Source organism: Plectropomus leopardus, chromosome 5, assembly GCF_008729295.1.
Source record: "Plectropomus leopardus isolate mb chromosome 5, YSFRI_Pleo_2.0, whole genome shotgun sequence".
Classification (NCBI taxonomy): Eukaryota; Metazoa; Chordata; class Actinopteri; order Perciformes; family Serranidae; genus Plectropomus; species Plectropomus leopardus.
The window spans coordinates 25,845,806-26,419,735 of NC_056467.1; the positions used below are offsets into that span (position 1 = coordinate 25,845,806).

General features: G+C 38.9%; 11 protein-coding genes across 19 annotated transcripts; 3 read left to right on the forward strand and 8 right to left on the reverse strand.

Annotated features, from left to right (window-relative positions):
- Nucleotides 1-21,371: 21,371 nt before the first annotated feature.
- On the forward strand, nucleotides 21,372-65,917 carry stard13b (StAR-related lipid transfer (START) domain containing 13b). Of its 3 annotated transcripts, none has more exons than XM_042486610.1 (14): nucleotides 21,372-21,772; nucleotides 52,024-52,095; nucleotides 53,242-53,323; nucleotides 57,354-57,417; nucleotides 58,452-59,809; nucleotides 59,920-60,090; nucleotides 61,072-61,231; nucleotides 61,466-61,664; nucleotides 62,616-62,829; nucleotides 63,271-63,385; nucleotides 63,504-63,725; nucleotides 64,439-64,656; nucleotides 64,760-64,936; nucleotides 65,054-65,917. In XM_042486610.1, the coding sequence occupies exons 1-14, from the start codon at nucleotides 21,649-21,651 to the stop codon at nucleotides 65,169-65,171; spliced, it is 3,294 nt and encodes a 1,097-aa protein (XP_042342544.1). In that variant the 5' UTR covers nucleotides 21,372-21,648; the 3' UTR covers nucleotides 65,172-65,917. The 3 variants fall into 3 exon arrangements, with proteins under 3 accessions (XP_042342544.1, XP_042342543.1, XP_042342545.1); XM_042486609.1 differs by lacking the exon at nucleotides 21,372-21,772 and adding an exon at nucleotides 28,669-28,912; XM_042486611.1 differs by lacking the exon at nucleotides 21,372-21,772 and adding an exon at nucleotides 48,031-48,237.
- Nucleotides 65,918-69,296: 3,379 nt separating this feature from the next.
- Nucleotides 69,297-325,824, forward strand: LOC121943162 (neurobeachin-like). Its single transcript, XM_042486604.1, has 57 exons — nucleotides 69,297-69,667; nucleotides 135,716-135,947; nucleotides 137,735-137,835; nucleotides 138,074-138,169; nucleotides 139,930-140,051; nucleotides 141,979-142,105; nucleotides 145,522-145,641; nucleotides 148,235-148,381; nucleotides 158,616-158,813; nucleotides 158,947-159,080; nucleotides 163,391-163,499; nucleotides 167,202-167,354; nucleotides 168,846-169,014; nucleotides 177,395-177,474; nucleotides 178,466-178,528; nucleotides 179,371-179,468; nucleotides 179,927-180,019; nucleotides 184,087-184,195; nucleotides 184,280-184,361; nucleotides 184,455-184,578; nucleotides 185,948-186,140; nucleotides 186,300-187,307; nucleotides 189,304-189,521; nucleotides 189,766-189,919; nucleotides 190,838-191,018; nucleotides 192,006-192,130; nucleotides 192,441-192,548; nucleotides 193,347-193,512; nucleotides 195,855-196,272; nucleotides 202,286-202,443; nucleotides 203,915-204,038; nucleotides 204,777-204,884; nucleotides 206,196-206,323; nucleotides 211,252-211,319; nucleotides 218,553-218,617; nucleotides 221,187-221,295; nucleotides 223,628-223,794; nucleotides 235,131-235,255; nucleotides 246,538-246,684; nucleotides 251,976-252,112; nucleotides 276,949-277,066; nucleotides 277,152-277,254; nucleotides 278,747-278,862; nucleotides 281,706-281,818; nucleotides 295,125-295,265; nucleotides 296,364-296,483; nucleotides 301,339-301,491; nucleotides 305,266-305,433; nucleotides 310,527-310,616; nucleotides 312,069-312,261; nucleotides 313,053-313,124; nucleotides 313,266-313,421; nucleotides 314,412-314,582; nucleotides 317,056-317,157; nucleotides 317,444-317,640; nucleotides 318,294-318,445; nucleotides 325,473-325,824. The coding sequence occupies exons 1-57, from the start codon at nucleotides 69,395-69,397 to the stop codon at nucleotides 325,561-325,563; spliced, it is 8,793 nt and encodes a 2,930-aa protein (XP_042342538.1). The 5' UTR covers nucleotides 69,297-69,394; the 3' UTR covers nucleotides 325,564-325,824.
- Nucleotides 252,923-255,094, reverse strand: mab21l1 (mab-21-like 1). Its single transcript, XM_042486605.1, has one exon. The coding sequence runs from the start codon at nucleotides 254,712-254,714 to the stop codon at nucleotides 253,635-253,637; it is 1,080 nt and encodes a 359-aa protein (XP_042342539.1). The 5' UTR covers nucleotides 254,715-255,094; the 3' UTR covers nucleotides 252,923-253,634.
- Nucleotides 325,825-330,066: 4,242 nt separating the features above from the next.
- dclk1b (doublecortin-like kinase 1b) lies at nucleotides 330,067-349,697 on the reverse strand. The gene is given in 18 exon segments (XM_042486696.1): nucleotides 330,067-330,195; nucleotides 330,851-330,924; nucleotides 331,757-331,870; nucleotides 331,999-332,079; nucleotides 332,220-332,316; nucleotides 332,440-332,517; nucleotides 332,659-332,792; nucleotides 333,587-333,733; nucleotides 333,918-334,037; nucleotides 334,433-334,602; nucleotides 334,713-334,800; nucleotides 335,776-335,870; nucleotides 336,040-336,156; nucleotides 338,058-338,157; nucleotides 348,037-348,383; nucleotides 348,637-348,933; nucleotides 348,936-349,017; nucleotides 349,426-349,697. Coding segments are annotated over 17 exon segments (2,178 nt in total). The 5' UTR covers nucleotides 348,997-349,017; nucleotides 349,426-349,697; the 3' UTR covers nucleotides 330,067-330,137.
- Nucleotides 349,698-356,411: 6,714 nt separating this feature from the next.
- Nucleotides 356,412-365,747, reverse strand: LOC121943631 (spartin-like). The gene is given in 10 exon segments (XM_042487198.1): nucleotides 356,412-357,718; nucleotides 359,066-359,156; nucleotides 359,242-359,400; nucleotides 359,493-359,687; nucleotides 359,802-359,943; nucleotides 361,410-361,607; nucleotides 363,140-363,523; nucleotides 363,526-363,689; nucleotides 363,692-363,991; nucleotides 365,604-365,747. Coding segments are annotated over 9 exon segments (1,833 nt in total). The 5' UTR covers nucleotides 363,987-363,991; nucleotides 365,604-365,747; the 3' UTR covers nucleotides 356,412-357,513.
- Nucleotides 365,748-391,282: 25,535 nt separating this feature from the next.
- Nucleotides 391,283-406,151, reverse strand: postnb (periostin, osteoblast specific factor b). Its single transcript, XM_042486921.1, has 22 exons — nucleotides 406,014-406,151; nucleotides 405,374-405,472; nucleotides 401,652-401,716; nucleotides 401,293-401,450; nucleotides 401,050-401,214; nucleotides 400,810-400,956; nucleotides 399,952-400,093; nucleotides 398,820-399,032; nucleotides 398,563-398,697; nucleotides 397,840-397,988; nucleotides 397,547-397,683; nucleotides 397,220-397,350; nucleotides 396,963-397,097; nucleotides 396,392-396,490; nucleotides 396,190-396,257; nucleotides 395,886-395,931; nucleotides 395,736-395,765; nucleotides 395,000-395,191; nucleotides 394,868-394,915; nucleotides 393,639-393,701; nucleotides 393,512-393,550; nucleotides 391,283-392,230 (listed from the first exon to the last, which is right to left on the reverse strand). The coding sequence occupies exons 1-22, from the start codon at nucleotides 406,130-406,132 to the stop codon at nucleotides 392,202-392,204; spliced, it is 2,409 nt and encodes an 802-aa protein (XP_042342855.1). The 5' UTR covers nucleotides 406,133-406,151; the 3' UTR covers nucleotides 391,283-392,201.
- Nucleotides 406,152-411,143: 4,992 nt separating this feature from the next.
- Nucleotides 411,144-422,210, reverse strand: trpc4b (transient receptor potential cation channel, subfamily C, member 4b). 3 transcript variants are annotated; one of them, XM_042486725.1, is made up of 11 exons: nucleotides 421,830-422,207; nucleotides 419,257-419,775; nucleotides 414,363-414,699; nucleotides 413,981-414,120; nucleotides 413,174-413,487; nucleotides 412,870-413,065; nucleotides 412,572-412,766; nucleotides 412,323-412,364; nucleotides 412,097-412,186; nucleotides 411,932-411,998; nucleotides 411,743-411,836 (listed from the first exon to the last, which is right to left on the reverse strand). In XM_042486725.1, exons 1-11 carry the CDS (start codon nucleotides 422,205-422,207, stop codon nucleotides 411,820-411,822), a joined length of 2,295 nt encoding a protein of 764 aa, XP_042342659.1. In that variant the 3' UTR covers nucleotides 411,743-411,819. The 3 variants fall into 3 exon arrangements, with proteins under 3 accessions (XP_042342660.1, XP_042342659.1, XP_042342658.1); XM_042486724.1 differs by having other exon boundaries at nucleotides 411,920-411,998; XM_042486726.1 differs by having other exon boundaries at nucleotides 411,144-411,998; nucleotides 421,830-422,210.
- A 17,604-nt stretch (nucleotides 422,211-439,814) lies between these two features.
- Nucleotides 439,815-506,330, forward strand: frem2b (FRAS1 related extracellular matrix 2b). The gene is made up of 24 exons (XM_042487102.1): nucleotides 439,815-444,877; nucleotides 445,984-446,073; nucleotides 467,690-467,836; nucleotides 474,246-474,476; nucleotides 476,748-476,873; nucleotides 478,338-478,589; nucleotides 489,614-489,763; nucleotides 490,597-490,806; nucleotides 490,897-491,094; nucleotides 491,716-491,880; nucleotides 492,876-493,058; nucleotides 493,143-493,273; nucleotides 493,373-493,528; nucleotides 493,790-494,093; nucleotides 494,306-494,437; nucleotides 495,334-495,665; nucleotides 498,856-499,048; nucleotides 499,172-499,276; nucleotides 499,498-499,625; nucleotides 499,714-499,848; nucleotides 502,895-503,021; nucleotides 503,611-503,798; nucleotides 503,897-504,043; nucleotides 504,837-506,330. Exons 1-24 carry the CDS (start codon nucleotides 439,867-439,869, stop codon nucleotides 505,335-505,337), a joined length of 9,342 nt encoding a protein of 3,113 aa, XP_042343036.1. The 5' UTR covers nucleotides 439,815-439,866; the 3' UTR covers nucleotides 505,338-506,330.
- A 1,493-nt stretch (nucleotides 506,331-507,823) lies between these two features.
- Nucleotides 507,824-526,977, reverse strand: LOC121942894 (tripartite motif-containing protein 3-like). Of its 2 annotated transcripts, XM_042486188.1 has the most exons (13): nucleotides 525,692-526,977; nucleotides 515,731-515,903; nucleotides 514,775-515,015; nucleotides 514,447-514,598; nucleotides 514,138-514,318; nucleotides 513,319-514,048; nucleotides 512,499-512,602; nucleotides 511,888-512,055; nucleotides 511,626-511,794; nucleotides 511,005-511,064; nucleotides 510,699-510,769; nucleotides 510,060-510,200; nucleotides 507,824-509,967 (listed from the first exon to the last, which is right to left on the reverse strand). In XM_042486188.1, the coding sequence occupies exons 2-13, from the start codon at nucleotides 515,874-515,876 to the stop codon at nucleotides 509,815-509,817; spliced, it is 2,316 nt and encodes a 771-aa protein (XP_042342122.1). In that variant the 5' UTR covers nucleotides 515,877-515,903; nucleotides 525,692-526,977; the 3' UTR covers nucleotides 507,824-509,814. The 2 variants fall into 2 exon arrangements, with proteins under 2 accessions (XP_042342122.1, XP_042342124.1); XM_042486190.1 differs by lacking the exon at nucleotides 511,005-511,064 and having other exon boundaries at nucleotides 525,692-526,976.
- A 162-nt stretch (nucleotides 526,978-527,139) lies between these two features.
- On the reverse strand, nucleotides 527,140-534,917 carry LOC121942895 (FH2 domain-containing protein 1-like). The gene is made up of 12 exons (XM_042486191.1): nucleotides 534,817-534,917; nucleotides 533,831-534,354; nucleotides 532,473-532,534; nucleotides 531,647-531,749; nucleotides 531,449-531,534; nucleotides 531,260-531,360; nucleotides 531,080-531,150; nucleotides 530,882-530,989; nucleotides 530,701-530,771; nucleotides 530,492-530,609; nucleotides 530,233-530,397; nucleotides 527,140-530,153 (listed from the first exon to the last, which is right to left on the reverse strand). Exons 2-12 carry the CDS (start codon nucleotides 534,170-534,172, stop codon nucleotides 528,891-528,893), a joined length of 2,490 nt encoding a protein of 829 aa, XP_042342125.1. The 5' UTR covers nucleotides 534,173-534,354; nucleotides 534,817-534,917; the 3' UTR covers nucleotides 527,140-528,890.
- A 2,934-nt stretch (nucleotides 534,918-537,851) lies between these two features.
- On the reverse strand, nucleotides 537,852-544,985 carry LOC121943212 (arfaptin-2-like). 4 transcript variants are annotated; one of them, XM_042486682.1, is made up of 10 exons: nucleotides 544,875-544,985; nucleotides 544,461-544,569; nucleotides 543,247-543,355; nucleotides 542,879-542,941; nucleotides 542,261-542,347; nucleotides 542,015-542,118; nucleotides 541,288-541,509; nucleotides 541,043-541,200; nucleotides 540,750-540,924; nucleotides 537,852-539,263 (listed from the first exon to the last, which is right to left on the reverse strand). In XM_042486682.1, the coding sequence occupies exons 2-10, from the start codon at nucleotides 544,557-544,559 to the stop codon at nucleotides 539,108-539,110; spliced, it is 1,173 nt and encodes a 390-aa protein (XP_042342616.1). In that variant the 5' UTR covers nucleotides 544,560-544,569; nucleotides 544,875-544,985; the 3' UTR covers nucleotides 537,852-539,107. The 4 variants fall into 4 exon arrangements, with proteins under 4 accessions (XP_042342616.1, XP_042342615.1, XP_042342617.1 ...); XM_042486681.1 differs by having other exon boundaries at nucleotides 544,685-544,985; XM_042486683.1 differs by lacking the exon at nucleotides 542,879-542,941 and having other exon boundaries at nucleotides 544,685-544,985.
- Nucleotides 544,986-573,930: the final 28,945 nt, after the last annotated feature.

Below are 573,930 nucleotides of genomic sequence, written 5' to 3' on the forward strand. Positions count from 1 at the left end.
TATCTCAAAGACAAATATTGCACTACTATGCTACTACATTCCTATGAAGGCTCTTGTTACTTGTTACATTTGCTTTGAAGTCGGTGGATGTTTTTTTTTTTTTTTATGAAATGCAAAAGTCCAAAAAATGCAATCTTACAGTACTGCGTGTGGTTTGTTAGTCGAAGTGGTGTTCTCGTACCTCTACCTCGCACGTGTACTACTCAGATTAAGCAGCTCATTGGTAAAGACAGGTAGAGAGGAGAGGTCATCAGGAGGCAGTTGTATTTGGTTATGCTGTGTTAGTAATGGCTTTAGCAACAGATTGATATGTAGATTCCCCATTAGATCACTCATGGACCTGCCTCCAGTCCATGTTTGAAGTTTTTGAGAGATGCGCCTGACCAGCATTGCTCACAAAGGGAGTGCATTCAATGTGTTCAAGGCGTTAGTCATGTTTGGGGAAAGGTTATGGTTTGGCTTAAAACACCCATGTTTCTTGGAACAAAAGTTTCTGGAAAAGCAGGGATGGTAAAAACACCCAGGATGAGTGGCTCAAACCTTACTGGAAAACTGAAACTAACTGCAGGGAGTGTGTATTTTGGAGCACTGGGACTTCTTTGTGAGTAATGGGGCTTCTGAATTTTGGTTTGTCGGAACAATGGCATTGCACCAGCCTAGCTTCGCATCAAGACTGGAAACATGGGGGAAACAGCTAGCCTAGCTCTGTCCACTGGAAACAAAATCTCCCTATCAGCAACCTAACTCTCCACTAGCAAGAAAATGAACCTATGGCCCAAAATTTCAAACTATTCCTTTAAGGTTGTGCATTTGTTTAGGTATGATGCTACAAACTTTCCAAAACCAGATGAGACAACATGTCAGCAGCTTCTCACATGCACAGAGAATTTTCATCCTGTGATTCTTACATAAGAGCGCTGGAGTCTGTATGAAACTTCTGACAGCAGAGAACGAGAATGCGATACAGACTGAATCATAGTCACAGAGTCTAAGAATAAACAGGCCCAATGTGTGAGCCAGCACAACCTGATTTAACAGGCTGTTATAGCTTTACTGAGAAAAGTTTTATAGAAGTATCTGGTAAAAAAAAATGTTTAGCAACTGCCCGACAACCTTTGACTCCCCCCTGCCTCTGTATGATCTCCAAAAACTGGAATGCACCTCGTATCTCCCTAAATCTGCTGCACATCATGCAGGCGAAGCTAATCTCAGCAGGAATGTGTTGGGTGTTAGATTTAAGATTTTCTCTTGTTGGAGGGAGATATATACATTTTTTTTTGTTGTTTACTCTTCATATCATTAATTACACAATAGCTATATGATGGTATGCAGCTTTTTTCAACAGACCTCAGAACAGCCATTGTTCTCAAATGCAGTTCCAATAGCAATGGGCAAAACAGGAAATTTCCAAGATTTTAAAGTGGTAATGATGGAAATTATAAGTTGATTGATTGAATTGACAACATTGTTTTCACTTGTTATGGAAAAATACCCAACATTTATTTTTTTTATTGAAAATAAATATCTTTGAGATTTTGACCCTTGGTCAGACAAGATAAGCAATGTGAAAACATAATCCTGGGGGCTGAAAAACATTTTATAGACTGAACAATCAGTCAAATAATTAAAAAGCAATAATAGAAACCTTCTTCTTTTACTTTTTGTTTTCTTCTTCCTCTTGTTCTTCACTAAAAATTTTAAAGCAGCAAAAAACGTAGGACCAAATTTAACCAAAATTGGCAGGTTGGTTGCAAATTTTACCCATTCCTCAGACACAAAAACTGACACTCATTGACCTCAGGGTGGCGTTGGAACAATTTTATGTTTTCACAATTATCCTGCAAAAAGATTTTGAATTTATTTGTTTTTCACGAATGGTTAGCCAAAGTCATATCATTGATTAATTCTGTAAAACACATTGCAAACGCATTTTGTATGGTATTTGAAGTATTTCCGGAAAAAAAATATGAATATTTTGCATACATAACCAATAGGATGCATTTCAAGGTGATTGGCAAGGCGATTGTAATAGTGATATAAAATCTCAAGCTTACTTTAACAACAGTTTAACACAAATTATGTGCTTTATCAATATGGTTAATTGACTGAAAGGAGCCTTTCGCTTCCTCTTTGCCTCACAGTCGACCATGCTTCTTGGTTAAAGGGGTATGACTCAACTGCTCAATGATGTGGGACATTGTGGTTGGCTTCTATACATCCAGTCAAATAGGTTTGTGCATTTGGTTGAAGTCAGGTGACAGATATCATAGATCTAGACATCCTGGAAAATCTATGTCCATTGGAATGGACGGGTGATCTGAGTGGGTTAAGACTTGAGACTTATCATATGATCCCAAATGTTGGTTGAATGTTCTTTTCCCCAGACTGAAGGTATAATATCTCATGGCAAAATGATGGCTGTATCTTTTATTTTTTATTTACACTACAGAATGTAAGAAAGATCCAATATCAGTTGAAGTATACAAACAGGAGAGCCAGAGGGATATCACATTAAACAAAGATATTGTAAGACATACATATATCAAGTGTCTTAACAGCCTTTTTGTTAGTAGAGTTGAATCAAGTCATGTTGAATATCGGTTAGAAAAGCAACAATATATGTTTTTTCATTGCTAAACTTACATTTATTGTTAAAATACTTTGCTAGAATCATTACCAGATTAATTATTTTAAAAAAAGTTTTGTTTTCATTTCCGGGGTACTTGAGGAAGCCAAGCAAAACTTTTCCCATAATAATGTCAGGTCTTCAGAGATATGGTCCATGATAAATCTGCAAAGGTCCTTCCAGAATTTATTGGCTTAAAAACAATGCAAAAAAGTAGTAAAACATTTTAGAGTGTTCATCTCAAAAAGAGGAGTTTGTATTTATGTCTTTTTCATATTTCTGCATGTAGTAATTGACAGGGTAGTATTTATGAATAATTTTGAAGGACAGCTCCTTAACTCTATCTGAAAATGAAGTGGTGTTCATAATGTGGCCGTTAGTGATGCTTGGATCATAACTAATGTCATCCCATAAATTATTCACCTGCCTCACCGAAATATTTTTTTTTCCTCCAATTTAGAGACCAGCACCTTGCTGGACATTTCACTCCCACTCTACCAGTCCCTCTAGCCTTTATTGATGCTTAAGAAACAGCTTTGACTCCCTGATCTTGTCTACTTGAGGCTTTTGTTATCTTGACCTTGCTGCTGAGCACAAACTATGGTTGAGGCCAGCTCTTTATTGTGATCTATATGGTTCATAGTGACATATTTGGGTTGAGGATTCCTCCTTTTAATTGGTGTTGACAGAGACAGGCAGAACAGAGGACACGTTGCTCTATCATTTGGACTGACTGGTCCTGTTACTGCCCTGTTGACTCTCAGTCAGGGTGTCATTTGTGCAGGGACAGCAGCCATCATTCACCCACACAGAGCTGTCACTCCATGTAAACATCCTTGTTGGTAAAAGCACAGGCGAGTTGTCCCCCTGAAAGGGACACTTTGCTTCTCCTGCGTGGAGGATGTCACTTTTCCTGACCTGCAACCTTTGACATGTGTCCACCATCTGCGACTGCGATTGGAACGTTTAAAGTGGGTCAGTGCTCGAGATATGCCAGGATGAAATACTTTCTCTTGGCTGCTGAAAAAGAGAGTGATGTCTTCTCGTCTTTGAAGCCTTGTCAAATCGGCACATCTCCTCCGGGGCCCAGCATCTGTTTTTTTTTTTTTTTTTGAGTGCTAATTTTCACAAGTTTATTTCTGAATCTGGGTCTAAAGCCGGTCCTTTGAGACTAACTTATCAGGTCCTCTGCATTTCCCTCTCTTCAAAGACACATGTCGATTTGAAAGCTCTGAGATGATAGTCCTCCCCACTTCTTAAACTAAGCCTTTGAAGTCTGTTACAAAAGTGTTTAGATATGTGATGAAATTCTGCCAGACGTTGCCAAATCTCACAGTCAATAATGAGGGATACATCAGTGGCTGCACCTCACTGTTTTCAGAGGCCCCCGTCACCTCTTCTGTATTTAAACAGAGGTTGAATGCATACACAAGGGCATAAGTCATACTTTTATGACCTGTTTTCCTCATTTCTCCGTTAGGTAAGAGTCAGGGTTGGGATTTTGTGATAACCAAGTGGTTGAGCCACATGGACACCCCTGGTGGTTCATTTCAGTACCCTGCCAGAAATTTCTTGGCGGTTACTCTCTCTATGCTTTAAATCTTCCTCTTCATATGAGTAAATCAAAAATGTACCCCAAAATGCCCACAGTCCTCTGGCCTCATTTGCTATTTGGCCTAAAAGTGTCAAACGCTGTGTTACAAAGATCGTGCACAAACAAAACCACCTGTCCTGTTTAATCCAGCCAGTCAGGTCTTTTTTGTAGTCACAGCAAAGTGGCAGCCATATAGGTCACTCTGCTGCCATGACAACACAGGGGGGCTGCAGTCCTCACGAAACATGCAGTCCACCACTAATTTATTGTGTTGAGTCCAACCTATAAAACCTTTGCAGATATGTTGATAGAAGTTTGAATCAATACCATGTGGGCTGATTGCCAATGGACTGTCACAACGGAGGGTTGACAGTGTTGCAAACAGGCAGGCAGGGCGTTTTTGCAGTGTTTTGTTGTGTTTTAGAGAAATGTGGAAATAGGGCAAGCAAACAAGAATGTAAATCAGACCAGTGGGGCACAGATGGGAAATTGAGGAAAGGGTTGAGCAAGAGAGGGGACTGGTCGAGATCAGGGAGACACTTTCAGTGCTCGGGCCTCTGGTGATGATTTTATTACCCACAAAATGAACCACTGAAGTCAAGATCCTCCGTCACCCTCCTCTTTAAAGCTGTCGTTGGTAACTTTTTTTTTTTTTAAATCATATCAGCTGAAAGTGTTACTATATTCACAAAGCACTAAATGAGACAGATAATCTGTGAAAAGATTCATATTCCTCTGCCTTCTTTATTGCCTTGTAGCATTTCTAACGGCCTTAACTCGTGTTCAATGAAAACAACCAATCAGAGCTGAGGAGTCTCGACGCAGTTGTCAATCATGTAAGTCATGTTATCAGAGCTCGTGAACTGCGGTCAAACTGTCAAACTAAGCAGCACTCCTAAAGTATGAATCTTCATGCATTGGCTATTTCTCACCTAAAATGTTCAGGAACATATTGTAGTGGACTGTTAAGCTGTAAAATGAGAAAGTTGGTGCGACTGGTGGATGTTGCTTGGAGTTGCCTTCATCTGTGTCCAACATGTCATATAGGTCACAAACTTTCTCATTTTACAGCTAAACAGTACACTAAAACATGTCTTCTTAAAACATTTGAGGCAAGAAATAGGCAATGCAGGAACACGATCTTGATTCATATTTGATCGGCGCTGCTTGACAGTTTGACCACAGTTCAAGTAGTGATTGACATTCTTGACAGCTGTGTTAGAGACTCCTTGGCTCTGATGGGTTGTTTTTTGTGCGCCATGGTAGATTCTAGAATCCTATTTGAAGTAGGAGAGGAGAAGAGGAAAGGGGACGTGATTTTTTGTCTTATGTACTTCTTTCAGAATATAGTGACAGTTTAAGCAAATATGACAAAAAGTTATTTTCATAAAGAACTGTATCTGTAAGTGAGAATCATATTTTGATTCGTTTAATTTTGCAGTAACAAGAGATCTGCATCATCCATTTCCTTACAACACCACTTTTTAGTACACCTTAATATCATATCCTTTAATCTTTACCAAGAGATTTAAAGCTTTAAAATTTGGGGACAGCAGGCCGATGAGCAGCAAGGAAGCCTCACCAATTGCAAAATCATGAATACTCTTTATTGATTTTGTCATTACAGCAGTGAACGCACTATTAAAAAATGCAAAGAGACATACTCTATCCCTAAATACAGGGAACTGGGTGTGTGCCTCTGATGGTTTTCACGGCCAAACAATATGAAGTACTTTTCTTAGCTTTTCAGAGTGCAGCTACATTTAAGAAACCAAAGCCAAAAATACAATTTCATTGATGTTGCTCACATCTTTCCTGACCGTACTGCACTTACTGATTGTTTATGATTATTATTATTTCTTTTGTCTCTTAGATTTTCAATAAGATGACCAATGCAGCAGGGGCAGGTAAGGCATTATTCATATTTTCTAACAGCTTTTTAATGTGGTGTGCATAGATTGATTGCTCTCTCAGAGGTTAACACTATCACTTTACATTCATCTCTGGTCTTAAATTCAGGAAGAGTGAGGAGTCTAAAATGTGAGTGTCTTTCTGTCCATCATGGGCTTGTGATCACCTGACTACAGTGCATGCTGGAAAAGCACCCAGTCATCCAAGTAGCAGGTGGAGGAAACGGATGAGTGAATGTGAAAGCAGTAGTAACCAAATGGATATCAAAAAGCTGGATGAATACTAATCTGTATGGCAGAGACTGTTGTTAGACCTCAGCACACTTTGCAAGCATATTTATATCTTATTACGCTGAATATAATGTGATTGCATTCACCAGTATTGAAAAATGTGTATGCTCAAAGCAGTCTTTGCACTGATTTTAGGGTGTAGATGTTTCTTTCTAATTTCTGTTCATTTCAACTAACTGAATGAGCACTAAATTCTGCATTTCACATCATTTTTGTTCACTAGGCAGTTATGTTAGAAATGTGGAAACAAAATGAACCTTTATGCTGAAATGTAGACTTTAGATATGAGTGCCTTTTCTTTCACACATACTGAGCCTAATAATCTTTTATGTGCTTGACAAAATTTTATGTCTGTATCAGTTTTAAATCTTAAAAGAATCTGTTCAGTCTCTGTACAGTCCATGCTGCTGTGCTGCTGTCTGGCACATCATGAAATCCTCACTGCTAGTTGATCCTGCACTGTGTCCTGGCTTGCATGGTGGCACGCCTCAGACAATGTTACTAAGACTGACAGCCACAGGTGTCTGCAAGCTCCCTCCAAGCCGCTGTCTTGAGAATGTCTATATTTTAAAGGCCTTCTATATGTTAGTCACTTGCCGGGATGCAGTTAAAATTAGGCGGCGTGCCAGATTATTGTTTCTGTTTTGCTGAGGGGAAATATTTGGCCTGGTGTGATGTGGCCCTTGGGGGGCAGCTGCGGGATTTGGGTAGATGCCATTTTAGGCTCAGGTTGCACTCTCACATGACCTCTGTTGTGCATGACGGTAACGCAGAGGTGGGCATTATGGTCTGGAAAAATTCCATGTCAGTTTTATGCAGCAGTTAAGTAATGTGTGGTCGATGAGATATGCGCTGTGACTGATCACTGGTCGCTCCTAACTGGAATTCTTGGAAACCTGAGAGTGAGACCACCATGAATAACATCAACAAGTTTGTCAACACGGCTATGAGATTCTGCTCAAATACATTTATCATTGTATTTTTCCATAGCAAGCTGCATATGAAGCCATATTTTAGGTGGTTGTCTTGGCTGAAAAAACCAGACCAGAGACAGTGTAACTGTCAAATTCATTTAGTCATCAAGTTAATGAAATTAATATGAGGTTTCAACTGGAATCTGATAATAAAACAACTTTGCGGAGAATGATGAATGTCGTAAAAAGGACAAAGCTGGCAGAGAGTCAGACACATTAGGTGCGATATTCCCTGTTTGTATTTTACAGCTGCGGAGACCTCTTTTATGACACGGATACGAGTTGGCCAGATGGTTCTCAGTATCGTCCATAACAACACTGTCCACCTCATTAAAATGACATTGTCCAGAAGAGGAAAGCACATTCTTTGAGTCCAGATCCAAAATAGCAAACAGCAGTGAACAGGCCCGTTGGTATTCTGTGCTATAAATGTGCAGTGTCTTTTTATAAGTGCATTAGCATTCATTAAACAAGCATTTAAAGAAGTTATGTAACAAATCCATTTATAATCTTAAGTGTTCACTAAACCAGAAACATGTTTTTTTGCAAGCTCACAGTTTACACTTAAGACATGTGGACATTTTCTTTTTTCTACTGCTTAGACAGACTATTTTTATGAAAAGACCATCATTCCAGCAATGACATGCCTCCGTAATGAGCAGAATACCCTGTAGGAGTCACTAGTGAGTTTTCACAACTTTCTTTTGTTTTCATTTCACTCATCCCTGCAGTGCCTTTAACAGCCTTGAATTCTGCTAAAGAATGGCTGCTGTTGGTCTCACAGTCATCACTGATAATAAGTAGTGCACTATTTAGGATTGAGAAAATGAGCAGCAATGTCAAAAATAGTTTGGGGGATTTCAAAACTCTTTCTACTTGTTTATATTCGTTTAAGATCATGTAAGGAATTAATGGAAAAAAGCACCAGACCTTTTAGCCCTCTTGAGTTGTTGTTTTGTTTTTCCTGAGGCAAAAAACAAAACCCAGAGCTCCATCTGAAAGCCGCATATGGATGTGCTCAGAGAAGATTTGGTCTATGGAGGAGGAAGAAAAACCTTAATCCTCCTTCTCAAATGTTTATTTTCTGAAGGCATTACTCAACGTTTATAGGGCATTTTTCAAGTCTTGAGTAGATGATGGGCCAGAAGTGCCTTATTCCCTCTCACACAGCATAATTTGTATGGAAATCTGTTCCCTACAGTCTCTTTAATTGCAGCATGGAAATTAATGGCTTCCTCTGGTGAGAGGAGGCAGCTATGTTCATCCTCAAAACCCTGCTGCCTTAACTGACATTAATCACAGAATTAATGAATCCGCAGTGACACTGTAACGCTGAGAGCTGCACATCCAGCCAGGTTTCTGTCAGAGGTACAGTACAGATAAGGAGGATGAAGCTGCATTTATCTGTCTGGCCTGAGACATGTGTTTAGTGGGCAGACATGAGATTTTGTGGTGGATATAGTTGTGATTTTGTGCACAGCTAATGTATATTTTGTTTTAGTATTTGTGTTTTACTGTAAAATAAAGATTGCAGTGGAGAGGTTAGATAAACAGAGAGACTGACAGGGTCCAAGGAGTAGCAGTTATGCAGAACACACTGACTTTTCACTTGCATAAATAAATGGTCTTGAGCTTTGTTATGATAAACATCACCTTCCCAAATGCCAGTCTGAGGGAAAATGACACAAGTGAGGCTTAAACACCACTCTGTGGCCCAGAACTGTCAGGCCGAGGCTTCCCACTCTGAGCTTTGAAACAGACGATCTCTGTGCATTTACACAGTTCCTCTCTCTGAATAAATATGCTAATCTACTCTCAATGTGGAAATCTCCTGCTACTGATTATAAGAAAAACAAAGAGGAAACTGTGAATCCCTTGGAGACTTCTCTCTATTTGTAAGGAAAGAAACGTAAAGCCCTATGTCCCTCACACACTGGTGTGAATGACTCCCAGGAAAAGCTGTAGAAAAAAGGGGAAAAAGGATGTTTTGAGTGTTTTTATGCCGCTATTTCTTCCTTCACTGATAGTGTTAAATGCCACCTGATGATTGATTCCCAAATGCAGCCTTGCTGCTTTTATTGATTCTGATTTCAGAGTTGTCTGTTGTCTGTTGACTGTTTTAGCACTAAGAGAAGTGTCTTTGGCATGTGCTCTAGACTATGAAAGTAAGATGAAGTAAACAGTGAATGTGTGGAATGTAAAGCCAGAGAAATGTGTAAATCTAGAGCCCCTAAGCAGCAAATGTTTGTAGTTAAATATAAATGGTATTATTGGGATTCTTTTTTGTGTTTTGTTTTGGCAATATTCTGGTGATGAGCAGTATTAACCAAATCAAGTATTTATTTACAATAGCTTCTGTAAGAAAGCCCTTACTGACAGGGATTTGAAGCCCTTATATCAAAAACACCAGACTCCATTAATTTTTTTTCTTTTTTTTTAAAACCATTAAAACCATTTTAAAACCTTTAAAACCATTTTTTTAAACCATAGAGAGCAGTATGAAGGTCAATGAAAATGTTATTTCTTTTTTATATCTCCCATTCAGTCTCTCCCTTAAACTCGGTGCCACCTAAATTTAAAATAATGCTTGAGTGCCGCTAGGATAGAGACAGACTGTAGTTTGTGGTGAACTGTCACTGCATCGCACTGGCAAAGGGACAAAAGATGGAGCATCCAGGTTTCATATTCCAATCACCGCCAGTTGGAGCTGAGGTCGACAAATAGCCGTGACTACTGCAGAGTCATTTGTCCTGGAAGTGAATGCTGATTATAAACTCTCCCACTGAAGACAAAAGCCAGATGTTGGTGGGTGTTAGTGGTTTTTTCGTGGGATATACCTGTTCAGTTTTCTGCTGTTCTTATTTCCAGTGACTCAAAACTGTATTTATTTATTTGAAACATCATCACTTTTTTCTTTTTTCTGTTTTTTTTTTAATTTACCAGCCTTTTAGATGTGACTTCGCAGTATGAGAAATATATATACTATAAGCTCTGTCTTAATGTGAAATCACTCCTCTGTGGACCTCAGTGAGTATACACTACCATATAAATCACCACTCTAGCTATAGATGGGTCACCAGTGGGTATTATATAATGCCTATCGCTGCTAATGCATTACAGCAGGGTTGTCTTATTTGTTTTTGACGACTGCTTGTTCACCAGCTGCTCTCAGAGCCTGGCCCTTCAGTCTCACCCGGGGTCACTGCCTGCTGGTGGAGGCTGACTGTGACCTCGAGCAGCTGCAGTGTCTCTCTTTCTCTCTCTCTGGAGGCATGTTGGAGACCTAATATACACATCACAAACGCTTCATGGCCACAAATAAAGAAATATGAAACAGCCTGGCACCTACGCATAACATGTACAACAAGATAAGGGGCCTTGATGGTAGAAAACTTAAAATCATATGTGGCTTTAGATGTTTTGAGCTGTAAGCAAGATTATTAACTCTGTTGATATTTATTGGTCTCTAAAAAGATTCTGACCACAGAACTGTTTTTATTGTGAAATTTTTTTTTACTGTGACAGAGAATGTCCAAACTTAGCTAAGTGTCACATAGTCCCAAAGGAGAGGCCATAGGGTTTCACAGGAATAGATCATTTTAGAAGAAATGTGCTGTTTTCCCACTTTTCCAAAACCAGATTCATTTATTTATGTGCTGCTCAGAGTTTAAGTTTCAGTTCATCCAAAAGATGTTGAATGGGGTTCAGGCTAGGCGCTGTGGAGGCCAGTCAAATTTTCTCACTACAAAGTTGGGGAAAAAAAACATAAACCTGAAAGTGCCTTCCCAAACTTTTGCCACACACCATTGTCTAAAATATCATCGACGGCTGTATCAGTCAGATTTCTCTTAATTTGAATGTATGTCCACATATAGTCATATATAGTTGAATACAATGTAAACATAATTTGACCTTTTTTTGTGGCTGGTGGCACCTTTTGATTCATCAATCAAATACGAAAAATTACATGATATAACCTGGAAAATTAAATTAGTGACAGACCAACTGTCCCTCTTTGGAAGTTTTCAGGAATATTTTTGTACTTAAGCAGAGCTATTAAAGATTTCAGCAATTGAGAAGCCATTGTTCATTTCACTGTGCAGTGTACCTTTAGGCTGCATGCAAATACACAAATAAGACACTAGTAGGTCTGGTAAATTTTGGGTAAACAGGGAGAAAAATTAGAATTTGACAAGAACCAATGTATCCTTTGAAGGCAGAGGAAACAATGGCTGTGTTAACATGCACACCAATTTTCCACTATTATTCCAAATACTACAATATTCTGAATTTTATGCGGGTCATGTGAACAGCATTTTTCGTTTGGATATTCCAAATTAGGCCTTTTTGTCGAATTTAGCATCTTCTGATTGAGATATGTGAAACATGCTGATATTATTTGGGTTTTAGGTGCATTTTTTTGGATATGTGTACAGGGCATTGAAAGTTTGTGTCTCAGTTGGGGGTTTACCACAGTTTGTGACACATGACCTATTGCATGTTTACAATCAGCTTTTTGCATTGAAGATACATGGATAGCTGCAGACAAATTCTGTCTGAAGCCTTCAGGTCATGCCAAACCACGCACACCAACAGTACAAGACAAACCCACCAATGCGACGGTTGTTTGAATCCTGCGCAACGTTGAAGTGAATAAATATGAGAACAAGGCAAAAACAGAAACAGAAAATATTTTGCTTTAAAAGTTGTCAATATATTTTAGCCACGGCTAAGAGTCATGAGATAAATGGCATAACACAGGACGTTTTAATCTTGGAGGAAAATTCAATGAATCTCCTACCTCTATATAGTATGTCACCCCAAACAATGTGTGGTGCATTAGAGGTGGCTTCAGTATTGAGAAGAACAGAAGAAGCACATATTTTCCACCACGATGTTTGAGCATGGTGAAGCATTTTCATGTGCTCTTTGACCATTTAAAGACAGGCCTGTTCATTGTGAAATGCCTTGATTTAAAGCCTGCATATAACTGCAGGAAAATTCATTTTCTTGAGATTGCACCGTTATTTTTGCTCCCCGCCTGTCTGTTGCCTAACAGGTGCCAGATCAGTGACATCATGCGCTAAATTTATAAGCAAGTCGTCATTTGTAGAGCCAGCTCAGACTATAAAGGGTGCTGCTGGCATGACGAGTGCATGAAAAATTCCACACATGGAAAGATGGAAAATGACTTGTGGTTTCCTGAGTGCAGAGGCCAGCTCGGCTGTTTGACAGGGAAAGGGAGGGAAAGAAGAAGCCTGGTAGTATTTCTAGACTTTTCTTTGTGTATATAGTAATTTGTCAAGGTTGTGAAAACATTAGAGCAACTATTTGGTTAACACACACTGAAATCTTTTTACATTTTTATAGCAATTTCAACATTTTCATTGCAATTATTGTAGACATCGTGAATAAAAAAAACTCCTAATACCATTTAATAATGTCTTTAAGGGCCTTTTAAAGAATGAGATTATGTTCAACAATCCCCATCATGTTTGTGCATAATTTATTGCAAGTATAAATCTTCTGGTTTGATCTTGTCGTGCGATGTGTGTGTTCACAGAAACAATATTATCTGCCAGTTTTATGCTCTTCAGCAAGAGAAAAACGGGTTCTGATGCCCAGTTATACCCACACTGCTAATTAGAAAAGAAGCAATAAATCCTTTTGGGGAAAACTTCCTCCAAACGACCAAGGTGAGAGTGTTTTCTGTCCATGTTGGTGTGTGTGTGTGTGTGTGTGTGTGTGTGTGTGTGTGTGCGTGCGCGTGCGTGCGTGCGTGCGTGCGTGCGTGTGTGTGTGTGTGTTCTCAGGAATTTAGGCCTGGGTTTTGTAAACGAAGTGGAGGGAGACATGGGCGGCCGTGTCAGGATGCAGGCGGACAGGCGCTGCGTGTGTAAGTGTGTGTGTGAAGCAACACAAAAGCTTACAGGTTGGTCCAGCACTCAGCTGCCAACTGAGACGAAAGGCAGAAAAGAGATTTAGGAGGTAATGAGCCAAGACGGGCCACACTACTTTGGGATCCTGCACAAGGATGTAGCGACAAAACAGTCAACAGGCTCAAGTCCTGTTATCCCATTTTGTGTATGTGTGAGTGTGCACACCTCTCATATGAATGCTCACCACTCTGCGGGAAATACATCCAAACAATGACTGCATTCTCATCTGAAGCTTTATCAAGTCTGGTGCTCCACTTTGTAGCTTCCTCAGTGCTCCTACACACACACACACCCTCACTCACACACTCACAGTTTCCAAGCCAAGAACATTTCCGCAGGGTCGGTTTAGATACAGTTACCACATTGGCCTCCCAAATTTCCCACATAAACCACAAAGTTTCCAGATGTTGCAGGGAGGCAAAAAGTCTGCGCCTCCGCTGGGCCTGCAGCGCTCTCCTCCCAATCCTCGGCTTGGCCAAGCGCGTGGCACGGCTCACACCAAACACTGTGTCCTTCGGCACTGAAGCACGGCTGCGTGTAGCCATGCTGCTGGAGATTTACATAGCTGTGCACTTCCACCTGTACCCAGATAACAAAAAAAACACAGCGCAGCATTAAAAGAGGCTCTGTCCCAGGGCAGTGTAGCACTGCAGCTTTCTTGTGGTTTCAGACCTGATTAAATAATTTGGCTCAGTAATCAAAGAGCAATAGCAGGCAGAGGCAGAGCAGACTTCCTGTATCCTTTCTGCTCTCTGGCTCAGCGACTTTAAAAGTTAACGGCCCACCAGGACCTGTTTGTGTCTCAGCTTGAAAACAATACCTGCACTGTAACTCCAGCTTATTGTGGCTGATGAGCTGAGCAGAGTTGTTGAACAGTGAGTACAAACATGCACCATATATAAAACTAATAATTAAAGTGCTGATGTTTTTGAGAGACAATGAAAGCTTTTTTATTAGAGCTGAAGCATAGAAGAACTATTTATTTTCCCTTTTTGTTCAAAAATTGTTTTCGTCCGTGTTGCTAACATAACCCAGCTTTGTAAACATGTTGTCTGAGAACACTGTAAGTGTTCACACAGATGTTGATAGCAGTTTGCTTTCTATTAAACTGAAATGTTTTGCATAATTCTGTTGTGAATTGAAGTGTAATGTGCTGAACCTTATGAGAAAAAAATTAAATGATTTCAAATGGGCCTCTATAGCCACGTTACCATCAAACACTTTGGGTATAGTATCTTTTAAAAAGGTGGGTAACCTGTATGGACATGTATCTACACATAAGATCTGTTCAGCGTTTCCAACACAGACAGTACACTCCAGGCCCTGACACACCGAGCTGACGGCTGGCCGTCAGTCAATGTTGGGCTGCTGTCCTAGTCCCTGCAACATGTCCCTCACTTCTGCTGATTCAGCATGTTGAATTGGCAAATGCAACAGTGGAGCCTGTTGGTGAATGAAATCCCTCTGATTGGCAGTTCAGCTCAGTGCATGAGAAGAGAAATGGAAGTGAGGAAAGTAAACAAATGCCTAAGGCTACATCCACTTGTTGTATAAGGTGAGATTATTTTTCTTCATTTTTCTGGAGCGCAGTTTTATCCGCAATTCGCATAAGCCGGTTGAAATTCATTATGATTTTTTTAAGCACTTTAAGAGGAATAGTGGTTACAGTCCACTGTAGTTTGAGCAAGAGTGTTGATTCTCTCCTGACTTATCAATGGACTGCAGTGTTTTTTGCTCCACCTGTTAGTATCGGATCACTATGCTGGTTCCTCAACAGTGGGGTGACAAAAAAGAATAAAAGGGTACTGAAGGGAAAGGATCTGTTGGTAACATTCACAACTATTGTCAATAGAAACACAAACATAACCTTTCTAATGTGTAACAAACTGAAATCAACCGGGCTGCTTGGTGGAAACAAAGCTTTTATGTCAGATATTTGTCGTAGGAAGGGGAACTACAAGCCCTACTGTAGGTTTGATTTTAAGACACTGCCATTTTCTCTTTTGCTCTTTGTAAGACTCTTAACTCTGGTTTCTCTCTTGGGGACAACGCTCATCCTGAAATGTAAACATCAACTTCCTGTTTGAATCTGCTTCATGGAGGCTAATGTCATGGTACAGTATATTGTAAGCTGTGAATTATGAAGAGTTGTCCTGTCAGCTGTATTTAGTAGCTATTGCTGTGAAGATGCCTTAGAGCCAAACTCCCCATTTCTGCATTTCACATCGCCAGACAGGTGATGGAAATTAGTCCCTGGTGAAAAAGAGACTTAAAACAGCCTGAAAATGACTTAAAATTAATAAAACATGAGCTTGTTTTACATCCACCACCTCTGTGAGAAAAAGGGTGAAATGGAGGCAGTGTGAGTGATTGAGAGAGAAATGTACCTCTGTGATTAGATCCTCATTGCTCTAATAGAATCCAGGTGCTGGACAGCGGTGTAAATGTTTTCCCATGCATTTTTGTGGGCAACGCAGCTTTAACAGATTCAGACGTGACAGCATTACATGCTTTGTCATTCAATGAAACAATAGCCACGTACGCTTGTCATGCCAGTTTTACATTCTTCAGGCCTCTTTATACAAACTTTGACCCCTGCCAGCCCTCACTTCTACAAGTTTTTATAAAACTTAAGCAATCTTTTCTGTGTTTCAACTTTTATTTCACTCAGTGTTGTAGTTAAATACAAAAAGTATGTATGTCTAGGTGGGTGGATAGATAGATAGATAGATAGATAGATAGATATTACAGAAATAATGTACAATGTAATTGAAACACCAAAAAAATCAGAACATGTCGCAAATTGTGTATGTAATGCACAACACAGAAAGGGATAAAACATCGAATGGTACAACCATAACAAAAGGGTAGCTCAGACAATCAATGTAGAGCTTTGGACATGTCTTGAATGCATCCTGGTGTAAATACACCAGAAGATTAGTATTGTAAATCGCACATTTTCTGCCCAAGAGAGTTCAAGACATACTAAGTGGAAAGGGAGGTCCCACTGAATACTTGCAGCTTTAGCCTGTTGAAGTTGTTTTATTCTGAAATATTTGCATTTTTAAAACGGAATACATATTTCCTGTATGTTCTTGTTCTTTTTCATCAGAGAAACGACTGAGAAATAACTATGTATGATCATTGTAACTTTGCTAAAATAACAAAGTTGGCCTTAGACTTTTTCACAGTACTGTAATTAATTATCTGTTTGGGAATTAATGATTCTATCAAGAACAAACTCCTTTAAAGGAAGAAACCATGACGTTACAACACACGGCCCTCTAAGAAAACAGAATTAGTGGCCACTTTAATGGATTGGGACCAAAGTCAGCTCCTCCTTCCCCGACCCCATAATCTAAACCCAGATATACACCACATGTGTGGCTCCTCTGGAAAAATGAACTCAACTTGGGAATATATGGTCAGGAAATTTATAGCACATGCCTGGGACGAGCCCTGAGGGGCCGGGGTGGAGGTGGAGTGGAGATCTCCCCTCTCCCCAAGCCTTGTTTCCATTAAGGCTGGGAAGAGCAATCTCCCAGACTATTCAAGGGGGCCTGGTGTAAGACCTCCTGGCCAACAGCATGACCCAATCACGGAGCAGAAAAATCGGTTTCCTCACATCTGGGATTTTCCCACTGCAGCTATGGAGCAGCATTCCACATCAGTCACCAGACTCGGACACAACACACACACACACACACACACTGGAAGAGTAGATAAGTTATGTACAAATATATATGTATGTGTTTCTGTGCATGTGGGGGAGGGAGACAAAAACCGTCTGAAAAAAAAATCTGCCATTTTTCGGAGAAAATGGGGAAATGGCCACTTTCTAAAAACCGCCTGGCCAAAACAAACAAGTGGGTGAGTCAGCGAAGCGAAAACATTCTCAAGTTGATTGATGTTTCCTCTCTATGCATCTGCTATTACTTCCACTGCCAAGCACTGCTCCACAGGCTAAGTCATCGTCTAGCCACAATGATCCTCGCCCGCGATAATGCGCATCTTTATTGTACAAGTTTTTTTTTTTTTTTTAGAGGCTGTATTTGCCTCTCTGGTGACTCATGTCGAGAAGGTCAGAATCTTGTTGCTGCTCTTCCTCCATCACTTTTACTGTCAGCGGCTAACAGGGATGGTATTGTTTGTCTGTCCATTCCTGCCATGTCAGTCACAGGGCCTGGATTTTGTTTACAACATTTGCATCTAGTACACTGATTCATTATCCTGTTTGCAGCCAATGTTGACCAAAGCAGTCGTAACAAAATGGACAGGTGATGTTATAAAAACTGTTTATATCAAAACATCAATGCAGTAGCGAACAACTAGCTGGTATGTAAAGATAAAGTGGAGTAATGCTATCATGACCAGAGAATGAACCCTCTGCGTGTGTGGTAATTCGAGCTTCTCTGTTTTTTGTTGTGGTATACGGCAGTGTGTACATGTGAGTCTCTGTGAGTCCCTGTCTGTGTATCTCACCGGCTTCTGTAATTTTCACATTTGAAGTGGTACTGATGCTGGTACCATGATTACATTAGCGGTACCCAATGGTACCATTTATCGAAACCTTAATCTTTCTGTAATAACAAAAATGTTGCTTCCCAGCTTCTTGGCACTTTTCAGCCTTGGGGCACTTTCTGGTGCTTCTGCATCCCTCTAAACCTGGCGATACCGCTGAGGTCCGTTGCCTCCACCACAAAGCACCCCTAAGGTAGCCACGGTTTTCTGCAGACCGCTTCCTGGCTTCAGGGCATATGGCTGTGCTTTCACATCTTTTTGAACCCCGCAGCTCTATGGTGCTCAATTGTCTGCGCCATGAAGCTCCAGCTTCAGCTCCAGCTTCAGGGCAGTTTGCGGAGGCTCCACTGCCAGCCTGACCCCACCATTCTCATCTAGGTGCGCTGTCAGGAACCGAAATTTGGGACCAACTGATTTAAAGTGAATCATTATGCAGTTGGACCAACGTAACTTGGTTGATACCTTTAAAAGCACCAAGATCTGTACCCAAGCCCATACAACAGTTACCACTGATAACACCATCCTAAACCCTCACCCTAGTTTGTTCATGAAAAAAAAACCAACTCCTGAAAATCTGTTGTCTTGTAAATGAATGCCTTCATTTTAAGTCAATTGGGCTATTATTTTGAATTACGGAGGGATTTGTTACCTGTTTTAAATTGCCAGAGTTTTTTTTAACTTTCAGCCTTTTTCTCTGTAAGCTTCCTGGTTTTACGTGACCGGTGGAAAACAAAGTGCTTGACTCAGCCTAACCCTGACCCTTCCTAAAAAGTCAGAGGATCAAACGAAACAGGTTCTCCAGACAAGTGTGTGTTTGTGTGTGTGCAGCATTTTAGCTCGGGGCTGAGTGGGGCTGAAAATAGTAACATGCTGATCACTTGTGAGCAGGTTCCCCCCCTGACCCACACCGAACCATCAAAGCAGCTATATTTTCTCACATATTTTTCATTCCTGCTAAACCTTAAAATATCGGTGACAAATTCAGTTCGATCCAAACACAGATGAAAAGCTGTCACACGCATGAGCAGAAACTTTTGATGTTTTGCTCCATGAGAAGGTACAAGCTTTGATGTTTCTGTAAATCTGTCTTCAGCAGAGCCTCCACCTGAAATATGTAGATGCTAATGTTTTAATGTCAGATCCAGTAAGATCAGAGCAGTTCACTGGCCCTCTCTTATTGCTCCTGGCTGCACATAATTTCACTTTTAGACAGAGCAAATGGAAAAGTGAGCCCTTCATTAATATTCTCCCCCCGCTGCACGCTCAGATGTCTCAGCATGTGACCTTGTAATAATCTGTAAATCATCCGTGTTGCTCGGTGGCAAATGGGGTCTATGTACTTATTGAAATGAAGTAATGTTAGCTCAGCTTCACATAGAGAGGGCAAACTGAGGTCAGCAAAGATTTGCTCATTTAAGAAACTGTCAGTCTCCAGCCATTCAGTCTGTGTTAAGACTGCGTGTTTATAATGGTATTTAAGTTGTTATAACAGTAATCCCAGCCACCGAAGAAAGAAATTAACCTAGCCGATATGATATCACCACTCTGAGGTCATGCGCTGCCTGAATGGGCACACAATAATAGGAGGAAATTCCTGAAATAATTATGTTCTGATGATTACTGAAGCTGGTGTCGAGTATGCAGCCTTATAAAAGAACTTATCGTGTTTATTGCCCTGACACGAGCTGAGGTTTTCTTTACTTTTCATTATCTGCGGTGCGAGATATTGTGACAACAGAAGCAAATGGTGCTGAAGCTGAACCTATGTGTCTGTTGGAAGGTTGACCTGCTACCTTGGGAGAACTCGCTGAACTTTCACTAAGCTTTAAGATAATACATGACATCCTGCTGATGGCAAATGTAGGTCGGAATCCTAATAATAGTTAATAAATAGGTCTGTGTCAATCAAATGTTTCAGAAGCAGACACAAAAAAATGGAGTACCTGTAGGTAAAAACGATTCTCTTTGACATATTGTTGTTTTTCTGATTATATAAAATAAGACACTGCACTGGAGAATGTGAATGCTCAGATTTGAATTGTGTCATTTGAGCATGGCTGTGTGTGTTTGTAGTGTTAGTGGTGGGGTGTTGAGCAGTTTGCAGCTTGTGATGCCTTCAGGTGTTCTCTGTAAATCTGTATTTCCTACTTCAAAGTCTTGTCAGAGGTGTTGTTGGTCTAAAAAAAAAGACAAAATACAGACTTGTATTGGAAACTCTAATGTATATGGTCTAGTGTAGGGCTGCACAGTTATTTGAAGTTTTACTGAATTTGCAATATGACCAAGTGCAATATCCAAATCACAACTGCAAATTTTTGATTAAGGTATAATGCATCACAATGTGTCATCATTAATGAAGCATTGTGGTGCTACAGAGATTCTACAAATCACATTTTAGATGCAAGAGATTATTGTTTGGCACAGACCCGAGGAAGTATCACATCATCTTCATTTGAACTTTTTTTGTGTGAAAATGAAATGCCAAAATTGCCATTCTACTAAACTGCTAAAAGTATTTATTCTAACAACCATCTGCCTCAGTGCTGCAACAGATTTTGAAGGGAAAAATTGACATGGGGTGACCTGTAGCATCGAGACATTTTGACTCTTATATCACAGCATTAATACATGCTATATTTTAATGTAATCTAATTCCACTGTGGTCTCTCAGCTGTTTGAACACAATTTTTAGTTTAATAGAAAAAAAAATGCTATTACTTTTTTCCCTCTGGAATTACTATCTGTATTTATTGCCACCTTTGTTAAGTGTCTTTTTTTCTAGATTTTTTTATTTGTAAATCTTAAAAAGTGTGCTGCTCTACAGGAGACCCCACCCGCAATTGCTGAAAAAGCAGCATTGCATGCAGACATACACATTACATGGGATGACATATAACTATGACAGATAACTCAGGGCTTGAATAAATTGCACAGATCAGGAAGTGCACAAAGAAGAGTTTTCTTACCATACTGTGTTTGCAACAGTCATGTGAGATAAATAATGTGGGTCCAAAAATATATAATTATATTTTTTTAACCTTACTGGAACATTTCACAGTTATGGAAACTTTGAAGGAATGTTCTTTTCGTGATCTTTGGGATAAATCATCATGCAGGAACCATCAGTATTCACAGAACCGTGACAGAACATTATACAGAGGCCTGGTGTTCTTTAAAGGTTACATGAATTATTGGTACTGGGGAACCTTCATAGAACATTATAAAACTGAGCATTTGACAGGTCATGAAGTGTGATATTTAATTGCCAACAAATTTAATATTTACATATCATGCAATATACTATCATGAAATGATGTTCAATTGTACCGTCTGTTTTTACCATCAGTCCTCTGCTCCCCATTCCTCCTCTCCAGTCATACTTAACATTTTGTTGGGTGGATCATATGTGCATAGCTGGTAGTTCCCATATTTCCTGCAGCAAGTGAAGGTATCACGGTTGTGAAGCGCTTGCGGTGCGTGAACCCCTTTTAACACACACATACAGACGCACGCACACATCTGGTGTGAAGTGTGAAAGTCTGTCTTGGTGCTTTACAATCAGTTTGTAACTTTTACTCGTTTTATTGATTTCCGTTTCTAAGCAAGAGGAATATTTATTTTTACTTCAAAATGTTGACAGCTGAAGAGCGAGGACCAGGTTTGCTGCCACAGTAGAAATAAAGTTTCTAACCGGGAAAAAATTAAAGGTAATTATCTGTCGGAGACTTTAAACAAGACGCGTTTGTGAGACACGAAGAGGATTTTGTTATTATGTCCGAGTGGAGGATTAGCGATGACATCTAGAAGAAACTCTGCGAAACTGAAGCTCCGGCGGTCTTTCAGCGAGCAGCTGCGGAGCTCCACATCCAAAGCCTGGGATTTACTCTGGAAGAATGTCAGAGAGCGGAGACTGGCAGGTCAGTTCCCCGCTGCAGGGACACCCAGGTCCGCTGACACACAGCAGAGTGAGGGGGTCACATCCAAAGCTCAAACTTATGTGATGATCACTTGTATGTTTTGGATAGCAGTAATCTGAGCGGTATCATTTATTGTGTCATCAAGGTGATGCAACTTTGGTATTCTAGAGAGAGAGAAAAAAAACAGTTTTATAAATTGTATGAATTTGTCTTAGTATTAGCAGATTTTTTTTCTCTAATGAGCCGGCAGTAGATGCGGTGCAAAACATGTTTAGCTTAGCATTGATAAACTAGATATTTAATGTGCATGTCCTCCAGTGCATATTACAAATTTAAATATGACAGTCAGTATTGAGATTGTGGCGTAGTTGACGAAGATCTCAGTTTGCCATATTGTTTTCACTTCAGCATCATATGTGGTACAGCTGTTTAACTTGTTTTGGCAGAGCTGGAGACTTCTTCAAATTAATCTCCAAAATACGATTTAGGGGATCTTCCAGTGTTGGCTGCTCGGATCTGATGTTTTTGAAAATGTATGATGCATGTCGCTGATGTGTGATATGTTACTCTAATGCAAGCCTGAATAAGGAATATAATCAATTTATTGGATTTTGCACACGTGTGTCAAATCCATGGCAACACAATATTGTTGTACAGCGTTCATTTTTATCCATAATCATTGACCACGGAACCGTGCATACCGCGAGGTGGCGCTGATAAGTAATGTTTGCACTGTTAAATTGAGAGTGCATGAAAGCTCAGCGTGATTTTCCTGTTTGATATTGGTTTAAAGATGTCCACGTGCTCAAAGAGAACCTGAAATTGACACAAAAACAAATTCAAACGTGCTGTCTATCTATCTATCTATCTATCTATCTATCTATCTATCTATCTTACACGGACCCTATATGTCTTAATTATGTTATAGGCTACTTCATAGCATGTCATTTATTTCAACATTTCATGAGTGTGTCCTCTGGCAATCTTGCAGTTTCTTAGTCACGCTGTTTTCAAGAAAATACAGACTGTTTCATAGTTTCAAATATAGATATTACATAGTTAAATAGTTGCTTTGTGTGAATGCCCAGTTGTTAATAAACTTGGACATAAGTTGCAATGCAACTCCAATAAAATGGTCTCTTCATATTTGTCTCCAAGCTCTTAAAGTGCACCTGTCTCTCTGGAGGACAAGACATAATGTGCTGCCAGGCATTGTTCACCCACACCATACTTTAATGTTATTGAAGTCCAAAGTCAAGTCTCTTAAAGCAAACATTGTATTTCTGCATAATGTGTTTTAAATGACAAGAAATCTAGAATCACCCAGTTTATACTGCCATTAATGAATGTAATTGCAGATTTGAATATTTAACTCAAATACTGCCAATTTATCTTAGGGGGTAATTAACTAATGTGATGCATTAAACTTTTTTTTTTAATTTAAAGCTACTTTAGTATACATTTGAAGGAAACTGAAGATTTAGATGTCAGTGTGTGGTGTAATGATTCTGTGGAGTGGAAATCAATCATTTGTGCAGTGCCTTAAGTCTACCACTAGGTGCTGTGAAATGACCACATCAGCTCCCCATTTGGGAAAACCTCTGTCTTCATTAGAAGAGAGTTTAAGTGCTGAATGTCATATGAATAGAGACAAGACCAAGTGGGTTCACTTTGTTTAATATGATTCAAAGCTGTTGTTAAATCTCATACAGTTATTTGTGCAGGGAGTTTGAGACTCACTGTGCAGCCTGCTGAGGCACGATACTAACGCAGCAGCTGAGTCCAGCGTTGATATTTGCTACTTTAAACTTGCATTTGCTCCCTTATACAGTCTGTATCTCCGTGATGTGTGCCATGCATCTGGCAATTTTTGCAGTCCTGAGGCCTTGAGCTGTTTATATACACACTAAACAAGGCGACACAGAAAGACCTGATGCAGCTGACTGACTTGACAAGATGTACCAAAGGTATGTCATTATAGTTAGGACATTTTCTGTTGTTCTCTTTCATGGTTGATGCTGCCAATATACATTTCTGTGCTTCTTCAAGCTTATGGTAAATATCGCATCAGGTTGTATCAGAGGCTGATGTGGTATTTGGGGCAGGGAGGAGAGAACCTGACTTTCATTTCTAAAACATATTCCAGGGAAATCAGAATTTAGGTCAGTTGTTTTAGACCCCTGACAGCTCATCAGAGAAGATGTGGCCAATCAACGAGGACATTCATGTGTGTCAGATCACACACGGTGGTCTATATACAGCCAAATAATTCTATTTAGATTGTTTCTAGAGAGAGATGCTAAGAATCTCTTTGTACACTGAAGCAGTGACTCCAGTCTGGTAGACTTAAACTATGTACATCAGTGCATCAGATAAGAAGTGTGGAGTCCTTGCATGAAACATTATTGTTTGACTGTGATCCTGTACCTGTAGCCTGTTGCTGTTTTGGAGGTCACTCTGCAGTGAGCAAATATTAAAAAAAAAAAAAGACACAGTGGGCTTCATCCACTCCCATGTGATTAATAGGTGTTAACTGTTACAGCCAAATACAGAAAGATGTGAGCTGTCAACTCCATAGACTATACATAAGCCTTTTTGTTAGATATGTATGAAATCATCAACACTGAAAGTGACATTGACTTAAAGTTGTTAAGCAGCTGAAACTTGGGCTGTAAATCACACATTTTTAAAATTGCAAATTTGTAATATTCAACACCTCAGTGATTGGTTCAACAGTCTTGAGGTTTGGTGTGTTAGATATGGATACCTTTTTGAGTGGAGAAGCACTTATAATTTGTGGCTTTATTAACATGTAATATATGATTTTGTGTGTTTCACAATAACATTATTACCATGAGGACGTCAATTAGTGCTCGCACAGGTGCCACAGTAATCTGGTATACAAGCTGCGCTAGCATCCTGGTGGTTAAGTTCACTTTCTTGCTCCTATGTTAAATCCCCATAGGTTTTATATGTCAGTCTCCAGGAAATATTGCTGGAGCATTGTAGAAAAATGCAAAGCAGTGATTTACACATTACACCATGAATAATACAACAATAGAATGTTTTGAAAAGCCATTTCTGTGAAAGGCACCACTTTAATGTTTTTTTAAACAAGCAAGCAGCATTTTATTCTGATAATAATGAGTCCAAGTGCTCAGCCAGAGCCATTCTTCACATAATTGGAAATAAAGACAATGCCACTATGTTTTAATTGGATATGATGTGAAATCTATTCATCCCCAATTTTACTGCAAGAAGCATATTGTCCCTCTCCCATATCTTATTTATTTCCTTTAAAGGAGCAGTGTGTAAGATTTAGTGGCATCTAGTGATCAGGTGTGAACTCCCTGTTGGAATTCCTTGTTTTCATTGTTCAAGAGGTTTTTACTGGGAGCCAAATTATCTGCAGAGGTCTCTTTCTTTCCAAAAACAAACGGACCAGGGGATTGAGACCAGAAAAAATACTGAATAAAGCGGTTTCAGGTTAAATATCAGTGCTTCCCCTATATTGTTTGGCTTGTCAGAGTTGGGCTGCTAGCTGCCAGCAGCTGCTGAATGTGCCCACCTTTTCTCTGAAAACTTAAGATCTAGACATTAAGGAGGTTTCTACAGGCAACCAAATTATCCAGTTTTTGGTGTGACTGTTCTGGGCTATTTAGAAACACAATACTTATTTTCAGGTGATTAAACACAACACAACTTTTTATCTTAATTTCCATTTCTGCAAATATACCCACAAAATTCTACACACTGGAGCCTTAAAATGTGTATTTTATTTTTACTCATGAAGATCCTGGGACACACCTTTGTTTTGGGGAAAACCCAGCAGCTTTATGCAGCTGCTTGAGGAGTGCTTGCTACTAAAGATGAGATTAAGCTCTGAATCATTACGTACGGAGAGATTTTCACTGTGTTGAGTCACAGCTGCAGTGGGTAAAAAGTCACCAGTAGAGAACCATCCAGTTGGTCCACTGGATCAGGCCAGTTTAAGGCGCTTCTCAACTGCTCCAGCTTACCCTCTCAGCAGTTCAACAGCTCTTACAGTATTAAAGTGTGATTTACTTCCAGACCTGAGCTCAGAATTCAGACATTCGGTGGCTGACGAGGTGGAAATCTTCAGTCACACTGGGGCTATTCTTAAGCCTTAACCACAGGAAACGTCGCCACACCAGAGCCAGAACTGCCCAGTGCAGATTACATGTGTCTGCCACTGAATCAAACCACATCAGAGCAGTGTCTAAACCCCATTTTACTGCCTCCATACTCATCATCTGTGGCCTCCGAGCTTCGACTCCGTGATTTAGAACATATATTCCCATTTTTATAATGACACCTAAAGCTGAGAGCTGGAACAGAGAATAAATACAGTCTGGACACGCATTAAATGGCTGCATTCGAGTTGCATTTCAACATGGCTTAATTTGTCATCACACAGTAATAATAACTGCCTTTATTGTGATGAACACTGAATCTCTGCATCTTCCAGAGCTTTGGTGTATGTTTGTGTCTGTGTGTCACGTGAGTCTGGATTCCTGTTGCCATGCTGTATAGTTGTTGAGCTTTGTAGCTTAGACAGAGGCGTGTTGGAACAAGTTTGATAAAGGCTGGAGTCACTGTGCCTGACACACAACACTCCCTCTAAGGACACACCACAGCCATTTCTTCATGGCATGCAGCACAAAGTTAAAGACAGGGACGTCCACAAAGCACGCCGGAGATCTCGAAGCTCTTTCACAATTCCCGCTGAGGCATTTGAGTGCAGGCAGAGACGAAAACACCATTAATCTCATTCATTATGATGTTGCATAGCAGGGGCTGATTGATTCCGTAATGCGATACGTGTGATGCACTCAGTGAATTTCTTCGTCTAGACGGAGAGGGGGAAGAAAACACAGACGTGGGTTCAGTAAGACTGAGCTGTTGCCAACATGCTGCCACTCACTTTTTTAGCATCTGACACCTGAAGCAATCCTTTTACAGTATGAATGAACACAGGTGTTTGTGTGTGTAAAAAGTCCGGTGAGATCATCAGAATGGTGTCACACCATCACCTTGTACCTTAAAAAGCAACAATCACTTATTTAAATAGCTCCACCTGAGGATGTGGAGAGGGCCATTAAACCCAGGAGGGGTTTATGAAAACGGGCAGCGGGCTCTGAAGTGTGCTACTGAATTGTGGTCTTTGTGAGCTTAAGTTTGGGTGGATATTGCCAGTAAGGGAGCAAAACAGACAGGGGCTGTGTTTGACTTGGTGGCTTGCCCATTTGCGCTCTATATTCACATGTATGGCGCCATGCTTATACGACACAGACGAGCCTGTATGCAGAGGCCAGGACGGTCACAAGTAGAGTGGCAGGGGCTCTGATTGGTGCCGGGTTGGTCGGCTTGAACAGATGTGTCCCTCAGGTGTGACGAGATTGTTGTTCCATTTTGTAAGCTGACTGAAAGAAACTGACTTTTAATTGAGATAAACACAAGTTTAAGTTTCCATTGAAAAATATTCTATCCAGATGGTGTAAGCTGCTTTTGCAGCTATTTCAGAAGTTGACAGATTTTTAGTTTTACCACCAAATCTAAGGGAGGGATGTCCAACATACAGTTTACATAACATGGCAGGTTTTGATGTTCACACTACAAAAATGCCACAGTTGCTTTTGATGGACACTGTTTTTCCATGATGCAATGCACACAAAATGAAGGAGCTGCTCAGATATGCACAAAATTAAAATCAACATTTTTTGTGAAATTGTTGTCAATTTTTACCAGCTGACTGTGGCTACACATGCATTTGTGATGATTTTTTTTTAAAAATCATGATTAATTTGGGAATTCCTCCAGTCTTAGTCTTTGTTGTTTTTCTTCAAAACTCTTGTCATGATTTTTGGAAGAAAAGCACAATGGCTGTTTGCACGCTGAAAAACAAATCTTCACTCTAAAAATACATTAATGGGGATCATAATGTATTATTAATATATTATATAGTGTGGATTTTTATTTTTCCCAGCACCAATGGTTTATTTAGTTTGTTTGTTTGTTTGTTTGGGTTTGTTGGGTCTTTTCAACTTTAATTCAAGTCACAGTTTGAGTTCTGTGAGTGCAAAATGGTAACGACCATTGCCATCTTGCAAAAATACTGTGAACATTGATTTATAATATCTTCCTATATTAATATATCCTATATTTTCGTATGGACAAGCGACAAAGTGTCACATAGAAGCTTTCATTCCTGTCACTGTGCAGCCATCAGAACCGAACAGATGACAAACTGAAGCCTGATCTTTCCTTTGTGTTGAGTAAAGGGGATCTAGGTCACTCATATGTATTCAAGCTAAAATTTCTTTTCCCCTGAGGAGGTGACACTTTGAGGAGACCTGCTGAGAGGCCTTCCTGTGGCTGGAGCGAGGGGTCATGTGGTGGGGGTGGGGGAGCAGAAATTAGCATTTTCTAACAAGGAAAACAACTTCTGCCTCTCTTTCTCTCCCCTCTGTAGCGTTCTCTAAAATGGCATAGACCAACTCTTGCCCAGTAAACTTGGCACCTGTGTGACCAGCAACAGCAGAAGAGTTGTTCTAGCACAGGGCGGGTCCAAAAACCACTATTTTTGTAAGCCCTCCCACACCCCACTCTCTTCCACTCCTCTCCTTACTCAGTTCAGAGGCATTCCAATGGTATTTATATTTCCCTCCAGAGCAGGGGGAAGTTGACAAGCGTTCACACAGACATTGGATTCAGCTCAGCAAGGTGGGCAGTACTCCCACAGCGTCCACACCATTGGCCTCCCAGTGGTCACATGACCTGCAGACATAGACTGAAGTGTTGGCACTCCTCCCCCTAGGCTCTGCTGCGCCGTCCTCCTCAGCTCACTTCAGGCTTTTTGCGCCTGAGTGTGAAGTTTTCTGTTGGTGGGAGAGTGTGTGAGTGACTGTGTATCAGCCAGCGGTCAGGGGCTTGTTTTGGGGTACAGTGTTTCAGTTATGTTTCGGGAGCTCCCAGAGTCCACAGGCAGCGAGTGTCTTGGGAGTATGACCCCGGAGACTCAGGATTTCTACCTGAGAATGGACCATCACCGCAGACGCTCCGGATACAGGCTGGGCAGGATCATTGCCAGGCAGCAACTACTCAAGAAGATTGCTGGAGGTAGGGAGATGCGTTCGGATAGGAGTGACAGTTTGGACTGTTGGTCTCTTAAAAATCAGACTTCTCTTTAGGACTTTGGCTGAAGAGCCAGCTCTGTTAAACTAAATCCTTCTTTGTCATACCTCCTGGAATGTTTGGAGTAACAGCAAAGCAAGCTGGTAGTCAGAACATGTTGTGAATAAGATATGACACATGATTATTAGAGAATGAATGCTCAATAACTGGGTGGCAAGTGAGCAATGGCATCCTGTTCGTTTGGGATCAGCTGCTTGGCACCTGTGTGACCACCTGTGTGATCTGCTTTTTTCCTTGTGCACTTATTTCACGATGAAGGTGGAATTCAATAGAAATAATCTTTCAGAGACAAATAACAAAGTGTGTTTAGGTGTGTGTTTTTCTGCAGACAAAGCCAAACTTGACCTTCAGCCAATATGTATTCAAGGGTGGTGAATACTCAGTATTGACTGACCATAGTGAACGCTGTTAGGTGATAAGCTGAAGGATCTGTTACATAACAAGAGTTGAGCCCACAGTGTAAACAAGAGATATCAATGAATGTCTGACAGTTTTACAAGCTCTCAGCTTATTTGTGGACTGCTGAATACAGTCAGGAGAGCAATAGTAGTGGCTGATCCTGCCACTCATCTCTCTCGAAGGCCTGTAACCTCTCACATTTACCTGGAGATTTAAGGTCAGTCCCAGGAGGGGGCAGGGAAGCATAACAATAGAAAGCACTGCCATTCCTGCTCCCTCCTGCAAATGTGAGCTGCCTGATGCTGGATTAAAGGCTTGCTGCATTTCATGACATAAAAAAGGGTCATCATCCTCAGCCATCAGATGGCATCACACAGCATACTTCTCCTCTCAGTCACAGTAACGAAAGCATGAGTAAGATAATGCAGCCTCTTGTGTGAGCAAGATTTCCCGTATCACCGCAGAGGACTCAGGCGGCGCACGAGGCATTTTTCTGTGATTATGACGACGTGACGGATACACAGAGCTCACTGTGTTGGCTTGATGTGTGAAGATGTCCCGGAGCTGCATGTACGTACGCTTGTTTTCGGGTGGAGATCTTCACGATCTAATGTTTGCAGGCGTGTGTAGTCTTGTAACCCGGCATGTGTTTTCAGATTACAGATGTCTGGTTTGACAGCAAACTAACAATTTAGGTCATCTGTGACAAGGACAGAAATATGTACATGTTTGAAGTGGTATCGAGTCATTTTTACAGCTTTTACTTGTACGTTTATTGTCAGGGGAGATTTCTGAAATACTTATAAATGCAGTTTGCCTCAATTTCACTGCAGTATGACCATTTTCAATCCAGAATTTGGCATTTTCTATGGTTTTTAACAACTTTCAGTGACCAAAGAGAACCTGAAGATTTGAACTGTTATATTTGAACTCCTTAATATCATAAATCATTAATTGTTAAATTCCACCTAATATATACAATTATGATCCTCATCTTCCATGAAAAATTCAATTTTTTAAGCTAGTTACATGTATTCAAAATCACATCAAATTGCTGCAAATATAGAACTATAACCTGTACAATGTGTTGACCCCACATCATTTTTAGCAGTTTGAGAAAATGAATACAAACTTTACTAATATTTCTCACACATGGTGAATAACACAATTATCTCCAGTTATCTGTTTCAAAGATGATAAAAGACTAAAAAAGATAAAACTCTTTTCCAACTACTTTAATGGACTGTCTAGAGTACTGTAATTATGCAGTCTTATGCAATCTTCTTGCCTTATTTTGGTAATTGCTGTTTTTTAATCTGATGTGCTCTAAATGCCTTAATTGAGCAATTTTCTTGCAGTGTGGCAGCAAGAGCAACGTTTTCACCCTACATGAATCGTATTTCCTGAATCACCTTGAGTGATGCACATGTTTTAAATGCAAGGGATGGCGAGCTAGTTTTTTTTAACACTTTAACACCTGGATTGCAATCACTTTTCTTGTGCTGCGTTTCATTGCCTTTTACAAGCATGAGAAAATTGGTTTGACTTCCTTTAAAAACATGAGGGAAAATGCAATGAGCAACTTGACAAGAAATATCCAGCTAACTGCAAAAAAAATAAATATAAAAAAAATTAAAAGGTGACAAAAATGACCTGAAAATTTGCCTGGGGGATAATTATTATAAAGAAAACAAGGGAAATGTCTAGATCGTTTTCTATATTTCTACATTTCATAATTATTTATTAAAAATATAATATAAATATTAAATATAATAATATTAAATATTAAATGAAATTTAATAAAGTATATATATAATAATATATACATCTTTTTTGAAAGAACCTTTTAAGGTAATTTTCTTGATTATTTTTGTTCTTCACTTTTATTTCTTGTTTATCTTCAGGTAATTTTCTTGTAACTTTTTTACAAATTTCTTGCATTTTTTGGCTATTTTTTGTGAAGTTGTAAATTGCCTTCTTCCCAAGCTTTAGGGAGAAATCAAGCCAATGTGTTCAGGTTTTAAAGGGTTAAGGGAATGTCTGCAGAGCCACAGGACTGATCTCTCTGTGATGCAGTGGCTCCTGCATTCCAGCTGGCTGGCCCTGTTGACTTAGCAGGTTGAAAGTGAGAGGGGGCCATGGTGATGGGCAGGGTTGCTCATGTATTGTTTCACCCCGAATTCCAGGGAAGCCTGCGGGGTCTTAGTCATGTTTCCGATTTGATAGCGTTTCAAAGCCATAGGAGCTATGTGTGTGGGTTCTCACTGAGTCCACCATGACTAGCCACTGACAAAATACCAGGATGGACCGTAGACCCACAGGTTCCTGTTGTCTGATCATTACATCTCCTCAGTTTGGAGAGTCGATGGATATAAATGCACAGCTGTGGGAGAAACAGGCGTTTGACTTCTGCACAGTGGATTGTTGTGTAAGGGAAATGGCCTGTTTTCACTGGAGGAATGTGGCTCTTTTCGGGAAATATTCCTTGGATTTTGGAGGAGTGTTACATACTCCATCACTCTGGAGAGGCTACTGTGTTTCTGCAGCTTTCTGCTCCCAGCTGCCTCGATTCCTATTAAGGGTCCATATTCTCAGGATTTCTGCAGCTGCTGTTGCTACTCATGTATTTAAAGAGATACATTGCCTTTTTTAACCAGTTTTGCATCATAACAACAGGGGTAGTATGTGTAGATGGACTGTGGTATACTTCCCTCCATCTTCCCAGCGCCCAGATCTCCTTGCTCATCTTTCAGCTCAACTCCACTGGCTCTAGGGCTGTTACTCAAACTACAAATTTTACATCCATATTTTTGTATGCCACCATGGACAAAACCTGCCCCTTTCTCTCGGCTCAAACTTTGATCAAACTGTAAAACTGGACAGTGATGAACAAATATAAACCAAGATTCTGTTACTGTTTTGCCTATTTGTCCCCCAAAATGATTTCAGACAAATATGGTAATATGTGGTAACATATAGTAAGTGTTTGGCTGTAATAGGCAAATTTGTGAACAAGAAGTGGGTGCTGTATGGTTTCTTATAATGCAGGCTGAAAATATTGAGTTCAAACTGTAAAACTAAGCAGCCCCAATCAAATATAAACCAAGATACTGTAATTGTGTTGCCTATATATCATCCAATTGTTACAGTTCAACTGTAAATCATGATTGTTTCTTCTCAACACTCACCTTCATATTGCCTGTGGAAAAATGTCCAAGCTCGTATTACATCACATACTAGTGGGAGATTTTATAGGTCCACTGTGGCGCAGTGCATACTGGTAGTTTTAGGTTTTCTACCTCTTGAGCAAAAGCAAATGTCACAGCACCCTTTTTTTCCCTCTAGTCATATAGTATAGCACACAAATCATTTTTTAAAATGTTTTGTGTCATTACAGCATAGACAACCTAGTTTCAGAAAAGACCATCTTATTAGCAGTGACATACTTCTTTAATGCATGTGTGTCCATTATTTTCTATTCAGGCCATCATAAACAAAAATCTTCTGAATAGTTCCTTGAATTGTTTACCAAAAGTTCTTCTTTTAGCAATGTCATAGCGAAACTGTTTTTTTTTCAGTGGACCATTTTTTTTTATCTTAATAGAACATTTTCTGAAGGTGATTTTTCTTTACTATATATATTTATATGCTAACGGGAAATCATTTGCTATCTTGTTTTCTCTTCCTTGAGAATCTTTTAGATTGTGATTACTGGGTATGACATTTATGGAATATAAGAAAATGTTAAGATGTATTGAGAGGCTTGTTTCATACATGATTATTGACTAGTTCAACTGGGATTTCAGCAAATGCATTCCATAGTAATATGCCAATATACAGTTTTGAATGCACACATTCATAGCATTAGATGATGGTTTTCAGCTGTTTTCCTTGTGCACCAAGCTGGACTGTAGAGAAAACCAGACTGTTCACAGATTGCTCACTTATGTAAAAGTGTTTCTGTGTAGCCGCATGGAAAAGTCCTGGAAACTTCATCTGCGCTTCAGTGGAAACCCCGAGCAGCTGAAGGCTACACCATGACTAAAAGCTTCCTCGCTGACTGTAGCTGTTTGGTTCTTTTCCCTCATTGAGGAGCCGTTGTGTTTGAGACAAGAAGCTCTGTCCAGTGTGACCTCTCTGTGGCCCTTCTTCATGGCCTCATTGACCTCTGAGCAGCCAGCGGGCTCCGATCTCTGCCCTGGAATGGCCATTAGTGCATTCTGCCATGGTTCAGGACGTTGTGCGTCTCTTGTCAAATGGCAGAAGTTATTGCGTGGCAGCTGTGAGCTTATCATGAATCTGTCTGTGTCCTGGAGTTACAAAGCGTGCCTTTTATTTGGCTGTCATGGTTGAAAGGCTTGTGTCTTTCAGGTTAATGTGCTATCAGCCACATTTGTTGCTGTTTGCTCAGTACTACAGGAGATATTCACACATCATGTTGCATATTGTTTTACTGTTTACAACTGTATTTTTTCTGAAAATGTCTCTCATATTAACACCTAGTGTTTATCCTGGTTAACCCTTTGAATCCTGGAGCAGCATCACTTTTCTGCATTCAGACATCTTTCACATGCATTTAAATCTTTGAAAGCTGGGCAAATTGGTTTGATTTCTTATGATAACATGCCTAAAAAGGCAAGGAGATGTCCCACAAAATGTAAGAAATCAAGAAAGAAAAAAGACCTGAAAAGAGAGAGAATTACTAGAAGATAATATAAACATAAAAAATGTCCATGACTATTATTGGAATAGCTTATCTACATTTATTTATGTTTTGTTTGTTTTTATTTGCACTGTTCTTTTCTTGCTAATTTTTTGATAATTTTCTTGTAACTCAGAATTTGTTTTGTTTTTGAAAGAAATCAAAGTAATTTGTTGAGATTTCAAAGGGTCAAGAGAAGTTTAATGAGAAAGTTTTAATCTTCTGCAAACCTTTAAATGCACTTCAACAGAAAAAACCTACCTTGCAAGAAGCAAAACATTTCCGAGCAGGATAATAACGTGTAACACTTACACACTTGAAGATTCAAAATAGCGTAGAGTGGATTGGAACACTTGAGCTTGTTAAGAGGACAAGCTCTACCCTCCTTCCTCTGTTCCCCCTCTGACTAGCAGATGGATAATTGTTAGAAAACCAGCTCTGTAAAGGGCTTCAATTGTTCTGTCTTTTGAGAAGTTATAACGGTACATTATTAAAAAATTAAAAAAAAGGCACTTCAAGGTGAGGAATCTACTCAAACTGTGTCCGCTCCCACTCAAGACTCGTCTCTCAAAAGCACTGAATTATTCATCAGTGGTCTGCTCCAACATGTTGCATGTTTGATCATCTGCATGTGAAACAAATATAACTGCTCCTTTATTCAAATGGAGGTTTGATCATAAGTGAAGATGTGGCCTCGTGCATTGTTTGTTTAGTACACACAAACCTACTTTATCTTTTATTCATGAACCTCTCTGTTCTAGATGGGAATACTGTGCAGATTTTGTTTGCTACCTTCATAGGGTGGTAAATAACACTGACAGGGAGCGAAAAAGCAATTTTGACAATATGATTAGCTGCTCATCTTCTTCGAACACCACGTCGCACTTCAGCTAATTAAATCTGTGGCTTGAACTCTTGTTTTGTGCTTAAATTAGATTCTGTTGAACGGTTACTTAATATGCTAAATATGTGTTCAACAATGGAAGTAGCTCACTGCTGGAAAATTATTCAATAAATTGTGGGTTGTAGTGAGACAGCTTAAAAAAAAGAAAAAGTAGTCAAAAATATGTCCTCCTGAGACCCGTAAGAAAAAAAAAAGGTAGATTTTTTTTTTTTTTTACATAATTAAAGTAATTGGGATTTAAGAACAAATCACAAACACATTATTCATTAATTTTTTATAACATATCCATTGTTGTAGACATCTGGTCAATGTTTTCCATAAAATTCAAATTTAATTACAGTAACTTACAGTAAATTTACATGAAAAGATTAAATTCTTTTTTAAGAAATGTAATATTAATGGTACTGTATATGCATTTAACTGGTAATGCATAGTGTCAGTGCGTGTGTTTACATGTTTTAGTTTACATGTCATTTCTAATCTAAAATGGGTGCTGGGTGTCAAAAATGTCTTCTCCAGGCCAGGCTTCTTCTCAGCCAATATGTCCTCCTGAGCATTCAAAATCCCGCTCTTCTGTCTTCCTCTGTTTTTTTCTTGTTTTCTTAAGTATGGAATTGGTTGAAAATGAGAAGAACCAAGTCACACTGTCCCCCACAAAGGACATGGGTTAAAATGTGCCTTTTGAAAGGCTCAAAGTCAACATACACTGTTAAAATCTTGGTAGAGTATAGTTAAGACTCTCATAAATATAAAAACAACACTCATGTAAAGAATAAAAACAATATATTTTTTAAAAATTTGATCACTTATGTCCCTCACTGCCATAAAATATGGTTTTGCGACCCCCCCACCTTTTGAAAAGAAATTATTGGTCTCAGCCCCATTTGTGTACATCACTAAAACCCCAGGATGTTCTTTTTACAGTAAGTAAGGACTCAAATAGATTGCTTGCAAATTGCTTATTTCAGATAAAGTTGTTAGTGGCATGTCCCCTACAGGACAAACATGAATTGCTGGTTCTCAGGAGAATATCAAAAAATAAAATATAAATCAAACTTTTTATTAAAATGATCTCTGAATGATTGAGAATGCCTGTTTGAAACATATAAGCATGCAATATAATGATATATTGATATGTTAAGGCAAGTTTCCATTATTCTAATATTTTTTTTCATATCCAGGCAAAGCGGTTAAAGAGAAGAAAATACATCTTGTTGAATCCTAAAAGTAGCATTTAACATTTTATTTCAGATGCATCCTCATATATAAATACATGGATCACAGTTCAACTGCCAATAGATCTGACTTGACTTCAGCTCTGAGTCAGCTCTGAGACAGCTTCCTGTCCATCCTGCCCACAGTTGGTTTTCAGTTGTCGGTAATTTCCTGCCCTGCTGATAAAGAACGGGTAAATGATTTAGGAATCTTGTAACAGTTGGGAACAAACTGACTCAACCCAACCATCTCCTGGTACATAAAGGTCACAGTCATAAAGCTCCTATTTAGATTCCTGCTTGTTGCCTGTAGGTGGCAGGCAGAGCTCATATCCTTCTGTAAATCTTTGTCCTTGTATATGAATCAGTGCAGTTTCTGCACAATTGGAGTAGCTGACAGCTACCACATGTGCAGGGCTAATAATTTACTGTGAGGAGAGCTGAGAAATGCCTCGGCTGCTCTGTAACAGGAACAGATAGTCACATATTAACAGAGCCGTGATGGAAAACTTCTCCTGTTCTCAGGTGTCATACATTACATAGATGAGAAAATGCAAATTTTCCACACAAAAAAAAGCCACGTTGGCCAACATCCAGCAGAATGTTTTGACCCAAGAATAACTTCTTTGTCATAAAGAAGCTGCAAAAACCTGTCTTGGATACATAAAGCATGTAGGTTAAAATTGTATGCTTATGTTTATATTTTTATGGATTTTTACCAAAGATCCCAGAAAATGAGCTTTCTATAACTGTATGTGTGTTCAAATTTTGCTTTAAAGCACTGTACATTCTTGAGAGTGAATATTTGTATTCATCATAAAGTTCATTTTCTCCTCATCTGCATGTTAAACCATGCCAGAGTTCAGCACTCTGCCGCCCTCCTGTGGTAGAAATGTACATCACATGTCATTAGCTGGAAAAACTGACAGAGGCCTGAAGGCAGCATGCATGCAGACCTCAGACATTCAGCCGCTGTTCCTTCACTTTATAGGCCTTTCAGCCGGGGAGTGACAGTCCGAACACAGCCTGTCATTGATGGCCACACATGACAAATGGTCCCACATTTTCTATCAGAGCTCTTTGTGTGTGTCTGTGTGTGTGTGTGTGTCTGTGTGTGTGTCTGAGGGAGAGACTCTGTGAATGCCCTGATAAAGCAGAACAATCACTCCCAAAATGTTTGGTGTTCCTGATACACCTCATTATACCTAACAACACGCGTTGACAGTATCATCATCTCAAGTGTGTTGCATGAGTGCTGTGAGGCTCCTGAGGCCATCTTATGGCCAGTTCACTTTGATGTTGTTAATTGGGGACCAGTATCCACAGGGATGGCTCTGTGCTTTTATTGTGGAGGTCCTGACAGGGCTTTCTCACGGTAGGGGCCCTTGTTCTGACATTGGACCCCTCTCTACCCTCTGACTCTCTGAGGCCATTCCCAGAGAGGGAGGGAGCCCCTCGTAGTCCCCTCTGGGATCTGGTCCAAAGGAAAGGGAGGTAGACCACGTGGAGCAATGCAGGATTTGACTTTAGAGTTTCCCCTTGCATGTTTTTTCTTCTCTTCTTTTACCTGTATCCTCTATTTTACAGAGCTGTAGTCACACATGACATTTTGTTAGTTTACAGTATCTTTTTACTATTTGCAGTGGTGGAATGTAACCAAGTACATTTACTCAAGCACTGTAAGTATGTATGCATTTGAGGTACTTGTACTTTACTTTAGTATTTTATTTTCATGCTACTTTACACTTTTTCTCCACTTTTAGAGGGAAATGTTGTACATTTTAATTCATTACATTTATCTGACAGCTTTAGGTACTTTACAGATAAAGATTTTTACATAAAAATCATAAGAGTTTATACAATATGATGTTTGGTTATAACTTATACTACCAAACAATTTAGCTGTAATTGCAGTACAGCTGCAATGATTACTTGATTAATCAATCATTTGACAGAAAATGTATTGCCAACTATTTTGATAAACATGTAAGTATTTTTCAAGTTTTTAAAATTATTTCCGGTTCCGGGTCTTTTTTTTCTTCTTTGAAAATGATTTTGAGTTTCTTTTTCTTTTATTTTAAGTTTTTGTTGTTTTTTTTTTAATTTTGGGGTGTTTGTTCTATTGTTTTAAAAAAAAATGAGGTGTTTTTAGGATTTGTTTTCTATATTAATCATTTTGAGGGTTTCTTTTACAATTGTTACTTCATGGCATGTTTTGTTTTAATTGATATTAGGTTAGATTTAAAACATACTTTTACTTAAGTAAAATTTTCAATTCAGGACTTTTCCATGTAATAGAGTATGTTACAGTGTGGTATTAGTGCTTTGACTTAAGTAAAGTATCTGAAAACTTATTCCACCACTGTTTATCAGCACAAGAGCGCTTTCATCATGAGACATTGATTTGTGTGGGTGCCAGGACATGTGTTAATACTTTCCAGTCATTCTTTGTTAGAGTCGAGATTTCAGGTCAGGAGGCTGAGCGTATGTCACTAATTCATAGTCACTCCCCTTTAGTTGTGTTGTACGGTGCTGTCGGAAAACCAAATTACAGTGTTTATATAGGCTGTCAAAGGGAAGGAAGAATTACAGTCACACAACTGTATATTATGAGTAGGAAAACAGCATGACATAGCAAGGCATGCAGTCTACTGTACGTACATAAAACAACATGTATGGACTTCAAATCACAAACACACACCTTTAGGGGCTTGTGGTATACTGTATGTTGGTGGGACTAAAGACAGATACAGTTTACTGCATGACTATATGGGACACTGTTGAAGCCAACTGTTAAGGAGCTGGCATGAGGGACGAGGACAAGAGACAACTGAAAAAGCTCAGATCAGCGTCTTGCTGAGAGGGACGGAAGAGCACAGCAAAGCAGAGAGAAAGCAGGAGGAAAGAAAAGGAGGTAGAGATGTAAAGATGGAAGTGGACAGAAATGGAGCTGGAGGAAAGCCAAGCAGCCCTAGAGTTGAATTTTCCCATTCTGATATCTGTTTCCAAGCCTTGAGGCCCAGATACACCAAATTGACATCAAAGAATTAGTGGTGATGAAGGCCTACTGTGATGTCACCTCTGTCTCGGCCTATGAGTTGCACTCATACCACCAGTAGGTGGCAGTAGTCTGTATTTGTCATTAAAAAACAGAAACTGGAAGTGCGACAGTATGGAGTCAAGACGCTAGTTAGCCAGTTAGCACAATAAAAACACAACGTAATGATTAAAGAACAAATGATGTTTACAGTACATCAGTGAACACCAACACAAACTATTAAGAACCGTTTCTGCCATAGAGCTCAAGTTTGTTCGCTCACCAGTGGCTTAACATTGACTAACAGCCTATTGTTTACCTGATGTGACAGCGCCCTTAAGGTCAGGACACACCAAACCAACATCGAAGGACAAGTGGCGGTACAGACAGACTGTTGCATCACCTCATGTCACCTGTGGCTCAGCCTAAAAGCTGAACATGAACAGATCTGAAAGACTATCACCACCAGCCGACCAGCATGCTCCAACAACACGACCAAAGCTAGGGCATAAGATGCCCACCAATGGCTCAATATTGACCAATGGCCAATTGCAGCTTGGTGTGCTGCGACCTTTAGATTTGACTGGAGGGCAGAACAGACACAGTACCGCTTCTGATATTTTACATCATGCTGTCTTACTGTTTATATGCTTCCTGGGAAGATTTGTCGTGCTATTATTAACTATGAGGAGCTCACTTTAATGAAAAATATTTTAGAATGAGGACCAAAAACAACATAGAGATAAGAATGGCTGTTTGGTTAAAATAACCATTTCTGAGAGAAGAAAACTGTCGAGTATCATCACCGATAGCGAGCCCTTGATGTGCGTTATCACTGAGGGGCCTGCATTAGTCATGCAGCGCTGTGTTGTTTATTTATCTGCGGATAGGCTGAATAACCTCAGCTGAACAACTTAGCAAAATGATTACTCTGCAAAGATCAATGCTGGGTTGAAGAAGTAGTCTGGGCTTTTGGGGAGGTATGCCTGGATAAAATGAAAAAGGAAACCTCTAAAAGCCAAAGTTGCTGTTTTTATCACCAAAGAAACAAAATCCTTCATAAAGGCTTCCAAGATGGTTGTCAAAACACATTCATGGGAACATGGCTGCAGTCCAGTGTCTGGAAGTGTTTAGCTTGTGCATTGTGCCTTGGAAGTGGCTGCAGTATGTATTTCACACAAAATTTCACTGATTGATTTCTACTTTGTTTAGAGTTGCTGGCTGTAAAGCAGAGGTACTCTGAGATGTGGAAATGATGAGATTTCTTCTCCACCCTCAATGTTTTGGGTCAGAGGTCCATTTTTGTCCTGTAGTGTGATAGAAGTGAAAGAAGTAGAAAGCCTGTCTGTGAAGCTGTAGCACATAAACACTTCCTCAGTTTTTGCTGTTTGCGTAGTGACCCTGAGGAATCAACATGTGGTTGTTAGAACATTTTCTCAAAACTGAGTGAATGTGAGATGTTGTAACAAGTTGGATAAAAACACAGCAGAGCTAACAGTTTGAACTTTGAAGCTTTGGCATGTTCAGAGGTCACGCAGCCTAACATCACAGCCCATTATTTGTCTTCTTGTTGTGAGACCCAAGCAGATCCAGTCGGCTATCATTTCGCAGTTTGAGATCATTTGTAACTGCTTTACTGAAAGGCTATTTGTGGCAACATGAGGCAGTGACTCTGTGATAATCCCTCCCATCTCTCTCCCAGGATGTTGTCTGGTGACTTGGAACCATGTCTGCTTTTACAAACAGTTTGAAGTGATTTTCCATAGTTAAGAATGTTTACAATGTCATGCTGACCCCTTTATGGTTCAAACGTATAACCTTCCTTTAGACAGTGATCCTCTTGATTGTGTGTTCTCAGGCAGGACCGTGTGAAAGAAGCGAATCAGCTTTGATAACCAAAACTACAATAATGGAATAAGGGAAACGACCATCTCAGTATTTAAGGGTGATCCTTCAACTATTATAGTTTTTGTCTCCCTGTCAAAAAACAAAGATACAAGTTCTAATTTTTATTTTTAGCCTATTTTACACAGATATCGCACTATAGGGCCATTACCAAGTCCCTTCTTTATGCTGCCTCTACGTTTTTACACAGAACCAAACGGCAGCATCGTGCTGCTTCAGTGTGTGATTTTAGATAGCATGCCTGCATCTTGGAATCAAAAGAGCTGTGACAGGTGTGTTGTTTAACATGACAGCGTCTGCCTTTAGTGTGACAAATAACGTATGATAACAATGAGTTAACATGGCATTTACTGTCCTTGTTATATGGCGGCTGATCTCATCCTTTGCCCAGAGGGTAAAAAGGCCCCTCACCTCATTGTTTTCCCAATTTGCGGACATGTTGGAGTTACGTAGCTGCTGCTTTTTAAATCTCCCGCAATGTCAAAACGTCACACCCATCGAGCCCATGGTCCCATCCTGCTGGCTTTCCTTCTTACACAGACCTTAATTCAGCACTGTTACTACCATGACTGCCATCTTAAAGGCGAGACAACTCTGCCCCCTGTTCCACAACCGTACTTTTAATGCAGAACAGCGAGGGGTTTTGTTCACTTACTTGACATCAGAAACATAAAAATTAAGTGATAGATGAGCCATTAATTTTATCATATAAAAAGTGCCCTTTTATGTGTGGTTTTTGCTTTGTTTCCTTTGTCCCTGTGCACAATTTTAGACATTCAGCCCTGCTTGATTTTCAGTTTAATACTGATATAAAATTAACAACATATGATAACTCATTAAATAAAATGCAGCTGTGTTTAATTAGTATTTTATATATTTTTTCATGTTTTTCATCAAAGTAATAGTCATATGACAGGAGACCATATGACTCTCCTTCACTTAGCTTCATGGAGGGAACTGACATAATTTTTTAAAAAAAAAAAATCAAGATAATTTATTTGTTAATTCAAGCATTTCTTTTATTTGTTGTCATTTCTAAACTGCTCATATGTCATTTGAATGTACAAATAATAAGAAAAACATTTTATATTGTGCATTTTATGTATATTTGTTGCCAATGAAACAGACATTAGCAATACAACATATCATGAGATTTTATTTTTGTTTAAATGTGACTTTCACAGCAGTCATTATAATTGTTAGATGTAGTAGAAAAGACATTTGGTCATGGAAATGACAATGCCAGTTTTACATTACTACAAACATTTTATCAATACATTTCTCTAAATCTTTTTTCTACAAATTTCCAGACCAAAATGGACCCAAGTTGAAGAATGACCCTTAAATGTTGTGTCTGCACATTGTATTTTCATTGGTCACATATAAACGCTGCTGTGACTGGTATTTCCAGACTTGAGAGAGACACAAAAAGAGAAAGAGAGAGAGTTGATGGGTTGATGGGTTGTTGCCCCCGAAGATGAAAGGAAGCTCTCTCTGGGTGTCCTTCAGAGGTGAGGGAGAGTGTTACCACAGCTGTGCTGCTCTTGTTTAAATTCAATACAGGACCTCAAGAGAAAAACACAGCTCTGATGACTTTTGACCCAGCAGGCTTTGGCAATGGTCAACAACAGCAGCTCCCTCGCTCACATTGTCATCTTATTTACTCTCAGAATCAATACGTTCTTGGTGTGTGTGTGTGTGTGTGTGTGTGTGTGTGTGTGTGTGTGTGTGTGTGTATGTGTCTGCTGTGAAGGGAAAGATGGACAGTCTTCCACCAGTGAAGTCATTAAAAAGACTCTAAAACCAGAGTGTTAACACTAAAAACTTGAAAAATTAACAAATTGGTTAGATTTTTTTCAAAGATATGTGGAAAAGGCAAAGAGCAACCTAACAACACATGGCCCAGAAACTGGCAAGAAATCAAGAAATTGGTAAAAAGTTACAAGCAAATTTCCATTACCTGAAATTAAGCTAAAAAACAAAAATAAGATAAATAAAAAAAAAAATCTAAATATAGTTTTGTGGACATTTTCACCTAGTTTTGGATCATTTTCTAATAATTTTGCCCTTTTTTAAAAACAATTTTTCAGGTAATTTTCTTCATCATCTTTTAGCAATTTCTTACAATTTGTGGGACATTTGTATAATGCCTTTTTCCATGATTTTTAATGGAAAAAAAACATATTAAAGAGTGTAATAGCTTGTAAAAAGACTCTGAACCCTGAATAAGAAAACTGATGTTGAATCAGGTTTTGATGGGGTTAACAGAGAGGACAAATAACTAAGGAAGAAATGTAGAAATGTTCTTTATTTAAAAGTCTGCTATGTATTGTATGAAAAGGCTCTTAAATGAAATCTTGACCTATGCAGGTTCAGAATGCTAATGCCCTCTTGGCACTGGCGTTTCCTTGGCTGGCACTGTGTTTGTCCTCAAGTCCCCGTCCTCCAGGAGGCATTGATGTCTTCTTTGTGTACCCACTTGTTACTGGAGACCTGTGGTCCACTGAAAGGCTCTCTCCACAGGTCACTGTAGACCACAGGGCAAAAGCAGGCCCAGGATTTGCTAGCTCATTTGTATTTGAGGAAATTTCACTGTGGTGTCTTAGCAACTCAGCCCTAGAGCTGATCATTTTAAATCTGCATCCCATGTTGACGGCAGGATAACAGGTCCCCTGTGTGCCCCACAGGATCAAACGAAGGGGCTGGAAGTCCGTGGGTGATTCAACACCGGCGCTCTGTAATTACTCGTCCTGCCCTGCGGAGCCAGTCAGCTCATGTGCCAATCACATTACACAAAGTCACATCCACAAAGGCGCTGTGCTGTCTTCTCACCTTTGTAGACAGATTACATCTCTGATTTGTCCATTGTCCTTTGTTTCAACACCTTGCCATGGATGATGAGAACTGAAGACTTGTTGTGATATAAGCGAGTGGCACCTCCTGTGAGGCTTATGACTGTGGCATATTGTGCCGAGGATGTTGGAGTCTGAGGGACATGTAGAGCTTTGTTAATTAAAACCTGCTCTTGAAAATAGGCAGGCTTTATTCCCACGACATTAGGTGAATTACATGGGGCACTGAGATATTAATCCACGATGTCCATTGCCAACATTCTCCTCAGAGGACCTTAACTTTCACAAATAGAAAACAGGGACCAGGTGCATAAAACTCTGTGGATTCATGACTAAAACTCTGTGTATGCACAGAGACAGAAATGTTCATTTGCATTCTTTTCATCTGATGTATAAAACCGTGCGTACGCCTGGTTCTGTTTTATACATTTTAATCACTGTGGCGCTAGGTGCATGGGCACGGGCCTCATTTCCACAACCACAGTTCAACATTATCAACATCGGTAAGAAATACAATTGAAATTGAAAAGTACAATTTCACAGACTTTGTTGTATCTTCAAGGTTTTCCAATGGTGCCAGAGCAGCCGCCACCATGCATGACTGAAGATAATTATAGCGTCCGTACCACTAATTCATCAAATTTCTGCATATCATTGTCGTGTTGAAATATCGATCACCATTGTTATTAAATGTCAGTAAGATCAATGCTTCTTTTAGAGCGCTCATGTGGAAACTAACTTTACAAAATGCTCCACATGATAAAACTAAACAATCACTAACAGGGATATGAATGTAAAATAAAATAATGTAATAAATGTATCACTCAAAGATAATGTAAGATTAACTTTGTGAATGCACATTTGGTTGATATTTTACAGAAAGCATTGCAGCATGCAAAAATGATTTTAAAAAATCTGTGGGGCGCCTGGTGGATCAGGGGATAGAGCAGCACCCCATGTGAAGAGGCTGTGTCCCCGCGGCCCTTTGCTACACTCACATTGTCCTGTCAATTAAAGGTAATAAAAGTTAAAAAAAAAGTTATCTTGGCAATTATAAAACATTGTTTTCCATTTCTCAACTTATATTTAATCTTATTTTTATCATATTACCTGCAGCTATCTCATGTGGCTATCTCAGGTGTGCACATTCTCCCTGCATATTAATACCAGTTTATGTTTGAGAAAAGGCGCAGGCATGGTTTTGTGCGTACACATCATTTATGAATCTGGCCCTAGATCTCCTGTGCATCTTTGATTAACAGTCACGTTGCTTTTTGGTCATTGTGTCTTTTTGCTATCATTATTTGTTCTTCCTGTTTGTTCCCCCATGCACAATTACAAACTGTGAGACAGATGGAAATTTGAGGCTATTTTAGGCATGAGACATCAGATGATGTGGTTTTGGGGCAGACTAGAAGAGGGGGCAGTGTGCTTTCCCCTGGCTGTCTGTCTCGTCTTACTTTTACAGTAAGGCTGACTGCTCACTGTGAGTGGGTGTCTGTGTGCAATTAACATCATAAAGGAGAAGAGAGGCCCCTCCTACGTGCCTCCCAGCGTGACGACACCTCTCCGCCAGCCAACCCGCTAGTGGATTTTTTTTTTTTTTCCATATTGCTGGCTTACTTTCTCCAGGTGTTTTTGATACAATCTCAACAATCTCAGTTATAGTCTGTGTGTTTTTTGACTGATGTATTCAGCTGGCTCATCTGGCTGATTCATTGTGACGTCTCCACAGCAGCAGTGCAGTGTGGGGGAGGAATGGGCATTTTGTAAGGGTCTCCACTGTCAGTACTTATAAATTTAAGCAGTTTGTTTTAGAGTGCTTTTAAAGCTTGGATATGCGCTGAGTGTATTTATTGTTAAATGGTTTGTTAAGGTGACTAAAGTGGACTGCCTGCGTCAATCTGTCTGTGCTTGCAGTCTGGCCCCCAGTCCAGGCCCCAGCGGTGCAAAAGAGATGTGTTTTACAAGAGGAAATGGCAGAAACTTCACAACGAGACAGGCACAGTGGAAGCAGGATACATATGGAATTCTACTCAAGCTATAGGAAATTTTGGATGGATTTGATGTCCTTACATAATCACAGCACCACAGTAAATCCCAGTAATTTGAAGTGCTGCTCATTTTATCCACACATTAAAACTAATAGGTTTTCCTTATACATCATAGAGTGTGTGATTCCACCTTTTATAATGTCACATAAAAGTGACATAAAAGCAGGTTTTCAGATGAAAATGGATCTTAAACCAATTCCAATCACTACTGTGTATATATCTTGGCAACTACAGGAAGCAGACACTGTAGGAATATAAAAATGATCAACTCACTCCAATGTTTTCATCTTGGCAAACCCACTCATTACATCCTCTTTTATGAGCATATGTCTTCTTTAGGGATGTTCTTAATGTCCCCAATGTTTAAACAGAAGTTTAAAAAAGTCAAAGTAAAAGTAGAAGTAAAAAAAAAAGAAACTACATAGAAATCAGTCACATGAGCACAATTTTATCTTTAAGGTTAGACATTGTTCCCCAAAAAGTATTACAAATATAGTATTATATGAGCCATTTTTTAGATTACAAAATAGTATATAAAATCTGTGGCACGTTGTACAGTATCCGACAAAGCATGACAACAACTCACTAAATAAAATTTAACAATGATCATTTACTAAAAACAAATTTTCTATGAAAATGAATCTTTGTAAATGCCTTTTTATTTCAAAAAAATAATTTCAATATTAAGTTTAACTGACTAGTATTTCTAGTGCTGACTACAATATGATACGAAGCAATGCGATGCCATACAATATGATACGATACAATATGACAAGATAAAAGAGGATATGATACAATGTGCAACAATGCAGTCCAATACGATACGGTCCTATACGGTACGATACAACTTAATTGTCATGTTACACTGACATTCATTTTGCGGCCTCAGACAACTCCGCTCAGGAGGTTTACACAGAAATCAGACATACAGTTAAACAAATAGCACATATCCTTGAAAGCACAATAAATAGAAACATAGCACATAACACTGAGGGTGGTTACATTTTATCACCCTATCAAGTAATTGCTTGCTTCCCTGGTCCCCTTTCATAGTTGTTGTTGTTGTTTAATATTATGTAATTGTTTTTCATATCTTCTTCTATTTAGTATAGTATTTTGGTGAAACTTGCTGCCTAAAATTGAGGCGTCTGAGATGTATTTGAAATAAGAATTAAATCACTTAAGAATATCACTATATATTTTTAGTAGTCATTATCTGTTTGCATTCATGTGTCTTTTGTTCATTGTATTCAAGGAAATCTTTTCAGGTATACTTAAAATAAGGTTTCTTTGTTTTGTGTCAGTGACACAGCAGCCCTGTCACTGTCTCAGATGGCACAGATCACACACTCCCTCTCATTCATTGATTTTACCTCAGACAAAGCGGCTGAGACGGAGGTGAAACAGACGAAAATATCACCCTGATGATGTTAGCGCCGAGTCTTGTGAGCCGGAGTGCCTCAGCATGATTCACTGCTGCTGATTGCTGACAGTTTGTGTCATGGTTTTCCCCTCAGTTCTGCTGCCTACATTTTTCCATTTTATTGACCTGCTGGAACAACATCTGCACTCCCCAAAACCACGCTTCCCTTTTGTTTGTTTAAATGAAAATTTCCCACATTAGTGCTAACACTTCTTGGATGACATTTTGAAAGACTATAAAAGCTGACATCATTCGATTGGGCCAGAATGACTGGAAACAAAGACAGATATAACAGGAAATGGTAGTAAAATCTTCCCATTTATAAAGAGGGTGTTGAATTACAGAAACAGTCACAGAATTGAGAGGAAATGCTCGCTGTTTGGGCTGAAGCAGAGATCTCTGCCAAAAATGTGCTGAGTTGGGTATGAAAGAGTTGTCGTGGGCAGAGCTGGGTAGGAGGGTCGGGCACAAGGAGCTGAAGGGGGAGGGAGAGGGGGGTGAACGTTAGGATGCCTGCCACAGAAAGGGGTGGGTTGAAGGAGAGATTTAGTGTTGGGACAGGCACATGGAGGTTGGGGGTAGATGGAAAAAGAAAAGAGACAGAAGGAGCTGTGGATCTGAGCTCAAACTGCAAGCTGTGTTCAGAGAGAGAGCAGGAATGTGGCTCAGCGTGGGAATGAAGATGCTCTGACATGTTGGGAGACACTTTTTAGTCTTGACGGATATATGAAGCACTCTGGCTTTATGATGAAAATATCCCGTGAGTACGCAATAATTTATTATCGGAAGTAAACTATAGCGATCGTTGATTGAAAGATTTGGAGTAGACATATTAAGGCCTGTGCTCCAATGATGATGATGGCTTGTTGAGGGTTTTTTTTCTGTTTTCCAAAACAAAAACTGTTTAACCCTAACCCTAACACTAAGCCTAACCCAAAATCTGACAAGTTGATTTTACTTGAAAAAATCTAGGAAACTGATTGCCTTGAAAAATGCTAGTAAATGTAACCATGAGTCATAACTTATGTTTAATTTATATCTAATCATAAAGTTAACTAAAAATTTAGTTATATTACTACGATTGTGAAGTCGTTACAACGTCACAATTAAATCAATCTTTCTGAGTTTTAGAAGCTTTAGTAGTTTACTGTGCTATATATCTGTATTCTGCTGGTTGCAAACTAGTCAGTCATATTTGTATATTCGTACACATGTTTACAAAAACAGGACTCGCAGATCTCCCAACTTCATCATTGGCAAAATCATCTTTGTGATGATCATGTTCAGTCAGACTAACTTGCTTTACTGAAGTTGCTAACACCAAGAAAGAACAAGGTAATTTACTTTGTCATTTTTAAGTTGAAGCAACGTTGCAAAATTAAGTAAATGCAGCTAAATTTCAAGGAAACTTTTTTACAGTGGCAGACAGATGCAGCTCAGGACAAAACAAAGCATATTATCAAACATCTTGAAAGTTTTTTTGCATGAAGTTGGCTGCAAACATTTTCTAAAAGATTGGAATGTGAGCAAGCCTTTAAAGCTGTCATAATTTTTGGCAGTGCTTGTGTCTGCTAAGCCCACACGCTGTCCAAGTGTGCCATATGTTTTCCTGCAGCACTTTGCAACATGTCATATCTAAGCATTGAATTGCATAACCAGCGTTCTTGATAGTGAACGTTGCATAAAGCGAATTGTGAAAGAAGGAGTTGCCTTTGCCACAGATACTTAAGTCGTACACAGCTTTTGACATTCTGTGCCATTGTGTCGCAGCCAAACTGGGTTTCATCTCTTTGTGAAACTGTAATTTTATACTGCACACAGTTTTAAAGCCACAGGTTGTCGAGGGCAAACACAAGTCCTCATTCTTTGGCACGATGCCCGCCCAGCCTTTTATCCACAAGAGGTTTCCTTAGAGAGAGGATGAGAGGACAGAATGTCTCGGTATCGTGTTACAGAATGCCAAACAGCGAGGAATTCCCAGCTCATGTTACTTGCTCCCGGTGGTCAAACCTGTGGCTGTGGGACACAAGAGGACCTGGCAGAGCTCTCACTATGTTGAATAATACAGGTCTGATATTATCCACCTGGGAGGGAAGCCTAGCTGCACAGAAAGCATTTAGCTCCTGGTGATACAGGTGGGAACAGAGCAGAGAGGCTCCTGTCAGCATGTTGACTCAACTGCAGGTTTAGGGGGTAAACTTTTTTTTTTTTTTTGTCATCCAAGGACACAGGGAACTGTTAATATTTACTCAGTTGTTGGTTAGTCTAAAGCCCAAAGTCACTTTTCATTGATTGCTCCATGACACAGAGGTGAAGCAGCGCAGTGAGTCCTGGATCAACTGTGTTTTTGGGGAAACGGGTGATAGCAGTATCTTCATTGCAAGGTTACGGTCGCTGTAATTACACAGTATTGTGTGATGAATGGCTGCGGTTCATGTTTCAGCTGTAGTGTGACAGGCACAGACAGGGAGTGGAACTGAGACCTCAGATGTGTGATGGGAGAGCAGTTTGTTACCCATGGGTGCCGTTTAGGTCTATTTTTTTTTGGATGTAAGGTGTTATTTTCGCCTTTATTAATATTAGTGATACCTTCATCACAGGTGTGTTTTTGAGAATAAGGAGCAGCTGGAAATTAAATGGATTTTTAAAGAAGCACTGGATCTGGTGAGAATGTTTTAATGTTAGATTTAAAGTCTCGGCTTCATGTCAATGTCATTTTACAACATTGTGATTTGATCCTAACATTGTAGCTGTAGAGTGACTGACTTTTGATAGTAAGGGATGGAAATAATTGTGTATTTTGCAGCAGAATCCCCTTCTCACAAGATTTCAGATATTTAAATTAGATTTTTTTTCAGTTTAAGACTACAAGTAGCTTTTTTATATAGTAGTTATTTTTTCAATGAATCAATTAATTGTTCAATCCACATAACATCAGGAAAAAGTGTAAAATGACATCTTCAGATTTGATTTCGCAAAGGACTGTGGAAAGCAGAACATATTCACATTTGTAATCATATTAAAGTAAATTTTTGGCATCCATGTAAAAAAACAAACAAAAAAATCACCCTAAACAAATAATCTTTTGTGTTTTTCTGATGATCAGCTAACTGCTTAATCGTATTAAGTTTGAGTTCTGCTTTTATTACAATTAACTGAAGGACAGCTGTCTTCAAATGTATTTAAAGAGTACATTTAATTTGACATCACTATTGTGATAATTCAGGATAATTCAGGGTCAAATATGTTTGTTCTTTAGTAACATAACATAACGTAATTATGTATTTTCTTTCTTAATGTCAAACTGAACTGAACTGTGTACTTGGCACCAGTGTGTCAGACAGCATGTCTCACTGAGGTGATAAATGGCACCCGACTCTTATTAGCATTAATGGAAAGGTGCCAACGGTCTGTTTCCTCTGCTTGTCATCAGCGACTGTGAGGCTTGCAGTAACTCTGTAGGTCAGCAGGACCACTAGTGATCCTGACTGCTAAAGCTTTTATTTGATTATCAGAAAGTCGATGTGATAGTTTAACAAGACTTTTTTGAGGAGTCACAGAAAGCCCTGAAAAAGATCATCTTGACCTGATCTTTAGTTTTGTATCATTCCTTTATTTTCTTGTTATCTTAAATGTGTTACTTCTCTTTAAATATGTGTTTTATGCCTGATAGTATCTCTGGCTCTATGCAGTGTATGTTGGTGCTGTCTTTTCATATTTTTTAGCTTCTTTAAAAGTCTTTAAAAGTTTGTTGTTATATCATACATGTTGCCCTAAACATCTAGTGTGTAAGATTTAGGGGGGATATATTCGATATATCAGAGCAAAAAATTAGCACGTATTAGCAGGTACTGAGCTCACAGTCCGTCTGCCACAAGCCAAACCGCATTGGAGATACACTGATTTTTTTACTATGAAACCACTTTATTCAATGTTTTTGCTGGTTTTTGTCGCCTGAAGATACCTTTGCAGATCATTTGTCACTCAGTACAAACCTCTTAAACTATGAACACTGAAGGAATTTTAAGTGGGAGATGTTTCAGCTGGTTTTTAATCTGCAAGCCTCACTGCTGGATGCCACTAAATACCTCTGAATCTTTCACACCATTCCTTTAAAATGAGTCACTTCACTTGAAATTTGTTGATTATGCATGACAGTATATCTCATTTTATGTTGGTGCTGCCTTTTTGCCTATTTTAGCTTTTCAAAGTCTTCAGTTTGTTGTTACATCATGCATGTTGTCTTTAAACCAAAAAAACTGGGCATGGTTATATAAGGTCTGATGTAGTTTCATGTGAGTGAGCTGGGATACCTCCACCCAGACAGACTGACCAGCAGGGTCATCATCACATCCATGCTATCCCAAAATACATGAGGGAGTTTCAGTTAGAGAATCACTCAGGTCTGTCCAGCCCCACATCTGTGTTTTGTAGGATTCCAGGTGCAGGGGGTTTATTTTTACTGCTTTGGCCAGTGCTCCAGTGGTTCAAAATTAAAATGACTAAATGTGGTCCCTGTTTTATCGCACATTTTCTTGTGTTTCAGAAATCGAGGCAAAAGAGGCATGTGACTGGCTGCGGGCAGCAGGATTTCCCCAGTATGCTCAGCTCTTTGAAGGTAATAAAAGCGCTCTGTGAACTCCCACACACATTCATCATAAAGGGGGGAAATTTTGTTTGTTTAAAACATAGTGGTTAATGAAGCAGCACTGAATAAGGTCTGTCATAAACCACAGCCAGTATTTTGATTTCAGCATTTTTTTCTGATGTAAAATGAAATACTGTTACAGCTTAAATATGCACTTTTTAAGATCAGTGAATAATTGTACACAGTGTGATCTGGTTTGTCATCCTTGTCCACAACACTATACACAAAACCATGTATTCATGGGCTGCGTAGTGAGCCTCATTTACACAACTGTCCTCAGGATGCCTCGGAGCGAGGGCTCCAGTCGGATCCCCAGACACCACAAAACAAGCAGAACATCAGCTGCTTTTTAAGTCTAATCTTTTCGGAGCTACGGTTACTACATAAACATGTCATCTGTGCTTAAAGACTGAAGTCATGGGAAGAACTGGATTTTATCTGAGCTTAAAGAAGCTCTGCTCCCTCAGATCTTTGTGTCAAGGCCAGGCTTTTCATGTGCTTTGCTGAAATGTATTTGTTTGCTGACAGTTTTTACATAGTTGTACCAGAGCTCGAGCAACATGTGCTGATAAAGGCTGTTGGAGAGCAAAGCAGATAAGGTGAGCATCACTTCAGATGCTTGGGATCGTTTATTAAAAATGACGTTAATGATGCAATCTGCTATTTGGACGTGATTTTGTTTCAAAATCTACAGTATATCTGAATGTCTGCCTCTTTAAAGAACAGGCCGAGCCTTGTTGAGCGTTCGCTGCTGCTTCTGCTTTTCATAAAAAGTTAACAACTTCACATGAATGCAGTGGAATGTTAGATTCAGAGGCTCTGGATTCAGTCTCTTAAGTTATGTAAGAGGAGGCCCATACCCAGAGAAAGACGTAATGGCTGCACAAGCCTGAGTGCTGTTATTTGGGCAAATTCTGCCTGTTCTCATTAGCATCACATACAAAAGTCTGATGGTCTCCCAGCCTTCAATGTACTTCTGGAAAGAATGTTGTTTCCAGATCTTTCTTTCCATTTATTCCATCTATGAACATTGTCTATTGAAGCACTAAAGCAATTAAATATCAAATCTAATTTTAACGCTGCTACTTTCTCTAATTTTAATTTTTCTTTCTTTAGACTCACAGTTTCCCATTGACATTTCTCCTGTGAAAAGAGATCATGACTTTCTGGACAAAGACCTGGTGGAACCTCTCTGCAGGTAAACTGACGCATGATTGACACTGAAAAGACCGTGGCTCATCCATGAGTCAACTGACTCAATGCTACATGTAGTTTCCTTGCCCCAAGGAAATGACATTATGTGAGAATTAGCATATTAAATTTAAAGTAAAATCACATCTCAGATCTCATAATGTTAAAAGCTTTACTTTACGTAATTTTTATTTACTTATCTTGGCTATTAAAAGAATACTTCACTCAAAAAAATGAAGCATTCCTAAACCAATAAGTCATGCCTTGTTACCTTCAATCTGTGAAAAAAAAGTTTTTCTTTCATTCCTCCACAGAAAAAGTCAAATATATTGATTAATTGAGGACCACATGTAACAACAGCAAAACTGTATCGAAACATCTGTTAACAAACTCTCCCACAACTCATGCAGTATAAACATACATTTTTATATATACATTTTTGTGAAAACCTTACTATTTAAAATGTTTCTAAAAATTAAGTTAGCCTGTGCCCTAGCCAGACTCCCATAGAAGATTTTTTTTTTTTTCGTGAAAATGCTGTTTTCCATGGAGGCATGCAAGAAAAGTTTTCTTCACAAATTCAAGGTAGCACTGAATGACTAATTGGTTTACAAGTGGTAATTTTGTGGATTAAGTACTTATTTAAGAATCTTAGAAAAGGGGGTTTTCTGCGCATTGCTGATACATTTATTCAATTAATTAAATAAGTACATCACTACATATAGACCTTCACCGGCCCTTATCTGTCAGGAATAAATGTTAGACTGACATACTGATCTCATAGACCCTTATTAACTGTGACTGCAAAAGCTGTGGCAGGTAGTATCAGAGTTAGTATAGTTCTGTATTTTTCATTAGTATATTTGGTTTTGCTGCGCTGTGTTTTCAATTCAGTTTAGTTTCAGTCAGTTTCCAGGATGAGTTTGCTTGTTTTAGTTTAAAGTTTAGTTTTAGTTTAGATATGTTTAGTTTTAGTTTAGATATGTTTAGTTTTAGTATAGTTATTATTAGTTTCAGTATCAGTTTTAGTTTTTTTTAATTATGATATAGAGGGTATTTGTAAGGGGCACAATTTAAGACATATAGAACAGGTATCACAACACAAACACAACACTTAGTGATGGCATTTGACTCTCAGTCTCTATAAACATGTGCACCAATGCCTCCACATTCTTGTTGTTCTGACAAATTTGACCCAATTGACAAAAAAACCCAACAATTATAGCATTTCCTGCGTATTTTAAAAGTTTTGTAAGTACACAATATTGTTTAAGTTTTTTTTTTCAATTTTTATTTTTATTTTAGTTAACTAAAATGTTCTTGTCACATATAGTTTCATTTTTAGTATTAGTAAAATATAATAAGAATATTCTCTTCAAGATTTTGAGCTTCTCTCTGACAGGAGAACAATTAAATATAAGTTTTACTCCATTTTGCCAGACAGTAATTAGAATATAAAAGTGCGTGTAGCCAGCAACTGGTGGCTCCACATCACTCCCTTGTATGGCAGGACGACTCATGTACTTTTTCAAGCCCAGATGAAAACAGCTCCTTATTTACCACAGTAACCATGACAACCATCCTGAGAGAGAAGCAGGAGGAGCATGTGGGTTGCCTCGCACAGCTCAATATACTGTGACTCTAAACAACCCTAAAGCAACTCATCTAAATTCCAAACTAGCCACGGGATAAACGGAAGACAATTGGAAACAGTTCCACCTCCAATGTGATTTTGCCCATGACTTCCCAGCATTTCTATGGTAACATAAGGATGGCTTTGTTGTCTGTTACGTCATCGCAGTGTAGTGTGCGAAAACTAAATGCCACCCTGCATACACTGGGTGTCTTTGAAGTGAAACTGATAGATATTTCATGTATGTGAGTGCTCTCTCTGATCCCGGGCTAAGCTTCCTCCTTTTTTAGCAGCCACATTCAAAGCTCTTTAGGCCTGTGGAATAAAGGGCCCCCAACTTAGAAATCCTCTCTTCAGTCAGATCCCACTATCTACAGTAACAATCATGAGAACTTTGTGTTTGGTTAACCATAGCACTGGGGGATAGTTACAGCCTCTATCTGAGGATATTTACTATCACAGAACAATACTGTCAGTCATAAAAAAAAGACTTAGCTGTTAAAGCTTGTGATTATCATGCCACAAATAAGTTTCTGTTGGTTTAAATCCAAGGCACAGTGAGCTGGAGTGTATTTTGTCATGCCGTCATCTTTTCCCTCATGCTATTGTTAGTTGGTGTACAGTTTTAGTTCTGTTACTTTATATATCCCAGTTTGCAAAACCTCTAACCACTAAGTACATGCTCCAGGGCGTAGACTGTATGTTGTATTCCAAATATTGAAAATATTTCATTGCCTGGGATTTTTTGAAAACTGAGTTCATGAGATTTGCATTGGTGTTTCAAAGGCAAAGCTTTCATCTTGTTCACTCTGCAAAATTCAGAGAGAAATTATTAGCATGCCAAATGCAAAATGGCATCAAAGACTGTTGCATGTATCGAATAAGATATACAGATGACTATATTTAGGATTACCATGGTTATGAAATTCCTGGAAGAGTTTTAAAGGATAAAAACTTTTCCTGGCCTGGAAATAGTATGGAGTTAAGAGAATGTTTTGGAAAAGTTTTTAATATACTTGTTTTTGGCTATTCTATAAAATATGTTTATAAAAATTCCAAAACATGTTCTAATGTGACACGAAGTACATTCCTGGTATTATTTATTTAAATCTAGTGCTTGTTGCTCTAATAGCCTTTAAATATCAGTAGTATCATATGATATACACTGACCAGACTGGCATCTAGTCGTAGCATTATTGCCAAGGCCGTGCACCCTTTGGGTCACTGATTCACTTGGATGAGAAGGACTGATGGGATATACCATTTAATAAAGTCATAAAAAGTCTTAAATCCTACTTACCTCAAAACTTGGAAACCTGGAGTGGCATCACTGTCCTTGCTGCTTTCAGACTCACAAGTATTTAAACCTTTGAACCCTGAGCAAGCTGGTGCAATTAATCTTGAAAACATGAGAAAAAGGTAAACTTGGTAAGAAATGTTACACCGAGTTCAAGAAATTTCTTTTTAAAAAGCTAAGGAAAATGTCTAGGGGGCAAAAAAAGAAAAAAGATAGGGAAAAACTATATGATTAAGTATAGTAGTTACATATCTAAAATTATTTTACAGAATTATTACAATTTTTAAGCACTTTTTTTCAGCTAATTTCTTTGTTGTTGTTTTTTTACTTTCTTTTCTTTTTGTGATTATTTATTCATTTATTTTGGTACTAATTTTAAACTAATTTTCTTACTAACTTCTTCCTAATTTTTGGGTCATTTCTTCATTTGTTGCTTATTGCCTTCTTCCATAGCCAATTTGCTCAGGTTTCAAAGGGTTAAGCTGTAAGGACACCGTGTTTAGGTATCACGAACACTCAGGTTCAGGCAAAATCGACAAACAATTATTAGATATGTTAACAAAAGGGGCGTGATTTTCACATTTTGTGAAGTACAGGTATTTCCCAGTCTGGTTTATTGGCATAACCAACTAGTTGGCGGCGGGAATGTCTAACAAGTGAGTAAAGTTAGCAAGTGCCAGCAGTTTTCTTATCCACAAAGGCCTGGGAAATGCCTGTGCAATATTGGCCTGCCTATTTCAAAAGACTTAAATTAGGCAAGGAGCAGAAGTCTGGCTAATCCTTTGGTTTATCCTGAATTCACCTCTCTAAGAACTAATGCACACCACGTCTCAAGCCACTATCACTTAGATCCAGAGCTAAGAGACAGACAGCAGACCCTTCAGCAATTACCGGTGTTCATTAGCTTTAGGATATTGTTGAATGGACAAACTGAATTTCCCTCTGGTTCTGGTTGTATGCCCAAAGAGGACACTGATTTGGTTAACACCTAAATAGAAAACAGAATGGGGTTTACCTCTGAAGTGGTCATTAGGAACCTACTCTGGTGGGGGTTTTTTTTCTTGTTTATTCAGAGCAGTTTTTATCCTTTGGTCATTTTTCTTTCAGGAGACTCAACACCTTGAACAAGTGTGCCTCTATGAAACTTGACGTGAACCTTCCGAAGAAGAAAGTAAGTGTCAACTTTATACTAAGAGCTTTGCCTCTGCAGTCTTTAAGTTTCAACATGGATTATAGTGTGAAAAGTGCAGCATTATGACAAGGGCAACACAATGCTTTTCTCTCCAGACTTTTAAAAGTATATATTTTTTAAACACTGATGATTCAGTAGGTTGAAAGATTTACCTTTAAGCCAAGAATTTAAGCTTATGTGAGTGTCATGATTTCTCTCTGTGCAAAATGATATATTTTTTTAATATATCACTTTGCAGGTACCTCTGAAGGTTTTTTTTTTTTTTTACGCTTTCTACCCTTCAGAAAGCTTTAACCCTTGACTCAGATATCCTAGTTATTGTTTGAACTCTGTGAAATAGAAAATGTCAAATGTCAAATATAAGAAATGGAATTTTCTTACAAAGATTGCCTTAAGCTATGCATATGCTTCCTGCACGAGCACAAATATCATCTGGTTTCTTCCCTTTAACCTAGATTCTATGATATTTGAGACTGTATTGTTGTATTCATGCCTATTGAGATGCTTTTTATCTGTCCCCACTTTGGAATGTAGCCTGCTGGCTTATATTAGTATTTTTCCCTGCCTTGGTCTATTTATGGAGAAGTCTTACAGTCAAGGGAATTATTTGTCTGTTGTTATATCACTGTCTGCTGATTGTGTAATGTTATTAATTCTGAGCAGACTCATCCTCTCGCTATTTCCTGTGTTTCCATTCTAACTCTTCTTTGTGGTATAGATATTTGTGATGCTCTATAATAAGCTGATGTTGTGAATTTTTTTCCACTTCCACCACAAGAAGGAAAAATGTACAAATTATTTTGTTCTGGAAAAAAAAACAAACTATTTGCCACAGCTGTAAATAAATGCATTATCTTTTAAATTGTATTGAATTTATTGTTATTTAAGTTGGTAGTTTAGGAAACCTTTCTTGGAAGACCTAAATAGATACATTCATTACTACAAAGACAATTAAGAATAATTGAATCGTGTAGGCTGGGGTCATTTTTGTAATATGATCTGTTTTCCCCCAGAGTGAAGACTCTGATGAAGAAGACCTGTTTGCTATCAGTGACAAATGGACCTTTGAGTGGAGCAGCCGGCGTTGGTCCAGGTTACGAGACATCGACTGTCTCCTGCACGGCGAGGGTCAGCCCTCCAGGGACAGCGTGCCTCTGAGAACCACCACCAGCAGCGAGAGTGTTCTGACGGACCTCAGCGAACCAGAGATTTCGTCTTTGCACAGTGAGAGCAGCGGGGGCAGCTGCCAAAGGGGCCTCAGCACAGAGGACTCTGACTGCTCCAACCGCACCGGCTCTGATTCTGCAGCAATGCCAGATTCTACTTCTCTCACAATGCCTCACATCCCCAAAGAAATTACTCACTACGGCTCGCTACCTGATAAACACGGCAAGACAAGCCGCATCCGTGCCAAAGACTTTCTAAAGCGCATGGAAACATTGCGCTCCCGAGGAACTCTGGGAAGGGGTCGTAAGTCGTTGGTCATCAGCGCTCCAGTGCTGCAGCAGGAGGCCCAGGTACTGAAGACGCTGCAGTGCATCGAGATCATAAATGGAGATGGCGGGGCTCCAGAAATACCATCCAACAAAATTCTGCCATCCCAGTCTGGTAGTGAGGGAAGCAGCCATTCTAGTGGCAGCGCTGTCAGCACACCCAGCCTGAAGGAGCGCAAGCCTCACCGGGCCGACCACAAGCGCAGCGGCATGTATTTAGAAGACATGGACATCTTCTCAGGCACCCAAGTGAACAAAGTTGCGGAGGAAAACCGCAGGAATGAGTTCTGTTCCTATGAAGACCTGGTGGTACACATTCCCAAAGACCATAAGCCAGGAACCTTCCCCAAAGCACTGTCCATCGAGAGCCTGTCCCCAACCAATGGGGCCTCTATCAACTGGCACACAGGCAGCATGCACCTGGACCCAACGCTGATTTCATGCAGGAATGAATCTAGACCAGTCACCCAGTGCTGCACCAGAGGGAGCCGCATCAGCGTGTACGATAATGTTCCTGGCTCGCATCTGTACGCCAGCACGGGAGACCTGATAGACCTGGAGAAAGAGGACCTGTTCCCTCACCTGGATGATATCTTGCTGCATGTCAACGGTCTACAGCAGATAGTGGACCACTGGTCGAAGAATGTGTTGCCTGTCGGAGAAGGGCTGGCGCAGGTGGACGGTAAGAGGGAACGTACAGTAGGTCTTCAGTCGTCAAGTCAGATCACATTGAACTTTGAGGGAAATTCTGTCACAGAAAGCCAAATCACACAAAGTTACGGGGACACAGACAAAGTATCACTTGCTGAGACAGAATCTACGCTCCTCAGGGAAAGGAGGGACTCAGGAGTTGGTGCTTCTCTCACAAGACCTAATCGGTAAGACTTGCCGAACAGTATTGAAATATTTGAAATTACACAGTTTTATGTTTTCTATTAACAGAAAGATCAATGCATTTCTTTTTCTTTGGTGTTTCATCTTTTATTAGATTACGATGGCCCAGCTTTCAAATGTCTAATCGCCTGAGTCACTCAGTGGCATCGCTGCAGATCACCAACCAGTCAGCAGGCCAGCTCAGTTTGTTGCAGAAGTTTTCTCTGCTGCGACTTACTGCTATCATGGAGAAGTACTCCATGTCCAACAAACATGGCTGGACTTGGTAAGTCTAAGTCAACCACCAAAATTCATTTTTGATGTGTTTCATGATTAAGTTAATCTTTTCTTCTTTAGCAAGGTGACATTTTATTTTTTTGAACTGATATAATATGCAGTTGTTTTTGCTAGTATTTATATTAGTACAGTTAATCTGTGTGTTTGTCCAGCATGGTATGATGCATGGCCTTTATGAATTACAGTCACCAGATCCCCTTTTAGCTTACAGGCTTTACATACGTCCAGGCTTTACATACTATTTCATGTTAAAGGTCCAGTGTGTAAGATTTAGGGGACTTTAGGTTAGAATCTCAAATAACAACCAGCTGAAATTATTGCCAGTTAGAGTTCCTTCACTGTTGATTATTAAGGAGGTTTTTAGCAGAGCCAAATTATTTGCAGAGGTCTTTTTCTCTCCAAAACAAATGGACTAGGTGATTTAAACCAGTAAAAACACTGAATAAAACAATTAAAAGTAAAAAATCAGTGACCTATTTTCTATGATAACTCAAGATTCAGGCGTCCAGGAGGTTGCTCCCTCTCTCCCTCTCCAGGACAAACAAACCAGGTGATTTAAACTCGTGAAAACACTGAAAAAAAGCAGTTTCATGTTAAAAATCAATGATTTAACAGCACTGTTGCTATACTAGCAAAGAGCCTGCTAACAAGGGTTGCCAACGCAAAAACTTAAATAGCCCTATCTAGAGTCAGTGTTTGGTTTGTCCAATTAGAGCTACTGTAGAAACATGGTCCTATGTAGATATAAATGGCTCATGCAAGGTAACAAAAAAGGACAATTTTTGTATTCCCAGCTGATAATACACTAAAGAAAAATACCTCCATTTCTGCTAATATATCTTCTTAAATCTTACACACTGGACCTTTGAGTAAATGTGAGTATATACTTTACATTTTATTTTGTATTACTCCAAGACAGTGTCTTATTTAGCCTGGAGAGCAAGGTGTCAAAGATTTTGTGTTGTCCCAGGTCCGTGCCAAAGTTCATGAAGAGAATGAAGGTACCAGACTATAAGGATAAGAACGTGTTCGGAGTTCCTCTCATTGTGCATGTGCAGCGCTCTGGACAGCCGTTGCCCCTCGGCCTGCAGCAGGCGCTACGGTACCTGAGGAGCCAGTGTCTTGACCAGGTCAGCCACAAAACTCACGCTCTCAGGTTGCATGTGACTTGCATTTTTACATTATGTAACAAATGGTTGGCTTTATTCAATGTGTATAATGTGGTGTAAGGTTTCCATGGACAATGGCTGACACAGGTTATTGGCACATACAAAAGAGGTGTAATAACAGTGAGCGGAAATGCAGTACAATGTGGTTACATATTGCTGCCAGCTGTCAAGTTAACACTAATGTTTGGCTTCCAGGTGGGTCTGTTTCGTAAATCAGGGGTGAAGTCTCGAATTCAAGCTCTCAGGCAGATGAATGAGAATTCTCCAGACAATGTGAACTATGAGGATCAGTCTGCTTATGATGTGGCCGACATGGTGAAGCAGTTCTTCAGGGATCTACCTGAGCCTCTGCTCACCAGCAAGCTGGGCGAGACTTTCCTCCATATCTACCAATGTAAGGACATACATCTCTCTTTGCTTCTTTTGCCTCACATTAGGTTTTAATGTTATTATTACATTTGATTTTGTTTTTACCTTTTAAAGCCAAGGAAGAGCACATTTTGAGTCACTACATCTTAATGAAAAATGAGTTGAATTCAACTCAACCTGATTGAGCAATCTCTACCATTTAGTTAAGGTATGCTATTCACAAAAAAACCCACTAAATGTCTCTGTCTCTAGTCTGCCTCCTCAGTTCACCTCCTACAGGAAAACAGTAACAAAACAAAACAAAAAAAATCCCACCTGACACGATTTTCTAAGATATAAATGAAATATGATCATTCATTGTTTTTAAATGATACATGGAGTGTTACCCATTGTCAATATATATGTCTCTTTTATGGTGAGAGTAGTGATGCTAAGATAATGCATTTGCATTTTTGATTAAATGGTGAATTGGTGAATATTCACTGTTGACAATGACATAGTTTTAATGCTATATATTATGAATCTGATGATAGAAATTATATCAGTATGATTTTTTTAAACCATTTCAGAGATGTTTTCAAAGTTAATGTAAATATACATGATAAATAATACTAATACTGGTAATACTACTGATTCTATGGTCAGAAATAGAAACATGTTGACATATTACAAGCATTATAACTGTGAATGATTATTTTTTAGATTGTTTTCTTACTGTTTTACCATTGACATGTATGGGCATCCATATTTACAAAAAAATGGGGTATGTTAAAAAAAACAAACAAACAAGCAAAAACCCATTGATTTGAAGAAAATATTTAAATATTTTTCCTTTGCCTTTTTCTTGGAGAGGACTTTAAACATTTTTTGGTTTTTTTGTAAAATTGCAAGTGAGCTAACATAGTGACAAATAACACCTCCTCTATTGCTGTCTGTAAAGCAGAAATAACAGAAATCAATTCTCTCAAATGTGCAGATGTGCCGAAGGACCAAAGGTTGCAAGCTGTCCAGGCAGCCATCATGTTGATGTCAGATGAAAACCGTGAGGTGCTGCAGACGCTGCTCTGTTTCCTCAGCGATGTCACTTCCTCTGTGGAGGAGAACCAGATGACACCCATGAACATTGCTGTGTGCCTGGCACCCTCCCTCTTTCATCTTAACATACTCAAGAAAGACAATCTCTCTCCAAGGTACTTTTTTCTTGTGTCTTGTAGTATAACAGTAAGCTTGGTGTCTGTGACAGCAACACTGCCCACCTCTCTGTGCCTAAAAAAACTAATGAACAAGACATGCATGCTTTCTATTAACTCATGCATGATTATCTTCACCTGTTACTCCATAAAGACAGACATAAAATTGGTTTGCTCAGCCCTCAAGGGTGCAGTAGATTACTCTCTGTCTGGATACTTCTAAAAGGACACGACACTCTTTTTTTAAAGCTCAGTGTTTTATGAGATCATGCTGTGTACAAACAAAGCAAAGCTCTCTAATTTACCATGTTGAAATTGTTGCGAAAAGGATCAAAGAGGTTTCCTGCAGAGTGGAGGATGGGTTTATATACTGCGTTCCATGGAGGCGTTGACCTGGGAACTCTGCCGGCCTAATACGTTTTTTCTCCCTATAATCCTCAGGGCCATGCAGAAGAAGTACGCCACTGGCAGACCAGACCAGAAGGATCTGAATGAAAACTTAGCAGCAACACAGGGTCTCGCTCATATGATCATAGAGTGCAACCATCTATTTGAGGTACGAGAACCTGTATTTGAGATGATGCAAGAATTTCAAGCCGGGATGCAATAAACTCAAACCTCCCTCAGTGTATATTCAATGTGAATCTTACCTCATGCTTTTATGTACCCATTAGATCCCTCATGAGATGGTTACTCAGTCGCGTAATTCGTATGTGGAGGCTGATTTGCATGCACCAACGATTGACGAGCTGTGCAAGCAGCTGGAGGACGGTGATGGAACGTACCAAACTCATATGGAGGGGAGACTTCAGAACCATCTCAAAGAAGCCCGGGAAAAGTCCAAATACTGGATGTCCTGCAGCAGCTCTGATAACACAGAGCTCTACTATAAAAAGGTGGGTGTTCTTCCTTAGATTGCAGAGTTAATTTGTTATATTTTCAGATGTTATAGTACATCAAAATAATCCCAGTCGGAGTCAGAATCAGAAATACTTTATTGATCCCCAGGTGGAAACTGTGGTTAGTTAAAGTCGCTCTGATGCCAAGCATAGAGAATTCTAAAAAGTAAAAAAAAAATAGGTCCTAGCCCAAAGAATGCAAAAATATAATGCAGAAATACAGTAATAATAAAAACAATGTTAACACTAGTTTGTAAATTATTTAAAAGTCTACATATGTATAGTGTGCTGAGTGTGCAAAAAATATAAATCTATGTGCCTTATGCTACATTTCAAAGTATAAAACTAGTATGTAGAGTTTCAAATATAAAATATGTGTATGATGCAACAGGATATACAATGTACACCACAATATATACGTAAGTATCAATAACAGTAAGAATATATGTAATTTATACAATATGTGTGACATATGTTACATGTACATTCAGTAGTTGGAAGAACATTGCACATTTAAATAACTGCACAGAGAATTACTGTAGTTGAGTTATTGAACCATGCAGCAATGTCATTTATGAATTTTAAATTATGGACAACAAAAAATCCATTGTACAAAATCATTCAACATTATAACCAGCAATGCTTAATATCTCACACATGGATTTAGTTTTTAGATCCACAGGTTAACATGATGGTTTGTGTCTTTTCAGGTGGGAGATGGGAACCCTCTGAGGCGCTGGCGGGTGTCTGTTGAGGTGGAAGCACCGCCATCCGTTGTGTTGAACCGTGTGCTGCGAGAGCGCCACCTGTGGGATGTAGATCTCCTGCAGTGGAAAGTGTGTGAGACACTGGACAAGCAGACAGAGGTGTTTCAGTATGTCCTCAATCGCATGCCCCCTCATCCCAGCAGGGACTTTGTGGTACTCAGGTGCGTGGTAACACAGAGAACACTAAACTACATATTATTCTTTGTTTGTAAGTAGCTATGATTTTTTTAGGGTCCACACTAAATTTCTTTTTCTTATATAAAGGTCATGGAGGACAGATTTGCCAAAAGGTGCCTGCTCCCTGGTTTCTGTGTCTGTAGAGCATGAGGATTGTCCTTCTATTGGAGGGGTACGAGCTATAGTCCTGGAGTCCAACTACCTGCTAGAGCCCTGCGGCTCAGGAAAGTCCAGACTAACCCACATCTGCAGAGTGGACTTGAAGTAAGTCCCACAAGAATCATATTAAAATATTTCCTCATTAACCCTTTTAAGCGTGTTTTATTTTTTTTAAATAATTGTGTACGCTTTATTGTATTGAAAATTCTGTTTTGTTTTCAGGGGAAGGACTCCAGACTGGTACAACAAAGCCTTTGGTCACCTCTGTGCTGCAGAAGCTGCCCGAATCCGCAACTCCTTCCAGCCACTAATCACAGACGGCCCAGAGACCAAAATCTGAACCTCTTTGCCACTTGTGTCTGCTTAGCATTGAGATCAAGATTGAGCCTTTGAGTCATTGCTAACAGGCAGACAGGACCCCAGAACTGAAGCACAGTTTATTCCGTTATTTGTCCTGAGTAGAAATGCTTTTGAGAAGATATGGAGATCCTCTGTACTTGCACAATGACAAAAGAGGACATCTTAAAGGTGCTAAGCATAATTACTCAATGGGAAATTAATCATCCTGCCAATGTCCTTAGCATTAGGATTTTATTTACCTTAATGTTGCTTAACCTGTATATTTTAATTATTATCTTTAATAATATTGTATTACTATTACTTTAATCTACAATGTCTAGGACATTCATGCTCTTAAACGCTTCTGGGAAGCATTATTTGTTTCAGATTTAAAGCTATGATTATTATAATGTAGTGTCTGTGTATATGTGTGTGAATATACTGTACATGCAAGCAAGATGTATATATTGTAAATATGTGAAGGGATACATAGTACATATGTTAATATCCATATTGATTTCTTCACTGTGTCAGCCTTCCTGTAGTACACATGGTACAAAATTGTAAACTGGTTTTACTTTGCTTCAGTGTTGTCATTTTGGAATGGGTGTAATGTTATTAAATTTTGACCTCCCATGGTTATAAAAAGAACGACTTAAGGTTTGACTTGATCATACCTGCTTAAGGGTACTGGGTTGTGAAGTCAAGTACAAGAGACATCATTTTTTAATAAAACTGTTGAGATTATCAAGTGTTTGCATTGATTCTTCCTCTTGCTGCCAGGTTATAATGAATGAACAAGAAATCTAACGACATATATCTCCTGATCTGTGAAACTGAAAAATGCCTTTCCATGGACAATTGATATCAAATAGTGTGAGAAATGCTTTTGCGAAAATGTCTATATTGCTCAATCATGTGTACTATTATCATGCACTGAGCAGTACCTGTTCAAACACAATTCTCCCTAATCTGGGATGTGAGTGACCTCTAATGGACATTTTAAGAAAAAATGTTCAAATGGAAGATGGATTTATTTGAGCTTTCAGTTTTTTCATGCAAATATAATACAGATTCAGAGGTAAAATCAAATGAGTACTGTAATTAACTTTGTATGGCCTTTTTTGCAGATCATATGGAAAGGCAAAAAATTAGGGCTGAGCAAATATACTTGCTGAATTGTCATTTTTGTCCACTAGATGGCCCCTTCTGCTCAACAGAATATTCATCTTCAGTATGGCTACATTTTATCTTACCCTGAGACCGTTTTAATGAAAGGGGTACCCTTTTTATAGGTATTTTCATTTGTTTTCACCAGTAAGGGTGGGAAGACAGATATTCACTTTTAAGACATCTAATAGAAAGTTCCTGCCAGTGCTAATGGAGCAACTAATTAATTGGAAAAGAGATTGAAAAGGGATGCCAAACTTAATCTATAACCGTCTTTTGAAGTATTAAAATACATTTTGGTTGATGGCTCAAAAAATGATCATCTGGTATCTGGAATTTAAATCTTACAGAGATAAAGTTGGAGGTCGTGGCAGCTATAACAAAAGTATTTAAAGGATCATTCACCAAAACCATTACAGAGAACAGTGAAATGTTGCTGTAGCACACCTTAGCAAAACAAGCATTACATGAACATTTCTGCAGGTTATTGAGTTTGGATCTGCTCTTCTGCCTCAGTTCCCTATATATGGTCTCAGTGTGTGACGGCAAAGTCAAACATTGAACTCTATTCAGCACCAGCAGGGTCTATGGTTCACACTGAAATGGAGACCAGCAAGTTTAACACAAGGGATGGGAGGGTAAGAGGGGTTGAGTTAGGCAGTAGAGGGACATTATCAGATAAACTGTTATGTTGGGACAATAGAATTAAAAAACAACTGCAAATGGATAATTCCCTAAGGACGCAATGGCTGTAAAGCAATTATGCCTAATTCAACTCAGTCCGTAAATGAAACCACCATTTGTTAATCCAAAGTTATAGCACTCAAGGAAAAAAAATCACATTCTGTTAGCACATAAGACTACAGTTAGTTAACAACAACCATCATCACAAAATGAAATGACATTTTATTGACACATTGGAAAGCAGGCCAGAAAATCAGATTGCCAGTTGCTCTGCATTGCATTACTGCAAATTAAATCAAGTTTTGTATACATGATAGGTACAGCTGCATAAAGCCTGACATGATTTCTTCCTCTTTTGAAGCCATACTGACACAGATCAGCTTAATGAGGTCATGAAATGCAAGCTCAGCTTCTGGCTGTCAGTCAGGACGATGGACAGGAATGTTGCCAAGCTGTCATCGTCAGTCTCTTTTATATAACCACTGGAACCTGGTAGCTTTTTTGTCATTATTATTTATTACATACTGCATATCTTTTTCAATATGACTTTGGGCAAAGTATGAGATGTTAGAGAAGTGTCTGTTCTTGATTTTCTCAAGAGCCATTCAAGGCTAAAGGCAGCAAAATGCATATGATTTTCAATGAAATGCAAATGATGCTTTGGCACTTTGTTCATTAAAAAGGAAAACAAAAATTATTTGAAAACAAACATATTTTTCTGGCCTAATATGATAAAAAATTGTGATGGATGCAAACCAGGATCTTTTGAAAAAAATTGCTAAATGCTTAAAAATCTTCCCATAATTACCAGTTCACTGTGAAGCAGACCCTGCTACCACCTCACAACGATCATCAGGAAAAAACTTGACCAAGGTAATTAATCTCACTGTAGTAGGATTTGTTGTATTGCTTTGCATATGACTATCCAGGGTCATCATTGTGCCTCACAGACCAATCAATTAAGTGAGCACACCTGAAACTCACAATTTAATGACACCAGTGCAAATTTATATGAAGAAAATAAGAAATCAATAATTCAAGTCAGACATCAGCATGTGTGCAGGCACAGTGCTCAAGTGCGCATCCATGCATGGTCAAAAGGACGGCCTGAATGGCTTGATGTTTACAGAAAAGTCTCTTAATCACATATTAACATTTAAGAAACATATTGATAAAAACTATAATCAATATCATTTACCATCAAAACTCTAACCTAAAATCTATTTTAATACAATTTTACATAACCATACATCGGAGTACTAGTTTTATTCCTTAGTAAAAGGCCAAAATAGCATTAAGTCTTTTCACTATTGTACACTTCTAGACCTACACCAGACTGTTTTTTTTTGGATCTGTTAGATTCAAATGGCCTATATACTGAGTATTTAAACACAGGTCTAAAAGTAGATATATGACATCACTTTGAAACCCCTCAGAGCCAAACAGTTTTTGTATTACATGCAATTCAAATAATTACGTGTTTTTTAAAAATGTAGATACTATGATTTTTTTTAATTTTTTTTTTTACATGGGGCCAGCCCAGGAAGCATAAATGCGGTAACTTCCGGTTACCATCTTCGTTTGGTGTGTTTTAGTTTAGCTAGCATGATGTGGAACATTTTTCGTTTAGGTTGAACGTTCATCGGTAACATTTAGATTAACTGTCCGGCAGACAAACCAAATAAAAATGATCCGGATGGCGTTGAGCTCCTATCCCGGAAGGTGTTTTTTTTTTTTTTTTTAAATCTTGCATGCACGAGTTCATTATCTTGGGAACAAGTTTTTATCTAGTGCACTAAATGAAAATTGTCCTTCTCTTTGTGCGCAAAAAAAATGGCTATCACCTCATGGAACTTTATATGATGACACTTAACCCTCTGTTTATATTTTTGTCCTGGTTAGCTAACCCCGTGTGGCCATGGTATTGGTTCCACTCCGGTCTCAGCTGCTTCCACTAGCCCAGGCAAAGCGACTTCCTTGCGGTCGGTCTGCAGCTCCTTCACCGCAGCCAGGCAGCGCAGGCGTGGTGAGAGGAGCCGCAGACAGGGGGCGGCAACATGGCGGTGACAGCAGCACAGATACGGAGACGCGCATTTCAGAGAGCGGCACTCTCTCACACACACAGCTCTGTGTACACAGCTCAGGTCAGTCAGCCCCGTTAACCGGCGGGCACCGACAACACACCGGACTCTCTCACCGGAACTCCGCAGAGTGGATTTTACTGACAGAGAGTGATTTCTTGTTTGTGTTTTTGTTTTCTTCGAGAGTGTTCCTCTCTTTCGTTTCTTTTTGATGCTCCAGAGCAGTGATTGGATTTATCTCAAGGAGAACAGCGTGTAACTCTCTTGAAGCCGCCCGGGTTGGGTGGAAATGACAAGCGAGAGACCGCTGACAATGCCGGGCTCGGTGTCGCTCTCGGACCGACAACCTCCTCCAGGTCACCGGCAGCACGCGGCTGCAGGCTCTGCTGCCGCCGGTGAGACATTGATGATGTCCGGCTCAGGCTCAGTGCTGCTCCCGGCTGGGATTATCAATCCATCGGTGCCAATCCGGAATATCAAGATGAAATTTGCTGTTGTCATCGGACTGATCCAGGTTGGAGAGGTTAACAACCGGGATATTGTAGAAACGGTGCTGAATTTGGTAAGTAAACGCTGGTTCCCTCCCCCTTTCACTGTATGACTGAACGTTATTGCCTAATCCTTAATCCAGAGTGCTATTCAGTGGCAACAATACCCGAGTGTAAAGATAAGGCAAAAATAATGCTCGTTTAACATCGAGACTGTGCAGATGAAATTGTTTGCAGCACTGATAAAAGTGAGTAGCACTGATATGTGAGAGTAAACAGCAGTTAACACTCAAAAGTCACACACAGACGCAGCAGGTTGAGAGATGAGAGAATACCAAGCCAATTTTTAAGTTTGCAAGTTCAACAAAGTCCTAACTTCCTTGTGTTTGCTTGCAAATGAGACTCGTTGGTGTGGATGATGTCAGTGAAGTAAAGTGCACACCTGCTGGGATTCCTGTATTGTGAGTAAGATTTAATAGCTGTTTTAGCACAGCTGACTTCAGTCAGTATTTTGTTGAACTGCAGTGATGTAGATGAGTAGAGCTGCTGCTGTGTGTGGAGCTAAGGGGCCCCACCATATAACTGTTTTTCAGTGTCTTCTGGGGGCCCAGAGTTGCTGGCATCCTGATGGTTCAGTAACTGGCCAGTGATGGATGATGATTGATCAGTGCAGCTCCTCAGCAGTTTTGTAAAGATAACGGATATTCTCGGTGTAGCCCAGACTGGACTTGCTCCTAATCTAAAGGTCCGGTGTAGTGTTGCAAGGCCGTGACATGTTCATGGTCTGATAACCATCTCTGAAAATACTGTTGTTTCACAATATAGCAGAATTATTATTGTTTGAATGATCCTAAAAGTAATAAAAACACAAGTGTTGATTTGATTGATCCCCTTTATCACTATTGTTTAGCCTTGAAACAATTTTTAAACAGAAGCATATGTAAAGAGCCCACTCTTTTGAAAATAACTAAAATAAGGGTAAGATTCTTCATCCGTTTGCTTTTTTTCCCTCAATGTTGTAAATAAGCAAATGTACACAGTGTGACTATCATCTACTTTCATATCACAGTATACATTAAAACCAGTACCCTAGTGTTGGATTTTGGGGGATATATTGGCAGAAACTGAATATAATAAGTGAGTTATTTTTTGGTGTTAATCACCTGAAAACAAGAATTTTTTTGTTCTTGTTCCTTAGAATGAGCTGCTTATATCGACACAGAGAGCAGGTCTTTATTCGCCTCTTTGCCCCTTTGCACTGCCATGTTTCTACAGTGGCCCAGAACAGACAAACCAAAACTGCATTTTTGTGTAGTTAGCAGCAGACTACCCCACTATATATGAAAACTTGTAATTTTTTAAACAAAAATACTGCATGCCCCTGCGCTTACATTCTCAATGTTTTTTTTGTCATATACACAGATTCTGTTTACTCTTTCATCTCGACTAAGACTAGACTTCTGCTAAACTTTCACTTTTCAGCCTTAAATAACTGAAATCTAAACATCTATAGTCAAATAAATCCAAATGTCTAAAGACACATAGATGTATAATAGACATTTATTAAACATCTTTTCAATGTTAATTTGCTCATTGGGCAATATTGGAAAAAAATGAAATTGCCTTGTTCAATGATCACTGATTTAAGTTGCCGGCTACACTTGTTTTGGAGAGGAAGTGACCTCTGCAGATAATTTGGTTTCTGGTTAAAAACCTCTGAACGTCTTGATTTGAGGATATCAGCTTAAAAATAAAAGCACAGATAAGCAGGTGCTGGGCTAGCGCTGATTTGTAAGATGAAACTGCTTTATTGAATGATTCTACATGTTAAAATCACTGGATCTTTTTTGTTTTGGACAGAACTTTAGGATAATTCAACTCACTGTAAAAAAAGAATCACTAAAACATAAAAAAAACACCCTAAAAAATGTGAACAATTAACACTGAAGGAATTAGTCTGGAGAAGTTTCAGCTGTTCGAATCTGCAGTCTCACTAATAGACGCCACAGAATCAGCCTAAATCTTACACTGCTCGTTAAAGTTTGAATATTTGTGGGAATATAATAGTTTTGGCCCTCAACCCAGATTCATAGTGACCTAGTATTTATATTTTGTGTAAAGCTTTGCCCCCCCCACACACACACTTTTTGACAAGCATGGAGAGTCTGTTCTCTTAGATCATTGTAGGATTATTATTAAGGCTGCAGCAAAGTGAGAGGAGAGTGAGAAGTAGTGATTGTCAGCATAAGGTGGTTGGAGATGGATGGTATGACCATGTCTTTGGTTCACTTCACCATGATATACTGTAGAGCCAGCTCACGCTTTTGCCTTGACCATCTGCGGGACTACCACAGTAGAGCGTGTTTGCAAAGTTGGCCTCTCCTTGTTAGCGCACCAGAGATTAATTACGACCTGTTCTGGCACAACAGAAATCCACTTTGTGGAGCAAGACAAATTGTAGCCCTTGGCATGTTCAGACATGAGAGTTGTACTGCAATAGCTGGAGTCTCTGACACCTTGCCCCTCATTCTTTAAAGTGCTATTTTCACAGGAAATGTGCACAAGGAATAACACGCTGCACTGTTTTTTGTCAATACTTATTGTCTGGACAATGCATCATCTTTTTTATAGAGTCTAACAGTTTCTCCATTTTGCTTATGTCAAAGTCCAGTAATTTGTGCATGCACTTTACCCAAACATTTGTCAGTCCCAAACGTTTGAATGACAGATTTAATTAACAGAGGATATTGGTGCTTTGCTGTGGTTAGCTATTTAAGATATCAGGGAGATTTGATTCTGCTTGATGTGTTTGCAAACAGAAATACAACCTTCACCCAAATGATGTGCATTTTAATAAACTGCATACAATGCAGCAATCTTGGGATCAGATGACACAGTGATTGTTATTATTTTTCCCTATTTGTCTGAATTACATCACAAAATGAGCATGAAGAATACTGGCCAAGGAAGAGGGTGGAGAAAGCTGTCATGCAAACATTTCCTGTCTGTAGGATGCCACAACTATAAGAGTTTCTGTGCTTATGAGTTCAGGTTATTTTTGAAGTGTAGACAGCGCTTGGATATCCAGAAGGATCCGTAACTGTATCTCATGGGGTCCAATTTGTGGAGTAATGAAAAAATAATGTTTTCTTCTTCTCTGAGGAGCATCTGGGAAAAACTGTAGTTGTATAATTGTAGTAGAGGCGGTAGTAGCTCAGTCCGTGGAGACTTGGCTTTGCATCTGGAGGGCAGCCTAGTCAAGACCCCGCACGGACCAAGTATGGAGTGTAGTTGGAAAGCTGGAGAGATGCCAGTTCACCTCCTGGGCAGTGCCGATGTGCCCTTCAGCAAGAGCACTGCTCCCAGGGGCTCCATACTATAGCTCAGCCTGCGCTCTCCTCTTAATTGCATATTTGTGTGGTGTGTAAAAAAAAAAAAAGAAAAAGAAAAGAAAATAGGGATACGCTGAAGTTACATTTCAACTACTAATTGTGGATTGTGTGGATAAATTCTAAAATTCGTTAGATGTTCAGGCCAGGATTTATCACCGAAAACTGCCTTATTGTGTTATTTTTTTATTTTGATATTTATCCACCGTTTTTGTTGATCTGCCAAAATGGTAAATTCATGAATAAAATTGATCTGACGTCACTGGTCATTTTCGGTACAGTAAGGGAACAAAATGCAAAACATAAAATTGCCTGTTTTTTATTTGGAACTTTTGTAAACAACAGTTTACACATTTTTTTAATCTAATGTAATGTAATGCGAACAATATACAAAATATATAAAGAAAATAAAAAATGGAGTACTGCTGCTAAGTGTTGGTAATAACTTTTCCAATAAATATAATATTCTCAGATAAATAAGAATATTATAAAAAATACATTTCTCACAGCTTGTTGGTACAGATCAACAAAACATTTTCACATAGAAAGTGCAGCATTAACAGTTACCTATGTTTGTCGTGTTTTATCTCTGGCTTGACATAAAGTGGCAACCAGTTTACATACAGACAAAAAGTTCAATAATATAATATTGAAATATTTTTTATTTTAATGTACTGGCATCAGCAACTTTAAACTTAGTAGAAATAGGATAGTTTGTATAAGACAACCGCGCTATTTAGATTTTAGATCATTGAATCAAATGATTGTCTGTAAGGTGTGAAACAGTAGTCTTTTTTATGTATTTTCAGCCAAATCCTCAGCTGCTGTTTTCAGCCACACAGAAGGGTGTTTGAAGTTCTCACCATAAATGTAGGTCATACATCTAATCACATTTGGCATGAGCAAGACACTATTGCTTGTTGTCTTCTAACAATGAATTTGGAAATAAAGTTTGCAACTTGTCAGCTGACTCAGTGCTTTTTCCAAGATGATAAAATGGGAGTTCTGCTTCGCTAAATGTCACTCAGAATGAATCATTCTCAATGAACTTCTCTGAAAAAGAGAAGGTTGCATAACTCAACAGCCTGCGTCTTCATGATCAAAGTCAAGCATGATCTGATGGATAATGGAGAGAAGAGTTGAAAGAAGCATGACCTATGGAATTAGAGAAAAAGCTTTCACCTCACATCTTCATCTTGATCCTGATGTGTGGGAGTAATGGAATTCTCATGCTGTCAACAAATGGTGGATGTTAACACAAAGGCATGAAACACTGTAGATGAAATGATGATGAAACTATCATGTCAGCTCAAGAGTTTCCATCATGCTTATTTTGGCTCTGATAAAGTGATGCTCCACTTAACTTCTAGTTCTGTGGAGCTGTGGTCAACTTGAGTTTTATGCCAGTTTCATGAATTATATGTTTTCATGGTGGAAAACAAGTACCAAAATATCCAGAAACCTCACTTTGTATGCCAAGCTTCCACATGTTCATATTTCACCAAATATGTCAACATATGGCAAAATCCAGTTTCCGTTTGTAGCTCCTGCAGTTTGTTGATTATATTTGTAGCTTGCGACCATATTTGCTTAATTTTGTCTCAAGGGACAGCGTAAGAAAAGCTGCAAACAGGCACAGTGTGTGGTGTTTGACAGATTCTGATGAAAATGAGTTTGGGTTCTACTGAGCATTCTAAAAAAACAGAGAAGAAGAAGATTATGCTGCAGGGGTGGATTGATAAGATTCTACATCTACGGATTTTGGAATTTATGTAGAGATATGTGAATGAAGCTGACCAAAGCCACTATCATTCATCGTCATTAATTAGCTGTAACTGCTTATCCTGTTTGGGTTTGTGGCGGGGGGATGGCAGCTTATTTTTATTATTAATATATGATGGCATTTCAATAGTTGAAAAGCGTGGCTTTTTAAGATTGCTTCATTGTTTGTTTGTTTGTTTGTTTGTTTGTTTGTTTGTTTTTTTTACCAAAAAGATGTTTTAAATGCAGTGAATTTATGTTTCTTTACTTAATCCTAAAGTAACATGATTATTCTAGCTATGTTTTTTTTTTTTGCCATGTACAGAGTTTTAAGCCCATGTAGAATATTATTGGGCTCATGGCTTGCAGTTATTTTGGCCATGATATTTTTGACATGAAATTTTCATATTACCTCATGCCTATCATGATCTATCAAGCCTTCAGGTTGTGAATGATGGATATTAAAAAATATTGGGGTGAATTATGACTTTCATGACATGCTTCACCGTTCAGGCCAGAGCTCTACCAGTTACCAAACACATATTTTACTAAAAACACTCCCAGAAAATACTCCGACAGAGCAGAGGTACCTTACTCTGTATTCCCATCTGTGTCTGATTTTACAGTCAACGTTGTTACTCCCTCAGATGTTACTGTACGGAAGTCTACTTATTGCATATTTAATAAGACTTTGAATTACCTGCTTGGATTTAAAGAACTCCAGCATGGTGAGATCCTTTGAATGACAAATTGACAGATTCTCAGTATTTTCATTTGCCCATACAGCGTTGTTGGATATATAATAGTTTCCAAATCAATTATTTCCATTAGCTTAATGGCATTACACATGCTGCTACAATTATCCTTATGTCAGGCACAGTGATGCACATTGGACTATGATTAGAAATCACTGATCCTTGCTGTTTCTGATTAAATAGGCTTTTGAGAGCAGTTTTACTGAATCAGGACCAAATAAAGGAAAAGCTCTGAAGTAAAACACATTTTTCATATGAGACATATTGTCTCTAAAAAGTCTTCTGTATAAGGGGTGATGTGATGGAGTGTTGGCATATATGAACCATGTGACTGCTATCCAGATGTGGTGTCAGCAGCGTGCCCTGGAGCTGAGCTGATTATGTGCTCTAATCAGAGGCAACTTTTAGTGTTGAAACGCAGCATTTATGCACACCCTGACAGACCGCTGCTTATTTCCTGTGTGTAACTTCAAGTCAGACCAGTTATCTAAATGACAAAGTAGTGTTCCAGTATGTGTACCAGTGACACACTGTATATGATGTTAAATTATGTTTGTAACAGATGTACTTATTGCAGGCCAAACCATGATGGTTTATTCCAAACCCAATCATGTGCTTTTGTTTCCAAAACCTATGGAAGTAAGTTTATTTTGAAAATGACACAGTGCATTAAAAAGGGTGTAAACTGACACGCTATCACTAAACTTCCAAAACTGATACTGGAGGGATATCGAGAGTGTCATAGTTTACATTTCGGGCCACCAAACATCTGTATTTGATGAGTTGACTTTGGTTGGGAAAGATCATGATTTTGGGTTAATGTTGTTAAAGGCATTGTCTCGTGTTTTTAAGTCATTGCAGATGCTGTGCAAGATTGGTAATGCATTGGTAATGCAAAAGAAATTAAATCGAAGATAAATCGATTTGATCTATTAATGCAAATTAGTGGTTTAGGGCGATTTTTTAAAAAAAAATCTAGCTTTTCTCTTTCACTTCCTCCACAGCTCTATGTAGGCTTCTGAAGTTAATAGCGGGCTGTGCCCTCCCCCGCGCTTGCTTCCTGGAGATATACACGCACGACAACAGCAAGTGTTAATGACAATGAAGAAGAGTATGTCGCCAAAAAAGGCACAGTCTTGTCAGTCGTTTGGAACTGGTTTGTGTTTTTTTAGTCAGATCTGCAACAAACCACAGTCCAAAGTTTGTTTAACTAAAGGCAGCAGTACAACTAATTTATTTCAACATGTCAAATAGAGTCATGTAGCTGAGTGGGTGAAATGTGTCTCACTTTGAGATGCACAAGACCGCGTCAGCCCACAAACACCTTATAAAAAGCAGCTAACATTAGTGGAATCATTATCTCATTAGTAATGCAGTTGAGCTGGATATTGGTAAAAAATTACTGAAAACTATCGACCCCAGCTATGTGCTATGAAGCTGCAGATATTTTGCTGAAGTTGCTCTGCCTCGTCTGTACAACTGTATATGTGAAAAGATCGCTGTAGAGCTGGAGGGAATGTCACTTTACTCCACTACAACAGACCTGTGGTCCAGTGATTTGAACACAACGAATAACATTATTTGTTAACATAGAACTGATGTTGAACAACGGTTTCATATTGGTCATTTTCAGTGCTCCACTGTTTCAACTGCAAAACTTTACAATATACAAACTGTGCAATATCCAATACGGACTTGAAGCCCTCTACAGTTTTCAGTTTGCCTTTGTTAATTTTTATTGCTAAAATAAAAGCAAAGCTGTTTTTGAGTAATTTCTATGTCATTTGTTGTTTGTTTTTAAGAGGGGAAAAAATTACATAAACGTAATCAACTTTGGTGAGAATTTTTTATTCAGTTTTTTAGTTCTTTGTATGTATGTGAGAGTGAGTGTTGAGTTAGCCCCAGCATTGAACTTCAGAGGCATTGGGGTGCATTGCCAGTCCATCCAGTGCCACCTTATTACACCAACCTCAACCTCCCAAAGAAAGTTTGAAGTAAAAATAAAACAATACCAACCAACAGATGTTCCACCAATTGCAGTATGTAAATACTTGTGAGGAGTTTTGATAAAACAGCTCAGATAAGCATCAGTTTGGCAAATCACCAAACAGTCTTTCACTTTCAACATCACCTGGCCAATTAAATAAGATTTGAACATAATTCTTCAACATGAAACTAAAACTTTTTGTTTGTGCATCAGAGAGTTGAATGTTCTAGACATTCAGATGCTAGTTTTGTGCCACGACCTCTTATTAAAACTCATGAAAAGAGAATATCATTAATCTTTCATGTAGGCAGACTGAAATGAAAGCTGTAATTGAGATTATGTGTCATAAAACAGGTTGCAGAGACCTGCCTTCAAGGTTGTTGTAATTTCACAGGAATTAAGTGTAACAAAAGGAAGCTTGAGCTCTACCATTTAACTCAAGGACATTCAGCAACTTGTATCTTTGAAGTAGTAATATCAGGGTCTCTCCTACATACTCAGATTAATTACGGATAATCATTAAGGTGATTTCCACAGTAATGTTGAGTATTTTTTATTCATGCTTTTATTAATTTGGTAAATTGATATTTGTGCAGTTGAACCTGGAGGTGTGCATTTCATATGACTCTACAAATCATACATCATGTTTCACATGAGCTGTCTGACAACGTGAGGAACAGTTGTCTGTTTATATTTTTGCCAGTTGGCATACAATAACGCTGAAGTTGTTTGTGAGCCATATTACACATGTATTTGAGTCTTCAGGAAATGGAGACGGTACCATCTTAGATTTTGCACATGCAGGATGAATGACCCGAGAGACTATGCTATTATAGTCTAATCTAGATGACATGAATGCATTAAATTAGAGTTTTTACATTTGACTAACTTGGGCAATGTGATAGAGGTGGAAGAAAAGCTGCTTTAGTGATGTTGGTGTGATGTGTTCTCAAATGTGAATTTTAGGGTTAGGGTTAGGCACCCAGACACCCAGATTCTTAACTGATGAATTTTGAACAATAACATCACTGTCCGGGCTGAGATTCAGGCAAATGTGATAATGATAAACAAAAATGAGCATTTTCTGCTTGGATTGTTGCATGCATCTGGAAAACAGATATGACAACACAGTGTTTGCAGAGAAAAAGATCTCTCTTTCTCTGCTGACAGTAGAGCAGAATACACTGCAGGCACAAAATGTTTTGAGACTATGGGGATTTTCCTCATTTGGGTAAACTGCTCTATTCCTGTTGCTGTTGCCTCAACTATTAGTTTTTCTCTCTGCCTACACTCTCTGCCTGTAGGTCACGTTGCTTGCTTCCCTCCAAATAAAGTTTCAAACAGCTACTGAAAAAATTGCCAAAACTTGTCCACTAATTGGCACAACTCCTTTCTGAGTTATTTAATTCACTTGTGATTATAAGAGGCTTAATTAAAATTATAGATCTTCTATCACAGCTGTCTGAAGCTCAGAAGCATAAAACCATTGGAAATTTTTTTAAGGCATCATGCTTCAATATACTGAAGAAACATTGTTCCTCTTGGTTACAAAATGTGACCAGATTACTTAAGTAGTTTTTTAATAGAGATGATATCTGCACTGATGGGTTTGAAAAGTCACTGTATTCATCACATATTGTGACAAGTTGTTTCTGGAAATTTGATTTTGATTTTATTGATTTTATTTTATTTAACACATAGTAAAAATGACAATATTTTACATTTTAAGAAATGGTCATGCAGGGGAAACCCAGAAAACCATCAAGGAGCATGACAAGTGAGGTTTCCCTCAAAACTACACACACACACACACACACACACATATATATATATATATATATAAATACATACATACATACATACATACATACATACATACATACATACATACATACATATAGTGCCCAGCATAAATGAGTACACTCAACTGGTCTTTTCAGAACTCCGCACCAGTGCTCTATTGGGTTGAGGTCTGGTGACATGCTTGGCCACTGAATCACTTTCACCCTGTTCTTCCTCAGTAATGAAACAGTGACCTTAGCTGTATGTTTTGGGCAGTTATCATGTAATTCATGATACCATCGATGAAATGCAACTGCCCGACACCTGCAGCACTGATGCAACCCACAGAAGAACACTGCCACCACCATGCTTTACTGTGTGTACCATGTACTTTCCCTTGTACTCCTCACCCTTTCGACGCCATACAGTTTGGAACACATCAGCACCAAAAAGATTTTCTTTGTCTCATCACTCCAAAGTATTGAGTCTGCGTCTACGTCTTTGTCAACATTTGCCCCCTGGCAAATGCTCGATGGACTTCAGCAGTGGTTTCCTTCGTGGACAACATCTGTGCATGCCACTCCTCTGCAGTGTGCATCGTTTTGTGTCACGGGAAACACTCACCCCTGTTTGACTCTCTAATGCTTTTGCTAACTGTGACTAACGTGCATGCCGATTTTCTTCAACTCTTCTCCTCATAAGACGCTCATGTCAAGGTGTTAACTTCTGTCGACGGCCTAGACGTTTAAGCAAGCTTCCCACAAGTCCATCCTTTTTGAAATTTTGGATCAATTTTGCTATTGTATTCTGAGTTATTTGCAATGCTTTACTAATTTTCTTGTAACCATGTCCTTTGTGTAAAGAAATGATCTTCTTTTTCAAATCTTGTGAAATTTCTTTTCCATGTGGTGCCATGTTTGTCAGCATTGAGTGGGAGTGGATTCTCTCTCTTAAATACCACCCTTAATTGTCAGTTACCTGATGACCACCTGTCTGATGGTTGATTTGACTCATCTGTAGGTGAATTCTTGTTAATTAGAATTTTATCAGGTTTTATTCCTATGACAATCATTGAGGTGTACTCATTTTTGCACCATGGTCTTAAGTCATTTTGTTAGAAAAGTTCCAATTTGTTTTTTGTTTCTGAGTAATCTAATGTGAAACCAATAAGCCAGACTGCGAACATTTTAGAGTATAGGATCCCATAGAAGGCATTTATTCAAAGAGATATGTGTTTTTTTGGAAAAATCTGTTAGGGTGTACTCATTTATGCTGAGCACTGTATATACAATCTAACCTGCAAACCACAGATCACTGTTCAATACCAGCAAACAAGAAAACTGTTTTGCTACATAAACCACAGTATTGTTGAAATGTTAAGTTTCAATATCTGCTACATGATAACTCACAGATGTTGCACATTTGCAGCTTGCAGAAATGTAAATGTGCCAACATTTATTCTGGCGATTTGGTTGTCATATATGTGCACTGTCAGAAAAGAGACAACAGAGCTGTGCAGCATTAATATTCAGCTAATAATTAAAAAAAATACATTTTGTGTCACTCTGATCAATAAGTAAAAATGGCACACCTCCCAAAAAAATCAAACTAATTCTTGAAGATCATCCAGATAACTAATAAGGATAGTCTAAGTGGTTAAGCCCCATCTGAGCTTTAAAGCTCATCAGGTGTGGCCTCTTAGATCATCCTGCTTAACACCACCATCTGTCAACCCATTAAAAACCAAAGGTGATGTGCCTTTGCAGTTAGGGTGTCCATACTTTGAAATGTCTATCTCTGTCCTTCTTTGTTAAGTCATCTTTTGGGGCTGCACCTGGCTCAGCATTATGTCAGTTGAGGTAAATTGTTCCTGTTCAACACGAATATTTTACTATTTGTTTCTTTTTTCCATGTGGATTTTGAGAGTTTGAACAGTGTCTGGCGGATGTTTAGGATGACAGTGATTTTATTTAATACAGTAAAACAAGCCACGTTAGCCCTCCGAGTTAAAGTGTGCTAACTATGCAGCCACTCAATTCCGTAATTTTGCATTGCAAAACAGTTTTGAAGTCCATATTGACAAGGTGATGCAATTCTTGAAAGATTCCCTTGATTAGGAGTCAGATGACAGTCGAAACTTGCATGGGACTAAAATTAAGTGGGCATGTCCGTAAAGAGGAGACTCATGAGTGCCCACAGAACCCATTTTCATTCAGATATCATGAGGTCAGAGGTCAAGGGAAAATTTTGCCTAACTTTCAAGTGTTATTCAGCACTTTTACTGACACGCTAGCATGACATGGTTGGTACCTTTGGATTCCCCAGGTCTTCTACTTACAGCCTGGTACAGGCTTCTGAAAACAGGAATATTGGCCCAGCGATTAACGCGATTTACAACAACAACTTGTTTTTAACGGACCTCAATAAAGTTGCTGTGAGTGTGGGTCTGTGGGTCTCTGACTTTGACTTTCAGGGGCGGCACTAGTATTTTGTTTTCTAATGTGTTGTTTAGATAAGTTTGCTCTTTAGTACCTCCTCCTTCTCGTAAGACCCTGGCCGTTAGTTTTGTGCCAAAATCTCTGATTTCTGTGTGTTTTATGTTCTCTTCATCTCTTTCGCTTTCATCCAGAGATTTAAACATCTTTCACGTCGTTCCTTCTGTTTACACATTGTGGCCTCAAATCTGGTAGAAAAGAAGAGTTTGGGAACTCTCTTGAGATCAATCACAAATAAATGTTTTCGTTTAGATGATGGCTTAAGGGAAGACTTTCCATCTCCCGCTCTGTGAAGGTTGTTTTTGTTCTTCAGAAGCCATCTAAAATTCATGTTGGGAAACTGAATGCCAAGCTGGCAACTTAACTGAGGTGTTTTGTCATTAGCAATTGAGAATGGTGTTTATTGGGTATAGCAAAACATGTTATTGCACAAGAAATTAATTGAAATAGAATCAAAGCTGCCCTAAATTGCTAAACTTGTGCTTCATAGTGTTGAATGAAAATCGGTTAAAACATTACAGAGCCAAACCTTTGCTGTCAAGGAACAATCAGCGTATCTGGGAATGCATAATAGATGTAAGACTTTCGTGTGGCCTCTGCTGCTTTCAGTTGTGGCTCGCCTTCAGTGTAAGCATCCCTCTGCTGCTGTTGAGTCAGTGTCACAGTTTGATTGATCTTGGATCAATATCGCCTCAGGGCAATGGTACAGTTTTATAAATGTCACCGTTTTTTTTCCCACAATTGTTTTCTGTGTCAATCTTGTAACATCACCTTATGGATCTTGGCCTTTTTTGCATTGTGCTTCAGAGCATGCATGTATGGCTTTTCCATTAGCCATTCCATATAATTTAGTTCACTTTATTCTTCTTTAGGACATGTTCCAAAACAAAAAACAAGCGTCACTTGTTTGCAGTGACGAATGTCCCTGACATTTCGATTTGTTTCTGTTTTTTTTTTGGACATTATACCAAGAATTTCTAAAAGGAGATTTTTTTTTTTAATTATTGATCAGTGGCCCAGTTTATATTTTTCCCCTAGCTCTACTTATGTCCTGCTGAGATCTCCCTGATCTCTACTACAGGTGCATTGAGGCTCTTCTGTTGCTGCGTGCACTCAGATCTTTGTGTAATGTGGGTCGATGAAAGATAATTTACCTACATGGATCAATTAAGCATCACATAAATGCTGTTAATGCACCTGAGATAGGAACCCAATATGTTCGATAGAAATGAACTCCTCAACAGTCATGAGGAGCAGCAGTTTTCACCTTCATGAACTCTTCACCCAGGTTTTAATATTTTCCAGTTCAATCCACATGTTTTGTAGGGGGCTACAGTATGCTAAAATTGTGCTTCCTCAGTAAAGTTGATTCTCTTCTAAGCCATCCAATTTCTGCCAAGAGCAGTTCCTTCTGATCTACTCCATGATAATCTTCTTAGGATCTGAGGGAAATTGAAATTCTGATTCTGTGCAAATTTATTTGTTTAAAAGTAATGTACCTGATCTGCTGATTGAGTCAGGGAGCATGCTGATGTGCATTTTCATGTCCTCAACCAAGGACAAAGTGAAGGACTGCATTCCTTTTTCAAATTTTCTGTATACTGCTTTTATCAGCATTTTGTCACTCTGAAAGTACAGTTGCATTCTTATGTTTCTTATTTTGTGAGGTTCTTGTTGTTGACTTGTTGTTGTTCATCTTATTTTTTTATAAGTAAGTATTTTTATCACTGTTTTTTTTTTAATATTCTGTGTTTATAGAGAATCAGCAATATTTGCGTCTTTTGTTGAGAAAGTGTTTCTCATGTACTCACAACTAGGGATGTCCTGATGAAGTTATTCTGCCCGATCCTGATACGAGTCATTTCATGTTGAGAGTCCCGATCTGATCTTTGTATTTACCTGGACAATACAGCTGCACAGTGCACACTTCAAGTATTTTGAAGTTATTAAAATCATTTTGGTATATATCTTTAGAAATTGCTCTCAACACTTTAAATGAGTAATATATCACAATTTCACTTTAAAGTAGTCTTATAGCTGAGCCTGAACATTCCCAGTAACAACAAATAAAAATCAGTCACAATTTTACTTATTACAGCATCATATTAGAGCCTGTTTTTTTTAAAAATGTACAACTAAAATTTCATTTCCACTTGAAGTTGATGTAGCAGGAATTTAGGCTAGTTCTAAAAATCCATGTTCTCTGGGTAACAACATAAGCAAAATAGGAATGCTGTTGGGTATAGACCCTTTGTGGTTTCATTGATAACCAACAGCCAGCACCCTGAGGAAATGCTAAAGAGATAGGTCAAACGGCTGCACAAAGGCCATGAATGCATCTTCTCTCTGTTCTCCCCTTGGCCCTACGCCTCTCTTGCTACACTCATCCCTCGCACTTGCTCATGCAGTGTTACTCTGGAGAGATGCTCATGGTATATTATTTGGCTGCTGCCTACATTTATGTCATGATGCATTCTGGGATGCATCTCCCAGCTCAGTGAGGTAATGTTTACCAGGGGCTACATCTGAGGCCTGGTTGTAGGGACTCTGTAACAATGGCTGACTCCGTCTTTCAGGATTTTTTTTAAACACAGATGTGTTGTTGTGCTGCAGCATGGTTTGGAAAAGTGTGCAAAATTGAGAGAGGTGACAATAAAATGGACTGAGATAGCAGAAAGTTGATACATTCATCCAAATACAATTTTCGTGTTTTCTGCTTGCTGCTTACACTTCAAACGGCGTGTTCGCACCCTCATATACATACTGTACATGCACACCACTAGACTGAGCTGTTTGTTTGAGACCTCACTCAGTTTAGATTTGTCTGTTCACACAACCACAGAATTTATTACAACTTTTATTGGAAATATTTAATATTTTATTTAGGAATTTAACAATTTAATTAACAAGATGGAGTCCTCTTTCAGTTGTTACTTTGTTCCTGGTTGAGCTACTTCCAGGTATTTTCAAAGGCATATCGCTCTTTTTTTTTTTAAATGAAAGGATGTCTGATTGTGGTTTTGCTGTGATGATATTTCTCTGTTACAATGAGATGATATTCTGTTGATGCTTGATTTAACCTGGCAGCACTCTTCCTCCGCCAACCTCTGAAGACCATATTGCAAGTCTCTCCAAACCAATGGATATTTTATATTCCATTATTTTCTCAAGAGTTGTTCTGTGCCTAAACAAAACCATTGTAGATGTTGGAATTTAATTAGGCTAGCAGTGCTTCACATATATATGTAAATGTGAATTAATTCCATCTCCTTTCATTCATTGGATCGGGTTATCCCATTGAAACCTGAGCAAATTGGCTTGATTGATAAAATGATAAAAATACCCAATGATAAAAATAAAAAATAAGTTGACCTGAAAATTAATTTAAAAAAAGAAGAAGACTTATAAAAATGACTCAAAAATTAGAATAATTTAAAATACAGTTTTTCCCTAGCTTTTGAAAAACAATTTTTTAATCTCCTTTCTTGCAATTTGTGTAATATTTCTTATCAAGTTGCTCATTGCCTTTTCCCCATGTTTTTGAAAAACATTAGAGTTTTAAATACTTTTGAAAGGCATCTGAAAGCAGCACAAGAAAATTAATGTCACTCCAGGTTTTAGAGGGTTAACCATTGGACATAGTTTTGAATGGCATTTGTAACGTCACGTTATACAAAAGTTGAGGGCCGAACAGCAAGATCTTCGTCCCCTTTGAGTAACACCACACACAACACATTGTTAGCTTTACTTAGTAGTGGTTAGTTACTGAGCCGTTGTTAACCAGACCTACTTGCATCCAGGGACAAGTGTGTTGGATCAGCAGCAGCGGCAACGATGTGAGTACTCAGGCTTACTCCCGGGTGGAGCTGGTTTTGGCAGTCAACCAAATCCCAGCCTGGGTGTTAATGTGTTGTCCCCCCCCCATAGGAACAAGGCCCTGCGCACACATGCTCATTTCTATGGAGATGAGCTGCATCTCTGATCAGGCAAACATGCAAAGTCATATTGCTCGCTGCAGCAGGGTGACAGCCAGTTACTGTAGCAAAGTCTTGTCTTCACAGAGCAGATGCAGCAAAAGCAAAGATGATAACTGGATGGTGCAAATAAGATCTGTGGCCCTGTTCCTGACAATCGGGTATACCTGGGCTTGGAAATGGAAATCTTTGTCTAGATTGTATTTGATATATGAATAAAAGCCAGGTCGCATGTTTATATGCTGCAGTGTTAGATAATTGTTTGGTGGTCTAGCTTGAAAATGAACTTGTGTTTGAGGCAAAGCAAATTAGTCCGAAAGCAGTCAGCAGTGTAATTGGGTGTCAGGGTGTGAGTGATTTGATGTTTGAATTGTCTCTGTGTTGAGGTATTATTCATACACCCTGAAGTCATGAAACCTAACGAAAGGCTTTAAGTGGATAACAAGTAAAAGGCCTCAGTATTAGCTTTTAATAGCAGCAGCTATCTCTGTCTGGCACCAGTTGACCTCAGCTTTTACACATTATTTTTTAGAAAGAGGTGAAGTGACTTTTTCAAATAATATATATTTAATATTTAATTTAGGTGATAAAGACAGTCATGACATTTTCTCAGCTCCCTACTGGGTGTTGACAAAAAAAGTTAGAAGTGGAAGCAATAAATAAAATCTGTACATGTTTTTTAATAAAGGGGGGAAGAATAAAGCAGAGCACAGGATATGAGCATAACTAGTGGGCCCATAATTTGGTATTATCATGATGCAATGTTATTGTGATTCTAAACATTTTGCAAAATGCTGACTATTGCGATAACATTTAGTGTGATATATTGCTATTTATTACCTTTTTTCAACTGCAAATTATGTCCTCAAAGTAAAAATTTGTTTTGGAAAGTTTGGACTGAAAAAGCAAAGTGATTTCATTGTTCTGGTAGGGTAAAAAAAATACAACATTTAATTTTCAATGTTAACAATTCATAGTAATAAAAAATCTGTACTTGGTGTCTGTGTATCAATACAATATTGCCGCACAGACTACTGCAATACTATGCTGTACTGAGAGGAGCAGTTGCTGTAGAGGCAAGTGAAAACAAACAGCAGCTGTATATCTCTTTGATGATGGTTAGTCAGTCACTAAAATCATGGAAAAATTCATGTAAATGTACATTTTTGTGAGGCAGTGAATGAAAGACGTTCTTATTGTGTGTTACAACAAAATATTTTTTTCCGAGTGCTGTGCGTCAACAAATGCAGCTACTTCAATACATATTAACTGTCATACAACAGTGGCGTCTCATCGCAAAGACAGTCTTTGTACAAGCAATTTCTCTCTCCATCTCTGCTATAGTGACAGAACACATACAACAGAGAGTAACAAACTTTATTGGTGTGGCATAAGGCATCTGGGGTCCGTATTACAGGAAGTGACAGATTTATAATTCTCTGTTGCACATGAACCACTAGGCAGTTAATGATGTGTGCTGTGAATACAGATTTCTACATTATGCCTGACAAGGCTGTCGTTGTCGACGGGCTGGTTATGTTTTGAATATGTTTTCATGTACACTTCATTCCCTTTGGTCTCAAAGTGCTGCAGCATTGTAACCTGCAGCATGCGATGACAGAGTGCTGTGTTCATCCCGCTCTCCTGCTTTTTGCAGTCCTGTGAAGGCTTTTGATAAAGGTTAGTGTAATCAATCTCCCAGATGTTTATATTTATTGCTCCAGTACATCTGGGATGTTTCCATTTCCTGATATTGAAGCATGAAGGACTCTGTAAGAGCTCGATCACACACTGATTTAATGCAGCTGAAGTAAGGGGGAAATAATGGGGGGGCTTAGTGAGAGTTAGGGGTTTGGATTACAATTAATACTATGGGATCAGCGTAATGAACAAAGACACCATCCATTTTTATGGCCCATTATCCTCCCTGACACATTCTAACTGGATCTTTTTATAATTAGTCACTTGGACATACTTAGTCTGCCGTCTGCTTGTTTTTTCCATCTGGTTCAAAGCACTAACTTTTGAAAAACACTGTGACGGACTCCCATCAGTTTGCTATTGAGTATTTAGGTATGTTTGTAATGAAACATCAGTGGAGCATAACTTCTCATTCAAATGCCACAGAAAGTGTTGCTCATCCATATATTCATGAGACTAATGGGCACCTATATGTTCTACTTCCCCCGTTTAATTACATTCATTCATTCATTCATTATATACAGTCAGCAAGACTATGTTTATTTTTCAGTTGCAGGCACATCGGTGTTTTGTCCTGTATTATCTGGGATTATAAACCCAAGAAAGATTTATGGCAGCCCATAGATAGTTTTTTTCTGCCATTTTTTGATTATTGATACATTTTAATTGGAAACCAGTGTACTATGCAGCGTTCTCAAGGTGATGGAAAACCTGAAAAAGTCATGAAATTTCACAATTTCTTTTTCCAGATCTGGAAATGTCATGGGATTAATAAAAATCACTGAAAGTTTTAGGGAAAAGTCATGGAATTTTGTTTTAAGTAATGGATGTATTACATCTTCTACATCTTATCTTCTGTGGATAACCTTCACATTATGTGACATAGCAGCAAATTTACTTTTTTAAAGCTCTCAGTTTAGTAGGCTAGCTTTCATATGCGTGGATGTGCAACAGCATATTGGCCAGGACATCTTGAAAAGAGAATTTTAATCTCTAGAGTTTTTTTCTGGTTAACTAAAGGTTCAATAAATTATACTAACAATATTTTTTTTTTTTACAATCAAGTACATTCCTTCATTTTCTCCCCACGTTTTGTCTAGTCATTCATGTACGCCAGCTAGCTGAAATTATGTTTGAATAGAGTTTGAGTGTACAGACCACATACCTATTTGTGCAGAATTTGCGAAAAATGCAAATAAACAGTCTAAAAATAATGTGCTATGTAAAAACGCAGGATTTAACCGCTGTGAAAAACTGAAAAATTAGTGCTTAATTTTTGTCCTTAAAGATACAAGTCCACCTTTGACCAAAGTGGCGCTATCTATGATTTCACTCATTGCATAAGAAGAAGCAAGTCAACAGTATTTATGAAGCATTTTTGTACACCTACCTACCTGTGGTGCTTCTTAATGCCCATGTACAATTTCAGTTTGATTGGGCAACCCTTCAAGGAGGAAAATGAATGCAGACGGACGGACGGATGGACTGAGTTTTCTTCGTTTTATAGGAGGATAGTAGGATTAAAGGTCCTTGAAAAGTTTTGATATTTTGTCTACAATAATAAGTGGGAATCCTGGTTACTCTTCTACACAAAAGAACAAATTTAAAAATAGAAATTACATGTGTGCAGTTTACTTGCAAATTTAGATGAGTTTTTGACATTAAATACCTCCATAAATGCTGCCTAACACAACAGAACAACAGTGGACACATTTAACTGCGTCATAGTGCACAGCACATCTCTTTTTTGTAGCTTCAGGGATGCAGTTCAGTCCCTGTCTGTTGTACGCATGGGCATATTGAGGCCCAATTTCAAGCAAAGGCTAGATGCTAAATGTGTGTCTCTGGCTAATGCTATTAGTTGTGAGAGTTGGACTGCTTTGAAAGGAACATCTGGCTGGGAGAGCCTCGCTGTTGCTCAGCAGAGTCTCAAGCATAGAAGGATTACCGCCGTGGCATTTGGTTGAAGATGATTCAGCATGGAATTAGACGGCCTATATGGAACACAGCTTGGGCCAGTGTGACAGTCTTACTCTTCTTGTTAATATGAATACAGGGTGTTAGCAGTGTTGAAAGGCTGTGGAGATTGCTGAATCCCAGCGTCATGCTTCTGACTGATAATGCATGCTTTCATTAATGTTTGAGCACTTTATCTCAAACTCCCTGGCTTTGGGCAGAAAATCCCCACTCTTGACAGAGCTTATATTTGCCTGTTTCTATAAATTGTGTTGACCGTATTTTATTTCTCAGCTGGATGGTCTTAGATTATGCGGTTCTTTCAAAGCTGCAGGCTAGTTTTTGATTATATCTATCCCCAGTATCAGTATCCAACCTGTCAGTCCCATCTCTCCCCTCAGGCTTTACCCTGTACTCACAGAATAGAGAAGGGAAAAAACACAGAAAATTATGTCAAAATAAACAAGTCAACAAACAAAAGTTGTGAACAATACTGATTTTTAAAATTTTTTAGGTTATTTTGGTTGTTTTTTCGCCATTAATTACAGCTTAAGACAGACAGGAATGGTTGGAGAGAAAGGGGGTCAAAAGACAGCAAAGGGCCACTGGAAAGGCCACAGCCTTCATGGGGCACACACTCCACCGCATGAGCTACAGGTCGCCCCAACAATAGTGATTTATGTTGAAAATTTTAATTTACTGTAGACATTAACCCCTTATAAACCAGGAAAAAATACTCTGTTACTAGTAAAAGTCCTGTATTGAAAATGTTACTGAAGAAAAAGTATGTAAGTACAACCAGAAAGTTATATTTAATGTGAAGTGAAAGAAACTACTGATACAGAAAAAAAATCAATTTAATAAATAAAAAATAATTAAAAGGAAAAGCATCAAGTCCTAGTATTTGAGAGGCTGGAACCATGAAATATTTTTGCATTTAAAATAACCTGAACTCTTACCAAAATAGTTAATTTTCTAATCATAACTTGTAGCTTAATTGTAATGGAGTACAAAGTACAATAATTTCCTCTGGTATGTTGTGGATTAAAAGAAGAAAGTGGCATGAGATTAAAATATTCAATTAAAGTAAAAGTAATGCAAAACAAAGATGTTGGCCATCGTACTTCAAAGGCACTCAGAAAAAAAGTGTTTTGCTCCCCTAGCAACCAAGGCAGATTAGAATTGTATACATATCATTATCTTTTTGTCACCAACATCAAGTTTGCCTCTGAGCAATGCACAGCTCTCGTAGAAAATGAAGGGAAGATATCGACATAACTAATCAGTGCAGCCCACTGCTCAGCTAAAGAGGTTACAGGGACACTTTACTTTTCAACCCCTGATCTCCCTGCTCATCTCTCAGCTCAAATTTGCACCATCCAGCAGATTTTCGAGAGAGCAAGAGTGAGAGACGCCCCTCTCTCCCTCTGAAATTTAGACCAACCAGTCTGTAAAACTAGGCTGTGTTGATGAAATATAAATCCATGTTCTGTTACTGTGTTACCTATTTCTACCCTAATGTGTCTTCAGAAACATATTTTATTGCACTGTTTAACTGTAATATGAGAATTTGTTAACACTGAGTGTGTAATCCTGTTTCCTACATTGTAAAATGGAGGCTAAAAAAAATTGAGATCAAATGGTAAAACTAAGTAGTGCTGATCAAATATGAACCAAGATCCTGTTACTTTATTGCCTGTTTCTTTCCTAAAATGTCTCCAGAAACATTTGTTAGTGCACTGTTTAGCTGTGATTGGAGATTGTTTGCCAGCCAGCTGCCATATTGTTTCCTGTGGATAAACAGCAAAGCTTGCATTACGTCAACTGCTGCGTAGGCCGACTAGTTTTAGGAAAAGCCTATCTTTCCAGCAGTGAAATACTTGAAATTCTTCTCTTTACAGTCTAGTTTTGTGAATTAATGCACTTCTGTTTCCATTCAAATCCATACACCAAGCAAGTCTTCCTCTATAAATGTGCAATACTTCAAGGGGACCAGGTCACAGCCAGAAGAGAAGTGCAGCTATTCCTCTTCAAGAGAGGATAAAAGTGCTTCCTGAAGAAAGTGGCTCCGTGTCCCAGGTGTATGTTTTTGGAGGCGGCATGTTTCCTCCTAGAAAGCACACTGTAGTCATTATCCTGCTGACAACCCTGTCTGCACACAGTTTGAATAAAGGGCTCTAAGTTCCTGGAGAGAATCTGGGTGTACTATTTAGTTTGCTGCATCAGAGTGGTATTGTGAACCCGTGTCGTCTTAAACCTACTTGTTTTCACTCCTACCAGGGAAAATAATTACTTTCAGTATGTGTCCCGGGTCTAAATCAAAACATCCAGACAGATTGACTTAAGTGAAAACCAACAGTTTTGTTTGGCAATCACTTGCACAATGTGGGAGATAAGTAAAACACTGTAGTCGATCATCATTACATGATGCAGAGGTCTCTTGTAGAATCACTTGATATTATGGCTCCATAACCAACACATTTTCTGCATTTTTTGCTGACATTGTAAGATAAATTGAATTAACTCTCTCTAACTCTGTTTTTACACCAGAGCAGTGATATTCAACTTAAGGCCTGTGGGTGCCCAGTGCCCCCCCCAACCATTTTCTAATTTACAATAAAAATAAAGTGATTCACATTGGGAATTGCTTTTTTTCTGAGTATATAGGAGGTGCCAGTGTGCAGAAAACTGCATAAAAATAGAGATTGCTCATTAAAACAGTACCAGTGGAGGATCCTTTCGCACCCCCTGACAGAGGTCCTTGCTAAATCCCTAATGTCCTTAAATCCTAAAAATGTCCAAAAAGTGTCCCATATCCGAGAAATGTTCTAAAATCCTAGAAATGTCCTAAAATCTGAAAATAGTCCTAAATCCTAGAAAACGTCCTATATCCCCAACACAGTGTTAAATCCCAGAAATGTCCTTAAATACTAGAAATGTTCTGAAATCACAGAAATGTCTTATAATCCTAGCAATGGCCTAAAATCCTAGAAACGTGCTAAAAACACAGAAATGTCCTAAAATCTCAGAAAATCAAAGAAATGTGCTAAAATCCTAGAAACGTCCTAAAATCACAGAAATGTCCTTAAGTCCTGGAAACTGCGGCTGGCCCCTGGCCTTCTGTCATTTTGCAAAAGTGGCCCTAAAGCAAAGCATGTTGAGTATCCCTGGACTAGAGTGATGCTGCTTCAGTCGAATATTATGCTGCCGGGCTAGTTTTTGACAGCTGGTTTTACTTTTAGGGGTTTTGGTCACAGCAAGGAAAGTGGGATTTCTGCTGCACTCTTTGAAAGGCTTTCTTGTCCAGTGGCACATTGCCAGCCATGGTTGATGCAGGTCTCTTTTGACCTTGGAGAAATCGCTGCATCGCCACACAGGGGGAGCAGATCGAGGATGGGGAATGGGGTGAAAAGAAGTTCAGGACAGCCTCATTGCCACTCCAGGGCACGGGAGGACAGCCAAGCTAAATCCATGTGGCAGCTGCGGCTGCACTTTATAACAACAATATGTTCACAATGTAGGCATTAACGATGATTAGATTGTTCCAAGTTTATCTTCACGGCTAACAATAGGAAATGTCCCTGTGGCTACAATCCTGCAGTGGTCATTGTTAACGTTTCCAATCAGCCGTGCAGCTCTGTGTCCATTTCTCATAGCCAGAGGAGGCTGTTTGGAGCAGTCCTAATATTTCCTCTGTTTAAAGAAAGGCTTGCCAGTGTTGTTCTTTCTGTATAACTTGGGCTCTTTAAAAAGTTTCTGACAGTCCCAGATTGAGTTTTATCAGAACAGATTATATTCATGATCTCCCCAAATGTCTACTGACCATTGACCCAGGAGTCGGTGTTTGTCTGCTGTCTGTCTATCTGCACTGGATTCAGAGCCACTTCTCTGAAACGGTTTTATCCGCCTGACTTTCTTAAAGAGTGTTGAACAAATTAGTGAGCCACTGCTGGCCCAGAAATGTCCTTGAGGCTTAAAAGTAAATTTGCACTGCCAAGTCTAACAAAGTTGTACATCAAATCTCTGACAGTCCAAAACTTCTCAAACCCCCAGTGATCCTGTGCCATTGGTGTTTAATTTTTCTTTCTGTCTCAGAACCACCTGAAGATCCTGTGGCTTTGATCATAGAACCACTTTTTTTTGTTTGTAGGGGCTTTAAACAGCAGTAGGAATATCATATTTTTCATTTTAAAGGTGGAAGTGACTAGCTTGCAGAGACTGTGAGACAGTAACACTTTGAATACATTTGAAGTGAAACTTTTCTGTTATCAGTCAGCATAAAAGTCTTGACAAGTGAGTTACTTCACTGTGTAGTTTGTTGCATGAAATCCAACAGTTTTATTGTTGTGAGACACATGAAGGAAACGAACCATTTCAACACAAAGCAAGAGTGACAGGAAGATGAGTTGTGAAGTAAGTTGGTCTACTTTTTTATCTTTCAGCACAGACGAATTAGACATATACACAATTATATTATGTCTGGTGGTTGCTTGCATAAGATAACATGCGATTTTAAGTTGGCTGCTGCTTTAGCTCCCAACATTTCAGCTTGAACTGACGACCCCTGACCGAGTGACATATTATATGGACGTTTCTTATTATACTCAGTGGATAACAAAAACACAACAACAGCAGCAGAGAACAACTCATAAACTGTACAATTAACCCAAATAATGAACTCAATAACTGCAGGAAGTTTGGATTTTGAAAGGATGGATTTTGAACAGATTATTTCCTGTGAATGTTACATCACAGATGAAAATGCAGTGATTTTTTTCTCTCTGACACTTTTTTAACTGTAGTTTTTTAAAAATGCAGGACAAGGCTGTTTAGCAGAGCATGAAGGCTCTTAAAATATAGCTTGTGTTTAGGTTCTCTGCATGCCCTTGTCCTGTGAGATGTATTTTAAGTTCATATATTGCATAATAATCTAAACTTAGAAATCAGACATTTTTATTTACTCTATTGAGATCAAGGAAAGGCTGAAAGTTGGCCTTCTGGATACACTTTAAAACATTTTTTTTAAACCACTTGAGGGCCTTGCCACCTCCTGTGACGCTTTGATGACCCCTTTTGGGGGTTGGGACCCCACGTTGGGAACCAGTGGTCTAGTACTATGACAGTGTGGCCATAACAGCTGAGTGAAGCATGCACAGCCTGAAATGAACACCTACCAAGAGCCATATGTTGGTTTATAGTTTATATTTTGCTAAAATAGTAAGGGTCAGCCAATAAAAAAACATGATTGCCTTTGTTACATACATTCCTCACGTTTCCAAACTTTGTCTCTGCTGAAGATTGTCTGAATTAATCAAATGTAGATAAAAGCATGGCTTAGTATCTAACAGTCAGTCTGTTTGGTTTCTGCTTCACTGGCTCCCCATAAAGTGGTAGCAAGAAACTACAAACTCTTTCCTTCTTTCTCTGGAGTGTACATTTTTGGCTTGGTGAACAGATTTCTGTGATCTGACTTACTATTTTTCTCCACTAAAGGATATTTTTGGCAAGTTAAAATGGCATGTTTTCTAATTTACTGACTTGGCTGGTAAGCCAAGATGTTAATTTCGGTCACTGAGAGTAAATATTTGCAAAACATCCTGAAATCTGGTCTTTTTGGCAACCTGTGCAGCGACTTGGAGGCTGATTTGGAGGATCCACAGAGCTCCATGCACTGTTTGGCCCTGACACTCTCTGAAACCTGTACTAAAACCAGAGTGCACAGCCTGACGACAGCATTATCTGCTCCTCTAGCCCAAACAAGCTCAATGGTTGGAAGCAGGGGCAAAAGAATCATTAAGCCAAGAAAAGCTTTCGTTATCTGAACTAGAGACTGAAAAAAGGATGAAATTTCTAAAGTCTGTAATTGGCTTTCTATGTAAAAAGTGCCAAATTACATACATTTTAAATAAACTTTCACAGGTTTAGTTGTACAATACCATGTTTCCTGCTTAGTTGTCATAGTTTTGGATTAGGAAACTGCAGCATCAAAACCAAACGCCACAATAATTTAAGAGATAATTTAAGAGCACACGTGCAAACACAAACCTGAGATAAAACAACCAAGCAAATCACTCACATCTTTCTTTACATGCTAAGAAGCAAACAAACACTTAGCAAAGAGCCCCAGCTATCTGACAGCCTCATTAACCCTTCTGTCTGTCCTCTAGAAGTTACCCATAAATCACTTTAAGTGACATAGGGACAAATAAATGTTTATAACGATTGTGCTTACACGAGGGGATCCTGTACCTCCTTTTAATGAAAATGTGGATAATCAGCCTGGACTGTTGGCTTGTTATATCAATACTGGTTTAATAAAGACAAATGGCACGAGATTAAATATACAGCAAAAGATCAATTGTAATATAAGAAATACTCGTAGAAGGCACAGAACATTAAAAAAGTCACATTTTTGTTATAGTTAATAAGGATTTCCCACGTAAATGTTCTGGCCTGATCCCAGTCCGAGGTCTTTGCCATTGCTTATATGACGATAATGAGTCTAATCCCCTACTTTGGTTTATACAAATTACACAGCTGCACAGTGTGCACTTTGGTAGTACTACACGCTACATATACTATATGTTGATAAAGCCACCATCACAGCTTTTTTACCTGTTTTCATTGTCCCCCCCCACCCCCCGGCTCTCAACTTTTGGGGGGTTCATTATTCCAGGCACTTTTTTTGATGTCTCGTGAGCGTATCTGCAAGCCTGTGTGGTCAAAGACACCCAGTTTCAGTTGTGCTGTACTGCTGGTGACTGACGTTTGAGGAGTGTAAGAATTACAAAAATGTCCTTATCTGAGAATAACTAGAAATAATTAATGTTAATTCAGATTTAATAATGTGGCATTACTTTCCCCTAAGTTTTGGGCTATTTGGTGTATTATTATGCCTCTGCGCCGGTTGTAGTAGAGGCCGGAGGCATTATGTTTCAGGGTTGTCTGCCTGTCCTTCATATGCTTGTGAAGGTGATATCTCAGGAAGCTATTTCGAAATTTGGTGTTCAAAAGTCAAGGTCACTGTGACCTTGCACCCATCTCATTTTCTTAAACGCAATATCTGAAGATGGCCCTGAGGGAGTTTCCTCAAATTTGGCATCTACGTCCACTTGGACTAAAGAATGAACTAATTAGAACCTGGTTGTCAAAGGTCAAGGTCATGGTGACCTCACAAAACATGTGTTTAGCCATAACTCAAGAATCTTGGGTACCCACCTTGAAACTGTGCTGATTGTCTAGATTTTCTGTGCTGTCGGGGGGAATGTGTGTGATGCCTCTACGTTTTCACAGACATGGATGCAAACTGTAATGATGCACGGAGGCATACAGCTGCCTGGCAGTTTATCTAGTTTTGTTTTTTTAAGATAGGAGCATTTGATTCCTGATTTTGAAATTGATTACCATGGCAAGGAACAAAGCTTTGACGCATTGGAGTCAGCCCTAGAAATAATATAAATGAAAGTTAAAGTGGGGAATAAAGCGACTCCTCAAACTGACATGACATAATTAGCTGATGGTCTGACACATGTATCACTCTGTCAGAGATATCAAAGTACAGAATCACTCGCTCCACATACAGTGCTACAAATCTGAGGCTGTAATGCAAATGGTGTTTGAGTATAGACACCGGGTGCAGAGAGCACACAAACCTGACAACAGCTGCGTTTAATTTTTGGCCTGTCATCAAATTGCTCACAGAATTATCATTAATTAGTGACAGCTTGTCAGTCACTTGTGTGTTAACTTTAATGTGATTATTTTAGTGTGATGAAAATGTTTCTGCGTGTTCCGTATTGCAGAGTGACTAAAATACATTCAGCATGTCGACTGCACTGTACTATACCTACCATTGTGAATCTGTGAGTTTTCAGCTGCTCTGTTGTGTGAGTGAAGTCTTGTTCATTCAGTCCCTCTGACAGCTGTCATTTCAGTCAGTGAGTAGGAATGATTTTACTGTGCTTTCAGCACTCAAGCATGTTTCCAGTTTGGACCAGCATTCTGTCGCTGGTTTATGAGATTGAGTGTGTGACCTGTTACATGGGGGTTATCTTGAGCTCAGCATGGGAAGAAGAAGGAAGTAGCCTATCTGGAGAGTGACTGGGAAAATAGAGAAAGCAGAGGAGGAGAAAATGTGTTCTGCATGGCCTGTCAACTAGTCATCATCAAGCCTCAAGTATGCACTTCACGACTGTTCAACTCCATCAGTGCGATTTAATCAGTTACAGTCCTGCAGTAAGTATTTTAATGCACATCACTGATATGTATTCATGAGAATGACATTTTGCAATGTTTTCTGTGAAGTAAATACTGCAACGCACAGCAGCATTAACAGTAATGAAGCATGCCGCTTTTCTGCAGAATACTTCATGTAATACTCATGAAAGTCTGCTGGATTACTTGTGAATTTTAAATGCTCAGTGCTACACACTTGTGTTGCTCTGCTGTCATATTTAGCTGCATTTATTCCTTTAGGCAGCCCTTTGACTGTGCATGGCTGGACCCCCATGTCTTGTTTGTATTTGTCATCAGTCATGTAAAACTTCAACTGAATCCCATTTAAAAATATGGGTGTTTGTTAACAGAGAAGTGCTGAGTTTTTGTGGGATCCATGGCTCGTCTAATGTGTTATTATTAGAATTAGTATAATATTTGATAATATTTTACATCATAAAGTGTTGCCCACTGAATTAGAATCTATGTGTGGTGGTAGTTGACGGCGGGGGGGGGGGTAAAAAGAGCAGAGAGTACATCAAGTATACTCAGCTTGCTTTGCCTTGGGGCCTCTTTTGCAAAATGACAGGAGGCCAGGGGCCAGCCACAGCCGCCCCATACATGTTTCTATGGATTTAGGATGTTTAGACATTTTGCTGGTTGTCTGATATTTCTAGGATTTGGGACATTTCTAGGATTTTAGGACATAAGGGGATTAGCTAGAACCTCTGTCAGGGGTTGCTGGGGATCCGCCACCGGCACTTTTACTGATAAACAAGATTTTTTTTTAATGCTGTTTCATGAACTCTGGAACCTTATGTATCCATAAAGTGCAAAAACATTTCTCAGTGTGAATCAATTTCTTTTTATTTCGAATTAGAAAATGGTTGGGGGGGGGGCAGCCAGCATCCTCTCGGGGGCCAGATTTGGCCTGCGGCCCATAAGTTAGCTACCCTGCACCCTGAAAGTGTCAAATATTGGATAACTGAACAGCATATACAGTATATGCCAATAGTGCTCTGAATGAACAGTCCAGCTCCAAAAATATAACAGCAATAAGTGGCGGTAGATGTTTTAATTGTGGCAGACTGCCTCAGATAAATGAGTGTGTGGGAAACCATGTAATAAAAGTTGATGGAGTGTCTTTGTTGGCTCTGAATAAGCACCAAATTTTTTAGACAGTCTGTCCAGGGTCAGTTACTCTGCAAGCTAGCACATGTTGCTAAGATGAGCACATCATGAGGACTGAAGAATTAAATACCTTGTGCATTTACCAAAAATGAATGTTGTTTACAGTTTATGCTACAGTAAACAGTTTAAAAATCAATTTAATTTAATCCACATGACAGCAGTGAGAGCATAACCAGGTTATTCTGAACATGTTATGACATTTACACACGCCGCACAAAAACTGGATTACTTACTAACCAGATTAGGAATGAAATTCTCCATGCCTTAAGTGTGGCCACTGATTGAATCAAACCCTCGCTTTTAACACTCTCAGTTCAGCTCCAGATATCCCCTCGTCTCTCCGTCTGTGAAGCCTCCAGAACGACACCTCAGGGGAGGAGACAGTCGGTCTCTGTCAGCACATTCATTCTCAGTCAGAGGGCAGCTGCCGGGTGCTTCCAGGTCCGTCACTGAGTCGGTGGTGTTGTGGACGATGTGCCTGTGTTTCTGCACTGAGCCGTGTGATTGCCATGTGTCAGAGAGCATGGCCAAGTCTCACTCAGGGCATCTGCGGATTAGTGTGTGTTGCCTGAGTGACCATGGGTCTGTCCAATCCTTTCCTTTCCTCTCCTTTTCTTACCTTTCTTGTGAGCCTTAAGATATTGGCTCCAACTGTACTTCTGTTCACTACAAATCAGTGTTATGGTGGCACTGACTGGAGGCTATGGAAACTATTAGGCTCTTAGCTTTTAATGAGTGAGTGGCACCCACATTTTGTCCATTACAACTGACCACTTTATTTTCTCTAGAAATACCATTTTGATTTGACTAAGGCCCAGTTTATAAGTGAGCTGCAAGTCCCAATAGGAAGTGTGTTGGGCTTTGAAGCCAAGGGTTGTAGTGGCAGAACAGTGGAATTACATCTGTGATGCCAATGGCCCCAGAAAAGACTTTCTCCCATAGACTAAAATGGCAAAAGAAACTCAGAATTTGATCCATTTGGACCGTTAAACATTAGGAATGTCTAAAAGTGCTGCATGATTGAATAATCTTATCCCTGTTTAAGTTAGCAGAGGGGTTAACTGTAAGTCTCTAGTGCGCCTGCTCTGTGGGCCACACAGTGCAGAAGCGGTGTGGAATGATGCTGTTAATTTAATGTGTAGCAGTTTAACACAGTTAAACAGCAGTTTATTTTGGCTTCATCATTTGGCTTCAACCCCTTGAGATGAACCATCTTGTTTCTGAGGATGTCCTGGCATTAATTCATAACTACAATACAAGAAGAACTTGGTATTTTGACATGTTTCAACAGAAAACTGTAGCATTGTTTGATGGGGAAGTACAGTCCGAAACCACTACAGCAACAACTGCAACTATATGAACACTTAAACTAGCATAATCATTCTTGCTTCATTTTTTTCTTCAGTGGGCCCTTTTGTACATGTTTAATCTGTCCCAGTGTCTATTTAATGAGACTAAATAAATCACTTGGAAAAGCATCTAATCTGGCAGCAACTCTGCTGAGCTATCAAAGGGGATGAAGTGTGACATGTGTTTATATCTATGACTGTTAAAAAAAGATGCAATTACACCTGTTGCAGAGTTTGTCTAAATTTAACTGGCATGCAACTGGAGTTAAACTAGTTTCTGCTTGTTTAATTAGTGGACTGTGCCCACAGCGTAATTACAGAAACAGTCAGTGTTTGCTTTTTTCCCTTCATTTCTGGAGGTAATTGTGGTGCTTTTTGAAGACAGATGATGTGAAGGGCTTCACGCAGCGGGCAAACTCCTCTGTTGGCACTGCAAGCTGACTCTGCTGTTTCACAGCCATCTGGTCCTCTGTCTGTCTGTCTGTCTGTCTGTCTGTCTGTCTGTCTGTCTGTCTGTCTGTCTGTCTGTCTGTCTGTCTGTCTGTCGGTCTGTCGGTCTGTCTGGACTCAGGTTGCTCCACTACACCCCTGTCCATCTATAATTAATAGATAGACAGTGGTTAGATAAGGATCTAAAAAGTATTAAGTTTGATGATTTCAAAGGTATACTTGCAGTTATCCCTGTCCTTTTTGGTACTTTTACACCACCAAAGTGTGGCTTTTTGCCTGCTCATCAAATATGTTAACACCAGAGGCAAACGCTTTTGTCCTTGCTAAAAGCTGTGGCAAAACATCTTTGGGAATCTTGCTCGTTTCTGAGCTGGCAAATTACTGTTTTACTAAAAACACTGACTCCAGCTCATGTTTGAATGTGATGTTGACACATAAAAAAGAGCACTAGCATTTCTGTTTTTGTTGAAATAACTTGCTTTGATTGATATTTTTGACAAACTAAAGCAAATTACAAAATAAATTTCCTGCCCCGCAATGCTCAAAAATAATTTCCGTGTCCTGCAGGGCAGAAATCCCTTAAGCTAAGGCAACATGATGAAACAGCATGTCATGCAGGCAGTAATTACTGTGCCGCTCTCATTTCTGTTTTATTTTATTGGGTTACTAATCCACACACTTCTACCCAATGCACTGAACAAACAAACCTCATATTTTGACCATCTGACTAGTGAAATTTTATTGTATATTAATATTTACTGCAAAAGCAAGGCTGGCAGAGCAGTGTCTGCAATGCATTCTGGAATTGATAAGCGCATGTGAATGAGAAGGATGCATTGTTGACATTACTCCTACTTGCAGCAAGCAACATTCTGCTTGGCAGCCTCATGATGTTAGGCAGATTGAGGCTGACAGGTTGTGTTGATGCAAGTAATTACACAGTAGATCAAATAAGACCATAATAGAGCCATCAATCTGAGACCATACCACAATCATACAAACATGAACATACGCGCAGACAACACACCGAGCGTTTGATGAAATGACTGTAATCTTGAGACAAAGTTTTTGGAGAATCTGCGATTTTATCACACTTCAGCATTATTTCTATCTACTTTCCAAGCATATGTTTACTCTCAGTCTGAAATGCAGTTGTTTTTATGTTTAATGCTTTCCATGCAGATGATTCCATCTTGTTCTTGCTGTCTTTTATTTGTTTTTGACATTTGATAACCTCTTTGACATTGAGCCGCTTAGAAAAGTAAAAAGCACTTTGTCATTGCCTGATATAAACTGAGCACAGCACTCACCCGTGTTGTTTTATGTTGCTGTGGCTTGGTTCAGAGGAGCTTTCAGAGCTTGTAAAAATCTCTCTGCTGCAGAGGAGAAAGGAATAGCCTCACTTCCCGACTTTTTCACAACAGAGTCCACCAGCAGTGGATTGGGATGAATGTGTGGTATCACTGAATAGCACACATTCTGGTAAATCCTTGCAGCTGGCTTCAAGTTTGAGTTGTACATATTCACATGCTTTAATGTATAATGTGTGTATCCCTACTCTTCTCTTCTTCATGGAGAACCCAGGCTGAGCTTGAATTATTCATTCTCTTCTCATTTTATCACAGCATGAACATGACAGTCAGGGTTGAGGTAGAGGTTGAAAAACGAGCAAGCCAAGGAAAAGCTCACCTCTTTCTGTCCCATTCATTTTTATGCAGCATCACTGAATGAGTGAAGCACTTTGGACTACATCTGCTACTGAACTCTTTACATATTTGGACAACAATGGTTTGACTCCACACTGTTATTACTGGATGTGAAGTGATGACACAGTGACAGTGAAGTGTGGACTGTCAGCTTTGACTAAAAAATGTTTTTGCACCACATAGACATTTAAATCACTACTTTCTCCTTTCTACTGTCTGTGTATTTTAGGCAACATAAAGCATTTGGACAGATAAAGAATATAATCAGGTAACATTTACTTTGCTGAAACCTTTTTATCCACTGGCATCCAAAAGTCTTCAGATTTTATTGTCTAACCATTTAAAGAAAGCCTCAGTGGCGTTTTTAAATAAAGCTTAATGGTATACCATATTATTAGGTTATGTTCTATACATGTTGAGTGACTACACAGTGGTATGGCTACAATAGCCAAGCAATAAAAAAAATCACATGCAGCATTTAGTGTTCTTTTTATGTGACATAATGCATCAGAGGGTGATTTAATTCTTTCTGAAATAAACCTTGAGGCTGTGGTTTGTGTAGTTCTGCTGGTTTGCATTATATTGCATATTTATGTGAAGTTGGGCCAAAATATTAGTTTATGATGTATATGCTGAAATACATTGTATTGTTTAGACTTAAACTTTGAATGGTATTCCCCTAGATTATTGCTGTAACTTTAAGAATAAAGTGAGGTTGATAAATTCTCACAGCTCAGATGCCAGAAGAAATGGCTGGATATAATAGGCCTACATTTGTACATAACAATCAACATTTCTAAAATGACGTAGTATCTGAGCTGAATTTGTCAGCTTCGAGGTGGAGGACATGGTGGATCATGTAGATCTTTCCAAGATGCCTGCGAAGCCGCAGACCATTGTTTGAGAACAACAAACAACAAAACTAGCTGCATTTTAGCGATCATTGTTTTTTGTTTGTTTTTTTTACCATTGTTGCAATTCCTTTTGGGATTGTCCCACCTAAACACAGTATTTTAAAACAAAACATGATCTTTTCCCAACCATTACCAAGTGTTTTTTGTGCTTCAACTTCACCACAGTGTTGTTAACCTGTTTGTTTCAACCTCACTTCCTTTGGACTGTAGCCCTTTGTTTACATTTGTTTTTCTTCTCGTTTGCTGAGCTGAATGGCTAATTAATTAGAGTGATATTATTCAAAGACTGGCTCCACGGCTGCCGCCAATTCAATATGAATCAGTGAAAAAAAAAACAAACAAACAACAGCCAAGGGTGCAGGAAACACAGTAGCGACAAGGGCCACGGACACTCGCCGTCGGCCCAACGTGGGTGGGCTGCCGACTGACGGCATACATTTAACCAAAACAGCATTGCTACCCAAACATATGATATTTATGTTTCCTTGCACATTGTAAAAAGCTTTTGGCATACTGCAGTTCTGTGCACCAATTCACTTGTCACTTCAGTTCCACTTACAGCAGAGTTCTTTTAAACCTTGTGGCTGTTATTGTGCCACAGCCAGAGAAACCTTGACACCTTACCCAAAGCACTTCAGTAAGTGCAATGTTTTCTGTTGGCTTTTTGTTGCTTGTATATTCATTGATACATTTTTACTTTCAACTTTGCTTCACTGCTGTGTTCTGCTTTAATTCACCTTTTGATTCTGGACTGCTTACATGTTAGGTGCGAGGGTTTATGTCTGCACACCAGCAGCATGCATCCTTTTGAATTAGGAGGATTAATGATCCAGCGAGGGTCTAGCCTGCCTCAGATAAAATTCAGCTGCACTGATTTCATATTCCGCCTGGCGTGAGAGGAGAATCACAGATGATACCAGCAGCCATAGGTAAATCCTCACAAAGGAGCAGAGATTTCTTCATTTTGCTTCTAAACCCTGGCCTTGCATACAGGAACAGCTCTATTGGAACTTAACTGTGTGATGGACTCTACTCCATGGGTGCTGAACCTTGCAGTGAAATAATGTCCTATGTGCATGTACTCTGACTTTTAGTGTCGACGCCTTCTATATACTGCAGCAATATGTCATTGTTTTCACCCGAAGCATTAAGTGGAGCATATGTGGTCCAGTGTGGGATGAGATTTGTCCTTTTGTCTCTGGGTAATGACCATGAATTTTCCAGGACTGACAGGCCAGGCAGGTGGGGCAGGCAGTAAGCAGTCAAGTAATTACACTGCAGGACCAGGGGAGAAAAAGGCACAACCGCGAGGACTCAGAGGTGTGAAGAGTGGCTGCAGTGGATGGACCTGGCCTTGTGGAGGTGACAGATTGGTGAGAGGGGGCAGCAGCTGAGGTTAAGACATGGCATGAGTTGCGAGCAGTGAGAATAGTGAATAACACCTGGTCAGTAGAGCCCCGCAGATAGAGCAGATTGGAAAGGTGGTATTTGACAGTATGCAGACTGAAGAACAGACTTTACACTGTCACTCACAAGAAATTGCCACTCTGTCTTCAGGTTTTGGCTGTTTTTCATGCAGCCATGTAACATCCTAAACCCAACTTTAAAACCTTGCTTAAGAGGGCTGGGTATAATTTAAAGTGACAATACCAGTACCAATACCAGTACTCTTAAAAGGATACTGATACCAATCGTGAATAAGGTGGCAAATGTTTTGGTGGCATCTTGGAATGCTGAACCGACAACTCTTTCAAACACACTACACTCCAGTCCGCCATACTGCACACAAACAATGACAGGGCTAACTGTTTGCATCATACAGCCAGTGTTACCTTATGGATATAGGTTTAACAACAGAGCTGAGCTGTTATTGTGTCGGTGTAATTTTTTTGGGACCATTTATGGGTTTGGTGTAGCATATTAGCAGCTGCTGTCAATTTTAGCTTGTGCTAATCAGGTAGACATAGAGTGCCACAGGGATGACGTTTTCTGTAGGCCAACCTGGAGCTACTGTTGCCCTGGTTTCCCCTAAAAAAAGCCTATGGGAGTTTTCCATTGGATTTCGGATCATTACAGAAAATAAGCTCTGTGGTAAACACGTTTTCTTTAGCAAGATAATCTTCACAAATGAACACGATCTTAGGATTTTTGAAGCCTGAATGCAATTGCCAGAAGTAAAAAGCTAATGTTAGGCTATAAATGAACTACACAATTGTCGCATCGCCACCACTTCGAGGCTGTAAATCTGCATTTTGCACGGTTTGGCGCGATGACATTCTGTAGTTTCATTTAGCCACTTGATAGCAACTGTCTTATCAACATTTGCTCATTATCTCACCGATACGTAAAATCTTCAAAGTTTGCAAGTGGGGCATTTAGCGACGTGTTTCTATGTCACAGAACAAAACGGGAAAATCTCTTAAGCTTGTGTTAACCACAGATCTAAGTAAGGCTTCTTCTAACCAAAAACCCATTGACTCTGAGATGGGGAAACTGGAGGTGTTTTAGAGCTCTAACCGTTCACTAAGCAGAGTGGCTCTGGAGGTGGCAGCACCAGCAGGTTTTTTGACCGTTCAATGGCTTGGTGTCAGATGTTAGCTGTAGTGCAGCATCCCAACACATTCCCTGGTATTAATTGTCCAGGATATCATAGCTGTTGAACTGATGGTGAATGATGGATATCAAGGGAATTAGAGGACAGCCGGGCTTTCCGTCCCACTCCCACTACTCCCAGCAGCATCCCTTTGAAGTTCCCATAAAGCTCTTAATGTACCTGCACTGAGAGATGACAGAGTATCCTACTTGACCCCTGCCTCACCCCGACGCTGAATATGCAAAACTCTCTGTTCACTGCTGCTACAGCAGCACTCATAATGAGCTTGAACGCCTGATTAATTGTGCACATCCACTGGCTATTAGAGAATACTCTAACTAGTATCTAGTACATAATGATGTGGGCAACATTCATTTAATACTCACCTTCCACCCCCGTTGCTTTTTGTGTTGCCCTTGCTTGATGCTACAGGACCTAGTGTAAACTCAGCAGAAAGCCCACACACTATTAAGCAAATTGCAGTTTTACAAATGTGAAACTACACCATTAAGTGTTTTGATTTTTATAAGTAATTTATTTCTACAAGTTTTAAAAACTGTGTCGTGAAAAAAATTGGCCAGTGTTCAAACATGCTCCCACCCCTCTCAATCTTGTTAAACTCTTGTTGTGTGCATCCATATTTCCTTCCTGAATCATAACTTTGGGAGTAATAGGAGAGGAGAGCTCTTTTTGATGCTGTGCACATTATTGCTGCATGTGCATTATCTCCACTGTTTGTTAGGATGCTCAGATTTAGCTGTGAGAGCCTCTGCTGGTGGGCATGTCAGGTATCTACAGCATTTTAAGTATAGCCAGTGGATGGTTGCTTGGTGGTACATGTAAATACAAATTATATTAAAGGGGAGAAAGATTAGTGGGATTTAAATGTACATGCCCCAGGCGAGGATCTGTGACTGTGGGAATCGGAGAAATGCAGTCCAAAAAATAGAAAAGAAAAAAGGGGGTGCTTTATGCTTAAGCTTGTATTAGGCTTTAAAAGTGAGATTATGACAAGGTGCTCTGTTCTTGTTTTAGGGCTCAGCAATTTGCATTTTACTTTATGAATTTTAATAAGGAAAATATATGCTTTCTTTATTTACTCAACTAATCGTACCCAGTGGGAAAAGGGTACTTTACTAAAGTACTCCCTCTAGTTGAAATATCTGATTTACTACAAGGCAGAGAGCTTTGACCTCAGTATTAAGCTACAAGTCTATTCCTTTAATTTTGACTTTGTGGAAGGACTTTACAGGAATAAAGGCATTAACCACCACCCCAAACAGTATTCTATTTGTTTCTTATCATGTAAATAGAGAAAAACAATGGCTTGGAGTGCACAGAGTGTTAACAGTGTGTGTATGTGTGTTGTCTGATTACACCTTTCATTACACCTCTATAATAATCTCAATTTTGGCTCTGTGTTGCTGCATTGGACCTACTCTTATTTTTGGGTGGGATTTTCTCTATTATTTGATGGGCAGATAGCGTGGAAGGGGGAGAGAGAGGGGATGACATACAGCAAAGGGTCGAGGGTGAAAACGAACCCGCGGCTGCTGTGGCAAGGACATAGCCTTTGTGCATGGGTGCCTGCTCTACCAGGTGAGCTCCTGGGCGCCCTGGGTACTGTTCACATTTGAACCAATACTGGTACAAGTTCCGGTACCTTAAATTTGCTGCCATTACCCAACTAAACCTTTTTTGGTATTTTACTTGCTCTGTAATAACAAAAAAATGTAATTTTTGAACAAGCTACAGGGGTGATGGAGTAGACTAAAATGCAATTCTGCTCCACTGCTCTTTTCTAATCACACATAGAGCTAATCTTCCTCTCTTGTCTTTCTATCTGCTTGAGTGTGTGAAAGTGTCTGTGGGGGTGTGTGTGTGTCTGCTCATCTAGCTGTGATACTAGACTATTACTAAAATAATACAGAGAAGAAAATGGAGCAGCTGCTGATACCGTTCAGCAGATCGCCACTGCAGTGAAATAGTGCAGCCCCACTTTATGCAATCAGAAATTTGGTCCCATTCACTATGTATAGGAAGCAACTGATTCACTGCACAAAGCATGCTGGAGCACTAGGACAAGAGGGCGTGACAATTTGAAAAATTCAAACAGTGCTCACATCAAGATAGCCAGTCAGGCTGCAGCCACAAGCAATTGTGGACGCAAGTTTATGTGAATACAAAGAGGCTGTGGAGCTGTGTCTGAAGTTGAAACCTGCTGTTATATGAAAGTCCGTGACTGGCCACTAGGGCTGTATCAGACTCAGAATTATGCCAGTTGAATCAGACATGGCTGTAATATGAATATTCAATGATTCGTTTTGTTTTCCATATTAAGTTTTAAAGTTTGATCGGGCTCTGCAAGACATTCAGTGTGAGAAGGTCTCTCCGATCTCCTCCTCTGTGCATGTCTGCGGCTCTCAAAGAGTAGTGTGAAAGTCAAGAGCTCACTATGAAGCAAAAGCTCCAGAACAAAGTCATCCCCAGAAGTACACCACACGGGATGATGACCTGATGAGATGAGCGAAAAACAAAACAAAAAAAACCCAAACAAACAAATGAAAAAAAAAAAAAAGACTGCTTGACTTGAAGCAGTCTCAGTCAACTGGGGGTCTCTGACTGTTAATTCATATCTCCAGCTTTCAACGGGCAGCCCTACTGGCTTTGTGATGCTTAGCAGCACTTCTACCTTTTGTCTTAACTTGGCATTCTCACTCAGATGTGCTCTCAGGTACCGACATTTGGCACAGATAGATTTAACATGAACTGGCACTCAGTAGTATTAACGCTGTTCAGTTGGTGCCCTTAAAAGTACGGAGCTCAGTAGTTGGTACCCAGTTTCAGTGTACTGGCATTGCCAGCCTAAAGTTGTCATTACTTTTCCATAATAACTTTAACCCCCTCATCAGGATGAAATTTCTGTATCTATACTTGTCATCTGAGGCTTGCCCATATCATAATGTCTCTGTGAAAGAAACCAGTTTGGCTTGCTGTCAGACTGTTGATAAATTGTCTCTGAGGAGACAGTGTCATTAGTGTTGTGGTCAGACAGAGGAAGTGGGGAATTGCTGCAGTAAACACTGTGGACTGTCTCCACCACGTTCTTCCTCTCCCCTCCCCAGTTCTGTGACCTGCATACTGATCCCCATTTTTAACCTGGAGGACATCTCGTCCCAGTCCCAGCCTGGTAACAGAAGTGACACTTTGATGATCTGGAGAGGACAGAGTCAAGCGCTCTCCGCTGTCATACCCGTTTCATCTTTTTGCCTTTCTTGCCTTTCTAAAGGTCTATCTCAGCCCTCTCTGTTTTCCATCTTCCCTTTCTATCTCTCCCTCTGGTGTCTGCATTGCAGTGTACTTTTCTTTCCCCTATCAAGATATGTTTATATCAGCAGTGGACCTTTAAACTCCTCTCCTCCTCCTCCTCCTCCTCCTCCTCCTCCTTCTCCTTCTCTCCTCCTCTCCTCTCCAGATGGAAACTAGCAGCACATATTTCTGGATGGTAGTGCTTTTCGTCTCTCTTTACAGTGTATGAGACATCCGGAGAGCATATGTTTTTTGACAGCAGTATTCAGCAGGAGGAAACTGTGCACACTAATCACAGTCCCCGTCGACTGTTAGGTCTTTCCCCAGCTGTCTGCTTCATGCAGTGTAGATGCAACATGATTTGTTTGAAATGTGAGCTTGATTCCAACCAAATTACATCTCAAGGTCAGTGGGGTTAATACCAGCTCACAACTGTTGCTCCATATCTAATGTGCTTAATGAGCTGGGAATTAGAGAGGCTTGGTTGATACCAATGTGTTCAGAGATGGAGAGAAAGACGTTTTTGTTTCATTTGTCCGGTATTGTGGGATCATACCACATGGCTGGGCTGCGTCAACAAAGGTGAACAAAGGAGAATGCTGCAGTGCAGAGTACTGTCAAGGTGACTGTCTATCTTGGGTCAAATTTATAACTAAGTTACGGTAGCTGCCAATTTACACAATTATAGCTTTTGGACTGCAGCTTCGTGTCTCTGCAACCTTTCTTTGAATTAACAGGGTGTTCCTTAGCAGACCATGCACAAAATGTTTTGCATTGTTTGATGCCAGCACTGCTCATGAAATTAAGCCTCAATTGACAAGAGCAATGCTTTTTAAAATGACTCTGAACATGCTCCTTCCCTGTGTCTCATGTGGTTGTTATTGTGTCAGGTCACCACTCAGACAGGATGATGCGTGTTTGGTGACTAGCACTATCATTCAGTCAGGCTCCCTTGCAGATGTGTTCACACAGCACACCCTCTTTCCTTTTTTTTGCAAGATATATTTCCTGCAAGATTGCCTTTTAATTTTCTTCCTCTCCCCCTCTGGAGAGGTGAGCACTTCTCCTGTTTGACAATTCCAAGCATTTCAAGGGATTAGAGGGACGACCACATGATACAGCCCACCAGAATAGTAAACAGGCTTGTGTTGCCACACAGTAAGCTGTGAATATGAGATAGGAAAAGCAGTGTGACTTGGAGAGTTTTTTTTCCCCCTTTGGACCTCGACTGCACTAACTGCCCTACTGAGTGTGGCCAGCTAAAAGGTGTGATTAATTAGCAGAGTGGAACAAAGGCAAAGAGCTCTTGTACTCTTTCCTTAAGTGGCATTCAAAAGCAAACAGAGCCGCATTATTGGGCTTTCATCCCCATTTTTGGTTCATATCAGTCTGGTTGCTTTTAAGTCTAAGACTGGCTGCAGATGAAAGGCCTCACTTCTATGACCATTGGCTGCTCCAGATGACAAGGTTTGGCATGGGACTGAGGAGCTGAGGGGAGACGGTGGAGACGGCGTATAAAAGCATTTTACACCATCATGAATCCGCAGAAAGTGAGAACTCTGTGTTACAAAGCTAAACCTGTCAGTTTCACTTAAAGCGGACCCTCCCGTTCGACACATCTGAAGTCTAGCGCCGAGTCTCCGCTGGGCTCCACAAGAAGGGAGCTGTCCTCTGTGCTGAAATCAAGACAGGCAGCTGGTGTGTGGGGTAGGAGCTGAGGGAGTCTCACTGTTTAACTGCCTCTTTATCGCTGCAGTAATCAGTCACTTCTGCCTCCCATGTGGAAGGAAGCTTTCAGGACCCCCCTACTTTGCCATTAAAACCTATATTCTGTTATTTTTTTACTTTAGCATTTCTTGATGAGCTGATTAAATATATCCTGGTGGTGAAAATGTGCTGATTATTTTTATTTTGCGAAGCGGGAATAAGTTGACATCATATTCTAAAAAACAGGACCCTTGTGTTCCATTGTTCTCTGGTTTCACCTTCAAACTTTTCAATTTATTCACCCCTCTGGCTTTTGGGATCTGAATAATATCCAGATCCCATAACTCACAAGGAGAGCTACTTTTTCAAAATGAATGCAGCTTCCCACAAAACTCATAAAACTCTCCTCTCACGACCTCTTTCCTACAAACTCTGTTGGTCTTTTTTATTTCAAATGTTTCCTGATTAGCAGGGAGGTTAAAAGTTATTATGCAGGTGAAATCATGAATAATTTGACACCACACATTCAAATAACAGGACCTACGAGGTTCTTTGTGCTCCACTTTCACCTTTGTTGTAGTGGTGTGTATTGGTCCTGGGTAAAATGTTATTTCATTGTAGCAATGTGCATAACATATTGCCTTGCTCAGCACCTCCTTGCCCCGCTCTCATTCTCTCCTTCTCTAGTCGCTTTTACACCGAGATTGCACAATATGGCTGCAACGAAGTTCCCTCTTTATACTGCGCCTATGTTTTTACACAGAACCAATCAGTGTGTGATTATACACTGCATCTCGGCATCCCGCTATCAAAAGAGGCACAGTGGGCACAAGGTTTAACACATTATCGGCCTCTAGTGTGACATAAAATAAATACGTCAGCTTTCTAAACAATAACAATGGAAAAACATGTCAATAGCAATCAATTAGCATCCTCAGTTTGCGGACATTTATGGCTTCTGTTTTTCCTTTTTGTATTAGCCGCTAATTGCTACATTTATTTTTGAAATCTCCTGGTGGGACATTTTGATGATGTGTTAAGTGTGGGGGGACGGGAGATTTAAAAAGCAGCTTGTAGCAGTTAGCAGCTAACTCAAAGAAGACGAACAGCAGCCAAAATTGTCCGGAAAATGGGGAGAGAATGAGGACCAGTAGCTCCTGACCTCCAAGCGGAGGACGAGGTCACTCGCCATGTAACCGGGGCAGTAAATGCAGGTTATTTGGCTTAGTTGGCTCTCTCACATAGGTTTCCACTTCTGGTTTAGGGTCATTAGGTTGTTGAGGAGTGCTGTAGTCTTTTCCCAAGAGCAACATCATGGCATTGCCCTGGCTGTGGGTTATGACTCCAGTTTGGAAAGCAGCAGATTTTGATGTCTCATTATCCCCTGTACTAATTGTTTATCATCTTAATCATCCCTGCATAGCATAAATCTTTGTATGTAAACTTTTAGTTAAAAGTATTCTATTTTCCTGCAGACGGAAATTGTAGTCATGCTATTTCTGCTAAATTAGGTATAAGCATGAGTAAACATCCTGACCCTTTTACTCAAGTCCCAGCAGCTAGACGAATGGCCTTCTTTGCTTTTGGGATTTCCTACTTTTCCTTTTCCCATTAATTTATTTGTGGAGAAGATGAAAATAGACAGTTTACACCTCTCTCAATGTAGCAGCTTTTACACTTGACATTGCAAGAAGCTTTTAGTATTCAGGTCATGTTTCTGTGGTCTTTTTGTGTGATCATCTATCTTTTCTCGCTAAATACTTCACAAATAGCTTTTAAGTGTTTGCTTGGGAACTGCTGATTTGATATTATTTCTCTGTGATTGAAATAATGGTAGAAGCTGTTGTTAGTTCAAGGAAACATTTCAGAGCTTGGAGGTCTTGAAGAAAAGGCAGCAAATTATTTCATCGACGATGAATAGGTTTGTGTTTTTGTGTGTTTGTGTTTTTAAGGTCAAAATACAATGTTTGTTTGTTAGACTGCTACTTTGCTGGATGTTATTCACTGAATTTAATGTTTTTCCCCTCTGGATAAATTGGCTATTTCAGGACAATCATGTTATTCCATCTTAGAAATGAAATGACACACACTGATGTTGTGGTAGGGAGCAGAGGCCGGGACATTTAATACAGCTGTACACTGCCAGGATCAAGATAAGATTAGATATATGAGGTGGCTGTGATGCATGGTGGGGCACGGTCACTCTGCTGTGCACAAAAGATGACGGGAGGATCAGATGAGGAGATGCACTCTGTCCACTGTCAACTGTGTGTGGACTTTACCCACGTGACCTCTCTCTGCCTTCTCACACCATGAAGTCCACTTATGTTTTGCTTTTTGCCTTTGTGGCCCAGTAGTAGTAGTATTTTGACCTGTTCTCTCACCCAAATCTCCTGCATCCAAAACTCTTCCCTGTTTCTTTTCTTTTTTTTGGAGGTTTCATCTGGTCTGGTTTTATGCCTTAAGACCAACACATGCTTTTGACCCTGAAACAGGAGAGTTATGTTGTCTTGACTCTGTCAGCATAAAATATCTCTTTACTCTGTCTCTTTTCAACTGTGCTCTCACTCTTTGGTGCACTCTCCCTAACCAGCGCCTTTCTTCTTCCTACTGTAGCATTGTCACCTCTTTCATTTGCTCTTCCCCTCACAATCTGTAACTTTGCCATGCTTTTAAGTCTGGATGCTGCCGGAGGCTTAGCCTGCCGGGCTGCGGAGTTCCAAGTCTCAGCAACAGTGAGCTCAATACGACTGCTGTTGATCTACCCTGCGTGCCCTCAAATGAACTTTTAAAGATAATCCCAAACCTCTTAGTAAACATATTGGCTCATGTTACCCTCTGCCAGCCAGATATTCACTTCACTGACAAACACACACAATGTTGTTGCCCTCCCCTGGCCTCTTATGCCCACTATACATGAAAGACTTTAAAAAGACTAAAGTCTGACACTCTCTCACATCTTTTAGGTTTTAGTTTACACTCTATAAGATTTTATAAAGACTTGGGATTTTGCAGGGTCACTGTTTGCAAGACTTCAACTAGATCCCTTTTGGCATTATGTCCAATAATCTGCTGGTGTAAAATATTACACCAATCTCCCTTTAAGAAATATGACGTGTAACAATTCCTTGCATATCTGCAAAAACACAAAACATATGCTGACAGTGTCCTAGTTGATTCAGCATCAGTATAGTTTATTAAGATAAACTGTATGTGCGTACAAACTTTACATTTTGGATTTTGTTGCCTAAACTCACTCCCACTCCTTGGAGGAATGAGACTAAATGAGAGGCAAACTGTTTAAAAAATGAAGACTTGTCACTAAAATACGCACTGGTTGGTGGATCAGATTTACACGAAACTCAACACAGTCTTGTGCAGTCCACAGTGCCACCAGTTTCGCCGCTTTTCTACAGCAGAAAAGAATAAGCATTTGTTAATGCATTCTTGCATTCCATCCATCTTTACAGTCTAGCCATTTTGCTGCTTCTTGTCTGCTGCTGGAGAGAGCGCAGCTAATAATTGTTGACAATGTTGTCAATGTTGAACTTATTGAACATATTTGATTTTGTCAGACTGTTAAGATGGGAAGAAGACTGAGTTGTATGACCATCCTGCTATCCTACTATAAAATGAAGAAATCTCCATCCTACTGTCTGTCTGTTTGGTCTGCCTGTCTGTCTGTCTGTCTGCATTCATTTTTCTCCTCGATGGGTTGCCCAATCAATCTGAAATTGCACATGGGCATTGAGAATTGCCATAGGTAGAGACTGATGAAGCTCTTGTCTCATCCACCCACTGCCCGTGACCATTTTGTATAGAAATACTTCAGAAACAACACTGACTTGCTTTTTCTTCTATCTGTGGAGTCAATAATGGAAAACACGGACAGCGCCACTCTGCCATTGCAACTAACAGTGTGGTAGAAGGTGGAATTGCAGCTTAAATGACAGAAATAAAGCGTTATTTGTCCTTTCGAGGGATTCGACAGATTATCAGTCTGGCGGACTATGGAGGCTGATATTTGGCATTTTGCCTTTTATCATTGCCAGCATTTTATTTTAATGATCACAGATAAAATTAATTAATGAAAAGATGTGTGTATTCCATTAAAACAACACCAGGGAAGGCAGTCTGGAATACATGCAAAGAAAGTGTCAGTATGGGAGGAACTTTTACTTTGAAATACCTCAGGGAGCTATTTTTATTCATTCATTTTTAAATTAAAATTTCACTTGACTTTATAAAAAACTTTGCAGGGAACTTTGAAAGTTTCAGTTTTGATTAAACATTTGCTAAATGCATTTAAACAAAGTTGGAGTTTGTTATATTCCAGTCTCTAAATTTTGATAGAAATATTTTCATTTATATTGTAAATGCATATCTGTTCCGAATATCGGTTATTCTCATTAAGTACTGATCATCGGTATCGGCCCTGAAAAAAAAACCAATATCAGTCGACCCCTAATTCTTTCACAACCTATGTTGTTACAAAGCAGCTTTTTAAAGCCTTTTTATTTGCATTTTTGCAGAGTGCACCAATATGTAGGTCAGAAATATCACATGGTGTTTCATTAACCTTAGAACAGACTTCAGAATAGTTCACATATGGTCGGCTGATCATTGAATCCCTGACTTGTGGCTGGATTTCAGTAGTCTGTTCTCACCAACAGATGGAATAAAGAATTAATGTCAATGATCTAATTTTCTTGTCTTACCTGTAGTGCAATATCAAATCAGGCACGTGAAAAATGTTAATTGGGCCCTCTATATATCTCTATACTTCTCTCACTGTAGGGGAATCTGCGTCAGCTGCTGTCTTCAAGTGGCCCTGTTGTGCTCTAATTAACCCAGGCTCACCCTGTAGTTTGGAGTGAAATACAGCTAGTGGGAAATATCCTTTCTTACGACCTTGACTTTCTGGTACAGTCATGTATTCATGAGGCTGTTGACGGAGCCAGAGCTCAGCATTTGAACACTTTTCATTTACTCAAGTCGGAGAATTAATAGCACCCCCTTGGTGCTATCTATACAGCATATTTTTTAATGATCAAATACTGTGATGTCTCTATTTTCTATGCTCTGGCACAGCCTGTCACACATTATGTCATGAATTATTTTTTTATGCTCACAATACGTAATTCAGTATAAACAGTGAAACAGCCTTCTAAAGTGTTCTGCAGATTGCTGTCATGTCAACTTATGATGATCGGTCAGCTTCATTTAGTGTTCAAATGACTAGAACATATTTAATCCTATATATTTAGAATCAGAGTAATTAAGAAAAAAACACTGAAACTGCTGTGGATTTTAGTTGGTGACCTGACTATGAAATAAAGCTAAGACATTAAAAAAGTAATTTACCAGCAATTAGCACCATAAAATATTGTTAACATTACGTGAAATGAACAGCCATGAAAAACTTAACCGTTATACATACATACAGGCTACAAAAAGCAGTGAAATCAGACAATTAATGTTAAATTAAATATTCCAAAGGCACAAGTTGTGCTTAAAACATAAACTTAAAGTAAAAAAAAAACAGTGAAAACTGTGTCTTTTATCTTAGATTTTTTTTTTACTTTTTGCAAGAAGCCACAATTTGAATTAACTGACTATCTGATCTACTGCGATGGTTGCTGATAATCAAAAGCTGTGAAAATTTAGTTGTCACCAAACTGACAAACAGATGTTTACAGACAGATGATAAATTGTTGCTGTTCTTAATTAAATTAGGTAAAGAGACACAGCATGGCCTCATTAACTGTAGAGATTTTCCAAAATCCTCAGTGATGGACTCCCCGGTAGACTGAATCATTATGAAACACCTTTCATCTTCACTTTCCCCGAGGCTTGTTGGCAACATCTGTATGCTGCAGGCTTTCGGTTCAGTGGAGCATAAACACTGTAATCTTTAAATCTTTAGCAGTGTTTCCACAAACAATACAGCAGCTCTCCTGACATCTCAATCCCAGTCTGGTCACATGCAGGGAGTTAGTCGTTAATTCAGGTCACATTCTCTCCAGTCTTTACTGGTAGGTTAAGGCTGGTCTCTATTTAAATGCAGCCAGTGCTCCTGTGTATGTTTTTTAAATAAATGCGACTGTGATTCTTGCCTCATAATGTAGGCACAGCAGTTGTAATCCAGGGATGGTGGCATTAAATTTTCGTACCGAAATATTGCTGTTATTGTTTTTTTTATGGTTACTTGCGTAAATTATAACTGCATCTCTTCTTTCCATGTTTTATGATCATGTTTTCTGCTGTGTTTTTGCACTTTCTCTTCTATGTTTTATCACTGAAATGATAAATATGAGGAAACAAGTGTTGGCACATTTGTTACACTGCTCAGCCACGACCAGACATATGGATGTCAAATATGGATATGCAGTGGATCCACACTGTGACTCTACATGGCAGGAGATGTACTCAGAAATTCAGACATACCAGGTGGCTGCTGTCTGGTAGCTGTTAGACTAAGCCTAATTTTTAGTGAATGAGAGGAGACTGTCCAGGTGTCACACAGGAGGAAGTGGGCATTATTCAGCGGGTATTATGCAGCCATTGTGTCTCCTCTCCTGTCGAGGTAGAGCTGTTCAGTCATATACTATGCCCTCAATTGTGACTCATACATCTGCTTTACAGTCTGTAGCAAGTTGAGAAGAGTTTGGCTCTAACTTCTGGCTGATGCTTGTGTGTGTCTTCAGGCGACTGTTGATTTGATCCCTGTGCTGAAATCTCTCTGTTAGCCACATGGCCAGTATCACATTTTTGGCCTAAGTTAAAAAGATGCAGTTTGCACATGGTTGTGTAATGGTGGCAATGCAAAATATGAATCCATATTAAGTAGAATGAGGAATTGTTCCACTCTCTCAAGCATGAGGAGGAAGATATGGTCCTGTTTTACTTCAGAGACTGGCATATCTATTGCAAATCCTGCTCTCTCTCTCTCTCTCTCTCTCTCTCTGTCTCTCTCTACTTAAATCTTTGCATCTCTCTTTCCACTCTCTCTTTCTCTTATTTAAAAAAAGAACAAACACAATACAAATAAAATGCAAGCAAGCTATATAAAAGCAAGCTTAATTCACTCACATCACCATAATGAAGTACAGTATTACCAAAGAGGTCTCTATTTTGGTTTTTCCTGCTCTCTCCTGGTGGATCTGCTTTGACTATACAGCATGGCTTGACCTTGTCACTGCCGCAGCTTTCAGATATGTTTGATTTTATTGTGGCCAGTAAAGATTCACTGGCAGTCGGAGTAAGTTGGAGACGAGATAGGAGGAGTTGTCTTCTCATTGAAGCAGTGGCCAATTAAAAAAGGAGGCGGACAGCTAACATTTATGCTAGGGATGCACCAATTGTGAAATTCTGGTTTGATAGCAGTGTTTAAAATAACAATATGGCCAGTAGCAGTTATTGATGATTTTGTTGTTGTCTATTTTGTTTTTGTTATTTTTTCTTTCTTTCTGTGACAAAATAGAGCTTGAACTCCTCAGTAATGTAACTCAACACAACCTCCGTTACCTGTTACTTCTGGCCACTGGCTGCTAACAGCTAACATTAACTAGTTCCCCTCCTGCCAATTTCAACAAGGATTTGATGTGTACAATGTAGCCTTATTTGGGAAAAAATAGGGTGCATGCCCTGGTGCCTCGATAGTGAGTTTACTGCATCTTCTCACCCTGAAGGCATCATGGAGAAGATCTCTGTTCATTCCAAACATGTTTTATATTGTCCCCAGGACGCCGTTAGGGGACGATCACACTGAGACGCGTTAGGCCAGGCATAACCGCTCCAAAAATACCCGAAAAAACAACTGGGAGCACCTGTGGAGAGGGGCGAATCTACACCTTGAATGGAAAACTGTAAATATTTTAACTTTTATGTGTGCCTGAAAACCAGAAAAATGCGCAGTGCAGCAGCAAGAGAGGAGCACCCAATAAGGCATGCTTGTTTCATTGGGGAACGATGTTTTTACTGGTCATGGTTTTGCTGGCGATATTTTTCCAGCGACGTGCCTTGGTGTGATCGGCCCTTCATTCTGGAGAGCTGATTTTTAGCCAGTGCAAAAATTGATGTGACGCAACAGAAAAGCATTTGCCACTGCCATCGTGAAGTCTTAGTATTTCCTGATAGGCTGATGGCAGTCAACAAGGTGAATGTTGTCCGATAGCTAAATTATTCACATCAGCAGCTTTTACACAGATTGCGCCATAGGGCCGCAATGAAGTCCCCCCTTTATACCGCCCCGCATTTTTACACAGAGTCAAACAATGGCAGCATCATTCCGCTCAGTGTGTGATTATACACTGCATCGCAGCATCCCACTATCGAAAGAGGCACAATTGGCATGGCATTTAACAGATGAGCGTCCACCTCTAGTGTGACACATAATACATGCATTGGCAGCACTTTCTCAACAGTAACACAGACATAATATGTCAATCACAATCATTTACCGTCTCTGATATATGGCAGCTGATCTCGTCCTCTGCTTGGAGGGAGAGGAGCTCCCAAATCTCATTGTTTTCTCACTTTGCAGACATTTATAACCACTGTGTGTCTTCTTTGACTTAGCCACTATGCTAACAGCTGCTTTTTCAATCTCCCACAGTGTGTCGCACACATAAACTCACCGTCAAAATGTCACACCTGTGCCACCCATGGTCACGTCTTTTCGGCTTTATGTTTTACACAGACCTCGCTTTGGCGCTGTTACTACGTCAGTTCCCGGCCTAGAGGCAGAACCACTCTGTTCCCTCTCTCTGTGATTGGCCGATATATACAGAGCAGCGAGGTGCCAGAATGGCGTGACGTTCCCACCTTGAACAGGCAGTGTAAATGTGGCTACAGTGACTTACTTGTGTTTTTATTATCACAATCTCGCCAACTGAAATGATCAGTACATGTTGTCAAAGATCAGTTGTGTAAATGCACCTCCATGTCATCATGAAAGCAGGATAAGACATAGAATATCTTGTTTCATGAGCGTTCCAACATTCTTAAAAACTATAACGTTAAGTAGTGTAAATTTCCATTAAAGTTTTGCTAATGATTACACATTAAGGACTAAACAAAAGACAGATAAACAAAAAAAGGAAGAAAATACAACCAGCTAGGCTCATTGAGTCTTTCTCTCTCTCCCTCTGTTTCTGTTTCCCCTGTGTGTTCTTTATACAATCATTGCCTTTTAAAGGGAAAATGAATAATTATTTTCTTGCTCCTAGTCAGTACGCAGCTCTGTGGTGTGCTTAACTCATCATTGAAGCAGAGTCGGTAGATAGGGCATTTGAAGTGTGGTCATTAGCATGGTTCAGCATTGATGTGGAGACCATTCATCAAACTAAATGAAACCACAGAAGCAATAAGCTGATTTCTTATACGTTTGACACTCCCCTCGTCACTGTTCCACCCCTGTTTCTTAAACGGCTTGACCTTTATTTTGGTGACATTTTCAGAGTAAAGGCAAGAATGTCCCTCGGTAGGCTTCCAGCTCAACTCTTTATAATAGTTCCCTGGAGTGGCAGTGCCATTTTGTCCCAATGCATGCTATTGTTTGCATAATATCTCCACACATCTTTCTTCTCAAATCATTCTTTTCAGCATTTGCACATTGAAGACTAAATGCTAATGATTGTCAGTTTAGCAATTGTGCCTGGTCAACTGACAGTCAAGCCGGCACTGACCTCAGATAACTACATATGCTTAGACATTTAAGACATTAAGTATAGTTAACCAATTGGATATTTTTGGTCTTCAAGCAAATGCAATTCAGATACAAAAATACAGCATCCAAATAACTTACTGTGAAAATCTTTGACTGTGTGACCTTTTTACCTTTCTGTTCAATTCTCTTGTCTTTTGTGGAAGTATTTTCAAATTCAAAGTATCACCTTTACTTCAAAATACAGGAATTATAAATGTATTCATTATTTTTTCATAACTTATTCTTAGTCTAAAGAAAAGAATGAATTGATTTGCAAAATATCAGTAAAATTTAAAGTTATATACCCTGGTGCTTTTGTGAAAACATTTTGAATAAATTACATGACTCGTCTTTTATGTCTTTTGCTTTTAACCAGTTCAAAACATTCATCTGCCTTTGCCTCATCGCCGCTGAAAATAGTTTTTTCAAGTGGCTGAGAAGTGTTGGTACATCCAAGTACTCTGTATGGATCTTGTGTTGTGTGTTTCACTCCCTCTGGTGCTGCTAAGCACTTGGCTGCAGAATGGTCAATTCATTGTTTCCTCCTCTTTACTTCTGCATTCCACATTTTTGCATCATACTTTATCCCTTCATCTGCATTTGGCTTTAAAAGTCAGCTGGAGGCTTTTCTGACACTGAAGCTGATCCTTGTTATTGTGCTCTGTATGCTCAAGTTTACCAGAAGAGTTTGGCTCCAGAGTATTGACAGTGCTTTCACTGCAATAAGCAACAACGTTATATTGTCCTTTTGATGACATCTGTGTTTGCCTGGTCGTCTGCTTGTGAATGCGGTGTTGTTTGTTGACAACATCATATGCTGGAGCTTCATGCGAGCACACACATGCACCACACAGAGACAAGCACTTCATGAACACATGCCTCTTGCCTTTTGATGTCACCAGGGCTTTTATCAAGTCAGTGCATTCTCTGATTGTGATGATACTGAGCACCTGCTTTTATGAGATTGGTGTGATTTTGAAATAAGGGAAGGGCATGTTGCAAAAATGTATAATAGTTGCACACATCCAGATACCGTGAAAGGCTGGTGCTGGACCAATAAAAGATAGCAATAAAGACAAAAAATAAAATATTAAAAAGGTCCATATGCTGTGACTCCCTTAAGTGCAATTTATTAGCACACTCACAGATGATGTTTTGAGCTAATGCTCTTCTCCAGACCTGTACGTAAAGACGCCATCTTTAAATACATATACTGTAGTCACATGACACAATGCCATACAGATTAACTTACATTATATACATTATACAAATGAATGGAAAGAAAAATATATATGTTAAGAGTGGGGAAAAAACAATGATAGCATCACAATATTTTTGTGTGGAAATATCGTATTGATGCACAATGCCAAGTATCTGTTTTTCATTACATAAATTATTACAAATGCAAATTGAACTTTTCATAGCCTGTTAGAGTAATGATATCAATTAATGGCTTTTTCAGTTGACTACATACATTGTGCTGCAATAAAAATGACTGAAGTCAGATAAAAAGACTGAAAAACTTTTTCTTATTAGATGAAACTGATGGTGTCAAAGTTTTCTTTTGGGGGCATAATTTGCAGTTGAAAAAAGGTTGACAATGACAATATATCACGATATATGTTATCACAGTACTCATAAAATCACAACATGTTAATAATTGCAATAATATTGTATTGTGACTTAAGTATCATGATAATATCGTATTGTGGGGTCTAGAGCTGTGCGATAAGACAAAATATATCATTTGACAATAAAAATCATTTTACATTATGCTATAGCGTTTATTTTATTTACGTCCTGTGATAATGCTTTGTGTCTGTCCACATGGCACAGAGGGCGCCTACACAGTGCCCAGCACCAAAGCAAACAAACAGACGAGAAGCTGGAAAGCGATACTGAAGGTGAGGATTTGGCACAAAACTTGGACACTATTGTTGTTGTTTTTTTAGCCACTGGTATGAGACTTGCTTCAGTGTTTTGTTTTTCCCTCTCTCTCCTATGGTTCTCTGCCTCTCACATGCACACACACATAAAGCAGGGCTTTTGCAGAGCTCCAGACGGTAACTTTTTTCACATTTGGTGACCACGGCGCACCAGTACGATTTGGAAATCTTTGCAATATATGAACTGGAGAGGTGTTAGTTTGTTTCCTGCTCACCATGGATGAATCTCATAATGCGGTTACAGTTTGACTCACGCTGACACAAGCTTCAGGTCCACAGCAAAAACATCAATATTTCTGGCCTGAGACGCGCTGGGTCCTTCAAAACAAAAGCACCATGGGTTCCACCTTGAGTTATTTAATTATAACAATACTTTATTCAACTTTACTGTCACAGTGCTTTATTTAACTTTAAACTTAATTTTATTTAACATTTAAACAGTATTTTATTAAACTTTATTATAACAGTAGGTAATGTAACTTTATTTTTTAGCAGTAGTTACTTTATTTGTAACTGTAGTTCTTGTAATCATTTTGTATTTTGGTATTTAAGAGTACTTTAGAAGACATTTCAAAATATCGAAATATATATCGTGTATCCCTATATAGCCTTAAAATATCTTGATATTATTTTAAAGCCACCCACCGCTGATATTTATACATATGCTACACCACAATGTGCCACACAACAACAAGAGCACATCGACACACAACAAACACATCAGGCCAGGGGCTGTCATACTTTCTATAAGGCTACATTTAAATGGAGGCGCCTCGATAATGAAATAGGAAATTCTTCAAAATTCTATTTACAATATCCAGTCGAGGAATAATCTTAAAGTGGGAGAGAAACATACACCTGAAGTCAAACCAAGTACATGAATCATGTTGCTTATCTGATAGCATTTATTCAAAAATAAATAGGTAGACATTTACCCCTGTCCTGCTTCTGTTCACATCTGGTTGACTAGATGAATGTGTTTTTGAACCTGCTACACTTTTCATTTTATTAATTTAGCAATTTTGTGGAGGACAGCCCTCCTCTTCACATCTGCCCCCAAGAGACTCCTTCACTTCATGCATGCACTCCAACAGCAGCCTTTGTAAATAGGACATCAGTTCTATTTATTTTCACCCAATTTAGTGGCCACTGTAGGCCTCCCTTAGAAACTGTCTTAAGTCCAATCTTTGCTGCCTGTCACCATGGCGACGGCGAGCCTTCAGCCCTGGCCTAATCAGAAGCAGTTGAAAGTGGAAGGATTCTTGAGGGCTCAGACGTAACTCTCTTAATTCTCACCCTCATAGCAGTGATGCACAAATGAATTCTTTCTGAGGGAAAAAAAACAGACTTGATTGAGGCTCATAACCCTATTGCGCTAAAAGAGAGGAGCTGGGGGGGTGAAAAATTAAACTAAAGCACACACCTTAATTGCTTTCACATAAACAATTTTTGGTTATGCTGCACAGTAATATAAACGCCTGCTTTGTGGAATGCACTATTCCCAGCACATTAAAGAATCACAATAATGGCTCAGGCGCTTTCATTTCCTCAGACACAACAAGCTCTGCTGGATTATCTACAGCGTCACAAGATCCCAGTCTTTCCAGGCCAGCCAGGTGAAAGTGTCTATAAGCTTGTGAGCTGTTCAGTGAACCTTGGGTCAGTGTGCAAGAGTGACTGAAAGGCATTATTTTTAATCTAGCTTCACCTCTGGTTTGTGAATCTTAAGTCCTTCTCTCTTAGTCTCTGTGCTATTACACTGAAGGGAGCTAGCTGTCACTCACTACTCTCATGTAACTACCCTGACAGGTCTGCCAGCTTGAGCTGCATAGATACCAGCTAGAGCCTAATTAAAGTGGTATTACTCTCCTGCCTCACATTGTAAGTTTGTTGCTGTAACCTTCCTCTCTGGCTTGCAAATCATCGACCCACAGCTCCACTGAGCTTCTGAGCATCTTAATAATCCGCAGCAGATATTCTTAATTGAAATTATATGATTAGCCGTAGCTGCAAGAGGCAGGTTTGCTCCTTCCGTGGGCCCCTCTCCTGGGAACAGGGAAATGGGTTAGCTTTACCTCCGTCTGCAGAACCCTGATTTGAACCAACACATGGGTATTTGCATCATGCAGCATGGATTGTTGGCTGCTGGATTTGCTTCCCTCCATTACACTTCGCTTCCACATGGGGAAGATTTTCTAGAGTCTGCATATATTTGTGTGTGTGTGTGTGTGAGACTGTGCAATTCAGTGCATTCACACTATATAGACCCTTCACGCCTCTTTGATGTTGAATTATGGTGCATTCAAAGAAATGTCAGACGATCTAATTCCATTTGCATTCATTTTTGAATGGAAACAATGTGAATGCAGATTGGTCGGGTGGGTGGGTGGGTGTGCAAAGATAAATGTTTAAGCTGACACCTGACGTGCTGACTGACAAGTTGTCTTTTACCAGCACTGCAGCACAGTCCTCAAACACTTGTAGCACCTGAAAGACTTCAGTCCAAACCCATAATTTTTCAATTTCTACCTTTTAGTGAGACACAGGCACAGTAAAAAGCAGGTTGTACTAGAAATGCTTAGTGGTTGGATATGATGTCCCATATACCGAGCTCCTACCCACATACAAAGAAAATATACAGTTAAGATCTGTCCATATTCATGACTGAACTCTGACGGTGTCATTGTCGTTACATTAATTTACATCTTTTTCCCATCCAGAAAATAAAAATACTTGTGGATTTTGGAGATTTGCCCTGTCATATAAACACTGATCCATCTGAGTTTGAAAAAACTGTTTTGTCTTCATCTGCATAAAATTGTTCTCATTCATCAGTAGGGATGGGGGATATTTCTTATCATATACCTTTATATCGATATTAGTGCTTTCAAAGAATATTCACACACTGTGATGTGGATGTAGTCACAACCCCCCCTTTTCTATCAACATGGAGCCCATTCTGTTCCGGCTCTCGCAATTAATTTTAAACCATCAGGAGCGTTTCAGTAAAAACTAAATTTGTTTAAAAAAAAAAGGAAGGTTGTCCTTGACCTGAAGAGTGAAATGTGATAACATCAGTGGGCGTGTCATATTGTATAGGTTGGCAAGAGAGGATGAAGAAGTCAAGTGAAAACAAAAGACAAAAATGAGTGTAAAGTGGTGTCATTGTTGGTTCATGCTTGTTTTTTTGGTAAAAACAAATACCTGTAATGAAAGAACAGAAGTTTGCAGGGAATTAATGTACTCAGCAAATTTGCTACCAGTGCTTACTTCTGTTGCACATTGTGCAATGCCCTCCGTTGCAGACACATCCTTGATTATACTGGTTCTAACCAAAACTGGTGGAAACAGCTGGTTGGCCTGATAGCACCAAGGTTCCAGGAATCCTCAATGTAACAGGTTCAAGGACCAGCGTCCCAAATAAGCACCAGTCACAAGCGAGATGTTGGTAAAATATGCAAGTGGCTGCTAGATTTGACTCACTCACCAGCCAAAAGACATGGTAATGTACTGAGCGGTTCATACATTTTTGAGTCAATCAGCCAGAGTGGCAGGTGGAGCAAAAAGTTTATTTCCTACCCTGTCCAGAGTTAATTTAGTGGAAAAGGGGTATAAGTGGACAAAGTAGGGCGGCAACTACCATTTATTTTCTTGATTAATCATTTAGTTGTTTGATCTTTAAAATGTTAAAAAAAAAAAAGGAAAACTGTGTTCGGCTGTGTTTTTCAAAGCCTAAGATGACGTCCTCTGATGTCTTCTTGTCCACAACCCAAAGATATCTAGCTTACTGTTATAGAGGAGAAAAGAAACAAAAAATATTCACATTTAAGAAGCTGGAATTATAGAATTTTGATTTTTTAAAGGGATTAATCTTTTATTAAATTAGTTGTTGATTAATTGAAAAGTTCACAACTAATCAATACAATGTAGCAGCTGTTGGATAAAGGCAAATAAGAGAACAGCTATGACAGTCTGGCTAGTTGAGAAAAGTACATCACTTTATTGTAATGCAGCCTTTAAAACCTGGAAAAGACCACACTTATGACATTACAATGTCCAAAATCTAAAATACTTAGTCTCATATCATGATATGGATATACTATTGATATAATGCCAATTCCTAGTCATAAATTGTAGATAATCTTTAGTAATGTTTTCAAATGCTTAAAAAATCCTTTGAGTTTGGAAATAGTTAAGGTATTTAATGAATCCATATTCATTCAATTGTTATTGGAAGTCATTATTTTATTTCGATGCAGGAAGTTAAACAAATAATAGTAGCAGAGTAGCCATAGCCCACCAGTAAATGTGGCCTTTTGAGATATTGTTGAAATAATCTTTTGTTTCTATGAATGTCCTGCCTCATTTGTATCTGAATTTATGACACTTTCCCAAAGCAACTCCTGCTGTTTTGTGCAGATTACTGATAGGGCTATCATCTCCGAGTCTCGGTGAGAAAGGATTTAGCAGAGTAGCTCAGTCTCACCAGCACACTGAGCTGTCGTCAGGTTTAACTGTGGTAAACAGACTAAGGCTAGCAGTGTTCCATCATCAGAAACCATCAGGAGTAGAAGTCAGAGATAGGGGCAAAATAAATTATTGTACAGCCACATTCTCTCACTGCCAGTGTTTCCTGCTGTTATAGTATTTTCGATAAGTCCTGGAGAGTCAGCAGGGAGTCTGAAAGAAAATGAAACAGTTAATTCAGATGGTGGAGTTTTGGAGGGAGTGAAAACTCACCCTGCTTTGTCTCTGCTGCTTGTTGTTTCCATTGTTTCCTTTAAACATTGGAATTTAGCAGAGGCCACTATTGCAGATAACATAATTCACTTGTTAAATGACACTGTGCTTCACCAGCAGGCCGCTTCTCCATGGTGCTCATTAGGCAGGTTGTAGAGTGTTATGTAGGCTTTGTCTTTTTTTCATACCTTCATAATTTCCATACATTTGACCAGGGGTTTACAGAAGACAGTATTTGTGTGCTGCGCTATGAACCCCAGCCCTCTGTCGTTGCGCTGTGGCTGTTTAGAGTCCTGTAACATTATTCCCACCACTCACAGTTGCCATGTTTTCCAGCTAAGCTGCCTGTTCCACCATATACTGTGTGAGGATAGACAACATGACCTCTTCCCAAAGCCAAATCAACTTCATTGTCCCCTAGTGGCTGGCTGCAGTAAAGGTAAAAAGAAAAACTCACTGCTTCCATGTTAGCTGATGGGACATGGGCTAAACTAAAATAATCAAAGTACACGTCAACTATATTTTCCCCAAAGATTGTCTCTTTTATTTTAGTTAGTTCTTAAAATGCTGATATATGTTCAAGTGTTTATTTTTCTAATATGTTTGGTCATAAAGGGAGTTTAATGTCATGATTGAAAGCTGTGTATGTCAATCGTGTGCCCTGGAGATCACAACTGCACAGGCTCCAAATGATGGTAGGTTGATGCTAGAATGGATCGTCCGGAGGGAGGGGGGAAGAACTCTGCTGCATGTCATCAAATGCTCACAGCGGAATCAACGAATCACAGCAGCGTATAGTTTCCAGCAGATTTTTTTTTTTTTTAACATGGAGGACTTCAGCTTTATGTGATTGCACCGATTTACATAGTTACCCCATAGACTCCACTCGCTTGAATCAAATGTTTAAACATTCAGCCTGAACATTGAGACCTCTTTTCTAATACATGGTTATAGCAAAGAACTTTTAACATTTAGTTCTGTTAGACAAAACAAAGTAACATTTAAAAAAAAATGTTGCAAATTTAGCAAATGTGAAACGCAGATGTGAAATTTACTGAAACACTCAGACTCTATTACTTTCCAAAGGCACCATTTGCAGCAATCACAACTTCAAGTCTTCTATGCTTTTATCTTCGAGTGTTTTTGTGCTGTGTTTTGTAGCTCTGCTCAGCTCCTGTCAGATTGGATGGGTACAGTCAGAGGAATCACAGTCTTCAGGTCTCTGCACAGATTTTCAAACAGACTTACCTCCAGACCTCAGCCAGTGCCCGGGTCACTACACACTCACACTCCTGTCATGAAGACACTGCAGCACTGACTTTGCTGTGTCCTGGAAAGTCATTATCATACTGAAAGATGAATCCTCACTGCGTCCTGATGTCATCTGTAGTTTATTTTTTTAAGACTTTTTTGCATTTAGCTTTGTTTATGGTGCCTTCATTCCTATTGATTGTGCTGCGACCATCGTAATCGTCTTTGTTGGAACAGTATTAGCCAGGCGATGAGCCGTAACTGTTTTTCGCCGCTTGGTTTCCCACATGCTGCTGAGGCCAACGTTCCATTTTTTTGTCTCACCAGAAACCAACAGAATATTTTTGTCCTGTGCTGTCAGGTTTAAGTAAACTCCAGGCATGCTGCCATGTGCCTTTCATTTAGGAGAGGAATCTCTCCAGCTATTCGACCAAGAAGGCCTAATTAATGGACTGTTACAGAGACTGTTGTCTTCCTGACAGGTTCTCCATCTCTGCAGAGATACTCTAAAGCTCAGCTGGAGTGGCCATTTGGTCCTAATGAAGCTCTAACAAAGAGTTGGAGTTGATCCAAACAATTTTTTATACCCTTCCCAAGAGATGTGCCTTAACATGATTATCTCAAAAGTCTTATTGACTGCACCTCAGACCTTTTATATTTTTCACTTTGTCAGGTTTGTCCTGTTAAACAGTAGGAGTGTATATCACCAGTTTCATCATGATACAGTATTGTAGCAATTCTTTGGACAATGATGCAATATTTGCTGATATCACAAAGTCTGTACCGATATGATTTCATTACAATTCGATTCTGGGGCCTACAATTAATATGAGACTAAATCATATGATCATGTAGCACGCTGTTACAGAAGCCACCACCCCTTTCTTTTTGGCTTTTGCTAAGAAAAGATGAAAGCAAATAAACAAAAATCCGGTTCAATAATAATTGTCAAGGATCATAGACAAAAGAGTTGTTTGCTAGTCACCGGGTATTAGCTTCAGCACTTTTACATTGCATAAATTGGCCTAGCGGTTGGTGGAGTTTCGCTTAACAATTTACTTGTATAGTTTAGAATTTGTCTTTACTCATCACTGGTTTAAGTCACTGCATCTCCCAACAGAACAGCACAGTTGAATTTCAGCCTGCATGTACATTTGTTTTGGCCACACAGTGCTGAAACAGAGCAGCTAATGTTGTCGCAAGAAGTTAGTGAGTGCTCATCCAGGCAGGCAGACCTGTATTCCCTCCCAAATCCAAAATATAACCACATTACTGATTTTTTCCCCAACAGTGACATAGAATTTAAAAATATAGTTGCATCCTAAAGATGATGATAAGGGTTGATGTTTTCAATTTGCATTAATCAAGTTGCATCATTGATCACTGAATCTATATATCAATCCAATTGATGGATCGTTACACCGCTAGTTAACAGTGGGAACTTACACAGTCAGTATTTGTCTTTGTATTGTATTTGTGATTTTCTATTCAATTAAAACATCTTTAAGCATTCTGCTTTTATAAGATGGATCATAACAGAACTGAAGACAGGAAAAGATGTCATGACCTGCACCATACCATAATAATATGTTACTGCAGCAGTTTCCCCCTGAGAGTTTGTTTTTTTACTTAGAAACATTAATTGTGGGATTTAAATCACTAAACTTTAATATTCAAAGTCTCCATTGATTTACTCTGCAGATTTTTTCATATGCATCAGAGAAGCTCTGCTCTCCACATATTAAGTGTGTAATCAGCGATTTCATGTCTTTATTTACCTCTTGTAGCATAATGGTTGTAAATTATTCGAGCATCTGAATCTGCAATTACACCACTTCTCAGAATTGTGGCGTGGCTGTGAATAGTGTGATTAATGGCAGTTGAATTTAAGAGTGATGAGGTTTAGTCTAGACCTCACGGCTCTCTTTCCCCTCCTTGCGTGCAGTATTGGGTGATGTGCGTCATGATGGCTGCAACAGGAGAGCCTTTTGTCTGACGATAATAACTTTCGTTTAGATGAGCAACCTTTGACAGCCGCTGGATCCATAAAAAGTCTGTATTGTCAGCTGATATATTGGTATTCTCACAGAGTGAGAATTACTGGGATAGGGAGAAAACAGTGCAGGTAAACACGAACAATGACATTGTTAATTCATAAAACCACCTTTTTCTGTCTCAAGCAGCTTGATGTGGATGTCTTTGTTTTGACATTAAACTAAACATGAATAACTTTGTCCCTTCCTCCCTTTATAGTGCTGCACTTAGTTGAAGTTATTCATCTTTGATTGTGACAGCTCCACCTTCACTGGAATTAATAAATGATCATAAAGCAGACGGGGGCTTAACAGCTGCTTTATAGACTCCATTATTAGGTTTTTGTCCTCAACAGTGTTTTATATGGTCAGTACAATGCCAAGTATGGTTGATTTACTTCCATGTGAATCTTGTTTGTTTTAAAAGAGAATGCTCAAGTTCAGCCAAACACATGATATGATAGTTAGAAGTATGTTTTGACCCATATTCACTTCAGTATCTGTAACAAAATGTGGTCATGGAAAGTTTTGCAGGATTTTAGATATGTGTGATATGCTTGTGTAAACATTTCTTTGTATAACTGACCATATTTTTGGCGTGATCTGGCAGTTTGGTACCAAACTGATACTGCAAAATGTAATGCCTGCTACCCAATTAGACTTGGCCACCAGATGCAACATGTTTTGCCCGACAGAAGGATGGAGCAACAAAATGTTGCTTTATTGTGTTTGGCTCTGTGCAGCAGGACATGCATGGTGGCATTAGGCAGGTGGTGGGAGCAGTGGGCAGTTTGGCACTGAGGATTGTCTGAATACCAATAAAGAAGTTTCCACCAGTCTGTTGATTTTCCATACCAGTTCACATAGTGACTATATTTAGAAGACAGACGTGTTACAGCTTGCTCGGCTTTATAGGAGTCGTCTGCGCATTTTGGCCACTGAGCCAAATCAAACTGCACATTACCCCACCCCGTGAGTTTTCAAGCTGTGAAATTCGGGTTGTTGTTGGTGCCTGAATGCTCTCTTTGCTCATTGATAAATATGTCTGGTTTTCAGGATGAGCTTTAGCTTTAGAGATAATTTAAAAAATATGTAGGCAATAGTTTCAAATTTCTGCAGAATAAACTGCACCTGTATTTTAATGAACTCTTCTTAAGATTCACTTTCACTCACTGCTAGGATTTGCATACCTACAATAGCGACTGAATGTCAGAACTGACTGAGGTTGATTTCACATATAGTAATTTATACAACCAAGCTCAGTCCTCTTAAAGTCAACAAAAAAGTTGACCAACAGAAAAGGGAGTCCGTTATTTTTGTGTTCACATTGTCAGTTTATTTAAAACTAAGACCTCAGTTTTCTCTCTTGACAACTTCATCTCTGATTGGGCCTCAGTTGTTTTTCTCTTCACACTATAGTTCCTCTGGAGCTTAGACCTTTGTATATCAACAATCAGTCAATCAATAATTTATTCATCACGTCATCAGAAAAGGTGCAACTCCAGTGAAATGTGATCCCATCAGCTCCTTTGACTTATGCATTTTAATTTAGTCCTTTTTTGCATCTTCTTGCATTGTTGGCTGCTGCTTCATATTTTTTTGTAAATTTCTGGATGGTTCTGGCAGGGCCGTGCAGAGACCTTTGAAGGGGCAGGTGCTCAAAGTTTAAACGGGGCACATGGAGCACATATTTGAAGCACCATAGAGAAACATACCTTACAGTATAGCTGGTTAAATGGTAGCAACCTATATTCGTAAAGAATGTAACATGGACTCAACATACATCACTGTCCACACCTCATATCTCAGTAGTCTGTATTTTACCTGATTCTGTTTAGGGAGTTGGTGATGAGGCTGCTGCTGCTGCTGATATCGCTGGATGTGGGCTGTATTGATCTGAGAATGTAGACATTAAAAAGAGCATGAGAAGAAAAGTAGCCAGTTTAACAAGTGTTACGTGATCACGACAAGATGCAGAGATAACTAACACTGAAAATGGCTCACTGTGACCTGCCATACTGCTGATTGCCAAGAGATGCAGCAGCCAAGGCTGACTGAACTAAAGCAAGCTGCAAATTTGTAAACTGAAAGAGGAATATTTCTGGGGGGATGAGAATAAAGGAGAAGTCAAGATGCTATACCACAAAGCCATTATTCAAGCTGTGCATTCATTTGGGATATAGGAATTATCATCATTAGATACCTGACTGTTTAACTGTGGCCAGTCTTCCTCGAGTCCTTGCTTTTCAGTTTTAAATAAAAACACACACACACACACACACAGAGTGACATTTCATACCTTCTCAAGGCATATACTCTATAACCAACATGAAATTGCTCCATGGTGCTGATTCGCAGCACTAGTAATTAAGTAAAAATGAATCTAATGATATAAAAATCATGTATTTAGATGTATTTGGGCTTTCATTCAGTTTGACTGACAGCAAAGTTATAAAAGTTTATAAAACTACATTTTATACTAATGCATAATATATTTAGTTTGTGTGTATACAACTAGAAACAAGTAGTGTACTGATATGTTTAAACAAGAGGTTGAGAAAATCACAATTCAAATTCTTCTAATTATTACTATTGTTATTGTTGTATATGTAGGCTACATTGCATAGTTTTACTGAAATAACATACAGTATAGCCTATGCCTCATTGCCTCTACAAACACAGGAAAACCACTGCAACTGACAGTAAAATTATACATCTCTCTATTGCACTCGGCCAAAGACAAAAGAAACATATAGAAACAAAAAGAAGCCTGACTCAGCATGTGTCATTAACTCGGCTATCATTCATGAGAGGTGAGTGTGTGCAGACTCAGTTGCACACACTCACTTGCTCATGCTCACTTTACTTCGTCAGTCATCTTTCAATGAAAGAATACACCAGATGTGCACAAACAAATATCGCTGCACATCCTACTCACCGGAGTCATTGGGATATCAGCTGTTAAATAATTAGCAGCGCGAAGGAACAGGGCTCCACTGGGCACGTCCGGGCACGTCTGGGCGGTGAGTGACGAAGTGTGGGCACGTTTACGTGGATCATGTGACTGACTGAGGGCAACCACATACACACACACATACTCGACAAAAGGGCACTTTGGGCATCGAGAGGAAAAGGGGCAGGTGCTCCAGCACCCTCCGCCCCCCCCTCTGCACGTGCCAGGGTTCTGGTAATCCAGGGTTTCTAGTTGTGGAATGATTAAACTGTCCAAATATCCCAACCCCAACAAGACTACTGCATGGTTGCTCTTCCTGAACATGGGCAGTGTCACAGTGCAGCTGCCTCTGCAAGGTGTAACATTATGGCAGTGATCCAAAGCAAGACTGGGAGCACCCCTCATTCCCACACACCATTCCTTATTCACTGTAAACCACACTCCTCATCCCCTTCGCTTGCCAGTATGCTCTGCTCCGGCGGATCGGCATATAGAAAAAGAGTCACCTGGTCGAATATTGCTGTCCAACATTTAGTTTCAGTGGATTAAAGGGTATTATAGTGACTGATACCCCTCTGGAAACTGATGCTGTACGGAGTTTATTTTCCAGTGCTTGTACAATGGCCAGCAGGATGCCAGTTTAGCTGCTGCCCATTCTTCACCATCTTGGGTGTTTACTGATGTTTATATTTGAAAACATCAACTTGGCTAGCTAGCTGGAACATGGAGAGTTTACAGACCAGTGAGTTAATTTCCTCACCCTTTGACCCGTAGCCACATGCTACCACCATCCGACAGGTCGAAAACTGTCCAACAGCAAAAAGCACCACCAACAGTTGCAAAATACACATAAGAGCCTAAACTTGGCACAAATTAGCATAGCTGACAGAGAGGTGGCAGGAAACGTGCACGCCTAACTACTTCTCTTCCTCCTTCTTGTAAAGAGGATGAGCATTACCAGCAGAAATGGTTCTATCTTTTTTTTTTTTTTTATAAGCATAACAATGCAATAGTATGTGAGCTAGACAACCGCAAAAGGGCAAAGCGAACCTTGAACTATTTGTGTTCACAACACTCAGGTTAGGCAAATCCCAACACAGACTTCAAACAAACTGTACTCAGACCTGTTTGGGAAGTGGTCTGAGTATGGTTCGTTTCACATGGGCCTGAGTTCTTTAAGAGAATTCACAAATGAGCAGAAAATGCCAACTCATCGCTCTGAATGTGCTTAGAGGGCTGAAAGGGACCAGGTGTCAAAAAACACCTTAAAATGTGGTATAACTGTGCTTAACAAGAATTAGCCCTTTAGTTTTTAGTGCATCATTTCCTATAAAACTTTCTTCCATTATTTTCCTGCACCTTAGAATAAAACAACAGCACAACAGCACAACAGCTGCACTCTGAGAAAAGACTCTCTCCAATCTAAAGTCCAAGAAATCCACTGACACACATCATTGTAATGTACTTGCTCCAAGATCTGATGATGATTGAGCTTAGGCTCGATTTATACCTGTATGGACTCGTTTCTTTCCTCTACTTTAGGCTGTTTTTGATTTCATTCAGCTATTACCTGTCAATCACAGTAAAGTGCAGTGGATATCTAGACCCATTTTCCAGCTGCTTGCTTTGATGCCCACCAGCAAGTCAGTACTCTCCATATATACCATGCACTTCTTTAGAGGGCTAATTTCATGCTTGTTGGACTTGAAAAAGGGCTTTATTGATTGTTGTGTTCTACTTTCTTAATAGTGATTATCATTTGTGACTCAAAAGGGGCAAAAGGGATATCGAGAGTCCCATCCCCTTCTCTTTTCATCAAATGCCAGGCTATTTTATTTTCACGGCTGTTTAATTTCTGATCAAAACCTTTCAAAAGGAAAGCGATCTTCACTATCTTCCTCCAGTCCTGGCCAGCCCTTTAACATCAGCAGTGACCTGGAAAATATGTGACAGGGTCCTTTTGGTTAATTTCCCCTCAGAGAAAAAACTAGATCAGAGTTGAAAACAGAAAGAAACACAGCGAAATATCACTGCACTTTTGGGATATTGATTTTAGCGCTAATTACCCACAAGCCCCTGCAAGAGAGAGTTGAAAGTGTGGTCAGACAGCAATGCTTATTGCGGGGAAAGTTGGGTTTAATCCACGTCGCTCCATGCCGGAGCATTACATCATCAGAGTATAATTTAAACAGCAAGTGAAAGGCATAAAAATCCAATCTTTTCTTACATTCCCTATCTGTCCCATCTTATTTTGCAGTTGGTGGGCGGTGAGTTTGATCTGGAGACAAACTTCATTATCCAGGATGCAGAGAGCATCGGCTGCATGGTGGAGCTGCTGGGGCACTGTGATGTCACCTGCCAGGCTGAAATCTGGAGCATGTTCACAGCCATCCTTCGAAAAAGTGTTCGAAACCTGCAAACAAGCACTGAGGTCGGCCTCATCCAGCAGGTGCTGCTCAAAATGAGATCGGTGGACGACATGATTGCAGGTATGATAACTGTGCGAACAGGCCTTTTTTTTTTTGCTCAGCAGCAGTGGGAGTATGTTCATTTTCAAATGGATTGTTATCCTGTTTATGTCCATGAAATAAATGACGGTTATGCCTTCTTGGTTTTAGCTTTCAGTGTCTCAGTTGTGATGTAGATTTTGAATGGAAAAATCTCACTTCCATTTGCAAGCCCCACTCCTTAGAAATCAAGGTGATCTCTCCAAAACAGCCATGCACTAAAGGTCTACTATAACATGATTGAATACAACATATGCTTGAATTGTCAAACTTTAAAAACAGTTCAATTCTCCTGATAGTAATGTCTGTGTTGTAATAATGGCAACAGATGCAAAACCAAATCAGTGAACGAAGGCATTAGTGACTTTAATGCTTGCTTTAAAGCTATACTGTGCATGATTTTGCATAAAAACACATACCCCCCACTTGTGTGCAGCGTTTTTTATGCAAAGTGCCTGCCCTCTGCCTGCATTTTCTAATTTTCTTCTTATGTTTTTGTGTTGGCATGTTTATGGGCGTGTACCCCCCACAACGCTCAGGTGAGGTTGTGGCTTTTAGAAACGATAACGACCATGTGCCAGACTGTAAGCAGCGGTCATTCAAGAGACAGTGCTGAAAACCCCCTTCAAATACTGCAAAATGCTAAACGAGTGAATCTGGCACTGGCTTTTAATTTTCACTTTCACTGGCGACCACGTTTACAAACGGTAACTGACAGTCCTGCATATAGTATACCATGAAGTCTATTGAAAATATGTATAACCAATGGATTGTGGAATCCGTGGAGTATGCTTTTTAAATTGGTTTATTTAAAAGTGTCTGTGATACCCTTTTTTAAACTTTTTGTCAGTAATTCAAACAATTCTTTCAGACGGTGATTATGCAAAACGTTGAAAATAAATGTTGACTTTACTTTTACTTTACTTTCAAAGGCCGACGATCTTTTAACAGATTTTAGACACATTTCCATGAAATCTTGTATGTGTATTCTTATATTTGGAGATGAAAAATCATTTAGAGGTGAATTGCTGTGTGATGGTCACTATGAACATTGCAGTCTGAAGGGAATACAACCACAGTCTTTAGTTTTCATTTCTGGAATGAGCCCCTCAGATCTGTATTCAGGTCACTGTGGGGTTGTCTGCGGAAGTCAGTGTCACTTTCATATTTTCACACTATGCAAATTACATCCATACCTTGTGTAACTAGTATAAATTGCATGTCGGCTGATAAAATCTAAATGCATTTCCCTGCTGTTAAACAATAACCGTTTAGACTTCACTTTGATTTACATGTCAGTTTCCATGTAATTGTAGTGTAAGTGTTTCTGTGATTAATATAGTGGAATTTCTAAATGAGCTAAGAAGGCAGCTAAACTACAAAGTTTTATTGTAAATGCTAGTTCATGAAGGAACAGAATAAAAAGCCAACATGTTTTGGCCAACATCATGCCCTGATGAAGGCCCTATGTTGGCCGAAACATGTTGTTCCTCTTTTTTTTACTATCTCTATTTTTTAACAAAAAGAGCACCTTCTTTTTGCTTTGATGCTTCACCTGCCTATAGAACACCGAAGCACTCCTACTTTGTCTCTAGTACCGTTTTTATTTTCTCAGGTTGATGCATATGAATGCTTTTCAGCATGAAGACCTCCTGCGCAGTGCAGATGAATTATTTTATCTGTAACATGCAGCTGCATTTATTGGTTGTCCCCTCGCTCCTCTTATTCCTCTTGTTAATGTGTTTGGTGATGCGTGTTTCTCTTTAAAGACTTGCTCGTGGACATGTTAGGAGTGCTGGCCAGCTACAGCATCACAGTGAAGGAACTGAAATTGCTCTTCAGCATGCTACGAGGTGAAGGAGGCCTCTGGGTAAGTGATGGCAGGGCCAGAGTCGCAGTGAGTGTGGTGTATGTTGGTTTGACACTGTTACTTGAGTTTCCCCCAGAGAGCCATCACACTGATCTGTTTAGGGCTTTTCCTGTAATTGACAAACTGCAGAATGAGTGAACAAGGTAATTGACAGTGTATTGACTGCAGTCCAAGCAGTCACAGAGAAAGCCCTGACCACCTTGTTATTACTTTGTTTTTATCTTTGCCACCTGTGCAGCCAAAGCACGCGGTCAAAATGTTGTCGGTGCTGAATCAGATGCCCCAGAGACACGGTCCAGATGCCTTCTTCAACTTCCCTGGTCGCAGTGCAGCAGTAAGCTTTTACACATTTTTATTCTGCGATCAGTTTAAAATGAAATGTAGATGTGCATTTTTGTGGAGTCCTGCAAGGTAAAACAACAGATAATTAATGTGCACAAATAAACAGAACAAACAATCTCGTGTGCTGTACACACTGCAAAATCTGACAAGTTAATCTAACTTAAAATAATCTAGCAAACCGATTGCTTTTAAAAAGTAAAAGTAAATCTAACTATTAGTCGCACTTCTTTTTCTTAATATCTTATTGTTAAGTATACTTAAAATGTAGTCGTAATTACTTAATTTTGTGAAGTTGTTGTAACGTAAACATGTCACATGGAATTACCTTGTTTTTTGTGTGTTCAGTAAACCAAGTTAGTCAGACTTAACCTGATCATCACAAAGGGGATTTCAACAATGATGAAGCCAGATCTGCAAGTCTTCAACAGACTTGCAGTGATCTTCCAGATATGTGGTGCATAATAACAACACTGCTTCTCCATGTTTTGACTTTACAACACAAAGCAGGTCTACTCTTGCCAGAATCTTAGAGATTAATAACGACTTTCTAAAAATGCAAATGAGACTAGATTAATGGTGGATAGGTTGGACACTTGCCATTATAAAATATTCAGTATGAGCAGAAATTATAATGCCATCAGTCACATATTTACAATTTAAGTTATTAGCTTATATAAAGATTATTAATAAATTGTCAAATACACATTTGTCTGACCTAAAAAAAAATACTATAAAAATTTATATTGTCAAGGCACAAACGTAGCATAAAATTTTTTTTACCTTCTACACTATAGTCAGTTGGTCAGTTCATTTTTTAAAGGGATAGTTCAGATTTTTTTAATTGGGCTGTGTGAGGTACTTATCCATAGTCAATGTATAACATACAGTAGATCAGTCTTCAGGCCCCAGTTTAGAGAAGCAGATAGGAGTCCGACAAGGAAGCCAAGCATACTGCTGTGGAGGGCGTCAGCACAAACCATATTTTTGCCACCTAAAAAAAGTGACATCTAAAAAAAAAGTAATATCATATGCTATATTTGGAATATGATCACTGCTTTACCTTAATGTCAGACTGTGATTTCCAAATACAAAATGAAGCTTTTATATCTGCTTTTTAAAGTCATTGAGAAAACTGGTTTAACATCACTGAACACAAGAGCATCTGGTTTACTACTACCTTAAATAATCAATTATTGTGTGTTGTTGTATGACTCAGGTATTTAAAAGGGTTAGATCGGATTCACCAAGGTCACATGATAACACAAACTAACTGATAGAAGCAGCGGTAGACCAGCAGCTCCTATGAGCTAAAATTGCTTTTTATGGAGTCTGGTGGTTTTTAGGAGAGCATAGATGGGGAACTGAAACCGTTAATGGCTTCTATCTTGGAAATGGTTGCCGAACCGAAAACTTAAACGGTGAAAATGATCTCAATATAGCATACACTTTAACTGATACTGATATGTCTTTAGGTGTGACTTTTTATAGGTGGCTAAAATGCATGTTGTTGCTGACCCCTATCCACAGCAGTACATTGCTTAGCTTGTGTTTAGGACACCCTAAATACCTTAAACAACCCCACTTCAGAAAATACAAACAATCCCTATAAGACCTAAGTGTTGTGCTCTGAGTCAAGTTTATTTCTATCTTAATGTTACCATAACTTCATGTGAAAGAGGCAGTTCAACCAATTTTTAAATGATTGTCTGCATGATTGCTGCATAATTACCGTATTTTTGTGTTTCGCCCCAGGCCATTGCTTTACCTCCTATTGCCAAGTGGCCTTATCAGAATGGGTTTACATTCAACACCTGGTTCAGGATGGATCCCTTGAATAACATCAATGTTGACAAAGACAAACCATATCTGTACTGGTGAGTACACAGTTACATACATTTGTACTCCATGTTTCCCAATGTCCTCAGTCTGCTCCTCACTCTCGCACAGGGGTGCTGTAAGTCCATATTATGACACCAGAGAGGCGAAAATTACACTTTCTTATTTTTCATCAATCTAATTGCTTTAGCTTTGTATTAGAAATCACTCCCTCTCTGCAGAGACCCATAAAGCTACCAGCAGCTTTATTGACAAAGCAATATGCTGTCTGATACTCTGTGACCTACAGTGGTTTTCCCATCTAAGCAGATTATGACTGGAACTTGTTTTTCAAGGTTAAACTAGTTTTACAGACACTGTTTTTCACACACTGGCATCGCTTATGTAATGCGGTTTGTGAAAGGGCCTCATTTTTTCCCCAGATAATGTTCATGAATTATAATAGAGAAAGAGGAGAATTAGGTGAGATTATTGAGATTAAAACCCGCGGAAGCATGAACTACGGCGGCTGGTACTAGCTGTTACAGAGGTTGACTGCTGCAGTGGGAGGCACTGTGGAGGTATTAATTTAGATTTGAATATCTGCCACATAAGGCCCACATACCAGCTCTTGCAGGGGCTTGTGGGTAATTAGTGCTAAAATCAATAACCCAAAAGTGCAGTGATATTCCGCTGCGGTTCTTTCTGTTTATGAGAGGAGCTCTGGGGGAGAAATCACTGAATACAATGGGACACATAAAAGAGTTATAGAAGGGAATGAAAGAGAAAGTGGATAATAAAGATGAAAAGGTAAAGTTGGCTGACAGGGAAGACTGTTCACACTAATTGGTCAGAGATAACAGTTAGTTCACTGTATCGTCTGTTGGCCGCCATTGCTTTACCTGGATCACACCGTTTTGAATGAAAGAATCCACTCACCTTGGAAGGACTTGTTCTGCGTGTCTCTGATGTGTTACATCAAAAAGAGAAAAAAAGAAAGAAATATTGCCTAAGCTAAGTTGTTGGTATTCATGTGGCAGCAATTCCTCACTGACAGAGTCACAAAAAGGCTGAGATATGCCAAGCTAATCCTGTTTATGCGTTGCTCCTAGGGCCTCATAGCTCAGTGGCAGGGCATGTAGACAACAAAAAAAGAATTGTATCTTCAGAAGTGAACCAAGGTTGCTGCTTTCCACCTGATGTGTAATCACAAGCAGGCTTGTCCACTGAAGCGTCTTGGCTGGCTCAGTGGCAGCCAGGTGTGGGGCTTGGTATCTCTCTGGCCCTGCATGAACCACAGAAGCCTATGCTCTCTTTATCTGGCTTGTCAAAGAGGTCTGTTTGTTTTAGATGATCCTGACGGGTGGTGGCGGTGTGGGACTTTGAAGATGGTGCACTGCTACAGACCTAAAGACTGTGGGAGTGAGTACATGTCAGCAGTGAAAAAGACGATTAATCCAGGAAAGAATAAAGACCTAGTGCTGCACGGTTGTTTGTGTGTGTGCTGGGGTGTAGGATCTATAGGGTCCCCTCCTTTTGTATAGAGGTGGCCTCTCCCCAGTACATTATTCGTCTTTTATCTGCCGAGTCAAGAAAATCAGAGTAGAGGGATTAGACCCAGGGAGCTTCACCTAAGTGTGCTCATCAACTAAGCGTTCTCCTCGTCTTTGTAGTTGTTACCATGCCTGCGCAATTTGCAGCAGCTCCCACCTCGGGTATATCCCTGTTCAAACTGGTTTAGTATAATATTATAATTCTCATAAGAATTGTAAGAATCACCTGTCAATTACTTCTGCAAATTGCTTTGTGTCTGCGTAGCCTGAGGTGTTAAAAAAACTGATTTCAGCCCCAATCTTATTATGCAGAAGGAAGCATTCACTTCACTTACTGGTTTGTATGGTATTGTTGAAGAGCAAATATCCAAAGGAATACTTCCATATAAGTCATGCAGCTCATGATGTATACTGTGCGTGATTCGGTTTACAGCTTTCGGACCAGCAAGGGCATCGGGTACTCTGCACATTTTGTTGGGAACTGCTTGATTGTGACATCACTCAAGTCTAAAGGAAAAGGTTTCCAGCACTGTGTGAAGTATGATTTTCAGCCCAGGAAGGTAAGAGCAGCTTTGGATTTTAATTTTGTGTTTCAACTGTCATGTAACATATTATTTTCATGTTATTTAGACTTTAGCCCTTGGAACTGAAACAGTGGACTTATGTAGTAGCTATGTCAAGTATATGTAAGCCACATCTGTGTATGAACAGAGATCTTGGAGACAGATCCAGAAGTTGGCCTCACCCTGGTTCCCTTGTCAAAAAAAGCCAAAGGGATATTTCCATTGGATTTTGGATTATTGCATAAAATAAGTTGTCTGATATCAGACATAATTATCAACTTGTCATTCCATCTGCACCGCTTAACAATAACTTGACAACAGCTTGACAATGGCTTTGTCATCAAACTTGACAAATAAACACCCGAACGTTAGGCTACAAACAAACTAAAGCCTGGTCGCGTGACTTCAACAACACCACTTCAATGTGGCTGTTATGTGATGATGTTGATGGTCTCATTTTGCCAGTTGGTAGCGAGCGTCGTTTTAAAGACACGTAAAAGCTCCAAAATCCACGATCAGGGTATTTGTTTATGTATTTTATATCGTAGAACATGTGAAAATCTCTTCAGTTTGTGTTAACCTCAGACTTCTTTTTGAGGCATATAACCAAAAACCCGTCAAAACAAAAACAAAAACAACAAAAACATTGGCCTCGAGATTCGGTAACCAGGCGTGCTAGGATGCTAACTCATATCAGCTTCTTAACACTCCTTACATTAGCTTAACATTGAATTACATCAAACACTAAATCCCTCAGTTGTGCATAATTGCTGAAAGAAAAGTCATAAATGCTCCAGATTTCATTGTTAAAATAAGAACTTAGACTGCTGTATGAAAACACTTAAGGCAACATAACACTTAGCACTGACTCCCTTCACAACACCTGTTCTTTTCTTGGCATTACAAAGTTGTCCACAGTACACATATACCTCAAGTGTTTACAATCCCCAGAGGAGTCTTACTTGTGTAATTGGATGTAAATTTAGTTGAGAAAATGAAACTTCAGTTAGCATGGAATGTTAGCGTAGTTCAGCTGTCCCTGCAGACAAGGAAAACCTCAAAGCGTGTGTCAAACAATTAGAGCCTTCAAAGAACACCTGGGAACAGGCAGTCGTTCTGCGACAGTGCAGGTATCGTTTTGTGGAAGCTGTTAGGAGATAAAACATGTCGAATTAAGTTTTTAATTGATTTGGGGTTCAGACATCTGCGGATAAGTGCTGTTCTAAAATATCTGCGGGCAGCTTGCACCCTTCCCCTCAGCCATGAATCCTCTTTTAAGTGTCCTTAGCTTTGTGTGTGTAGACGGCCGTGATTCCATTAAACCGCTCGCAGTGCCCTTCATGGGTCAAACTAATAAATAGTGGGACAGCCTAGTGGCTGCTGCTGTGAGTGGTTGTGCCAGTTTTACAAAGTGCTCATACTACGAGCCTCTTCATTTTTTTTAAAAAGTATTTTAAGTGACTCTATTATATGTTGACAAATTGCATCCATGTAGCTGTCTGCAGCTCTGGAGTTATGAAAAGGTACATTTTGACTTATGCTTTCTGTACATTTGTTTTCTAAAAACAGAGAAAAGTCAAATTACTTGATAGTTATTTCCCATAAAACACTTACTAATAAAAATAAATAATGTAACATCTGTTATTCTTTTTTTTTTTTTTTTAATTCTATCAAAGTTACATTTATTGTTACATGGAATCTATGTCTGAATCACTCCAAGATCCCACTTATTGCCTGAAGCGCTGCAGCGCAACAGTTCCCTGTCACTCTATAGGTTTCCTCTTTATATTTAGGCAGAATCCTTTATTTTGGATTCATGGCTGATCTGATAACTTCGTTTTTTCAACTTTACAATTCAAAGAGGCAGAAAAAAGATCTGGCTAAGGGGAAAAATTTGGACAGAAGTTCAATGATAAATCAAAAGAACTGACATCAGCGCTACAACTGCTGCATTGGCAACACAGGATGTGAGATAAATCCTCTTGATAGAAACAGAAAACCTGAAGAAATGAAATGCAGCATAAAAGAGTTTTGGTGTGAATAAATGATATATCTGCCAGTTCTGCGTTAATTACCATATCTAAATGATGTAATATATTTCACTTTACTGACCTGGTGAGCAGTACAACATATAAAAAGGGTTTACTGCCTTTAAAATTAATGTATTCAGATTTAGGAGAGCTGATGACAAACAAACTCTGAAGCAAATAACTGATGTTTTTATCATTTTTTTTTTAATCCAGGAATAATTGCAGTACGAAACATTTTAGATCATTATAATATTTTCTTCTGTTTTTTTTTTTCATTTAAGAGTCACATAACAATTAATATGACCAGTGGGCTGACAGCTTTAAAGAAACACAAAAGTAGAAATCCATTCACATTTTCCTTTTTTACTGATGTGTTTTGAATTGTTATGCTCTAGACAAATTCATGTTACTGGGCAGTACTGTGCAGATACTTGCATAAATGAGACTTGGGTCATAGGCTACTGCATGGGTCGTGTCAAAGTTTAAAAGAATGTTTTGATGTACCTTGTTCATCATTGAAGGTTTTGTAAAAGTCATGGAACTTTGTGTGTGTGTGTGTGTGTGTGTGTGTGTGTGTGTGTGAGAGAGAGAGAAAGAGTAAGTGATGTCATTGTTACAGAAGTGTTCAGTGGATAGCGCTCTGCGTAAAGTAGCATAATGGCATGTTTCTTTTCTTCATATATGTCTGTATGACATTTGCGTTTACATTACAATTATGGGCAAGTAGGGCAAACACAAATATGTATGTTATGGGTCCTTGAAAAGTCATGGAAAAGTTTTGAAACTTTGTTCATGAAAATGTGTGGTAACCCTGTATGCAAGAATGATAACATGAACTCAGTGTAACACGTGGTCAGTAATTGATATACAAGTGGTCCTTGGTGGGTAAAATATTCCTGTATCATACAGTTGTTATAGGTAAATCTCTCTTTTTTATAGATTCTTTAATGTGATTAGGGTTAGGGCTTTTTTTTAAAGTCACCTCTTAAGCTATAGACTTCACTTGAAGTTAATGTTTCATCCCTGAATAACTGCAGCCGGTGTCTGACGCGGCTTTGTGCGGAGTGAAAAATGAGTTGTCTTGCCTCCTTTTAGCCTTTCCTCTGATCTATTATTCACAATGTTCTACTGCAGATTCAAAACATTAGATAGCAAACCTCACGGACGTGGCTTTCTAGTAACTTTGAGGTTAATCTGAATCTGAAAAGAGAACAGTTGGAGAGCTCAGCAGAAATGTTGATGTTGCTCATGAACCAATACCAGTTGTTGTTTTAGTTGTAGTCAAATTAGTGAAGCATAAAGATTCTTAAATAATGACGGTATGTGACCTGTTCTTAGCTCACTTGTTAAATCTTTTCAATGTGACTCTCTTCTCCCCCTCAGTGGTACATGATCAGTATAGTTCACATCTACAGTCGCTGGAGGAACAGTGAAATCAGATGTTACGTTAACGGACAGCTCGTTTCTTATGGAGACATGGCGTGGCACGTCAACACAAATGATGTAAGCACTCTCCTCTTTACTCCTCCTCACTGTCGTCACATTTTTACTCCTGGTTTTGACGTTTATTGGCACAGGACTGACTGAGGCTGACACATTGATGCCTCACATGGCTGGAAATTGTGACACACATACATCTTCAATAGTGCTCATTGAGCAAAATGAGTTTTACCACATCAACGTGGATTTCTCTCAGATATATGACTGGCATTTCAGCATGAATTTGAATATCCATTCGTCACTGGGTTGTGCTGCAGTAGAGGGCGGAAGATGGAATATCAAACATTTGGAGAACAGATTTATGTGTCGAGTGAAAAATGACTAAATCTAAGCAGCGACTGTATATCTGTGTACAGAGACTGTAAAAACCATCAGAAATAGTGTTCCCGTTTAAAATGTATGCCATTGTATGATATTTGCGTGTTTGAATGACACCATTAAACCTGTTGTCACTCACCGCTCTTTGTGACAGATTTAAAAAGCAATTTGCACTTGCAGAGATGAGACATGTTTCCAAAGGTGCGCTTCATACTGTAGCTGTGTATTCAAGGGAAGATTGCACAAATGACAGGTTGAGATTTAAGTGTGGTTCATGAAATATTCCACCGCATTAACTAAAGCTGCCTTAACTTGTGATGGATAGTTTTTGTAGAGAAATTCTCCCACTCTGAAAGGAAAGGTAGTATTATTCAGATTTTTCCTATGATGGCTGCAGGGACAGCTGCATCACAATGACAGTAGAAATCATACCACAGGCACTCCAAGAGGAAAGTTTAGAGCAAGGGACATGTAAAAATGTATAGAAAGGGGTGGCATAGATATAAAAAAACAACAAAAAAAACACTACTGCATCAAAATACCAGATAAGGCAATATTCTGCATCCTTGCACCTTAACATTTTCCTTGATCGGGATTTTTTTAACAACAGCTGCTGCCGTCCTCTTATTATGTCACAGAGAGTAAGGTCACACAACTAGTGATTTTCACAGAAAATATTGTTAGCTGATGGCTATGAGAGGTGCTACATGCGGCAAGTCTTTGGTAATATATATGTAAAACGGCAAAAAAGCAAGGTGTATTATCTGTATAATTTCTGTTTCTCTTCATATAATCTTTCTCTGCTATTGAAGCTCTGATATTTATGTATTTTCTGCCATAGAGTTGTTCTACTATATTCAAATATAGTTTATTGCCATCCTTCTGCTCATGCCAACTTACGAAGTAGGACTTAAAGTTAAAGGGACACTTTACCGAAAATACACATTCTTTCCTCTTGCCTGTATAGTGCTGTATATCATCTAGATTGTTTTGGAGTGATTTGCCAAGCGCTGGTGATATCGGCTGTAGAGACGTCCGTCTTCTCTCCAGTATAAAGGAACTAAATGGCTGTCGACTTGTGGTGCTCAAAGTACCAAAAAAACATACATTTTAAAAACTCAACACCAGTGTCTCTTTCCAGAAATCAAGACCTGGCCACTCAAGATAATCAACAGTCCTTGTTGTGAGCAGTTTCATGGAGGATCTATTTTCTTCTTACCAAACTACACCTGTCAACCATATCATCGCTGAGGAGGAAGCATGCATCTAATGCTAGCTCACCGAGCACCACTGAGCTAGCTAACATCACGGCTTAGCCGAGCAGGATGCCATTAATATTTACTTCTCGTGCTGTCACACGCACGAGCATCTTGTCAAAGAGTAGATGCGCACTTCCTTCTGCACTGTGATGCATTTGCCAGGTGTAATTCAGTAGAAAGAAAGTAGTTCCTACATGAAACTGCTCACAAGGATTATCCTGTGCGACTAGGTTATGCTTTCTGGGAAGAGGCATTGCTGTTGATCATTGCATTGAGTTTTTCAAAATGCATTTTTTGGCACTTTGAGTGCAACAATCTGAGTGCCATGTAGTTCCATTAAACTGGAGTGAAGGCAGACATCTCTACAGCTGATATCTCCAACATTCGGCAACTCACACCAAAACAATCTAGATTTATAAATAGTACTACAGGTAAGAGAAAAATTATGTATTTTTAAATTTGGTGTGAAAAAAATTGTATTTACTATGCTTTACAAAGAAAAGGGTATAGTATCAGACACAAATCAGACTGGATAGGCTTTTCTAACAGTTTTTTCTTTTTCTTGAGTATATTACACAAGCTTGATCAAATTTTTGAATCTTCTATACACCAATCTTTTTACTAAGTACCACTTGTATAGGCCTTCAGTTGTTATGTAATTAGCTGCTGCTGTTGTAAGTTATCCTTCAATTTGATCCTGATTGCAATCACACCATGTATTCTCTGTTTCCCAGAGGTTATATTGAGGTTTCCTATCTTTGTAAATCAGGGACATTGTTTTCCTCTCTCCGTTAGGGAATAGTCAAGGTTGACACTGAAACAACCAAGAAAGTGGCGTCGCTTTTGATACCATCTCTCAGAGAAGATATAGAAAATATAACCCATTAGTGCAATCAGAAGTTGTGCTTCTTTGTTTGCCCTATGCTTAATTCAGCTGTGTGTGAATTTAGAAATATTTACTTACTTTTAGTCCTTAAGTATAAACTAATGTAATCTTTTCGTTCTATGTCCCTGTGCAGAGTTATGATAAGTGCTTCCTCGGGTCTTCTGAGACAGCAGACGCAAACAGAGTATTCTGCGGGCAGCTGGGAGCCGTCTATGTGTTTTGCGAAGCGCTCAATCCCGCACAGATATTTGCAATTCATCAGCTGGGACCGGGCTATAAGGTATGTACTTGAGGGTGACTAAATTAGATTACATGTAAGCAGTCTGCATCACCTATCAATCTGTGAAATCAATGCCCAGTGCTGGCCTGCCACAGTTCCTTTGCTGCGCATCTCCATCCTGGGAGCGATACTTTTCCTCTCAGATAAACGGCTGCATAAATTACCTACTTCTGGGAAATAATGGCACAATACACTGAGGGAAGCGTCAGGCCCTCTGAGGGGATCGAGTCCTGAGCCGACTTATATCAGCTGCAGCAGGTGTAGCACTCCCAAGCTTCGTGACAAAGACCGAAAAGATTGTGGATATAGAAAGATGCTGACCTACCCAGAAGGGGATTCAGCTGTGAATGTTAATCACATGGTGACAAAATATTTGGTTTGCACTTTTTTACCTTATTAAAATTACACTTTTATTTATTTATTTTATTTCCTCTGCATCCCCAAATATTCCTCTCATCTTGAAAGAGATACAGAGTGTGCCCTCAGCTTATTCTCGCTCTCCCTCCCACTGTCTCACTTCTCCCGATGCTCACAAAGTGCTGCTGTCTCTTTGCAGTGTTAAGCTCTGCACTCTGTCACAAATGGAGGAATGACACGCACTGCCAAATCAGCTTTGAACACAGGATGTGTCCCATCCAATTTACAATATCTCTGTCCATATTACAGCTGCTCTGTTTGCTCCATTGCTGCTTTCAAGACAAATTTCGTCTTTCTTTTCAATCATGCTTTTTACTGTTTCCTTAAGATAGCAGCAACCTAAACCATGAGAAATAGAATTACATGTACATATGATAACAGATTACACGTTAGTAAAAGTAAATTGGAGAATAAATTTTTATTAAATTGTTATAAAAAAAGAGAGAAAATAAAAGTAAAAAATGAAATTAATGAATAAACAAGATGCATTCACACCGCAGGTTACCAGCGCATACATATAACACTGTGATCCTGCCCCCACATAAGTCCAGCCGCACAGGATAGATGGAATGTACATATTGTGTGTATAAGGTCACTTTAGGGCACATTTATAAAAGCATAAATAAAAAATAAATTAATTAATAAAATAGAAATAATAAAACTAATAATAAAAATAGAACTAACAAATTATTATAATAATTTAATCTGTTGCAACAGAACTATTCATAAGACAATTTTTGTATACTCCCACCTCCTTAATTCGAACATATAACATCTGTCTGAACTACTAGGTTGTATGTTTTGCCTCCTAGATATGTCAAGCTAGACACGACTCTGAGTTGGTTTCCCTGGAAGGTATCAGAAACACATTCACACCTACGGCCAAATTTAGAGTCGCCAATTAACCTGACCTGCATGTTTTTGGAATGTGGGAGGAAGCTGGAGAACCCGGAGAAACAAGGTTTTTTTTTTTTTTTTTTTTTTTAAAGAAACATAAGTCTTGTCAGAAACATGAGTCATTTTTCATGGCAGGAAGGAACAGCAGTCATTGGCATTGTAAAACTGACACTGTTTGAGATTGTAAAATGGATGTTTGGATTTCAATCAGGCCTTTGAATGCCTTGAGATCCTCAGGAGAAGTCATTGTTTGGTCTTTTTGCTAATGGCAGGTGACTTGCCGTTTACCTCCTTAATTGTGATTCTAGACCTTTTATTAGAGAGGTAACACACAGCGGAGCAATCCTCCAAATTTCTCGAAATAATGAAGAGCATGTCCCGGGGAGACAATTACCCGCAATTGATGAAGCTGTGAATGGTGCTGGTAATGGTGATAGAGGCAGCCAGGTGAGTTGGGGAGGAAGGTCAAAGAGTTGTCAGGCCAGCTGATTGGCTGATGTAATGGGACTGCTGTCCGGGCGACGAGAGGCCTGTCCGTTTTAATTGAGAGCTGCCAGGAGGTGTGTGTGAGTGCAGCGGATCACAGCATACATCTGCTACAATACGTACATTGGACTTTCTTCATACAGGGTTTTTCCATGGATCCTTAAAGAGTCTTTAAAGGCATTTAATTTATCAATCTAAAAACAAGGCCTTAATTAAGTGTTAATATGGTCTGAAATCAATCTTTCAAAGGTCTCGAAAATGCTCCGAGATAGGAAGTCGCATTTTATCAAATGTTTTTTTTTTCAGCTTTGCATTGTAAAATCTCAAAATAAGTGGTAATTTAAAAAAAGAAAAAAGAAAAACATCATTTACAGAATCACTCAAATGAATGTTACTAAAAAGTCATGTTATCTTTTTCATTCAATTATAGAGTCACTATGAACTCAGAGGAACTTGTATGTTCACAAAAACAAAGATATGTAACATTCAAAGGAGTTAATTGGTAAAATAGTTTTGGTAATGAAATTAAAATATGTTAGAAAAAAGGAGATTTTGAATAAAGAAATTAAATTATGATTATAAATTAATATATACTAAGTAATGAAAGTCAGTGTGTGTAAATGAATATTTGTTTGGAACGTCTGGGTTATATAGAATATATACATATATTGTTTATATTGTTTCTTTTATTTTCATTGTAGAAATGAAACGGTACAAAACTATTAATGTAGAAAGGGTTGTTGGGTTGTTGTAGTATGCTAAGACTTAAGCCTTTAGACCTTTTTGATCAGAAAAACTTGCTTTGGTTTTTTCACTGCTTCAAAAATAATAACTTAATATTGTTGTTTAGTTTAGTTTTTTTTCTTTTTTCTTATGTTTATTTTCTTTTGTTTATTTATTTATTTGGGGAAATGACTAACTAAACTTAACAATAAATATTTGGGCATTTTTCTTCCTAACCCTCAGTAATTGATGTCGGCTCTATTTATTTATTTTTCTTTAATTAGGGCTACTTTTAAATTGGTCTATTTTATTGACTCACACACATAAAGACAAAATAAGGAGAGACAGAAAAACAAAATACACATAACTTTAGCAATTCATCAACATCTAAGTTAGTCCTGCTGTTTCTAACCCCTGTCGTACCCAAAATTAAATTCAAAATTTAAACAAACTCCTCACTAATGTGCCCCTCAAATAACAGTAGTCCCAAACATATTTCATGTTTTGCTAATTTCTCTATACTATACTATATTCTGCATCATTTTTTTTTGCAGTCTGAAAGCAACCATTTCCAATTTAATTGTTTCTATTCCTTCACTGATCCATTCTTTCTAAATGGATGCATTTAAATATATCCAGTTTTTCAAGATTACCGTCTTTGAAGTAAAATTAGTCTTAAGTTTGGAATGGCATTTAAAAAGTCTTAGAGAGCCTGAAATCTCACTTGTCTTGAGCTATAGTAACCCCGTTGTATCTGTTCAACTGTGCTAAGCTCCACAGCCAGAGAAAAACACATAAGAGCTGATGTATGATTTATTTTCTGATCCATGGTTCTCTCATCCATGTTTGATGTTTGACACACGTTCCCCTGTGCACACGCTGCTTTGAATGTAATTGTAACTTCAGCGGTTAGTTGAAATGCAGAGATTATTGGTGCCTGGGGTAACTGTTTCCACTGCAGGTTATGATTTATGACTGAAAATCTGACAGACCTGTTAGTGGGATCTGTGCCCTGGGCTCTTTTCATAATGTTGTATGGAAATTGCACTCTGAACCGAGATGGACTCCTGGTTATTTCATTTAAAGTACCAAACAACTTTTTGCTGTTATATTGCCATTTCTTCGACTGACTTGAGACATTCCCTGCCATTCCTAGATAACATCAAGAGACAGTGTTGGGTTTACAGACAGTGGGGCTGACAGATACTGACAGTCATATCGGACTGTCGTTCATCACTGCTGTTTTAGTGGTGTTCATAAGATTTGGTGAAAGTCGAGGAAATTGTGGGCTAAAGGATTTATGCAAGGGAGTCAGAGGTGTAACAAAAAAATGAATATAATTCCCAGAGTATACAGGCAAAACCACAGCAGTATTTTTATTTTGTGTGTATGTGTATTCTGGATAATGACTTATCTCTCTCTCCAGCTCTGGGAAATAGCCTGGACCGGAGTCATAAAGTAACATCCGTCACAGCAATATCCAGTGACGGCTTCACTAAACACAAAATATTAGTCACTGAGTGGACTAGTCAAAACAATTAACCCGTGACTTTACGTCTTTTCATGTGATGCATTTGGAGTTATTTCTGTCTCTGCCCTCTATCATCACTACCATATGTGTTGTACATGAGGCAGATTAGCTCATTGAATTTGTGCCAGCTCTGCTCTGCAGTATGCACCACAGATTGCTGTAGAAACGACTGAAGAACTGCACAGCCCTGGCCCTCTCTTGTCAGGGAAGACAAATGTTATTTCTGTTCAGGAACCATGCAATAGTGCAATATTGATGTAGATCATTAAATGACAAGCTCAAAACATTTGGGGATACTAACCAGGCCATCGCATATAACTGCAAATGTAGGATTATTTGTATGAAACCTGCCTGCAGTTAAATGCCTCCATGCTGTCAGTGGAGCACCAACCTGGTCGTATTCACAGTAGAAGTCTGTGTATATCCACCAAAGCTCCACAATAGATAATGTGACATTTTTTTGAAGTTGTTTTCATTAGTATCAAAATACATGCTTTTGGTGAACTATCATTTTCCCCCTTTTTTTTTACCCAAGCAAGTGCAGCCAGGATACAAAAGCAGTGTTTGCCAAAATGGTTCAAAATTCTTCAGTCTTGCAATAAGCATATAAAAATTTCCCCTGGATCTTCACCTTGAGCAGTTAAAGGGACAGTTCACCCCAAAATCAAAAATACATGTATTTCCTCTTACCTGTGGTGATTGTTTATCTTTTGATGTGATTTTCTGAGTGTTGGAGATATCGGCTATAGAGATGTCTGCCTTCTCTCCAGTATTATGGACCTAGATGGTACTCAGCTTGTGGTACTAAGAGTGCCCAAAAAATACATTTAAAAAACTCCCAAGAAATGTCTTGTTCCAGAAATCATGAGCTGATGACTCAAGATAATTCACAGACACTATTATGAGCAGTTTTATGGAACTACTTTCTTTTTACCGAACTACACCTGCCAACCGTATCAATGTGCAGAAGGAAGCGTGTGTCTAGTTTTCTACATTATATGTTATTCTAACTAATAGTTTGATAGTGCTAGCTCAACTGGGCTAGGTAACCATACAGCTTAGTTGAGAAGGACACCATGAATTAATGTTTACATCTTGAACTGTCACAAGCACGAGCCTGCCGTCCATGAGGAGATGCACGCCCACTTTTGTAAGCCTCTGCGAGTGTCGTTCAGCGAAAATAAAATCATTTCTACATGACAGATATTACAGAAAGTACTGTGGATTATCTGGATATCTCTAACACTCGGCAACTCACATCAAAACAATCTGAACTGGTCACTACAGATAAAAGGATAAATGTGTTTTTGATTTAGGGTGAACTGTCCCTTTAAGTTTTTAACATTAAATCAATTCTGAGAAAATGTATCGTTTTTCAATATTATGAATGCATTGGAAACAATTACATTTTTTACTGTTTAGTTAAGACTGTAGTTGTACTGTGACAGCAAGTATTGTAGCATGGGAGTGTCCCAAGCTTGTCAAATGTCAGGCTGTTCCTTGCAGGGAGTTGTGGGGATGCCCCTGGTCCATGACAGCCTCTGGCACTGGGAGAGGAAGGAGGCAACTGTGCTCTAATTCTTTTCTGTGACTGGCTGGCCCATGGAATGATGCTGTCATGCTACAGGGTTTGTTACTGTAGCCACAACCCATGAGATCATTATTTTCACACTGCGGCAGGGCTCACACTAAAGTGCAGGGCACTGGAGCTTGTTATTTCTTGTCACTTGGGTTTCATGAGTGGGAACTTCTGAAGGATGTTAGAGACTACATGATGAGATGCATGCTGGCTTCTGTGCGGACTTGATCACATCAGATGAGCAGAATACCTCTTAGCCTTTTTTATTATCCGACTGGAAGGAGATATGCCATTACATGCGGCTCGCCTCAGCTCTCACTGTTTCTGGAACTCCCCTGTACAGTCCCCTGTACAACTCCTGCTAGATTAATATAGCCAGGAACAAATACAGCAGCAGAAAATATACATGGACTTGACCGACATCGTTTGGAAAAAGGAATAACTTTCCCCAAATAAATCGTAAACCCAGAAAATCAAGAAAAACTTAACGTATTACAGGGTTCCCACAGTCATGGAAATCCTGTGACGGTCATGAAATGTCGGGGCACCCGCTAGCTCACCTGGGCACCCCATGTACAAAGTCTATGTCCTTGCCGCAGCGGGTTAAAAAAAAAAAAAAAACAAAAAAAAAAAAAAAAAAAAAAAAAAAAGGAATTGAGAATGTCGTTTACAATGTGTCTAATAATATCTGTAAAACAAGGTGCTCTGTAGTGAGAACCAGCTTACCCAGACGTGGTGGAGTGGTCTTTTGGAACAGGTATCGGAAAGAAAAAGTGAGTAGGAAAGTTTAGAAATGTAGGAATATCGCCGACACGTTTCAACACAGTGGCCTTTGTCATGACGTTGAAAAAAATTAAATAAATTTAAAAAGTATTTTCCAGACTCGGAAAAGTCATGGGATTAGTTAAAATTATTAAAAGTCTGGAAAAGTGAGGGAATTTATTGAAATTAAAGACTATGCATTATCTTCAGTGGATAACTGTCATGTAATGGGACATAACAGCAAATTTACTTTTCTGAAGCTGTTAATGTCACCTAGGCTAGCTTTCATATGCATGGATGGGTGACAATGTTTTGTTCACCATCATGTTACGTTCCTTAATTTTCTTCCCACGTTTGTGTCCTCCATATTGTTTGCCAGTTAACTGAAATAATGTTTGAATAGAGTTCAAATATCATATGTTTGACAAACATGTCAGACAAAAAATAAAATAATATAAAAGGTCCTTGAAAAGTCATGGAAATTTTTTAAAATTTTGTGCATAAAAATGTGTTGGAACCTTGATATATAGTTGTGAAACTGTATCAGATTTAAATGTGCTGTGCAGCATATGTAGCAGGTATACAATATTATATAAAGAATAGCACTAAACACCGTTGTGTTGAGTGTTTCCTCTGAAGGCCGCCACCTACTTAGAATTCTGCTTTTTATAGGCACTCAGAATAGAATGCGCAGTCATTGTACCATTGACAACCTGAGTCAGCGTACCGTTTTATCCATTTACTCCTTTGCTGGAAAGAAAAGACAACCCAGATTTAGATGCCTTTTAGGCAGGTGCATGAACCCTGTTTACTTGTGTTGCATAACATACTGTATTTATCCACAGTCCCTCTAGGACCAGATGGTTTGTTTCCTCACTGTTACTTTAGCGCTTTCTGTCTCACTTTATCTTATCACCATCCGCTCGCTGTTCATGAGTCAGAGAGGGAAGGAAAAAAAAAATCTCTCATTCATTAATAATTCAGCCTTCCTGATTAGAGGACTTGATTTCCTTATTAAGCATTTTCCATTTGCACTGCATTGACAGATTAATTCGGCTCATCTGTCAACACCTAATTGATTGAGTAAATTAAGACTAGTCTGTTATTGATCAGCTATTTGTTATGTCCGCCATAATGAATGTGTTACTGCCACTGACTGATGGAGCATCCAGTTCTTTTTACACAGACATCAAATGGCTTCATTTGTCTTAAGACATATTGAAATTAGACACTGTGACATGATAAAAAATAAAAAGGCAATTAGTGAATTCATCATTCTATTATCATAAAAGGAGCAGTGTACAAGATTTAGGGGATTTAGTGGCATCTAATGGCAAACATTGCAGATTGCAACCAACTGAAACTTCTCCCTGTTAGAAATCTTTCACTGTTCATTGTTCAGGAGATTTTTACCAGGAGCGGAGTTATCTGCAGAGGTAAGCCTTTCTGTCCAAAACAAACAGATCAGGTGATTAAAACCAGCAAAAATACTTCAAAAAGCAGTTTCATGGTACAGATCAGTGCTACTCTGATGCTGTTCGGCTTGTGAAGTTGCTAGCCCTGCACCTGCTAATATGTGCTGACCTTTTTTTTTTTTTTTAACTCCCCGCTCCAGAAGTAGCCAAGGCCAGAGGGGCAGAGAGGCATTTTGTATTCGGGTTGTCTGTCTGTCTGTCTGTCCAGCTGGCTGGCTGATTCTAGTGAACGCAATATCTCAAGAACACCATGAAGGAATTTTTTCAAATTAGACACAAACCTTCACTTGGACTCCACAATGTGATGTTTAGAATGTGGTGTTCAAAGGTCACTGTGACCTTGCATCTGTTTCATTCTTGTCAACACAATTTCTGAAGTTTCCTCTGAGTTTTCTCAAATTTGGCACAGACGTCCACTTGGACTCAAGAATTTAATGATTCACATCTGGTGGTAGAAGGTCAAGGGTCGAGGTCATGGTGACCTCAAAATGTGAATCATCAAAGTTTTCAAAGACATAGATGTAAACTGTAATTTCAACTTGACTGGTGCATGGAGGCATACAAAAGTGTGGCTGTATATCTAGTTTCTCTAATAATGTTAGATCCAGATGTTCGGAATGTTTTTACAAGCAGATAAATTATCTGCAGAGGTCTCTTCCTCTCCAAAACAGACAGACCAGGTGATTTAATCTGGTCAGACAACAAAAAAAAACACTGAATAAAGCAGATTCACATTGAAATATCTGTAACCATAACCACAACCATGTAGCCATAACTACGATAGCTGTCGCGAAAATGTAAAAACACAAATGGCTCATTCTGGAGCCAGTGTTTGGTTTGTCCATTCTGGGCTTCTGCAGAAACACGGGGGTGCAACATGGTGAACTCTGGGGATAAGGACCTTCTACCTATGTAGATATAAATAGCTAATTTTAAGGTAACAAAAACACAACAGTTATTATTTTTAGATGATTATACACTAAAGCATACATAAATATGATACTATATTACATTTCTGTTAATATATTCCTCTAAATCCTACACGCTGGACCTTTAAGTAACAAGTGTAATTTGTTCAGTATTTATTAGAATCAAAAATGGTCCAAGCAGCATATATAGATTTGCTATAAGATGTTAATTAGTTCTAGTTTTCCTCTCATCTGTATGTGGTGGGCTGGAATTCAATAAATAAATCTGATAAATGAGTACTGAGCCTATATTGTGATCTCAGCAAGTATTTGTACAATGTTTTGACTCTGAGTCTGATTGCTTTGGATGTGAAGTGACACAGTAACTCGAAGCTAAATTGCAGACTGCCGGCTTTAATTTGAAGGTGCTTTCAGCCACACTGAATACTCTCTTTTTGTATTTGCTCCTGTTCCAGGAGTGCAGAGCATATTTGAACATAAGGAACCTCGAGAAAAAAGAAAGTAATATAAATAGAAAAAAACCTATGCATTGGTAAACATCCTAATGTGGGCTAAGTTAAAGACTGCAATCATAGCACTCTGTGTAGTCTTTTTCTATTCTAGTGTGCCTTCATGAGGGTTCAGCAGTGTGCTTGAGTTTAGATTGCTCCAGGACAGGCTAGAGTAATTGGCTGGGTTAAATTAATGCAGGTTAACAGTTATATTTGGAATAAAAGCAATTCTGATCCCACTCATCAGCTCCATTTTATCCTTGTCATTGAACTCTGCAGAGGAATTTGAAGATTGTCATCAAACAATGTTCCTACAGAGATAAAAAGGAAGGCTTCATCTTAAACATTCAAATTAAAACAAAATGAAACCAACTGGACATAACTATCATATGTCCTCTATCTGACACAAAGATAAAATCATTAACATGTTAGCACTGCAAAATAAAAATCTGTTAGATTTTACACTTCATTTACTGAAGTGGCATTACAGGTTTTTTTTATTTTCTTCCACCACACTGCAGCTTAATTTAACTACATGACCAGACAAAGACTCGTGCTTAGTTGTTTAATATGTTAAAAACAGTTTGCATCCCTAAAAGGCAAATAAATGATTGCTTTAAGATGTTAATTGCAGAATTTCAGAATGATAGAAATGCAAAAGATAGATTTTATTCAATTAAAAAAATAAAATAAAATTACTATAAAGCATTCAGTGCCAAGAAAGACAGTTGGACCTCTAGAAATGTGGCTGCCAATACAGAAAAGCATCTTGTCATTTTTATTCTTGAATGGATTTTTTTCTTTAATTAAGTTATAATTAAATGATAACCCTCCAGAGACACTGGCAGGGTTCATGTGCAAGAAGCAGCCACTCTATCAATCTCTCTCTCTCTCTCTCTATACCTCTCTTTTATTCTCTCCCATTTGCTCTCTCTCTTTTCCAGAGCACATTTAAGTTCAAGTCTGAGAGTGATATCCACTTAGCGGAGCATCACAAACAGGTGTTGTATGATGGAAAGTTGGCCAGCTCCATCGCCTTCACCTATAACGCCAAGGCCACTGACGCACAGCTCTGCCTGGAATCCTCGCCGAAAGAAAATGCCTCCATCTTTGTGCACTCACCACACGCCCTTATGCTACAGGTCAGTTGCTTTACTCAAAGCCAACTCCAACTCTGTGTCACCAGCCAAGATATTGATTCATTCTACTCTACTGCACAGATTTAAAAATGTCATCACAAAGGTCTGTTTGATTTGGTTTGCATTGTCCTCACAGGATGTAAAAGCCACAGTGACTCACTCCATCCACAGTGCCATCCATTCCATCGGTGGGATCCAGGTGCTCTTCCCGATCTTCGCTCAGCTGGACTACCATCAGCTGAACGACAGCCAGGTGGAACCCACTGTATGGTAAGAAAGAGAAATGTTACTGATACTGATAGATAGATAGATAGTAGATAGATAGATAGATAGAACTTTATTGATCCCACATTGGGGAAATTTATGCGTTACCGCAGCTCAGATACAGATGACAGAAGGAAAACAGCAATTTAAGAAATATAAATAAGAAGAGTAGCATTATATACAGCAATTTAAAAATAAAGATAACAAAGAAAAAAGACACGATATATACATCGTTAGCTGAAGGTAATTGCAAGCATACACAGTATGCATTGTGGGCGAATGGTTGTGGATATATGTAGATAATAAATAAGTATACATATGTATATGTACTATACATGAATGTATGTAATACAAATATGTGCGTGGGGGTGCACTGTGTGTGCGTAAAGTGGGGACAGTGGAGGTAAAGTGTTCAGGTGGCTCATGACATTATGATGCGTTGGGATGAATGATCTGCAAAAGCGCTCCTTCCTGCAGCGAGGGTGTTTCAGTCTCTGACTGAAGGAGCTGCTCAGCGCACTCACAGTCTCATGCAGAGGGTGGTGAGAGTTGTCCATGATGGATGTCAGCTTTGCCAACATCCTCCCAGAGAACATTCCAGAGAACATCCCAGATGCTACAACGGAGTCGTAGAATGTCTTTAACAGGGTCCTGCAGACTCCGAAGGACTGCAGTCTCCTCAGCAGGTGGAGTCTATTTGGCCCTTCTTGTACAGGGCGTCTGTGTTTGTAGTCCAATCCAGTTTATTATTGAGGTGAACACCAAGTACCTGTAAGAGTCCACTGTCCCTATCTCTTTTCCCTGGATTCTCACCCGTGTGACAGGGGGTGACTTCCTCCTGAAGTCTATGACAATCTCCTTTGTCTTGTTGGCGTTGATTTGCAGGGTATTGATCTCACACCAGCCGACAAAGTCACTGATGACCCCCTGTATTCCTGGTCGTTCCCATCCGAAATGCATCTGATGATGGCCGTATCATCTGAGAACTTCTGTAGGTGGCAGTGGTCAACAAAGTCTGAGATGTACAGACTGAACAGAAAGGGTGAGAGCACTGTGCCTTGCGGCGCCCCCGTGCTGCAGACTACCACATCAGACACACAGTCGTGGAGCCTCACTTACTGTGGTCTGTTGGTGAGGTAGTGGATGGTCCATGCAGTCAGCTGCTTGTCCACACCGGCTGCCTCCAGCTTCCCTCTCAGCAGTGCAGGCTGGATGGTGTTGAAGGCACTGGAGAAGTCAAAAAACATGACCCTCACAGTGCTCCAGGTGAGAGAGGGATTGGTGCAGTAGGTAGATGACAGTATCGTCCACTCCGATGGGAGTCCAGCGCTGAGCTCACCAGTGGGCGGAGATGGTGCAGGATGAGCCTCTCCAGGGTCTTCATCAGATGGGAGGTCAGGGCCACAGGCCTGCAGTGGTTGGGCTCCCTGGGGTGTGCGATCTTTGGCACTGGAACCAAGCAGGAAGTCTTCCACAGTTCAGGAACCCTCTCCAGACTCAGGCTCAGGTTGTAGATGTACAGTAACACCTGACAGAGCTGGTCTGCACAGTCCCGGAAATTAATGTGAGTTTGATGACTTGTAGATCCTTTTAAACCTTTAGACATATATATGAGGCTGCGTTTTTGACTGATAGAGAAAAGAAGGCTACATTAATATTTTTGAACAAGGGGAAAAATTAGAGATGTCTCTTTATGATTTTTTCCTTCCCTACACTCATTCCAATACTTTAACTTGCATATCGGCTGATCCCAAGTACCAATACTTCCCAATGTGCTTGGCCTCTGGGATCACCGCTGTTAAGCAGTCAGCAACACAGCCTTTGCCTCAGTGCATAATGGGATACATTTTGCGCTGAGTAAGCGTCAGCCAACAGAAACAGCAACTCCTTTCAACAAAGTTAAATAATCAAGACATTCATTTTTGGATTTCTTCATTTTTTATAGTCTTAAACACTGCTACAATCATAATAAAGAGGAGGCAATTTAAATACACTTCTGGATGACAATTTTTTTTGTAGATATTCTCAGAATGGTCAATAAAGCACTTTGATATCATATATACGACATCACCACATTATGTGGTATTGGATTGGTGCGTAGACTCGCATACGTGCCACATAACACCCGATACAGCATATTGGGGCGATATAAACTAAAGTTGAGGTGCAAGAGTAAAGCATCTCAATTCTCCGATATGGGATGTCATAGACTTGATAGTGTTTATATTATCACTTTTATTGTGGTTGTTGAGGCTACAGGCAGTAAAATCAGAGCGCAGGAGGTCACACCTTGGTGACAAAGTCCCAAAATCCAGCATTAGAGGCTGTTGGACAAAAAAAAATGGTGATATGAGTGTTTCTGCTTACGCCAGGACTTTTTTTCTCTGCAATATATACTGTACTATTTTGTGTAATGGTCACATATACACAGATACCTGTATATCTGTAAAATACTACTGCCTGCTTTACACTCTGAAACCTGAATCAACATCACTTCTCTTGTGCTGCATTCAGACACCTTCACAAGTATTTTAAACTTTGAACCCTGAGCAAATTGGTTTGTTCTCTTTTGAAAAGATGGGAAAAAGTTGGTGAGAAACTTGGTGAGAGCGAGAACTGCTCAAGTATTGCAATAAATAAGGAAATTTGGAAAATCATTTTTTAAAAAAGCTAGAGTAAAACTGTCAAAAAAATACATTTAAAATAATCATAATTATGTATTCAAAGTTATAGAATTGTTGTTTTTTATTATCCAATGTTTTTTTCCAGGTTTTCCTTTTTTTGTTTAATTTCTTCTCCACTTTGTTCTTTCCATGTTTTAGACAGAAATTAAACAAAGTTGCTCAGGTTTCAAAGGGGTTTATATAGCACCAGCCTTGGTAGCTGCAGTCCAGTTTTCATTATTGTATCTCCTCTCTGGTTCAGACTCTTTTCATCCCCATCATCCTGAGCTGGTCAGTCCCAAGCTTCCCCACTGTGCCCTGGATGGAGTCTGAGCTCTGCTCTAATCCTGTGTTAGTTCAGCGACAGCAGTACTAGATAGACGCGGGAGTGGCCACACAGCAGCACAGACCCCTGATGCCCAGGGCTCACTGCCTCTGTAGTTTTACTCTCATCTCTGCTCTCTGTCCCTCTCACTGCTATGTCAAGGGGCTTTCCCTCTCAGTGAGTCACTTTCTACAACACTAGCATTGTCCTTGCCTTGGCTTTTAGATCGAGTCCTTTTAAAGCCTGCAGAGCTTGAAAGCTTCTGCAACAATTAACTCTCTGTAATGCTCGTTGATCTGCAGTGGCTTTTCTCAACTGAACCCTGGAAAAGTAATTTGAAAACATTTCTTTTAATAAACACCTAATCTTGTGTTGCTCTGTGACCCGTTGAATTCCAAACAGCAGTGATATGACATAAATCACCTCTGGCGAATTGGAAGGAAGCTCTGCAGTAAGAGATCAGAGGCTAAACCAAGAGCACACAGAGTTAGCTGTCATCCAATTTTTTATTTTTATTATTGATATTTTTTGGGCGATTTTGCCTTTAATTGATAGGACAGCACAAGTGTGAAATGGGGAGAGAGAGAGGGAATGACATGCAGCAAAGGGCTAAGGCCGGAGTCGAACCCGCGGCCGCTGCGGCGAGGACACAGCCTCTATACATGGGGCGCCTGCTCTATCAACTGAGGCACCAGGTGCCCCGTGTCATCCACTTTTAGCTAAGTTAAAGGAGAGAAAGAAGCATCTGCAAACTGATGAGGTTGACAAACAAACACAGAGTTGAGCAAAGTTTACATTATCATATGGTCATATGAGTTTGTATGCTTGTAGTGTATGTGCAGCATCTGTGGGCAAGCCTGCACAGGAGTGATTGTGTCCTTGCGATTGTTGTGCTAGAGCGGAGGCCACTAGAGGGAAAGCCGATTAAGAAGTGTCACCGAGCACCACTGTCACTCAGCCAAAGGCTTCAACTGAAAAGCCCTCCAAAAAGAAAAAAATCGTCTTTGGCGCACTGCCTTGCCCCCTTGAACCCCCCACCCCACACGCACATAGACAGACACACAACTTGCTCCCCCACACCACTCGCTGTCCCCAGAGAGCCGGTGAGCCCAGGCTTACTTCTGAATTGAAGAGGGATGAAAGTGGTGAGCCAGAGTTCTCAGGTGATTGCTGACATCCTCTGAAAATGACCTTGTTTTTTTTTCCCTTCTGCCACACTGTTGCCTATGCTGCTGTAGTTTATGGAATAACTCCTTCACCACCTGATGCGTGTGTGAATAGATGGGTATTTTATCTCTGTTTGAGATGTTTTGTTTTTTGTTTTGCAGTGCCACTCTCCTGGCCTTTCTGGTTGAGCTGCTAAAGAGCTCAGTGGCCATGCAGGAGCAGATGCTGGGAGGAAAGGGCTTCCTGGTGATTGGATACCTGCTAGAGAAGGTACGGTTGAGCCCTGCATAACATATCAGAACTGTTTCCTACAGAGATGTCCTGATCCAGTCTCAAAGATCGGTATTGGGGCAAGTCAAGCCATTATCAGAAACAGTTCTACTGAGCTATGTAGTACCCGATACAGCTCTTTGTTTTTGCATCAGCTGTTGCACAGTGTTCTTACTTGCAAAGCTTTCATGCATGGCGACATGGAGTCCAGCCCTTGTCAACTCTCCAGCTCTATCGATCGCTCCTCCACTTCGCTGAGCCCTTGTGTGTATGTGCAGGTAACAGCATGCCATGGATAACACGCGGGACACAATGCTTTCGTGAGCAGCACATTATGCCATGACATTATGCTACTTTTGACTGCATTTTTAATCTCAACCTTTACTGTTTTAAAAAGAAGCCCTCTGATAACATATATGTCAACAGTTGTTGACACAAGGCTGTCACAGTTGTTGATAATGCAGGAGCTTGCATGGCTTCATAAATAAGTGGAATACTTGCTTATAATTGTGGAAATACAGTACTCACAGCAGCAGGCAGCTCTGCAGCAGCGCTGCAGCAACAACACTGCCAGTATGAACACCCCAAGCGTGCTAGACGCAGCAGTTTGGCGAGGTTGCATCACACGCTGCTCACGCGTGCAGTGTGTCCTGCACATAACAGCAAAACATAGTATGAGACTGTTTATTTATGTTATTTACCAAAGTTATGAGTCCTAGTTTCATTTTAGCTCAGTGTTACAGTCTCTTGCATTTTGCGGCCATTTATGGTGCATGGTGTGTCATCGTCCTGCTCAGAGGAGAGACAGACAGCTGTCTTGAGCTTATGACAACTACACTCACCACACCACTGCAAGTCTAGCAAAAGCTCAGGGAGCAAAAAGTCAATAATATTCAAACTTATGAATGTAGCCTTATCAGTGCAAAACATTTACAGATGACAAAAATAAAAACTCACTCGAATACAATTCATTGACCCGGACACAGGCTGCAGTGAAGCAACAAACACTTGAGAATGTGGGAGTGACAAATTTCCTAGGGACTGCAAAATGGCCAAAACGATTGAAGAGAGGGTTTGTTATTTTATACTTCGTTATTTTCTTAGATAAGTTTTAATAAAGTTTAAAATAACAGTTTTGATGTAGGGAATAGTTTTTTCTTAATGCATTAATGAGCTATTCAAATGTCAAGCATAGGTCACACTTTGGATTGATTTTGATAACTTGAATGTACTCAAAGGTGGCACTGTGCAGCTGTATTAGGAAAATAGAAGTCGAATCGGGAGGCAGTATCAGAAGATACTCCATATTAAATGTCTTGGATTGGGATCAGAGGTAAAAAAAAACTTGATCAGGACATTCCTAATTTCCCAATCTCAATGACACATCAGTTCTCAGGAACTTGCCATTTCTAAATTACCTGACCATATATATATATATATATATATACAGTCTGAGAACAGGCAAATTCATCAAACTGTCTTTTTTTTTTTTTTTTACTTTGACTAGTACTTTGAAAAATAAAAAATGGCAACTCATTCATTTCCTGCTTGAGAGAAGTGATGAATAAGAAATGACACTGATAAACAGAGTTTTGACATTTTCACTGAAAAGCAATCTGCTTTTGAAACTTCTTTCCCCACCATCAAGGTGCACTGTATCTTGTCTGCACTCTTCAAGCCTGTCAACAGTCTGATCTTTCATCGCCTGTAGCAGAGTCCTGAATATGTCTTTGAACTGAACAGAGCCAGAGGAAGAACACCACAAGGCTGCTTCTCTTCCCCATTCCCCCCCTCTGTTTCTCTCTTTTCGCATCAATCTTTATTTACCTATTTTGTGATGCAGATCTAGCAGCTTGCCGGCCTCCCCAGAGTGCTGGCTCTTTTAGAGCACTGAGAAATGACTCCACTTTGTCACTCACTGACTTGCCTGCCTGCTGGCTTCAGCTGCTGTTAACTAACAGCCAGGCAGAGTCGGCACCTGAGAGCTGCTTTTTGTTTTTTTCTTCTTGCTTCCTTCCCGCTGCCAGGTTTCACACTTCCACATATCGCACCATCTGTTCATGATCTGTTTATGCCACACCTTCCCTTCTCCCCCCGTGCCTTCATCTTTCCCTCTCTCCTGCCCTCACCGAGTCCCCACCTGAGCAGAGAACAGGTGCCCGACAGGAGCGGTAACAATATTTCTAAGTGAAATTCTCTGCAAAGTTGAGCCCCTACAACTTGCCCTAATTTAGTTTAAGCTCTTTTTAGATCCAGTAACTTGAATAAATGACGAAGTAGTGAAATTTCTCATCTGTGTCAACGTGCTAACCTGCTGCTACAGAACATAAATACAACACACTAAACCAAAGTGATCCTCTAAATGGGCCAACGTAGAATTGACAAATTTACACTCCAGTAAAAAAGGCTTTAAGTTTGGGGAAACTATATTGCTCTTTATATAAAAATTTTCAATGTAAAACAAGCGGCAACCAGGTGAAAAATAAAGCCAATGTGGAAGTGCCAAAAACTGCAGTTCACTGATCGGCCACTTGAGGCTGGCTCAAGATGCAAGTCAATCCTCATAGACACCCCTGTTATAAACTGTACGGAGGGAGAATTTTATATAACTCACTCATTTACATTTTATTAAGGCTTAAGGTAACACATATTTAATGGGGCGCCGCTTTGAGGGAAAGGCCGTCTTTAGCTGGTCCATAACTCTACCCTCTCTACCAAATTTGGCCATTTCAGGCTCTAAAAATCCAAGATGGCGACAGCCGAAATGCCAAACTTGATGCTCTGAAACAGGACTAAACAAACCTAAACAAATAGGTGATATCAAGATAGCTTTGTCCACTATTTTATTCAGTCTCTGAGTAAGTAATACAAAAAAACAAATTTGACCATTTGTGATTTGTGATTCTTTAACTGAGCCAACATAGAAGCTTACTGACAAAATTATGCAGATACTTAAGCAAAAAGGACTCCAAGTTTGCAGAAACAAAATTATTTCAGCCGTTACTTTTTCATAATATTCTTTAAAGTATTAACCAAAATGCATGCAACACTTAAACAGCACACAAAGCAGACAAAAAATATTTTTTATAAAAGAATGTGGACAGAAGATAAGATTAGATCAGATAAGATAAGATAAACTTTATTGTCCTTACAGGGAATTTTGTTTGAGGCACATAGTGCAGGAAGTATCATCATAAATACATACATTGCATAATAGATAACAAAAGACACACATCACATAGTAGGTAACACTGAACTGAGGTGAAATAAAAACAGTTTTTGAAGTTTTTAAAATATATACTTAAATGCCAAATACCTAGTGACCACCCGTAATATCAAATTAGAAACTTTAGAAAGTTTAGAAGTTTTAAAAGTTGCAAGCAGTTGCTTAAATGGTGGGTCATATTAGGCTGCATGCAGACTACCAACTTTTTCTCTGTTGACAACTTCTTTAGTTTATAAATGCTTTTTATTTGTAATTCAGTCTAAAATGACCCACTTTGTAAAAGAGTTACAGCTGTGGTTCCGTTTTTTGTGTGATATTTTTCCTCTGATGGATACTGCAGAGAGATGTTTAATGAAGTCACTGTATGATGTAGGTCTATAATGCTGTCGGTGTCAGTTAGGATAAATACACTTGACTATGCAATTTCTTTTTTAGTTATTATTATTTTTTACGCGCCTTTGTTCTCCTTCCTATAGTCATCACGTGTGCACATCACCAGGGCTGTATTAGAGCAGTTCCTCTCCTTTGCAAAGTACCTGGATGGTCTGACACATGGGGCACCACTGCTGAAGCAGCTGTGTGACCACATCCTTTTCAACGCTGCCATCTGGATCCACACCCCTGCCAAGGTGAGTTCCTGCAGGTAACATAGTCCATGAAGGGACAGGTGTCTGTATGTGATCAAGCTGGAGTGAATTCATATCAGGAGCTTTCAACCACAGAAGGCCACAGTCATCGTCTGTATCATCACTGCTTCTGTAGAAATCTGAAGAAAAGTGCCTGTGTATCAAATGAAATAGACCTGGAAATTTAAGTTATCAAATATATATCACACCAGTGTTTATTTTGGTGAGATACCACATGACACCAAGTGATGTTGTGGGTGTTAATTTAGCAATGTAGTTCAAAAATATAATTGCAAATGACTAAACTATCTACCCTTATTTTTCTGATACCGCCACCCATATTAATGATCCACATGTGTCTCGGTTGAGTTGCCAAATTCAAGAATATTTTACAGTTTCACCCTGTGACAGTTTATATTTCAGCCCAACTGACATTAGCTAAGTGTCTGCAGAGTGGAGTCGAGCACATACACCAAATATATTCTCGCATTAATAAGACATAACGTGGTTGCAGAGTTCATCACTTGCGGCTGTTTTCCTTTTTTCCAACCTAACCAAGTTTTTAAAATGTTCCAGAATTTTTTTTCCTCGCTTGTTTTTAAATAATGACCCATGAAAAAACGGGATGAGGTATATCAAAGGAGCTGAGTTTGTGTGTCAAATACATTCGCCTCAGGAATGCTGCTGGTGGGCCAAGCCATGAATAAATAAAAGGAGGAAATAAATACAAAAGTGTCTAGAGGCTTGCCTGCGCCACTCCTCCAAAATAGAGTATGGAGAAAGAGGGAGGAAAAATGAGAGAAAACTGCAAGGTAATGAAGTGGGTTAGAACACTTTTAGCTACACAGAGAGCTACACTGGCTCCCTTCCTTAGGACATGCTACACAGTCCACGTTTCCTGTGTCCCTATCCCCGAGCTGCACGGGGTGCAGGGAGCCAGCTGTGTGAATGATGGGAACATGCAATATGCATTAATTACATGGGCCCACTGACCTTGTCCTCATAGACAAATAAGATTCTGTGAGTGCATTTAACTTTTCAGTTCTCATGGAAATTACATTACCAACAGCAGAGTGTTCACTAATCTCTAGTGTTTAATTTTAGTAGCCTCAAACCATGTCACACCATGCTCACGCTGTTACCACAGTGCTGCCTTTCTTCATGACTCACATTTGACTCAATAATGTCCTATAATTTATGACATACGGGAAAAAGCCCTTAGTATTTATAGCTGGAATGACTGTGTGGTGGGATTAAGGATTCATGTCAGGTCTGTTGCTTATTACAGAGGACATGCTAATCATCACTGAACAGAGTGGAGCTGCTGCAATTATGAAATTGAGTAATATAGGGTCAGTTGCTGTCCCTACAGTACACCTGCAAGCATAATAGGCTCAGCTGCTGCAATCCAGTCTAATAATGTATAAGGTTCTGGGGATTAATTATACTGTGTACTCAATAACATGAATGCATGTATGTGTGTTTTCGCTCCAGGTACAGCTATCTCTGTACACATACCTTTCTGCGGAGTTCATTGGCACGGCAACCATCTACAACACGATTCGTCGAGTGGGAACAGTGCTCCAGCTCATGCATACGCTAAAGTACTACCACTGGGCTGTCAACCCTGCAGACAGCAGCGGTATCATGCCAAAAGGTCTTGGTAAGCATATTTAGCATTGACGATTTTTATGCCTTCGCACCAGTGTTAGTCTGAGCTGGTGTCAGTATGTTTTTGGGTTCTCTGTCTGTCTGGCTCTTTCTTGTGACCATGATATCTCAACAACGCCTGGAGGGGATTTTTTCAAATTTTGCACAAACATTTAATTGGACTCAGTGGTGAGCTGATTAGATTTTGGCGGTCAAAGGTCAAGTTCATTGTGACCTCATCAGTCTCATTCTTGTGAATGCAATATCTCAAGAATACCTGGAGGGAATTTCTTCAAATAAGGCACAAACGGTCGAATACACTCAAGGATGAACTCATTAGAACTTGGTGGTCAAAGGTCAAAGTCACTGTGACAGTCAAGGTCACTGTCATCTCATTCTTGTAAAAGCAAAATCTAAAGAACACCTTGAGGGGATTTAGTCAAATCTGACATAAACATTCACTGGGAATCAGCATTAAGCTTATTAGAATTTGGTGTTCAAAGGTCGAGGTCACTGTGATATGGCATCTGGCTCATTTTCATGAACCCAATATCTGAAGTAGGCTTGAGGACGTTTGCTACAATTTGGCTCGAACGTCCACTTGGACTTAAGAATGAATTGATAAGGTTCTGGTGGTTGCAGGTCAAAAGTCAGATCACGGTGACCTTATACAACATGTTTGTGGCCACAACTCAAGAATGCTCAAGAACCACCTTGAAACTGTGGTGATTGTCTAGATCCCCGGTGAATGAAGCATCCGTGATTTTACAAAAATGGATGTAAACAGTAAGTGCATGCTCGACTGGTGCACTGGTGACTGGAGACATACAACCAAATGGTGGTTTATGTAGTTCTGCAGCAAAAGTTAAGCTAAGTTTATTTGTTTTTTTTCTGTGGAATATGATTTGATTTGGGTTGTTGTTTATATAAACTGTTTCCCATCCATCAGAAGGCTCATCCAAGTGGAGCTCAGTGTTTTGGAAGGGAAATCATTGGGAGTGAACCAATCACAATCATTGTACTCAGTCACAAGCCTGCTATCAAAGTGTCTTCCTGAAATGGCAGCAGCTCCCCCACATTTAAAATGACTCATCTCCACATGGAAGCGCTTGCCTGTCAGCTGTTAGGACCGCGGCCATCACTGGAGATGACAGTGAGGCAGACACGGCACATCAATACTGTCATCCTGCTAGGGTGCTTGGTGTGGGTGTCAGGCCTCTGAAACCTGGGCCAGTAGTATGACTGGCATCCTCTCTTTATGAAACAACAGTACGTCGCAGAGCAGGCTGTGCTGGGAGTGCAATTGTCCTTGAACTGTCATTTCCTTTTTGCTCTCCATTATTCTTTTCTAAAACTATCTGTGGCCTAGTATTGGGGTTGTTTTATAATGGTACTGAGAGCTCCGTTTATGAATTCCCCTCCATGAAGGTTAAAGCTTGTAGTCTGACAACATTGATGTAATCCTTGTCTCACAGTCATGATATTTTTTCCAAAAAGGGCTTTTCTTTACTCTATCAACATTTGTTGCACCACTAATACCCAAGTGAACATCACATTTAGAATGCCTCCTTCGCCTGGGACAGCAGAGGCTGGAGGCATTATGTCTTTGGGATATCCATCCGTCTGTCTGTCTGTCTGTCTGGCTCATTTTAGTGAACAAGTATTTCAAAAACACCTTGACGGAATTTCTTCAAATTTAGCTCAAACATCCGCATAGACTCCAGGATGACTTGACAGATTTTTGTGGTCAAAGGTCAAGGTCACTGTGGCTTAGCCTGTCTCAGTTTTTCTCTTTTATGTGATATCTCATGAGCACTTTACTTTACTTGAACTCAAGAATGAGCTAATGAGATTTTGGTGGTTAAAGGTCAAAGTTCAAGGTCACTGTGACCTTGTCCGTATCATTCTTGTGAACGCAGTATCTCATGAAGTTCTGACATTTTATATCCAAGAGGTCAGATGGCAAATGTGATATCATAATGCTCTGCACAAGCACTTCTCTGGCCATTTCTCAGCGTCATTTGTCAGGACCAGAAGAGGAGACATTTGATCATATACTGAATTGATGACACACCTTTAGACTATGCTGATTTATAAACATCTTGACTGGTGCATGGAGGCATTAAACCACATGGCAGTTTTTCTAGTTAACACTGCAAGAGGAAAGCAATTTTTGGTGGCAGTGCCTTGATGTAGCAGCATTTTAGCCTATTTTTATGCCACATAAAAGCACTTGGCCTACATACTGGATCTGCTAGAGCTGGGACTGATCCTAATTGATTCCCTGGTAATAGTTGGAGTGACTTCTAGGCTGAGGTTAGCAGGGATAATATGGGCACACACATCTGTAAGTCAGGCCAGTCCACGGGCCCCTCGGTTTAATTTTTTCCTTATTGTAATTTGTTCCTTATCCCATCTACTTACACTGTGATGTGTTGCTTATCCCTTTTAATGCTGTGCAAGGAAACTTTACAAGACTTAAAAAGGGATGAAAGCTCAACCTGCTCAGAGCTCATGTTCTGGGATGATGAGCTATATTTAGCTGGGACATCAGAGGGACTTCTCTCATGACTTTATTTTTTATCACGTCCACTATGTTGGACACTCTTGGTAAAATTTGTTGTTGCTTTCACTGCTGTTGAATAATAGATTTCGATGTCGAAATCACTTGTTTGGGAAATCCATGTCTGTGTAGCCTCAGGCACTGCAGTACAGTTGTATTTTGTATAGGAGCATCACAAGGCCGAGTAGTTTTCTGATTTGTTAGAGGCATAGATGTCAACAGAGGTTGTAAAAAAAATAAATAAATAAAGACAGCATGTGCTACAGTGCGTTCACTGTACTTCCTGCATTTTGTTCACACTATACAGGAGAGTCACACTTCGAACAGCCTAATAAGGGGAATTGTTGATATTGCTAGTGGTACTGTGCTGTGACGTGAATGTGTGGGTTGGGTTCCAGGTGAAGGCACTGCCAGGAACAGTCTGTGTTGTGAGAGAAGATCTGGAATCTCGAGAGCTTTTTGATGAGTGAGGACCATTAGATCAACAGGTTCACTGGTCAGCAACAATGCAGGCCTTGCTTTAAACTCCCAGGCTGAAAAGTGAGAGGACATTGTGGAAAAGCTCTTGTTTTACAAGTCTGTCTCCCACGTTTAGTGTTCATGAGTCCTGAATAATGACTTAAAGAATTGGTGGCCAAAATGAGGTTCTTTCACAAGGTATCTGTGCTTAAGGGAAATGATGCACAAGCAGTAAAGGAACGTAAGAACTAAGGGAATAGCTCTGACATCTCAAAGGAGCTTTGAAGTCTGTGTCAGGACCCAATGATGGATCATTACAATAACTACATTTACATGCACACTAATATTATTCCAGATATGACAGTTGATGTCTGAATCTGATTTGGGTTATGTGAACAGCATATTCTATTAGGATATTCTGAATCAGGCCTCTTTTCAAATGTGGCCATTTTCCACTTAAGATGTGGGATATGCTTGTATAATTTGGGTTTTAGGAGCATTATTTGGATATGTATGCAACACATTTTTAGGGATTTTTACCACATTTTGCAACACTCCTGCCTGTTTATGGTCAGTTTTGTGTGTGGTACACAAACTAACTCATCAAAAGTTTGCAAGGCTAAGGTAAATATGTGTGCCAAAACAAAAACCCATATTTCTGGTCAGAAGAAGAAACACACCTACTTTTAAACTCTATAAAAGACTTGGATGTCAACAGGTTTTTAAATATGTGCACATATCACAGCGCCGACCTTTTCAATAAGTTAGCTGACGTAAAAACCCTTTTTTGATGCAAAGAAGCAAATGGCATGAGTAGTTTCAGCTGTTCCACTTCTACGTATTTTGACATGAAAAAGACGTGAGGGTATGTTCATGGGAGTATGCACAATTGCATGTAAATGGCAGTATTAGTGAAATATTCATTTTCAAGCAACTTAGTAGGAATATTGTCTTTCTCAGAACAAGGGCAAAAACTGAAATATTTTGTGCATGTAAACGTAGTCAGAGTTAATGTATCCAAACATTACTCTAGAGAAACAAATACATGTGGTTGTGGGATAGTGATCTATGCGCTATGCTTTTGATTGCACAGAACCACACATTTTTAAAGAGCATAGGTAAGAATCACTGCTCAACAAAATGGTGAATACAAATATGGCTTTTGCAAGGGCATACACTATATGCATATACTTAACCATCCAATAGCTATTCCCACTTATCTGTCCTTCAAGGAGCTTTCTAAGTGAGCCTTCTCCAATTCAGCCCCCCAAACACAACTGTAAATATGGTGCTGATTGTTGTTCAAGTCTTTGGAGATTGTAATGGCCTGAGAAAATTCTTGGGAAGACCTATCTTGAAACGGATTGCCTTCCTGCTGTGGGTAATTTACAGAGTGGGTCTGGTTCCACTGATCTGCGCTTGATTTGGCAGGTCAGTTTTTCCTCTCCGTCCTTCTAAACTGAGAAATGGCTAAACACAGACATATACAAAGAGGGAGAGAGCCAAGCAGATAATGAAGTGTTCAATTATAGGGACACAGAGAGCACATTTAAAACGGAGCTCCTCCAGCGACTTGCTCTGTTTTAGGAAGTGCCTTCTCTTTTTTTTTATTTTTCCTCAGGTCTTAATCAAGAGCTATCAAATTAAAGCCATGTATCATCCAGTTATACACAGAATCACTGCAGGCACTCACAGACAGATGCCCATTGCTCAACTTCTCCCAGTTCTTTGATTCGTACCCACAAGCCAACACATAATCTGTCTCAATCTCCATCACTTTCCCTTTGTTTCTGCCTCTGTTTTATAGAATAATGAGTATTTGGCATCAAAGCTGTTTGGCCAGTCACCACATTCAATTCAAACTGGTTCTGTCTTGTTCCCATTACTATAGAAATCTTCGGTGAAATACAAATTCGTCCTTCAGAAGAATAATCTTATCAAGGCTTGTGGTTGATCAGATTCTTGTGTGCACCTTTGCTCCGGGAACGGCTTGGCACATGCATACTCTTTTTTCAACACTACTTTGCTTCAGCTTTACACATTTCCACTTGAGAAATCCACTGGGGCACATAGAGGTTCTGAGGTGCATTAAAAAAGAGCTTTACGCATTACATTTTTTATGATTAGATTAGATTAGATTAGATTAGATTAGATTAGATTAGATTAGATTAGATTCGAAAGTCTTTATTGTCCCTAAGGGACAATTTGGTTTGCAACAGTAGTCAGCGTAACCAGTTCACACCATAATAAATAAATACAACAAATAAAGGCATAAATACATCTAACATAGAGTAAATCAAAATGAGTTTTAATGAATATCAAACATTGAAGGTTGATCAATAATTGTACATTACAAGACATTAGGGTCTAAAGCGTGTTTAAAAACCCAATAGCTGAGGGCAAGAGAAGGCAAAATGAAACAGATTTCTTAGATCATTCGTTTTTCCTTTCATATTTGCCCTGTGTTGGACTAATGAAATGTTTAGTCAGTGCAGTTAAAAGATTCAGTGTGTAGGACTTAGATGAATAAATTGGTAGGAATAGACTATAAAATAATAAGCATGTTTTCTTTAGTGTATAATCACAGGAAAATAAGAATTGTTGTGTTTAACGTGAAACTACTTTATTTAGTCATGGGCTAGCTAATAGTGCTAACAGAGGTTTGCAAATGCGGAACAATATTTTTTGAAGATACTAGATATTTACAAAAAGCCAGAGACTGTATCGTACTAACTTGCTGTAAGCAGTCATGTCAATTCACAACTTCTTACCCTCACGGTGCAGTCTCTCCCTCCCTCTGTGCTGCTGCAGAATGTTTGCAGCTACAAAGAATAGTGTGAAAGTGAAGAGCTTTCACTCTCTAGCAAAATCTGCTATCTTCACTGCCAGATGCCACCAAATCCCCCTAAATCTAACACACTGGACCTTTAAAGTGAGTGTTCTTCAGATGCTCTTAGCACAGCAGGTTAGGCAGGCAAAGCACATGTTACTAACAGCTTGAAAAGAATCCTCAAAACTAATTATTGTTGCTTTGATTAGAAATACCTGTTACATAAGATTTGTTCATCAGCCTTAGTTTATTGAAAACATAATTATTTTTGATTTATATTTAAAGGTCTGCACAAGTATACAGGGGGCATTGCATACACTGCAACTTTATTATCATCAGTCATAAGACGGAATAAGATTCCTCCATTAATCACATGGACATAAATTGTTTTTCAATAAAGTCTCTCTCCTGGTGCCCTTGGGATGTAGGAAGTAAAGCAATATGTGAATGAGCAACAAGAACTGTGCAGAGCTGCTGAGCATAATTGGTTGTGAATAACTCGGATGCAGTGGCTGTGGTAATAATGTTCTTATCATCCCTTCCATGTCAGGCTTTGTCCCTGCACCGGGATTTCCTCTCTCACTCTATTAATCAGTGTCACAATGCAGCGGCACTTGTCATCCTCCTGCAACCTCAGGGAGCCTCGTCATTGATTACACTGACTGGCTGTTGAAGCAGCAGGATGGTCAGGTGTCTGCCACTGTCGTATCTGTCATCACAGCACTGTTCCCATTTTCAAATGAACATGTGTCCAGCCAAGGTGGAGGTTGGAGTTTATCAGTGCTGAAAGAAGAGGAGAAAAGACACTGGGCAAAGTGACCAATTTTCCCTGAAAGCTTTTTTGCTGTCGTATTTGGCCCAGTTACTGTCATTTAATACCTCTGCAAATGTAAAAGATTTTGTCGGCATGTTTATACCTGGCTGGCTGCACAGGATGAATAAGAAATGAATGAATATATGCCAGGTTTTACAGCCAAAATGGAGCCTTTGTGCTACAGTGAGAGAGCAGCTAATCTCCAGGGGATTCATGTTTGTATTGTTATAAGTGGTAATGTATGCCACATCCTGTGTATTCTGATTTGTCTGACTGAATAGCTCTGCTTTGTATTGATCTGCCTGTTGCTCATTAGTGTGCTTACTCAGTGTATGTGGGAACACACTTTTTTTTTGGTTTAAAACAAAAGAGCCCAGCATAATGAGTAGGATCTGACCTTGTCAAAATTAATTCTTGTGCCAGGCAAACCACTACAGCAGCATCAGCTCTGCGATGTGACAGTTAATCAATGCTTTCCGTCATATTCTGTCATTCTTCTTTATTTGCACGACATACATACACCTGCTGACAGCACTCGGCCCGTCAGATGTTAAATGAGGTTCATGACAGAGATGGATGGCAATGTGAGGCCAACTTTGGAGTGCCAAAGTGACCTTAAGTTGGCAGAGGCATTGTGGGTAATTTTAATGAGATGTTGGCCCAGGTGATGGGCAGGTGTGACTGTGGTGACCTTGGGTTGGCTTCCTGGGCACTATGTTGGGACCAAGGCTACCTGGGATACACACAGACTTTGGATGCAGCATGAATGAAAAATAAATTTGGATACAATCCTCAGAATGACTTCTACTAACCCTTTGAAACCTGGGCAAATTAGGTTGATTTCTTTCAAAAACATGGGAAGAAGGCCAATTTAAGAAGAAATGGCCCAGAAATGATCAGGGAATATGTATATATAAAAAAATACAAATAAAGATACAAGAAAATTACCTGAAAATTAGCAAAAGAAAACAACAAAAAGAAAAAAAAAACACAACAAATACAGGAAAGGTTAAAAGTAAGGTTAAAAAAACAGGAAAATGACCTGGAAAAAAATTCTTAAAAATATATGTATTTTGTAAATAATTTAAATATATAACTATAATAATTAGAAATATAGTTTCCAAGAAAACTTGGCTGACCTAACTTTTTTTTAAAATAATTTTCTAAATCTAATCTTAGCCTTTTTTTAATTTATGTTTTGAAAGAAATCAAACAAATTTTCTCAGAGTTCAGAGGTTTAAATACTTGTCTGAAGGTGTTTGAATGCAGCACATGAAAAGTGATGTCAAGCCAGGTTTCAAAGGGTTAATCTGTAAATAAGAAATCTATTCTACTAGTTGTATACATATTCCTCTCTGTTTACAAAGTAGGAGATTTGTGACACACTCTGTCGAGGTTTTTGTTAAAACCTTTGATACACACATTCAAGGTGAATCCGGTAAATCAAAGCTGATGATGCAGCATGGAAGATGTCTTTCAAAGTGTCACTGTTTTGTCAGCTTTTTTGTCGACAGCTTGGTGGAGGAGAACATCACTGAGAGAAAGATGCCATTATCAATCCATCAAAAAAAAAAAAATCATGAAAAATAAATCATGAAAATAAACCAAAAATAAAATGTCGTAACATTAAAAATACAGACAGGACCGAAAAACAGAAAGATATCTTATTTTTATTTCAATACTTTAATACAGTTTCAATACAGTTTTTGTTGTCTCTCCAACTACAGATGGTCCGAGGCCGACCCAAAAAGAAGTCATTTCTCTGCGGGCATTCATGCTTCTCTTCCTCAAGCAACTCATCCTGAAGGTATATCCCACCTCTCTTCGAGCCTCGCAGCCCCTCATACGGCTTCACTTTGAGCTGCACAGAGAAAATATGGAGATTGTCAACTCTCTCTGTGTTACCCTTCCAAACGCTCTGCCAGTCTGCTTCTTAATAAATTCTGTCCCATTTATTCATTCTGAAAAAGTATGTGAAAGTAAATCAGTTGTGCCGAAAATGTAATCGCTTCATTATTCAGTTCTGATAATTATTTAATCATTTAAGTAATTTATCCAGTAAAGAAACCAAACATTTGTTGCTTCCAACTTTTCTAGTGAGACAAATTCTGTTTTTCTTTGCTTTAATTTTTGACAACCTTTGGTTTTGCTGGCTGTTTATCAGACAAAGTTAACCCTTTTAAGGCAACTCTTTTGGCTCTGATAATATATGACAGGCATTTGTAGTTATTTGGGATTTTACCAACTAAATCAATTGAATTACTACAGAAATACACAATAGACCAACCTCTCACAAACAAAACAAAATTACAAGAGATGGACTTCATATTACACGTTCGATAAGGCATTTTTTAATATTCCACACAACGTGGTGCACAAGTGTGTGTTTTGCTGCCCACATCCCAGCATGCCATACCTCTGCAGACGATTATCCTGCCTAGATCTGTAACAGAGCTCTTTAGGGCATGGCAGACAAGAGGAATTTTCACACCGGACAGAAATCAGGTATGGTGTCATCATGTCACAAGGCCAAATGAGTCATCAAGCTGTTCAATCTGTTTTGTTGCAGAAATTCTCATCACACATGCATCAGTTACACACCCAATCTAAGCACAACAATAATAACTGACACACTGGAGGCCAAAACACAAAGTGTTCCTCCTCCAGTAATTTCTACTGTACTGTAGATATTTTCTGCCCAAGCATTGGCACATATCTGTGTAGTGCAATGATCCCTCTCCAATTATTTGCCAAGTGAATCATTTAACCTTTTATTTGTTTTTCTTTTTTTATTTCAGGACCGAGGTGTAAAGGAGGATGAGCTGCAGAGCATCCTGAACTATTTGTTAACAATGCATGAGGTACATAAGAGTCTTTCGACAAGTGGATTCACTCAGTGTGTCAGTTGGCTGCTTTACTGCACTAAGCCACCAGGTTACATTTTATCTTCAGATTTACTGTAATAGGAGAATTATTAGCATTTAAAGAAAGCAGCAATGTATTTCCATCCTGAAGTGACCAGCCACTGCCCTTGTACTGTTGTTAAGTGTACGAGGGACCTGGAAAAGTCTTGGAATTTTACACTCACATTTTCCAGACCTAGAAAAATAATGGAATTAGTAAAAGTCATTCAAGGTTTTGGAAAAGAAGTGGAATTTCCTTGTGTGTAATAAAATTGTCAAGGTAACCTTCCACATAACGTATCATAACAGCAAATGTATTTTCTGTAGCTGTCGATGTTCAGGAGCACACTCTGACATGCATCAGTGTGGGAAATTTTGTTTACCATTATGTCGTTTATTCATTGGTTTGCCTGTTTGCTGAAATTATGTCTGAATAGAGTTTGAATCTGACACATTTAAAATATGTCTAGCAATTGGGGCAAGATTTTTTATTTATTATGGGTCCTCGAAAATGTGTGGGAACCCTGTTTATAATTACCTGCAATGCATAAACAGGCAGAAGAGCATTTGTCCAAAAATCTTTAAATTGTTTAAAAATTCTCTTGAAAAGCATTAATTTTAGGATTCTAGAACCTATAGTTTCCTTAATTTTACAGTTACAGGGGATACAATCGCAAGGCACAGACATTATGTCTTTGCTGCAATTCTAGACTCTGAGCAAATAACAAAAACTTTATTCTCTTTTTTGCCTATACCCTTCTTTATCTCTTATTACCCTTCTCTCTCTGGTTTGTCTGCAGGATGAGAATCTGCATGACGTTTTGCAGTTGGTGGTAGCCCTCATGTCTGAGCATCCAGCCTCTATGATCCCAGCTTTTGACCAGAGAAATGGAATACGGTAAGCCCCTGAGGGGAAGACGTAATCTGTTTGCTGTTCAGGTACAAAATGAAGAGGTGATTTCACAAAATAAACCTTACAACACTTGTGCTGCTGCCGTTTGCCTACGTGATACATGAATAATTCATGAGTTCAATGTGGAAAAAAAAAACTATGCATGGAAAAGTAATGATATTAACATATTGATTTCACAATATGACATGGATGATCAAACTAAACCCATGTGATCCTATAAAATCTAAATGCACACAGTGTAGCACTACATGTGGGTTCTCAGGAATTCATTATGTAAGGGCTACTGCTTTCATTAGGACATTCATTTAATGTTAATGTAAATTCACTCTGAAGGAAAGTGGTTGTCAGCTAAGCAGCGGAGGGCCTTTTCATCAACAGGGCTATATTTTATTCTGTCAAGAAAGTGCGCAGTTGCCAGCTTTCGCTGCTTGTGTCTATTCCAGGGTAATCTACAAGCTCATGGCCTCTAAGAGTGAAAGCATTCGAGTACAATCCCTCAAAGTCCTTGGGTACTTCCTCAAGCATTTGGGCCACAAGTAAGTAACACATTCCAATAGGTCTATAGTTGATTGTAATTACACATTAAAGATGAATTGTCAGCTTAAACATATAGGTGTCTGTTACATGTATGATTCGGTTGTCTTCTGTTGTTTTGCCATTTTATGTATTTCCATGTCCCTGCAAAGTCAAGATTCGTGAAATTACAATAGGCCGGACAATTTATCAAATATTATCAAAATTGCAATATGGACAAGTGCAATGTCCAAATCACAGGAGTTGCAATTTTTTGATAAAGGCAAAATATGTTTCGACATGCTAATTATAAATGAAGCATTCTGATACTACAGAGATGCCTCAGCCTACAGATTATATTCTAAAGGGGAATGTGTTTGTTTGGTACAGACTCCAGCAAAAATCACATCATCATAATTTTTTTTCCAATGACAATGAAAGACCAAAAAATTCCACCATAGTCACGACTTGTATCACATCTGTAAAAACAGTCGACAAGCTGGTCAGGACCCAGCCCACACCTTGTGTTATGAATACAATACATTATGAAGGGTAACGTTTTCTATTTTTAAATATTTTTTCATCTGATCAATAAAATGTTAACGGTGTTGAAAATATAGTGTATATGGAGATCATTAACAGCAATCCTGTATCAAGATGAGTGGAATTGTAATATGGCTTATTTCCCTTATTTGTGTTAACACAACACTGGAACTTCTAACTTTAATATGGTATCGTTAAAAATATCAATATTCGTACCATTGTTGATATCATGGGGAAAACTGACATTGAGGTCATACAAGTGAAAAATTTTAACAAAGGATAATTATAATACGCCTGTAACATGATAACAATGACTTTTTTTCTTAGTTAGTAGTAGAGAACAGCAGGATGACTGTAGTTCAGAATAGATATGTATTGCTAAATCAATATTCACTATTGTTCACATCATCGTCTTGTAGAGTACTGTGTTTTGCTGTTGCTGAGTTCACACATCAACATTACGCTGAAAAATTGGCTATCAGCTCCTAAAGCACTAATACAGAATCTGTCTTATTTTCTCCAGCACACAATTTCTACAACTAGTGTAAAGTTAGTCATTGTAAATATGTCTTAGTCAAAAATAGTGCCTGTCTGAGCAGTGTCTATTTCGGTTTAGTGCTGGCCCAGTCATAAGAGATGTAGTGTTAATTAACTGCAACAACGAGTAGCCTACTGGTAGTCAGAGTAGCACAGGTCTTAGCAAACCATTCTGTCACCAAACAGGTGAAGATGTCGTTATCAAAACCTTGAATGCATTCGGGTGTCGAGCAGCTTACCTGGTTGAGTGCTCGCTTCATCTGCAAAGGCTATGTCCTTGCAGGTTCAGTTCTATCCTCAGCATTATGCTGCATGTCATCCCCTCTCTCTGCCCATTTCACGCAGAAGCTATCATGTCAAAAAAAGCCCCAAAACATAAAATTAAAAAAAATTGAATGTATTTTGACTGTCTTGAACTTGAATGTATGTTGTTTAAGTTATAAGTGAGTTGATTAAATGAAATAAATATATCATTCCATACTACTGACGTTGAATAAAAGTCAGATGCAGACCATTGAGTAATAAGTTTGAGAACCCCTGCAATAGGCAATTAGGCTTGAATCTGACAAAAAAAAAAACCCATCATAAATCAGGCTTTACATCCAGAGAGATATATAGCATCTGTTCCTGTCGCTCTTTTGAAAAAGTGGACAATTAGAAGAGCCAAAAAACTTTTGACTCGAAGCCAGTTTTGCAAATTGGGGTGCGCTTCTTTGTAGAACACCTGAATTCCTGGCGTTGTGCCGTAAAGTCATTACTTCACATAAGAGAATGGTGCACGATGTCCAAGTTACTGTCCTACAGAGTGAAATAAATAATAAAGTACCTCACTAGGATGTCAGCATATCTTCTGTATGCTGCACATTGGAGAGGAGAGAGACATAATGCCTTCGGGTAGAGAGTCTGTGATTCAAAACGCAGGATGCAGTGACGGATGGAGTAGATATGAGGGTTTTTCTGTGCTCACAATGGTGGGGTGTTCCTTTTTCCTACTGAATGGAGAGAACGGGCCGGCATAAACCCGTACTAGACGGCCTCAGGCTCAAGCAAAAGGCCTATATCCTCCAGGGACATGAGGGCTTCATGAAAGCCTGCCCTCACCCCTCACTTTAATAGCTTTCATACATTTTAAAGCACCATCCTGCTCACTATGAGCTCCAGTGCAACTCATAAAGAATTAAATGTGTTTCTTCAGCACTTTGTCCATGTTATTACTTTTGCAATTGAATTTGTCATTTGTGTTTAGTGATGTTACCTCTTTCTGGGTCGACGAGTCAAACAGCCAGTATGATTTGATCTAGAGGTTTGTTGTACTATTTATACCTTTTGGGCTATGCAGTACAAAACAATCAGAAAAAAATGTGAGAAAAGTCAGTATTCATGAACTAAAAGATAAAACATAACGACAAAAGTGCACACAGATGATGATCACTGGGCACTTTGTGTAATTTCTGCAGACATGCGGTACCATGTTTCAGAAGCTAATACAAATACAAGCCTCGTTTATTTTTGAAGGAGCTACATTGCACAGGGCAGATCAGAGTTTCCCTGTTAACAGGCACCTAAAGTGAAGTGGGCCTAAAGATAAAGTATAATTATGAAGATTGATTGTATTCTTTTTATAACTAAAAAACTGCCAGAAATCTTTGATTTATGTATTGATAACAGATTTTGAGTAGTTTTAACTTTGTCTACGGGTTACAGCATAACAAAGTAGGAAATAAAAACAATAAACACAACTAAAAAAAGACAAAAGGCTACTTATTTATGGTAGAGCCAAGGAAAAGTGACTCAAAATTCCAAAATTAGATCAGCAAAACGTTTCCCTTCTGAAAAGGTCCTGGTGTGGTATAACGCCTACAGTGGACAGAACAGAACCTTGTTGCAGGTGAACCATGTGCAGCTGCGCCCGGTGGACTTATCCCTCCTGACTTCCTTACATTCAAGATTGCAGAGAAGCTAATATAAACAAAGGTACTTAGTCTTGTAATATTCTGTCTAGAGTTAATTTGTGGATGCTCCGGTTCAAAACAATGAAAAACTTTTCTATGAATGTCATCTTAGAGCCACAATAAAGGCCAAAATGTGGTCTTTAACAGATGGAACTGCTTATTTTTAGCCAAGTCCATTTCCTGAAAACTTATGGGCCCTACTGGTCAGTTCATTGAAATTAGGAGTCAGCATTGAATAACGGCATTAAACAGTCAACAGTCAAACGTGTGTTTTAACAATGTGAATCACTGTAACCAAGAGAGGTCCTTGAGGAAACAATCATACATGTGCACTCAAAATACGAGGTGGATTGGTGCAGTAGTTTTCGAGATTAGCTTACTCACGTGCCACACAACCAAACACACAACCCCCGAAGTTACAGCTTATGCTTGGCAGAGATAACAATCAAGTTTATAGTATTAGAACTAAATATGCTTCCTGCTTTTTTAATTTGTTTTATCCTTAGATTTACTGGGCCCAGCCTCCCACTGTACCTCTTCGGTTGAGCAGACTCGAAAGTTAACCTCAACCTGTTATGCATCATCAGTCTGCCCTTTTCTCCCAAATTTCCATATTTATACATTCAAGAGAAATGCTACTCTTCTTTTAAGTGTCCAATTTGCCAGCCTCTGCATTATACAAAAAAAAAGTTGAGGTATTAGAAAGTCCCATCTCATCTTGAGGCAGTGGCAGCAGCTTTGGCTTAGCATTGTAAAAGCAGTCCTTATGCTGTTTGCAGAAGTAGTTTGTCACTGTTGAACCCATTCACCTATAGTATGCCTCCATTGTATCTTGGAGCCATTCCTAGTGACAGGCTAACTTCGTTATCCTACACACCTCCAACGAAATTCCCCCAATTTATGACAGCAAGCAGTTCCTGACACTTGTCTCCCGAGCCTGGCTCTGTGGGTGAGAATAGGGAAGCAAGCTGACGGCAGTCACTGATCCTTTCAGTGGCTTAGGGAGCTCTAAACAAGCCACTTTACCATTATGTCTGTGTGTGCGTGTTTATCCACAGGAGGAAGGTAGAGATCATGCACACACACAGCCTCTTCACTCTCCTGGGAGAGAGGCTCATGCTGCACGCCAACACTGTGACCGTGACGACCTACAACACTCTGTACGAGGTAACAAAACATTTTCCTCCCAAATATATATCAGCATTACTGCACCTGTGTAGAGAATGTGTGACTGACGTCTTCTCTCCGCAGATTCTGACAGAGCAGGTGTGCACACAGGTAGTTCACAAACCTCATCCTGAGCCTGACTCCGCTGTCAAGATTCAGAATCCAAGTAAGCCTGTAAAATGTCACAGTGAGTTTTATTCTTCTAAAGTTCTCTGGTAAAATTGACAGTATGTGTTTTTATTTGTGTTTGTGACATCAGTGATTCTCAAGGTGGTAGCCACCTTGTTGAAGAACTCTGCCCCCAGCACAGAGCTGATGGAAGTTCGGCGTCTCTTCCTTTCAGACATGATCAAACTGTTCAGCAACAGCCGAGAGAACAGACGGTGAGCAGAACGTAAACCCCCTTTTACTCATCCACTCTATCAGTTATGTTGCTGATTAATGTATCAAAAAAAAGATGGGAAAAAAGGCACACTGTTCCCCCTCCTTGTACCATATTTAATTGGCTCATGTAGCTACACTCACGTTGGTGCTAAGTCATCCTTATATATCCACATGTTCTCCTGTATGTGCCTCAGTGACAGCTTTTGACAGTCTTCCCATCTCACATCCATGGTGATATACACACACACTCTCTAAAAACATATTGCAATTAAACTGTAAGTCTTTGGAAACCACTGACCTAAATCAACAACATAATTAGCCTAAAATTAATAAGCAGAAAGTGCTTCTTCAAGTTAAACTGTTGAATGAAGAAGAAAAAAACAACTCTTAATTGGTTTTCACTTGCTGCCCCTTTTCTATCTTGGCTGCCATTATGTTTTGTGAGAAGCTTCTGCCAAATAAACAAATGAATATATGAATGGCCAAATGATCAAAACAATCTGTTGTAATGCAAGCAACAAAATAGCAAATAGCACAAATATGTTATTCTGTGACAAAGAAAGAAGCTGAGCAGAAGCAGAAAAACACTAACAATACTTGTGATGTGCAAAGTAAAAGGTCCAGTTTGTAGGATTTAGGGGGATATTTTGGAAGAAATGGAATGTAATATAATAAGTAAGTTTTCTTTAGTGTATAATCACCTGAAAAAAAAGCATGTTTTTTGTTACCGTAGAATAAGCCATTTATATTTACATTTGGAGCAGGTCCTGGTCCACGGAGTCTGCCATGTTGGACTGCCATGTTTTTACAGTAGCCCAAAACAGAAAAAACCAAACACTGGCTCTAAATGGGTCTATTTGTATTTTTGTATTTTGCTGTTGGCTGCTGTGGTAAGCAGCCTCTACGCAACAAGAGCATTGGTAAAAAAAAAAAGAAAAAACATTTTCTACCCAAAAACTTTCATTCAGTGTTTTAACCAGTTTAAATTACCGTGTCACTGAGAGGAGAGGCCGCTGCAGATAATTCGACTCCTAGTAAAAACCTCCTGAACATCTGGATCTTAAGTTATAAGGGGAAAAAAACCTGTTAAAAACTCCTGCACAACGAAAACTGAAGGAATCCTAACCCGGGAGTTCACACTTCAACTTAAACCTGTTTCAATCTGCAATCCTCACTGCTCGATGCCACTAAATCTTATAAATCCTCCTAATGTGAAAATTATTCATTTTACCACCAACATCAATAATGACTGTCAAACTTGCTTAAGATAAGAGGATCAGAATTCACTTAAATGACTCACACTGTTATTTTCCAGCCTACATAGGGCAGCTTTTATGTGTTACTGATGTGGTGATGTGCGTGTTGCAGGTGTCTGCTTCAGTGCTCCGTGTGGCAGGACTGGATGTTTTCTCTCGGGTACATTAACCCTAAAAACTCTGATGAGCAGAAGATTACTGAGATGGTGTACAACATCTTTCGTATTCTGCTTTACCATGCCATCAAGTACGAGTGGGGAGGATGGCGCGTGTGGGTGGACACACTCTCTATTGCCCACTCTAAGGTGAGTACTGTACTATACAACAAGAGGAAACACTGACCTCTGCTGTTGAGGGAGACATTATTTTTTTTTGTCTTAACCGTTCTTTCTAAAAGGATATCCATAGCTGTTTGCATCATAAAAATGTGGCTAACATTCTCTTTAATGTTGCCCTTTTTGCAGGTGACATATGAGGCTCATAAAGAGTACTTGGCTAAGATGTATGAAGAGTACCAGCGGCAGGAGGAGGAGAATATTAAGAAAGGAAAGAAGGGTTTGGTCAGCACCATCTCTGGTCTGTCTGCTCAGGCCGTCGGCATCAAGGGAACAATAGAGATCAGAGAAATGGATGATAACTCGCAGACGCCTGAGAGTGAGAAGGACTATGAGAGCGCAGACTCGCACAACCTGCTGGCTGAAGGGAAGGGGCCTGAGGAGGGTCTCAGAGGAACAGAGTGTACGGTAGATGGGGTCAGAGTCGAAGTGCATGACCTGCTGGTGGACATCAAGGCTGAAAAGGTGGAGGCTACAGAGGTGAAGCTGGATGATATGGACTTGTCCTCTGAAACTCTGGGAGTGTCTGAGAATGGAGCGCTGGTGGAAGTCGATTCCCTGTTGGATAATGTTTATTGTGCTGCAGTGGAAAAGCTCAACAGTAATGTCAACAGTGTTTTGGTGCCAAAGGGCAGCATGGACGACCAAAACACACCCCCTCTCATTACTCTAGATGATGACAAGGACAGCATCCCTAACAGCAACAACTTTCTTTTTGGCAAGGTGACAGGCAGCATGGAAGACAAGCTTCTGCCTGATCTCAGTACAGCTGAGCCTCTGGTGCTGCCCAGCCCGGAGCCTCCAGTCCACACCAGTGCCAGTGATGAACTAGGCCTTCTTGCTCGCATGACAGGCAGCTCTGAGCTTGGCTCCTTACCCAGTATCCTGGAGAAGGATGAGTTTGAACTGCAGGCAGCCCTGGAGGGCATCAGCTCTGTTGCTGCTACTGAGGCCGAGTCCTCCTCCAAAAACCCAGAGGTCACTGGCGGCACAGCTGCAGCGGCATGTGAAGGGGACCCTTCAGCTGTTGAGAACAGCAGTGCAGCAGATGCAGCAAGCAACACTTCTGACACAGAGAGATCAGAAGATGGCAAAGACAAGGAGACGAAGAAGATTCAGACAACAGCCACCACACAGGTTGTTCCAAAGCTAAGTCCCTTTTTACACAAAGATTGCACCATAGGGCCACTATAAAATCCCTTCTTTATGCTGCCTTTGCATTTTACATAGAAAGAAACGAGTACGGCATCGTTCCGCTCCAGTACACTGCATGCTGTAGTCAAAAGAGGTGTGACCGGTGTGACCGGTGTGACATGTACCACATCAGCATCAGCCTCTAGTGTGACATATAACATATGCTTCCTCAGCGTTTTCTAAATGATAACAATGGCACAATATGTCAATCACAATCACTTACTGTCTCTGTTATATGGCGACTGATCTCGTCCTCTGCGCTCGGGGGGTCGAATCTCATTGTTTTCTCAGTTTGCGGACATTTACTGTCCAGTCATGGACATGTTATGGAATTTCACAATCACAGTTTGAGGCCTGGAAAAGTCATGGAATTAGTTAAAATGATTTAAAGTCATGGATTTGTATGTAATGAAATTGTCACATTAATCTTTCACGTAATGTAGTATGATAAATTTATTTTCTGTTGCTGTCATTGTAACATAGCTCTAATATGCATTGATGTGTGACGTTTCGTTTATGTATTTTTCATTGGTTTAACCCCCTTTGTTCCATTTCTCTCTTTATGTATGCAAGTTGGCTGAAATTATGTTTAAATTGAGTTTGAGAAAAACGCCAAGCAAGTAGGTTTAGAGAAAAAAAAAAGTATTAATGAATCCTTGAAAGTCGTTGAAAAGTTTTGAAATTTTGAAAATATGTGGGAACCCTGATTACCAACACTGTTCTTCTCCGAATAAGCTGTTAATTGCTGACAGCTGCTTTTTAAAATCCCCACGGTGTGGTCGCTAACGTAAAATGTAAATGTTAAAACGTCAAACTTTACCATCCCTGGTTACAGCTTTCCGGCTTTACATTTTACACCAACTTCATTTTGGAGCTGTCACTACCTCCATACCTGGCTCAGAGGCGAGACAACTCTTCCCTCCCACTCCACGATCGCACCTTATACCTTCGCACCTTATCGCACCAGAGTGGCGAAGCGGCCTAACAGCATGATATTCCTGATAGGCAGTGTAAAACTAGAGTTCATTCTTGCAAATATCAATTTATCCAGGAATGTCCAACACAAAAAAGACAGTCACCATTTTTAGGTTTTCACATGAAAGAAATAATAGAGATTCACTGACTTGACCAGATTGAAAATGACTGTAAAGCTCTGCCAGAGGGAAATATAACAGCAGACGATCATGAATAGTGAAACAGAGCAGTGTCAGGTTCACAGCAGGAGGGAGACCATTTGCCATTGTCAGGATGTGTTGGCCTTTCGTGAATAGTTCTATATTAACAGACCCACAGGGATCATTCATTTCCCCAACTGTTGTATTATCGGGGACAGGATGGCCTGGTGCACATCAGGCAACGTCCCTCTGAGACTCAGGAAAGTGGGCTGCTGGAAGAGTCGGCTGAGCCAACAGGAGGGCAGAAATAGACAAAGCATTATTCTGTAACGTCCGCCTGGGATTTGTTCCTTGCTCCCGTCCTCTCGAAAGAACTGTGCTCTTTCTCAGAGGTCGGGCTCTCTGCCTAACCTGGGTCACTGATGAAGGGCCAGTGGGAGGCCAGGTTTATTTTTAAACCTTTTCTGTGCTGTTGCATAATTGCTCATGTTCAATGCATCGCCACTGCTTTTTTTACAGGCTTTTTTGCATCACCTTGCTGACTCATTCAACTTATGTTTAGAGGTTGCATTAAGCCTGTTGTATTTTTTCTTTTCCCACAGGCAGGAAGAAGTTATACAAGGACTCTCTTTAATCTGGCAATTCATCATTCATAGTGAATAATATGACGGTAGCATTATATCTCATTGAGGATGCACCATCCATCTTGACAGAAAAATAGGATTAGTAACTAGTCTGTAAACAGTATCTCATGATGCACAGTGATTGTATATGTGATTCCAAATTAATCTTTCTTTTGATTTCTGCTGATTAATTTCCATCAGAGTCTACAAGGCCGCCTATCCACTCAGATGGAGAGGGACATTCGTGTGGACTTGGGCTTCAGGGGCACACCCATGACAGAGGAACAGCGACGGCAGTTCAGCCCCGGCCCACGCACCACCATGTTCCGCATCCCAGAGTTCAAATGGTCAGCCATGCACCAGAGACTGCTCACTGACCTGCTGTTCGCGCTGGAGAGTGACGTCCATGTCTGGAGGAGGTGTGTGAAGTGGTTTATGTGCGCTTGAGAGAGACAGGGAGGGAGGATGAGCATGGAGTTTGTAGTGATAATCAGATTACGCTGAATTTATTTATCATTTTATTGCTCTTTTTAAACACATATTTAATCTACTTTTTTATTACCACTAAAAGTGTTTTTAGTTTACTGCACAGTAAAACATAATTTATATATTGTGTAAAATGCTTGTACCCATAATGATATTTTTTTCCTTCCTCCTCTGCAGCCACTCCACCAAATCTGTCATGGACTTTGTTAATAGTAATGAAAACATAATTTTTGTCCACAACACCATCCACCTCATCTCACAAATGGTGGACAACATCATTATCGCCTGTGGAGGGATTTTGCCTCTTCTCTCAGCGGCCACCTCTCCTACTGTAAGTGCTCCTCGCTGTCTTCACTGTGGGGGAATAACGCCATCTAGTGGTAGTTTATTATAACCTTTTGGTCTGTGGCTGTCTGTTTGTTATGTGACAGAATGTAACTGTGGGAAATAAGACATTTTTATGTTTATTGATTTGGGCCATATTTATTTGCGCAGCTTCTCTCCACTTCAATTAATGCCGAGGACATTACTTTATGACGAACTTTCCTCAATGTCATTCATGTTTACGTTTATCAATCTACAGCAATTATCAGATTTAATTTGCAGTTTTGAACTGAAATGGAATTTAATTATCTTCTTTTGTTTATTTTGTCTGTGGAGTGCCAAGATTAATATTTATGCAATTTTAATTTCTCCCTCTTAATTACTGTTTTCACAACCCTTTTGTGCTCAATATTCATTAAATATATCTAAAAATGTACTATCCCTCTGGACCAGTGCAGTTGGGATTCTTCTCAAATATTTTCCTTAGAAAACCTTTCCATGTTTTATCACAAAGCAAATGAGTGCTAACAAAAAAAATGTCTGCTTTGGCCTTGACCCCTCAAAAAAAGCATTTGACAAAATATTACTTTGGCTAGAGCTGGATAACCAGCTGAACTGAGATCAAACTCTCCACCAACGTTTAAAATTTTGAATATTGTTCTCAGAGGAGGAGATCCTACTCACACTCTCATAATAATAATGGTCCATGCTGCTGCCCTCTTCCTGGCCACTTAGTGTTTCTGTCCTGAGTTTAGCAGAACCTACTACTGTGTTTATATCTGTGGCATGCCCCTCTCTCCATATTATTTTGCATGGTTTTGTAAAAAAAAAAAAATAATAATCACAACTTGTGTTGAGAATGTGGCAGAGATGCTTTTGTACATGTGCACCTTAGTTTGTATGACTGGTGTCTTTCCTGTGCAAGACGGAGTTGGAGAACATTGAGGCAACACAGGGCATGTCCTCAGAGACAGCCATCACTTTCCTGTCCCGTCTCATGGTCATGGTCGACGTGTTAGTGTTCTCAAGCTCCCTCAACTTCAGCGAGATCGAGGCTGAGAAGAACATGTCCTCTGGTGGCCTGATGCGTCAGTGCCTCAGACTGGGTAAGACCATGATTGTGTATTTGCTGCTGTAGCTGTGAGTTTCAGTCAGTGCAGTGAGCCAGTAAAACAATTACAGTATCTTTATGCTGGGATTTGGGGAGGTAAACGGCATCTTTTGCCAGTCACACTGGAAAACTGATGAGGTAGAAAACACCACAACAGTATTCTCCTCACAAACTAATAATTCCCCTAATCCCTGAAAATCCTCTGTTTGATCAGCAAAGCTAATTAATTTGAGTTCTTTGCTAATTGTATGCTCAATTGGAGAATGTGCAGCGCTAAGAAATTACAGGATCATCATTCTGGAATTCATAACAAGCAGAGTGAATCATTTGCATTGCAATCAGGTACTCTTTACAAATGGTAGCCTTTGTAGTTTGTCATTGGTGTGTCTTGTAAGATTCACGAGTTCCTCTCTGCCCTTGTGTGTGTTTGAATGTGTCTGTACATAATAGAGATTTGATGAATGACATTTGAATGCAAAGCAGATAACTACTAAATTCTGGTAAACCATAACTGTTTGATACAAAAAGCAATCACAGAAAATAAGTGTTTTTGGTCTATTTTTATCTGCTTGAGTGAGAGTGTGTCTGTGTCAGTTTGTGCCTGTGGGTCTGTGTACCCGCGAGCCTGTATTTGCTGGATTGTTGACTCCAAGTTGTGCTCTGGGGGATGGGGAATAGCCTTCAGACTTCACAGTGTCCTTGTTGCACACATACAATCTCTCATCACTGGCTTCAGTGTGAAATCAGTCTGGCTGCTGATTTTACTCCCGGCCTCAGTCCCAACAGCCTGGAACAAACAGTCATCAAAGATAACTGATTAATTTTAAAGAAGTCACGCATGTTATCAGATGAGCAGACTGGGATCTACAAACAGATGGTGCACCAGTGTTTTTGTTAAGTGGATGTTCGTGTGTGTGTTTGTGTGTGTGTGTGTGTGTGTGTGTGTGTGTGTGTGTGTGTGTGCGTGTGCACGTGTGCGCAGTGTGCTGTGTGGCAGTCAGGAACTGTTTGGAGTGCAGGCAGAGACACAGAGACAGGGGAAATAAGTCTTCAATACCCAACAACAAGACTCAGGAAATCCTGCCAAATGTTTTGACCTCTAACAAGGTAGGATTTGTGGTTTCTGTGCCCCAAAAATACAATGCATTTCACTGTGAGAAGAATTTTGTCCCATGCTCATAATGTGACCTGTAGTGACGCTAAATCCGTTCTCCTATTCTGAACATCATGTGTAATTTCTGTGGTACTAAATCTGCACACTAGCATACAAATGAGGATAGATTTTTTTTCTGTTGCACATTTGACCATTTTCTAATCTTTCAAATCATGCAAAAAGAAAAGTAACAGCAAAAACCAGTTTCATTGAGCTTGGACTGAACAGAGTAGCATGTCATATTGTGTTATCTCTCTGCTTTAGACAGCCATAGAGACTGTCCCTAGTAACCTGTCTCCCATCAAGGATCCTGATCGCCTTTTGCAGGATGTGGACATTAATCGACTGCGCGCTGTGGTGTTTCGTGATGTGGTGAGTGCAGCTGTACGTGTGTGTGCGTGTGTGCGTGTGTGCGTGTGTGTGTGTGTCTGTGTGTATCTCTGTGTGTCTGTATGTGTGTGTGCGCATGCAGGGTTTGTAAATGCACCACAGGCATGTTTTTGTGACAGAGATTTGGCTGCCGTTAGAGAGGATGAAATTAGGATTTTTGTTTCTTTGGCAGACAGATGTATGCAATGCAATACCTTTCAATCAACAGGTGAAGCACCAAAGGTGTCCATGTTGAGTGAGCTGCTGTCTTTTGAACACAAGCACTGATTTTTTAAAATTTATTTCAACATAGTTTTTATTTCTGTTTAAACAACTCATACAATCATATTCATAAGCGTGCCCAGTTTTTTCTTTTTTGTGATGTTTTCTCTGCTACGTCCCCATAGACCACAAGTCTATAATAATAATAATAATAATAATAACAATAAAAACAATAATAATAATAAAAATAATAATAATAATAATATAATAACCGACAAGAAGAAAAAAAAAACATTTGAGCTTAAAGAAAGAGGTGTGAATCAGAAGATCAGACAAATACAACAGGAAAAAAAGGTGGATGTGGGGTGAGGATATTACCTGGGGAAATTGATATACTGAATTTTCAAGTAAAAATTTCAAAGCAAGTATTAGAAGCCTATTAGCGAATACTGGCAGTACCTTGAATGTGTTTTCATGCTCTATGCAGAGTGCTTTCCTCAGAAAAAAGCATTTCAGACAGCAGTGGATGGCGTGAAATGAGATCTTCTGAACAGAGCATATTGTGATTCCTCTTCACAGGATGACAGTAAGCAAGCCCAGTTCCTGGCTTTAGCTGTGGTGTACTTCATCTCTGTCCTCATGGTCTCCAAGTACCGCGACATCCTGGAGCCCCAACGTGAGACTGCCAGGATAAGCCACTCAGGACGTAGCATGCGTCAGGAGATCAACTCACCAACCAGCACAGGTGTTGACAGCTGTGTGCTACCTTCCTTCCAACCATTCTTCCTGCTCACTAATCTTAGCGTGTGCTAACTGCGTCTGATATATATGAATGTTAAGTGCCCTTGGTTCTTTCTGATGCTCTGCTGCCAGCTTGAGTTGAAAGCTCATTCAGTAAAATAGCAGGGATACCCTGCCTGCACTCTGCTGCTTCACCTATGATTTATTCATGAGCGCTGCTAATTGCACCGCACAGAATTAAATGTGGAGGCAAATGGAGACTGGGGCTGGAGATGGTATTTATGAACTTGAATAGGCATCATCGTTCTCTCTGAAATGAAAGGTAGTCTATGCCTCAAGTCATAAATCATACATTAAGCCACATGAAAGGAAATCAGTGGTTGCCTACAAAGGTTTAACGCAGTGTCTGCTGCAGTGCCAGCTTCCTATTATGAGATGCACGTGTGAGCATACTTGATCAACTTCCATTCAGACAAAAGGCGAAGTGAATAAAAGAAACAAGAGGAAGACAAGAGAGGCCAGAGGAAATATGAAAATGTAATTTGAAGCACCATCAACGCACAGAGAGAATGAAGAAAGAGAAGATGAGCAGTGAGAAGTTGAGAGATGGGGAAAGCAGCAGCATGCTGGCCAACTACTGTGGGTTTGTGGGGCAGTGGAGCCAAGCTTGCTATTTTCAGCCCCATCTGTCAGTGCCCATTAGGCAAGCAATCCACCAGAGGAGAATGGGATCATAGAGGTTGCTGGGAGGAAGAGAGGCACACTGCTGCCTTCATAAATTTCACCAGAAAATGGGGAATTTTCCAGACGGCATGTGGCAGACGATTGTGTGGTGGACCAGGAAGCCAGACGACTTGCTGGCTAAATCAGGCCCCACTGACCTCGTTAGGGGGCATGTGATGAATATTAATATAACTGGCCTTACACCTACTGTAGGTAAGCACTGGGTCAGAATGAACCAACACCAGACTGGAGAGGAGCCTCTGCGGGGAAGAAAAACAAACATTTTAATGGGTCAAGTTGATCACTCTATAGAAAAGCATTTTTAACATATGATGAGACAGAAAGCTGCAGATTTCAGACTCAGCATCTCATGTATACAGTAAGGTACAATATACAGTAAATTATGTTCAAGAATAATAAAGCAGCTGCTCCTCTGTCACTGTGTCTAAGCAGTTAAACAGAGAGCCTCCCTGGGCTTTAGGCAGGAGGAAGCTGAAGAAAAAGATTCATGTTTTATTATCATAGATGGGAATAACTGAGCAATAATCTCACCAGAGGATCAGAGCTTCTGGAGTGAGATCTGAGACGCGGCATTGGCACATGGCTCGTCATACACATGGCTCGTCATACACATGCTAAATTTACTGGTAAATTTGCTGGCTTTGGAATGTTTTATTCATTGGAATTGGTTATTTAGTTTTAAAAACACATTCCTTACTTCTCTTGACAACTTTTATTTTGATAGTAGGCATATGTAAAGACTATTTAACGTAAATATAAAGAGTAATGTTGATCAACTCAAGGGATTAACAGAAAATTAAATTATTAACTTTTTTTATCATGGAATTAATTTATCCAGTGAAAGCACAAAACAGGAGTTTCTAACCTCTAACATGGGAGGAATTTCTTTGATATCATTGTAAATTTCATAATTCTATTGAATTTTATATATATTATTATATTATTATATTTTATATATATTAGTATGTTTTTTAGACTAAACTATTAAACTACCTCAGGTGGCCACCAGTGTTGCTCGACATTAATAATCGGCTGAATTTATGTTTTGACACCGCATGACTGAAATTCAATGTCCGTATGTATAATGCCAACATCAATTTGACATAGAATACTGACAACAAATGACAATGACATTTTGCTGGTTTTAAGTTGTGTCCTTAAGTAACCAAAATCAACAACTTCAAAGCCTCTCATTAAAACTTCATTGTAGAATAATGACAGTTATAAGGTATGTAGAACAAAACCCAACGTCTGCAAAATGTCAAAATGATAATGTCTACACAACAATTCTGACATCCTTAGACATTTAAAATGTTGTCAACCTGATTATCACTCCAACAAAATTTTAATGTCTGTCAGCTTAAAGAGTCCAATGTCTTTCTGATGTCTTATTGACCAGCTGGGATTAATAACAAATGATAATGAAAGGGGTATAAATGGAATTTAATAAATATTCATAAAGAATTTAATCAACACAACAAATATTATGCAATGATTGAATGTAGCTATTAGTACTGTACATATTTTTTATATTTTTATATATATATGTGGTTAACTGTAGTCTCTGCCCGTCATTCTCTGTCTTTTCTGTTTGTTCTTCAGAAACACCCCTAGCATTTGACAGCAGTAAGGACCATCCTGTGCCATCAGACCTCCACATGGAGACCTCCCTCCCCCACACAGACTCTGGTATTGGAGAGGAGCAGGTAGCCAGCGTGCTAAACGGGTCTGATCTGGACCACAGCGCAGGGCTGCTCATATCTACACTGTCCTCAGAGGTGAAGAAGTCGCAGGAGAGTCTAGCTGAATCACCGAGCGTGGAGGTGCTGAAACTGTCCTCCTCCATCATCAGCATTAGCCAGCCCAACAAGGGCATCAATGTCAAGGAGATTCTGAAGAGTCTGGTAGCAGCTCCAGTGGAGGGCATGGAGGCCGGGCTGGAGCCCATGTCCCACCCAGACCCTGCTGCCAGCGCCCAGGCCCAGGCCATGCTGCCCATGCAGTTTCACTCCTTCGACAGGTGAGAAGGTGTCATCAGTTGGTAGTCTTTTGTGCAGAAAATCAGTTTTTTAGCCAATTTATTTACACTTTATGTCATCATAAACCATTTTGCAACCCTTGCTGTATGTTTTATGTATTCTTCCAAGCAAATAAGGATTCTGGTTTTTTTTTATAGTGTGAAAATTAGTTTACATTTACATAAGTTGCCAAATCCATGTATCCATGTGTATTTATTTTGGATTATTATTATTAGTAGTAGTAGTAGTAGTAGTGGTAGTAATAGTTTTTAATTCATTTTTAATCAAAGTCAAATCAACTTGCTGGATAAAACATGGCATTAAAACACAGTTATAATGTAAATTTGACCAAAAAAAAGGCATTGCAGGTTTGCAGCATTTATGGTTGCAGTATGGTCCTTTAACTCAGTGGTTCTCAACCTCTGGTGTCAACAACCCCAAAATTTGTTACACATGATGTAAATGTCCCCAATTTGGTAAGATTTGGCTTCAGGAACCTCCGTCTGAAAATATTTTGGTAGCTGGATACGATTAACCAGAAATCTGCAGTCAACTGCATTCGAGGAGATGACTGATAAGGAAGTAAAATCATGATCAAAATAGTCTCTCTTATGATTTTTACTCACACTGTCCTCTGTAGTGAATTAAATAATGAGAATAAATGACTCCTCATTTTTTTGTGGAACCCCTGAAACTCTCTTAAGGAACACAGGGAGTTTAATGGACTCTTGGTTAAGAACCACTGCTTTAACTGATATTGAGATTATATTGGTTTTGATAGGAAAAGCAAAGAATATAAAAGAGATAACAATTATTATAAATTTGTCAGTCATGCTTGACTGTATAATTCTCTGTTGTTTACACTTCTCTGAGGACGGCTAGCAAACATTTCATGCCATAAAAGATGTGTGTGTACGTGTGTGCTATCACTCCAGTGACCGTAAAATGCTGATGTTAATCCCCACTGTTTATCTTACTTATCCAGTAAAGCACTAATGGTTTCTAAGTAGCATGCAACACATTATTCATTTCAGGCCACTTGTATTGAGCTCATCCCCCACAGCAAGGAATCCCTGTGTTTGAAAAGGTCTCTGAAGAACTGTGGCACTGCTGCGGTTTATTTACGTTCCTGGATTAGATAAAACCACACAGTAATCTGTCTGGATTTGGGAGTTTACAAACCTGCTCTTGCAAGGATTTCAAGCTTCAAGCCCCTGATCCCTGTCTCCTATGGTTGATGAAGTTTTGAAAATCATAATTTTTCTGAAAGTAATTTGAGTTGGCATAGCACAAACAAAAACTAATCCTGTCCTCTGGACACCAATGTTTTAGTGAAGTGTGTGTGTGTGTGTGTGTGTGTGTGTGTGTGTGTTTGTGTGTGTGTAATCACTGCCAGGCTCCAGAGAGATGGCAGAGGACACACTGAGTCAGGACGAACAATGGGGCCTCCCCTCTTTTTAATGCATGCTGCGGCTGCTGTGCGGTCCTGAGGTGAGCCTGATGAATAGGGAAAAAGATGGAGGAGTATGTGGAGAGAGGACAGCTGAGAGGGTGGGGGTCTCCAGGGCGTTGATGACAGATTAAACAGAAGCAGCCTCACGCCACGCCATGGCCAGCTCTGTCGCCCTCACTGCTCACACCCCTAATGGGAACTGGCAGCCTGAAATGAGTCGCCACTGCAAAGTGTATTATTTTTGAAATGCTTTCACACAAACCCTCCTGACCACATATACAACTTTGTCTCATGCTTTTCATGTCACTCCCCCTCCAGCCTCTATTTGCTGTGTCTAATTGTTTGCCACCTGCCAGTGAAATGAGCTGCCAGACACGGACAGGCCTTTCATTTGTCTGTCAGGGTGACAATAGATTGGGAGTGACAACATCAAAAAGGGAATAGAGAGGGGAAAATGGCTTAAAGTAGAGTGCACAGGGGCAGTCGTAGAGTTGCAAAGGCCCCTCCACTAGAGACTTTCATAAAGGAAATTTCCATTAGACCAGATGGAAATACAGTACAGAAATACTTCAGTAATCCGTAACTTCCCCTCTCTCCCTTTCCCCTCCTGAGAAATCCCCAAATTAGCTCCTTTAGATATTATTTGTCAAAAGATTTTTGATTTTTTTCCATGATGTAGAGCAATTATAGTTGATTTTAACTGAATTTAGGAGTGGAATGTAAGCACATTTCCTCTGTAATGTTCCCTGTATTCCAAAATAAAATGCTATCAGATTCCATCTGTCGGATTTATAAAGGAAACATTTCTTTGCTTATACTTTGCACTGCAGTCATCTCACACAGCTGCGGACCTCATTAATATTAACTCCAAGATTAATCCGTGCTTTATTCTCTGCAACTCAATTAAGACAATTCTATTAATAAAATATGCGCTAGATAATCTATACATGATTCATGAGTACTCAGCTAATGAATTATTCAGTGAAAGTGGTCCATGTTTTATCTACATCCTGTAGATCTAATGTAACCTCCCAGCCATGCCAGAGAAGCAGCAGGCTTCTGCTAGAAGATGCAAGCATAGGATGCATTTGGAAAGGGAGATTAAATTCATGGCAAGTTCCAACAGTCAAAACACGCCAGTGATGTTCTGATATCTGTCCGTGAGATTTCACAGAGGAAAGCAGCACAGATATCTACTAAATAAATGATACTTGTCATCAGTGTTCTTCAGAGCACAGCTGTATCTCTGGAGATAATCATTTTAGATTTTAAACTATTCTTTGACTCTCTTGACTGAGTAGATTTTGATCTGTTAGATGTTATTTTACGATTTTTTGGTATTATATGGATGTTTATTAACAAGGCAACAGTGTGTCCCTTAATGTGTGATCTACTTTTTGTATATTTTATACATAGAGGAGATGCGGAGCTATTCTATCGTTACAGAAAGCATTTGATAATTTTGAGAATTGGTGTGCAGTAGAAGCACAAGCTGAGTTAGGTTCGTTGCTCACAGAGTCCAGCATGTTTTACTTAATCTATGAGATGGTCTGTAGAAGCATAATTGCAACATAAAACAGTAAAAGTCTGTGTTGTTGTTGAAGGAGGATTCTGGGGATTTGCTTCAGATGACAGCAAGCTTAACTCGTGACAGAGCAGAGGCCTGGCCTGTGTCACCCAGAGTAACTGCCGGAGATTGGACGAGACATTATCTGGCACCCTCACAAACCCAAAGGCCAACTGCAGACCTGATAAGGACAAGCTTTCCTTCTCCTTCTTGTCAGAGAGCTCTCGCAGAGCCAAGTTCACTGCATTATCTGTAATACTCGGCCAATCAGATTGCATGCGAGCATAGGTCTGGTGGGTTAGTGTTGTGTCTGTGCTTTCCTGCGTTGTTACATGAGGTCACGAGTGTAACTTTCATCTCAAGTCTTAACAAGCTTTTCTTTACATGTTTAATTCATGAGTTCTGCCCCTTTCTCTTTTAGCACCATGTGATGTTTTGTACAGTAGCTTCCAATGTTAAGTTGTTTTCCATAGTCAGCATCTCTGTTAGAGAAATTTCTTTCTTATCCAATCATTCTGGCTTTGTTAAGGGTTATGTAGCTTTAGATAATATACACCGTCTGCTTGATATTTGAGGCATTTTCCAGGTACTACATAAAGACTTATTTTATTAGTTGATGCTGAAATATCATTTGACCAGTTGCAGTTGTTCTACTTGTGGAAAGTGCTTAGCCTGATTATTGATTTTATTAACATGAATACTATTGCTTTACACTAATCCATATGCAACTGTCTTTCATCTCCCTATTACAGTATTAAGAATTATTAGACAGGAACCATGTAGACGTAGTCCTATGCTTTTATCCGTGCTATTGAATCTTTCTCCTAGTTTATAAGAGAGTCAGAGTTAATTAAACTAATAATTCTTCATTCAGCAAGGCATTTTTTTTATCTTTATCTGCAGACGATATTTCATTATTTTTCCAAGATGTCAGAGATTCTCTTCCCATTCTCTTCCCGTCATTATTACTTCCCTTCAACTCTGCTGCTTCTGTTGCTGCTTCAAAAAGCTACCATATTTCGGTTTACCAGGGGGTTCCCAACTAATACAAATTGTTGGGAATATATTTTTATGTTTACATATTTAGTTATTTGAATACAATCTAGTCTTAAAAAAAACTGTCAATATGAATTTTGATATTCTTAAATCTTAGAATCAGACCTATTGGGATAGAAATTTACCAGTATGTTTTTCTCGTAGGATATGGATTATAAAAAGTATTTTTTAATTCTATGGGAAAAGGTCAAAAATTAAATTAGTCCATCTTCAGAGTACAAAGTAAACCGGTTGCTTTTCAATTCAACTCTATTTCAGGCTTTTCATTTTTGCCCAATAGTAAATTGGTTCAGTCCTACCAGTTCATCTCAACCAGATTGTATACAGACCTGTCTTATGAATGGCACATTATGTATGAGTGCCATACAATTTCTTTTTGCTGTTATTTTGTAAAGGTGAATAAATGAAAAACAAAATTACAAAGATTATCTGATTACTTGAATCATTAAGTCAGTTTGGGTTTTTTTTTTGTGTGTGTGAGCTAACGTTTTTGTTGTATGTAGGAATGTAGGTGTGTTTGCTCATTATACGCACATTATCCATCAGATATTATTTATATAAAGATGTGTATGTACAATGTGTATGCTTGTACATATGTTAGTGGATATGATTATGTGAGTTTATGGGACTTGGTACATACATTCGAGTATGTATGCAAATTTCTTTTTTTTTCCTTTTGACTGAATGTATAGAAGTATTTATAGTTTATTCTGACTTTTTAATTCTTTGATGTGCTCTCATATCTAGGGACATCATATAAAAACTTGCTGTATATAGGCCATAATCTGCAAACATGTCTGACGCTCTACATGTACGCTCTGTCAAAAAGCAGATGCTGCTCTGTATGTCTGTACAGAGCACATGCCAAATAGAAAGGTCTTGAATCTCATGCTCAGTGAGCCGTAGTTCTGTCAGTTAGAACACAGACGGTAGCTATGCAAATGCATGTCAGTAACAACTGCCAAGTTGCTCCTGGAGAGCCTCTTATTAGGGTCGGGATGTTTTCAGCTTCTCTGAGCAGAGCAGAGGGCAGCAGAGGGCCACTGGTGGCAAGAGCAGATGTAAGGGAAAGTGAAGTAGCTGGCTGGCTGGCCTCTTGCCCTCAGGTTTATGTGCTTCAGCCACTTACCTGTGCATGTGCGTGTGTGCGTGTGCGTGTGTGTGCATTGCATGTGTTAGGCTGACGGATACAGTTACAGGTCAGGATGTTTACCTTTCTGAATATACTAACATCTTGGCATGCTCATGCTGGCAGCAGAGCAGCAAGAGACTATGAAGATCATCACTGTTGTCTTTTTTTCTTAGAAAATAGGAACAGGTTTTTTTTAAATATTTATTTATTTTTAAATCAGGATTAGAAAGTCAACAGTTGAATCAAAAGTCAAGAAAATCCTGGATTTTCTGCCCCTGTAGCAAGGCAGAAAGTGAGATTTGTTATGACAGTTTTTGTACTAAAGTTAATCTGATGGCTGGCTAATTTTATTTGACCCCCTAATCCCAGGCATTTTCACAAACTCTCAATTATTGGACTAAACTATAACCTTCCTTAAAAAAGTATAATTCACCCATAGTTCAAGTCAAAGCTCAGCAGACTTGTTATAGTATTATTTCAAGAGAGTAAATTGATAATTTTGAAGTTAGTGCAGTTTGAGTCTATAATTACCACCTGCAGTTACTGCAGCACCCTGGAGCTGGAAGGGATTTAGTGTCTTGCTCAAGGGTGCTTTGGCAGGGAACATACTTGCAAAGGACATAAACCCTCAAGCTCTAGCATTTGATCTTCACTGTGCCGCTCTGCTCTCTCTCTCTTTTTCATTTCTCTTTGCAAGTTTCATTTAACTTCAAGATTTTAAATGTGTTAAATTTTGAACGTCTCAACTGTTAATAAGTATACCTTTTTAGATGCATGTGTGAGTGATGCATATTGTGTTTCCTGTAGGAGTGTGGTGGTGCCTGTGAAGAAAACCTCCCCTGGCAGCCTCGCAGTGAACACGATGGGAAGCAGCAGCAGCACCTCTGCAGGGCTGACAGCTGGCAGCACCCCTAACATCTTTGCTGCTGCCTCTGCGACCCCCAAAAGCATGATCAACACTACGGGTAGGGCATGCACAAGGTCACTGGAATACACCTATATTTAAAAAACTAAATTCAGCACTTGTAATGTGGTTTATTTTTACAAATTATACTACTTTAGATAAATTAGAGTAATTCTTAATGACCTATCTTTCTTTGATTCTAAGAATACAAACAAATCACTTTCCCTTTGTTGGATCATGTGATCCTGTTTCCCTGTGCAGGGGCTTGTTGTTACCACTAGATGGCCCTCTTTACCTTCCTGTCAGTGTCTGCAGCAGCTCAGTGCAGTGACAATTAAGAACTGCCCGTCCTCAGCCAAAATGATTCCTCCTGTTAGTACCAAAGCAAAAAAAATCAAACTGCATAATTTATTAAACAAAATAATAGTGACTATTATACACATGGAGTTCCTGTGTTTTCTGTGTTTCTGTCCGATTGACTGCAAGCCCTCTCTCCCTCCCCCTGCTGTCACGTTGCTTCTCCCGAGGCTCTGCTGCATTAAGCCAGTTCCACCTCAGGGCTCCTGTAGTCTGGGCCTCTGAAAGGACCCACTTAACATGAAGAACCATTAGGAGCTCCAACACCTTTTTAATGTGCTCCATTAAAGAAAAAACCTCTCCCTCTCCACTCTGAGCACCTCTGCAGGAATGTGAAAAATGTATCCAAGTCAAAGTGTGCATTCAGCTAAAGCCACAGGCCGTCATCCAGATCCCATGATCTCACCCGCTCTGGTTTTACCCTCTCACAAGGACCGTCAAAATGATTTTATACCTGTGCTTCACGGTTCACCTTTTAATTACTGTTGTCACAATATCCCTAATTTAGGCTTTGATACCAAAACTAGATGTAATATGTAATAATTTGAGGCGGATGTTGTTTTGATAGGTCGGTTGGTTATTAATCTTTGTCGTCTCAGTAAGCAAAATAGTCCCATATGTTGCTGCTGGTGCCAGTTTGAATAACCAGCTTAGGTGCACTTGGATTTAGTTAAAGATTGGTGCGCCCCAACCATGTTTTCAATTGTTTGACTTGGTTGGGATTTGCGCTGACTGCTGAAATCCACTGTCAGCAGCCAGATTGCGGCTGATTTTGTAACTTTTTTTTTCTTTTTACTCCTTCTGTTATTTCAGGTTGTGTGCCATAGGGGTGGGAATCACCAGAGGCCCCACAATATGATATTAGCAGAATACTTAAGTCTTGATATGTTTTTACAATTTTAAACATTTTGCAATATGCTGAGTATTGCAAAAACACATATCTGCCATTACATGAATATACAGCCTTTGGAGGTGACAGTAAAATATAATTTCAACATTACAACATTGTTAATATATTAAAGTACTTAAAGTAATTATTCTCACGTGTGTTTTTGTTGCCTAAATGTTAATCCTCACCCCTCTCTTCAATTATTTAAGATGATTAAAGACAAACATATGTATACTTATTTTAGTATTGTACTGATGTTGCATACTCCTGATGGTCTTCTCCGCAGGAGCAACTGATGCAGCCCCCTCTACCTCATCCTCCTCCAGTTTTGTCAATGGAGCCACCAGTAAGAATCTGCCGGCCGTGCAGACGGTGGCCCCCATGCCTGAAGACACAGAAGAAAACATGAGGTACAACAGAGCCCTCTCTGTTCAGCCATACTTGTATTGCTCCAGTGTTAGTAAACTTGTTTTTATTCAAAAGGTGTGACTGCTGTGTGAAATCTTCTCATGCAGATTTGTTTTATCCAAAATTTTCAATAATTTCTCTCTTTGAACTGATTGATATATTTAACCTGATCTGACGGAAAACTACGGTGCCTCTGTGCTCACCTTTAATCAGACTATATCTTTGTCTCTACACAGTCAAAAGAAAAGACCACAAATAAAATGGAGGCGTTTTTTTTCCTGAACACTACGGCAAAGTTCAGCCTAATTCTTTGTGTACACATTTCTGTGTGACTTGTTTTGACCTTGACTCATCTTCCTCATTTGCTCTAATAGTTTGTGACAGGCATCCTTAGTCCAGCTCTCCCACTGACTGCAGAGAGCCCGGGTCTTTCTCCAGAGTCTCTCTCTATCTTTCTCTTTTCAGTTGCCATGGTAGCAGTAACCGACATCACTTAGCGTAACTGTGAAGTCAATGATAGTACTATCTGCCTGCAGAGTCTTATATTTTAGATGAGGAAAGAAACAGCCAAGCTGAACTGTCTGCTCCAGTCTACTGAAAATAACAAATGGATATGAGTATAAGTATATATTTTATAATTCATTTCTCATAATTAGTTAGTTAGCCAAAGTGTTAAGTCACAAAACAACATGTAGGGAGTACTGCCTGTGTTTCATATTTTATTTTTTGCTCTATTTCAGTGCCTTTTGTGACGTGGACCAGGAGGGTCTGACACCTCCTGAGCTCAAACCCTTTAGCTCCCTGACAGGATTCCAAGCATCCTCCAGAGATGCAGGACAGTGTCTTAGGCAAGGACATTTTTGTTAGCCACCGAGGCCCCCTTCACCCTGCTTTTAATGTCATCCCTCTGCTGTGTTTTCCCAGGGTGCTGGAGGGCAGATTACACCACACACTCATACAAATCCTAACAAAACCTCTCTTCTTCCTGCTCTCGTTTTCTCTCTATTCTGCTGCTTTCTGCCCATCTTAGCTGGGAAAACAAGCCTCCCCTCTCCTCATGTTGCCTAGTATCTATGTGTGTACACACAGGAGTGCAGAGATATGTTGCAGCTTGAGTCATATCTCTGCGTGTATACAGTCTGAGGTGTACTGTATGGCTACATGACTCCAGCTCACAGTTTCTCTGAGGTGCTTAGATAATGTCAGGCAGCAGCATGTAGTGAGCGTGTGGAAGATAAGGAACTTCTCTCTGCAGTCTCGAACAAGTGTGATCCCATGTGCAAACCTGGTAACATGTCACAACAAAGAATGCAAACAACTGGTGAGAAACATGGTTTTAACATGGATTTTGACAACATAAAATCTTCTCTCATTGACATCAATGACAGCAATCATAATCTCATTGCTATCCAGTTTTGTTTGCATCCTCTGAAATGTGTTGGTTACCTTCTGCACCTACCAGGACTGGCTAAACACCAACTCGTGTTAGCGGTGCGCTTTGTGTCAATAATGAGGCCCTCACTACTCTTTTTCTGTCCTACTCTTTATTTAAATTTCTGTTTATTGTTGTTTTTTAAAATACACTTACAAATTTTCCCTCTGAATAAATATGCCTGTACATTCTTAAGTGCAAAGAGCATGTACTTAGTACAAGAACAGACAGGCAAACAACAGATAAATAACAACAAAGAAATTAGAAATGAAAATAAAAGAAAGATAAAAGAAAAAATATATAAAAATAACATTTAAAGAGGATGTCATTACTGTAATTACAGTGTTATCAAGAATCAGTCATGGGTTTATCTTATTGAAATTTTCTATAAAGGGTCGCTATGTCCAGTAGAACACATTTAACTTTCCTCTTAATGAAAATTTAGTTTAGTTTTTTTTTCTGATTTAAATGCTTCATCACATCATTCAGTAAATTTAGGTGGGTTTGGGGGGATTTCTGTTTCCAGCTCAGCAAAATCAGTCTTCGTGCTAAGAATGTCACAAAGCATATCATGTTATATTGGCTATTTGTCAGCTCTGTTGTAACTGCTCTCACATTTTCTGCCCTACTCTCAATTAAAGAGCAAAATGCTGCCTCCCTTACATTTCTAATTCAGGTGCCTTATTTCCTTTTTGTGACTTCTGTCCCGATGTGTTTTCTTTGACAGCATTACTACGAAGCTGGAGAGGGCGTTAGAGAAGGTGGCACCCCTGCTGAGAGAGATATTTGTGGACTTTGCACCCTTCCTGTCACGCACCCTGCTGGGCAGCCATGGGCAGGAGCTGCTCATAGAAGGTACAGATGTTCTCTAGTGCATTTTATTCCCTAAGCTGTGTGTGGTGTCCTGCCTCCACCGCCCTGCCGCTGTATGTACCACATTGGCTGCCTCATTGATGGATGCATACGCAGTAGTAGGTGTTGACAGGAGAGTCACTATTTTGCACACAAGCTGGGAGTCTGTCACAGTCTGATTAAATCTACTCTCTCTTTCATTCATCTTGTGACGTCTGAGTGTTTTGTCTTCTTCATGACTCACTCCACATATTGAGGATTATTCCAAGATGTAGTATTTTTAAACATCAGTGTTTCACAGTCAGAGCAGATGTCATGTTGAAATGATTGTTGATATAAGTGTTGGCCTTTGCCTCATGCAGGTGATATTTTTAGTATCATCAGGTCAACCTGCAGTATGGTGAATTTTTGTCCCATTTTTGTCTAAATTTCAGAATAAAATCATCAGAAGTAATTTTTGCCAGAAGATTTGCCGTTGTAGGAAAATCTCAGAGCTTTAGATGTAATTACATTGGAAGTAAAATTACCCTCTTTCTGTTTTGTCCCCTGAAGATCCAGCTCATTTTTTGCACAGTGCAACCCGATTCCATTTACTTTTTTAAAAAATTTCTGTAATGTCTCAGAGATAATGCAGTAATGCTTTGTTTATGTTAAAGTGACATAGCACTGTAAGTTAAACTTTAAGTTATGGATGTTTTTGCATAGACGTTGCACTCTGTCACAATAAAACAGCCCTCAGGTTTTATGTCTTTACCATAAAAGACTCATGATTTTATTTTAAACTGCGTTACAGCAGTCACATTGCATATGTTTGAAGTGCAGGTCTCACTGGGTTGGTTGTCCCTCTGCTCCACTCCAGTCTAGGCTCTAGTCTTATTTCTTGGTGGCTGTGTGAAGGCTCCCAGTGCCTTCCTCAGGCCCCAGGTTGGCAGTCTTTCACAGTGCTACTCGTGCTTAACCTCAGGGACTGTCTGCGTGCATGTGTGTGCTCTGCCACTCTACTCCCAATGCTTGTTTTGGCTTGGATCTACAAGAACACACTGCCGCCACATACACACGTGCATGAGCTGATTTTGCAGGCATTTGTCTGTGTGTGCACAGTGCAGAATAAATGTGTGTGGCCTCTGGTCTCTTGACTTGCAGTTTGCACAAAGTGAAATGATATCTCTGCGTTTTCTCACTGCCAAAGTCTTTTCTTTTAAGTGTAAGCTAAACCGATATTAGTTTCAGAGGTCTTTGCAGAGGATGACAGCAGGCTGAAAGAATGCAATCCCGTGACTTTATTAAAGCCGGATCCAGAGAGAAGTTGTCTGACACGTGTCCGTTTTCCAGAGCACAACATACTTGAATACTGTTTACACAGCCAGCTACCTTTAAATGACTTAATGACTTATTTGCTACTGATAGAATAGTAATTCAAATATTATCATATCAAGTATTATATTTATTTTTGTAGCTAAATCTGAAATTTAAAGTACATTTTAATTTTTCAACTGTTAGAATTAATTCAGTCTGGCTATCTTAATCGTGTGAGCAGGGTCTTATTTATTTGAAAAAAATTTATTGGTGAAATGATGGATTAAGTCCCTGTCTACATTTATTAAAAGGACATTTAAAGCACTACTTTTTAAAAACAATGTCTCTATTCCAGCCAGGAAAGTTCCACAAGCAGGCCGTTTTTTCTCCCATACATCATGCATATGCCATACACATATGTAAATAGCCATGTGGGTATGCCGTGCACAGGTGGAAGGCTACTCACTCAAACTCAGGGGAGAGGAATGAAAAAATCAGGTAGCAAAGCCTTGACAAGTGTGAATATGTCTGTTACCCTTTCACTCAAAGTCTGTCAGCAGACTGACCAAGCTGACAAACCAGAGCTGAGCTGAGAGTGTAACCCCACAAACAAGGTCGTAGATAGACAGCTCAGGCCTCTCTGGTGCTCTTCCCAAGACGTCTTTAACCCTGTCTGGGTCTCTGAAAAGTGCACCCTTCTCCTGACATGAATTAGAGCAGATTTATCAGATAAAACAAATACACTTTTTTACCACAAATACTTTAAATCTTTAACGTTATCGAGCCGCTCAGGTCTGCCCCAGTTGAAAGTGTGTTTGTCCAGATGGTTGAGCTTTTCCTCCCTCTCTCTCCTTTTCTTCCCAGCCCTTCCCAGGCTCACAGTTGAAATACTGTGCTGTAGTGCAAAGGCGCTCCATTTACCAGTAATTACCAGTCATCCATCACTCCTTAGATTGCCCGGGGTCGAGCCCCCCTGTGCCCCGTGTGCCCCTTTGCCTCACCCTATTCCTTCAACCCCCCTGCAGACATTTGGTCACTGCGGCAATTATGTTGAGTGCACCCTGAGCTTTACACTTGGAGTTGGTGGGTCAGTCCTGTGTATGAACACTGCTGCTGTTGTGATGCCTGCCGCCTGCTTCTCGCTGTCCCCTGAGTGGCCCAGCCTGCCGGCACATTGCCCCACAATGCCACATTCACCCGTGCCTTAACCCTGGCCTGTTTACAGGAAAGGACTGGCAGGACGTGTTTAAATAGAATGCATTTAGTTTGTCTACCAGCACAAGGCCAGGGTCAGCTTGCCACCTGACTCCTGTGTCAGACTGGACTGACTTATGGCTCAGCATGTCACTGCTATAACAAGAGGTCAGCAGTGGCACTCTGTGTACAAGAGGAGGGTCACATCCTCTCAGAGTATTTACAATATGCTCCCTCGGACACTCTGCACTCATGAATAGCGACGGATGTGGAATAAAAGGATCCATCCATCTACTAGTGAATAGTATTTTATGAACTACTATTCTGCATTACATTGTGCATTTACACAAACAAAACTACTGAATGTCAATATCAAGCTGTGACATTAGCATATAAATATTTTGTTATTCCATATAAGACTCTATATTGGATCGCGTTGCAATGGTATGATATATATATATATATATCTCAAGATTTTACTTTATCATGGTATATGATATTACACAATAAGTATTGTTACTATTATCAGTCACTATTAGCCTTAAAGAAATGAAAACAGTTTTTTTTTAGCAAACAAAACTGTAGATAAGTAAAAGCATGCGGTACGATAACCATCAAATTTAATAACAAGGTAAACCTTGAAACCGGTATGTCACTGCAACCCTAGTACTGAAAGACCATTCAACCAATTTGAGTCATTGCAGGTTCTGGTCTTGTGTTTTGAAATTTGGTGGTGGGGCTAAAACTCTGTCTGGGAAAAAATAATTGAGTTGAGAACTTTTATGTACTGTATATGGCTAGTTTAAACACATCATGATAGTGCAGTTACAACAGGGTGCAGATTCTGTTGCATATGTCATTAAGTTATAAAGTGTAGGGTCTGTTTTCCTCTATTAAAAGTGTCTACATTTCTTCTGCATGCTACCATGCCACTCAATGAGAATTTAGCAGGGTTCATGGAAAACCTGGAAAAGTCATGAAATTTCACAATTTTATTTTCTTGGCTTAGAGGAGTCATGGAATTAAGTTAAAATCCAAGTTTTGGAAAAGTCATGGAATTCTGTTGTGTAAAATATAATTAACTGTTACGTTAATCTTCCAGGGATAACATTTCACATAATGTAACATAACAGTAAATTTATTTTCTATAAGTTAGCTGTTGACATAACATAACTCAAACATGTGTAGACTAGGGTTGCGCAATATATCGTTTAATCAGCATTTCAATGTGCAATAGTGGCATCATAGGATGTGTGATGTCGAATAAGGCAAATTAAGGCAATCAATTTATTTGCAGCTTGATATAGAAGGAAAACTCACATTGTTCTCATTTTCCATGACAAATACTGACCAGGCCTTTCCCTTTGAGAAAGGTTATGTGACGTTGTACAGCAACGTTTGTTATGGTAAGCAAAACTCCTGCGTGCTTGTGTAGAAAAGAACCGTAACCAGCGGGCAAGTGCTGCAGACACAGTAAAGCGTGTGCTTTTCCCAAGAAGTTTTATCATGGGTCCTTGAAAAGTCATGGAAATGTTTTGAAATTTTATCTGTTAAAATGTGTGGGAATCATGACTTGTTCTGTGATAACAGCCAGTAAAGCATACTGTTATTTGTTATTGTAGCTTTTGCACTGTACACTGCACAACTTGTGAATGTGAACTGAAATATTTATTAAGAATTTTAAAGATTAAGAATATTTTGTTCTCTCCTTTGATCGACACCCTGTCATTCATGAAACATTCACAGCTGTGGCACTGACTCCTGCCAGCCTATAATGAGTCATAGAGAGTTGCACTCCTTCCTTTACTAATGAGTGCACCTTTAATGGTTCTCAGCCAGCGCAACAGAAGGTGCTGGAGGTGCAGAATACAAGACCAGTTGCAGCCATTGTTTCTGCAAATGAGCTTTTCACACCTGCCCTTGTTTCATTAGAGAGTTGTCTGCTTCTGCGGCTCACTGTCTACAGAATGGAGATGGGGGAAGAAGCTGTGAATGTGTGTGTGTGTTTGCATGTGTGTGGAGGGGATGCTTACATGTACACGTGTGCATCTGTTCTGTACACATGCTTTTTTTTTATTTACAGTTTTATGATTGGCAAATTAGAAGCACATTTTAAGGGACTTGTAAATTGCTTGTCACTGCCTGAAGTGTATCATGTGCCAAAAACAATATAGCTTCATCCAAGTACTATATCCTATGTCAGAAATTGAAACCAGAATATTTATATTTACACACACACACACACACACACACAACACACACACACACATACATATATATATATATATATATATATATATATATATATATATATATATATATATATATATTATCTCTTACAGCCACATAACTGATTAAATAACTAAAGACTGTTCCCACAGATATTTTACTGTTGTAATAACTGTTATAGTTAATACCCAATTCTATTTTTGTCTCTACAGGTCTAGTTTGTATGAAGTCAAGCACCTCAGTGGTGGAGCTCGTCATCGTCATGCTGCTTTGTTCTCAGGTGAGCTTTTTTTCTCCTTTCTCCTGTTCACAATCCTGATCCCCAGCCTCTCTTTGTCTTTGTCCCATCCCCTCTTCTTTTCTCTGTGTGATATGCCTTTCTCTACAACGCTTTTCCTGATAACATATTTTCTGTCAACAGTATGTGGAGAGATCTATGAGGCGGGTTTAAATTGGGCATAGTCACTGCAAATTGTAATTGCAATTGTATTTCTCTCACCTCTGCAACTCATCTAACATTTATAGCTTAACCCTTAGAAACCTTCATTTCGTTAAAAAAACATATGAGGAAGGTGTTGAGCATTTTTAGTAGAAATGACCTATGCATTGCCAAGAAACTTGTAAGAAGAAAGAAAAGAAAAAAAAAAAACAAACAAACTGAAAAATTGTTTTTAAAGGAAAAGCAAAGTTTAAAAAAAAACAGGGAAATGATTAAAAAGACTACTTGAAAATATTAAAATTCTGTAAAATATTTTAAATATTATAATTTTAGTATTATTATATTATAATTATCACTATAGTTATTTTGCCATTTCTGAATCTACTAATTTCTTGCAATTTACAGGAAATTCTTGACAAGTTGCTAATTGCCCTTCTTTCCCATGTTTTTTTTTTTTTTTTTTTTTTACATTTTTTCTAAACACAATTTCCTTATGGGGTTCAAAGGTTTAAATGCATGTGAAAGGCATCTGAATGCAGCACAAGAGAAGTGATGTCGATCCAGGTTTCAAAGGGTTAAACATGCAAAAATAGGTTCAGTTTATCCTGTCAAAACTACAGATATCTTGTAAATGTGTTTTGGTTTATGCAGGGTTAAATGCTAAGGGCACTGTGTTATGTTACAGAATAAGTTATTCTAATCTTTGCTGAAGCTTTGCTTATCAGTGTGCTTTTTTTTTTTTTTTTTTTTTTTTTAAGATATATGACCTAAGCAAATACTCCAAACTGGTGACAACACACAGACACAAACAGCTCTCTGAGAATCCGGAGACTTTCTCACAACACCCCAGAGCTTTTATCCAGAGCCCTCCTTTCGAGAATGAGCCCACCTCATGCAACGCTGCAAGTGACTGATCACCTCCGAGCTGACCCTCTGAATCTCTTGTTAAGCCCTTGTTTTAGAGAAGGTCAAAGCCTCAATGTAGCAGTTAGAACGGGAGATATTTAACATACCTTCTGTCAGCCCATCAGTCTTGTGTCGGTAGCCCATAAGGAAGCCATTACTTGGTGCCTCTCTGTGTGATCCAGACTGCAGGGCCAGAGCCTTGAGGAGGTGGATAGCCACTATGTGTGCGCCGTGGTATCCGCAGTCCAAAGCCCTCTTCAGCAGGGAGCTCAGCCTCTGTTATATGGAGGCCATTATTCAGGGGCTTTCCTCCAAAAAAACGGACATAAACGGGGCCAGCCAGCATTGAGTTATTGTTGCTCTTTTGATGGTTTCTCGACGGGGCTCCTTTTTGTGCTGCTTTTCTGTCTGTAGAGTATCTGTGCGAAGTTGCTTTTTCCAGCTCATGGATTTATTGCAGATGAGAGCGTCAGCATGCTGTTAAGGGTTCTGAGTCCACCCCCCTTTATACAGATAGCATTACTGCGGCTCCAGAGGTTCCTGCCATTAGAGGCTCTAGGGATGAAACCCAGGCTAAGATATCGATCAGACAGCAAGGCCTTGAGCCTGGACTGTAGAGCTTGGTGTCCTTCTACAACCTTTCAAAAAGAGATGAGCCATTACTTCATATCCTAATGCTGCACCGCTAGTAATGAATCATGATGTTGAATCATTATGTTGCCAGCTAATATGATTTAAAAATCACACTGTAATGATAGATGATGGTTTTCTGTGTCTCTCTTGACAATATTTTTATTGGGTTTTTTCAGTTGTATCATATATATATATATATATATATATATATATATATATATAACATGTACTGAAATAGTCTTGGCAACTAATATGGTATACCATAAAATGGAAAGCTAGGCCAAAAACAAGTCAAAACAAAAGAACAACAACACAAAATCAAAACTTTGTAGTTCACTCTGCAAATTTAAAAAAAAAAAAAGTATGAAATGACGTAGTAAGCAAATGCATCACTAGGGTATGAATGTTATTTTGTTTTTGAATCTTTTTTTTTTTTTACTTCTGATGTTTTGTTTTTGTTTTTTCAAATAAAACTTAGTAGTAAATGAGTTACTAATATGAATATTCCAAATAAAAAGGATAGGTATAATAAGCGTCAGCTTCAACCTATTCCTTTATGGTCTTTTTGTTTTGTTATTCCTTTCGACTTAATGCCTTGATGCGGTATTGTACATTCATCTTGGAAAGTTAATAAGAATCTAAAAAAACTACCATTACCATTAAAATTAACAACAAGAACAACAAGAAAAAATCACAAAGGTGAAAAACAGATGTTACAGTAATTAAAATGTCCAGAAATCTTAAAGATTACATGGGCTACAATACTTAATGTTTTTATTTTGCAATTTCCTTGACCTACTCCCACCTTTGGTGTTCTTCGTCTTTATCAACATGTTGTTTCAAAAAGTCCATGAAGCTCCCAAGATATTTTCAAAAACTGCCAGCTTTCCTTTTGTAACATGTTAGTTTTTCCATAGCAACACATGTTGATAAATCCTTAATGTATTGTTTTTTACTTGGTTTGATCATATTTTTTCATCCTGTAGCTCACTTGGATAAATACCCAAGATGCACAGCTTTGGCCTACAAGGAATATTCAGTTTTGTTATGTGGCTAACCATGCCAAGAACCTCCCTCCTTGTTATCAGCATCGATTTCTTTCAGGTGGCATAGTTGATACGTGCTGAGCTGTTATATCACAAGCAAATCTAATTTTTAGTCTAACTGATAATTACATTGCAATATACTCCTAATGAATGTCTATGATGCCACATACTGTATCCCAAGTGCTCGGAAAATCTTCTCAGATGCAGGAGGGGCTTTGGCTGACATCACGATAAAATGCCAACTTCAACGTACCCCTCACATATTTCAACATTAATGTTTTAAGACAGCAAGGAGGGCAATTTGGTGACCTTTAGTCCTTCTCTGTTTTGTGACCTGTCACTTTTATGAATGAATTAGTGCTAATTATCTGCCTTTTCTTATTTATGCATACTAATCAGAGCAATCATCGTGTGGCCACGGCTGCTGACACTTTGTGTCCCTTCTCAGCCCAGGCAGCTGAATGAAAAGGTCAAGCATCTCTGTTTCTTGTAACAGCTTAAACATACAGGAGGGGATCCAGAGTGGAGCCACAGAGATTTAGTGATGGAAGGCCTCCAGATGTTGAGAGTATAACAGAGCAAAGCAGAGCAGATAAAAGCAAAAGTTCGTCCGCACACTGACAGGTTGGATTGAAACACCACAAATACTTAGTGCCCTGCTGAATTTCAGCGAGATGAAAGTGGGAGGAAAGAAAATTTTCTTAAGGACAAAAAAGTGTTCAGTGGGATTGGAGTTGTGGGATTTCAGGTCCAGGGTTTTTTTGAGGATAGATGGATCTATCTCCGAGTGACTTCACAAGCTCTTCAACAGTAAACAGCTTCTTAGCAGCTTTTAGCAAATGGTTTGGTTTCCACACATTTGTATGGGCAGACAGGAGATGGTTGTAACATCGTAGCTTTTTTGTCACTGGTTTTCAGGCAATAACATGCACTGTTTTGGCTGTAATGCTATTTATGTACTAAGTTTTAAGTTAAGTGCATTTTATTGTTGTTGTAAGCCCATATGTCGTTTACATTTTGTGAAGTAAAATACTACTGACTGATATTTGGTCATTTATCTTATGATTGGACCTTAAACTAATGACTAAGTAGAAATCTGGACGCTGTGGCTGCATCAGTTGGGAACTACTGATTTAGTCCTTATTCCTAGGAATTAGCATTCAAACTTAAATCCCATTTATTGTGCGACAATGTCAGTATTTTTCATGCAAGTTTTTGTGCTAATGTTTTATCTTTTAGCTGTAAGATGTTGTAATGTAGTAAAAAGTCTAACATACTTGGTTCACACACACACGCTTCCAGACACACATACGAGTGCAGTACAAACAAGTACATACACATATAAACAGACAAACACAGGCATACACCAATTATGCCATAAGTCATTTAAGTGTTGAATTAATTGCTTTCAGTGTGTTAAGTTTTTGACATAATCCTTATTTCATAATGTTACCATTCACCCCAGCTGTTTCACAACTAGTTTAGACTAGGAGTTAATTTTAACATTTTACTCCTTGTGTTGAGACTAAACCATGCATTTTCTGTATGTTACAGAGATAATAGCTGCATCATTTTATAGCATACACATGAAATAATGTATCCCATTTTAAAAGCATTGGCTAAAAGAGCTCTAAGATACAGACAGCAATATCAAGAATGTTTCAATCATTCATCTCCCCTTCTATACTCTTTTTCATCATTCTCATTAACATTATTTCCAGCAGCAGGCAGCTGTTTTCACACAACCTGTCCAACACCTGAAACAGTGAGAGCAAGCTATGAGAATGTTTTTTCAGAAGTTAAAAGAAGCTAAACCTCAGATAAAAATTGAGTGACTTTGGACTTTCACTTTTGGACTTTCAAATCACCTGAAACTTGACGAAAAGAATGCAAACATGATCTGCCCAATATTTAACTCAGCAACTGGTAGCTTCTGTTAGTCTGAGTAACAATAAAGGGCAACAATACAATGTTTGTTAACAATGGCTTTGGGCAGAAAATCCCCATGTCACAAACATAATGAAATGGCACTGAGCAAACGCTGGCTCAACTGGTTATTTTTAGCCACCTAAAAAAAGGCCCACTTACAAAAAAACTATCGGTTTAAATGTACGCTGTTTTTAGAATATTTTCGCCACTTTACCTTCATGTCACACAGCCCTTTTTGACAGGTTACTGAAGCCGTTATCTCACAGCCACCAGACTCCACTGACAAAAGCAGTCATTTTAGAATGTGGGAGTTGCTGCTCAGGTGCTGCCTCATCGAGAGGTGAAAATGTTACAAATATAATGTACAGTTACACTGATATTGATTTTTTTTTTTTGGCTACAGACCCAACCACAGATTTGCAAAGACACTAATAAACCAACATACTACATAATAAAAACACAGTAGACAAAAACACGTTGGCTGTCTTCACATATCTCTGCAATTAGAAACAAAAACCAGTTGTCTCCCCTGAAGTATTAGTGCAGCGTATTTTATATATAGAGGCTGTATTTTAGTTTAATGTGGAGCTCTTCTGCCTCCAGAAGGCCAAAACTCTTCACTTTTAAATCCAAGCTTTTTAAGCTACTAAACAAACTTCCAGTGACCAGAGGTTTTGCACTCTGATCATGGTCTGCATTTATATCAAGGATCACATCTCTTATTTTTAAGGAGGTGCATGTCATACCTAATTCCCTTCAAATGGGCAGCAGAGGAATCTCTGCAATCAAAGGCAGCCGCCTCTGGGAGCTCTGTTCTCCAGTAAAAAAAAGAAAAAAAAAGAAAAAAAGAGAGCATCTGAAGTGCTATCTCAGCTGTCAACAAGGATGCCTCAGACAAGATACCAAATTTGACTAGTTCACGCTATACCTCCGCTGACCTGCTGCCATTTCCCTGGCAATACTGAAGTGTCACATCTGCTGTGATTTCTGTATTTATTTTTGTCACGTGAGCACAGCACAAGTGGAACCTCAGAAGTTCGGCTGCACATGATCCCTGTCCAAATCAAGAACAGCTTATTCCAGGCAGATACTGTAGCAGAGGAAGGGGGTCACGGGGAACATTTGGAGACCAGATGCTCAGCAGTTTGTCAGCACCATCTCCCTGACTTAACGCATTGTAGGGTCAGACTGTGTACTCTTGCGTGAACCAGTATGTGTCAGGCACGACAACTGTGTACAAAAACACTTGCACATACATAATAATGTCAATGTCAGTTATTCTGGTACTGTACACAACAAATACTACTTACCTCATCCAGACACTGACATGAAACAGGCAGTGTATACAACTGTTTTGCATCTACGATTACTGATTATGTTTTCCTGTGGAAGCTTTTTTTCCGAAATGAAAATAATATCAATTTCTGCAGATTGTACATGGATGGTCATGTTCAAACGCTCCCTCTATATGTGAGTAGCTGTGGGTTGCATATACATTAGTACCCCTCAGGACTAAGACCCCTTTCTCCTTCATTTTCCTGTGTGTCCCTCCTCTTTTGAACTGTGGCCCTCTCTGTTTTCTCTTCCATTTGCACCTCAGTGAGGGTACAGGAGAGCTGAATTTCCCACAGTGAAAGGCACGCTCTCAAACTGCTTTTTAATCATTTCCAGAGCATGTTGTGAGACAGCAAGTGCTGGCACTCTGGCCCAAGGCTCGGATCCCTTCCAGGCGCACACTGCAGGGCTCGGTGAGCCCGCTCGGTAATCTGTCACTGTAAAGGACAGAGGAAATGGCTGTATTTAAGTGAGAGGATACAGTTTCATCCCACAATTACATCTCTCCTGTGTTTACAGATCTTTTCACAGAGGAAGAAAGGATAGTCACGCTGGCTGTGCAGGATTTCAGTTTTTTATAGTTTTTTTTTCCTCAAAGGATAAATGAAGTAAATGCTTTCTTTACCCACTTGAACTACAAGCTATGAAATGTAATCTAGATTGCAGTTGAAATATGCAGTTTGGATGATGAAATATAATTCTTGTTATGCTTTTCTAAAAGATGTTGTTGCATATTGGAAAAATGGTGCTTTGATACTCATACTCTAACTAAAGCTGAGGAAGTGTTTTTTCACTACTGTGTTAGCCACTAAATGTGCCTTTTTCGTTTTTGTTTGGCTTTTAATTTATCTAATTCTTACAATTATTTTATATCAGTTATCTCTTTTTTATTATTCTTCTGGTCTCTGTACATTTTACCTTCATCTTTATACTTTTTTTATAACTGACTGTCTTTAGATTGTGTAATATTGTCTTTTTGCTTTGTGTTGCATTTTTTTTTTATTGTGAGGCACTTTTAGCTGCATCCCTCATGTGAAATGTGCTCTATAAATAACATTAACAACAATAATAACAATAGTTGGTTTTTTTTTTAACTCAAACCTAATATTGATTGTAAAAATGTATTTATTGTTTGGGGTTTTGTTAGAACTTTTATTAAACTATTTAAAACCCATAAAAAATCCAAATCATCTGTAAGTAATAGATCTTTTTTTTTTTATTCCAGGAATGGCAGAACTCCATCCAGAAGAACGCTGGTCTGGCCTTCATCGAGCTAATCAACGAAGGAAGGTAATGTATGCATCCACTGTAATACATCCAGTGAAATCACTCAGCCAGACGGTCATGTATACATCCTTCTCGACCAATATGTGCTTTTTATAAAATGTTTCTCCTACCTGGTGGCCATGAAAAGGTTGTTGGGCCAAGTAGCTGGATTAGCTCTTAACCTCTGTTTGGCAGCTCTGCAGGGGGTAACAGTAAATAAGACTGTGGTGATTGTATGTAGCAACCGTGTTTCTCTTTCTGCCCCCTCCCTCTTCCTCTCATCTCAGGGTGTGACTAGACTCAGGGTTTTCCGTAGAGCAGATCGGGGGCAGCTCAGCCTCCTTGCCCATCTGCTGACCCATCTGGCCGGGCCCTCTGTATGCCCGGGCTCTTGCCGCAGCCCAGCCAGGCTTCTCTGAGTCCCCTGCTGGCCCTGGAACAAAGAGTTTCAGTCAGTAGGGCCACACGGCGCTGTCCAGGGTGCTGCTGACAGATACATACTTTCCCAGTGTTAGTCAACTCTCTGTTCACCTGCTCTGCTTAACTAGACAGATTCAGAGGTAGCTAGAGTCTGATAAATCTGTTTGCCTTACCAGGCGTGGCTGACAAAGACGCTGATTCTGCTGTTTATGCAACAACACATACAGCAGGTAGTTTGTTCCTCTGTTTTATGACGCAGCTGTTTGAAAGCCACTACCCAAGATACTGAAAATGCTCTGAAGTTGTTGCTTTATTATTAGCACTTCCTCTCTCTAGTATGACTGTAGCTGTAAGCCACCATCAATGTGAGCGTGGGTGGATTATGAGACGGTGGCCACCTGGAAACAGATATATAACGTCCCATCACCTCTCCTACCTTGTGGTGATTTTGCCTCTTGTTTTTGGGTCGTTTTGTGTCTTTTATGTTTGTTTTGTGTGTCTTTGTAGTCAGCGTATTTCTCCTTTTGATTGATTTCCCCCCTTTGTAATTATTTTGTGTGTCTTGAGGTCATTTTCTGTCTGTTTTCATCATTTTGTGTCTCTTTCTAGTCATTTATTGTCTCTTTTGGGTTATTTTGTGTCTCTTTGTAGCTGTTTTGTGTCTCATTTAGATTATTTTGAGTGTGTATTTTGATAGTTTTCTGTCCTTTTGGTTTTGTTCTGTCTCTTTAAAGTTGTTCTGTCTGTCTTTTAGCTCATTTTGTGTGTTTTTGAGGTTGTTTTGTATCTCTTTTTATTTATGTGCCTTTGAGGTTGTTTTGGTCTTTTTTGTTGGTATTTTTTAACTTTGAGTTCATTTTGTGTCTTTCTGGAGTCATTTTGTGTCCTTTTTGGTCATTTTGTATCTCTCGGGGGTCGTTTAGTGTTTTTTTCTGGTTATTTTGTGTCTTTTTTCTTTTTTTGTCTCTTTTTGTGGTTGTTTTTCCCCTTTTGAAGCTATTTTGTGTCTCTGCAGTTCCAATCACATTTCTTTGTGGTTTTTTTGCTTCTCTTTCTGGTCAGTATGTGTGCATTTGAGTGACATTTTGCAGTCTTGTCCTTAAGTCTCAATAACAAAAGCTATAGGAATCACAATGTTGACCCTGCCCTGACTACTGTTGATAAAGACAAAATATATAGTGCTTTGATACATAAAATGGTGTGACACATAATCTGATAATAAAAAAAATGAATTAAACACTATCAAAGACCAGTTTCACATTTCTGATAGATACAATTGGATTGTTTTTTTTTTCTCATTTACAGCACACATACAGTAACCAAACAACAAACCTTAAAGTTTGTATTGATTAGTGTTACCTATCTATGAAATAGTAACACTAAAGTGTGGTAGAGAGCCTGCATATCTTTTTTCTGTCTCCATATATCACTCGTCAACTTGCTTTCTCATCTATTCTTGGTTTCAAAACAAAGCTTGGCGTTGTCAGCCTGTGTCTTTGAACACTGAACGTCTGTCTATTAATGAGTGCTTGTCAACAGTTAAAGAGGCAATAGCAGCTGATGAATGCAGCCTTGGGATTACTGCCTCTCCTTGGGACAGGAGGGAAATTACAATCTGTATCAAGCACTGGAGAGGAACAGGGGCTGCTTTAATTAAAACAAAGCTAGCCTAATGGTGTGTAAAATGGCATGTAATCTACACACAGTAGCCAGGGTGTTCTCAATTATTAAAGATACTGGAATTTAAATGTGAATGTGGGTGGAGACCACGGGGCCTCCAGAGTCAGCCATGTGAGAAGTTGTTCAGGGCCAGACTTCAACGCTGGGTTGATGTTGTGGTCAGTGGGAAGGAATGCTCAGTCAATCAGGAGTATGCCAGACAGGCTTCAGTGCTCTAATGACACCATTCCCTCCTTAATGCCACAGAGGGATCTGTCACTGACCTGCAGCCTTGCAACATAACACAGACAAATGATGCTGTTTACTCGTCTGCTCTTTCAACAAACACAATGTTGCGCCATCCTGACAAGACGTATACGCCTTAACCCTACTCCTTCCTTAAAGGTGTCATTACAACAGATTTTTGGCAATAAAAAACAGATATTTCCTAATTAATTATGACGTGCATGTGTATAAATATATTCTGCATTTAACTTTCTCTGTGATATTAAAGGTTACTCTGCCATGCCATGAAGGACCACATAGTTCGGGTTGCCAACGAAGCTGAGTTCATCCTGAATAGACAGCGTGCAGAGGACGTCCACAAACATGCAGAGTTTGAGGTATAAACTCTGCCCTTCCTTCTTGCGTTTGCATGTAAATGGTAAAGTTGGGCAAGTACAGTGCGTGGAGATAAGTAGTCAGATAATCTGACGATGCAAAAATAGGCACAGAGTCAAACAAGTTAGTTAAAAGCAACCAAAAGTTTTTCAAATGAGAGAAACTACACATGATCTGAGAGAAATTTGTATATTGGAGAAACAATTACTGGAGACTAATGCAAAATGTCATTGTATTTCAGTCAGAGAGGTTAATTTGAAATTAAAAATTTTAGTTTTAAAAAACAACATATTGTATGGCTATGAAATATGTGATCGCATATGGATGGTATAGTTGTTTTTGATTGTGTTGTTTGTTTTGTCTTTTGTTTTTTCTTTAATTATTTTTTTATTGTCACAAGGTTGTGATAAAATATAATCTAGTCTAATAGACACAATTCTGTAAAAGGGAAAGTCAAAACAAAAGTTAATCGCACTAATGCAGATCACTGATTCTCCAAATTCAAATTTTACCGTCACTTTAAATCTTTTGTCAATCTACTAATGAATTTATAACTAATCCTGTTACTATAAAAATGTTGTGTCATCTGTATATTCTCAGTAATTGTGTCCCTCTGTGCCCTCCTGAGGATTAATGCTGCACCCTTTCCATTCTTATAAAAATGTAATTACTGGTAGCTAAGGGAAATACAAGCAATATTACTTAAGGATTTTAATATGAGCATTTGCCACCCAAATCAGGGGAAAACCTCCTGGGTCTGTATTTGGCACACCAACATCAAACCACTGTTTCAGAGATGAAAAGAAAAGCAAACAAGATTTAAACAATATCTGAATATTCGTTGCCCAGAGATAGTGAGTATTTAGCTCGACCGGTTGTCTCTGTATAGAAAATGCAAAAAGTTAACATGGTCCTTGTATTTTTCAGTGCAATCTAGTTAGCAAAATAGCACATTAAGCAAATACATGCCACAGAGACCGATAGCAAAAATGTAAAGGAATCTTGACGTATTATAATAGTTGGGTTGATGTAAAACATCAGAAGGTGTATAGGTGTGTGTGTATGTTTGCAATCACACAAACCTGCACACACACACTCCCACTACCTCTGTTAGCAGCTCGTACATGTGAGGAGTGATGAGTTTCTTATCTGGGAAAAGCAGCCATCCTCAAACAGCTGCTTGATATACAGTTCTTGAGGATCCTTGACCTGCTAGATAAACTGGAAGAGACGGCTAGATATGCAATGTCAGTAGACGGGGGGAAGTGTACCTGGCCCCATCCGTTCTGTCTGCCAACTCCAGACAGCCTACACTTTTCATCTAGGTCTGATGTTACTTTATTACCCACTCTCCAAGATTGAAGATTCAGGACGCAGATAAGACACTTTTACAATTAAGTTGGTGTCAGGGTGAAGCGTCATATGCTTTAAAGTGATAAATAACGTTTGATATTTGTCACACCGTCACGTGGTAATGTGAGGTGACAAGCAGAGATTGAGTTATCCGCCATATGAAGAATATGTTGAAGTATAATATCTGACAGAATTTAAATTTGATGCCGGAAATTCAATTAACTTGCAGCTTCTGTTAGCAAATTAGATTTTGAATATTAGCAAGAGTTCCCCCAGGGTGGCATAGTGAGACAATCTTGTATTTGCAGCAAAGACAGGGTCAGATGTGCTCCTCCAGATTACTTTCAGCCACCTGGAACTCTTGGTGAGTTGCACCGACTTCTGGAAATGTATTTAAACCCAATATCACCATTTTTCAGATTGTGGCTAGTTATTTTAGAAAAAGATAAGTTACAGAATGTGTCTTTATGGTACATTTTGTTCTGGCTGCATATTTACATTTTACACCTCCCATACCAATGTACAATAACAAATTCCTCGATATAATGGCTGTGTAGATTTGTTAACCCTGACAGGCTATATTCTTTGTGGATCTATTAGAGTATTTTCCCTTCTCCTCTAATAGCACCCTCCACGGCTACCTAGCAGGGAGCCTCATCTGTCTGCAGTTAGGGAATGGACTGCCTTCATGTGCTTGCTATGATTTACTACACTCCTCCGAGGGAGCAGAAATATATCTCTCAGCTGTCCACTAATATCTTTATGCACTCAAGTGTGTTGAATGAAGCCATAACATTCTTCAGTGTGACAAATGCTCCATTAGAGGGTGTATGTTATTCTGGCTTTATTCAAGTAAAACATTCTCAAATGCTATTAGCACAATGTCAGACATCACTTTTGGCAGTGGATACTGTACTGAAAGCCATACGTATACAATTAGGTTCACATTGTTTTTTTTTCCTCTTGTTAATCTCAAATTAGTCCAACTGTGCCCAATATGCTGCTGAAAGAAAAGAAGAAGAGAAGATGTGTGACCACCTGATAAGCGCTGCTAAACACAGAGACCATGTGACAGCCAACCAGTTAAAGCAGAAAATTGTCAACATCCTCACCAACAAGCACGGCGCCTGGGGGACACTGGCCCAGAGGTAAGCCCTGGCACTTGTTCAGAACGACATAGTGCAGGTTAAGTCTTTAACACGAGCGATGGCGGCTCGTTGTTGGGTCCAAGATCCAGGACAAAAGTTACCTGTTCACAAAACTCTCCAGTGATGGGATTGGACCACCAGTTAATGTCATTTTCCCAGGATCCGATAGGGTCAGCGATCGGGTCAGCAAACGCAATTACAGTGTGGAGTGGCTTAATCCCCCGGGGACAGCTGATTGGCCAGTCTTCCGACAGGCTGGGAGAGTGGAGGGGGAAGTAGGGGGTTGGGGGGTTTCTGCAGTGTTGTCCAGGCATTCATTGACCCTCTCAGTAACACAGCCCAGCACCTGGTGGTAGTTGCAGACTTCCCCATGGGCCCTGTTAAAATAACCGTGGGCTCTCCTGCTCTGCCTCCCACCTCTCACCTGCATCCACATGGTACAGAGTGGGGTAGCAGGATCCAGAGACAAACAGAGGTGTTACAACATACTGTTTGTATTTTGTACTGTGCCAAGAGCTAAATGTTTGACCATTTATCTTTGGATAGAACAGCATACATGAAATTGTTTAAAATGTAACAGGGAAGCTGCTTGCATGTGAGGCTCTTTTGAGACTCATTCTGCCTGTAAAAACGTCAGCATCACTGGATCAGTGATGTAATTTAAGTAATAATACTGCCTTATAGTACTAAAGTATTTTTGGGAGGATCTGCACTTTCCTTGAGTCTTTATATTTTTGTCAACTTTTACTTTTACGCCACTGTATTTCATAAAATAAAAAAAAAAGTGTTTGTTTATTTTTACTCCACTACATTTCCTGTGGGCATTTTTGTTACTCACTACAAAATAGGGAAGGAAGGGAGGGGACGATGGACAGAAGAATGGATTTTGTTCTTCAAACCTTACTTTAAGTTGTAAAAATAAAATTAAAAACTTTTACTTGAGTACTATTGCCATAATAAGTGACTTTAACTCTTTTTCTGGTAAGATATTTGTACTTTTAATCAAGTGTAGCGACCAGGTACTTGATTCACTACTGCACTAGATGCAGATCTGATGTACAAATACTTAGTAAAAGAATGAAATCCCAAACATGAATCAGAATACTTAATTATGTTATGAGCTACAGTCTGCAGGACTTGGCACTTGAGAGAAAGTTGACCACATTTACACAACCAACCACTGCTCATTTGCCAAAACAAACTGCCTCTTTGCTCAAACAGTAGCTTTGGTTTTGTTATTAAATTTTGGAAAATACATTGCAGATGTTCAAGCATGTTCGCTGAAAGTGGCTTTGTTTCATATATTAAACCATGTTTACCGTCGTCATGAAAAATATTCAAGCTGGTGTAATTACTTTTTACGGCTGTATTTTATGTCTTTGACTCGCAGTTGAGTTCAAAGAGTTTCCTCCAAAAACAGCAGATGCCCTAAGCAGCTACATTTGGTTTCTTTTTTTCATGGATTTGTGTAAGATTGTGGACTGGGGCCAGTGTCTATTTACTCACTGATATCAAATATATTGGCATCATTCACTGTGTCATTATGTTTCTAAAACACCATTAATTTGTTATGAATTATTTCAGAATACTAAAGAAATCTGAGCGTGTATAAAAATATTGTTCAGTGCTTCATTATAGATATTGTCAAATTAGAATATATATGGTGGCCATGACTAAGAAGACTACAGTTTTTCATAAAACTGCTTGAACCTTAGCATCCATGACAAAATCTATTGGATTGAAATCTGGGCTCTTGTTCAAATATTTATGGAGCCTCTCTCAGCAGCATAGCATTTGCATTGAAACAAAAGGTTATTGAGCGCGGGTGCATTGTAAATGATACCGCAAAACTTCCAACAAATTCAAATTTAATGGTAACCTGCTGGTGAAGAAAAATGATGCAATATGCTCACAAGCTCAAGGCAGTGTTGCAGTTCAGCAGCTTAGTCTTATTCAATGCTACATTAACTTTCCCATTTATGCTGCTCTTGTAAGATATAAAGCCCTCAAGCGTTTTGAGGTGGCTGTCTGTTATGTCTGAGAAAGAGAGAGAGGGAGGGAGAGAGACTTTAGTTGTTGATGTTTGTTTTCACCCTCATGCACAGAAATTGCTTTGCCTTTTACTCCTAAGTTCTGCCTGGAGACATGCCAGAGGATATTTATTATTTGTCTAGAATATATTATAAGCAAAATTTTTCTTTGGCTAACAGAGAGCAGAAAGTAGTATATGTTTGTATTTTTTCTTTTACCAGTGTGTCTTGAGATTGATATAACCACCTCACCTACTATTAGATGTGTCCGTTTCTGTCAGAATTACACACATCTTCACATTATCTGCATCTCTGAGGACCACTCCATGTTAAGCTGCTCTCTTTGTGGCAAACAGTGTAAGAAATTGTGTGGGGCACAATGGCCGACAACGAGGAAGTAATCTTGCAAACAGCTGCTCTGCAGTCATGTGATCTGGGTTAAAAATAAGCAGATCAGACCCTATGGTGCTGGGTTAGATCATACTATATGCTTGCTTGATGATGAATGTCCCCCTGTATAGAGTCAGCATAGGAAAATCAATACTCCTCAAATTGAAACAGTATAGGGTTGTATTGATCCGCCGTGCTAAATCAAAATGAGGAGGCTTTGATACATCTCTCCCAGACAGCTCCCTGCCCAGTAATGACACACTATCAATTTTAGCTTTACACTGATAAATCAAGTTGAAAATTGGATGTCAGAGTTTTTTCCAGGGAGAGAGTGATTTTTCGTGCCCTCTGGTCCCCTCTGCTGCTGACCTCTGAACCCTGCCAGTGGATTATAAAGTTCAGGCTCGTCTAAAGTGAAAGTAGATGTCAAGGCGAGGCTGATGAATTCATTGAATAGGAATACCCCACTGCGATAAAGTCTCTTATTCTGTAGTTCTCTCGCGATATTGAAAAGTAATTTAAGCGGTGACTGATTCTCACACATCGAAAAGGAGTAACTCATCAAACAATTTAAAATACTCCGTTATAATTTTACAAATTCTAGGTGGAATATAGGTTGATTGCATTTCTGCATCACAGAAGACTTTTGAAATAAAAAGACAATTTATTTTATTGACGTTTGCACCATTAACTTCTTGCGCATGTAGTGTGGCCTTGGGTCTTGTTTATGCTCAACATTAGATGCGTATGCTGACACATTTGAGCCTTCTGTCCATACTATACGTTGATTTCATCCGTATTTGTGCACATTTTCTGAAAGCTTATAGAAACAGATGAAAAGGAGCAGTGCCACTGCAAATCAAGGGGGCAGTGTAGAGTTGTTCAAGTAGGATAGGCAACGAAGGCATTAGAAAAACGGTGGAATGGAGCAAACCAATAGTCAGATAAATCCGCCTTCCTCATGTCGCCCTGTATTTAATGGCCTCACAGACCACCACTGATTACAATGCTGTCTTCATTATAAGGTGTATTATTACCACACCCTCCACTTTTGCCTCATTTCTTTTTGTCTGAGACTTCGGGTTCTGCCCCCTAGTGCCATCTCTTGGCTTTATTTGTGCCGACATAAAGCACCCAAGGATGTATGAGGCCAGACACGTTAACGTTTGACATATCTATTTTCATACATAAAGGAGATTTAAGTAAGCCTTTACTCAGACACGCAGGAACGCCTACATACTTCTGACACTTAAATAGTCACAATCTCTTGTGTCGTTCTCTACCACTCACTCGGCAGCACTCCTCGGGTACTAATTGTTTCGACATAGCCGCCCTAACAGAAATGTAAAAGGGGCTGAAGGAGACAAACCTCCCTTTGTTCCCATGCGGGCGTCCGTGTTCACATCAGCAGCATCAGTGACAGCTGACGGAGGAGCCTCCGCTGGCCCCCACAGCAGACCTTAACCTTACCTGACTAGTCTATTGATTGTCAACATTTCTTCTGTATAATTACTTTTTTGTAGCGTAGGAGAGAAAGGAAAATGGCGGCACATATTGATCTGTGGCAAGGCAGTGAAACAGCCGTTTCCCTTGACTAACAGTGAGTTTCATCTCTCACACTTGATGAATGGTAACAATCTGCCCGTGGATAATAACTTTGTGATGGAATGAGCCTTTTTACTCACGATGCGTGTGGAGTATTTGGTCTCGCCTGAAAGGGTTATCAATTCTAATAGAAGTCCACTAGCACAAAGCGGGGAGCACCGTTAGAGGGCCTTACAGCCTCCAGGGTTCGAGGTCTTATGGCCCCTCTGGGGGCAAAAAAGAAAGGCCAAGGTCTCGGGTTGAGCCTGATAGTACAAACAAAAATCAGGCTGACAATATAATAGATGTAATTCAAAAATAATATTCTTTTTGACATCTAGGGTATCTTCTTTTTTGCTGTCTTTGTAAATTATTGTAATCAATGTAGTATATTCTGTATTCTGCGAATACAGTAGAATTAGGTAATCCTAGACACCAATATAAAATCACTGTACTTCTAAGTGCCCATATTTTGCGGAAGACTTTAGAGCAGATTAATCTACTTATGGCCCGCTGGCTAAATCTGGCCCCGGATAGGCTGCTGAGTCCCATCACCATTTTCTTATTCACAATAAAAATAAAGTGATTCACTTGGAATTGTTTTTTTTTTTTGGTATACATAAGATGCATAAAATAGCATCAAAATAGAGTTGCTCCTGCTGTCCTAAAATCCTAAAAACATCCTAAAATCGGAGAAATGTTATCAAATCCTAGATATGTTCTAAAATCCAAGAAATGTCCTAAAATCTTAGACAGGTCCTAAAATGCTAGAAATGTCCTACAATCAGAGAAAAGTCCATAAATCCTAGAAATATCCTATAATCCAAGAAACATCATAAAGTCCTAGAAATGTCCTATCCTAGCAACATGCATTGAGCTGTTGCAACTGGCTCCTGACCTCGTGTTATTTTTTAAAAGTGGTCCCCACAGTAAGCAAGTTGAGTGTTCCTGCTTTAGAGTTTTCTATTCTGCCGATTCCCCCAAAGCTCTTTTTGGGGGGGTCTATTTTCTATGAAGAATTCATTAAGATGAAGCTCCTTTTAAAACAGCCTGTTAAGTGATAATGTTTCTATTCTTCATTTAATTCGATCTTCTTTAAAACATGATGCTCCTTTGTTCTTGCAAACTTATGTTCTCTCTGCTTGTATTTGTTTTTGACCTACACCAGGCTATATTCCCGTGGGGCACTCTTAACCTTGCACACTGTGCTAATTATCTCTGGAAAGAGGCCCATTCACACAATCATCAATTTCGAGGGGTGTTTAAATTGAGCTGGGCATCGCCTGACCGTGCCCCATTTCTGATGAAAGATGGGGATCTGCAAAGCTGGCGATGCAGGGGAGTTCACCTACAGTACAGTACGGCTCCTCATCCCTCGTCTGATCGCATACGTCTGTCTTCATTACACCGCATGACCTGGAGTTAATCTTGTTGCTGCTGTGCTGTTTCCCTTTCGTCTTTGTCCAATACCCATTCCTCAGTGTGTCTATTCTCTATCTCTCAATCTACAAAAGAAAAGTCATAACCAATAACTAGAAGCATTTGGATCTAAGCTCGGTGTCCTCACTTCTGAAACAGTGCTGAGTGTAGTGATGATAAGAAATTACAAAATTTAAGGGATGAAAGTCTTATGTACCATTTGCAGCCCTCTGTGGTAATTTGATCATGATGTTGGCCATACAGTCCCTTCACACTTGGCACTCGAGAGACGCATGATCAAACTTGATGTGTTTTTATAGAGGAAATTACTGTGTATTTTTTTTCTTTAGTTTATAGGTTACTTTGAAAGCAGTGGGCTGAGAAATGCTCATCACCATATGGTTGCCAGTCACCACTTTTTGATGCACAGTGTCTTTTTTTGTTGTGTTTTTTCATCCAGCAGCAGTATGTTGAGGAATGTGCCGGGAAAATGCTTACCAGAAATAATGCAGTTGTTGACAGACATTGTTTTAGCATTTCCTCGCTTTTGGTTTTTAGACTCTGCTGGCTGCCTGATGGTTTTCAAGATGTGCGGAATCCCTCTCGTTACAGATCTGCAGATGTGGTTGTCATTTTAATGGGATCAAAAGACCACTTTCTTCAAGTACAGTTATTTGGTCAGATGAGAGATTCTTTCTTACATTTCTGGACTGAATATGGTGACAGAATTACATGGATAATTTTGTTTGGACAAGTATGTGTGAGGAAGGTTACCAATGTATTTTCTAATCAAGTTTCATTTATTTTGTTGTATATTATTTTATATTTATTGTATTTTTAATCAATTGTTATATGCAGCAATGCTTGTATGTCACATAAATTCCTCATGAACTGTGTAACTCAAAGTCAGGGCCTGATAGGACAACTGAAATTGAAAGAAAAGACCACTTGTCCTCAGAGTTCCACTAAAAACTGACGTGTGTTCAGTGTCGCAGTGTGTGTGATAGAAACCAGTCACTGCGCCTTTGAATAGAATTGTCACTGATTACTGGTATTTATTATAATTACCCCCTACTCATGTCACCAATGGAAGCTTTTAAAAGGAATATAATGGAGTTTTATTGAATCAGCATGTCCCTGTCCTTCCTCCTGACCGCCACACACAAAACTCCTCTGAGCACAAATAGAATAAAAAGGAAATCTGTTACCATAAGATCCTCATATGTCTGTAGTCTGGCCCTGTGCATGTTTTATTGAGCCATTCTGCTTTAAGTGCCTTGAAAAACATGAAGGTAATTATTGCTTTTGACAGTGGAACCATGTAATTGCCTTTGTGTCGATGATTTTACCGCGATTGTGCGGGATTTTATTTCACATGGCAATAGCATGAATTTTAGTGAGCATGAAATGATCTCAAGTAGCTGATCTGAAATGTATCAGGGTTCCTGTGGATCCCTAAAAAGACTTAAAAGGCGCTGAATTCATTCGTCCTTAATATAAAATGTCTTCAATCTTCTGAAAATTTTAAAAATCCTAAGACATGGGAAGAATCATTTTTTTCTTATGTTGCATTGTAAAACCTCAAAAATAATTAGGAACATCTATTTTCTAAAAATAGTTTACCGAATGCATGCAGATCAGATCAGTGCAAACAACATCATTCTTATTTTGTTTCGTGTTGGGATGCTTGCAGTATATGATCTACTTTCTGTTGGCTAGCTCTTACTGTACCCTTGACGACATGGGGGAGTGCAGTTTTTATAAATATCGGTTATTTAACCAATATTTTACAGCGTGGTTGAAACCGGCACAAGGCAGTGCAAGGTGCTCAGTGTATTTTATGCAAAAAAGTTTTTTTCTAAGGTTGCCAAAATTGTAATCAAAGAGGTGGAATCCCACGTGCAGAGTGAGAAACACAAAATCTTTTTTTTTTTTTTTTACAAACCATGCTAACAAACCCCAGGTATTTCTGTTCTACCCTCATCTTTGCCTCATATAATTATGTCATAATAAATGGCATAATAATTTAACACTTTAAAGTGTTAAATCTAGCATGCCATAAAATTTAGGAAACCACTGTATAGTTTTTTTCACTCATGTGCCCTGAGCCTGCTGATTAAACACACAATTCAGGCCTCAAACAAGCATGCTGGACCTTGTAACATCACTAGCATTTCTGTGCGCTGGCTAAAATTGACCTTTATTCTCTATAATACCATTTTCCAAATAATTAGACAAAATATGAGAGCACTAAACAGGGTCTCCACTGCCCTAAAATAATAAAAGCACCAAAAATATATCACCCTCTAATCCAATATGAGCCTGTCAGCTTTCAAAAGCATCTCTCTCTTGTAGAATAATGTTATAGTTTTCCTATAAAACTGTTATCAATCCTTTTATTTTTTTATTTTCCTTCCCATTTTATTTTGAAATATGCCTGTCAGCTTTCCCTTTCCTTAGACAAATAAAAGACATCCCTTGTAGACTGGGGTGTTAGAGCTGGCAACTCAAAAACCTCAACGATGGCTCCTTGAGGAAAGATGTGCTTTAAATACCTATTTGAAAGAGAGAATAGACGAGAGTCCGCTTACACATTTATCCTGCTGCACTTAGCAAGTCTGAAAGCATCTATAAATAATGGTACTCCTGCTTCCTGTAGGTTATCAGTGCTGGAAAATTAGCTTTTAAAATGCGGTTTGAAATCCATTTGGGTGATTGATGGGTGACGGGACTAATAAATTTTGGCAGTTTCTAGGAGGCCGGCTCACAGCCATTCTTTATGGTTGTCATGAAGCCAGACACATTTGATGTGGAAAATAAGGAGGTCCCGAGCCAACACTGCCTAATCAAGAACGCTATTGTATGGACAATTTGTTGTTGTTATGCCAACAATACAGACAATCAGCTTTCTACTAATGATTCTGAAACAGGTTTGTATTTTATCACCTATACTGAAACTGGTATTGTCTGCATTCTTGAAAAAATAAAGGGGATCACACTCAATTGTTAGCTTTTGAAATATATAAAATGGCTCATATGTGTAAATATGTTTGCCAAGTACCATTTTACTATATGGTTTTGAGTCCCATATGAGTGAGAATGACACAGATTTTAATTAAAAGTGAAACTTTTTGCTTTTTCCTTTTTCCCCCCATATGCTTTATAAAAACAGTGTGTAAGATTTATATATTGCCACTTAGCAGTGGACTTCCACAATACATATTATGCTCTGGGTATTCTTGTGCCATCCGGGATGGCGCTACTGTGATGTCAGCATATGCACATGGTGGGATGACGCTGCACATGGTTATGATAAAACAATGCAATCACATGGCAACCAACGCAGGGACATAAACAACAGATATGAAAGGTGGTTTTTGGCAGGGAATTTTATGCTGAAAGAACTGCAAAACTGGGTTATTTGACAACTTTGGAATGAGAATGGGGTTGGTTTTTCCCAATCCTTTTGTCACAGAGAGGCTGCCAACTACAGAAACATAAATGTCCATATCTAGAGCCAGTATTTGATTTGTCCGTTCTGGTTTACTGTAGAAACGAGGTGATCACTATCGACAAGGAAGGTAACAAAGGTAACAAAAACACAACAATTCAAACTTTCTGGTGATTATACACTAAAGAAAACTACAATACACTACAAAACCATATTCCATTTATGCCAATATACCCCCCTAAACCCCACACACTGGTCTCTGTAGACATAAATGTGTTCAATGGCTCAGTGCCACCTCAGAAATCTCGTGTGAGAGCTCAGTAGCTCTCAGCTGTACATCTCCATCAGGAGTGCAATCCTCCTGAGCACTTTTTGGACCACCCTCAGAGAGGAGGTCCCTTCAGCACAGCACTTTGGCACTGTCCAAATCCGGTCAAGCACTGACCACATAGTCTAGAATATCACAGGTCCCATTCAAATAGCAGCATACCACATTCAAACTGAAACCATCTGCAGATCAAGGGGAAGACAAATCAAAATGTTGGCATCCAACTCATAAATCAGTCATTTTAGGGTTTGGTTTGCTGTGTACTTGACTGCAGTTAAAAACAAATGAGAAGCTTAAACCAAAGTTGTACTTAAATGAGCGTCACTAAGCAGACCAAATAAATTGCATCAAATGCAGTTAATACTGTTATAAGGAAATCTTCAAAGTGGTGGATTTATCCCCCACTGGCATCTGCTGTCTATTTGAACTAAGAATTAGGGGACATAATCTTCAGCAGTAATCGCCCAGTTGCCTTCAGTGGATTTACATTTTTCACACTGTGTAATCTTGCATTTACAATATCATTTACGTGGGTTTCTCCTTTCAACCCACTGACATCTCTTTTTTCCTCCGTTAAGCTTTGAGGGAGATTGACAGGGGACAAGCTCAAGGCGTTGAGTCTTGCTTTGCATACAGCGGCTCGTGATACTTTGTGCATACGAGCGCACACGCGTGCACACACGCACACACACACACTCAATTTTGATTGATACTTAACTGAAACTGAGCTCTTGTTGCTGTCAGAGCCCAGCTAAGTCTCCTGAGCCTCTTGATTTCTGACATTTGTAGATATTATATTCATGGAGCAAGGAGGCTGTATTTTGTGATGTGATCCCCTGTAACACTTTAATCTGTTTAGACTGCTTCAGTACTGTGGCAGGGAAGGGGGCAGAAACCATACAATGCAATAGACGGCTGCCTGCCAAAGTCTTATACTGTATCCTGCACGCACTAAAAAATCTGGATTTGGACACACAGTACCAGCTCTAAGGTTTTATTTGGAGATTTGGGTGGTTGTTTTTATAATTTTAGTTTTTTTATAATGGGCAAAGACAACATTTCAGATAATAGCATAAAGAGTTCTGCTCTACTACAGCATGTGTTGGGTGGAGAAGTGAAATGTTCTCTCTTATTCGCATGTACTGTAGCTCAACAAAATGAGGCCAAATGATGCCATATTTCTTCCAAGTTGGCTGACAATTAAGTGAAAATGAACCTCATGCCAGGCTGATGTAATAACATCTTATGTTACTCTCAACTGCACATTAAATATTTGAATCATCATTATTGTTTTATGTTTTTGTCTTCCCTGTTAAAGGTAAATTGAAAGTAATGTTTTTTGGGTTTTTTTTGCTGCACTTCCCACTAAAAAAAGCATAAAGGCTTTGAAATCTCTTCACCTAACTGCACAGTTGGACCAAGTAGCACTTAGTAACCTAATGCTAGTCCTGGTGCTTAATGGTTTGCATTAGCTGCAAGCAATAAAATTATCCCAGGTCCTCACTAATGTTGGAATAATCATTTACAAAGATGGTTACCACATGCTGGTACTGTTTTCTTCTTTTTCTCTTTTTTTTTACGACCCTAATCCGCTGTTATTAATAATGAATAAAAATGCAATTTTCAGCCGGGTTGCTCCAGGGCTCTGGGAATCATTTCAATGAATATTTCAGCACATTATTTTAATCATGGCTCCACATATGCAAGGAGGGGGCTTGTTTTATAGGCTCATGCCTCAACCGCCCCAAGACCCCGATCATTAAACCCCACGCTGTCTGCGTTGAGGTTCCTACCTTTGATTTACAAGACTTGTTAAAAAACATTGTAAAAAAGGAGGCAAGCTGTGCCATTTATACTTGTAATTTGATGCTGTATTTGTTAATGGGAGTGCCTGTGATTTATGTGTGCTGCGGCTGCTGCTGCTCCCTGCTGTTCTGATGCTATAGGATTTAGCAGAGCTAACATTACTGGGCCTCTGCAGAGCATGCCACTAGTCAGCCTAATAAATCTGCTATCTGTGGCCTGATTTTCCTCCTCAAGATGTTTCTCCTGATAAGGAAGTGGCTGCTGTAATCAGACCCTCACTGAGGGGTGTGCGCTACACCTAACCTGCCTGTCCTCTTGTCTCTCATAGTCAACTGCACGACTTCTGGCGTCTGGATTACTGGGAAGATGACCTGCGGCGAAGGCGGAGATTTGTCAGAAACCCATTTGGCTCCACCCACCTAGATGTCACATGCAAGTCACTGCAGGAATATGGTAAGTTTATTATTTTTTTTGATTTGAGTGTGTTTTTCAAACCCAGCATAGGGAGCCAAACATTCGAGAACATCATTACATCATATTGAATGTCCAATATCAATGATGTCATTAAAGCGTGACAGAAAAGGCATGAAAAGGGCATTTAAGTTAGCTCAGGCTTGTCCATATAGTTTAGCATATTGCCTCGGAGAAATTAAGTGTCATTTTTATAGGTGACGTATTTATGAGTGCTTTGAATTGAACATGACACATACATTTTATTGCACTTTTTTATTTCCATCACAACACATACTCAAGAACAAATTGGATCTCTCCCTTTATTGTTTTTTTCTCTTCGCCTGAGACTTTTTTTCTTCTCTTTGCCTGAAACTTTTTTTATTGACCAGGGCAGTCCTTTAGTGTTGCCCACCACCTTGTGTCAATTTTGCCTTACGCTGTGCAACACCGACTTTTAAAGGAAAGCAGCTTAGTACTATTAAACACCCTTGGCTCTTCTCTCCCGCCTGTAATTGAATAGCAGAACAACTGTATTAATGGCACAAGCGTGAATGTATCGATTCTAAAGTTAATGGAGTAAGCACCTTTTTTTCTTTATAGAAAATAAAAAACAGGCATTGCAGTATGGTCAGGGAAAACTTTTAAAATGACTGTTAGACTTACAGCAAAGCATGCATAATGATCACTATGTTCACTGACCTCTAGCTGTCAAAATGTTGAGCCACTGGCGCTGACCATTGGTTGGGTTCAGGATGTCTTTTTACTGCTCTCAGTTCTAGTTGCACCATAGTTGCTTTATGAAGATCATTTTCAGCCTATAGCATAACACACACCAGCTGCTGCCTCGTCTGCAGGTGGTCCATATATGAGAATAATTGCACCGTCTGCTTTAGATTTTGTGGTGGTTACATTATTTTTAGCCAAAAGCTAATTTTGTAGGCTTTTTGTAGTATGTGGATACTAATTTGGGGAAGACTCTGGGAAACAAATGTAACACTGGCTCGAAATATTAAAGGCTTTTAAGACTTTCAGTATCATCATCAAAGATATTTCATTACATTGCATTAACATTGTCTACCTGTAGATACCATCTCACCTGTGAAACACATCAAAATCAATAGAAAATTCTCAAACTACTCCTGCCACATAATCCAGCAACTTAAAAACCAAAATAAAGATGAATTTAATTCAAAAACAATAATTTAAGAAAAAAAAAGGCTGAAATAATGAAAATTGCATTTAGCTAAACATCTGATGTATGTGGAAGCAATAGTGCATTGTAGCAGTCTTGTATTAAAGGTCCAATTGTGGGATTTAGAGAAACATAGAAATTAAATATAATATTCATTGTTAGGTATCCATAAGGTTATAATCACTTGAGGGTAAGAATCTTTGTTTTTTTGTTACCTTGGAAAGAGCCATTTATATCTACATAAAGCAGGTCCTTTTTCATAGAGTCCACCATGTTGTTTATACAGTTGCAGAAACAGACAAACCAACCACGGTCTCTCAACAGGGCCACTTGCATTTTCATGTTGGCCGCTGAAGTTTTTCTTCACGCAACCTCAGTGGACAACAACCGCAGTTCATCTTCACTGCAAGATGCCGCTTTAAGCTATGTTGTAGAGAGACAAATGAATGTCCTTTACAGCCTCTAGTAAGAGGCAAGCTACAAAAAGCTGCCTTTAAAGCCTTTGTAAGTATATGATGCTTAAACGGTGTGCTAGAGGCTAAATGTCTGTCTAGCACATCCATTTTGTTTTTGATTGGATCCATAAACATAAAACACATAATTTTGGTGGATAATTTTAATAAAATTACTCCAGTGTTTGTATAAAACTAGGGGGGAAGAGAATTATAAAGGCAGATTTTTTTAAATTAATTTTTTAAAAGCATTTTCATCCTGACCATTGCTCCATCTGCTATTTTAGTTGGTCTCTTTACCGTACTTGCTCATATTGGTAAATGTGTTGATCACATCCTCTAGTGAGTTGTGTGACATATGTCCTCAAGTAAAAGCCACAAATACACATTAGATTATGTATTGTATCAGTCACTACAACATCCTTTTGAGCCATCAGCTTTGTTTCTGTTGTGTGACATTAATGCCTCAGTGTCACTGACTGAAGACTTGTTGAAGTCCTGCTGGCTTGCGGTGGTTTTAATGAGCGGAATAATGTATAAACTTGTCAAGTGAAAGGGATCGCCTGCGGTCGGATGGCCCTCTTGCTCTCCTTGAGAGGTGAGCTGCACTTTCAGGCTTTTTCCAGCAGGCTTTGATGTGGTTGCACGGCGGAGACCAGGTTTTGTTATGAGTTAAACTGAGAGGGATCTTTTGTTCTTTTTCAGAGCTTCATTAGGTTTCGTTGGCAGTGACAGTTGGCAGTTTTTGCTTTAAATATACTCTGACAGTTTTTTCTTTTTTTAATGAATATTCATTTTTAATTAGCATGGTATTGAAGATTGGAACTGTCTTTAGCAGATAACCCCAGTGCAGAGGCTCAGAGGTTGGATATTAGTCACAACAGTCAAATTTTGTTTCCTCCATTTGACAGGGACTCTATTGAACTTTTAGTGGGTTGCTGGCTGCATGGGCACCAGAGTAGAAAAACAAAGAGGTTGTTTGAGATGGCCCTTGAGAGTAATTTTTAAAGCTTTAGGATCTGGGACTACTGGAGAACCAGTAGGTTGTCCAAATTGAATACACCGTTTCTGGTTTGACAGCAGGATATGACAATATACACTCAGACACCATCTTGAGTTTGAAGAGGGCAGACTTACACTGTTGTGTTCACAGTAAATGTCAGTCTTACGAGCCCACATGGGGAAAATGAAAGAGCATTTCAGGAAGTGAGTAGCCTATGTCATTTTAGACAGCAGTCTTACAAGAGTCTCACAATATTCTGTGTTTTCTCTCAGAAATTACCAAATAAATACGTTGGATTAATTTATCCGTTGTTCTGTGGATTTCCAAGAGATATTACTTGAACAAACCTTCTGACCAAAGGAACTACATACTGCATGTACTCAATATTATAATTACTACATATTACAAGTACTGCCTACTACATGTACTAAATACTACAGGAATGACATACTACATGTAATACATACTCAGATACAACATCTAATGTACTGCCTACTACAGGTACTACATATAACATGTGCTACATACGTTATGTACTACATACAACAGGCACTGTATTGTATGTTATAAGTAAGTATCATGATAAAATCATATTGTGGGGCCTCTTGAAATCACCAGTGGCCGAACGATACAATATTATATTAATACTTAAGCTACAATACAATATTATCATGATTTCAAATGTGTTGCGATTTGCTGGGTATTGATATAAATTATATTGCAAATAATTACATTTTTTTCAAGTGCAAAATATATTACCAAAAGAAAATTTTGTCAACATCTGTATTACCTAATAAAAAAATAACTTTAGTCAGCAAAATGTATCTGGTGGACTGAAAAAGCAATTGATTTTATAATTCTAGTAGGCTAACAAACGTTTAATTTGCATTTGTAATATTAATAATGCATGTAGTTAAACAAATCAGTTCTTATTTTTTTTAAAGATTATTTTTTTGACTTTTATTGCCTTGAATGGACAGGACAGTTTAAGCATGAAAGGGGGAAAGAGAGAGGGGGCGACATGCAGCAAAGGGTCGAGGCTGAAATCTAACCCATAGCCGCTGTGGCAGGGATACAACCTCTGTACATGGGGTGCTGCTCTATCCACTGGGCCACCATGCACCCCTAAACAAATCAGTTTTGGGAATCTATGTAACTATACAATATTGCTACACAAAAATACTGCGATACTATATATCATCTGTTTTTCCTCCAACCTTAACTGTACTGCATACTGCGTGTACTACATACTCCAATGCATTAAAGATTACTGTTTTTGGAAGTTACCCTAGCTTTAGCATTCACACTCATCTCTGCAGGAAATGCATTTTCTTTCTAATTGATTGAATTTTTGGTTATAATCCGATATTCTTGAACCCACATATTAAAATTTGATTTTTTTTTGTACAAGATATAGTTTAGTTTAGCAACATTCTTCTGAAAACTCTGCGTGCAGATGTCAAAGGGTAACTTAAAAAAAAAAAAGAACACCAGTGTAAGCACTTTTGTGCAGAGTGTGTGTGTGTGTGTGTGTGCGCGCACATTCATGAGCATGTGTGATGGGAGGTTAAACTCTGCCTTAAACTCTGCCTCGTTGTCTATTAGCAGCATTGACAGCTTAGCCAGCACATTCGGTCTCTGCCCTCTGCCTGTAATAACCTGCCCTGTTACAGCCAGCCACGGCCCAGTATCAGAGTATATTGTTAGGTGATTGGAATTGGGCAAGCATGAAATGGAAGTCACGTTAATATTGATCCAAGTGTTTAACGGGGTGTTTTACCTCAGGGTGTCCTTGCTGTCTCATTTCAGGTGAGCGGCTTCTCTCAGAGCTGATTGCCCTGGGCAGATCTTTATAGCTCTTTAGAGGCACTAGCCTCATGATGTGATATTAACCCTCTCCAGCTTTAAAATCAAGATATTAAACTGTGAAAAATAACATTGGGCCATTTACTAATATGCAAATCCAGGCATTTGAGTGCAGCCTTTATGTTCAGAAATGGTTATGTGGAGTACCTATGTTCAGGTCCAGATGTGGAGATTATTAGACACTGCTGTTAATGTTTTGATGGAGAGAAAATGAGATTGTTTGTAACCTCTGGCAGCACAGTAGACACGAACGGCACATACCAGGATATTGAATAAAGAACACCCCAAGAGGAAGCGTCTGCACCATATAAACTTCCCTACATCAAAGTTATAATGTTTACTTTTACGGTCTCAAAACACATACTCTGCAAAACGGATGGCTTGCATCACAGGAAGTATGAAGCTGTCATTTTTCCTCCCCTCATTTCATCTTTCAGTGCAGAGTAAATAAAAGCGAAGAGACAAAGGGCAGAATTGCATCGCCGTACCGGTAATGCAATCCCACTGACTGGACTTTTTCTCTCCACATGGAATGTGGAACGCATGGAGAAGGGTGCGTAGGAGGGCAGGATCTGAAACACATAGAGTCTGGGAAACGGAAGAGATATATTTAAAACATTCTATGGCACTCACGTTATGTGGCTGCTGGAACGGCTGCGCAAAACACTGATGTACATCATAAGATAGTGTAGTAAATAAGCCATGGAGCAGAGGCTTATACTAATGCATGTTATCTATAGAGATCTGACAGAATGAGACATAAAGCAGAATAATTCCTGCAAAAGCTCCAGAGTTTAAGCTTTAAGTCTTTGTTTAGAAAGGGATCTGGATAGCTGTGTGTCTTTAGCCGCTTCCAAAATATTGCCTGTCATATCAATTGACAAACATTCAGTGATTTCTACAAGAGGCCCACATTTACCCTTTTCCAGCATTATCCAGATCTTGCTTTGCTGATCAAACCAGTTCATGAAAAATGACCAACCTTGAGATATTATGTGTTTTATTTATAGCCGTGTATATTGAATTACCCAAAGTATTTGTGAATCAGCTTTTTTTCTGCTGAAGAGAAGTACCCATAGACATAAGTTGAATCTAAGTGAAACATTATGTTGTGGATTTCTATTTGAGGAGCTGCAGTGAAGTGGTCAAGGCAGGGTGTATAATACACAGGAGACTTAGAAAAAAAACTCATGGTCTACTGAGGCTATAAAAATGAAAAGCCAGTGCCACAAAACTCTCCAGTATTGCAGTACATGAAACATGGACCCTTGGCAACAGTATTACTTAATTCAGCAGTGTTTTAAAGGGCTTTCAACTCTTATGTGTTCCATACTGAACAATAAAACTACTGATCGCTGAAATATCTCAGAAGTGGTGGCCAATATCTAAGATTAAAAAGTTTATTAGCATTAGGCTTTAGCTTGTTCACAAAAGAACGCATTTACGCGATTTCATCACTCTGAGGAAGAGGAAAATTATTCTTATCTCTTTGTTTTATGTGAAACACAAGATAAAACTACTGTGCTTGTGCAGATTTTTTTCCACATAAGTCATTTTTTTATTTGTAATAGTGAAAACTATAACATTTAAAGTATTTTAAGGAGAACCGTCACTATCACCATTAAAAATGCATCTGTAATCTGGCCCCCTGTGCTCCTTCTATCAAACATACTTTTTTCCCCTCTTAACTGATATTACTTTAGTTTGCAATTCAGAATGATCCCTCATTGTGTTACATCCAGGGACCAACTCCCATCACTATCTATCTCTGAATGAGGGAACACAATGAGGACAGAGCCTGTAACCAATTGATGAAAGTATTGCAACATTTATGTATTCCCATATTAACTTAGACCAAAGATTTCCTTTTTGCTGCAGCTTCACAATAAAAGCATTTAACGTGAAGCAAAAATTGATCTTTATTTTGGAGCTGTCAAGGAAATGCAGTGTGTCGTTCAGTGAGCTTAGCAGTTATTGCTCTACTTCATCATAAATGTATCTACAAAACAAGACAATGATCATTTTTTGACTGCAGATCTCTTTGTAATATTACAGGGGGCAACAATACAAGAAGGATCAGCCATAGTGAGCTGCTAGATAAAAAGCTGCAGGCAACAGGCTGCACACCTCAAACTAAGCAAGGTTGTCTGACTCACAGGATATAGGCTGTGGGTATAAGCCTGCAAATGGCAGACTATTTCTCAGCCAGCATTCTCCACCCCTTCTACTATCTGTGTGCTACCATTTTGCAAGGGCACCATTACTAGATCCTGAGCTTATAGTGCCGCTCAACACCATTGCAATTGGTTTTGAGAAATACAAACAAACCAGGGTGTTTTTTTCCCACTAAAACCAGAATGATAATGGGTGCTTCCAGACCTTTCTTAAGCACTGACACACAGTGCTGTAGTGGGGGTATATGCAGTTATATATACAGACTATATACCTCTTTTTGTGGCCGTTTATATTATACCCACCCATCAGCCAAAAAACCATTGGACTCTATGGGAGAGTATACCCACTGTCTCTTTGATAACTCACCCATCTACCCACTACACCCACTTTATATGGTTCCACACCACTGCTGACACAGCACTGTGGAGATTGGTCTGGTTATACAAGACTATTAGCAAGGTAACCGACTCTTTTCAACTCACCCTGCTGTACGCAGAGTCATACTGTGTAAGCATAAAGTCGAATCACTGTTACTCACAGAACAATAGAAAAATTACTTCTTTGTCAAAACAAAATTAGTTTGTTTCGCTGCCCCCAGAACTCTGTGACCTGTACTACTAAATCAAATTTGCTTTTACAGCCAGTGAATACTGGTGTTGCCCAATCCGCCAGGATTGATATCCTCAAGGCTGATATTTTAAAGTAAACAGGGCATCTCAAGGAATCCCTAAAACACAAAGCATCCCTTTTTTCACAATTTTTAACGTTGCATTATAAATGTATTTTCAAAATAAAACATCATTCTAGTCAGGGTGCACCTGCCACTGTGGCTGGTGGACTCCAAAATCGACCAGCCATTCAGTAGATAACCATTGTTTTTGTGGCTGGTGAGTGAAGCAAATTTGGTAGCCACTTGCATATGTTATGTTATGGTGGCTGGTGCTAACTTCCAAACCTGATTTTAGTTTTAAAAATACATCAGTTACTTAATGTAATAATTCTGTAATTAAGTTTCTGACTCAAGGATGAAACCCAAAATCTAAAAAGTGACCCATCAGGTGACTGCTTGTGATTTGTCATGAAGATTATGTAATAAAAGAAGTCAGCAACGTCACCCAGCACCACAATGTTGTTGTTTTAAAATGTAAGTGTTGTTAGTGTGTTTTTTGGAAAATTGTGCCACAACAGGCAGTCGGTAGACTCCCCAGAGGGAACTCAGGAGCATGGATCCTTGTTGAACCCCAGTGCTGAGTGCTCCGGGGCGTCCTCCCTTGGTCACAGCTGGCAGGTCTTCATCAGCCTCCAATGGGGTCATGAAAGCTCTGAAATGCACTTTACTGAGTGTAATTAGTGCACTCTGAGGCAGTTTTAACTCAGTGATTGAACAAGAGGACCCATGAGACTGATGATCGGTGGCTTCTCCTGGCGTTGTTCCTGAAGGGCTTGAGAGTAGACATGAAATAAAACTGCTGTGACTTTTTTCAGAGACATTGAGAAGTCAGCGGCAGTGGCCTTTGATGGACTGCTCACTCTATAAGGTTAATTAGAGATGATAGTTGGTGAAGCATCATTATGCAGTGACAACATTTTTTTTCCTTTCTTTAATTTGTATAACTCAAAGAATTTCAGCTTCTCACACCATAAAATCAACCGAACAAATACTGCTTAAATCCTTTAGTACGTGATAATTGGATATGCACAGAGTATCTACCCCAGAATGCACTTGTCTCTTGTCCTTTTTGAGTTTAGGTAATTCGTGTGAGTTGTATCAGATATTCAAAGGGCCATTCTCTTTGTTTTGCTATTAAGTGGTCAAGGGTGAGCAAATGAAAATGTTTGTAATGAGTCTGCCTCCACACTACTGCACAGCAAGTCCTTTAATAGTGACAAATGGGGACCCTTTTCACTGCCTCACTTTTAATACAAGAGTATCTCCGAGTTGACGGGCTATCACTCAGGAGAAGATTAGTTTTCATTTCAGCACATTTGGTCCTTTGTGTCATAGCTCTTCATTTCTTGTTATTTATACCCATTTTGCTTTGTCTGTGAGAGCAAAATTGGATCTTGGGTAAAGCTGACCCCCCCACCCCACCCGACAACAGTATATGTTGGTCATTTGCGTGTAGAAATCAGCATGGTTTATTTGCTCTACTCAACCCTGCACAGAGTTGCCAATCAGAACATCAGCCTGTCTGCTGAACTCTCCCTCATTTGCTCTGAGTGTAATGATGGTTTACAGAATTACAGTTTTAAGTTTCACTCATACAGCTTTGATCTCTGACCGCTGGCTGGCTTTTGCCTTTAACATTACACAGAATTCATTTCCGAAACGCTCAGACTTCTTCCCTCCCTCTGATGAAAGCACTCTAGATATGAGACAGAGCAGGAAGCAGACTTTTTTTCTCAGTAGCAGTGTTGACAACAGTCAAATGTGACCTCTTCAAGACAAGGTACATGTTCCTCAGGGGAGGGAGAGGCGAATTAAGAACTGTGCTGAAAGGAAACATGTCAGATGGGTGTCAGCCACCTCCCATTTCTTGATATGTGTTCTTCCTTTCATACACGCAAGTTTTTCCTCTGGTTATTTCCTACATTGGACTTCAGAAAGACAAATTCACATAAACGTCGTGAGCAGCCGTGTGGCAGGCACATGTTGGAGATGGGCTGATTTAAGCTGATAAATGTGTTGCAAGACCCCTTTGTTTTGCAGGATGTATGAACACATCTTTTTCAATGAGCGTACTCCACTTTCGCCATATGATGAAGTCCTGGTGTAAGCAGCCTCCTAATTGTGCTGTCTGTTCAGTCTCACTCTTGTCAAGTCTCCAAAAGCTGCACATGATATCCCTAATCGACTATGAGCTCAAGATGTATCCCCCGACTCAGCTGTTGGTCTTTCAAGATGCAGATAGTGTTTCATTGTTGACCTTGTCTAAAAATAAAAGCTGAAACACCTCTGATGTTCAGCCACGTGAAATGTATTCAGTGAACGAACGTGTACCCTGACATTCTTTCATATGCTATGGCATATACATTAGTGAGTATCTCATATCAGGTTCATCCTGCATATATTATGTTTTTCATGCAGAGATTCTTGATGGTTTATTTCGTTTTATATATTTTACTAGATGTTATGAAATTTAACAGCCATTAAAAGAAGATTTGTATGTTTAAACTTGTGGATATGAAAAAGTTTCATGAGAATAAATCTGTTAGCTCTATTCAGAATTTTTTTTTTTTTAAAAGGTCCAATGTATAGGATTTAGGGGATAAATTGTCAGAAATGGAATCTAATATTACATGTATGTTTTCTTAAGTGTAGAATCACCTAACATTAAGAATGTACATGTTTACATGACCTTAGAACGAGCCATTTATATCAACACAGGAGCAGGTCATCGTCTTCGGAGTCTGCCATTTTGCACTGCTATGTTTCCACAGTAGCCCAGATTAGACTAACCAAACACTGGCTCCAGATCTGTATTTTCGCATTAGCCACCATAGTTAGCAGCCCCTCAATTCAATTCAATTTTATTTTATCTATAAAGCCCATTATCACAAAACACAGTTTGCTTTAGAGGGTTTTATAGCATACAACATCCCTCTGTCCTTAGACCCTCACATCATCTAAGGAAAATCTCCCCCCAAAAAAACCTTTAACGGGGGGAAAAAATGGTAGAAACCTCAGGAAGAGTGACTGAGGAGGGATCCCTCTTTCAGGACGGTCAGACATGCAATAGATGTAGTAAATAACAATTAAATTACAGTAATGACAAAGAGGAAAGAGAAAGAGAGAGGGGGAGAGAATAATAACACAGCAATAATGGTAACAACAGCATATCATATAACAATATTGATAGAAGTAAAATTACTAAATGCACTCTATGATAGCAGTGCTGAGCAGCAATAGAGAAACTGATTTTTTAATGTGGAACTGCTTTTACTGGTTTAAATCACTGGGTGTGTTTGTTTTAGAGTGGAAGAGACCTCGGTGGATAATATGGATCCCAAAAAAAAAATCTAATCATCTTGATGTTAAATTATCAGAGATTAAAAATGAATACACAGTAGCAGGTGCAGGGCTAGCACCCAATCTGCAACGTGCTGAACAGCAACGGAAAAACACTGATTTACAACATAAAACTGCTTTATTCAGTGTTTTACTGGCTTAAATCAGCTGGCCCATTTATTTTGGAGAGAAAGAGACCTAACAGATAATTTGGCTTCCCCAAACTCTTTTACACCTCCCCTTTAATTTCCAATTTTCTGCAGTTTGTGAATGTGTAATTGTGCTACTTTTGGTTTACGTGAGTATTCGTTTTTTTTATCCTATTTTTCAAATGTAATCTGAAAACATTTCTATTTTTTCACACATCATGAAATACTTTAATTCTTACGAGATAGAACACTATTGCTGAACAGAAATGTATAATCAATCAGTGGAAATGGTGATAATTATCAGCAAAATAGGAAAGGTGATGGACCATCCCCAGGTATTTCTGTCTATTTAAGCAAAGTGACATATTCCGAGCTGAGCCTCAGAGGTCAGAGTACAATACTTAGTGGTTTCTCTTCCCCACATTTCTTTTGACAGGCACAGAGGAGGATCAGGTGGTCAAGTCCAAGAAAGTCTTCCGCAGCCAAACTGTGGCCAGCCAAAACCCTGAGACAGAGCTGATGCTGGAGGGAGACGAAGATGCCGTCAGCCTGCTGCAGGAGAAGGAGATGGACAACCTGGGTGGTAAGTCAGCACACCAGCACCTCCATTAACCCCAAGTCAACATCACCACTGCTGGGACATCAGTGCTTTTATCGGTCTTCTTTCTAATCGCTGGCGTAGTTACAGTGTGCGTGATTATATTGGTGGCTCAAATGAAGTGTTTGAATCACCGTAGGGGGTTTAATGCTCATTATATTGGCAACTCTTATTTATGGAATGAATGTGAGGTTTGAGTTTATAGGTTGCTTTTTGCACTTCACCTTCAATTTAGATCTGGAGTCAGGAGTCTATGTCTTCTAATCTGGTCAGCTTTTCTGAGGTTTGACAGCTGCATATTTTTTGGTCTGACGAGTGTCCTTTTCTGTTTTGTTTTGGATCTCGTCAGCACGGTTCCTTCCTCGAGTGTTTATCTCCAGAGGCAAGTCTTCTAAACTTAAATTAACACTGGAAAGATGATCATTCCAGAAATGTCACAAGTCATATTTAGGATTTCTCAAACAATCAGTGATTAAAATTAAAATGAACAACTGCTTGCTATTGCCTCATGTTACAGAGGCCTTGTTTAACCTATCAGCTGACCTAATAATGTACCCTCTGAATCTGGGTGACACCATTAGAAATCTATTTATATCTATATCTATTTATATCTATCTTGTGTTTAGTTCATTTTATTATACTAACAGACCAATCAATGTGAAATTACAGCAATTATCTTTCCCTATTTAAATGAATAAAATGTGTTATATTTTAACTAAACCTGGAAGGAGTTTGCCAAGAAAACTGCATGAAATGTGTAATTTCCGTGAGCACTTGGATGTTAAGGGAGAGCAGAAAACAACTTAATTATCCTGAAGTCAAACTAACCCTAATTCTCACTAAAGTAAACAATCATTTACAGATTAATTGGCCCTTAACGGCTGAGGAAAGACTAAAACAATATTAAATCTTTATTAATCTCTGATTTATTTTACTCATGTGACTGTTATCATTTGTTTACTTGTATCTTAACCTAGCTTTAATACTTTATCTGACACAATTCAGTCAATAGTGCAGCTTATTGCCAAGGTGATCGTTGCCCAAAGATTCCTGTAATTTATCCAGCATCACACTCTGTGTGTGAGCCAGACTATCAAGCCAACCTTGAGCTGCTTTTCAAGTAACTGCCATGGCCGTAAAAGGTAAGTTATCCAGAGTTCACTTGAGTTTTGAGTGCAGATCAAGAATGCTGCATTACGTTCTTATAAATAAAGCCAAATCTTCACTAAACACCCCCCGCAAATTCCTGGTCATATAAATAAGCAGAGTTTGTTACTAGTTTGATGCATAAATGACAGGCTTTTTTGTAGAAAGTAATACTCATCCCTGGCAGCCATTACCAATTCTAAAAACATTTGTTTATTTCAATGACAAGGATAATAAAGCAGTAAAGAAGTGAAGGTTTCTCCTCTAATGGTGAGAAGTCTGGCCTGTTGTTGTTGACAGTTGTTGTCACTGAATGTGGCTTTATTTTTTATTAGCTACTTCAGACCATGTAAATAAACATCATCAGCTCCAAATCTTTATATGGATTTTCAGCTCTTAGGATGTCAGTTTTCGTATCAAAAATGTTGTTTCAATTGTTTCTAATTTTAGAGATTTTCCTTGTTTCAGTGAATTCTCTTATAGTATCTGGATAGTCCAGATAGTCCAAAGATAGTGCTTTAAATTGTGTTTTAACTGATTTCACATGTTTAATTGCATATTCCCTACAGGGACATTTATAGCATTACCAAAATATCTTTACTAAACCTGCCACTGAAACACGTTATCAAATATGATACATGTATGTAATTCATTCCAGGTGTAAATTGTGATAGAAATTGTATAGAAAAAAAAGCCCAGAGACTGCAGATTACCAGGCATAGCCCTGTGTACATTACCTAGTTATCACGGCTTAGTATGTAAGGCTCATGCTGAACCAGGGCACTGCTGAGCAGTGAAATCCCCTCAGATCAGATACATCTAGGAGGAGGAGGCAAACCCCTCCCCTTTGTCCCAGAGCCAGCAGGCAGCCAAACACTCCATGTCTGTCAGATGAACCCTGCACTGCCCAATCAAAAATTCAAGCAGAGCGTATTCTCATGAGAGAAACAATAATGACCTTATAGAAAACAGAAATGCTGAGATTTAATATTTGTGATAAATTTATGATGTGTGAGTTTATGTGAAATTATGAGCCAGTGGAAATTGACTCTGAAGAATAAGCGCTTGGATTTAAGAATTCTTCTTTTTTTTTTTTTTTTAATGTAATGTTGAATAAAAGTTAAGTTTATGTTTTCACCAATAGGGGAGCTCCCTCTCATTGTAACATTTGGGTAATGTTTTTTGCTCTGGCTGTGTTTGGCCTCTATCTAATCTCAGGCATGAACAGCCTTAATGAGAGATCTGGGACTAGATCCTTGTCAACAACAGTGCTCCTCCTGCCAGCCGTTGGGTCAGTGCCTGCTGCTGCTGCCAAAGGGGCGGCGCCTGCATTCAAGGGCCAAGGCAGTTGTGGTCACTGAACCTATGATTAGTTTTGCTCCCCCACAAACATTGGAAATGCTGTCAGTGCTTGCTCTGGCATTAAATGAACCTCTGTGTATGCACACATTGCATCCAAAAACAGGTAGAATAGAAACATAAATTGGGCATGTGAGAGGAAAAAAGAGAGGAGTCTGAGCCTCACAAGGCATTTCTCATGTCAAGTACGCAGTCGGTAGATTTGACTGTTCTGCTGGCATACCAAAGTATCCGAAGTGTGGTTTAGCAGCCACAATCATTTTGTTCTTCCTTTATTTAGCCTTTCTGTATCCATTTTAGTCCCCATTCACAATGCTGATCCCTTGAGTGGTGACATGTTTATAAAAGGGTAAAACCAACAGCATTTCTGGATGTGTAATCTTAGGAAAAAAAAGCAAGAGGAAGACAGTTTTTAGCCCACTTTTCCCGCAAGTTTCTTTTTTCCAGCCCCCTTTTTTTAAATTCAATGAGCTACACATTTTTTTTACATTAACCGGACCAGGGTGATGTTAAGAAGAAAATATGCAAACAACCCTGGAAAATATAATTATTTATATGAAATAGTTATATATTTTTCTATTTTATTTAATTGCTGTATGCTGCAGCCTTATTAAATAGTCTGTAGAGCAAAAGTATTCCTCCAGGCTTTTACATGTTAATGCTATATGTTATGTGTTGAAAGATAAATGCATGCTTTGAAGACGATGGGGAAAAAAAGACCATGGCTTCAGTGACTCAAATGAACAACAAGGCTCTGTGCCTCAGTCAGCATACAGCAGGTTATAATGGCTGCAGCTGTGCATGCACATACATGTGTGTGTGTTTACACTGTAAATCAACATGCACATGTTTGCAAGTGAGTGATTGTGCTCAGATGTGCAACTAACCCACTTCCACTTGTATTTCTCTCATTATGCAAAATATAAAAGCACTCGGCCTTATCAGTCCAGTGGATGGATTGTGGGTAATAATATACCCATCTTCTCAGCAGTTCTCCCAAACTCCCACCACACCGAAACGAGATTTTTCATCACTTCATTAAAACCGACCTGTCATTTGACAAATATTTGCATTTTCATTAAAACAAAGACCCAACAGCCAAGTGCTCAAAGCTATAGCCCATATACACCACTCATCCTGTGTAACTTGCCCTTAATTTCATTATTCTCATGTAAACATTTTAATGCCATATAGCCTAATTATGGAAGGATCCCTGAGGGGATTACTGCTTAATCCTCTTCCTCCCCATGAGCAATGGATGCTGTGCCTTAATGCCTCAGGCTAGTGTCTTTCTCTCTGTGAAGCCCTTTAGGGCGCAATACAATGCATCAGCCCTAAAAGTGTTATTTTTACTCAGAGGTGAAAGGGCTTGTAATTTAGGGGCTGAAGTTAACACACAAAGTCTCCTCAATTGGCAGAAATAATAATAACAATATAATAATATAATTTTACTTTTTAATGGCTTTCAATTGTATATCTTTTACTTTTTTATTTTCTCTACATTTTTAAATGCACTAAACGTTATCAAAATTTCAGTAAAATGGGTTAGTGCAGGTATTTACTCTTCATATGAAGCTTGTAAGCAACGTGTAGCGCATGGGCTGATACCATCAGCAGATAGGATCACCGTTAATGGACCCGAGCAACGCAGAGAAAAAAAAAATCAAGGGAGGGCGGTTTGACTGTGCAGCCTGCAAGAGCGATGAAGGGGCGCTCTGGGAGTTGAGACCGAAATCCACTTGTATTCCTGTAACACTATCGGCCATAATTGGCTGAGGAACGCAGATTAAGATTGATGAGACATTAAAGTGGCTCTTTGGAGTTTAAGGGATCGATAAATATCCCGATTTCGAGAGCTTTCGTTTGAGAGCAGACAAATCACTGTAACGGTGCTCCACAGCGACACTGATCTGAGAACATGGAGGATGAGGCAGAGGAAGAGAGGGAGGGAGGAGACTGAAATAAAGATGTGATCACTATCAGCTGGCGGGGTCACAAACCCGCCTAAAAAATTCTGGATAATTATTTGGGCTCGAGAACAAGAGTTTTTCTGCATGTCTTCGTCTGTATGTGAATGCACTGGGAAAAAGGAGCAGCATTTTTTTTAATTGTCAGAATCAAATTATAGGCTGCACCTTTTTAAAGCAGCCCTGAGTATCAGTGATGTAAATCCATATTTCAGACCTGCACTGCAAATACGTTCCGATTATATGACCTCATAAGGGGGGAAAGCGGGGTTGTTTCTCTTAAATTGTTTTTTTTTTCACTAAATTAAATAGGCGAGTGGTGGTTGTTTGACCCTAATCCGATCATAACGTTTTTCTGTTATAAGTGCACCACTGGTTTACAAACAGGTACAAATAGTTGCTGTGTATGTGTTTAAAGACTTGATAAATACGAGGATAAATCCACTGTGTTGTGCGCATATATGCACATATGCAATACAAGGGGAAAAAGGCGTTCAGACGCTTTTGTCTTGTGGCGCGCTTAATTATAAATGCTTTAAAAAAATAAGGCATTCACCGAGATATCATAATGCGTTATTTTTGACTGAAGTACAATAATTAAGTTTAAAATTCCCTGATTTTTAAAAGCGCATGGTGTGTGCGCATGTTGGCATAGTTTGATGCAAACAGGCCGCTGACATGATCTCCTAATCGCGACGATCATTTTACAGAATTAATTTAAACCTTGCATTATTTAACATACATATATATGTATTTTTGCATGTTACTAATTCAGCATATGGCTACCCCTTGTGCATTCTTTAGGCCCAGTGGTCCTGAGCAGCCCGGCTCAGCTTGTTGCCCCCGTCCTGGTGGCCCGGGGGACTCTGTCCATCACCACCACCGAAATCTACTTCGAGGTGGACGAGGATGACCCTGCCTTCAAAAGGGTCAACTCAAAGGTAAGTAACCTGCAAGCAAGTGTGCAGCCCAAGTTTAAAGGCTGGTTTACAACGGGCAGTTTGGCTTTCGACAGTTGATTTTTTTTTTTTTTTTTTTTTTGGCCGACAGAAAGCCCTACTAGACATTTATTTTAAACACACAAATTTTGCTCTGCGCTGCGCCTCTATCCACGCTCTATCGGGCTCTTATTAAATGTCATTTTGTGCCCAGAATTTTGTTGTTAAAGTGCGTTTAGGTTCTATTTTGTGTCGTTGAATTTGCTGCATCTTTATGCATTTGAAAAAATATATATAATATGATGATCATCGAGGCCTACTCGGGTTGAATCATCAGACTGTGTTGACACATGCCAACGAACTAATGTTAAAATAAATTAACATTATAAACGCTCACTTCTAATGCAGGGGGTTGTGATATAAAAAATGCAACTGGGCGCAAACTTGCAGATCTGTTTAAAATATTGTGTTAAAAATTATTCCTTCATTTTCTCCTATTTTCCTTTTTACGTGTCAACTCAGTCTACATAAAACACGGAGCCTGAGACCCTCTAATTAAATATTCCATTATATTAATATTGCACGGCATTAGGCCTACTGTCAAAAACACATTTAAGAAAACCATAATGGGACACGAATATAAAACAGCTCGTTTTATTAGCTCTTTAAATTAGATCAAAGACAGAAATAAAAAAAATCAGATCACAGATGTTATAATCCAGTGTATTTCAAGTGCATTTTTTTCAATTAAACTGTAATATATATTTACTATATATATGTTATCATTTTCTTTTCTTTTTTTATCATGTAGGCCTAAGCATGGTAGAGATAAACAACAACCAAAACATGTTCGAGTACTTTAAATAATAATTCAAGTAAATTGATGGAATGTTTTTTTCAATGTAGCAAATGTCGTACGCCTATCAAAATGTAAACTTTCAAAAAATAGACAATGTCCATTGAAACAGATGAATCAGACTACCACTGATGCAAGTATAAATTAATAACGTTTCTACCAGATAAAGAAAAAAGTTCAGAAGTAGATTTAAACAGGTGGATCCTATTTACGTGTCACAGAACAACATTCACAATTTCAGACCACTTGAATCACAATCTATGAATGTATTTACAGTATAAAATGTACAGATGTGGGTATTTAATTTTTTCCAAAGTTTGTCACGGGGCTTTATTTTAAAGCATTTAAGGAGATGTAGGATTTAGGCAACCGTGTGGCACGGAGAGAAAAGATTGAGGTGGCCTCATGGGTTAATAATGGTAGCCAATAATTTAAACTTGCTCCTAAATATTGACACCGCCAAAAGGTGCACGGGGAAAATGGCAAACTAAACTGTCATAAAAAATCATCTTCAAACAGGCTAGGCCAAAAACGAAAAATATTCAACAACAGAGGACACATTTCACAAGACTTTGCAAATTGGTTGGCAATATTTTTTCTGTCCGTTTAAGAGCTCGTTAGGCCTCTTTACCACATTTTTTAAAGACGAGGAGAACTAATATTTTTACCTCAGAGTTTCTCCAAGCTTTTGGGGTTGGTCAGTATTTCTCTTGCCAGTCGCCAAGTCTGTTTGGCTGCATTCTCTAGAGCAGAGTGAGGTTTTCCTTGAAACAGGTCTAAATTAGGCAGGAAATAATGCGGGCACCTTCTGCACTGCAAACATGAAATAAGCTGCAATAGTATCCCGTTCAGGCGGTCGCCGAGGCAGTTCTCATCCCAGTCTGACTCCCTGGGATGTTTCTCACACTCGTAGGAAACCAAAGTTTTCATGTGGTAGTTGTTCAGGGGCTGTCCAGGCAGTTCGAGGTGACGGTCGCGCAACGCTTTGAGGACTGACAAGCATTTCTTCCTGCATCCACCCAGGAGCAGCCGGTTCTCGGCCTCGGCGAACTGCAAGACCCAGGCGTCGCTCTCTGCTGAGCTCTGCTTGCCGTTCAGGGAGTAGCACTCTTTGGATAAAAGATTGAAACCTTCCGCTTTGACTTCTGCCACTCGGTTAGGTCCCGGCCAGGGGATGTGCGGGAGAGGCCAGTGCGCAGCGCTGCGCGGCCAGATCCCAGTGCACTTGAAAGCCGGTGTGATTTGCACCACATATCTGTCTCTAATGCGCAACTTCACCTCACTTGTGTCAGCGACCATTTTGACAACATCTCTGTAACTGCATTTATCCACTGCCTGCGCCACCAGCGTCTGAAATCTCGACCGGATCTTGCGAGCCGAGAGGTAACCGGAGGCTGTGATGAATTCAACCCAGAGAGACATGCTTCTCTTGCGGCCGTCGCTGAGCTTGAGCACGGCGCAGCCCGGCAGAGATCCGTCATCCACAAAGTTGAATACTCCCATCTGATTCAGATAGAGTACAACCTCGAACTCGGTGGGTGAAATGACCTCCAGTCCCTCAAAACGGTTATCCATCTCGCTGAGAGAGCTGATGAAGCGGGGCTCCTGCACCTCGACCTCCTTCAGGACATCCGATACCACCTTGCACACCTCACGGATGGTCTTGGAGATGGCTGCTTTTCGAGACTGACATTTCTCGTTGTAGTATTTGTTGAGGTGATACACCAACTTTGCCTGAGCGGCTATCATATTAGGGCAGAGATCCGGGTTATACACCGGAGTCTCGCAGTAAGCCGAGGGATCCAACGCGGCTGTTTGTACGGGAGCCAATTTTAGAGAAGAAGGAAAGCTATTTAAAAAGAAAAAAAAATGTCTATTTATAAGACAACTATTTAAAGCTGTGCTCAGAGCACATGCGTTATAATCATATCACAACATTCACAGCTGTTGTACCGCAAACTGCATTGAAGTGCACGAAGCAAGTCCTCGAGTGTATCAGGATGGCCTGTTTAAAAGTCCATTTCAACCCCGTGAGGTTCAGTTGCAGCAAAAACGCCTTTTGCTTTTTCTCTGATCACTGTGCCAGTTAGGAGTCCGCGTAATTGCGCAGAGTGGAGTGTGCCCTCCCGACGCAGACGACCGGTGTTGCTGTGTTTTACAACAGGAGACACACACACACACACACTCTTTATTATAAGGGAGGAGTTGAAACCAAGATGTCCAATCACTGTCCGATGCGTCACCGCTTCCCAGTTTATCGAAAACAAATTCATCCCCGGGTGTTATATACAAGTCAAAAGTACAGGTAGTAGTAGTATATCGAGGAGCGGAAGTACACCTACGCATTTGGAGAGAAGAGAAAAAAACAGCAATTTCACTGCGTTACGTTGCTTTTTCTTGGACTCTATCTGCTGCTTTTTTAGTCCGCTATATTGAATCATATATGAAACAGTAGGTGGATTAAGATTTGTTTAGAATATATGTCTTCGCCTAATAAAACATTTGAATGTGCGATATTAATTATTTTCTTAATTCTCAAGTGGAGCGAATTTAATTTATTCTCGGCGCATCAGATAAATTAAAATTAAAATGGAGTAGTTCAGTGAGTTTTAAAAATATATAATTGCAATTTACAAATGCGATTTGGTTTATTTACGCGTTTTGTTTTTTTAAAGCCATATCTCTTTAGAATAATCATGAAGTAGTTTATTAAGTAGAAATTTCAAGGTTATTTGATAGAACCGCGTGTTGAGTCTTGTTTTCTAAATACGCCTTGAAAGATGAGAAAGATATCGCGCTATTTGTTTTTAGCATTGCGATTATATTTGACACATTAATTATTGTGGCTGCTGTGATGCTTGAGAAAGTTTATATCCCGAGTTTACATCTCGGGATTGTGTTTCCATGCAGATTGTGTTGCTCTTTTACTGCGCGGCATCAGTCTCTAATGTGTCGTGCAATAAGTCCACGCGCCAGTATTTTTCAGTCATGTAATTAATGTATATTGTAAGAATTAAAAAAATGTATATAATTACAGTTGTGATCTGAACATACATTTCTTTTCTATATGGCTCAAAAATGAAAAGCACATACATCTAAATACTAAGCTGTAGCCTATTTTGCAATGTTTCTTTGAGAGTTAATGTGTGCGATTTTTTAAATTGTCAGATCATGTAGAAATTTTTGTAATAATTATTATTTTTTAATTTTCATTAATGTCAATAATTCAAATTAATTATTGTATTGAATAGAATAATTTACATTTGTATTCTAAAGCCTGATAATGATATTTCTTAACAAGATAAATATAGCAGCAAAAAACAACAATAGCATGAGATAGTAGCTTGATTTTTTTTCTCTGAAATATAAAAACAAAAAAGGAAACACGTTAATTGCAAATAATTTTAACAATTAAGACCAACATTGTCTTAATATAATTTTATGTTAAGTCCCATTATGTATTAATGTGATGTTTTGGGGTCCGGGCACGTTGGTCTGCTACAGACAGTGATTTACAAATAAAGAAATCTTGCATCCACTCTAAAGCTTCTCTGGCTCTCATTATTGCACTGGCACTCAATCTCACAAGGTACAGTGCACACTTTGAAGATGACTTCAAAAAGATAATGCTGCACGGATCAGATAAGGAACACAAAGGCATTTACACTCATCTCTGCTCCAGTCAGAACTGCATACGACCAGACATTATGAGGGCAAACAGGCGCTCGTCAGCTCTGACTCACTACACGGATGCGGCTGAGCAGGAGGTGGCGTGTGCGGGAAGGACCCTGATAGATAGGTGACTCCCATTATCATCACAGCCTGTCACGGACACACTGCCAGTAGCTTCCTGGCAAACCCCAGTGATAATTTCACCCTGTTACTAGGCAGAAATTACAGATAGTATCCTCTGTACATGGAACGCGATAGAGGTCTATGTTAAGGCTTATTCTGAAATTAAATAATAAATGTAGGGGTGTATTGTAGTTCTTATCATGTTTAGATCTGCTTAAATTTCACAACAAAATTTTTACATTCCCATTGACATATTTCTGGAGGATATGGAGGACATTATAGAAGGTTTTCATGTGGTGAGAGGTAGCTGAAAGCCTCTTGCCCTCTCAGGCTTTGATAGTCTTTTCTCTCACTCTCTCCCACTGCCTGTGGCCCAGCAGGTACTTGCCTTTTATTGAAACCAGACTAGCCTCACTTTCCAGGCTATTGTGCTCCAAGTCAGATATCTCCGAATCCAGTTGCACCTCTTGAGTTTGTGCTTCGGCCTTTGGCCATCCGTATGCGTGATAGAAGGGAGGATTTTCATTGAGATTATCACCTCTTAATCTAAAGCATGTGGCTGCACAGATCTCTCAGTAACTCAACCTGCTCTGCGGTCCCAGGACTCCAGCAGTTGTCAGGTCTACCCTAAGACAATCGAATCCTCTTAGCCATATCTTTACCATTACAACATTGCAAGCTTTGTTGCTTCATTCGCTATCCTGCTAGGCTATTGGAGGCCCTCCAGTGTGATATATGGGTCCATGATTCCAGGCCTATTTCTGACCCAGCAAAATGCATGATTGTGTAAATCAATACAATGACTTCTACTTCCCCTAATTTTGCATGAGCATGTGACCCTGTTTTGAAGGCCTCTTTGTTTCCAGAGCATGCCTCTACACTTATTCATTTTTTTCTCCTCCATTTTTCTTTTTCCTTTCTTCTTGCAAGACTGATCGTCCTATTAACATGGCCGGGCGTAAGGTCAATGGTGCCTGTCTCATGGCTGAAATTACCCATTGATGACACCACTCATGCTTTGAATGACTTGAAATGATATTATACCGTTTGCAGCCAAAGTCATTAAACACATGTTGCTTTATTTTATATTTCATCCTCAAGGCTTCATGCAGTGTTTATACATATAAATTAGTAATGCATGTGTATATAACTAACTATATATCTGTCCATATACACATTATCTGAGTATATTGCCTCAAGCATTCAATGAAATATAATGTTTTGAAAAAGTGAATCTTCGAGGGGGAAATGAAAGTTCCATGCTCTACAAACATGAATTTTTATTGGCTTTATAGACTAAAACAATCCTCTGTGGTTTTATAAACAAAGGTTTTACAGTAACATGTATGCATGACGTCTTTTCAATTTTCTTTTTTACCTCATTACCATTAAGAAAATAGTTAATGATGTTATTTAAGTATAGCATTTAGCTGATTTTAAGCTGGATCAAGACTTTTATGGCCAGCAATCCTCTGACTGGTATCATAGTTATGGATGAGGTTTTATAATTTTATTAATCCTATTACACGAGAACAAATAACGTCTGCCATAGGCTATTTCATTAAATTTATGGGGTCATTTAGTTTTTAAAAAAGAGAGACTTTAAAGCCATGTTCTATACAAAGGGAGTTTACCAGCTAGCTCCCAAGCTAATATGCAGATTAGTCAAAGTGGACTTAATAGGATGACATATTTCTATATAAATCAGATTAAAAGCAGTGACACTTCAGAGAAGTGACATCAACACTGGCTCTCAAACTGTGAGAAATAATATACTTTAATCTCTCGGGATAGCCACTCATTTTGACACATTTCCTATAATTTTATTTGTCACAAAATGAAATTGTCATTGGGATTTTTAATAACGGAACATTATTATTCTAAGCAATATGGTGTCTCTGTAGGAGGCCAGTTAATTTTTGGGCTCGCAGCCTCACTGAGGACCCCCTTTGGATTGTGTCCATTCATTTGTTTGTGTATTAACAGCCTCCTTTGGAGAAGTCATGAAGCTGGACCACGTAGCCAGAGGCTCTCAGAGACCCTCTAGTGATCACCTCAGCAGGGTCTGTTCACTATGAACACATCCCCAGCATACACACACACACACACACAAACACACACAATCACACACACACACACACACACACACACACACACACACTCACACACAGACACAAACACACATATCACCAAACTTCTCTTCATGATGGGAATTTTGAAAAAACAGAGAGGTGGAGAAAAGTGTAAATTATGAAACTTAATTGATTGTCTCAGCTTCATTTGGCCCTTCACCCCTCCTCTCTGCAATATGGTATGCTTGTCAGCCTTCGTGATAAATTACATGCATGTATTTGCATGAATTTAGCATGAATACAATTCAGTTTTGTTTGCCAAAATAACGATCCAGAAAATGCCTGGTATTCTTCACAAAAGGAAAATACAGCCCTACATTGTGTTCTGTGCACTTATTTCCTGCATAGGTTATACAATTGGCAGTTGAGTGCAGCGAAAGTGCTGGTGCAGTGCTTTCCACTGGTTTTATTAGCACACAGTTTAGCGTTGTATTTTGTTGTACATGACAATGCTAAACACTGGGTGTGTTAGAGACTGGGGCAGTATTGTTGCTGGTTTAATATTAGTTTATTCAGCATGTTTCTCCTGTTGTTTTCTACAAATTGGTGAGGCTTACAGTGTTGAAATAAAGGACCTGTTTGTTCATAAACATGCAGTTCTTTTCATTTTCTCTTGTTTGTCAAGGGAAACTATAAGCCTGTCTTCCGTCATGTCTGTCAAGAAAGGCAACTGTTCAGTAGCAGCAGCAGTGTGATTAATCTTAATGTCAGATGAGATGTCTACCATCTAAATGTGGGCGCTGTAATCATCTGCCCACTGACCCCATGATGCTCATCTACAGTCCTCTTTGCAGCCCCTGTGTTTTATAAGTAATTTCAAATCTCAGACTAAATGAACACAGTTCTCTCCCACGTGTCATGTGATCTTGGAGTGGGAGTACATCGAAGCACAAAACAAAGGGGTTGGACGAATTGGTTGCATATAGATTTGGGGCTGTTGGTAATCAAATGCTGCTGCCGAGGCCTGTGATGAAATTAGGCAATGTTGCCTAAATAAGGGATGAAGGGTTCATAATTGCCAGTCCTGGAGATCTGAGGTGCCGGGTGCCAACTGTCAGAGCAAGGCTAATGATGACAAATGTCTCTCTATGCAGATTGCTGCAGCGGCACGGGTGTGCAGCTGAGAAAGAACAAGAAAAGAAAAATGCAGAGGGGCTAATAAGAGAAAGCCTGTGTGCACATATTTAATGACCTACATGGAAACAAACACCCTTAACTGATGGGCTGCCTTTGAAAGTGCTAAAGCTTGATGCTGCTACCATAAAACGGAGTCCCCTACAGTACCTGTGACTGATAATAGTCATTAATCAGAATCATTACTATCTACATTTTTACCTGATACAGTGAACAAAAAGTAGAAACTGTTACTGACTTTCATTTGCTTGCAAGCTTGTCAAGATGATTTAACAATTAAAAAAAAATTGTCATACTGGAAAAGTTAGCTCTATATTTAGCCAGACAATTCATCAGCTCAAGAGTAGAGGACACAGATTAGCATTGTCCTTGCATGTAGGTTTGCTCATTAGCTTTTTTGTAAGTTGATTGATGCTTGGGTCATTATTGTGCAATACAGCAAAGTTTTGTAAAAAGATAAATTGTCTGTTACTCTCTGGCTCATGTTCAAAATAGCGGGCTGTTCCTAGTTAACATAGCTAAACTGTTGTTGGTTAACATGGTTTTAAAAAAAGTTTTTGTGTCTTAAAAGTGTGCTTGATTTTAACCTCCTTTGTAGCAGAGAGCCATAAATCTGATTTCACTTACTGTGACGCAAGGCTCACGCTAATAAAAGAGCAAACCCAGAGTGTTGCATGGCCAGATTTCCCCAATTTGTTGCATGAATGGCTTTTGAAAGGGGTCCCTCTTTGTACAAAGGGAGTCTCGTCTTTGTTTGGTTTCGCCCCATCTGTGTCATCTGGTGGTCTGTGCAAGAGGGTGGTGTCTCGGGGTGCTCCCCAGCGGCGATGCCAGTTGTTTTATGGACTCGCTGGAGTGGTGCTGGGAGTTCATAAGTTGGCTGGCCCATTGTGTGCTGAGCCCAGCTGACACGTGTGAATTGACTCCAGCATATTGACAGATCATTTCCATTAATGAATCGGAGGAGTCTGCCTTGTTTCACTCTGTGATTTATGCCCTTGCTTCATCATCCTCTGTGCTCAGGGTTAACTAACAGCCCCCTGAATGACTCAACTACAAATAGCTGGATGAAGGGAGTTTGCTTTTGTGCATGGATGGATTTTCTTTAAGTGATATTTATGCATTTTATATCCTATATTTCAAGCCAAATTATGTATATAATCCCAAATCACAATTTTGTCTTAGAGGATTTTATATGACATCCTCTGTCCTTAGACTATCTCAGAATAATCTTCAAGTTTTATATCTGATTTTAACATCTAATATAATAGCATCTTAGTTAAATCATTGTTATCTCATCATTAGTTCTGAACATATAGTTCTGCACATTAAAGCATTTGAACTGCATATGAAGATTGACTTGGTGATGTACAGTTGATTAATAAAATGGAAAGCGATACATTTTCTACTTTTTAATTCTACCCCCACCTAGTGTCTCCAAGTAATCTTATTGTTGATGCCACTGTCGCAGGACTAGCAGGATTGCTTTCTGTTTTCCTCAGAGCTTATCCACAGATGAGTGATTGATACTAAACATCAAAACACAACATTGAAAAGAGAGGAAAAACATGTTCACTTAGGAGGTAAAGTAACTGTATTATTTATATAGTTATATATTGAGGATGTTTAAAAATGAAATAAACACATAATTTCTGTAAACTAGCGTTACTTGATTTTGACCCTTTGTTATGACCTCATCATCGCAAATCGCCTACATTCAGTTGCTTTGAGAAATACCCGTTCAGCTTGCTGCCATTTCCACTAATTCTGTAGACAGTAATGACACCTGCAAAATCACTTGTTCACTGAAAACTTACTCCTTTGATGCAGATAGCTAGTGCTGGACCTTCCTGCTTTTGTTGCGCAATGGTTGACGCACTTCCTTTTGTGCCGAAAAGTGATTCTTCATTTTTTCCCAGGAGATCGTACCTGGAGGCAGGCAAAATTGCATAGTGAAAAATCAGCTAATAGCAAACCAATTTTAACACAGTTTATGTCATTGTTCTATAGCTATTACATTGTGCAATCCACCTTTAATTCAGGATTAAATGTTTAAACAAAAAAGATATCTTTGGTGGCTTTAACAAGCCACCTTTGACAAGTAAGTTGACATTTATCAAAGAAGTGTTTTCTGTCTGATAGTTGGCTGCTCTGGCCACTCTGGCTGTTTCTTGATTTGATATTGAGCTGCTTTTTGTTTGCAACCGCTGGTGTCTCATCAGCTCGGCCCTGATCCTCAATGGCGGCCATCCAGGTTGTTCAAAGCAACAGCCACACACTGCTGATAGCGCTGGCCTCAGCCTGGCCTGTCACCCCCGCCACTGCTGCCACATGGAAGGCACATTTGCTTGCCACCATTTTATGCCGCTGTCACCCTCCCTTCAAGAGCAAGGGGAAAGAGGGGAGGTGAAAAAGGGAGAGGAGGGAAAGTGGGAGGCTCACCCTGAGCGGATGCGAGACAAAGATGGCAGCAGAGACATTTTGTCTACTTTCATTAGTTCTGGTGGTGGTGAGCTGTGCTGAATATTAGCCTGTTACTGGCAAAGCCACACAATGTGGAGCGCAGACGGAGAGCATGTCACAATCAAATCTACCCCACCTCATTTCCATCTTCCTCACAGAAAAAGTGGGACATATGGGGCAGGATGCCAATTGCTTATTTTATATGGTAATTAACACCCCTCAAACCGTGTTATGTGGTAGGTGTGTCTGAACCGTGACAAAGTTTATCTCGCAAATTTACATATATATTCCCAGAAAGGCAAGATATTTTAAGATCTTAACAGACTACAAAGGCTTATGTGCTGTGTTTCATTAAGAAATGGATGAACTTTGCTGGCCTTCACTCATGTGTAATAGTTTTGTTGCCACAGTGTCACATGCAGCTAAACTCAAAACCATCCTAAATCAGTGCTGTCATTTCCTTAGTATCTACTATCTGGTATCTGTCAGCTTAAATTGGGACCCTACCTAAACCCGTCCACACACTGTATAGATCTGTGTGTGTATGTGGACGAGGGTCTGTGCACTAGTGCATGTGAGTGAAGGACAGTTGGATGTGTGATATGTTTGCAGATGTTTGTGATGAACGTTTGTTGTTGTTGCTGTTTGTGATCAACGTGACATAATAATTATCACCTGCTCCAAAACTCTTCTTTGGAGCTCTGCCAAAACACAGATGCTTGATCTGGTTTCTTATTCTCCAGCCTGCAACTGATTCTTTTGTTTACCTAAATAACAACATTCACACAGCAAGTCCCTGATTGGCGCTAACCTCAGTGTGTGTGAGTGTCTGTGTCTGTGTGTGTGTGTGTGTGTGTGTGTGTGTGTGTGTGTGTGGAGATGTATCTGAATGTTGTTTTGTCCTGCTGGGCTTTCATCTGTTGGACTCATTATAGTAGTCATCTCACTGGGCTGCAGAGAAGCTCAGGAGACGGGCTCCCCATGAAAGAGTCATGATGGACGAAAAAGTGCTGATGTGCAGGTTCCTGCCTCCAGGCTTTCACCTGCTCAGTAACAGCCCCAAGGCGAAAAAGAAGCAGGCCGCTCAGACCAGCCAATGAAAGAGTGCAGAGCTGAAGCAAGACTGTTTTAGTGTGGCTTATTGGGAATTGATGCAGAAACAAAAAGAAAAAGTTAACTAATTAGTTGCCTGAGTGAATTTTCAAATCTCTTTCGAATGATAAAAACCAAACAAGTCAAAAATGTGGATGAAAGCACCAAAAACGATGGATAAAGTTGTGTCGTTCTACCTTGTTAAATTTCAAACGATTTTATTAGAGTGTCAATTCTGTGGTCTTGGCAGGGCTTGGGAGGTGTCTGAGCAGGGAGTGCGGGAGCAGGGTGAGAGCATGTCGGCTGTTGACACCATCTAACGAAGGGAGGATTAGGAGTTTACAGAGGCAGTAATATGATAGGTCAAAAAGAGGAGGCACTCCTCCACAGCACTTGGCTCTGTAATGAATGATTGACTGGAAAAGGAGAAGCTGCCACTCGCTGGCTGAGTGCTCATCTTGACGCCTGCCGCACCGCTCCACGGCTCCCCTTGATCACGTTTCGCTGCTCCCTTCTCATCTAAGGCACCAGTCTGCAGGGAAAAGCTGCTTTTCCCTCTTATTTTTCTCCCTAATTTACACATTTAAGACATTTTTGTTTGCTTATTTGCAATTCCTTTTTTTGTCAGTGAGCCTCTCTCTATCAGTCCTACTCCCAGCCCTGGAACCAGCCCCCCACACCCACCCAACACACACACGCATACACACACACTCCCTCACTTACAACCTTCCCTTTCTCTTCTGTTTGCCTTGAGGCAATGAACTAATTTCAGGTTCCATAATTGCGGTGTGTTGTACACCTGTCTGCTATTAATTCTCCCCTGTCTCTCATTCTCTTTCTTAATGAGATATTATTGTAATTATTGTCATTAAGCTATTTTCCGTAATGAACTTGATTGATGTTGTTCTTATGGCACTATTTATTCTCTGTAATTAGTGTAAATGTGTTGAGAACTTTTACAGGCACTGATAGTCTGAGAATGTGGTTATGAGTGAACTCGGCCGCTCATTCACTCATCAGCTGACCTCAGAGTTCCCGCTTAGTGCAGAGTTTGTCTTGGATATGGAGAGGAGAGCTGAGCAGCCTGGTCACTGCTGAATAGAGCCCTGCTTGTAGCCATTTTAAGACCATTACAACAGTGAAAGGCTACACAATGGCCAGCGCTGGGCTTTGTTTCAGCCTGTCACTTGCACCCTGTGAAAATCAAATAGTGCTTTGCCTTAAAAGAAAAGGTGAAAAAGGTTTTGCTTATACTCCCATTTTTGGAAAATCTAGTTGTGTTTTGAAAAGGGGGGAAAAAGTTTTCAGTGACTCGATTTTTATTGTTGGGGAGGCAAACTACTGGAAGGAATGCTAAAGAAAATCTCAGCTGAATGAACGATGTTGAATTTTTTTTCTTAGCAGCTCTCAATCCAATTAGGAGTTTAATAAGGGTCATGCATAGGGACTTCACGCTGCAGGTTGGTTTCTTTTGGGTGCTTTTGGGGAGGAGGAAGGGGCTGAAGTTGGATAGGGCCCTAACTGGAGGCTGGTCTCTTTAATGTGTGGTGAGGGGTCTTGTGCCCTGGTGAGTCATTGAAGCTGTCTGGGGAGCACTGATGATGTTTTCCGTTATTCTGTTGGCAAGGTCATGAGATAATCTGACACTGTGGTTAGATTGGTTTCTCAGGTGGTACCAATTATCTGATCTCACACAAGCCTTTGCTTCTCCCCTCATATGCTCCTCCAGTGCTGTCTTATTTGCCTTGAGGATTTATTTCCTTACTCATAACATCTTGTCACTCATCTTTATTCAAGTCAGCATCATACAGCTCTTGAAAACTCATTATTTATTCCTTGTTTTTGATTTAGTAGTATCTTACCTGGACAAACTTTAATCTAGGGATACTGAACTTGCTTTGCTTGGGGGGCATTTTTGCAAAATGACAGAAGGCCAGGGGCCAGTTGTAGCAGCCCCATACATGTTTCTGGGATTTTAGGATGTTTCTAGGTTTGTAACTTCAGGACATTTCTAGGATTTTAGCACAATTCTAAGATTTAAAGACATTTAATAGATTTTAGGAAATTTCCAGGATATCAGCACATTTTTAGGATTTTAGGAGGTTTCTCAGATTTGAGAACATTTCTAGGAACTTTAGGATATTTTGAGGATCTTAGGAGGTTTCTCATATTTTTGGTAATTTCTCTGATTTTAGGACATTTGTAGGATTTTATGACATTTCCAGGATTGTAGAATATTTCTAGGATTTCAGGACATTTCTAGGATTTTAAGAAGATCGGATTTCAGGATGTTTCTAGGATTTTAGGACATTAGGGCTTAACTAGGACCACTGTTGGGGGCACTTTTCTTAATAAACAAGCTCTGTTTTGATGTTGTTTTATGCACTCTGGCACCTTATGTGTACTAGAAGTACAAAGATAATTCCTTATGTGAATCAATTTATTTTTTATTGTGAATTAGAAAATGGGTTGGGGGGGGCTACTCAGCACCCTATCAGGGGGCAGATTTGGGTCGCAGGCCACAAGTTGAGAATCACTGCTGTAACCATCCTTGGAACTTGGAATGTGCGTAAAAATGCAAAAAGGCTATATGGGTCTTTAAGGGGGCCTTAGCTGATCTTTAATCTCTCCCTATGAGAGGGAAAGTGGGTAGCAGGGTCCTAGAAGTGGACACGTCCAGCCTTTGTGGGTTTGTTCACATGCTGAGGAGCTTTGAGTGTCTGACAGCCGTTTAACTCCACACGACCTGGTTCTCAAGTGCCATCGTTTTGGCGCTCTTGAATCCTGTTAGGAGCCATAATTACAATTCATGCACTCCCTGCACTTCTTTGAAGAGGCATTGAGAGAGCATAGAGGGGTGCGGAGAGCCTGAAAGAGCCCTGGCAATACTGGCCCTTCATCAGTGTGGAAACACTCTCAGATGCTTTCAGTAAACTGCCTAAATACTTGGCCTGCATTGTTAAACCAACATGTTTGTGTGTCATATAGATCCACAAAATGACAAGTATTTGGGTTATAGAATGGAAAATGGTGTAAATGTGTATATATGTAAGTATTTACAATTTCCAGAGATGAGTTTCTTAAAATGTAAGTGGAAATATATAGTACATTTTATGTGACACATTTTCTAAAATTGCCCTTCTTTCAAGTATGCAAACAACTTGTGAATTGAAGTGCGTGTGAAGTGAAGCACATTCAATGACTTTCAAAAGGAAAGAGGAGAAAGGGTGAGCATAATGCCTAATAGGTGCTTTAGTAATTTCTGAGTTTTCATAGCTTAATCCGTTCTGAAAAGCTGAGGAGAAGAAAGGCTGCAAATGGCCCTCAGTATTAATTCGATGTGACTTCTGTACAATAAGGGCTGTGGATCCCAGAAAACCATTTTCAAGCTTACCTTCTTTCATCATCCTCAGCCCTTGGAACTTCTGCCTAAATGTTTCATGAAACCAAGGCTGTAAGCCTCTTTGGTATTCTGTCTTTATAACGCCTGGTTTAAGACTATTATTACACCATGTTCAAGGCAGAGGAGCACATACAAACAGTGAAGCTGCCCCTCCATTGTGTGAAACTCAAATTGATTTAGTACAATTGGGAGAGCACTTGTATTAAAACACACATATTCTATGGCTCATTTCCCCCCTTTCATTTTGGAGGTTTGCAAATGCAAATGAGGGCTGGTTTCTCTCCTTTTTAAAAATAAGTATTCTCTCTGGTTCTCTTAGAATATCTGCTTGTTTTTTTTAAGCAGATCAAATGACGTGTCCTTCATCAGTCATATTAATCATAGATTTCAACATTGCATTTTCTCTGAAAAACAATTATGTGACCAAACCGCACATAAAAAACAGTGCCTCATTACTCAGATTTCATCCTGATATTTTGCTAAGATAAAGGTAAAATTAAAATGAAATTCTGCACTGTTGCTGTCAGAATATAGACCCTCCTCAGCCCCCATACCCCCATCAAATGTGTAAAAAAAACTATTTTGTGAACTCTGCGACTTATCTGAGATTCATAAAAGTCCTTATTTTGTTTTTCTTTTCCTGCAGGGAGATAAATCAGGCAAAGGATTTGGTTTGTTATCAAAGAATCCTGTGATGATGTGCCTCAGGAAAGTGCATGCTGTATCTCACAGCTTTCTCTGCTGTGGATGCTTTGAAACACATTCTCTCCTATTATAAAAATAATGTCAGGGACATAGACACCCACTCATTTTTTTGAAATTTTAAGAAACAATGAGCCTACTTTCTTTCTTGTTTACATCGAATGGGGGGAAACTAGCAAGGGACACACTGGGTGGGTCAGTGACCCTGGAGAAAACAGCTTGCATTAATATGGTCTAATCCAATGTAATTAGTCAAATTACAGCATGCCAAGCAGCTTGTCAGGGGCTGTCGGCTTTGGCAGGCACACAAGATGGCCTGGAATCCCCCTGGACAGCAGACAGACCTCAAAATCTCTGCAAAGCCGCTCTTCTGCACTTACTTTTACTCCTTTCAGTCCAGTTTCTTGGCCTCCTCCATCTTTCTTTCTTGAGAAAATAGGGTGGGCTCTTCCAGCCTTGCTACAATGTTTTCACCTTTTTTTTTAGATGTCTCCCATACCCCCAGGCTTCTAGCTTGGCTTCCTGCCTGCCTGCTAAGGTGGATCAAAATGATATGAGGATTCATAGCACGGGCTACAGAAAGTCAGAATAATTATATCAGCGCTTCTCTCCTCCTACGTGATTTTATGAGAGTCAGAATGCACGCTAACTAGTGCTGCTAAGAACCGTAGACACGGTTAAGACACTTCCTCATGTCGCAGGATTAGCGTTGGTAAAAAGATTTAAACTATATAATTACATGAGGATAAAGTACAAATTATCTAGTGCACTCAACAGCCAGATTATCATCCCCCTGCAAACCCTGTTCAGCCCCAAGGGGTGAGCCTGGATGACAAAAGGCCCTCATTAGCATAAATTTACAAGCCCTCTTGTTCAGAGAAGCCGATAAGAACCTGTTCCACCTTTGCTTTGGCCCTGAATGGCTTGTTGTGCTTTTGGCAATGACAGATAAGTCAGGGTAATTCCACTTTATGCCTGAAAAAATGATGCTCCAGATTCTGGCTGCATCCCGAAGGTGTCACCCACGATAATCCTCAAAGAGCGTCCAGCAGAAAGGGGGCTGTGTGTTTTCCAGATGATATACCGCGAATGACAGAAAGAATTATACGAAGGAGGCCAAATCTGTAACATATTATTAAGCAATTGCCAGCGAATAACAGGGATAAAAGGATAATGGATGAGGGTGTCGTTATTACCTTGGTGCTGAGGGAAGCGGCAAAGCAAAGGTAGAGAGACAAGATTAATTGAGGACGAGTGAGGCGCTCATTGCTCATCAGGCCCTCTCGTCTAACCACTTGCTCTTTCTGTCCCTCTCCTCCTCTGTCTCTCCGCCTCTTCATCCTTGTCTCGTTCTTTCTCTTCTTCTCTGTCTTGTTCTGAGCCCCTATCCCTCCCACACACCACCAAAAAAAAATGAAAAAGAAAAGTGGGATTTAAAGCGATCAGCTTGGCACTCTCAGTGGCAGCCAGAGGAAGCTGGTACCCAGGCCAGGAAGATTTCAGTCATCTTAAGGCTGACAAGTCCTTGAAAAAGTCCCATTAGGAAAAGCTTGCTGAAAAGACCCCATACCAAATGACTGCATCCCTTCTCGCAAGCTCCTTAGTGAAGGCATCCTCAAGCTGTTTATCTGGATGATGTGCTCACTAAGTGTGTTCATGTATGTGTGTAGATGTGGCTGCGGGTGGGTCACCACATGAGTATGTTCATACTAAATATTTGCTGTGTCCCTTTGTTTACCTGCTAGATATAATTTACCTGCAAGGGTATAATGTGAAACTATATAGTGTGGTATGAAAACTGATGGTTATCATACTTAGTACAAAAAGTGCAACTAGATAGAGAATCTCAACCGCCCATGTGCATATTGTTTCCTCCTCAACTGCCTAGTAGACTTTTTGCAAATACTTCCTATTTAAAATTATTATTATTGTTATTATTATTATTATTATTATTATTGTTATTAGCAGTAGTAGTAGTACAAGTAGTAATAACAACTGTATAATACCATATACTATTGTGATACTGTGGGACCATGATATTCTCTTAGACAGTAATTGTACTGATCTTATACTGTTGCAACTCTACTTGCCTACTTGCGAGACATAATTAAGTTTCCACTTTTATTTCAAAAGACTTGAATTATGATGTAACTTAATCAACATTAACACTACTACAGAGTTAAGTCATATTAGCTTGAATGCTACTTTGCAGCAATTTGTTAGCTTTAAAAGAAGTGCAAATGTTTTTTCAAAAATACGGCTAACTAATAAAGCCACGAATAGGCCAAAATATGTTATCCAAACCTGTAAGTGGTTGATTATTAAAAGGCAAAGTTATGGAGTTTGACACTCTTCTCACAATATATGCCAGACATAAACAAACTCCCTTAGTAGAGGACCAGTCAGGGTTCCTTCAGTGGATGGAAAAGGGGCGGGTCGTTTACATCACGTACTTCTAATATGCACCAGTGTGTGACAACTTCTTGTTACCATCTTCTTACCATCACAAACTTTTCTTCATTTTCTTACCACGTCCCGTTTCTCCTTTTATATGTGTTGGCTAGTTATGACAGTGGGATTACACATGGAGGGCTATGAATTCCAAATTTCTCATACCTATGCTGTGCCCAACTACTTCTTGTAAATTGTAGCCAACTGCATTTTTGAGGTGGTGAAATGTTTGTTTTATACTTCATGAATGGTCATGGGAGTTTTGAAATTATGTCAAAAATCATGAAAATATGTGGGAGCCCTATATATTGAAATCAGTTGGAATAATCCAATAGGGATACGATACACCTACAAAGCTGTGATTCAGTGGTGAAGCCTTCAAAGGTGTCTTTTTTCCAGTTGTTTCAACATAATTTTAAACACGCTGTAATTTTGCTATTCCTGGTCAAAAGTCACTGTATATTGCGCTGTGCTTCTGTGAAGAGTAAAGGTGTAAACATGCACTTGCAATCAGCACATTTATGCGACTATATTTTCAGCATTTGAAAAGATTGTATCTGTGAATGCAGATTATTATTAAATACAGGAATATAAATTCAATGTGGTTCTATAGATGCATGTAGATCGCTGACTTTGTGTTTTCCTCCTGCATGTGTATATCACTAAGGACGTCAAGGAAATAGACTTTATTTTGTTTCTTCTAACCCCTCAGAAACCTTTCTGTAGGCATCATGTGGCTTGTTGCCAAACTTTATATATCATGCACTGTAATGAACCACAATTTCTGCATTTCTTGAGGCTTTATATTTTAACATGGACAGATAAAGAATGTTTAAGGAGCCTTGACTTTTTAAGAAGAGATTGCACACTAGGAAAACGGCTCCTCCCACCTGTCCTACCATGGCAGTGTTGAAGACAGCGCTGCAGGGCCTGCTAATGTGCGTGAAATACCATCCCTGACATAAATGTTATTGACAAACTTGGCTGGACATTTGGGGCAGTGAACTGCCAGCATATTTAATGCATATTCATCTCCTTTATCCCACTGGTCTTGCCAGAGCACCCGAGCTGTGTCATCTTGCCACACTCCAGCTACCACCCAAATGTATAGTGACACTGATTATGCAAATCTGTATCTTGTTTTCCCCCAATACCTGCATTAGGAGCTTGCTACTTTATTGAAGTTGAGATACGGGTCTCACACAGAGGAGCCAAGTGGAATGCTGATTTTTTAAAAAATTTTATAATCTGTTGGAATCTTTTACGTTTTGGTATTTCTACATTTCATAACACTTGTCACATTAAGAGGGGGAGTCAGATGAGAAATATGCTTTGATGCTCAGGCATAAGACTTGCACGATGGAGAGGGGATTAAAGCAGAAATAAAAGTGTGGACTTTTTGCTGCTTTATAAAAGTTGGATGTTGTTTCATTTCACATGTGGAACACCTGAGTCATTTTTAGAAAGACGAATATGTGGGGTTTTTCTTCGTAAATTTTTCCTTTAAAGGGTCAGTTTACCCAAATTACAAAAAATTATATGTTCGCCCTTTCTGTCTCTCCAGTAACGGTCCAGAATTTCACAATCTGTGCATTTCTTTGGATAGCAATTGCTTCTGAAAAGAGGGTTTGCGTTAATCTTTTTCCTTTTTTTTTATATCTGTGAGCACAAATAAACTAAATTCCATTCACATTAATTGTATTGTGATAGAGGCTGTTATATCAAAATCTACACGTCTACATTGCTAGATATGGCATGAGGTAAATAAAAGACTACTCGTGATTTAGCTCAGATTTAGCATCATATGATTTACTTTTAACTGTTAAACTATATCCTCGTGACCCAGTACATTGTCTATGGCTAATGAAGCTCTCCCACTTAACTGGGAGTTGGTCTCTGCTCTTGCTGGCTTTATGCATTCTTTTTGCCTTTACCGACTGCTCAACCTCTTCACAGATTTGGCCCATACTGCCTGGGGTCAGCCATTGAATACAGTATATGCAGTGTGTGCTGATCCTCCAAATTGCCATGTGTGAAATCCATCCCACTCGCTCCTGGGGGAGTAGTCATATCACTCAAAATGAAACTGCCTCTCGTATCCTCCCCTTATTCTTCCACTTCGCTGTTCTCTCTGGCCGCCTGGGACCATGCAGTTGTGAGGCTTTATAGTGGAAGCCTATTAGACAAATCTTAGATGAATGCAGCAGAGGTACTGTGATACCAGGTTGTCAGAGTGCTCCACAGTCTCATATAAATATATCAGTCATGCTGGCTTGGAGGTCTCACTGAATTATATTATTTTCCAGTTTTGGTATAAATGCAATGGAGGGGGATTGTATTGTTCCATATGGGAGAAAATTGCATCAGGTTTTAGAGAAAATGCTTCGTTAGATTTATTAATAACGTCTGTCATACTGTCTCAGCCAATGTGGGGTTAAAGCTATTCGGAAGTCAGATCTGATTAGAATCTATTTCCATGCATGAAGTGGCTTCCTATTGCTTTTAAGTATGATGTGCTCCATTTGAGCATCTGCACATTATCATATGTGAGTTTTAGCCTAAACACCGGTGTCACCTGTGCCTCTCCTCATCTCATCTGTCACAATATTTTTCCGTTCTCCACCTGTGATGTTCTACAGGCAGAATGCAGCCTGCCCTCTGTCAAATCAGGGAAAGAAGAGGAGGGGAATAAAAGAAAGAGAGGACAGAGACGTTAAATTGCATTATAGCTATTATGCTGTGGAGGCATACCTCCCTGCAGCTGGCAGAGCAGCGCATGCGCCTGTGGCTCTTAATGAGCCTGCGTGGAGGGACCAGTATGGAAACAAAAGGCTGCGCTTGTCGGCCACACCAGACCCCTCCACCCGCCCCCTCACTGCTCCCCCAGCCCTGAGCGTGACAGACCAAGAGCAGAGCGCCGGTCCCTTCCTGGTGGCGTGATTAGATTGGGGCCGAAGTCTCCAGCTGGCAGGCCTGTCTGTGACTGGAGGCGGCCGTCCCCAGCGCTTGTCACTGGCTGACACCTCTGACAGGCAGGGGACAGCTTCAGCAGACAGGTTCATTAAATGGCATTTTTTACAGCTGGGCCTCCAAAAATGAGGGCTGGGCTTTGTCAAATCTCCAAGTCTACAGGGGCCCCGACGTGTTGGTTTAGACCAAAGCTTTGTTGTTATGACAAATTTTTTGATCTGGGCTGTTTGAAATCAGCTCTTTTTTCTCCTCTTTAGCCTCTCTTTTGTTGACAGCCAGCCCTTTGGCCTGTACTTTGTCATGGCAGCAAAATTTTCACTTTAGCTTGGTAACAAGAAACAACCATTGCTAAACAACATATTCACAATCAGTTACCGTGTTATAGATGCTTATACATATTTTTAAATTCTTAAGAACCTTGCATGAAGTGCTCATCTGAAAAACCTGTGTACACTCTGTTTATTTGTATTATGCTGTTGTTGGTTACAATGTTTTAGTAATAATTTGCTTGATTTATTTCAAAAACTTGAATGAGCAAAAAATGAAACCAACAAGAAAGAAATACCCGGGAATTTTTTTTTTTTTAAAAATTAACAATAGAACTTTAAATTATCATAATTATAAATATAGTTTATACTAAGCTTTTTTCTTTTTCCCCCTAGAGATTTTTGCCTAGCTTTTTAAAAATTATTTTCTAAATCTACTAATTTCTTGCAATTTGTGAAACATTTATTGCCAAATTGCTCGACGCTCTTTTCTTTTGTCTTTGAAAGGAATTGCACCATTTAGCTTGGGGTTCAAAGGTGAAATTATTAGAGAAAGGCGTCAGAAATCATCACAAGGAAAGTGATGTCCGCTCCTTGTTTCAAAGGTTTAAATCTAAATATTAAAGTCATAAAATGAATCGAGACTTTGTTGAAAATTAAGTCTTGAGACATCCTGATAACTTAATATGTATTCAAATAACAGCTCACTAGTGCTTTGATGGAGAAAGCTGTTGCAGCCTTCCCATGATGCATATCTGTATGACTTGCCCTTCAGCATTGCACTCAGAAGACTACTTCCACAACATCTGGCTGCGGGGGGGGGGGGGAAAGGTACGCTGCCTCCTAGTGAACTGCTGCTGGCCCTCAACAGTGCGCCTGCAGCTCCACAGCCATCCCTCCATCTCACCTCCTTTCCTCTCTCCAGTCAGCACGCTGTCTCCTCTGGGCCATGCTGTCTCTATGACAACTGTTTGAGTTGGGGGTTGCAGAGGTGTCAGGCAGGGCATTACTGGGAGGAGAGCACCAGAGATGGTGTGCTGCACATCCAGCATCTCCACCTAATCCAATTTTAATTGAGCTCCAGAGATTTTGGATGTGGCACGGAGGTCGGGCATGAGCTATTCCAGGGAGAAATTAAGGCAGCCCTGCTCACGCTGCACTCTTCCAGCCTGTCACTATTTTAAATGAGCATTAGCATCAGACCTAACCCAGTTGAACATCTCACTCTGGCTTCCCTCCCTCCCTGCCTACTCCACCTCAATCACCCCCACACACATACAGACACCAGCACACACACTATATGTACTGTAGGGCTTCACCTTCTTACTACTCTGTTATATCTTTATTCTCTCTCACACACACTCCCTCTGAACTGAACCTATGTGTGATTATAACCTGGGGAGTTGATGAGGTTGCTCTCTGGTTCACACTGTTGGACAAAATTGTTCAGTCAGAGGGAAGTGAGATGGAAAGCGGGGGGAAAGGTGTGCGAGGGGACCATTCTCACCTGTCAGAACAACTGTCTTGGCTTTATGTGTGTGGACCTGCAGTCCCAGTGGGGCGGCGTACACTAATGATCCTTTGTCTGCTCTCTCCTCTCCTTGGCATGATTTTTTTTTTGTTGATTATTTATATCTCACTGACCCAGGGGGTCCTTTTTGGACCACTTGAGTTTTATTGAGTATCTGGAAAAACTGTGAAACACTCAAAGATAATCTGTAGAGAGCTTCATATTATGTGGAAAAGTGCCTTGAGACATGGTATAATGTCTCAGTGATGCTGTGCTACTCTTGTTGTATAATAAGGGAATTAATGAACTGGTACTATAGTGGTATTGACTTTCTGTTTTGAATAAAACTCATATAATAGTTATTAATAATTGATTTTAGTAGCCTAATGGTTAGAGTGTTTGTCTTGTGAGCAGTAGTTTTAATCCCAGCTGTGATATAACTGTACCAGAGAACTATTCAATGTCTTACCAACTATTGCTATAGTGCCCAATAACATTGACAAAGACATACTAAAAAGAGCAACAGTTGACAACTTTTTAATTGTAAATCAGTAAGCAAATATTTAAAAATATTTTTTAAAAAATAACTTTTTGTGTAGAAGTTTGCTCAGGTCATATTGCTGTCATGTTTAGGAAACAGTGATGGCTCAATAATTGCTTTTGTGTTCATATCGCAAAAAGTAGCAGCTTAGTTTACACCAAGATTTTTTTTAGTCCGCAACCCAAAGGGGGTCTTCAGAGTTACTGCAGGGGAACTGCCAAATTACTGCTTAATAGCTGAATTTAGGTTTTAATTTAATTTACTTTTTGTAATGATCAAAATATGTCTGAAAATGCACATTAACCTAAACCCAGCATATTATTAGTAAAGGTAAACTGGACTTTTCATAAAATGCATTCAGTTTAGAGTTCACAACATAAACGATGGGCTAAATTTTTATTTTCCATTGTGCAACGAAGTGAACTAGTTAGCTACCAGTTACATACTACTGAAACTTATTGGCCCCATGTGTTATTGTGCTAAGTACAGACATTCTTGTAATCCACAATAGATCATTGTATAACTTTTCGAAAGACTCTGGGTGCGTTCTGAATCACATACTAATTTTTTTTCAGCTCTGCTGTTGCAACTTTGCAATGTTTGAATTTTTAGTTGTAACTGTATAAATTGTGGATTCTAACATTTTATGCATTAAATTAGCCTTCATTTACATTTCTCTATTATTGTTATTTTCTTTTTGTTGTTGTTGGTAATTTCTATGATTGTTTTCATCAGTTAAACAATTCATATTCACGTTATTACCATTTGACTGGTCATCAGTTACTTGAATGTGCTTTCATCCCTCATTGTGCACGTGTCACCTGTCAAGATCTGATGTATCTTCTGCTGCACAGAGGATTGTGGGTAAAAACAACCAGAAGAGCATGCCAGCTTGCATACTGCAAAATCTGAACCGGATGTAGTACAACATCCTGGTATTTTTGGCATACTGCATTTGACATGCTATGTATCGGGACATACTAAATCTTCTTGTGGCATACTATATAGTATGGTAGTATACATATCTGAATGCACAGTCTGACACACCATTCACCTTAGAAACTGCGGTCGGAAATGCAGAGTATGAGGCTAACGTACCTAGCCGTGCAACTATAACTGCTGCTGACCACAGACCTAAAAATATTCAAAGATTTATCTCAAGTGCAGCTCAGTTTTATACAGTATACTGTATGTTGTCAGGGGTCCCTGCTCTCTCTTTGTTTCAGCTAAGGGGTCCTTGGCTAGAGAAATGTTGATTTAGTCCAAATAATTGAAGTCATAATCTGAAAACTTGCCTCCTTTCAATCGTGATATCAGAAATAGCGTAAATGAAACATCACACATGACATACTGTGCTTTTTCTTTTGCCATATGCAACTTAAACATTGACCACATTGAAATCAACAGTAGTCCTTATCACCTCTAACCTGACACAATCTCTGGTCTATGGAGTATGGAGAATAAAATTCACGCAGCTATTAGAACCTAAGGACATTTTCTTTTCTTTTTTTTCTGCCCTTCTAGGTCTTAGCATACACTGAGGGTTTACATGGGAAGTGGATGTTTAGTGAGATCCGGGCAGTATTCTCCAGACGCTACCTCCTGCAGAACACAGCGATGGAGGTCTTTATGGCCAACAGAAGTGAGTGGAAGTGCCAATTACAGCATTTGAGATCCATGCTTCTCCTGCTTGTCATTACTAAGGGACATCTCTCACTGTTTCACAGCATCAGTCATGTTCAACTTTCCTGACCAGGCCACGGTAAAGAAAGTGGTCTACAGTCTTCCTCGAGTGGGAGTAGGCACCAGCTATGGACTTCCACAAGCTAGGTGAGTCACATGTGCCAAAAGGAAATAAATTCAGCACTGTTAAATATTTCCAATATTGCGATTCCTTCATGACCCATGTTATCTCGTCTGTGTTATGTGTTGGAGCATCTGGGCAGCCTGGCCTGCAGCAGAGTCATTTGAAGTCCCATTGCTGCAGTTATTGAAGTGGATGTGCACTGACCCTGACTGAACCGACCTAATTCTCTGACAGAAGACTCTATACAGCAGGGCTACAGCCAGGCCACTGACCAAAGAGAAAACCACAGATTCCCTTCAGACTCTGATAGTGCTAACAAGCCTGTGTACACACTGCTACAACACATGCACAGTCTTCATTGTGTTAATGGTATAGATATAAAGCAAGTCATCCTGAATTAACACATTGAATACGAACCTACCTTTCACGGAATCTACTGGAATCAAAATTGTGTAATCATGAATGTCATAATTATTCTCTCATTTGCAGCTTGATATTTTGTGCATATGTTTCATCTCAGGATGTTTCTTCTAAAACTGACATGCTATGACATGTATGTCTATTAAATGTTATTGTCTATTAAATGTTATGTTATGATTAGTTTACAATATCTCTATAATGTAGCTAATACTTTGAATTTAACAGTAGCTTCATTTGCAGTTAATTTTCTTTGCTTTTACATTTTTAAGAATATCAATTGAAAAGGAGCAGTTTCTAGCATTCATAGGATTTAGTGGCATCTATCTAAGCATTGCCAATTTTAACCAGCTAAAACTTCTCCTGTTTGCCATGCGCTAACTCACGGTTAGGATTCCTTCAGTGTTTATTGTTCAGGAAGTTTTTAACCGGAAGAAGAATAATCCGGAGTCTCCTCTTTTCCAAAACAAACAGACCCACCTAATGCTTTAAAGTAGTAAAAACACTGGATGAAGCAGTTTCACATTAAGCATCAGTGTTTTTCAAGCACATTTTTTCACATCACAGAGGAGCTAATGACTACCATGGCCAACGCAAAAAATGCAAAAACACGAATGGCCAGTATGGTTTGTCTTTTCTGGGCTACTGTAGAATCATGGCAGTGCAACATGGCACACTCTTCTGCAGTATGCCCCCCTAAATCCTACACACTGGACCTTTAAAAAATTGTAACAAGGGTTGCAACAGTATGAGATTTTCACAGTATAATAACCATTTCAGAAAATATCCCGGGATCACAAAATCACGGTATTACAGAATTTGTCGTTATCAGTTACAATGTCCCTTAATGGTATAAAAATAGACGTTTTTTTGTTAAGTTGAACAAATGTTTTAATACTATAATTGAAAATAGAAATCAGTTTTTAAAATGAAACGATCCAAATCCAATTACATTTTTCCCAATACCGTGGATAAGTAAATGATAACCCCTCATTTTCATACCACAGTATACCTTGAGACCGGCATATCACTGCAACCTTATTCTTAACTAACACCAACCTTCTGTGTCCTGCTTTGTTGTGTGAATGTTTTTTCCAGGCGCATCTCCCTGGCTACCCCTCGGCAGCTTTTCAAATCTTCCAACATGACCCAGCGCTGGCAGAGAAGAGAAATCTCCAACTTTGAGTACCTCATGTTTCTCAACACTATTGCAGGTTAGGATTGCTTTACAATGCTGTGATTCCCAAGTGAAACTCTCTCTTAATTTTGAAGTAGCTGAAAGTATGAAAGTAATGTATTCTCTTTTTCACAGCCATCAGTTAAACAGATAGATTCTGATTTGTTTTCTCCCTTATCCGGGCAAAATTCACAACCGAAGTTTTAATCCGTTATCTGTGTGAAACTCTTCACCATTAGAGTCTCGTGACTTTAAGTTTAGCTATCATGATCAATAAACTTTATGTGTCAGTGGCACTGAAAACATACTATAAGTGGCCTCAGCTATGTCATATTTGTTTAAGAATCCTTGGTAACCTTAAGTGGTGCTCAATGTGGTAGACTTCACTGTTCATGGGAGTGTGCTGTTTGAAGCAAAGAGCAGGCACAGCAGATTTTGCCAGATAATTAGTGCCTGGCTTTGTGAGAGCATACACATGTGTGTCTGTGGAGTTGAGAGGTTCTGTTGTCGACTCTCTGATCTGAACTGCAACTAACAGGAAAGGCGAGAGCGACTGCACGCTACTCTGCTCTGAGAGGTGTCATCCTCTCTCTTGCTGTATATTCATGCATATTTATATTTAGCTCGTGCTTGAGTTCGATACATTATTGTCAGCTAATTAGATGTAAGGCAGACAGAAAAACATGCCCAAAATTCATTAAAAAACCCTGGTAATGACCTGGGCTGACAGGGATGTCAGAATAGTGTGGGGCGGCAGACAGGCGGGGGGGAAGTGCTGGGAAGAGGTGCGAAGGGGAAGTGGTCTTCTAATTAAACACTATTCCGCTGTTATTAACATCCTGCCACCCTAACTCAGGCCTCAGCATCAGTAGGTCGAAACCACACCAACACACCCAACTCTTCTTCCATTCTTAGCTCGCTCTTTCCTATGTGGCATTAACCTGGGTTATTATACTCTCTAGCCTCCCCCAGACCCTGGATATTCTGCAGAAGCCTTGTCATTGACTAGCCCGTCACACATTATCACTCGTTCAGCTAGATTTCGATTCTCTAACGCCAACCTGCTGCAATGTAGAAGCGAGCAGAGACATGTCTGCAGGATTGGTGAAAGTTGATAAGAATTTAGTAGCTTATCATTAAAAACTTGATGTCACCCACATGCAGATTTAAATAGGGTGTTTCCGCTGAGCAATCCCATTTTATTGTAGTGCATAATATTATGAACTAATGCATGAGCTTTCATTTAGACCTGACCTTAGGTGTGAGTGTCTTATTTCCTGCAAAGGTCACTGTGTAATGATGCAATAATGTGAAACTTAAGTTTCACTTGACCAAAGTCATTATTTCAGTATTTAAATGGAAACTAATGAAATCATGTGAAATGCTTCTGGAAGAAATGTGGTAACTCTTTTGGGCCTCATCAATATGTTAATGGGAATATATCAGTATATACGTAAACATAGCTTTCTCTGTATTTTGGCTTTCCTTCCACGTGCAAAGTTTTTTTTAGGTCAACAAAAATTGAGTTTTTGTCCGCCCAGGGTGAAGATTTTCAGAGACTGTACTAGTGTTGATGTGCAGACAGGGAAAATAAGTTTTTGGCTTGTAATGGATGGCAGATTGTGCGCAATTTTACCTCTGTGAGGCATAAAAAATGAGACAACATTTAGTGCAATGGCGGAAGTGACCAAAATAACCTTGCTAACGTGATTTTCTTTACATGTTAACATATAAATGTACAGTTTTTTTCCATTGTATTAATGAACAGGGGTGTCAGAATACACTACAGGGGTCACTGCCACAGGTGCCATAGTCTGATTGGCAAACATTTTCTTGCGTGGCTTTAGTCTTAGGGTTATATTGCCGCCTGTTGGTTTGGCGTGCCCTTAACAGAGCTTCAATTGTGTTTTGCATTTTTATTTGGAGTGAGATTTTTTTTTAAAACAGTGCTTATGTGGATGTTTTTTTTTTGTTTGTATTATGAACAAAGGATAAAACCTAGTTTTCAAAAATACTCTATTCATTTCGACTAAGCCTTATTTATTAAGAGAGAAAGTTATAGAAATGTGGTCACACCATAGAATTAGCACGGCTTCCTCTTACAATTTAGTCTCTTTCTCTTAGAGAGTAAAATAAAATGCTGTTGCCTACTTTAATATCAGTTTGCTTTGAGGTTAAATTTTTAGCTTGATTTATTACCAGCAGTAAAAATTCCAACAAAACCATCTATAGCAGCTCTATCCCACTTGTGGATTACAACTGGCCACCACCTGACCTCACAGCTGTATCAGTGTCATCTTCAAAAGAAAAGTAGAGCATTAATGACAACATGGTACATGCTCTTGGCTTTTCCCATGGATTTCCTATGACACGTTTTGCCATCTGAAAATCATATTCCCACTGCAAGAACACAGAGGGAATGCACATCTGGCCAATTGGCGCATCAGACTTGCAGTGACATTTCAGGCGTTTGGAGTCATGGCCCTCAAAGGAATCTATATCCCTCTAATTACATCCACTCCTCACAACCAAGGGATACTAATGTTTTCTATAAACTTAAAGACAGCCTTCTGAGGCCTCCTGTAACGCCCACAGTCCATTGATAAAGTACACTCAGCAGGAAAAGGCATGGGGAGCACAGAAAACATTCTCTCATAGCAGAGAGAGCTCTCCATTGGTTTATGTGTTTCTCTTGCAGACGCTGTATGAGACAGGAAGTGCGTCTGATTGAGGGCTCTGAGATTGGGGGCTTGTTGGAATGTTGCATGCTGATCCCCCAATGTAACTGAAGCCTCAAGTGTACTCTGCCCCGCTTTCAACCCCTCTGTTCCTGTCCAATCCTTCATCACTCACAGAACCCTGTCTGCTCTGTGTGTCTAGGGAGGACATACAATGACCTGAACCAGTACCCGGTCTTTCCCTGGGTCCTCACCAACTACGACTCAGAGGAGCTGGACCTGACCTTGCCAGGGAACTTCAGAGATCTCTCAAAGGTACAGAGGCCTTTTGGCTGTACACCTCAGTATGACAGAGAGAAGGGGGGCAAGTAGGGGCAGCTGGCTCTGACGGCAGGGGATTTCCTTATTAAGGCCCAGACTGTAAAAGAATATCATATTTAATAGCCAAGGAATCATGTGCAGAGTCTAAACTCATGAGATGGAATGCAGAAAGTGGAAAATGCTGAGAGTAACAATGAAATGAACTCGAATACATTATGTAAGTTTACTCCCCATTTATTTAGTTTTGCATCGTCTCAGCACATAGTTTGCACTTGACTACAAGCTGAACGTGGCTTCCTGGTTTCTGCATTAGAGAGGTTTATACATTTCATAAACATATGTGCCTTGTAAAGTTGACACTACAGAATGATGCTTACAGTTAACTGAAAGACGGCTTTAGATGCACCACGTAACCCAAAAATGATTTTCATGATCTCAAGGAAGCCATATAGTTAAAATAACAATCACCTATCAATCACCCTAAAGCCACTATAATGAACGTTATTATATTAACTGTAAAGTTGAGTCAATTTCTAGTTTTGCAGTTGTGGTCTGGTGTACGAGCTTAAGCTGGTTAGATTTATGCAAACCAGCTGAACTGGCATTTGTCATTATGTGAAGTTCTGACAATTCTATAAGTAGCACAAGTCACAGCGATAAATCCAACTCAAATTGCATTAATAATAAGCTCAATTGATAGTGTGAATAATATAATATCATGTTTGTAAACTTACCATTCTAGTGTCATGTAGGTTGTCATATATAATGTTACTTGCTGTTGGCTATCTTGTGTGTAATTTCCAATTAATATCACATTATAAAACATATAAAAAGTGTTTTCTGATTAAAAATATTACTTTAGAAACATAGGGAGATAGCAAGCTACTTACACATCTTTAAAGTGTTAACATCTCCAATTCTGAGCGCAAAGCTGATAACTACATATGTCATTTGTTTACATAACAGAAGTGCATATTTAATGGATTCCATTTGGACAGAGACCTTAGGTGTTATGTAAAGTTATATGGCTCGCTTTCTGTTGGGCCACTGTGTCTTTATATTCCACTCAGAATTGACTGCTGAATCACGTGTGACAGCTGGTAAAATTCGATAAATCGGTCCAGTGTTTGGATTAATATCAAACCGGTTTGGAAATGTTCACACCAGCACATGAGTTCACTCATACTGATGAATCCACAGAGCATTATCACCTGACTCTGTAGTTCCCCACATGCCAGACAGATAAAGTCAGTGATTAGCTGGTGAACATAATGGAGCATTCAGCTTTTTAAGAGCCAGATACTTATCACAGGAATTGGTTAAGAGCAAAACAGACCTAAAGGGAGAGTGATTGTGCATTCAAGGGCCCATACCACCAAGCTATTTAGTGTAGTATGTCAACTGCAACATACCAAAACTACCAGGATGACCTACTTCATCCGGTCACATCTCAAAATGCAAGCCAGCATGCTTTTCTAACTATTCTGACCCACAATCCTCTGCACAGTGGAAGATATATCACATCAACTGAGCCTCAGACAGATGACAGCTCATTGACAAGTGATAGAAGCTGCAGTGACGGTTGACAGTGCATTCAAGTGACTGATGACCAGTTAACTAAATAGTTAAAAATAGGAATAGGAATTTGTAAGTGAACAAAATAATCACAAAGAAAACCAACAGCAAAAGGATGTAACAATGTAAAAAACAATGACAGAGAAATGCGTATTTAATTTTACCGTCATGAATATCATTTGCTAGAATCTACTATGTATGCATTCATTACTTAAAAGTTAAAACTATGTATCTTACAAAGTAGAGTTCTGTGGGTTGACCTCTGTCTTTGGTGAGCTCTGCAAATGGTGTATCTCCAAAGTATTGTTAAGTGATAACCATAAACAAGAGTCCATGGTGCAGTTTTATGACGAAGGAGTATATCCCAATTGTATGCATAATTCATGAAACAATATGTATTTTGTAAGGGCAGCTGCAGAATGTACAAACACCTTGGAAGGCATAGTAAGCATTGGATGTAAATTCCCTAGTGGCTGGAGCACCCGACTCCAAATGATTATTCATTTTGCTATGTGCTGGATGTGTGTAAATAAACCACCATATCAACTTAAAAAGTGAAAATATGTTAATAATGTGTTTGTCTCATGTTTCCACTACCCCCAATTGGCCAAAAAATCAATTATTTCTCGTTCAATAAATATTTTCCATTGTCGACAGTATATTATGATACAGCAATCAGTGGAAATGACTGTATTTGAAATAAAACTCTTCATATTTAAAAAAAAAAATCATAACTTATTTGGTTAGATTTTAGTTACTGCTTACTCAGAATCAATACCCACAACAAAAAACTGTTCATATCGACAGTTTAGGATTCATACTGAGTTATGCCCAGCTCTAGTCTTTACAACACATCCTCACAAACACGAATCACATACTGAGTGTATAAATAAAGCACATGTATTTGCATATTTTTAGAGCTGGTAATTTCATTAATAAAACATGGTCATTTAATAATTTAAGTTTCTGCTTAGATTAGATTTTCAAGGTTGATGAACTGATAAGAGCAGGTCATAGGCGCAGTGTGGCAGTGAAAGTCTTTCTAAATTTGGTGAGTCACAAAAGCATCAAGCTGTGCAGCAGCAAGAATCCCGCTAACGCTGCCATATCACAAGAGCTCCGACACAATGACACTAATGCCCCAAAACCCTGTGAGATAAAGTTCAGCATTATGTTTGATCGGTGTTTGACTGAAGAAGAGGAGGCAGCAGATCACTCTACCGCAAACTGTGGCCTGGTTTACTTGTTTACCACCCCCCTTATCTTTCTCTGTCTCTTTCTCTCTCTCTTACACATGCAGACTCACTGACCTGAAAACAGTCACATTCCTGTCTGAGCTCTCGCACTCGCTCACTTTATCGCTCCCTCATTCCCCCTTGTTTCCCTCAAAGCGGCGACATTCTATGAGCCTCACTTTGCCATCTCAGTTCTCAACAGTTTGTATCAATTTTAAGCTTTTCAAGGCCTGCGTGTGCTGTGTTTTGTGGCGGCAGAGGAGGAGGAGGACTTTGAGATGAAAAAAAAAGGAGGTTACTGTGAAACACCAAAAGAAGCACAGACAAGTTTGAAAGAGTGTTGTGAATTTGAAAAATGGCCCCCACTGCTCTGGAGCACTTCACATTTCAGTAAATCTAGAACGTTTTGGACAAACAGCTCAGTTGTGTCATCTCAGCACTTGTTTGCTTTTGGCGGCTCCGGCCTGTGGGGCATCCAGGTGGCCTGAGAGAACCACGGATGTGTGTGTGTGTGTGTGTGTGTGTGTGTGTGTTTGTGTGTTGAAGAGGTGATCACGGCTGAGCCATGTGCAAACCTCCTGCCCTGGGGAGACAGTTATGTATTGTAATGTATTCCAGTGACATCCTCCCATGCTGTTTACAGGGCTGAGCTGCCTTCATTAGCATGAGTTCACAGCCCGTGTCTCCTGACAGTTGTCCTTGGAACCCTGGGGCTCTTACCTCCAAAAGTTCACAGCTAGTGTAGCAAGGAGGGACAGCAGCCCCCACACTTCTCCTCTCTGCTTGGTCTGCCCTTTTGTTCAATTATGGATCAGAGGTAGCAGCACAGTCTCTAGAGACTTGTTCATTGTACATTAGGACTGTGTGTGTCTCTCTGAGGTGTGTGTCCAGTGAGTGTAGTTGTGTACCACGAAGGTTGTGTGTGTGTGTGTGTGTGTGTGTGTGTGTGTGTGTGTGTGTGTGTGGCATCTCAGGCTGGGTACAGTTTGAAATGTTTTGAGACAATACTCATGGTTTGGTAACTATATGATACGAATTTTTGAGGAATTTTAACATGTTTTTTTCTGAAAAAAAAATCCTTTATTTGTTTAACCCTTTGAAACCTGAGGAAATTGGCTTGATTTCATTCAAAAACATGGGAAGAAGACAATGAGCAACGGAAGAATAAATTACCCATAAATTAGTAAGAAATTACCTGGAAGGTGCTTAAAAATGATAATTTTCTAACGTAAGTTTCAATATGTAATTATGATAATTAATTTATATTGTTTTTTTGCTGGCTTTTCTTACTTTTTCTTTTTTTTTGTAAATATGTTTTATGGATTTTCAAAGTCTTTGCTTTTTTTTTTTTTTTTTAAAAAAAAAAAAACTCTTTAAAAATAATTTTCTAAATCGACTTATTTCTTGCAATGTGTGGAACTTTTATTATAAAGTTGCTCATTGCCTTTTTCCAATGTTTTTGAAAGAAATTTGACCAATTTTTGCTCAGGTTTCAAAAGTTTGAATACTTGTTAGAGTTGTCTAAAGGCAGCACGAGAATGGTGATGCTACTCCAGGTTTCAAATCAGCAAAGAAGCCTATATTTTCAAATATACAGTGCTGCCAAACACAAACAGTTGTACAAGAACTTTATTTAAATAAAACAAGAACAAAGTTTTAATTTAAACAATTGTCTGATTAAAGACAAGTGAAAAAGAGTACAAATCTAACTTAAAAAATAAAAATAAAATCATTTTCTGATTTAAATTTGTATGTTTATTTTTTTCTCTGTAGCTAAATATATCAAAATACCTCTTGTATCATATGTCACTTCAGAGCTCAGTGAGCTGCAGCATTATGATGATAAATTGTCGTATCATTACTCTTAGCTTAATTGTAATTGCAGCTAAATTACAGACTACAAACTGAAGTGTCATTAATATTTTAAAATTATTCTCATATCCCACGCTGGCCTTGCACAATTTAGAAGGCTTTCTTTCCCACAGATCAGATACATACCTGAGACCTGTTTGTCAGTTACAGGTGAATGCTGCTTGATGGACAGCATTGTTATCAAGCTGCCGGAGTTTCGTGCTGATCTGCCAAATAACATCCTTCCAAGCCTACTGCACACACCTACAATTACCTGCTGGTTTGGGCATTCATTCAGCTGTGAACAGTGCTATTGAACACTGCATTGCTTTGCCTCCAGGCCAGAGTTCTGCATATTTGGATGTCAGACACATTCATGCAGTGAAGTGTTTCATTAGATTTTAATGATTATTTCTTGATGGAGTGACAAGTGTATGATAGATAGGGGGAAGCCAATCTTCCTCATAGCTGTTAAATGATGTGACGGAAATTCATAGAATTGCATAAGAAAGTGAAAGAAGCAGATGTGGTTTAACACGTCTTGCCTTCATCCACTCACAAAAAGGGGTTAGATGTATTGTTTGTAAAATGTAATTTCAAGAGACAAGTAACACCTAAAAGTGACACAAGAGCATTTCTCAAATCATGTAATTTGAAGTGGCTGAATACATTTTCACCTTAGTTAAAATTACTGAAATAATGCTGATAATGTACCCTTGTAAGCATATTTTTGAAACAGCTCTGCTGATATAGAGAAACCTATTTTAATCTGTTTCCTTCTCAAAGCTTCTGCTGTGGCACCAAGTGAAAACCAAGCATCTCTTAGAGATACTCTTTGAGAAGGGAAGGCAAAGCTTGGCTGCTGTGAACACCCCCTCCCCACTTTTCTTTCCATAATGGAGCCTTCTTCACCCTAACTTCCACTCCAGTCAGGCTGTTTGGGAGCACATCTGCTTTATCTTGAGTTTGAGCAACTTGATTGCATTAGACTAGAGCTGCATGCAGCCCTGCCTCTGACGAGGCAAGCAAAAATGACCGTGACTTCTCCTGACAGAACACCATAGCAACATACTGTAATGTAATTACTTTTGAAATATAAAATGCAATATGCGTCTCTTTGAGAGGTAGCTAAGATATAACCAAACAAATGGAGGTACTATCTGCACACTCTCTGCCGTATTCATTTCTTGCATCTTTGGAGCACCAGAAATGATTCTGATTGAATCTGAAGCCGAATCTAAGTTTGATCATACTTTGTTTAGTTGGTTTGATGTATTTCACTGGGTCAGGTGTTATACAAGAAATGAACCTGGATAGAAGCAAGTGTGGAACTGTCTGAATCAGTTGTTTTCAATGTCTTATATCTGTGATCTGTATGATATGCAATGTAGGGAAAAGAGTAGAGGTGATTACTTTTTGTTGAATAGAGGTAAACAAAGCCTGATTTGGCCTTATCGATCATATATTAGCATATTTTTGGCTGTCCTTTCATAGTCAGAACAAAAGCATATCAGAAGCAGTATACATACATTTATGGACAGTATTATTTGACCAGAATTTGACATTTCTAGTGCACAAGCTACTTTGTGCCAAGCTGTCCTGTTCTTGAAACTGAGAGTGAATTGTTTTGGTAAACATGCTGTGGCAGTAGTATCTCTTTCAAACCTACATATGGTCAGTTCATTACAATTATACGTGGTTTCTTTTATTGGTGCATTTAGTCTTTTTTGATGTCAAACAGCGACTTCATGCTACAACACATGAAAGCACATTGGATGCTGAGGACAGTAAAGTTAGGACTAATATTTATTTACATCAATTTGCAATATTGTATCATAACACAGAATTATTAAGCTGAGAATATATAACAAGTTAGAACTTGCGGGGCTGAAAAATGAAGCCTATGGTGAGCTGCCCGATATAGCGTTTCTTGGAATGGCCACTTGAGGCTGGCTCCAGAGGCAAGTCGATCCCCACAGATCCTGTAGTTAAAATGGCCAACTTTACAGCAGAAATAAACATATTTACAGCTTAATACAAAAAATGTTTCTTGTCTCTAGTGGAGAGAGGAGTCTCTAGAGGTGTCACAGACAATGACTCAGCTCACCCCCTCACTCCTCTATAGCTCCAACCTCTCATCCAAACACGGACACCTCCATAACTTTCCATATGGTGATGGCCAAAATGCCAAACTCGAGGCTTCAGAACCAGAGTCCACAAGCCAATGGGTGATGTCACAGTAGCTATGTCTATTGTCTTTATATGATCTATGGTTAATTATAATTGCCAATTATAATTGGAATTGCAGTCAGAACCATTGTACAGTTACATGGTGTCAAAAATCATATCTAAAAAGAACTGAAACAAAAAAGTATTGAATGCACAAGGAGACAATACAACTAGACATTGTTAAGATTTGTTAAGACAGAGAATCACAGTCTTATGTTGTATCTAGCGGGATACAATGAGCTCACTAACCAACAATCAACACTTTAGTTTAATACCTCATGTTTATATACAAGCCACCAGAACAGTTGTATTGCTCCTTCTGCTTTCCTTCTGCTTTCATCTGTTCATGTTCTATCCTTGTTTTTTCACTCATGTGTAAATGTCTACACATACACCTTAAAGCTATAAATATACATTGAATTTGTTTATTATTTGCTTTGGTGCAACTGTATTAATTACCTGACAAATGGCCAGTTGGCCATTTGTTAGCTTTACTTTACCTTATTTATAAATTGTTGTTGTCTTTCACATTTCATTGAGTTGGCGCATATTTGCTGTTTAACATTCTCAATTTGAGCAAGTGTTCAACAGCCTGCCAGGTACAAATTCTCATATAGATGACAGCAACCTGTGACAAAGAATAACTTCTTCAGTGATGTGGGTGAACTGATAAAAGTTTTGCAATGCAGTCCATATAATTATCCTAGCTCACCAACACAAGTTTTCTAGGAAACAAAATAAAAGCATCCTTACTCCTATGTCCTAACAATACACGACAAGTCACATAGAAAATGTCTTATATAATTATTTATGCCTACACAGCTGAACAACGTGATAACACTGTGAGAATATTTTGCCTCATTTATGTAGCACCAAATAGAGAAATTAAATGTATAAAATGTGTCAGTAAACATGTCTTCCGCTATAATTCAGTGCTTCATTTAAGATGTGTTTGTGGTAAGTTTATTCTCTGGAAAAAGGTTGAGAAGCTGGTATCAAAATGTAGTCTAGCTGTATTTTGCATGTACTAAAATAGGATGCTTAAAATGTAATGTTGGCTTGTAATGTCCCTTTAAGCACAAAATATATGCTTCATATTACAAACTCGTGCCTGATATAGTTTGTTTTCCAGCTTCTTCTGGTCCCATTATATTAAATGGACAAGTGAAATATTTAATTACACTGTAAATCAAAATTTTTCCATTTTGTAAGCTCTGGTTCTTATACCTGTCATGTGAATTGTTTACTTATTCCTCTCATTCCCACATTACTATTACCTGCAGCTGTCTTTACCTTATTCTTTTCCCTCTGTCACATGTATTACCTGGATCTTTCATTCAGCTCCAACCTGCATTAGTTACACTAGCAGCGGTTTTACAGAGTGCGAGACGTCTTGTGGCTTGCACCCCGATCCAGCTGGGCCTAGACGTCACATTGAGGGCCATTATCACCCCATAAATCTATGCAGATCTCAATAAACTTCTCTTTCAGTCTATTCAATTGTGCTAACACTGATGTGGACTGCCATTAAATTCTAAGGAAGAACCAAAAGAGAGAGAAAAAAAGGCCCTATTTAATTTTGACTTAGAGCTTCAGGCATGTGCACTGTGCCACACGTGGATATGACCATAATCTACAAAATGACCAAGAGAGTCTGTCTGTCGCACTGAGGTTGAATACAAACTGAACTCAGCCAAAAGAATAAAACTGCAATTTTAATAATGCTAGAATAAGTGAATTTCGAATTGAGGGCTTTTATTTTATTTCTTCTGACCTCTGAGCTGCAGCTTTCAGGTGGAAAAGCTGCCATTGATTACATTACCAGTCTCCCTTTCCCCCTCTGTAACTGAGTCAGTGGTACTGAGTATATTAATATTGACTGCCAATATGCCTCCAAGGCTCTTATATTGGACAGGGTGATTGAAAAGGCAGAGAAAGCAATTTATTCACCACTAAACGAATGTTTAATGGGAGTAATTTTGTTGCCTTAAGAACACATGAAAATGAAACAGCCGCCAAAGGGCAAAAACCCAGTGATGGTGTCAGTACAATATTGAAATTATTACTGAAGCTGCGGTTAAATAATTAACCACGCTATCCACGGTTTGGCCTAACTATGGAATAATTGGATAGATGTCAAATAAATATAGCAGTGATGTTTTTTCTTTTTTAAAATCCTGACAATAATTGGGCAGAAGTTCTTCAAATGGAGAACAACGAATAAAAGAGGAAAGGCTGGTTTTAGAAAATGAGTTTTCCTGTACTTCTTATCTGTACACAACCGAAAAATGTGTGACTCTGTGAAAAACATTTATTAAAAACAGAATGCAATTACTTGCAAATTCTTTTTGAAATATATTAAATTTAATACAGTATAAAGACAAGATATTTAATGTTTAAAATGATCAATTTTGTAATTGTTTGTAAATGCACACTAATTCTGGATTCGATGCCTGCAACAGCTTTCAAAAAAAAGTTAAGACAGCGAGATGTTTACTGCTGTGTTTCATCAGCATTTCCTTTAACAACACTCAGTAAGCGTTTGGGAGCTGAGGACACTAATTGTTGAAGTTCAGACAGTAAAATGTCTTTTCGAGGTTTCACAAGAAGGTTCCCCAAAATCTTAAAGATTTAAAGTCTGTCTGTATAGAAAAACCTGCCAAAATCCCAACTGAACCTGAGAGACATTAGTCTCTTTGCACAAGAAGTGCCTTGAAGCTGGCATTGCAAACAAAGGCTTCTCCAAATATTAAATAAATTTCTGTTATTGTGTATACTACTGCTACTTTAACTCTTTATGCCAGTGTCATTCAATTTTTTTGCATGTCATTTTATGGATTAAATGTTATGATTTCTTTATCAGTGAAGTTTTTTTTTTTTTTTTTTTTTTTTTTTTTTTTTTTTTTTAGTTTATGAGTAATTAACAATGTCTGGTCTAAATTTTGTGTAAATAACTTTTTTCCTCCCACTGTATGTCAAAGGATTTACAAATCAATGCACTGGATTTTTATTTACATTTTACACAGTGCCCCATTTTTTTTTTTAAATTTTGGGTTAAATATATAGATGTACTATATAGATGTATATATAATATTCAAAATTTCACTCGTGATTAGTTTCTACAGACTATAGCTCGTGGTGTTGCATTGTTTGATTGCAGTGTTACGTATAGGTCATGGTGACTCCCATCAGTAGTGCCCAGTAGTAGCAAAGAAGGACTGAACAAAGATGGAAGTAGCGGTGCTGAGTAAAGTATTCGGCTCGTTGGGTGTGTTGGGTGTAAATCAGGTCAGCCAGGGTTAATCCACGTGGATTACCCACAACATTTAGCAGGAGACGCTCATATCTCTTCCCTCCGTCCTCAGCGCGCCATCCTGCTCACCCCTGCCACCATACCCCTGTAAATTTCAGACAGAAGACAGCGCAACAGGAACTTTTTAGGGTTCAGGAGAATAATGGGGTCTGACAGACAAATCCCAGAGTAAAGCTCCTTAACTACCCTGAACTCTCCCCCCACCTCTCTGATGGTCACACCACATGTAGCCTAATGGGGAACTACTAAGACCCTGCAAGTCTATCTCTGTTAATTATGCTCAATTATGCTTTCCTATTCTTTGTGCTGTCCTAACTCAAACAATAGGAAAGCAGGTTATGTACACTACATTAAACAAAAGATTTTACCTGTAAATCAAAGTTAATAAATTTCACTGCAGCCATGTGTTGGGAGCATCACATCATCCTCAACATGATGAACATATTGACAGCAAATTATCAGTGTCACCAGGTGAAAACTCTGTCTGGTCAACATGTTGCCTCTACATACACTATGCATATGATTTAGAATGATATGATGCCTAGTAAGTGTTGTCAAGTCAAAAAAGACCCCTCACTTACAACAGGCTGGACACACACACACACACACACACACACAAATCAATTTTCTGTAGATGCTTTGTGCCCTCAAATAGTCTATTTTATGAGTATAATCCCATAATCCTTTCATGACTGCCATATAACCACATGATCATAAAAATTAGTTTTAGATGGAAGACTCATCATGAGACTTGTTGTTAGCTGTAAGATTTTCCATTTTGAGGCTCAAAAAAGTCTGGGTGGTTCGTGCAGAATAAACAATAGACTTCCAAAGGCAGATCCCTCTTTTATGAGGTTTTGAGTGTAACTTGGTTGCCCAATACGTAGGATACGTAAATGCTTTATATATGAGTCAGACTAGCTTACATTTCCACTGTTTCATAAAATTTTTTAATAGTGAAGACTGAGTTCATTTTGGAGAGTATACGATTTTAGATTGGTGTGCTATGGAAAAAAAATTTCAACAACATTCAAATCATTTTGGCAAATGTACCAAAAGTCCTTTAACAGGACGCATGCAAATCCTTAAAAAAATTAAATGGCGCTTAATTTTTTAATCTAAAAATATCCCCTTAGTTGGTCTTAATGCAGACATTCAGAAGTCTTAAAAAATGATAAGCCAAGACATGGGAATTTATGGATCTTTTCCGATGATACATTGATATGTCTGATGATATAAAGTGTAACATTTAAAACAGAAAATAATGATTTACTGAATGCTTCTGGCATTAACATAATGAAAATCAGGATGGAGAAACCAATAAAAAAAATTGTGTCTAGCAGGGCTGCTCAGAGCAGAGGATCCACTGTCTGCTAGCTGGCTGTAACTGTACCCTGGAAACCAACAATTTTGTTATTGTAAAATGTTAAAGCAAATTGGTCTTAAATTTAATTGTCATTAAAAAAAGTCTTAAAAGTATTAAATCCAACTTGCCTTGAGCTGTAGGAACCCTTTTAAAATGGTTTGCAGTCCTAACCTTATCTATGTTACAAGTGGAAATTGTAATGTTATAGAAGTGTTTGACTTGCAGTTATAAGTGTACTAAAAATGACAGCCTCCGCTTACAGTATTTCAGTGAGCCATGGAACAACAACACATAAAGTGCAGTTTTTACTATCCCAATGACACGGTGACCCAAGTTCAGACAGACTATGTGGTTGTGATGAGAAGGCAGTTAAGACAATAAGAGCCAAGATAGAAGCTCATGTCACTTATATTGTAAAGTACTCACTCTGGTTTACAGTTACTTGTAATATAGATTTTTAAATCCTCAAACTTGTCTATAAATCATGGACTTGTCTTTCACTATATTGTTAATATGCTGCCAAGACATGTGCCTGGTTTAGTACTCACGTCTACAGCCTTTCTGCTGCTCACTGAACCAAATATTCACTGAAGCTCACTGAACCAAACCCAGAACAGTTTAAATACAGCAATATCTGTGACTAGAACTTTTAGTCTTATTCAACTTCAAATTGGTTATTATTTGCCATTGCTATTAATATTGTTTTTATTTAACCTATTTTCATCTTTGATCTATTTTTGAGTTGTGACCAGAGTATTGAGCAAGTAGTACTGAAAGGGTTGTTTCAAGAGATAGTGAATTCTATGGTAAGAGGTGTTCCTGTAACGTTCTCCCTCCCAACTTGTCATATACCAACACTTGGTCAGTGGCCCTACATGTCAAACTGTGACCCTTGAAGTACCCCTCTAGCTTCATTATGGGATGCTCAGGAACAGCATGTCAGTTGCCGCTGACTACATGTAAAGTGTTTTTTTTTTCATTTGTTTTTTTCAATAAACTTCCATTTTCACAAGAAATGTACAGTTTCTAGTGGTTTCATGCACAAAGTCTCTTTTCAGTATAAACTTCCAATGTAGGGTTAACTTTAATTTGTAGGTAAAGGCAGCTATTGGTATTGGTTAGGTTTAGAGAAACATCATGATTTGGTTTAAATAAGTGTGTTTGTTACAAAAGTAACATAATGTGACTTTTGGTTTCACACAGGACAGAATTATTTGACCCCCCACATCAGTTGCTTAAAGCATTTAATCATGACACAGCTTGATGTGTTTTTAAGAGGTGTCAGAAGCTGAAAGCCACTGACAAAGTGTATGTATTTGATAAGTTGGGAGTGAGAACAGGTTGGTAAATGTGATCCTCAAATATACATAGTTCATTACGCAGTGGATGTCAGAAACTCTTAAGAACGGAATCAACAAAGGACGTCGAGCATCCTAATTTACAAAGACAATTAACAACATAGTTTTGAATACTGTATGTAGAGTGTATACTACAGTGTATTTTTTTCAAGCTTGCAAAGTCAATTACAATATAAAAATGGTACAGCTGTAACTGCATAGCAAGTTTGGCCACACAAAGCATATGATTTATAAATGCTTGCTATATGAAACTTGTACAGTTTCTTCAGGATTGCTTTGAGGGGGAAACCTTTGTTTTTCTTGCAGAGGGAAATAAGTAGCAGATTTCTTAGTTGCAAGAACTAAATCTCTTATCTCTTTATTTACTTTCTAGCCTGTTGGTGCTCTGAATCCGAAGCGTGCAGCATTCTACGCTGAACGCTATGAGACTTGGGAAGACGACCAGACGCCTCCTTGTCATTACAACTCCCACTACTCCACAGCTGCCTCCACCCTGCACTGGCTTGTCAGAATAGTGAGCAAAATCACTCCTTCAACCACCTTTACACTCACTATTATTGTACTGTGTTCAAAATCTGCAAATTAGTCAAGCATCTGAATAGGAATGAAGTCAAACCCACATACTCAGACAGCTTTTCATTTTTGAGTCTGCATTAGTTGATTGTCACTTGTCAGACTTGATGATGCTGTTACTTTGAGGTCTGTCGGCTTCTGCACAGGAAACAGCTCGACATCTCAATTTGATTGGGCCCGAGTTAGACCAATGGCGCTCAGAAAACACATTTCACAGGCCAGTAAACCAGCATATGTGAACTAAATAAAGAGTGGCTGGGTAATGATTTACAGAGGCTGCTGTGACAGGTTTATATGTTTCAGGCAACCTAGTGAGCGCTGGAGACATGTCCATCAAGGTTACTGAGCACTGTCCTCATTTACTCTGGGAGAAAAGGAGGAGGCACACATACACACTCTAGCAATCTGTTCCCCAGAAAACAGACCCTTATAACCTGCACAGATTCTTTGAGTTGGTGTACGTTTGATTTTGAAGTCGGCTTATTAATTTGAAAGAGCTTTATGGGAAGTTTGTGCTGTATTTCTCCTCCTCCCCCATCATTAGTAGGAAGGAGCTGATGAACTGAGGGAGCTCCCTTGACAGCAGTTAGATTGGCCTCTGTAGGTTTGTTCCCACAATCCTTTTCTTTCTCTGGTGAGTGATCCATGCGCTCCCATCGACAATGGTCGCCATCTCAGGCTGAGAAAACCAAATTTGAGCCAATTATCATTATGGCTTACTGTACCCAGGAAGAACACTAATTAATTTTCCCTCAGGCTTGGATACAGTGAACGACTGATCACGACAGAAATCCCTCAGACTGAAAGAGAAAAGAATAACAATGAAACAATGAAACCACTCAAATGATTCAGAATATTCACATGTATTTCAAAAAATGAATGATAATCCAGTGAATTTTAAACAGTATTAAGATTTTCATTATGTTAAGTATGATGGATTTCACTTGAAATGCAGATCAAGAGGAAAAGATGATGATGAGTTTGGTTATGGGTGGAGATCTTTGATCTTTGTGGTGCCATGTATTTTGTATCTTTGCAGGAGCCCTTCACCACATTCCTGCTATGTGCCAATAACAACAAATTCGACCACCCTGACCGCACCTTTTCAGCCATTGTCCGCTCTTGGAGAAACTGTCAGAGGGACACCTCTGATGTAAAGGTGAGAATCATAACAAAAGCAGAAAGTGCCATCCATGATTTACATTTATGTGGTTACACAGGTCCAGAAAATTGTTCTCTTGAACAAGTGGAAGTAAATCTATGATCATTATCTGTATATTTCCTTGCCAGACCCCTTATTTAAGTTGGTGTTACGGACCTCTGGGTATCTAATTTGGAGACCAATGACAGGAACTATTATACAGATTGCACAACATATTTGCCAGCAAAATGGCAACTATATAGTATATATAATTGGCATAACCATACCAAGCCCCTCTCTTGCTATGCTCCCCTCCTCAGCCAGTGTGCTTCAACACTGCAAAAATATATACCATTAATTATAAATGCCCCATTCAAACAGCGTATCACAAACACCCATAGTGTACAGGAATACCCTAAGCTCTTAGAAATGCACATTTGATTCATTTCATGCAGAAAACAAACTATCTCAGAGGTAGACTGATCTTGTATCTGTGCATGCAAGCACTCATGAGTTTGAACAAAGGCTGTGTCTGAGAGAAAGACAAAGCCCTCCCTCTGCAAATCCAGAGAGCAGGCACCGAAAACGCTGAACCCTGCTGATTCGCCTCCATTTTGCCCACTGCATAACACGCAGCAGGAATACGCACTGACCTCAAAGTGTCATATATTTCTAGCACACCCTGCATTGGGTAGTGTTGCCCCAGGCAATTAATAAAGCATTAATGACAAAAGCTATTTAAAATGTAGTCTTTTATGTACAGACAGGGCTTTTACTTGCCAGGATCTGGGGGAGAGCAGCCAACTATGTGAGGCAGAGGCAGAAAGCTGCGAGCCAGCGAACAGCTGAATAGTCAAACGCCACCCTGTTAACAAATACAGCCTACTTCCAACTACTTGTATGTCTGCATGCATTTGTTTTTACACACATAGGATGGCTACTGATCTATTAGGAGAGGCATTGTGCTGTGCAGGACAATGGTGGATTACTAAAAGTATTTCATAATGTATTAGAAGCAGAAAAATATTACGCAAGAGCTTGTTTGGTTTACTGATGGTGCAATAGGGGTAAACTATGAGGCAATGACACTATTATAACTGAAAAGATCACTCACTAACATTTTTTGCCATCCTTTTATATAAAATTCTCTGTATCGGTTACTTTTGTGTTTTTCATTGCATTCCTTCTAACCTAGTTTTGATTTTAGATTTTTTATATTTATATATATTTATATTATAATATTATATATATATATATATATATATATATATATATAGATTATATATTTATAATCTTCAACATGAGTATAAAACAGGCTGTTCCTCAAAATGTCTTTCCAAAATAAAATAAAATAATATTACATGGAAGTATAGGTTTTCATACATGCCAACTGAAATGTAGCCAAACGTATAGACAGACGCGCACATGTCATGCACAGCCACAGTGTAGCGACTCAGACTGAGCGAAGAGGCTGGGGTTAAGGTCAGCTTCGGCCCAGTATACTGAGTGGGCCATCAGGCCTCTGATTAAAAGGCAGCTTGTTTTTACCAGGGTCTCTCCTTCATTAACCCTGGCCTCCTCCGGCAGTAATGACGACAAGACCCAGGGAGACTGAACCCCTGATGAGGATGACCTCCCAAAAGAGCAAGTCAAATGGAAACAATACTGCGCTGACCGAGCCCTCACTTCCTTGACCACCCCATCATTATTGTGCATCCATACCTCTCATTTATTTCTGTGTGCGCACAGAGTTATGTTAAGCTGGCACAGCCACCATGGGCAGAGAGAAACTGACTTTTCTTGTAAGTAGTGGGCACACACACACACACACACACACACAGACACACTCACACTCCTACTTTCTCATACACACACACACACGCACACAAACTGCCACCATGCTGTCTGAAGGAATCCAGCAGCACTCCACTGGTGACAGATTTTGACGAACATGTCATTAAGGTGACACAGTGTAAAGCAATGGAGGCATGTGTGATTGACTTGTTAGCCCATTACGATGCTGTTGCAGAATTAATGGCTGCCATGGGAGGGTGGCTTGAAAACAGAGCTGGCAGTTTTAACGGCTTGGCGGTGAGTTACGGCAGGAAGTTTACAAACGAAAAAGTGGAGGGAAAGTGTGGCTGTGTGTGTGACAGACAGAGGGAAACAGAGAGGAATGGCTACTTTACTCCCTTCCCTGTCGTGTGTGGAAGGTGAAATGTGACCAATAGCAGACCAGCAGTGTTATTGGCCTGTACCCTGTCATGCTAACTCGCTCTATCAAAACCCGGTGATTTACGGGGGCCTAAAAGCTCTGCATGTTATGTATCCCATAGGCAATATAAAAATCATAGTACCACTGAATCTGACAAACACTGCATTCATAAAACAAGCCTGATAGAAGGAGTTAAAATACCGCCGTGCACCCACTTTTATCATCTCAGGCCAAGAGACAGACAGGAGTATTTAACTTGACTTGTATGTGTGTTTTCTAATGAGGACAAAGCGGATCTACATTCCTCGTGTGCATATGCCTCATTGTGCAGAGGCTTTACTCACTCGTCCTTTCTTAGCTGGGTGATCAGGGGAATAAAGGTCAGAGTTGGGGCTGAGAAATCATAGACAATACATATACAGTAATTTCTGTTGAAAATGTTCTTAATTTCTGTTTGTCATGTTCTTGACATCGAGGAAGCCAACATTTAATTTCAGAGGGCTATGAAAGTTAAACCTAAATTTAAAACTTTTTTTTTGTATTTCTCATCCTTAAATATTATCTCCTTTTTCATTATTATTTCTCATTAGAGTTGAGTTTTGGCAGCATTATAATACAGTTGGAAGCAAGTGCTGTCTGTCCAAATGTTCTTGCTTGCAGGATGGTATTACATCTCAATTTCAGTATTAGCTGCCAAAAAGCTGTGTTTTTTGGAAAAAATAAGCCCAGAAGACAAATAATAAGCAACCATGAATGTTCTGAGAGTTTATGAACAGTATCTGTATGTAACTCTGGCAACAAAAGGCATTTATGGATTGCCTATCTCAAGCAAGTCTGCAAATTGATGTTCACAAAATGTAAAAAAAAAAATGATGTGTCATTAAAGGAATACTTTACCCAGAAAATGACCATTTGTACATCAGTTACTCCCCCTATGTTATATTGGTTTCATTAAGAAAACATTTTCCTGCATGCCTCTACAGTGAAAGAAGAATCCTAAAACTTCAAATTGTTGGTGAATATGAGTAATAGGGGAACTCATTTATCAAAACTATATCAGCAACCAACAAACTCTCATACAACTCATGCAAATCTTATTTATCCAGTCATATACTTTTTACTTCACAAATACATGGATTTTCGCAAAAAACGTTACTAATTAAAAAACTCATCACACATCAGTTGTGGGCTGGGGCAGGTGCGTGTATTTGAATTCTGCTGGTGGATTCAAGGCATGTGCACAAAACTGTTTATGCAAAAGTGTTTTAAATTGTAAATTGTAAGCGGCAACCTCAGGGGCTGAAAAATAAAGCCAATGCATATGTGCCGGAAATCACAGTTCCTTTAATGGCCACTTGAGGCTGGCCCTAGAAGTGAGACAATCCCCATAGTCCCCCATATTAACTCTTTTAAATTTTGGATTGACATCAATTTTCTTGTTCTGCATTCAGACGCCTTTCACAAGTGTTTAAACTTTTGGAGCCCGAAAAAAAAAAAAAGGTTTGATTTATTTTGAAAGCATGGGAAAAACGCAATGAGCAACTTGCAAAGAAATGTCAAGTTAAAAACATGGCAAGAAATTAGTAGATTTAGAAATTTTTAAGAAAACCTAGGAAAAATGTCCAAAAACTATTTTTTATAATTCTCATAAGTATATATATAAAATTATGTAGCGCAACTATAATTATTCAATAATCACTTTTTTCAGGCCATTTTATTTTTCATTGTTTATGACTTTCCTCTTTTGTATTTTGTATTGTTTCTATTTTTCAGGTAATTTTCTTGTATGTTTTTACTAATGTCTAACCAAGTTTTAGTTCTTGTCCTCTTAAGTTGACTAGTGCCTGATTGCTATTTTTTTTAGTAATCGTCAGTACTCTCAGGCTTCAGAGGGTTGAAATGCCCAACTTTGCAGCAGAAAAAAACAATTTTGGCCCCTATAGCTAATTCCAACATTCATGACAACTGTACAGAGGTAACTTTTTATATACCTTACTCATTTACCTTTTATTTACTTCAGTTCATCAAATTCACTTTTGGATTCTTCATTCACATTAGAGGCATGCGAGAAAAAGTTTTGTATGTCAATTCAGGCTAACAAATGGTCCTTTGTAGGTGAAATATTCCTTTAATGGATAAAAATTATCATAAAATACAATTTTGGTCATTCAACACATGAGTATGTACTTTAAGAATAGTCTTGACTCAAAAAACTGGTAAATATTTGCTCTCTTCTTCAATGAATCATACCAGGCTTTATGTAGGGGGCTCCTTTCCCATGCTGACTTCCCCTCCGCTGCGAGGTCCTGACCCCATCACAAGAGCCCAGAGACCAGGGAGAAAAACCCAACTCAGTTCCAGTTTCATTTAACACACCTAACACCTCTGCCTGGAATAACTGGACTAGCACCTCTCACCGCCTTCTCATGGCCTGCTGTTAAGTTTGTTTGTGTTACCTTTCCCCTTGAATTCTCACTTCATCTCAGTGGGATACCAAGCCTTTTTTCTCTGTTTTTTGTGGCTCTTGTCCTCACATATGTTATTTCTTGCACTTTGCTGAATTGTTGGGCGATTATATTATGAAAGCTGTGGTATTAGACATTGTGGGCTTGTCAGTTAGCAGTAAAACATGAACATCTCTCTTCCTTTAAAACACAGGAACTGATTCCCGAGTTCTACTACCTCCCAGAGATGTTTGTCAACAGCAATGATTACCATCTGGGAATGAGGGAGGACAGGACCATGGTTTGTGACGTGGACTTGCCAGCCTGGGCCAAGAAGCCCGAAGACCTTGTTAGGATCAACAGGATGGTAAGTTTTAGGCATGTGTCAAAGTCAAGATGGTATAGTTGCTTTAGCTAAAACTGCACCTGTGTATAATGTCACTTCCTTTATTATCCAGCTAAAATATTAGTTAATCAGCAATCAGGATTTAAACATTAATGACCAAAAGTACCATCTCATGTTTGCTCTTTTCTTATTGAATGAATGAATGAAACGCTTTATTGCCCCAAGGGGAATTTACTTTGCACAAATGAGCATGAAAACTAACAGTGACAATATATAACACAAAAACATACAAAAAAAACATAACAAAATATCAGAAAAAAAGCATCATCACTGGAAATTTGATAAGGACATTAAGTTAATATTAAGTTAATATTGAGTTAAAGTTAAGTTGAGAAAGTCCTTTAGGAATAGTCTTGTCTCAAAACACAAATATTTGCTCTCTTCAATATATAAAGTCATTTCTGCTTCTCTGTCTCTGCCAACCAACACTACTTTTTTCTCTTTTTATTCCTTCTCAGTTAAGATTGCAGTGAATAGAAATTAAGAGAAAAAATTAATAGAAATAAAAAAAAAACATAGTCATCGCATTAGTTTTTACTGCGATAGTTACTGTATAATCATTATTGTCCCATTTCTGGTAACAATTGATTTGATTCTACGTATATATTCTTCTTATACTATTCAGTGGAGACCATCCTCATTCTCATGAGGTGCAATACAGTACACTGCATAAGGCCATGTTTCATACTACTGTGTGTTTTTATACTTAGAATGCACCACGACATGTATACACAGTGGTGCCATACATTTAGCTTTCCTGCCTCTGTCTCACAGCTTCAAAGAAATCCATCTCTCACTCTTCTTCTAACCTTCCCATGCATCTGTGTCTCCTTGTCTTATTCATGAAGCATCTAATAAAGTGCACCGCTCAATACTAACACTGTACCTCTGACCCCAGTGATGTCACTGAAGGACAGGACTGAGGGCAAGTTTGCCCTATAGTGTTACCTTCTGTAATGCTGGGCCTCATCACTTTGGCAGCATGCAGGACCCTTTCAGCGTGTGCGTGTGTGAATGTCTGTGTGTGCGTGTTTAATACAGACAGCTTATCAACATGTGGTCCACAACTCCCAGCAGGTTTCAGTGGCAGCACGGAGAAAGAAATGGAGATCCAGCCCATCTCTTCTCGTCAACTCTGTTCTCCCTTTAATCTGGAATCACTTATAGTGGAAACTCAACAGCTCTACTCAAATTTATACAAAACCAACATGATGAATGGCCATGTGCTTACAACAGTGCAGATGCATTTTGAATATAACATTACAGATAAAGTCAGACTGTTGAAGGTCTAGAGTTGAATTAAGTTTAACAGTAAATTTTCAGACTGCAACCAACCGAAACTTCCACCATGTGCCAATTGTGATAGTGGGTTACACGAAAACATGAATGGCCTTATCTAAAGCCAGTGTTTAGTTTGTCCATTCTGGGCTACTGTAGATCAACATGGGGGACTCTATGGAGGAGGATCCACTGTATTTGTAGATATAAATAGCTCACTAAGGTCATAAAAACACAACAATTTCAGGTGATTATAAACAAATGAACACATAGTAATGAATATTGAATTCAGTTTCTTCCATCTGATCCCCCTAAATCCTTCACGTTGGACCTTTAAAGCCAAAAAAAGCATGCAGGTGCATGCTGGTGACTTAAAAATCTGTGAATGCTAATTATATGGAAAATTATATCTTCATTGCCCAGAAATTACAACAATATCAGTGCACTGCACACAGCATGCTAATGTTTTCCCATCTGTCTGTTGTTATTACTATATTCAATGCAGAGAAAATAGAAAAAAAAATACCCTTTGTATTTTGTCAACATTTTTGTTTGCATTTTAGTTTTGATTCTTATTCGAAAATTCATAAAGGCCCTCACACAAACGCCCAGATGATGTGAACTGAAACATTACCTATGTGAGGAAAAGACAACATGATCCTCAGATGTACATGCAAATACAAACCTATATCTCAGTGATGTAACAGTACTTTCTAACCAATACATACCATTTTACATTTTGAATATACTGTGGTAAAACTGACATTGAGGACTTTTTTTTTTTTTTTTTTTTTTTTTTTACTAAAAGATAAAAATAACAAGGCTATAACATGACAACGTTGACCTTCCTTTTCCTGGTTAGCAGCAAAAAACAGTGAGTATTAAACCATTTCAAATATTCAGAATATATATATATATACAGTATATATATATATATATAATGTATATATATACATCCATAAGTCTATTTTTGAAAAGACTAATCCCAGTATATGAAGTTGATATCTCCAGGTATGCCTCCACTTTCTAATTTAGGCTTGATGAGCTGTTCCTCCTTTAAACCATAGAAACTTTTTATCATATTGCTAGGAAGACGTAACATTTCAGGCATGTTATGCATCCTGAGGTTCGGGGCCAAAGTGTTTTTGGACCAGAGGTAGAAAGAGGCTCTGGGAACACACCTGACCTTTTCAACTGGAGTGACAGAGCTGGGCTGGTCTTACGGTGGTGACCTTTCCCCATGCTGTACCCACGCTGCCTGGTTGAGCTCTATCAGGCTTGTATACCGGCAGAGAGAGAGAGGGTGGAGGGGGAGAGGCAGGAGGCTAGAGAGAAGGGAGAGGCTGGGAGTTGTTACGGGCATGTCTGCATCTCCAAAACAAGGAGAGAGGATGACTAAAAAAAAGGATTACAGTGAATATTTTCTCACTGTTGAAGGATACATGTGTGATTTTGCCTTGCATTGTTACATTCGCAGACCAGCATATTCGCACGCCCAGAAAATCATAGTCCTCTGCCTCCATTTTTTTGTCTTTCTTTTGTTCTGTTCCCTAGCTAGCCCACACTCTTGCTTCCTCTATTATTTCATTTCTGTCAGTGAATCTCTCTCCCTGCCTCCCCCTCTGTCTCACTCTTCCTCTTTTTTCCTCCCCTCCTTCTCTTTCTCCCTCCCTCCCTCTCTCTTCCTCCCACTTCCCATCTTTGCATGTGCCACTTTCAATTGAAGTGATATGCCCTGTGGCAAACTCTGCCTCTGTGTGCTCGAGCAGGCTTTGTTGGTAATGGCTGTTATTCCTGACGTTAGGGGAGGAGTGTAAATTCCTCTAGCAAAGCCTTACACCAGCATGCATGGGAATTATATTGTAGGAACAATACATCAAACCCCTGCTGCATTGCTTCCATAGGTATATTTATAATAATTATCTGCCTTAAATCTTATCCCAAATCTCTCACCAACACTCCCACAAGAAATCAAGTCTCCCTTTTCACTCTCACAAGTAATTTATCAATGTTGCTGCTGCGGATGGTTTTACAGTAAATTGGAACCCTGTTAGTATTGAACCAATTTCTTTGTCTCCATGCTAAGATAGTTGGTCTGTATTTTAAGTGGACAGAGAAATGTGATACAGGAAGTTAGCTGATTATATTAAAAGGAGGGGATGCAGCTTCTATCTCTCTTTTCTCTCTTTCTCTCCTATATAATTTTTGTGCAGTAATACAGGTCAATTATTTATCTTTAGCTGACAGAATGCAAGTTAGTTTTCTCTGACAGTTTTCTTGATTATTTTTGTATTGTTTGATGTGATGTAATGCTATGGTGGGTCATCTGTGTACAGTAAAGTGGGCTGTGTTTTGTTGTGTTCATTGTTGTGTGGAAGTGCTGTTTGTGTTGTATCTTTTGGCCCATGTGCTGCAGGGATGCCTCTCACCTCTAATTGCCCTGTACTCCTCTCACAGGCCCTGGAAAGCGAGTTTGTGTCATGTCAGCTGCATCAGTGGATTGACCTTATTTTCGGCTACAAGCAGCGAGGCCCCGAAGCGGTGCGCGCCCTCAACGTCTTTCACTACCTGACTTACGAGGGCTCCGTCAAGCTGGACAGTATCACTGACCCTTCGCTGAGAGAGGTAAGGCACACACACACACACACACACACATTGCCATGGAGACAAAGCCCCTCCTCCTCTCTCTTATTCAACATAGGCACAACTTCCTGTCTCTATTTGTCCTGGCATGTGTCGGAGCTCCAGGAGCATTCATATCATGCATCTGTCAATCAATTGTTGTGTCATGCAAATGTAAGACGTGAGAGAGTTTGACGGAGCTGCTGACTCATCAAGTTTGCTTTGAGATTAGTGTCATTTTGTGACAACCTGAGTTATTAATTTTACCTCTCTCAGATAAACAGTAATCTTTTAATATCTGTCCACATTATTCATAGATCCTCTTAACACCAGGATTCTCTGGTGCTGAATATATTTTATGATTCTTCCTATAATCAGATCAATGAATCTCACTGAGCTCTTTGATCAATCACTAGGGGTCATTCAGTCAATAGTAGAGGGAGTGAATCCTCTTGTTCTTAACAAATTAATTGAATATCTATTAGCTCGGCCGTACTACTTGTGAATAGCTTAATTTCGTAGAGGGGAAAGGGGGCCAGAGACTGCAGCAGCTGGCATGCATTGTGGTACTTTCCAGTTTGAGCTTGTCTCTCCCTGTGATATCCACCATCTGCTGTCTGCAAAACAAGTCATTTATATACTGTCACTTCCAGGGGCGCCTTTATTTATCAAGTGACCACTATGCAAATCACCTGCAGAAGATTCGACCGATCTAATTACCAAACCATATTGTGAAAGGTTTGGTTTTCATCATTTTGAGAATAATTTAGGCAATGCCTTTTTGTCAGGTTTTTTAGCTGTCTTGCACCCTGCCTACTGTTAGCCTGAGAGATGACAGTACTGTTAGTTAGTTGCACATTAGGAAACCTGCTACTCAGACTCCCTAATTATGCCCAGTTGATGCAGTCGCTATTGTGACATGTGAATGTATTTGTGCAGGAGAGAGAAATAGGCTCAGCTAATTGCAACCGATGTAATGCTGATATGATGAGCACTGATTAAGACAAACCTTCATACTTTCAATCATGTTCCTCATTCTGGATGGATTCTTCCTCTCCCTGTCACAGAAAGCATAACCTTGTGTATCTAAACCCCAAATACAAAAACCTAGGAGTATCCTAAATATGCACTATTGCTATGTGTATTAAGCAGGGACGTTAAAATGTCATTTGATTTCCTTGCATACACAAGTTGCAGACAAATTTTATCTGTAATTCCAAAACAGATCATTGTAGTTTTTAGGGATGGGCATAAGTACTCAGTTAGGATCCCTTCAACATATAGAGTAAGCTTTTTTTTTCTTTTTGCTTTATAAAAGAAAACATATATGTAATACATATGAATGTAAAGTGGCCCTATTTATATTAAAATTTTGCCTTATTGGACAGGATCAGACATATATCAGCCTAATGTTACAGGCACAATATGGCAACAAGGTATCAGGAAGTTTGAAAGTATTTTGACAAAATAAATTAAAAGAATGTGCAGTGCTAGCTATTTAACTTTAAACTTGCATCATAGCTAATTGCTAGTCTGTGCAATGCAGAAAGGAAGGCTTACCCTTATACCTACCCACATTTTCGCTTGGATGTTCATTTTGCACCCCACTCTTGCAATTATTCGAGTACTCACTAACATTTTAATGTGAGTACTAAAATATGGAAAGTACTTAAAATGCCCATCCCTAGAAACTGTATAAAACCTGCTACAATCCTGAAAAAATGTGGCTTAGAAAATAAGAACATGTATATAAATAGTCCAGTATCATAATTTCCCAAGTACAATATTTCACCAGGATGATCAGATTACAACAATTTATTGTATTCTGATGCTCTGCTGATTTAATTGAAGTTAAAGATAAGTTAAGGTGAGAAGTTTCCTGCACAGTCACATTATGCTAATTTTGTAGGTGATTTCCTGCAGGATTTATCGTACCATTTTCCGCATTATTGTTTTCCACTCCTCCTTTTCCACGCAGGCCAGGTCTGCGAACTGCCTGGCTGAGTCAGTGAGGTGGAGCATGGAAAAATGCCCAATGAATGTCACGTTGAAACCTGCTGAAATGTGACGATTGACTCCAGGGTATTGATTCATTCTGGGTCTGACAGGTGAAGCTGCAGATCTGGCATTAGTCATAACAATTAAGGCATTTGAAATGTCGATAAATTAGAGGTCATGAGAGATAATTTCCGCCCATGTGTCAGATGGAAATGATGACACCCTCTGACATGCCGCTGGGGCCCGGTGAGGGCACAGTGACAGCTTTACTGGGCACACTGCCGGAACAGCAGTCCTTCTATGTGATGCTCCTCCTGACAGCCTTCTCTTATGGAAAAACATGACAGCAACCCCTTGATTCAAACCCCGCTGTGTCACTCAGAAGTAAACAGACAAATTATTCATCAGTGGGACTCCATTCCTCCTCGGCTGCCACTGCCCCTCCCGCCTCCTCTGAATCGACAAAGACAACAAAGTGTGCTGTGGCTAGCAAATGAAGGCTTTGAAGCAGCTGAGATATATTTAAACTGATTTCACCTTGATATTCTCATAGTGATGGGACACAAGTGTTTAAATGCTTGACCTTAATGATAAGAAACTACCTTCATATGTTTCACATAGAATAGGATTCAGTGTGCATTGTCATTAATGATAACTGCATTAGAGATAATCCCCAACTGGTGGACACATTGTTTGAGACATTTCTGCTCCCACGCACAGTGGTGCACATGTCAACTCCCAAGCTGTCGCCTCAAAACCACCCTCAGGCTCATTCTTTGTTAGCACTTCAAGATTAAAATAAATCCAGATAAGCTTATCTAAAACAAATTTCCATTGGCATGTAAAGCAGTGTCCTCACATGAGAAAATAACACAATTATACAACAATTACACTAATAGTTTGTTTATATGCATTTGTACAGGTCTTGCGGTTTCTGTTCTGCTTTGATCTGTTTTTATAATTGGTTTATACTTCTTTAAAGCCACAAATACTGAAAACAATTTGCTTCTTTAATCTACCAAGTCTGTCAAAAGGTGAAAGGTGTAGCAGCTTCATATTTGTAGTCACCACTACTGAGCTCAGGTGTCGTGACTCAGCATGATCCCACGCTGCTTAGTGGGTCACTGCAAGGCCATGTTTGCATTCTGTCTGACAGAGCTGTTGTGTTGCTGCATTGCATGAGTGCACTGGAGGATGCTGTTGGGGGGGATCGTCCTCAATGGAGTCTCTCTGTCACCAGTTTGGGAACCAGGCAGCAGATTGATATATAGAGAGAGCGCTGCAGCCACTCACCTCTGAAGACATTTTTGCTCATGCCAAAATCAGATGCGAACAAAGTCATGCAGACAGACATGTAGACACAGTGTGTTATGATGGATGTTTGGTGCTCACCCAAGCAAGGCGGTTGTTGCTAGGAGGGGAGATCATCCAGATGGCTTTGGCAATAAGTGTCACTTATCAGCCAAAATGCAGAGCCTGAAGTGACTTAAACTAATGAACTGCCTGTTAAGTGCTCTCCACCTCAGACTGATATGGAGATACATTTCTGACACACCTCAGACGGGATTAATGTTGAATCACCTGAGAGATATTGACATGTTTTGATCATTTAGTGGAAGAACATGTTCTTAAGTTAACCTTCAGCGAGTAAGACCCCCCCAACCCCCTCCCCGCATGAAAACACAAACATATACAGACGAATCCTCCCTCTTGCACTCTGGAAACAATTGTAGGGTGTCAAGGTTGTCTACAACTTCCAAAACAGGACATGCAGCAGCCCACTTTCCCTCGTAATAGAATCATCACAAGAAATATGGTGATGTTGTCCACATGGCCTCCTAAGCCTTTTCTGATCTTTGTATCAAATTTCTTTACTTGAACAGAGATTGTGACCCTCACCCCAAACCTAACCTTAAATAGCCGTAATGTCAGTTGCTTATTACATGATGGACTGCGCTGTAAAGAAACACTGACTAGCAGTTAATGGTTGCCAAATGTGCTCACCAACTCACATGAAACTTTCACTGCTGTGCGACAGCGCTCAACCGTGTGGACAGCGCCTTTTTTGGTGTTGTGGAAGATAGGAAGTGACCGGGGGGGGGGGGTGTTTGGCTTGCAGGTGGCCTGTCCTGATTCAATATCACCTCCAAACTTCCCTTGCAACATCTCCCTCCGTGGCATGTGCTACCCAATAGGTCCTTTTGATTGTGAGTGGTGTGTACAAGCGGAGTAAAATGAGGGCTAGTCACCCAGGCAGTCAGAAGGGCGGGCGAAAGGCTGAGCGATGTATGTTCCATTGTGCACAGTGGCATTGACGGACGTCTACAAGCTCCCCTCTGATGGTGGAAGTGGCTCCAGTCACATCAATCACTCCCACTGTTGAGTGCCCCACTTTCAGTCAAGCTCAGCAGCTCTTACCGTTTGTTTTTTTCCCTCACTCACTGAGAGCAAAGGAAAAATCTTTTGTCTATTTAACGAAGTTGTTTTCTAATAATAGTAAATGCTTGATTCCTCCAGTGTTTTTATTTTTTTTCCTATACTCAGGGTGCAACTTGTGCTGTTTTTAGTTTTTTTTTCTGTTATAGTCACAGGCAGACTCACAGTTTATACCCCATAAATCATCCTTCATCAAGGTACCCTCTGCCGAATCGCCTCGGTCTGCTTGTGTGGTTTTGTGCCTCTGTTTCAAACGTATGTATGTGCATGGACATGCTTTTCCCTTTTGTTTCAAGCACAATAACATCTAAAAGCAGGCCGGCCTGCTGCAGTCCTTGCTGGATGTCACTCCAGGTTAACGTTTATGCAGCGGGGGCCCCTGCGCCTGGAAATGGGAATGGTTAACTGAAGCATGTTAATAGGAAAAGGCTTGTCTCTTCCATACTAACACTTGGATGACTCTGCAGGCTGAGGGGGGAAGGGGGAGCACCCATGCGGATTGGGAGTGCTCCCCTTTCCCTTTACCTCCCCCTTTCCTCAGAGGCACGGCTGAGTTAGGATTTGCTTGCATTGTCAAGTAACGCATTGACCCATCACTTTGATGCATATTGATTGTGACAGCCGCTCTCTCTCTCTCCTTCTCCCCTCTCTCTCTCCCGCAGGCCACAGAGGCACAGATCCAGAGCTTTGGACAGACGCCATCTCAGTTGCTTATCGAGCCACATCCTCCACGCAGCTCCGCCATGCACCTGGTGAGAGCAACGAGCATGCTGGGAAAATTCCCTGCACTTCTGGTGGTGGTGGTGGTGGTGGTGTGTGAGAGAGGATATGTGGACCTGAGCATGCCTGGATGTTGTGGGTTTGAGTGCCTGAGTTTGTAGCTAGACACAAGATTGATATAGATGTCCCCTACTTCTATATATTTCCTTCATTCTGCTCTGTTATAACCAAAGATAAATATTTCAGAGGGCTTAGCTCATGTAGGTCATAGACCTGCAATTTGACAACAAATTCTGTCTGTGCTGTTATAGCTGTTACTGCCTACTAGCAGTGTGGTGTAAAGGGAAGAGTGCTCCCTACTGGCCAAGTAGCTCCTCTCTCCCAGTGGTAAACTGCTCTTCCCTGTCTAATCCATGTTATAGCCAGCCTAGCCCTCATTATCCCCACATGGCTATCTCTGTTTCTCTCTCCCTTCAAGAAACTTTGTAAGGCAGATCCCTTTGAGACCTTTTAGTTCAATTTTTTACTTTTGCAACCAAAGTGAATGTTCATCCACTTCTGTCAAACGCCTCTAAAATTAGGGATGAGAAGAGAGCAGAAAGTGGTTCAAAACTCAGATTATTGTCAGGATCACTATCTCCTCCATTGCTTTTACTTCTGCTGCACATGGAGTTTAACACAGGGTTGTAAAGGTTAAGCTGAATTTTACAGTGGTGAAATAAGCGTATTTTTAGAAACTCATGCAGGCTCTTTTACCGTTTCTTCTGTATGGAACAAACTCAATCTTTGTGATGCATGTGTGTAACCGGTGGTGGCTAGCGATGTCTGCGTGGTGTTTGGATGATGAGACCCGGATGAGGATATCTTTGGAAACACAAATCACACAAATCCTCTGGTCAATATGCCCTCAAACTTCAGCTCCTCTCCCATGAAGCACATTAGCAAAAAGGGGAGAGGCTAAAGTGAGACACATTATTTATAGGGGGACCCACAAAAATGAACGTAGAAACTGAGTCTTGAATGTTCCACATATTGACACTGGAGGTCTAACAGATTAGAACTATCTATCAAGATTTTGTGTAATTATGATAAAAACAAATTACAAATAAAATTCACTCATTACACATATTACTGCTGTATAATTAACCTTGTTACATGTGTATCATGTATGCATCATCTCATGTGTACAGTCTACTCCATCCCAGTTTCCCATGTCTTACCCTCGTCTGACCAGTCCCTTGTCTGACTGCACTGTCCAGATGGGGCAGTGCATGACCTTTCCTCTGTGTCTGTACCTTGTTTTTCCTCCAACCTTCACACTAATTGCTTCTTTCCATTCTTTTTCTCCCATCTTTTCATTCTTCTTCTTTTCATCTTCATCATTCCCTTCCTCTTCCTGCTCCTCTTTCCTTGTACTCCCTACCCTCCCACCATCACGTCCTTCCATCTTTATACTCCCGTCTTTTCTCTCTTCTACTCAATAGTGTTTCCTTCCACAGAGTCCGCTCATGTTCAAGGACCAGATGCAGCAGGATGTCATCATGGTTTTGAAGTTTCCATCCAATTCGCCGGTGACGCACGTGGCCGCCAACACCCTGCCCCATCTTACCGTACCTGCTGTGGTCACTGTCACCTGCAGCCGCGTATTTGCCGTCAACCGATGGCACAACACCGTCGGTGAGTGTAGCTCCACACACACAAGGCAGGTGATGTGTCAAGTACACACGTATGCCTTCATAAAAAGAAAAAAAAAAGAATGTGCCACACCAGATGTGATACCTACCACAGCAGTCGCCCTGTAAAATCACTTCATCACCGTCACACACAAACCTGCCCAGAACTGTAGCCAGCTGGCTATGTGAGAGGCGAGCACCTCCTAGGTAAGCTGACCATGAGTGTTTCCACATGTTCCTTTTCAGACATGTGTGAACAACATTACCCACAGAGCCCCTCCCTGAGAATCAACCTCACCTCAGGGTCAGAGGGCCAAAGCAATGGTTACTAGGAAATTAGGCCGCAACTGCACCGCATTCTCCCCACACATCCCCATCTGTCACTGTAGAGACACACTGAGCTCAGGACCAAAGAGTCCACACTGTGTGGCTGCTCTAGCTGCTCCCACACTAATGAACACAGCTGCAGCACCCTTGCCATCCTGTCGGAGAGAACAGAAATGTGGTTTGGCTTTTCAGAATAATGATCATAATAAGGTTTCCATATTTTCAGGCATGTTGCTGTTTCAAAACTGGCTCCAGGTACAGATTGCATGGATAAAATGTCTCCATTCAGTTTGACACTTATGGAAAAAAAGCCCAGTGAGACAGATGGAAATCTTTATGATGGACATGATGGAGGTGTGTGTGTGTGTGTGTGTGTGTGTGTGTGTGTGTGTAAGAATGTACATGTGCAGAGGTGAGAAATAGCCGCCTCAATGATTAATCTCTTTATGTATCCCTGCCTGAATCCAGGTCTCCGAGGAGCACCTGGCTACTCTCTGGAGCAGGCCCATCACCTGCCTATAGAGATGGATTCTCTGGTTGGTGAGTATGCTTCCTTGTTTTGAATAGAAAATACAGCATCAAACAATGAAAAAAGATATTTATTGTGGCTGTAAGGGCTTTAATTAATAACTTTAACACCTCAAGTATTGACATTTTTTTCTTTTTTTTTTTACCTCACAGCCAACAATACTGGAAGCAACAAGCGTCAGATCACAGACCTAGTGGACCAGAGCATCCAAATCACCTCACACTGTTTCGTGGTGACAGCTGACAACCGCTACATACTGGTGTGTGGCTTCTGGGACAAGAGCTTTCGTGTGTACTCCTCCGAGACAGGTAGGTTACAGTGTAAACTCTATTTCCTATAGAGATGTGCGCTGAAGTGTGGAGGACTGAGTGCTATGATGGGAATAATACAGTATTGTCGCTGTTCTCTCCTCACAAGCTGTGTAGAAAAATGGATGACTATACTGTAGGACATTGAAACTAACTGCTAAGTTGAAAAAAAGTTATTTCTGCTCATTTCCCCACCATGGATAATGATACAGTGGGAACAAGATGATAATATTGTCAGCAAACCTCTTTAATTATATTAGTGACTGTCCCTGCAGCTTTAACTAATTAGTACAAAACTTGGGAGTTAAGGCAGGGCCAAGGGGTTTAGTTAAATCTGCAGGGTCACAAGAGGATCGAAAGCTTAAGAAAAAAAAGAAAAAAGTTTGTATTTATTTTTCTTCAACTTTCTTTTCTCTTATGAAATACTGTATGCTTTCACCTCTTCTGGCCTCTAAATGTCCTTTGAATACTACAAACCATAAAGAAAAATTATTCTTGTGGGTTGAACTGCTAAACTCTGTCCACATTAAAACCACAATCTGTGTTGCGTGGTCACAAGCAGACATTGTTTCATTTTAAGAGGTTGTAAGCCAAACAGACTGCAAACCACTGATTTAACCAGAAATGTTTTCCACTATTTCATACAATACTCCCTTAAAGAGTTACTCTGCAGGATTTTAATTCCTCTCAATTGTCACTTATGATTTGCAAGAAGTGTATGGTGGTGTATTTGTCAGCAGAGTCCCTCTGTCTGTATTTCCTTATTTTCTTCAAATTTTGAGGTATAAGCAGCTCGCATCCCAAGAGAGCACTACTAAAACTGCACACACACTGCTGTAAAAACACAAATATACCCATACATAGTATACCTTTAACTTAAGTCAGCAGGGCTTTGAGAGCACAGCCTGCAGTAGTTTTACCATGTTGCATTTCAGAAACTTCTAGCAATTTTGCCAACACTGAAAACATGTTTGTACATCTGTTCTTTAGGAAAGCTGACCCAGATAGTTTTTGGCCACTGGGACGTGGTGACATGTCTGGCCAGATCAGAGTCTTACATTGGAGGGGACTGCTACATTGTTTCTGGGTCCAGGGATGCAACACTTCTGCTGTGGTATTGGAGTGGACGGCACCATATTATCGGCGATAACCCCAATAACAGTGAGTAAGAGTATTCAGTAGCATCCCCCTCTGGATATAGTTACGGTAATCTTTTTTTAGTATTTCACCTATGAAGTTCACTCTTTTGTTGATAAGTAAAAGCCTGCACGAGTTCATTACTAGTATTTTCAAAAAGTTAGAGAGGAAGCAGAAGCCTTTGATCAACACTGGAAGAAAAGCCCTTCTACCCTAGAAATCAAATAATATGGAGAGACAGGGAGAGGATAATTTATCTGCACTGTAGCTGTGATATATTAGTGTGATTTATTGCATTGAGCTGTGCTGCTTTCAAGTGGAGGATTCCAGATGTCTTGGCATTCAAAATGGTAGACCCTAGTGTGTGATTTCTGCTGCTCACTTCATTTAGTTGCTTAGTCTCACTGATTGTCTGTGTTCAAAACAATCCATCAGGGTAGGGGAAACAGACATTACAGCACTGTACTAGTGTAGAGCACCATATATGGTGTGGAATTGAAAAAATGAAGATAAGGCAGAGATTGCTTTTTTAATTTTATTTCTGGATGACAATACAATGACTGTGTGTGTGTGTGTGTATGTGTGTGTGTGTGTGTGTGCCAGAAGATCTTGTGTTTCTAATTGTCACAGATTCTAGGAGCTCCGTATTAGTTGCGAGTGTTCTCTAATTAACTTCACTGAGGCTGCGACAGTTAATTAAGAATTTCAGCTTGGTTGCCTCCAATTAGCAAGGGGCAATAGCACTTGTGTTACTGCAGCAGGAAAACAGTATTCCCCTGATATTCACTCTACTAGTGCTTACAATGCATCCTCAACAGACAAAAGGGAAGGAAGCGACATAGCTCATCTCGAGAAACAAAAGGCAGGATGTGTTTCCACTCAATCAAATCACTTCCAGTCTCTTAGCAATAGCTCATCAATATATCACGACGTCAGAAAACCTGTGGAGTCAGAAGATAACAGTCTAGCTTGGATGTAGAGCACTAAAGGTATGGAAACTTGAAGTTAGTTCCCACACCTTAAGTCCAAGGAAAATGACTGAGAATCAACTAAAAACTTTACACACTGTATGTTTGACTCAGCATTATACAAATCTCTATAGCCAGCTAATATCAGTCAAGGATCCACAGGGATAAACCACTGCCACTCTTTATATCTTCACACTTAAAGCCCTCAAATGAATGTCATATACCACACAGAGCACCAAAGTCCTCTTTATTCTCATTTGCTTATTCATGGAACGATGTTTTCCATGAGTCTCATTCTGGAGATTTCATGCCTATTATATTTTCAATAATGCTGGTCGAGGGTTGTGTGACTATGTAGCAGCAGCCCTCTGGATCACTGCTTCCTCATCCTGCAGATGTAGAGTGCCAAAGAAATTGATTTCACCCATGCCCCAAAAGGCTGCATGTGTCTTAAATGTGTAATAATTAAAATAACTTCCAGCTCAATCATGGCCCTGCCTCTCAGACTCGGCCCATCACACCGTTGCAAAGGGATATTTGCAACGGGTAATTGTGGCGGCTGACTTCGGCACGTCCCAAGGGCTAGGAGAGGGTGGGGGGTATGCAGTGCAGGCTGATTGAATCTTTTGTCGGGTAGGTGAGCTGCACAAGGTCCCTTTTTCCCCTGGAGGCTTTTTCTGACACTTGTCCTATTCAGCTTCCCTCAGCAGTGGGTGCTGGGACTGACAGCGCTGCTCAGGTCCTGGTCTCTGAGGGACTGTGCGGCATCGATCACAGTCCAGCTCACTGACTGGACTGCCACAGCTGCAGAGGCGATATGCCGAGCTAGAGGAGAAGATGATGGGGGAGGAGGAGGGCGGTCTGACATGTCCACATCATCTATCAGGACTTTACTGTCATCTAGGTGGATGGAGAAACTTTTACTGACTTGGCTGAACTTGGAGTCATGTGTGGACACGAGTAGCCACATTCTGTTTATTTAATGGTAGTGATTACATCATTTTAGTGATGGATTCAATAGCTTAAACTCTATTCAAATAGTAAAACAGCAGCATTTCGGGTTATCTCATGATGAGGGTTTATTCAGTATTGGTGATCAGTGCATTTCAGAAGGAGATGAGAGGTCGGCTCCGGGTGCCTCGAAACTCCCCTCACTAACCTCTCCCCTGGCCATCATCAATCATGTGACACGCAGGATAAAATCAAGTGGCTTGGCTGCCATCAGTGGACATCCCTGCATTTACATGACAATTCAAAGGGACCTCCCTGTGAGCAGATGTGTGTCTGCTTGTGTTTATGTGATTTTATTGCCTGATGAAGGTGTGGTGGTTATATGGACCATTACACAGAAATCCCAATTAAAAAATGCAGCATATTGACTGGTAAATGATGACCTATTCAGGTATTCAGATTGTTTAGGTGAAGGTGAAGGTTTTTTTAGGCGAAGGTTTCACCTTAACCAGACGACAGATTTATTCAATTAAACCAAGTAATGTGTTTCATGAAATTGTATATGTGTCATTTTTTAGGTGACTACCCAGCACCACGAGCCGTTTTGACTGGTCATGACCAGGAAGTTGTGTGTGTGTCAGTGTGCGCTGAGCTGGGCCTGGTCATCAGCGGAGCCAAAGGTCAGTGTACTTTTCTGTCTCCCTTTAATGTCATTGTCATCAGAGAGAACAGAGAAAGTGAGGGCGACTTGTGCTTTGATGTGGCACATTGTCGTTCATACTGTAGGTTACCAGTCTAAAAACAACCCACACAGATATAGCAAGTTTTCATTTCAGTGAACACGTATGTATGTGTGTCCAGCTGAACATGAAAATACAACCATGAAAAGAAATTTCTCTGTGCACGCTGTAGAAATGTAGAAATGATGTTATCTCACACTTGTCTGTGCATTTTTCGGTTCGGCAGAGGGTCCATGTCTTGTCCACACCATCACAGGGGACCTGCTGCGGGCTCTGGAGGGGCCAGATCACTATCAGTGCCCACGGCTCATCTCAGTGTCCAGTGAGGGCCACTGCATCATCTACTACGAGAGAGGCCGCTTCTGCAACTTCAGCATTAATGGAAAATTGCTGGCACAGATGGAGGTCAATGATTCCACCAGGGTGAGCTCACTTTTCGACACCAGTATAATCCACTAGAGGATGTTGATGCATCTTTGTTCATCTGCAGTCTTAGATACTTAAACAGCTGAAATAGTGGGCAGCTACAAATCTTTAATTACATTCAAAAACACTGCACATCCAGTGATTTCTTGTTTTCATTTAGGGTAAAATGACAATACATTTACTGATGGTGGCCAGAAAGTAGCTCAAAAGGTCAGCAAGAGATTCAGTGAACAGAGTAATGTGACTGACACATTTTTTCTGTTTGTGGATTAAATACTTGGATCATAGAATACATGGCCTGGATCATAGTATACAATCCAAAACACATTTTTGGGGGAGAAATTTAAGTTGCCCCGTCAGGTTTTTAAATTTTAGTATTATAAATGCAGTTACACAATTGTTAAAATATTAATATACATGTGCAGTTTAAACAATACATTTTAAATTGATACAAAAGCTAGAGTGCACTATGCTACTGTAAGCCATTCTTATCTTGTAGCTTTGTGGTCATCAGTGTTGGCGTTCATTTTGTACACATAACCGGCTGTCATTCAGTGCCATCTTTTACATGCAACAGCAATTTTTCCAAAAAGGGACAGTAAAGTTACGTTGGAAGTGATATGAGGAATTTCTGTCTGTCCCTACTATAGGCTATTCTCCTGAGCAGTGATGGCCACAACCTGGTCACAGGTGGGGATAATGGTGTGGTGGAGGTTTGGCAGGCCTGCGACTTCAAAAAGCTCTACGTCTACCCTGGCTGTGATGCTGGCATCCGAGCCATGGATCTATCACATGATCAAAGGTCAGAGAAGATTTTTGTTTGCTAGCAAATTTGAGGCCACAGAGAAGAAATGACTTGTATAGAAAGCTATCTTGATGAATTGTCTCCCACTGTATATACTATACTATTATTTTGGAAAGCATGCTATACTATGACTTTTTGTACTATTTTAGATGACATAGTCTGCTATTACTTCTCCATCCTTCTTTAGAGGACAAAATATACTCTGAAATTTTTATACTAATCTGAACAACACACTATACTGGGACCCATTAATGCTATTTTGAACAAATGTGTTCTTTTAAACAACATGCTGTATTTTTTTACAACTTGCTATATTGTGACTTTTTGATGCCATTTTGAACAATATGCTATTGTATGACATCTTGATGCTATTTTGAATGGCATGCTACAGTATGACTTTCTGATACTGTTTTAGAAGACACGCTATATCGTGGTGTTTTTATAGTATTTTGGACGGAATGCTATACTAGGACACTTCAGTGCCATTTTGGCATTCTGCTATAGTATGGCTTTTTGGCGACATTTTGGACGACGTGCTATAGAATGACATTTTGGCAAGATTTTTGACGACATCCTATAATTTGTATGATGTTTTGGCCAGATTTTTGAAGACATGCCATAGTATGATTTTTGGCCAGATTCTGGACCACATGCTATAATGTGACTTTTTATGCTTTTTTGGACAACATGCTATGGTATGATTTCTTCAGGATATTTTGAACAACATGCTATAACATGATTTTTCCAGGGTATTTTAAATGTATGCTTTAATATTACTTTTTGAGGGTATTTTCAAATGACATGTTTTAGAATAACATTTTGGTGCAATCTTGGACAACATGCTATCATCACAGGTGTGTAGTGTGACTTGACAGTTCAAAATTTTACAAAAACTGACAAAATTTACTGGGGAGTTGTGATGACCCAAAACAACATGCAGACAATGGGAATGATTTACAAAAATTGTCCAGTGTTCCCAGCAAAGAGCAGTTCTTACAGCCTCATAGCTTTAGCACACAGATGAGGGCTGCATTCACCCCTCTACTTTGCAACAAAACATGTTCCTCTCCTCCTTTTGGGCCTGATTTTGGACAACATGCTATAGTATCACTTTTTGGCGGCATTTTTGGATGACATGCTATTGTATGATGTTTCTGCTCTTTGGACATGTCATATTTAAACATTTTTGGACATAGTACACTATGACGTGACTTGACATGCTATACTATGTGGTTTTCAGCTGTTTTTTGGACATGTCATACTTTGACCTTTTTATACATACTATACCATGACGTTTTCGGTCATCTTTTAGACATGCTATATTGTGATGTTTTTGGACGTTTTTTTAAAATTCTATACTATGACATGACTTGACATGCTGTACTATGTAGTTTTTAACTGTTATTTGAACATTTTTCGACATACTTTACTATGACATTTTTGGTCTTTTTTTTTTCATTTTTTTTCATGATGTTTTTGGCCATTTTTTCAACATTCTTTACTTTGACGTATCTCGACATGCTTTAATTTGAGGTTTTCAGCTGTTTTTTGGACATGTCATATTTTCACATTTATCATATTTTTTCATATAGTTATTTGTCATACTATAGTATGGAGTTTTCAGTCGTTTTTTTGACACGCTACATTATAATGTTTTAGGCCATTTTCTCGACATTCTATACTATGACATGTCTCTACATGCTATACAATATGGTTTTCAGCTGTTTCCTGGACATATCATGTTTGAAATTTTTTTCCATACTATAGCATGGCATTTTCGGTCGTTTTTTTGAATTGCTATATTATGATTTTTTGGGTGTTTTTTTTTAACATTCTGCACTTTAACCTTTACTGACGTGCTATTTTATGTGGTTTTCAGCTGTATTTTGAACGTTATATTTTAACATTCATACTATAGTATGACGTTTTTTCGGTTGTTTTTTTCGACATGCTACATTATGATGTTTTTTTTTTTTTTCAAAATTCTATGCTATGGCATGTCTCAGCACTCTATTTTATGCGGTTTTCAGCATAAAATGTTGTGTTTTGACATTTTTCGCCATAGTATAGAGTGGCAATTTCAGTCGTTATTTCAACATACTATATTATAGTGCTGTAGGCCATTTTTGCGACATTCTATGCCATGGCATGGCTCAGCATGCCATTTTTTGCAGTTTTTTTTAGCTATTTTCATTTCTGACATAACTTGCGATGACGTGTCTCAACACACTATTTTATAAGTTTTTCATCTGATTTTGGGATATGTCATATTTTGACATTTTTCGCCATACTATATTTTCGGTTGTTTTTGCAACAGGCGAAATTATGGTGTTTTTGGCCATTTTTGCAACATACTACATACTATATTATAGTGTTGTAGGCCGTTTTTGCAACATCCCATGCTATGGAATTTCTTGGCATTTCAGCTGCTTTTGGGACATGTCATTTTTTGTCATTTTTCGCTATACTATAGTATGGCATTTTTTGTCGTTTTTTCGACAGGCTATATTATGGTGTTTTGGGCTGTTTCTGTAACATTCTATGCTATGGCTTCTCTTGGCATGCTATTTTATACAGGTTTGAGCTGTTCTCAGCTATTTTTGGGACATGTCAACTTTCGGTCATCTTTTTAACATGCTATATCATGGATTTTTTGACCGTTTATACATCATACTAGCCGATGGTGTGTCTTGGCACACTATTTTATGCTCTTTTCACCTGTTTTTGGGACATGTGATATTTTAACATTCTGAGCCATACCTTTCGGTCATTTATTCAACATGCATCATTATAGTGGGGTTTTTTTTCAGTTTTTGCAACATTCTATGCAATGGCGTATGTTGGCACGCTGTTTTATGCTGTTTTGAGTTGTTTTCAGCTGTTTTTGAGACATGTCATATTTTGACATTTTTGCCATACTATAGCCTTGCCTTTTTTGCCATTTTTTTCAACATGCATTATTATAGTGTTTTTCTCCGTTTTTGCAATATTTTATGCTATGGCATGTCTTGGCATGCTGTTTTATGTTAATTTGAGGTGTTTTGAGCTGTTTTGGGGACATATCATATTTGGAATTTCTAGCCATATTATAGCCTTGCTTTTTCATTAATTTTTCGACATGCATTATTATGGTCTGTCAGTTTTTGCAGAATTCTTTGCTATGGCGTGTCTCTCCGTGCTTTTTTATGCTGCTTCAGTGTGTTTTCAGCTATTTTAGGGACGTGTCATATTTTGACATTTTTAGCCATACTATAGCCTTCCCTTTTCGGTCATTTTTCAACATGCATTATTGTAGTGGTTTTTTTTTCAGTTTTTTGCAACATTCTGTGCTATGATATGTCTTGACATGCTATTTTATGCTGTTTTGAGGTGTTTTTAGCTGTTTTTGGAAATGTCATATTTTGACATTTTTTGCAATACTATAACCTTCCCTTTTCGGCCATTTTTTCAACATTCATTATTATGGTGTTTTTGATTGTTTGTTGCAACATTCTGTGCTAGGCGTGTCTTAGCACGTCATTTTATGCTGTTTCAAGGTGTTTTCAGCTGCTTTTGGGACATGTCATATTTTGACATTTTTGCCATACTATATAACCTTGCCTTTTTTGCCATTTTTTCAATGCGCATTATTCCCTTGTTTTTGGCTGTTTTTGCAACATTCTATGCTATGGCATGTCTAAGCATGGTATTTTATGCTGTTTTGAGGTGATTTCAACTGTTTTTAGAACATGTCATATTTTGACATTTTTTGCCATACTATAGCCTTGCCTTTTCGGTCATTTTTTCAACATGCATTATTCCCTTGTTTTTGGCTGTTTTTGCAACATTCTGTGCTGTGGCATTTCTCAGCACGCTATTTAATGCTGTTTGGGGGTGTTTTCAGCTGTTTTTCGGACATGTCATATTTTGACATTTTTTGCCATACTATAGCCTTGCCTTTTCGATCATTTTTTCAACATGCATTATTTCATTGTTTTTGGTGTTTTTTTGCAACCTTCTATGCTATGGCGTGTCTTAGTACACTATTTTATGCTGTTTTAAGGTGTTTTGAGGTGTTTTTGGGACATGTCATATTTTGACATTTTTTGCCATACTATATAGCCTTGCCTTTTCGGTCATTTTTTCAACATGCATTGTTAAATTGTTTTTGGCATTTTTTTCAACATTCTGTGCTATGGCATGTCTCGGCAGGCTATTTTATGCTGTTTTGAGGTGATTTCAACTGTTTTTGGGACATGTCATATTTTCACATTTTTTGCCATACTATAGCCTTGCTGTTTCGGTCATTTTTTCAACATGCATTATAATGGTGTTTTTGTCCGTTTTTGCAGCATTTGTTGCTATGGTGCATGTTGGCACGTTATTTTATGCTGTTTTGAGGTGTTTTCAGCTGTTTTTGGGACATGTCATATTTTCACATTTTTTGCCATGCATTTTCAGTCATTTTTCAACATTTATAATTATGGTGTTTTTGTTCGTTTTTACAACATTCTATGCTATGGTATGTCTCAGCACGCTATTTTATGCTGTTTTGATGTGTTTTCAGCTGTTTCTGGGACATGTCATATTTTGACATTTTTAGCCTTACCTTGCTTTTTCACCCATTTTTTCAACATGCATTATTATGGTGTTTTTGTTTTTTTTATTTTTGTTTTTTGCAACATTCTGTGCTCGGCGTGTCTTAGCACGTCATTTTATGGTATTTTGAGGTGTTTTCAGCTGTTTTTTGGGACATGTCACATTTTGACCTTTTTGCCATTTTTTCAATGTGCATTATTTCATTGTTTTTGGCTGTTTTTTCAACATTCTGTGCTATGGCATGTCTCAGCAGGCTATTTTATGCTGTTTTGAGGTATTTTCAGCTGTTTCTGGGACATGTCATATTTTGACATTTTTTGCCATACTATAGCCTTGAGTTTGTGGTCATTTTTTCAACATGCATTATTATGTTGTTTAAAGTATGACTTTTTAATGGTAATTTGGATGAAATGCTATAGTATGAACTTTTGATGTCATTTTTGATGATATGGTATACTAAGACTATTTCACGCTATTTTGAACATGTGATAGCATGATTTTTTTAATGATATTTTGAATTACATGCTATACTTTGACTTAAATGCTATTTTGGATGACATAGATGACTTTTTTATGCTTATTAGGATGATATGCTACCCTTTGACGTGCAAATAACAAATCATAAAGGTCATAGGATATTGTGCCACAAAAAAAAGTTTAAAAAAAGTAATTCTATTGTATGTATGATATTCAAAACATCACAAAAAAGTTGTAGTACTATATATAATGTAAAAATTCCATAACAAACATGATAGTATAGTCTGCCATTAAAAAAAAAAATCACAAAAACATCCCGGTATAGCAGGCTATAAAAAAGTGTCACAAGAACTGTCATAGTATAGCATGCCATAAAAAAAATCAAAGACCATAGCATATTTTCATGCCATGAAAAATATACTATAATATGTCATTTAAAAAAAAAATCATAAAATGGGCCAGAGTGTTGTATGCAATAGAAATTTAAAAAAGGGGCACCTGGTGGGTCAGTGGATAGAGCGGCGCCCCATGTGCAGAGGCTGTATCCTCACCACGGAGGCCGCAGTTTTGATTCAGGCCTCAGCCCTTTCCTGCATGTCGCCCCCTCTCACGCTCAAACTGTCCTGTCAATTCAAAGCAATAAAAGACCCCCAAAAATATCTTTGGAAAAATAAAGTAAAAAAAAATGTCATATAAAACCATTAAAAACACACACACAAAGGTCACAGTATATTGTGCTATGAAAACAGTAAAAAATACTTTGTAGTATTGTATGTCACAAAATGTTTTTTTAAAAAAATGTAGTATGCCATTAAAAAACATCCTAAAAAAAGTTCATGGTATAGCATGACATAAAAATCATACTAAAAGTAATAGTATGGCATGCAATAAAAAAGACATAAAAAGTACTAGCATAGTGCTGTGCATAGTGCTGTATGGCCAGTGTATATATGCCATTGTGCATTTTAGTTAGTGTTATATTTCCATCATCCTTTTCCTTTAAAATAGAACCTACAGTTGCCATAGAGACAAAAAATTCAGGGCTATCTTCTGTGAATGCACTCATTTTGGATAACCAGACAACCGTGAGCACACATGCATTCTGCACTAGTCTATTGTCAGGTCTACAGTATGTTTTTCAATAATGTTTGCATTAAGCAAGATTTGTTGGAAGTCATATTATGGGTGCCTAGATGGCGGTGCAAAGGCGACAGTGTTCGTTCTGGGGCTATACGCCTGACGTCATCATGTGACCCTGACAGTCAAATGAGGTTAGAGAGTGTGAACATTCAAACTGCACTCATGACTAACTGCACAACATGTTGAAGTAAGCAGAGGGTGTTCAGATTATAGTTTTAGTGTCAACTAAAGCCTCTAAATAACATCCAGCGCTAACAAATACTGAAATAAAGCACTACATGCTATATCCAACATTTCTGTCAACAACACTGAACAAATCACTTCGATTAAATATAGAGAAATATAGAACTCCTTGATTCAGTTACAGTCTCTTTCCTTAGTGTGTTGACATTAGGTAACACAAGTGAGCAAGCCCCACAACTCCTTTTACAGAAGGCTATTCTGCTTCAGCTCTGTTCATTGTGCTTCAGCATTTAAGCCCTTGGGGTGTAGCAGTATAAGACGACCCTGTAAAATCAGCTGCTTTTCCTACATACCAGCCAGCCATGGACACAAGAGCAAAGGGGTTGCAGAATGATACTAGGACTCAGTGGGCTACTTCAGTTGTCAGAGGACATCTCCATTAATGTTGTATCCTTCCATGTGTTATCACACCTAGAAAATGTGGTACATTATCAATAAATTATTTTAGTTATTATTTGATATTTAAAAAGTATCAAAAAATTGAGATTAAAATTGTAGTGTTAATTTACATTTTCTATTTTTCCACATTTTCTTACATTTATAATCTGATTTCATGTTACTTTTTTATGGTTTTGTCTCTCTACAGGACTTTGATAACAGGCATGGCCTCTGGCAGTATTGTGGCATTTAACATAGATTTTAACCGGTGGCACTACGAGCATCAAAACAGGTACTGAGGAGAGACACACCCATGCAGCAGGATGCAAGTGAGAAGGGTTAAGAGAAACACCAAATTACCAGTGACCAGGCTGTGCTGCAGAAGATCCACAGTGGGCAGGAGAACACTGTAGTGACACTAATAAAGAACAAGGTTTGCTTACATGTCCATCTGACCTCTAAGGCGAACTTGTTGCTGTGTGTCCGTTGCTGAACAATGGATGCATTTTCTGTTGGTTTTCATGTCTTACCCGACCTGCAGCTGATGCATTTCCCCAACTGAGTCAAGCAGGTCTGTTCTGGGCAAGGAGAGACTGAGATCAACTTAACACATCTATACAGTTAATAAAACATAAAGTTGACTTTTATGTTCCTGTTTCAAACTGTGAAAATGCAAAACAAGATGAATCCTGTTAGGAACATTTATACAACATTTGTATGGCAGATACATATCTCACTTGGAACATTTTTCTAGAAAAAGTTGAGCTGTACTGTAAATATGGACAATGTAAAGTGTTCCTTCCCTGTAAAGGCTGATGATCTAAATACTGTTAGACTAGCTACCGTGTTACCAACATTTCCATCATGCGAGCCATGTATAAATGTTCAAAATGTCTCCATTGGACTTCAGATATTAGTTGGTTAGTAATACGTGTATATGGCCATTGTTTGCTCATCGTTATTAACAGTGGTCAAATGTATGTGTATATGAAATGACAAAATGTTCATTGTTAATTTGTTGTGTTTGATTGTCTATATGGAAGAAAAGTGAAATTCAGTGTGAGCTTAGTCTTTTGTGTAATATTTTGTTTTGATCATGATGTCAGCAAAAATAATAAATTGTGATATTTCCATATTTACTTAAAATTGAGAACTATTTTGTTTATTACTGTAAGATCTTAAAATAAATTAAGTAGAACATTTGAAACAACAGTTATCAATCCTTTCATTGTTTTGTTGTTTGGGCTTCTTTGGAAAATGTATACAGAGGATTAAATGCCAGATTTGCTGAGTAGTATCTCATGGCTGTCAAGTTGTTTGTGCAAAGACATAACAGACTTGTGCATCTCAGTTTTTCAGTATGCATATTCTTGGAAAAATGTTTGCGCGTCAATTTTAAATATGTGTATTCATGAACACCAGTTAATGCTGCAACACAATGCACTCGTAAGCAATATTATGACTTGGCTGCTGAAAATGTCTGAAGATTTCAGCTGTTTAACAAAAAAGTGATCTAAGGACAAAGAGGATAGCATTCCAAAAATGACTATGGTCTATTTTTGGTCTTATGAGAACTATTGTGTCAGCATTTAATTGCAGAAATGAGAAGTGTGTCTCTGTGAGCTGACAATTTAAAATGAACACAAATATGCAAGTTGCATTCTGACTTTCTAGTGGTGCTACAAGACACCACCCTGCCCAATGCTCACATTTTGCATGCTAACAGTTACTGAAGGCCTTGAGTTTACTTTGCTGTCCAGTGAAATCATTTTCATTATTGTAAATTTACATTTGACAAAAATCATTTTCTTAATCAGTATGTTAGAAATTAAGGAGTGTGTTATGATTTCATGTATTATATTTCAAGATGTTATGATTTATATAGTTTAGTTATATTACCAATTGTTTTTGCACAAGTTTTGGAAGAAGTAGGGTATGTCTTAAAGCTTTTGTGATTACATCAAAAATTGATAACTGAAAATTCAGCTGCTTTCATTATTTTTGTGTTTTTAATAAAACTGAATAAATATACTGTGTCAGAAGTATTTCATGATGTGCTTTTACTTGTGCACTTAGATTGCTTTCAAATCATTAATGCAATCCCAAGATAGAGTATGTATAACAACTGCTCAGTTAATGCAAGCTATAAATGAGTAACTGAGGGTGGAATTTAATTAAATATAGGCCTGAGTGTGATTATACTGCCACCTGCTGTCTCAATTTGTTGCTGCAGAGGTAGTGGGCCAACTGCAAGTTGCCTTCCAAAAGCAGTTACTCTGACTCCCAAATTAATTAAATCCTTTTTATTCCCAGGTTTGGTTTCTTTGCAGAGTACATTTTCGGATGTACGTTTTTTTGACCATAACAATAGATTTTTTTCTCAAGAATTGGGAAAGAGTGTATCACTGCTTTTTGTTCTCATTTAGATTGTTTTATGACGTCCTTACATTAATGAAATATGGGTGAATATAATACAGCATTCACATTCTCCATCTACTTCCACCTAATATGGACATTTCCTGTTGTCTTAACATTTTGTCCTTGTGTATATAAACATTACATGTTTTTCAGATGATGAAAAACACAGTGTTGAAAGCAAACACATTCCCAGAAAGTCACCATCACAACTTGCTTTCCCTGTGCTTTGTGGTTCACTCCCTTCTTGTCAAAACTTAAAAGCCCTTTTATAACAAAGTCAGTCGTGTGATGTTACATTATATAAGTCTTAACTTAGCTGTGGTATGACTATAGTCCGTTTTACCTGAACTGCATTCACCAGGACAGCATTTACAATGACAACAGAAATGGTCTTATCTCTGACAGGCGTATATCAAACAGTAGAAGACCAGAATAACTGATTAAGGATGCATATTAGCACACATGCAGGTTACAGTCTCTGATGGAGGTGAAGAGGACATTCTTATTCATGAATATTTGGTCTCTGGTAAACCAATGTACAAAGTAGTCAGACAACATACAGCACGTACAGTCTAATGAGCCAGACTTCTTAGTTATGTAGTTTGAGCTGATTTTTTTTTTTTTTTTAAAAAAGTCCAGCAAAAGTACTGACTAAATGAATAAATATTAAAATTATGGATTTTCCTGGAAGCACTGTTATGTTTACCAACATTTAACTTGTTTCTTATTTCAGTGTGTGAAAAAAAATCCATGTTGCACAAAAGCAAACTGCTCCCATCTGACTTATAAGTGGGTCAGTTGGATGCCAATACCAGCAACAGATCCTTCTCACTCATTCCAACATTTCAAAGGACAAATTTGATAGTGTGCTCATTGGGCAGTACACCTAATTGCACTTAAATCCATATGTGCCAAGGCAAGGCTTTAAACATGCACTTACTACCAACTACACAGCACTGACATTCATCTGTATCACCACTGAATTACAACCACTCTCACAGACATGTAACAAGTTTCAAAAATCATCCTCAAGCACCCATGTGACCTGGACTATCAACAGTCAAACATAAGCGCCCTCAATTCTCGTAAAGAATCATGCTACTGGGTGGCAGGACAATATTTGTCATTCACAAAAAATCTGCTCAGTACACATTATACGTATGGTACAATATAGCAGCATGATTTTCTCCAGTTTCTTAAATCCTATCAACACTGTGTCTGAGGTTTATGCACCAGAACCTTAAGTACCACAGCACAAAGTAATCTAGATGTCTTTCAGGACAGCAGAAAGGTGACTGTTATTGGTGTATTGAGTTATTGTGAAACAAATTTGTTTTAAAATCAGGAGAAGTGATATGTATTGTCATATCACAAAGTCATGTTATTTAATATTTAGAAGCAAAGGTTTCAGTGTTTCACATTTGCATGTTTCATTAAAAAGCGTTTCATGAGCAGTGTTGGGAAGATTACTTTTGAAATGTAATAAGTTACAGATTACTAGTTACCCTGTTACAAAATGTAATGAGTAATGTGACTATTTTTCAATCACTACAAAGTAATGTGATTTATTACAGCTGATTTCTTTCTGACTTATTTGTAAACAAATGTTTTAAACTAGGCAATAAAGTGGAACAGTCCTAAAACATGTGAGAGTGTTGCACTTAAATTTGTCCCGATGGATTTATTGACCCACATTATCCAGAAATATGCCAAAGGGAATACAGTCTTACACAGTGAAAAGATGCAAAGCAACAAAATAAATGTTGTATTCCATATATAAACTTTTTACTGAAAATAATAGGCTATATTCAGATGCAACGCTTTGCAATCACCAATATTTATTAACTTTAATCTAATAAAATATTTTTTTCAGTGAAAATTATGGAACCAGTTACTCCCCAACACTGTTCATGAGGCAGGTTATCTTTCCTGCAGTATACAATATAAACCAGTAGAGGGCTCTACAGTACTGCAATGAACCAGTGCTTGCTTTGAAGAAATAAAGCTTTATCAGTTTGGTGTCTTTGTTAAAGAAGAGGGGGAAAAAACTAATATTAAAATTTGTTGCAAACTCTTAAGGTGTATTCTTTGATCCAGAGACTAGCTTGTCCCTTACTCTGATCAATGCATTTTATAAGTACAATAAATATATGACCAGGAAAAAGTTAAATAGGTACAGCTAAGTGTGCAGTGTGTAAATGTCCAAATCAGCAGACTGAATACATGTTGAATCTTCCCGTTTTGCACTCCACCCTCTTCCACTTATCCATGGAGGGGTGGGCTGTACTGTGGCCTCTGGGAGGCTGTTAGAAAGGAGAGATGGGTGAACGGACAGTGCCAGCAGAACTTGGGGAAATGTCCTCAGACTCAGAGGTGAACTCAGTGGCAGAGAGGCCGGGGTTGGCATTGCAGGAGGCGCCAGCACCGATACTGCGTGGGAGGTGGGGAGAAAGTTTCACATCCTGGTTGCGTCTTCGTCGGAAAACTTGCTTCTCTTTATCAAGTGGCGTGGTCTGAGAGAGGATGACACAGCAGCTATCAATAGGTTTCTCCACAAGACCACAAATATGGAGTGGCATCCAATCCAGTGTGACACTTGGCAAATGTTAGATGAGCCAATGTTTGCATGCAGTTGTATTAGAAAAGCTGCATTTTATCTCACTACTATTCCCCTCAGAGTGTTTAAATGCTTGTGACAGAGAAAGTTTAATTTAATCTTGTGACGCAGCAAATTAATGCGACAGTCAACAAAACCAGGAGAAGCAACAAGAGGCAAAAAGGCCTGTCAGTGTCAGGTGTGTGGCATCTTTATGTCTGCGACAGCACTCCTTGAAAGAGAAACAAAATCCAGTTGCTTCATCCATCACATGAACCCTCAAATGCAGTTAGCATTACAGATGCATAGTTTTCTTTTCTTGTTTAGAAAAAAAAGCTATGCACAAGTAAATAGTAGGGTATACTGCGTGACCAGCCAAGAGGAAAAAGCCACAGTAGTAGTGAGATGAAAGAATATGATGAAGTGGTGGATTTGATGAGGTAAAAAAGGGGCGAGGCATGAAAAGGACTTCATTGAGGGGAAATGAGTCACACCCTTTGGAGGGTGGGAAATGGAGACTGCCAGCACTTTGCCATGGAAGCACTGCATATTTGGGCTATGCTATGTCATACCTTATCCAGTACAATCCTGGATGCTGGTAGTGGTCCAAAGACCCTGATCTCTGGATGGTTAAGTCCTGGTCCAGCTGAGCAGAGAGAGATGAGTGCAACTCAGAGGATCACACTGAACTCAAAGCATTACTGTCCTGATTAGCATTAAGGTGCACAACTCGAAACTCCTGTTATATCTGCTGTGATGAGAGGGGAAAACACCCACAGAAGAGAATATGTCATATCACTACTATCGCCAACTGAAATTCTGTGAAATATTTCCAATTGGCATCTGATATCTGTGTTTGGTAAGTTATAAGGATGTATACGAAAAATGTAGAGAAAAATGTAGAGGACTTCAATGGCAAGTCGTTAAATAAAGGCAGTGTCTGATTTCCAGAATAAGTCATTGATCTACTAATTATCCAGCTCAGCTTTCAAACTATTCAAGAAATTGTATCTATTAAAACCTAGTCATTGTAGGCCAGCTATCTTATTGATAAGATCTCCAAATGACAGTGCTGACAGTCCATGTAAAAGGGGATGAGAGGCCAGAGCACACACAAGAAGACCTGGCAGCAAGAAGCAGATGGATGAACTGTTGATGTATGCACAGAATGAAGTGGATAAGTCATTAAATTAGGAATAAAAAATAAGAAGAAAATCACATTAATTTGCCATTTTGCAAAAGCACTTGCTGTTAGTTTCAACTGGACAACTGAATTTTAATGACAGTCAATGGATAACGATAAAAGGAGTTAAGCAGCAGGCGCATATGGGGAACACTGATTCAAAATTCTGTTTCCCAATTTTGAATGGCATCCAAGCATCATCACTAAAGCACATCAAAAAATAAATAGACAAAATGTAATCTGCTGATGCAGAGTTGCACGCAGTGTGTGTGTGGAGGTGGAAATCAGTGCTTACTGTAATGACTGACACTCCTGCTGTGGTGCTGCTGAGCTTGGGCCCAGTGTTGAAGTGCTTCTTGATCTTCCCAGCCACAGGCAGCTGGTGCTCGTTCTCTGACATGCCATCATCCTGGAAAATACAGAGAACAAAGCTTCAGAGACTCTACCTGCTGTATCAAACTGTACTCTTTCTTAGCAGCACTTGTATGAACACAGGCGATTCTGATGAAAGGACTGTCTTTAAAATGCTGAACTTACATTGACCCAGCAGTGATCCAGCACCTGCACTGCTGTGTATCTCTGATCCACCTCTACTTGTAGCATCCCAGTGATCAGAGCCTAAATAAGGACAGTCTACAATATTATACTGGATATGCATGGCTAACATGAGACACCACAGAAACACATCACTGACAGATTCTGGTGTTTCACATAGAGCATAACAATGGCAGATGAGGGGAGCACTTCCAAACACAAACCTTGGCACTGTCAGACACATTGTCCCAGTATGGTGCAGGGAACTCAAGCTGGGCCTTCAAAAGCTGTTCAAAGAGAGCCTCCTGATCTTCACCGCTGCTGAGGAAAGTAAAACAACAGGTATTCGGCAACGCTCAAACTATATTCCACATAATACTCTACAATGCCATGCAATACTACAGACATTTTGACTAAAGTGATTAAAAAAAACATAGCACATACCCACGGAAAGGAGGAAAGCCACACAACAGGATGTAAGTAATGACACCAGCTGCCCAAATGTCAACCTTCAGGCCATACCTGTTATTAAAGAGGAGGGCATCAGAGAATATATGCAAATCTGTAAGCAGCAGTTTCTCATTGGGACAGTACTATTTTCTTACACTTTCTTTTAAAGCAAATGCCCAACTAATAATGTTTCAGCAGATGATGCTGACTCACCCAGTCTCAGCAACAATCTCTGGTGCTACGTAGGTGGGTGTGCCACACACAGTGTATAGGGGCCCATTGACGACAGTAGCCAGGCCAAAATCTCCAAGCTTCAGAGACTTGCTACCATCTTGGTGTTCATACACCTGTGTAACACATGCAATAAGTGAAAGTGAGAAACAACAGGCAAAAGTTGCTACTTAATATTTATCCCTGTGGTGAAGATTCTCTTAATGAGCTCAATGTGATAATAAAATTAGGAAACACTTCAGTGCAGAGAATGAAATACTGAATTGAAGAAATAAAGACTTGAAAAGGGAGTAGCTATAAACTGTTTTTGAAAATGTACAGGAAAGTACAGATGGTCTCTTTCAAGAATAAAATTGAGATTTTTGCTTAAATCTCTTCATCACATGAATATTAAGTGAAAATGTCAGGACTTAAACACAAAAACTGAAGTCTACACTAATTTCACTTGTATTCAAGGTACATGTCTTGTTTTAATCTCAAGCTTTTCTTTTGCTGATGTGAATGATTGTGCTGCATGCATTCAATTCAGAAATCCTCAGCATCTAAAACTACATTTTAGAGGAAACAGATCAAAGCTATTTGAGATCTAGGTCAGACTTTACAGAGGGAAAGTGTTAGAATTTTGAGTGCCACAGTGAGATAATTACATAGGAAATGCCTTGTGGAGTTGTGTACAGTAAATTAATTTCAAATATGTATCCTTTGTATGTACAAGCTGGCACATACAACTAACAGTTACGTGTGCATGAAGCATACAAACATGTAACATACAAACTCTGGAGGACAGTGGCAAGGGTAACAGGAATGGGGACTAAATAGGAACATGGACCTATAGGGTTTGAAGAGAGAATGTTTTAAGAATTAAGCTCCACTCACTGCTAGATCAGATACTTTGTAAAGTCATACTTACCAACAGGTTTTCTGGTTTAATGTCTCTGTGGACAATATTGAGACTGTGCAGGTACTTAATGGCACTTGCTAGATTGAACAGCATTGAGCTGGCATCTCGTTCTGTGTATTTGTTTGAAGAGGTGATTGCATCGAAAAGATCGCCCCCCTAGAGAAAGAATATTTGGGATGTGAAAAAGTATAGTTTTCAACCATGTTAAGGGCTGATGCAGCTTTATCTATTAGTAGGGATCTGGTAAAATTATGTATTTCTATGTTTAGATATTTTATATATATTATATTATATTATAGACTAATATAAAATTGTGTCACAAAACAAGATCTTGCCTTACCTTTACCAACTCCATTACAAGATAAAGTTCATTATAGGTGTCCATTTCCTCAATTAAAAGCACAATGTTGGGATGTTTCACACGCCGAAGGATTGACACTTCACTCTGGATCATGTGCTCCTATAAATAAAGAAAATTTAGTCAAATGAAAATCTACAAATACTATTTTCAGAGAGGAAAAGCAGCAATACTTATCAGTGGGATGTGAGACTGGGGAGCCATCTTTTCAGAGCAAATATGACACCAGTTCCATCTTCGAAATTTTGAATGTCAGTTGCAATAATAATTTTTAATACGGTTCATATGATAGTGTTATCTAAACATGACAAAGAAAATAATTTTGGTCCTAGAGGAGATAGCACCATCTGCTGACCAATGAAGAAAAATAAGAAATTGAAAGAGCATCCAAAGCAGAACTCCATCAACTATATAGACTGAAATAGCTTCTTGATTATGAATTAGATTAAACTTGGTGCTGTGATAATGGAAGTCAGCAGATTTTGAGGCAGGCTCACCTTTCCCCTACATTTATCTTTGCTGATGATCTTCAGAGCGTACTCTCTTCCAGTGGATCTCTCCACACACTCTCGGACGACGGCAAAGTTTCCGTCCCCTAAAGTCTTCCCCACTTTGTACCTCTCTGCAATGGACGCAGGGACTGAGGGGTACTCATCCATTGGCTCAGCTGTGGAGCAAAACAAAAGATCTATAACAAAAAATGTATAAACAGGAGCATTTACGTACATTATGTGAAAAGTCTTTTCCACTACATTTTTGTTTTATGCAATGTCTTACCTTCACTACCAGGCCCATCTCCTTCGTCCATTGAGCTGCAAACCTTGGTAGAAGCCAAAGAGAGCGAAGAGCCACTGTGCTGAGATCCCTGGAAAGAGGAGATAGTCATACAGTGAAGACACACTGATGCCCTTGTCTTTCACCAACTTCAGAGAAGGCATAGCTTGTAAAAATGTGATTACAACCAGCTTACACAAAGCCTATTTGTTCCACCCTGCCAGCATTGAGTATGCTGTTCGAGATTAGATAGAAATAAATAAAGCATGGTGAAACATTATACTAACCTTTCCACCCGCATAAAGACTGACATGTGGTTCAAAAAGGGATAGAGAGAACATAATATCTTCCACCACAGCCACAATACCAACCCCAGCCAGCATTATGATTAATTAATGATGGTATCACTGATAATTGGATTTTGCTGCAGACCCGACTGTGCTATGCAGTCTCAAAACTTGCTCGTCCTCCCCAGATGTATGATAATCAGAGCGGAAATGTGCTGCTGCAGTAAGAATGACATTTCATTCAAAAGATAGCTCTAAAGCATACTAATAAATGTACAAACACAGCCTGTGTTTACCGTGGGACATGATGTTTTGGTGAATTTCTTTTTCCTGAACTGGGAAACTTGTTGTATACATTGACTGTATAGCTGATATTTACATTTGCACACCTGTGCACACAGACCTGCAATAACCGTTGCCAACTTTTTATGATTTCTCTGTAACATAAACAACACGAACAATGTTTCCAGTCACATTACTGCGCAACAAAAACAAACAGTAACATCAGTAATGTATAGCCAGTGGAGGCCCACATATATTTGCCAGACAATATTGTGAAGGTGACAAATGTGTTAAGTTTATATCCATCAATAAAGAACAACGTTTCTGTTCAATTCCATGTCACTAGAACATCTATAAATATTATGAAATTAAATAAATAAATTGATAAAGAGAACTGCTGAACTCCTTCCTAAATCGTCTGTGGTATGATGTATGAATTTATTTAAAATAAATCTTTAAGACATTAACTTATTTGTGGGAACATCAATTTTTATTACCTGTCGTCTCCGGAGGCTAGCTGGACTGGTTGGAGAGGGGCTTGGTGACTTTCCAGAGCGAGGTGTAGACAGCTGACTGCCTGCAGTGCCATTAGCTGTCAGTACAAAAAAAATGGAAACACACAATCAACATAATAAAATACTGCAGGATAGACCAAAATGTACTTTTATACATATAGTATACATATAATCCTATAAGAACAATGTGTGATGCTTTAGAAATGATCATTTGCTTTGAGTCAGGGAACACATACACACACTTACCTGAACTAGCAGATGAAGGAGACTTGCTCCTGCGGGACATCCCACCACCTCTTGGGGAGGAGAGACCGTACACGGAGGGGAGTCGGCCATATGATGCAGACTTTGCCACCCTGCACTCTATAAAGAAAGAAAAAAGATTAGAAACATATGCTGCTGTAGCAACAATGTTCCTAGATAATACAGGGCGACTGTATTCTGCCCTCTCATTTAACTTTGACTCTGTGACAGTTTGAAGAATTATTGAACAATTTTAAGTTTGTAAAATAAAGAAAGAAAAGCACTGAAAAAGAGCAGCGCAAATCACAGACACATTATAAATGGGAACTATTTTCTCTCGGGTACAACAGACACAGAGCCACAAACTGTGAGTGATGACATTCTCTATTCCAACCTGCACATTTGTCAAAAATATGTACAGACACCACAACTATGCTAAACTAGGTCAAGTAAATGATAATGTCCTTGATTTTATCTGTGTTCAATGTGCAGCAAATTAGTATTTTAGACAAAGTGTCTATCCCCACCACAACAACTAAAAGCATAAATGCTGTGCTTAAGACGTAACACAACTCAACAAAGGCTGCTACCCTTTCCATCAGTGACAGCGGGCCTTATAAATGGGAAGTTTAGCAATCTGATTTCCAGTTTATGGTGTCATATGGTCCTGCTGATTGATTAAGTCTGACCTCTTTTTTCTAAACACAAAGCTTTGTATTGAAAAAAAAAAGCAACAGGGTACAAGGTGACAGCAACTACGCATTCTATAATAGTTGTGAATCTAGTCTGACCTACCAGATGAAGACTGAAGGTGTAAGCCTGCCAGAGACCTATTTCAGCTACCACTCTCCTCCCTTTCTGCTATCTGTGTGCTACTGTTTTGCAAAGGCATCGTTGCTGTATCCAGGGATCAGCGCTGACTAAGATGATTGTGATTGTTTCAGTGAAACACAAACAATCCAGAATGATAATAGGTGCTTCCAGACCTTTCTCTAGAGCTGACAAAGCAGTGTGGAGTACCAGTATGAGCAGTAGCAGTTAACAGCAGTAGATATATGTGCAAACTTGTCACAAGAATAACAATAATTCTTGAATGTAGGCTACATTTAACATGTGACACATTTTGTACATATTGTATATATTCATATTGTTATTCTTACTTATTTATTTCTATGCTGTTCATTGTAGCATTGCACACGTATTTATATTTTTATATTTGAACTTACTAGTGTTATACCTTGTACTGTAGCATAAAGCAGTTTTATATTTTACACACTTTACACACTAAGCACATTTTCCACATCATAATTTAAATATTCACATACTATTGCTAATTTCCTATTACTGTATTTCTCTACGTTATATTTTTACACACTTACATACTCAGCATATTATACAATAAAATATTTAAATATTAACATATTGTGCTAATTGTTTAACTGTCATTTTCTGTAACCGTTTGTCCTCGTAAGGGTCGCGGGGGGGCTGGAGCCAATCCCAGCTAACATCGGGCGGAAGGCGGGGTACACCCTGGACAGGTCGCCAGACTATCGCAGGGCCGACACATATAGACAAGCAACCACACACTCACAGTCACACCTAAGGGCAATTTAGAGTCATCAATTAACCTGAGCTGCATGTCTTTGGACTGTGGGAGGAAGCCGGAGACCCCGGAGAGAACCCACGCGGACACGGAGAGAACATGCAAACTCCACACAGAAGGGCCCCCGCCCGGACCGAACCCCGAAACTTCTACGCTTTCATCAGAGCGACTGACAAACCACTTTTCCCCCCAGGGATCAATAAAGTATTTCTGATTATGATAATAGCTCCATGTGTTTGGCATATTTAGTATGTACATGGGCCACAAAAAAGAATTGTTAAATAAAAGTTATTCACAGTATCACAAGTCAATGGCATGTGTAGCCACAGTGAGCAACCAACAGAAAACCCTGCAAGCTTTAGTACTATGCCCTCCCAACTAAGCAATCCAAGCCTCACAAAAATGAAAGAAAACTTACCACTTTCATCCAGGTTGAAGTCATCCTGATAACGGAACTTCTCAGGGCCACAGGCAAAGAATATATCATCATCCCCAAAAAAGTCCTGAAGGCAGGTAACCTGGGAAAGATACAGATGTTTCTCTCAGTTATGGTGCAAAAGTAAAGTACTGTGGTCTCGAAATACGTGAGACATACTAAAATAAACAAATAAAACGAACAATCAAAAAAGCTGCATAAGTGAAGGTATTATATTTTAATCAGTGCACAGACCTACACACTGAAACTGCAGTTACTGCATTCTCTGGACATATTTGGAATTTAAAGGAGCATTTACTGATTTGGTAACAGCAGTGTGTGAAGGCAGCAACAAACACCCGCAGAAACACCTTGGAGAGTCACATATTTTTTAGACAGTATATTATGTTATAACGGCAACAAAGTCGTCCATATAAAATACATTTACTAAAATGTGCTAGCTAATGCTCACATGTGCAACATGATCCAATCAAAACAGAGATAGACTTAAAAATATACATTACAGTGTTCTGATTAAATCTGTAACAATGATTGGCAATTATATTGTGTTTCTACCTATGATTGGGATTAAGATTGACTTACAATCTATATTAGACAGCACAAATAGTATACACAGTACTGTATATTCTTAGTAAAAGGACAAAATTCAGCAAAAATACAATGTAGACAACATTAGCATGCATTTTGAAGTAACTACTGACAAATTACTTTTTGAAAACTGCCATAATTCATCAAATTTGAAAAAATATTCTCAAATCTGGATTATATAAATGGCAGTACAGATGGCACATCTACTTCCGGGCTATCTCAGTGTACACGGGAGAAACCATGAAAGAAATACCACTGGAATTTAAGATATAAGATTGCAGTTGAGCAGATACCTTGTAATTGCATATACAAAATGGCCAAAGTACAAAGTAAAAATAACTGCCATATTGTGTATGGATATGAATAATGGAATTAACATTTCTTTTTACTGGTATAACAGCCTAGCTGCATATGAAAATGTCTCAAGGGTATCTGCTAAGAAAAGAAAAGCTCCTTTTAAATCTGTTGGATATTATTCAGTACATTCTGTGACAATGGTGTCTGTCGGTCCTTAAATGGTTTCCATCCCAAGTGAGAGATTAAGTTAATTGCCCTCTATTGTCTTTAATATGAAACCATGTTAGAACATCAGTCATCTATTCAGTGGGACCAATCACATGAAGATGCAATGAGCATATTGTTCCTCAGATGAAAGCATTTTCACATTTTTGGCACAAATCTGGTAAGTGATTCATAAATAGGTGTTAACACACTGAATCTACAAAATAAACCTAAAACTGTAACAAATGTTACATGGTGGGAAAATAAATAATACCTTAAACTAGAGGATGGCTTTGATGTTTAAGAACTTTTGTTTAAATAACATGGTTACCACATAAAAACACAAATTTGAATTGTTTTCATTTTTCTTCAAAGAGAAACTTGATAACTGAGTTGAAGCATCTGCTGCTCTCATTAATACAGAAGCCCATCACAGTGGATGCAGTGTCATAAATAAATGAAGATGCTGATGGAGTCCTGACCTTCTCCTCAAAAGGGTTATTGATGGGCTTAACTACAGTAGTGCACCAGAGAATGTTTTCATTTCCTCTACTAAGGGGTGCACTCAGCAATTCCTCTATCAAGAAAATGTAATCCCATACTGATATTAGTAATTAAGTGGACATTTATTTAATTCTGAATTAGCAATTAAGTGAGATGTGACTGATAATAAATTACAGATTATTTCTATATTATAATGTGTTAAATGCTGCTATTGAGTAAAATAAGCAATGCAAGAAGTACTGAAAATGGGCAGATTGTCACCTAACACAGAATGATTCTTTTCTTACTATCAAGTTGAGGACAACAATTTTTAGAAAACTGAAAACTGAAAAATCAAAACAGGCAACTACAAACATCTTATATGTACATACATTATTAACTGTCCCATCATTAAGACCAACAGGGAGTTCAGCAGCAGGAGTCTAATAAGATGACTTAAGTGCTTAGACAGAGAGACAAGAAGGACAGACAAGAGAGCCACCACAGTCTATCAACCTGACGGCCCTCTAACCATACATTAAATGTGATGTTATCTCCTACCTTAGTTATAAGTATGACAGTGTTCTATTGTACAAATCTCAGATCATTTTGGAACACAAGCACATTTCAAAAATGATCTGTATTTGAGAGATTACAGTATATGCAGGTGTGACATTTTTTATCCAGCCTACTAAAATGTTGGATTTATCTGCCAAACAAAGGTGATGGAAGTACTTTTTCTGTAAGTTACTGATGAAACAAACAGTCAAAGGTCATTCAGCCAAGAAATCTTATGATAAAAATTAGGCACAGACGGGTGCTTAATATGGACATTCTCTCCACAGACGCCCCACTCTGACAGCCCCTGCCCCCACCCCTCCTCCAAGATTGGAGATCCCAAAGGGAGGAAAGCTGCACAGCCGTTGCCATGGAGACCAGACAGAATCACAGCTGAGTTTGAGACGATGAGAAGGACACGGCTGCTTTAAGATTCCCTGTCAGATCCTATTGGGAGCACTGGACGGTACAAACTGCAGACAATAGAACAATTTAACCATGAGTCAATGCAAGGTGGAATAGCATAGAAAACTTTGTCAACCTATAATTTTGTGGATTCAAATCTGGCTTTTGGTGGATGTCATCCCATATAACTCCCAATCCTTCTCTTAAGACTGTCTAATAACAATCAGGAAAAATGGCTTAAAGTAAATGGTTTACAGAAAAAAACAAGTAAAATCAGAATATAGAAAGTGACATTATTCAACAATAGAGTCTCCTCAGTGATGACATTTATATACAGGCCTTATTTCAAGCATCTACGAAAAACCCATTTGAAAAACCTGTAGACTTTCAGATGAGGGAACCAGAAATGCCAAAATAGTGATGCATGTCTGGGTTTTAGGACTCATTCCTGGGGCACTCTATGGCATCATGGAATCAGATTCAGATGGCATATGAATGTTACTAAGACATACATGCCATTTACAGAAATTTTATCAACAATGCACACCCTCTTAATAATAAAAGTGTCTAATTTAAGAGTGATGAATTATGGATTGAAGGTCTTGAGCCAAATGTGGCTGACTGATTTTATTAGAGCTTTTATATTTAACTCTGTAAACATATAAAACTAGTTTAATCTTAAATTACATATTGTTCATCTGAAATACTAGGAAACGTCAAACTTATGAAGAAAGAGGATAACTGGGGCAATCATGACTGCATTTCTTTTTATTGATGACTTATGCTTGCTGGCTCAGTGACACAGCAGCTCCATCAGGCCTACCATCCCCCTAACACACACACACCCTCTTTGCAGTCCTGGAGCATCCTGTGCAAATATTGATTGCCAGGAATTTATCTGTGCATTGCTCCTGAACAAAACACAGTGGGAGGTATGCATGCTTTAGAAGATAATCAATTTGAGCCATGGTTAAGACAATGAATTACACAAGAGATGCAAACTGGTTATAAAACACTGCTCCACCACTGGACAGGCAGAGCTCTCCAGGGTCCTGAATCTCCCCTTTGAAGTGTAGGACTGTCAACAGCGGAGTCACTCAGCATGTCAAGAAGAAACATGACTCATCATCACATGTAATTTTTAAATGGCCCTTGTTCATTTTGGATGAGCTGCCCTTATGTACAGTTTGAGAGCATGCTTTACTTTGAAAAAATACCTTGTAGTAATTTTTTTAGGAATCAGGATCAATTATTTGCTAACAGCTACTTGTTTTCCGTTTTCTATTGTACGTCCACATGTGCATGCTCAGAAGAATGTCAAGTAGAGGGGAAAAGACGTAAAGCAGTAGATTCACAGACATGCATAATCCAAGATTCAAATTAGGACTGCTGCAGAATTTTGTCATAACTGCAGCTGCTGCAAAGACAGATACGAGTACTAGCCACCTTAATAAGTGCAAGTCAGCATGATAAGGACATCCATAAGGACAAACCAACAAGCCAAGCACACGCATATGAGTCATAACACAAGCCCACACATTCCTAGCTTTCCTAATCAAAGTGTCCTATTCTTGAGTTCTATATATAGCCCTTAGAAGTTCTATCCGTTTCTCACTTTCAGCAGCAGAAAAAGACCATTTCAAATCATGTTCCAAAAAGGTTTGCTGTGACAAAATGCATCACCATAATATGGGACATGTTATGTTATGTAAGACAACTTTGAAATGCTGCGTAACATGATATCTTACATGTCAAATACATGTTAAACAGGCAACAGATGATCATGAAGACAGATTGTTAAACTATTTTGGTCAAAGTTAATGACAATGTGTGATCTAAATATTTGCAGGCCCTATAAACATATCTCACAGTGCTTACTTGACATGCAGTACAGATTCCGCAGTATTCTAATTAAAGCACAACACTTTCACTTTAGCTCAAGCATAATTAGTAGCCTCCCAGAACAAAAGAGGATAACAGAGAAAATTTCTTCTCCACACCAAATGCAGCAGGACACTGAGCAAGTGATTGTTCTGTGTCTAACTGCCCAGTCACAGCAGTAGGTGAGAAGAAAGCCAGCCTCCCTGTCTCCTTCATCCTCTCCCCTTTAGTTACAGGTAGAGGTTTAAAAATGTTAGGCTGATAATGATTTATTCGATCAACACCAATTAAGTAATAATTACTGGTAACTATTTTACTGTTTACATTAAATATCAAGAAAAGCACTATCTTCAATTGACTAAGTTATATAAAGAGTAGATGGTAGTTAGTCTTTCCTTTGTTTAAGGGAAACTATGTAGGAATTGTTACCGTGCATGAACAGTATCAACAGTGAAAGTAAAAACTGACCCCATATTAACTTTAATTTTGAAAGATGTTTTGTCTGCTTGGTGTTTTGTCTGGCTACAATTGTGTTTTTAAGGCGCTTTGACTGTGATTTTTGAAGCTGCCTCTTGGACCTGGTCGCTATCTATTTATAAACCCTATGTGCTGTGCCCCAGAACAGCTCGAAAATAGCAATATAAGAAGAAAATAAGAAAATACAGGCAGAAATACTCGGCAGAAAAATCCTCTCCCACATACTTATAATGGGTCATATGTGATGATTGTGAGGATTTACTTTGATATGAGCATGCCACTTTTTTTGTTTGTTTTAAGGAAAATCCTGCATATCTTACTTTTAATACTTTACAAATGCCATCTCTGTAAGGGCTCCTAAAACAAAAATCAAATACCTACTTTTATGTTAAAGATATAAAATAAAGCATTTTCCTACAAACACAAAAGACTCGTACAGAAGTAATCCCTCCAACTCATTCCTTGAGATCACTTGAAATGTGTATCAAGGTCAGCCTTTAATTTTTTATTTTCTTATTTTTTGTGTCCTGAACACAGAAAATAAGATGTTGGGTACAGACATGCCAATACTGCCTCCACCGTGGGAGCTTTTTAAGGCAGCCTATGTAGCAAATCAGGGCTCGGTTCTTTCATGGTCTCATGATTCTAGCGCAATCTCGCGAATCCTGTTGCCTTGCAAGTTTACATAATTTGAGCAGACATGGAGAAGGAGAGCAAAGCTGTAAATACAGAAAACTCTAACACTTGAATTTACTGTTCTAAGGACCCATAAAGCTCAATTTTTGAAATTATTTTGTTTTTATTGTTTCAGTCCTTTGTTTTTAACTCAAATATCTCATGCAGGTTTTTTTTTGTTTGTAGAAATTCTAAATAAAAGAAGAAAATAATATGTCATAAAGTATGGTATGGTTATTTTTTAACTATTTTTCAAATAGAAATTCCAGAACTGAATTGTGATTTATACTATAATATACAGTGTGATAGAATATATTGGCTGTATTGCCAATACTATATTACCAAATGACGCATGACAGGAAACCAAAAGAGATTCATTGTGGGCACACACCAGTCAAACCAGGAAATGGCAGCGTCAAGGTCAACATGAAGAGATGAGTTGGAAAACATAAGTTAGATTTTCCTCTCTGGCACATAGGGCACCATAAATCTCATAATGACTCACCCACTCTGTATCTAATTTCTAAAGCATGAATGGGCTGTTAATCTACTGATACATAATTTTACCACAGAGAATTAAGTCTCTGCTTTCTTGCATTGATGTTGAGCCAGGCTCTGTCCTCGGGTGGATGTGTTGACATCTATTTCAAAAGAAGTGTTGACTCTAAAACACAGTGAAGTTAGCAGTGCGCTAATGCAATTACAGTGCAGAGCCATATCCATTACAGCAGGGATTGAAATGTCATGGCCCAAGTCTCCTCAGACGTACTCCGTCATGCAAATATTCTGTGCTCCATCCCACACAAACAACAGCAGGATCACACCAGACCAAAGCATGTTATCTTGCCTAAAGGGCCTTGTCTGCAGTTTGTCTGCTCCTCTATTGCTTTCTTTCTACCTTATATGTTCGTACTACTTTCAGAGTGGACATGGATGTTTTATAAATTACTTATCATCTGAGGTTTATAAAGTGCAGCCGAATACATTAACTTGGCTCAGCCCATCTGGCCAGAGATTACAGCCATCTAGCAGAGGCACAGGCTAAGCAGATCCATGAATAGAAGCATGAATCATGAGTCTTAAATAAATGTGAATAAACAGAAATTGTCTCTCCATTACTTTTGCGGCAAGAGAATGAAGGTATAGAAGTACAAGAACATCATACAAAATTCTAGTATTGTTAAAACTGCAGAAAATACATTAATATGAGAAATGGATACAGCAGTTATATGATTTTAAGTATATGCTATTCAAGTGATTGTGTTTGGAAATTTTACTTACTGAACATAAACAAAGGTTCTAGGATTAATTGTTTCCACAGAATGTCATTGTCTCAAGACCAGCAGCACAAGCAGGTCATATACCAAAGCTTAAACACCCATGAAAACAGGCCCTTTGATGCCAACGGGTGCTCATTGGGCCATCTGGAGTCACAACATGACAAAAAGTAGAAAAAGCAGAGAAACTGGAGCACAGAGCTGCACTGCCAACCCATAACACAACAGCTTATTATGGAAGCATCATTAAAATGATTCATGCTAAAGTGAATCAGCAACAACTGCTGGCAAATACAGTGCCATAAAAATAAATTCTAACACAGCATAGAAAATGAACATCTACCTTTGATCTATTGCAGTGTGCATTTATTCTTTCAAACAATCTGCATTCCTAAAATAATTGAGAGGATTTGTGGAGGCAGATTTGTTTGTTGGTATGAAAATCCCCAAACTGTTCCCTCTACACAACATTACAGAATGGGCCCATATCCGGGGATTATACCTCAGCCATGTGCTGCATCTTGCTGCCATGTGTATAAAAAGGCTGACAGACCACAGTGCATCTATGAGCCCTCTCACACTACACCTACAGTCCTGACATCACTACTGCACTGCTCTGCCGCAGAGGCTGTTCCTTAGCAACCAGCTCAGGAAACCATGTCACCATAGAAACTATCAGAGGAAAAAAAAAAGCCATCTAGGCACTGGTTTGTTGATTCATACTTCTATAGTTGGTTGAAAAGTATCCCTTTTAGTGTTGTCCATCCAACCATGAAGGACTAAATCCCCTGTAACTGTGATAATATCGACACTTGCGCCAAGAACCCACAAATATATAATAATGTAAATAATGGCTACAGTCTATTAGAAAGTTCAATTTAATGCAAATATTATCTATGTATGTCTGGCACAGACTTACTAAGTGAATAACAATTAAATCGTGTGCTGCTGTTTAGTAGGAATATTAGATGGAGTCCTAGAAACCCATTTCTCGTAATACATTTAGCAAATATTCCCAGCTGACTTTGAACCTACTGGGCTGTCTCTCTCTTCGGGTAAGGAGCCAGTTCTCAAAGACATGAATGAGGAACAGAACAGACCACCTCTGATGACAGAGAAAAAGTTCTATTTCTTCTAAAAACCTTATAATTTACTCAATGTGCTAGATAAACTCAGCTTGTGTTGAAGGAAGTGTGTACCAAGTCTGCTTCATGCACTGTGTGCTGATTTGAGATTCTTATGTGAGATACAGTGCCAGAAATGGGAACACAATGTGGAGAGTGTTAATCTACAACATCAGAATACCATCTCCACAACAAATACATTAAGGAACTGCGCACAACCAAGCTATGAACTGCATAGTAAGTTATGTCAGCCCCCTTTGACTTCTATCCAACAGAAGCATCCTTTCTTCTTGCGCATTAGTGAGCAATTAATGTATCAGTGATGGAGAAAAAAAGGCATAAGATGTCCTGGATGCTTTGCTCTATAACTTTAGTTTGAAAAAAGAATACTGTAAATGCACAAATTGGAAAATGGGCTATATACAGTGTGAAACTATTCATGGAATTTAAGTTACTTTTCAAAAATGCAGTTATCTGATGTTAACTACAAATGCGCAACTAGTTTCACCACAACCCAATGGAGTTACTTAGTCAGATTGAACCAATTATACACTGAGAGGATCATCAAGCAAATGCGACTTTAATCAATTGTTTGCCAGTAATTGTGCTCTCAATGGCACAGTTGTGCCCAATCTGCATCTTATAAGACTAGGTTGAATACCTTGTCTGTGTAAGGGGAGGGCTGAAAGTCATACACAGATGTAGGACAGGTAAAGGTCTAGGTGACTTTTACCAACCTAAAAAGATATGATTACTTAGTAAAAGACGCATTTCATTGTTGGAAAGATGGCCTTTTCATAAAACTGGGCTGTCTATGCAGTAGAAAGGGGCAAATACTCCTGAAATTGGTACTACATGACCAGAGAAAACAAATAAAGAGGGCTGTGGCATTCACTTTTGCTCAAGCTGTAAATAACAGCTACCAGAATGAACTGTGCCGCATCGGATCAATTAATGCTCCTACTGGTGGGGGACATAATGCAAGCTCAGTTGTTATGACAAAGTAAACTACTTGGCGCCTGCTGGTAACAAATGCTCTCAAATTACAGTAATAGAATATGCTTCTAAAAACATCTAAGGTGAGAAATAGGCAACAAAGTGAAAAATCTTGGTTTATATTTGATCAGCGCTACCTAGTTTAACCATTAGATCTGAGTTTTTTCAGCCTCTGTTTTTACAATACAGGAAACAGTTTGTCGGCCACTTCCTGTTCATAAATTCACATATTACAGCCAGTGCACTGAAATTGGCTTTTAAAGACATTTTAGGCGAGAAATGGGCGATACAGTTACAGACGTTTGGTTTATATTTATTATTGGTTTTGTTTATTATTATTCTGCACTGCCTAGTTTTATAGTTTGATTGGAGTTTGGTCTGAGTTTCAGAAAGAGAGAGAGAGAGGGGGTCATGTCTCTCTCTCAATCTGCCTCTATAGTCTTTGTGTCCATGGAGGCAGGCATACAAAGACGCAGAACAAAAATCTGTACAAGAGCAAGCGAATTTTCAGCTGAGAGAAAAGCGGGGAGATCTGGGCACTGGTAAGATACAGGTAAGTTTACCACAGTTCATTTACACATACTGCCCACACTGTTATAAACAAAGCTGGTTGAAAATCAGCAAAGTATTTCTTTAATTGGTATATGCACTATACCACATTATTTTATACATAAATCCTATAGTTATTTAACTATGGGCTGTGTACTTCAAATGACAGTGGCATTACACAAACAGCTGAAGTGTCATCACATAGGCCACAGTGTATTATATTCTTATTTTATGAACAGCTTAGGCCTGTTTTCAACAGAAAAAATGTTGCTGGACTTCAAAACCATGTCAAAAAAATTACTGTATCTATCCATTACCAAATGTAATTTTTCTCAAGTATATCCAACTTGGAAAAAAAAACCCAAACGCTTTTATTATTAGGAATCTGAAAATGGGCACAAGTGAGGTTCAAAGAATCACTACTTGAAACAACAACTTAACACTTACCATCTTGCCATCAACCGTGTAGAGCCTTTTAACGACTCCAGAGTCCAGCTTGATGGCGTCTGTGACGTCAGTCATGACTTGCTCAAAGGAGTGTGCAGTCTTCTTGTTGAGCAAGATCCGTACGGCCTTGCGGGGCTTTACTCCACTGCGGACAATGGTTACCAGTTTGGGTCTGATGAAGTCCTTGCTCTCCTTGGTTTCTGGGGATCCAGTCTTGGCACTACCAAGGGAAGAAGGGTCACGCACAGACGCAAGAGTCCTAGCACCAACTGCCCAGTTGGGATTTACATTCTTTGTGTAGTCCAGCTTCTTGTAGGGCTCTATGGATGCACAAACATAGCTCTCCCCTGCAGAAAATCAAGACACATTGAGAGATTGTTTTTTTAATTTTCCCACAAAAAAAAGCTAAGACACATATGGAAGATAAAAAGCAAAAATCATATGACAGTGTAACACCAGCTACTTTCACTCTTTAAGACTAAGGAAGTTGTGCATTTGGTTTTGATCTGCATCAGAGTTTGTGACTTAACTGATATCACATTACTCATTATAAACTAAATCTGTGTTAGCATTTGCAGCAATTGCAGGAAAACTACTCACCTTCCACCAGCTGGTCCATGGCAGTGATTTTTGTTGTCCCATCAATGGTATATATGGTCCGCACCCCTTGTGGCAGGTTGACATTATCTGACAGAGATCTTGTGAGGTCAGCCAGGAGTGCTTCGATAGACCTAAATCTGTCCTGAGAAATGGCATACACAATCCCCTTGAAGTAGCGGTCCCCATTGCGGTAGAAACGGATCTTCTTGGCCTTCTTTTCGGAGGTCAGTGCTTGCAGCGTCCTGGTTCTGTAAAGGCTGCAGTGCGCGCTATGAGTGGGACTGGGGAGCCCATTCCCTTTGAGCCCCTCCGGGTATATCTCTGAGCCTTGTCCCGCTCATCAAAGTGCTCCAGCTCCATGACTGTGCAGTGCTATCACACCTTAAATGAAAGAGGAAGAAAGCTTACTATTTAAATAAGCCATTTACTTTAACTTATATACAATACATTACAGCAATTAGGTTCTCTGTCATGTAGTTTCTAACAGTCCTAATACAGCACTGATGCAAGTTTGATGCTGCCACTGCTGCTGTTTACACACATTATGAAGTAGGCATGTCACACCCATTTCATGCTCCCCAGTGTTTTCTCAATTCAATCTATATAGCCACGAAATTCACACACATTTACAGCAGACAGTAAAACATCAACAGCATAAGCATGGTTATGAATATTGGCTGAAAGCTTATTGTTATAGGTAAAAAATATACATATATATATATATATATATATAGCATGAAAACGATAAAGAACATAGCCTATGCATTTTTTGTTCTGGTGCAATCTTACCTTTGAGGTGAAGACAGATGTAATAAAACGTTTCTCTGTAAGCAGAATTTGTCTCAATTAATCATTTATTCATTTGATGCCTTGGATGAACCACGCGTCCCTTTGTTGCCCCTGTGATGGCGCTCTGTCTGCTGCCGTGTGTCTACTCTGCCGTGTGCACGCATGCAGAGAAGAGGCAGGGCTGTAGCCGGTGTCCTCCACCCTCCCCTACTCCTCTGCTGCCATTGCAGTGATTTACATCGGCCAGCTCGGGTGTCAGCGATCCTCGTGCACGTCGCTGTTAGAGCGCGGCCTCGCAGAAACCGTCGTGCGTGTTTAGCTAAATGCTGCGCGTTCACGTCGGCTTGTTAATAAATAGCCAAAACAGAACCCCAGTAATGAGTCCTAGAATCAAGTGTTGTGTTGAAGACTGTTTCCCCGTCAATATGCGTTTCCCCCTGCCTAAACCTTACCCAAACCCTGTACTGGTATGTGCTTTATTTATTAGAGGAAGTGAGTGGCAGGGGTGTGTCTTGTTTTTTTAAATCATTTTATTTTTATCCTGACACTCCCTGAAGCTATAAATGTTTTCCCTAATCAGTCATTTTTTGTATTCACACCAAATATAGGTAGTATTGAAACCAATGTACCTAGCAAACAGCACAGGCCTTTGTCATCACCAAAACAAACAACTAATGTTTTAAGAAAAATTCATATACTCCTAAAGATGATGTGTCAAACAACCCTCAGAAATTTTGTTTTTCTGTTTTTACAGTTCCTGACTATGATACATTGTGTGATTTTGTGGATTTTTACAGAAAACATGCTTTTCAAACCAACCAGCAGGATTTAGGTTCAGAGGTTATTTAAAAGAAATACAAAATATTACATTTTAAAGTTTTATGTCGCCCATCTAAGCAAAAAATTTAATTTAAAAAAAAAAGACCATCCCCAGTTCTTATTTATGCCTTGGCCGTTTTTCAGCAACCCTTCCCCCCTCATAAATAACAAACAGTTCCTAACCCTAACCACTGAGGGAGGCACTAGCATTAACAAATGGGAAACACTATTCAAAAGGGCAACACATTTCAACACAACACCGGAAATTATTTAACATTTCAGCACCTCCTGTTCCCTTGTCTCAAAGTCGTGGGTTTATTGGTTAGAAGCCTGAAATTAGGTCTGTGGTTAACACTAACTTTCACTTATGTTCTACCACATAAAGTATGTCAGTAAATACCCCATTCACACACATTGAAGCTTTGTGTGTCTTAAAAAGTTAGTTGCTAACAAGTGGCTAAATGAGACTACATAACGTCATTACATCGAGCCACGCCAAACACAACTTGACAAATTTTTCATAGTGGTGGCGACGCGACTATAGTTTAGTTTGTTTTAACCTTGCAATAGCTTTTTACTTCTGGGCCCAGTTGTTCAAAACTAATGATTGGATTTCAACCATCAGATTGGATCAAATCTCAAAAATGAGTCTTTTAAAGGAAAAAAAAGAAGTCTGAAATCAGATTGGATATCTAATCCAATCTTGATTTTGATCTGGATCAAACCTTCAGTTTGTGTTCTTTCACACTTTTTAGTAGGATCGGGATACATATGATCCAGGAAATCAAGATTATCCTGATTCCAGCAGAAGGGTGAATTAGGGTGCATACTAGAGACAAAATGTAATAAAATTAAGACTTTTCTCGGTCAATACAATCATGTGGTATATATACATTTTATATTTTGCACTTGACAATATTTGAGCTTTACACTGATAAAGTAGACATATAGTCTTTCAGTACAGTAAAGAAACATAATAAAGGATTTTGTCCCTAAGTAGTGAATAGTATCAAACACAAAATATTTTATTTTTACTTCACTTTACATTAATTACAGTAACACAATCAAAAGAAGCTTCTTACAATTACAATTGGTAAAAAATCAAATAATCCCCAATGCATTTGTAAATATGTATTTTATTTTTCTTTTTTTTATGTGGTTCAGATATTTGATGGACATTGAAAATTAAAGGGGAGGTGTGTAATGTTTTACTGTTTGTTCCTGTCACTTAAATTTAAATGCAACATGCTGGCTATTTTACCTGTTGTTCTTTACATAGCTAGTTGCCTACATTTTTAAATTGATCTTCTTTTAGACCTCTAGATTTGGTAGTTTTTAAAAATATGTATCTGGATCAGGGAGATCCAATCCAATGTTGCTATGAAAAAACTGGTACAAATGTAAAACGGACTAGCTGAACCTTGATAGCATGACACTAGATTCCCAAATTTAGATCATTTTGATTAGTTTTGTTTTTTTGTCGCTGTTGTTTTTAACGACTGGAGCCTGACAATTGCATTAGGGCTTCAAAAATCCCGAAAGTGGTGTTCATTTGTTAAGATTATCTTGTTGAACAAAACACACAAGTATCATAAACGTTTACTTAACACAGAACTTACTTCCTACTATGACCCAATCCGATGGAGGGGAAAATCCATTGGCGTTTTAACGAAGGGATCAGGGCGACGTTAGCTTCCGGGCTGGCCTACATCCACGGGGTACTTTACAAAACAAATCCACCTTTCACCACTTGTAAATTACCAAAGAAAACCGCTGCTCAGTTAAAATGCGGATTTTCGGGTTGGCAAGCAGGTGTTTCCGGGTACCTTTAGCAGCTAACGATAGCTAACTAGCAAACTGACTTTACGGCTTTAAGTTACAAAAAACACAAAAAGAGAGCGTATATTCATCTGCTCTTACATTAAAAGCTTCATTGTTTATTTCATCTTCATTTAATTCCGCTGGTGGGAAATAAGGATGAAAAATCACTACACACGGAGAATTCAGAGGACACTGAGATGTTCATTATACAGTTTGCGCAGTAACTGCAGTTCAAATCTGACTAGCGTGACGTTGCGCATGCGGCCTGCGGCCTGCGTGATGCCCCGCCCACACAAGTGTAGGTGATGTTTGTAATTGATTGGTTCAATAACGCCCCGCGCGCACGGATGAACGTGGTGAACGCGTTAAGGACGATTTTCACACGAGAGCTAATAAACATCACTTAAGTATGAGCAGAAGACCACCTAATGGGTAATTTGCACGTGTTTATGTCTCAGAATGTTCACAACAGACTGTTGTACTTCAACTGGCCCACATCTTGCATGAAGAGCCAAGTGGATGTGGGAGTGGGTCTAGGATACACTTTTGGCTATCATCAGCACTTTTGAATTTGTTAAACCAATTAATACAAACACTTTCTTTATTACATAGGGCCTCTGTCCAGCTGGCCTGTTGCAGAAATAATTTACTCATCCTCAAAATTCGGAAGGTTATTTAGAAAAAGTCACAGTTTGCTGATCAGACTGACCAACTAAAAGATCTTCATGGGCACACTTGTTGACTTAATTTTCCTCCTACTTGAACAAATCGCAGTCTAATTTAAGAGAATTTTAGAGGAACATTAATCTGTTATTATTTGTCTTGTTTGAGTTCAAGATGAAGTATACATCTGCAAATATTCTCCTTAAAAGCTTATGGTTTGCTCAGAGGTTTTAAGTCAATATTATGTACAGTAGGCTATATGCACCTGGAGCTTTAGAGAAGCATATTTTATGCTAATCAAATAAAAGCATGATAAGTGTACATTTTTTTTAGACAAGCCTGGGAGCAAATGCACACAGTTCTAGGGATTAACACATAGGCCCCTGGGCACATGTGCAAAAGGCCCCACCACCTCTCGATATAGAAGCACAACACATTTAGCCAATGTGGTGGATTTGACCCTTTTCTTGTTGTTTGGCATTTCTTTGTAGCTGTTATGCATCCTTTTGTGGTTTTAACGGTGATTGTGTGTGTCATTGTGGTTGTTTTGCCCCGTTTTGTGTCTTCTTGCAGATATTTTGCATGTTTTTGAGTGTCCTTGTTTTCATTTTGAGTCTCTGACTTGTTGGTGCATGTTAATTTAAGTGACATTTTGCAGGTAAAGGCAAGGTGGGCCCCTCAACACTTGGAGCCCCTCTGCCTGATAAGCCTGTTCAGTAATTTATTAATTGATAGAGGATTTCTGATATTTCAAAAAAAATGAATTGATGTGACTAAGAAAAAAAAGCACTGAACGCTTTTACCCAACGCATAAAATAAACTGTTTTGTTGGTTGCCTTCAGGTCCAAGGATGATATTAAAGATGAACCTGCAAGAAGGAAACATTGCCCCTCTTCTAAGAAGGAAAGTGAGCTTCAGGCTTCTCTTCATTCTTGCAAGGAACAGAACCGAAGGTCGGCTTTAGTTTATTCCAGATTGTGTTGGTTCCAGTTAAAATTCTTATGTTTTCTATTCAGTCATGGGCATCTTGTACATTGAGTTATGTTATTCTGTGCATCTTAATCGTAATTTGGACATATTAAATTGATTGGTGACAGTTTATTAATAACTTGGGTGTCATGTTTACTAAACACAAATTCTCATGTAACATTATCCCAGGCTTCAAATCAGAACATCTTGTCGACGCCTGTGTGACCTTCTGCCCTTCGTCAACAGTCAGTTAGACACAGCAACCACACTAGAGCTCACTGCGAGGTACACAAGCTACCTGAAGGAGACTCTGCCACTGAACATTCTGTCAAAAGTAGGTCTACTGCATCCTTTTAGTAGCAAGGAAAGACAGTCTTCAACAGTGATGTTTTTCATGACTTAATGTTTTTGTACAGGTAAATGAGGCAGTTGAGGCCAAAGTGAGTGGTTTATGGAAGAATAAAGAAAAGCCACAAAAGAAAAGGTACAAACTGTCCAGAGTTTTTAAGATTGGGAAAGTTATTTTTTAGCTTTTAAGTTTTAAATGGCAAAAGTGTTAAGTGTGAAATACTTTTTCCCCACAGAAGAACAGTCAGGCTAAAGAGGACAACTTCACAGAGAGCAAAGCCAACTGCTAAGAAGTCCACTAATGGTATGAATATTTACTTTATTGCATTTTGCATCTCTAGATGCAGTTGTATTGACTATGCCTTGCAAGCCTGAGATAACATATAAATGAACCGTTTGAGAGTCTTTGCTGCAGTGTGAGTTTAACATGGTATCTCATTTCAGAATATGTCTCAAGAAGATACACTGAGCAGAAGATCTGTAAACAACTAAATCAGCCATCCAGCACAATAAGCAATCCTTTGACAATGGATGAAATGCTTCCTCCAGCTGATGGCCTGACCTCAGTGCATCCCCCGCCAATACTGCTGGACAAATCGTCTGTTCCCCGGGGACAAATGCTGCCAGTGTGCCAGGATCAATTTCTCTCTGCCTCGTTTGGCTGTGTGGAAAATGACTGGATGAACCCAGCGTCTGCATTCATGAACCCCACTTCATGTTCTTTCACATCACCAGTGAGCAGCAACACTTTTCTACCACAGATGGGACTGTACCCATCTTCAAGCCATGTGTTTTGGGATGCCAGTCCTGGCCTGGTGGATCCTGTTGCTCCCCAATCAGTGAATTTTGGCCTAGCCTACAGCCCACCTGAGCAGACTATGGTAACAAACTTCACCATACCCCCTGTAGACCAAAGCCAGATCGAATCACCTCTGGTCTGGTCTGATGGTGTTTTAGCGGTAGATTTTACAAGCCAGCCACTTGTCCCATTTTCTGTGTTTCAAAGTGCAACTTCAAGTTCTGATGACCTGACATGTGAGGCTGGAAATCAACCAGTGTTGGATACTCTTTGGGATCCAGGAGTCCTTCAGGAGAGTGACCTCTGTACTAGTAGCCCTTTGACAGACAGTCCACAGGATGAGGTCAATCCATATTGGCTGGATTTACTATTGGATGCCAATGGTAACTTGTGCTTCCCTGATGCTAATCTTGTAAACATTGTTCTTTCACCATACGCAGGGTCAACTTAAGTAGAGCTGTCACAGATTATATGTGACAGCTCTACTTATTGTGTATTAGCAATTTTGAATGGCAAAATATGAGAGAAAAATATGTAGATATTGGTCTGAGTTTTTTAAAAATATATTTTATGTTCTGTTATGGACAATATATGTAAAAATATATTGTAAGTTGTTTTTGACCATATTTCTCTCACACTTAGTATTTCTTCTCAGAGCTGCATTGCTATGATTTGCTTTTGGGGGTCTTCATACAGTAGGTTGGTGTGTAACACATCACTGTATACTGTAGGTCTACATTACAGCCATGAAATTAGTTATGTCATAGTGAAAAGGTCCATGAGGTCTACGTGCAGCATAGTCAATGACTCCCAATACACACATTTTTGAGCAAAAAGTGTGGCAGCTTTTCACCATTTTTTGTTGTTAAAAATTACAGATGGCATTTCAGATTGTTTTAACCTCAAGTTGATATAAGTCCATATGTCATTCTTCAACACATTGTAAGAGTTATTCTTGCTGTGCATTGCATCCATTTCTGAACTAAATAAAGCAGATCAGTCATATTTTGTTGTATTTTCCATGTGACTTTTTTAAAATTAGCCAAACAATTCACAATTCATATCATAACTGGAAAGCCACTGAAGGACTGTTTTTGTCTTTGAATAAAATGCTTTTCCAAATACTTCCATCAGTTCAGTTATTATAATGAACACAAATATATCCAATGTTAATTTTTGAAATTAAGGCTGGTGAACTCTGAATCTTACACAAATAATTTTAATGACTTAAAAAAAAAATTCTTAATTTCTGAAATGTTACTAATTCTGAATATTAAACATTGTGCTGTACTTCACATTTGGTACAGAGCATTTACTCCAGCCCTGGTTAGAACAGTAATGTATAATTAATTTGGATTTTTCTCTTTGATATCTTTCAGATACATCTATGAAAAAAAATCTGAGTATGACATAGGAAAAAATGACTGTGATAAACATGTTGCAAAACATACAGCCAGTAGATGGCGGTATTAAGCTGACTGATCCAATACAGCATTTACTGAATTTTTAGTAGATAGATTGCTGAGAATCCCCAAATCATAAAATAATAAAAATACTGAATTTCTTGTTTCTTTGAGCAATTTATTTTGTTCATAAAGTTCTCAGGATTTCAGGTGGCAAAGAAATCTCAATGTGCAACTAGAGTACTTGAAAGCCATCAGAAAGTTACCTTTACCTGCTGAGGTCTTAGATCTTAAAGCTGAAGTTCTAAAAGATTACAAACCAGATCACTCAAAAAAAAAAAAAAAAAAAAGACTGGTTTGCAAGCTAAATTAACATCAAATGTCAAATATCACATTTTGTTAACTGTTGCCAAGTTTCCATCTAAATAAAATCTAGATTTTTAGATGACACAATATCACATTACCATTTTGAAAATATGTGGATACAAATGAACTGAAATGCAGAAGACAGCACTGCACATTGTGGCAGAACACAAACTGAAACAGTCTGACAGTTTCAAATTCTTCAGACTTGCAGTTGAGAGACATTAACATTTTAGTAACCCTCATTCATAAGAGAAAAAAATATATAATTGACTTCAATTTTAAAGTTTCATAACACATTAGATTTTTGTACATCATTTGATATTTGCAGGCACAGTAAGCAGCAGTGATTACTCCTTATGTTGAACACCGCAGGGAAAAGAAAAACAGTATAATACACTTTTTTGTCTGCAAGTTACATGTACACATACTGACATATAGATAATACATTAAGATCATTCATTCAAAGTATATAAATTGCACTTATCCTACCAGTGGGAAACTCAAGCACACAGATGCTTCACGAAGATTAGGAACATTTCCAGTGTTTAGTCAACAATTTAATGCTGTTATGACAAAGAGAAGAGTTAAATTGGTGTCTTCCAAGTTAGGTGATAATACCTGAACGTTAACAGTGTGTACTGAAACACTCTTATAGCCATGTTTTAATTTGGGTTATACAATCTGCAGTTACTCTTCATTTAGGTCCATCTACCATGTTTTACATAAAGATTAAAGTGCTTATGAGCTGTATCAAACTATAGGATATGCATAGAACAGTAGTTATTTTGTAAATATATAAAGTGTTTTATAAATAATGATTATTAAATATAGATTTCTTTGATAGAAGAATACAAATTATGCTTTAAGGCATTCCGAGGGAATGAGGTTGGGCAGTAACATCTATTTTTTCGATTTCTCCACTTGCTTCCCATTCTCTGGCTTTTCCTGAAGCTTGTAGTCTTCCAAAATGGCCTGCGCCGTGTGCTTGCCAGTCTTCTTCACCACAGCTTTGATCCCCAGGTTGTCAACATTGAAGGCAGTGAGACCGACATTAATGGCAGAATTGACAGCGTGGTCTGTGGCTTGTCCTGCTGCTGCCCCATACCTTCATCAGAATCGGATTGGATGAGAGGTCAGAGCAAGAGGCAAGGAACAGATGATTTGGGGAGAATTAATTAAAATACAGTGTAAGGAGTGCAAAGATACCATGCTATATGTGAATTTCCCCGGGAGGATTTCATCCATGCAGTGCACAATCTTAAATTAAGAAATTTGTTCCTGCCAGAATTTCAGAATTTGCATTTTATTCAAACCTTTTTCCACTGTGGTTCAGAATTCTTAGGGTGGGCAATACAGATATAACTATCCATCATATCTATATATCTATCATATACTCCAGTAGTGGTTTTGATGTATTAAAATTTAGCCTCAAAATGGTGACGTGACTTAGATTTCAGCATATATTTGCCACAAATAAACACACGTATAACAAAAATAATAACAACAATAACAAAAATACTAAACGATCAAGTTGGCGGTAGACTAGCAACTCCCTGTGTGCTGTAAGGTAAAATTATTGTTTCTGTCAGTGTAGTCTGGTGGCTTTAAAAATAGCATAAATAACAATTCCAGTTCCTTGTCGGACAGGGCTGTCTGACGGCAAGGTTAAGTGGTAAAACAATCTCAATACAGCGTGTATTTGAACTAAGATTTTTTAAAATGGTTTTCACTTAAATACATTTTGCTGTTCCACAACCACCAGACTTCTACCTACATCAATGCATTTTGAAAACAGCTGAGTTTGAGTTCCCATTAGAAAAACACAAAAAAGAACGCAGACAGACCTGCCCTTTATAGGGAGAAATTGTAAGACATAAACTTAATGGTTTCCAAATTTATATCACCTCATGATATCTTACATATTGCCCAGCCCTATAGAATTCAATCATTTTGTGCAGATATTTTGCGTACCATTGGTACATGTAGCACCAATTCATACAATATGGAAGATTTTTTAAATCAGGCAGGACAGAAAAGCTGCTAATTGTGAAATTCCTATTAGAAACATTTAGAGAGTAGCACCATCATGTGAATTGCCAAACAGGAAAGGGCAGTGGATTAGCACAGCAAAGATGTGCTTTGTGCAAGATCATTCATGTCATGCTTGTGATAGCAGTGGAAAGAGTTTAATAGCTGTGTAAAATTATGAAAAATTACACTTTTCATTGGGTGGGTCAAAGATGTTTTGTAGACCCCTAAATCTGCAAAGTTGAAAAGGAAAATAAGTGAGTGCACATTTGGTTTTGCATGTATAATGCAAATATGTCATTTGCAACATACACATTAAACCTGTTTATAGAGCAGTATGTGTAAAGCAAAACATTGCATTGCTTTATATTAAAGCAAGTGACAGTGGTTAAACAAGGAATTTAAAGTGGAAGGGGAGACTTACTTATGTTTTACAGTGGTGACTGTCTCTGATGCTACACTTGTAGTAATGTTCTTTGCTGCTACTTCCAAACCAGTCCACATGGTTGCAAATCCTGAGCAAATACACAAAATACAGAGCGTGTCAGGCACATTTCAGTACTTCTCTTATTATCTTTGAGAATACAAAGTGTAGTCTACCTTGCACTCCACTGGCAGCCACCACCATGGCTCCATCTATGTTGGAACGCCCATCCTTGTCTTTTTTCATAGACTCCGGGATCAGCTTGCCCCCATGTTTTTTCACATGTGGTGCCAACTCTCGACCCACACAGCCAGCGACAGCACACACCCCGTCCACTGTGGTAACACAGCATTAGTCAATTAGAGGTCCACTGCCAAATAACCACACAAGGTCAGTAAAACATGCTGACTGGGGATGACTTCGTCACCTAGAAACTGGCTGACTTTGACAGCTCCGCCCGTCGCTTGCTTGGCAACATGGAGGCCTTTCGTAACTGTGGGACTGACGTGGGTGGGTTTGTCCTCTGGGGTGATGTGTTCTCTGAGTTTTGATGCTCCTTTGTGAATGGCCTTGCCTGTGAACTCAGCTCCTTTCACCAGGCCCCAGCTTAGCCATGACGCACCTGAGAGTAAACGGGATCACACAGGGCTAGTCACAGAGTCTCTCGTCTTTCCTAATTTATTATTAACAACTGAACCATAAAGATATTTTTGGGGAAGACACTGTTCAACCTCACCTGTCAGGATGCCATTTGCCACCTTTTCACTCCACTCAGGGAGAGTCTTCTCCTCCTCACTTGCTTCTGGTGCAGTCTCTTCAGGTGCAGCGATGGACACCTTCTGACTGAGATTAATGGTGTCTGCAGCTTCATCGGGAGCCTGATCATACAGACACATTGGTTAAACACTGTAAGATGAATACAGACAATGTGAGCTGAAAATAAAACCTATAAGTCAGTCAAATCTTTGACAGCTTGTCTGCTACTTGGTGATGGCTGTACTCATCTCCGCTCAGATGCTCGCTTTTGAATAACCCCCAAAAATCACACAATAGTTCCTCTTATTATTCTGTGCTTCTCGTTACAATAGACTGTTTGTCTTCAACATAGAGACTGCCATTTTAAAATGTCTCCTTGCAGTCAGAAAACAGTCTCCCTTTGTGCTGAAAACTTCAAATTTCCTACTTGACCTAAAAATGAAAATGCAAAAGTGCCTACTTGCTGATGGGGAATCACGTCCATCAGAGAAGGTAAGTAGCCTGATTGCATACATCAAAAATGACCTTGTTTGGAATCGATCTGAGCCAACGTCTCTACCTCCATCACGGCTGAACTGGCACTTGTCTTTCAGCTGAAACTCTGAGGTTGTTCTACCGGCTGCAGATAAGAGCATTATAACTGATTAATTCTCCTCACCTGCCTGTCTCAAATCCCCACAATGCTGAGGTAGGGGTAACTTGGAGAAGTGTGCCAGCTCAGAAGTAAGCAGAAGCAAAGCAAGAGTTTCATGCCAGGCCAAAACAATGAAAAAGTTTGCAATCCTGTTAGTCTGCAGCCTCAAAGAATTGCGTAAATACCAGCTGCAACCTTTTTCATGTGAGGAGCAGATTTAATATCTGCAGTGTGTGCTATGCTTGCAGAATTTGTTAGTGATGTTTGGAGGAGGATATTTTGGGGCTGCCAAAAAGCAATGAAATCACAATATAACTAACAGCTGCACCATTTTGGTCCACTTTTTATTTCAGTCTGCACTTTAAACTGCATTTCAACAACAAATTTGTAAAGTACAGTGTGAGGACAAATCAATTTAAACACCTACACTTATCCAAATGTATTCTTCTGTGTTGAAAACACTTATTTTTTATGTGAACATTAGCAGCTGAAGCTCAGGCATTCTAGTATAACATCAATATTATTGAACAGTCTGACCAACGAGTGGGATCTCAGTTTTCAAGGAGTATGCAAAATGAGGATGCACCCACTGTCACGTGCCTGTAACTACCAATAGCGGCAGAGCACTTTAACTTCAGTCTCATTTGCCAAAAATAGCCCTCTGTGCTCCCCCTGGCACAAGAGGATTTGCCAAAAGGCATTGTGTAAAATCTTTAGTGAATTTCAAGTGCTTATGATGTGAGCATTTTGATGTGAAAACAAGCACATTTTAGAGAACAATTTCTCTGAGAAATCTGTCAGTAAGAAATACAGCATAAAAATACATGGCGTTAAGCTGCAGAGAATCTGTATTGATATATCTTCAAATACATTGGCCCCATTTGAATTTGTTGTCCTTCGAGTGTAAAAACATGTGTTGTGCTGTCACAGAGCTGACTGCACAGCAACACTGACCTGAACCCTGAGATCTGTCATCTGGGACAGCAGGTCCTGGAACATGTCTCTGTCTGCAGCAGGCAGCTCAGAGGACAACACCACCCCAACATAATAGCCAGGAGCAGGCGCCATCATGTCCGGAAACATAAACACACCAGTGTTACACAGCAACACTGGAGAGTCCATGGCCATGAGAGGGTACAGCCACTCACACACCTGTAAGGAAGCAAAATTGAAGTAAGAGAAATAAATGAAAATGTGATGATGAATAACTGAATATATGATGTCATTATTAAGTGTATCAGCCCCAAATGTCTGAGTGATTTCTGAACAATGTGCCCAAATATACAGAAAAAACACAATGACGACTGAATTGGAAGTCATATGTGAGAGGGGGAGAGTGCTTGTAAAGACATCTTGCTAAAGTAGAGGTTCCAAAAATATAACCTCAAAATGACAAGCCTTAACCGTCTACCGGTGACTCTGATTAGTGCAACACAGTGAACCGTCTGACAAACCAGAGGACAGTGTCTCCCTCTGACGGCTGCATGTCTAACAGGATTATAGGGAATAACAGTGTAAGTAGGATTTAGATCATTACTTGCACTGGTGGATCCCTGATGTCACCCTCTGGCAATAGCACCTGGGAAATTCCCCAATGAAGAGTCAAATTTCAGTCTCATGATCCACTACTGTAAATGTATTGGCTGTTTAAACAGCAAAAAAAATCTCTAAACAGGATGAGCAGGATAAGTTAGATAAGTACTGATTTGTCTTTTAACGCAAGCCTAAGCTGATATGTTTACAAAGTTTCATTTTTTCTGAGTGTGAAGGAAGTTAACCCTTTGAAACCTGAGAAAATTGGCTTGATTTCTTTTAAAAACATAAAAACAATGAGCAACTTGAGAAGAAATGACACAAAAAATAGCACAAAATTCATATAAAAAAGTGCATCCACTCCATGTATTTGACAGAAATAAAACAGATTTACTCAGGGTCCAAAGATTTAAATACCTATGAAAGGTATCTGAACCAAGCACAAGAAAACTGATGTCAATCCAGGTTTCAAAAGGGTTAATGTGCAGTGAGTGGGGTACCATCTATGTCCAAGTTTTGATCCAGTAATGATCCTGATGTGGGGCTTCCCAATAAGCTGACGTCATATCTATAAACCCCTTGGGCTTAGGGCACTGAGTGAACACTGCTCACATGATCACGTCCATGAGGCGCGGGATAGAGATCATTAACAAGCGTATCTCCTCCTACTGATGACTCATACAGTCAAAGAGGTCTTGGTTAGCCGAGCAAACATCTTACAAAATCAGGTTAAAGGGTAAGAGAACGACTGGTGACACTGCAGGGATATTTCACATGCACCTATTGCATCAGATGGGCTTGACGGTGCCTTATTTAGTCCTTTTAAGCTGTATACCAAAGTGTTTTTGCAGAGTCCACAAAAAATGATGGTGGAAAGCAGTTAAGGTTGAAAAAAATTAAATGGTGAGAAAACAGATGGTGGAAAAAAAATTAAAGGTAGAAAAAAAAATCTCCCCAGAAACTTTCTAATTTTCCCCAAGAAACTTTCCTCAGAGAAAGTTTCTTGAGGTAATGTGAAAGTTTCTATTTTTTCCCACCATCATTTTTTAAATTTTATTTTCCACCATCTTTTCTTTTTTTCTCTCCCAGGTTCTTTTTTGGGGCTTCGTATGTTTTAGTGTGCTGGGAGAAAAATATTTATCTCATCTTACCTGCAGAAATGCTGGTGGTCTGTTGGGCATTCTGTCAGAGTGGTCACTTGTAAACTTCACCAGCCGCAGGTAGCCCGGGTACGACGGAGCGCTCACCTGCCCTTCAGGCGTGACAAAGAATATCTGTACACCATGAGGGATATACATCAGCTCCTCTCCGTCTTCACTCATACTCTGGGGAGACGGTGTTGAGTTAGATGTTCGACTGTAGAATTCTTCTCCAACCAATGACATTTCCCCTGCGTCTGTCCCGTATGAGATAGAAAGGTGTCCATCAGCTGCCTGAGGAGAGTAAGCTGGAGGCTGTCCGGCTGGAACCACAGGCTGCCGGGTGGGTGAGAGGGGCAGACCACTACCACTACATGCAGGCATGCCTCCGACAGCTCTCCTGCTGCCTTGCCATTAGCAGAGAGGAGGTTTGGAGGAGCTGGCTTCTCTGGCTTGTTTACGGAGGGAAGTTTTGGGTAGAGAACTTCTTTAGACTTGTCTGTAGCATCGGGGACAGGCACACCGCTGGTGTTCAATGTAGGCTCAGATCCCAGGTCAGAGCTGTCTCCAGTATGGCCAGGCGAGTGGTGATGTTGTTCAGTGTCTCCTGCATCTTCTGCTGCATCTGCCTGGCTGAATCCCAGGAGCTGCCCACACACTCCTCTCCCCGAGAAGGCACGCTGATTGCCCTGAGAAGGTGCTGCCGCCCTCGCTTATAGAGCTCCACGGCCTGTACCTTGTCTCCAGCTTCATCCAGTGTGAGTGAGTCTTTATTGATGCACTCGAAGGCCCTTTCATAACCATCTTTGATCACTTGAAGTCTGGCACTGTCAAATGCATCTTGTTTAGCTTTCTCCATTCCCTCTGAAATAAGATCAACAGTTAGATTTACTTACAATTTGCTGAATCAATCCAAACACACTCACACTGGCACGTCACATATACAGCACTAATAATGAGACAAACTCTTGTACAGCACGAGAGAGCAGACGGTCACACACCTTATAGGCGAAAGGTTATTCTACTTATATTTTATGGATTAATAAACTTCCACTCCAGTGTCAGGCTAGCTTTACAAAGTGAAACTCTCACACAACTAGTTGCATGTTGCAAATGAAACATGATTTCCATACAAATTGATTAACAGTCTTGTTAACTCGATATATTAGGTAATTTGCTACAGTTTATTAGCTGCATTCGCAATTTCTCATCTGCCGTATTGCGTTCTTGCTAGATTAGGGTGCGAAATGTCACTGTTACTACGCCTGCATATTTGCATCTTTGTTTCATTTTGTTGCCACATAATGTAAATCCTGACTTTTTCTGACTGGCTACTATGTCTCATAATGGCTGTTAAACATGATAGGGAGAGAGCTATTGGTGCACTACCCTTTAAAATCTGAGCAAATTAGCTTTATTTTTTCAAAAACTTGGGAAAGAAGGCAATAAGCAATTAAAAGAAATGAAACTAATAAATAAATACATTTTTAAAATAGTGAAAAATTAGTAAAAAAAAAAAAAAAAAAAAAAAAAAACGTACAAGAAAATTACCAGAATTAATATTTATAATTATTTTTATTATTGTTATTAAAAAAAAACAACAAAAACATAAAAGTAAAAACAACAAAAAACAGGAAATGACCAGAAAAAAAGTTCGAAAATAAAATATAAATAAATAATAATAGATATTTTACTTTAACGTTATTTTGAATATATAACTATAATAAATATAAATAACGTTTTCTTGATATTTTTCCCTTGTCATTTGATAATATGATAATAACTTTTTCACTTCTTTTATTTTTATTTGTTTGAATTTACAATCTGCAGTGCCAAGTTGCTGAGTGCCTTTCCCCCCATGTTTTCGACAGAAACTAACCATGTAATGCTTGTTAAAGGCGTCTGCACATGAAAAATGTTGTTGATCCACAGTTTAAAGGTTGAATGCATTTTGATTATCCTGGAAGAAAAACACGAACTCGGGCTAAACTCACCTTATCCCCAGTCAGCAGTCATTTCATGACTCGGATAAAGTGACACGTATGAATTAGTCTGTGTCTTTCTGACTGAAGATAAGTAACGTTACCTGATTCACTCAGATTATGTGCGGTGGTTTAAAATGTGTAAAGGAGCTCGTTGAAGTGAGCTAAAACAGGCTACTGTAAAATGAAAAGTTGCCAACACAAGCTAACAGCTGACGTCTTTGCACGAGTTCAAATGTTACGCCTCGTCATTGTCCCTAAAACAACATAAATATGAGAGGACCGTTAACATATGATCCGTGATAGCTACAGTAGTGTTAGCACATTCATTAGCTAACGATGCCCACTTACCCCAGCAAGCGAAAGACTCCTTAGAACAGCTTAATTAGCCTGTTAGCTTTCTTGTAGCTTCCCCTTTGAGCTACCAAACGCCGTAAATTTTAGCAGCTGTCTTCCTGCGTGAAGTTGTGGTTTGCTTTTAATCTCTGACTGACCTTTTTACGACTTTCTTGTATGGAGTAGTGCTGTTAAACACTCCAGCCCACACTGACGACCTTTAAAAACTTGACGTATCGTGGTAGGATATATCGACGCTTCCCTCCAACACGACAAAATAACATGCAGTGTCTCACATGTGTCCCAGAGGTATCTACATTTTTAGTTTTAGTTTGAAAATAACCGGAAGTAGTAATATGACACCACGCTGCATCAACAAAAGCTTGACCTGAGTGTTCTACCATGGATGTCTGGATCATAGATGTATTATGAAGGCCTGAATGGGAATGAGAGTTAACCTGAGAATCACGGAGTTTGATGCCCTCTAGTGGACAAATTGAAGAACTGCAGTTAGTCTAGTTCTTACGGGTGAATGTTTTTATTTATTTACAGTAAAATTATTTTAAAAAAAGAAAAGGAGGAGGAAAAAACAACAGAAAAAGACACACAAAAATCCTCAAATTATTAATTAGAAACAAAAACAGAAAATCAAAAACAAAAAACCACCATCAAAATTTTGTTTATAAAAAAATAATTATTTCAAAACAGTAGGCAATATTTTTTCTTTCATTTAACTGACTGACTAATCCACTAATTGTTGGTGCTTCATTAATATAAACTGTTTGGTAATATAATTTATTACAAAACATATTTTATAAACTCTTGTTATATTTCAATGCAAATATCTTAAGTGGTTAAGTAACTGAAGTGTTCAGATAAATGTTATTGAGTAAAAAAGTACAGTTATTCCCTCTGAAATGTAGTGGGGTAAGAGTATAAAGTGGCATGAAAAGAAAATACTCAAGTGAAGTACGAGTACCTGAAATTTCTACATAAGTTTTGTATTTGAGTGAATTTAATCAGTTACATTAAACCAAGTGGTCCAACCAGAAAATATTATATAAATGTTTTTGTAAATATGCAAGGCTTGTTGGTTCTTATGTATTTCAGGGCTTTCTTATAAATTGTAAATTCATTCATAAAGAGAAGAAAAAGTGATCTGACATCAATAGATCTTTTTATGTGGATAACTTGTTTAGCCATAACAATCAAGCTATTGTTCATCATTTCCCTCTTTAATTCTTCATTATCTCTCCAACTGTCCACTGTTTATTTAACTGTCTTAAGCGTCTGTATCTAGTTAATGTTTTATGTTGTTTATGTATTTTTTCACATTGTTTGATTTAACTTTCTTAAGCGTCTGTATCTAGTTAATGTTTTATGTTTGATTTTTTCAACTGCCTCAAAACGTCGTATCTGTTTCATGTCATTGTTATCTTTTTATATTCCTGTTTATTTATTTATTATATTCTAAGACAGACAGAATGTAGAAATCTCATCTCATTGTATTCTGCATAATGATAACAAAAGCTTCTGCCTCTGCTTCTTGTTCAAATTTAACACCACAATGTTCCACATGAACGCTTGTAAATCCTCTTCCGATATCCAATTCCGAAATGATTCCCAAGAACATCTTAATCCCAAGTAAACTGTAACGACGCTGTTTTGACTAATGTGTTGCAGTTCCTCGCTGCGGCCATAGGAGGGCAGTAAACACGCCGGACACTTAACTTAACTGCTTTTACTGCTACCTGCTGGTGAAAGTGAAAAACTGCAACACATTTTTATTTTTCCAATCAACATCGATGTCAGATGTTTATGGGGACCGAAATTGTGTTTATAAACTAATAGCCAGGCTAAAAGTGCTTGTCTATGAAAATTATTTTCTTTAACTGGGATATAGTCAACAGGAAAAATGCATTTTTGCTACTACTACCCCTTTCAATATAAAGATAGCATTTCATCCAATGCTTTGATAACATTTGTTGGGACACGGAGTGACAATGACGCAGACGGATTCAGAGATTTCTTCTGTTTTTGATAATAAAACACTGCCATATATATCTCTCAATAATTTCGAATTGAAGTTAAAGTTTCTGTTTTCAATAAAATTGTCAAAATTTAATTTACAAGTATGTCACATTTTCTTTTATCAGGATCCTATAACAAGTTACAGGTTACAAGTTTTAGTCGGGAATAAAAACAGATTTATTTTATTTTCGAAGCCTGAGACACAAGTTGCCTTATATTCCCTTTTCTTAGACCAAAAAAATGAATAGCTCTAAAATAAGTTCATGATCTATCTTGTTAAAAGGTAAGTTTGCTCATTAGTTTCAATTAACCTTTTAAATCGTGGCGTTTTAATGCCCTCTAGTGGACATAATGAGCCAATGCAGCCAATTCAAATGAGTCAAGTTAACGTCAATGCAGAAAAAATAGTATATTCTTAATTTCCGGTTAGCACTTTCAAAATAATAGTTACCAAAACTTGTTAAACTACAAACGGTACAAATTAACAGCTGCTCATAAAACTCCAATAAACAACAACAAAAAGCAAACAAACAAAATAAATAAATACATAAAATAAAGGGGTCAGTAGTCCAATCAGAAAACAACAATATATGGATGGTTTTGACAATGGCAAGGCTTGTTGGCTTTTATACATTTCATTGCTTACTTGAAAATTAATAATTAACCCTTAAAACCTGAGCAAATTGGGTTGAGTTCTTTAAAATACAAGGGGATAAGGCAATGAGAAACTTAATAATAATAAATAATAATTAAAGAGTTTATTTGTAATGCACTTTGCATTTGGAACAAATCTCAAAGTGCTAACAAATCTCAGTCTAAAGACTTAAAGCACAGGACTCTCACACCCAAATGTAGCAGTTAATTAGTAAAAAGTAAAGAGAAATTTACCCGAAAAAAGCAAGAGGAAAAAACGACAAAAAAAAGACATGTATAAAAACAAAACAAACAAAAAGTGAGTTTTTTTTAAATATACTTTTTCTCTGCTACATAATATTAAATGTATAATTATAATGATTACTAATATATTTACTTTTATTAATTTCTTGCAATTGGCGGGACATTTCTAATCAAGTTGGACATTGTCTTTTCCGCATGTTTTGAAAGAAATCAAACCAGGTTATAAGGGTTAAATATCTTGCGAGAGGCGTCTGAGTACAGCACAACACAAGAAAGTTCATGTCGCACCAGGTTTTAAACAGTTAAAAGCGGTCTGGCATTAATATTCAGCATCTGTGGATAATAATAATCAAACGATTGATTTAATTTAATAATTTCCCTCCTTTTCCCCATTTACATCCAAAAGTTAGTTATAATATGTTCTAAAATGGGTGCTTTAATTGTTGTTGGTCACAATAAAGAACTGCAACAGATTTTTTTTTCATTAGTCAAGTTAACATCAATGCCAACATCAATTCATCATGAATTGAATACAAATACCTGGACTTTATCTTCATCATGTTGTAAATACACACTGATCTAATTGACCAAGACTGCAATGTTACTGCAGCACATGCAAAAAGTATAAGAAGTTGTCAATTTACTTCTGTACTGTTTGTGTATTTTTCAATATAGGGCAGTGTTAAAATGGAGAGAAGTACTAATAGATGACTATTTTCTGCAGAGGGCGCCAGATCCTTTTTAAATGGAAAGATCTGATGAGACATGGAAATGGAGAAAAACACAGTGGTGGTTTTATTACTCTGGGTTCAAGTTCGTCAGATCTTTTATAACCCTTATAATTTGAGCATTTTGTCCAAGCATGGAAATGATTAGGCCTATAGCTTGGTATAAATGTGCCACTAATGACCATTTAATAGCCAGCATATGGGCATTACACAGAAAGGGCCACCGGCATTAAAAGCCAAATGAACATGCAAAATGTACTAAGAGGTCACTTTTTAACAATCTTTCATGTCCCTGTTTTATTATTCTGACTGCTGCCAGTTTCTGCGGAGGACAGATAGTCGCTGTGAACCTGAGGGTGAACATCAGTCTCAGATTCCCAGCATACATCCTGCACAGATACCACAGGAGGGGCCAGACTGGACACGCTTTTCACACATGAGGAGATATATAACAGTATGCCTTCAGCTCATGTTCATATCTTGTTTAACCATGTCATACCCATGATTTTTTTTTTTTTTAACTCTTGTCCTTGAAATTCCGGTGCTCATTATTGAGTTAATAACCATGTTTGGTATTCTTTATATTGTCAAAACTTTTGTCAAAGTGAGTAAAAGAGAATTAGTAGATAATTTTTCTTTAAATTAATTATTAGTTAATACACTATACAGTACTTAAACCCTTTGAAACCTGGAGCAACATCACAAATTGGTGCAATATCTTTCAAAAACATGGCGGGGGGGACTTTAGCAAGTTGGAAATAAATGTTCCACAAATTGCGAGAAATAAGTAGATTTAGAAAAGTAGAAAAGTAGTAGTAGTAGTAGAAAAGTATTCTGAAAAGCTAGGGAAAAAAAAGAAAAGAGCTAGAGAAAAACACAATTTAAAATGATTATAATTATATATTTTTAAAAAATGCTCGAAAATTACTGTAATTTTTTTTTTTTATTACTTTGTCATCATTCTATGTTTGTTTGTTTATAGGGTTAGGATTGTTTGTTTTTAAAACAAATTTTCATGGAATTTTGTTATACTTTTTACAAATTTCTTGCTAATTTTGGGGGCATCTTTTCTTTTGTTGCTCGATGTGTTTTTCCCATGTTATTAAAAAAAATAAGCCAATTTGCTCAGGTGTCAAAGGTTAATGTCTTAAAGGGCTACTTCTACACTTTTTTGCAGTTTCTTTTGCAATATTTAGATATATGGATCTTATGTTTGCACATTATATGGTTATTTATGCATCAGAGATATACTGACTATGCTGCCAATATACTGCACGTCTTCATGTTTTCTGTTTTGCTCGCTGAACCTCCAAAAGGAAGCTGTATATTTACTACGTTTCCTCATGGTGAGCTCAATAACAACAAACGTCTGGAACCAAAACAGTCTGGTGACACTCACATTTTGTCTCTCATGCTAATTCACATATGAGCAACACATGTGCTCTTCACTGTTTTGAAAGGCTGATTTCTTTTAAATATAGTCTCGTATCCTAATAGATGCGGTTTGGTTTAGTGCAACAGTATTTCAAGATGACATCAGAATAACACTGTAATTTCTATTTACCAGTGTAAATGAAAGCCTGGACAGCCACTAATGATGATTGTAGCCGCACTTTTAAAAGTTGATACCATGACCGCTTTATGTGTTGTTGTTTATTTCATTGTTATTGTTTTTCATCACAGCTGCCACACACAAAGAAGCCACGTTAAGATTTAATCTACCCCAAAACAACCTGTCAGCATTCTTTATGCAGAATGAGCAGACTCAAGGGTTTCTGTACTCACAGAAAGAAATGATAACACAATGATAAAATGAGGAGCGATAATCCAGACAACATTTAAATAAGAAGCACGTGCTTGGTGAAAGAAAAAAAAAAGAAGCAAAATTAAGTTAAACATTATTTATTGGTTTAAATGCTCCTCTGATATTTAAGTTATTTAAATTAACTAAGCTGTGTTGTCATGGAGTTTTCTTCACTGTATTGAACATACAGCCCTGCACCACTGATTTTTACAAGCTGCTCTGTGGATCTCTTTTACTATACTACTATTAGCTTTTATATGTACATTTTACTCCACTAAAAAAAAAAAAATCAGAAATTTGGGTTTGCCCTTTGTCTGACGTCTTATTTTTTCCATGGTGCTGGTCTTCAGTTTAACCACTGAGCACATCAAACACTCCATCACATTTAATAATTAGTCAGTTAAGTCCTGTTTTGTAGTTTGTCTTCATGTTCTTTGTGCCAGATTTTATTTGTCAGCCATACAATTATGACAGTAATTTATTGTTGTCTTTTATATGGTGTTATATATTTAATTCCACTTTGTTCCAGACATATTTATTCCACAATGTATTGTATGCATTACGTTATGCTGTGCAGTGTTTGAGAAGCTACATTAAAAGCATTGCTTTGCAGGCTAACAAATATTTCACACTAGAAGAAGTTGAACTACAGCAAAACTACCCTAGGAAAAAGTCTAGTTTGGTCAACCCTTTAAAATCTAAGCAAATTTGCTTGATTACTCCCAAAAAAAATGGTATGAGAGTGATGAGCAACTTAACAAGAAATAACCCTCAAATTAGCGAGAAAATAGTTGAAAGGTACAAGAAAATGACCTATCCCCGGCTAAGTTTTTGAGAGAAAGCACACCAATTTATCTCAGATTAAATTGCTTGAAAGAAAGGAAGACGAAAGAAAGACGCCTGACTGAAGCTTAAGAAAACTGATGTTGAGGTGTTTAAGTGTTAACTTAAGCTACTCACAAAAAGTATTCCAAACTTCCAAAAAGCCTCCAAATGCATGTAGTTTACTACTCCCTAACACTTCTGTTATGGTGCATGTTTATTGTCAAAGTGATTAATGATGTTATCACCTAATTACACATCTCTACTAGGTTTGGAACGCCTTCAAAATAATGACTATATAGGTCTAAAGAAGTGCTGCAACAGCTAAGAGTTTGAGGCATAGACTTTATATAAAGATTTTCCTTATAGGTATACAGTCTACTGGTCTGTTGAGCTTAACAGCTTTCTCAGGTATTAATCACACGTGTTTAAATCAGCCCCTGCCTGTTTGCCAAAAACAAGAGCCTTTATTTCCTTTATTTAACTTCAAAAACATGTATTAGTGCAAAGAGAATATAGGGGACTTTTTAATTCTTTTTTTCTTTTCTTCTCTTCTTTTTTTTGCATCTTGTGTTTCCCTGCAGCAAAGCCACAAATTAATGCAGCTCTAATAGCACACTTTCAGAAGGTGTGTGTGTGTGTGTGTGTGTGTCTTTTGTACCATAAATAAAGATTTCTGACACTAATGTCACTGAGAACAATACTGTTTCAAATGAATTAATTTCCTTTAGTCTTTGTATTGGCTGCAGTGGTCACTTGTAATTAATGTTGCCAGTATTCTTATTTAAAGCTGCTTGGGCAAGCCCATTAAATAAGCGATCATTGTAACAAGGAAGTTATGTCACAGCAATTCCATATGAAGTTAATTACATAGACATGGCAAGCGATTACATCTACAGATGTTGAAATCAATATAGAACAATGTATGCTGTCACCAAAGAAAAAATTATCCATCAACAAATGTATGAAAACATTAGATGTTTAGTTAATTGAATTCCTGTTCGTAAAGATGTATTATAGGGTGATAAACAAACTATGCCATAACTGTAGATGATTGAGAATGAAGGTATGCAACCAAGTCAGAGAGGAAAAACAGACGGCACATGATTCCAATTAAGACTAGTGTCGAAACTCATGTTGTCTTTCTTTTCCTACTGAAGATGTTTAAAAAAAGAAAAGAAAAAAAAGATAAAAACACACAGCAGCTGTGTCCTGCAAACCACATTGTGTTTTGTTTGAGGCAGGAATACAGTACATACCTCTTACACACTCCTAATAAAACCCATATGAATTAATACGGCTCCTCATGGACAACAGAACCTTCAGTCACAGTTTTCCCCTTAACCGTCCACTGAGGCTTATAATAGGGTAAGTTATTGTCCCCACAGTGCAAAGTTTATACTGGTTACAATAAGTTTTTCCTTCAGGCATAACAAAATGTGCTTTAGTTTTGGGAAAAAATGTTATTCAATTTCACAAAAATTTCTACAACTTTTTAGAAAAGAATAACTTTTCTTTTGAAGTGAGGCTGTAGTCACGGGGTCAACATTGGGGGGGGGGCACATTGCCTGTGTGGGTCTGCAGGATGACATTTTGACACTAATTTTACCTTATCGTGCATATCCTGACTAAAGTGAAGTGTTACTACTGTAGTGTTATTACTGATACGATGTTACAATTATAAGATGAAGAACAGAGAATCAAAAAAACAAAAAAACAAGCACAACGCCAGCACACAATGATTTCACTTACTTAATATGAGCACAAATGAACAGAAATGGACGTGTTTCAGCAAAAGAACCATCATCAGTCATTAACTTAATGAATAGTAACTTTACGCAAAGCCAGCGGGTGGAATATGCTGAGATTATGGGCTGTTTGCTAACTATAGTTAGTTTAGTTAGATAGTTTCTGAGACCAGTTTTGCATAACTTTACAAAAAAAAATCACCATTTGGGGGCCCAGTAGCTCATCTGGTAGAGCAGGCGCCCCATGTTCAAAGGTTGTGTCCTTTCCAGCTCATGGTCCTTTGCTGCACGTCATCCCCCTCTCTCCCTCTTTCACGCTACACCTGTCTGTAGCCTGTCCTGTCCAATAAAAGCAAAAAAGCCCCAAAAATAATCTTTTAAAAAGTTACCATTCATAAAACAGGCTGATCTCATAGAATGTTTGTACATTTTCCTATGAGAAGTACTGCACCAAAATTCATACATATCCTATGTCAGGCATATCTGAAGTCTGGCTCGGGGGCCAATCATAATATTAAACTTCCCTCGGCTTGACTTTCAAAATATACTGTGGCCCGCCACATAATATTGGTTTATCAACCACGATCAATTTGCATTTATTCCCTTCACGTCACAAGCAAGACTATAATTCAGCTTGTAGACATGCATCAAGTAGGAATATGCTTTTATAAACAGACAGTAAACAGGCAAACTGAAAAGTTACCTAACAGCAGACATTTCCTGGAAGGTACCAGACATAGCCACAGCAAAGAAACGTAAAATGGACAGTGAGGACTCCTGCATTTTCACTAAAAGATAAAACTGTAGCGTTTGTCTTTTTTTTTTTTTTTAACTTAGCTATTTGATGTGAGAAGCCACTGGCCCCTAGGTATTTTCACATTATAGAAATTGGCCCCCATTCAAAAAAGTTTGGAAACCCCTACATAATCATGAGCCAGGTACTGGCATATAAGGTCACTGACCGAATGTTACCATATGAAGAGTTTGGAGTGACAGTGTGATACATATAAACATTTGGTAAGGCAAATTTTGGAAGGCTGTGATCACAACTAGTAGAGGATAAAGAAGGAGGATGACCCCATAAGGTGAATGGGTCACAAAATAAAGGACTTTCCCCTGGAGACCGAGTGAACTTTGAGTGAACTTTGAACCAATTTAAGGTACATCTTCACCATGTTTTTTTTTCCGTAAACCCAATCACAGATTTTACTCATCTAAACCAAAGACCCCAACCATTTTTCTTACCTATCTACAGTAACCTCACTTGTCTAAAAATAACCTACATAACTTTAGTTTAAGTATGTAAACTAATGTGAATTCATTCATTCTTAGAACCCCAGTTTGTAGGCAAAATTATAAGAACCAGTATATGAGGATATAGTGCATAGAAGTTATTTTCGTAACATAAAATAAGTGAGGTTGCCTGTTGTAGCATAGCATTTATCTTAATTTAGCATATATTTGTTTTAAATCAGTATATTGATAAAATATATCTTGAGCATTTTGAGTATATTTGAATATTGGAATATTGAATATTTTAACAAGTAATTATTGTTATCACTAGATATCATCATAAGTTACAGGAGGCTGATTTTTAAAAAAAAAATTTTTTCCTAACTGTAGATGAAGAAAAAAGGACTGGATCACACTCCCTAGTAAACCTTTCTCTGGCCTATGATTTACGGGCAGAGAGATCCTGTTCTCTTCTGACTCCAAGAAGTTGCAGAGTCTTTGAGCTATGGTTCTCGAGGTGAAACAAGGCTCTCATATTTGGAAAAACAATCTGTCCTCAGTTTAACCGCTGTGTCTGGTTGAAAGTGTACTAAATATGGAGGGGGTACAGCTAATGTGAAACAGTCTCATAGTAAGAGTGATTAAAGTATAACATGAAGGTAAACCTTTAAAAGCTTTCTCCTGATAAATAAATAAAAAATAAAAAAATAAAAAGGTTTCTTCAATAAATCACTTTGCTGTTAAAAAGTTATTCGCTTTACCAGAGGCTATATAAGTCCTTCCAGCAACCTGACAGCACATGAGCACTTTACCTCAGGAGAAACGACTGTGTTACCTGACGTCATTTGCACTAAAGTAAGGTATGCTTCCCATAAACTTCAACACAGGTAGTTTGTTGCACTTGGACAAAGTTTTTCTTTGTAAAAAATCCATATCAAATATTATTAAATTGAGGTTTGCCCCTGTTGCTTCTTGTTTGTGTGTTCCTACATTTTTAATTGGATTAAAAAAATATTGAAGGGAGTGGCAGTTTAGATTTTGGCTGTGTATTGATTGTGCTTTATGGTTGTGGGTTACTCTGAGGCTAAAGAACAGTAAGTAGTTCAGCTGAAATGTAATTGTAGCTATATATTTAGATAAGATGTATCACTCTGTTTATACTTTCAGTCCGTGGTGCTTAGTGCACTCTCACTGTGACAGTGAAACTTTATCTCCTTCCCCCACTAATGCTCATTACGATGTACATATTGCATATTGTCTTGCCAGAACTGGAACTGTACTGATGCAGACACATGTAATGGCTTTGCTCCCAGCTAGTCTCATGAACCACATTTCCATTTCAAAATAAAAAGCTGCCAGAGGTCATTACAAATAATGTCCTTACTGAACAAATACTGTGCTTCTGAGTGAAGTTCTGTCTTTGTCAGGCAATGTATGATATTCATGGCTGAGCGACTAATGATCACAAACCCAATTCAGAAGTAGGAGTCAGATCAAATGTATCTCACCATAGTTGCATGTTTAATATCGCGTGTATACCTAAAGCCACTAAGGAATATCAAGTACATGAGCTTTACTAATGAGAAAGCCAGTGATGGAAGATTCACAAACACATGCAAACATCATTGGTGCAGTTTCCCAAGACAGTAAAATATCACTGGCACTGGAAAGTGTTAAAGGAAGGCCAAACATATTGGGTCTGCTAAATCAACACCAAGATAGCCAACAACCGATCTAAGAGATAGAAAAATAAGGAACAAATTGAGGGTTTTGCATGCATTTGATTTTTAAAAATTGTTATAAACGTTATTTAGATGTAAATATCTTTTTGTAGTCAATGATTTGATTTTTTTAAAGGATGCAGAATACATAAAAATGTGGAAAACAGAAGCCAGCATCGAAATACATTTACTCCGTCAAAGCATCCCTATGAGAGAAAAGATGCTGTAATTATCATCATAATTGACAAAGTTGCATGTGTGAAGAGTGTTGAAGAAAGCATGATTAATGACCTCCACTGGTACCCTGAATGCATGGTAATAACATGGCTTAGCATAATGTTTTTGTTTTTTTGCCAACATCATATGCAGTATGATACTTTAAAGGGAATTTGTTTAAAGGTCCAGTGTGTATGACTTAGGGGTATATATTAGCAGAATTGGAAAAAATATAATGTTATTTAGTGTTTAATTATGTAAAAATAAGAATAAGCCATTTATATCTACATAGGGAGTGTGTCTTTGTTTACCTAGATTACATTGTTGCCTTGCCATGGACTGCCATGTTTCTACAGTGGCCTAGGGCAGACAGACCAAACACTGGGTCTGAATACGGCAAATAATGTCTGCAGTTTTTTGTTTGTTTGTTTGTTTGTTTAGTAAGCAGACCCTCAGAAAAACACAGATTTTTGACCTGAAACTAATTTTTTTAAGCGATTTACAGGTTTAACTCACTCGCTTCATTTGTTTTGGAGACAAGGAAACCTTGGCAGATAATTTGGCTCCTGGTAAAAAAACAATGTCTAGATCTTAAGTCATCAGTGAAAAAAGGTAAACAAAGATTTGGAGCATGAAGGGTGAAACTGCTTTTTTTTCAGTGTTTTATCAGTTTACCTGATCTGTTTGTTTTAGAAAGAAAGGGGCCCTTTGTGGATAATTTAGCCCCCAGTATAAACCTCCTGAACATTAATGCTAAAGGACTTCTAACTGGGAGAAGTTTTAGCTGGTTGCAATGTGTAAATCTCCCTGAATCTTACACACTGTACTTTTAAAGACAATAATTCAGAATTAAATAATTTTGTCATGATACCAATATCAACATTAAGATAAACTTTCTGGTGAGATTTCTCCATTTTGGTTTTGGCCATATCCTGTTTTTGATGCTAGATGGATAATATCATAAAGAATAGTCAAACAAGGTCAAATAAATGTAGTTACTTGTGTAACATAACCCACAATCAAGGAGAGAAGCCCATAAAAGTCTTACTGTAGTGAAAATCTCACCACTTGCCTCAACACATCATGACTTACAGCACTCTTGGCTCAGTTTCAAGTGTAGAAAATGGAGATGTGTTCAGCATGCCAGCACAGATAGAGGAATTCATCAGCTGTGTGTAGGTGTGGCTCTGCTATATTATTATATCTCAAGGCTTTCAGAGTCTGAAAAACTTGGCATTTAAACATGTAATAAATTCTGGGTAATGATGCATGAATAACATGTCAGGATGTAGTGTTGAGGTCAACCCTTGACTCCAAAATCATGGTGTAAATTACTGTAAAAATATACCTGTTTTAAGACACATATTTGGTTTTAGCTGTTTATTGATGCACAGTCATGGGGCTCCGGAGCTCCTTATCCATTTTCAAATACCCGTAAAATGATTTTAAAAGTTTTCTTTACCACTGTTAAGTAAATCAACTCATTTATGATCATCCTCTTGGATGTTAATATCTCCTTGAATTTTCCAAAGAGGCTCAAAGTTTGATCAAAGTCCCCCTCCAGTCAAAACATTTAATTTGCTGATTGTAGCTTGGGATGTTTGACCTGTACTGTGCAAGATGATGTATGTGCAACGTTTGAAACTAGAAGGCTGTTTTCAACTTGATCTGCCGAAGGGGGAAAGTTCATCTTTGTGTTTATCTAAAATCTGAGTCTCAGACATGTACATACGGGCAGGATTTTGTATAATCACAAAATGTGTGGCAGTTAATCAGAGTCCAAGTTGCAGTTTCCAGTGATGTATTGAGCAAACTCAAAGTGTCTGGGGCATTTAGACCATTGAGTCAAGAAGGAGACATCTTGTATAGAGCAGTTAAGGCCCAGACATGCCAAACCATTGTTAAAATCCCGGTGTGCTGCCTCTGTCTCGCCTAAAATTGCACATAAATAAACTGCGAACACTTCAACCAATGACCAACTGGCACATACATTTTGTGCCTATGTGAGAGGAAATAACACTCCATACCAGCAGGTGGTCTGTATTCATCATTCAAAAATAGGAAATTGGAGACCAACAGGATGGATTCAAGATGCTAGTCAGCCTGTTAGCACATAAACAACACAACCCGCTGTTGCAAGAATTCCCAACATCAATAATTACGGACCATTTAAGCTAGGAAGAGCTCATTGGCTAAAAACAGAATCTTACCTAATAGAACAAGTTTGTTTCAATCTCACTCCCTCTTAACTTTAGTTGTTTGTTTGCTTTCCTCACATCCAAACCGCTAATCAGAGTGATGCCATCTACCAATGAATCATCTGAAAAAACGGCCGACTAGTGCCAACAGTGAGGGACATGCTACAAAAACTCACCGAAGGCCCAACAATGACCAATGGCTTAGCGTAAATCATCTTGTTTATTATGAACCTCTTGAATGTTAACGTCTCTTTGAATTTTCCATCAAGACTCAAAGTTTAATTTAAGTCTCCCGCCAGTCAAAACATTTGAATTGCTAATTGTGGCTTTACTGGGATGTTTGACCTTTTATGTTCAGAGTGATGTATGTGCAGAGTTTGCTCTCCTCTTTGCTTCCTCAACGTCAAACACCTTTATACACCTTCAGACACACCACCAATGTCCACGTAAGGCACATTAACTACATTACACAATATGAAACAAAACAAGGAACAATTACTGTGTGTGCCTCTGGGACCACATGTAGAATTTCGTCACTCTGGAGTTGTACATTTGTTGTCTGCAGCAGGTCTGCAGCCATGTTGCTCTTACCAACAATGCTACTGACCTATGACCTCACCAGATGACATCACATTTCCCACAACGCCATCATCTACACTGGGTGATGTTACTCTCTGCATTTTGTTAAAACCTTACATGACAAGCAATATATTTTCTGACCAGCATTTTTTAAGTACCTCTGAGACACATTTTTATCATTTGTTTTTATCTTTTTAACACCTCTTTTATCACATTTTAAATGCTTTTTAAAAAAAAAAACTTTATGAACTTAAAGGTAATGAATTTATAACTTAAAGACATAAAAAACACATCAATAAAACTGTCTCTGAAACAGTTACAAGGATTGTGTGTCATCACAAAAAGTTTGGCAGCCAATCAAAGTCCAACATGCAATTTACAGGGAAGTGCTGTGCAAACAAAACGTGCAGAGAATATATATCGCCATTCTGTCCAGCAGGAGACATCTTGTAGACAACAGTTAAGGCCAGACACACCAAAATCACATCTACAATACAAAGGCATACTGTTGCATCACCTCATTGTTGCCTGTTTTTCAGCCCAAAAATTGCACTAGAACACATCCCAAAGCATGTACATTCTGCACCTGCATTAGACGAAAGCAAGCGGTGGTAATAATTCAAAAAGGGAGACCTTAGACTGACAGGAAAGACTCAAGACACTAGTTGGCCTGGTAGGACATTAACAACACAACCTGATGTTGAAAGAACAAAGGATATTTACTATGTGCCAGCGAACAATAACACAAAAAATAATGACCCATTTCTTTTAAAGAGCTTAATAGCTAGAAATAGAATCTTACCTATAATAAAGAAGGTTTGTTTTGATTTCACTTCTTCTTGACTTATGTCAAGTTAAGTTTGCTTTCCTCACTTCCTTTTCTCTTCTTGTGTGCTGTGCTCAACTGCCAATCAGAGTGATTTCATCTGCCTATGGGCTCTGCAGTGTCTGACGCCGATTGAACATGCTGAGCTGGCCAAAAAAACAAAAAAGGGCTGAATAGTGCCATCAGTGAGGGACACACTGCAAAAACTAAGGTGACAGATGCTTAACCGATTAGTGTGTTGGGGCCCTTTAGACTTTTGTAATTGATTGACTCTGGATTATGTAGATGTAGAGGGAGTAGATGTGATTTTTAGAGTTGTCAAGCAGGCAATTGTACATTTTTTAATGTAAAAGCAAATCTGATACAAATATTATCCAAAGCAGAGTATTACATAGCTAAACAAGTCTTTTTTTCAATGCTGTTTGATCTCCTCATGTTTCATTCTGTCTGCTGGTTCTAATGACTGAAATATTAATTTCCAGTATTGCATCACATGGAAAACTCAAAATATCACGTGTATCATTTTGCACACATTTTCCAGTAATTTAGTTTGACTAGTTTCTTTGAAGACTCTGCCTTAAATTCAAAATAAACTTCTGTGGGTTGAACCATGCTCGACAACATGAATATGTGATGATGGACTTGCTGCAGTCCACGGGGATGATGAGTTTAGGTCAGGCGTGGCCTTAATGGAAACAAAAATCTGCTTCTTTCACTTTAAGTTTTATTCCAGAAAAAACAATTTACACCAAGTTTCTTTAGAAACTTCCTCTATGTGTAATAAACTGTAAATCAATAATTCAATGAGTTAGCTTCAATAGAATATTACACTGTTCATATTTTTGATTGCAACTGTGAACTTTGTTTTCCTGCAGTGACGAAGAAACACTGAGCCAAGTCTCAGACCATCCCACTACCAATGGCTGGACAGAGAGGAAATGATAGACTGGAAATCTGGACCGTGAAAGCACAGGGAATCCCGTCTACGTGGCTCCTGACTCCCAGAAACTGCTGGAGGAGGGGAGGGGGAATGTTGTTGGCACCAGCTAACTGATCTTGAAGGAAAAGAGTGAAATATGGCCTTCCAACTCCTGTGACCAGCAGCAAAAACAAAACTATTATATGTAGCCTGTATGAACAGTGATAATAGTGTGAACCTGTGCACTAATGGCTTCATTATGAAGTAATGTGCAGTGGATAGTTTTCAATATCATTCCCCGAGGGACCATAATTCAGAGTTTCCTTGGCTCCCTGCTGTGCAAATGTGTTCATAAATCCATGCAGATGCATTGTAACTTAAAAAAGCACAAAATACTTGAACTGAAAATAAGGAAGCCCAAGGGGAACATTTTTTTTTTTTTTTACAACTGGTTTAGGTCACAGAATAAATAATTAAATAACTTTGTAAAATTTGTAAATAGAGCCATCTAGCTCTAAAGTTGGGGGACTCTGAAACAGCAAAGGGAACTGGTCAGAATTAATGCCACACAGGGCAAGATACCCAAACTTTTAGTCCAAGCTCCAAGAATGCATTATCCTTCATTTCCCACAATGCAACTTGCTTGAATCTTGGCTCAAAGCCTCCCCTAATGCAATGTGTTTTTCATCCATGCCCAAAAAATAGCTACACAAAATAGTGATAAAGTGTAGGTCAAAATACAAGGGCTCGAAAGGATTTTTCTCTCTCAATATATCTATTTTATTAAAACAGCGGCTAAAACAAAGTTTACTTTGTTCTACCGTCATCATATTAGTTATTAATCTTACATATATAGACAGCAACATAATCTCATCGCTATGCATCCTGCAGAATAGTGTGTTTAAAAAAAGAAAAAACAGTATTTTAAAAAGCCTGTTGCTTTCTTTCATTCACTTCCAAAACAAATACACAGCAAGCCAGATCAAGATTTCTAGGAGGCGGTGAGGCTCATGGAAACAGGACTACCCCCTCATGTGGCGCCAAAATCAACACAAAATAAAACTTTCTTTAGTTGCTTTAACTGGTTGTTTGCTGTGCTTTTACAACTGTGCTGTACTGTACAACAATATGAATTTGTAATAACCATAACCTTTTTGCAGTCATAATCATGGATATATTACTGAACACGCCAACCAGACACATGCCCAGTGGCCCAAGGTGTCAGGGGAACTTTGAACTTCACCTGGAACTGCAGAGACATGAACTAACTACTAAAACTGGCAAAACAACCACAAATAAGAGACACCAAACTACTTCAAAGAGCCAAAATTACCTTAATAAGACAAATAATTATTCCAAAGCGGCAGGGGCCCTTCTGTGCGGGGTTAGCATGTTCTCCCCGTGTCTGCGTGGGTTCTCTCCAGGGTCTCCGGCTTTCTCCCACAGTCCAAAGACATGCTGGTCAGGTTTATTGGCGACTCTAAAATGCCCTTAAGTGTGACTGTGAGCTTGAATGGTTGTCTGTCTATATGTGTCAGCCCTGTGATAGTCTGGCGACCTGTCCACGGTGTACTCCGCCTTCCCCCCGATGACAGCTGGGATTGGCTCCAGCCCCCTGCGACCCTTAGGAGGACAAGTGGTTATGGAAAATGAATGAATGAAGGAATGATTCAAAAGCGACATAACACGACCAAAAAAAGACACAAAGCTACTTCAAAAAGATCCACAAGGAGATACAAAATGACCAAAAGAGACCACAAATTACTCCAAAAAGTCAAAAAATAACAAGAAGGAGACACAGAATATCCACAAAGCCACAAAAAAGTTGCAAAACAACTGCAAAGAGGGAGCGCCTGGTGGCTCAGTTGGTAGAGCGGGCACCCAATGTACAGAGGCTATGTCCTCGCCACAGCGGCCGCGGGTTCGATTTGCCGAAACCCTTTGCTGCATGTCAACCCCTCTCTTTCCCCCTTTTATACTATAGCTGTCCTATCACCAATAAAGGTAAAAAAAAGGCAAAACAACTCCAAAGAGATGCAAAAACACAAAGTCTGTGTCTTGCTGATGGAGAGGTGGTTGGACCTTTTCCATCTGTGCCCATAAACCCAGTGTCTCATTATCGGCCCATGATCTTAACCATATTGTAGCTGTCGTGTACAGTTACTGTAGAAACAGAGCATTGTTAAACATTTGCACTGAATATATTGTGGGGTTTTGCAGTATCATCCAATACTGACAGTCTTGGCAAAAGGTTTAGCACTCCTTGTGACAAATACAATGATTTCAATGTGTAAAATCAGTGGAGTGCTTCTTTTTTGACTTCCTTTTTAACTACTTCCTTAACAGTTTATAGGTAAAAGGTAAAAGTTGCAGTTAATTATATTCTGAGAAGGAGTTGCATCATTAACTGGTGTGACTTTACACCGTTTGGATACTGTACACACTTGAACACTACGCTACATGTCCTCCTTTAGCAAAGTGGAAAACGCCTGGACATTTTCCATACTGGGTAAGTCGTGAAAAAACACAGATGAAGCCAAACCAGCGCATGGTCGGTTTGTGATACTGTCCAATTAAACCGTTTCCCAATAATAGTGAATATTCTCCAAGCTGTCACTTGAGCCAAGAGTGCTCAAGTCGGTATCCAGTAAAAATAAAGTGTGTTATGACACGAGTATCTAATATATGTGTTATATAGGAGGATGGTGCTCCAGAGGAAAGCAGAATACTTATTTTAATGTTACACTAGACTTTAAAATTCCAATTTAGTGACCACATTCTTCTTGGAAGCACTTAAGCTGCACTGAAAACACTTCCCAACTCTTGAACTTGTTTCTAAGTTGAAAAGGACAAAGAATCTGTAAATATTAATACCAGACTCTCATTTGATTTTGCAGTAATTACCAGTAGCTGACATACAACAATAGCATAATCAACAAACTGTTGATTATGCTATTGTTGTATGTCAGCTACTGGTAATTACTCTGTCTCCTTCATATTGTTGCGGGGTTCTGAAATAGTTAAAATCCTCATTGTGTCATGCAAGCTGTCCTGCAAGCCAGGGCTCATGATAAGTAAGGCATTTCACAGTATTTGCGTTGGCCCAGGTAATAAAAGATGTTGAACCTGAAGGCGATAAATTGCTACAAACATGAATGATTTGAACTTCGTATCCTCATGTGTCCCTTCGTCAGCACGCAGGAGCTGCTTGCTTCCAGGTTGTAATTCAAAACAAGGCACCAGGTCAAATGTACAACTGCACTGCATGTTGTGTAGAAATGCATAAATGGCGACAAAATAGGAGTGGAAACGGGACTGATACCCTGTCAGTGATGTGCTTGCATTGATGCTGGAATGTGATATTTGTCAGTACTAAGATAATAATCCAAATACTGAACATTACAGTTCGTACTATCAGAGGACTTTATATCTTTTCATAAGAATTTAATATTACAAAATCTCGCCCATCCATGTGTCTGTGTTGGAGGAACTTCTTGGGAAGTTGTTGTTGATCCCTCTTGTGACTTGAGCCAGCCATGGAATTTGGGAAAAAAACACGAGCATGCAGCTGGTCAAACCGTATTGTTTTTCGTAATCTTACTGGGCGCAATGTTAAGATGCTGAAATCTAGCAAAGCACTGAGAGAGTGCATTTATTTGAAACCTCCCAGTGACATCTTTAAAAGAAGTTGAAGGCAGAAGAGCCATGAGTTGGAAAGTACAGTTTGTGGAAGAAGATGAGGAGGGAAAAAGTGAATTATTTATGGATCGAAGGCTCAGTTTCAGGAAACATTGATCCACAATTTCTTTTGAAAGGTACAAAAGACCCTGTCAAGCACTTAATTCATCATTTCCATGGCATTAGGGGTACAGGAAACACTAAAATGACAAATACTTTTATAGCTACATGTTGCATAATGCGTTATAAATCACAGCATGCTCAATACAGGTTTGTAAATTAAAAAAAAGAGAGAAATCTAATTATTCAGCCGTTTAAAACCGTAGCAAACTTGCCCAATTTCTTTCAAAACAGGGGAGGAAGGCAATGAGCAATTTAAAAAATTGCAGCAAATTAGTAATTTTTGCAAAAAAATTACCCAAAAATTAGCAAAACAAAAGAAAAGTGAAAAACAAAAAGAAACAAGGAAATGACCTCAAAAGTGCCTAAATTCAAAAATATTATAAATTCTGAAAGTGATTTTGAATATATAACTCTAATAATCATAAAAACAGTAATATTTGTGATCTAATAATTACTGGGCATTCTCCTTTTTATATTAATTCAATTTCTTTTCTTTTTTTTTTTTTTTTTTACCAATTTTACATTTTGCTCATTGCTTTTTTCCCCATGTTTTTGAACAGGATTTAACATTTTTGCTCAGATTTCAAAGGTTTAAATACTTGTGAAAGGCGCCTGAATGCAGCAAAAGAAAAAGTGATATCCATCCAGATTTCAAAAGGTTAAGCAACATGAAATAGGGTTGTACTTGATATAACTATGTACTGTGCAAGCATCCTTTTTTTTAGGTTCAGGTGAAACAGCACATAAATATTTACCATATCAAAAGCATAAAACTAATAGACCTGACCTAAATTCACAGGTTTGCCAAACCTCTGAATTACCACCCACATCTCACATGTTGTTGAGCAGTTTGACCATTCAGTGTGGATACCAGGAAAAGTCATAGGTGCCATGTGAATTACACAGAATTTTAGTCAGGCATCAGGAAAGAGTCCGAAAATAGATTTCTCTTGAAATATGGTCCATTAAATTACTGCTTCCGTGTGGCAATAGTCCAGTGAATTTCAAACTTGTTACAGATACTGCGGCATTGAATTGAACACTTGAGGTTTGGTGGTTGAAGCAATAGAGGAGGCTATTGTGAATAATTTTTGTTTATGTATTGTGTCACAAGTTGACTTTGGCAGACGTGGGCCCTTGAAAGGGAATATGGAGCAGTTTGTGGGTAAATAAAGGGATAATTTTTTTTTTTTGTCTGACTCAAGATATTATTTAATCCACATGTGCTTTTTATTGCTTTTTACATAATTATCTATACTGGAGCCAAATGCTTGCTATTTTGGTCCTGCATGGAGTAACATAAAACATGACTGTCTGTTTCTCACAGAAGAGGAACATTGAATCCATCTGAATGCCGCATGAATGTTTACATCAAAGAGATCTTGATCTATTTAGTGCACACCCATGTGAAAATATGAATATGATACAATGTGAAATATTTACTGTTTTGGAAAGGCTCAGAAGCCATTGTTTCCATAATAATAAAGCTCATAATCAGTATTCTTAGTATTATTTCTATGTGATTATAGCATCTTTGGATTTATTTAATTTGTTGAAAAAAAGTAAGGCACCACTGATAAAATTTTCACTATTAGGCAGTTGCAACCACACTTAAATGTTCAGTTAGCCCCTATGTTGTTTTCCTTAAGGTTGGTGTGAAGTTTTAACATGTTTTTGGTAATTTTGTCTCAGTGGATTGTATGAAGGATATGGTAAAGGAGGCATGAACATCATTTTACACAGATAGATGTAGACATTAGGTGGCTGTTGGCAACATGTTGAAGTATCCTTGAGCAAGATACTGAACCGCAAATTGCTCCTGATGCTGCGTCATCAGAGAGGGTGTGAATGATTACTGAGTAGCAGGTGGCACCTCGGCCACCAGTGTGTGATTGTGTGTGTGAATGGGTGAATGTGACGTGTAGTGTGAAAGCACTTTGAGTGGCCAATACGACTAGAAAAGTGCTATATAAGTACAGTGCATTTACCATTAGCAGCATAAGAAAAAAAATAATGTGAGCCATGTTTTGAAAAAAGTTTGTTGTATTTATCTGAATGTATTAATTTGTTACCATTTCTATCACATTTTGAACTGTGATAAGAATTTAACCCTTTGAAACCTGGAGAGACATCACTTTTACTCTGCTGCTTTCAGACACCTCACAAGTACATAAACCTTTGAGCACTGAGCGAATTAGTGCAATTTCTTAAACTTGAATTACAAGAAATTAGAAAATTGTTTAAAAAAGCTAGGGGAAAATGGTGAGGAAAAAAAAGAAAAAGTCAGGGAAAAACTTAAAAAAACTGTCATAACTACATATTTAAAATGTATGTATGTTAAATAATTAATATATTTTAAGCACTTTTTCGAGGTAATTTCCCCCTCCTTCCTTTTTTAAATCAATCTATTTATTTATGTTTTATTTGACTTATTTACAGGTATTTTCTACTAATTTCTTGCTAATGTTTGGGTTGTTTCTTTTTTTTTTTTGTTGCTGATGGCCTTCTTCACATGTTTTTGAAAGATATCAAGCTGATTTGCTCAGGATTTAAAGGGTTAATTTTGTAAAATACTGACAGTTTTTTCAGACTATATGCAGAGTTCACTATGCCAGATTTGTTCTTAAATACATATTGTATTGTGTTCTTTAATGTATAAATTGAAAGCTTTCAACAGTGATAGAGACAAAAGCTGACAGGTGCTTATGAAGACGTCCAAGTGAAATCTGTTCTTTTTTAATTAATTCATCCTGGGGATGAACCTTTAATCTTCCTCTCATGCATCATTCTAGCAGCCCAAATATTATGTAACATCTTGGTGTTCATGAGTGGAAACAGTCAGACAAAATCCAAAGACTGCATGTTTTGGACATAGCCATAAGATGGAACATGCCTTGGATAACTGGCTTTATTATGATAAATAATTATAGCTGGGGTTTAATTTTGAATTAAATAAAATGCTACCCAAAAAGATTCTAGTGTGGAAATACATTATACACCGATAGAAAGAAATGCATTTAGCCACGTAGCATTAGTAAAAATAAAGCGCTTGGTAAAAGATGTTCAATAAACTGTCTGATTTAAATATAGAGGATTATTTATTGGGCTCCATTTATGTCGCTCTGGCAGTTCTTCCTGGCAGTCTGTCAGAGCATGACAAGTTATGTAACTTTTGAATCTGCTTCTCTGTATGACACATACCCCAGAGATGGAAAAACAGAAGTCACTGCGCTCTATAGAGCCTTATCACCCTGTAAAATGTTAAAATATGAAATTAACTTATAGTATTAGGCTTAATAATGTGAGTTAGGATGGTGTAACAGCTCATATGATAATAAACCTGATAACAGCCCTGCAAATACTTAGACGTGCATGATTCACTTCTTAGAACAGTAAACTTGACTGTTGCAGTCTGTATTTCTGAGAACTAATATATCCTCAGTGACTCTATCAGCCACTCAGAAACAACAACACTGACAGAATACGGTGTCTTCTAATGAACAATTGTAAATTCACATTTTTACACAAAAGTAAGACAAATTAAAGCTGACACAAAAGGGATCTAATGATGTCTAATCCTTTTACTAGATGTCTAGTGAAAAAGTGATACATTACAGTGGATTTTTTCGAGAAATAGGAGCAGACCTACAGGCTGGAAAGTTTTTTGAAAGATAAAAATCTTGGTGTCTGAGGTCTGTCTCACAAAATCACAGTCATGAAGCCTTCATAAAACCTAATACCAGTTATACCTGGGCCCACAAAGTTGGTTACCTGGCTCTGGTAGTATAGAACTTTCCAAACCAGCTATATGAGCATTCATATTAGTAAAGTGGGATTAACAAAACACACACACACACAAAATTAGCCCAAGACAGGCTTGATAAAGCAAAAACTTAGTTAGTTTTTATTAATACTGATAAGCTACTGTTAAAGAATGTTCAAAGCCCTGCAGATAGTCATTTTGTGTTACAGAACAATGAAAGCGGGGCTTAATTCACATTTTAGCAAATAAAATAGATTTGTAACTTAGTCGTTTGGAAGTTCCCCTGTTGATTCAGATAATTTGCTATGGTTTGGCAGTCATGCAAGGTAAAGAAGTACTCCTCTGACCTGGAACTGCCACTCAGAACTCAGTAGGAGGATATAGATTCATGTTGGCTTCAGTATCAGTAAATTTTAAATTGCGTTTTTGCTTGGGTACATAATGTTCAGTTGTACTCCACTCATGTAGATATAAAGACAGATTTTATTGAGCCAGGTCTATGCTCGATGGCATTACAGTGGAGACTCATTCAATACTCAGCACACAACGGCCGTGCCAGGAACATGTCAGCTATTTGGAGTTACTGATGCATCCAAATGACGAGTCACTTTCACACAGCTGCATCCAAGGCATTCAAAGACATGCACATTTACTGGGCCAGAGAGTTCTGCTGGTATGCTTATATGAGTGATTTGGGGCAATTAAACAGAGACAGAAGCCTTGTTTGAACTCCAGATTTTGTAGTTCACATGGGGTATACTTGTATATTCCATCAAAATGATCATACTCATGATACTTATATGCAAATGTAAACTTCTTGCATGTTGAAGACTGATGAGATTATTAAATTATTAATTTGCTTTGGTGACACCTGCATGCCTAAAACAGATATTTAATTACTGAATTCTTGAACACTCTTTTCTAATCTGTCTGGCCTATTTTTTTAAATACAGAAATGAATGCAATTCTATCATAAAACAAACAACAAAAGCCTGACAGATGAGTTAGAGCTCATTTGGCATACAGATACTGTATTTGAATTTGCTGCCTGCATAGTTTGAGTTGAGGATGAGCAGACAGCTGCCTGTTGGTGATAGTGACAAGCAGTGGAAACTATCAAGTGAAATTTGAATCTGTTGTTGGTGATACCAGCAGTCTCATAAATGACTTAATAATTGATTGGGAGTTCACTGCTGAGTAAATTGTGGAAAATCCAAAACCGAACGGAAAAGCAATATGACCCTCCAGCAGATGTTTTCTCAATTTCCAGACAATGTTGTAAATGTATAAAATATTGCCTGCTGTGTGTCTGGCTGCAGAATGTATTCACTCCTTCTGTAGCAACATTTGCATGTTACTGTAGCAGTTTGCTTAAATAGTTACTTAATGTCTGCTGCCTGATGTAAATGTGACTGATACAGTTCATACATCATCAGGGATTTTAGCGAAGGGGAAAATATTATATAAACAAACAGATGGTTAAATGATTCATTTTGGTCATGGAGACTTGGTTCCCAGCCAACCTCCAGCATAACAGTGCCTCTCCTTCCGTCTTTACATTGAAAAATAGCCACGCAACATCAATATTTCCTTTCCTTTATCAAGATATATGAAGAATTTGGCATGCAGATTTACATATACCAGCAAGATACTGAACTGAGCAACTTAATGTATGTTGTCGTGACATGCATTCAGTAACAAAGTCTGTCAGCTTTGTGTTTTAATCAGATATGTTCAGTGACCCTTTTGGTATGGTGTTCAATAAGCAAGCACCTTGTTGAAACAGCAGTGTATGAGGATATGTTCATTTATGCATCAAGGTACAGAATTTAAGGCTACATTCTATTTTTTACCTTCTATTTTCTTTTTTTTTTTTTTCTTGTTTGGTTGGCAGGCAAGTTATTATTTTGGTTGTCCACAGTCCACTGAACAGATAGTCATTCTCTTTAAATGTCATTTTATTTTTACTTTAAAAAGCAGCATTTTAATGGCATCACAATAACAACCCCCCCTCTTCAAATGATGGTGCACTAGCTTCCTGACCCAAAAGCCTTTTGTTGCATACAGTTAACTATTTTTAATATAAAATCACAGATGAACAAAAAAAAATGCTTTTAAATTTTGTTAGTGTTTTTGTATGTTGCAAGAGTTTGTATTTGTATTTTGGCAGTCACTCAGATTTTTACCCCTTTTACTCCAGCCAAGAAGCCATAAACTGCACTGAGGAGTTTTACACATGAACCGAATAACAGAAGAGGCAAGGCCCAAGTGCCTGTACGCAACAGCTCACAATATGTCCCTGCAGCCTCAGGGCAAATATTTTAACTAGCTGTATTGTCTCAAACACGAGTTTAAATATGATTCATCCTTCTGATAATCATATAGCAATGTCTTAAGTTTTGTCCATTTCATAATACCCACTGTAAATAAAATTATAACCACTGATATTGAAGTTAAAATGAACAATTTATTTGTTTTCAAGTTTATTGTTGACAGTTGTTTTCACGCTGTCTACAAAAGGATAGAAAAAAATAATAAAAGGAGAGTTATCTTGCACATTAAACCCGTTTATTTCATATTTTAGATAATGTATTCTTGGAAGTTTCCAAAAGTGGACTGCCATGCTCCCTCTTAAACATACAGAAAAATAACTGATCCATTAAAAAGGATGACTCAGAATCTTTACAGCCTAATTTAAAGACCTCATATTTGGAAACAGAAAATGCAGACGATAATTAGATTTGACATTTGATATTTTAGATTCTATTTTATGACCCAATATTAACAAAGTTCAACAAATATAATAGAAACTACTCAGTCAATACAGATGCCCTTTTCAAATTGGCATATGTATGCAAAAAACTGCACTTTATTAGATGTTAAAAAAAACAGAAATGAGTAAAAACCCTGCAGTTGGATACATCGCTCCAAATGACAAAAGCATCAATGCGACTTACATGAAATCCTAAGCGCCTTACAAGCCACAGAAAAAAAAGAATGTAACAGTAAAAATCTGAAAACACATCATTATTTCTTTTTCAATCTTTATCATGCTGAGATTTATAAATCTTCCCCAACAGCTACTAAAATATCCTTATTTAAACTTTCACCTCCAGCAGAGTCATGGAGAAGTTTAGATCTGAAATGTTTTTATTGCTACTCTAATGGCTTGGATTTTATTGCTACCCTAACTTGCTCTGTGTCTTTGATGTCATGCCAAAATGTTAATTTGAACACTGTTTACGTACACTGAACTCATTTCAGACGTTGCACACTCATAAGAGATATACATTCAAAGCACCATTAAATTGTTTATGAGAATGGTTTTATTTTGGTCAATTATACCTTTTACAGTATATCTGGAATCACTGACATTTTAAGTGTAACCCTTTTATAAATCACCAGATTGATCCTCCAGGTGTGGTGTCAGTCTCTGCCTTTACTAAGTTGATATTTTCATCCGTCCATGCTCAGTCCCTTCCCCGCCTTCTGCTGCCAGCTGGTAAAAAAACAAAAAGGTTAGAACCATAAATACGAGTGAGTCAGCCAATACGTACTGAAGTTTGGTGTCGAGGCTCTGATCTCATCATTCCCCACAAAGAAATACCAAGCTCAGCTCAGCACAGCAGGAATGGGGATTGATGATAATAACTGTACCCATACAGTGATGTATGGACTCAGAGCCTACAGGTACAGTACTTTGCAAAAGTCTGAGGCCACCTTAAGCTCTGTTACTTTAGCAAGATTAAAATGATCATACATATTTATTTCTCAGTAGTCCCTTTACTAACATACAGCCAGAACATACAGGAAATATGTATACAGTATTAAAAACGTGAATATTTTAAGAATAAAAAACTTCAACAGGCTAGAATTTCAAGTATTATATAGTATATAGTATATATAGTAGTGTGACCTCCATATCCTCTTAGTGTGTCTTGAACTCTCTTGTGCAGAACATGAGATTGATAATCAAATCCTCTGGTGTATACACACCAGACTGCATTCAAGGCATGTCCAAAGCGCAGTATTGATTGTCTGAGCAACCTTTTGTTATGGTTTTACAATTTAATGTTTCACACATGTTGACTTCAGTCTGATGAAGCCATTTTGTTCTGACATTTTTGGTGTTTTCATGCATTGTACATGTTCTCTGTATTTTTTTCTGTATCTTTACAAGTAGACTGAGAAATAACGATATATAACTCCATATCAACTTTGCTAAAACAACAAAACTATGGTAGCCTAAGACTTGTGCACAGTACTGTAAATGTTTCAGTGGAATTGGGGCTCATGAAATGCTTCATGAACAGCAGCTGCTGTGGCATTAGTACCAAGTGTCAGCATAGCTTTCACATGAATATTGTCGCAGCAAGCGAGGCAGCAAAAGAGTGAGTAGTGCACAGTCGGCTTAGAGGAATAGGTTGACAATTTGGGAAATGTTCTTATTTGCTTTCTTGCCAAGGGATAGATAAGATGACTGACATCATTTAGATATGAGAGTGGTATCAATCTTTTTATATAACTCATCTAACTCTAAGCAAAAGGTGAGTAATTAGCATTAGCTAATAATAGCATTAGTGTTTTTCTCAAAATGTCAAATTATTCCTTTGAGTACACCTGCCATGATAAAAAGGCTGTGTTGCATATATGATGCAGCGAGAAGATTATGCCATGTGAACATAGCAGCAAACTCTGGTTAACTGCCTGAACTATCTCACAGACTGCACTGCATTTATTGCAAATGCAGGATTTATTTTACACCAACTAATTTCTTTACCTATAACTCTGCGGGGAGAGGTTCTCCTCGTACCGCCTGCTACAAAAGTAAACAAACATATCAGTCACACACTGTTTATGTATTATACCTTCCCCATCACCAGGATGTGCAAACTATTAAAACTCACCCTGGATAATTTTGGTAAGTCTTTCAGCATCATCCTCGGTGTTGATTGTTGAAAGGTCAATTCCTGAAGGAAAAAGAAAACATCCTTTAAGTGAAACTGGATGATTGCCTTAAATAATAATCTGGTTATATTCTGGCTATTTTAGCCTTATGAAGCAAGAGCAAGCTTCACATTCTACCTGAATATGTTTAAACAGCTTAAATGTATTACAAATTAAGTCTATTTAATCACCCATTAGCATCAATGAAGCTGTATGAATATGAACTATTTTCCTATTTTTTTTTTTTTTTTACACAAGTAGGATTACTTTTACATTTCTTGAACTAATGTGAATCTTACAAATTCATCCACAGGGGAGGCTGATGTGCAGAGAAGTGAGCGATAAAACTTTTAACTTATAACTTACACTTACTCTTTATAATTACACAAACTACAACCATTGGCCCTATGCGTCTAACAACTACAATTATCCTGGAAGGTCGTGTGTAAAATTTAGGGGTGAATATAGTATATAATAAATGTGTTTTTCATTGTATAATCACTTGAAAATGCTGTTGTGTTTCCATTACCTTAGAATGAGTTGTTTATATTTCCAAAGGGAGCAGGTCCTCATCCACAGAGTCCACCATGGTGCATTGACATGTTACAGTAGCCAAGAACTGACAAACCAAGCACTGGCTCTAGATCGCATTTTTGCATTGGCCACCATAGTTAGCAGCACCTCTACAATATGCAGTGTCCGAAAAACGCTGCCTTTTTAATGTGAAACTGCGTCATTCAGTGTTGTCACCCATTTAAATCTCTGGGTCCATTTGTTTTGGAGAGGAGGAGACCTCTGCAGAAAATTCAGCTCACGGTAAAAACTTCCTGAATGTCTAAATTGGAAAAAAGGTGAGCACACAATATCAGGTGCCAAGCTAGCTGCCTTTCTGGGAAGAGTCAAATTGCATTGGAAAAACACTGATTTGTAGCCTGAGAGAGATTTATTCTGTGTTTTTACTGGTTTACATTGGAAGGTCCATTTGTTTAAGAGAGAAGATGTTCTCTGTAGATTATCCGGCTCCTGGTAAAAACCTCCTAAACAATGAACACTGAAGGATTTCTAGCCAGGAGACGTTTCAGCTGGTTGCAGTCTGCAATCCTGACTACTAGATTCCACCACATACCCCTAAATCTTACACACTGCTCCTTTAAATTTTTGTGTTCAAATCTAAATGACTTTCACTCACCTTCCAGGGCGATGTTGGTGGTGCCACTGCTGACTGAGTACTGGGGGCCTGCAGAGGACAGCATTCAAAAATTTGTAAGACGATAAATCATATAAAGCAACTGACATATTAACTTTAGTAAAAACTATTTACCTTCAATGACCCTGGTAACTTTGGTGATAGAGGGTTCACCCTCAATGACTTGGGTGACCTTGGTGATGGAGGGTTGACCTCCAATGACTCTGGTAACCTTGGTGACAGAGGGCTGACCTTCAATGACTCTGGTAACCTTGGTAATAGTGGGCTCTGCTTGAATAACTCTTGTCACTTTGGTTATATCGGGAACTGTAAAAGCAAACAAGATGTGTCACTACATTGAAATTACAGCACAGCATTGCCCCTCGATACAGAGAATTTTCCATTTGTATGCACGTCTATCATAACAAATGGACCTTTCACTGGATCAGAAAGGTTGCTTTGACAAAAATGTGATTCATAATCACAGAATACCTGTCATCTAGTATGTAAATAGTTAATACACTGCTGTTTTAATTTAATTGTGTGACTTTTATATTTGTGTTTACTAAATGTTTCTATTTTATTCCTGACTGGTACAGGAATTAGTCATTAGTGGAAAAAAAGCCCTTTTCTATCTAATGCTGTCAGACCTTGCATGTGTTTGCATGTACTTGCATATGTGTGTGAAGTTATGTGGATAAATTAAAAGTGTCAGTAACTGATCGTTTGATGTTTCAGCTCAACAGAAATGAGCCTCCCTATTTTTCCCAATTCCTTGCATGCAACTGATTCATTAATCAAATATAATGTGTCGGCTTTAAATGATTAGGAATCACATGATGATGATACTCTGTAATCATCATTACTGTACCTTCCTGGACCACACGAGTGATGATCGTCTCTGATAACAACAGGAGATATAAAGCCATTAATGACAGTGAAAAGTGCCTCTTGGGAGATTAAGAGGACTGTATTGCAAAAACAATAAACAAGAAATAAACAGAATAATGCTGCTACTTACTCATGAATGTAAGGGGAATCTCCTGATATCTGAATCCTGAGATGTACTGGAAAAAAAAGAGAAAAAAAATCTGTTACAGCAGATACGCCCGTTTTGTTTTAAAGCCACTAGCTTAATGCTTTGCACAGATGGTTTTCAAGCAGGTTCTTGTCTTGTACATATGTTGGTTACATAAATAATATTTTGGCAGCCATAAAGGACTAAAAAAACATCTGCACACAGATAACTGCACCCTTCCCTCCATAAACTTATAAATCTTGCAGCTTAAATAATAATGATATTATATAAGTTTCTGATATGACACCTTGACTTGCATGTAAGAGATGAGCCTCCTCAACAGCATGAGGAGATCCTGGCTTCCAACAGGGATATCTAGAAGAAAACGCAGGGCTTTAATGCTTGTTGGGCATTTCTGCAGTTACAAGAACAATGCAGAAAGTGCATCGCATGACAGATTATACAAAAATAAGTTAATATTAACAAGGTTTACTTGGTGAAAATTGTACCTGCAGGATATAAGACTTGGTTGACCATGTGAATGACTCCATTTGTGGCCATGATATCTGACTCAGGGACTTGGACAGAATTCACTTTCATGGTGTTGTCTGTCTGAGGGGGGCGTTAAAACAATTAGAAACAAGAAAATGAGGGACCTAAGTTAACCTGTATGAGGAATGAACTCTCTTCTACAGCATATCATGTTATTAGCCTGCGGAGGTTACAAAGATTCAAAGTTGAGGGTGAGATTTTATCACACAATAATGACTGCCAACAGTTGAAATACATTCCAAACCTTTATACATCAAGATAACAAAATGTATGAAGCTTGAATTGCTCAAGGCATAAAGTGTATTGACTAATACATACACACATACAATAGTAATATTATCTTATAATATAATATATATAATATCTTTCAGTTCAAAAATATGTAGAGGAGGAATAATTAGACAATATAAAATTGCTGGGTAATGTTTTTTTTTTTTTTTTTTTGATTGATGGTGCAGAACCATCCTTCTGTATCACATCAATAACGGTATCTTCATTGGTGGTGGTTTGGAGACTGGTGTGACAAACCTCCCCAAGTCACTTTGAGGTTGCTGCCCTGAAGAGACTTGAGAAGGTTTGTCACACCAGTCTCCAAACCACCACCAATGAAGATACCATTATTGATGTGATACAGAAGGATGGTTCTGAGAGCATTAATGTCACCTGAAATTAGGAGTGGCAAACACATAAACGATCATTTTTTTTTTTTTTTTTTTTGTGATTTTAAACTATTAACTTAAGTGTTTGAGGCATGTTAAAAGATAAAGGGAGTCTGGGGGACCTACTCTTCAACAAGTTAAAGTCACTCTCGCTCAAACCAGCAAAAGCCTTATCACTTGGGGCGAACAGAGTAAAGTCTCCCTCCTGTTTCAGCAGGTCAGTCAAGCCAGCAACATCCATCAGAGACAAAAAGATCCTGCAGCAGAGAGAGGAAAACAGTAACTTGGCTGTTACAGAAACCACTGAGGGCTGACATATTGCAACATCAGCACTTTCTCACTCTCATCTGTGCCATGTGGATTTAATGGAAAGGTACAGAAAGACGCGGTTTGAGTATTATGCTGCGTTATAATACCACAGTCCATTTTCAATAAGCATTTCTCTGTACTTACTTGAACCCTCCATTTTCTGTCAGAATCTCAAACATAGACTTTTCTGCTGGTCTCAACAGAGTCTTCATGAGATGAAGGGCCCCGTTGCTTCCTTCCTTACTTCCTCTTATCAGACAGGAATTCTCAATGCACACAGCCTGCAGAAACAATCCAAAAGTTAAAAGCAAGGGGATTAATGTCACAGCACAAAGACATGAGGATTAATGGTCAAGTGAGATGGGTAATGCATATAGTGTGTGTTTAATGGCACCCAGCCACAATTTTTGGGCTCAGATTCAGAGAAGAGGACGCACTGTGCGATAGATGAAGACCCTCAGAAATTTTCCTGCAATGGTCTCCAGCTTCTGGCCATTGAATAACTGCCCAAGGACAATCTTTCTCTTTAAGATGTGGTTTTCCAGGATAATCTTGAGCAACCTCTGATCCATGGACATCACCTCATCTGTAGAGAAAAGAAATGGTTTTCTATTTCCCATGAAAAGTTTAATATACCAGCAAAAATGGTCATTTACATCTAATGCTTTGGCTTAAGCAACAGAAATGACACTTATGTTCTTAGAGTGCAATACTGACTAAGACATATGTGCTATAAGTGACTTGATTTGCTGCACAGTTCTGCAGGTGGACCACATATATGTACACATCATGAGACATCATATATTGTATATGGAAGAAATCAAAGTTTAATGTAAGATTCCTGTTACATCCAGCTGTTACTTGTGTAATCCTTGCACCCATTAAAAACGGTATGCCTATGAAGATAAAAGTTTTCAATTTCGGTAAATAACAAATTCTTGGTATAGACAAAAAAACATCTCTACTCCCTTTGGGTGAAGTCCAGGAATGTTGTCTGGGGGAATGGGTTTTTGATCTTAGATGGCAAAAAAACTTCTGCAGTGCCCCAATAAATCCACAATTTCCCCGAAGCTCCATGTATGTGCTCATCTATTTACTTATGACTCAACAGGCGAGGGGAAACGGGGCGTGCATGATATAACAAGCAGTATGTTACTCACCATTGAAGGCAACGTTGAGGGGAGCCAGTAAAGTATAATCAGTGTCTGCTCTCATTTCAGCTGAAAGGCCAAGCTCGGACACCATGTCGCCGAAAGTTGACTGGGAACTTCCCACAAGTTCCATCACCTGCTTGGCTTAAAGGGCACAAGAAATCCCAATACCATAAAATAGGTGGATTACAGAAAAACAAACATCTGGCACAATTTATGCATTTACGTAGTAAGGCATGTATGCTTTTAGAGGATAAGACTCTAACCTGAGTCTGGCATGAGCACTTGGTCAATAAGATGGATGACACCGTTGGTGGTGACAATGTCCTTCTTGCGCACCATCTTGACTCCATTGACTGTTAAGCTTTCGCCATCACACCCAATCTCAATGTTGTTGCCCTCCATGGTTTCGTAAGAGGTACCAGTCATGATAGCTTCAGAGCACTGGACTGAGTTCAGGAGGTGGAAATTCAAAAGAGCTGAAAAAGCAAGACAAAAAGTCTGGTTTGGGTGTGTATTTAGTCAGTTGGTTGTTTGTGCTGTTTTACGATCTCCTTTATGTTATACTGTAGCTGAGGATAAGACACCCTTGGAACCTGCAGACCCTTTGGATCCCTTGGGTCCTTGACTGAGACGACTTGTGATTTCGTTACAGTTCTGTTTAAATTTGTGTGAAATGGTCTGATCTCACATCATACAGCAAGCTGTGGGCTAATAAAAATTTTTTGGGTTGATGCCAATGTGACCAGCTTTCTCAATAACGCAGCTGTTTCCTGTCTCTCAGTGTTGATGCAAAACAAGCTATTGTTAAAAATGTTGAAATTCTGCACTTTTTTGTTGTTTTCTCTAAGATTTTTCAAGAGCTTACAGTCACTTTGGTTTTGAACATCTTAACTGGCTCTGATTGATGTTGATAGTGTTAAAATTCTTGCAAATGTTTGAGAAAAATATTAGTTACTACATGATTCTGACTTACAACCAGTAACTCGGAAAGATGGACAAAAACATTACCAAAGTGTCAAATTATGTGTTGCTTTGTTTGACTTTCCACCAACAATTTCATGTGTGACTTGAAACCTGATACTTATTTTTATGACTCTTCGACACAACTTTGCTTGCCAAATGTGTGTAGGTTCCAGATCCAATGTAGTGTCATCTGTTTTGAGTTAGAAGAAGTTGAACATGCATGAAAAAAATACTTTATGGGTGACTTAGTCTAGGAAATATGCCACCCGTGAATCACAGCATTTCTTTTCCTGTACCTTCATCACAAATGTAAATATGGTTCTAGTTTGTAACAGTTAACATAAAACCTTAGTCTCCGCTATAATGTTTTCAATGGCCTTGAATGATCTTTTGGTGCAGAGAAAAACCTCTACACATAACAGTCTAGTTTACCTTTGAGGACCTCTTTGTCGCCCAGAAGTCTTTCCAACACATCACTGCCCAGACTCTCAAAGGCTTCGTTGGTGGGAGCAAAGAGAGTGTAATGTCCTGGCTGACCCAGCTTCTCCAGAAGTCCAGAGTTTTGAGCTATATCCTAAATGGTGATTTCACCAGCAGGATTATGTTCAGGGAACTTCAATATACAATAGAATACAGTAGAAACATTTGCAGGAGATAGACATAACAACTTATCATCTATAGAGATCATTTGAAAGGTATACTTGGATTGTCAGTTGCTGTTACTGTCAATACACTCCTCAGCAAAAGTAAAAGCATTTTGACTATATTTGCTCTTTTTTTTTGTGGCACAGCCTCTTGGATGCCTGCTGCCTAAAGTCTAGCACCTGGTTGCTACCTTTTTTTAAAAAAAAAAGGCCCTGAACTCACCTGAGCCTGGTAGGGGTACACACTCACAGATGTTCCAAATACAAATAATCAGAAAAAGCAGAAAAATACACTGCCCCACACGTCTAGTAGGTTAAGAGTGATGACTGATGGATTTGTTTTGTATGAGTCCATACACTGTTTTTTTTTTTAAGGAAATCCTGCATAGTATATCTTTAATGTAAGTATAAATAAAGCATGAATGCAAATTCTGCAAGTCCCTCTAATTTCATGCATAGGTACACAGTCTGCGGTCTTTGTCCAGTTTTGCTGTTTTCTTCGCATATGCAGCTGCAATATTTTCAAATTGCTTTGCATGGTTGTATTCTATTTTAACAACGTGCAACATGTGTAAGCGCTTACTTCAGAATGCTTGTCCTTGAGGTGTTTACATGATTTCATCTATTCCTGTATGTGTTTACTCACACTCAGAGTCGTAAGGTCATCATCAACTTCAATGACATCCTGGATTGTGTTTCCAACAGCGCTGATGACACGGTCAATGACATGCACAACGCCATTGGTGGCGACCTGGTTGCCATAGATAATCCTGGCACAGTTCACAGTCACCACCTGCACATGATGTACATGTCAATATTAAACCACTGAAAAGTGTTAGTAAGTAATAAGAGGCTAGCTATGATTAAACTAAATGATTATACTCACGCCATTGGGGTAATGGTTAATTTGGAGACCAAGGTCATTGTACATGGAGGTGACTGTCATTCCATTCTTCAGATCTTTGGTCAAGAGGCGTTTGTTGGCCATGTGATAATGCAGAGCGTTGAACAGTTCAACGTTGACATTGCTGACCAGTGCATTCCTCATTGACTATTTGGTGAGGAAAATAAGATATTAAAACCTCACAGACAGAAAGCTTCCACAGCCTTTCGATTTGCTCTGACTCACTTCATCCAAAAGCTCCCAGGCCTCGTTGCTGGGGGCAAAGAAGGTGTAGGAACCAGATCCCTCAATCTCAGACCTTAGCTTAGAGATGTCAGAGTACTTTTGGGTGGAGGTGGCCTTCACCAGGCCCAAAGTGCCATACACGTTGTCAATAGGGGCCACTAAGATAGAGATTTTCAATAAGCATTAGTTATTACATTCTGATAATAGACTAGAAAAGAAAAACTCTACATGTGTTGACAATATGTTACACTATCCTCTTCTAGTTTCAAAAACAGCACACAGCTGCTCCACAGTTGGAGGCTATGGCCTGATCTAACCTTCATACACTGACTACCTTCTAGCACTGAAACCCACTGTACCTGCAGGGCAACCACGCATGCCCTCCAGCTTCATGTACCCAGGGCAGCACTCATACAGCACAGTCCTGCAGGCGAAACACACAGATGACAAGTGTGGGTATCATCTCAAAAAAGTAGCACATCCTCTGAAATTCTGTTTACAAGCAACTTTCAACATAGTTGTGTTAGAAATCTAGGTTTTTCTCGGGCTGCTGTGTATTGAGATGAATCATCATTCCACATTGGTTTTATGTGTTTTGCATTTCCAGATGTTGCACATTATCGTCTTCATTACCCAAACAAATCAAGTGATCCTATACAGCGTAGGCCAAAACCTAATGGAAAGGGAAAGTGTGCCTCAGGACTATGCTACCATTACAGTAGATTTATATTACCCCGACCTCCACTCTGAAGCTAAACAATTAGTTCGGACTCTATTTGGCTTTAGGTTAACCTCAGAAACATTAAGATTTTGGCCTTGAAAAACTGCAGTATAATTACAGTTGAGTTTAGGAAATGATAGTTGACACAAAGAACATTTAAAGGGTTTGGTGGTCTTTCTGGAAACAGTTGCACTCATCTGAAAAACAACATACATTTGTCACCAGTTTTTTTATTAAAATACTTGTGTTTTAGAGAATATCCATTGTGATTAGAAATATTAGAAACAAACGAGAAATGTTTATTTGCTGTAGCACAAACAGTGAGAAGCAGTGTCTGCTCTCCACTTACTGTAAATCATGCTGGACATCATAGCCTGAGGAGGATTGTAAAATTCAAAGTGCAGCTGCTACATATAAACATGACTATCCCCCTTGTGTCAGCAAGTCTGAACATGTTGGAACTATATCAGTGTTTCCAGCTCTTTGGAAAATCAGACATTTGGAAATTTACATTTCAGTTATGGTGGGAGGGGAATTACGGTTTTGGGTGAGAAGTACAGTATCAGGTTGTGTTGTTGGGTGTTCATGTATTTTGCAAGCTGATGTTGGGCTTTTATGTTTGGACCCCAGGAAGAATATTTGCTACCCTGGTAGCAACTAAATGGGGATCCAAGTTAACAAATAAACAAATAAATAAACCTCAAATAACTAACAGGTATGCAACTATAAAAAGACCCACAAAACATTAAGAACATCACAGATGAACCTATTAGTGGTAAACTATAACACATGCTTTTAGAGTTGGCTGAGGAGTTCATTACGGCAGACTGCCCTGTTTTTACCATTAAAAAACTCTTAACAAGGAAGCTGCTTCCTCCCCCATTTATCAGCTCGACGTGATTAAAATAATTATGACAAGTAGCATTATATTCGGTTGTGAATGGCAGTGAACAGTACTTTTTCTACATATCACAAAAGAAGATTAAAGATGAGGAGTGCACCAGCGCTTAGCAGTTCCTCTTCATCAGCAGTTTCCATGTGAAATCTGTACACCAGGAAAGCTCCATATGTGTGCCACGTGTAGCTCAAAATAGATAACAGTGACATGGTTGGCATGGTTAGGAACAAAGAAAGATGTAATTAGATTGAATGATTGGAAACTATAAAATGCTACATGTAGAGCAATTGTGAATGGTTGCTCTTAGGCAAAAAAAAGAAAACCCCAGTAGTGAGATTCCAACATCTCAAAATAAAAAGCAAAACGTTTTTGTTTGAGCAAAAAGAGAAAACATGTCGACTAATTCAGACAGGGTACAGACTGAGGCTTCTGGGTCATGGCTAACTGCACTCCAGCTGAATGGAGTTGGTGGGACTGGGATGAGATCACACAAGCCCCATTGGGGCAGAGTCAGCAAAACCCTTGCTACATTGCTCTCCCACACAGTGGGATTGTGTCTGGCCATGGCGTTGGAAACTTTTGACTGGTCTCTATAAAAAAACGTTCCACTAAGAATGATGATAATTTGTTTCTAACATAATATAAGCTGTATGTGACTTTATTCCAATTCAACCCATCACTAATAGGCAGTTTGGTTGTACAAAGTTTTTGTAGTGACAGAGCTGCTCTGGAAGCAGTAATATTCTCATTTGTTGAATAAAACCTCAGTGGACAAATACGAGTACCTTGGCTGGCTACATAAAGTAAGACTCAGCAACACTTGCCAGAAACTACAGTAAAAAATGCAATTCAAGCACTATTAGATCATCTTGGTTTGTGACAGGGCCAGAATTATTTTATATGTTCAAGATGGTAATGCTTCCCTTTTGCTTCTGTGGTACAGTGGGATAGATTTCTTGCTGAAGTATACCCTACACACAAGCTATTTTTTTTTTAGAAATTTAGTTATACCAATACACATATTGAATAAACCTTGTTTTCTTGATTACTCTAAAACAGACAGAGAATCTGTCAAAGATGTGTCAAAGAAGTACTCTGCTACAGGTAAAATTTATTGCTGATTCTCTATCCCATATGTATGCTGACTGAAACAATTATACATCGCCTTTAATTGAGCTACAGTACAGAGTTTTTTGTAATTATGTTTGTGAACTGCCAGGAAACATCTGGGGAGCTTGTGGAGGGCGGGGGGGGGGGGTGATGGGAAGGTTATATGTTTGATTGGGGAAGGTAATGTGTTCAGTGTCAGGATAACTGATGCATTTAGGAAAACATTGTTTACATTTGTTATTCAATGTGTATGTACATACAGTTTGTATGCTAGCAACTGTATACTGTATGTGTACACCACTTATTTTGTATCATTCTGTGCAAAGTTTAATTGCCTTTTGCCATGTTTGTCCATCCCCTCAATCAAAAACCATGTAAATTATCATTTATTTATGAGACAAAAAAATCGATTAATCTTTAATTAACCAAGTAATTTAAGCACTTTTTTTATCAACTAATATTTCTGCCACCAATGCGGTCTGGCATTTAATAAGTTTATGTGGCTCAAACTGGAATCTACTAATTATAAATGATGCATTCAGGAGCTCTTGCATCAGCATACATTAACAGGTGTAAAACAGTAAACCAGTTTACCGTGTGAATTCAGCTTTGGCCCAGCTTTGTTTTGATTGATTCTACAGTCCATGTCAGACTCCCATTGAAACAGATAACATTCTTTGGCTGTTTCCAACATTATCATTTGCCAAGTGTGCATTCATCATGAAGAGCTAAGCCTATTTAGAGTGCTAAGCATGACTTGGGCATAATGCAAGCAAAGAGGGCAAGCTGAATGTGTGGGTTTGTGCATGTGAGAGAGGAAGAGAGACTGTAAAATAGCTATGGCTGTGATCCATATTTAAACACAAAAGTGCTGAGGGGGCTGGAACAATAAGAGAAAAAGAGGTTGCTGAGAATGATTGAGCTGAGCGCTTTTCCATTCATGAACAGAGTCAACATTTTGCAGCCACACCATATCCTGGAATCAGTGGTTCACCACTGCGGCATTCAACAACCACCAGGCTTCCTAAGTTATGAAAACCCTAATGTACATTTTATAGGATCGAATAGGACCTTCTCCAATACAAAGGTTTTAGGGCTGCGTCCATGAATGTGTTTTTCATTTTAAGCGCTAGTTTTATTCAAAGTAAGATAACAGATGTCTGTCTCTATGGAAACATTCAAGTTTCCATGAAAACCCTTGAAGAAGAAGAAGCAGTAGAAGTACACACTCGGGATTTTCAATAATTTACAGAATTCACTGTTAAACCTTTTAGTCATTCATTGCGCTTGTAGTGTTTTTCTTTAAACAGCAGAAAAAACTCGTCATGTTGGAGACATTAGACAACACTCACGCTTTCTTTCCACAGATGGCCCCTTGGTACCAATTACGGCAAGTGCTGAAGTACTTCTTCTTGGTCCCCATGACTTGCTGGAGTGCGCAGACATTGGGTCTGAAGAGAATTGAAGGTGGAAAGGGGATGGAATATTAATCAGCAGGTAAAACAAACAAATACCATCAATCAGCAAATAAAACAAATAAATACCATTCTAGAGAAACTAAGGAAATTTAAATTACTATGTAACAAACATCCCCGCTGTGTGAGACACCAGACTGTCAAGTGTGAATAATTATTTGGCAACTATCCCTGGTGCATCTGAAACCAGACAGTCAGATATGAATAAAGACATCCACGCTGGCCGGATATTAAATTGGTTTGTCAAATTTAAATTGGAATTCAACAACTATAGTACTGCAGGTTTGCACCTTTATAAAGTAAAAAAATAGAAGTAGAATATTCAATAATGTGCCATAAATGAACCAGTGACAGACACATATTACATCACAATACAAAAGATATATATATATAAAGATACATAAGAAACAAAATATGAAAAAATGATTAGAATTTCTGATTGCTGATGTTCCAAGGCTCAATTCTACTACATGCAAAATGAAAAAAAATCCTAGTGAAAAAATATTAATACTCTTACCCTTCTTTCCTTGCCCTGATGCGACTGTGGGCAACTATTTTGTCATAAGCTGAAGAGTCAGCCTTGTCAAATGTAGAGAGCACAAAGAGTGCAAAGGCAGCTACAAAAAGGAGCTTCATCCTTGATATCTTAGCTAGCCCCTCCAGACCCAGAGTAATGGGAGCAGACTTAGAGTGGGAGTTTATATACCACAAGTCTCACCCTCCACTCAAGGAGGATGGCAACATTTCATGCATGCATGGACCACCCAGAACTTCTCAACCTCATTCTATACTAATATATTATGATTTATCTTTTTTGTTTGAATAATTATATTATATATATATCAAACACTTCATGGAGAATATTCAAAAAAATGTTTTAGTAATCTTTGTAATCCTTGCCATTCCTCTTTTGTATGCATTTATATCGGTGTTGATACACTGATGCATATTAATGCATTTGTCATAAAAAGCTTTCAAGACTCTATTTGTAAGTTTATTTCATGTGGTAAAGTTATTTTTTTTCTTGAACTCACATTAAAAAAAAATCTAGCACAAAGACAATGTTACATAATTACAACTTATTTACCCTAAAAGTTGATTGCATTGCGCATGAGAACAAGTAAAATTATCTGAACACATTTGCACACTTTTTGTCAAAAGTTATTCAGGATTTTAAGCCTTAATATCAGGTTTTAAATAACTTGGTTAAATAAATATGCTTCTTAGTGCACTACTATAAAGTAGCTCTGCATATTTTTTAGGGCCCTAGCACCACATTAAGAGACATGTAATAAGCAGATGGGATACAGAATCCAGCTGCATCTTCTCTGTAAACGTGTCATTTATTTGGACTGCAAACAAAGAAACATTGCATAATCTCTGCTCTGAACAAATGCCAGAGGACTGATAGTATAAATCTTACAAAATGTAGTTTGCACCACCTAGTGGTGGTAGTGAGAGCAGGCATCCAGTCTCAAACATCTTTATTTTACATGGATATTTTCAAATAATAATTTTAACATTGGAGTGGGAATAAATCCCGATACAAATCACTATTTGAAATATGAGAGGCTTTCTATCATGCAAAAAAAATCCCTGAATAGAAACACCCAAACTTTGATGTTAAGTCTGAGTTTTGGAAGGTCGGGTGTTTTTTTAATTTTTTTGTTTTTTTCAGTTTTAAATCCGAAAATGTGTACTAAAATCCCCACTAAATCAGCCTTGATATTTATCAAACTACTTTAATCATTTTGTCAAACTCTTATTGGAGCCACACCAGCCTTTAGAGGCAACAAAACCTGATTCCTTTCTCAAACTATTTGGCAAGTCAAGAACTAACAGGACGCAGACATTTGTACTTTCATATTAGCAATAATACACTGGCAACAAATACAGACACAGCAGTTTGGAAATTATTTTCTGTGAAATTACTCACACATGCACAATATCAAATCCCAGAACTATTTAAAGAAAAATGAAGTTGCACCTTACAAACAGCATGAGCACATGTGTCCAAGCAGCTTTACTTTATAATGTGATATCTGATCTGTTTTGGTTCCTTAACAAATAAGCAAAATGAACCATGGCATCAAACATTAAGCCCTTAAAGTGCAGCTGTTATTCAGCTTTACCAGAAGATGTTGTTGCCCATAGCCTTCCCAAGTGGTATCATTTCCATTCTGCCACATGTTGTTAAACCCCCTGGCTTGCCAGATGTTGAAAAACGTGAGCGGGGAAGTCATGTCCTTGTTAAAAGAAGGGGAAATACACAGCCTGGGTTTCAATACTGCAGCACAGGTAAGAAACTGAAAATCAGTGCTCCAATTATGTTTGTGTATTTGTGTATTAAGCCTATATATGTGTATTTTTAACCAGTGACTTGAAAAGATCAGAAAATGAAGCATTCAGCAACCACGTGTCCATTAAAAAGATGACACTTTCAAGGCTGCAAGCCGCTTATGAACTTCATTAGTCAAGGCCTTTGGGAAAGCACTTACACATAAAATCCCTTCCCGGGCTTTTCGTCTCTCACAGACTGGAATACATTAACTTTACAATCCCAACATTCCAGTGAGCAGCCAATTTTCTAACTAAAGACCCGTACTTCACTCGCTTGCATGGAGAAATAACGGTACAGTTGAACATGCTGCAGTGATAATGAAATGCAGTGTGGCTTTTACACATTGTATCAGAACACTATGTGAATCACTGACTTTCTCACACACACACACACACACACACACACACACACACACACACAAACACTGCATGTGCCTCAAAGAACGGATAAAGTGCGTTTTGATCCTGAGTACAGTTTCCTCCCTTTGTATCTTTGTGGTAAGCTCCTTTTAAGTGGAAAAGGGAAAGAAATCAATCTAAATTGAGAGAGTTCTTTAATTATAGTAGAAAAACCCAAAGACTCTGTTGATTGGCTTTCTAAAGATAGTGTGATTTGCTCTCAGCTGCTATGGTAACATCCAGACTTCATTCAACACCTCAGGTTGTCTGCAGCTTAAAGCTATGAAAGTGTGAAGTTAAATATCTGTGCAAATACAGGATAAGGAATAGTAAGGAATGTAACCCTTTGAAATTTAAAGAAATTGGCTTTTCTTTTTAAAAAAAAATGCAATGAGCAACCAAAGAAGAAATGACCCCTAAATTAGTAAAAAAAAAATTGTAAAAAGAATGAGAAAATGACCCGAATTAAACGAAGGCCCAATAAACAAACAAACAAAAAAAAACATGAATAAGCAAAACAAACAAGACATGAAATAAGTGCTTAAAAATTTATATAATTTCATAACCTCATTTTAAATTTTGAATTAGGATAATTATAAATAAAATACAGTTTCCCCTTTCTTTTTCTGTTTTCCCTAGTTTTTATAAATGTGATTTTTTTTTTTAATCGAATTATTTCTTGCAGTTTGTGGAACATTTCTTGCTCATTTTCTTTTCCCCATGTTTTTGAAAGAAGTCTCACCAATTTGCTTAGAATTCAAAGGTTTAAACACTTGCAAAAGGCATCTGAATGCAGCACAGGAAAAGTGATGTCGCTCCGGGTTTCAAAGAATTAAGTAGAACAACACTGATACAATGGATAATAACTGCTACCACAAGCAATTAAAGTTATACTTAGAACAGTAAGATACTAATTATTATGTCAGTCATTGCGGGTTAAAAGCAGCTAAAAGGTGGGCCTGTATGACAACAGTTTTAATTACATGTTCTGCTGAGGTTTATGTTTCCACTTTAAAAGTGTATCATAAGTGGGTGCAGTCTCTACACAGTGATGTCATTGTTTACATTTTTAATTTCACCCAAAGCACTGCACCGGTCTTTTCACATGCTCACACATCACTAGAGGGCTCTTGATGCTTGATAAGTGGTAAAACCTTAACACAAGCTAATTATTCTTTTATTCCTCCTAAATTAACTTTGTAATTAAGTGAAGCTATATAGCAGAGTTTCAGGAGCAGGACCACACCTCTACCGCACCTCAACCGTGCCTCTTCCGGCTTATATATCCTCCTAACCCGATCTCCCCCTTTTGTTCTCGTTATTCTGCACCTCTCTCCCCCCTCCCTCGATCTTTTCCTTTTCCTCCTTCTCTCCGTAGGGTCCTAGGGGGTCTGTCGTGCCCACACCGCACTCAACCATCCATTCCAATAATTCAACATCAATATTTATACCAAATCTACATTCAGGTCAATAAATTGTCAAAATGATTTCCTATTGAGGTGTGGTCCTTGCTAGTGAAATCACCATCAACATGCAGAATTGCCCCTCCCAGGTTTGTGCTATTAAATTATTGGATAATTATAAGTGATACTATTAATTGAACAGGCAGGATATAAATGTATTAATTAAGTACACAATTGAGAGTATACCTCAAGTAATCTCAAGTATGATGCTCCTCTAACAGGACACAAAGTACAAGAGCCAAATCTCTTAGGAGGAGGATGTCTATGCAAACAGTGTGCCCAGTGCATCGTGTTAACGGGTCATCTCTATATACAGCCAGAGAAGGTAACAAACTCTTTACTGAAATATTTTCTCCTGTAAACAAAATGAGAGACAAGATTTCAACAGGAAGTAAATCAAGAGAGAGGCCAGTTCAACAAGTTGTTTTCTTCTCTGTCGCTGTGCCATCTAATCTCTATCTTAGTGTTAGTAATGCCAGTATGCATATTCTGAAATGGAGAAAAAGTACAGCAAGTTGAAAGGTGGAGCAACATGTTGTGTTGTAAATGACTTGAAAAAAAAAATAAAATAAAAAGGGAAACACTTTTTTAAATCAATCTATTTCATTTGATTTCAGAGTCATTTCATTACAAGTTGTATCACAGCTAACAAGATATAGTATATGGTGCAGGTAGTAGGAATAAATGTTTCAAGGAATTACAGCGAAATTATATAGTGTAACTCTTCTGCTCCAATAACAGAATTGGAAGTACATCATTCACTCTTACCCAAAGTAGGTTAGGGTGGCAATGGTGGAGTGAAACAGAAGATGACTAGAATTTCCTTATTAGCAAAGCACAATGTTGCTTGCTAATTTTTGTTATTAATGCCAGTATGGATATTTTGAAATGGAGAGAATGCAGCAAGTTGAATATAAATGCAACATGTTGTGTTGAAAATGACTCAAAAAATTTAGAAACACTGCTTTTTGAATTAGCAATCTCATTTATTTAATTTCAGAGTAATTTCATTACATTAGTACAAGTACAAGTAATAAAGTTGCAAAGTAAGCAAGGTACAGTATATGGCGCACCTAGCTGAGGAATAAATTTTGCAACTTATCTCAACTGGATTACATTGCATGCCTCTTCTGCTACAACAACTGAACTGGAAGTAAACATTGGTGCAGTAAAAAAAAGAGTTGACCCAAATCTCTGAATATGATAGGTACTACATTATTTGCTAATCAGCTCGATAATTTGTCCGAATTCAATACAGAATTTGATCCAGTATTAATAGCGACTAAATTCTGGGTTCATTTTTTTCATTTTGTCTTCCTGCAAAATGGATTTTAATTAAGCAAAAATGACCGGATAATGTCAGCATATGAGGAGTAATATATTTTTTTTCTACAGACGCAGTGATCTTAGATATTTTTGCATATTACAGTAAGAGGTAAAATGCTCAAGGTAAAATATGTATCACTAACTTGCTTCATGATTCCCTGAGCATCAAGTTAGCACTTACTGTGGTCAGTCCTCTCTCAGTCTTGTTGTATATCTTCTATCGATCAGAGGTGAATGGACATAATATAATGTAAGATAAAATGTTATTAAAAGATTAATTGTATAACAGACTACAAGATCATTTAAACTGAATGGGCTTTTTTGCCATGAGAGAATTAGATTATTTTGATTCTGAAACATGAGTGAATTAAATTTAACCGAAAAAGGTTTTAAAAACAAAATAAACAACTATCACTTGCAAACACAGATCAATTTTTATATGTTTTTGGCCCATTTTTCACTTTCTTACTGTGTTCCTTGCCAGCATGTTCAATCTCCTGAATGTCGGTCTCCACTTTCTCTAAGACTTCCACAGTCACTTGCTTAGTCTTAAATTGTTCTTGGTTTTGTCCATCAGATCCAGATGTATCCTCCCTTGACAGTGGGCTTATTTCATCCCATTTCTGAAGCAGGGGTCTGCTCTGTCTCTGGGGGGACACAGGATCTGAGAGATTCACGGAGGCCTTGTTCTGACTTTGTCCTGTGTTGGACGCAATAAATGAACCATTGGCTTGCCTGTTTGGACCCAAAGAGCTGGTGGTCGCAGCTCCACTGTGCAGGGTGAGGGTGGTTATATCAAACATGCTCAGCTTCTGTTGAGGGTCATCAATGGGGAATTTAGGAGAATATTTGAATGAGTTTCCAGGGTAAGCCAAGGTGGAGCTTGCCACGTTACCTGCTACCCCACCTTGAGGTTTCCCCTTCATCATTCCCAGGACTTCATAGCGGAAGCTGGAGATATCTTGCTTGAGCTCCTATCAATTGTTGAGAGCTGAAGATTAAACAACAGCAGAGATAACACAGCAAAAAAAAAGAAGAAAAAAAAAGACATGGGTAATTGAATGCATACTACCTTGAAATTCTCTTCTGTCAGCCCTTCCTCTGTCTTGGCATCTCTGATCATTGCAGCTACATACCGTTTCACGAGATTCCTCAAAACCTCCTAAAAATAAAAACATGTTTAGTTTTAATGTAAAACTACAAATTCATTTAAAACTAAATTTAATCAAAAATGTCATTAACAACACAAAAATATTAAATCGAAACTTTACAGTAAATTATGGAAAACAAGTTACTACCTGATACTCATGGTTTAATCTTACATTTTCAGCTGCACGTCTCTGAAATAAAAGAAAAAAAAAAGGTCCATTAAGCCAGTTTTTTTTCCCCTTTGTGCAAGTAGGGTGAATTGCTCTTATTTTACTTGCCCTTTCTCAACAGCAAGTCTTTTTATATACATTAACTTATAGACTGATACATTCCTAAAGAGAAGAGGTAAGAGGCAGCAACATACAGCAGTTCAGAGCAAATCTCTGGTAACTCCTTACCCCCAAAGTTTCAAAGGTTTCAAGCCTCTTTAGGCTTGACCTCATAAGCAAATGCATCTTTATCCATCCAATTAGATAATAAACTGACTTTGGACTGGGTATTATATTGAATGGAGATGGCAAAGTTCCCCCTTCTTCAAAATAACTCATCCATAATTTTGTTCTTGCAAATTTCCACTCTATATCTGCATGATCCTGAAAGGAGAAACAAACAACAATTTATCAAAAGCCTTTGCAAAGGAACACAATTACAATTTAGAGTGGCAAAACTGTAATATTGGTAAGCTAAAGCACTCACAGCAATGTGCTGGTAGGAGTTGTTCATCATTGCAATTAGCATATTTAGAAGCACTACCAGGGAGATGACATTGTATGTGCCAAACATGGTACTGCCCACAAACTCAGTGAATTCATGATCTGGTTTCACATTGGTTACATAGAGGGAAATCAGGCCAAATACAGACCAAAATAATGACTGCAGTGTCTCGAACAGCCTGAAAAGCAAACAACCATAAATCACATTATGCGCAGCTAAAAAAAACCCCAATCATATTAATTATTAAGAATGCAGATTTGTCATTTATTCAAGAACTCCAACTTACGTTGAGAAGGCATTGTTTTGATTATTGCAGCGAATACCCTTGCATTCACCGGGCTGATTTGTTTCATAATAAAAGTAGAGCTGGTTGAGGCCATTGGCAAATGCTAACAGCACGAGACAATAGATGAAGAGGAACTTGAGAATGTCCAGGAGCATGCGGCCCAGTGAGATCTGTAAGGGGCCTAGATGAGAGTTGGCAGTGAAAAGGCAGATTAGGCGCAAGGAGCTGAAGATGTTGGCAATGGCAAACAATGCCTCTGCAACCAAAGTAGGGTGCCACATTTCCCAACTTTCTCTGGATTTGTGTCCACTGTACTGTAAAAAAAGAAAAGGAGAACAATGAATACATAGACGACCATCAAAAAATTTATTTTCCAGCACACAATCTGAATCCTCTACTGTGAAATACAAATATAATTTTAACTCTTTTTTTTTGCAAAGGTAAACCATGATTCAGACTGCGTCAAAGTTAAAAGGTGGGGTTAATATACAAGGTTTAAATTAAGTAAAAAATCTGCAATATTTGATATGTTACCTACAGAGCAAACTTACACTGTACTAGGTCCCAATACTATTTTGTTCTACAAAATCATCATGTAAATATAGAGACTGTCAATACTGGCTCTTCAATACTATGCACCACACAAAAGTAACAATCTGCAGTATTAGCCAAGCTAATTCTGTTTAATCAATATAAATCCACTTTGACTGAGTTAGAGCAGTGTGACTGTAAGTGTTTTGTCTGAATTGATGTTGTCCCCTATGCTGATATCCTGTTAAATGCCATGCAATGTAAGATGTACAGTACCTTTGCATAGGCAACGATCTTCAGAGAAATGGTTGCAAGATACAAGGAGTTCATAATGAAGTCCATTAAGTTCCACCAGTCATCTATGTAGTCTTCAAAACCACTATCCCACATCTGCTTGATCTCAGTCCATATAAAGCCTCAGAGAGAAGAACGAACAACAAAAGTCATTTGTCATTGTAACACGTTACTCAAGTATCCACAGGGAAAAAATGTGACAAACAACCAGAGTATAGATAGTACAATATCATACGTATGGTCATGCACTTTAGTTTGACTTTTTCCAAATGTGTGTGACTAGAGTAAGTGCACAGATGTACAAAAGTTCATGATAACATGAGGATAAACAGCTGTCTGTTAGTGTATGTGTGTTTGTAGTTACCAAGCACCCAGGGCAGAATCATCCATTCCACAGTTGTCGGTGCCGGGCCTTGAAAGTCCGGGTGCGCAGAGGCTATATGCTGTGAGGCCAGGAAGAGCAGGAAGAGGAAGGTCAGGTAGGAAGCAGTGTGACAGATGAACTTGATGAAGGGCTTACGGATGAATAAGCCATAGCGGCTCTTTGGAGAGATCAGGTAGAAGATGGATAACAGTGGGAAGAGGAGGCCAATGAAGATACATGTGATGAGTTTTCCTGCCCAGTGACGCCTCCTCCAGCCTGGGAACTCATCATACCACCGAGATGCCAGCAGCTGCTGACAGTTGGGCTGAGCGACAAACTGAGATAAAGGGAGAGACAAAGAAAGATATGTTAACTAAAATGAAACGTTCCTTTATTTAGCACCTTGTCTTAGAAATCCATTTAGAAAATGGTGGACAAGTCAGAACAAATGCAAATAAGCTTAAATTACCTCCACCCATGTCCTCCAAACAGTTACACTAAACAAAATGTAGGGTGGCCCCTTTGAAGTCTGTGATTTGAATCATCAGTCGGGAAACCTCTCAGTCGATGAGATTGCTTCAAGTCAAGCAGTCCATTTTTTATTTGTTTATTTTTGTTTTTTTCCTAATCAATGCGCAATGTAATTTTAGGAAAGGTTTGGTCACTATTTTTTGCTGTGGAGTGAGTGCTCTTGACTTCCGCGCTACTCTTTGGTACAAGCAGTTGCAGACACCTGGTGGAGGAGTAAAGGTTGGGTATAAATTTTTAGCATCATGTTGCTCACTGCACTACATAGTTTCACCCTGCTGCTGCATTTTGGCTTGTGAAGTTTTTATTTGTATGATTATCTTAAAAATTAAAAATGATGCAAGAACTTAGCATTTGCATGTTTTTGATTAAATGAGCATATTTCATGAAACAAATGTAAAAACTCTCTTTAAAACTATAAAAATGAAACTTCTGTTGATTATGATCTCTGCAAACAAAACTACAAAGTAACAAAATTGCTTACACCACTGGACAAACCTTTATACATTATTATGTTGAAGTGTCTAATCTTCAGGTATGCTTAGTAGGAGTGGTTATCCCTTTTTATATTGTTTACAAAATATAGTAATGTTGATTATTTTCAGAACCATAATCTAATGTCGGTTTTATGGAGTCTAAACTGCCACTAAATCAGTGATATAAACACTTCAGATTCTCCGTCGAAACAGCAAGCTTGTCTGTCCCTTACAGGAGGCTCAATGAGAAATACACCAGCTCCCTTAATTTTTGTTCAAATACCTAACATGCAGCACCTTTCTGAAGCATTTAAAACCATCGTTCAGGAACCCCTCTAATTGAGGACACGTAACAAACACATGAACGGATCTTCAGTTGCTAATCAGAAACAACAGGCTCCCACAGGTATGCTACATGTCTGCAGATATCATCTGCCTAATATACACTGGTAATTTGTATAGGGACCAACAGCAGACATCTGGGAAATGCCTGGACCAAAACAACTCTTTTTTACACAGATGTAACACAGAATGCTTTTTCAGCAGTCTAAAACTCTCCCTCGTATGATGCTAAAATTACAAAAACTGCAGAGTCACCACCTGCTGATGATAACCTGAAACAATAGCACCATTTAAGGATGGAAAACACATGCCTGAACATTCTTCATCTCATTGGACTAGTAAAAAGGAAAGCCACTAATGAAATCATGTGCAGCACATGAGTTGGTTATGCTGTCTATATTATTTTTTATCACAAGTTATCTAACAGCCAGTCACATGAATAAGAAAACACTACATGTGACTCTTGAGATAAAAAAAATTAATGACAGACTTTTATTTTGTAAGCATGCAAGACAAAAGTTTCAAGTGGGTAAACGTGTAGAGTTTTCTCTAATGCTTTGTTAAGAGGCGACTGACTGAGATGTAATATAAAGATCAGCTGGACATCTGCAGATGGTGATTCAAGTTAATTACATCTTAACCAAGTTACGGCAAAATGGATCCCCATTATGGTACTATATAGCATTAAATTGTGGAGGATGAGGTCATCTATCAGTGCAGAATCTGAGGATTTTAATGTTTCCTATCTGTCCTTGTGAGATGTTGACTTGTCACAACATGACTGGAGGCAAAAGGTGGCATCTGGAGGAACCAGAGTTTGTCTGAGAACATTTTTGAAAAAAAAAAGTATTAATTCTGTCCTAAGGCACATTTATGACACACTGTGTTGTGACTATCAATTAAGCTAATATTATTTAGTTTACTTGAGCATGATCTAAATCAGTTCCACAGCAAATACTTTCACTTTTTTTTTTTTACCATTTTTGGTAGGTATAGCAACTCTAAGTTTATGTTTTCTTACATCCATTGTAATGGCCTAATGTGATATTAGTGATCATCCAATATGATCCAAGGTTTGATGTATTTAACAATTCAACTTGAAAATTATTAAATGTCACCCTAAGTCTGCATTCATGTATAATCAGGTGGTTCAAGTCATCCCATTCTTTTGAATGTGAGTAGTTGCATCAAACCTGCTGTGGTGGGACCACAAAAACAAACAACAACAAAAAAAACCCCGCAATGGCCTGCAGAGAAAAGTTGAAACAGAACCAACTTTTGAAAAAAGTTTACACTGCTGTGGCCAATCATACCGGCGATCAGACTGGAGGACACCTGCTGTACAAGGGAACCAGCCTCTTTACATTGTTAAATATTATAGCAAGTGATTACCTCTGCCCTCTGAAGACATCACAAGTGCTGATTATTCTAAGGGATTGTAATATCAAGTCCTGTTAGCTCAAATTAAAATTACAGTGAGTAAAATAAGGTATGTAGCTTGTGTGGACTATCCTACAAAGGAAAGCACTTGCTTTGTTTGTGTATGAGTACTTGTAAATAGCTATCTATAGTCGATCTCCACCCTGCACCCCTCCACAAATGGACCATTTTAAATGGCACTCCCACATGGCATTACAACCCTGCAGCGAACTGCCACAATGCCTGATTTGGTGTGAATACAATCTAAATCCTAAACTGACCTCCAGGGCAAGTCCAAATCTCAAGTTATTACAGATAAGTCCATGTCAAATCTACAGTCTGTCACATTATGTTACATATCCAAACAATGTTTCAGTTCTCTGGATACTATCAGAGTTAGAAGGAAAAAAGGCTACGTGGTTTTGACTAAACGGTGTTTCTTAGTCGTGTCTTTAAAAAGGATTGAGAGCAAATCCCATTTGCTAGGAGTAAAACAATGTTTGAAGTAGCCCTGATGCATTAAAGAATGAAAATGTGACTTGTAGCTATTATCTTCTTGAGCATAACTTGCAAAATCATAGATGTCACAATCATTAATCACAAAGACTTAAGTTATAACTTGTCAGAATTTACTAAAGCAGGTCAACTTCCTCTTAAAATGCAACAACCAAAAGGACAAGCACATAAATAATGGCTACAATTAATCGCTAAGCTAACATGAGCACAAATGGGGAAAAACCATTAGGCTCTTTGTTTTATCAAGTTAACTGTTTTTTCTTTACTTAGCCTCTCTCTAAATTATATAGAACAAATACTTAAAAGGTGAAGTTGTCAAATTTGCTATGGCTCCAGGATTTTACTGGTTCAAAACTGAAAACATTTCTGCTTCCAAAGCTCAAGTAAAGCTGAGTTTTAAAACATTTAGGTCTCAAAAAAGTCTGATCTTACTGCAGATAAATGAATCTTGTCCCGAAACATGCCACCTGTGATGAAACAAATAGCCACTGAGCCCTTCAAGTTCAGCTGTAAAACCTTTTGCCACAGACCAGTCGTGCAGAGTCACACAGGTCTCTCTCACATTGCCAACTGTCTCATTAAATTATAAAAGAAAAGTAAAAACACTATGACCCTTAAACTCTGCAAACACTATACAACTGCTGTGTACAAATAAGACCCAGAAGCTTAATGGAACAAACAGAACATTCCTGAACACTGTTTTACTTGTGTAAACTTGTTTCATTTTCTTTCCTAGTACATAGGTACAAGAAAAATTACCTGAAACAAGCAAAAGAAGAAAAGTAAAAAACAAAACAAAACAGTTGCACCGAAAAATCCTGAAAATTAACACACACACACATTATAGGTATCTGGACATTCCATTGCTTTTTGATAATTTTCTAATAAAATAACTACTTTTTAGGTCATTTATAACTTATACCTTTTACTAATTCCCTGCAATTTTTGGGAAATTTCTTGTCAAGTTGCTCATTGCCTTTCCCCTCATGTTTTCTAAAGAAATCAAATTTGCTCAGGTTTCAAAGGGTTAAGCAAAAAATAGACGCAAAACATATAAATGTATAGATATAATCCATTATAAATGTAATAGTTGTTTCTTGACTTTTTTTCTGTTCCTGCCACTGTATAATCACAATGTGTAAATTTTAGTGGCTCTATTTCAAAACAAATAACAAATGCTGGCATTGCATCCATGGGATAAATACTCCAAAGATGTTAAAAGACAGTAAAAGGTTCTCCTCCCTAATTAAAATATTATGAGCATGTTTTTCAGGGAAATGGTCATCACTTATTCCATCATTACCCCCAATTATCCAATTGTCATGGGACTGTCTGAGAGTGCTACTGTAATGCTTTGCTAAGAGCCAGCCTGGCAATTATATGTTGTTCCCAACTCCCGAAGGAAATCTCCACCCATCTCAGGCCATTTACAACTCATCTTGGCACTGTTCTTGTTATCAGTCCATGTTGTTCAAAGAATACTTATTCCTTGTAGTACTCGTTGCTTTAAAACCTGGCAGTTCTCAGTTTGTCTGTATGTGTGCCAGTACTGTTATTGTACTGCTGTATGTGGTCATGTGACAAAGAGGATATCTTAATCAACAAAAGCTTACCTCCTTCTGGCAATATTTGATAGCCAGCTTCAGTCGGGCCAAGTCATTAGTGTTCTCATCTATCAGAGGGTTAATGTCATCGCGGTAGTTAAGGATTATTTCCAACTCTCTTGAGCTTCGGGTCTGGTCCAAGAGGTCCTTTGCGAATTGTTTACACATATGGGACAGCTCCTCATACTCTGACTTGAACTCATTCTCCACTGTGCTGAGCTCCTTCAGCTCCCAGCTGAGCTGAAAAGCCGTGAGGAAAGGATCCTCGCTGGAGAGGGCGATGAGAGATGGGCTGGAAAGGGCCTTGTAGATGTTGAGACGAGAGCGCGAGTGACGCAGGCTATCTACATCTGAACTGGACACGCACTCCACGCAGTTGCAGCGCACAGCATGTGGCTGAGGTATGGAGACACCTCTCTGCACGAGCAGTTTGATGATCTCATAGTTGTTGGTGTGGGCTGCAAGGATGATTGGAGTAATGTCCGGGGTGAAGTCTGAAAACTGTTTGTCCAGTAGAGTTGGTGGTACCTTTTAAGGAAACCAAAAGAGGAACACACAAACATGACATAAAACAGAATCAGTTTATAGAATGCTGTTGTTTTATCAGATAGTTCAACAAAGAAAAAGGTTTTTAAACCACTTACAGGAACCGAAACAAGTGGTTTGAATGGATCTAATTTCATCTGTCTTGGGTCTCAGACTATCTTGTCTAACAGCAAGCACACAGCTAATGGCTTGTGGTTCAGCTGGCCTCAAATATCTCCCTGGTTGGAAACAACTACAGCCTTTTTTCTTTTTCCCTCTCTTCACAGAATACACCAAATCCATTACAGCGAGACCCAGCAGCGTCGAAAAACATATTTAAAAGATGTCAAGAAGTTGAACAAAACAGTGGAGGATTACTTTTTGTTGTAAAAGCTGTGGCAGAAAAACCCACAGCAGCACATCAAAGAGTATCAGTGCTGCAATTTTCGAGCAGAAAGTAAGAGTTGGATTCCTAAAATAACCACCTGTCTGGAAACCTGTCTGGAAAGAATGGTAGAAATAATGTAATTATTTCCTTTATCTCCATTAGTTTTAAACTAAAGAATTGGATGAATGAAAACCCTCACTGTTAAAGTCATTTAATTCAATTTGACATTACAATAAAGGTTATATTGTGCCATTCCAGTGACTTAAAATTAGCTGTTCAACTAGGGATGATGTCAATGACAAGAAGGCATGTTACCAGAATCTTAAAATCTATTTTTTAAGCTGCTTTTGCTCTACAGGTTGTGGAGTGCTGGAGTCTAGTCCAGAAGAGCACAGTGAAGTCTGGACAGGCTGTATCTCAGGGACGCTATATGAGTCAACAGATTTGACCAGCTGGGGGTAACTTATTTAAAAAAAAAAAAGCTTAACTACAGACTCATGTCAGAGGCTTATGCCTTTGAAAGTATTATAGCCAGAATGCATAACTGAGCAAAGCTAGTCAAACATGGCAAATCTTTGTGGCTAATATCAGAGAAGTTACACCTTAGAGGTGGTGGAGGGTGATAGGGGATGAGGTGTTCATGTATGTACAGTATGTGTATACTATATAGTGTATGCATGTATATGTACATGTGTGAGGAGGGATTGTGGTGCCGAGGGGGCTGGGGGCTGGGGGGTCGTGGGTTTCTGTAGCTGCGTGTTAAGATAGATGTCATTTTTTTTTCTTTTGTTTTGGCTAGGAATAGGTACAGGAGAAGAGATGTGTTTTTGAGGCGGGACTGAAAGATGGCGAGGGAATCAGAGTCACGGATCTCTTGGGGGAGGGAGTTCCAGAGCCTGGTAGCAGCCCTGGGGAAGGCTCTGTCACCCCAAATGATGCCAAAATTAATTAAAAAAATAAAATTTGAATGACAAAAAAAAACCCCAAAAAACTGAACCGTGATATACTATATTATGTAATAAAAAGAAGAAGTTTACATTGTTGTAAAAATTTTACTCTAAGGGGTCAATTGATTCATTGAAGATGAAAGAAATAACCAAACTGATATTAGCTATCCTTAAAGTCTGCCACAATGTCCCACTTGTTGCAAAGGCGGACTGTTAAAATGTTTCCCACTGGAGCAGATACAAGGTATCACATACTGTACTTGTGCCCACTGACTCCTTTTTCTGTTCAGGCAGGGACATACATGCAGTTGCAATTTACACAGACTGTATAATTAGCGTGTATGTGATACAAAAACGCATAATGGAAAACACTTTCTAAGCCTAGCTGGTACGAGTAGCTGACAGTGAGGCACTAATTTAACCATGTTCAGTGATGTCATTACCACAACAAAGGCTTCTGGAAACTGTACACGGATGAGTATCAATCATGAGTATATGGTAATTACATGGGGCATAATTGTTTGAGCAGGTTGGTTCATATTGTGTTGCAGAAGCAAAGAAGCTCAAAGAAAGTTTTGTGAAGGGCAAGTTGGACAAGAATGAAGAAAAATTAAATTGAATCCTGCAAGACATGTTAGCAATTAACAATAAAGTTAAAGACTATAAGACAAACACCTGTGGGATTGTAAACTGTGTGGAGTGTTACCATAGATCTACAGTACCTGTTTTTCCCCACGTGGCTTCTTGTGGTTGAGCAGCAGTTCCACAGCACCCACCACTTCTTTCCGGATGGCATGTAGCAGGGCATCACCCACATATACATTATAGCTGAGAAGCAGCTCAATGATCTCCAGGTTCTCATTTTCAATGGCGATGAGCAGAGCAGTGCGGCCCAGGGGGTCAATGCAGTTGATGTTGATCCTAAAGTAGATCTCAGCCTCCTCTAGGGCTTGTTTCACACTGGCATAGTCCCCTTTCTCAACAGCCCCCAGGTAGGCCCTCTCCAGGGTAGAGAGCTCAGCCTCAGCCCGCACAATCCGCAGAGGAATGCGGTCCCTGTATGAGGAGTTGTCAGTTTTCCTGTAATACAGCTGTGACATTGCTGCTACAGCATCACAGTCTCAGCTGAGAGTGGATGAGAGATAACAAGACAGGGGAGGATGTTAGATCAAGTTTCATTGTAAGCTTTGATGTTTTAATATTATTTAAAATATCAAATGTAGGAAAATACATTTAGTTGAGAAATGCTCTTTTGAGGACATAGGCTATTTGGCCAAAAATATGTTATGCGTTTTCCATTTAAGTCATTGTTGAAACATTTTACTAATAAACTGAAAACAAAACTAAAATATTTATAAGCATAATCTAAAACATGACTGAAATAAATATTGCTTAAGAAAGAAATCCACTTCAACAGTTTTTAAGAAAGGTTCCTAATCACATACAGTATATACAATCTACGCCCAAAATAATCATGCACAGAATAAACACTGGAACTTTACCTACCTGCTGTTGCTTTCCAGTAGTGATTTCCTCAAGAACCATTTGTCGGAAAACCAGAGGATGCAGCAATCAACTTGCGTGGTCGGGTTCTCATCACTTTCACTCTCTACTGTAACTTACTGGCATGTCATGCAAACCACTGCCCACCCCTTTCGCTCTCTCGTTTGTAGGGGCACTGAGGAAGTATCACTGCCCTGCAAACGTCTTTGCAAAATACACGCGTCGGATCAGGTGGGAACAAAAGCTGACAAATACTGTGTCCGCCTCGCGCACAAATTGCGCGCTCAAAACTGAGGAGAAGAAAACGCATCTTCAGCCATCACCGCTCCTTTACTCTCTGGATTTGTGTAACGAGTGTTGAGGGAGGGGTAGTTTCCATAAACCCGTCAGCCTATCCACTGTTAAATTTCTTGTTAAAGTAGGGCTTTTACTTTTTCAGAGAAGTTGTTTTAAATTATTGTTCTTTCCAATCATAAGTTGCGTTTTGTTGATAAAAAAAAAAGGGGCGGCAAAGAAATACCTACCTAATTGTTTATTTGTTTTCTTTTTCGTAAGCAAATTAAAGCAAATTGACTGGGCATACTGAAATTTCAGTGGTAAGTATTTATGTATTCATCTATTTTGACTAAAAACATGAAGCCACTTGCAGGCTATTGATGAACATTTCTACAAAACCCAAACATCTTAAGCTCTTGTTAAAATCTCTTTTATAAATCTTAGACAGAATAATGAGGTTTTCATACAATAGTGGTTAAAACAACACTGACTGAATATTCACATCAGAGAATGCATGCAATAAAGCTACACATTCTAAAAAATATTTGTTGAGATGTATGCATCATGTTTCAAGTCATATATATTGTTTCATTTTCCCATTTAAAACGATGAAAGCAAATTATATTAGGTCTACACAGGCTAAATTTGAGGTTTCAAGAGGTTCAAGAGTAATACAACTAGGTTATTTATTACATTAGCCTCGTGCAGAATACTTAAGTTGTAGGAAAATAAGTCTTTGGCCATAAGATCCCCTCAAATCGTCATATTTTAAGGGAACAGAGATGCCACGAGCTGTGCAGGAATTATCCTCGTGATTAAGTTGGTTAGCAATGTCGAAGGCTTGTTTATTTAGTCACTTTGTCGGGAAAATAAGCCCCTTATATTATGAAATCAAACAAACAAACAAACTGGAAAACAATGTGTCCCTCATAAGTACATAAGTTTAACAAACACTTAAACATTATAGAAAAATGAGGGACGCCTACCTGGAATGGAGGGCATTTAAAAGACAGATGTAGGAATACAAACATTTCGCAATCACGTGTCTAACTAGAGGAAGGAAGTCAGGTGTCTCCTATTACTTGCCCTGGCTTAACAGCTCTAAACGCCTCCTGCTGGAGTCCTCTGTTAAATTCACCGCTCTTAAGTGTTGTAGCTATGACTGTGTGAATATAAAACATAAGAAAACACAAAAAATATCATACCGAAACTGCTGCGACGAGAGAGGCATCGTTGAGCTTGTACAACACAATGCAGTAAAAAATACATAAAAAATGTTGGCTACCTATCAAACCGAGGAGATCAGATATAAATACATGTCCCCGATAATATGTGTTTCAAATAAGATACCTTCTATGGTTAAGGTAAAAAAAAAGAAAAAAGAACCTTGCCACTATTAGAGCTTTATGGTATTAGTGGTCCAATGAGACTGGGGACACCAAGGGAATAAAAACAATGTCTAAATTTGGACAAGTGCCTTGGGGTAAATAAATATGCACCCTGACCTAAATTGCATGATGGGAGACACTGAACATTTATCTGTGTGGAAAGAGAGCCTATTTGTTTGTTTTTGGACCTAAGACTGCCAAATAAGATGTCGCAAGGGATATGGGCTATGCCAGCCTTGCTTCCATAGCCTGGGATTGGAAATAAAGTTTTATTTTATAAAGCTGACCTACATGAATTACATGTCAATCAAGTGCACAAGGTAACATTTTTACCTCAATTATTACTTGCCATTTAAGACTGATTAAGTCCAGCTCATACCATCACATACTACTACAAGCACACAGGTCATGGGAACATTATTAGACAATTAAGACAATGGGCCCTTGGCCACAGATAGGCAAAGGGGTGCTCCACCTCACCTACTATACCTAAAAGCAAGACATACATTTGTGGTGGTCTGTTTGTAGTGGTTAGGTATCCTTTAGTGGTTTTTATGTCTCTTTGCTTTCATTTTTTGTCTTTTTCTAGTCATTTGGCTCTCTTTGAGGTAATTTCGTGTCTACTTGTGTTTGTTTTGTGTCTCTTTGCAGTCACTTTTTCTGTTGTGTTAGTTTGTCCATTTTTGTAGTTATCTTATGTCTCTTTGCAGTTCCTTTGCATCTCTTTGTAGTCTTTTTGTGGTCATTTTGACTCTCTTCCTTGTCAGTACATGTTCATTTGGGTGATATTTTGCAAGTGACGGCCACAAGGACCCCTGACATGTTTGGCCCCTGGACCTGTGCCCAGTCGCCTCGTTCATTTATCCATCCATGACATAATTGAATAGAGTCTAATACAGTGTAATGATCTGGGTTGCTTTAGAAAATGCTGGAGTAAAGATTTGTCTAAAAACTATGACACTGTCAAAAGATGAGACCAAGCTTAATGTAAACTGAAATCAGGAGAGGATAAAATAGGCTAGCATTACCACAGTAGTAGGCTGAAACTATGTATTACATAAGGGAACTTATACAATGTTGAAAATGTTTCATGTGCTGTTTGTTGGAAACCCAAAGGAAAATATCCACATCACTTGAGTGGATATGGAGGATATAAAAAGCCACAGTGGCCCTATTGACTGTCATAATAATATCATTTACTGAGAGTGAAACATGCATTTGCAAAGCTGGCCCTTTGGTAATGTAACATGAAAAGCACACTGGGCCATTTCATTCCCACAATCCCCTCTTTTCTACTTTGTAGCCAAAGGGTCTTCAAGGAATCCAATATCCCTATTCTTTAAATGTTCTGTGTCCAGCCTTTATACATCTTATTTTTTCACTGCAAGTTTTATGCTTAAATGTTTGAAATAGTCAAGAATGATTTTTAAAGTGTGTAAATATTTATATCTGTTCCAATTAGTCAGATGTTTATGTATACCCTGTTCAGCTTGTTGTTGTTGTTTTTAGCTGTGTGTCTATTTCTGTTTTTGTACATTGAGAGCAACAAATAAACTGAGTCAGATTCCTTGTATGTACATACCTACATGGATATTAAAGCTGTTTCTGATTAGGAAGCAAGCCCTGAAAAACCCTGCCTGCTACTGAGCCTGACAGATATGATATCACTTTATTTTTATATCTCACAATTTTTTTTCCATCAACGTCTCAAAGTGAAATCTCTGATGTTGGGAAAGCAGCCATGTACGTAAAGTATGATGTTTAACATCAGTCTTCAGTTGGTTAGTGTGAGCATGCACAGTTGCTAAGAAACCTCCTTCTAACGTATCTCTTTCTTCCATATCCAGAGGCAAAAAGAACAAAAGACACTTTGTGTTTATGTTTTCCTCCCCTTGACATTTGATTTTCAAGGGAGAAAAGTTTGTCAATGACGCTTTGAACAAATCATACATGTTTTGAGATTGCATTTTGTTGTGATCTCTTTGAAAGAGCAGTTTTCCAAGACTTAAAAAAAACCCTAAAATCATTTTTACCTGATTGGGTGCAGTCTTGCAGTTGTGACAAGAAAAAAATCAGTAGTAGATAACTGACAAATGGCATTACACTTTAGATGGGAAAATGTACATTATTTAGACAATGTCAAACCTGATGTTTTTTAATATCAATCATTCTGAGACATTATATCTATGCTGCTATTTTTTATTTGCAAGTAACAGCTAATTTCTATCAGTTACATGTCATTGTAAGATGAAACTGAAGACTCTAAAGCACTTTATTAAGTGCATCATGCTTTATGAATCATGAGTTCACATTCATTGTTTTCCCCATTTTCTTTTAAATTAGCATGTGATAGGCTCTGGAGAAATGTGTGTGCTTTTGTTATTTATGGCATACACCGATATGTTTTTGAGAAGATGCAGCGTATTAAAAAATACTTTTTCCTTTCTCTGATTTCACAGAATCTTTCACTCACAGGACCTGTGGTCATTATGATCATCACTGCAGCTATTATCACACCACAATCATCATGAGACAACTGCAAGGCAATCTGGTTCAATGCATTTATCAAAACAATAATGTCAACACCATTATCTGGCTGCACAATGAAAGAATAAATATGTTGTAAACATGCAATATTAAATTGGACATATTATATGTTGTGAAACCTCCCTGGGCATTAAAAGCTGATCAAGGGTTGTCATAGTTTTACACAGCAGGACCAAATGGCTCTATTTGGCCAGCATTTTTTGCGCATCATCACTTTATAATTCAAAATACTCATTAACGGACTAGTGCGTAAAACAGAGGGTGATTTATTGGCAGAAATGGAATATAATTTATTAGTTTGTTTTCATTAGTGTACCTGAAAATAAGAAACGTTAGGTTTTTGGTACTTTATAATGAGCTTTTTATATTTACAGGAAGTGGATCCTAGTTTATGGAGATGAACATGTTGCACCGCCATGTTTCTACAGTAGGCCAGAACAGACAAACCAAACCCTGGCTCCATATTTGGCCATTCCTGTTTTCCTGTTTTTGCGTAGGTCACCATAAAGAAGCCCAACTATAATGAGCAGCGCTGGAGTAACGCTATTTGTAACGCTATTCGTAACGTGAAAGTTCTTTTTTTCATGTTTCTAGTGGTTTAAATCACTGGAGCCCTTTGAGGAAGAGACCGGTGAAAAGCTGCTGAATGTATGGATCTTAGGTTATTAAACAAAAAAGGTGACTTCACATTAGCATGTGTTGGACTAGCTGCCAGTATCAAATTGGGAAAGCTGAAATTGCTTTTTTTTTCATTTTTTGATCAGTTTAAATCACCCTGTCTGTTTTTTAAAGGAATAGATCTCTACGGATAAATTGGCTCACTTTTAAAAACCCTCTAAATGTCTGGATCAGAAAAAGGTGGGCACACATTAACTTATGAGAGAAAAGGGGTGAGCATGTTGTGGGTGAGCAGCCTGTCACCAAGATGCCAAAATATGTTGAAGATTCATCGATTTGGAACATAAAACTGTTTTATTTGTGCTTATAGCTGTTTTAATCGCCTGATTTGTTTGTTCTGGGGAGAAGACCTCTGTGTATAATTCGGCTGCTCATAAAAATCTCCTGAATGATAAAAACTGAAGGAATGAGATGGTTGCAATGTGCAATTCACTGCTGGATAGCACCAAATTCCCCTAAAATTTCCACACTTTACCTTTAATTTTTTTGATTGGTTAAAAGTGCATATACTCTTGGCACAACTTCATCTGAGGAAGCACAGTTGAGGAACCAGGTGCCCTTTAACCACCATAATTATAGCGCTTAAACATTGAGAAAATGTAGTGTGACCACAATAAACTTGCATCTTGCACACTGTTTTTCTCAAATTTATATATTTATTTGCCTGTCTTGTTTTGCACCTTTTTTGTCTTAACATGTACAGTCTATTTAAGACAGTAAAAAAGGAAAAAAGGAGTTGTCAGATTTTATTTAAAAACCGTCTAAAATATACATCAAGCTACGGTAAAAACATTGATGCTGTATGCAACATTGGTGGAGTAAAAAATGCGATGACATTGTCTGAAGTGTAAACAAACCAAACCCAGGAGTGAGAGGGGGAGTGGGTGACTGCCACCAATTTAAGTGGTGTTACAGGCAGTCAGAACAGCAAAGCTGAATTTCCTTAATGACCTGCCTACCCTGCAGGTTTCAGTGAGAAGTCATGCTGGAGATAAACTTATCCCAAAAGGGTTGTCACAACTTTGCATGTTTAAACATTAAACCCCAAGTGACAAGTTAAATTACCTTATGGACAAAATGAGGAATCGTGTCATGAGACTCCATGCATCTATTTATGCACTCCAGTATAATAAACCCATTTTCCTACTGGTCAGATATGAGAGAGTCTTTCTCAACCTGAGACTTTATATTTTTTTTACTGAAGGCAGCTAGGACATGAGCAGTCCCCAGAAAGCGATCACATACCAGAGTTGTTTCAAGATTGAGTTCAAAGTGACACAAAACCTGAAAAAGAAAGATTAAGTCAGTAAAACCGTTACAGCCACATTGAATACACCCATTGAGAGAGGTTATATCCCACAGAAATGGATTCTGAAGAGAAAAGATCACGTTACAGTACCACAAATGAGAATTTGTAAACATCTTGACATAAATAATACATCATAGCTTCCTGCTTCTGTGCTCTTGCAACTGTAGGTCAGTTTCAAATGGCTCTGCTTTGAGTAGACACATTTATCTTGATGTAAATTAAAACCAGTTCTGGTCAGCTAAATATGCTGCTCAGAACATGTGTTTTTCTGTGTTCTGCGGTTTTTCTCCTTTAGATGATTTATTTCATTTGTCTACATTTATTTAACTAAGTAAGTATTAGGGGCAAAAACAAAACAAAACAAAAAAAAAACATAGCTACACCAACTTTGTCATTTTGTTTAGAACAATGCACAAAGTTAAGACACTTAATTAAAGTATTGGAAATCTCAGCAATTTAAGATGCAAAACTAAAAATTTAAAACAATGACTTATTGGTTGTTTTTTGTCTGTGTAGTACAGCATAACCTCCTTAATCATTAACGGTTCAGGCTGAAATCCTAATTTTACTGCACAATAAAGATCAATATGATTAATAGTTTCATGAATGGCTTTTGAAAAGATCTGTTACAATATGAGCAGAAGCTGTATATGTCCTTTTTGTCCCCTTTCAGTGTCAAAGTCGAGGCAGCTGCTGTACAGTTCTTTGCCCTGAGGAGCATTCAGAGTGTCATTTCCCTTTATTCCACCTGAATAGTAAAGGCCATGTTGTGGCTGCCCTTTTTTTAAATTATTATTATTATTTAAAGTTTCCCAATCGAATGTCCTGTCAATTCAAGTTAAGATCACACTCTATGATCAGTTCACTGTATTTTATTTTTGATACCTTTTGCTGTTTATAGATGAAGCTGACACCAGACTGCATAGTGTGACCTATACTGTAATATATTCATTTCCTGGTCCAGACAATATGTAATGCAACAGACACAGGTATGGTGGCCAAGGTGTGTTTAGCCTTTGACAATGTCAAAGACCTGGAGAGCAGGTAGAGACGCAATCCATTTTAAAGGAACAATTTATGAATCAAATGCTAAAATAACTCAGGATTGGAATCATCACCCTCAAATTGACTGACAGTTGTTTAGATAGATAGATAGATAGATAGATAGATAGATAGATAGATAGATAGATACTTTATTGATCCCAAAGGGAAATTCAAGTTTCCAGAGAAACAGGACAGAAAAAAACAAGAAATGATAAAATAGCTATAAAATTTAAAAAATGATATAAAAGAATATATTAAAAAATCCCCAAAATAAGATAAATTAATGATAATACTGATATTACTGTGTAAAATGCACAGTGCGCGCAACCTGAATAATCAGATTGAAGTGCAAAAAGAGCCCCTGTACGAGTTAAATAACTAAGTCTGTTTGGTGAATCACATGCATGATCAGACCTCATAGTCCTCCTCCACAGTCCTCTCTAATAACATAATGGATAGATTTGTAATTATTATCAGTTATGAAAAACACACAAATGCTTTTCATGATTGAGAAATCATACTCTTTGATCAAAGACAAAATCTCTAACTCACTCCATTAATTACTGAACTCACTTGCCACTAGAGGGCAGAGAGAGATTTCCTTCTTTGCCAAAATGCTGATGAACCTCATCTGCTGCACAGATTTTTCAGGCCACCAGACTGCTATTTGGTGGCAGCTCCATACATGGAACCTTGACCAGTCACATACTGTTTCTCCTGTTGGGGGAAAACATTTCTTAAGAAGGTTCCCGTAGAGTGAATAACAGGGAGGCTGTTTCAGAAGCATATGAACTTCCTTTATGTTCAGTGAAGGTTTGAAAATCTGGGCCACATGTTTGTTAATGATGTTTGCTATTGCCAAAGAGTCCTCTGACCCAGTTCTTGGCATGTTGATTACTGCTTTCACTATTCTTAAGTATGCAATGACTTTCACTTTCTTGTGCCAGCACTAAGGGTTTATATCTTTAATCTGCATAAATAATGAAAACTAACAAACACTTAGAAAAAAGTATGTGAATTCTCAGTGGTAAACTTTAGATCAGGTTTCTGGTGTACAAGCTGCCATCAGTTGCTGAAGACATTTGCAGCACCATGATTTGATATTAATTGAAGAATGTCTCTATCATGTAATATATCACTTGTATTACTCAATGGTGCTGGCAGAATGATTGATACTTATGTCCACTGGGATAACAATATCATTTTTAATTTTTAGTATTTTACTTATTTGGCTTTGAATTTACTTTTTATTGCCATTTCTATCTAAGTGTCTTATTTTTGTTCGTGGTGCCTGTGGTATTTGTTCATTTTTTCACTCTGTTGTATTATAAATGAGGCCTCTGGTCCAATTTATTTCTGAGTTAAAATAAAGATGACAAAAATGTGTTGTCATTAGAAAGCCTGAGAACAGTTCTAAGTCATTTTTACATTTAAACATTTACATTCCAATACGAGGTTGCAATCAATCTAATGGTGTTTGTGTGTCATTTGAAATAACATAATGACACAACAGTTTATCAGTCTAAGTTTTAACTGGCTTTGTTGAGACTTTTCTAAAGTAAATGCTTGCTTCAGCAGAATTCATTCTTTTATGAGAGCTTCCACAAAATAGTTCACATTCTAGCAGAAAAAAAAATGTCAAAAATGTAACGGTGAAATCAATGCATTTTCAGAAAATAATGTTGTACGTTATGCATGGCTGATTTTACTTCACAAGAGGTCGTCAATCTTTGCTGTGCAACTGTGTGCAGAACTCATTTGGTATTGCAGTCCAGCTCTTTGTCAATTAGATGTAGTATGTATTGGCCAGGTTTTGACCTCGCTTCTAAAAATGAACACTGATGCAATAGTCAAGCTCACAGCAGAAATTTAAAGTCATTACATAAGGTCTTGAACTAATTAGGCCTGCCAGTCTTCCACTGGTGAGACAACACAGCTACAGTATGTAGCTCAACTGACAGCTTAAACCAAACGGAACACTGAAAACTGTATCTACAGGTAAGAACTTACTGTTTTATAATGGTTACTGTTCCTGCTTAGTGCCAGATCTGATGACAAGAAGCACGTTAATACGTTTTTCTCTACATGTATGTAACTGAAGACCCGATTATTATACAAAGTGGATTTACAGTTTCTTTAACTGTTTGTTATAATGTCTGCTTTTAGGTTAAGATTTTACATGTTCAAAATCTTTCATTGTAAAATGGGTCCTTTACATTAGCTTCATATCGATCAATCAAGCTTAATAGACATGAAATTACAAATTCACAGTTAAGTCAGATTTATTCTCAACTCTGGTTTTGTATTTTTCTTTGCTAATAGTCTCCTAAATTCTTGCAGCTGTTGTCATAATATGACAAATTTATGTTGCAAAACACTATGTATAATGTGATGTTGCCATCTTCTGGCAGTGGTGGTGAAGTATATGGTGATATTCACAGCTAAATAATATATGTAGGTATTTGATGCAAAATGTACATGTTTTATTTGTAGTTTACCTTCTGACTTTCTGAATTTCTATTCTCATTAGACAAATAAAAGGCAGTATAGAGTTTGTCTCCATACATTCGGCTGGAATTTATCATCTGCTTCCTGTGGAGGGGTGAAGATGCGTGAAGGTTATAGGTTCTGTTTATGTCTGTCTGCAGGGGTATTTACCAAACTCAATAAGATCAGCAACACCCCATCACCTGACAAAAATGAGCAAGAGTTTTTCAGTTTGTGTGCTGGTGCTTATTAGAGCTGTCAGCAGGGGAGGTGTGTGTATGTTTGTGTGCAGTGCTGTCGGGTAGGGGGGGTAAAAATCACCCTTAAGTTTCATAGCTAAATCTCACATCTTTGAGGAAGCATAAAAAAGGCACCTTGTTACAACAGTTAACTCTAACAGATGACAGCTGACTTTGGTGACTTGGGGCTAATGGAAAGATTAAGTCAATTACAGCTTGGCAGGGGGACTTAGAAATATTTGAGACATTCCCCAGACTACTGGAACAATAGGCACCCACACAGACGCTGTCACTGTGAGGCAGTAAATGTCATTATGTCAGAGTAAATCCAACAAAATGTTCTTGGTCCCTTTTCTAAAAAAATAAATCTTCATAATAACATAACAATGATAACACTGAAACGCAGTCCAAGAGAGAGCATTACTGTCCCCACATGTGCAGTGTGTGCAGCTTTTTCATGAGCATCTTGTGAATGTGCTCTGTTTCATCTAGATGATATTGTTGCTGACTTAGTCCCCAACTCTAGATCAAACAGAGTAGAGAGAGAACGCTCTCTCGGCTCAGCAGAAACTGGAAACTCAAAAGGATTGTGGAGGATAAAATACAGTAAAGAGAAATGGTAAGAATATGCTTTTAAGACCACTTCACACAAGAAGATAAAATTCTTACATTTAATTTAATTTAATGGAAATATATAGGGAGTATCATCATTCCTGTTCTCTATAATTACAATGTTTTTACTGTACTATTTAAATGTTTTTTTTTATTACAGCAATTTTCTTTCAGTGTAGAGGGTCAGATACTTAATAGTTTGCACTTTTGCTCTTTATAATAATCAGTCACAAATCATAATTACAGTTTTCAGCTGATGATGTGACTGCATGCAGATGGCACACAGTGACTCCCACCAGGTGAATTCTCTTTTCTCCTGCTTTTTGCACTGCAGAAATGAGTACAGCCCGCAGGGTGGGCAAACATGTTAAGTGCCTCTCAGCTTTAAAACTCATCAGGAGAAGGAAGGCCTGCGGGGTATCTGACAGCAATCCGATTAAATTATGTAACCTTTGGCCTGTAAGGCGACCACACCTCCACAGGAAGCCCAAGATTTTGAGTTTTTAATAACATAAAAGTCTGAAGTCAAAGACGCAGTTTCCAGTTACGGATGAATGGTTAAATGTCTACTGGTTGGACTTTACTTGTGTCCTTAACTTCCACTATATCAGTCAGGTTAGTTAGAATGTAATGAAAGCAGTTTTGACAGTGCTCTGGTGCCCTTACAATTGTTTGTGCTCTGTTAGAGGCTTTTGGGCACAGCATTACACATCGTACTTCATTAAAATCTCTTGGTAACAAGGTGTCCTTAAGAGTCCAACAAAACCAAGCAATTTATGTCTCACACAGACAGAAACCTCCAGTTGGTACCAGGACTGAGTGATTTCACCACTTGTTTGTAGAATTTGCCAGACATTTTATGCATGTGAAATAATACAGGCAATAATACATGCAGAATTAATTTATATTGTTTCATGGCATTTACAGATTAACACGCTTAACATTTTAAATCTTGTCAAAACTGGCATAACATGCTATGAACTCATAATTTTACATGATTCTAAAATAATGTAGCAATGATAGCTTTAAGATTTTACACCACAACCAGTCAGAGCCCTCTACGCATGTTAGATTGTCATTTTTACCAAAGATCATCATATGTGCCAAAGAGACATATTGCATAATAAAATGGAAAAAAAATGAATACTCCCCTATTTGAATATGTTGGACTGCAAGCTACAGAACTGGGTTTAAGAGGTATATGATGTGACCACATCTAACGACCAGATCTTTCAACACAGAGCCACATGCAACACTAAACAGACACCACAATAGAGAATCACAGGATTGTATTTTTCCTGTGGCCATTCTTTTATTTGCCTCAATGAGCATAAAAACCTATACAATGCTTATCAACAATATAAAATACCTTCAAACAATTAATTAAATTTAAAGTGGGAGAAACTTCTTTGTAAATATATGCATGTGTGAGATGGACATAGCATAATAATCAAATGGAAAGTATACTGTGAAGTTGTAGGCGGTAATAAATCAGAATATGATGTTATAAAGATGTATTAATTCAGGGTGAAAGTGTTTGTATCAGTTTTAGTTTGTCAGGGTGAAGCCTGAGGCTTCACCTCACAACTGAACTGGTTGTACAGGGAGTTGACAGCTGGCAGGAACAACCTCCTGCAGCGGTCCTTAAGCGGAGCCGGATCAGTCTGAAAGTGCTCAGCAGTTTGACCAGGAGGTTGTAATGAAGGTGTGAGTTATTTTCCATGATGCACAACATTTTGTGCATAATTCACAGATTACTACTGTTAAAATAAAAAGGATTTATGTACATTTTGATCTAAACCTCACTGAAATGACATGATCTGCTGGGAAATTATTATTATGATTTTAATATACTATATATTTATAAATACAGTATCACTTTATGATAAAAGATATAGATAGATTATTAATGACTAATGCAGACACTATATAAGTATACACACTTTTTTTTTTGAGTGGGACACCAGCAAAGCTTTTATTTTAAATTCCTTTCTATACACTAATAAGAAAGTTCCATACTCTGCAAAAAAAATGTTTTTAGTGTTTAAATTTGGAGGCAGATGAAAATTCTTCTTAAATGCAAATACATTAGTCACATTAGCACCACTCTTCATTTCATTCTGTGGTTTTACTCCTGCATTCTAAAGATAAAGCACTAAAACTGAGGTTTGCCCTGCTTCAAGTGGAGGTCAACATGTTCGCAGAGCTTTAGCCTTTCAGTACATTGTGTCCAGAAAAAAACAAAATACATACACAAACATTTGTGTCCCTAATATTAGAAATTGCTCTGCCCTTTCTTTTGATTGTCCTTGGATTTTTTTTCATCTGTTTTTGTTTCATTTGTTTTCTCCAAAGCAATGAACCTATTTGTTAAAAGCAGGCTGCAAATAATTCTTGACTTGTTTTGTGTCATTGCTATGGTCATACATTATTGTCTTCATACATGGGTCCGCACACACCTGGGGAATTTGGGAGCGCAAATAAAGAATATGATTAAACTTGACTCGTTCTGCTGCGTTTTTAGATTTCAAGTATCCCAGGAGTAATATAAGCTGGGTAAGATGGATTCTGCTGCCGGTTGGCTCTGCGTTGTGTTTCTATAGGTTACACAATTTACCTTTATAGTGGAAGACTTCAGAGTTGCTGCTGCCACTATTCTGGCTTCAACCATCAAAAGAATTGTCCCTGACAGAGACGTAATGAACTAAAATAGCCTTAATGAGATCAGTGAGGCTGGGGTTGTATTGTCTCCAGGGAAAAGCCACTAACAGAAATAGTCCTGATAAGTTTGAGGAATTGAGAGTCACTTATCAACACTGACACAAACAGCAGGGTGACACTAAACAAGACAATTATCAAAAGTATTTCCAGTCAGACAGGGACATTAATTTGAACTGATTAGAGATACTGTCAAAACTTACATTTTATCCAGAAATTATGTCTGATATTGAGTATTATATTTGCTTTCTTTTTTTTAAACACATTGGGACCATTTTTTTAGCTGTTCATAGAGCATAGTCTTCCTAGAAGACTTCAAACTACTGAAATATGATACAAGCATGCACAGCAATAAAAATGGTTGTCAGTGTTAATAAAGACAGTATGTGTAAAGATACGCAAACAAAATAATGACTGTGAGTTGTTTGGGCTGCAGTCTCCAGCACACAGATGCCCGTCTAGCAGCACCTCATTATCCGTGTATCAGGCTGACTTAATGCTATTTCTCAGAGCTCATGACACCTTACATGATGCATATCAATGTTAACCCAGGTGCAATGTAAGTACAATTCTAGTGTTTGGCATGTCGGTGTGAGTGTAATGACAAGGCAGGACATTCAGCTGAGAGGAGACTGAAAGTTATTGTTTTTGTAAATAAAGGCAAAAGAGGATGTTTTTAGATTATGCATCTTACGTAAATATATTTTATTGTTTTCTCCTAGGCAGTCGCTGTCTTTGGATTGCTGGTACAAGCATATTCAGCTGTCACTAGAGTCATCACAAGGCAGAACAAACTGAGTCTCTATAGTGCTAACAGCCACAAAGAAAGACTAGATGAACAAAGAAGCTTTGAATATTTTGTTGTCTTGGTTCAGCGGTGAGAAAACCTTAAATGAATGCTCATTCATCTATTGTTATGTTGATCAACATTTACAAATGGTAGTCAAAACTGAGCTGAACTGCACCATGTCCGCCTAAATCCCACCTGCAGCATGTGTATGTTTGCCCAACAATAAATCACTTGCACATCAGGAGTGCAATTGGCAACCTCACTTCCTTTACAGACCAACAGTTTTATCTCCTAAGAAGGATCGGTCATTTATAATAAATTTGATTTAAACGTGATATGACAGAATATCATCAAACTTCCCTTCGCCTCAAAAATAAGCCTGAAGGTTTGGGTATGATCCAATTCCCTCTCTGCCATTGCTGCTGTCAGAGAGTTCTATTCATCTTCTTTTTCATTTTCTCTTGTAACTAGGAGCTGTCAAGGCCTGCGGGCTTTGCCTTGCAGTTTGCTTGGCTATATTTATAATTGGACCCTGTCAACAGTGTCCAGTGCAACCCAACTGCACAGTTTGTTATGGCAGCTACTGTGTACCGATTTCAACACATGCCAGCTGTGAGACGGTTTGTATGTCATTAATGCGCAACAATAGGTAGGCACAGACACAGTGGTTGCACCCACTACTTTGTGGATGGAATGAAAAGCATCTAAAAGGGATCAGAGGGGACTGAGCACAGTTGAAGTCAAATTCTTCCCAGCAATATAAAGCTCTAGAGGTGCTACACATTGACAAGGGAGCATGGTAGGTATGTGTGTACATCTAATATATACAAAGGCAGAGGGGTATATCAAACACAATGAACAGCTGCGCCTGTAGTTATGCACAATGAACACACACAGTTTAGTTACATATATCCTATTTTTGCCCAATTTACTGACAATTTAATTGAATGTAAAAACAGTACAAACACCATATAGGAGCCTGGTAATGAGACAATATAAGATTTGCATGACCCCCTCTCCCTTCAAGATTTTCAAACTTGACCTCTGACATATATATTTCTGAAATATGTATTATTACTATGTGTCTATTTAACCATTAGTGCCTTGTCTTTACTAAGGGACTATTTTTAAATGATTTATTTATTTAATAATGTATTTTGCACCACAGGGAGTTTGCAATTTTGTTATATGCCTGTTCATAAGATGAAAAATAAACTTCTTCTTCTTCATCCTTCTTTATATATCTCTAAAATATCTGTGATTCTTATCTTGATGTGCAGTGGTGCTCAACATGCCAAAATCAAACCAACTTTAAATATAATTGAGTCACTTTAACCTGCCTTGCTGTGCTGTGTGGGTGTCCTCTTCATCAACACTGCTCCTCCAGATGAGTGGCGCAGAGAGAGGCCGGATCATGACTGGGCTTGTCAGGAGTCAGAGGAGAATGCTCTGCTGGGGGAAGCGTCTGACACCTGGAGAACCTGTGTGATGAGAGAGCAGGATAGCAGGAAATAGGACAATGTCACTGCACGACTCAAATAAATAGAACTTTTGACTCATGCTTTAAGAGTGGATTGTGGGTTATATTGCAGGGTGAAATATGTCAAGGCAATAGCTGGATTGCGGCTATAATGCGAGACTGTGGAAATAGTCAGATTCCTGCAGTGCCTCCTCTCCATCAGCTCTGATGTGAATAACTACCACATTCAACACTGCTATAAGGACGTTGTGTCCACTGTATGGTGTGTTTTTATATATATATATGGGAATCATAGATTTATTTGTTTATTTATTTATCAGTCTGTGAACTTAAACTACTGAATAGTTTCAATGTGGAGCTAAGGAATGTCCAGACATTAACCAGTGTAAAAAATAATGTAAAAACTCACTCAAACTCAAGCTGGTTTTATTAAGATTCAATGATTTATGGAGAAGGGGTGGGATTAAATAAATTTATACTTATTCTCACTCCTCTTCAAATATGTAAACCAAGTCATCATGTGTCTGTATCTATTTTGCTTGATGTTTTTTTATTTTCTATAAATATTTTTTTTTTGTCTGTCTGCTTTTGTATAGTCAAAATCAAATCTAGGCACAACAAGATTAAAAATCTTGTTGTGCCTAGTCAGAACTGAATTAGAAAAAAGTTTTAGGTTCTCTGCACCCGCAGCAACGAATAACCATCAGAATGCTCTTAAGCTACAACACATGGTGTCCTTGAATGCATTTAAAACCATACTGAAATCTGTTAAGTCTGGGATTTCTGTGTGCAAATGTGATCTGATTGTTTTATGTTACCCAAATCTATGTGCTTTTGTGTGAATTTTAGTTGTTGACCCTGATTTCAATGGGTCAAACCTGGTTAAATAAAAATGAACTGTCAAATAATACACAGCAGTCTATACTGTACTGGCACCAGGCATGCAATTTCATGACAGACCTGGCTTTTATCGGGAAGATGAAGGAGGAAAATGTGCATAGCATTGAGGGTAGTGGCGATAACTGCAGGTAATGAAGTGAGTGGAGCATCCTCCCTCATCAGCAAACCAGGAGAGGGAGACAAAGCTTTTCTGCAGTTAGATTATAAATGGAGGGTCCTGCACATTTGTACTTCTGAGTGCTCCCCTTTATTTGTAGTATGGAGTGATTGAATAGCTTTGATTACAGAACAAATGTAGATTATTTTAACATGTCAGTCAACAGTGTAGAATAAAATGAAGACATAATTAATTCATAGTAATACTACAGACTATAGATATTGCTTTACACCCAAACATCGCCTCATTTTTTAAAAATGATTTTTTAATTTAATTTTATTTTTTTTTACCTCATACAACCTGATGAAGTCCAACCCACGCGGCATCGTTTTTGTGTGCCCAGAATGACATGAGCCACGTCCATTAAAAACCTGACAAACGCATTCCAGCGGAGATGTGAACCAATAGGCTGAGAGGAGGGCGTAACACTCCTTACTCCAGCAAAGCAGGAGTATGAAGTTTATGTTATCAGTGTACAGCTGCTGTGAGAGAATGGTGCACCTTAGTGCCCATAGGTGCGTGATATTATCCAACTCTGATTTTATATTCTTACAACTTTAACCGCCGTATTTAGTTCAGAAGGGTGTATGCGCAAAGTTCAACGTGTCTCCTTTGCGGTTCCACATTACAAATGGCTTGGATTATTCCCCCGCATCTGCACAGGACTGGCGCCGCTTTTGTTCTGCTCGCGGTGATTCTGACAGGTGATGCAGTTGCGCAGGTTTTTGACAGCTATGGATTATCTTACGCCCTGAGGTCCGAGCTGTCAGAGGACACGATATTGGTTGCCAATAATGGGATCCGCGTGCCTTTCGGGAGATCAGTCTTCATTGATCCCATCAACGATTTGGTTATTCAAGTTCAGCCGGGTGATAGATGCAGCATAACGGTCCTGGACAATGATCCCTTGTCTCAAAGGCCTGGACACCTGTCTCCGAAAAAGTTTCCGTGTGAATTTGGCCCCAATGACGTGAAGTATTCTCACTTTGGCTCCAGGAGTCCTCCGAGGGACAGAGTGAGATTACAACTCAGGTATGACACCCAAACGGATACCATTATAATACCTTTTATGATGGAGGTGGAAGTCATTTTCACACAGCTGGAAGTGTTAACCAAAAATATGCCACTCACTGTCGAGAAACTGCTCGGTACAAGTAACCCCATCGATAGAAGAATTTTAGAATTCACCTATGATAGAGGTGCACAGCAATGCAAAATAGCCTCTCTCTCGAATGGCAGCGTGCTGCCCAGGTATGGGAAACTTGTGGATGAGGACAGCCTTGGAACAATGGTGGACTGTGATGAGTTTATTAAAATGAACATCCTTTATCAGCACACTTTTGCTTTGAAGTCTCCAAACAGAGATTACATTCCCATGCTTGTGGAGTTGCATGATAAAGAAGGCAATTTGCTCAAGCAAGAGTTTTTCCAAATTTTGGTGAGGATTAAAGATGGAGAGGAGAACACAGCTCCCAAACCCAGCTTTGTTGCCATGATGATGATGGAGGTGGACCAGTTTGTAATGACTGCAATAACCATGGACATGCTGGCTGCAGAGGATGTAGAGTCTAATCCTGATGAATTAATTTTCAACATCACATCCTCTCTGTCCTTTGAAGAGGGCTACATTGTAAGCACAGATGATAAGAATTTACCAATAACCTCGTTTTACCAAGGAGACCTCAAAGACTTGAAAATCGCCTACAAACCCCCTGCTGTGGACTCAGACACTGAGCGGATTTTCCAGATTGAGTTTGAGGTTGTGGACACAGAGGGGGCTGTGTCAGACCCTTTTGCTTTCATGATTGTTGTTAAGCCTATGAACACGTTGGCCCCTGTGGTGACAAGGAACACAGGCCAGTTACTGTACGAGGGTCAGTCCCGGCCCCTGTCCAGTTCACAGAATCTGGAGATCAGCGATGAGGACAATTTAGACAAAGTAAAAATCAGTGTTATTGATGGGCTGAGGCATGGAGAATTAACTGTGCTGGGCTCCAGGAGGAAATTTTTCACCCCGGCTGACCTCGACGCTGGAGTAGTCATTTATCAACACGATGGCAGTGACACATATAGTGATAATATTATTTTCAGAATGACAGATGGCACAAATGAGGTGGAGTTTCTGTTTCCCATCACTGTTGTGCCAACCGATGACGAGCCTCCCATAATCAATGCCAACACTGGTTTGGTTTTATTCAAAAACCAAATGATGCCAATCTCCTCACTCATGCTCAGTGCAGCAGACATCGACTCAGAGGATTCCTCAATTAAATTCACAATAGAGCCTCCTTTTTCCATGATAGGGCAGGTGTTGCTGCGTCAGTCTGAGGCCCCAGAGGACCCATCAACATGGAAGTTTAATACAGAGGATGAATTGTATGAGAAAGCAGTGACTGAATGGCTGCAGCAGGATATAACTGATGGTAAACTGTTTTATAAGCACACTGGGCCTCACAGCGCCAGCACAGTCATGGATCAGTTTGTGTTTAAGGTGCAAGATGACAATGACCCACCAAATCAGTCAGGTGAGAGCTCTTTCATTATCAAAATCCTCCCTGTTGATGACATTCCACCTGAACTGTACCCTGGCACGACTCTGGAAATGACTGTGCACGAGTATCAGCTGACTTACTTCAGAAAGAAATTCCTCCGTTACACTGACCTGGACTCAGAGGATCGGGATCTCAAATACACAATCATACAGCCACCGACGGATACAGATGAGAACAGCCCTATTGTACTGGGAGCTCTGGTATTAACTGACAAGCCAAACACTGAAGTTACAACTTTCACTCAGGCACAAATCAACCACCATAAAATTGCGTACAAACCGCCTGATCTTGAGCTTGGAATTACCAGCCGTGTTTTGCAGTTTCGGTACACTGTGGAGGATGTGTCTGGAAATATTGTAGAAGGACTTTTCACTATATTTTTGAAGCCTGTGGACAACAAGCCGCCACAAATAACCAACTCTGGATTTAGTGTGCTTGAACGCGGCTCACATGTCATTACAAGTGCTGAGCTGGACACCTCAGACACAGACACAGACAGCGAACAGATTTCCTTCACTATTACTCAGCCTCCACTGCATGGCCAGATCAGGTTAAGATTCACTGACATGACAAGAGGAGACACTTTCAAGCTGGAGGATATCAGAAATGATAGAATTTCATACATTCATAATGGAGATGAGTCAACGGTTGATTCAATACAAGTAGATGTCAGCGATGGCATCCACATTGTACCAATAACTATAAAGATTAGTGTGTGGCCAATTGATGATGAGCCTCCAACTATCAGTCTTCCAGCTGGCACAATTGGCTCCTACATAGATGTACTAGAAAATGGGGCAACAGAAATCACAAGTAATGTCATTCAGGGAAGAGATGAGGACACGGACGACCTCCGTTTGACCTTCATTGTGGAGGACCCACCGTCATTAGGAGAAATTCTGGTGAGAGGCGTCCCATCTGGCACGTTCACTCAAGCTGATATCATTAACGGTTTTGTGGTCTATGCTCACAACAGCGGGGAGATAGGCTTGACCACAAAGGAGGACTTTTTCAATCTCACTTTGACAGACATGTCTGATGAGTGGACTGTAGGAGGTAATAAGATCACAGGTGTCAGAGTGCATGTAACTATTCTTCCCCTGGACAGCCAGGCTCCAGAGGTCTTTGTGGGGCCACAGTTCACTGTTGTTGAGGGCGAAAAGAACTTCATTCAAATTCTTCATATAAGTGCCGATGATGCAGACACCTCCAATGATGACCTCCTCTGCACAATCATCGTTCAGCCGACTTCAGGGTATGTGGAAAATATCTCCCCTGCCCCAGGCTCAGAGAAATCCAGGTCTGGGACCGCTATTAGTGCTTTCACCATCAAGGACATCAGACAGAATCACATTTACTATGTTCAAAGCATCCACAAAGGCATGGAGCCAGTGGAGGACAGGTTTACGTTCAGATGCTCTGATGGCATCAATTTCTCTGAAAGGCACTTTTTTCCTATCTCCATAATCCCCTCTAATGATGAAAAGCCGGAGATTTACATGAGAGAGTTTGTAGTTATGGAGGGCATGAACATAGTCATCGACACTCCCATTCTGAATGGTGCTGATGCAGATCTCCCCTCTGATCAGCTCACATTCATTATTACCAAACCCCCCAAGCACGGATTTATTCTCAATCAGCTCACCACTGGCACTATCCCCGTCTCTAACTTCACCTTGGATCAGATCAGGGAGGCCTCCAGCATTGTGTATGAGCATGATGACTCTGAGACCACAGAGGACAGCTTTGATATTGTTCTCACAGATGGAAAGTTCAGTGTAGAGAAAACAGTAATTGTTATGATTATTCCTGTGGACGACGAGACCCCGAGGATGGCAATCAATGACGGCCTTGAAATTGAAATAGGTGACGTGAAAGTCATAAACAGCAATATTTTAAAAGCTACTGATCTGGACTCTGAGGATGGCATGCTAACTTATATAATTCGCTTTGGGCCCAGTCAGGGGTATTTACAGAGGGCAACGCCTTCTGGAACGTTGCAGAATATCACAGTTGGAATGAACTTTACACAAAATGAAGTGGATCAAGATTTGATTGTGTACATCCATAACGGGCAAGAGGGGATTCGAGACCTCATCAAATTTGATGTGACAGATGGCATCAACCCATTGATTGACAGATACTTCTATGTCACAGTGGGTGGCATTGACATGGTTTTCCCAGATGTGATCAGTAAAGGGGTCTCCCTTAAAGAGGGTGGCAGGGTTACCCTGACAACAGATCTGTTAAGCACCAGTGACCTCAACAGCCCAGATGAACACTTGGTTTTCACAATCACCAGAGCTCCCATGAGAGGACACCTGGAGTGCACTGACACACCTGGGATGCCCATCTCATCCTTCACACAGCTCCAGCTGGCAGGCAACAAAATTTACTACATCCACACTTCTGACGATGAAGTGAAAATGGATAGCTTTGAATTTGAAGTGACTGATGGCTACAACCCCGTGTTCCGCACTTTCCGCATCTCCATCACTGATGTGGACAATAAAAAGCCTGTGGTGACAATTCACGGCCTGGTGGTAACTGAGGGCGAGAACAAACTCATCACGCCTTTTGAGCTAACAGTGGAGGACAGAGACACCGTTGACCGCCTCTTGAAGTTCACAGTCACTCAAATCCCAGTTCATGGTCGCCTGCTCTTTAACAACACCCGGCCTGTCACCTCCTTCACAAAGCAGGACCTGAATGAGAACATGATCAGCTACAAGCATGATGGCACAGAGAGCACAGAGGACAGCTTCTCCTTCACCGTCACTGATGGCACTCACACAGACTTTTACATCTTCCCCGACACAGTATTTGAGACTCGGAGGCCCCAAATGATGAAGATTGCTATCCTCCCTGTGGATAACGGGGTACCACAGATTGTAGTGAACAAGGGTGCCCCAACATTGCGGATTCTTGAGACTGGTCACCTGGGGTTTGTGATCACCAGTAAGACCCTAAAAGCAGAGGACAGAGACAGCATTCAGAATTCGGTGACCTTTAGGATTACTATTGCCCCGCAGCATGGCTACCTGATCAACCTCGGCAGAGGAAATGCCACCATCACCACCTTCACACAAGGTAAGAGAGCTGCATTACAAACAACTTTGCACTTTTGTGACATTCTGTGAGATTTAACTGCAACGACTCACATTGAAGACAGTTTTTAATTCTCTTGAGCTCACTTTCAAACTCATTTTACATTTACTCACTCTGCTAAATGTACTCCCCTGTGATGCCTGAAAAATGCTGAGTTCAAACATAAGGTTTTTGTTTTCACTCAAGAGACTACCTATTTACAGAAATGAAGTATGCCAGTGCCTCAGGCTGACCAGATCCCACTACAAGAGTGCATTTTTCACACAGTGGCTAGTGCATTTCACTTTGGGAGAGAACTGATGGTGATTTGTACATTACCAGAGCCATATTTTCTAACAGGAGGAAAGGGGATCACCAACGTGATGATAGATAGGTGGGATGCCTTGCTCACAGCAGACCACTGGCTATGCAAACATGACTACAGATGTTACATTTCAAGCAGACCACAGGGTTATCTTGGTAAATCTTGGTAAATGCTAAATATCACGGTTGCAGCATCAATGTACAGTCAATATCCATGTACTCCCTGCTTTTATTTACTGAGTCACTGTGAGATGCTTTCCCCAAGAGGCCTGTTCAATATTTCAAGAGTTCTCACAAGAATAAACAGACAGTAAATAAAGACACTATCTCCTGGGCATTTGAAAATCGTGGCTATGCATTTTTATGTATCGGTCCCTTTGAAGGGAAATGTTTTGACATCAAATATTGAAGATGGCAGGGGCTGTAAACTTCACAATCTTTCAGATCCAGGGCTGCAAAGAAGCCCGTCTAAAACCATACTATCAGGAAGGCAAACAGATCACTGTGATGAAGCGCCAGTAATCAAGCTTGTCATCAGGAGTCTAATAGATATACAGCCCTTGTTACCAGGCAGTTTCTCCTTATAGATTCCCTAGACATTGTGCAGTGGGCACATTTCATTGCACGGCCTCAGCATGCCTCTTATAGCAGAGCTCTGGGGTATTGACAGTCTGTTAGGAACAAACCGGGCATATTTTCTCACTTGTCATTTCAGCCAATAACTGATGTAAACTTTTATGGGTAGGATATCATGCATATTTATGCAAATTTACCTCTTTTTCCAGCTGAAATTGATGACATGAACATATGCTATGTTCTGAGGGATGGCAACAATGCTACAAATGACAACTTCCATTTCTCCATAGAGGACAGTGGTAAGTGAATTTACTTATGTGCTCTCTTGAAATTAAATACATCATTAAGATGCTGAGTTTTGAGGCTGAAATATTCAATTTTGTAAAAGTTTACTTTAAGAAACTTTGACTTCCAGACAAAAGGGAGGAAAGAGCATGCTTGTGCTTCACAATGTGCCTAATTTAGCAGAATTACCAAGCAAAAGCTGTGTGCACAGATGGGGGAAATTTCCAGGACAATAACTTTAAACGGCTCCTTGTTTCAGCATGAGTTAATGATAAAATAGGCATGCAGTGAACAAGAAGGAAAGAATAATATACTATTTATAGAGAACTTTTGTTTATGTCATGCTCCATTAATTTCCATTCAACCAGCAGTTCTGCTAAGCAATCTGAATGTCAGAGCTTCCTTGCTTATTAACCTTTATCTGAACATGTTCTCACTGTGCAGGATATTGTAGGTAGCTCAGGCTCATAGTACCCCACCAGTGATTATGTTTTTTTTTTTTTTTTTGCATGCAACAGCGTCCTTATTTAGAAAGTAATGATTGATTTAGCAAGTAAGTAATTAGTAGAACAATTAGCAAAGACCTTCCTTCCACTGTAGATATGTAATCAGGCCCAGGCTCGGTGAATGGTTTGAGGCAATCATGCCGGTGTTGCCGATTAGCAGAAGCAGTGTGCCTGACAGTGTGTCCTTTCTGCTACCCTTCAGCCGTGATGAGTGAGCACAAAGGACCTCTCTAATAGGGGCCCTCTTTTCCCACAAGAACCTCAGAGGGCCCCCATACACGTTTTCTCATCTCTCGAGTTGGGACTAATCTGTGGCTTCAGTTGAATAATAGACAGGTTAACATCAATGCCAACAGGTGGATAGGGTGCTAATGAGTGATGACTAAAATGCAGGGGACAGCTCCTTATTCGAAGGGTGATACTGAATGCAAGTGCTTTACCTGAGCTGCTGGCAAATGCTGAGCCCATTCAGAGCTCTTTTGTTGTTGACTGAGGTTCAGTTGGTCCCTTTATTTTTGTCTCAAATGGGGTATTTGTCATAGATCTCTCTGGACTTTCTTTCTTCTGTCATTTTCCTTTTCTTTACAACTTACTTAATGCTTGATGACATACTTGTATCCCACACTGGTAGTTTATGTTCCAGAAATGGCAATTAGATTCACTTTTTCCAGCACTCCCCACAATTTTTCACATCACTTTAGACTTGATAAGAGGATTTAAAACAGCATATGTCTCAGTCTGTCCTCAGTCATAATAATGTGCTCAAATAAAACTAAATATTAAATTACAGCGGACAGACACATCACATATCTGTAAAATATCACTTTATGTGATGGGAATTGTGCTTTATAGTGGCACCTTAATGGCCTGAAAAATTGATAAAGAGTCTTGTTGGATAACCTATCCATAAGGATTCGACACATACTGCAGTGCAGCTTGTGAGGCAGTCAGTGAACATTTTTTTTAATAAGATTTAAGCTGTGCTGGTGGCTGCCCTAAATCCCCAGACAGAGCCTCCAGCTCTTTGAACAGTCGTGTTGGGGAGGAGCTGAATGGTGTTCACTGGCACACAGCTGCACTATGTCATGTTCAGCAGTGGAAAACATTCTCCTCCTCACTTCAAGTTCATTGGGAAATTTACCAACTGCACTTGGCATTTTTTTAGGTTAAAAAGTTACTTTTCATGTTGCAGCTGCTCAGTGGGATTCCAGGAGTTTTTGCTCACAGCTGTGATGAACTGTGAATGCGAGCAGAGTTCTGAGTATTTGTATGACTGCCAGTTAATATCTGTAATGGAATGTTTAAGCATATGAATGCGTTTGAGGGTGGTGGCATGGTTGTAGTACATATATACAATACCAATACAATACCTATAGATAAGATTGATCCCTGGGTTATAGATTGATTATTCTGTTTTTATTTTCTTCAACCACAATTTACTAATCATATTATCTATAAAATGGCTGAAAATAGTGGCAAACTCTCTATGACATTTGCAGTGCCAAACCTAGCAAATTCTGTGCCCTGGGCAGGCATCCACTGCAGTGGTGCCCTCCCACCCATTAACAACAAGAACAAGAGCTAATGAGATATCAACTCAATTAAAAAACTAAGATAACAAACAATAATAAATAACAAACAATAAATCCCTCAAATTTTGTTGTTAATTTTCTTTTCTTTTTTTTCTTTTCATTTGCTCTAGTGCTCTCCAAATGCGCTCTACTGCACCATTCCAACACTGGAACACATTTTCCCATAAAATTACTGTAAACTACTGGCAGCTGCAGTTGCTGTTATTTCACAGTGTCACTGCCTTAAATTACTCAACATAATATTACTGTTAAATTTATTGCAAAATTCTACAGTAGAATGTGAGATTTACTGTCTAACGTTAGCTTTAAAAAAAGCATTTAGATTTACAGGGTTTTACTGTATTTTGGAGAAATTATAAATAACTGTTAAAATTTGGACATATGTTTACAGTAGTTTGTTACAGTACATAAATTCTCTGGCTCATTGTGACTGTGATGATCACTCACTGATGACCGAGATGGATCTGAGGTGGTATAGCTAGGACTACAGACCAACATTAGTATTTTAAGTTTCGAGCAATTTCTTGAATTAAAAAAAATAAATGAAAAAGTGTTGTATAGAGCACAAAGTGAGGCCATCCAACTAAACAAAAAGATATTCAATTATTTTTTAGGGATGTAAAACAGAGAAAAGCTATTAAAAGCAAACTTTATAAGATTCTACCTGGTATATTAGCAATTTAGCAACTGTCACTTAGTGTACCTTAACTTTAATCTCTTTGCCTTTGCTAAAATATGAGTTGACTGAGACTAGTGTCCTTCACAACTGATAGTTAAAGAATTTGTGCTGGCTTAACTGTGAATCCAAACTGAGTGACTTACGTACAACCTGCATACCTGAGAGGGCAGGGTACTAATTTACTCTTGGCATGTTTTTTCACAACAGGAAGATGAATGTAAAGTGCCAAGCCATTCATTGCACTAAATCCAAATACTTATGGCAGTTTGACCACAAGGTTGTTTTAGCTGTTGAAGCTGAGATCATAGTTCCCTTGAGAGATGGATTGCCTTGGTGCAGGGCACAGGCTTGGCTCTCTTAAATTGAGCTGCCAGGGGCTGACTTTTTCTTGGCAGCGATGCATCTGCTGCTTGATGTGTCATTTAAACTTGGACTGTTCAGAGCATTTGTTTAAATCTATGTTGGACCTGACCTACTCTGGTCCATTGTTTGGCACAGATCTATGTGAATATTGGCTGCGATAACAACCTTTGCTTTAAGTGGCCAAATATTCATGATTTTATAAGAACTTGATGACAAACCTTCAGTACATTGTTTTGTTTAGCTGGATAATTTATGCTTATGTAATTTATACTTGAAGAGAAGTTGCTGTTTCACTCAATTATCTTGGCTACATAAACACAACAGATGGGCTTTTTGCCACAAAAAAACAACAACATGGCAATTAGGCCACATCCCAAGTTGCTTATCATTTTTAATTAGTAGGCCTATGTGTCACAAAAAACCATTCTCACTATTTGGCCAAAATATAAAATATAAAATACTGTTACTTTAAGCCTTGTTGTGGTTGAACAACATAAAAAATAATAATAATACTAACATCACTTCACAATTACACTGCAGATTCTTTGTAATAGTTTATAACTTTATAATCATTGGTAATTTGTGGGTTATAGTGGATTTTGCACCCTGTCTTGTAGTAGTTGCTTTTGTTGAAAAGGAGATAACAGTGCTTTTTTTTCATAGAATTGCTTGTGTGTCTTACTATTTGTCAGGCTTGTCAAATCTTGGAATTAATAATCACAGAGGACTTACATGATATATATACATTTTTGGGTGTCTGTTTATTGTTTTGGAGAGACATCACACCTGGACATTAACGCCACAAGCAGAAGAGTGGGCCAAAATCCTTTTTAATTACTTAGAAAGTGTCTTGTTTAAAATCGGTGTCTGGATGTTGGTGTATCCATGTGTGCTGAGGAAGGGGCTGCTCCTATCATTTTAAGTCGGTTAATTGCTGTGTTTTAGTGGACTTCAGCCCACCCCATGTCTCCTGAGGATTCGGATGCATTCAGGTGAGCTTACCTGAGCACACACAAGCCCTGGCATTCCCAGGCAATTGTGTGTTGAGCAGAATCCCTGTCTGCCTCCAGCCAGTCAGTCAGCATCAGGGATGTTCCTACTGACAGACACACTGCTGTGGCCTTTGTTTTTCATTCCAGGGAATCACTACCATCTCATTTTTTTCTCTCACTGAGCTACAAAGAGCCAGCAAAAGATCATTGATTGTTCAGTTCATAAAAAATGCGACTTCTGAAGGTCAAACTCCACAGCTATGTCGAAAGTTTCCTCGCCTTTCCCATTTGACTTATGAGATTTGTTTAGTATGTACATAGAGAATTAAAAAAATCAATAATTCAGATTTATAGATGAATGGGTAAAATTCCTGACAGGAGCAGTTTTTCCTACATGGCAGCCCCTGAAACTGAGAGGAATGCTTCTCCTTTCAAGTTTCCAATGCATGTCTGCACTGCGCTCCTCAACAAGCATGTTTTGTTTGTTATTTCTGCCTCATGTAACAAGATAAGTTCAGGTCACCATGAGTACCTCAACCTAATAAATCCTTCAAACCATTTTGGCATGCAGTAACATCTGCCGTGTAGATCCTCTACATTTTCCATGTTATCGGTGTGTAATCGCTTAGGACACTGAGTGCATACTTGAAGCCATCTCCCTTGTCTCCCCTCCCATCTAATCCCAGGTTAGAAGGGATTTTCTTTCTCCCCATAGCGTGCCACAGCACAACAAAACTAAGAGGGAACATGCACTCACATGCAGTTGTGAGGCTAATATAGACTTTGTGTAGGCTATAATATCCCCATCACTGCGCAGGTGATGACTCTGCAGTTTCTCTGTGTGTTTCTAACCTATTATTAATGAAAATGTCTCCCCTACACTTTTCTTGGGGGGTATAACATTCCTGTGTCCTTGGGACCTATCGTGTGAATCATATGCATGAAGTCTACAGTAAGCTTGAGCAAATTACATAGCTGGTCCAGTTGCGTTTTAAAGGGATTTTTGGGGCGTTAGGTTTTCCTCAGATTCCATCTGTGCTGCGGCCAATAAAATATTAGGTAGTCATTTTATTGTTATGGAAAAATGCTTTGTGATAAAACAAGTGGAAGTTGATTAGAAGAGCTATTCCTAGGTAACAGCTGCTTCACTTTGGGAATGAAAAACTGAATTATAGCGAGGATTTAGGCTAATAGTTTTAGATGGAAAATGATTTGAGCGTTTTACTGATCCCTTATGTCCTTAGTCGCTAACTTTGAGTTACAATTTTCTCAACGGTCTGCATTGCAGTTGTATTTGCAATACTTATAACCCAGCAGTGGTCTGGTCTTTTCAACACAACACACCAAACACAACACAAAACCACAAGGTGTCTCTGAAAGTTTATTTTCTTTTAATGTGTGTGTGAAGAGCAGAAAAGTGATAGTGCTGCAGTGACTAACCAAACAAGTAAAGAACGTGTGCTCATTGGTGAAGGGATGAAACCTTCATTATTTGCTAGCAGACTTGAGCCCATTTAATTCTTCTTAGAAAAAGCTTGAAAAGCCATTATTAGTGATTATCTTATTCTACAAGAAAAGTAAGCCAGAACATGTCAATAGGAGGTTTTATTATTCTATTATCAATTAGCCATTGAAAAGTCTTTTTCCTTGAGTTTTCTTGGCTTGAGTTTGTTGGATTCCTGTCAGGGTTTGTTCTAGCCTTCGTTTTTTCCATGGTAATTTGTTTTTCTCTTAAGTGCCAAACGCTGCTAAATAGTCTGTGTTTATTCAGAGAAACATCTTCTACTGTTTGAGATGTGTCTACAGGGACAGAAAAATGAGAGCCCTCAATGTATTAGGAATAGATTATGATTTAGAAGAGCGACAGCATCTTTTTAATTTATTTTTCTGGTAGCGATTGCAAATCGCATAGGATTTGGGTGAAACGTGGCTAAGACCCTTTCACACAGATGTACCCTCATTTTGCCTTTGAAAAAGCAGAGTGGGAAACCTTGGTTGATGATTCTCTTCCTCTGTCTTAATATACCGCCAAAGTGGAGACAAGGTTAACAAAGCAAAGGCAAATTCCCAAAAGTATAGAAAGCTCAGGCCCAGGCTTGTTCCCTGGATGATGATATGTGTCGTCATACCTGCCTTAGGATATCAGTCTAGCAGAACTGGGGTTGTTCAAGCAATACGTTATGTAGAAAATCCCTCTTTTGTGGAAAAAACTTGCAGTCCCATCAACTCCCAAACCTTGTGAATACTTATGGACTGAAAAATAGAAAAATTCAGCCAAATGAAAACATTTCGGTGTCTTTTCATCTGCAATGAAAGCAAAATTGAAATCTCAGTCGCTTATGGGAGCACTTCATTTGTGTCTTGTTTGATTTTTGGCCGAATCATATCAAACATTTTAATGAGACTGTGTTTTGACAAATCTGATATTCCCCAAAACAGCAGGAACTCTCAGCCACAGTTGCTGCTGTGACATCTCTCTTTTCACAGTGGCAGAGCTTTTGTTCAATTTTGCAAAATCACTCTGGATAATGTGTTTTTGGCCCCTGAATCCCAGCAGTGGGCCGGAGCTGCTCCTCTCCGCCCTGCTGCATGATAAGCCCGTGACAGCTGGGCTGTAGTGTCACAACTCTCTCCAGCTTCGCCTGGGTTTCAGGATTGGAGCAGAGCGTGGGGTACATCTCTTTTTGTAGACACTTTTTATGCAGAAACATTCACACATAGTCAGCCGCACACACAAATCACCCACCATCTATCCATCTCGGGGCCAGCTGCCTGATCCCATAATCAGAGATGAGGCTGGCACTGCTAAAATGTTGCATCAAGATGCTGGGCATCAACTACAGTTTAATTGATAACTGCTTTGTCTTTGATTTCAAGCTGTTGTCTCTTTTGATTAGACTGCTGTGATGTAGGCCAGGGAAAAAATCAGCTTCTTTCATTCTGGTATCATCAGCATTTCAGTGTGCCAAGAAAATATATACAGTGGAAGGGAATTGAAAATGTTACACAGTTTGAAGCAAACTCTCTGGAGAAGGTTTGCATTTCATATTCTCCCCATGAACATGGTTGGAGTGTCTTGAGAGTAACAGGGCTCTCATCTCATAAAAGGTGCTGATGAAATCCTAAGGGGATTCTGTGTGTGTGGATCAAGCTCCCTATCACCACCACCTCCACCACCACCTGCTTTCCTCCATAAGTGGAGCCTGATAGGCAGGATATGAGAAGCAATCAAGATGAGAATTGGGAGGGAAGAGCAGTCAGAAGAGATGAAAGAAAGAAGTGCTCTGTTGGTCTCAGTATTGGTGGGGGCAAGGCGTCAAGCTGCTTCCTGTCGCCTTTAGCGATGGCATGAATGTGCTGATGTGCAGTTCACTCTCCAAACACCGCCTGTGTTGACAAGTTGTGAGGGCTCAAATGCAGTAGGTGAGCCCTGCGGGTAAGCAGCCTCATCTACATATGAATAGAAATTATTGTGATATTTGTCATAGATGGATAGATTTGTTTTACTCCATGTGGCTTTGAGGAACATAAAAAAGACATTCAGACATGTCTGGAAGAGCCAGGGAAATGTCCAAAGCTCAAATCAACCCCTCCCCCACAAAGAATAGTGAGGAATGTGTTGCTGCCTGAAATTAACTCGACCATGCCTGGGCTTATCTTGGTTTTCCAGGTCCTGGGCTTGGAGTGAAGAGTTACATATTAGCAAGTAAATGGGAGGAGGGAAACAAAGATAGGCCACAGGGTGCAGGTCTAGACCACTTGGCAATCTGATACAGCGGTTACATTTAGCTCCTTAAATCCCCAAGTAATTGGCAGAAGCTATTACGATTACCACTTAATTGTTCTGTGATACTTTAAAGTTTGAGTCAATGAGTCAGTTTTCAAGACATTGTGTTTCATTAAAGGTAGGGGACATTTAGTGGTGGTAGGGCCTTGTGAAACCTTTTGGATAGTCAGTTAATAGATTTCATTTACACACTATTTACCTTCTAAACAGAGCTAATAATTTTTTTAGGGCATTTTGTGTGCATGAGTTAAAATTTCACAGATAGAGGTGTTGGCAACAATGGCATATAAACAGCGTATTCAGTTTAAGTATTCCAAATTTTCTGAATTTTGCATTTTCCGATTAAAATGTTGGATATGCCGCTATTATTCAAGTTTTAGGAGCATTATTTGGGCAGGCATACAGCCAATTTAGAAAATGTGTCTCAACTGGGGTTTTTACTGCACTTTGAGACACGACCTCCTATCTGTTTTCAAGCGACTATAGGCATTGTTATGGATACGTTGTACAGACACCAACTTGCCAATAGTTTGCAAAGCTGTGGTGTAGAGATGTAAAGATGCATGCAAAAGAAAACCCTACATTTCTGGTTGAAAAGAGAAACAGTCCTGATTTTAAACTTTATGAAAGTCTTCCATTTCAACAGATTTTTGGATATGTGCAAATATCACAGCACCAACCTTTACAAGAAGGTGAAAGCAGGAGAGTCGACCAAATCAGTGACCAGTAGGAAACTGTTAAAATATCCTATTTTATGCAAAGAAGTGAAATGACAAGCAGCTCCAGCTGTTCTACTTCTCCATAATTTGATGTGACAAATTAGGGCACTCTAATCGGGGTATACGCGGCTGCATGTAAACAGCAGTATTAGTGGAATATTCATTTTCATTAGACATGTAAACAGCTTAGCAGGAATATTGTCTTTTTCGGAATAAGGGCAAAAACCAGACTATTTTGTGCATGCATGCAACTTCTGGATGCCTCTCATGTTTATCCCCTTTGACATTTAGCTTTTGTCCTCCAGATCTAATAGTTTTTTGTGTCTGTGAAACAGAACTCATCGCATCTTATTACTTTATTCCATTCCTCGGGGGTCCAGGTGTTGTGCTCCTTACACCAGGTCGTGCATCTTTCAGGTAGCAATGATCGCCTACAGTCTCTGAATGGCAGCTTGACAGAGCATTTTTGAAGCTCATGAACTTTAATTGTTGTTGAGAGTTTTTGACACATTTGATGTTAACTTTGTGTGGTGTCTTTGGAGAGTTATTTGCCATTTATTTGTTTACATGATATAATGCACTTGATTTCAGGCTTCAATGACACGGATACATCATTGCTTATCACAACTGCCAATAAATAGCCAATTTATGATGTAATAACCGATCTGTATACAACATAATAAAATTTGTCAAGTTGGGAGGTAATACCTAATTTACTACCTGATGATTAATATAGCGTTTGATGTAACATATAGTATAGCCTCTGGCCCTTCTGTTTGGAGTCTGCATATTTCCCCTGTACCATGTGAGGGTTTTCTCTGGGTTCTCTGTCTGTCTCTCACAGTCAAAAGACATGCAGGTAAGGTTAATTGGAGAGTGTAAATTGCCCGTAGGTGTGAATGTGATTGTGTGTGATTTGGCTGTCTGTCTCTATCTGTCAGACCTGTGATAATCTGGTGACCCTTCCAGAGTGCACCCTGCCTCTCGCCCAGTGTCAGCTGGGATAAGCTTCAGGCCCATCATGACCCTAAACAGGATAAGCAGTTTAGGATGATGAATAAATGAATGAATATTGTCGACTCAAATGGAACAGAAATTCAATGCACTGTTGCTATTTTAGTAAGCAAGACCAGGTTTTGTGTTGATATTACAGTAAGTTGTGTAACACAGGTCTACTGCCTGTGTTCATGTTGCGTTTTAACTGATGGGTGCACCTCCAACATATTTACAGCAAGCTGTTGCTAAGGCTAGCTCAGCGCTCAATAGGCTTTCTGAATGTTGTTGTGGCACTTGGTATAACTGGACACTTTTTTGCTCTTGATCAGCCAGAGTTAATTTACCCACTGTATTGCCTCATTCCCACAGCACAAAAAATAGCTAACATCTGATAACATTTGGCTTTTCAATGCAACAGAAATCAATCTGCATTTATACCTTGGTCAAAGGACTACAGTAGTCATGGGTATTTATCTCCTCTGGCTTCAATCGGCGATGATGAAAACACATCACCCAGGTGAACGTGCAAATTTCACCACTAATTACCGTCTGTCTCCTCCTAAGCAGTAGTTAAAAGTCTATCTTAAGTAGTCTGCACAGAGACAGAGAGAAAAAGTAAGAGATATAGAAAGAGAAGTGACCACCATAAGTTTTCAGATCTCCATCCATGCTGCTTTCTACTGTTTATCTGATCTCTGGTCTGTCTATGATGTCACACAGACACACCAAAACAAAACCACACACACACAACCCCCCCCCCACACACACACCCACACACACACACACAAAAGACACACTCATCTGCTGCAAAGCATTGTACACAGCTCTGCTCTACTGACAGTGAGAAAGCATTCTATGGCCTGTTTTTGGTGGGTTTACCCGTGATTGAAAAACCTGTGTGCACGCCAGTTTGCTGGGAAGGGGTAAATTTTAGGAAGAGGTGAAACATACAATTGCTGCACACAAATACGTTTCTGAATGTTACTTGCATAGCCACTACCATTCCCACAAAGTTGCACATTTCATCCCTTCAACTACAAAAGTGCCCCTGACTCGGCAATGGAAATTTTTTATGCTTTTTCTAGTGGAAAAGTAACAAAACAGACAGACATCCAGAAGTTGTTTATGCAATCATACAAAAAATAAAAAATACATTCAGCTTGAGGGTCTAAATGAAGTGTTGCAAGTGTCCTTAGAAATAATCTTCTTTTAACATACCTGTTCATGTTTTTGAACCGTGGGTTTGTTTCGCTGTACAGACTAATCTTCAGTTAAATATTACAAGAAGAGAGACAATAACAACACTAAATCCTGAGACATTTTCTCCCCTCTTTTTTCATGAATGCTGACTAGCATGCTTATCGTTAACATGCAGGCTTGAGCAGTTGTACTTAAAGGCTCCCTTTGCACCAGTTATAAACAAAGAACCAAGAGTCATTTAACACTTCTTACTTCTTAAATTACCATTTCAGCTTTTCAGGCAACGTTTTCCTCCCAGGCAAAAGCCTTTCTACATGTGAAGATTTGCCAGTAACAACTGTGAAATACAGCTGAAACATGTTGTTATAAATGAAACCAATGGGGGCCTCGAGAACTCCCTCGACAAACAGCCGGCTCTATTAGTATGGAGCTCGTGAGTCTGCGGGACTGGGTTGGGGTTTTATATTCTATGGCCTCACACTGCTGCTTTCAGCAAACAGTCCACCATTATTCGATCTGACAAGAGAGCAAACACTGTGCATTCAAGGGTCAAGAAAAAGCACGCCCCCATGTCTTTGTCAAGTCCCTTCATCCTGCATCCTTATGTTGCTTTGTTTCCTCTCACATTTTCACACTTCCCCTTGTTATTTCACTCCCTACGTTCTTTTCTATTCAGTTACCAGCAGCGTTGGACAGTTGACGCACATTTAACACATGCACTTGTAACAATGCAAGCCTTTCAGCTCTCAGGATGGAGACAGATTTTTATCTCCATGAGCTCACCTCTTCAGTCAGGGAGTGAGTGACATGACTGGAAAATTTGTTTTCCAAGATTAGCCCAAAGGGAGTGTAGCATGTTATTCTTTTACAACTTATTCATGAACATGAAGATGTTGTAATGAGCTAATATATAATGTTTGCAGGTTTCCCCTTATGCATGTTACTAGCTTATTTTTCTGTTTCTAAAGTCTCGTAAGTCATTAGCTGAAAATGCCTCAATGCATAAAGCACCTTCTTTCTGAAATAATCTGCCAGAAAATATTTGATCCATATCATCTTTCCATTTGTTTAAAAAGCTCTATCTTTTTATCATGGGATCAGCTGTACGTTTCCTTAATAACCCCTCTATAATTTAGTTTAATTATGTTTTATAACTTACCTTACTATTACTTAATGCTAACACTGACAATGCACTATTGATCCATTTCAAGATCTATCTGGATTATGATTTTGTTTGTCTTATTACTCCTTACCTTTTATTTTGTTTTTTGTTTTTGTCTGGTTTTTGTCTTTTTTTGTTTTGTTTTGCTCTTTGTCATTGCTGCCTCTTTGTTTTTGTCATATTTGGTATTGTTTAATTATCCTGTTACTTTTGGTTTTTGTTAAATGTTATGTCTAATTGTGCTTATATTGTATTATTTTGTTTTGAACCTCCTTGAAAAAATTGTAAATCACAAGGGGTTATTACTAATAAAGAATTTCCTGTATCCTGTTCAATTGGTCACACATTTGCCAAAGCTACTTTGGCATCGTGGCTGTCAGGGCGCTCATACTGTACATAATTGACTGGTAATGAGCGAGAAACTCTTGATTTTAAATCCGCAATGACCTTTACGAGTGCATGCTGAGGAAAGCCCTGCAGCTGCTAGTTCAGCCTTTTGTTGTTGTTTCCCCTGCTATTGAGAGTTTAGGCTTTTGCTCTCTAAACCGTGTGGCTGACTGTTAATTAAGACACTCGAGGCTGCATCCTCTTTGACTGACAGGAATGCCATTCAAGGGCAATCAAGTAATACTTTGTCTGACCTCACCTACACAATCGAAACAAGCAAAGCCCTCCGCAAGGACTTTTGTGCTGATTTTGGATGGGTTTCGAAACTCAAGGTCGGCTAATTGATTTTGTTCTCACTGATACACAGATAGAGGAGCATTAGATTTTTCATGTTTTTAGTTTTTTTTTTAGGTGCAATAATTATCATTCTGCTGAACAAGACCAGACAACAAAATGCATCTTACTGTTTATCAGTGGAATTATACTGTAAGTTTAATAGTGTTTAATCAAGAGGTGAAGGTTTATTTTAAATCTTTCAGAAAGTCATGATCTTGTTAATGATTGTAACCAAAAAGAAGGAAGCACTTTAGAATAACTTGTGCCCACCCAAGTCTGAACAGTTTGTTTCCCAGCCCCTAATGATGTAGCAAGATCAGGGATAAGTCATGACCTTGGTTGCTTGGCAGGACACCCTGTGCCCCTGGTTAGAAATCAGCAACCCGCGACAGAGTAGATCTTCTGCAGAGTTGTGCATCCAGAGTTGGCTGCCTACTAATCCTTAAGGTGTTTGGAAAGATTCTGTTTCAACTAATATTTCCAGGCGAGGCTAATAGGATTATACTTAAAAACCCAGGATGTTTGCTTCTATGAGATGCCAGTAATTTCTAGACACCGAGAAAAAATGACCTTAGTAAATATCCAGAGGTCATTGTATTGAGTTGTTTTTCTATCTGTTCTTTGGATTTTCACCCCACTGATTCATATTTTTTAACAAAGTAAATTTGAATGTCCCTCAGTGACTTTAAAGAATGCATCTCTTCAGCCAGTGAGGGTTATGTGTAGTGCAGTGTTTTCTGTGACGAATGACATCATTGTGGCAGTGTTTTAGGACATTGGAGCATGAAGCAGACTCCCAGGACATGAGTGACCTTTCTCTACAGTCACACTATACAGTATTTCCTCTGACACAATTCTCTCCTGGGCCACAAATAAAGGAGCCCCTGAAATAAGAGCTCTGGGAATTCCTCACTGCCTTACCACACAAGCAAGGAGGCTCCTACCTACCCAGGAAGTAAGTCACGGTTTCCACAACAACCTTATGCTGCAATTTGGAATCAAAAGCAGAAAGTGTGGGAACAGGATAAAGGTTGTTGCTTTGCTCGTAAGGTCATTTACTGTCAATATTACTATGGAGGACAGCATTTATAAGAAAACTGAAGCACCTTTACCAAAGTTACATTTAGACCCTAAACTTATAAGTAAAGGGCTTCACCTTGAATGACTTCCTATGACTGTTGGTTAATGGTGCAGCATTTTCAAAATATGCGCCTGTTCTCATGCTATTCAGTTTTTGTGCTTATTCACCCATCACCATTGTGTATTGACTCTGAGCAGTTGAAGTAATTGTCAATCTTAGTGGCGGGTTTTGCCTGCATGAGGCTGAGTGGAGGGAAGAGTACAATGATTTATTCCTACACCCATTAAGTGCTGAAAATATGATCCAAAAAGCCTCCAAAATTGTATGGTAATTTCATCACAGTCAACATTACAAGATAACTATGTTTCCCTAGAAATGAATAGGAAGTCATATTTCTAAGCAGAGGGGATAAAATGGAAAACCTCTTGGTTATTGCATTTTCAAACAGTTTTAGCAAATGTTTATTCATGGTATGGTCATTGAAAGTTTCAGAAAAGAAAGTAATTTCAGCTGTTGTATTCCAAATTTGGAAAGAACAGTGAAAGCTAAATCACCTCAATAGTTGTGGTTCATATGTTAATCTCAAAGAACTTTCCCTGCTGAGAGTAAAGCCTTGCCTTCCTTAAGCCTTGCATGGCTCTCTGACCCAGCACTTTTGTTCAGAGGTGCCTTTGGCCTTTCTTTCAGGCCCCTCAAATGTCGCTTCAGAGTGACCACTGTGTCACAGCGGACACAGAGGCGACAGCAGCCAAAATGGACCCTGTGGAATGGCCAAATTTATGGTGGACCTGTTCTGTGAAAAGCTGTGCTTGTAGAAAAGGGTTTAGGGCCTGTGAAATCATAACAGTTCTAAATCTTTCAAGCCACGGCCAACTCGTTACTGCTGATACACGACTTAGGGTGATTAGACCGTATCGCTCTCTCTCTCCCTCTCTGTGCTCTGCCATGTGCTTTCTTTCCTTCAACAGGATTATCATATCCCTTTTCCCTTAATTGGAGAGGTGAAAAGTATACTGGTATGGTCTGGTACATGATGGGATCCAGAGACAACTCAATTTATTGAATTAATATAAGTTATGATGATGGAATATTCTTTGAAGCTTTATTGTAGATTTGCTTTAGAAGAGTATTTGCTATTGATTATTCTCCAGCTTAAATGTGAAGTCAGCTGACCATTTTTTTCTCTGCCTTCGAAGCAGCATAGAGCTTAAAAATGTCAAATGGATTCCTGCTACTACAGCAGAATTTAAAATGAACAAGATTAAAAGTCTAAAGACCCACTTACGGTCCCTTGAGACTGCAATATTCATCATACACTACAATATTTAAGTCTTAAATGGAATGATATAGTGACAATTTTGTAGTCTATTAGAGCATTACTGCTCCTTTGACTTTAAATTTAAAGCTTTTGCAGCAGTTGCTGCTAGTGTGAATCTCATGGAGGGCTCTAAACAGAAATGGCTCATCCTCTGTGGATCATGAACAGCCACAGTGACCATTAGTCAGACGGCTAAAGTGCATTGGGGGCTAAAATGTTAGTCAAGGGGGGTTTTGACCTGGATGAAAGCATCGCCATTGCTAATTTCCTATTTAATCTTTAGATTTATGGCAGCAGGGTCAATAATTGGTATGTCTCATAGCTTAGTATCAAAATATAATACACACTAAAAGACTGATTAACTCTTATCTCCATCATTTGGCCCTGTCACTCTGATCTGAGGACCAAAAAGATTATTTTTTTTTGTCAGCAACAAAAAAAAGAAAAGAAAAAGAAAAACAACTGCTTGATTAAGACCCAGGGGCTTTGATAAATTGTGTAAGTATTGACTATGACTATGAATTGGCTTAACCTTTTAAACCGTCAGCAAATTGGTTTGATTTTTTTTTTTAAATTACAAGGAAAAAAGGTAATAAGCAACTTAGTGAGAAATGAATTGCAAGAAATAAATAGATTTTGAAATTTATTTTTAAAAATCTTCAGAAAAATGTCTAGAAAACAAAATTTTTTAATTATCATAATAACATATTTTTCAATTAAGTTACAGAATTATATTATTACTCTGAATAATAATAATAATTATTATTATTATAACTTATTTAAAGCACATTTTTACCAGGTCATTTGCTTTTTTAAAAACTGTTCTTTTTATGATTTTTTGGAGTAATTTAATTAGTTTCTTACTAATTTTGGGGTTATTTCTTCCTCAGATGCTCATTGCTGTCTTCCCATGTTTTTGAAAGAAATCAAGCTAAATTGTTCAGGTTTCAAAGGCTTACAAAAGGTCCTAAAATCTGACTCATATTCTTTGTGGCTCCCAGTGAAGGTGCAACAACTCCTGGTCAAGCATTTTGTTATGCACGCTATTAAAAATTGGTGTGCATGATGCAGGGGTTACCGATTTATGATTTGGTATTAATATAATTAACAGTTAGTTTAAAAACAATTAATTTAGTTATTTCTCCATCATTAAAGTTTTCCCCATTTAAGAAAATAGTAAAATTAAGTGTTTGAAAGCTTGAGCTGCCAATACATAGATAAAATAGACAAAACTACTGAACCTAAAGCTGCTGGGCTTTCAGACTCCATTGGCTGCAGCCATAAAGAGTTGTGCTAATGAGCGACAAAAAAAGGATTATACTTTTCTAGTGTTCAGATTTATGCCTTTATTATGAAATTAAGGTAAAATAAGACACTCCTGTAGCTTTGTCTTTCAGTGAGGTCAATTTTTTAATAATTAAAATAATTAAAAATAATTTCATATTTCCTTTTGAATCACATGACTGAAACTAAACCAAAATCTCCAGCCTGTGTGAAGTTTTCTGGTTCTGTATTCGATTATTCATTTATCTCTTTGCTTGATGTGTTAATGCTACAGTAGACTGCAGTTATTGCAGATCATGGAAACTGTCAGCACACAATGTCTGCAGTATATGATCATTAAGTATTTTTAGAAGCATTGTGTCTTTTGAGCAGGATTCACAGGCTTGTCCCAATTTATCCTGCCTAATCAGTGTGATGCTGGCTCTGTGGGCAAAGGGCCGCCTGTCTGTCTGCTTGGTTGAATGAACAGCCGAGGGTCCATGGGGCATCGTGGCCCCACGATGCTTCACAGTGACCAAATAAGGGCTGTCTGCAACATGTATGCTGGGAGGAGACAGGGGCATTAAGTTGGCACTGTGCGGTCTCTCACATTCTTTGGCCTCTTTCAAAAGGCTTCTGTCCCTCACACATTAACAATGTGAGCGGATGGAAGTTGTGTTTAGAAGTGCCGCTACATGAGACGTACAATGCTTTTTGTGAAAAGGTTTGTGTACAAGGCTGGTAGATTGACACTTTGTGGACACTATATATTCAGAGATACTTACACTACATCTACTAAAAAGCTTAGTAGAAACCAACAAGACAAAGTGCAGGCTTTCAATTAATTCAGTGAATGAATTAAGATAACTAGAGAGTGAAATTATTACCATGACTTAATGAGAATATAGATATGATGTAGAAATACAGTCTAATATAAAGTACCATGTACCTAGCTTTTGTGAGGTATTCATTGCATATGATGTATATTTCTGCACAGCAGCGCAAAGACCCGAACACAAGAGAAACTGATATTGTTCACTAAATTCTGTCTCTCTGCTGTGAGTGCTGGTTAAAGATTAACTGTGGTGTTTTCCTTGGGGCCTTTTTGAAGTGGACTTACTTCAACCCCTGCTTATCTTAATTAGAAAGAAATCTGGAGGAGTGAAGTGGTCCTCTGGAAACGAGCACCTCCACTCCTCAGCTCCCTGAAGGCCACACTGCAGCTTTGCCGGTATTTTAAAGCCTTCTAAAGTCAATATTTGCTCATGTCATGGTGCGATTGTATGTACTATAAACTGTGAACATGAATCCTTTTTCCACGGATTTGAAAGCGCTGCTGGATGTATCCTCCTTGGATATTGCCGTATATGGGAAATGAATTATTGATAGAGCCACTCTATGTTTGTAAATACTGTTGAAGGCAAACAGGTGTTTAATGTGATTCATTTTGAAAGTGAGAGCTGCCTTTTTGAGGCTTAGCTTGATGTGTAGACTGTTTTTCACTGTTATGTAAATAATTATTCAAAACGTAACTATTTTATGTTATTAAAATGCATGAGGTACTTGTGATAAATCCTACCAACAAATGGTTCTAAAATGTCCCTGCCTGAGTGTTTATTGTAGAGACACGATGGTTCATATCATTTATGTTCTCAATTTTCTAGAATTATGCTTGAGATCAAGTGCATCCGCTGTCCTATAACCATGACAAAGTCTGTACCAACTTGTGAAGTCAGATAAATAGCCGAAACTTCTCTGTTTCCATTACCTCAGTGGAGGATGGTCTCCTTCACAACTGAGAGATCATGCATGCAGTGCTTACTGGTGGCATGCGTGCCATGCAGCTGGCCTTAATCCAAATGGTGTAGGGAGGTCCTGTCATACACAGGTCACCTGTCTCCACAAGAAGGATGTGGAGCACACAGGAAGTGAAAATCCTACACTGTGGTAGAATGTTTGAGTTGTAAATGTGTCACTTAAGACATTTTCATTTAAAAAACAACAAAACACCTTTTACAAGTCTCTGTTACCAGCTGATATAATAGAATAGTAAGTCAACATTTACATTTGCATCATTTGTTGCTATAAACACACAATGTTGTGACAAAAATTGTTTAGCCTAAGAAATGTGTTTTCTTTGCACACATCATTAAAAAGTATACTATGCAGGATTGTTAATAACCTTTTGCAAAAGTAAAAGTAAAAGCCAAATCCATATTAACTTGTTTTGCCTCGTTGTAATCAGTTTTTGTTTTTTTGTTTTTTCGGTTTGTCTCTTAGATGCCTGCTACTTACAGTCTGGTGGCACCTGGTGGCTACCTTTTTTTCAAAGCTTTGACTCACCTGAGCGCTGAGGGGATACATATGGGAGGTACCATGGATAGAAAAAAAATAAATCAAGTCCATGTTTTATTAAATCAAGAGCACAAGTTGCTTTGGCGTAGCCTCGAGATACATTTAGTTTCTTGTACCGTGTTTTGGTCTATTCATTTCCTCATTTTGATGAATTCATTCCCTCGTTTTGGTTCATTTGTATGGTACAACAGACCGGCCTTTCTCCCCGGAGCCTGAAGTGCAGTGCATCACGATGCTGAAGTCAGCTTCCGATTTGCAGCTTTCATTTGAGCTGTTAAGGGGAGAGTTAAGGGGAATATCATTTGCAATGCTTTAACAATTATCGACTTTTTGCACCTCCTACTGTGGTGGAAGCACGTTAGACATTTTAAGCAAAGCCTAAACATTGTCTGAAATCCACTTTCAAAGAGATCTCACTGCATCTTTCACATGTAGACCAAAAGGAACCAGGTCCAGATCAAAAACTACTATACTTAGACAAGTCCATTCTGAGCTAGATTATCCCAGAGAGGCTAAAGATGATTTAAAACACAATTTCATATTTGTGAAACCTATATATTTAATAATCTTTAGCCAACAAAATATCATTTTTTTCTCTCTATAGGCTCTGAATAAACATTGCAACGCCAAAAAAACCCCCAAAAGAAAATAACTAATAAATATAGAAATTACAGCCGCTGCAGATAAATACACTGCCACACATTTCTAGTGGGTCATGGATCAAGTGATGACTGACAGGGATTATTGCAATGTGAGTCCATATATTGTTATCATTATTATCGGAAAATCCTGCATTGTTTTTCTTATCACTAGCTTTCTTAAAAGTGCAACAGAGATCATGCTTGTTTGTGATATTATTTTATTATACTTAATGCCACACTGACTTACCAAGCAACTTATCCTGCTATTCTTGTAATTTATACAGCGCACGTCTGTTATAATAGTTTTTATGCTGTTTGTGATGCAAATTCTAGGATAACACAACATAGCAATTCGTTTGGGATTAACAGAGGAATGGGTTGTGCACATAAGCAATGGCTTCATGACTAGGCCAACAAAACAACACCAACAACTGCAGACATTTGAGAAAAAAGGCATCACACGACTATAATAACTTCCATATGGAAATGCTAAGACAAATTCTTTTCACAGTATGTCCTGTAAAGGAGAAAATGCTTTGAGTCATAAATCAGGGGCTAAATTGGGGATTATCATCGTTGCACACAATTGTGGTGTCTCTGAAGGTCAAAACTTGCCTATTTTCCAAGAGACACAGAAATTCTATGTTCATGAGAATTTCTAGAAATGTACACAACTAAATGATTCAAACAGTTTGTTTGTGTTGCAGGAGAGAAAGAAACAGAGCAGTTTCTCATCTCATTTTTGCTCATGCTTCACAGTTTCTGCAGCCTTTTGTCCCAATTACAGCTCCGTGTTAACATCACAGAGTCTGTCTGAAGTTTACTCTGAACTGAATCTAAAAGGACCGTCAGCATCTGTCTTCTGTTTCTCTTCTTCTCTCCAGCATTTTTGATAAAGCCCATTATTGTTGGTAACCAGAACTGCAAAGATAAATTAGGGGATGTCATGTTTCTTTAGTATCTTACTTCATTCTTGGTAATAACAACTCTAAATCCCTTTTCTGGCAGAAAACATCAAAGTACCTCCAAGTGTTCATTATTGATTAGTGCACTTTCTTCTAAATGATTTAAATGAATTGTTGGTTTTGTATGCGGTGGGGTAGAAAATAACACTTTGTGCTCCTTGTGTGCCTCACTGACTTTGTCCTTTTGTACCAGTTATGGTGCAATATTGTCATAAAGCATCAATGTTCAGGCATTAAGATGCAATTTTACTCTGGGAGAAATATGTATACCATTAGACGAAAGGAAAAAGCTCTTAACAGGTGCAGAAAGCATTTCAGAATGCGCACACACACTCAGCCACACAAACGCATGCAGCCTCACACATAATAAAACACCCCGGGTGAATGTGTATAGGTCTCGCCGTGCCCATTGAGGAAGGAAATGGACACAGTGGAGCGGTCAGCTGGACGTAACAGATTTACTGGCTATAACGACAGGGGTGGGGCACGGGGTAGAGACTCGCAGTCGTGCCTAACACAAACAACAGCAACACACTAAACAATGTCCCTGCACTCTCCCGGCTATTTTCACTTTTATTCCACCCCTTTCAGGACTGCCAGATGTTTAGTGGCTCATTCATCTGTATCTCACCATCCTGATCCGGTGCAGCAGCCGACAGCAGCTCTCAGTGTGCATTCCGGTGGATGCACGCTGATCTTTAGGAACCAGTGGATAATTACTTAGACTGCCAGTCAATGCCCTAGAAATTAAAATTAAATTAAAGTGTGGTGTGGCTTCCTTATGAGTCAGTGTGTGCACTTTCTCTGTCAGTGTACGTGTGTTTGATGCCTGTGTATGTGGCTCAGCTTTGAGTCTTTATGGTGAAATGGTAGCAGCAATGCCCTCCAGGACTGTAGCCTCGGCCTTTGAATTCAACTTCAAAAGACAAGGATGAAATAACCAGGCTCAGACAGGAAACAGACACCTTTTATCATAATTAGAAATGAAGCAATTAGATAGCACAAACTATTCCTTTTGCATGAGGGCTGTGCTCCCCTCAAACCTCCCACTGAGTGCTGGTGAGGAGTATCAAAGTCAAGTCCTAAATGTAACCAAGAAATAATTCTAATAAGGTATATTGAAAATGTATGTGCCACCCCCAAAACAAATAGTTAGGTTAATTTTCAAACCATTTTTTAAATCACAAAGTCCCACTGTGGCTGTTTGACTCTGTTTCTCTTACTGTGTGATGAGTTCTATGGAGCCATTTTAAGTTTATTTAACCTTATCAACTGTCTTTGTTTGCAGGAGGCAACAAACTGAAGAACCAGCAGTTCCGTCTGAACTGGGCTTGGATCTCTTTAGAGAAGGAACACTACGTCGTGGATGAAGAAGTCAAGTTCCTGGAGGTGGTGCTGAAACGTCGGGGCTACCTTGGAGAGACCTCCTTCGTTAGTAAGCAGACACCACCTTTGATTGTTTTTAAGTCTCTTGTAATAATAAGTACAGCTGATTTCCATAATCACTGCTAAATGTCATTGGAAAGCAAAAAATTATTAAATAAGTAAGTAAAGAACTAAATAAATTACATATAGAATCAATAACCCTTTAAAAAAATATGCTGAAGGAGCAGTGTGTAGAATTTAGTCACATCTAGTCCTGAGAACTGCAGATTGCAACCAGCTGAAACTTCTCCCATATGCCACACATGAACTCCCGGTTAGGATTCTTTAAGTGTTCCTTGTTCAGGTTTTTAATAGTAGCCAAAGTATCTGCAGAGGTCTCCTACTCTCAGAAACAAAAAGATTGGGTGATTTAAACCACTACCCAAAACAAATGGACCAGATGATTTAAACTGGTATAAACACTAAATAAAGCATCATCGGCTCATTGCAGAGGGGTTGCCAACTGCAGTGGCTGGCACAAAAATGAAAATGGTCCTTTTTAGAGTCAGAGTTTGGTTTATTTGTTCTGAGCTGCTGCAGAAATGTGGCGGTGCAACATGGCATACTTCGTAGACAAGGACTTACTGCGTATGTAGATACAAATGGCTCATTCCAAGGCAATGAAAACATAATTTTGTTATTTTCAGGTGATTATACACTCTTATTATATTGTATTATATTTCTGCCAATATATCCTGTTAAGTCCTACAGACTGGACCTTTAAATACATACTACAAATAAAAGGAAAGAGTGAGAAAAGGACCATAAGATACATGTGCCAGACTTTCTTCATTAAGATAGGTACAGTAGACAAGAAAATATGCATATACTCCATATTTGTGTTGTAGTAACATACTTTATGTTTTCCTGGATCCACACCACGAACTACTTACTTGCCGCTTTTCATGAAGTCTAATTTACCTCCAAATTGGCTGGCTAAGTAAGACTAACCTCAACACCCTTCAGGGTCACACAGGTCATGACCTTTAACCTGCCTGCTCGGCCAGTATTTACGTTCCAATCACACAAAAGCACTGGACATTCCCTCAGGGACTGCACGCACACATGACAAAGTTCACCCAAAGTTGGTGGCCATGAAAAGGCGCAATCCTAAACGAGAGTCGATGGAATTTACTTGTTGGAACTAAACAGACAATAACTGTTAACACTGTTAAAAAAAACAAGCTGCTGTTAGTATTTATGAGGGGCAGGAATTCTTACTGCTGGCACCATTGGCCTTTTTTAGTGCTGCCATTCATTCTGTCCACATGAGGTTGGATTAAAATATCCCGATGTTAAAGGTCAAATCCCACAGGATAATTTGCTCTGCTGTCATCTGTATCTTTGTATGCCCAAGGGTGTTAGACTAATGAAACATCTCATAGGTGATATGCAAATCTTGCTGACCTTTACGGTTCCTCACACTGCACGGTATATCTCATCCATCTCTGACTCACTGAAATAAAAATAAATATACACATTGAAGGCAGATATTCACATTGTGCGAAGACATACAGGCAGATAGTCAATAATAATCCACAGTAAGAAGTAAACAACTGTAATGAAAAAAATACACTCATATTTTGTGTCTCAGGGTACAAGAGCAAGAGAAACTGCAATGCCTGTGTGATGACACCTCAGTGATCTCTTTGCAAATGAATATTAAACAACAAGATAATATATCTTGTATAAGTATATTTGGCAAACAATCACATAAGTGTTCTTTGTTTTGATTTTCTGGAGTATTGCTGTTATTTTATTAATGGTTGCATTATAAATTAAAGAAGTGCTACTTTAAACTTTGGATGCACTCGTTGTTGGGTGCCCAAAGAAAACATGCCTCACATTTTTATAATGTCCAAAATTACTGTTGTGTGCTTTCAAGTCCAAAGCATAGCTTTTCACAGTATCGTTTTCTTATGATTGAGGCAGCATGAAGTGGGACGATAATGGATGAGGGAGGATGATGTACCTCTCCATGCCGGAGATGGAAAGCACACAAAAGAAGCTGCAATTTCAATGTTTTTTCAAGTCAGAACCATTTTGTTTTACAGTGCCCTAAAAGTACCAATAGCAAGGAAATTTCTCTTTCTAAAATGTAAAGTGGTGAAAGCTTTTATGCTGTCCATTTCTCATTATAGTAAGCGAGTACATGTTTACATCCTCGGCATCGATTCTTTGATCATAAATCACTCTGGACTTTTTCTGTCTTATTAAAGTGCCTCATTTTCTAGTCAAGAAAAAACATTTACTAACCTAAAAGAATGAACAGAAACTGCTTTTGGTCTGAGGTGAAACATTAGGATATTGTAAATCTTCAGAAACCACTTTGCTGATTAACTATAATTTCATTGAAAAATCATTTTACCAATGGCAAAATTACTTTGGACAGATTATTTTATCATACGTGTTTTATAAACATCTTTGCAGCATTCTCTCTGCAGCCAGGCCAATACAACTTAACAACCATCTCAGCAGGGTAAAAAGAACAAGAGCAGTGATTACCTTTACGTGGACATGAATGACACATTTATGAGGCTCATCCCAGTTATAATCATATACTGGAAATTATATTTAATGAGCACAGAGAAATCAGGCTATTCTTATTCCTCAAAAACAGAAAGAATACTGGTTTACAGCTGCCTATCTGCTTATTTGATGTAAAAAAAAAAAAAAAAACTAACAATGGGAGATGAGAGAAATAGGAAATATAAGACTACACTGTGCATTTACTACCACTTTACAACTTAAATGAATACTTTGCTGGTTTTCAACCAGCTTTGTGTCAAAACAATGTGGGCAGTGATAGTCGATAAACTGTGGTAAACTTCCCTCCATCTAACGTGTCATCCAGTGGAGTTTCGCTGGCCCTCGGGTCTGTTGCTTGGACTAATGGCTACTCTTAGTATTGCTTGCCACCACTGCAGACATAAAGAGTAAACAAGCAAATCAAGAGACAGGCCCGCCTCTCTCGCTGTCTCTCAAACGCAGGCCGAAATCGGATCAAACAGTAAAACTAGACAGTGCTGATCGAAAATATATCAGGGTTTTGTTACTAAACTGTTACTAACTATTTCTTGAGCCCTATTTGTCTGTAATAGTGAGAGTTTGTGAACAGGAAGTGGGAACCATACTGCTTCCTGTACAGTGAGCACCGAGGCCACGATCAAATGGTAAAATTAAGCAGCGTTGAGAAAATGGAAACCAAGACTCCGTTTCTGTGTTGCATATTTCTCACCTCAAACATTTTCAGAAACATGGTTTAGCTCACAGTCTAAATGTAATATGAGATAATTTCTTGCAAGCTGGCAGCTATTGTTTCAAACTTACAGAGACCCATTATGTCATCCACCAGTGGGAGCGTTTAGTTTGGTCTGGTGTAGCGCAGGGTTTTCTTGTAGTTGTGATTTTTCTCCCTCTTCAGGCAAAAACGCCACAGTCCTTTTTCTCTATTTTCTCTGGCCATGTAACAACAATTTCAAAATAATTTGTGTCTTTCCACAGCATAAACAGTCCAGTTTCATGTGAGAGGCCACTTTATATCAGTGGAATACTTCTTAAACTGCTTATTTATTATCTGCTCCAATCGCTAAAAGCTGATTGAATCTGTGTTTTTCTTGTTCTCACTCTCCCAACCGAATGCAAACGCACACACACAGACGCACACACAGACACACACATACACACACACAAACACACACACACCTATCACCTATCTTTATTCCTGAAAGCAGCCGCTACTCTTATAACACTTTCCTCCTTCTTGGTGTCAGCCTGTCACTGTAGGCACTACAGGACAGGGGAGAAGTGACAAAATCTGATTCTTTATTGCTCCAAACAAGAGACGCCATTGTTTGTGTTACTATTATGTCACTTAGCTTAAGCCACATCCGCACAGGTGGTCAGTTGCTCTCAATAACCCAAATAAGGTGTTAACATGAAACAGTATACTGGTTACTTTCAGGGTACTCCAACCAATATATATCCCTTTCCCACCAAAATTAGCATGTACACCTGGGTTTTAAAAGAAGGGTAAACCCACTAAATATAGGCAATTGGCTTTATTCCCACTGCCAGTAAACACAGCGCTCCAGAACACGAGTCTGCCTTTCTGTCAGCTAGCGTATGTGTGGTGTGTCCTTATGTCATCACGGACAGGCAGGAGAGCAGGTAAACGATAGACAGCGCTAAGAACAGAGGTCTTCTGAAAACTTTTCAGTGGTTTCTTCTCTTTATATCTCTTACTTATTCAGTCCCTCTTTCAAACTTGGCGCAGACTAAGTTGGAACAGTGTTTGAGCACAGCTTGGAAGGAGACTGAGGTTAATTAGTGACAGCGCATCATTGCATCTTGCCAGTTAAGGAGCTAAAATTACCGGGCTCACCTGGGTGTTGTATTCCCATCAATGCCCATCGGAGCTGGAGGCAATAAAAACCCATGTCTACTGCAGAGTCATTTGAACCGGGTGTGAATGCCGATGGTATGCATTCTCATTGCATTAAAAACCAGATGTTAGCGGATGTGAGCTGGCTTTTTGTGCAGCGGGAAATAGGCTATATTCAGGTTTTTCATTAATGGGATAAGATGTTTACATCTCAAGTCATTAGATGGGATTCTCCAGAAACCTGATCATAAACAATTTATTCAAGTGCATGTAAACACTTATTTGACGTTTCCCCTTTTTTGTCTGCTGCTATGATGACTGTTGAGTAAAATCAGCCAGCCATTTTTGCAGGCCACCAGAACAGGCTGATAATTCAAGCCACCCAACTGCCTCAGTACTGGGATAAGACAGTGTCTGATCCCAGGCCAGTACATTCTCATGAAGAGTGCACATATCTCTTCTTGCCCAGCCCCACCTGAGTGAACAGTGATCAGAGGAGCCCACTGGTGGGGTGACTGCTTCACTGGTCAGTGTGCGCAGAGCAGGTGGCACCGGTTTGGAGGCTGCAGTGAGCCCACCTGCCGTGAAGCCTCAGAGAGACTGCTGTGATCAGGGCCATCCAATACAGGCATTGTGCAGGAGATAGAGTTTGGAGTAAATCATACTCTCTCCTCTCCTAGCTACTCTTTGAAGAGTGCTGATTTTTCAAGCTCCATTGAGCTTGACCATTTTATCTCAGCACATATGTGCAGGGGCCTTTTCCTTCTGTCTGTACTTGCATATCAAAGACCACGTTTTATTTTCATCAAAGAACAGAATGGTAATTTTCTTAAAAGCCCAAACTCATGCATTTCTCAATCTGTGGTCTTTTGAAGATCTTGTGTGTAGTCGTGATGCGATATTTCAGTTTTTCCTTCTTTTTCTCAGAAGTTGTAAATAAACAGCACTTTAAAAAAAAAAAAAAAAAAAAGTTCCTGTTACTCATACTTGTGTGTAATTTATCAAGTAATTTCTTGTTTTCTACATTTATTTAAGCCTACAGGATTGCCTTGGGATGTGTAGGCATTTTCTTTCTATTTACTGCCAGACCCCTGCTGCTTGCTGTGCGGCCATTTAGCAAAAACAATGGAGAGGCTGTGTGACATTTCACCGGCTTCAGTGCTCCTGCTCAACAGGAATCCTGCCAGTGTCACAGCTATAGTGACTGTAGGCCCCATCAAACAGCTCACATGCTGAAGGTCAGACAACTTAAGTCAGCCTCCAACCACTGCAGCTGAGACCAGGCTGGCATGAGGGGTAATTGGCTTTATTCCAACAATAGCCATTTGAATCACCTGAGGTGGGAAACTGGCCCGATATTGTCGGGTGAGACCAACTGGGACGTGACATTTTCCTGGTTTGAGAGGAGAAGAAAAAAACAGTAGTCTAATTGTATCTGTTATACTGACAATATCTGTGTAACTACTGTATGACCATTCATAGTCATACAGATATCAGGATTCACAAAGTCGCAGTACATTACTCTTTAGACCTTGAGCAAATTGATTTCTTCTTAAAATATAGAAAGTAGGCAACTGAAGAAGAAATTACCCAAAAATTAGCAAGAAATCAATTTTTTAAAAATACATGAAATTTACCTGAAATTTGTAAAAAAAAAAAAAAAAAAAAAAAAAAAAAAAAAAAAAAAAAAAAGAAAGAAATTAAATAATTATTATTATTATATAAATAATAATAATAATAATAATAATAATAATAATAATAATAATAATAATAATAATAATTAATAAATAAAATGAATAAATAAATATTATTTTAAAATGTTTTTTTTTAAACATGACCATGACCATGTTTCAAGTTTCAAAAGGCTAAAGAAATGTGTTTGAAGAAAAAAAAAAATAATAAAAAATTATCTGAATTAATTAACACCAAACCCTGACCAAGGTGATGCATTCTCGGATATGTCCTATGTATAGTATTTTCACAGGCTTAGCAGATGTTGCCTAATTATAATAATGTTTTCCTTGTCCTTCCTCAGGTATAGGCACAAAGGATGGCACTGCAGAGAAGGACAAGGACTTTCGGGGAAAATCTCAGAAACAGGTGCAGTTTAACCCGGGCCAGACCACCGCCACCTGGAAGGTGCGGATCCTATCTGACAGCGAGTATGAATTGTCAGAGACATTTCAGATTGTTCTGTCTGAGCCGGTGATGGCAGCCCTTGAATTCCCAGAGTTTGCTACTGTGGAGATCCTGGATCCTGATGATGGTCAGTAATGATTTCACTTTCACAAGCGATTTAACAAAATTAAAATATTTACATCTAATTATCTTGCTTAAAATGAGGTTTGCACAGTTTTAGTGAGATTAAATACTGCAATCTTTAAACTATTGCCCAAAACAAATATCAGCAAGGTGCCTGGCTTCTTGTATTTTGGGGTTTTGTTGTCCAACAATGCAACACACTCAGGCCTGAAGTGGGGCTCAAGCAGCGTCCTCTGGGGCCTAAAAAATGGAGCTGATGCAAGTTCAACAATCACACAGAAAGAGATCCATTGTGGAACTGAAAAATAGTTTAGTCATATTTTGATTAGGGGGCTCAGCCTCAACGACTGGCACACCCATGACAAACCAGTTGGCTACTCTGTGCTACTCTGTGCCAGCAACAAGTTCTGTACATGTGCTTTCTCTGAAATTGATAAAGAGAAGTCAATAAAGAAAGTAGAAGATGGCAATGCATTTAAGGAGATAAAACTAAACGACAATCAAAATAGGCCACATCTTAAGGAATGCACTGAATTTTACAGATCTGCGAAGGCGAATAATTTTCTAGCAGCAAAGATTTCAGTAGTCCTTTTGCCCTCATCTTAGCTTTATATTCATATTTTAGGGAAATGCTTCCGTCCATCTGCCTGAGGGCATCAGAGTACATGACATTTTAAATACAAAATTAATTCACATGAAAACTGAATGCTGAGAGGAACAACATCTTGAACTCAACTTGATTATGAAAATAGCTACATAATGAGCTAAAAGCAAACCGTGTTTATGGGCATTTTTTTCTTTCCACAAGTGTAGATAAACAAGGTCAAAATGATATGGAGATAACCACACTGACCTCCCTTGCATCAGAATTGAGCTGTACTAGAACAGATGAACAGTGTCTGTGAGATCAGTTTGACTGTGATAGAGCTGAGGCAGACAACTGTGTACTATAAATATGGATAATGCTCCTCCCCATCCCATAGGGCCTCATTGGGTGAAAAAGAAGAATTTGACATCAACAATTTATGCTAATTAAAATGTTTAGCTGGAACTTTGTTTTACAGAGCATCAGTCTCTGGAGGACAATCAACATAACTGGCAGCAATCTCTGTGCAAGATGTATAATTCTATTTTTGCTTCTTTATGTCTTTAAAACACATTGTCTTTCGACAGCCACATTACCATATCATACTGTTTATGGTTTTAAAAAGTTTTAATGTATTTTGGCCTCTCAAGGTCAAATAAACTCTGAAGCCTCATAAAAATGCATTTTTTGGTTTCTTTTCACTGAAAACAGAAAAATGGAATAGCCCGGGGGCTGCCACCATGAAACTGTGAAAAATAAATTATTTCACAGCAGACAGACTAAAATGGCTTAGACTGAAAACAGCTTAGTATTTTTAAACAACAAGTAAGAAGTGGCCGCCTCATCCTATTAATTATTTGCATGGTCTTTAGGATGGAAAAGGACAGGTCAACTTCTGTTGACTTACCAGCACCTTATTAATGTGGGTGACCACAGTGCTCACTGAGAGGGAGACAAAGCCTCCGTCTGAGCTCTGTGGATTTCATGGCTGAAATGTTGCAAGCTCATTACCTTCCTGGATGTCATATGCAGCTCAGAGAGGGAAGGAGACAAAGAGATGGAGTGCTGCCAGCAAAACTGTTGAGCAAAAATCCCCCAAATTATTTAACGTGACTCTGCTTGCAAACAGAATTGACACAACTTTTTATTCTTGGTAATTTATGTAGAAAACCAACAGACTTCTTAAAAGGGTGTGAGATGCAGATTTGTACACATTAATTTCTTACTACTTAACTGAACTGCATTATCTTACAGATAACATCCACATCTCTCTGTGTTATTCTGTCTATCAGTGTAAGCAGACTCAAGACTGGAATCTTAGCTGCAATTGAATAAACAGTAGATGTTGGGTTTTGATTAAATATGATTGAAGCACCATCAGCAGAGCTGTAATCAGAGTTGTCATGGGTCCCAGTGTGTGCACCGCAAGCCTGTGTATTAAAGTTTATTGATGCAAATAATGTCACATATAATTTACCGTCTTCAAGCTTTTCACTTTTCTTCTGTTCCAATCATTCAGTTCAATTCACTTGACATTCAATTCATCGCATTCAATGTGCCAGACAACCGATCACACACAAGCAATTTCCTTGTACCCAAAGTCAGATTTCACATTAAGGTATTCAACTATAATGTAATGCATGCTGTCAAAGTAATCATCTAACATATGGTGATTTTTCTCATAAACAGAGTCAACAGTGTTCATTCCCTCAGCTGCATACAACATAGAGGAGGACATTGGTGAGGTGCTTATTCCGGTGCACAGGAGCGGAGACATCAGTCAGGAGCTCATGGTCATCTGCTATACTCAGCAAGGTAACACAAGAACAATGTGCTGAAATTTAAGTGGCAGACCTTTAATATTTCCAGAAATACAATGAGGTTGGTAGAACTGTGTATATGCTACCATTTAAAAGTTTGGAATCAACTGATATATTTATGTTTTCCTTTTCCCTCTTTAAATTAAAAAATAATTTAGACATCAAATGTATTCTTTATAGTTAAATACTTTTGGTATGCTGATGTCCATCATGTGTTGCATGATAGGGGAGAATACTGTTGGAAGCATTTTTCCCCCAAAAAATCTTGATTTTTTCTTGACCAGTCCAGAAAAGCATCGGTCCAAGATCATGACTGAACCACAACAGTGCAACTGAGCTCCAATTATTTTGGGACACTGTTTGCTTAGAGTATGTTTAAACTTAATCAGTCCATAATGTTCAGCTCATATTCCCTGACCTAGTCCCAATTGTGCCAACCCTCGACTAACCATACACTGTCTGCATGTGTTTTATTAATGCACATCTTTGGGACAATACTTTTACACATTTTTTAAATATTACTTAGCACTGTGAAACTGTACATTCCTGGGACATTTTTGTACACTTCTGAAAACTGCACAGCTCTTTCATTTCAATCGAGATATATGATATAAATTCTTCAATGTTATCTTTTTATATTTTTATGATCCTTTATTAACCTAATTCTATTCTCTTGATCTTGCTACTCTTGCTTTTAATTTTAGTTCCTGTTTCTGTCTCTACGTTTATGTTATGCACAAAAAACCCAAAGCAAATGTGAAAATCCACTTGAAACCTTCTCATTCTGATTCTTACCTTGTATTTTTAGTGGGAAGTTTGAGGAATAACTTTACTTTAAGCAACATGTTAATTCCAACTTCACACCCACTATTGTGCACTTGATACTGAAACAATAACCTATGCCTTTTAAAATCTTGCACATTTTGATGTTGAGCTTCCAGTTTTGTTTTGTTTTTATTTTATTTTATTTTATTTTTTATTTTATTTTTATTTTTTTAAACCAATGACTGGGAATTTCTTCTGCTCTAATTCAACTGTTGCTCAGAGTAATTTTTGTCTCTTTCTGACCCTTTGGTTGTCAGTCTGGCTTAACCATTGTACAGTGTTTTGTTTTCCATTTACTAAACATGGCATGGCAAGAGCATAAAAGAGCATTAAAAAATATAGAGTATTCCTTCAAGCCATCTCACTGTACCAAATTAAGCTTTTGTTGCAGGTGATTTCAAACTATTGAACAGTAGTGTACATTAAACAATAGTGAGGGAATAACAGGGTTAAGAAAACAATTTCTAGGCAAATCATCCTTGGGTAGTATTCCATTTTCACGAAAAAACAATTTTAGGGAAAAGGGAGATCATATTTATGTATTGATTTTTGTGTGGAAAAGAATGAAACTATATTGTGGTAGAGTTTGGATCATTAACTTTGCTTTCTGTAATTCTGTTTTCTGCCCACTCAGTTTCGGCCACAGGCACCATCCCCACCACTGTGCTGTCCTACTCTGATTACATCTCCAGGCCTGAGGACCATCACAGCATCCTGCGCTTCGATAAGGGAGAGGTAGAGAAATCCTGCCGGGTTGTGATCATTGACGACTCCCTGTATGAAGACGAGGAAAGTTTCAATGTCACCCTCAGCATGCCCATGGGGGGCCGTCTGGGCTCAGAATTCCCCACAGCTAGAATCACAATCATTCCTGATATGGAAGACGGTAAGATGGCATTTCACAGATCATACGTGTGAAACCCAATGCAATACGGCGTCAAATAGTCTGTGCATGTACAAGAAATGAAAGGACTTGATTATTGAATCACTTTTTGGCATTTAGAGACAAGTTTTTTGTGCTTTTTCTTTTAAGGGTTTTTCAGTTCTGATTATAGCCTCAAGAAGAGGCAGCATGAGTTTCTTGGCCATAATGTTTTTTTTGTTTTTTTAATCTGAATGAGGTGTTACTGTATTTATGAAAACGCTTATTTTATGAATAAGCACTTTGACAGTTGCTGAGAATTAGTTTTAAAAAAGTTTGGAAAGTGCAATTTTTTTGCTGAAATGATACAAATAGAGAAAATCAAACAGGCAGGTGGGCAGACAGACGGCAAACATGTCCTTGTGCATGTGAAAAGCGTGTTTGAATGTTTTTTTTCTGGCAGTGTTTGTGCTTGTCTGGCAATGTCTGGAAAAGAAAACGTTGCGTGTGCGAGCCTCCATCCTGGAGGCAAAGCCTTTATCTCATATCTGCAGGCTCAGACTGGAGGGCTGATAGTCTCCCATATCTTCCTGACGCCTTTTTGTTCCCCAACACCTGACGACCATTCCTCAGTTTCCTATCGCTTTGTCGATCTCCAGAAGCACTGCTGTGAAGTCAAGACTCTGTGATAGCAGGCAGGCAATACTAGAGCTGAAAAACCCAGCATGACTGCAGAACCAGCTTTTTTATTTTTTTGCCTTGAATCAAAACCAATTTGAAGCTACATAATTTGGGTGATGATGCAATATTCAATTCAGCATACTGTTATCTAATTGCTTGGTTTAAGTAGTCAGAAAATCATGACCAGTGGGAAATTAGTATTATTTTGCATGCAAATAGTAAGAAGTAAGTAAAATTTATTCAGATCTTCTCTAACTGCTCAAATTAGAGCCTACTTATTAAATGTATCAGTATCATGATTTGAGCACAGCTTAGTGCTGATCCAGGTAGCCAATGACAGTCTAACGTGAAATAAAATGCTGTGTCATTTTTGGTCAGTTATAATGGTCCTGCTGTTCACACCTTTTCCCTCAGCATGAAAACTGCTTAAACAATCACATTAATTTATGGGAACCTCCAGAGAATTAGCAATGAAGACACCTTTTCCCTCCAAAGTAATGTATTTAGATATCTAATTGTGTTTTGCAGATCACAGCCAAAATCAGTACTAAGGATGTGAATCATCTGACCATGAACCAGTGCTGAGGAAGTTGTCAGCGTGCATCAGTTTTCAGACTTTGTAACAGGTTATTCTCCTTTTCTATTCCCGTGGGACTCAAGGCAGACACACTTCAAGTGGATTTGACCTGCTTGAGGAAGGAGGAGGTTACGTGGTTGGAATGTTGTCTTACTGTAGCACTGTTCGGTGAAACCTGAGAGTGAGTACAGGGCCTTTTGACCTCCGCTGCTCCTGTGTATTGACTCTAGACTGCCAAAGCAGCTGCTGAGACACACAAGTTTTTAATAGGATGTACAGCAGTCGGTCCTCATGGCATTCAGCCTGCTTCACAAAGTAGTTTTTTAAAGCTGCAGCTATTACATTTCCACAGTGTCACGGTCTTTATGGATGGCTCTGACGCTAACACTGCAAGTCGTGCATGTCTTTACAACTGCCAGAGAGCTTATTGATTGGAGACATTATTGATTTATGTCTTACTATGACTGTCTGACTCGAGTTGCTAGTCATTTACATTTTTGAATGAGTGTCAGGGCTGTTTGAGAAACACAGAAACTGACAAATAAAGCACAAAGATATTAGGAAGCACTTTATCAGATAAGATAAGCTAACTTGAAGATTGCTTCAGAAGTGGTCTCTGAGGAACAAAGGGTTAATGGTTTAAGAAACTCCCCCATTTGTGGAGCATAGTCGCCTGTTACTGATAAATAGCATCTTTGTGTTCATACATTACTGCTTTTTCATTGAGTGTTGGAAGGCAAACTCTATTTTATGATTGCCCCTGGTTTATAGAGAGCCAGCCAGTGTGCAACTGTCATAAACAATGACTTGCCTGAGTAATCCAATTTTTGTAGCTTGAAAAGTCAATTCATTATAAAATATACTAAGAAATGCTCTTGCTCTTCAGATTTGAGACTTCCTGGCATGCCTGCGCCTACATTAGAGGTCCTCTGTGTATTATCACACAGGAACAGGAGAAAAGAGGACTCACTGCATTATGGGATTAACTTGACTCAGGCTGACAACCAGTGTTAACAGTCTGTACTCAGGTTTATTCCTGCTTTATCTGCAATCATGTTTTCTTTGCCTCCGGCTTTGTCAGGCTGGCAGAGTGACAATCAAAATCTCCTCATGCAAATCCTTTGTCAGAATGTGCTAAATTCATGAGTGCCCCACACAGCATAATTGTAAGGGCCAGACTACAGCCTCCTTTTGTTGAAACATCCTTTGTGTGCATTTTATTGGTATTCTCAATTTGTGATTCTGTTGTCAGTGTGACGGTGAGAGAAACATTGCCTCAAGCTGTTGTCCAACAACTTGGCTCCTTATTATAATGACACAAGTACCTGACATTAGATTGACTGTCTGAACACCAAACACACACACACACACACAATATGTGTAAATTCTGTGCTTCAACACCACCAAAGCATAATTCGGATTAGGCACTGAAGGTGTTTAAGTTGCCACCATCAGATGAATAAATGGAACACGCAGAGCGGAGAGAAATAAGGTGGTGTCAAGCCTTCATATCTCCCTGAAGGAGGTGATAATGAAATGGCTTGAGTACTGATGGTGAAGTAAATTGTAACTAGCTCTGAGGCAAGCAGAACAAGACCAATCTCCTGTCTGTAAGAGTAGAAAGGCAACAGATTCAGCCCTGCTCTAAATTCAGCTGTCCTGACTCGGTATAGAATTTAAGAGCATACCTGGAGTTCCTTACTAACTCCATTCCAGTATATACTGTATATGCATGGAGAGGAGGCAAACAGGGGCATCACATCCTTCTTTGTCATCCCCTTTGCAGCACGGGCTGTCCAGTGGGTGTGCATGGGAGGAAGGAGTTGGTGCCTGGCCGTGCAGGTGCCTGACCTGTTAGAGGTCTGGGGCTCCCCAGGAGGGCTTTCAGCTGCTACACCCAGTTGTGGGCCCAAAACGTTCTTAGAAACACACACTACTGCTATCAGCAAAAATGCACATCAGCAACAAATCTTCTTTCCAAGGCAGCAAGGAGCAAAATATGATGAAGTTAGAAGCCATAGGGCAACAATGTGTGCACTCCCTGCTCCATGCAAACAGTCTTGGCCACCTACGTAGGTACAAGCATGTGCAAGAAACCACACAACTGCAGAGGGAGGTGGAGCTCAAACTTTCTGCCAAAAGTCTGATGCTAATCTGACAATTTATGGGAATGGAAATTGAGAAGGTTTATGGCCTTTACAGCTAAATTAGTTTTCACTCCAATAATAACCAGTTCTATGGACCTGTGCCATGGAAGAGAAGGTATGTTTTCCTTCCAACCAAAACCTTAATTTCACTAATTAGCACACCTTCACCCACAGAGAGAGTGAATAATTAAAATCAGCTTTGTTTGAAATGAAAACCACCAGACTCTAACATGGCAAGGGAATTGATATTTCTGCCTGAGATGGAACTTTGTTGGCAAATGATCTCAGACAGAAAGTGTAACCAAAAATCTCACTGGGTGGTCTCCAGACTTTTCCCATTTCACAAATTATTATTCAGTCAGAAACAAATCGTTTAGTTTATGGGATGAATTTAGTTCATTTACTCAATTCAAATGTACAAATAGAAATTACTTCTATTTGTTTTTACTTCAGATGCATTTTTCATCTATATGCCCTCTGTAAATCCTAAAAAGTGAGAACTGAGAATACAAGCCAAAAACAAATTGTTGGCAGATTGTCACCTGTGGGCATCAAAGGAGTGTAAAGTTACAACATTTTGCCCACAGTCACAAATTTCATGCAGGCTCAGTTTGCAAAAGCTGTGCTTCCAGCTTGTACGACAACAAACAAAACTGTCAGTCACAAGGGTGCAAAGGTCATGAGGGATCATTGTTGGCTTGCTGCACTTTTTATCCCTGCTGGTTGTTCAGGTTGTTTCAAACAGAGGGCCAAAGCCCCTGTTCCTGAAGGCCTCTGAAAACCTCAGGTCTTATGCTTTACTTGGTTTTTGATCATTTCATTAATCAAAAATAGGTTTGAAAATATGCACCACTACACCAAACTACTGACTGACATGATAAAGGTGCTTTCCAGTATAGGAATACCATACTGAGAAAAGCTACACAGAAAGCAGGAGAAATGAATTATAAAGCAAGCTCATTTTGCTCTGGGCTCACTACCAGGTTAATCTATTCATGCTATCAGAGGTGGTGCATGGAAGCGTAGACACTCCATTGTAGACGTGGATAATACTAGAGGCAATTAGAGTGGAGGGGACAAAGAGGTAGAAAAACTCTTAAAAATCGACCTTAAAAGTAAACAACAGAGAGGAGGACTCGAAGAACTAAAGATAAACAGAAAACTCCAAATAACAAGTAAGGGCACAGCAGGACTGGCAAATAGAATCTAAATGAAAGCAGAGAACAATTTTGAAGGAAACCGTAAACAAGAGGAGGTACAAATAAGGGACTGTGGTAATTAGCGGGAAACTGCGTGTGCAAGTGTGCAAAAGGTTATAGCTGTTTGTTGTTTCATATCGCTAATAAAGAGATCTAAACACGCAGCCTAATAGCCTTTCACACTCTTGTTTGTGTCTTCTCAGCGCCACACACACACACACACACACACACACACACACACACACAGAAGCCTTTAACTAATGCACAAAGAGACACACTATACTATGGAGCTGCTGTTGCAAATTAGTTTTTGCCAAGCTTATCGCTAATGTTGACAGTTTACTGTACACCAGGGGCATTAATTATGTTTTTTTGTCTGCATAAAGGTAAATCTTCTGCCAACTTGGCATGTTAAGACTGTAAAGTTTACAAGCCGTCCAGGTATTCTACAGTAGCATGCATGGACAGCTGCTATCCTCAAAATACCTGCTATTTTCCCAGCGGCAGACCATCTGCACATAAACATCGACACTTTCCACTGGCTTTTGACTGCGATGGATTTAGAAAAACGTGTCTTTTCTTGCAAAGATAATTGCTGTTTGATATTGACTCTGCATCCGGGGAAGATGTTTTGGTGGCTGGGGCTGTAAGACATGAGAATGCTTGTACAGCAGGACTTCACTCATGTATTTATAGTCTTGTGTCAGTTGCCTGTAAATTTTGCTCTGGTTCTGAAGGTATGATTATGAGCTGTTTTAAAGTGGGGCGGGTCCCATGCGTGTGCAGTATGTCCTGGACAGGGATGAATCGGGGGAGGGGCCCACATACCCTGTCATTATGTCTCACCTGGATTTTCATTCATTCTGATATAAACAGATGTCCAAAGCACTTAAGCAGAGAGATGCTGACGTTAAGCAACAGCCTTAAGAAACCCAATCCAGAACTGTCTTTGAAAATTCAAATGTTTCTCACAGTTCTCATCAGTTAAAGTTGTAGATTATTTTGTGTTGAATATGGAGCTGCTTTTGCTGGTGGAGAGAGATTTGTCAAGCACACAGTGGGCAGAGGAGTATTTGCCGGGGCTCAATTGAATCTCACCATTAGAGAAGCCACTTAGCGCTGTGGGAATGTCATGCAAAGTTCAAGTAGAATCAAGCAGTCAGTGGGAGTGTAAGAGTCCCCTTTGGGAGGCCTGTGTCTCTCCTTGTTTTTTTTTTTATTTTATGTTCACACATATGCAACAGTAAAGATATTCCCCTTGTTTGGCTTTGTTCTGCTGGCATATTGCACAATAAATTGGCCATCATAATCACTACATTCTAGGTGCTTTTATGTATGACTCATGTTTTTAATTTATAATAAGAAAACCGCAGAGTTAACCCATTTGAAAGGAGTAACATCACTTTTTGTGTGCTGCTTACAGACACCTTTCACAAGTATTTAACCCTTTGCGATTTATTTAAAAAACATGGGGAAAAAGGAAATGAGCAACTTGGTAAGAAATTAGAAGAGTAAGAAAATTATTTTAAAAACGTGAGTGGGGAAAATGTCTAGTGAAAAAAGAAAACGTAAGGGAAAAGCAATATTCATAATTATTTTAATTATACATTATGTTACAGACTTAGTGTTTTAAACACCTTTTTCAGGTCATTTCCTTTTAAAATTTTTTTAATATAACTATATATCTATATCTATAAATAGACAGACAGACAGAGACAGATAGACAGAGATAGTCTTTTGTTGTCTATTGCCTTCTTCCCATGTTTTTTTTTGCGACCAACTGTTTATTTATTTTCAACACAACTTGCAGGTATAAATCAACAATATGACAGACATACATGTAAATATCAATAATACAAATGAAATACATATATTTCATTCCCTTAACAAATAGAATAAATAAGTAACTTCAAGCATCATATTAAATAGCCCCACTACTATGACAGAGACAACATCAGATATAGAAGAGCAAAAAAATAAATAAAATACACCTGCATCTTTTCAAAACTCCCCAACCCTAACCTGCCCCTTCCCCATGGGTCTTTCTTCAACTTTTATTACACATATACAAGGTTTTTTGCATTTGCAGTAAAAATTAAAGAAATTAATATATTTAAAGAAAATGTATGAATATAAATTCACATCATATTTCTAGCTAAGGTGAGTGCCTTCTCCCTTGCCTCAAGCATAATATGTCCTGCACCATTCATCTGACAGAGAGCTCCACAGATAAAAGCTCAATTAAATTATAGATCCACTGTTGAATGGAAAGAGTGTGTGGTGGTTGCCAGCTGACCGCCAACATCTTTTAAGCAGCAGTGCATGCAGATAACTATAGCAGCCTTTGAGTACGGCTCTTAAAGTTCTGCTTTGAATCATCATTAAGCAGCAGACATACTGGAGAGCAATCTTTTTTTTTACATCGAAAGTTTCAGATAGACGATCTGTTATTTGTTCCCCAAAAATTTCAACTAATAGATACTCCCACATGATATGTAAGAAAGACCATAGATGATTCACAGAGGGTTCAATTTGGAGAAGTAGATATATTCATTATTTTATCTTCACTTTGGGGTCAAAAAAGTCTAATATATAAAATTGAGATTTGTTAATTTATTATTAAAGTTTTGTGAAGAATGGGAAACATATTCCCAAACTCTGGTCCAATCTATTGATGATTCAGAGCAGATTTTATTCCAAATCCAAATTAATATACCAGATGGAGGTTGTGTGTGCTCTAACAATGTACTATAGATTAATGAGACCTGTCCTTTCAGTAATTCCAATATTTTTTTAATTAGGTTCACTATTGGATGAATAATAAGTTGATGAATATAAGCCCGTATAGCAGAAGCCCGTATAGTAGAACATCACTGCAGATATAGAAAGAAGGAGTTGGATGACAAATAATATGTTTCCTTTAAGTCCTGAAAGCTTTTTAAACCCTGGTCATTTATAATGTCTCCTAAGTTATGTATACCTGCATTGTACCATTGTGGTGAGGTAAAATATTGTCCTCCAGACTTAAATAGATTATTATAAAATATTGGTGTATTGACATGCCATTGTGACTTCCAGGTAAATATTTTTTTTCAATTTTCCGAAAATTTTGAATTGCGTAGGCTATTATTTGGCCATACCTCAGTTTGCATTTTCTAAGAGAGCGGCCTGTAAATAAAATGTCATTCAAGTAAACTGGTTCAGTCAAATTCCTCTCAACATTAAACCATGGACTTAAGGTATTTCCAGTGAACCAGTTTATCAATGGATGAAATGTAAGTGCCTGGAAATACAACTTAAAATTAGGTACTGATATTGCACCCTCCTTCCTTCTTTTAAAGTGACAAGTTTTATTTTTGGATGTCCTCATCAATGACTGCCTTTCCACAGAAATCTAGTAAAAATATTATGTATTACTATATAGTTTTTGTTTGTTTTTTTCTAATGGAGCATATACATTTATTCCCAAATATTTAAAGTGAGAAACAACCAGGATTTCAAGATTTGCACATTCTGCTTTGCTTACGGGATTCAAGGGTAATAAGGAGGACTTAGTCTAATTAATTTTAGAGATAGCTAAACTGTTCAAAAATATTAAGGATGCATGCATCATCAGTAAATAAGGATATGTAATGCTGCGTGGATTTTATCTTTATTGGTGTAATGCTTGATAACCTAATTGATTGCGCCAGTGGCTCCAATGATAGGATAAATAACATTGAGGAGACCAGGTCACCTTGATGACTACTCCGACTTATTTCAAAGGTTGGGGAACAAATATTATATGTGAAAACACTGGCTGAAGGATTCGCATAAATAGTTTTTACCATGTTGATAAAATTAGACCCCAAGCCCATATGATTCAATACCGACCATAAGAAAGACCACTCAAGGTGGTTGGAGGCCTTATCAGCATCAACAGTGATCTTACTATATTAGGGCTTCCCTCTGGACTGCTTTCTTAGAATCTAACAGGAGCACTGCCACATTATGTCTCTATGCTCTAATCACCAAAGAACAAGTTGTTTATATGAAATGGTCAACCATGTCATTAGTTGTTTGCCTCAGCCTTTCGGTTCACACAGAGTGCAGAGTGTAACAAGTTATATGTGTATATGGGTGTGTAAGCAATCCCCCAACATATAGGAAGAATAATATATAATAATATATATAGACGAATAGAATAATATGCTAATAAAGATACACAACAACTTTCCCTGCCGACATGCAAGTGTCTTTGAGAACAATTTGACATCCACATTTAACAAAGACAGTGGATGATAGCGCAGTTTGTTGGATCCCTGTCCGTTTTTCAGCAGAAGTGTTATTAGTGCTGTATTTGCATCTCTTCCAAAAGATCCTTTCTGAATAGCTGTTGTAAACATTTCCAACATTGGTCCCAGAAAGTTCCACAATTTTAAATATACCTCTGGGTGGATACCATCAATCCGAGTGATTTACCCTTATTCATTTTCCCTAATGTTTGTTTAAGTTCATCAAGTGACAAAGGGGCACCTAATATAGACTCTTCTTCCCATGTTTTTGAAAAAAATCAAACCAGGTGTCAAAGGGTTAAGTAACTATCAACAATGATAATAACTATTCAAAATCTAATTTGTCAAATACATTTTTTTAAATAAATGACAGTTCCAACACCTTACATAATTTGACACAATAGGTAGGTCTAAATCTGGATCATCTCCTCTTACGTCCAGGTAACCTAAGATGTGCTGTGTGGCGTAGAAAGCTGCTGCTGGCTTGGCTGATGGAGCCAGTGGTTTTCCTTTCAGTTAATGGGCCATAGCTCTTTGAAGCTCACTATTTGCCTGCTTCACAAACCTTATCTGATTACTGGACTAGTACAACAGGGCTCAAGCTTCTGGCTGCCAACCTCAGGCGAGTAGATCTGATTACTACTCCTGTTAGAGACCAAGTGCAGGCAGCCAAAACCATCTTTGTTTGGTTTCTCTGTGGGGAGAAATTCTGGCAGCTGCACTCCTCTTGATGCAGCACTCATTGTCCCCGACTGTGCTCTCAGGACAGATTAAAGCATAAAAGTTTTCTGTCCTTTGCCTGCTCTTAGGGGAAATATTATTTCAACCACAGAGATGGCTCCTCTGAGAACCACAAACCCCAAGGCTTTGCCTAAAAGACTATTTTCCTTTAAGAACGTGTCTTATCTTGTAGAGCTGTTATTGCCAAAGCAGACTGATCAAAATATGCAATATCATGTGAGACTAAGATTACTTGGAAGAATAATGATATAGTGCAAAATAATAAACACATTTTGTCTTGATCGGTAATTGTGCCTGGCAGCACTGTTGACAGTGAATCTATTTTTCCCCTGCTCTTGTATTTTGGTTTCGTTAGATAACATAATCATTATGCAGTTACAACACTATGAATTTGTTTTTTGTTCAAAGCATTTATCACCCATTTGCCCACCCTCCTTTTTGGCTCATACTTTGTGATGAGAAACAGCTAAGTACCATTTTGTAGGTGCAGAGTTCCATTGTCATGGAAACCACAACTCTGCCCATGGCCATCGCCATTCACTCAATTTATTCATTATTGGTCACAGTTGCTTTCAAAAGAACAAGGTTTTTACAGCTCAGTGGTGTCTTGCTCCCATTAGTCATCATAGCAAGGATGTATGTGATCAGTTAAACAAAAAAAGCTGTGCATTTTGTAAGTAAAACCCATTGAGTTGGATTGGGTTCAGCTTGCGGCTGCTCAGGTTATTTCTGTGTTGCTTTAATGGAATGTGACTGACTCCCCGCAGTTTAAGTCCATAAATAATCTCTTTGTGATAGCAGTAAGTGTTACAGTAGCTGACTGCACCACATATATTCAGAGGTCCAGGACCTTAAGCAAGCATTTTTTAAGTAGCGTGACATGAGAGGAAACAGACTCTGAAAGGGTTAAATAGAATAATAGTGGGAGAGTTTGGCTGCAGTGGAATCTCAGCTCATAGGAACACTAATTGCAGTCAGGCAGGCCCGGGCTGGCACATCGAGTTTTACATCCCCCAGACCTCCTGTCAGGCCTCCTGTCTGCCTCTCAGACCCATCACTATCAAAGTCAGCTCCACCACCAGGCTCATTCACAACAACACCAGGAAACACAGCTTTGCCTTCAGGTTGCCTTTGTGACTTGATGAATGAATACACATGTAGAAATCCCCCCCAAAACATCATTCCAGGAAGTTAGAAAGTGTTATTTAAGATCTACAATTACAGTGTTTTCTACTTTTCAGTGTAAACATTGCCGCAATTTCTCCTGTAATCAGAGGTAATCTTACGGAGTACGATGGCTATTACAGATTCAACTCAGCAATTACAACATTCAGGTATCCTGTTGTGAAACAGCTAAAAGATGGTTATGAATTTCATCCTCCTGTCTGCTTTTCCTCATCTCCTTTACTCCTTCTTTTGTTCTCCCCAGCTCCCGTCTTCTACTTTGGCAACACAGACTACCACGTGGATGAGAGTGATGGCTTTGTGGAGGTGCAGGTATGGAGGACGGGGACTGATCTTTCCAAAGGAGGAACTGTCACAGTGCGCTCCAGAAAGACAGATCCTGTCTCAGCTGAGGGTACGTGTCCCAGCGAGGCGCCTCTCTCTGACAGCTTTAGCTAGTTAGTGCTTAGAGAAATGTAAACCACAGAAAACAATAGACTTAAGTCATCACCCTGTCACTCTTTGTTTTGCTGAGCTCAAGAGCCCATGGTGAAGTTGGATATGTTGGCTGGATGAACTGGGGAATGTAAACATTGTTTTACAATAGGGGGAGAAAAGTCAGGGCTTTTTCTGTTGGCCCCTTACTTTGTAGGTGTCTGATATACTTATACACAATTTGGACTCCAAGACTAGTCACTATCTCCTCAAGCCTTTCCTACAGCCTCTTTTATCTCCTGCCCCCAGGCAGTCTCCTCCCCCTTGCATAGATTTTTAACATCTCTGCTCTTGACTATGTTATAACCGTAAAAAAATAACTAGCATCTAATCATATGCAGCGTGGTAGAAATGCAAGCCCACATATAGGCACATAACTGGGTCATAAGTACATGAGAAAAGCCTGCAGGCAAAGGGTGAGCTCTCAGTACCTAGACTCTTTAAAGAATGGCAAATGAAAAACCTGTTTGCGCTTGGGGAGATATCCAGTTTCTTACAGCTCGCCTTTAATCACGCAACAAATTCCAACTGTTCATGGCTATCGACCACATGATAGAAAGTGTCGATTTATCAGCACACTGGATATATACTTTCATCTTGCTCGCTGTTTGACGTTCACAAATGAATTATGAAGTAACATGAGAACTGCTGTTGAAATATGATCAAGTGCTGTAGTCCATTTGTATTATATCAACTATATCCCCTAAGCACTTTGTATGGGACATGCCTGACCTATATTGTGTTGTGGAGCAGCTGGTGTGGATTATGTTGGGATCAGCCGGAATCTGGACTTCGCAACGGGGGTCACTATGCAGACGTTTCGAGTAACCATCCTGGATGACTTGGGCCAGCCGGTGCTGGAGGGGCCAGAGAAGTTTGAACTGGTACTCCGGATGCCCATGAATGGGATCCTTGGGGAGCCGAGCAAGGCTACCATCCTCATCAATGACTCGGTTTCGGACTGTGAGTGAAAATTTTGATTGTAATCAAAATTCATTGAAATGGTTACACTTTCTGTATTTCTGATGTATTGGTTTAATTATGTTTTTCTAGTGCCAAAGGTGCAGTTCCGGGATGCTGTTTATGTTGGTCATGAAAACGCAGGGCAGATCTCAGCTACTGTATACCGCAGTGGAGATATCAGCTACAAGTCCACAGTACGCTGTTACAGCAGGCAGGGGACTGCCCAAGTCATGATGGACTTCAACGAAAGGCCCAACACAGATGCTTCCATCATTACCTTCTTACCAGGTAAACCTAGCCAGTAGTGTAATGTAACAAAGTAACATTGCTTTGTTACGGTACTTAAGAAAAGCACAGATATTCCCAAAATACACTTGAGTTTTTATATTTCTGTCAACACTCACTTTCACTCCACTACATTTCCTCTAGGCATTTTTGTTACTTAATACAAAATAGGGGAGGAAGGAAGGAACAGACAGATAAATGAAGCAATAGGCAAGTAAGGAAAAACTGAATTATTTTTTTAAATTATTTAGGTTATAAAAACGACCTAGCACATGTAATTAAGAAACAAACCTCATAATTCTTAAAATCATTTACTTTTACTTTCAATATTTAAATACATTTAATATCAAAATTATTTTTGAAACTTAAGTACAGTAAAAATTAGATACTTTAAGATTTATACGCAAGTAAATATTCTAAAAAAGTGACATAATTTTTAATCAAAGTCATTTTTTGGTAACGCATCTGTACTTTTTCACAAGAATGGCTTTCAGGTACTTCATCCATCACTATCCACCAGCCTAACACATGTCCATTTACATGGTTTTTGTTTGATTTACTTGTTGGAATCAACTGCAAGGACATATGAAGTTGCTCAATATGTTTTCCCTTCACTTATTTCAGGGGAGATTGAAAAGCCGTGTGTACTGGTATTGGTTGATGACACAGAACATGAGGAAGAAGAGGAGCTTCGTCTAGTGTTGGGAAGCCCCAAGAGTGATTCTCCATTTGGAGCATCCATTGGGAAGCAGAATGAAACACTCATTAAGATCAAAGACGATGCAGACAGTAAGAATGCTGTGTTTTGCTATTACACGTTCCTTACAATAGTTCTGTTTAAATGCCACCATGTTATGTGATCATAACATCTCTTAAGTTATCCCAACGGCATAGATTTAGTTTGTGCAAAAAAATTGTACAATTTGTTTAGTCTGTGTGTTTCTCTCAGCCCAGTTGCTTTAGTTTCCCCAGATCTGCCATAATGTGTTTTATGATATTACCACTGGGGCAGCAAAATGTTGTACACACAGGGGCTTTAATATGTAGTGTAGTGCAATGTTAGAGTTATAGCATGACTGAAACTAGGCTTGGCTGTATCGATATTGTCATACCTTCATACCTTTCTGGAATTTCACCGGAGTATATGGTATATGGCACCCCCAACACTGACCGACGCTCATGAGATGTCAATAAAGGTAATATTCTTACACCTATTTTTCTCATTAAACAGAGAGACAACCATACACCTTCTGAATTCATATTTTCCCTTTTTCTTTAAACTGTTAGTTGCTCGTTAACTCATTAACACACACACTTTTGGAAACATTCAAACTCGACAGAAACAAAATAAAACTCACCGGAACCGTCTTGGTTAGTCCTGCTAGTCTTTTAGTTAGATAGCCTGCTGTTCCAACAATGATCATCTTTGGTTTGGTCAAAATAATCCCAAAAAACAAGCAGGTGTCCCTGTGGTCTCTCTGCTCTGTCTCTGCTGTTGCGAGCATGACACAGACCGGCTGTTTACATCCTGCAAGGTTTTTCTCATCGCTTGCAGTCAGCTCAGCTGCCTGTTGCACCACACTGACCTCTGGTGACACCAGATAGGCACTGCATGCAAAAAACCTCATAATAGCCCTCTACAGTATGAAGTTTTTATAAAGATGATGGTTCAAATTTTTGACGGTATTGAAAATCACACCATGGTGATATCTTAATACCCTGGTTTACAGTAATACCATAATATCGCCCAAGCCGAATTAAATCTATATTCCATGTTTTCTCAGAGGCAATTATTAGGTTTGGAGAGACCAAATTCAGTGTGAATGAGCCAAAGGAAAGTGGCCAAGTGTCTTTGGTCAAGATCCCAGTGCTGCGAGTTGGAGACACCTCCAAGGTCTCTGTCATCAGAGTTCACACAAAGGATGGATCCGCCACCTCTGGGGAGGACTACCATCCCATATCTGAGGGTAAGTAATCCAGCTTGGCACTTTTATCGGAATATTTGAAATTTGCTGTAAAAAATATTTATCATGCCTGTCCTGTCTCGGCAGAAATTGTGTTCAAAGAGGGTGACACAGAGCACTACGTGGAGGTGGAGATCTTATATGATGGTGTCAGAGAAATGAGGGAGGCGTTCACTGTGCACCTGAAGCCTGATGAAAACATGGTGGCAGAGACAAAGGTGAAAATGAAGCCAAATTAGTATATAATTTAGCTGTCAAGTGTGTAACTACCTTCTCTGTTAACGTCCTTCTAATTGCCCTTGCTTGTCAATCAACAGATGAGCAAAGCCATAATCTATATTGAGGAGACCAACAGCATGGCAGATGTCACCTTTCCCTCAGTTCCCAGAGTGGTCTCTCTGCTGCATTACGATGACATCGACCGGAACAAGGACTCTCTCCCTGTGGCTGGATACCCTGTCATCTGTGTCACTGTATGTCCCAAGAGATAGTCCAATGAATACTTAATGGAATACTTTTCAGTCATTTCTAATGATTCATTTAGCAAGGTTTTTTGTCAGCGCAGTTTTACAAGTAAATACTGTTAATGAGGTAGTATTTAGCAGACGTGCACACTTCACTCAAGTATCAGCTACCTTGGAGCTCATCAGGAGTATACAGAAATGACTTTGGCAGCTACAGTGATTTTTGGCTGCATTTCACTCTCAAGTATAATCTCTTCTTTGTCTTCGCAGGCCTGTAACCCCAAGTACCCAGACTATGACAAAACCGGCTCCATCTGTGTGAGCGAGAACATCAACAATACCCTAACTCGTTATCGTTGGCTCGTTAGCGCCCCCACAGGACCCGATGGTGTCACCAGCCCTATGAGGGAAGTGGACTTTGATACATTCTTCACCTCCTCCAAGCTCATCACTCTGGATTCAGTCTACTTTCAGGCTGGTTCCAGGGTCCAGTGTGCCGCAAGGGGTGTGAACTCTAATGGGGATGAAGGTCTGGAGCTCAGTAGCCCAATAGTTTCCATCAGCATGGATGAGGGTGAGTGGAGCTCATTCTTGAGCTTGAAATTTTTAGTCTCTCTCATGGAAATGGCTCAATGCGATAAGCAGCTGCTGGTTTCATTTTGCTCTCCCACTGCAGTACTTGCTGTCCTTGTTCTGACAGAAAACTGTAACATAAAAGCATTTTCTGTGGAGGATTGTTAGGGGAACAAAATGTTTGATGTTTGTTTGTTTACGGCATGGCTGCAGGAATGTGCCAGCCTCGTGTTGCAGGCACAGTGGGGGCCGAACCCTTCTCTGCCAAGCTGCGGTACACGGGAACAGAAGACACAGACCACCCCAATCTCATCAAACTAACTGTCACCATGCCCCACATTGATGGTGAGAACAGCAGAATGAGTGTTGAGAGAATAATTTTTATCTGTGAAAAGTTCACTTAGAGGCAGGTTGATTGCGGTGGTGGAATGTAACTAAGTACATTTACTGAAGGACTGTACTTAAGCATCAATTTGAGGTACTTGTACTTCACTTGAGTATTTTCTTTTTATGCTACTGTATCCTCCACTACATTTTAGTGGGAAATATTGTACTTTTTACTTCACTACATTAAACTGACAGCTTTAGTGACTTTACAAATTAAGAGTTTTGCATTATAAAACGCAAGAGGAGTTCATAAAACATATTGTTTTATAATACATTAAGTTACCTAAAAGTTTACACAAGTATAGCTTCAATTATTAGTTCAGTAATAAATTAGGACATTTACAGAAAAACAATTACCAGCAATTTTATAAACATTTAAGTCTTTTTCTTTTTTTAATAATTTAGATTTTTGGGATGTGTTTTCTTCTTTTATTTATATTTTTAGTTTTGGGGTGTTTTTTCTGATTTAAAAAAATATTTTAAGCTTTTGGGGTGTGTTTTTCTTTCATTCTTTTTCTTTAATTATTTTGACTTTTTTGTGTGAAAGTTTTTTTTTTTTTAAGATTTTTCTGCATTTGGTACTTTAACTTTTAATACATATTCTTCGTTATACCTACTTTTACTTAAGTTCTATTTCCAATTCAGGACTTTTTCACAGTCTGGTTTTAGTACTTCAATGGATCTGAAAACTTCTTCCACCACTTGTTATTGGTCTAACACTCCTCTTGAACTGGAAAAGTCTTAGAGACTGCACTCTTTTAATAAGAAGCTACTTCAGTTAATTTTTCCTAAACTGTGAATTTAACATTCCTATGCTTCCACTTTCTAACTGCTATGTGTGTGTCCTTTCTCAGGTATGTTGCCTGTAGTTTCCACCCGAGCTCTGTCTAACTTTGAGCTCACACTGAGCCCTGATGGCACCCGTGTTGGTAACCATCGTTGCTCCAATTTGTTGGACTACACTGAGGTCAAGACTCGCTATGGCTTCCTTACCGAAGCCACCAAAAATCCAGAAGTGATCGGCGAGACGGCCTCCTACCAATACAGCACTTCCCTCAGGGGAACCAGTACACTGCGGTTCTACAGAAACCTCAACTTGGAGGCTTGCTTATGGGAATTTACCAGCTACTATGACATGTCTGAGCTACTGAGTGACTGTGGAGGCACCATTGGGACTGATGGACAGGTAAGCAGCCCCACCTCTGAGCTTCAGCTCACCTCTGACCCCTTTTGTCTTCTCTAGACATGAGGAGCACAGAGTCAGATCAATAAAGCCACAGCCCCCCTTAAGGAAAGGAATGTGGACTCAGCATTTACTGGAATGTTCTGTCCTATAAAGTCTTACCCACTTTTCATTTCAAAATCTTCCTGGGTTTTCAATCCAAAATGAATCATTTACAGGCATATTAAAACTCTGCTTGCCCACTTGGTTTTCCTTTTAAGATCCTAAAGTAAATACCACCCTGTAGAGACATCATCCATCATTGTCTGCAGACCTGTGTTAACCTCTGTAATAATGACTAACCCAACACCCTGCTTCCTTCAACTCCTGCTATGACCAGTTATTTGTCTTCTCAAAGTGGCAAGTCAATAACCAACGGCCTCATAAAAATCTGTATTCGTCTGTTCCGCCATGTGTGCATTTGGCTTTTTGCAGCAGCAGCTGTTATATATGAAGCTGAAAGAAGGAAATATTAAAGCCCTCTGTGTCCTCCTGGCATACATTCCTCGCAGATTTCAACATTTGCATTCGCCTTGGAAACCTACTGTTAGTTGACTTGCAGTTAATTAAGCTAGAGTGTTGATAAAGAAGGGCCGTAAGAGTGCACGGGGCACATCACGGTGAAAACCTCCACTGCGCTCCCTACACAGGATTATTAATTAAACCCCTACAGCACTTGCAAATAAATTTGGCTCTGAAGGTATATAAGAGGGTTTATTGGTTTGTGATTATAATGGGAGTTTCATTTCACATTTTACATGGCTTTAGGTGTATTTAATAACAAAGGCATCACCCAGGTGATAACAGTCATTCTCAACAAGTGGAACTTTGTAGCCTGTAGCCAGATGATGTAAATGAGAGTGTGGCAGTAATAAACACATCTCGACAAGTAAGCAGACTGTTGCCGGTAATATAAACTTTACCTTGGCCAATAATAATCCCTTGAGGCTTAATTAATAACACACATATTTTTTAATTAAATGGTGACCACTTCACTGCTATCTTCTTTAATTAGGGTCCACATCGCTCAGCGATAATCAAATAATCTATAAAAGAAAATAGCAGCAAATTATGAAAGAGATGAATGGTTCTGACCCTCAGACTGCTTTGACGGTCTCATCTAGCTATCAAACCTCTGTTCTTGTCCTGATTGTCTTTCCATCCAGGAAGAGAATGGTATACTTTCAGCTCTTGTGCAGAGCTGTATGTAGATTTTGTTGCTATGGTTACTGAACAGAGCAAAAAATGGTATGTAGATGCATAGACTGAGGCATCACAGGCTCAGTTTCAGGATATGCAAGGCGGGATCAATGGAAAAAGAAAGTGCCTTTGTTTGTGGATGCCCCTATGACCTGAGTGCTCCTCTAAGTGGGTAGGCAGGCTGAGCGAAGACAGCTCTGTGCAGGCCGGGGCCAGAGTCATGTCACTGTGTAGGGCTTAGTGCCCAGCTTAACAGGACCATAGGAATCTATTAAGGCCCAGCAGGTTGTGTCAGAAGGCCATTCTGCAAATCATTTGCCTGAGCTCTCAGCTCCCAGAGGCGTAGGCACGCCTCCACATGAACGCAGAGCCAGTGCGGGCAGGTACCTCTCACAGGTCAGAGGAAAGTGCAGATACCAGAGAGAGCTCCCTCTGATGACTTTCACCACTTTGGATCCTTTTACCTTTTTAGGACAACTCTCTTAGAGAGGGAAAGTTTGAGCAACTCAATATCCCCAACAAATGTAAATATAATTCCCTTTTAAACTCTTAACCAGTAAATATTTAGAAACATTTAATTTGCCATCAAAATGTTAGTTTAAGAGATGGTGAGAGTCCATCACGAATAAGAGAATATATTCACTCTTAGAGTTATTTTTTTTTTATTTATTAACTTTTTTAAGTTTTTATTTAAAAGGTCCCACTGAGATCAAAAAGCTCTTTTTCAAGGAAGAGCTGGCCAAGAAAGGCAGCAGCACAAGATACAAACAGAAGAACACATAATATATCCATATATCCAGAGGAATAAGCCATGCATCTCAAAATATTAGTTCAAGCTCTGACACCCCAACAATTCTGTCTTGGGCTTTTAAGATAGATTCAAAAGCACTCAAAACTCAAAATCATGGAGCTTTAAAATGTTCTGCAAAGTGAGTACAAAATACCAGTCCAAGGGAGTGAAATACTTCAAACCCCCGTTTCCACTCTCTGTACAACCAATTCATACAAAAGTCCTGTGACAGCAAAAAGTACTGTCCAACATTCTTCTGTGAAATAGACACATAGACAAGACAGGAGCATCCCTACAATTGCCTTGCATACAAAAGTATACCAATGTTTGCTTGTGGGTTGCCAGTGTGTGCCATTCTACCCAAGAGTAAAGTTCACAGTGATGAGTCACTTTTACATTTTCATATGAATCCAAGGAAAGCATGGTAAGCTCTATCAATTATATGCAATAGCTGAGCAGAGACACGACAGATCCCCACAGTCCAACACAGGTCAAATACGTGGTCTCTTTTTTTACAGAAAAAGAAAAACAGAACTTGTCTTTAAGATAAGAACTTCATTTAGGCCTCATTTTTTTCTCCAAGCACTGCACATGTGGCTTAAAAGTAAGGGACTTATCAATCAAACTGCCAGGTGTATATAGGAGTAAACCTTTTCAATGACCTTTTGCTCAAGAGTGGCCTCTAAAACAATATTCAGCAGCTGACTCTTGGCTTTAGTAAATAACATAAGCTTGGTATTATCAGCACTGAGAACAAGTTTAAGACAGCATGGCATGGACAGCATTACAAGCAGATTCAGCAAGGGTGAATGCACAGCAGTAAATTATAATCATCATCATATAGAACTTCAAGTGAACTTACTGATGCCTACCTAAGGTTATTACTGTAGGCATGATTTCCTAGGAAAGTGTGCTTAAGTTCCCTAATAAAAGCACCACCTCTGATCAGTATGTGAACTGAAGCACTATTCAGAGCAGAACTTGCTTACATCAGCCATGATGGCAGAATATTGCTCTTCATCTTCAGAAGTATTTTACATGCACTTTATTCAGGGTGCCTTGATGTTTTTCTCCTGATATCTTTACAACAAGGGTAAACCTGTCAATCTTTAAATTCAAATTTAAATGTTTTGCTCATACACAACATGTTGGTATTCATCGCAGGTGTTGAATCTGGTCCAGTCCTACGTGACCCTAAGAGTCCCGCTCCATGTGTCCTACGTCTTCCACTCCCCAGTGGGAGCAGGAGGATGGCAGCACTTTGACTTACAGTCAGAGCTGAGGCTCACATTTGTGTACGACACTGCCATCTTGTGGAGAGATGGTATCGGTAGCCCACCAGAGGCTGAACTACAAGGTAAAACTTGAACAGTAATCTGCAATATGAAATTGAGGATAACTTAAAATTCTGTCATTTTCAATAAATGTGGGGTTTTAAATTAATTAAGAAGTCAAATTAAAGCTGTGATTGTCTTTGCAGGTGCCCTGTACCCAACAAGTATGCGTATAAATGGCCAGGGACGACTAGTTGTCAACTTCCGCACTGAGGCTCGATTCAGAGGCCTGTTTGTGTTTGCACATCCAGGTACAGTGAATCACATAGAAGCGATTTAGTGTTCAACAGGCTAAATTTGATGTGGTATATAATGTAACTCAGCTTTTAACTGTTTTTACCCATGACCATGCATTTCAAGCTATACTATAATTGTCTTTTTTTCTTTTTTTTTTAAATCACTTTGATCATCATTGTCTTTTAAGTATTTCAACTCGCAACTGAGTTATGGATCTCTGCATTTTTTCCATCAGCTTCACCACTTACCTCCATGGTCATGTGTCCAGACCACCCTGGTTTGACCTTTAACCTCAGTTTAGTGAGAAACGAGCCAACCTACAATCAGCCCATTCAGCAGTGGACATTTATTTCAGATTTTGCTGTGAGTAAATAATTAGTTTTTCAAGGGGCAGTTTAATTGGTTTTTGTTTTTACACCTAATTCTAACTGATGATAATTTTCCCTCACAGGTGCGTGACTACTCCGGCACATACACAGTGAAGCTGATCCCCTGCACATCCCCTCCCAGCCTGGAGTACACCATCCCTCCAGTCTGCAATCCCAGAGAGCCTCTTACTTTTGATGTGGACATCCGCTTTCAGCAGGTGACCTCACTTTGTCAAAGAGAAGTAGCATGTAGCATAACTCAACTCTCTTGCTTTTCGTTGCTCATTAAAATAATGTACAACAGTTCAAAGTCGTGTAAACAGGTGCCGAGCAGAACATTGTGAATTACTGCAGCTATAGCATACATTATTGTGTGCATTAGTTTTATGTAGACGGAGATATGTTTGCTTGCAAAGACCTTTATGAACAAATTAACTGAATGGAAATGATGCTACAGGGTTGTACAGCATGTTTCACAACACAAACACCACATAAACACTACATTAAGTAAAATGAATGATGAAAATGTGATTCTGCTCGATTCACTGTGTGCACCGTGGTGCTGTCAGGTGTTCGCCATATTTTGTCTAAGATCTCGCGCTAGATGGAAGTTTTCAACTTGGATATCTGACTGTAATGACCATTTTATTGCACTTTTCTCTTTTGTCTAAGGTCATTTTTTTGTGAGTTCCAAGTACAACTGATGGCAGCACAAGACTTGGTTCACCCACTGAAGCTAAGCAAATTGGCCTGATTTCTTAAATAAAAAAAAAAAAACATGGGAAGAGAGTGACGAGCAACATAACCCTTTGAAACCTGAGAAAATTGATTTCACTCAAAAACGTGGGAGAAGGCCTTGAGCAGCAATGAGCAGCTTAACAACACATGCCCCCCTAAACTTAGTAAAAAGTCAAGAAAATTACCTGAAAATAAGCAACAAAATAAAAACGGAAAATAGAAAAGTAAAGAAAATCAAAAATAACAAAATGACCTAAATTACATTTTTTTGATAATTTTCTTATTCTCTCCATTTTGTTGAACTAATTTTAAGATCATTTTCTTTATCACCTTTAACTAACTTCTTGCAATATGTGGGGTGTTTCTTGCCAAGGTGGTCATTGCATTTTTCCCCCATGTTTTTGAAAGAAATCAAAGCCAATTTGTTCAGGTTACAAAGGGTTAAAAAATGGACAAAATATGCACAAAATTTTTTTTAAAAGTTTTAAAAAATACAAATAAAATACAAATAAAGAACATTTTTAAATATATAAAAAATAGTTTTCTAAATATTTCCCCTTATTTTTTATCATAATCATAGTCCTCATAATCCTCCCTTGTTAATTTTTTATTTGTCAAATTTAACTTTTTTTTCTTTCTGCAGAACATTTCTTCCCAAGTTACTCATTGTGTTTTTCTCTGTGTTTTTTTTAAAGAGATCAAACCGATTTTCTTCAGAGGTTCTAGAAGTTGAAATGCTAGAGAAAGGCATCTGAACAGTTATTACAGGACACAGGCATCTGTGTCCTGTAATAACAAAAAAATACACTGATAACCAACAGGTGCATGTAAAGGGCACCTAAAAGTGCAGCTAGCATTTCACCTCCAATACACATTTTGTCAGATGCATCTCCTTATGGTCCACTAGCTGTCTAGTTTGTGTGTCACTGAAGAAAATCTTGTGTTCCCACAAAGCCCTGACTCTCTGTATAAGAAACAAAGTGGCTCGGACCTAGTCACGTAACACTATTCCAGCCAAACAGGGAGCATTTGTGCTCATGCACAGGACAGGGAAAAGGCCATGGATGAATAAAGAGAAAGGCAGTGGGAGCAAGAGGAACAGTAAATCTGGCATAGCTAACATGCCAAACTCCACAGCTCAAGTATCAACAATCTTTCTCCAGAATCCCTGACTCCACCTTTAAATTCAAACTTCACCACAAAGTCAAGCTTCAACACGAATTAGTTCACAAGAAAATAAGTGTAATGTTCACTTGAATGTCCACAAGGTTTTTTCAACTCACAAAAAGGCCTCCTTAACATGACAGCATAATCAAACTGAAATGCCAAAAAACAAAATGTCCAAAGCATTGCAAAAAAAACAAAAAAAATCCCAAAGAAGAGTTTAACTCACCAGATGTATTGGGAATCTGTAATGTGGCCTTGTCTTGAATCTAGTCCTCTGCTCAGCAGCAATGCTCCTCAAATCACACTGATTTCCTCGATCACTTCAGATTGATGAAGTAGAACCATAAAATGAAGCAAAAGTCTTTTTCCTCTTTCAGTGGAAATCTGCCCAGATCCTTCTTTACTCCTCCATCTATCTCCATAAAACATTTCCTCTTGCACCAACACCAAACAGTTCCTCTTCCTGTGCTCCCAGGCCACACCCCCTAACACCTGTGATCTGGCCAAACAGATCACCTGACCAAAGTGTCATCAATATGACACTATGCAAGTAAAAACATGTGACCACATATCTTACCTGGACTCACAACTGTTCATTTAACTACACATAACACAAACTACTGCTGTACATTAGAAAATTTTGCCTATCAATCCTTGTGCAAGTGAAATGTAATCATAAGTCTTTCACTAATTCACCACTTCTCCTTCATTCATTACTTTCTGTAAGCCAGTCATTATTTATTTCCTCACCTCTCTCTGTTGTCCCATCACTTGAAAAATCTAAGAGGAAACTCTCTCCTGGTTCACTTTATCTTATCAAATGCTCATAAAACTGCAACTCTTCTCACTTACGCTGACAGGAACAAATCTCTAGTTAACATCCCAATTTTAATTCATTTAGGTGCAGCTATATGTCTAGCTCCTGATGCCAACATCTAACCACCCCAGCATCAAAAACACCATCTACAATGATAATAGCCAAGCTGGATAAATTCATGAATTGTTTTACCCATAAAATGCCAGTAATAAAAGCTTGTCATTAATTATTTTGTCTGACCGAAAGTCAAATAAAATCAGATTGTGAACTTACACTGCTTAGCAATGTGTCATATTCTTACTTATAACTTTTAAAATAAGCAGATATATGGAGCGCCTGTACAGAGCCTACCTCCTCGCTGCAGCGGCCACAGGTTTGACTACGCCCTTGGCCTGTTGCTGCATGTCATCCCCTCTCTTGCCCCCTCTCATGCTGCAGCTGTCCTATGCAAATAAAGGCAAAATATAATTGAAAAACAATGAGCAGACATACTGTATGAAGTGTACATACATTGTAATTTTGTATCTTCTGTGTGTTTCTAGGTCAGCGACCCCGTGGCTGCTGAGTTCAGTCTGAACACGCAGATGATCTTACTCTCTAAGCGGACACTCTGGCTCTCAGATGGCTCCATGGGCTTTGGACAGGAGAGTGACACTGCCTTTTCACAGGGTAAGGCAATAACATGCAGTCAGAAAGTGCCAAATGCTCTTTAAAGTTTGTGGATTAAAAACATTACAAATAAACTGAGCCCAAATAGATATTGCAATTGAACGGGTGGTTGTGAATGTATTTTCTTGCTTAGCTCCTTGGACCAGATCATTCTGCTGATTAAAAAGAAATTCCTGTTTGATGAATATATCTGTTGAATTAGCAGAAATGCCCCCATTAATTTCTGACCCAGCAGCAAAAAAGTGGATTAAAAATGAGCACTACGTGAAGTGTCAGTTTGATCACTTTCATGTCTTTTCCAAAACAAATTAATTATGAGAGCCTGATCTTTTTTCTCAACAACATATTAAAAGTCTTTGTAAAGTCCTTGAAGCTGCTGTTAAATTTGAGTGTTGAAAGCTCTTGTTGCCAAGAATAAGGGAGTAGCTTTAGCTGAGCTTTTAATGTTGTCTAAACAAAATAAAATTACTGGAGAGAACTGCACCAGTGTACATAATAAAACCTTTTTAGTGCAACTTTCAATTAAACCACCAAGTTAATCCACGTCATGTTAGTGTTGAATTGATGAAAACTATTTCTCATCCCTCAGGGGACACAATTTATGGCCGAGTGATGGTGGATCCAGTGCAGAACTTGGGCGACTCCTTCATTTGCAACATAGAGAAAGTGTTCCTGTGCACTGGAGCTGATGGATATGTCCCTAAATACAACCCCAGCAACTTTGAGTTTGGCTGTCTGGCTGATGCTCCCTCGCTACTCTACAGATTTAAGATCATTGTAAGTAACAAAAGTATATCTTGTCATGTCAAACATGCTTTGTGTCCAGTCAAACTTACACACTCCTTCTTGTGTCATCTTCAAACTTCTTCTGATAGGACAAGGCCCAGCCAGAGACACAGGCGCGATCATTTGGCAGTGTAGCTTTCAACGCCTTCCTGGCAGTGGATGACCATGGCGCTTTAGCTCTAGTAAGACAACCTGGGTCAGATGGTTTCAGAGTTGATTCGTCGCCTCTCTTCCAGGTCAGTGTGAATATCAGGCACAAGAAACACATTCAGCACACACTTTCGAATCGTTCACATTCTCATATGCATCCTAAAGATTTTATGCTGGAATTTACATTTTTGTGAGGCCAATTGACTGAGTCTGGACTGTAACTCAGGGAACTGGTGTGAACTTGTGGCGTCCCACTGTGCAGAGAGCCAGTGGAAAGAGCAAGATAAAAATAATGTGAATCGTAGTCACAGAAAGTGACCTTCAAAGGTGTTTTTTCCAACTGATATTTTACTTTTTCTTCTTAACAAGCCAAGAGGAAAAAGATTCACTGACCTAACACTTTATGTGTGGAAACTTTATTAAGAGTAAGCAATCTCATCATTGTGTGGGCTGGCCTGAATGTGGCCTCTGATCCTGCGATCAGAGGCCACATAACAGGCATGACTCAGAGTATTTCATCAAGTCCAGATTGCTTCCTCTGGTCAGTGAATGTGTTTTTCTTGGCTTGTTAAGTAGAAAAACTCAGTATCAGTTTGTCTAAAGGCCTGATTTTCAAATGGCTGAGAACCTCTCAACTCTGTTGCCCAGTAACAGCACTGGCCACACTGTATATTTGAGAAGACCAGATATACAATAGTGCAAAATAACACAACAAACAAGGGTGCATAAAGGTAAGCTTGAATGACAGGTACTGTATTTTTAATGATGTATTACAAGCATTTTATGGTGGATCTTTTAACAATGGACCCGGTGTTCAGCATTAATATGTTCCATAAAATGACCTACAAGTATCTTTAAAAAAAACAAAAAATCAAACAGGTGTCTGCAGGGAGAGAGTGGTACATTCACACCATCTACACTGTCCGTTCTCGGGACAACGCTAACCGAGGCATTGGGAAGAGAAGCCTGGAGTACCACGTGATGAGCCAGCATACACATGTGCTTCCAAAGGGTCAACATCGCACCAGAAGATCAGCCAACGATGTGCCAGACGTGATAAAGGAGATCGGTCAGAGTAACAACCGTGGCACCAACATCCTCCATATCGCATTAGATCGCAGCAGCCAGCAGAGGACAAGCCCAGAGAGGGACATCTTCACCAAAGGAGTCATCCCCCGTGAGCTCAACCAGAAAGACAACAGCGATGACAGACTTGTGTTGATCATTGGTGTCTTTGTCGGGCTGCTCCTAACGGTGCTCATTATCATAGTGGCAGTTTTACTGGTCCGGTCCAAGAGGGAGAAGAAAGACACACCCAAAAGCTCCAGCAGCGCAGAGCCCATGATGACACAAGGCCTCAGTGACAGCTCCGAGGTCTAACAAACAGACTGATGATTGAGAGTTTTAGTTAAAATTTTTGTTTTGCAAGTGCCTCACATTTAAATAAAGATTGAAGAAGCAACACAAACTATAAGAGCTTTGATTCAATTCAGAAATCTACTTGAAATACTGCATCACTTCCACGGCCGGGGAGTGGTCCAGACAAGAACTTGGAGACTTTGTTAGCAGCTGTTTCAAGGCACTTATCAAGTTGTCAGCGCTCACGTATTGATTTGCTTTCGATGCCACTTGATCCAAAAAAAAGGTGTTATTACGTTTCCAAAGGTGCTACAGAGGATGCCTCTTAACTTGACTGGCATCTGGTGTTTTAGGTCAAGAGAAGGTTGATCTGTTGCATACTGTAGTAGCTGTTAACAATGAGCTTCGTATGTTTGATTTGCTGCATCAAGACACTGTCCATAGTTTGCTTACACTGGGTAAACATGTCTGTTCCTATAGAGAATGATTTGTCCTTAGATTCAGTGCGTGCCTAAGAAATCAGAGGTTTTATGATGTATGTTATGTTTTGTCTTGTGTTATCAGTAAGACATTCATTCAAGTGAGATAAATGACATTGTTTTCTTGTGCTCATGCTTTTGCATGCATTTAGTTTTGTATTTTAAAACTGTTTGAAATTGCAAAAAAACAAAAAAAAGTTTAAAGGCTGATTTGAATGGAATTGTGACAAATACGTCTGATCTACTGTATTTCCACCAGTCTGTGTTTTGCAGTCTATCCCATAAAAGCAGTATTTATCAAAGGCCAGTTGTTATTGTTAATCCCCCTAATATTTAGTTGTCGAAACACTGTGTAATTTTTAGACCTTATAATTGACACATGGCACTGAATCAAATCAGAGAAGTGAGATTGTTAGTCTGTAGTATTGAATTGACTTTCAAAACAGCTGGTCTGCAATGTACAGTGTACAATAGTAGCCATTTCAGATCCACTATTTCCAACGGGAACTGTTTTCACTTTTGGCACAAATGGTATGCTAAAAAGTGTTGACTTCTGTAGCTTATTATAGATAGCGGGGACTCCAGATCCCTCTCACAACAGGGCTATGTGTTGACTGTGCTGTTATTTTTTTTTCTTTTTTAAACCTTGATATATTGTCTCACAAGTTTAGCAGATTTCACTTAAAGGGAATGAAATGTTTTACCCTCAATCAGCATATCTCCTGTCACAACTGCTGTCATCTCTCTGATTCATTAGTTTGAAATGTATTTATTTATTTTTCAATGCTTGTTTTTTAGTGCTGACACACCATGTTATCTCCCTTTTTATTATGCTGTCTTTGTCAAACCGTATGAGTTGTTATTGGGATTTCAATATACAATTAACAGGTTATGTGCCATGCCACATTTGAACATAATATGAGCATCAAACAAGCTTTCATGTATCAGTGTTTTGGTTTTTGTTTGTTTGTTTTTTCCAGATCCAGGCACCGGATTGCCATAAAATCTGATTACCTCATACTACTGTATATCATATAATAGACACTAACTTCATAGTCACTACTTAATGCCAAGTTTATTTGCAAATTTATTTTGAAATTGAAAACAATTCTATGCAACCGTGATATCATACCTTCATGAAATGTTTACCCAAAATATGCTTGTTGTTGGGTTTTCTTTCCAGTGCACAATTAGCTTGCTTATTTAGGTTCGACACTGTATCAATGTACTGTGGTTCTTTATTCCACTCCAATGCTTTGGGTGCATTCTGAGCTTTTTTTATGCACATGTATTTATGTATATACGTATGTATTACCTATAAATACACCATTTGGATGTTTTGGGAATGGTTACTGTTAAGACATGCATACTGTATGTGCTGTAAGTATTTGTAACATAGACCAGAAGCACAGCGTGGTCTGCAAATAAATAATTTTTCAAGAAATTGTATGTTTTTGATTGAACATATGTTTAAGCTTAAAGCTGTTTTTTGCAGAGATGTTCCAATACCATGTTGTCCTTCCCAATACAGATTCCAATTTCTGATACATAATATCAACCACTGCTTAAAAACAGCTGTATAATTCTAATCCTGTATGGATGTGAAATTATTGCTCTCATTGCTGTAAGGCATGGCTCAGGTTCAACTTATTGGGCAGCGTCACAGGGAATAATATATCAGTAAACAAAAATATCAGTTCTCTGTACTGGCCACCAAACCTTTTACTTAAATAGCATGAATAAAATCATGCCCACAATCACATAAATCATTAATCCATTTTTTTTCCATTTTGTCAACATGCAATAAATAAAGGCTACTGAGAAGAGAGATGTAAGGCCATAATTCATGAGGTTGCTCAAATGATTATGAAATCTGAAATAGCACTAACTGCAAGCAAGATGATGACCCACTGTGCCTTTTTAGCTCACCATGTCCTTATTACCACAATTTAATGTGCAAATTTAGGAACAGTTAAAAATCCCCTCAATGTAAATCAAGCATGACTAGTCACATACATGTACAACAACTCAGTAAACCATGTGCTTTTATTACCAGTGCATATTCATAGAGAAAACAAAATTGTTTGTATGGTTGTGACACAGCGTAGGGTAAAATGCTTCAGACACATCTGTAAAAGGTGAGCCTTGGACTCTGAAGATGTCTGGGCTCCTGTTTGGCAACAAGTCAAACAACAGATCAGGTGCATGAGAAACAGCAGCTTCCTGGTTGATTTCACCAGTGAAATTGGGTAATATCCTGCAGCTCAGAAAATCTCTACACTGGGGAAGGTGAGTGTGATTGTTTATTTAGCACAGTGCTGTGGGTAATTATGTCAAACCAGGAAGTCACCTTCTTCCTGCAGCTGGTCTCTCTTCTGCTGTGGCACCAGGTTTCCTTATGAAATTACACAGAATGAACACCAGGGGGAGCAAGTTTTCATTTGGAGTCATGGCTTGATGCACAGTAGTGCAGGCAGAAACTCAGATCTAACGGTGTTTCTTTAGATCGCTCACAACAGTGTCATCGGCGAGTGTATAATAAAGCGTGGATGAGTTTGCTGACAAACATCATCTAATAAACCATCATTTAATCCTTTTTTAATGGTTTACTATGTGAAAGCCAAAAACAGAAGAAAAATAACCACTGTAAAACAGAATTCATATTCCATCCCAATCATTTCTGTGGACCAAGACTACATTTGCACAAATTATCAGTTTTCTTACAAAGCTCCCAACATCTCCCAAATCTGATAGCATCGAAAAGAAAAAAAAAAGTTGTTGACATGGTGATCTAATTTGGATGGATTTCCTGAGATATGTGTTTTATTTCTGGTTTGTAACTGTTAGCACTTCAAAGAATAAAGCTTTTTAATTATTAAAGGCAAAGCAATCATTCCACAAACCCATATCGTTATAGCCATTAATTATGAAAAGAAAACCTACAAAACTTTTTTCTAATGGCATCATAAATGAACACAAAAGATGGTTTTGTAGCTTTGAAAAAGAGCTGCTCATGTGCAAAAACACTGATCATTTTTTTCCAGATGTGGGGGAGATACTGAATTCTGCTTTAGGGTGAAATTTCCCCTAAGGTAGGGATAAATTGTGAAGCTCCAAAGAAAAAAAGCACATCAATTTAGAAAAATAATTTGTAAATGCTGAGCTAGTGTATAAAATAAAATAAATTAGCTTTTTTTTTTTCCTTTTTAAACAACAGATATTAACAAAAACAGATTATTGTGCTGCTTACATTAGCAATAAATATGACAATCTTCTTTTTTGAAGCATGTGCTGGGTATGTTTGAAAAGCACACTTTGTAACAGCTGCCATATACACACGTTTAAATCCTGGAATCCTTGACTGCTGCTCTCTGAAGCCAAAAGGCTTTGTGTTTAAAATCATAGCACATACATACGGAGTGATCTAATATACACAATATACATTTATGTATATACAGTACATACAGCAAATCAATGCACAGATGGTGGTGACATTTTTATGTGAGATGTCAGTAAATGAGAAGTTTTACATTTCATTGCTGGAAAAGCGTAGCGCTGTTCATATCACTTTAAGCATTAACTAGGTCATGAGAAAAGCAACCGGTGGGTACACGGTGTTGTTTCCTAGGTGTAAAGATAAAATAAAACGTCATGCATTTGGACAAGTTATGGCTCATTAAATACTTCAATCTATATCCTACCCTGTCCGGTCTCACAGAAAGTGTGGTTTAATAATACCATCAATAGTGTACAACACACAAAAATGTCTTCACATGTTTTCTAAACCAGTCCTTAGTTTATGTCCATTACTTGTCCCAAGGATGCTACATTATCCAACTTTTAAAAACAACCCTCAATACACATCTTAAGGAGGGTAAACTCAGGCAGTTAATTATATCCGGGAGATCAGCTGATGTGCACATCAAAAGGCTGTACTGGAAAGGTCATTGCACCTTGTGGAATACATTGGTTGTGTCGTTGTCAGTACTTGCAGTGATGAAGATGGCTGTCTCAGGTCTCTACTGCAGGTAGCGGTAGACCTTAAAGCAGTGGTTCCCCGAGTCCGCCACCGCCACATGACCATCAGATGTAAGAGCCAGGCCCTGGGGACCATAAAGGGGGTCCGCTGATGTGTTGATGTAGGACAGGAAGGACCCTGAGCTGTCGAACACCTGGTAGGGTACACAGCACAGCAGATAAGGTAAGTGATAAACCTATAAATTTGCTTCCTGCATTTAATGAGATGTAGTTTTCTCAAGCTAACCTGGATCCGACTGTTGCCCCAATCAGCAACAATGATATTGCCATTGGCATCAACAGCCACGCCTGTTGGAGCATTGAACTGGCCGTTCCCCTCCCCATGGGAGCCAAATTTAAACAGGAACTCCCCATCTGCATTGTACACCTGCAGGAGACATGATCAGGAAAGAGAATGGGAAAATGACACGTTTTAACTTTATGACTCTTTTTAATTATTTATTTCTAAAGAATGTGAATACGTGTGCATGTGTGTGTATCGATTTAGGTACTAGGTATTTTATTCAATGACAATAAAGCCATCCTACCCTATCCTAAATATGTCAAGGAAAATAGAATAAACAGCATATTGCTTACAATGTTTAAAAACAACACTGCCATTAAGGCACACAATTGTTTACAATTTAACTTGTAAAATCAGTTATTTTCTTATTTTTTCATTTGCTAATGTTTATATTTGATTGATTCATTACTGGACTTGTAAAAAAGGTAAGCACTATAGTGTAAAGAAACTAGGGGAAGTGTCTTCAGTAGCTTCGGAAAGTTACAATTATTCAAATGAAGATATTTTTCCTATAAGTTATTTATTCACAAAGCACAAAGTTTTCTAAAAAACATAATGAATGAGCAAGAAGCCATACTGCACCTTGACTGAATGGTTATGAAAGTCTGTGACCACAATTTCATTTTTGTTATTTACGGCCACAAAGTGAGGACCTGGAAGCAGCAGGGGAGACAGAGAGGGAAAGGAAGGAAAAATGAGTCATCCACTTTTTTTACAACATACGAAAAGAAGTTTCACACTATTTTTGGAGTACAACACACACAGGACACAAAGACAATCAGAGAGTTGACGTGGGACAATATGTGAGACATGACAGAGCTGATGCAACAACATGTAAAAAGAACAGATTTTTTTTTAGCTCACATTCACAGTGAATTAATTACTTACTGAAAACAGGGCCAGATTTACTAAGCTTTTGTTCCAGTGCAATGTTTGCACCACTTTTTTCTAAAAGAAAAGAAAAGGTCCAAGTGAGAAATTAAATTGAAAGAACGGGTGAGTTTCAACCAAAATACTGCTGTCTGTGCAAAAACTGAAGGCGTATCGATGAGGGATTCCAGTAAGGCGGGCAATTCCTATAACACAAGTTTTTGTTCTCTTAAAATTTGATCAAGAGACAAAAACAGGAAGACAATTATCAAATCATTTTCATGCATTAGCGTGCATTATCAATTTATTTCAGCTCTGTCTTGTCAGGTGCATGTTTGTAATAATAATAATCATTACCTTCGTATTGATGTCTGTGATTAAACAGGCAGCTATAAGTGCTTATATTAGTTTGACTCTAAAATAAACGGTGCATAGAAACATGCTAATCCCGATGAGATTTTGTACAAATCAACATTCCTGTGAAGTAGTTCCTGTGAAGAATATGAAATAAATCTGTAAATCTGGCCTACACACATGTGCTGAGAAATAAAGTATCATTTGGTGTGCATCTTCTCCTCCTGCAAGAGAAATTATTTATGAAATAAAATCAAAGGTACATGTACTTGTATTACAGAGTACCTGCAAAGTGTCTATCTGATGTTCCTCTGGCTCCGAACTTTGTCACCAGCTTTCCATTTGATTGGAAGATGAAGACACAGCAGGCCTTATTATCAACTGTGATGATATGTCCATTCTTGTCCACAGCCACACCTTTGGGTCCCATCAATCTTCCAGCTCCGATTTTGTTCTGTGACAGCCAGATGGACAGTTTTGTCATTCAGTTGAACATTTTGAATTTATTTGGTAAAAACATTTGTTTTGTCTGGCTGAGACTATTCACCTTAAACTTGCCATCCGAGGAGAAGATGCTAATCCACCTGTTGTCATAATCAGCTACAATAATGTCACCGTTCATGTCCACTGTGACGCCTGTGGGACGCTGCAGCTGCCCTGGTGAACGGCCTCTGACCCCAAACCTCATCTTGAACTGTCCATCGTTGGAGAATACCTAAAGAAAGAAAAAACATTAAAATACTCCACAGAAATCCTAAACTACTACTACTACCACTACTAGTAATAATAATAACACTTTATTTTTTGAGCGCTTTTTAAAACAAAGTTAAAAAGTGCTTTGCAAGATTTTAAACACTGCAGTCTTTATACAAACAAATAAGGCAATTTCAAGAAAAACAAAGAAACAGCAACCCCAACAATGACATAAATACCATCAATAAAGCAAATAAGCAAAGTTGGCAGCTGAGCGCCCAAAAAGTGCCTAAATTACACTGAGCTATATAAAATCAAACAATTATAAGAAAACAATAATAATTAAAAAAAAATACAATACCACATGACAGTATAAGATAATAAGTTTAAAATGAACAGTATGCTAAAATTAATAAAAGCTAATTCAAGCTAATTTTTATTCCAGTTCAAGGGGATGCCACTGACCTGTATGCACTGGTTGTTGCTGTCTGCCACCACAATACGTCCATTATTGGAGGTGGAGATGCCTTGTAGGTTAGTGAATTCTCCTTTATCTCGCCCTCTTGATCCTGTCATATCAACAAGACATCAGGCTTCATCAACACTATGTTTTTTTTTTAATTATTTGCAGCTAAAAGATACTTTGCTTTGGATATCTTATAAACCAGTGGTTTCAAACTGGTGGGTCATGATCCAAAAGTAGGTCCGCAAGTGATTTGTGAACATGTCACGTTTGTAAAAAAACACTTTGCCCAGGAGCTCATTTATCACGCAAACATGTTTTTTCCACTACAGCAATGATTTTATTGCGTTGATCTTGGTATTATTTGGTCTATTAACATGCCGTGCCTTTGCAGAGTCACAGATCTTAAAGCAATTATACAGACTTTTTTTTAGCTGCAGTGCTATCCATTCACCAAATTTCAAGTAATTGCAGTTAATGTAATTCTAATTTGTTGAATTTCATTTTGTTCCAAGTCCACATGTTTACATTTTGTGAAATAAAATAAATGTTGTGGTAATTTATCCTAGGTGTGGACCTTGTAAGGAGAAATGTGGACCCTGTGGCTGTACCAGTTGGGAACCCCTGTCCTAACCTGTTTTGCTATTACTTGGCATTGACAAAGACATGGGACACAATAGTGCCACAAAAGAGGTCTAAAAATGGATACTTTTTATCATCAGGTACTCAAATTATCCAGAGATATGAGTGAGTTTGTGCTCCAAAGAAAAACATCACACAGCTAAGTCTCCATAATTAATATGTAGCCGGTTATTCACCCACCCACTCTATAGATCAGCTCATCCTCTATTGGGTTTTCCTTTTTCTTTGTGGTGCTGTACATGCTGGAGGGTCTGCGCACAGCCTTCTGTCGAACATGACCTCCTCCTCCACTCGGAGACTTCACTCTTCTCTTCACATCGTCTGGCGACTGCAGGACATCTGAAGGCTTGACGGCTCGCAAACGGAACGGACTACCCCTCACGGGCTGCTCATAAAGCAGCAGAGAGAAGGTAAATTCTCCCTCTGAGCGAATGGTATATCCAACCTCATAAGTGCCATTCTTGTTGTCTGTCACCTCTGCTTCGGTGCACACTCCATCTGCAGAGATGATCTCTGCCCTCAGAGCAGCGTTACCAGTTTTCACGAGTTCTCCATCCTTGTCTTTAGTGGTGACTGTGACAGTGGTGTGCTGGCCGACCAGTGCATGTCGCAGGCCTTCACCAGTGGCAACACTAGTGTGGCCTACAGTCCCTGTTGTGATCAGGACTCCCAGGTTCTGAATGGAGCGTCTCAGTCCATCCGTCTCCACCTGGCATTCCAGATGTCCATTTTCGTGGGGATGCTCAGGAAAGGTGTGTCGTGCCAGAGCACTGACCCGCTCACCCATCTGCTTCTGCACCAACAGGACCTCAGTGGCACTGCCATGGCTCAGGGCCTGCTCTGTGAAGTTGCAGCTGCTTTGAATGTTTTCTTTGCCCTGAAGCAAAGAGGTCAGCTGGGCTTGAAGCACCTAAAGAGACAGAGGCAGAGACAGTCGGTGGCAGTTGAACTAAAATGTGGAACATTAAAAAAAACCAAAAAAATAGAAAGACCTCAGACCTTCTGCTTAGAGCTGCAGATGTTTTCCACCTCAGTAATCAGAGCAGTCTTGCGTTGGTGTAAGGCCTTCTCCAGCTCATCAAAAGTGTTACTGATTTCAGTCACTGCCTCATTTTTCCGCTCTGTGAGCTGCTTGGAGATCTCATTCACAAGCTCAATGGCAGCCGTCAGCTGAGGTAGTCTAACAGATGAAAGTAAAGAAGATGAACACAAAATAAAACTTTCAGATTAGCAGTCTTTATATTTTCAATACTCCCAAGATCTTCCAAATCACATGTATTATTACAGATTAAAGCACTGAAATCCAACCTGTTGCGCACAGTGTCCAGCTGATTCTTTAGCGCTGACTTATGCTGTTCCAGCACATCCCTCAGAGGAACTGTCACATGTTCCCTGTGTTCTCCTTCTGTACACTCCAGACACATGGCTGTTTCACATGACTCGCAGTAAAACTCCATCACCTGCAGATGGTGCAGTGGAGCATGAGACAACTCGTCATATTTCTGTTGGCAAATTTGCTTACAAATTCAAACACATAAAAGAAATAGCAGTACTCAGTGTTGTCATGAGCATGTGATTGATCTCTGATAGAGCTGACCTACTGTATGACAGCCTCTGTCCTTTTGTTTTAGCTTACCTTGCCCTCGTGGTTGGGGCAAGAGAGGGGCTGACAGGCTGTAGCTGCACTGGCTGACTCAAGAACATTACAGGCTTCAGGTCGGCTGCACTCTGGGTCTCGCTGTAACACCTCCATTAGGTTTGTGATGAAGAAGTTGTTCTGCAGGGCTGCCACACCCTTCTCCGGCAAGATAGAGGTCTGTCTGCAAACTGGGCAGGACAGCGTCAAGGACTGGGGAGGGATGTAGTTCTGAAGGCATCTATGAAGACACAAGATGTTAAATTGAAAAATAAGATGGGTTAAAGTTGTAATCTATTCCAGGCTCAATATGGTATAAACATGCAAAACTTTTCTTTTAGACTTGCTCAGATTACAATAAGATTCAGGTCCTTACAGTTTTGGCCTAGCACAACAGAGAGCACCAAATTATTTAAATAACTGCCCTGTATGGGAGCACCAAAGCTGTAGAAATCAGTGCTCGCTGCCAAAAATGCTGTGCCATGAGCTAGGCTGTCTGTTTTATTGTGGCCAACCTCAGAGTGGTTGGTGCCTTACATCATGCAGAAGCCACGATGATGATGTAAGTGGTGTGATTTTGGGCCACTATACATAATTTTGAAATTTGTTTAAACATCCTTTTTATGCATCACAGTAAAGAGCTTACTTCAGGAAAGAGAACACAAACAACATTATAATGCACTTAAGTATTTCTAAGCATTTACTCATGTGCTCATTTTCTGAATCATGCATAATATGAAAAGAATAAATTCCAGTTTTATTGTGTCCTAAAATGGTTAAACGTCTGATCTGTGAATTCTGCTTTAAAATGTTTCATCTTGTATTGTTTTCCTCTTTCATTGTCTCCCTTTCTACTGTAAGATTAATCTTACAGTATTAGTTTGTCACCTGTAAAGCAATTTAAGGTGCATTGTATTTTGTACAAATTAAGTCTGATTGATTGTTTCGGGGCTTACTTCTCACAGAAGGTATGCAGGCAGGGCAAGACCTTGGGGTTGTGGTAATGGTCCAAACAGATGCTGCAGACCAGGAACTGCTTGTCTATCTGCCTGACCACAGGGCTGGTGCTGCCGGTCTCACGCTTAGCCATAATAACGGACATTCAAAGGAGGCACAGGGACCGCTTAACCTGCACACACAGGGTGAAAGAAACAGCAGAAAGGTCAGGAGAGCCTTGAGGAAACACTCAAACTGGGTGAGGAGGGCGTATTCACTAACCCTCAGCATGAGCAAGGGAAAAAATGAGTCATAGTTAACATAAAACCTCCCTGAAATCCTGTATCTGCTGGCATTTTAATGCTCACCCTCCCTTAATAATTGTGTCAGTAGGATGCGCTTCTTTTTTCACAACACCCGCATGGCCAGAGGTTGTTTGACTTTATAAGTGAAAATCCTAATAAGCTAATGCAGTGGAAGCAAAATGAATCGCGTGATTAACACCACAGGGCAGAACTCTCAGCCGTCACAAATATGCAGTCTGGGAGCCAACATGTCTGTGTTTACAGTGGTGGTAGAAGTCTAGTGTATGTGTATTTATAAATATGCAGTTGACAAAAATGCTTAAATGCATCTTGTTTGTATTTCCTGGCAATATTTTACCATACACAATGTCCTCTGTTTTATTGTTAAAATTTGTTGAATTCCAGACGATGACTGGATGCCTGCTTGCTCTCTGTTCAGATGGTAGTTGCTGTTACATGAAACTGTATCACTGGGTCAAGCACAGATTATCTCAGTGTGCCAATGACATGTTGTACATCTGTCATATTGTACATAAGCACATAAAGGATTACATAAACACCAAAACCACAGGGACACTCAATGAAAACTGCTTACAGGAGGGAATGGATCTGTGTTTAATGTAGTATCAGGAACATTTCAGCCATTGGTCTGTTTTGATGGTTAGCTTGTTTGTGTTGTTACATTATGAAGTCTTTTTTTGTCCAATTCTGTTGAACACAATCAGAAACTTTTGAGCCATCTGCTTTAGTTTTTCATTAGCAGCTAGCATCCTCTAATAACCCGGAGACTGCACTGAATGAAAGCTCTCCATCCATTTCATCTAGATTTCATTACAGATAGATGAATTTTGGGCCGGCACTTTTATGAAAAGGATTCAAGGACTGAGGTCTGCCAAAATATGTGTGTCATCAATGGCCAGAGGAGCTCTGACATGTTGATTTGTGGCAAAAACTCACGCAAAGGAAATCCATTGTTTCAAACAAAAAGCAAATAAATCCAATAGTAAATGTCAAACCCTGAAAGCTGGAATGTATTTCTCTGTAGAAGCAGTGGATGTTACGTCAGCTGTCGGAGAAACTATGAGACCCACACACAATTGTTTTCTCCATTTGTTTCTCTTTCTACATATTTACTTTGTAACACCAGTGAGCAACATCCTCTGTGAGTATGCTATTATTATGTGGGACATGTATGGTCATACATAACCCACATCATAAAAAAACAAAAAAATAAGAACATCCAGTTGGCTGAGTCAGATATGGCTAATTTAATGCCTACACAAATGCTGCTGGAACACAGAAGAAGGTAGAAGGAAAACTAGGGCATATTTATGTGAAAGGGTAAGCTCTGTTTAGTTTACATTCAGATAAACAGCTTAAAATAAAGCACGCATAAATCATAAGGATGAAATTGTGGTGCTAATATAATCAATGTGAGCCTGTCCGCAGCAGAATGTAACAACTTGCACTGGCTCCGTTCTACCGCAACGAAAAAAAAATCCCAGATGGAAACATAACATAAAATGAGAACAGATCCTATCTTTGTACCCAAAACAGTCTTGTAGACCATAATGTAATCCATTATCAGTAACTGTGAAACAAAATTGCTTGAGTTATAATTTTATGTATCTGAGAAGAGGTCCAAGCAAACAAAACTTGATCATACAGCCAAGGATAGGATATGCTAAGAACACCACATTTATTGTGTTCAACACACCACAAGGACACAGGACATCTAAAATACCAGCATGCACTTTAATTTTAAAAAATGGACCCAGTCAGCTGAGGAAGACTTACTAATAACTGTAATGTTGCATAGCTGCAATTCCAGTTAAGAGCCATGATTTAGTTCATTGTTGATTAATTGTAAGAAATATGCACAAAGTTCTCCTTAGAAGGCTTTGTCAGCTCACCCATTGTTTTCTCATGCATCACAGCCCTGTGACTGTACACTTCTTCAGCCTCGCCTCATCTTCCATCCACAGTTCCAACAGCAGGGTTTGTAATTCTCTTTTGATATTGCATCTACACAACTACTGTCTCAGTCTGACCACGAGGTTAGCTATCAGGCCTGCACAATACCTAGCACCAACAGCTAAAGCTCCTCACTCTGCTTTTACAAATAAAGCTAGGCCGCTTTTCTTTGAGAGTAAGGAGAGGAAAGAGGAAGCTTTAAAATGCCACTCCCCAAATTCCTCCTGGTTCCTTCCTTTACTCCCAGCTGGCTGAGTTCAGGCACCACCTGTCTGTCTGTCTGTAGGGAGATGGAGGGGGGGAATCACGGTGAACTAGGTTGCCTGTCTCACATGAGCAGGCAGGCCTCAGAGGCAGCTGTCCCACTCTGCAACACAGAGCAGCGAGCTCTAACAATGGCATTCCCGATCTGCTCACAGCTCACCGCCCCACATCTCTTCCCCTCCCTCTATCTCCTCTCCTTCTTTCTATTGTCCTCTCTTTTTCTCTTCTCTCAGAACCAAATAAATGCACTTATAGCATCAGCAGGCCTGATCTCAGCCACAGACGTCTTGCAGATAGGGATTTTTTCAGGCATGCAGGTCCCATTGTTGCTCCTTTCCAAGTGACTACAAGGCCTACTGACTGAGCCCTTTCACCCTACACACAGTCAGCCCTTCTCTGCCTCCCCCTCCTCTTGTCTCCTCTCAAACGGCCTCCCCTCCCTGAACTGTCTTCCCTTCACATGGACTCTAAGTTGCAGCAGCTGAATGGTGACATCAAGAGGAAGCATGAGGAGCCAAAGCCCTCAGGCTCCTCCCCTCTCGGCTGGCTAGCTGCTGCCTTTAGGGTTGCAACAGCCTCCTCCCGCCTTCCCTTCCCTTCCTCCCTGCCCGTCCGCTCCCTCAGCAGCCCTCCTCAGCTCAGTTCCTCCCTCACCACAGAAAGAGGATCTTTCTAGACAGCAGCTCTGTCCTCAGAAAAAGGCTGAATAATGAGTGAAAAAATGCATTGAATAATAAACAGAAAAGACAAAAATAACATCAATCAATAACTGCTGATTGCAGATTGTTAAATATAGAACTTTACAAGCCTAAATATATCATATATATCTTTTATAAAAACATATAGATTACACAAATAAATAGTGAAATCTTTCTAAGACTGATTACAGAAAATAGTCCAACAATTAAGAGACAGAAAAAAGTAGGCCAGCAGAGTACAGACCAGAGACCTAACTCTGCAGTATACCGTAATGTTTGAGGCAGCATGTGACCAGATCCTCTCCATTGCTCCGTCACAGGAACTGCATGATCAGCACTTCATACAGATGAGGTCAGTTATCCGAGTCAGTATGCAACTGTGTTTTCTTTGTACTGTATGTGTCACCCTGGAACATGACGCCTGCAGAAAATCCACCGAATGTGAATGCTGTTTCTAAATTCAGCTTTTTGACTGCAATTCAGCATCCCCTGCCACTCTCACCCTACATAACAGTTAAGTGGCTTAATGTCCTCCTGCAGGGTCAGGCCCTGTCTGCCATCTGGATTACTGTATCTCCCAGACTCTGATGACACCATCACACCCAGTCAACTCAAATCTGAATTAAAGCAAACACCTTGTATAAATTCACACAAACTTGCCCCGGCACTACTCAAATGCCTAATACCATCATGGAAGCAGTGACAGGCACCAAATTACAAAGATGTATTCTTTACTTGTTGTCTTTGTGATTAACACCCGTCTCCTAAAGACAGGGACGTCTAATATGAATGGTTTAATTGGATTTCAGCAACATGAGCTCACATTCAGAGAAAACATTGCTCTTAGCTTAATCAGCTTGGGTTTCGTCTGCTGCACGAGTGCAGGTAGCCATGCCCCGCTCTTCACCTCTTCCATAAAGTGCTGCTTGTTTTTGTTGTTGTAAGTTGTGTACTTGGGCTAAAGAGCTGCCATGGTTTCTGCAAATTATCACTTTAAGGTTTTTCTGTCCCCTTTAATTCAAAAAGTAATAGTAGTAGTCGACTGCATTTCACCACTTTGTAAAGTGAGATGAATAAAGGAAAGAGATTTTTTGCCTTGTGACTAATGGATGGCTTGAGTGATGTTATCTTTTGTGGATGAGAGAATGTCCCACTTAGAGTAACCCAAAAAGTAAGACTGAATAGATCATCTGCTCATCTCACCCACAGTATTTTAATTATCGATGAGACTTATGATGTAAGACTCTGTATAACACAAAAATGTTACCTCTTGGGCAAGTCAGCCTACTCCCAAATTTTGATACAGAAGAAACGCTTGATAATAATTTAAACATGTACTTTCCTTAAAGGGATAGGTTCATGAATATAAATACATAGGACATAATCCACAGTTTGTTTTTTCAGCTCTTGGTAGAAAATAGCTCATGAAAAACGTGTTTTTCTTACCTTTGAATTAGCTGTTTATATCTACATAGGGATCAGATCCACAGAGTTTACCATGTTGCAACACCATATTCAGAGGCCCAGAATCCTTCCCAAGAGTTCAACATGAGAGACGTTTAACTGGTTACAATCTGTAATCATCACTGCTAGATGCCACTAAATCCTACACACTGCTCCTTTAAGTTATTTGTCTTGTTGGCAAAGATCTTGAAAACTTGGCTAATCAAACAGAAGTGGTCTATTTCTATAATATTAATTAGGATATTTTTGTGGTATCTTACATATGATGCAGCAAATGCATGCCAAGTCACTATAAAATATCAAACTAATGTCCAAAAGCAATTGACCGTGTACCACTGTTGTCAACCTGTCCATTACATGTCGACTACAATCATGTCATTGTAATATGATTTCACTGGAAGTTGCAAAATGAAACTGTGACTACTCAGCATTCCAGGATGTTTGCACTTCAGTGCCATAAAAAGTATTTTCCCCTTCCCTTCCCGATCTGCTTGTGGTAAGAGCCAAGAACGTTTTTTACAGACTTCAACCAACATTTCAAGTGTTTTTCAGTATCACAGGTTTACTATTTTTGGTACCTGTGTAAGATTATATGCACTATTATTTGGAATAAATCCTTTCTAATTCTGTGACCGCTGTACAGTATGTGTCAAAGTAGAGAGGATTTAAGCCTAACAGACTTCAGACTAAAGAGTTTTCCAATGGTTTCTTTCAGCAGTCAGCTGTGTGCTGGACTGGTGAACATGGGCAAAAGTCTCAGTGACCTGAAGTAGGAAGTGCTGGCCCTCGATGATGTGCTGTTAAGATTGCGTTTAAATATAGACCGTAGTTTATGTTTCCATCCACATCTGTTGTGTCCCTGCGCATGTGTCATCATGCAGTAATTGTTCCTGCCTACACTCAGTCTAAGCAGACCTCGCACCCCATTACTGGCTCTGTTTTGATGAAGTTTTAAGGAAGCATGTAGATTATAATGAATTAATACCTGTTTGACTCAGAGAGAATGAGAGAAAAAGGAAGAAAGAATAAAAATGAAAAGGATGGTTATAAGCAGGGTTCCTACAGCTTATAGCAAGTGGAAAGTAAGACTTTTTAAGACTTTTTCAAAATGAAATTTAAGACTGATTTCACTACAACCAAAACTGGGGGGAAAAAGAACTGACACTAATTACTTTTTGCCCAAATATTCAGGTTAATATAAAACATGACTTCTGAGTGACAGCAATGCTAGTCGTATTGTGTGATTTTTCTTTTCTTTTTCTTTTTTAAGTTACCTTTTATTTTGAGATTTAACAATGCAATGTCAGAAAGGAATATTCATAAAATCGTAGCTTTTATGTCTTTGCACTTTTAAGACTTATGAAAAAATATTTTACAACCAATTAAGGCTTTATTTTTTGATTGATTAATTCAATGCCTTTTAAGACTTTTAAGGATATGTGGGCATCATATATGTTATTGTAACTGAGATTTTAAATGGGTTTTGTTCTAAAAAGCAAATTTTGCTTTTTCTGGTTTCCCATAGGTAGTTAATCAATAAACAAATGATATCAATTTGCAGTAATATTTGATGGAATCCAATTTAGACACAGGACAAGCATGACTGATTGCATTGTCCCATTTGTAGAAGCAATAACAACCTAAAAAAACTTTGTGGTGTTTAGAACAACTAGGCTGATGTAAACCTGCAACATTCAGAGAATCAAATTTCTGACTAGTGCATTTCTGTGTTTTTGGAGTATTAAGGGGCTGTTATGGGGCCAGCGAGGGTGCCTAGTTCTATGATGACTCATCAGTCATTATTCACACAACACACAAACCCCTGCTCCTCATACTAACAAGCTCTCCTTACACTCCACTGCATCAGATGAAGGAATCTGTCTCAATGCATCAGTCTCTGTCAGACCGCTCATAGCAGTGGACATTGGGTTTTACATGATGAAAGCAAAATGGTCTGTGGACATAATGTATAGGGCTTTAGACAACAACAGACTCAATGTAAAACACAACTTTTTAAACCACAGCTATTTGTTTAATTTTATATTTTTTTCATGGAGCTTATATTACCCACTACTAGGCTTGGTGTTTGCATTTATATCTTAGGTCTGCCTAATTTTGAGAGCATAGGAATACATTTGCATGTATGCCTGACCAGAAGTTGCTGACCAAGTGTGAACATTAGTTACACTGAAAAACTGCAAAAATTAACCATAACTGTAAAGAACAATTTGTTACCATACTTCCAAAGACAAAACACTGCAGCCACCTTTCATATGCCTTTGTCTGCAGAAATTTGACTGATAAGATCTGACAACTGAGTGACCACATCGTGTCAAGTACAGTAGTCAGCAGAGTTTTTAATCAACACTGACACAAAAAGGGAGTCAGGGGACATTAGTGTCTCTCCCAGTAAGTCCACTATCATAAAGGTTTCCAGAAGACAATGCGGCATGCAGACAGTTTGTCTGCAGGCTCAACATGCACTGCAGATTTTAGAAAAGGTCGATCAGTGCACCAGCATAGGTCTGCGACCCTTATCCACCTGCAGTAAGAGCCACAGAGTGACTGTGGTGTCTCATGGAGTGACTCAAACTGTCACATGATGTGTTATATATGTATATCAGAGCTGTGCAAATACAATGTTTTGCTTGATGAATTGATTACCACTGGTTAGTGTGTACTTGGAAGAATCAGTGGTGTCTGAACTTTGCAACATGAGGAGTTTATGTTCAGAATGTATGAGGAAAGAGATGCTGATGCTGGCATGGCACTTTGTTGTGCAACACAAATATTTAGTTTGATATAATGAACAGTATCAGGGCTGAGTGCTCTATTAAGCAAGTCTTTCATAATTATGGGGGAAAAAAACACGTGCACTGAACCATCTTAATAACAGGGAACTGTGTTGTGTTAACTTTAACTGATGTAATAGTCAAGCCTTTGGGCAACAACATGTTTATCTGGGTAAATGGTAACCTTTAAAACTTGCTGCAATTTTTTATTTCCTGGAAACACTGCATCATCTGGCTTCAGTTTGTCTTTATATTGCGCCAAATATTTAGAGACATTTAAGCTGCACAGTTCACTAAAATAGGGATGGTATTTGAGTTCAACTGCTCAAGTTTTAAAGCATCAGTTCTGTACATCTTTGTGCAGTGATGGTGGAGTTTTTCTGAAACTACTGATGCTTAGACTGAGAAATGGTGTCAACACGACTGCAAAACATACTGTAGCACTGTTGTTGTCCCTATCCCCATCACTTACAACATGATAGCTAATTTTTTGCACTATTTCCACCTCAGATTCATATTCTATTTTTCCACAGTCACCACAAATATTTACATAATATACAGTATGTACATATCCCCATTTTTAAAAAATATTTAGACTGTGTAACATGTATCTGCTTCTGTCTGTCTGTCTGCTGTAATGTAAATTCCCCTGGTGTGGGATTAATAAAGTGTTATCTTATCTTATCTTTTCTTATCTTTTGATTTTATGTTAAATTTATGATGCTTCATGCACAGAACTTAAAGATAATGCGCCGAACCAATGAAAATGCGGACTTTTATTCAAATAGTCAAGCCTAAAAAAGAGGTTCAGAAAAATCCATCTTAAAGGAGGACAAATCACATAGTCTAATGACTGGCTCTAATCAATCTTAGGCGCATATCTACAATATGCACAGTATAATGAGCAGAATACAATCAGTTGCAGAAAATATGCACATGCATTCAATCCAAAACATATCAGTGGAATTCTTTTTTTGGAGGAAATTATTTAAAATGGAAATAGTAAATAACCAAATTTCCGACAGGAAGCTTGTATTGTATGCAGGATTTTTTCTAGTTAAGAAGGTATAAAGATCCAAACAAATAGATCATATTTAAGTGGTTAGATGAGACAACAATTTTGAAATTTCAAGAACGATTATTTTAGCTGAAACTGAATTTAACCATTGGAACCATTTAATTTCAGAGCACAGGTTAACAAAATAAACACAGTAAAAGTAACTGTCATAGGCCTCATTTACAAAAGAGTGATGTAACCTGGATATTAATTTATTAGACCAGTGGCTTTGAATGATGAGGGTCATATAATCTCAATTTATCAATCTGTCTATCTTCTCTTTTGTCTGGGTACAAGTACAAGTAAGGTGCAGCTATTTTGTATTTCATTTTATATTTTAATCGCTGCCACACATCCATGCTCAAAGATTGTACCTGGTCACTTCTAACCTACAATTAGAACTCTGTTTTTTAGGATTTACAAAAATGTATTGAAACAATCCAGAGTGCACTGGTACAGGCAGCATCCTTGTTTGTGACACAGTTCTCAAACACATGCTGCCCGCCGTCTACCTAAAGAGTACTGAACATAATCTCAGACTCTAAAGCCCATTTATCCAAACTGAATGAAACCCTAAAACAGACACGTAACCCCTGCTAAGTATCTGCCCTCAGGCGCAGCCTCCAGGACCGTCTGCAACCTCCCTGTGACCCAGTGCAGGCAGCCAGCAGAGTTAAACCAGCCAAACATTTCACTCATCCAACATGTGACTTTTGAGATAGTCTTTCACAAAGATGAGACATATCCCAGAACAAAAGAGCAATCGATAAGAAACCACTGGACCATCTGCTCGAGGCCAGAGGTGTGAAAAATGATGCATTGGCTGTTGCTGCAGTACAATGCAACACAAGGACTCACAGAATGACATAAGCAAACAATACGCTGATTCACATGTGGCTCACACAGCTTCCCAGCAATACACCCCATTAATATTCAGATACGAAAACCAACCAAAGATCACTAATCCTCTAAACAAAAGAGCATGTTTGCCTGATTACAGAGCCCAGCCCTCAGACTGCAGCAGAGATGCCCACCTGCTACAGAGCCGGCAGCCAGGGCTGCCTGGGAGCTAAAATGGAGAAGTGTGTGGGCTGGTTGAGGAAGCAATGAAGAATCAGAGCAGCAGAGTGGTTTAGTGCAACAGTTGCTCTTAAACAAAGATGGAAAATGTGTCGAATAAACGCTTTTACGAAGTGATGAATGTAAAAATAGAATATATCAAAACAGAGAGGATATTATGGTTAATAAGTACAGTCCGTCTGTAATATTAAAATGCACAGATGCTGGATGGGATGGAGTAATCAATTATTCATCTGCTCTCATCCCAGTTATTGTATTATTTAGGACTCCAGATGATGGCTCAAACAGTGTGAGAAAGTAGAAATACAACACCATAAAAAGAAGCGAACAGTCAAGATTGTACTCACATGAATACCCAGCAGGAGGGATTGGAGTGTCAGCATTGCAGGCCGGAGAGAAAGCTTCCCATTGTCAGCGTCCCAATCCTCTCCAGCAAAATCCACAGACCCGGCGACAGAAAGGAAAGGGCAGGGTCTGTCTGGGAGAAGAAGGGGACAGTAAGGAAGAGGAGAAGGGAAAGGAGGACGTTAGGGGAGTGGCTTACATGCAGCATTGGTCAGACGGCCGATGGGAGGAGTTGAAGAACCCAATAGCATATGGAGGGGGTAGGGAATATGCAAAACAGTTGAAATCTCAGGAACTGACTGAGGGGAACAGTCTGTCTGGTGCAAAGGGGTTTGGCTTCCTTAAATACCGCCCAGTTCCCTTAAAAGGACAAAGGATGCAGTTTATTGCCTTTAAGGTCTGAATTGATAGGGTGAAAAGAATTACTGGAGTACAAAGACACTGGGAATATACTGCTGAATAAAATAATCAGGCAATAATCATGTACTGTAGTTGAGTGACTTGACAGTTTCACGGCATGTTTCATATCAGATTCTCTTGGATCTTGCCTCATAAGGCCCAAGTTTCTTGTATTTTTAACTGTAAAAAGGGAAAACGCAAAGTAATGTTAGTACAACAGGGAAATGAGAGGGAGTGGGGGAAGGTGATGGAGGGAGTCCTGTTTGTACTGATGTGGATAATAGTTTTTTGGGTGGAGTGAGGTGGTGGTTTGGGGGTATAGATCAGGGCACTTGATGAGATTTTCATCTAGATGTACAAGAAACAGAATAACAGAGCAATTAGCCCAAGCAAAAGCTCAATGGATCTTTCCTTTAAAAGGTTTATTTGTAGGGGAGTGGGGGATGGGTCAGAATATGTTCTGGGTAGATCCTAATGAAGAGGAGGATGACAAAAAAAGATGGCAATATACTGTAATGTGGGTGCACTGTGTGGAGCTGCTGAGATGGTGCAGACAGTGGGGAGTTTGTTGGGGGTGGGGTTTGGGATGAGAGGCAAACACAGTCATCTCTGGGTTTTATTCTGCAACGTAGTGTTGCCATGGAGACTGCATCCACCGTAGTTTAGTCAAGATGGCTGTTGCAGTCTGCCAGCAGCAGTGAGCAGGTCACACAATACACACTGCAGGTACATCTCACTGCCAACACACATACAGTCAGAATACCTTATAACATGGTTTGTAACATGAGGAGAATCCAAACTCTCAACTATTTTATCACACATTTGTACATTATAACAAATCACTATTCTATGTTTGCTAAGGCTACTCTTTTGTTAATTAGGCTATCCCTTATTGAAAGTAAATCTTCATCAATTGATGAGCGATTGATATCAAGTCCTGCAATTTACCTTTGAATAGATACATAGACAATATAAGACAATAATAGCCTAGACAATGTGTGTTACAGCAGGTGTATCACGTTTCCAACAAATGATGAAACAATACAAGTAATCCAACAGTATGGCCTGTGACCTTTTTAATTTTCAGTATGCTGTGTTAGCATTCACTAAAGACAACTGTAGAGCAGTTTAACTATATGACAAATTTTCTATTTGTAAGTAATAATATGTAACAACATAGACGTTGCCGCTTTAGAATAATAAGGCTCTGTCTGCATTCTGAGCAGTTTTTAGATATTGTGCTTCATAGTATTTCCTTTCCAAATAGCAAAAAATGAATAAATATAAAAATAAAGTCCAAAAACACACATAACTTAAAAAAAAACTAACATTCTTATGCTGTCACAGAATAAGAATATATGAGTAACTCAATTTTGACAAACATGTCAAATAGAACCTTATAAGTCAAAGGTGATCATGTGTCTTGACCTTTTATCTTAAGTGGCTTTCTTATACAAAAATAAGTATTCATGCATATTTATTTCACTCTCGATGTTTGAGATACAATTACAAAGAGCAAATTGACAAGTCATTATTTAGTGACAACAATTTTTGTTTCTCTGTAATTTTGATGGCCATCCATCTCAGTCTCATACATATTTCATTGCAAAGAAATACCACCAAATATCAACAAATTAAATGAAAGGTCATTTTCATTTTCTCGTTGTTACACTTCAGTCAGACGGCTGGACATAATCCTAAAAAGATAATTACTGTAACCCTGGTATCAACTGCTAATAGATGCCAGTAGTCACACTTACATTTTGAAATCCCAGATCTGCTGGCACGCGCTATGGCCTCACTGACCTTTAGCATCTGCTCCGAGCTTGTGCCACAAGCCTGGTATACACAGGGAGGCTGGTTTCCTTCCCTTCAACCAGGTGTTAGCCTTTCAACTGCAGTAATCTCTTCCCAAGTCAATTTGAGATCAGCACTGTTTGCATTGCCACTGACAGTCCATGATTCAGCTCTGCACAGATACAGGCTGCCTTTGTAACACTGACCCATTTTAACCAAAACAATGGCTGAATTGAGTAAGACCCTGAAAGCATTCTCAACCTTCAGCATTCTTGACAACGACAGAGGAGGCAAACAAAGAGGCAAAAGACAAAGATATTAATCACTGTAAAACTACAAAATAACAGTACTGAATTCAAGCATGCAGCAGATGTAGTCATTTATCGAAGTATCAAAAATAACAGTATAACCAAGTTTTTACATACAATCTGACTTCTCTTTGCTCACTCTGTGTTTACACTAAACATACATTTGCTTTCTAAAAACATTCTACAAGTTTGTACAGTTTAATCCCAACAACACACTGTAGGTATTAACCCATTTATCCAACTGATGAGGACAATACCATACTGCCAAGGGAACATTATTATCCATGGATAAAAAGGATTTAAAGTTGAGAAAGTTGTTTTACAGTGTGTGTGTGTGTGTGTGTGTGTGTGTGTGTGTGTGTGTGTGTGTGTGTGTGTGTGTGCCCACAGTTCCTTTGTTTACTAGACAATGTACAGATTGCCTGGAAATACGCAACACCTCTATTTTCTGAGCAAATTCACCATTTTACTGTTATATGCTGCCCTCTAGTGGTACAACATGCACAATGGCCTTTTACTCAACTATTCCTCCCTCAGCTACTTTCTTTGAACCATCTCCCCATCCCTCAACACCCTTTTTATCAATTTACAAAAGTAATATAAATATAACACTACATCATCACCACGATGAGTTTATTAAAAGTGATACTAAAGTTGCATGTGCTTCTCTGACATTAAATTCAATATATCTCAGTGCCTATACACTAGATCCATTGCCCTTATGGACAGTATCTTTGCTGTTCTGCACTTTGCTCATGTCTCCAAGGCGTTTTAAAAAGCTAAAAAAAAGTCCAGGTTTTTCAGTTTTAATCCATGGACTTTTGGGGGGAACATTTTCACTATTCCCCTGCAAGTGGTCACCAGTGGGCTCCACTGATTTGCCCACTTTATTTTGCTCCCCAAGCCCTCCATCTGGAACATTGGTTAAAGAATCACTTGACTTGCTTTTATTTTCTGCTGACAGAGAAGTCTGGTCTTGTGCAATTGATTTCTGGGAGCTGTGAGATACATCAGGAAAGTCAAACACTTGTTTTGTGGAACTGTGTCCAGCACCCTCTGCTGCCAGTGTCCCTTTTTCTACTGCTGCAAAATTAGGAGTTCTGACTGTAGGTTTAGCAAACAGATTATCTTCCTTCTCCTCAGTTTTTGAGACCTTGGAAGGTAGAGTATGGCGGCGGGCAAGGTTACGTTTTGAGGGGGACTGAGGGCTGAGCAAAAATCTAACTAAATCATCATTGGTTGGGTCTCCAGGATACCTATCTGTCTCCTCATCGAAGGTGCACTGACGACGCAACTTGGTAGTTGGAGCGGGAGATTTCTGATTTTCCAGAGAATGGTCCCCAGATGAGACACTGCCACGGCTTTTTTGAAAGCGTAAAACTTTTTTAGATGCTTCACGTAATTTTTGGGCCTCCTCTTCATTATTATCCTGTAGATCTTCCTCATCTTCATCAGTGGTGGTTGAGAAAGATCTGCATGAGGAGGAAATGCTGGTGGTCCTATTAGCTGTCTCGTCTTTTCTAGAAGTTTTCACCTCTTCTTCATGAGCATTGCTGCCTTTTGCCTTGTTGTCTTCACTTTTAGACTGGGCTTTCTCTTGCAAAGAATTCTCAGTGAGTTCTAAAGCTGAGTTCCACTCTTTTCTACCCATGTCCGTCACTCTAGATGAGCCTCCCCTTTTTTTATTTCCTGTAGGGAGATTTGCTTGAGAGGTGATTTCTGACAGGCTCCCAACTTTGGGGCTGCCACTTGTGGGGCTTCCATGGGTGGACAAGGGCCTTCCGGATCTCCTCCGAGAGACACGATTGGTGAGGATGTTCTGTAGTATGGACTGCAATGCAACTCCATCCATTTCCTTGTCTCTGCTGGAGCAGGTAGCTGTAGATCTGCGCTTGGCAGCATTCTGCAATCTGTCTCTGTGTCTGCGCTGCACCTCTGCCACCTCTCGAGCCTTGTTTTCCTGCAGAATATCTCAGTTAATGGATCAAGCAGAACTTTTTTTGTATACTGAAACTAAAGAAAACTATACACAGGCTTACCTGCATGGCCCGCTTAAATTTCTCACAGAAGGAGTGGAAAATGGAGCAACACTCCTCCAGTTTGAACTTGTCTGGGTTTTCACAAAAGTACTCTGCCACAGAGTCACTCACTGACTGCAGTTCCTGAAGATCAGTCTCTATTTCTGCCAAGCAGGCGTCAGCTTCCTACATAGAGCCAAAATCAAAACATTGGAACATGTAATCATCACTAAATTTCATATGAACTGGGCTGAATTCCCTCACAAACAGGCTTCCTCACCTGCAGAAAACCTTCCATCTGTGCCTTTAAGTCTTCCTGTTTCAAAATGTCTGCTCTGGCCACTTGAACTTTCTTCACCTGTTTTTCAAACTCTGCTTCAATTTCACCTTTATTCATTCTGAGAATTTAAAAAAAGAAATTATTTCTGAATGCACAGCAAATAAACATGGATTCAAATATGCTCAGCGCATGTAAACAAGATTGTTTACCTTGCTGCAGCTTCAATGTGTTCGAGCTGGTCTGTAAATGTAAGCAGTTCCATATCTGCCCTCTGAGCTTGCTGTAGTGAACATGAAAGATTGTATGAAAACCACATTTCACAAACATACTGTAAGGTACCGAGAACTGGCACTAAATTGCAATCAGATCAAAGCACCAAAAGCTACTTGCCATCACGACATAATGCATAAGATTCATTCCGGGTTTGTTTGCTTTGGTGTCTGCTAACTTCAACAAAGAGGACATGCGGAATCCAATTGCACTGCCTGCATAGCCACCCTGTGATCAAATAAGTAAAATGAGACTCAGAGATTCACAAACACAAAGGAAAGTAATTCAAAACTATACTATCCCATATTATACACTCACAGCATTCATGTAGTTTCCAGTCTTCAGTACCAGGCGAATGACAGAATGCAAATGATCAGACTCCAACAGCTCTGAAAGATGATACATATGGGGACATTTGAGTCTAAATGAGTTAACAACTCTATTTTTGCTTTGAATGTTAAGTCTTATCTATTTAAAATCAATTTAAACAAACAATACCATTGCCAGCTGCTGTCAAAGTGCCAATAAATTCTTTCATTTCATCCATGAGGGGGAAAAACTCCTCTTTGAGCACCAAGCTGCTGAGACGCTCCTCATAGCTGACAGATAATAAGGTTTTCCATCATTAGTAAGCTACCACTCACATTTAACACTTGCAAAACATGATAATACAGTCAGCTAGCTCACCTGGGAATCTTGACCAGCATTAGCATAAACAGATCTGCATCTGGGAGAGCAGACTGGTCGCCCTTAAAACCGACCAGCTGCTTCAGCTGCAATCATTAAAAGCCACAAAAAAAGGCTAAGTAAAATTACAAGTAACAAGGTGTAACATTTACAGAACTCATTTGACACATAAAAAATATAAGCAGCTGTCACAGGTACCTCCCCTTCATCTGGCAGCAGCTTGCACAGCTCCCTTAGTTTTCCAGAACCAAAACAGAGACTACTTCCTGATTTAATTTCTTCAATCATGTGTTTTACAGGCCTATGGAGTGAGGGAGAGAGACATACAGAGTTCAGATCTTTAGTCACCAATTACCTTGATGTTTGTGTTTTGGGTTGGGACTTCTCATGAGCAGTGTGTGTCTATGTTAATACCACACTTTCGCATATTTGGCAGACTTGGGCTGCTGACACACAAGCCTCTACCTGCTGAAATAGCTTTGCAAAATAGCAACACATCTGATGTCAGTCCTCAGGAAAACACATGCTGTAGCAGAACATTATAATGTTGGCGTATCCTTTCACAAGAAACATATTTGGAACAGAGGAATAAAAACATATAGACATGTTTGGAGGAAAATACAGTGGACAGAAGCACTGAATATTTAGATAAATATGTCAGTGCATACAGTATGTTGTTTTGCTATTGCAGACATTTTTGTCAGTTTGCAGGGCATCATTAACAGTTGTATGGTATTTTTTCATTTTCCTGCTGGATCTGTTACATATGCCAAATAACCTTAGGCAGTACATTTACAATACTTCAGTCTCTGATCTGCGGGTTAGCAGAGAGGTAACCAGTTGGAGCTGTAGAACAGTGTAGATCAGACCTGCCAGGACATGTTGGCTTACCAAGGTTTGTGCGTATGATGTAGTCATGCTGCAGACTAATCTGTCTGCCACAGCCTGAGCTGTTTTACAGTGAAATATGACAAGATCATTGTGCAAAATCAATTACACCTCAAGAGTACTAGCACTGACTCACCTCTTGAACTGCTTTAGGAAAATTCCAACGTTCATGCTTCTCTTGGAGTTGAGGATGGAAACCTGGGAATGGAAACAGATACAGACCTGGATATAATCAGCTTGTCAGTTGCTAAGATAATTTCACTATTGGCTTGAGCAGTGTCTTTTGTGTCACAGACACCTCAGCTTTCCAAACAGACAGTTGACTCCAAAGGTTAGGGATTCTTTGAGTTGATTGTATTGCACAATCAGGGCAAGAACACCGTGTGCATCAATGAAACATTTTCTTGGAAAATGGGACAGAGGTCAAAGTAAAAGTTTGGTAACAGATTTTAACTCACTATTGTTAAACAACTGACCTCAACTGATCGAGAAAAAAAAATGGCAGTGAAGGTTACGAATAGATATGCTTTGCCTTCAAATGAATAGCCATGAATGCAGTTTATCGATAGTACAAATAGAGAGCAAAAACAGGCTACGATACAGAGCACTGCTGTGGGAGGACACAATTACCTTCCTTTAGCAAACAGTTATAAAGAATTGTGGGACTCCACCCTTGTACTGAGTGATTCTAAATCAAAACACAATGTTGCCTGAACAGACATTATGTCTGGGAATGTGCGGTACAAACAGATTATTTAGAGCTTTTAAAAAGTGACATTTCTAAAATATCACTATATTCCAGTGATAATCAACTTATGGCCCACAGGCCAAATCTGGCCCCTAATAGGGTGCTGGGTGGCTCCCAAGCCATTTTCTAATCCACAATAAAAATAAAGTGATTCATTATGGGAATTGTTTTTGTACTTTTAAGATGCCAAACTGCATACAACTGTATCAAAATAGAGCATGTTTGTAAAAAAAAATTTCACTGGAGGATCCCCAGGTGCACCCCAACAGAGGTCCTAGCTGAGTTAATTGTCCTAAAATCCTAGATATATTCTTAAAACTTAAAATGTCCTGAAATCATAGAAATTTCCTAAAATCCTTAAAGCATGTATTAGGCTGCTGCAACTGATCCCTCTCATTTTGCAAAAGTGGCCCCAAGCAAAACAAGTTGAGCATCCCTGCTATAGCGCCATTCCCTAAAATAATGTAATTTATGTCGTACTGTATTTGAAATAAGCTTAACAGAGGATATTCACATCCTACACACAGTTTGCAGCAATACTGATTTTAGGTTTCAGTCAAGGAAAACATTGTTTCCTATTCATCTCAACCACATGCCTAAAAAAATCAATTCAGGTCTTCATAAGTTGTCTCAATATCTCAGCATTACATAACAAAAATGACAAAAATGTCAACAGACCCTTGGGGTTAAAGTGTTGCCTTATTCAGCAGAGTTTGACACCTCTATCCTGTGACTGGAAAACTCACCATGACCCCTCCTGAAGCAGCAGTTGGCAGGCCCCTCAGACTCTGGCGATTCAGGGCCTTGAGTTTTTGCTGGTCCTGCTTGTGGCTGAACAGCTCCTCCATGCGATCAGTGTCCAGCTCATATTCCCCATCCGTTTTATCAGCCGTCCAGATGTTGTGCTTTCCTTCCACAGTGTGTTTGGGAAGGGTCTCCCAGTTGAAATTGCGCATCCTGGAGCGCCGGTGCGCTCCCTTGGCACCGAGGCCCGGGCCATGAGGGAAGCCAGGGGCTGAGGGGGGAGGTGGAGGTGGAGGTGGTGGCGGTGGTGGAGGCGGTGGAGCAGGAGGACCTCCTGGTTGCATCTTTTGTCAAGGAGCTTTCAGCAGGTTTGGGATGCAGTCATGCTCTCAGTCACAGAGGATTAAAGTCCATAAACAATTTGCTACCAAATAAAAGCTGTTCCGAATGCTTTTGTGATTGTGCTGCAGCTATTGAGGTGGAGGGACTTGACCAAAATGATGTCAGTTAGGATGATGCATTCACACTGAAACAAAAACAGAACAGGGTGGGGACAGATTAACAAAAAATCTCATGTACACTATGACTGTAAGCAACAGTGTTTAGCAATGGATAAAACCTTCACTTTCTCCATAGTACTTATAATAAATGAGTGTGGTGATTGAAGGGGTTCTAAAACTCAAAGAAAATCATTATATTTATCGATGATACACTTCAGAATCATAACGCAGAAATAACACCAGATCTACAAGAAAAAAGGGGAATGTTATTAACGAAATAGCTACTGAGCATGTTAGTCTTTTTTTTAACAAAAAAACTCTGAATATAAGTGTAGTTTAAATAGTAAAAGCTGGATTGTAGCTTGTTGATTGCCCTATTGTTTTGTTCTTCATGTACCTAACTTTATACAACTAAATCATTAAAACACTCATTTGTTGCAATGTTTCTACATATACTGACATTTCACGCTGTCAAAAAGACAACTTACCTTTGATTTAGATTCAGATGCGCTCTGTTATACGTATAGTGTCTTTTTTCCTGTCGTATTCCTCCGTTGTTTTGCCGAGACTTTACCATCAAAGATGGAGAGTGGATATAACCTGTGCAGCGCGAGAGGAGTGTTGAAACTACCTGCGTGCAAACGACACGCCCAGACCACTCATCACGTCAGTTCACGCCTTCCCAGCAGGAGGAACTCTGGGATTTCTATTGAAGTTATTTGAGCTTGTTGGCTGAGGCTTTGTGGCCAGGCTGTTTTCTGGCCAGCTGTCATGAACTCTTGTGATTAGTCCACTGGATTTATAGACTTTCTCAGCGTTAAAAGTGATAGGGAAGGATTTCTTAACGGTGTTTGTAGCAGGCCAGCTCGTTATCACGAAGTAAACCAGAAAATTTAAAAAAAACTGTTAAGAATACAACATTAATCAGTTTTTAAGTTTCATCTTTTTTTTTTTTTTTTTTTTAATAAATACATTGGCAAGTGAATAAATGAGTAAAGGGTTAAATAACAGGCTTTGGTTAAACGGCCTGGTGGTCAGACTGCTCTCTCACTGTTCGCAGTGCAGCTGCAAGCACTTCAACCCTGCCCTATAAATGATAAGCGAAATGGCATACCCTAAATGCATTTGTATGCAAATCATTTGGATCTCTACTATCAAATGACAACTGAGATAAACACAATATAGTGTTTGAACTCATCTGTAATGCACCACAAAGGCAATCTCTTACCCAGTTATTCAAATTCTAAAAAGCTAATTTAGTTTTAGTTTTTTCTAGTTTTTGCTAAATTTTGTCTTCATTTATATTTTCTGTAAAAAAAAAAAAGCGGATGAAGAAATAAATAAATAAAGAAAGAAAGACAGAAAGAAAGAAAGAAAGAAAGAAAGAAAGAAAGAAAGAAATGCGTTCCTAATGTTTAAGTCAAATATTTGGAAAAATCAGCTTTGACCCACATATTGCAAGGGCAGGCAGTTTCAAACTTTACTTATGTTAAAGAATAATGAATTTCATATAAGAACTAGCTGTTTTCCATCCATTTTAAAACTAAACATTGTCAGAATTTATAGACTTGAACATACAACACAAAAACTACAATATTTATATAATTAAGGGCACTGCGTTGTCTTTTTCACCATGAATGTAATTTCTTCCTGTTAGCCTTTTCCCTGCAGAAAGTGTCTTGAAGGTAAAGTGAATTTTAACAGAAAAGTCTGTGGGAGTGTAAACATTCTTTGCTGCATACAGTCATCCACAGAAGACTGACATAATCAGACCAAACTTGTGACCCCTCTGTGTTTCATTTTCAGATAAGCTTTCAACCCAAAGACTTACACTATGGTACAGTACAACCAGAGGAGATTAAAAGCGTGTCTACAGGATCCAGTTCTGTGTTTTTGATGTTATTTTAATGTTGCTGTCATTAGGTTTGTAGCAGCTGCACACACCTACTGTACTGTACACAAAGAACACATCCAGCTTGTTTGAGCTACTGTTGTTGAACATCAGGCCAAACTAGTCTAGCCTTATTTAGAATCATTCAAGGCCATGTAGTCCAACTCTACATCAATAGACCTACAGTGTAATACAAATTAAAAAAAAAGAAACTCTAGCATTCAGTTCTTGGAACAGATACTGAAACTTGTGTTGTAACCTTAAAGTGATGTTGATTCACATGAATCCAGCATCCCCATTCACTGTACTTAACACTTTGGGCTTCAGTACAACACTCTGCAACTGGACGCTGGACTTCCTCACATGCAGACCCCAGAGAGTTTGAATTGGCAGTGACACCCCCTCTACGTTAGTGCTCAACACCGGAGCCCCCCAGGGCTGTGTGCTCAGAACCCTCCTGTTCATACTGTACACCCATGACTGCACTCCCAGACATCAGGACAACTCTATTGTGAAGTATGTGGACGACACCACCATCATTAGCCGACCAAATTACCATCACTGAGAACCTATCATGGTCATCACACATTACCCCCGAGGTTAAAAAGCACAGAAAAGGCTCTACTTCCTACGGAAACTTAGAAAGGCTAAATTCCAGAGCAAGATTCTGGTTAACTTCTACAGAGGAGCAATAAAAAAAGCACACTGACTGGAAACATCACAAACTGGCATGGTTCTTGCACGGCCCAGGACAGGAAGGCTCTAAAGCCGGTGATTAAAACTGCCCAGAACATCACTGGTTCCAATCTACAGAGCATCAGTGACCTCGGTGAGGTGAGGTGTCTGCACAGAGCCCAAAGGATACTGAAAGACAGCAGCCACAGTCTGTTCACCCTGCTGCCACCTGGAAAAAGATACAGAAGTATCCGCTGCAGAACCACCAGACTACGGAGCAGCTTCTTTCCCCAGGCTGTGAGAATCCTAAACTCCTCCTTTGACGCCAAAAAGATGTAGCAGGATTTGGGGTCAACTTTAATTTGATTTCTTTAAGAAAAATGACAAATAAATCTACCACGTACCTTGTCATGTACATAATTAAAGGTGCCAATTACTACATTAATACTGTTGTAAACTTGTTTGCAGTGGATATACTGTAGTAGTATTTTTTTCTGAGTCTAACCAAATGGGCATAAGCTAAAATTAAGTTTTTATTGTTTTCACATACCTTTTGGTGTAGTTAAGGAAACAGTTATGTCGATTAAGTGTGAATAAAGGTGTAATTTGCACGGTTTTATCTCCAGATTGGATTTCTAATAGACAAAAAAATTGTGTTTCCAACAGTAGCAAGAAACAAGACACTGTTGCAAAAATAACAAAAATAAATAAATGCACTTCAGTGTACCACACTATAGTAGGCTAACCATGACAGCACCTTCAAATTACTTAAGTATCATTTGATAATTATGAAATAAGACAATACGTCATGTAAAGCATGTTAGAGATATGCAATATTGAATTATCATCTACATAATTAATGGTGCTATACATGTAACACATTTTGTCAGTTTTCTGTACATAATCTGAGAGCCTCTGATATAAAACCGACAGATCTGTGTCTATGGCACAGTTAAGTGAAACAAAAACATCCAGCAGATTTTATTGGAAATGCAGAACAAGACAATCAGCTGACTAGAATTGAAAAGAAATGCACATAACACACCGTGTTGTGTCACAAAGTTATTGGTAAATAAATAACACAGAATAAGAAAAATGTACTCATACATTCTCTCATTGAAGACAAACTGAGTTTTGTTTTAAAATCCTAAAGTGCATTTGGTGTCACATGTGTCGAGTATTTCCATTCACTGTCCGGATTTGAGATTTCAAGAATGAGTCTCAAATGCTGCACACTCGCACCTCCTGTAAGAACATAGTAATCCAACACTAGCTATATGTTGCATTTTATTTCTTTATGATAGCTCAGATGTTTGTATTTATCAATTAAATTATCCAATATGTGATTGATGCTGAAAGCTTAATATGTTTTTGAGGCTCGTTTCCATTTGTAAACTCTGGTGTAAACAAGACAGATACTAACTGTGCTGCATAAGGAAATATCTTAAGGTACCCAAAATTTAGAAGATCAGCTAATTATAGATATAGTTGTAGATTAGTTTAGAGAAAATCACTATATTCAATATATATATTTTCCCTTCTATGCATGGAAAGTGTAAACTGACCTTTCAGGCAGGTATACCACAAGGCAGTATTAGAAGCACAGTGGGATAACTTTAAAATGATTTTTTATCCTGATGTCTCTGATTTAAATCTGTAAAACTAAATTTGTAGAATATGGTTCAGTCATGCATACTCAAGAAACGCAAACACCTGTGCAATTTCAGAGGAGATTTTCAAGACATTTTTTACATTATCCCGCTAACTTTCTAATCTGATATGTGGAATTCCTCCAATGTGATATACTCTGAAATATAAGATAACGCTTTAGACACATTAAAAAACAAAATATTGCATGTGCAAAACTGCCAAGGGGTATCTCCACAATAGTAGACTATACTGTACATAAATAAAAAGTGATATTCATGTTTATGATTGTGCTACCTAAAGAATAAGAAAGTAACAAAAGGTAATTTTGTGACTTAACCAAATAATTCTAATTACAACTGAAAATGCTGTACCATCTACATAACACGTGATACTGAAAAACATTACAAAAGAGATATCTCATGTTTTTCTTTATCACTGGCCACAGTCGGTCCTACAATATACTCCTTTATGCATTTCATTTTTGTCCATCTAACCACAATGTCATGTTCTTCACTGACCAGTGTGTCACAGAACATTTCAAACAGCTGAGCCCTGAGCGCTCTTTACTGCTCCTCCAGCCAGGATGGCTTGTCGGATCCTGGAGGCTTTAACTTAACATTGAACTGTATTAGAGTTTGTTCCAACTGCTCCTGGTTGCCAGCAAAGTAAGCTGAGATAGCATTATGGAAGAGAAGCAGCTGCTTGTGCATAACCTTCACCTAGAAGAAAAAAAAACAGAGGAGGGGAATTCTGCCATTAAAAAAAACAGTTTCAAGTGTTTACAGGATGTACAGCCCATGGACATCTATTAAGATGACATGCATGAGCTGCTCAGATTAATATCTGGGGAATCATCAAAATGTAGCTTGCACATTACGTTCCTCTATGATGTATTCCTGAGTGTCAAGCAGGCTTTTAAAGATATTTTAGACATGAAGTCTTCCATACAGTGACCAATTTTTCATTAATTTGGCAAAAACTATCAAAATAAAACATAATTATGTTTGGTTTTTTAAAGGTGTAAGTGTTCAATTTGACAGAATTGAGGCATTCTCTCTTGTGACTGAAATTATCAATAGAATGAGCATGCTTGTGTCTGTGCACAAAGAAGTCTGCATGCTACCTTAAGTTTGACCTGGTCTGGCTAAATAGATGCAGAGCAGCAAAGGAGAAGGTTTATTTTCTGTCTTAATGCAGAAAGTCAGCCCTAAACTACTGCTGCAGAACACAACAGTTTAAAGTAACATGTAATACTGTGCTTGCTTGACATTGGAAAATACACATTTAAGAAATCAATATGATGTCACAATCTAATGATCTAATGACCATGAGTGAAGAAAAACCCTCATCTCCATTGCCCCCTGGTGGCTGGCTGCTGTATACGTCAAAAACCCCAGCCCCTCAGATGGGACATGGACCAAACTTTAAATGCAAAGTTCATGGTTTCTGTCATTTTAGGTAGTCTTTATAAAATTTATAAATGTTTCAGTGTTCATTTTCTCATAGGTTTTGTTATAATTTGGTTTTTTAATGCTATAAAAAGGGGCTTTGACATCATGATTGACAACGGTGTGTGCCAGTCACTGTACTCCCAATCAATGGTGCTGCTCACAATTGATTTAATAGGTCTATGGTGGGATCTTGATACCATGCTACGGCACAGACTCTAGCTCCAAATGATGTCACCAGGTGGCAGATGGCAGAGGCTGTATACAGGATATTTTGGCTTCATTTTTGTATATTGGGAGGAAGTAGAGACCCATTGTCCGTTTTTAAATACATTCATTGATTGGGATGCATCACAGCACACTCCATCGATTCTATAGAAAAATATTTACCAACTTGCTGATTTTTTTCACATTAAGAGATGTTTCCAGAAGCTATTTTGAGTTGGTGTTTTTTAAAGAGTAACTTGACTGAAGAGCAGTGTTTTACTGGTTCTCACTGGTTGACAGTTTCAAGCCTGTTTCATTTCTAACCACACCCAGCTCTGATGCCTGCGGTGTCGGAGCTGTGCACTGTTGCACCTGTAACCACTCCCAAAACTGATGTTTCAAGGTGCAAAAGTACAACTATACATCACTGCAGCAACACCATTGGAGGTCAGCAAAAACACAATTCCAGGAGGTATTAAGTTACCCTTAAGTTACATATGTGGACATTTGAAGAAAAAAAAACAACACAAAAACAAAGTAAACTACAAACCTTATTTTCTTCCAGGAATTTAAGCTTGATGGTGACATCACTACGCAGCCTTTCATATTTGTCTCTGTGAACCTGGTAGTCATGCTGAGCCATCTCAATGCGGACCATGGCAGCTGCATCCCTAGGGCCCAAACTCAGCTCCTCCAGATCAGAACGATAAGCATCAAACTCGAGTCTGCACGCACGAAAAAAAAAAGTTTGGGCAGTCATAGACTTTCATTTTCTAGGCGTTTATCATATAAAAATGCATATAATATTTTTCTACCCTTATATATGATGTCGGGGTTTGTTACCTTGCATTTTCATACTGCTTAATGGTCATCAGAGTATCCTCCATCGTTTTATTGACCAAAGTGTTGACACTGGACACAAAGAAGTTGATGGCACCGAGCAGAGCCTCGCCATTCCTACACAACAGCTTTTGTGTTTCTGCATTATACCCAAACTCGTCCTGAAGAGAAACACACACGTTTTTTACCTGCTAACTTCAGTTCCACATAAAAATCACATGGGGAGCTTTTGCAATTCTGAACACTACCTGCAACTCCGGGGACTTCTGGCTGAGGTCAGTGAAGGTATCTCCTAGAGCCTGTTGTGTCTGCACCATGTTTTGAAAATGAGTGGTGAGTGCAGTGGCCAGTCTTAGGATGTTTTCGTACTTGTTCTTGGTCTCCCTCAACACGTCAATCTGAGCTTCTAGTTCCAGGTCTACTGTTCTCGAACCTCGGCCAAACCTCTCTGAGAACATCTGCTTTGTACACTGCAGAGTGGATAAGGACAGAGATTAAACCTTTAAAACTTCAATAAAACTGCCTTTGAAAAAATATGGCTAAAAAGACAATGAGCAACTTGCTGCGATGCCCAGTAAATTGCAAGAAATGAGAAAAGGGTGACAAGAAAATGACCAGAAAATTAGTTTTCTCTCTATAAAAACTAATTTTCTGGTACTGGAAGTTAATAATAAAGAAACAGGGTAAAATGTCAAGACAATGAAAAAGAACTACATTTACAATTATAATAATTATTAATATAATTATAATGAATTATTTTTATCTGTTTAATATATTTATTTTTTTGTTTTGTTTGTTTACCCTTTTTTCTGTTCATTTTTTTAATTCTAAATTTCAGGTAATTGTCTTTTGAAAGAAACCAAACTGATTTACTCAAAGGGTTAAACCCAGCAGAAGAAAAATCTGATGACGTTAAGGTAGCTCAAAAAGATGGAGACACTTAAAAACACATTATCTTCACACAGTGCATAATACCTTGTATGTGTTAATGCCCCATTTCTTTACGCTGTCCAATTTCTCCACTGCCACACCACGAGAAACTTCTTCAGTTGAATTGCCAGCATTATTGTTCGACGACCCTAACAGAGAAAACAAAAAGCACAATGTACACTCTAATGCATGTTATCCCATCAAAGTTTGCAAAGCAGAGGTTTGCAGAGAATCCATCGGGGATGACAATGAGAGAGGACAGTGTGGACATGGCAATGAGCTTGATGATACCTGGATGCTGGTCTGTGTGTTGAGCAAGTCGACTGGATGCAGATTGACTTTTTGGCAAGCCAACACCCCTGGATTTCATACGAATGTCTGAAATGAGCATGGTGATGATAAAGCATGAGGATGAGAAAAAAACATGGAGTGAAATATTGGTCATAAATGTTTGTCTATGAGATATGCAGCCCAACAGCAGAATATGTAGACTGAAATAAAAATGAGTTAAAAGTTAAAAGTGTTCCAAAATAATCTACCATGCAGGTCTCTCATGCAGAAGAAAAGGGTTTTATAAAAAGATGAAAATGGACTTCATGGGATGAGAGGTAACTACCAAGCAATGACAAAACATCATCCAAAGTGCATTTTACAATACAAAAGAGGACATTCTTATTAGACAGCAATACAACATTTTAGAGTGACAGCCTTGTAATATCAGGTTAGTGCACCCCTACTTCTGAAAGCTGCCAAAACATTTCTTGTTGCTGAAGCTGTGAGTCGAAGAGGTTCAAGCAAGGTTGCATACATCTCCCTTGGTCAAGCAATATCAAAACCTCTTATACAGGGCCGAACAAACCCACAGGTCAACTTAAAAAACAAAAAAGGACCGTCAGAATACACAGCCACCTGGTCCTGCTGCAGGGGTTCTTCTTCTGTCCAGATACTCAGGGTTGAAACGAACTGCAGGCCCTATGGGATACGGATGTTTGCAACGTGAACCAGGAACCTAGAGGTCAGCAGCTCTCTAGTGACACATCAAATTACAAGCAGGAAAAGCTCTCAGTATGGTTTCTTAAAGGGGCATTAAGTATCGACCTCTTTCAGTGACTTAGAGATTGCAACAACATTGACAGATCTCTGGCACAGCACATGACAGCCTGCAGAGACTTTTGGGGGGGGTGTAAATGAATGATATCTTCGCAGCACAAAAAAAAACAAGATTTAACAACAAAGTAAAACCTGTGAAAGATGACAGTCAGGTTGTCTGGCAGTACCTTTGATGGAGCTGGTAGGAATGATGCCCCCTGCAGGTCCTCCATAACCTCCTGACACAATGCTGGTTTCATTTAGGTTGGGTCCAGATACCATCACCTGCTGCAAATCCTATAGGATTTACAACAAAATACTGGTAATAAATATTCTTAAGATGGCTAAGGGTGTTATTACATTTGAGTGTCCAGAAAGGGCCGAAACCAGTATTATTATGATAAATGGGGGTGCCCAGTTTGTTATATTCAAAATAAATATTGCAAAGGTCAGTGTAATTTTTGGTCTTCAGAAACAGAAATAAAAAAGCAAAGCAAAACGAAACAAAAAACATTCAAACAATAAATAAATACTTCTTAGACTATCATTTCAAAATACCAGCAGGAAGTTGCATGTTGCATGTCAGGAAGTAGTATTTATTTATTTATCTATTTCTTATTTATTTTTCTTTTTACCTAAGACAACTTACAGTTTCAGTAAGTAGAGTAGTATTTCATCTCTATTTTCTTGATATTTTGTTTTTTTTTTAGAAGAAAAAAAAAAGAAAGTTAAGTGGCAAAGCTATTCTGTGTGGTATATTCCATTTCTAATCCCAAAAACTAAGTGCCGTGTTTTTCATTTTTGGATTTTGAAATAAAAATCTAATAACTATTTGCTTGTTTATTTCTGTTTCTGGAAAGAAAATCCAAAGATCAAAAAGTGCATTGACCTTGTTCAAATGTAAAGAAAAAGTTCTTTTTTTGTCATATTTTGTTGACAAAAACTGAGCTATCCATGTCATACAGAGACAACACCAAGAATTTGCTTCTGTGCTGTTTCACTATTCAATATGATGCCCTCAGCATTACTTTCCTCACAGAGACATATTATACATATTGGACTACTGATCTATAGAATGAGACATAAAATGATGTGCCATGAATCTTATTGACTGGTTATCATGCAAAGGCTCATATTCAAGAATCCTATCCCAATTAATGTCAGACTGATCCCTCTCCATGCACTCAACACATCATTCCCACTTGCAGTTATTGATGGTGATAGTGGTGTATAGCTACTGTACATAGCTGCAGGCCTGTGCATGGTTAGGTAACAACTGGCCTAACCAACCTTAGACTGAGCTATAATGTGAAAATGACAGAGAAGCATAGAGTAAGCACAACATTCCAAAACAGATTTCATAAAAGGACATTGTGTGTGAGAGAAAAAGTGACCAACTGACCTGCTCCAGGCTGTCATCCTCTGGCAAAGTCCCTGTGTCTCCATTGCTGTTAATGGGGATCTCCATGGTAGCAGCCTTGCTCATGATACTGTCTGCCATAATCAAATCTCTGCAAGACAGCACCAAACACGGACACGTAAAGATGGTTTCATGATTGAACTTTGACCACATGATAATAGCACAGCATTCAAGTCCACATCGACACAAAATAACAGCTTGCTTACATTGTTGCTAACGTGGCTGGCTAATCTCAGCGGTGCTGATGTGGCTAGTTGGCTACAACTTGACAGCTAGCTTCCTCACCACTGTAGCACTGATATTTGGGGCCACGTCCAGTCGCCCGAGGGAGAAAACAAGCCGTTGTTTGCACAGAAAGCACACTTGAAATGCAAAATAATTTTAACGGGTAATCACCGTTGTCTTCAATTATCATTAAATGCTAAATCCATGATTATTTTCCCTGCAACGTTCACGTTTTCTGCCTGCTTCCATGTAATTCAGACAGAAAATCCCTGCATCCAGCCAGCTAACAGCTTTAGTGGTATCACTTCGAAATAAAAGTTTGTGTGGTTTTTATTCTATTTAATGTCACGTGGTTGAGCTTTAAAAGCAAATCACTTTGGGTAAAAGGTAAACTCTTTTCTGTTTGGTGTATTTTATTTCACAAACAACAGACTGGGGGCGCGCACTGGGATTGTATGTTCTTATTTTGAAGGATAATACCTTTAACGTAGCATCATCGTCAAGCCTCCTCCCCCGCTCCATCTTCCACGTCGTGCAGTGTCGACGTAGCTTTATTCCTAAACTGCAATGCTGTCCTCCTCCTGAGGATGTCACTAACATCTCACTGACTACTGAAAAGAGAGACATGTCACATGCAGAAACTCCACATCAGTAAGTTCATTTAGGCGCTGGCTCTTGTTGTGACTGTCTCGGATGTTGAGAGTATTAATCATTAGAATGAAGGTTGTTGCGGCCTGCCTGCTACATTGATTGCAATATCTCTTGAAATCAAACTGTATAAATACAGTCGTTTGTTTTGAGATGTGAAAGGCCTGAAGATAGACCTCACCCTGGTAAACTGACCACACTTCCAATTATTTGCCTCATTTGTTTCAATCAGGGATGTGAGCACAGTGCACATGGTCTCCAAATGTAGATGTTTTTTCTGTAATTACTCCATGTCTGAACAGAACTCCTCACACCCACCCATAATATATTATGACAATAAAACAGCCAACTTTCCTTGATGTACTGATTTCCTGCAATTGACATATTTTACAAACATCTAAAATCTCATGTTGAGATAACTATTTTCCTACATCTTGCTGCTTCAGGCTTCTGCATATGACTAACTTTGACTACTGCATCCCCAAGATCAAAGACATGAAGTTGGTTTAGTCATGTTTTCACCTTAATCAACAAATCAACACATCACAGGTTATTTGACTGACATGATATGTCTTCAGCTTTTGATCCTCCTGTCAAAATTCAGAGTTTTATGTTGGACAAGGTATTTGCTGCAACATATACAAACATTAACAGTCATCTAATATGTAGAAGCACTAAAGGCAAATCTAGAAGTTACGTGAAGAAAAATTCCATTCTGACTGATAAGCAGTGTCAACATTTTTGCCTCTTTCCAATACTGACACTCCAACAAACATGCACACTTGACACTGCAAATGGCCAAGATTTCAGCTTCTCTCTTAAGCTTTGCTTCTGGAGATTGAACAAATGTTCGTACGACAGTAGCAAACTGAGCTTTAACCTTATTGGTTGTTTGTATGTTGGTGTCACATGTAAGTTGTTGAGGCCAAAATTTACATCCCTCACCTGTTTTTAATATTCATTTCTCTGTCATTTGTGTGTGTCATATAATAAGCCTATTACTGTGAGCTGTTCTATGAATAGAGTATATGAAAAACGCCTATTATCTCCACATTCTCATGTGTTTTAAAGGTCCACTGTAGGATTTAGTGGGATTTAGGGGTACTGCAGTCTTAGAAATAAATGTGCTAACTAGTACCATATAGGGTTCTTTGGCTTGTTCCCATAAGAGAACCCCTTTTGGTTCCTCATAGAACCTTTTATCCAAGAGTGTGTAGAATAACATATAGACTCTCTAGATATGACCAGCTTATGCTATGGTAATGAAAACACTATGATTCACATTCTCTGGTGATAAAAAAAAAAAAAAAAACCAAATGAAAACATTATTAGAAATCATATACCATTTCTGCTAATAGATGGACCTAAATCAACCCACTGGAAAACACCAGTCAAACCACACTGATAAATCCAAACTGGCCTAAATTTAAATGCGCCTGGTACGAGAAATAAACATGGCCACATTTGATAGTATCAACAGACATATTACATATACGAGTCTTGTCAATCGATATATAGCCTTTAGCTACTGACATTACTGACATTTTTTTACCGAGGGCAGCAACATGAGGTCACAGGAATGTGAAGGTAATGAGGGTGTTGCTGTTACCATCATCTCAAAGCTAAATATTTCAGTGGTTGACCATCTTCAGTACTTTAGTTCCTGTCTGGTGACTGAATAATTGCTTGGGTATGTTTTGACTTACCATTTGAAGAGAGCGACTGACTCAACATCCTTTAGCTCCAGTACCTTTGACCTCCGCATTATTCATGGGCAACAAAGACTGAGCTGCTGCTCAGACTTGAATTTTGAAACCAGTTATTTTGTTTTTTGGAGTGGAGGTAAAGAATATTATAATGCAGCAGTTAGTTACCAGCATTGTACAAGAGTGCATATGCTCCAATTAGGTACCAAAAGCTTGTTGAAACAGACTTAAATCACAAATTCTCTTATTTCAGCATGTTAATGTGATAAACATCACATTAACTTAGCTTCATGACAGTCAACAGTTTTAACAAGAGCAGTGATGGGGAGTTTATAACAGCTGCCATGCTCTCCACTCTCACCCTTGGATAGAAATTTTAAGACACTGAATTCTCACACTGGAGGATGTAAATTCAGTGTCGCCTATAAATTTACAACAAGACCAAATTAAAATTTAAAGGTCTCAGACGGGGTCTCCTTTGAGACTGCACTGCATGTCACAAAGTCAGCGTATGCATGAGGGGAGCGTGAGACCCAAACCACAGTGTACCCCTCCCTCTGTAGTTTAAGAGAATAGTTCATCTTGTTTTCAATGATCATTAAGCACGCTTCCAGATGTTGGGAGGTAAATTCATCCTCACACAGTCTCCTGTGCTCTGCAGCAGCAAACAAAAGTGCTGGACTGGGACAGAGGAATCCAGAAAAACATGGCAAAGCAATGCTGGACTGAGACGAAGGTTTCCAGAAAAACATGGCAAAGCAGTGCTGCCTGCATCCTTACTCCATGGGAATTACAAACAGAGCTTAATTTTTACATTATAGAGCATATGGAAGTAATTTTTTATAGTGTCTTTAATGTTCTATTTCAAACAGTCTGTCAACCTTCTTCCCAATTGGTGGTTCAATCGATGCTGTCTCAGTCAAAACAACAATACATCAACATAACGGATCCCTGGATGCTTTGAATGGCAATCGTAGTATGACTTCAAAAACAACAAAAGAACAATACATATCTATGTGCTTTCCCTTCACTGAACAAAAGTTTGAATGGTATACATATGGGTCTGTGTGTAATAATGCATGGTTGAGAAGGGTAAATTACATTTCTAATGACAAGAAACATTATTTTGATTGACATATGTGTTTTCAAATAAATCCCTGCTGACATGAAGACTCTTTGTTCCATATTTTTCGGCTATCCATTTTGAGGGCTTTCATTTAGAAGTAAACAAAGAGCTGTCAAGAGGATTTCTATTATTTAAATGAATTCCTTAACAACTGAGGAAAGCAACATCTTAACACATGAAAGGAAAAACAAAAACAAACTATAGGGTATTTTGTAAGTGTTAAAGGAAAGGTCAGTTTTATTTTCAATGTATATTTTCTCTTCTATAGGAACCACTTCTGAGGCAGTGAGCACAACGACCATGGGTATGTGGTGTGAGAGCAATGACCCCCAGAAAATACAGGCTTTACTTTTCTGATGTTTCCACTTAAAGTCACCTGCGTAATCAGAGGGACAACCAGTCAGAGGCCGCAAATAAACTGAGGGGCAATTTAAGAATCGTAAATCCCACAAGGGCTTTTTGGCATTTTCACTGAAGTGTTAAAGCAGTTGTTAATTTTGTTTTCGTGAATGCTACCTTTGGTTGGCACGCAGAGACTGTGGTCAGAATATGCACGAAAGGGCAGTTGTTAACTTTATACTGTTTACTGACTTTGTCATGCAATCTTTTGTTTTGCAGGTCTCCAATTTTGAAATCTTATTTATTTAAGTTTCAGACATTTTCTAAAACCATGAATTAAGACTGCTATATGAAGAATTTTGAACTCTGTGTTAAATATAACACCACATACTAGTAATAAATAAAACTTGCTCATAAAACCTTTTTTAAAAAGTTGTTAAAATGATGACAAGTTACAAAGACTATACAAGTATTTCTTGAAACAAAATTTTAGCCATAAGACACTGCAGATACTGTCAATTTTGGCTTCACTTAAACTGCAAATGGCCCTCAACTTTGCAAAATGTCCATGATTACTGCTACCTGCTGCAGAAAGGTAGCAGTAATCAAAGATTCCTGTTAATTCCTGTCCTGCCCTGTCAATTAAAATAACTGTCTGTGTTAATTTCCTGAGAAATGCCAATCATTTTAAACTTATTGCAACATAACAGCTGATGAGACAGAAGATTTCTAGTTTACCAGATGCTTCCTTTCATGTTTGCATTTGTTCAGGTTTCTGCATACATTGTGCTGCCATTCACTAAGTAACAATGCAGCTTCTCCAAATGTGGAAAAAAAACTCTATGGCAGTACAAGGAAAGTGTGGGTACCTCAGAGTCATTAAATTCCTGTGCAAAAAAGGAAAAATAAATTGTTGGAAATCTGAATTAAACAGGGTGATTTGTGGACATGTAACCATGTTTTTGTGGAATCAAGGGTCTTTAGGAAAACTGTTATTTTGACAGATTTTATTACCATAATTTAAATATGGTGTTTCCTGGAAAATGCTACAATATCTGAAATCTAGATGACATGTTATGCACAGATGATAGAAAATTATCAGCAAAACCGTTAAACATGACCGATGCGCCAGTGGAGCTCCCCACAATGTTTTTTTCTGCAGCTGAATATACCCAGATTAGAGTATTCTCTCCAACATCTGCAGCAGTTCCACTTCAAATCAGCCAGGCCTGGTGCATAATATGGACGCCAATATGGACAGCTTACATTCTCACTTTTTATTTATTTTAAGCCAATGAACATGTTGGCACAAAAATCTTCGGTGGATGGGGAAAAGTTGAGAATTAAAGAGATGCTGGTGGGGTGGAGGCATAGTAGCTTGAAAACAAATTGATCTTAATTACCTTGATAACATTTCTGATACACAGTCTTCCTCCACTTAGAGCATGCACCTAACCCTCACATTAACAGGATATCTTTATCAGCTCGCTTTTGGGGTCTCGATCAAGGCATGATTATGATCCCTCGCTTACATATGCTGTAGATTCTATTGACTTTGTAGACGCATAAAGCTTGACAACATGCAGTGATGTCAAAAGAAATGTGTCATCTGCAAACAAAAATACCACTCCAGTGACACCAATTTGGATGCCTTATAGACTCCAGGTAAATGCTGATATCTTCTCCATGAATATATTACAAGCAAAGGAGTGCACAAAGAACATCCCTCTGAAAGCTTAACAAATCATCACAGCTCTGATTCTAAATGTACAGGAACCAAAAAGCTCATACTCTTGCAGTTCTTCTCACAAGATACTTTGGGGAACTATGTTGCAAGCTTTTTCCAAATTTACAAAACACATGTAGACAGGACGAGCACTCTCATGATGCCTCAGCTAGCTGCGAGAATAAAAAGCGTACCATTCTGCAACCGAGTAGGAATCCAATTTGTACTTCTGAATAGGTTTGACAATTGGCTGAAGTCTCACTTCCAGCACCTTGGCAGAGGATTTTCAAGGGAGGTGTGACTCTTGGTAAAAGCTTCATCCCTTATCTGCGTTTATTGAAAGTATGGGCACCGCCATTGCTGTTCATTAATTCTTTTTTTTTTTTTTCAAAAGCTGTGTCACACTGTTGAGAGATTAACACCATCCGACAATATGCAGAGCATTAGCAATTCAGGTCAGCTCTCCTCTAATGTAGGGCTTTTTAACTACATCAGGGACATCTGCCAAGGATATGTGTTCAGACCCCCCTGAATCTTTCTGCTCTGCTTCCTGAGCAGAAAGCATGCATATTGCATGTGACTACAGAGAATAAGAAAAAGCTTGTTGTCTATCATCTGAAATGTCATGCAGATTTAATTTTTTTAATGACTATTGCTCAAATTGGCAGTGCAAAAAATAGAAATAATACAAGGTTTTCAATTTTTAGAATATGTTTAATACCACTAAGGGCTAAAAGGTAAAATGTGCTTATATGTATCTTTAACTCTTTGAAACCTGGATAAACATCAGTTATCTTGTGCTACATTTAGACGCCTTTTGCAGGCCTTTAAACCTTTGAAACCTGGGTAAATTGGTTGATTTATTTCGATACATGGAGAAAAAAAAGTCAATTAGCAACTTGTGAAACAGTAAAAGGTGACATAAATACTAACCTGAAAAGGAATTAAAAAGAGAGAACATTTATAGAAAATTATCAAAAACCTTAGAAAAAATGTCCAGATAACTTTATTTGCAGTTATTATTATATATATTTAAAGTTATGTTTGGTCATCTTCTTGTTTGTTTTTGAATTTTTTTTTTTATTTTTCTAACTTTTACTAATTTCATGCTTGGATCATTACTTTAGTTTATTTGATATGGGCATCACAGTAGCATTCGAAATGTATGAACCACATGCACTGTGTTTGGAATTTGTAGTGAAATGCTAATTTGCAGCAACATCTTGTAAAGGTGCACATTGCCTTTTTGTGAGAGGAAGCTGGCCAAGTCATTCTTGTTTTAAAGGGTTATAGACTGATTGGCATACTCACATTATACAAACTGATGTTTTTTTCAACAAAGCCATTAACTAAAGTCTGACTGCATCTTTTCAGAAAAATATTACAGCAACTATTACACAAGCTGCAGAAATAGTGCTGCACAGTATTTTATCTGACCTCTGTTATTCTTTTTTTCTCTTAATCACGTGGGACATGATTTCTCTGGCATGCAGTAAGTGGAACAGCACCTGTAGGCGTCTTGCCCTCTAAATCACAGCAACAGGCGAGATGTGATAAAGCAGATGTTGAGCTGAGCGACGTGTGTTGATTAAGACATGTTTTTACCCTCTGTCACCATCCTTTCAGATCTATGAGTCCCTTCAACCTGGTACTCTTCCAAAAGCCCTACACAGCAAATACTAACTCTGTCACTCATTAAGGTACAAGCTGCTTCACAGATGTGCCTGTGTTGGTTAATGGCTCAACTACAGACTCTATCTGTACTGCACGAACAGCTTAAATCAAACTTTTGCCAGGCTTCTACACTTTTTATGAGGTACAGTACATACTGACTGCTGTCTCGCAGTGTTCAAAGTGATATGTAAATCTGTTTGAAATTAGGAATCTGAAGCCTGATACATTTAGAGAGAATCTACTGCAGGGGAGATAAAAATGTCACAGGTACAAAAAGTGCAGAGAGCTTCTATAATGAATATTTCACACAGCAGTCTAACAACCTGGTGCATTAAGAAATAATGTAGATAGAAAAGTACTTTGTGTTCATTATGGTCCCTCTTTGTCTGTGTATTCATGTTTCCCAAAAGCAGCAGCATGACTAGAAAAACAAATATGTAAAAGTTCTTGTAGCTTTGCCTTGTATTCTTGTATTATGAACTGCATGTGTGGTAAATGGCAAATGGATGTGCAGTTCTATAGTGCCTTTCAAGTTTTTTGACCACTCAAAACACTTTTACACTACATGCCACATTCACCCATTTATACACACATTCACATACTAGTGACCATGGCTACCATACAAGGTGCCATCTGCTACTCAGTTTAAACTGTCACATGCACAAGTTCAGTATCTTGCCCAAAGATACATCGTTATGCGACTGGAGAAGCCAGGAAATAAACAACGACCTGCTCTACAACCTGCTCTACCTCCTGGGCATCCAGTTGAATGAGCTTGTGTGTTTGTTTGTTTGTTCTACCCACACAGCACTCAAGGTAAGGACAATCATTTTGGCACAAATAGAAGAAAAAAAATCATAATCTAAATGATTGTCTTATGGAGCCGGTGTAAAACAACACATCATCCATTAGACTTAGGATTGGTGGTTTGATCCCTGGTTACTTTGTATACCCTAAAGCAATGCACTTAAATCCAAACATCTCCTACCAACTAGGCCAGCACCTGACATGGTAACTGTAACGCCATTTGTGTAGGTAAAGGGGCATGGGGTTCATGTGCTGCTAATGTGACATAAATATGTGCAAGCATACATGTAGTGATGCTGTGATAGATTAAAAACATTCAAGTGAAAAAGTGGCAAATTTTGACTGTAAAATTACATGTCATGAGTTAAACATGGACAGAAAGAACAGCTCTTCTCTTCTTGTGGTATCACTGAGTGATGTGCCATTCAGCAGTATGTCCCAATTTCTGGAAATGTTTTTCCAAACAACTGTTTAATGTGACCAACAATGTGGGTTGGACAACTGTGGTCAGTTTAAGCTGAAAATGTCTCTAGGGCGTGTTTTGATGCTCTTTGGAAGCATTATAGGAGCTACGTGGTTTATTCAGGCTCAATTAAAAGTTTCTGAAAAGGCAGTAGATGGAATTGGTGTCAAAAAGAGGTTTATAACCATTGGAAATGGTCAAAACCTTGGTAAAGGAAGAGCCTATTAAGTCTTTTTTTCCATGGACTTTAAGGGAAGAATCATGATTCACCTCCCACTCTGTGAATACTAAAGGATACACTTTGAAGTTTTAAACCAGACTTGCAAATCAGAGCACCACTTTCTCATTAACACAATCCAAGGGAGGATCACTGAGGCGCTTAACAACTTAAGGAAGTTCAACTCTAATTCTGCACACCTCAAATCCCTGACAGTGTATACTACACTCACATTGCACATAGATTTACTTAACTTTTCACACTGTGCTGGGCCTTCTTTCAAAGCAACAGGGGAGCAGATGCACATTTTAGAAAAATTATTTTTAATTTGATAGCCCTCAACACTAAACATGAATTGACGGATAAAGAAAGTAAGAGCGTAGAGAGTAAATACTGTATTGCACTGTCCAGCAATACAGTGTTCATGGGGTGATGATACTCCTGAAGCCATTACACTCCTACTGAGTCTGCAAAGAATGGGAAAACAGTCAAAATATAAAATAAAATAAAGGAAAAGCCGTTAAATATTTTTTTAAAAAAACTTCTGTTTTAACCTACAGCATTATGATCAATTAACATTAATCTACTTATGGTCAGAAACATCTGACAATGCAGGCTGCAGTATTTTGCCTGGTTAAAGTTCAAGCAGACCCCTCCACCAACAGCGTGTTAGCAGCACAGCCTAAATCATAAATGTCGAGATCTTTTCAAGTCTGCCACGATCAAATCTTTATTCCTATTAAATGTTTAATTAAGAGAACATTACATTACATTATTTATAATTTTATCAAATTATTTGCTGACAAACTCTGCCGTCTCCTTTATAGCCTTGCCAAACAGACATCATGATAATCAAACCTGAGCCACCCTTAAATCTGTGGGTAGCAGCCATCCCACGCGTACTGTACAACATGAAATCCGACAAATCAAACTGAAGTTGGATGTTGGTGGTTTAAAAATGTATTGTAAGGTTGGGAAATATGTCAAGTTCAATCACAAACTAATTTGAGACAGCCACATTTTAATCCTACGGAGCAGAGTGACATTCGACTCTCACTAAAGTACACAGTAACTTATGGCAATGTTTCCCTACAGTAATTCCATTTTATATTGGTAGTCCAATGTAGAAAAACCCATGACAATGTGTCAGTAAAGAGTTTTAGTTAGTACAACAGTGTGAAAAGCACATCTGAAGATCTTTCCCTAGAGTTAATGCTAGTGTTTGTGTTAAAATGAGACAGGGTTCAGGTTATAGTCACAGGTTTGGATTAGGCTTAGATGTTGATTTTTCCAAATAGTAAAGTGCCTGGCCAAAGCAGAAAGGTGCGCAGATGCTTGAAGAAGCAGTTTCTACTGTTAGTCATGGCTAATTTTGTTCATGACAAAATGGATACAATAGAAGCTCAGGTGGCATTAATTCTCTCACAAAAGCATAAGGTCTTATAAAATGAGATGTTGATGCACGGCTGAAGGCTGAATCATGTTCTAGTCTCGTTCTGGGACTTTTTCGGGGTTTTTTTTTTAACTTCATTTAGAAACTGCCACTTGTGAGCAGTGGGATCAACCAGTGAGTCAAGTCTGCACAGCACAAGGTGAGGGCCATAGGAATAGATGAACAGAAGGACATTGAACTGTTTGTCACTGTCCTACAAAAGAAAATGGCAATTATTTTTGGTTGTTATGGTGACAACACGTCACTGGGGCTGTTAAGTGTGTCACACTCACTAGTTACAGAACTCTGTTTTTACTTATTATTACACCAATTTTCTTCATTAAGCATAAAAATACAAGTGTACAGTAATCTGAGTTTCTCTGTTTCATAGAGCTATGACTAACCTTAGCCTAGTTACTTGTTAACTCATAGTGAAACACTGTTATTTAAAACTTGTTTGAAACAAAATAAACCTCACCTAAACCATCTTAGTTAGTCTTGTTATCAGTCTAGTTAGTCAGTCCCCTTTTCCAATAATCACCAACTCCGGTTTGTTCAAAATAAACATGTAATTCACTAAGTCAGATTTTAAAATTTGCTGATTTGCATGCTGTGTATGTCTCTCAGAGCAGCAGCTCTCACAAATTCTTCAAAGGCAGCTACAGTACATCATGTTTTAACAAACATGCAATTACTAGCAATTAAAAAAACAGAGAAATAACAGTACAATTGTATTTTTAAAGTAACTCATTGTGTATTTGAAAATATAATTGATTGATTGTTACTGCAAAACATCACTTCACTGAGTTTGCAACAAGTTGGTTTGGTCATACGGAATGGGAATGGGAATGTCAGTTCTACTTTCATTCTATGACTTCGGTGTGGGTGCTGGCAGTTACGCCTTTCTTTATGAGGGTTAACAGTGAGCAGTGCCAAGCAAGACAGAGGCTGTCGAGATGCATATTATCATCAGAACAAATCAGGTACATCTATTAACATTAGACCTAAAAACGTGTTATTATTCTCTTTATTTCCCATTAACTATTTTATGCACAGGGTGAGAGTTTTATTTTGTTTCTATTACTTTTGTTTCAATTAATAAGTAAATACAGACAAGCAGAAAAGTTTTATTGCCTTGTTCAAAGCACACTATGCACCACAATGATAGCAAAAAAATTTTAGTATTGAGTGCACATTAGGGGTTAAAGAGATTGATGCTTTGAGCTTTAATGATACCAGCCACCACAGCACACTAAAATAGACACACACTCACACAAATGAAAATGTAACATTATCCTTATGCACAGGCATTATGCGTGAGATTAAACTCCAGTCCTCATGTGGGTTATTTTTCTGGCAACACTAAAGTCTATTAATGTCGGGGACTCAAAGGAACAAGCAGGCAATTCCTGAGGATATCAATGACATTCTTGTCAGAGTTTAAAGTTTCAAACTTAATAGTTTCCTATGAGCAGTAAAAAGTTTTGCAATTATGAGCCATAACTTTTATGAGATGCTGAGTGTGTTACTTCAAGATCCAAGCAGGCCCTGCGCAGTGAACAGCTTATGATGATGAGAGAAAATCTCCATAACATCAATATTTTTGAAGTGAATCGCAGTGTAAAACACATAATCGTCCACACACTGCAGACGCTATCTATCTATTTAGATGGGGAATTAAAGTGAAAGCAGATGGGACTGTAGGCTAAAATACTTTCCACTTGAAGTAGACCGCTCTTGTTCTGAGCTCTCTCAGTAGCTGGGCTTGTTCCAGACGCCCGGCTGGAGAAGTGAAGTTCAAACTTCTTGGCTCCCACCGCTCTCACCACACTGTCGTTGGGTAGAGCGTTGATTTACAGCAGAAGTCCTACTGGACTGAACAAACCCAGGGCAGACATGAAGAATGGCACCCAAGAATCCAGACACAACACTTTACTTTTGTGGGTGTTTAACTGTTGATGTACATCTACCAAACTTAAAACCTGAGTTTGTTAAACTTTTGTTAAAAATGAAGTTATATAAGGTGCGAATTGATATCCCCTAAATGGTGAAACTAAACTAACAGGAATGTAAGGGAGATGTCAATCAAGCACATTCTGCAAACACACATTTACATAGACAAGACATTAGGTCTTATCAGCTAAAATAAGCCTTTGACGCTGTAATTCCCTCCACTTTTTTCAGGACTTGCATTAAAATCACAGTACATGTATTGAGATGGATGGAGCAGCCTTGATTGCAGGCAATGGAAAATCAGAAAACTCCAAAAATTACAATTAAAACAGGCACTGTGCTGTTTCATCCCTCCCCATTTCTCCTCAACATTCATTAACTTACATATACAAAGACACTCTCATTTGCTGCTATCTAAATATGACTTTTCATTTTTCATATCAAAGCAAGGGGTTATGCTTTCAGTATTTCTCCATTAAATGCATAACGCTCAAGCATAGTATACTTCAACCCCTAACAAGCCACTTGCAGACAAAGTACGTACGAGGTACGTGGTTGTATAATGGAGACTGGAGAGGCTCTTTCGCGCCTGTCTGTGACACCCACATGTAAACAGCTATCAGAAAACAGATCATAGCTCCTGACCCAACCACACAGTGAGTGTGCAGAGTGACGCGCAGTCTGTCTGATAAGATGAGAAAAAAAATGTTTATAGTGGAAAATAAAAGATAATTTGAACAGAAAAAGCCCTAAAATGCTTTCTGACTTGCTTTTGATGAAATGACCTTTCTATGAAGGGGTGAACCGTGTTTATTTTATGCTCAATCATCATGTTAATGCACTGATGAGTAGATGACTTCTTTTAGATTCATCTAAATAATTATACAATATTACATTTTCCTATGTACGTATGTTGTACACCATTTACTGTATCATAACCAATCTGCTGCCTTCACTGTCTGATTTATATTGCTTTAATGATGTTTAATTATTTAGCTACTTGTTTTATAAGACTTGAGCAATTTGTGAGACCACTGACAAATAACCAGCAGCATGGCGGCCATGAAAACATCCTCATAAGGCAACAAAATGCTGCAGGAAACCACTTAAAAGATGAAATACATATCATAATTTTCCAGTGTCATAAGCAACTAATCAAGCAGCCATATTTCCTCCTTTCAGAGATTGATGATCTAAATCTACGTTCTTAATATTTTCTGACACTGTGGATCTTTTCCATAGCAGATATTTTGACCTGTCATGGCAGGCATAGCACAGGTGAAACAAATGTAAAGACATAAGTTCCATTAGTGAGCCAAGCCAGTGAGCCAGCAAGCACAGATCCAGGACCCTGAGAGTAGCTCACATACATAAAGAGCAGTTATTTTTAGTGCTACAACCTGTCCTGCAATGACGCGTCCAAGTGCTCATTGTGATAAAGGTCTACTATTGTTTGCAGTGGTGGATAAAGTACCTGAAAGCCATACTTGAGTAAAAGTACAGGTATTTTACCAGAAAATGACTTTGGTAGAAGTTGAAGTCACCTTTTAGAATACTGACTGAAAGTTTTTAAGTATTTCATGTTTACTGTACTTAAGTATCAAAAGTATATTTTATTATATTAAATGTAATTAAGTACTGAAAATCAAAGTACACGTAAATGCTGGTAATAAAAAAGGAAGCATTTAGCATTTTGCGAATTATTTTTTTGTTTCTTAACATGTACACAAACTTAAAAATGAAGAAGACACTACACTTACAAGAAAAACAAGGTCATTTTTCTTAAAGAATTTAAAGAACAAAATCAAGGGTTTTCCTCAGTCTCATTAATTCATTCATTTGACCGTCTGTCCCTCCCTTCCTTCCCTATTTTGTCGTAAGTAACTAAAATGTTCAGGGGAAATGTATTGGATTTCAAGTATACATTTTATTTATGAAATGTAGTGGATAAAAAAATTCAAGTTGACAGAAATAATAAAACTCAACTTAAGATACTCCCAAAAAATACTTAACCACTGTAGCACAGTATGATTACTTTGTTACATCATGTGAAACAGCTGCAAATAAAGGACACGTGAAGATTTTGTGAAATACAATCAAAGCCAATGCACAACAGGATAAATAAAGAAGGACTCTGCTTATGTATTGACAGAAGGTTTTATAAAAGAGTAATATTGATGTGTGATTGCCCCATACAGTGACAGCTGTTTTAGACATTTTATTTGTATTGTTATAAACAAGAAAGTTTGAGTTGAAATTGGGTAAAGGAGGTCATACTGCAGTAGTTTTCAGAGCTGGTCCTCAGGGTCTACTGCTTGTTTTATAATGAAAGGTTGTCCGTTGCAGTTACTTGCATTCACCTGGCATCCCAGCTGTCACTCAGTTCTTGATTAGAATGAAAACCAACAAAGCTCTTGTTTCCCAGGACCAGAGGATAAAGAAACCACTGCTTAAAAATTCCTCTGTTTCTCCGCTGAGAAAGGCTCCAGGAGTCATTGTGCAGTTTTATGTGAAAGTTTAAACGTGGAAAGTTAAATGGATTTTTCTTTTTCCAGCTGAAATATTTTAGCTGCACTTTTGGTGTGTACTGAATAAAAATGATAATGACAATAAGGGAAATTTAAGAGTTTTAGCTGAGAAAGGCACACTAATCACTGACTCCTTTCTTACTGTGCACCTTTGTGCTAACATCCCCATTCAATGTTAGCAATCTCACCACTCTCCATTGAGCTGTGAGGATAGTGAGCTCGAGAAAAAAAAAAACACTTGGCAGCTAAGCACTGCCATATGTTCTCGATTCACTGTGTGCACCATAATAAATCCTCAAAGCGGTAGAGAGTGTGTGTATTTGATATAAACATCATCGGGGATCATCATAAATTATTGTTGCCCGTTTGGCTGCAACTTTATTATTGTACCCCACATTTTTCTCACAGCCAAGTACCGTATGTAAATGAGGGAAAGTGTGCAGAAACTGATGAGGTTAAGTATGTCAGTCCACTGTTCAATCCTCAAGCCTGGCAGTTATACTCATGTCTGGTTGGATCAAATCCCTCCGGCTCAAAGAAAACAAAAACACAGCCGTGCTTTATTGTGCTCCATGCCATCAACACAGAGCAGAAAGACAATTATTAAAAGCCAGATCCTAAAAGGCAAGGGGTCAAAACAAAGATCCAGAAATCTGTTTATCAGTCTGCTAGTCAGGTTTAAATCCAAATTGCCTGGAAGTCCCTTTCAGGCCTCAGAGTATTCTGATGTCAGGGGGTTAATTAGCATCAGGGATTAGATATTTCTTTATGTTCTTAATCAGGTGGTCGAGTGAAAAATGTTCAGCCTTGAATTATTGTTTTTGCCAGTGGAGCCAGGCATGGGAACTTTTTTATAATCTTATAAAAATGACTAAGCCTTTTGCCTGCCACAAGCCCATTTATATTTGTTTTTTTATTATCTATTTCCCAGCCTGTTTAAAGCATTTATCAGTCATAGATGGATGAATCTGTCAACAATGCAGGTTCATCATTTATTAGGATGGGAAAACATGAAAATACAAGAGGCTTAGGGCTGACTGAGTGAGTGATTTTCAAGACTGTGGAAAGTCTGCACTGGTCTGTGAAATAGCAGTTAGAATCGTCATGATCATGTCAAACATGTTTGATTTACAACTAGAAACAAGACAAATCTGATTAAGACAAGGTGACAATAAACACCAGTTTTAAACTGATTGTTTTTTTTTTTTATTAAATCCACTTCATGCACTGGCAATAAACCAATCAGAACCTTGGGTGGGACTAAGCCCATTGGGCGGGACTTATTCTGCCTTTACATGCTCCTCCGAAATATCAAATTTACTGTATTTATGAGTTAGGAGCACATGAACGGCCATCGAAAGTCATAATTATGAGTGGGAAATTGGGAGATTTTCATGTTCTCCCATTTGACGACTTGTGACAGTAGCGTGACGTTTTAGGGCTGCAGAAATAGTGAAAAGCAACTTTTCAACAACTGACGGTAAAAAAAAAAAATGCATGTTTCGTTATTTTGTTCCTAGTAGCTATTGTTTACTTTTAGTAGTTGCACATTTTAGTATATCCATCTATCAGATGTAGCAAGCAAACTATTAACTATAAAGCATGCCAGACCAGTATACTAACATTGATAACATCATTTCATAAAACGAGTTGCCGACTTGATGTCATAAATGCATAAACATGGCGGGCAAAAGTCAATGTATGGTCAATGGAAATTTTTTTTTTTTTATTAATTCACAGATTAAATATCAATTTTTGATTACATGTAAAGGGTAATATGGAATTAATGTTCACTGCTGTCCATGTAGAGTGCCCCAAATTAAATATAAAAATATCATAACATTTAAAAACTATAAATAAACTGGAAACAGCTATCAGCCTTTGGCTTAAATGCTCTTAGCATTAAAATGCAACCCATCTTCTTTGTAGCTTTAATGTTGTTCCCACTTTCAACCTCAAATTACATGAACACATCGAAGTCTAAAGAACAACTTCCCAACTTGGAAACTATGACCCGACAACATCAAATTAATGCAGCATAACACTGTTGTCAATCTGTTGTCAAGCTGAGCACTGGAACCCATAGAGCTATAACAACTGATCACAATGATCACATGATTCACTCTGCTATGGAGACTTCATTCTGCTCAACTCTTAATACCCTTGAAAAACAAGTATTTTACATGACTACACAATAGTGTAGACTTAAACGATTATAAATTCAGGAGGATACATTGATCTGTAATGGGGAGTTAGAGAAAATCAAATCTCAGTTAAAAATCAGTGTGGACGCAATGTCAGACTTAAGTTGTAAAAGGAATGTAACAAGTTGACAATTCTGAATTTTTCAATTCTGAAAAATTATCTACCTGACCTTCACTTGTTTTCACATTCAGTGCCCTGAACTGATATACATAGTTTGTTATTTTTGTTGTCAGTGCAGCATAAATCTGAATGCAAGTAATATAAAAGTTTTGTGACAGTAATTCAAATATTTTCCAAAGTAAAACTTGTACAGTTTAATAGTTTAATAGAAGGAGTGATGAAAATGACTCATGGTTTCTTCTGGTGTTCTTACGTAGCCTGTCAGTTCATGTTTTCATAGTCCGAGTTTTATGTCCCTTCGATGCATAGTGCTGGAAGCTAGACATGTCTGTTAAAGCAGGTGTTGAGTGCTGAGTTCCTCAGTTACAACCGTTGGACCTCAGAGTTAGTTTATCAGACCAAATCTGTCTGGAAAGTATGTTTATGTGGCACCATGAGCCCAACGTTTCTCCTGGATGCTTTCTGATCCTCCTCCCTCAGCACCTGTATACTCCATGGGAGATGCAGGTTGGATGATCATTATATTGGGAAACTGTTGAGCTTCAATATATTCAATGTTTTTCTCTGAAACTGCCTGTGGCTGTTTTTATAGCAGAGGTATACTGACCAGTGTTTCTCCCCATGTTGCTGTGATTCACTAAGAACAAGGGAGTTGGAATCTGTTTGCATTCAGTCAATCAATCTGAGTCTCCAATGGCTTTGCCCAACACTAAGCCAGATTCCCATAGAGATAATGAACTAAGAAAATAATCCAAACTCTCACTAACAAGGTTAGATCAACATGCTATGTTCTCCAGCTATAAAAATTGGATAACAAAACAATTTCTTGTAGAAACTCATGCAACATTGTGAGGTTAGAAGTCTGCTTCAAAATATGCTTAATCTGACTTGTTTTTATGTTAGTTAGGATAGATAAGAACATAAAGAAGAAATAACACTGCTTCATCTTTTCCCAAATGTTAACCAAAGACAGCTTTATCTTACAGAGATCTTACCAAAATATGACTTCAGTTCAGACCCTCAAGCAAACATATTACATTTTGAATTACATGAATGAATGAATAAATGAATAAAAAACCTTGACTGCCCCTAGGGGACTTTGATTAGCACAAATGACCATAAAGGCTAACAATGACAAAATGTAAAATAAAATAATGTAAAAACATACAAAAGCCATTATAAAACATCATAAAAAGCACCATCACCAGAACTTTGATAATGACATTAAGTTAATTTAAAGACAATTCAAATTAATATTAAGTTAAGTTTTGAAAAAAAAGTGCAGTCCCAGACCTGATTAGAGCTTGTACAGCAGCAGAATGCTGCGTGGGACAGATATTGTGATGCCCCTTTGAGTCCACATGATGATTGGAGAACCAGTCATCTGTAAATAAATACCTTACAGTTGATTTCTTATTGGGTATCTCACTCTTTCCCTAGTCGTAGTCCTAATTCGACAGAGTGGAGTACTCTTCATCTTTTAAATCAATTTTGATTGCTCCAATAATCTGAAATTGATTCATTTTTACGACTCGAACTTGCTATTAAAGAAAGAACAATTCTTGGAAAAAGTGCCCACCCACATATTTTATAGTGAAGGTAATACTGTCTGCCAAACAAGGCTGCAGATTCAGAAATGCTATGGAGTAGTTTATTTACCAATATATAAGACAGAACTCAATAGACTACAGACCTCAAATACCTTTTTAGCCTGAAAGTGGTGCCAGAGAAAATGTCACAGAGCCACTTAAATCAATACAAACATCATTAACTTTCTTCTTCTATTTTGGAGCATGATCGTACATAAAAAGTAGTTAACGACTGGGATTTATAAGGGTCAGGATATAAAGTATTTTGAAAAACTGAAGGTTTGGTCTGATCCATGTGGAATGAAAATAAAATTCTTCAGAGTCGCAAGGTTTCTTTGGTTTAGTAGTGTGTAGGTGCCCTACGAATTTCTCTTAGATGTGTGTACGCACCAGCAGTTATAATTCAGCATTTGAGCATTTGTCAAGTGCATAACAAGGAGTCATTGTACTCGGCTTGCGAAGTCTGATCGAGGGGTCACCAACCTCTTTGATATGAAGTGCCATTTTTACATTTTCTTGGCAATTAGTGTGCCATATCTATTTAATCTCAGTCAAAATGTTCCATAAAAACTTTGGCTATGTCCTTACCTTTTATTGTTTAAGGCACAAATTTGAGGCAGCATTGCTCCTTCCCCACAGTTAGATTAGATTAGATCTTGCCATGACTGCGTGGTATGTCAGTCACATCCACACTCTAATCAAGTGTGGTGCCAAATAATGTGGCTTCTTTTAACCAGCGTTCTGTTGCACTCAAGCGTTTTCTGCCATTTCTTCGATGTATCATCCAGCAATTCTGTCCGACATGAGAATGTCTTTTTGATTAGATTTTTTAGTGTCTCTGTTTGGTAAGCCATAAAACAAAACCTCTGTGCAGAGGGAAGCCTCTTTAAAATGTTTGTGTTAAGTGACAGATTTTTTTTCAAATTTTGCACTGCAATGAGCAATGTGATAACCTTCTTCTGTAGCAGTGGGCTAGCGGGCCTGTTAACGTATACTGAACCCGCTCCAGCAGGGTCATTGATTTTCTTAATTGCATTCTTCGAAGAAGGCAACAAATACTAGCCAATCAGAAGCAGAGTAGGTCTTCACTGAATGTATGTGACTGTGATAACACTGGCTGTGACAAAGGTATTTTGACATGACTTCAAAACTCATATGCACACTTATTGCAGTTGGTTAGGCTACTGCATGCCAGTGCTGGCACGCTGCATGCTGTTTTTTACAGACACTGTACATTAGGACATTTAGCCATCTACCCTGTTGCTGTACAATATACTGAACAAGGAAAAGAGGCTTTTGTTTTGACAGATTCAGTTAAGAGCACAGTGGGTTTCTCAAGTCTCTACAAGAAGTTTCCCAAATGCAGAATCAGTGGTGGGAAACACTTCGTCATCAGCACAGCAGCACACTGCTGTGAGTCATTATACTGTACAACCACAAAGCTCTCCATTTTCATTCATGCCATAATGTTTTGGCACGTCAGACTGACAGACTGCTGCATCTTTTGCCCAAATTGGCATAATTACAACTGTTGTCATTATAAACTCAGATTAGTTGTCAGCCTTAATAGCCCTACATGAAAGTCTTATAAACCATTACATCATCATTATTTTTATTTATTGCAGTATTTTTCAGACAAGATCCCATGTCATTTTGTAGCCTCCTCTTACCAGAACAAAAGAAATCCTAACTTGGCATAAACAAACATTCTCGTCATCAGTCAAAAAGGGAACCATATGCCAGTTGTAAAATTATGCGAAAAATTATGTTAATTTTTTTGCTGTTAAATAAATGAGGGGGATTTTTTTAAAGGGCATTTAATGTGCAGTTGATAATTTTGTTGCTATCCGGCATCATCATTGTTTTCCAGTCAAACAATGGCTTCAAAGAAATGGGTCAGAAATTTTAATGTTGCATCAACGCACTGGCTCCAGTTAAACGCACAAATTTCAGCACTGTATTAACCTATGCAAACAAGCTAAAACAGTGGAGAATGTACTCACATTTGTCAAACACTAAACGCCTCATACATAATTTATTGAAATCCTATCTCATCGTCTCCTCCACAAACTGCTGTACACAATAACTGCAACAAATCACGCAGGCAGAGTGGAATTAAGCCGAGGCTGCATCACAGTAAATGCATCTGCAGCAGGCCTACCAAACAATGCCTGATGAAAATGAATTAACAATGAAGGACGAATTTAGATGCAGTAATTTAATCACGGTGAATTTAAGACAAAAGTTAAAAAGGAGCGAAACAAATCAAAACAAAGTAAAGCCTGAAACGCAAGCAGATGGCCTAGTAATGGGAAGCAGGTTGGGCTGGTTGCTAAGTGACAAGGGCTAAGATGAGGGTCCATAGTTTGGGCCGCGGTTTTGCAGGAAAAACACTTCTCCTCCCTAGTCTGAGCCACCCTCTTTCCCCATAGTACTGTGGTTCTGACGCTGGCGGGGCAGGACAGGAGGCAGGCCCGGCCAAATGAGAAACAGACCCCCTTCACCCCAGTATTGCCTATTTCTCCCTGTGGCTTTTTTGTTTTCAAAGAAAAAAAGAACGCTCTCCAAAAATAGATTTGGGGCTCGCGTGCCAATGGGTTTTGAAACCGTTTTTTTCCATTCCCTCTAGTCACGCAAGTAGCCTGGCAAGACCTTGAAGAGAGAGCAGGGGAAAAAACAGAACTCGTAAGAGACAAGAGGATTGGAGAGGGAAAAAAAGTCTCTCTGGAGTGTTTGGAGAAAGGATTGTGGTAAGCTGAGGTTGGAGCATCCCTGGAGCCCGGCCCTCTGCTGAGGGGAACAAGGAGCAGAGACTTCCGTGCAAGCTGCAGGTATGAGGGGTTTATGGGTAATCCAAGCATGAGCAGAGAGACCTTTCTCTGGTCTGGCCTCATTTTAACTGGACGGTAGCCTGGGCTTCTCCAGAGAAGAGTTTGATCCTTACCAAAGGGCCTGCAGACAAAGCAGCTCACACCCGAATGTGAAGATTCTCATTCCTTATGTCCATAAGCGCGTATCCTTCACTATTATTCACTTCACAAGTGACTGATCTCCGCAGCTGGTATTCATCTGTTTTTATCTGTCACATCATATACTATGTCATCAAGATGAGATCACTGGATAGATTATAAAAAGAGAGACATTATCTTGCCCTGCTTAACTACCTTTGAAGGTTTGCCTACTTTGGTAGCTTCATTATGGAAAGTGCTTTTGAACATAAGACAGTGAGAAGGACCAATGGCACAAACTCTTCTGCAGAAGCCATGTTAAAACCATTATATCCTGCAGTCGTTATAGTCATTATGCCTTCAGGGCTACATGAGCCCTCGGCTGCTAAAGAGCATGAAAGTTTTCTGGAACATCTGAGTAAGGGTTAATTTTTGGCTACCCTTAATGTCAGGTAGGCATGCTGCACGAAACCCTCTGACAAGATGAGAAAAAGTGGTCCCCATCCTGTGCCCCAGTGTCTTTTTAAATAAGCATCTCCACAGGAGGATCTCAGTACACATGTAGGTTTTAGTGTAAATTCAAATTAGATATGCACTTTTCTTTATTGTTAATAATGTTAGTTAGAAAATTGAACTCCAGTAAGTATGCTAATGACTTGATCTTCAGTGTAGCTGTACTCTTACTCAAGAGCACAGAGTGCTAAGAAAAATAACTTGAAAAGCAAATTTGCTTTCCCTTTATGGTTTTCCCATCACCAAAGCACAAACTGATTCAAATACATTCTTGTGCACTGCACTAGTTCATTGTGTAAAGGATAGTTTTACCTAGAGTCGGGATTTACCAGTCATCACTTTATTGTAAGCCACATAACACTACAATTTTGTCACAGAATTATCATGCATACTTTACCACTGTGCATCTGATAATATCTTGCATGGGAGCCAAATTGGTGTGGATCTACTAAAATGTACAATTAAGATGTATCTACTGTAATCTGACCTTGTATAGCTATACTGTTATTGGGAGCTCAAAACTCCCATGCATTTACACCTAACCAAACTATAACCCTTAGTTTGCCACTTAACACACATATTTTTACACTTGAATGAATTCTACACCCCAAGCACTGAATGAAATAAATATGAAAATATGTACTGCATGCCAGTTTAAACGCATCTTTAAACCTGCCTGGTTGACCCAAAGAAAATAAAGCAAAAATAAAAAATACCCAGGATTTTATCATTCAGTTTGTGGTACCAAAACAGGTGTGCATTTGATGGAGCTCACTGAAATCCTCAAGCAAAACATTGTCTGTATTCACTGTCCCTTTAACTCAGAAAGAAGTAGGCAGCAGTCTTATCCCTCCTGTCCAGCAGTCATTTGTTGGATGGAAAGACCCGTCCTGACCATGAGAAAAAACATGGCTTCCTCTGGCATGCAGAGTCCTGAGCACCTCTACTGCAGCAGCATGTGGCGGCCTCCAATGCGCACTACCCGGAAATTCATAAAAAGATAAATAAACAAACCATAAATATCCATATCAATACAGTTCTCGTGAGTCATACTCACTCAGAAACTCAGTGACAAAAGGGTCTCCTGCATGCAGTCTCTCCTAGAGGCAGGTGATGGCCAATTAGCAACAGTTCACACCTGGCCAGGCCGTTTACTCACTAAAAACGGCTCCACAACACGCTCCGTCTTACTCTTACAGGTTACATTCTGATACAAAAAAAAGACACTGGGCCTTTATTGGATAAAAAACAATAATAAAACAGACTGTACTAACTTTAAAACTAGTGCAGAACTAGCAAGAACCCTTAGTTCCACCTGCTTTCCTCGCTCTTTGTGTGTTTTTATTCTTTCTTAGTCCCGCCTTCTCTAGGAACTCAGTAGGTTAAGATGATCACTGATTGGCGCTGACCTGACCACCAATGTACAACATGGATGTATTATAAGGAAGTGATGTACAAGAAAAGGGCCTGAGACGTTCAGGGGCTTCTAAAAACATATGGCAGTTCATCATCTTACCAAAATGATAAATCTCTCATTATTAGAGTGATTACACACCACACATAATTGTGCCAACCCATATTTCAAGATACACTGTGTTTTTATAAACAGAAATAAATCTGAAATAAACAACATATAAACAAAATTAGCGTGGTGCTACATAATAAACAAACTCTAACATTCCAAATGTTCTCCAGTACTTTCTTGCTACTTTTAGCCTTTCTCTTGCTCAACATTTTCAGTTATGGAAATACACAGGACAATGTTGCAAAATCAAAAAGGCCAAAAGGCCCCAAATCACAGCTTTACATACATTACATCATATATTACCAACTCTTTTAAATAAAAGGTGTACATTTGATCATGTTCATTAGCTGGCAATTGAAAATCCCCCAAACCAAATTTGACTACAGGAATGTCTCAATGCAGAGAGGAAATCACTGCAAAGTGACCTTTATTAATATTGTTGCATCAACCAAAAGATTGCCATCTTTCAGGATGATGTAAAAGTCTGACTTGTTTTACTTTTGGTAACCAACCTTTGTTTAACTCACCTGCCAATGTCAGATAAATAATTTATTTGTCAAGAATGTTTCACCAGCCAGAGAATCTACCATAATTTTGGTAGAACTACATCAGTGCAAACATTTTAAGGTGATCTATTAAGTAAGATCAGATAAAATCAGGCACTTTGTCTTTAAGATAAAATCAATAACTTGGTCATATAATTGACTACGTTTGAGACCTCCATCATGTCAAGCTAATGATGTCTGGAGAAAATCAGACTCAGTGCTTAAACAGGTTGAAACAAAAATTGTGTTCTACTTCCATTTTATATACAAAATGTATACAATGTACTACATACAACATGGTCAAGCACATAATAAGACTTGCACCAAAGGATGACTTGCATTTAGAGCAAGCCATCAACAGTGAGCGAAAATGCAACTGGTAAATAAAATTTAAGAAGATAAGCCAAATTATTCTCCAAAGATTTAACACTGCCCCCTACCCCCCGAGGAGCTGCTACTGAGTAATGATATGCAAGAAGTCTTAATTGTTACTGAGACAAACACTAAAATCCTTTTCAGATAGTTTTTCCTTTTGTTTTAGAGACATGTTGAGCATAAGGAGAATAAAACAATTAATGAGACCATCAGGAATTGTGATATCTTTACAAAAGCTAATTGTGTAATTATGCAACTTGATTTTTGCTTAATTCAACTGAAACAGGCAGCAATCAAATCAACAAAAGCAACAAAAAATGCCTCATGGATATGACTGTCAGTGGAGCACACAATGCTGCTGGAGCAGTAATAACTCATTCTCTTACTGTGTTGAAAGAAAAAGAGAATGTTACATCTATTCAGAAGGGTGTTAAACTGCTAACAAAGGGAAATCATTCAACAATGCATGAAATTAGTTCATTAGCAAATTATTTGATCAAAGTGTGGAACTGATCATTCTTAATAACAACACTTTTTTTCTCCAGCAGGTTTAAGGATTTCAAAGGCGGGATGCTTCCTCTGTGGAAAAGCATCTTTAAGCATGAACACATGGCTAATGACCACACTGAAATAGAATACAAATGAGTGTGATTTCCAAATTCTAAATGAAAGTTATGGTATTTGTTAGCCTGGGTGTTATTCTCATATTCTTGTCCAGAGATTTTGTAAATGTGAACAGCAAAGACAATGTTAAATGAGACAAGGTTCTTGCAACTTTAAGAAAAAAAAAGAAACTTTCTTCTGATAAAAAGTTAACACAAAAAGTAGTCCCCTGGAAATCCATGTACAGTAGCTTTTATGAAACTACATAGAGACTTATTCATGTACACATGCTGATTTATTTAGATCAGCGTGAGGCTTTGGTTCACTTTTGATTTAACTTGTGTCCATGCCACAGAAGTTTTAGATAGTTTCCAAACTAAAAACTGAAATGAAAACATACTCACACTTAATTCACTGACTTTAACATTCAACAAAGAGAGGATCCAGTTGTCTTTCTCTATCCAGTTTTCTCCAACTTGTGATCTGTGGCTCACTCAAAGTTAAAGGGACTATTCAGCCCAAAAATAAAATACATAGTTTTCCTCTTACCTGTAACACTGTAACACTATTTATTAATCTAGATTGTTTCTGTGTGAGTTGCAGTGTTGGAGATATCAGCCATAGAGATATCTGCCCTCTGTCAAACATAATGGAACTGGACAGATCTCAGCTTGAAGTGTTCAAAGCAAAAAAAAAGAAAAAAAAGAAAAAAAGAAAAAGTGTTTTAAAACTATATTAACAATTATATGCATCAGAAGGTAGACATCTCTACGGACAATATCTCCAAAACCTGGCATCTCAAACCAAAAAAAATCTAGGTGGAATAATAGCTCTACAAGTAAGAGGAAAAATATGTATTTTTGATTTAGGGGTGAAGTGTCCCATTAAGCCTGAAAGAATCAGAGTTCCCCAAACATCTACAATGGACATGTTGAGTACAATATCATCATTACCAGTGATGCTCATGGACAAAAATATGAGCACGACATCCAGGTTAACTAATTAATGTATTTAGGTATAAAGTGAACTCAATAAACCACAGGTTAAGACTGCTAAACAGAAAAATAGAACATTGCAAGATCAAGGATTTTCAGTATCATATAAGCATGACAGCACTGACAACTCTATAGGAGACACAGAGATTGAGGCAGTATGTCTGTGAAAGGAAAAGGGCATCCTGGCACTACAGATTGCATGTTAACAGCCTCCTGGGTATCCACTTTGTGTTGACAGGAAAATGATAGATTTCATTTGGTTTACGCAGAGCCTTTAATTTAAGCTTTGAGTAATGACTTGGCTTTTGCCCTCTTTCTCATATCATCTGAGTTTTGTTGTGTATATACTGGCCTCTGATCCAAGGTGCTCGGTTTGGGTCACAGCATTCATGTCATAACCTGAGTCTGCTATGACACTCAAGCTGAGTGTATCATCAACGGGCTGTCCATCTCAGTCAGCTCCGCCCATGTTTCCAGTCCACGGACAAAAAATACACACATGAATTCACCTCTGTGTGCGTGTGTGTGTGTAATTGCTTAGAATACCGCAGGGTTTAGGTTTTGGCTCCATAACCAGTCAGAGGCGGGCCTTGGAGCCGACAAACAGCACTGGTCCAGTTTCAGCTCTGTTTCATCAGGCAGCAGGAGTGTTGTCCTGCCTCAGGCAATACGAGAGTGATGCAATAAGTTCTCATGACAGGTTGGGTGCGGATGTTTAAAAAAAAAAAAAAAACACTATTAAGTAACATTGTTGACATGTATTAATTTTAACGTGAAAAAGTTCAAAAGAGCTCTGACTAATGCATTTCTAGAGAGAAAAATTGATCTGATTGCATTACTTGAACTTTCTGCTGTTTGATGAAAAGTTCATTGGGGTGATCATAGTAAAGTCTTTTTGATGCTTTTGTTACATCACTGTATCATTTGAGTCATTGAGTTTTAAACAGAATTTATGTGCAATATTTCAAAAAGATTCAAGTAATACTAAAACCTGATTGTAGACAAATTCCTGAACTCTGCTTTACTTTTTATGTTGCTTTTATGTGTTATATGATCTGGGGATTAGAAATTGAGGGCAATTAGCAGAAACAGCAACATCGACTGCCATTTCTAAGGTAGCAAAACAAAGATAAGTGCAGAGACGATAACAGAGATGGAATAACAGTTTAAGATTTGTTGTGAGAACATCTGTTGCATACGCCTAAAGATAAAAATGTGAGATTTGACCTGGGTTTTGGTGTGGTCAGTGTAACATGATGAATGACTTGAGCTGCAAAACATAATGTGAATGAGATCCTTTGGCATAGGGCGTTAGAACACAAAAGAAGAATGGAAATAAGTCTGGCTCCATGTTAATGTGGTGCTAATTTGAACAAACAAATATATAGGAATGGAATGAAGCTGATCTGAGAATTTCATGTGAGTAAACTGAAGGTTTCTTTATATTTTCCAGGGTGTTTTGTTTCAAAATCATGTGTTTTGTCTTCATCTGTTCTGGAAAAGCTCCAGTAAGAGCATCAACTGGACAGACTGTGTCAGTTTTGTTTTTGTTTTTTTAGTTTTTTTTTTGCTGTTTTTCATGGCTGCTTTTAGGAGAAAGTAAGGCATTGGTGCTGTGATTATATTACATTATATATGCCCATCAAGTTTTAAATAACACTTAATGGGTATCATTAAATCAAATATTGTTAATTTGAGGTACATTTGCTTAAAATTGGGACAATACAGAGACTGAATTTGATTGTTTGAGGCCTTCATCCATTTATCCTACTGTCCCTTAGACAATAGGGAGTTTTAAGTTGCACAGTTTATACAAGGTTGGGGTAACACAGTAGTGACTTTAGTTGTATTTAGATTTTGAAGGTCTTGGATGCCCTCTGAAGGTGCCTAAATCAACAAAACATCAAGGATCGGAGGAGCTAAATGTATAAACCCTCAGGGTAAAACACTGGTCATGTCTTATGCTTTGGAAAATGTCACGTCAACTACCTGCTTGTTGGACATACTGATATTAAAACAAGGGTTATCTTCGGGATTCTTTACTTGTAATTCAAGATCACGCAGCTCTGTGGATTAATCCCACATAATAACTTCTGTCATATAAATCATTTTCATACCATTATTCTGAGCTGGGAAAGATGTGACGAGGCGACGATTTGTTCACATAAGTACTTTAATCAGGCACTTTTTGCTCAAAAACATTTCTCTGGATGAGCCTAGAATATGTTGGAGGAATTTCTCTTCTATGGCACTGTTATACACAAAGTTTGGACAAACATGAAGTGGCAAGTAACACTGTTAAGTGCAAAACAAAAAAAAAAAACAACAAGGTACCTTCTGTCAAAATAGGTAGTGTTCATGTTTATTTGGCCATGTTCAAAATCCTTGTATATAATTTACAAAGCTTCTCAGCTTCTGAAGTCTACCTATATAATAAATTAAAATTACTGCAGAATGTTAGTTTTGCTTAAGATTATGTTAGCGAAGGTTTAGAAATGGGATAAGGCAAACAAAATACTTTTAGAATAATTACAAGGAAAGAGGAATCTGCAATTAGGTCATGGCAGGGCTCTACTGCTCTACTTATTAATGCAAATTTACACATTGTTTCATTTTTTAAAGGCTGCCAAAAAACCCAGTTATGACTCTGAATGTATTTATGGCGTAGGCATCTGTGTAAAAGCATTACGTGAATATGGCTGAACATGTGCATGACATGAATATACTCATTAACTAGGAAACATTCTCTGGTGGTGTTTGAACATTCATAAAAATACATTTTACTTCCATCAAACTATATGTAACACTTTTTATTACTTTTAAACCGTATAGTATTCTTAATAGTGCTAGGGTACAAATGTGGTCCAAAATAACATTCATTACAGTTTGTAAATAAATCTATACAAACAAATCTGGACAAAAATGAGAAAAACCTGCTGCAAATTTCAGTGTCAGGATGGCACTGATTTAGAGCTTAGTGAATGAGTCTTTAATATTTTACTGAGGAACATTAGGTGAGTAGAAAAATGACCAAGGCTTACATTCTCTGGAATGATTCAGCTGCTGATGGAGCGAACAATTTTACATTTACCACATAGCTGCTCAATGTTTTCCCTCTAATGAAGTATTTTCACATTGCAAAATGAAAGCAGTAAGGCTAGCTGTGAGAAATTAAAGCCAGGGCACCTGA

Bases quoted from the DNA above. Each gene is read 5' to 3' on its own strand.
- stard13b (XM_042486609.1), top strand. From the start codon at position 28,750: ATGTTTCGGGAGCTCCCAGAGTCCACAGGCAGCGAGTGTCTTGGGAGT. The intron at 57,418-58,451 runs GTAAGTGTCAAC...GTTTTCCCCCAG, and splicing joins TGAACCTTCCGAAGAAGAAA to AGTGAAGACTCTGATGAAGA. The intron at 64,937-65,053 runs GTAAGTCCCACA...TTTTGTTTTCAG, and splicing joins ATCTGCAGAGTGGACTTGAA to GGGAAGGACTCCAGACTGGT.
- LOC121943162 (XM_042486604.1), top strand. From the start codon at position 69,395: ATGACAAGCGAGAGACCGCTGACAATGCCGGGCTCGGTGTCGCTCTCG. The intron at 158,814-158,946 runs GTCAGTTGCTTT...TTGTCCTCACAG, and splicing joins CACACGCCCTTATGCTACAG to GATGTAAAAGCCACAGTGAC. The intron at 221,296-223,627 runs GTATAAACTCTG...ATCTCAAATTAG, and splicing joins ACAAACATGCAGAGTTTGAG to TCCAACTGTGCCCAATATGC.
- mab21l1 (XM_042486605.1), bottom strand. From the start codon at position 254,714: ATGATAGCCGCTCAGGCAAAGTTGGTGTATCACCTCAACAAATACTAC.
- postnb (XM_042486921.1), bottom strand. From the start codon at position 406,132: ATGAAGCTCCTTTTTGTAGCTGCCTTTGCACTCTTTGTGCTCTCTACA. The intron at 396,258-396,391 runs GTACAATTTTCA...GTTTTCTTCTAG, and splicing joins CCAAGTCTTATATCCTGCAG to ATATCCCTGTTGGAAGCCAG. The intron at 395,766-395,885 runs GTAAGTAGCAGC...TGTTGTTATCAG, and splicing joins GATTCCCCTTACATTCATGA to AGACGATCATCACTCGTGTG.
- trpc4b (XM_042486726.1), bottom strand. From the start codon at position 422,207: ATGTCACAGCTGTATTACAGGAAAACTGACAACTCCTCATACAGGGAC. The intron at 412,187-412,322 runs GTAGTAACTTGT...TTTTATTTTTAG, and splicing joins GATTAAACCATGAGTATCAG to GAGGTTTTGAGGAATCTCGT. The intron at 411,999-412,096 runs GTAGTATGCATT...AACAATTGATAG, and splicing joins TGACAGAAGAGAATTTCAAG to GAGCTCAAGCAAGATATCTC.
- frem2b (XM_042487102.1), top strand. From the start codon at position 439,867: ATGGCTTGGATTATTCCCCCGCATCTGCACAGGACTGGCGCCGCTTTT. The intron at 493,059-493,142 runs GTAAGTAATCCA...CTGTCTCGGCAG, and splicing joins CTACCATCCCATATCTGAGG to AAATTGTGTTCAAAGAGGGT. The intron at 493,529-493,789 runs GTATGTCCCAAG...TTGTCTTCGCAG, and splicing joins ACCCTGTCATCTGTGTCACT to GCCTGTAACCCCAAGTACCC.
- LOC121942894 (XM_042486188.1), bottom strand. From the start codon at position 515,876: ATGTCCGTTATTATGGCTAAGCGTGAGACCGGCAGCACCAGCCCTGTG. The intron at 511,795-511,887 runs GTGAATAGTCTC...TGGCTGTCACAG, and splicing joins CCTCGGATGGCAAGTTTAAG to AACAAAATCGGAGCTGGAAG. The intron at 511,065-511,625 runs GTACTCTGTAAT...CTTTTCTTTTAG, and splicing joins ATCAGATAGACACTTTGCAG to AAAAAAGTGGTGCAAACATT.
- LOC121942895 (XM_042486191.1), bottom strand. From the start codon at position 534,172: ATGCAACCAGGAGGTCCTCCTGCTCCACCGCCTCCACCACCGCCACCA. The intron at 530,398-530,491 runs GTGAGGAAGCCT...GGCTCTATGTAG, and splicing joins AGATGGAAGGTTTTCTGCAG to GAAGCTGACGCCTGCTTGGC. The intron at 530,154-530,232 runs GTAAGCCTGTGT...GATATTCTGCAG, and splicing joins AATTTAAGCGGGCCATGCAG to GAAAACAAGGCTCGAGAGGT.
- LOC121943212 (XM_042486682.1), bottom strand. From the start codon at position 544,559: ATGGCAGACAGTATCATGAGCAAGGCTGCTACCATGGAGATCCCCATT. The intron at 543,356-544,460 runs GTCAGTTGGTCA...TAAATCCTATAG, and splicing joins AGGATGACAGCCTGGAGCAG to GATTTGCAGCAGGTGATGGT. The intron at 541,510-542,014 runs GTATTATGCACT...TCCACTCTGCAG, and splicing joins GGGGCATTAACACATACAAG to TGTACAAAGCAGATGTTCTC.